The 559,278-nt window shown below is 42.1% G+C and overlaps 11 protein-coding genes and 2 long non-coding RNA genes across 47 annotated transcripts; 8 read left to right on the plus strand and 5 right to left on the minus strand.

Moving 5' to 3' along the window:
• The first annotated feature begins 49,692 nt into the window (after positions 1 to 49,692).
• Positions 49,693 to 120,515, plus strand: PALMD (palmdelphin). Of its 3 annotated transcripts, XM_008170619.4 has the most exons (10): positions 49,693 to 50,000; positions 50,441 to 50,565; positions 81,709 to 81,754; positions 88,629 to 88,709; positions 99,875 to 100,005; positions 110,938 to 111,052; positions 112,137 to 112,170; positions 112,279 to 112,392; positions 113,219 to 114,322; positions 120,397 to 120,515. In XM_008170619.4, exons 2-10 carry the CDS (start codon positions 50,546 to 50,548, stop codon positions 120,438 to 120,440), a joined length of 1,689 nt encoding a protein of 562 aa, XP_008168841.2. In that variant the 5' UTR covers positions 49,693 to 50,000; positions 50,441 to 50,545; the 3' UTR covers positions 120,441 to 120,515. The 3 variants fall into 3 exon arrangements, with proteins under 3 accessions (XP_008168841.2, XP_042696559.2, XP_065410352.1); XM_042840625.2 differs by lacking the exon at positions 50,441 to 50,565 and having other exon boundaries at positions 49,862 to 50,000; XM_065554280.1 differs by lacking the exons at positions 49,693 to 50,000; positions 50,441 to 50,565; positions 81,709 to 81,754 and adding an exon at positions 85,988 to 86,045.
• Positions 86,385 to 105,237, minus strand: LOC135973026 (uncharacterized). Its single transcript, XR_010589709.1, has 3 exons — positions 105,101 to 105,237; positions 86,987 to 87,030; positions 86,385 to 86,522 (listed from the first exon to the last, which is right to left on the minus strand). It is a non-coding gene; the product is annotated as an uncharacterized LOC135973026 (long non-coding RNA).
• Positions 120,516 to 124,169: 3,654 nt separating the features above from the next.
• On the minus strand, positions 124,170 to 183,548 carry LOC101952433 (putative ferric-chelate reductase 1). Of its 5 annotated transcripts, XM_042840623.2 has the most exons (19): positions 183,199 to 183,548; positions 166,492 to 166,578; positions 151,515 to 151,637; positions 150,594 to 150,707; positions 140,681 to 140,876; positions 140,213 to 140,349; positions 139,563 to 139,657; positions 138,238 to 138,388; positions 136,881 to 137,060; positions 135,184 to 135,282; positions 133,794 to 133,941; positions 133,068 to 133,184; positions 131,310 to 131,422; positions 130,899 to 130,985; positions 129,854 to 129,951; positions 129,567 to 129,625; positions 128,573 to 128,716; positions 126,510 to 126,571; positions 124,170 to 126,424 (listed from the first exon to the last, which is right to left on the minus strand). In XM_042840623.2, exons 5-19 carry the CDS (start codon positions 140,874 to 140,876, stop codon positions 126,332 to 126,334), a joined length of 1,779 nt encoding a protein of 592 aa, XP_042696557.2. In that variant the 5' UTR covers positions 150,594 to 150,707; positions 151,515 to 151,637; positions 166,492 to 166,578; positions 183,199 to 183,548; the 3' UTR covers positions 124,170 to 126,331. The 5 variants fall into 5 exon arrangements, with proteins under 5 accessions (XP_042696557.2, XP_065410348.1, XP_065410349.1 ...); XM_065554276.1 differs by lacking the exons at positions 150,594 to 150,707; positions 183,199 to 183,548; XM_065554277.1 differs by lacking the exons at positions 166,492 to 166,578; positions 183,199 to 183,548 and having other exon boundaries at positions 150,594 to 150,681; positions 151,515 to 151,611.
• On the plus strand, positions 176,173 to 181,503 carry LOC135973027 (uncharacterized). The gene is made up of 3 exons (XR_010589710.1): positions 176,173 to 176,309; positions 178,761 to 178,817; positions 181,365 to 181,503. It is a non-coding gene; the product is annotated as an uncharacterized LOC135973027 (long non-coding RNA).
• Positions 183,549 to 183,582: 34 nt separating the features above from the next.
• Positions 183,583 to 255,729, plus strand: AGL (amylo-alpha-1, 6-glucosidase, 4-alpha-glucanotransferase). 4 transcript variants are annotated; one of them, XM_065554272.1, is made up of 35 exons: positions 183,583 to 183,731; positions 184,103 to 184,252; positions 188,016 to 188,226; positions 189,454 to 189,620; positions 190,851 to 191,054; positions 197,114 to 197,295; positions 197,532 to 197,643; positions 198,409 to 198,529; positions 198,759 to 198,861; positions 198,964 to 199,061; positions 200,599 to 200,738; positions 203,251 to 203,438; positions 206,809 to 206,932; positions 207,230 to 207,424; positions 208,072 to 208,235; positions 208,836 to 208,937; positions 209,204 to 209,359; positions 209,441 to 209,591; positions 211,007 to 211,131; positions 211,229 to 211,341; positions 211,502 to 211,636; positions 212,474 to 212,604; positions 214,400 to 214,536; positions 219,363 to 219,496; positions 220,750 to 220,925; positions 223,296 to 223,398; positions 224,910 to 225,135; positions 225,690 to 225,801; positions 226,102 to 226,237; positions 238,961 to 239,073; positions 241,879 to 242,090; positions 242,593 to 242,690; positions 243,295 to 243,382; positions 243,479 to 243,612; positions 254,362 to 255,729. In XM_065554272.1, exons 2-35 carry the CDS (start codon positions 184,171 to 184,173, stop codon positions 254,477 to 254,479), a joined length of 4,791 nt encoding a protein of 1,596 aa, XP_065410344.1. In that variant the 5' UTR covers positions 183,583 to 183,731; positions 184,103 to 184,170; the 3' UTR covers positions 254,480 to 255,729. The 4 variants fall into 4 exon arrangements, with proteins under 4 accessions (XP_065410344.1, XP_065410347.1, XP_065410346.1 ...); XM_065554273.1 differs by lacking the exon at positions 183,583 to 183,731 and adding an exon at positions 183,814 to 184,024; XM_065554275.1 differs by lacking the exon at positions 207,230 to 207,424.
• A 12,460-nt stretch (positions 255,730 to 268,189) lies between these two features.
• On the plus strand, positions 268,190 to 321,682 carry LOC101951894 (putative ferric-chelate reductase 1). The gene is made up of 17 exons (XM_065555629.1): positions 268,190 to 268,331; positions 278,796 to 278,994; positions 279,943 to 280,079; positions 281,825 to 281,916; positions 282,372 to 282,456; positions 282,644 to 282,889; positions 292,541 to 292,726; positions 295,232 to 295,333; positions 298,268 to 298,409; positions 299,038 to 299,151; positions 309,295 to 309,407; positions 313,634 to 313,720; positions 315,050 to 315,147; positions 317,276 to 317,334; positions 319,218 to 319,355; positions 319,454 to 319,479; positions 320,474 to 321,682. Exons 1-17 carry the CDS (start codon positions 268,251 to 268,253, stop codon positions 320,561 to 320,563), a joined length of 1,995 nt encoding a protein of 664 aa, XP_065411701.1. The 5' UTR covers positions 268,190 to 268,250; the 3' UTR covers positions 320,564 to 321,682.
• Positions 321,498 to 330,393, minus strand: LOC135973276 (myb/SANT-like DNA-binding domain-containing protein 2). The gene is made up of 3 exons (XM_065556035.1): positions 329,718 to 330,393; positions 328,366 to 328,647; positions 321,498 to 321,502 (listed from the first exon to the last, which is right to left on the minus strand). Exons 1-3 carry the CDS (start codon positions 330,253 to 330,255, stop codon positions 321,498 to 321,500), a joined length of 825 nt encoding a protein of 274 aa, XP_065412107.1. The 5' UTR covers positions 330,256 to 330,393.
• Positions 330,394 to 338,372: 7,979 nt separating this feature from the next.
• On the plus strand, positions 338,373 to 417,567 carry LOC101936372 (uncharacterized). 6 transcript variants are annotated; one of them, XM_065555616.1, is made up of 31 exons: positions 338,373 to 338,507; positions 338,996 to 339,164; positions 340,058 to 340,213; positions 377,111 to 377,306; positions 380,732 to 380,868; positions 381,937 to 382,028; positions 383,407 to 383,518; positions 384,210 to 384,245; positions 384,807 to 384,845; positions 385,850 to 385,894; positions 389,485 to 389,529; positions 390,948 to 390,986; positions 392,492 to 392,530; positions 393,481 to 393,510; positions 394,989 to 395,027; positions 396,183 to 396,200; positions 397,210 to 397,257; positions 400,238 to 400,267; positions 401,807 to 401,842; positions 402,716 to 402,757; positions 404,193 to 404,222; positions 406,010 to 406,054; positions 406,758 to 406,790; positions 409,206 to 409,250; positions 411,039 to 411,080; positions 411,562 to 411,603; positions 412,203 to 412,244; positions 412,844 to 412,885; positions 413,099 to 413,134; positions 414,492 to 414,521; positions 415,282 to 417,567. In XM_065555616.1, the coding sequence occupies exons 2-31, from the start codon at positions 339,114 to 339,116 to the stop codon at positions 415,378 to 415,380; spliced, it is 1,716 nt and encodes a 571-aa protein (XP_065411688.1). In that variant the 5' UTR covers positions 338,373 to 338,507; positions 338,996 to 339,113; the 3' UTR covers positions 415,381 to 417,567. The 6 variants fall into 6 exon arrangements, with proteins under 6 accessions (XP_065411688.1, XP_065411690.1, XP_065411689.1 ...); XM_065555618.1 differs by having other exon boundaries at positions 406,013 to 406,054; XM_065555617.1 differs by lacking the exon at positions 338,373 to 338,507 and having other exon boundaries at positions 338,980 to 339,164.
• A 4,769-nt stretch (positions 417,568 to 422,336) lies between these two features.
• On the plus strand, positions 422,337 to 454,916 carry SLC35A3 (solute carrier family 35 member A3). Of its 3 annotated transcripts, none has more exons than XM_024107347.3 (8): positions 422,337 to 422,472; positions 443,354 to 443,558; positions 444,688 to 444,842; positions 444,923 to 445,045; positions 445,714 to 445,885; positions 448,753 to 448,871; positions 450,327 to 450,460; positions 453,870 to 454,916. In XM_024107347.3, exons 2-8 carry the CDS (start codon positions 443,372 to 443,374, stop codon positions 453,958 to 453,960), a joined length of 981 nt encoding a protein of 326 aa, XP_023963115.1. In that variant the 5' UTR covers positions 422,337 to 422,472; positions 443,354 to 443,371; the 3' UTR covers positions 453,961 to 454,916. The 3 variants fall into 3 exon arrangements, with proteins under 3 accessions (XP_023963115.1, XP_065411712.1, XP_065411711.1); XM_065555640.1 differs by lacking the exon at positions 422,337 to 422,472 and adding an exon at positions 429,298 to 429,400; XM_065555639.1 differs by lacking the exon at positions 422,337 to 422,472 and adding an exon at positions 439,426 to 439,879.
• Positions 454,917 to 469,810: 14,894 nt separating this feature from the next.
• MFSD14A (major facilitator superfamily domain containing 14A) lies at positions 469,811 to 491,915 on the plus strand. 3 transcript variants are annotated; one of them, XM_024107345.3, is made up of 13 exons: positions 470,156 to 470,431; positions 472,594 to 472,668; positions 477,814 to 477,909; positions 479,591 to 479,653; positions 480,325 to 480,452; positions 482,020 to 482,134; positions 482,805 to 483,023; positions 483,378 to 483,491; positions 484,049 to 484,120; positions 485,805 to 485,917; positions 486,848 to 486,945; positions 487,774 to 487,937; positions 490,288 to 491,915. In XM_024107345.3, exons 4-13 carry the CDS (start codon positions 479,627 to 479,629, stop codon positions 490,492 to 490,494), a joined length of 1,257 nt encoding a protein of 418 aa, XP_023963113.1. In that variant the 5' UTR covers positions 470,156 to 470,431; positions 472,594 to 472,668; positions 477,814 to 477,909; positions 479,591 to 479,626; the 3' UTR covers positions 490,495 to 491,915. The 3 variants fall into 3 exon arrangements, with proteins under 3 accessions (XP_005300970.1, XP_023963113.1, XP_005300971.1); XM_005300914.5 differs by having other exon boundaries at positions 470,183 to 470,431; positions 472,594 to 472,672; XM_005300913.5 differs by lacking the exon at positions 472,594 to 472,668 and having other exon boundaries at positions 469,811 to 470,431.
• A 2,954-nt stretch (positions 491,916 to 494,869) lies between these two features.
• On the minus strand, positions 494,870 to 529,554 carry SASS6 (SAS-6 centriolar assembly protein). Of its 3 annotated transcripts, none has more exons than XM_065555613.1 (17): positions 529,364 to 529,554; positions 525,179 to 525,239; positions 523,486 to 523,565; positions 522,371 to 522,475; positions 521,558 to 521,729; positions 518,658 to 518,735; positions 517,381 to 517,500; positions 517,075 to 517,266; positions 516,613 to 516,807; positions 510,169 to 510,258; positions 509,893 to 510,072; positions 508,674 to 508,755; positions 506,288 to 506,421; positions 504,323 to 504,448; positions 500,550 to 500,644; positions 497,344 to 497,438; positions 494,870 to 497,222 (listed from the first exon to the last, which is right to left on the minus strand). In XM_065555613.1, the coding sequence occupies exons 1-17, from the start codon at positions 529,414 to 529,416 to the stop codon at positions 497,122 to 497,124; spliced, it is 1,959 nt and encodes a 652-aa protein (XP_065411685.1). In that variant the 5' UTR covers positions 529,417 to 529,554; the 3' UTR covers positions 494,870 to 497,121. The 3 variants fall into 3 exon arrangements, with proteins under 3 accessions (XP_065411685.1, XP_005300962.1, XP_065411686.1); XM_005300905.5 differs by lacking the exon at positions 529,364 to 529,554 and adding an exon at positions 528,746 to 528,876; XM_065555614.1 differs by lacking the exons at positions 494,870 to 497,222; positions 497,344 to 497,438; positions 529,364 to 529,554 and adding exons at positions 500,007 to 500,224; positions 528,746 to 528,876.
• TRMT13 (tRNA methyltransferase 13 homolog) lies at positions 528,864 to 545,280 on the plus strand. Of its 2 annotated transcripts, XM_008170607.4 has the most exons (11): positions 528,864 to 529,007; positions 529,887 to 529,933; positions 530,015 to 530,081; positions 531,685 to 531,747; positions 531,839 to 531,908; positions 532,972 to 533,078; positions 534,410 to 534,577; positions 534,945 to 535,017; positions 536,980 to 537,054; positions 543,732 to 544,158; positions 544,466 to 545,280. In XM_008170607.4, exons 1-11 carry the CDS (start codon positions 528,864 to 528,866, stop codon positions 544,659 to 544,661), a joined length of 1,437 nt encoding a protein of 478 aa, XP_008168829.2. In that variant the 3' UTR covers positions 544,662 to 545,280. The 2 variants fall into 2 exon arrangements, with proteins under 2 accessions (XP_008168829.2, XP_008168830.2); XM_008170608.4 differs by lacking the exon at positions 531,839 to 531,908 and having other exon boundaries at positions 533,013 to 533,078.
• On the minus strand, positions 544,128 to 558,443 carry LRRC39 (leucine rich repeat containing 39). Of its 14 annotated transcripts, none has more exons than XM_005300907.5 (9): positions 558,218 to 558,355; positions 555,125 to 555,285; positions 553,841 to 553,946; positions 552,152 to 552,308; positions 551,744 to 551,880; positions 549,644 to 549,789; positions 548,573 to 548,725; positions 546,880 to 547,019; positions 544,128 to 545,028 (listed from the first exon to the last, which is right to left on the minus strand). In XM_005300907.5, exons 2-9 carry the CDS (start codon positions 555,274 to 555,276, stop codon positions 544,973 to 544,975), a joined length of 1,047 nt encoding a protein of 348 aa, XP_005300964.1. In that variant the 5' UTR covers positions 555,277 to 555,285; positions 558,218 to 558,355; the 3' UTR covers positions 544,128 to 544,972. The 14 variants fall into 14 exon arrangements, with proteins under 14 accessions (XP_005300964.1, XP_023963112.1, XP_008168832.1 ...); XM_024107344.3 differs by having other exon boundaries at positions 555,125 to 555,300; positions 558,218 to 558,340; XM_008170610.4 differs by having other exon boundaries at positions 546,880 to 547,004; positions 555,125 to 555,380; positions 558,218 to 558,340.
• Between the last annotated feature and the right edge of the window lie 835 nt (positions 558,444 to 559,278).

The raw sequence follows: 559,278 nt of genomic DNA on the forward strand, positions 1-559,278 counted from the left end.
CAATAAATCCCCAGTCTGTTTAATAAAGATAGTCACATTTTAGTGTTACTAAAGTGGTGCTGATGTGGGCTTGTATTCTGATCCAGACAGAGCCTTATGCGGATTATTGCTATAAAGGGTCCAATTAATCTGAGCAAGAGATGGGGGTGCTAGATCAGGGAATGTACATGCTAAAAGGCCCTCTTATCCTAAGCACTGTCCTAGAATATCCCTTCAGTGACTTGGCTATGAAAGATCTGCAGTGTGAAAACCAGAAATCCTGGAGTTGGGTGCAACAGTTCTACTTCACTTAGCTCCCTCTTTTTCTATGTACACATTTGGAAGAAGCAGCCTAGAGTTCTCTATGCAGTACCTTCACCAGCTTTCAGTTGATATTTCTGGGCAGATTTCCTGAAAAGCCAAGGTTCTGTGTTAGTAAGCCTCTTGGGGCAATGAATTTTTATGGGAAAAGACAAAATTGCTACAGAATATATCATGTTTCAGAACTTTTTTCTAGTATAGTTCTAAATTATTTAATGTGACCTGTATATCAGGATCTACTGTTGGAAATTCTTCAGTTGATCAAGATCTCCTAAGCCAAGGTCATCTTCTGCATTTGCCTAGCACACTGGAGTGGAGATCCTGATTGGATGTGATAAGCACTACTATGATACAAATAATAGACAGTCACAAAGGGGAACACACCTTGAGAGGTTTCAGCTTTTAACATGAAAATATAAATTATTTTTACATTGTGAAAAACACTGTTTTAAAATGTGCTTTTTGTTTATTTTTCTTGGAAGCTTTTGTCACCGTTGACTGCTGAGGAAGCCTAAAGCAAGGTATCAGAGTAACATAAAATTGTTTTTAATAATCTGTGAAGGCTGGCAGGCTTATACAATCTAGGGCAGAATCATACTGAGGCCCCTGGATGTAAGCATGGATTTTCCCTGTTTGCCTAAAGCAGCATGAACATTAGATCCAGTCCTGTTTTCATCCATTTACCTTTTGTTGCTGGGTAGTGTGAAAATTCCCCACTATGACTTTAAGAGCCATTAAAGCACTCCTCAGGCCCTGGGGTGATGGATGTTCATCAAGCATTGTAGCACTGGAGCCCTAGAGTCTGCTAAGAGGGAGAGCTGGTTGAAATGCTTCATCAAAATGCCTTGGGGAAAGTGAAGAACCAGCTTTCCCTCCTATTTTAATTCAGTGTATAGTCAGGGTAATCCAAAGATAGGGCCTGATTCTGCTCCCACTGAAGTCAATGAGAATTTCACGATTGCCCGCAAGAGGAGCAGGAGCAGGTCAATAGCTAGGTTCTTACCTTTCACTGAAATGAATGGCCTTATTCTGCTTTCATTGACCCCTGTTTAAGTCAAGAGTAACTGCCCTGAAATCAAAGTTACACCAGTATAAACCTAATCAAATGAGATCGGCCTCAAGCCCAAGGGAGTTAGATATTTGTGTGAAACACATTGCTGAAAGTGGATTCAGGCCAAAAGCCTAGTCTAAATGAGGATTTAACAGGTGGTGTAGCACAGGTTATCTATCACTTGCCAATACATTTTAAAAGTCTAGTCTAGACAAGACCCGGTCTTGTTGAAGGGCAGTATGTGTTAGAAGCACATGATAACTCACCTGTGCTACATCATACCTTAAATCCTAGTCATGACAAGGACAAGTGTCCACAGCATGCAAGAGACTGTCCTTCCAAACGCTATTATTATTTATTTTCAGCAGCAGCCACACTGTGTTCAGTACTTTCTAAATGGATAATAAACTACCAATCACATTTTAAACTAGACATGTGCTGTGGTTGGTTAGAACACTAAAATAATCATCAAATTCTAATCCACTTAGAGAATGAAACAAGGAAAATTAAATACTGACTGTCTAATTGAGACCACAATTACTCTGAATATCTCCACTGAACTCAGAGAGAGAGCAGAATCTAGACCCCCTTCTTTAACATCCCCATGTGAGTAAAGTTCATTTGGCTAAAACAGCAGAAAAAAATATATTTAATTACAGTATGTTAGGTACTTCCACATACTAAATTAAAACTCAAAAATAATTGTAGACAAGACCTAAAGTCAGAGATTGTATTTAAAGCAGCCCAACTGAGATTTATGTGAGTGGTGTTGCTAGTTAAACTTTTATGGGCTGCTTCCTGTATTCACCATGAAGCTACATTTTTAAATGATCAGTAAGAAATGCAGTGTACAATATTGTCTCCAAAAGACACTAAAATGGATGGGAGTCAAATGAAATCAGAAATATTAAGTTTTCCTGTAAATATTTAATATCATAACAAAACTAAAAATTAACCATTTCACTATCTTCGAGTCCAGTTTGGTTTCTTGCTAAAGTGTAGATGAAGTGAAACTGAAGAAAGGTGTTGTCTTATCTGAAATTTGATTCTGCACACTTTAAATGAAAAGGCAGGAAACACTGACTATGACCAGGCACCTGGGAAATAACTATAGTAGAGAGTATAGGCTCAAGAAGAGCTGCACAAAATGCATGTGATTTAAAAAAAAGTCCCTGGAATATAGCATTTTGTCAAATTCATAGCCCACGAGGAAATATTTGAGAAGTATTCCTTGTACTCCAAAATAATGGCAATAAAGAGATTCTCAGTTGGCTCTTACTTAAAAGCTAGAAGCCAAAGGTGAGAATAGCAAATCCGTTTGACTTTGAAGAGTCTTAAATAAGCAAGCAGATACATCTTCACTCACACCCTGTGGGCCACAAGTGACTTAGTTAGCAAGTAATAGATTCATATTATGGCAACCATGGGAGGGAAAGAGAATCAGTCAAGACAACACACTAGATAAATGCTATTTAGAAATCTATGGCCTGGGTTTTTCTGACATAACTGGTTTTATACCAAAGCAACTTCATTGGCTAGAATGGTGACTCCCTATTGACACCAGTGTAAATAATATCAGAATAAGGCCCTCCAAAAGACATTGTCCTTAATTTCAGAGCCAGGATTTAGCTACAAGCAAGAGTCAGATCCTACCATGGAGCCAAGTATGGAATTGAATCCTATAGAGTTTTGCATAATAATAAATACAGCACAATGGGATAATGTTCTAAATGTGATTACAAGTCAGAAGTGAATTCAGTTTGTAATCATTAAGTTCAAGCAGTAGCAAATATATAGAAAACTAATTGTTTTGTAACAACAAGTTATTTTATATATAGTAGTACATTTACTATATAGTGTCTATGGGCCAGACAATGCTCTCAGTTACACATGTTTACATCTAGAGTAACAACTGAAATCAAAGGAATTATTCCAAATGTACACCAGTGCAATAGAATTTCACCCTTTATAAGCAAGGTACTTAAAACCAAATTTCAGGGAATGGGCATGACTTGTCTGGATATCACAGCTTAATTTAGCCTAAAATTAAGTTCTCCGTTCACATTTAAATTAATTTTGCAGCAACTTGTTTCAGTGCAAGTTGTCAGCATTAAAATAACACTTTTCATAGAATCATAGAAGATTGGGTTGGACGAGACCTCAGGAGGTCATCTAGTTCAACCCCCTGCTCAAAGCAGGACCAATCCCAACTAAATCATCCCAGCCAGGGCTTTGTCAAGCCAGGCTTTAAAAACCTTTAAGGATGGAGATTCCACCACCTCCTTAGGAAACCCATTCCAGTGCTTCACCACCCTCCTAGTGAAATAGCTTTTCCTAATATGCAACTTAGACCTCCCCCACTGCAACTTGAGACCATTGCTTATTGTTCTATCATCTGCCACCATTGAGAACAGCTGAGCTCCATCCTCTTTGGAACTCCCCTTCAGGTAGTTGAAGGCTGCTATCAAATCCCCCCACGCTCTCTTCTGCAGACTAAATAAGCCCAGTTCCCTTAGCTCTCCTCGTAAGTCATGTGCCCCAACCCCCCAATAATTTTCATTGCCCACTACTGGACTCTCTCCAATTTGTCCACATACTTTCTGTAGTGGGGGGCCCAAAACTGGATGCAATACTCCAGCTGTGGCCTCACCAGTGCTGAATAGAGGGGAATAATCACTTCCCTCGATCTACTGGCAATGCTCCTACTAATGCAGCCAAATATGCCATTAGCCTTCTTGGCATCAAGGGCACATTGTTGACTCATATCCAGCTTCTTAGCCCCTGTAATCCCCAGGTCCTTTTCTGCAGAACTGCTGCTTAGCCAGTCGGTCCCCAGCCTATAGCAGTGCATGGGATTCTTCTGTCCTAAGTGCAGGACTCTGCACTTGTCCTTGTTGAACCTCATCAGATTTCTTTGGGCCCAATCCTCCAATTTGTCTAGGTCACTCTGGACTCTATCCCTACCCTCCAGCATATTTACCTCTCCCCCCAGCTCAGTGTCATCCGCGAACTTGCTGAGGGTGTAATCCATCCCATCATCCAGATCAATTAATGAAGATGTTGAAAAAAACCAACCCCAGGACCGACACTCCGCTTGATACCGGCTGCCAACTAGACACAGAGCCGTTGATCACTACCCACTGATCTAGCCAGCTTTCTATCCACCTTATAGTCCATTCATCCAATCCATATTTTTTAATTTGCTGGCAAGAATACTGTGGGAGACAGTATTAAAAGCTTTGCTAAAGTCAAGATATATCACATCCACCGCTTTCCCTATATCCACAAGGCCAATTATCTCATCATAGAAGGAAATCAGGTTGGTCAGGCCTGACTTGCCCTTGGTGAATCCATATTGACTGTTCCTGATCACCTTCCTCTCCTCCAAGTGCTTCAAAGTGGATTCCTTGAGGACCGGCTCCATGATTTTTCCAGGGACTGAGATGAGGCCGACTGGTCTGTAGTTCCCCGGATTCTCCTTCTTGCCTTTTGCCAATCATCCGGGACCTGCCCCAGATCACCACGAGTTTTCAGGGACAATGGCTCTGCAATCACATCAGCCAACTCCCTCAGCATTCTCGGATGCATTAGATCTGGACCCATGGACTTGTACATGTCCAGCTTTTCTACATAGTCCTTAACCTGTTCTTTCACCACTGAGGGCTGTTCACCTCCCCCCAATACTGTGCTGCCCAGTGCAGCAGTCTAGGAGCTGACCTGGTCTGTGAAGATTGAAGCATAAAAAGAATTGAGTACTTCAGCTTTATCCATATCATCAGTCACTAGGTTGCCTCCCCCATTCAGTAAGGGTCCCACACTTTCCCTGACCTTTTTCTTGTTGCTAACACACCAGTAGAAACCCTTATTACCCTTCACATCCCTTGCTAGCTGCAACTCCATTTGTGCTTGGGCCTTCCTGATTACACCCCTGCATACCTGAGCAATATTTTTATACTCCTTCCTAGTCATCTGTGCAAGTTTCCACTTTTTGTAAGCTTCCTTTTTGAATTTACGCTCACCGAAGATTTCTCTGTTAAACCAAGCTGGTCGCCTGCCATATTTGCTATTCTTTCTGCACATCAGGATGGTTTATTCCTGAGCCCTCAATAAGGCTTCTTTAAAATACAGCCAGCTCTCCTGGACTCCTTTCCCCCTCATATTAGCCTCCCAGTGGATCCTGACCATCAGTTCTCTGAGGGAGTCAAAGTCTGCTTTGCTGGAGTCCAGGGTCCGTATTCTGCTGCTCTCCTTTCTTCCTTGTGTCAGGATCCTGAACTCAACCATCTCATGGTCATTGCTGCCTAGATTGCAACCCACTTCTACTTCCCCTATCAATTCTTCCCTGTTTGTGAGCAGCGGGTCGAGAGGAGCACGGCTCCTAGTTGGCTCCTCCAGCACTTGCACCAGGAAGTTGTCCCCAATACTTTCCAAATCTCTAGATGGATCCTGAATCATTTTACATGTTTTTCTGAGTATGCAAATGAATATGTATTATGAACATACACTATGGGCATGATCCACACCATTGAGTCAATAGGTCATTGACTTCAGTGGGAAATAGATCTTGCACTATATGAATTAATTACACAATAAAACTCATGGCGGCAAAATTAGCCAACTTTTCAATACTACAGAACAGTTTGGGACAGGAAGTAAAATGGAGCTCAGATTTAAAGTACAAGTGGATTATTTAATTAATCTACTAATCTAAGTACACTAACTTTTAGTAGGCTGACCAAACAGCAAGTATGAAAAATCGGGACAGAGGGCGGGGGGTAATAGGCGCCTATATAAGACAAAGCCCCAAATATCGGGACTGTCCCTATAAAATCGGGACATCTGGTCACCCTAACTTTTAGAGAAGGTCATTCAGAACTGTGGAATATTTTTACATATATTGCTATGGTATTTTTGTAACTTTTGCTAAGAAAAAATTATATGGGACACTAACTGATGGCTGGCTGCATCCCCAGCATTTAACGTGGTTTCTTACATTTGCTTTAGGTAGATGCTCTGTTTTAGAGAGGATGGATTTTAGTTAGGCAAAAATAATTACCCAAACTGACATTTACACTTCCTGATCTTACAAAAGTGTGAAGGGATCCTTAATGACCACAAAGGGCCAGGGGGTAGGGGTGGGGAGAGGGAGTAGGAAGCTGTTGTAATTATGAAAACTGACAATGAAGATAAACTATCTGAAATGCAGAGCAGCTCTGTTCAAAGATGTACCCATTTGTTGTCAGTTTCTGCTTAAATGGGCTGAGAGCAAACTGTAGTTCTGTACATCTGTAACCTGCACTCCCTGTAGGCATTATAAATAATTTCCATGGAAACAGTGCTGAGAAGAAGATCTGTGAACCCAAGAGAGATCTATGGCACTTTTGTGACGTTTATGCCTTCTTTTTTCTTCCTTTTCCTCAGATAGACACATTTTAGCATTGGTTTATTTTATAAAACACCATACAAATTGGTTTAAAAGCTACGGAAGAAAGGAAATATACGATACAGAAATGAAAAGGCATCCAATTTCAGATTAATGCCCACAGTATGCACAATATTTCATACAGATTACTAACATACTCTGGTTTCCCATCTATTCTGAGGAAATGGGTACATTGCTTCTGGAATGCACTGCTGCTTTTCTTAACTGAAAAAGGAATGCTGTCTTGCTCTCGCTCTGTCATTGGGGTCATTGACTGTTTGTAAATTGTCAAGGGAAAGTAAGTCTGATTTATACTGTTGGTGAGGCAAACTTGATAGATGAGAAATTGAAGCAGAAGGCTTCCAATTACTGAAATGACCTCACAAAAAAAGAAACACCAGAACACACTGGAAAGAACTGAGTATTCTAAGATGCACTGAAGTCAGGTGGAAGGACACAAATGGAGCCAGGAGCTCCTGAGGTCTACTTCTAGCTGTGCCATTAATTCACTAAAGGACTTTGGGCAAGTCACTTAATGCCCCTGCCTTATTTTATCTCTCTCCACAAATATTGGGATACTATTTACAGAGGTGATGTAGGGATTTATTAGTAAAAGTCTCTACAGAAGCTTGTGAGGGGGAAAAAAAAAAAAACTCTGCTCAGTTTTTTAATCTGTTTTGCCTCTCTCTGGCGATGCAAAACTACTGAGTGCACAGCAGATATAGTCCCCTCAGGATTCTCTGTAACTAGAGAGAATCATTGTAGCATAACAGTTATGTCGCATTTCCTTCACTGTCTCCAGTACAGTAGAAAGGGTATGTGATCAGAGCATCTTCTGCACTCTACAGATCCATGGTTGCTTGAATGGCATCTTGAAGCCAGGGGCCCCTTGAGACTTGAGCAAAGCCTAAACTAGAACAGACCACTTTCACCAGATGTGGTATCAGTGCCCAGATCAGGGGAAAAAATAGAGATGTCATAAGGCAACCTTTGCTCCACCTCCCTGGATCTGCATTGAGCATAGCTCAGCTGAACCAGTGAAACAGGGCGTTAAAGTACTATATAGTGACTTAGGCCAATATTTTCAAACTTGAGTACCTAAAATTAGGCATTCAAATCCATATTTCCATACTTGAATTCTTGTTTTTCTCTTTTTAAGTGTATTAAGAGTGGCCACAGGATTTGACAGTAAATCTAAACAATAAATGTTAAATGCAATATGGTTCTTGAAGGTTCTCCTCCCCTTCCATCTTTCCTTTACAAGAGAATAAATTAGTTTCTGGAAGTTTCACATCTTGGCCCATAGATTTTTCTGTAGTAAAATGAAGTTGGAATTGCAAGTATGCTTGCAGAGATTACCTTTTGTATTTAGCTAGTCTGGTGTCTCTTGTAAAGGAGTAAATCTGATACAAGATTTTTCACTCCTCTCAGGAAGATCTGCTTTGGTTCTCAGTATTCCCAAACCTTAATATTTAAAAATCAGGAGACGGGACCTCAAAACCTGACATTGTCTTAAAAGTCAGGAGACCAAAATGTTGGGTTCTTTGAATTTACCTTCTGGTATCTGAGATTAATTCTATACCAATAATTATCATCAGGAACATACAAAGAACATACTTCTCCAGTTTTCCCCATTTTCTTCAAAGGCTGCCTTGGTTAACTTGGAATGGCTGTAGACTTCATATTCAATTCCTCTTATGGCTTTCTGAAGAAAAGGACAGTGTACTAGGCCAGTGTTTTTCAAACCGTGGGTGGTGACCCAGTACTGGGTTGCAGCATGTAAAGCACTGTGTCGTCTTGCTCTGGTCAGCACTGCTACTGGGACGTTAAAAGTCCCGTCAGCGGTGCTGCCCAGCTAAGGCAGGCTAGTGCCTACCTATTATGACAACGCATTGTGCCCTGGAAGCGGACAGCAGCGGGTCCGGCTTCTAGGCAGAGGGGCCACGGGGCTCTGCGCGCTGCCCCTAGCACCGGCTCCAGTGCCTGTGGCCATGAGCAGCGCGAAGCCGCCTAGGAGCTGGACCTGCTGCAGGGTGCGGCGCAGTGTCAGAAAAGGTAGGCAAAGAGCTTACAATCAAAGTGTAAGACAACAGATGGATACAGACAGAGCAACAGGTTACTTCATTTCCTCCAATTAATTCTTTGTATTTGTTATAAAGTTGTACTATGGATTTGGGAAAATATTACATACATCTCTAAAAAGTACAACTATACAATATGCACTTGAAGATAAAAGGACTACTGAACCGAAACACTGTGGTGAAAATTGATATTAATGGTCTAATTAAGGATATAATTGATTATATAAAGGAATTGTGTTTTCCATATATTCAATATGTAGATATCAGTTTAAGATATTTTTCAGATCCATATCTAATACGAGCAGTTTCTCAATAGCCAGGCTCTTCCAGGATTTAGTAAGCCCTTTATTAATAGGAATGTTTCCTGGAGATTTCCCTTTAGTAGCTATAATCATTCTGGCAGCTGCTAATAAATCTTGTAAAAGGAAGTAGAGGATCCATTAGCAGAATCATCTTAACCTAAAAATGCTAATCCTGGTTTTAATTAACTGGGGATCATGGAATATTGAACAATTAAATGATCTGGTTTCTCACACATGAAGAGTTTGGTATTAGCTGACAAGATACTTGAGGGATTATAAAGATATTTTATTCTTGTTCTAATTAATAAAAAGAATCAGTTTGCTCTTACAACTGGAGAGTTTGAACGCAATTTACCTGGAAAGTTGACATTTTGTAAACATTTTTATCATTGAGATTTACTAAAATTCATACACCCACCATGTAAATGATTTGCATATATCCAATAGTCCCCTGGATTTAATTTATTGTAGAATATGAGCCAGATTCTGATCTCAGTTACATCGGTATAACTGAGAATCCAGAGAAACCAGGTTCTGGTATATGAAGTTAAACGTTCTGTGCTGGATTGGTATTGGACTTACCAGTTTCCATTTAAACATGTTGTGGTCATGTCACTATATTAAGTTTCTTTGGGAAAAGGTTATATCTATTGTACAGTACATGAGATCTACTGAGATTCCAGCTCACCTAGCACTTGTTTGTTAGACTAGATGTGGGAATACAGGATGGTCAGTTATCAAAAATAAAATTGTCGTCTTCTGGGACTCCTCACCCTTGGTTGCTCTGATATTGACATCAATGCATAAACAACAAATAATGGGCTAATCTACATGATAATTTTGGAACTAAGTAAATACTAGACAGAAGCTGCAGAAAAATCACTCATCACCTGGGAACCTACTAACCAATCCATGATGTATGCAAATGTCAAAACCAGATTCCTAGAATGTCAATCATACAGTGCTATGCTCCAACAGAGGAACAGAGTGACAAGGATAAAGATAAATTCTATAATTGCTTCCAAAATGTGATTGACAGAATACCAAAACATGATTTACTCCTTGTGATGGGCAATTTTAACTCTAAAGTTGGATGTGACAACCAAGAAATGGAAAGAGCAATAGGGAAACATGGGTTGGGAATCATCAACCAAAACAGTGAGACATTTGTCAAACTGTGCTTGGTATCTGATTTAGTTATTGCAAGCACCCTGGCCCCTCAAAAAGACTTACACAAAGAAACATGGAATTTGCCAGATGGCAAAATGAAAAAACAGACTGACCACATCTGCATTACCTCAAGATTCTGTTCAAGATGCAAGGGCACATGAAGCAGCAGATGTCAGCACCGACCATAATATTTGCATTGCTAAACTGAAATTAAAACTAAGAAAGATCATCTTTAAATAGAAATCAGTAAAGTAAATCAACAAGTGCAAAACTAAAAACAAGAGTACTGTGAGAAATTCCAACTCAAACTAAAGAACATATCTGAAGCACTGCCAGAAGCACAGGAAGGTGAGAGACAGAAGAAAAAATTAGTATTCAAACAATGTGATTGTAAGAAAGAGAGCAATAATTGGATAAACCAAGAGTCTTGAGGAAGGAAAGTACTGAAAGGAAACTCCTGAATGTGAAGACCAATGAAATATTGGAAAAAGCACAGGAGTACAAGAAAGCGGCTAAAGCAGTAAAAAGTAACACAGGAAAGATAAATGGAGATATGTTGAAGACCTAGCAGCTGAAGCTGCTGCATGATAGGAAATCACAGAGCCATTTACCAAATAACTAAACCCTGTGTGGAAATTTCAAAATAGGAAATGAGTCAGTAAAAAGCAAAGATGGAAATATGCTTACAAATGAGGTAGACCATAAAAATGGATGGGCTTAGCACGGGGTTTGGGAACCTTTTTTGTATCGGGGCCATTGACCAACTGAAAAAATCAGTGGCGGGCCACACATGTTCAACTCACCTGCCTTGGGGAGCGCCAAGGTTCGGGGCTTCCTGCCAACAGTGGGGTGAGCCGGAGCACACAGCTCCAGCTCTGTGGTAGGCAGCTGAGACTCGGGGTTTCCCCCCGTGGGACTGGATCTACGAGCGCCAGCTTGCCCATTGTGGAGAGGAAGCCCCGAGTCTCTGCGCCCCTCCCCCCTGGCAGGTGAGTTGAACATGTGTGGCCCGCCGGCCAGATGAAAATGATCAAGGGGCCGGATCTGGCTCACAGGGCATAGGTTCCCCACCCCAGCTTAACATTTCAAAGACATCCTCAACAGACCAGTTCAGCACCAGACTTAATGAAGCATCTGAACTTGATCAACATTGGTCTAACAGAGATGTCAAAAGTACAGGCTGCAATCAAGAAGCTGAAAAATAACAAAGCTGCAGGAGATGATCAAACAACAGCAGAAATGCTAAAAGCATTTGATACCATCATCCTAATGAAACTGACAGAACTGTTTGATAATGTTTGGGGAAAGAGACCCCTCATGATCAGTGGAAACATGAAATCATTGTCAGAATATCCAAAAAGGGTGAGCTTACTGACTTAGTAGTAGAGAGGACTTACACTATTCTCTGTTGATGATGACAGAAGGCTTTCCCTACATCAAGGCCACATACAGTGATCTGTAACAGTGAACAACCAGACAAAGTGGTACAATGTGCACACTGGCATAAAACAGGACTGCATTTTATCTCTGACATTGCCATAGCCTGGATAATAAAGAACTGTATTAGTGGTATAGCATGCTTAGATGACAAATGCCTTGAAGAACTAGACCTTGCTGATGAGATTGTGCTACTGTACTGTGCAACTCCCCCCAAAAGTTGGGAAGACAGATAACCTGGCAGCATCATACTGGTCAACTGGACCTCAAAAAATAAGTGAAACAATAAGAGACATCCACAGCATGTACTAAACTTAGTAAATGTATATAAATCAAAGATACATTGCATCAGAACAAAACTGAGAATTTTCAATTCAAACCATTTCTGTGCAAACAAACCTGCAAAGCTGGACAGAAAACTAGATGCCTTCAAAAATAAGTGCCTACTTAAGATTCTGGGTCACTGATTGGAAAGACTTCACTACCAACAAAGAGGTCTAAGAAATCACCAAGCAGCAGCTTGGGGCACGTGCCAACACGCAGACTCACACATGATGCTGTCAAGTGGAAACCAACTGGTGTGAGGAAACAAAGGCACCCAAGAGAAACCTTAAGAAGAGCCCTTATCAGGGAGGGTGGGACAATAAATCTCAACACCATACAGCAGATGGGAGCAGCAGCTAATGACAGAGAGGAATGGAAAAAGGCTAGTTTCCATCCTGTGCACAAACATTGGCTCAGATCGTAATAATGGAAATACTGTGAAAGATTCCACAAGTATTGATTACCATTTTTGAATGACAGGTTTCAGAGTAGCAGCCGTGTTAATCTGTATCTGCAAAAAGAACAGGAGTACTTGTGGCACTTTAGAGACTAACAAATTTATTAGAGCATAAGCTTTCGTGGGCTACAGCCCACTTCTTCGGATATGCTCTAATAAATTTGTTAGTCTCTAAGGTGCCACAAGTACTCCTGTTATTTTTGAATTAATAGTCATGGTGTTTTTGATTTTGCTATCTGAAAACATTTCGGAGATTGAATTTTACTGATATGAATGCTCATGGAAAGTGGATTTACAACTTTTCACATTAAAACACTTAGTAAAAGCGAGCTGTAAATATTCTTTCCATGAACTTCTCCTCCAGAAATCTGAAGGTTACATCCACCCAGAGAATAGAAACAATATTATGTGATGCATGTGATTGCAGAGCCATTGGCCATTATATTGAAAACTCATGGTGATCGGGGAGGTCACAGATGATTGGAAAAAGACAAATATAGTGCCCATTTTTAAAAAAAGAAAAGGAGGAGAATCCAGGGAACTACAGCCTGGTCAGCCTCACCTCAGTCCCTGGATAAATCATGGAGCAGATCCTCAAAAGAATTCATTTTGAAACACTTGGATTCACAAAGGGAAAGTCATGCCTTACCAACCTGATTGCCTTCTATGATGAGATAACTGGCCCTGTGGGTATGGGGAAAGCGGTGGACGTGATATATCTTGAGTTTAGCAAAGCTTTTGATACGGTCTCCCACAGTATTCTTGCCAGCAAGTTAAAAAAGTATGGATTGGATGAATGGACTATAAGGTGGATAGAATGCTGGCTAGATCAGCGGGCTCAGTGGGTAGCGATCAATGGCTCAATGTCTAGTTGGCAGCCGGTATCAAGCAGAATGAACCCGGGATCGGTCCTGGGACTGGTTTTGTTCAACATCTTCATTAATGATCTGGATGATGGGATGGATTGCATCCTCAGCAAGTTCACGGATGACACTAAGCTGGGGGGAGAGGGTAGGGATAGGGTCCAGAGTGACCTAGACAAATTGGAGGATTGGGCCAAAAGAAATCTGAGGTTCAACAAGGACAAGTGCAGAGTCCTGCATCTATGACGAAAGAATCCCATGCACTGCTACAGGCTGGGGACTGACTGGCTAAGCAGCAGTCCTGCAGAAAAGGACCTGGGGATTACAGTGGACAAGAAACTGGATATTAGTCAACAGTGTGCCCTTGTTGCCAAGAAGGCTAACGGCATATTGGGCTGCATTAGTAGGAGCATTGCTAGCAGATCAAGGGAAGTGATTATTCCCCTTTATTCAGCGCTGGTGAGGCCACATCTGGAGTATTGCATCCAGTTTTGGGCCCCCCACTACAGAAAGGGTGTGGGAAAACTTAGAGTCCAGTGTAGGGCAACAAATTATTGGGGGGCTAGGGCACATGACTTATGAGGAGAGCTGAGGGGACTGGGCTTATTTATTCTGCCGAAGAAAAGATTGAGGGGGGATTTGATAGCAGCCTTCAACTACCTGAAGGGATGTTCCAAAGAGGATGAAGCTAGGCTGTTCTCAGTGGTGGCAGATGATAGAACAAGAAGCAGTGGTCTCAAGTTGCAGTGGAGGGGTGTAGGTTGAATATTAGGAAAAACTATTTCACTAGGAGGGTGGGTGGAGTACTGGAATGGGTTACCTAGGGAGGTGGTGGAATCTCCATCCTTCGAGGTTTTTAAGGCCCGGCTTGACAAAGCCCTGGCTGGGTTGACTTAGTTGGGGTTGGTCCTGCTTTGAGCAAGGGGTTGGACTATATGACCTCCTGAGGTTTATTCCAACGCAATCTTCTATGATTCTCTATGACCAATCATAACTAAGCTTGAATTTGGATTTTGAAGAGCAAGTAAATAAAATTTGTAATAAATGTCATTGAATTTCAAAAAATATAGCTAAGAAAATTATGATCTGTGCATGGAGATTTTGGGCCTAATTCTTTAAAATGTTTTTCTACACAAGGCACTCTTATGAGAAAGCTAAACCGTGTGAAGGAAATGCATTACAAATATCTGTCTGCCGTAAATAAATATACCTTTTAAGATTGTGATGATAGGATAGATACATGAAGAGATTCATGGTCCCAAGTCAGAAATTATGGCTAACATACTCTGTTAGGCCTCCTTGAACTTATTTAGACCCCCTAGCACTAGAATCCCCTAGATCTGTTTACACCTGTTTGAGCCATGTGTATGGGAGGATAATTTGATCCAACTTCTGGCTCCTTGGCATCCAAGTTAGTCCCTCTGTGACTCCTTTAGTCATACATGATGGTGGAAGGTGGTTTCAAATATCCCATTATGCTTTACTACTGCATTTGGTCTACTATGCTAAATGGCAAACCAAGCCTCCAGGTTCCTGGAGCTGGGCAGGCCATGCAGCCTTTGGATTACTTATAACTCTTTAAACATTAAAGAAGGTTCCGCATGCAATCTCTCTTTAAAACGGGAACTGTGCCAAGGCCCTATAACACACCTTTGAGGAGGCTATTGCTGCAGAACAGTCTTTGTATTGTGTGAGCACAAGCAGTGGGGCAGTCTCTGATCCCTAGACAGGCTTGTATGGCAAGTGAAGACTTCTTGCATCCCCTCCCTCACTTACATAAAACCAGGCATGAGCAGAGCCTGAGGAAATGGCTCCATGAAGTTCAGAGCTTGCTGTTGCATCATAGTTTTAAATGTTTTACAAACAAACAATCTAGAAATGAAAGTTAAATATTTGTTATAGTGGCACTTTCGAAAGTAATGATCAAAATCACTGTCACACTCAGGGCAGGCTCACACCCAGGGCAATTCAGAAATTTTCCATTTAAATGTTTGTTGTTTTTTAAATATAGAAAATTTGGTTTTTCCAACTCAAGAAAAGTTTTCATGAAATATGTCAACTGTCCAGGGAGACATTTCCATTTTGTCAAAAAATGGAATGTCCTCAACTCAAAATATTTCATCCAAACCCTGAAATATTTCAATTTTGAAATGTTGCCATGATGCCACCAGGGAGTTGTAGTTCAAGTGCTTCATGCTTCCACTCTCCTCTGTGGGTCAGGTTTCCCAATGGACTTCATCTCCCATGACAATTGCATGGCTGCAGTGCGTCATGATGTACTGCCACACATCACCAAGAGGTTGTAGTGCATGATGGGAGATGTACACTCACCATGATGAGCCCATGAGGAACCCCAGCCACATTTCAGAATAGAAGTATTTCAGGTTGGGGCTGAAATATTTTGAGGTTCCATTTTTCTCCAAAAACTCAACATTTCCCACAGGGAAAAAAACCTATTATCTGACCATAGATATATCACAAAGTTTGTTCTGGATCAGATCTTCCCCCGAATTTAAGAAGCAAGTTTGGATGCAGGCTTTTGGTTCAGGACTGTCTCTATATTTAATATGTATAATGCAAAATACAAAGCAAGTAACAATAATAGTGGAGCAGATTGCATGCATTTAAAATGGTGTTCAAAATGCCAGAATTTTGCATGGTCTGGAGAGTTCCATTGCAGCTTCCATTCAGTTTCACTGTCTTCCTTTGCACTCCATTGGTTTTATTAAAAATACCTTTAAAATTGTTTAATCAATATCCCTTCCTGGCACCCACACTATTAGAGGGTACATATCTACTACTACCTACCCACCTCCACTGTGGATTTAGAACTGCCTGTAAGCTAGCTGACACATTTTTCTATTCCTCAGATGAATCATCTGGGATTTTTTTTTTAAACAGGTCTAAGATAGACGTTAGCTTCTGCTCTGTAATTACCAGAGTCTTTTATGATCTTTTTGCTCAGAGTTGAGCATTCAAAGTAGTGAGACTAGAGACTAAGTAATTATTCATTGTGAAAAGTATTCCTTGCAAGTTCATCCATTTTTTCTGATTTCTGAAAATGTATTTGTTCATCACAGTTACAAGCTGAGCTGCACTTTAGACCCTATTTAGTCTCTCAAGTGGGGACAGGTTTCACTACCTTCACCAATTCTGCGTGGAGCCATATGGCCCTATCACTCTTAGAAAGGAGGGCTACAGCCTAGAAATCTGCTTTCCCAACTGTTAACATAGCAGGTCCAATTACATTTGGTACCTGTTAAGCCCTTTCATTCCAGAGACTCATGACAGCAGCTGATAAAAGCAACTCAAATACAGAATCTTCAAAACAAATTATTTATTCACCACCACCCGCAAAGGCACAAAGCAAAGAGCAAAAACAATAAGAGGCCTATACAGATGGGTATATTACTATTACCTTAATTTTTTTTTTTTTTTTTTTTTTGGCCAGCTTTTGTAAATTCTCCTAAGCCCAGCTAACCCCTATCTCTGGCTGGGAGAAAAAGAATGTCCTGCTTGCAGCATACGTGCTCTATTTCTGTGACTCAATCAGTTTGGAGGTCAGCCTCAGTCTACTGACAACTCTCTCACTTCTCCTGCTTCCCCAAGCCAGTGTTTTTAAGGTTTAGAATCCCCTTTGATCCTAGGGTGTCAGCTCCTGGGTACTGTAACCTATGCCAGCCTGGATAGAGCCATTCCCAATGGATGGTGCAGCCATTGTTATCTTAACTCCTTCAAAGCTGTTTACCCCAGGTGTCTTGTCTTTGTCACTGTTTCATTTCCTGTTGGTTTCTCCCTTAACAGCCTCTTTGATTTAATTCCTGGCAGTCAGCCATGTTGATATCAAACAGATATGCCCCTCAGGTTACAATATTTATTTAAAAATATATATATATATATGACCCACAACTCCCTCATACTCCACAGTTGGGATGAACGGTCTTCAGAGTACGGACCATTCACACAGAATTTCAATCAGTTATTGGAGAATTCTCTCTCAGACAAAGATACATGGTATAACAAGTTCAAGCAATAGACAGGGGTGGGGGGGCAGAAGCAGGGGACAAAGATGGTTTCCAGGAAAGTAGAAGATTTTAAGGAGGGATTTGAAGGAAGAACTCTGCACTTGTATTCATTTCTCTGAAGAATATCCGCTTATGGACCCAAGACTCACTGGGACTACATTTCACTGTACAAATAAGTCATTGAAATATCTTAGAAAGTAGGTTTCCTTTTTTAATATTCCTAGACACGAGTATGATCTACAAATCTTGTGTAACTGGGCATGATTTAAGCCTCAGGCTCCTGCTACTCTAGTCTCAGAATAGACAAAAATGTTGTTAGACTAGAATCATAGCATGTTACAGTTGCACATTATTTTCAAGCCATGCTCAAAAAAAGGTAAGGAGTTGCCAAAATACTGCACATGGTATTTCAAAGACTTCTGAATATTGCAACATAGAAAATAATAGCAATTTATTACAACCCATATTGTACTGCCCTTAAAACATTTACAAAACTATCATATGATGCACTGTGACTGTTTACATAGACATTCCTCAGTATCTCAGAAGCAGTACCATGCACATTAATTGAAGTGGAGGCTGATTATTGATTGTTTACCAACTAGCAAATGAAGAGGACAGAAAACCAACATTCAATCAGACAAACTCATGCTGCTGCCTAGTGTGGTACACTCTGCTTTTTTAAGGTTCTCCTTAATATTGCTTTAACTGAATATCTGTCTGACTTTGCCCCCTTGTGGCAGCGTGTACGCCTCACCTTGCATTTGTTGTTCTGAGAAGGATATATGGGGGGGGGGGGGGGGAGACATACAGTCACGAACAACCTCATACACATATAAAATTAGCTCAGGGGAGGGGTTAGTGAAATAGAGGAAAGGCACGTTTAGTAGTGTTATGCAATATGCAGATTTATGTTGGCTGAGTTAGTTTAATAGAACACATGCATGTAAAAAGCGCTTTCAATCTTTTTAAAAAACAGCAGCAATAAATATCCTTTTGTCTTGTGATGCTGCTGTGTAATCTATACAAACCTGTAAGAATCCAGCAGAAATGGAATAGGAATGGGTAAAATAAACAGAATTATATCTATTATTGTTTAAAAAGGTGTCACGGAGTGTGGGGGAGTCAGAGCCCTGCACCCTCACTTCCTGTGATTCACCATGACTCTCAGCCAGCCAGTAAAATGAAAGGTTTATTAGACGACAGGAACACAGTCCTAAACAGAACTTGAAGGTACAACCAGGATCCCTCAGTCAGGTCCCTCGGGGGAGAAGGGGGGAGGCAGGGAGCTTAGACCCCAGCCTTGGGCTTCCCTCCGTTTCCCCAGACCGCTCCAAACTGAAAACCCCCTCCAGCAGTCTCCAGACTTCCCCCCAGCTCCTCCTCCAGCCTTTGTCCAGTTTCCCGGGCAAAGGTGTCACCTGGCCCCAACCCCCCTCCTAGGGTGACCAGACAGCAAATGTGAAAAATCGGGACAGGGGTGGGGGGTAATAGGAGCCTATATAAGAAAAAGACCCAAAAATCGGAACTGTCCCTATAAAATCGGGACATCTGGTCACCCTACCCCCTCCTATCCCATCTCCAATGCAGACAGTCCCAGTAAAACTCCCCTGTGACATCCCCAGGTCAATCCTTCCCACTCCGTCACAAAAGGATATAGGTTTTTGCACAAAATCTGTATTTTTCTATAGTTGAGAGAATGAATTTATTCTCCTTTGTCTAAATAATCTCTCTCTGTAAAGATGAGAACATGTGCTACACCTTGGTAATTTATAGGGTAGTTTATACCTGAAGGATTGGGTCAGAGGCCTTCAAAATATCTTCTAGGCAAGCTAATTTGTGTCATCCATTTGATTGCTGCTTTCTACAAACTGATTTCTTGTGCATCACCAAACCATCCAGACCCTGAGTTTCATTATTTAGTCTGCCTCTATCTTTTAGAATCTTCCTTTGACAGAGTTCTAGCACGAGCTCTCACGATCTCTTCAGTCTTTCAACCATTCAGGCCTCACCCAGCATCCCTGTGAACTCTGGACATTACTCCCAACACAGCCACCCCAGGAATGGATCACATTCCTTTATACGAAGCCCAAGCTGCTTCAGATTTGAATATCGTTCTCTGAGGCATGCAATACACTCTGCTCTTGTTTACATGTGACTTTCAGAAAAAAAAGTCTGCCCTTCCTCCCTCCCTCCCTCCCGGTGCTATCACTGGCTAGAGCCCCCAAATCCTCTGGATGCTGCTAGAGACTTGGTTGCAAGAGGGCTCCCACCAGTGCAGCTGGCCTGATGGTAGAATCGGGGGATTTTTTCCTGCATGGCCTAGGTGCAGTCCACGTGTATAAAATATTAGAATTGAGATGCATTGGAGTCCAGGAGAAAGACTGAAGGGAGTGTTGGGATCTGTCACTGTTGGGAGGATTCATACTGCATGTAATCTAGTACCTTCATTGATTGCAACTGCTGCAATCTGGTGCAAGAAAAGAAGCAAACTCTCAATCTGGTCCCAAATGAACACCTTCAATTCTGCTTGAAATTCACTAGAAGCTGGTGCAGTTTCCAGAGCACTGGTATTATGTACTGTCAGCATAAGACCCTGCTTAGCCAGTAACTGAAGTTCCTGAAAAATGTGGCAGCCTTTCAAGCAGTCTCAAGATGTAGCCTCAATTACCTATTATCAAAATGACAATGGCACACATAAGAGTAGCAAGGCCAGCATAACAGGGTGTCTCTGCTGGGCTGGAGATCCTAAAGCCAAGCCAACGTTGATTACAGCATGAGCCCGCCTCAGAGGAATCAGGCAATTTCCTATCAGGAGCAGAAGGTGACCACAGTAAAGGGAAAGTCCAGGAGGCTGTAGTGAGATGGAAGAGAATGAGAGGGGCTCCTGCAGGGAAGGCCCTGAGACTAGGGGAACTGCCCAAGCAAGGAAGGGCTGGGAGTAGCCTATTAAGGCAGGAAGGACTCTGCCCAGACCAGGGGAGCTTGGGTGTACCCAGCTGAAGGCTGGAGGGAAGACTTCTGAACTTTAATTAATAAATCAGACCCAACCCTAAGGAGCACAGTTGGGATTGGAGTGGAAAAACCTTGTATGGAGTTTACTGGGGATCCAAGTGGGTGAGAGGCTACCTCCAGAACTACCCTGAGGCAGCCACTCATCTATAGTCAACGTAAGAAATAAAAGGTTTCTCACCAAATACTGATGCAAAAAGAGTTCCCTTGACCCTAGCTACCACCTGATAAGCTAGCTACAGCCTCAGCTCCACCCACGAATTGTGTGTCTGTTACCACTGACAGCTACCCTGCCTTCTACCTGTGGTGCCATTACTATCTCTACCAATTCTTCTGGTTGCTTTGTCCAACCTATCAGCTTATGCCACATTGAGCTCTATCCACCTAGCTCTCTTCTAGTCCCTACTTTACACTGGATCCTCCCCTCTTGGTGCCATGATCCATCTTTGCATTAAGTCAAATAGATGTTCATAAATACTCCTAGCCTTCATTTGTTACACCAGATAAAAGAATTGCTTTTGAATTATTATGTAAAAAAAGAAATGCCCAATTCTGATCTCACTTAACTGTATAAATCAGGAGTAACTTCATATAAGTAAATCACATAGTTGCAAAATGGTATAACTGATATCAGAATCAGACCCAGAGCATTTATAGTGCCTGTGCACTGTGGCCCAGACCGTCAGCTGCTGTAATTCAACATAACTCCATTCACTTCAATTAAGCTGTGCCAATATACACCAGCTGGAGGATCTAGCCATGGGTGATTGCTCTGGGCATAGAAATAGCAGAAGGCATTACCCATCTTATTACAATTGTGTAACAAATCACCACACTGTGAACTTACAAGTAACAGACATGGAATGGCCCAGCAAGTGAGAGAGAGAGAGTGTGTGTGTGTTGTAAAAACTCCTTTGGATAAACAGTACATAGTGAAGAAATGTCTCATTTTAAATGATAATGAACACCATAAGGAGAAGTAGGCTGCACCAGAAAACGATTGGTTTCTAGTAGCTGCCAATTTAAAAAAAAAAAAAAAAACACACAAACAAAGAAAAGTTAGAGAGCAGCTTCAAGTCTCCATCTGAATCTGAAGAGGAACCAACCAACCTATTCCCCACATGGCAAAGCAATGACTGGCAATCAAGACTGATTCTTTCACAGGCATTTGAGAACTGGATGAATCTATAAACTGGTGAGTGGGGGATTAAAAAAAAAAAGTTGTGTTGTGATGAGATCTTAATTTGTTTTAAATTTACGTAAAGTGCCAACAGTACAAAATGAGCCCTATATGATCTAAATAAAGAAATAAGAGCCTGATTCTATCACTGTCATTGAGAGATCCTGGTGTAACTCCACTGACTTAATTGGGTAACCCCCAATTTATCTCAGGGTAAATGAAGGTGAGAATCAGTTCCTAAATAATTAAAATGAGGACCTGATTCTGAAGCCTTTATTCATGCTGAGTAGTATCAGATGAATTAACTTTTAAAAAAAAATATGTAAAAGGAGCCGTATAAATCATTCCTATATTGTTGTGGATTATCAGAGATCTCTTGGAGCCTGAACCAACACTCATTGAAGTTAATGAGAGTTCCCTGACCGAGATAGCTCAGAACACTTTATACACCCAGTGTGGGATTTATGACAGAGGGAGCAAAAGAAAGGAAATGTGAGAAAGTACACACATATTGGAGTATCAAGGGATTAGCAACAGGACAGATCTGGAGTCTTGCCTTTAGCATAGGTATGTCACTGGTTTACATCCATGTCAGGTCAGTAAATCAATAGAAGTTAGGAGCCTAAATATCTTTGAGGGTCTGGGTCTAGTCGTCTAAGGTTTCCATCATCTAATAGCTGTTGACAATCTAAGCCTAGCTCCTTGTGGTCAGTTCTGCACATCACAAACTGTCATTGTCACATTTGGCCCCAACGTGCACCTTTTTGGATGTCTCAGCAAAGACGCAAATGATTGGCCACAGATATTAAATTACCTCTCATCCTTAAAGATACTAGGTTAGGTTCAGTGTCAGCACAGCACTCAGAGCCCAGGGGGAAGGGGACTACTGTGGCTTTATCCAACTTTGCACCGTCCAGATCCTGGGTTGGTCAGGGAGCTGAAGCAGCCCCAATGCACACGCCTCTTGAGGGCCTGTCTGAGTTATGGCAGCCTTCATGGAACTGCACTATAGACCACAGCACTCCCTGGAATATCTGCAGTGCTATAATCCTACTCCAGACAACCCCCAGACACCAGAACTTATAAAGGGGTCCTCAAAGGACAGCCTAATCGCTAAGAGCCAGAGGAATCCTTCCCTAGTGACAACTGGGGCTTTTACAGCCCCTTTACACTACTCTGTCCCTTCCACCCGGTACAAAGAATTTGGAATGAGGGCAGGGATCTCACCTGGTCTTGTTTCTGTCAGGCACAGCAGTGGAATGGTGTGAGGAAAGTTGCACAGCCACCACAAATTCTGTAGTAAAATAGAAGACTGCAGTTTCCAGAATTCTCAGTCCAGCATCTTTCTTTAAACATACCTCTCATAGAAAGTAAACCCAGCATCTGTTTAATGCTAAGGTGGGAGTGATGATCGCACTGTTTCTTGGTGCTCGTGTGTTACTAATATGGAATGTTGATACACCCACCCCACATCCACATTTAAATTATGCCACTAGCTAAGAGGTAAAGTTCAGTTTGTTGCATTTCATGCCATTCCCTTTACATGGCATTTCTCAGGGCTGGCCCCATAGACATCCAGCTTAAAGATGTGCTTTAATGAAAGCAGTGCTGAAGGAGGGCGGGGTTTCAGCCATTTTCTAACAGATACACTCAGAACCATGGCTCTTTAATCTGTCTCCTGCGGCTCTTTGCAGTACATGATGGTAAAACACTGGATTTAATTAACAACCAATCAGGATGCTTTTAATATGTTATTAACCAATTGTAGTTGATAAAAAAATATTTGGTTAGTCATTTTGCTGTGAAAATAATATATATAAACTAAATATTTCCCCCTAGTTAAATAGGAATATATAGTACTATAGGAAATGAAATAATGAGTTCACACTACTGTGGCTCTTGGGTATTTTTGATCACTAATTTGCCTCCTGAACTCCTGAGGTCTGAGTATCACTGTTCTAGATGGTGTGAAGGCTCCTTTATAAGGTGTAGGTCTCTATATAGCCTTGGACAGCCTGACATACTGATACATATCCCATTATAACACCACTAGGGTGCTCCTGTTCACTGAGCAGAAATAAATAATTAAATAACCTGCCTCAATTGCAGCATGTGACATTTTTCTGTTTATTGTGTGTTTAGTAGTTTGGATTTCCCCCACCCCAGACACTCCTCTCCTTCCATTTTCCCAGCCTACTGCCATGAACTAGTGCTCTCTGGCAGGGATTGTGTGCATTTATTGTTCCCCAAGCAATCATGTTTGGTTCCTTTTTGTTCTCTGATCTAAAATGTAAACCTAAATGTCATAAAAGAGGCAAAGGAAAAAATATCAGTTATTACTAATCTCAGAATGACAGATTCTAACCCACTTTCCCCAACTGTCTCCTGCAGAGGTTTTTGCTACTACTGCTTCCTTTTAGAAGCTAGAAAGAGCTGTGTGTTGCTTTGTCAGAGGGTTGAAAAAGAACCAGCTGATTAGTGGTGTGATGTTCTCCATCCCAGTTATCTTATGGTTGGTTTGGTTTTGAGGGGGTAGGAGTTGTTTCCCCCAGCTGTTTGGAGAGGGTGGAAAGCAAGGCTCTTCAGGCTCATGATCCATTTATTCTTCCCTCTCCTTATTTACACCCTTCCCACCCGAATAGGAAGTAGCCCAAGCACTTGTAGAGTCCAGGGAACATGGAGAACTCCACAAGCTCTGTGGTTTGGGAAAGCAGGACAATTTGGTGCTGAATAATCATGAAGCGTGATACCTGGACCACTTCACTTATAGCCTATAAAAAGACTTCAAATCAAATCTACAACACAATTCATTCCCAACACCATGGACATATGCACATAATGCCTTCCAGAGGAACATAACTGGAAAGAGTCACAAAATGAGATAAATAACCCTCTGCATCCATTTACAATAGATACACTGAGGCCAAGTACTAGGATAGTATTTGCTTTGAAGAAAACAGTGTGGGGGGAGGCATGGTATTCAAAATTGGCTGAGTCAATAGCACATCCACAAGACCACCAGATGTGAGCAAATCTTATTAGACAAAAAATGACTATAATTAGGCTGTCTAAAGGAGAAATAACTAGCAAATACCTAGCAATGCAGAACTTCACTCCTCATATACTGTATGGGCTAGATGCCTAGCTGGAGTATACAGAGTATCCAGTCTAGTTGTGCAGGGTTCACCACAGACTGCACCATGCTACTAACTGTAAAGTGTCTATTCCATTAGTAGGCACAAGAGGTGCAACACTCTGCACACTGATATGAAGCTGTTCTGACAAGATTTTCACAGATTTGGAATCTGTATAATTGGCTTGTAAACACTTCTTTTTATACATTTTACAGGGTATGCTATGTAGTTCCATGCACAACTGCTTTAACATATACCTTTCTGCAGTTTTTAGACGCTTATTTAAAAAAAAAAAAACACACACACACACTGAAGGGCATCATGGTGCCTATGAGAAAGTGAGATATGCAGAGATACACAGGACTTTAGAAATGACAGTCTAAGAGACGGGAAGCTGAGAGAGAGAGAGAAAGTTTAAAAAGAAATCTCAGGATAATAAGGGCATTATCAAAGGATCCAACTAAGTGAAAGCCATCCAGATGAGAGCTCTCTAAGCATAATGGCTGTATTGATTATTTTGTTGTTGTTGGATGATTCCAGACAGTTCTTGTTAGAATGTGCTGAATTCTCTCCCCTCCAGCTTCCTTCTCCCCGACCAACGCTTTCCTCTTTTTCCAATGTAGCTTCATTTTAGTAACAGGTGAAATAATCTATAATTCCCCACAGTGAAGAAAGCATGTTGAGGTTTAGTTCTTCTTTATGAAAGATGTCATTACTGTAATGAGTGGTTACAGTTAATTACTCATAAACTATTGGCAGCCATAATTAATTGATTCTGAGCAGTTTCCATTTGAAAAAGCAATGTGTTTTTTTCCCCCCAAAAGTCCCAAATTTCAGGTATTTTTCAAAATATTCAGAATTTGTCAGTGTGTCCAAAACAGGTTCCAAAGTCACATCCTAGATTGTCCCAAATGAGAATTTTATTTTTCCCATCCAATCAGCAAAGAAAAATATATTTAAAAAAAGATGAATAAGAAACACCACTGGTGTTGTTCATCTGTTATTCCAACAGATACTTATAGTACAACAAAATGAAACTGGTTATATAATAAACACCACTATGGAAAAAAGAAACTAGGTAGGATTAAAGGTATTACACTAATCTACTGAGTTCTGAGTAATTGATAATAATCTTACCCTTCTTCTGAAAGATCTGTGCATAAGATACAAGCCCACTTATCTTCTACTAATTGTTCAGGACAATCTGAGTTTAGGTGGGGGAAGACAGCCAGAAACTCAGACTTCTGGAAAATTTTCATGCAATGATGAAGTCTTTGCCTTACACATCTGGGCCCTGATCTGCAAATAATTTTCATAGATTTGAAGGCCAGAAAGGTCCATTAAATCATCTAGTTTGACCTGCTGTATAAGACAGGATATATAAATTTCATCCAGTTACTCAGTAGTAAGTCAAAAAACTTGTGTTTGTCTAAAGCATATCTTCTAGGTAGGCCTCCAGTCTTGATCTGAAGATTTCAAAAGATGTAGAGTCCACCACTTTCCGTTGATAGTTTGTTCCAATGGTTGAACACTGTCATTGTTAAGAGTGTGCCTTAAACACTTAGGACATGCATAGCTTTACCCACATAAGTAGTCCCCTAGACCACAAGGGATTACATAGGAGTAAACCTACACACATGTTTAAGTATTTGCTGAACCAAGACTCAGATTTTTACAGTATGAGGTTAAAGAAAGAACGTGATACTGACTGGGAAGAGAGTCCAGAATCCATCCTACCCCTTCAGCGCTGTGAAACATCAGTGATCTTGTTTTTCCAGGTCCCGCATCTGATGAGTACTGCAAATGTTCTCTTGCCTTGCTGCTGAGTGGGTGCATTAGGAGAGAAGGCTGTCTGTGCCTCCTCTGTTCATTAGATTCACCCAATTTACACCATCTGAAGATGTGGCCCTTCATTTTTTCCGTTGGAGTAGACTCAGGGATGGTGTGGGGAAGAAATCATCATGAGTTATAAACTACTGGCTAGAAAAAGCTTTAAAAGTCATCCTGTTATTAGTTACCTTTTACACTGCAGTAGCAGTCAGAGGCCCTGCATTAGGAATATGAGCCCCATTGTACTAGACACTGTCTACACATGAAATATAAAAGCATGTTACTGTGCAAACAAGTTTACAATCGAAGTATGTGATGAGATACAACAGATGGAGAAAACCCTAGAGTATTAAAACACACCAGAAGGGATTCTTTTCCCACAAATGAATTATACTGTACACTGTTGCTACTTGTACTGAATGTCCTTGGACTAATACCACTTTATGCAGGGCTGGAGGTGGAATTAGATTTCCTTTCAAACTCTCCAGATTGAGTACTGCCTCCCACACATTTTGTTATCCTGCTGTCAAAGTTCATTCTGACTTGCACTGTCATATTTATTTTGAAGATGTTTTCAGATTACAGGGACTGCAATGGAAAGAAACACTGACACAAATTTTGAACGTTTTTCTGTAAGCAATAGACATAAAGGTGTTTCTGAATTAAGGCCATCACAATCAGTGCATACAACTGGTAAGAATGTTGTGCAGTTCTGATCTGAACGCAGCATTGAACATAGCTACACTGAAAGCTGTCATTTACCCTTGTCTGCATCCCTTTTTGTGTCCAGATAGTGGGGATAAAATTGATTTTTTAGTGAATTATTCTATGTAGAGGTTGAGTTTGTGAGTTCAGCACATTGCTGAAGCCAGCCAACTATTGAACCAAGTCCCAAGTGGTTTGTTAACAGTACCTCTAACAACTTGGTTTCCCTCTGACCAAGGCAATTTAAGCTCTAAGCTTGTTTTTACTGTCTCTTGCATATCTTAATTCGAACACTATAGTTTTCATTTTTGAGTGGCTTTGTTTCTTTCTGGTGTCTAACATAATTGAACTGCCTTAGAAGTACCAATCGAATTAAAAACTCTTCCTTACATACCAAAGATAGATGAACATCCACTAGTAAATCTTTATTTTTATAAGCTAGGACACGACACTTATGGACCCAGCTGTGCTTCCATCGACATTACTAGGAGTTTTCCCCATGGATTTTAATGGAAACAGGAACAGTCCATATGGTACTAATGCTAACCTTATACAGCACCATTTATCCCCAAATATCACAAAGCACTTTGCAAATTATGTCCTGTACAGAAGGAATTTCACTGAGAACTGAAATGCAAACACCTTAGGAGTGAAAAATGGCAGATGTTTAACAGCACACAGCAATATTACCAAAATGACTTAGAGCCAGCAGTGAAGAATACTATCAATCAGACGAAGTGCACTTGGAATCTAGGTTGACACAATATAGTTACCAAAAACTGAGGTTAGCCTGCACAATTTGACACTCTGAAGTAACAATTCTTTAGAGTTAAATTCTGCTTATAGATGCATACATGCAGCTCCTACTAAGTGACAAGTGGGGAGAGGTTACCCACAATGACAGAATTTGACTATTAGTAGTGCAGATTTAACAACATATTGTGAACTTTTATGAATCAACTTATTGGGCTTGTTTCTTCAAAATATTGTCTTCTTAGGTTAGCTTCTCACTGCTTTTTGAATGACCCAACTTCCCCTTTTCCACCCACCTCTGCATCTGTTTTGAGATGCCTCATGTGGTGTAGGCGCAGGATTTTATAATGTCCCATGAGAATTAATGTATGATTTGATTTCATCTTGTCAGCCACCCTTTTTGAATAACAGAAAGGAATGACAGACCAGAACAATCCTTATGACTGATTATGGTCACCCTTTTGTTTTAGGATAAGTTATAATGTCTACTATGGTTTCCTATATGTATTACAAATTAGGCACTCTAGTTAAATATACATTTATTTGTTTTAAGGTTTTAGTAAGTAAGAGACAGGATCTTGTATTGTATCTATGTTAAGGAGATTAGAGGAATGTTGAGGGCCTGAAGCCCCAATGTGAATTGTTTTAGTTATAAGATTTAGCAAGGCTTGATTTACAATGTATTCTGCTGAATATACAATACAGAAACCTTCAGAGGTATACAGACAGCAGTAAGAGAGAGATAGTTTGTGTGAATGAGGAATGCATACATCAGGAAAAGATAAGGTGTGAAAGCCATCACAAGTGTCCAGATGGTTAAGAAGAAGAAGTGAGAGACTTGGAAAGACCAGGAGACAATCAGAAAACATCCATTGTATCCGATGCTAAACATGTTAGCAGCATTGATGACCTCAGAGGTGAGGCAGGCACCCCTGAAGGCGAGTCAACAAATAGGAGATAACAATGGGAAGCCCGACAATAACCATCAAATGATAACAGCAGAAAACCCCAAGATTAACACCATTTAAGGACTAATAATTACAGGATGACATTGCAAAATGCATGAACTCAAATGGGAATTTACAACTATAGAGCTGGGGTGTTTTGCCATGGAACTTAGGGTTCAGTCCTGCAAAGCCTCGGAGTATTGGATCGCGACCGACAAGAGCCCAGCTCCTCACTCGTGCTCAGTCTAACTGGCCATTAGATTGACTTGAGCTACAACAGACTGGTAACTATAAACATCGTTGGCAGGAGTGTGTGTGTGTTTGTGTGTGTGACTGAAAAGCATATGCTAACTGCGTATTTGCCTTCCTCTATAAAGATCCCGTGTGCTTTGTATGAGCATAACAGTGGATGTATTTATAGTATGATTTATGTATGCCACGAAGTCCATTCCAAATACTGCTCAGCAAATTAATTTAATCTTAAACTATACTTTTGTATTTGTAGAGCACACAACTTTCCAGGAAACTATTAATAGCACTTGAAAGAACAAAAGATTAATCATCCCCATGATACTGTACATTCATATCAATGGATTTGGGATGGGATTTTCAAAAGGAGCACTGAATTGGAGTTGGTCACCTAACATCTTTGGCTCCTTTGAAAATGCCAGCAGGTGGCCCACCTTTTTGTCTGTCTTTTTCTGACAGTTGGGACCCTCTGGTGCCAGGCACCATAGCTTGGGTATACTACGTCACACTATTGACCATACTGATCTTAGCAGCATTTCTTAAACCTAGCTATTGGTGGTTTCCCTCTTACCAGAAAAGTTGACTACGTAGCCTCCTCTAGTCACTGTTACTGACACTCACTTTTCTGACACCTTATTAACTGACCAGTAGGTCTTGCCCTCACTGGAGATCAAGTGCAGCAATTTACAACTGTGACGTTACACCCCATATTCTTCATAGAAATATGGTTATGATATGAATATGGCATAACTAAGATATACTTTATGCAAGATGGCTCATGTAACATATCATTGGAAAGGTTATGATTTATTGAATGTGATTATCCAATTGTATGCATGTATCATTTCTGTATCAAAGTTAGGAATATTGACGATGTAACAATTACAACTGTGTGTGTACTTGGGGGGAGGGGAGGAACGCCCACCAGACAGTAGGCAATCCTCCTGAATGACCCATTTAAGAAGGACAATAGAACTCTGAAGATGCTAATCTCCCACCTTCCCAAGGTGCTTCCTGGGATGCTATATTGACACTATAAGGTCAGGTGATAATGTCACCCGATAAAAATAACCTCTTGGACACTGCTGGTACTTTTCCTCTGTAGAGGGATGGGGATCAAACAAAGGAGTCCCAACTTAGGTAAATCCTTTTTAAGGGCTGGGGATGGGGTTGATAGGGACTCTCCTCCATTGCCTACCCTACTGCTGAAAGTACCTGAGGGGAAAGGCAGGGGTGAGTCCAGACAGACAGGGGTCCGGTCTGTAAGAAGAGATAACTGGAACTTTAAGCTACAGAAACTCTGCATCCTGCCTAATTCAACATTTAGGGGTGAGAAATTACATTTTGTAACCTGTTTCTTTAGTGAATCAAGCTTAGTTTGCGTGTTTTGTTTTATTTGCTTAGTAATCTGCTTTGTTCTGTGTGCTATCCCTTATAATCACTTAAAATCTGTCTTTTGTAGTTAATAAACTTATTTCTAGTTTAGAACATAACCCAGTTTGTGCAATCCATATCCGGGGGGGCAAGAAGCTGTGCATATCTCTTTTCACATTGAGGGAGGGCACAAATTTTTATGAGCTTCCACTGTGCAGATTTTTCTATACAGCACAAGACAGTATACCTTTGGGTCTGCACTCCAAGGGAGGTGGGCACCTGAGTGCTGGGGCAAGTCCCTTAAGCTGAATCTTCCCAGATCTGATCTCTGTGTCTTTCTGCAGCTGGGTGTGGCTCTGCCTGTGTTTGCGCTAGAGGAAGCTTAAGAGCATGTCTCAGCAAGACAGAGTAAAAGGGGCCTAGGCTGGTGGAATGGACAGGCTCAGTACATCAGGTGGCAGTTAATGGGGAGCAACCTGTCACAACATCATGCCTGATCTTTTGGAGCTTGGAGTGCAACCTTATCATCCTGGCAGCTCTACTGTTATTACCCATGCATGGATAAATACTTCATGGCCTTTACCCCATGAAATCAGTTACTGATTAGGAATAAATGTTTTATTAAAGATATTCAAATGCTTAAAAACTAATAGCAAAGAGAAATATTACAATATTTCTGTCCACTCCAAAGGAGTAACTGCAAAGACTGTACAATATGAATACTGCTGCTTTCCTGGCTTGAAAATCATAGGGTAGAACAAGATGGTAAAGAGAACATGAATAGAAATTAATATTTCTGGGGGAAGCAGCAAATAAACATGCTGAGCCACCATGTCATGTGCCTAATTAGTATTCTAAGAGAGATCCTTCATCTGTTTACAGCACCATCTCTCCACAATTATGAGGGCCTTTGCCATGGACATGTTTTGTTCACATGCCTGATTGTAGTGCTTGTAATCAGGGATGCAGGCTAGCATGAATGCAGTATACTCAGCCTCAGGAGTGATTTTGTTCTTTATTTCTTTTTAATAAGAATCATACACTCTAAAAGGACGTGAAAAGACTATTATTAAAATACCTTTAAATATGTTTAATGGTGCCACCTGCTGACTCAAAAATCCCTTTCCTCCAAGCCTGTACAAAGTATTTTGGCTAATTGTAAGTGCCCTCATCACGGTGCCTATAAATGTACCATGTCATTTAGTCTTTTCAGAAAGACTTGATAAAGACTCATTTCTAATAAAAAGCCTTAAGAGAAAACTCAAATATTTCTGCTTAGAAGAGCAAGCTTAATATCTAATAATAGCACTTACTGTATTTTAGATCTTCAAAGTGCTAAAATGATATTTATTAATCTATGCCTCCATTGGAAAGTTCTGAATTTAACTTTGTGTTGGATGATGGGTAATGACTATCAATAGGTAGCCAGTTTCCCTCTTTCAATTAAAGTATTTTCCTCCCCACCTTATCATGTATAACACAAATTAAATTGGGGCAAAACCTCTCTGTTTCTTTGGGAATTCCAAAGGGCTGTCTGTTTGTAGTATGTGAGATATAGTAACAAGGGGCTGGTGAATTTTCAGTTTTTCTAGTCTTTTTTCCTCTCATCCCCTATCAGTTTTCCTCTCTAGAGGCTGCCAGCCTAAGGATCTATTCTCCCATCAAAGCAGAGAGGAGTTATTCAGATAATCTAAGGCTAGATTAGAACACTATCTTGAATAGGGGGTAGCGCAGAAACATACTGTCCCAGATGGAGCTCAGGGATGGTTCAACACTCCATGGGCTGGTGCGCAGGGGGTGGAGCCATTAGCCCTGCTTCCTCTGCACTTGACAACCAGGCACACACAGAGGGAGCAGTCCGAAATGTACTCCTAAGTGACTTGGCCTTTGTGTACCCAGCACAAGGGGGTGCGGGTCCCTCTAACACCTCCTCATGCCTCTCACACCTCCTCCCAGCACACCTATGGAAAGGCCAAGGAAAATCTATCCCTAAATTTGTATCCAGCACAATTACAACAACATTGCCCCCTCTGTTTTATTTCATTTCTCCAGCTTTCCTCCAGAGATCATCAGCTGGAGCTAAAGTTAGTTTTAAACCAGCAGGTACAAATAACTTCCATCCAAGAGTTTTAAAAAGCTGGTTGAAGAGCTCACTGAACCCTTAATGTTGATTTTCAATAAGTCTTGGAGTATAGGGGAAGTTCCAGAAGCCTGGAAGAAAGCTAATGTGTCAATTGTTAAACTGATTAAGTTTGCAAATGACAAAAACTGGGGGAGTGGTAAATAACAAGCAGACAGGTCACTGATTCAGAGTGATCTGGATTGCTCGGTGAACAAGGCACATGAAAACAGTATGGTTTTTAATATGGCAAAATGTAAATGTACACATCTAGGAACAAAATATCTAGACCATACTTATGCAATAGGGGATTCTATCCGGGATAGCTGTGACTCTTGTTCAGAGTTCAGGATTGTGGTGGACAATAAGCTGAACATGAACTCCCAGTGTGAGCCAAAACAGCTAATCACAGAAGAGTAGGACATGAAGGGACCTTGATAGGTCATCTAGTCCAGTCCCCTTCATTGAGGCAGGACTAAGTATTTATCTAGGCCATCCCTGACAGGTGTTTGTCTTAATTGTTCTTAAAACCTTCCAATGATGGAGATTCCACAACATCCTTAGGTAATTTATTCCAGTGCTAATGTCTAACCTAGATCTCCCTTGCCGTAATTTAAGCCCATTACTTCTTGTCTTGTCCTCATTGGTAATGTGAACAATTTATCATCCCCCTCTTTCCAATTTTTTATGCACTTGAAGACTTATGTCCTCCCACCCCCTCAGTCTTTTCCTCATCAGATTAAACAAACATATTTGTGCAGTCTTTTCTTATAGGTTATGCTTTCTAGATCTTTAATCATTTTTATTGCTCTTCTCTGGACTTTTTCCAGTTTGTCCACATCTTTCCTAAAGTGCAGTGCCCAGAACTGGACACAATACTCCAGCTGAAGCCTTATCAGTGCTGAGTAGAATAGAATAATTACTTCTTGCTTACAAAACGCCCGCTAATACATCCCAGAATGATGTTCACTTTTTTTTGCAACGGTATTACATTGTTGACTCATATGTAGTTTGTGATCCAATATTAACCCCAGATCCTTTTCTGCCGTATTCCTTCCTAAGCAGTCATTGCCCATTTTGTATTTGTGCAATTGATTATTCCTTCCTGGGTACTTTTCATTTATCCTTATTGAATTTCATCCTGTTTATTTCAGACTATTTCTCCAGTTTGTCAAGATCTGAATTCTAATCCTATCTCCCAGAGTACTTTCAAGCTCTCCCCGCTTGGTATTGTCTGCAGTTGTTTCTAGGTCATTATCCAAATCATTTATAAAGATATTGAATATAACAGGATCCATTACATATCTCTGCAGGACCCCACTCAATACTCCCTTCCAGCTTGACTGTGAACCATTGATAACTGCTCTCAGAGTATGGTTTCCAACCAGCTGTGCACTCACCTTAAGTAGGTTCATCTAGGCTATAAAAACCAACAAGGAGTCTGGTGGCACCTTAAAGACTAACAGATTTATTTGGGCATAAGCTTTCGTGGGTAAAAACCCCACTTCTTCAGATGCAGAAGGCCCTGCTTCTTCTGGTTGAGGCCCTGCCTCTTCCTGTGGAGGCCACGCCCCTGCCCAGGACTCTAGCATACCGGTAAGTCCTTTAACTTACTTTCACCCCTGCTTCTAGTTGCTTACAATCTGATTATTTGCTCCATTATCTTTCAGGGAATTGAAGGTAAGATAACTGGTCTATAATTCCCTGGGTTGTCCTTATTCCCGTTTTTATAGTTCGGTACTACATTTGCCCTTTCCCAATCCTTTGGGACCTCTTCCATCCTCCACGAGTTCTCCAAGATAATCACTAATGGCTCAGAGAGCTCATCAGCCAATTCCTTAAGTATTCTAGGATGTATTTTTGTCAGGTCCTGCTGACTTGAAGATATCTAACTTGTTGAAATAATCAGTTACTTATTCTTTCACTATTTTAGCCTCAGATCTTACCCCATTTTCACTGACGGTCAATATGTCATCTAATCACTGCTAATCTTTTTGGTGAAAACTGAAACAAAAAGGGCATTTAACACTTTGGTCATTGCTGCATTTTCTGTTATTGTCTTTCCTGCCTTATTGAGTAATGGGCCTATCTTGTCCTTAGTCTCTCTCTTGCTTCTAATGTGTTTGTAAAGGGTAACAAGCAAACATTTTATGTCCCACACTAATTTAATCTCATTTTTGCCTTGGCCTTTCTAATTTTGTCCCTACATTTTTGTGGGGTTTTTTTATTTTCATCCTTCATAATTTCACCTAGTTTCCATTTTTTATGACACTTTTTTTTTTTTTTTTTTTTTTTTTTTTGAGTTTCAGGTTCTTGATCTCTTAGTTAAGCTAAGGTGGTCTCTAGATCATACTTTCTCTCTCTCCTACACATTAGGATAGTTTGCTCTTGTGCCCTTAATAATGTCTCAACAACTGCCAATTCTTGGACACCACCATTTTTCTCCATCGTCCATATTTTTCTCCATCATCCATACCCCTTGTAGATGGCCAGGAACAGAGTTGAGGCAAACTGCTTTATCCAAGGCAAATGTCATTTCTGCTCCAGAGATTGGGTGGCAGCTGGAGTTTGTGTAGCAAGAGACTGTCACTTCAGCAATGTGCTTGAATTATGAGGTCTGGAATAATTTGACATTTCATGGGGCACTTGAACTTGGGTCTCCTGCACCACCACTACTGCTCTGAAGCCACTATGTTGGCACGTTGAAATATTCCTTTCAAGTCACAGTAGCTTTAGTTTACAGCTGTCTACACTATTCTTTTTCCTGTGATTTCTAATTATGTCAAGGAGGATGGGGATTTTGCTAAGCTAGACAGTGTTAATTTAGCAGTCTCCATTGGCAGGAGATAATTAAATGTTTAAGTGTATGATAGAAATTATTTCCTGGATAGTCTGAGGATAAATGACTATGAGCTTATGGGGGGAAATGATGCAAATGATATTAAATACAATCATTGGAACAGCTTGACTTTTAGAATTTATCCAGAAGTTGAGAATTAAGAAACAGGAGTAGAATATTGCTGTGTGCATCTCATCACCTGCTCCCACAGAGAAACTACAAAGGAGGACTTGAGAGGAAGAAAGAGTCCATTATGTTTATCACATGGAGATCCTCGGGAATTATGCTCTTTAAGAAAGTCTTGGGGTGGAGCACAGAGTTTGTAGGGGTGCAGCCAAACAAACGCAACAGATCCAGGGAATCCACAGGCAAGGGTGTGCTTTCGTTAGCAGATATGAGTGATCCTGTGCTGACAACTGGCCATCCAGATGGTCTTCCTGCCTACATCCCCTGCCCCTAGCAGCATAGATCTGGCAAAAGCCCCACTGCTCTTGGTTAAGTCCCCTATGTCTGCTTGGGTACAGTAGCAAAGTGACTTAGCAGGACTAACACAGCACCAAACTGTGTTACCTCCCAACTGTATTTGCACCTAGAATCTAGTGGGTCTAGAGAGAATGGTGCTGGTACAATGGCCATCTGCCTACACCATCCAGCCCAGGTGAGTAGCACCCCTAGGGCTCAAGTAAAAAGACACAAGCAGTGGCATTGCAACAGCAGTAGCACTTCCTCCCTGTCACATGATGAAAGAGGTGCTCAGCTTCTTAAGCACACAGTTATCTAAAAATCAGCTATTCCTTCTGTTATGCTCTTTCCTTAAGGGACTAGCACCGGTGTGGGGTTTGTAAGCCCCATTAAATCTGGTATCATCTTCTGGGTTCTGCTTTTGTGGCCACCAGGTTTACAGTAGAAGTAACGATAAAGGTTTCAGCAGAACTGCTTCCATTGACATCACATAGGAAAGATTTTTCAGTGGTTGCTGCTTCTGAGCTAATAATTGCATAGGCCATTAAAGATCTCTATGTGTAAGGAACAAAATCATTGCTTTCCTTTCCCCTTCCAAGGGTCACAAGTGACTGCTGCAAGAGCAGTTTCCAGGCACAGAAGGTGAGGTGGGAGGGTCCAAACTTGTCCCCTAGCAGAAGGGAGGGCTGAACCCCTGGTTCTTTTATTTGCTATTTAACATGGAGATTTACATGACTTTCTAATACATTCTATGCTGCCACCATCTGGCCCTTGGTATAATATTAGGTTTTCTAGTTTTCAATTACCTACAGCCCTATCAGAGTTTTCCATGGGCTGGAAAATAGCAATACTTGTCCTGAGGTGATTTTACAAGACTTTAAAGACTTGCCATTGACCAAGAAGCCCAGGAGCATTTACACTGATATTTGTAGCATAGATATGCACCCCAAAATCTGTCAGCATAGGAAAGGCTGACACCCATCAACATGAATAACTATCCATGGCACTCACTGCAAAAGTGCAGCCACTCTGAAGTGACAGAGAGCATGTCTTCTCCTGAGTGACGTGCTTAAATGTCCCTTACCACCAAGATATAGGCCAGGTCTACACTACACATTTACTTCAGTATAACTATGTTGCTCAGGGTGTCACCCCAAATGCCATAGTTATACCAACCTTAACCCCCCGTGTAGACAGCACTATGTTGGTGGGAGAGCTTCTCCTGCCAACACAGCTACCGCCTCTCATGGAGGTGGAGTTAAGCCGACGGGAGAGCCGTCGTCACCAAACGCACTACAGCAGCACAGCTGTATTGGTGCAGCTGCACCAATGCAAGTTTGTAATGTAGACTTGCCCATAGTAAGCTAGATCTATTTTCTGCAGCCAAGGCCCAGGAAATTCTGCAACAGCTTTATTTGAATTAAATACTAGAAATAAGACAATGACTAGAACAGTCAGTGCAATAATCAGCATGCTGTTTACTTGTATATTAAATTCAAATTACAGTGTCCCTACATTTTCAGTTTTCAAGGTGGGCAGGGAGTTTTCAGCACTTAGGGAAATGATTCAACACTCTGCAATAACCTAAATGTTTCTACCACTATGATCAGCAATGAAATAGTTAATCATATTGATATTTAAGTTATTACATTTCCTAGTTAATATCCCTTTGTGTGAAGGGCAGCAGCTCAGAGCACACTGAGCTATTATTTCAGGCTGTCTGCAGCCTCAGGGAGACATTGCTACATCAAGTTACACTCTGGTAATATTTTCAAAGTTTTCTTCATGGCTAAAAAGACCAGAAACATTTTAAAATGAAAGCTTGGATTCTAGAGCAATATTCTGCAGCTACATAATGAAACAAATTTCCCTAGATATGCTGTGTGCTACCCAACATCCTGACTGTGGGGTGTCTAGACAAACTGGTGGGAGAGGTTGTGAGGGACCAGGGGTGACTATACTATGGTCACATGCACGCATACGCACACATAGTGACCCTGTCGTGATCCCTCCTTCTCCCTATGCATCTACTCCATGGGAACTATTTACATCTTCTTAATAGATCGAGAAAGGGAGCAGACTTTGTAGAAGGCCACTTGAGTTATGCGGAGCTCGAGTACAAGAAGCACATGGTACCCCACACATCCCTTTCAGTTCCAGTGACAGATCAAATGTCAGATCCCTCTGTGCTCCTTCCACATCCAGTATAGTCTTAGAATTGGTCATTGTAGCAGGGTGATATAATGCAGTTTCACCTATAACACGGTAAGATTTTTTGGCTCCCAAGGACAGCGTTCTAATACAATTTCATGATAAAATATTCAATATCAATTAAACAGCTTTTTCTGACAAACAATTTTGATAAATTTCCTACCAACTGTACTTAGGGGTTCAAAATTTGGATCTGCATTTTAAAAACATTTGTCACTGTCAGTTTTGTTATTTCTATGTTATGGTTTTGCACACAGAGAATAGCCACGTACTTTCTATAAAGATGACCTTTAATATTGGTATAAAGAAGAGAACAAAAAAAATGTCTCCATGAGACACACAGCGTGTGTCCGTCCGTTTTCTGAAAAGATCATTGAACTGAATACAAAATGGTTGCCTTCCTCTAGTCCATAGTGATTTAGAATGAGGTTTTCAAAACCGCCTAAAGGAGTTGGACTCCCAGTTCCCATTAATGTTAATAGAAATCCCACAGCCAAAATACCTCAGTTTTAGAGATATACAATGAAAGCAAATGCTTGACAATTATATAACTAAATTCACTAGAAAACAAAGTTTTCACTTCTAAAATGGGACGATTACAGAATGGTTTTGTATCTGAGGTATAAGATCAAGAGTTGTTGGATTTTTCAATTAGGTGGCAATTTTTAAAGAAAAAAATCATTCCAGATTGAATGAAATGTTTTGTTCAACCCACAACAAAATGTTTCATTTTTGGTTTTGAGCATTTAACATTTAATTAAAAAAAAATAAAGGAAGTTTCTAAATAAAGCCATTTCAAAATTTTAAAAAATGAAACATTTCATTTTGAAAATATCAAAACAATCTCTTTAAAAAATTATTTTCACCAAATTATGTCAGCAAAAATTATCATTTTGTGAAATGTTTCGGTGTCACCAAATGTGTATTTTTCTATAAAAAAAATTTAGTTCAAAACATTTCACCCAGCTCTAGTTGCAAACCTTTGAAAATAGGTGTTTGTATCAAAAATATAGGCAAACCTCATAATTATAGGTACTAGTTTAGTATCGTTGGTGCTTGCTTATATATCCAGTTTCTCTGGCCCCAGTTTTTCCTTAAACATATTTTTGGTGGGAGAAGATGTGAACACTATAGGAACTGGCATGCCATATGTTTCCTCACTTATGGGGATGAACAAAATAAAAAAATGCTTCATTTCATTTTTAAAGCAGGCTGAGTGATTTTGGAGTACATTGATGCCCTGTGATATCTGCAGAACACAGCACTGGGACTGTAAACTCGGAATTCCTCCTTACTTTTGTAATAAAAGAATAATGAGCTCAGTGGTGCAGAAGCAACACACCACACTCTGAAAGATACCTCAAAGCCCATTCTGCCGCTTCATTGGTGTGTATTAAAATTAATGAGTTTCTGCTAGAGAAGGAAGGAGGTGTCCCTACATACGAATGAAATCTCTAATCTTTACATTGTAGCACTACTGCTGAGCAAAGCAGCAATCTGCGCAGCGTAGTCTCAAAAGAGTTGACTGCTTTTTTTCAGGGGCAAAGTGGGAACAGAGTGAAGATGCTGCAGGAGGAAACAAAGCTTTTCATGTACATCTTAACATTAGTGAAATCTGGATGGTCAGGAACCATTGCTTTTTCCTAATTTCATTTATATAACAGAGTAAAAAAAAACTGACCATGCTGAAAACCAGCCAACACCTGAAGCTGCTAGCTCAGCCAATATAACCCTAATAGTTAATGGATCTCAATTATGGATTCTTTATTTTTGTTCACAGGAACAGATAGCTGGAAATGAACGCATTCGATTTATACATTTTGATGAACATGTCTTTCACAGTGGTTTTGAGCCAGTAATGAAGCATAATTGTGAAGCACCTATTCCATTGCTACTTTATCCAATTATAAAAGGGTGGTTTCATTAAAACTGCTCAGTTTCATCCTAAATTCTTCAAGTTTCCATATCATTTCAAAAAGGACCCAATAAGACATTGCCACATCAACATCTTTTTCAAGTTTTTTTTCCTGCCTCTGAGGTCCAGTGGCAGATCTGAAAAGCTATTCACCATCCTGAGGAAGAAGTCAGGAAAGTTTGACAGATGGAATAGCATTAATTTCATCAGCAGTTTCAGGACTGATGTCTGATGGTGGGGTATGTTACCTGGAGATCTGTGCCGCATCAGTGTGCTTTCTGCACATTTTCTTGAGGTTCAAGCCATGTCACTTTAGTACCCGCCGGCCTCAGTTTTTAAGAGTGACTGATGAATTTGGGTATCCAACTTGATAAACTTCAGAGGATTTGGATTCTCTGCAAATGCAGACCAGCAGTTCTTTGAAAGCTGGGCCCTTTCCAAGGTGCTTCAAGTTGAATCCCCCAAAACTTAGGCACCCCAAATCACTAGTAATTTTTGAAAATGTAAGCCCTACAGTTGAATGTTTGGCCTTGTAGCGGGGTGGTTACCCACTCCTGTCCGGAGGGGTTTAAAACAGCCCTGGAGGAGGGCTGTGGAAGGGCAAGAGGCCTGGGCTGATTGGGAGGAAGCAGGCTCAGCTGGGGCCATGCCCCAATCAGGGCCCAGCTGGCCCTATAAAGGCTTGAGCCAGGAGCTCAAGCAGACAGTCTCTCTCTGACTGGAGAGGGAGACAGGGCTGGTGGCTGCTGGGGAACTCACCCAAGGGACCTAGAGGGAGGCAGGGATGGGGAAAGGCCTTAAGAGCTGGGAAGCCCTAGGACAGCAACTCCCCAGGCTGCAGGGCCTAGTTCTAGGCCTACCTAGGTATTGGGCTTGATGGTGTGTTAAGTTGACAGAAAATACACGTGTGCTTAGTGGGATGGAGGCTTCTCCTGCCCATGAGCTCTGCATAGGAGCTGATAACGGTAGGGTAACCCGCTCCATCATTACTGAAGAAGGGGTTCTGCACTATGATGCAGGTCCTCCCCGCTCCAAATGGAGATTGGTGGAGAGCTTGAGACAGTCTCCTTGGCTGTGCTCCCTACCAGGTTGTTCACTTGGGAAGAAGGATTCAGGCTATTAATCTTTGTATAGACAGATTTTAGGCCAGTAGTTGTCCAAGCACCTGGCACTAGGGATCACAACTCACAGAAGCATTAGAGTGGTTCTGTTCATGCTTTGAAAAAAAAAATCTTTGGCTGGACAGCACCATCACATGAGAACTCTGATGCATACCTCACTTCCCAAAGCCCTTTACCCTGGGATGGGAGGAAGCACAACTTAAAGAAGATCAGTCTCTTTTTTTAAATAGATATCTAGTGGGCTGAAAATAAGACATAATGGAAAGCTAGCTTCAGTCCTAACTCTGGAGTTATAATGCTGAATTGTAATGAAAATCAGTGCCCAAAGACCACCTAAAACTAACTTGGATCCTCCTATAGACACCAAGTATCTGTTTGAGTTCACAGCCATTTGATCCCAAATTCAATTTGAATTTCATGTTGTCATAACTATAAAGGGAAGGGTAATAGCTGTCCTGTGTACAGTACTATAAAAATCCCTCCTGGCCAGAGACTCCAAAATCCTTTTCCCTGTAAAGGGTTAAGAAGCTCAGGTAACCTGGCTGGCATCTGACCTAAAGGACCAATAAGGGGACAAGATACTTTCAAATCTTGGGGGGGGGGGAAGGCTGTTGTTTGTGTTCTTTGTTTGGGAGTGTGTTCGTTCTCGGGACTGAGAGGGACCAGACATCAATCCAGGTTCTCCACATCTTTCTAAGCAAGTCTCTCCTATTTCAAACTTGTAAGTAAATAGCCAGGCAAGGCGTGTTAGTTTTCCTTTGTTTTTCTCAACTTGTAAATGTACCTTTTACTAGAGTGTTTATCTTTGTTTGCTGTACTTTGAACCTGAGACTAGAGGGGAGTCCTCTGAGCTCTTTAAGTTTGATTACCCTGTAAGGTTAATTTCCATACTGATTTTACAGAGATGATTTTTACCTTTTTCTTTAATTAAAAACCTTCTTTTTAAGAACCTGATTGATTTTTCCTTGTTCAAGATCCAAGGGGTTTGGATCTTGATTCACCAGGAGTTGGTGGGAGGAAGGAGGGGAATGGTTAATTTTTCCTTGTTTTAGATCCAAGGGGTTTGGATTTGTTTTCACCAGGGATTTGGTGAAGGTTTTTCAAGGTTTCCCAGGAATGGAATCCATTGAAATGGTGGCAGCAGAACCAGAGCTAAGCTGGTAGTTAAGCTTAGAAGTTTTCATGCAGGCCCCTACATTTGTACCCTAAAGTTCAAAGTGGGGATCCAGCCTTGACACGTGCTCTGGGGATTTCTACCCCAGAGCATATTGCAACACAGAGAAACGTATTCAAGCTTTTATAAGCAAAACTCTGGAGAAGCATCACCACTCAGTCCACTAACATGGGCAGCTTTCAAAATCTGTTTAGCTCTTTTTGACTCTAATTTATAGCTGAAAATCTTTCCCATGCCATTGATCTAGGTCCCCATGCTTCCACAATATAGCCACAATCTGCTTCCTGTTCTAATTTCATCAGAATGCTTTTAATAGCATTCTATAAAGGGCAACTATTCTGTTTATCTCATGAAAATCTAACATTGTGCTACACTGCTGCAGCATTAAATGCCAGGCAGTTTAGGGGCACTCCATTATGGCCGCATTAGTTCATCATTACTGCAATTTTTCAGTTTAATCTCAGAGTCTTCACCAAAAGTGGCGGGAGTACAAAAACGGGACATAAGAGAACTACCCACCTGCCCCTGCCTCCTTCAAAGTAGCAGGGAGGGAAGAGAGAGGGAAATGGGTTCCTGAAGCCAGCACAGAGAGGGTTTTATTTAGGTGGTGCAGCAAAGCTGCATGCCGGTCTGTCATTTCCTTGCTGCTGGCTGGCAAATCTCCCTGTAGTTCTGTCTCCTATTCTTTCTAGTAGAGTTGGGCCTGAAGCCAAATTCCAGATCAAAGCATCCCCACTGAAGCCTGAGAAAGTTCAGATCCAGAAGTAGCAGTTCACTCATCTTCTCTAGATTAAACCAAAGCAGAACTCCAGCTCTGAACATCCTCTCACACCTTTAGGCAACATTCAACTTGGACTCAGCTCTGTTCTCTAACCCACCACTCTTCCCCACAGAGTGGAAGGCACAGTTGGAAGTGTTACCACAAAATTTAAACTGTCAAGAAATGCTAATGCTTTGCTGATGAGCCTCTGAATTTGGAAGGGACAGACATCTCCTCTGCTAAGAGGACTGTATTGGTAAGATCCTTGCATTATGTGGAGATGCTCAAACAATTACACATACTCCATTAGGAAGCATGAGAGAAAATATTTCTATGGGCAGCAGATTTACCAGTGTTTCGTGTTCACAGTCTGAGTCAGGACATGCCTTATAAGGAGAACTGGCCGCAGTTGTGAAAAATGTGGAACAAAACCAAATTTCAAAACGTTGACATCAGAACAAAAATGAGACTGAATTTTTTTTGCAAAAAGGGAGAGAAAGAGACCCTGACCCCACAATAGCCAGCCGCAATGTAGGGAACCCAGGTTCAAGTCCCTGCTAGGCCTGATTTGGAGTAGGGACTTGAGCATCACCCTCCCACTTCCCAAGGGAGTGCCCTGATCACTGGGCTATTGCAGGGTGAGTCTGTACAAACTGTTCCACTTTGTTTATGTAATAAAATATTAATTGGATGAGACAGAGAGAGGAGTGACTCTATAGAGACAACTGAATAGGGCAGAGCAGGAACTTGAACCTCAGCCTCCACAATTGAATAGGGCAGAACTCAGCAAGGAAGTCCAGAACACAGGGTGGTGGGATGTTTCCAAATGGAAAAAGAGTGAATCACCTTTGTTTGCACTAAAATCGATTTTAATTACAGATTCAATAAAACAGGAAGGACCCCAAGTAATGTTACCATGAGAATGTGTGTTGCCGCCAACATTCAGCAGCAATCCTGAGAACAAAATGGCTGCTGTTTCTGCATACTTTAAGCAAACTTATAAAAGCAAATTTTACAGACATGCGATACAAGGGAAGGTCCTCTCATGGCTCAGTAACTATTAAAAGACAGGAAACAAAGGGTAGGAATATGTGGTCAGTTTTCAGAAAGCAGAAAAATAAATAGCAGGATCCTCCAGGGATCTGTACCAGGACCAGTTCTGTTAAACAAACTCATAAGTGATCTGGAAAAAGGGGTAAACAGGGAGGTGGCAAAGTTTGCAGATGATAAAAAAATTACTCAAGACAGGTAAGTCCAAAGCAGCCTCCAAAGAGTTACAAAGGGATCTCTCAAAACTGAGTGATTGGGCAACAAAATAGAAGATGAAATTCAATGCTGATAAATGTAAAGTAATGGACACTGGAAAAATAATCGTAACTGTACACACAAAGTGATGGGGTCTAAATTAGTTGTTGCCACTTAAGAAAGATCTTGGAGTCGTTGTGGATTGTTCTCTGTAAACATCCGCTCAATGTACAGCAGCAGTCAAAAAAAGCTAACAACGTTAGGGACTATTAGAAAAGGGATAGATAAGAAGACAGAAAATATTACAATGCCACTAAATAAATCTATAGTGCACCTGCACCTAGAATACTATGTGCAGTTCTGGTCACCCCATCTCAAAAAATGATGCATTAGAATTGAAAAAGGTACAGAGAAGGGCAACAAAAATGATTAAGGGTATAGAACAGCTTCCATATAAGAAAAGATTAAGAAGACATGCTTCCATGCTGATGATGCTCATTTAAAAAAAAAAAAAAAAAAAAAAGCAAAGCGTTAATTTAATTTGTGACTGAACACCTTGGGGGAGAACTGTATGTCTCCAGTTCTGTTTTACCTGCATTCTGCCATATATTTCATGTTATAGTAGTCTTGGATGATGACCCAGCACATGTTGTTTGTTTTAAGAACACTTTCACTGCAGATTTGACAAAACGCAAAGGTAATACCAATGTGAGATTTTTAAAGATAGCTATAGCACTCTACCCCAGGTTTAAGAATCTGAAGTGCTGTCCAAAATCTGAGAGGGATGAGGTGTGGAGCATGCTTTCAGAAATCTTAAAAGAGCAACACTCAGAAGCGGAAACTACAGAACCCGAACCACCAAAAAAGAAAATCAACCTTCTGCTGGTGGCATCTGACTCAGATGATGAAAATGAACATGCGTCGGTCTGCACTGCTTTGGATTGTTATTGAGTAGAACCCATCATTAGCATTGACGCATATCCTCTGGAATGGTGATTGAAGCATGAAGGGACATATGAATCTTTAACACATCTGGCATGTAAATATCTTGCAATGCTGGCTACAACAGTGTCATGCGAACGCCTGCTCTCACTTTCAGGTGACATTGTGAACAAGAAGCGGGCAGCATTATCTCCTGCAAATTGTAACCAAACTTGTTTGTCTGAGCGATTGGCTGAAGTAGGACTGAGTGGACTTGTAAGCTCTAAAGTTTTACATTGTTTTATTTTTGAATGCAGTTATTTTTTGTACATAATTCTACATTTGTAAGTTCAACTTTCATGATAAAGATATTGCACTACAGTACAGTATGAGGTGAATTGAAAAATACTATTTCTTTTGTTTTTATAGTGCAAATATTTGTAATAAAAAATAAAGTGAGCACTGTACACTTTGTATTCTGTGTTGTAATTGAAATCAATATATTTGAAAATTTAGAAAACATCCAAAAATATTTAAATAAATGGAATTCTATTATTGTTTAACAGTTTGATTACTCACACGATTAATCTTTTTAATCGCTTGACAGCCCTAGTACAGAGTCATATTGATTTTGAATCTGAAAGTTATATGATGTGGAAAGTGCCTTTAAAGGCATTGTCAAGGCTGATAGGCCAATAGATATAACCAGGTGTGTATGTTTCTATACCTGGCCAGAAATGATGTAACAGACAGCTGGAGAGCTACAGGATGCCAAGAAAAGAGAGAAAGACAAAGGTTTGTTTTGCAGGATTAAGTCTAAACAGATATTCTCATAAGGACTTGAGACTTTCAAATTGCTCTTAAAGTAATTTTGGGGGGGCATTTGAAGCATTCAATTTTAGATCTGGACTTTCATTTTCCTCTTTCCTCTGATTACAGCAATCTTGAGGTCCCATATAATTGACATAATCTCTTTTGTTTTGCCTGTATTGCTGGTTGTATGTCTGATGCTTAAGCACTGTTAGTCACCTCATTTTGCTGATTTAATGCAAGTTATTTAGCAGTTATCCCAGAAAGGCAGAACGTGAGATACACACTTCCTATAGCCCCCTTCATTTCTGAAACAGCACAACATTCACTGCTAGGAGAGAGTCTTTTTCCTCAAGGCCCTGTAGTCAGTCACTTACTCAGAGTCCACCCTCCCTATGTAGTTGGCATACACCCCCATACATACTTTTGTGTAAATCATTGTAATACCACAGAGCTCCCACAAGGGGGAAACTTCACACTAGACCTAATTATATATTTAAAATGTAACTACTCTTTTATCAAAGTCAAAACAACACCTATGGCTGGACAAATTTGGTGAGACTTAACTCACATGTATCCTTTTTTAAAAGCAAATATACTAAAAATAAAATATTGCTTCCTATCTGATATAAAGATGTGAATTGTGCTGTAAAGCAGTTGGGCATACATTTACTTGTAGTTAAAAATATTTTAACAACCATGTTTTTATATATTATTCATTAATCAATGAATAATTAGTTTTAAAAACTTCTCTCTGAAGGCAAACTGCTTGGGCTGTATTTACGTAGCAAATATTATTTCATCAGGAGATTTCCCTCTCTAAACTACACAGAGTGCACCTAACAGAAGGTTTGATTTTCCAAGTCATTAAGGCCTACTTATCTCAAATATGTGATCACTAGATTACCATGGAACTTGGAGCTAAAGGGAAGCTGGATAGGTAGAATGGATTAATCCACTAACCTTCGACTCTGGTAATTTGAGGCCAAACGCTGATTTAGGTTACAACTCCTTTTCACTTCTATCTCTTATTTTAGTCTTCAAACTGTAGGCAGATGTCAAAATTATTGAAGGCCAGATCCTGCCAGCCTTACTTATGTTAAGTAAGCCTTAGCTCTAGGGATACTCTCACTGAAATCAGTAAGCCTACTCTTAGAGCAAGTCTCTTCTCAGTCAGAGTAAGGCTGGAAGAATTTGGCCCTAAATCACCACACAACTGGCCACTCTGGTATAACAACGTAAATGCCAGTGGAATACAGCTCAACATTCCAGCTGACCATTAAATTTTGCAGTACTGTATCACAAATGAAGATCCCAGACTGTCAGTTTGGACAGAACCGAAAAACTGCCTTATTATGGCAGTTTAGAGATAGTACCTTTGCAGATATCCCCGGCTCTAATTTTAGCAGTAACAGTTTTCACCAAACACTCATATTTATTTCTGCTCTCGCTCTCAGCAGGACTGTGTGTGTATGTTTGCCTTGTTCCCAAAGGATCCATTTAGATGAGAGACTGATATACAGTGTGAATGCTGGGGGCTGTGTGTACTCTTTTGGACAAATACTTTGCCATTTGATCCATACATTCACTGCAACAGAGAGATAGATGGTGTATTTTGAGCTGTCTAAGCATTACCCAGCTGGAAAGCCATACTTTGTCTCCTGTAAAACTTGCAGCAGTGTTTCCTTTCATCCTTCACCCCCTATAAATTGAGGTGTCGTAAAAGTCACAACACTGCAAAATTCACTGGTTGCCATGAAATTATTGATCTCAAAGCATTCTGGTATGAACCATAATGCATACTGATTCCTCTCCCTGAGGAAGGGGGCATGAAAGAGGCTATTTTCCTTTAGGAAAAATTATTCTGTCCCTTAAGTGATAGTATTGCTTTCCTTTAGATGCTGTTCAGAAGTTTGTTAATCATAGAAGTTAGTTTTTAAGAGGGTTTCCCCCCCCATGACATTTTACACTATTATTGGTAATGTATTTATCTCATGCATACTAAATCATAAGTGAAGTTTTACCGTATTTGCTAGAAGTAACCCATAAAGCCTGCCATTTTCCTCACACTGACCCACAGGGGTACAGATTTGGAGGTAGTCCTACAATGGTGTAACTTACATCTGCTGCATGTGACTTACAGCAGTTTAGCCTCATTTAGATTAATTAGGCCTCCTCTGAATTTGGCTCATTATGGGCAGACCTATTCACATCCCAATGGTAGCATCTGAGGAAAACATACGTGCCTTTGCACCCACTGAGCGAGCCTAGAGTCAGGCAGTTTTCTGGTCAGATGTGTTCTCAAGAAGTGGAAATGCTGTGGTAATTATTTAGCTCTTTTCTTTCTCATTAATGAGTAAAAAAATCTATTTTCTGTTGCACTATGGATCTGATTTTTAAGAGGGGCTTTACCTAGCTTCCAATTTGTAGGTACTGTACTTGTGATATTTACTTCAAGTTTATCCAAACCCAGGATTTTAAATATCTCCTCTCTCATGACCCTCTACCATTCTTCTGGAGTGTGCTTCACTGCCCCCAGCAGGGTCAGGCAGCAGCACTAGTCTTTTTCCTGCTCCTCTCAAATTTGGTACCCATGTGGCTTCCCAGATACAGATGCCTCAGACTGCAGAGGACTTGTAAGCCCTAACTAGTCTGAGATTTCCTAGGTTGTTGTGCCTTCTAGGGTACCATTCTTGGGGAATACTCTAGACAGCAGCAGCAGATTGCCAGTATCCAATAAAGGCAAAGATGAAGGAATTTGAATAGCTTTCCCCAATTTCAGTCCAGTTTAGATTTGGTTCTAGTTTGAGGTGGCTGAAGCCCTGTGGTGTTCACACACACCCCAACCCTTCTACTGCTAAGGTTTTTTCCTTAAGACCTTTTATCCTGTCCTCTGAATGACAAATATTCACAATCACTATTTCTCCTTAGGAATGTCATTTCTTCTCTCCATGGAGATTTTGTGCACACAGTGATGTTACATTCCATTTCCAATACACTTCTTTCATTTGGTGGAGCAGTGAAGTCAATACAAATTTGACTTGATTAAGCACTGAAGGACTTGGGCCAGTTGGCCAACTCATACATCCCTTCTTACGGGCACAGAGCAGGCCATTAAGGCCTGTTACATAGGGGGCAGGACACAGAGCCCACACAGAGTTCATTCCTGCGGCACACTACAAAGCTGTGAATGAATCCTTCCATGTCACAGTAGACAGACAGATTCCCCCAGTCATTTCCCTGCTGAGAAAGATCAGAATATACTGCATGTGGGGGATCTTGAAGTTGTAGTAGTGAGCTACACTGACTGTCCACCCAACTGCTAATTTACCCAAGCAGTGTCCAGAACAAAGATTTGCCCCAATACAGCCACACCCACATACATTACACCACTCCAAGTTCCAGATTTATCAAGTTAAATATTTACTAATATTGCTGTGACTAGCAAATCTTTTACAATAACATCATGAGTGTGGGGCTGGCATGTTTAAATCAATACATGATTTCCTAGAATATACCCTGCTAGCATGGAGCTCTAAGCTTCACTGAGAAAAGTGGTTTCTAAAAGTGACTCAAGCTATCAGATTTTTTTTTGGGGGGGGGGGGTAAACACCATCGATGCTGGCCAATCATTCATGCAAGCATCTTAATAAAGGAGTCCAATAGAACAGCATCAGATGGAGTCTATCACTTGTATCTCTCTCCCATGCAGTCTCTGACCTACATTAATTTATGAAGTGGCAGTGATGACTATGACAGAGTGAAGCAGTCTCTTGATTTCATTTCTACAGATTCATGGAACAGAAGGTAAGAGCCCAACTTAAAACTTACATAGCCTGAATTATATTTTTGAGAAACTTGGCACACAAAATTCAGGTCATTTCCTGGCAAAGAGTTTTATACTCTGCAGTCAGCTTTTTCCTTGATGGAGTTATTAAGAATTTTTTTTAAAGTTATATATTTACAGTGTTCTGCATTTGTGTCAGAGGGCATTTGTGTCAGACGAGAGGATAGGCCAGATCCCACGCTGGTTTAAATCAGCATAACTTCAGTACAGCTATATCAATTTACAACAGCTGAAGGATCTGGACATACATTCAAAGTTTGAGCTACAGAAGCCTTAATATATCTCAGTGCAATTGCAACAATTCTTTGGGAAGGAATTTAACTTCGGTTGTGTTGAATATGAGTGATGTAACCCTCTTTCTATAGATTTCATAAGATCCTGTTTTATTATCTAATGATAGGAGGTTGCAGTAACACAAAGTGGACAAACTGTAAACCAGAGGGACCCTACACATCAGCAATCACAGCTTACTTATGTGCTTTTGCACTAATTTGTACTATCTGAAATGGAACGGTCTGTTTTGAGGTAAGGAAGTCTGACTAGCTGCCTTTGGTTTAATATGTATTCTATATAACAATATGGTGAAAAGGGGTGGAAAAAGTTATTCTGAGACGTGTCACTACAGTAAGACAAGTACAAACAAAGTAGACATTTGTCCATTAATGTGCATCTTATTGTTCAGTTATTTAAAGTCCAATACTTTAAACAACTGAACAATAAGGGTTGTCTTAAGAGTTCTACAAAATAGGGCTTTCATCACTTCTCTCAGGAAAAGATTCCACGATCTGAAATCTCACTCACAGGAAGTTCACATTTATCTTCTAGGGTTCATTTTGTTATTTCTAGTTATGCCCTGTTATTCCACCCTTATTTATTCCTCTCCACTGGTCCTTCAAGTATTTGCAGGCTGCCTCCTGCACCTTAATCACTTAGTTAAGTTATCCATGTTTAGCTCTTTTAATTTTTCCTCCTAAGTCAAAACCTCCAGCTGTCTGATCATTTGTCACTCTTCTCTGAATTCTCTCTTATGTGTCTACAACTTCTTGCAATTGCTCTATAGAATCACCCTGGAGACATCGAATCCTTTTAAATACATGTTAGTTTTCTGATGCCTACATGTGATTCTCCCCCCTCATGGCTATTTCTTTTTGCACAAGTCCTCCTTTAATATTAAGGCCTCCAATTTTCATTTCAAAACAAACACTCCAAAAAAAAAAATTAGACATGGTCACAGACATTACTGTGCTTTCAAATAATAAATCAGCAGCATCTGAACTAGAATCTGGATAAAAATTTACTGACCTCTTTCCATACCGTTTCCTCTATCTCAACATGACATTTAATTATGAAGGATTATTGTTCCTTTAAGTTTAGACAAAAGCAGGAGCATAATGTAAGCGATTTAATTTCAGTGTGTTTACTTAGAAGCATTATTAAAAGCTATCCTGGTTTGTACATTCCTAGTTACTATCTCACTTGTTGCCATAATCTTGTCCCATAACAATCATATCAGGTCATTAAGTTCAAGAATGAACATGTTGACAAGATGTTAAATTCCATAAGGAATGGGATGGTAATTACTACAAGTAATATTATAAAGCCTTTATGTAAATAAATAGTGGGGCCTCACCTGGAACACTGTGTACAGTACCGGTTACCCTAGCTCAAAAAGAACTACTACAGGGGGTCAAACTTTTTATGCAGAACCCTGTTTTGTCAACAGGGAAACAAACCCCACTCCAGAACTTTAGTGCTTCAGATAAAATATCTTTCCAGCAATGTCATGGGAAACTGCACTCAGAAACCCAGGCTCTGGTGGAACATAATTTAATTCTAGAGCCCACAATCCCTCACCCAGAATACCTTGTTGCCAGGCAGTATTAGCTCATGTACTTTGGATTTCAGCTACTGTGATCTCACACAAACAGAGGTGGTCACCCAAGTAGCTGTGGCTCAAACCATTTTAAAAAGGGATCTCAAACTGGACACCCATGAAATGAAGCAACCCAAGCACAATACCTTAAACTTCATCCAGCAAATTGACTGATAGTGCCACTCACAGAGCAAGGGGGAAAGAGATTCTCCACTTTCAACAGAACATTACAGTGTATTTCATTTTGGCCAGCTACCTCGGACAACATTACTTCCTTCCCCTGATCCTCAGAGGGTTCAATTTGCTGGTGACTGAAATAACTCTAGCGCAGGAGATTCATATTAAAAGCATTTTTTCCCAGGATCAGAATACTGGCTGGATTGTGACCAAGCTGGATACAGCATGACTATAAAGAGCAAAAGGCACACAGCAAATACACACGGTGCCAGGCTGTGTCTGTGTCTATCACCTCAGTGCCTTGGGCATGGACTTTACGATCACTTATAACGGGCTATGCAACTGATAGCAACGTTTATCTTGCACACAAAGCTTCGTGAGTCCACGTGATTTCGCTAATGGAATCATTTGGATGCAGCAGAAAAAGTTCATGCTAGTCTGGGTCTTGTTACAAAGTCCTGTAGAGGAGTTGTGGAGAGGACAGAAAGGTCAGGGTGTTGAATGTGGTGGTCTAGACTGAATCAGAATAATATAGGGTAGTTGTGTGAGCAATTTGTGGCAGTAATAAAGCGTAATAATCAAGGCAGGAATCACAAGCCACCACTTGCCTAGCTGCTTTCAGATGGCAGTTTTCTGTAAGTACCCAGCAGAGGAGAAGTTTAGGTAGGTGGTAGACAAGGCGATACTTCTGGATTGTGTTAATTTAGGACTCTAAGCAAAATACAAGAATCTGCTTAAAGAGTCTTCAAGTTGAGTGATGTGGAGTCTCCAGATGAGAAAAAAATTCACAAGCTAGTCTGGGACCACAGGGCCAGATCCTCAGCTGGTGTAAATATTCATAGCTCCATTGACTATCAGTTTACACCAGCTGAGGGTCTATGTCGTATTTTTAGAGAAGAGAACAACATAGGCTTGATTCCTCACTGCCTTGTATCCGTTTCATCTGTGCAGTGAGGATGTAAAATACTACCCTTCTGATTTACCACCATCTCAATACTTTGCATTGGTGTAAGTGATGACAAAGTGCAGGGCAGTGAAGAACAAGGCCTGCAGCAAGCACTCTAAAGGTCTAGTTATACCCACCCTTCTGGTCTCTCACACTGACCCCTTCACTCATTAATTTCATTTGCCTCCATTGGAGCTCATGGAGTTCTGCAGCCACCCTTTCACCACAAATCCTGTACACCTCAGCGTGAGTTAATTTATGTTGATTATAAGGTTAAACAAGCAGCAAGATTCTAAAGTGCCAGTGATCAGGCAGGAAGTGAGAAAGTCCCTTGCTAAAAAGACAACCTAAATGAACACCACTATGAACCACAAACCAGAAAGTTTCAATCATTGTGCCACCGGGCCTGTTGGCGAAGAGCTACTTCTGCAGCTAGATTACCTAAATTTGATTAGCACACCTGGAAAAAGGCACACTCAAATAATATTGGAGGCAGAATCATTTTTAAAGAGTGAAAAGCAATGCAAAGAGTCAGAAGAATTTGGATTATTTTAGCTCAATTATGCTACAATTAAATGCATAGAGTTTTGTTGTGCTGATAGTCCAGTTCATTTTCCTTGGTGGATATACCAAGCACTGAATAAATTGGACAATTTAAATCACAGAAGAACAGGTGAATTTTGTTTCCTTGTTTGCTTTATAACTTTGCACTCATCTTTGACCTACAATAAAATCCCTGAAAAATGCACACGACTGCAGTTTTAGGTACGGTGTCACACAGTGCATGCTCCGAGGGATCACTGACACTGCAAGCATTTGACAGGCCTCTCAGTTAATGTTCTTATGAAAACAAATAAGTGAAGCAACTGAGAGGTTCTTGAACTTCTCAACATTTCTGCCGAGTGACCTGACACCAAGTGATTGATCAGTCACATTCTCATGCCTCCAATATTCCTGCTAGCAACTATTTTCAGCATTTACACTAAGATTTAATATATTTTAATAAATCAACTTAAAGTGCTGCATTGAACGCCACAGGAAAATTATAGTAAAACATGAATTTACTTTGAACTGAACAGCCGTTCATCAGATTTTTCCCCCCATAAACTCAAACTATCTTCTCTAAAGGGCCATTCAGTTCTACAAATAATGTCATAGAAAGCAGGAAATGCAAAGATTTTTTCTAGTGATGTCAACTTAGTTGTGTTTTCATTCCTGTGGGCCTGTTCTCATTTACACTATTTTTTTCACCTGTGAAACTACATCAATAGGTCCTGAGAGGAGGAGTAATTCTGTTTACACATTTCACAAGAACTGCATTGTCCCCTGACCGCATGGGGGATAAAGTGACTAGCAATGCTGTTATAGTGACCTAAAACTGCCGAGAGGAGGAGAGAGAGAAGAGCTAGCGCTGCAATATCACCTAACCTCCATCCAAAACTGCAAAAGGCCCTTTATAGGAGCACTGTATGCATCGTCTCGCACTCTGGCTGTGCCTGACATTTGACAGTGCCCACTTCCAGAGCTGGGTCAGCCAGCTAATAGGAGAGCTGGGGATGCCTTTGCAGGTCTACAGCTCCACTCTGAGATAGGCATTTAACCACCAGAGACCTGGGCTTCAGTTTCCATTGGAGGCTACTGCTGGAATCTGGGAGTGAACCCATCTGTTTTACATATCTCTAGGTGAGGAGGAGGTAGACCAAACCAGTATCCATGAACAGAGTTACATTTCCTCCTGCATTGCCTGCCCTCCCTCTTTGCCAAATCTCCCTTTTGGAAATAAGGCCACCTCCCCAAAGAATAAAGTCTACAGGAGCATAAAGGGAGAACAATCTTCTAAACTTAGTGAGATGCTTACAATGCTCATTTCTATGCAAATTTCCAGAATGCTTTACTAGCTCACAACTATTTCAGACAAGTGTCCAAGGAATAAGAGCAAAGCCCATTCTACTTGGGTATTCACGGTAAACTCACCTTTGTGCTTTGTCTATATACCATGCGCAATTACATACTTTCCATACAATGGGCAGAAGCACAAGATGCTTCCTTCAGTAAAAAGTTTCCATTAGGCTGGGAACAGATAGAATTGGCACTGCTGGCTGAAGAAACAGTGAGTCAGAAAATGCATCATCTGTTACTTAAGAGCACAAAGTGGAAAACTAATGAGTGTTACTGTTAATCTTGAAGCATGGGTTTGCCCATCAATTAGTGTTCAGGTGTGAAGGCTGCTTGGTAGCAAGTTCTGTATTTGCAGCTAAATATTTGTGTAGCACCTGGATGGAATGCCAGGCATGTGACTTGCATTTGCTACTTGTGTGGATTTGTTCTACTGAAGTCACCTAAAGGAGCTTGCTAAACCAGTGAGATCAGACTAGAAATCTAATTCAAGGATTGTCAAGTGTACAGCAGCAAGACCACACATTCTTTAGAGAAACAGGCAGCCACAGAGAAAATGCCATGGCCAGTAGCAAAGATCTGGGGTTGGATTATGCCTTGGCCGTTATGTGGGTACACAGACATGTGCAAAAAACAGCTTCTACTATATGTCCTGCTTCTAAGTGGGAAGGCCCAGTCCCTGCACTCAAGGGAGCACAGGTTTTTCACCCTTGAGGTGCAACCCATGCCAGAAGTTGAGTTGAAACCAAATCCTTCTCCACTTGTACTGCGCAAAAGAACAGACCAAGAGCACCGAGCCACATCCTGACCTATCCCTGAGAGTGCTGGGGAGCTCCTTGTGGGGTGGTGCTGCTTGTTACTTAACCCTCAGACAGGATTGTGTACAGAATACCCTGTTTAGCCATTTCACTGGTTGCTCTACTTACCGCTGTATGGTGCTGCCTCCTGATGGTTCTGGGGATTAGATCAGTCAGGTTGATGCCCCTTCCAGCGGTTATATCCTCTCAGTTTCTCCTCTGTAGCTCCTCTCTGTCTCAGGGGCTGCAGTTGTCCACTTCATGACTCCACCCAGGTCACAGTTGTGATATCCCCTCCCAGGGGGCAGAGAGGAGCACATCAAGGTTCCTGCTCTCCAGCAGTCCCAGGCAGTATTCTGCTTCACAGTGGCAGGCCCACCCTCTACTCTAGGTTCTGGTTCAGGGACCCTCTACACAGCAACCAAGGTCCATTCCCTGCACCTTTCTGCCTTTCCTTGTGTCGTTTCCATACTTCCTGGCCTTCCCCATTCCTCTGGGTTTGCCAGTCTCTTCCATCCCTTCTCCCAGGGAGTAACTTTAGGCAACCTGTCTTGGCAACCTCCAAGCACTCCTCCCTCTTCCCAGGGAAAGGCTGCTTCTCTCTAATTAGCTGCATCCAACTTAAAGCTCCTCCATTTGCAGCCTAATTAGCTTATTGGGGCCATCTGGCCCAATTCAGCTCTTGCAGGGCCAGTGTGTGGAGCACATCCCATCTCCAGCCAGTATTTTTGGCATTAGGAGTCCTTTAAATGCAGTAACAGAGATGGAATAGCACCAGTAAAATAACTTCCACCCTAAACAGCCTGTCTTCTCATTAAACTACAGTATAGTGACTGTTCAATCAGAATGCTAAAGTGTTTTCATATGATTTATATTTTACTGACTGATGAGAGGAGAACACTGTCACATATATCCATAGCAAATCAGACTTAGAGAGAGGGACCAGAGTGACTCATGCTGAATAATAAAGGAACTGAGCTGCAATGCAATAATTTAAAGAAAAGCTTTCAACATGGATCCTCCCTGAGGGCTTTGTTGAATCCTCAGTGCTCAGACTATATGGGCCAAATTCAGCTATATTATAACTCCAACTTCAGTAGTTACACCAGGGATGAATTTAGTCCAGCTGGCTTCTGTCTCTTCTGCCTCACTATTATATTCCAAGTAGTAAGTTAAAAGTCTCAAGAGGTACTAAACAAATGAGGTTTCCCTCTCCCCTAATGTACTGTATGCAAACAAGAGAGTTCCCCAGCAGATTCAGAATGGCCATGCTGATTTGTGTCTTGGGTACCACTTGCTCACATGCTGCTGCGGGAGAGCAAAGATTCATCCTTTCCAAACAAATCGTCTCCAATTGTCCTTACAGCTGGAGAGTAACTTAAACAGTGCAGTGAAACTTACCAGCAAATGAATGCACTTTGTCAGGGGGTTTGGATTGGGGGCTAAAACGAAATCTGTTACAGACATAATCCTGCTATTGCTACCATTTGTTTTCATAAAGGCCTTGCACTAGTACTGTTCCAGGGCCTGAGTCTGACACTGGATCTGCATGTGCGGATCTTTGCACCTGGCAAGAACTCCAGGATCACCTCCACAGTCAGTGCACCACACAGGAAGTGCATAGGTCTGTATAGTCTAAGAGGAAGTCAAACAACAAATCAAATGAAATAACCTGTTAACCATTGTACTGTTCATTATAACAGGACCCAGATAAGAGACGTCTCTCATTCCTCCTCACTTTTCAAGATGGCCCCTTCACTGCAGCAAGCTGAAAACTAACTCGATTAGTTGCTAGAGGGCCATTTTTACTTTACTTTAGAATTAAACAATTCTATGACAATTCTGGTTTTTGACATGCAAAGCTATAAGTGTAGATAGGGCCAGAAATCAGCACCTACGAATGGGACTTACACACACACACACACACACATTCAAAAAGAGTTGTTTCAAAATATGTAGCTCACTCCAAGGCACTTCATGCCTCACCATGATCCCACAGTGTGCACAGAGGGGACCTTCCTATCTAGTGGGAATTCAGCTGGAAGTAAAAAGTAGTATTTCACACCCCTTTCAAGGTCTTAGGTGCAGGAAAGATTTGGATTCTCTATTATGACTAGTATAACTTCACCATATCTATCAAAGCAACAGGCTGTGGTATTTAATTTTCTTTACAGACACCATTCTAGAGGTACCCAGACTAGATGTTTGGCTTTATAAAACTAACCCACATGAAAGAAAGCTATTTTAGAAAGCTAATCCCAAAGGGCCTACAAATGGAATAAAAACTGCCTTTGTTTTACCCTCTGAAAGTTACCCTATGCAATCTAGCTTCCCAGTCCACTTTTGAGTGTTATAATAACAACTGTTACCTTGTGGTTAGTCCCCTATGCATAGAATAACTTCTAAGCTCTTTTTTTTTTTTTTTTTTTTTTTTTTTTTGAAGCTTCATCCCCCGGTGATGTTATAAAGAAGAGAAATTATGCTGCACAGTCAGAACCTTCTTAATGAGACTGCTCTCTCCAAATAATTAAAGCTATAGTTTTCCCCCACCAAGTGAGAGCTAGTTCAGTGTTGTAATCAATGGATTAAAGTACCTTTGAACCTAACATTTCAGACCTGGGATTAACACCACTCGTAGTTGTTTTTTCACAGAGAACCCGAGTCTCCATATATTTATGCTTATGTAAATCTGAAGTAACTCCCTTGAAGTCTATGGAGTTAAGTTAGTTTTGAAGTGGTGTCAAGGAGAGGAGACTCAGACTCATTATATTTAATCTTTGCCAAATTGCTCTCAGCTGATTCATTTGATAATACTATTTCCCCAACAACATAGCCCGGAAAGACTAGAATTAATATATGGGGTTTTCATATGTTATTGGTGTACATGTGATATCTATCCACCCATGCAGGTACTCAGCACCCCTAACCATAGATTCTGAGCACTGTATACATTAGCAAAATAGGTTTCATTTCCATCATGAAAATAAATAATGGGAATGGTAGGAATAACTGCTGGCAGTTGTCATTGTGAGCAGTCACCATTTCAGGATCTCAGAAGACGGGTACAGCTCAAACAGTGCGTCTCCGTTAGCGGTAGGCTTTGTATCAGCTAGGGATTGTGCCTTTGTGTTTTTTTTTCAAGCCTTGCTGCAGCCCATGTCATGCTCCATCCTTACATGGCATGACAACAATCCAGCTTTCTTCATGGGCAGCACTGGAGCTTACCATGATGTGCCGTATGATATACATAGAATCTACCCATCTGCCACAGAGGGGAAGTCTACAGACTCGTCAGGTTCAGCTCTGCAGTACCACCAGCCTCTGTGATTTTTGTTTGGAAGTGCTGCCTCTGTCTCCTGCTGAATTGGCAATGCTAACTGTGCTGTCAGTCATCCCTTTCATTCGATCCTTTCTGCTACAAACAATGGTTTGTCACTCTGTCACTCCTCTGCTATTATTCCACCCGATGCCACAGTGGCTCCTGCTTATTGCTTGCCCTGTAACTCAATTTATTTGTCAGAATGGGGAGATCAGTGGAGCAAGCTGGCCTGCCTTATTCTCAGGGTGTGAGCAGGAACTACTGATTAGAGAGCTTTCTACTTCTGACATGCCACATCTGTTTTTGCTCAGCACAGTGACCAGACTGCAGAATGTGAGTATTGCTTCACAAGCAGGCTGCTTCCTCCTATACCCATCGATTCACCCTATACCCATCAATTCACCCACCCCATGTGACCTCTGGTTCTCATGATTCAAGAAGGATATTGATAATTGGAGAGGGTTCAGAGAAGAGCCATGAGGATGATTAAAGGGTTAGAAAACATCCCTTATAGTGATAGACTCAAGGACCTCAATCTATTTAGCTTAACAAAGAAAAGATTAAGGGGTGACTTGATTCCCAGCTATAAGTACCTACATGAGGAACAAATATTTAATAATTGGCTCTTCAGTCTAGCATATAAAGGTAGAACATGATGCAGTGGCTGGAAGCTGAATCTAGACAAATTCAGACTGGAAATAAGGAGTAATTTTTTAACAGTGAGAATAATTAAACTTTGGAACAATTTACCAAGGATTATGGTGGATTCGCCATCAGTGGTAACTTTTTAACCAAAACAGAATGTTTTTCTAAAAGATACGCTGGAAGTTCTATGGCCTGTGTAATACAGGTGGTCAGACTAGATGATCACAATGGTCCCTTTTTGTTTTGGAATGTATGAATGATCACATCCCGAGAGCCCCACTTCTTGGAGTGATAAAAACTCTAAGTTCTGTTCCATACACAGCCATGCCCTGTCCAAATGTAGTGTATTATTTGAACATTTCAGGAAGTATTTATTGCTTCGAGTCAGGGAGCCAGAGTTAAAAGCAGATCAGTGGCTAAAGAAGTGATACTGAAAGTCAGAGGAAGGCAACTAACAAATAGGAAGCAGACTGGTTGCTTTTTTGGTTTCATTTTATCCTTTGTTATTTTTCTGGCTCTGCACTATCCATTCTGGGCTAATTTCCCACCCTCTACCCCCAAGCAGCAGCCATCTGTCAATACCACCAGCCCTGCCATGTCTCCCATAATGATATACTTGCCCTTTGATGGACTCACATGCCAATTCCCTACAGTCACCAACCCATCTGCCTCCTTTTGAAATAGCTTGAGGCTAGTCTTACATTGTGTTTGTCCAGGATCTTGACTGAGAGTCTCTCCCGCTGTTGCCCCCATTTCATTTGATAAGCTCTACCGCACCCTGTCAGGCCAGGTCTGCAGTGGGGAAATGTGTTTAATTTATTTTCTAACATGACATTAAACAACTTAGTAGCCAATGTGGGCAGGGTTTAAAAGTATGTTGTATGGCTGCCGTTAAACTTAGGAGGCAGCCCAGGGTTAATCAGCTAACATGTTTTTAAATATGACAATCCTCGATCACACTAAGCCCAAACCTATGGTGTGTTAGTTAAAGTACATTAACACATGTTCTAACACACTGCACTTTCCCCAGTGTAGATAAGACATCCTCTATTGCTGGCAAGGCAAATTCTGTTAGGCAGGGAGAAGCAGATTGGATCATAAACCCAATGGCTGGGAGGCATTGGGGCAAGGCCTCCATGAAGGTCCATTTATCTTCTAAGTTCCTCAGGGCAGGGACTATTGCCTGTGTTTGTAAGACCCTAGCACAATGAGACCCCAATCCTCATCAGGGCCTATAGGTGTATAAAGAACCTGTGATATCTCTGCATACCACAGCTGCCTGGAGGAAATGAGAGGTTATTTATGGTAGATGTGTAAGAGAAATATCTGATTTTTCTGGGACTTAAGTAGAAAGATACACATTTTCCCAGTGTGCACAGAAAGCAGGTGACTAGTACTGAGTAACATGTTGCTATCGCGTCTCCTAGATACTGTGGTGACTTGTGCTCTATAAATACCTTAGATATAATCTGTCTTTGTGCAGTGCCAGTTACTGAGCCAGATGCAATTATATGTCTGAGAGTCTCTATGCATTGGCATGTCAAATGCTCTTCAGAATCCAACACAGTTACCCAAGTCTTTGAAAATAAAGCAACCTGCGGTTGCTACACATGTGCAGTTATTACACATGGAGGCAAATTTTCAGAAGTTTGACACCCACACTCCAAGCAGATTTTCCAAAGCATTCACATCTCACTTAGGTGCCGGATTTTCAAAAGGAGCTCAGTACGTTGGGGGTTGAACTATTTAGAAAAGTCAGGCCGTAAGTGACAGAATGGGAACTGAACTTTTGAAAAAATCTTCCCCCGGTTGTGAATACTGAGCACTTCAAAAATCTGGCCCCTCATGCCCTCACAATGACTTTTGAAAAAGGTAGTTGTGTGTGCTATAACAGCTATACAAAGTCAAAAAGATTTTGCTGTGCAGTGCAGAGATCTTGCAGTAGGCAGTCACTTAATTCCAAAGGTTGTAGTTCTGCTGAATGAGTGTATCCGCATCATTCTTTTCTCCCTGTTACCATCCCTCATCATCTCATCAAGCTGACCCTTGCAGAGACAAACAGACTGAAGGAGGCAACAGAGTTGCCTTAAGCCCTGCTAGTTATATTTCCCCCCACATATCAAGATGGTGGCTTTTGCACAAGCTCAGGATTTCTCCTGCAGCTAAGGCAGCCCATATCTGAACCTCCGTCCTCTCAGGGTGAAAAACATCCCTCCTTGCCAATTCCAACTTCCGACATCTGTGAATTCCTAACATCAGTCTGAGGGCTGATTTAGGAGAGCACGAAGATGTGATTTGAACTGTGGCCCTTCAGGCAGACAGTCAGCCTATTATACTTGAGCAGCCTCCGAGTGCAGAGAATTGAGGAGCCAGCCAAGCCGCACTGCCTCAGAAATTTTTCAGACACTAAATCACAAGACAGGCTCTTCCTTTGGCAGAGTGACAGGTGCAGGTTGCACTTATTAAATGAAGCTACTACTAAAAAAGGATGGTGAGCTCATGAAAGGATTAGCATATGCGAGTCTGTTCAAGGGCAAATCACATTTGCTGATGACAGCTCTGGTTTATGTGGCTGCGGCTGGGAATGAGCCATCCCCTCAGTCAAGGATTCTTCCCAAGGAATTCATTAAAAATCATAAGTTATGGATTCCAACAGAGCGGAGTGGTATACTGCATTGGGAATAGAGTAATACCAGGAAGGGAAGAAGTGTTCTGGAGTCAGAATGTTATTTAAAAAGCTAGAGAATATGTTAAGGCTTAGATTTATCACTGCCAATCACAAGGTAGGGTTTTATCCTGAAAGATACTACGTACTATTGGCTTGATACAGTAAAATACTTAGGTGTGTGCTTAACTTTAAGCACGTGCTTCAGTCCCATTGGCTTCAGTGGGAGTTAAAGCACCTCTTTAAGTACTCCTTTGGATTGGAGTGAGAAACAGTAGCAAAATTATTGAAGTCACAATAATTTCTGAGATCAGCTACTTCAGTGGAATAATTTTAGCAACAATCAATAATTAGCTCTTTACTGTCAGTTGTTACTGGTATTCTGCATGAACACTAGTAAGGAAGAATTGCTGCAATCAGCCTTCTTGAAAGTACATTTGTTTTTCCAACTGACAAACTGTAGTTTCAGTTGGATTCAGTGTTCTTTTCTAGCCTAAATTGCCATGCAGTGAACCGTTAAATAGCTGTTATATTCCTCCCCAAGGGTGGAATGCATTACTCTGATGAATGAAGTGATTTCTATATACCCTATAGAAAGCATTTTGGAATTGCAGGATGAAAAGCCCAATAAAAGAAAAAGAGGATTCAATGGATCTGTCATACATATAGGCTCCTCCTTAATATAATATGAGAGCCTCTCACAATCTTGTATGTATTTGTCCTCAACACCTTTGTGAGGTAGAGAAGTGTTAGCCTGCCCATTTTACAGATGGGGAAACTGAGCCCAGTGACTTAACCAGGCTCACACTTGAAGTCTGTGGTGGAGCAGCTCTGATTCTCTACTCAGTTTTTCCACTGGTGCAGCTCCATTGATTTCCATAAACTTATTCCCAATTTACATTCATAGTAATAGAGTGAGAGGAGAATCAGGACCTATACATTTGATTTAATACTAAGAAGGACAAAACTTCTTTTCCCAAATTCAGAGCCCACTTGAAAGCCCTTGACTCTAGATTTAAAAGAGAACTCAAGATGTACAAGGTTCCAAGCATTAGACTGTAAGCCGTTTGGAGCAGTAACCATCTTCCTATTAAATGTTTGTGCACTGACATGTACAAAGGGAGCCTGACTGAGATCTTAACTGCTACCAAAATAAATGTAATTAACCATCAAGAATACCATTTGCCTCTGTCATATAGCAAGTTTTAGCCTGTATATTTTTAATTTATTTTCCTGATTATGCTAGAAGTCAGGCAAAAATTACTTTTAAACATAATTTTCAATGTTTACATAGTACAGGCCATGTTATTAGAAATATATTAGGGAGAAGGTTAAAACTAAATTTGCTCCTGGGATATAATGGTTTCAATTATGAAGAAAAATATTTCATGAACTGAGAAATTTCAGAATTTTTTTTTTTAAGTGCCAATGGTGTCACAGAACCCAAGATACCATCCAACTTGCCAGTCCTTAGTAATTATAAATAATTAAGACTGAATGCTTTCATTTATCTACAATTCATAATCCTCAACTAATACTAATCTCCTGTAAAGAAGTAGCTGAAGAGATAATTGTATTCGGTGGGTATATTGCTCTGATATGGCTAGCCTTAATTAAACTTAGTTTTAAAATAAGCCGTTTTTTTATTTGCAGTATTGCTCATGTCTGTCAGTCACTAGACTGATGTTTCTTCAGAGGAAGGCAAAGAAAATGTCTTATTAGAACTAAAAATTGATATTTGAGAACTCTCTGGGAAAATTAGGAGTTGCCACAACTTCTTAAAAATTGCAGTAGAGAAACTAAGAACAGAGAGCCTTAGAGATGGCTGAAGATGACAAAATGTCATTCAAGTGTCATGGCTTCATGAGAATATACATATGTAAGTGAGTATTCTGCATTTGTGTCATATTCACATTTTCAGCTCCCCAGCTTTAAGTTCAGAATAGCAGTAGCTCTGAAAATCATGTTGTGTACTGAGACACCAGAATGCAGAAATATAGTCCATCATCCAAAAGGCTAAGGTCGTCAGTAAGGAATAGGAGAAAGGCAACATCAATTATTTTTCCCTCCACAAAATCAAGTTTTCATGCAATTTCACCATAATTGTAAATATATCTTTAAGCTGCTCCACTGAGGAAAGGAATGGAAAACGGTGTGTGCTGGGAACTAGATGAGAGGAACTAATAGCAAAGATCATCTGAGATCAGGTAGAAGAGATGGAAATATAGGAGCTAGGGAAAAGAGTAATGGAAGCCGAGAAAGATAGTGAGAAATGGAGCTCTAGAAAGAGAAGACAATAGGGACTGAGACTCTGCAAATAAAGAGGAATCTGGCTTTCGAAGTAAAGGAAGTCTAAGTCTGACACTAGAAAATATATACTTTAATATGTTAATTTCTTTATTCAGCTATTAGATATCTTTGTATGCTTTAGTGTGTCACACTGTGTGTGGTCCCTAGTAAACATTGGAGACAAAGTTGGCACTCAAGTTCTGTAGAAGCCTGTTTTGTCTGTGATGTCCTATAATCAGGGTCCTCTGCATTCTGCAAGATTTACCACAGAATTCACCCCCATAACAAAGAATTGTGCTCCAGAATCTGACCTTAAAATTTAAAAAAGAAGTTACATAACATAAGAACATAAGAATGGCCGTACTGGGTCAGACCAAAGGTCCATCTAGCCCAGTATCCTGTCTGCCGACAGTGGCCAATGCCAGATGCCCCAGAGGGAGTGAACGCAACAGGCAATGATCAAGTGATCTCTCTGCTGCCATCCATCTCCACCCTCTGACAAACAGAGGCTAGGGACACCCTTCCTTACCCATCCTGGCCAATATCCATTAACGGACTTAACCTCCATGAATTTATCCAGTTCTCTTTTAAACGCTGTTATAGTCCTAGCCTTCTCAACCTCCTCAGGCAAGGAGTTCCACAAGTTGACTGTGTGCTGTGTGAAGAAGAACTTCCTTTTATTTGTTTTAAACCTGCTGCCCATTAATTTCATTTGGTGGCCCCTAGTTCTTGTATTATGGGAACAAGTAAATAACTTTTCCTTATTTACTTTCTCTACATCACTCATGATTTTATACACCTCTATCATATCCCCCCTTAGTCTCCTCTTTTCCAAGATGAAAAGTCCTAGCCTCTTTAATCTCGCCTCATATGGGACCCATTCCAAACCCCTAATCATTTTTGTTGCCCTTCTCTGAACCTTTTCTAATGCCAGTATATCTTTTTTGAGATGAGGAGACTACATCTGTACACAGTATTCAAGATGTGGGCATACCATGGATTTATACAAGGGCAATAAGATACTCTCCGTCTTATTTTCTATCCCCTTTTTAATGATTTCTAACATCCTGTTTGCTTTTTTGACCGCCGCTGCACACTGCGTGGACGTCTTCAGAGAACTATCCACAATGACTCCAAGATCTTTTTCCTGATTTGTGGTAGCTAAATTAGCCCCCATCATATTGTATGTATAGTTGGGGTTATTTCTTCCAATGTGCATTACTTTACATTTATCCACATTAAATTTCATTTGCCATTTTGTTGCTCAATCACTTAGTTTTGTGAGATCTTTTTGAAGTTCTTCACAGTCTGCTTTGGTCTTAACTATCTTGAGCAGTTTAGTATCATCTGCAAACTTTGCCACCTCACTTTTTACCCCTTTCTCCAGATTATTTATGAATAAGTTGAATGGGATTGGTCCTAGAACTGACCTTTGGGGACACCACTTATTACCCCTTTCCATTCTGAGAATTTACCATTTATTCCTGCCCTTTGTTCCCTGTCTTTTAACCAGTTCTCAATCCATGAAAGGACCTTCCCTCTTATCCCATGACAACTTAATTTACATAAGAGCCTTTGGTGAGGGACCTTGTCAAAGGCTTTCTGGAAATCTAAGTACACTATGTCCACTGGATCCCCCCTTGGCCACATGTTTGTTGACCCCTTCAAAGAACTCTAATAGATTAGTAAGACACAATTTCCCTTTACAGAAACCATGTTGACTTTTGCCCAACAAGTTATATTCTTCTATGTGTCTGACAATTTTATTCTTTACTATTGTTTCAACTAATTTGCCCGGTACTGACGTTAGACTTACCAGTCTGTAATTGCTGGGATCACCTCTAGAGCCTTTTTAAAATATTGGTGTTACATTAGCTATCTTCCAGTCATTGGGTACAGAAGCCGATTTAAAGGACAGGTTACAAACCATAGTTTCTTGCCTTTATAGTTTCAGAGAAACACTCAAACACTTCAACATAGTTTCATCAGCAGAGAGCCTGAAACAATAGCTTTGCCAAATGTCATCTGCCTCGTTGATCTGAGAGCACTGTGGATTTAATAATTGTGCATCTCTCTAATTTGGCATTCCCAACCCTCACCCCACACACAACATCCAAAGCAATTCAGAGTTTTTGCCACAAATTCATCATTTTGCTTCAGCCAACCACGCACCCATCCAACCAATAAACTAATAAATGGCCCCTGTGCAAGACAGCAATATCAGAGCCTTGACACTCCAAGGAATGGTTAAGAGGGTGAGATTTGGGGGGAAGAGAGAGTGACTATTAGTCCCACCAAAAGAGAGAGAACTAAGGCCAAGACTTTAGGTTTGGTTTTAATACCACAGAAGTCCAGCAGGAGAGTAACATAGTCAGCTAGAAAGCCATATGGCAATCTGTGTAGTTGCAGTGCATAGAAAGAGAGATGGATGTGCAAACTGTTTCTCCCACTGGTATCCTTAGCCACATTTCATTCTGCTGCTGGACTTTGAATTCTAACCATGATCACCCAGAGTGCTGGAGGAAGATTAATTTCAGTTTTCACTGAACTCTTCTAAAGCATTGTCAGTTTGCAAGAGGAAGTTGTGATATACAAGCAGTGAAAAAAGGCCTTTCCCATAGTTATGAAGATAAGTTGTATGTCATCAATATACTTGTTTACTCTTGTAACATAATGCAACAGAGAAAAACTTTTAGAGATGCTAGTAATTTTCCACCACTGACTTATTAATTCTAAAGCACATGCCACGTTAGTTGAGAAATCTAACATCAGAGAAGCCTTTGCCAATTGTGTTAAATGTTTTTGGGGTTGTTTGCTTTTAATCAATTTCTATTTAGAAAAAACAAATCAAAACACATACCACTGCCAAATAGATTTCATAGTATAAAAGTCCTCTTATAATTTGAGATACATAATAGTTTTCCTACTGCATAGTGACATGAAGCATTTTGGATGTTGAACAGCTACTTTAGCTCCAACCAAAGTATTTAATTTTGGGAACTATAATAATCATGAGACAGTTACTGTCTTTTACATTATTCCTTCTATGTCAAGAAATTTTTTTTTTTTGAGGACTCACTTTCCTAGATCTGCAACAGGCATATTCCCAGCAGTTTTTCATTTCTGAACTGCACAGGGAGCAATCATAAAAACTCTGTCCCTATATCCTCATAACTGGCAAAAGGAAGATGAGAAACAATCTCTTCAGTTAAGAATCTTCCTAGTGTTCTAGGAACCCAAAGGAGACCAAAAAGTTTGTGGTTTATCTGTCCTTACACTGTACATTGTCAATATAGGAAATGTGAAACAGAACCTACCACTTCCACTACATTCGAGCAATGTGTGAAAAGTTGTCTTCACTTTTGAAAGCTGACATGTGTGCGCGCACACACAGACACACACGGGCACACCCCTTGTTAGACAAATCTAATGGTTTTATAATTAAGCAGATTAGAGACAGATGCCATCAAAGATTTTCTCTGTAAACTTCTGTGGCTGGAGAGAGATTAAACTAGGCTGATTACTAATTTAGCCTACAGATAAAAGGTAATGAATGACACACAGCTCCCATTCTGTTTACAATGCCATCCCACATCCACTAATTCAAAGGAAGAATTGGCACCTGGATTAACAGTCCTTATAAACCTTTTTCCTTTATACAGGAAGATCCAATTATTCAGGATGATTGAATGCCAACATAATTGAATAATCAAAGCTTTACAAACCTGAGAATTAAAACAATTCATATCTGAAGCTCTCGCTAACTAGGGACCAAGTGCGTGAGTTGCAAAGAATTAGTCATTGTCTCACAATAGGAATTTCGTTATAAACCAGACCAAAGTTTATTGGCTAGTCATTCAAAACGTGAATCAGGTAAATTAAAGGCAAAGGTAAATTTCAGATAAAACTGATAAATTAATCTAGACATGATATTATAGGATCCAATGGGGGTGATGTGAGGAGAAAGCAAATAAAAAACAAGGGTTAGAACTACAAACGCAATTCAGATGTCTCTATCTTCTACACCAAATGGTTTTCATAACTGCATTATACACAAATTTTACCTGCAACAATTAAACAATCAACTAAATTACTACTTAAAACAGCAAGTTAAGCAGAGAAATTTTGAGTCAAGAAGAGGGCCTTAAAAAAAAATGTTATGAAGTCAAAGCATTTTCTTGAATCATATTACTGAATTGTGATTCCTCTTTTAAGGCTCCATGTAACACAAACCAAATCCTAATAGTCTTGCTTATGTGAGTAATCTATTGAGGTCTATCCCTCATTCATTGCTCATAGCATTTTCAAAGCTGGCATTTGATTGCACCCACACTGACAAAAAGCCCTGTGGCTGGAACTCGCCAAGAAGATGGCTTGGAAGCATGGTCTGGTGGACAGATGCCCATGGAGGATTTTTCAGAAGGGCCCAGGACAGCTCCAAGGCTGTTCTAATTGCTTAAAAATTAGTTGCAGTCTAGATACAATTAAGCCAGGAGGCACAGGCTACAGTGTCCAAACAGCAGCCCAACACACACACATACACACACACACGTAACTTGAAAGACACAGAAAGGGACAGGAGTTGCTGAGGTTTTATAGGATTAGTATGGGGAAGGAGGAAGGGTTAGGAGAGGTGAGGGGGAGGAGATAGAAGAGACTGGGACTCAGAGAAGAGATGCTGTGGGTTAGGGGAACAGTATCAGGAAGAGTCTCTAGTGCAGCACGTGATCATACTGGGGCTGATACAGCATGAGACAATTTAGATAGGAGCCAGTAGGCTGGGGTAGTCAATAGGCATACCATGGGTCAAATCCGGACCACCAGATGCTTTTGAACAGACCACCCTCCAAAAAATGTATTTACTTATTATTATCAGTATTGTTATTATTTTCTCTGGAATCTGGACCTTAACTATACCTTGACCAAAAAATTTGGACCTTGACAAAAAATAATTGACTATATCTCTGAAGGGGAAGCAAAGCTCAGAAAAGGAGGTGCATTTACCATCCTAACAGGATCTATGAACCTTGAAGGACTTTCATCATCCTAAGGCACAGGTCACACAGGGATATAGGTTATTCTACCCTGTCTATTCAGGTTCTCGTACCACACTCAATATAGTGGTATTTGTGTGCCTAGACTCACTGCTAAAGTCATCCAGCATCTCTGTACGAGCTGAAGGGGGAGCCATGGGGACAGCCATGCCTTCTCTGTAATAGTCAGGGTCACCATAGCATCCAGTAATTCCTGCCACTTGCCCTTTCAAGGGACCCTCTCTGTACCTAGGAGATAGCTTAAAGGCTACAATCCACAAGGGTTTAAGCTTTCCTATGGATAGATAGATCCAACACCAAATTATATAGTTATTCGTTGCCATGGATCTCTTCCCATCTGTACTGAGCACAGCACACACATGTTCTGAAGGGACCAAGGGGAGACAATTCAGCCAATAAATAGACCACATACCTATTCCATGGATAGATGGACAGTTATGGTGGCTGTCTACCCAAGACCATGTCACAAGTTTTATACCCTGCCATAGACCCACACAGCATTTATCCAGGACATAGCCTAAAGGCACAAACTCTACATACTGTCAGCACAGAAGGTTCGTAAATATTTGCCCAGGAGAAGGAGCATTTCTGTCATTCTGGTGTAAGTTTCTTAGTCTCCTTAGATAGGCTTCCTTTTGTCTGTCCCCATTCTCTCTGCTATCTCCCTCATGACCTGTCCCTGTATATGGCAAATCTCCAAAGGTGCCTAAAATAGCATACGTTTACCCTGCTCACCACTGGTATCCAGGCCTCAGATGTGATGTGCTAATTTACAACTGGCAGGTTTCTATTCAACTCCGACTCCTCAGGTAATTGGCATGGGTGCAAGCACCAGGTGCTCAGGCAATTTGGGTGTAGCCAAACACCAGCTTTGAAAATTCCCTGGGTGCTCAATTCCCATTTTAGCCCCTAGATCGAGACTTACATTGTTATTTGTGCTTCTTCAAACTTTTTAAGAGGGTGAGCCACAGTGAGTAGAAACTGTTCCTTATCCGCTTCACATTCCACTTCCACTACATTCCAGCAATGTGTGAAAAGTTGTCTTCACTTTTGAAAGCTGACCAATTCTCCCTGTTTATTTGATGCTATTTCTGAAGTGCCATGAATTTAGAGGCTGGTGAGGCCATTTTACTGTCCCAGCAGGCTTCAGGTGCCCCATGAGAGAATTGCTGAAGTGACTTGAATGAGTGACCTTAGAGTAGCAGGGAAAGATAGTGCATGTTGAAATAGAGAGAACAGCGGAGCACATCATCATCTAGCGGTGAAGATGTGAAAATCCCAGTGCCTGGGTACCCAGCAGAACTGAATACATAAATGAAACAGGCTCCCAGAGTGGTTAGATTTACAGAAAGCACCATCTCATCCTACTTTGAAAATGCCTTGTCTGAGTTTACCAGAACTACTTGCTCACATCCTCTGCAGAGTGTCCAAAGGGGGCCATTTGAAAACTCCCCTGGGTGTCTCCTACATGAAACATAAAACTTCAAGCTTAGAAGCTAGTTAATTTTGCCAACTCATCTCTAGGCCTCCTGCTGACTAATGCCACATGGGAATAAGAGTTATGTTGTGTTCTGTATGGGCTCTCTACACCTTTATTACAGGAAATAAGATTCTATCTCACTACCAGGTTAGGATGCAGTCCTCCAATAGAAAACTTTAGCTGTTAAATTGAAAAACGTCTTAGCCAGGGCTGTCCAATTATTCTCATTCCTGTCTCCTCAAAACTGTTTGAATTGCATTAAAAATTGACCCATGCCCTCACTGTGATCAAATATTTCTGAAGGGATACAAGCAGATTCCAAATTGATGTGATCAAAAATATCAGATATACAATTTGCTTAGAATGCTATTAATCTAAAATATAAAAATAAATCAAACAAACTATTAGCAAATGGGCACATTTCTGTAGTCTTTATTTGAGCAGAATTCTCATTTGAATCTGGGTCTTGGAATGTGTGGACTTTATGGAATTTAGTGACTTTGATGCTGTTAAGGAGTCAGACTGGATATCCCACACAGGGCTTTTTGGGGCTAATTCTGCCAATGGGCCCTGATCTAGCAAAGCATGTAAGCATGTGCCTAACTTAAAGCATCCAAGTACTCCTATTGAAGACAAATGTGACTATTTGCTTTTCAGGGTCTATATGAGGGCAGAATTTGCAGATAATGAAAAACCTTGTAGAGAAAGAGTCCTATATCACATGCAGAGAATATCACACCTCACTCTTATACAATGTTTTTGTTCTATAGATCTCAAAGCACTTTACAAAAGGAAGTAAATTTGATCATCCCTGTTTTACAGATGAAAAAATAAGAGAGACAGAAAGATGAAGTGACTTACCCATAGGCACCCAAAAAGCCAGTGTCAGACCCAGGAATAGAACGCAAGTTTTATATTTAAAGCGGACAGAATGAGAGCTTTAAGTGGTTTGGGGACTTAAGAGTCAATTTAATTTTACTTATTCAGGCTTGTGTATTGCAATTAATATCCAGGAAGGAGCCTGTAATCCTGGTCAGTCAATACTGTACTGAGATCTATAAGGAATTTTAAAATAAACTTTGAGAGATGAATTCAGGAGTCTGCCTGATGATTAACAGGAATTAGTTCTCAAGATCTGCACCAGCCATGAAATAATTCCATACAATTACATTTGTTAAAAATAATCAGCTTATAACAATAATGACCTTGATGTGGGGCATTTCCTGGGGATTAGTGGCCACATGAGGCTCCTTGGCTATGTTTTAAGCCATCTAGTCCTTCCAGCTGGTCATTAAGTCCTAGGAAATGCCATCCACCTCTTGCATCATTGTCTAAATTGATGCTGTTAAAAAGTCATACTTTAGCTTTCTTACTCCAGTTTAAATTTAGGGTTAGGACCCGCTGAGTCCTGTGCTCAGATTTACCCTAGGAGCCAGCCTCTTTAAATCTACCTGCACTGCACACTTTTAAAAATAAAAATATATAAATAGAGAGTATGTCTACACTGCAGTTGCAGCTTCACTGCATCGGGACCTGAGCTATCTAAATTAAAGCTAGCTCGGGTTTGTCTACACAAGCTGCAGTCACACCCTGAACATATCCTGAATCTTATCCTTATTGTCCCCATGTACCACAATGCTGTAAGGAAGGTGAATGTAACCAGTGGACACCTTACCCAGAGCAGAATGCCCTCAGGAGTAATATACTGGGCCTTATTCTTTAAAAGACTGGTGTACAACCAGTATAACTCCATTGACTTCAGTGGAGTGTCTCCTCATTTCAGCCAATGAAAATGAGACGAATATGAATATCTGGTGCTTAGCTGTAGTGTTACCAAACATAATGATGTAAGTAATTAATAGTACTTAGTCTGTGAAATTAATGATAAAAGTCATAAATGGGCGATACTAGACAACAGCATTAAACTGTGCATTCTTTGCTTCTGTATAGTTCTCACTATTTTGTGATATTGGTCACAGTAAAAGCTGGTTAAATAAATACACAATTGTGTAATTTGTGAATAATTTTAGAGAATAAAAGTGAGAAGTTCAGTTTCCTGTTGGTTGTGGGATGATGACATTTGTTGTTCATGAGTATTTAGATTATTTCAGGTATTCATGAATCTTTTGCAAATGTTAGCATGAAAGATGTGCTATTAATTGTTCCTTTATTTAAAGAGATCCAGTCATCGAGCAGAAACAATCCTGTGTAATGTAGGTGACATGAACTGCATTACAAATATAGAACACTGAAGAGTTGAAGTGAATTCTTTGAGAATGACTGATGGGATGCAAGTTGTTCTCAGCCTATTTGGTGGATACTTACCAATATTGAATACATTAGCCAAAAAAAGTCAGGATTGGTTTGCAAAGAATGTTACTTGCTACCAATAATTTGTTCTGCTCCACTGACATTAATGTTACACATTAGCTCCTGCCATTTATTTTTTCCTCTTTAGTACTATGAAAAGCTTAAGCAAAGTGACTCCCGTGTTAGCTGGTTTTCTGACCACCCACACTCTACAGCATAGTGCGGAACTGAGAGCATGGTAGGGATTGACAGATGTCTGAAGTCACCATTCTTTCAAGCAGTTTTAAATTTCAAACAAACAGCTGGGTGCATAAAGGAAGTAAACAGTAGCTAGACAACTGTTACACAGCTGACCAAAGCTCCAAAAATAAGTACAATATGTTTTGAAGCTAGGGGAAGGTTTAAGCAAAGTACTGTTGGGAAAGTCTCCATACATTGTAACACGAGTGCAGATAATCCAAAGACATTATTTCATATGTAGCTACATGTGTTACATATTTGCAGGCCATACAACTGCATGAATGTTTTCAGTAAGTTTAAGCATTCCACAATCAGTGTTACATCTAAAAGGACTGGGGCTGGAGAGAAAGAGAATGGACGCTCACCTCCACTGAGCTTTATAATTTACTTAAGATCCCAATCATTCTCTTGCTAAGACAAAACTCCCACTGGAATCAGTGGGAATTTTGCCCAAGTAAGACTATTAGGACTGAGCCCTAACTTTTGTACAGAAATCCTGACCTGCCTTACACACCTGCAGACTTAAAAATGATTAGCCATGAAATGGAGGCCATAAACAGCAGAGTTCCAAGGCAGAGGGACACTGCTCATCCGTGAGCATTTTGGAGATCTCAGTAATGGATCTCTACAGCCCCTTACTGTGCACCCACACACTACTGATCTACTGGGCCAACACCCCATATGGAAGGGGAACAGCAGGCTGCATCTGCTTTCCCCCAATGCTCTGTTTCAATAGCTGACCCAGCTGCATAGGTTCAGCCTCAAGCCATCTAATGCGTGTGTGCGCGTGCAGCATAATGCTTTTATGTGAGCTTTGCTCCATTCCCTAGGGTTTGACCTCACTTACAGTGTATTTGATTTCGGCTAAAATGAAACAACTCCACTACAACAACTAAGGCTTAAGTCTCAAAGCGCGCTTCTAAATATTCCCAGCACAGTTGGCATTGTGGAGTTTTAAGTCCTGCACTATTCTTAGATGGAGCTGCAGCAGTTGGAAAATGCTCGGTTGCAATCAACACATCCCACAACATGTTCAAGGGCTGCTATCTTATATAAAAAGCGTCTGTCCCTGAGCTAGGCACTTGAACAATTGCTATTTAAAAAAACCATATTCATAATCAGAAGAGCAACTTGTTTTAAACTAAAGTTTCAGCTGAAGTGGGACATTTAAATACAAAATAGAAACCATTTGTTAGTTTCTTTGGATGAATTTCCATTTTCAGAAATATATAAATGTTTTTCCAGGTATTTATGGCCCATTAATTGTTATATTGTCAAGGAATATACGGTAAACCATGGAAATGATTCAAAAAATTGAATATATTTGGTCATTTTATTGAATAGTCCTAAAAAAATATGGACAAGATACAATTAGTACAATCACTTTTTTAGGTTGATTAATCTGTGTAATAACAGGTATGTTGAATATAGATCCAACACAGATATATACACAGTAGATACTCTCTAGGATGTGCTATGCTAAGCAAATATTCCTAGGACAATTAGACAGAGAAATTAATCTGCAATGTAACATTTATACATCATCTTTTATGAACTGTGACAAGTCATTTTACTATAAAACATGATCAAGATAATCAAAGTTTTAAAATAATCAAAAAGGCAATGGCAAACAGCTGTTTCTTTAGTTTGGTTTAAAAGCTATAACAGATTTGGGGTTATGAATAGAAACAGGAAGGGAGTTCCACCAACAGAAACAATCGCTCAGAGCTCTTCCTCCCAAACATTCAGGGTGTGGGCTTGCTTGGGCAAGCAAGGAAAACAGGATTTTTTCAAGGGAGCTCAACCTGCTGGGTACCAAACACTTGAAAGTCTGGACCTGAGCTCTGAAAAAGTCTTACACCAAGGGTGAAATCCAAACCCCATTGTCATCAATAGGAGATTTTCCATTGACTTCAGTGGAGCCAGGACTTCACCCCATTACCTAAGAAGTAGAGAGAGAGAGAGAGAGAGAGAGAGAGATTTACATTATTATGTAATTTGATGGAAAGCCAATATGGGGTAATACGTTAAATCTACTGGGTACCTTTAAGAATACAGACTACTGTAGTGTAATTGTAAAATATAATAGGGAACATCTGCAAACAAGTTAACAGTAGCTAAAGGAAGTCAGAGCAAATCTCCCATCCTGATGATACCATGGGTATGGTAGGAAAACACTCCATTTTCAAAATATGCAATATTACAAGTCACTAATAATGTTCATAAACTCTTTAGTCACCACCAGTAACTACCCATGTTCTAAGGGTGATATTTAAAAAGCCATGTGTTCCTAGTTCTTCTAATAGTTTTAAAGCTCGCCCATATTTGGGACCATTTCTTATTATGGAATCTTTTCATGAGCCATTGCCACTCCCAATCCTGCTCGCAGTTTGTAGTCCTTGTGGATACAAGTGTTTTCCGAAGGCAGTATCAAGATCCAATGAAAATAAACTCCTTTTACTGTGCTGGGTGTTGCTTATTGTTAACTTCCTCCCATTTTGTATTGTCCCTGTGTTATTTGTTTCCATTCCTTGCATTTAAGATTTTATGTTTCTGTAACTGAGTCTTCTCTCATTGCCTAAGTCTGCCAGTACACCAAATATCCAATTCATTTGCAGGTTGTTCTGGCCTACTTGTGAAACATCTGTTCATTGGTGTGCTTGTTGGTCAGAAAGAGCCTCTATAAACCACAAAAAAGTTCTAGATGGGGTAAAATGATCAGGGCATATCTCTGGATGAAAACTGACCCATGCCACAACACTCTGAAAGCACAGCTGGATGAAGCAGCCCGAAGTACATTTCAGCATACCAATGAAATTGGCCCTTGACCTTGAAAGACATTCTGGGTAGCCTAAGGGTGTAGCTGCTGAATTTCATTCCTCAGTGTTGTGCAAGAATACGCATAGCTGATGGGCAGATCTCCCCTAGCCCTGCTTGTTTAGAAAGTGCCCAAAAGTTTTTTATGCTTATCTAAGCTGCTTTTGTTTATCATAAATTCACCATGACTTCCAACATTATTTTTTTCTCTGTCAATCTCCCATAAGAATGGTCTTATTTGTTCTATTAGTTATCTTTAAGGAACTAAATTGCTTGGATCCTGGCTATGCAAGAGACCACCTACTCCTCAATGGTATTACGGCATTCAAGGTCAGCTAAGCCACTCCAGCCAGCAGCCTTCTGGCTTAATTAACAAAAGGTTATGGCAAGGCATTGTCAGTGAGAGAGGCCACAACTCTAGAATGTATTGTCTCTCTCCCCCCCCCTCCCCCCCCCCGCCTAAAAGACAAACTTAAAGCTACATATTGACAAACTCATGGTGATGGCAAGTTTACTCTCTTAAAAACAATAACAGCACTTAGTGGGAAAGAAAGACTAGACCATCAGCTGGTATAAATTGGACTCACTCCTTTGGCTTTTAAAAAAACATAAAGATGTTAATGGGAGCTTGCCAATTTACACCCAATGCAATTCTGGTCCTATAATTGTAGTCAAACATCTATTCCCTAACAAACAAAGGGGTTGTTGACTAAGAGGAGTTGCTTATAACCTCAATAATACAGAATTCTCTTTTGATTTAGTTTAATGTTTCCCTTCAGACTGCAATTTCAGTTTTCAGGGCCCATTTCTATTTTCAGTTATGCTGGATTACACAGTTTAACACTATTTTTACAATTACCATTAAAAGCCATAAGCAAGGATATGGAAAAGTGGGTGAAAGGACAGCTGGTGCAGTTCTGATGTGGCATGATTTTTCTGTGCTGCTCTTTAGAATTTGCTTTTAGGAGCACAAATCTCAGAAACAAGATCCATATTCATTTCCAGCTGTGAATGTGTTTCTTCAGGCCCACTTGTGAACTTTTATCACAATGTTCTGTTCCCCTAAATTCCCACCCACTTCATTACATGACTATATAATGCAATTGTTTCACCATTTGCCTTGGATACACATTAGGCAATCTGACTCCTACATTAGGAATCCATGGCAAAATGGAAACAAATGAATAAAGGGGATGAACACAAAAGAATGTGATTTGCATGACAGATCAAGTGGCACAACCACCCTTTTCTAAGTAACTCAAAATATCAGTCCATCCAAAGCAGAAATATATATTGCATGACCACCCACAATAGAAAAGACAGGTTAAATACACTTTTCCACTAGAAGATTTTTTTTCCCCTTTAATTTATGGACTAGGTAAGATATTTCAAAAGGAAACTATTTTATCTGTCAGCTTTCAAGAATCTTGCAGATTGAAAGCACAGCTGTTTGGATCCACTGATTTGACAATATGTAATGTCTTGGTTGCTGCACTGTCATTGGCGAAGCAGGCTTAAGGGCAGACAAAGTGACAGCTGGCCCATTTCTTCTTTTGCCATGTAAATCCAGTTTAGAATAGGATTAACATAACTGGAAAATAACCTAGTGGCTGAACCAAAAAAATCTACCTAGCAACAGGTTAATTGAGAAACAGCACTTTAAATACTTTCATAATAATGGGCACTTACATAGCCCAGTAGCATTACTCATACTTGCCTTTCCTTTTTAGAGTAACCTTGAACTCTGCAACATAAATGAGGGAAAGAAAACATTAAATCTTAGCTAGTACATCTCCTTATGGCCACTTAACTGCTAATAAAGTACTCTTTAATAAATCGCACTTGTAGACTATGTGATTTAGGAACTTACTTCCTTTTGAAAGTCAACTGGACTTAGGCAATTTAAGAAAATGTTACCATACATCGATAGCATCTACTATAGTTGAAGTTTGAATGATACTGGTAGACACCAAAGGAAGTCTCATCTAGCTCTTTTCAGCTGGAGGTGTGGTAGATAGAGAACACCTGATTCTGTTCCCACGCACCGTGGGCAGTCATTTACATCAGTGCTAAGTATAAAATGCTCCCAAACCCAAGTGACAGGATTTTACACCCACTATGCAATGGACTTCACAAAGGTGCAGATAAAGGGAGAATCAGGACCAATACCTTGGATAGAATGGGGGCTTCTCAGAGCTACTCCTTCTCCACAAAAAGATTGCTTGTAGATTTAGAACATTCAAATCTTTGTTTCAAGCTTACTATACACAGATAATGGAAATACAGATCATAAGTTAGGCTGGTTTTCCTGAGGGTTGTCACTTGGCCACCATGAACTACATCTAGCTGAATCACTGCACACAAGTTGTCTGCCTAGATGTAATTACTATTTTGGGTCTTGGTCTTGAAAAAGATCACATCAATAGCTCCACTGGGCCTAGTTCTCCAATGCCTTGCACCTTATGTAGTCATTTACACTTCTCCAGAGAGTGTTACCAAACCAGTTCAGAATGGTAGAATTTTGTAATCATTCACACCTATGGAAAGAGTGTACAAGAGGTGCAAGATAATGGAAATCAAGGGGCCATTTGAACTCAAGTTTGAACCCATACTGGTTTTACATCCATGAAATTCCACTGATGTCAGAGAGCAGAATTTGGCCCCAAACAGCTTCTTCATCTTGGTCATTAGCATTCATTTCCTTTAGGAATCGGAGGGATAGCTCAGTGGTTTGAGTATTAGCCTGCTAAACCCAGAGTTGTGAGTTTAATCCTTCAAGGGGCCACTTAGGGTTAGGGATCTGGGGCAAAAATTAGTACTTGGTCCTGCTAGTGAAGTCAGGGGGCTGGACTCAATGACCTTTCAGTTCTATGGAATAAGTATATTTATTTTTACAGTTCTAAAACTCAGGTAAGCATCCAAACCATGAATCTATAGGAATTATCTTAAAACGCCAGAAGGGATCTCTGATCATCTATAGATTTTAATAAGGATGAAGTAAGTAGGAGTCTATGAAAAAGTAATAGGTTCGATACAAGTATATCATGTTACAGAAAATGATTGTCTCACTCTAGGGTTCTATAACAGGGATATTATTAAATTCTATGGGGGTAGTTAAATTGTTTTCTTTTAAATCCATAAGGGAATGTTTATCTGCATATCCAAACTTCCATAGCCTGCCACACTTGCACAATCAGGCTCTTGTGATAGCTCAGTACTTCGGGCTTTGAACAGCAAACTTCATCTTTCTTGTGTTATTTTTAATTTTTGGTGCTGACCCAAACCAGGAAGAGCAGAACATGTTAATAGTGAAACAAAAAAAAAATTAGTTCTCTCATCATACAATGAACATGGGATAATGTCAATTTTTGAACAAAAGTTCAAGGTGGATCTTGAAGACATTAATGCATCCCTAATCTCTGCCTGAAGGGAAGCATACTGCATAGATGCATGGGCAAATGATGGCATAGAATAAATATGGGATTGTATTGTATTGTATTGTATTGAATCCTATCAGGATCTGTAGAGGGAAGATTCACTCACTGGATAGATCACTTGTAAGTTGTCAATTCTGTTGCATCTTGGCATTTGTCAGTAGCTGGTCTATACCCATTATGGTGATGTACTGCTAATTATGTAGGTGAGCAGCTTTTGGACCCAGCCAGGGGAATAAAAAGTGCTAAGTCAGGAGCCTGAGGCAAAGGGGGTAGGATTGGAAGCAGCTTGGATCTTGCATGTGATTCAGAAGCAAAGTCCAGGTGATGAGCTATAGCCATGTACTGGTGGTGCTGACTCAGAATGGAACATGGGGTGAGGGAAAGATAGTGAAATACCAAGTTTCAGAGTAGCAGCCGTGTTAGTCTGTATCCGCAAAAAGAAGAACAGGAGTACTTGTGGCACCTTAGAGACTAACAAATTTATTAGAGCATAAGCTTTCGTGGACTACAGCCCACTTCTTCGGATGCATATAACTGCATATATATATATGCATCCGAAGAAGTGGGCTGTAGTCCACGAAAGCTTATGCTCTAATAAATTTGTTAGTCTCTAAGGTGCCACAAGTACTCCTGTTCTTCTTTTTTTGAAATACCAAGGTACTTGCTGGAGGTTTACACATCTATAAAGTCATTTCCTTGCACCAACTCATTACATGTGAAGTGATCCCATGATTTGAATCACAGTGTATTTAGTGTCTGTGCATTAAGTGCAAAAAGAGTGGAGACACTGACAGATCCTTGCATACAGCATATTTGCAGAGATTACAATTACACATTGCTGAGGTCTGAAGTGATTCCAGACTCACATTACATCTTATGTGTACCCAACTTCAGCTTTTATGCATGTCCTAAGATTTTCTCGGTGAGTGGATTTTATTTGAGGCAGTTCCACCCATTTTGCAGGTTTCCTAGTCTGATTTTAGAAGGCTCACTCCCAGTCATGTAACCAGAAAGGTGAAAATGTACACCATCCCTTAAGCAGCATAATACCAAATTCCGAAGCACATGACAGATATACACATCTCATTCCAGTCAGCTGAATAGCCACCCAATATGAGAGCTCTGTTAGAACACAAGCACTAGAATTCTAAAAGGCATACTGGTGATGTTCAGGTAGAGAGCCTGACCCTGTAGTCCTTATCCAGGTTGTTGAAGCCTGAGGATCTGACTCCTTTACTATGTACAATTATTGGTGCTTTCAAGTCTACAATATATTGCTTTAAACTTTTTTCATTAAAGGCATACAGATAAGGAAACGTGAATTGTGGCTTGTGTCTGAGTGCATTTGTACCATGTTCCTGGACACTGTGCTTTGGGCATGAAACAGTTAAAGAAACTATGGCCAGCTAACTGTGCACATTAAAACAAAGAGTTGGCAGCTTCTGAAGGAAAAGGGCTTGCGCTCCACTGTTCAAACTTGTCAGTCAGCTCATGCCAGCACTCTCCACGGCTGCCTCCCCACCGCACCCTCATTACATGTGTCTGCCTCGGCTGATCTGCTCATCTGTTCAGAGACTCGCCGGATAAGTCAGGAATTCTCCCTTCTCTCTGCTGTGGAATTGGATCACAAACCACCCAGCTTTTCTTGAAACCCTCACAGGTGGCTCTTTGCCTATGGTATCTTTTCTTCTCCCTTCACCGCTTGTCTGTTTTTAATTTCCAGAATGGAAGAAGCTGAACTGCTGAAGGAAAGATTCCAGGCCATAACAGTAAGTGCTTACAGTTATAACTCATGAGGATAGGCTTAGAAAAATCAATGCATTAATACAATATTGTATGTTTTCTGAAGAATCATTTGTTCCATAAAGGAACAAGAAAAAAGCATCTATTTCTGCTGGAAATGGTTACTTTTCCTTTATTTGCTTTGTAAGTTATATGCTGTGATACAGTAAATTTGCCAGTACTCATTTTATTATGGTTTAATAGGTTTAAAGACTAAATCCAGTGCACTGAAGTCATTATTACACCTCAGATCATACATACATAATGCTATCTTCATACCAGAGTGTGTGTGTATGAAGGATGCCAAGTCAAAAAGCAGGTCTTCTTGATCTACAAGCTTTGCAACTGATAAATTACCATATTTCACAGGCAAAAAGTAACTAGGGCCCTAAAATCTTTTTGCCCCCCTATATCATAGAATGAAGTAACACTGCAGGATTGCTAGTTTCTGTAAACATTAAAGCTTAAATTGTAAAAGTCAGAAGAAAGAGCATAGGGCTGACTGAATTCCAAGCTATCAGCTTTCCGTAGAACAACAGATTGAGGGATATTTATAAAGAATGTAATGTATGCCAAAGACTGTAGAAGACACCTTCATTGCTGCTCTAAACAGAATTCTGCTTTGAAAGTCTGAATGTTTATGTATGGGGGGAACTTTTAGATCTCTTTAAAACAAGGAGCATGGATGGCTGAAGTTGATGTAACAACAACAAAAGTCACTCAAATCTACAGGACCTTGATTTAACCCCCAATTAAATCAATTAGATTAGAGAAGGGTTAAATTGGGGCAGAATTCAGCTCTGGAGGAGACAAAAAAGAAAAGAAAATCTGTAGTAGGATAGTTCAGGTTTGATTAATTACAGGCAACCTTTAAGTCAATGCCTTTGTTTTCAAGCCCCCCCACCCCCAAAGAATCCATATGGTGGGTTAGAATTATTTGATTTTGCAATTAGTGGTCAAAGATAGATTATATTGCCTGGATAAATAGCCAATGGCATTAAAAAAAACCTACCAGCACTAAACACATCACGGATAAACATGAAGGATCCTAGATGGAAATTCTGATAAAGAGTTGAACTGGACTTTGTTTTTATTTGTTGCATCTTAAAACACCACCCATCCACTAGACACTAGGACAATGGTTTTCAAACTTTTTTTCTGGTGACCCAGCTGAAGAAAATTGTTGATGCGCATGACCCAACGGAGTTGGGGATGAGGGGTTTGGGATGTGGGGGGGGCTCAGGGCTGGGGCAGAGAATTGGGGCACGGGGTTGGGGCATGGGCTTACCTCAGGCAGCTTCCGTTCAGTGGCGCAGCCGGGGTGCAGAGGCAGGCTTCTCATGGCCGCCCTGCGGGGGGTGGGGGGAGGCAAGTGGGGCAATTTGCCCCAGGCCCCGGACCCCACAAGAGTTTTTTGGGGGCCCTGGAGCGGGGTCCTTCACTCGCTCCAGGGGCCCCAGAAAACTCTTGCGGGGCCCGGGACCTCGGAGCTTCTTCCGCTCTGGGTCTTCGGCAGCAGTTCGGTGGCGGGGGGTCCTTCTACTCCAGGACCCACCGCCGAAGTGCCCTGAAGACCCACGGCGGGGGGTCCTTCTGCCCTGGGACCCGCCACTGAAGTGCCGGGTCTTCAGCAGCAATTCGGCGGCAGGGGCCCCATGCCACCAAAGACCCCAGGCCCCCTGAATCCTCTGGGCAGCCCTGAGGCTTCCTGCCTGTCCCAGCACTGCAGACTGCGCTGCGCCCCAGAAGCAGCCAGCAGCAGGTCCAGCTCCTAGGCGGAGCCACGCAAGCAGCTCCACGCAGCTCTTGCCTGCAGGCACCACCACCCCCAGCTCCCATTGGTCGGAAACCTGCCAATGGGAGTGTGGAGCCAGTGCTCGGGGTGGAGGCAGCACGCAGAGCCCCATGGCTCCCCCACCTAAGAGCCAGACCTGCTGCTGGCCGCTTCCGGGGTGCGGCACAGTGTCAGAACAGGTAGAGACTAGCCTGCCTTAGCCAGGCAGCACCCCTGACGGGACTTCTAACGGCCCGGTTGGCGGTGCTGACCAGAGCCGCTGCGACCCAGTGTCTTACATTCTGCGACTCAGTACTGGGTCATGACCTGCAGCTTGAAAACCACTGCACTAGGAAACAAAGGTAACAGCATATTCATTTAAGGCCTGATCTATTCCCCCCCTAAGATCTTTGGATATGTTGTCATTAAAGTTAATGACATCTAGACCAGGCTCAAGCTGGAACCTGGTTTTCAGCGCACACCCTCAAAGCGGAGAAGTTTTTTAGAGGCCAGCAGATGGAATAGCTGGAAGGGGTTGACTTTTCTCTCCTTAGAAACACTTGAGAAGCAGTTTTTAAAGACTTGTGACTACTTCCTATACCCTGTGCTGCCTGTTATAAGACATGAGAAGTCAGGCTTGGGGTTTTAGCAAGGTTCTTAGTTTATTGCACTTGCTGCCTGAAGCAAGTACTTGCCCCCTAACTGTAGAATCTGTAACATTTGCTTTAGCAAACTGATACTGAGACAAAAAACAGGGCTAAGTCCTCCCTTCCATGGGAAAAGTAATAGTGGAAGTATTTGGGAACAGTTCTAGATAATGGTGTTTCCTTGGCCTCATCCCATTAGGGTGGCATTTCCCTCCCTGCAGAAGAGATGAGGGTGTGTCCTCAAAAGGCTACTTGGATGAGCAACAAGCACTCCCAGGAATCCTTGTAAAAGCAAAGGTGCACAGGCTGGCTCACTAGCTGTTCTGATTGCCCTAACAATACAGACCCTCTGCTGTGGGGCCTAGCAGACAGGAGAAGAAGCTGGAATTGCTGGGAGTGGAAAACTATGGGTGCAGTAGGACTTCTGCATCAGACAATGTTGACAGGGTCTGTATTTTCTTATGACGTATACTTCTCCAGCTCTGGTGGTGGAGGGGACCATGGAGAGTGGCTAAACGTTGGCTCCACCCTCCCAACGATGCACATTTACAAGCAGTGGAACCACAAAACCATATACAGTTAGCCTGGATGATAGGCTGGAAGATCCATGATGTGAGACTGCTGTCTCTTCCCTTCCCCTCCCCTAGGGTTTGCACAGGGTTCCTCCCCTCTGCACATGAATTTTGAAGGACTTAAGGTGACCCTGAGTATTTAGTTAGGCAAGACTCCCATAGACTATAATGGGAGTCAAAAATTAAGGCACAGGGCCATGTCCCACTTCGGTATATGGATGAGAGAAAGGGGCATAGGTACCTCTTTACCGTCACACAAACAGGGCGGCTCTCTCCCCATCGTGAAGAGCGCTAAGAGGCTTCTTGCCTGTAAGCTGAATCTTCAAGGGGGAGTATCCATACCCAGTTGACTAATACTTAACATTTATTCAGCTATTTAAAATGTGGAGCCTGTACTGCAGTAAGATCTAGACAAGGCACAGCAAAGTGCACCCTAGGGAAAGCCCCAACCTGCCTTAAATCCTTTCATGACTAGAAGGCTGCACCTGTGCTCAGCCTCTGTGTGGAATTTGGCCCACTATAGTCAGCAATCAATTTCAGATGAACAGGTGTCCATACAGCACCAAAAATGTGTTTTACTTTACTTAGTTAATGGGTAGTTACTTAGGGAGGTGTTATCTGTGGCTATTGCTATTATGAAGGATGCAAGTACAAAACCTGAAGATGAAGCAGAGCATAGGAGGAAACCCGGGGATAAAAGTAAAACAAATGTGCAAGGTGTTCACTAAAAAAAAAAAAGTTTCCTTCTTTTAATGTTGTACCTTGATCTCATTTTCAGTTGGATTTTTTTTTTGTTTCTTTGCATTCTACTTTTATCCCTTTATGATTGCCTTTTTGTACAGTATTCTTATACACCACTCTTCTGTGTTAGTTTGTAAACAGTATAGAAAAATGGTTCAAGGGGAAATGATTGTTATTGGACGATTTTTGTCATTTTGAAAGTGTATTTGCTGCCTGATTGTTTACTTTGACCTCTCAATGCTAAAATAAGATTTTTTTAGTGAGTATGTGGACTCCCAAGGCATCTTTCATAATTTATTATTTGTACCAAAGTTAACACAGGTATATTTTAGCATAAACTTAAGATGGGTGCATTCTCTGGCTTAAAATGTGACTATTAAGAAAATGCGTTCCCTTAGAAAGTGGACCAGTCTGTAAATGTGTGTAGTCCGTCGGTTCGACGGTGATGTTTTCATGCTCTCTCTTTTTGTGGATTCTGGAGTGACTCTGAAGTCCAAAGCATGAAACGCATGCTCGTGAGCAGATTGGGCAGACAAAGTCATTGGTGAGCATCTTGGTAGCTATAGCAGTAGCATGACGCTTTTCCCTTGCAACTAACAAATCCATTATTTCTGTCCTCTTCAAAAGCTTGGAAAGCTCTGAGTGTTTTGTGCTGCCAGGCTGATCTATTTAATGCAGCCTTCTCAAGATCATTTGGGTTTTTTGCATCAAAGTGTATGCTGTTCTTGATGCTGTCCTTGTAGCGCTTTCTGGGGCGGCCTTGATTTCAATGTCCTTGTGCCAATTCTCCACAGAAAATTTTTCTGGGGAATCTATATTCAGGCATCTTAATGACATGTCCAACCCAGTGTAGTTGAGCTTTATCAGCATGGCCTCAATGCTTATGGCATTTGACTTTTGGAGAACCTCTAAGTTGGTAATTTTGTCCTGCTAGCGGATCCCCATAATGGCGCGCAGAGACTGCATATGGAAGGCCTCTGGCTGTTTGATATGCCACTTGTATGGTGTCCAGGTCTCACAGCTGTAGAGTAGAGATGTGAGAACAAAAGAATTATAAAGTTTTATTTTTGTTGAGAGGGTTATGTTGTGGGATTTCAGGACTGTGATAAGTAACTTTCCTAATAACTGAGGCGCTTTCTGTATCCTATTCTGTAAATACAGGCTGACTTCATGACCTGTTCATCTAACGATTGGATTAATTCAAGAACACTTATAAAATGATATTAGGAAAGTTCTGTATTAAAGAAAGCCGTGAAGTTCAGAGATGGCATGTTCTTGAAATCAGGATAAGTGGAACAGTAAGAAATCTATGATAGCAGATCTTAGACAAAGCAAATTTTATAATAGATGCTGCTGACAAACATCACACACTAATATCTTAAATCCGTTGATTGTTAGGTTAAATGAGTTACAGAAGAACAAAGAATCTTTGATGGATAAGTATTATAGGGACTATGTCAAGCTATATTCCAAATCTAAACTCACCTTTAAAAGTTGTATCTTGTATTGCAGAGATGGGTCAGTAGCACCTTTCAGAGAGATGGAAAACAGAAGTTATGCCCGCTTGTAATTTGACACTTTTCAGAAGAGAAAGTGTGTCAATGCTAATTCACTTACTACAGTCTAACATGAGGGCAATCATACTCTGCCAAGCTACATGCCTCCCCATGTACTTCCAATTGGTTAGATGTTTATCACTTGCTGTCCCCCAGACAGGTACTGTTCCTACCAACAGTCACACAGTTGTCAGCCTTCACACCAGAAGTGGCTGACTTTCAATAGCAAGTGAAGGGCTTCTCTGACAGGACACTAGCAACCCCTGGGGCTTGGGGCTACATGTCCATTAAGGCAGGTCCAACATCAGTCAACCACACACGTTCCATCTCAATCATGAGGGGGAAAATAAACCATCACAGCAGGGCAGCTGCCTTAGTCGTGGCCCCTAACTGTAATGACGATCCTGTTTATATTTTGATCATTTACGAACAAAGGGGTGGGGAGAGGCTGCCCTAAGTCCAAAATGTTCATAAATGATCAAAATATAAACAGGATCGCCTTGCACCAAGGAAGGCTTCTATTCCCCTATTTACTCCTTTTCTTGCTTGGATCAGGCACTTCCCCGGCAAGACAGTGGAGTAAAGACCAGCTCCTCTCCTTTCCAAAAAGAGACTGAGCAATCCTTTGGGAGATGCCACTTCCTTTTTCTTGTCTTCCTCCTCAGCTGTCAGTTCCTCCTCCTAGCAGCTAGGCCAGGCTCATCTTGACAGCTCTTCCCACCACATTTGGCAGCTCAGGTAGTCTGAGAACCAAACATCCAACTTTTTGCCTAGTAGAGGGGCATAGCCTTTTCCAAAGTCACATGGGAGGCACATACACCCCTGTCAGAGATCCCTATATGCAGTCTTTTATAACCTCTAGTCATTACATCAGTTCTTACTATGGTGCATCATAGTATAGAACAGCAGGTGAGAAATGAGTTAGTTACTGCCCTATCACACATTAATGTAAATGTATAGGTGCCAAAGTTGTTATATCTAATAGCAATACATTGTGAAAGCAATGATTGGCAGTAGAGTGGCCCATTAGGGGTGCTTGTAATGGTACAAGTTACTCTGTGCTTGATTCAATGCCCATTGAAGTCAATGGGAGTCTTTCTTCCTACTTCAAAGGGATTTGGATCAAGTCATCTATCACCATTGTATGTTCTCCCCAGATTCTGGACGCCACTGAAAGTGGCACTGGAACAATTTTTATAGTAGGGGTGCTGAGAGTCATTGAACCAAACTGTATATGATGGAAACCACTTCAAGCCAGGGGGTCAACTTAGTTCCAGCACCTATGCCACTGGGCACCAAATCAGTAGTCTCTTGGTGACAGGTAGAGCAACCACAAGGTTATTTTATATTATGGCAGCTATCTGTGGCTCCAAGGGGCCATCCCAGCAGATGGGTATTGCCTGGGTGTAGGGACACCCCAGGCATAACCTTTTTCCTTTACCTCTGCGCTGTAAATAGGAAGGAAGGTGGTGCTACATCACTTAAGAATTCCCCCCAGGGGTCCAAGTTAAAGCACCAAAGCAGTGACATGTCACTTTAAAAATTAATGTGTGGGTTTTTTTAATTTCCAGGACAAGAGAAAGCTTCAAGAAGAAATTACACAGAAGCGTCTTAAAGTAGAAGAAGAAAAATTAAAATACCAGCATTTGAAGGTATTATTTTGTCAATATCAGCAGCTCAAGTTATTCAACATTTTAAAATATCTATAAAAGTCAAATAAACACAAAGAAAGTCCTAGCCCTGCTATTAACATTAGGCAAGACTGCTATAATTAAGTGTTGCTTCAGCCTTCAATCTAAGCGTCCTTCCATTTGTGGGTTTAAGTCATGCGTTTACTGTTACATTTGCAGAACTATTTTGAGTTTTACCAGAATGACTCCAATTGACTTTAATAGGCATCGTGCAAAAGCTTCACATAAAGGGGCTAATGTTGTTTGATAATTTTTGTAGCTTAAAGTGAGATCACAACCAGAAATAATTCCCAGCTTAAAACTGGACTTCGCATGTCAAACTGAGTGTGTTCACTTTATAATTTCAGCACAAAATGCAATATAATCACCAGATGCAACCAAATGGCAAATAGCAGCTTCTTGATAAAATCATCAAGTAGCAGATTATTTTTATCTGGCAAAACATCTATCAATTTATTTAATGCATCTCCTTAGTGAAATAATGTTGTGACCCTGTGTGGGAAGCATACAGGAGAAGCATCTGCAAATTTCGCACTGATGTCAGACTTGGCAAGTTCACATCAGTATGGTATTCAAAACACTGATGTGACCGGACAGCCTGGATGGGCCACACTGAGAATGCTTCACTGAGGGCTGACTCCAAGGATTAGGGCAAACAATGCCTCAAACTGGGGGTTTATCCTGTAATTAGATTCACCAAGCCAGTAACAAAACAGCTTCTCTAATACCACATTGGTTAACAAGAAACCAAATACAGTCCCTTTTAAGCATTCCAGCCCTTGACTCCCATCTAGACAGCCAAGTCTAATATAGTGAGGGGTTATTGAAAACCTGATTCACCATAGGTGAGGTTCACCAATTCCAAAGGACCGGACACTTATCCCCAGGTCAATATGAGTCTCAGCTCTTACCCAATAATCACACTTACAGCCAATCCTTAATAGCTAAAGCTAAGATTTTAATAATAAAAGGGTGAAAAAAAGAGTTGCAAATGGTTAAAAAGATCAATATACATACAAATGTGTGTAAAGTCCTTAGGTCAGTTTCATAGCAGAGATGGTGTGGCTGCTGATTTGTAAAAGTCTTTCTGGAATTAATTTAAAAATGTATAGTCCAATAGGCAGTCCAGATGTAGAGTCTGTCCCAGTCTTTCCACGCATCTTCCAGGTTATTCCAAATCATTATTTGGAAGATGTCTGTCTTACAACTTATACTTTCTCTGTTCAAAGTTTAAGCAAACTAGAGATGAAAAGGATCAGGCCCAGGGCTTCCTTTATAGTTCTTCTAGCAAGCTGACAAGCCTCCTCACAGAAATTGTCACAGCAGGGCCTTCTCCCGAGGAAGAATATGCAATGCAGGTCTTCGCTTCGAAGCTAATCTTCTATTTCCTATGCATACACTGGTAAACTACTTACATTCATTCACATAAGGCATTTAACCAGTCATGCATTATAACAGAGATATTTAAACCAAAGACCATGTGGATAATATATTAGTTTCTTGCAGTATCTTATATCTTTGATCTGAGGGTTAACTGGACACAGTCACATTCATAATTAAGGCAAATAAGACATGAAAGGGAATTAGCACCTACAAGATAATCCGGTTACATTGTTAAACTTCTAACAAGATATAAACACAGACCAATACACTTAGCCTCTACTCTTGATTTCTATTACTACAAATGAATGAGTGTTGACGATTGCTAGTCTAGTACAGCTCTTTGAAATTCACATACAAGTAGATTGTCTTGATTACCACTGTAATGCCTTCTGTTACATTGTTATTGGTCATACACAGGTTGGCTGGTCTGTCAGTGTCACAACTAATGAATCAGATGATCCACCTCTTCAATCATATTATTTAAAAAATGGGATGACTATTTTCTCAGGCTTCCCTTCTGTCTAGGGCAGTTTGGCATTTCAAGTAATTTAAATAAGACATAAGGCTTGCTTCTTGAAAGTATGCAGAACTGGTATTCTGCTATCAAAGATCCTAAGCATATCTTGACCCATATTAATTGCATGTCTGGATGGAGGGATCCAGCAAAGGGGTATTGATTTCAAGACCAGTGGTTTGGCTTGCTTTCCTGAACAAGTTACACAGAATTGCCTCTCCCACGACACAGAAGTGTATCTAAAACTGAATCATTTTCAAATTAAGCACATGTAGCCTGGCCCCGTTCATCTTCCTCTTTCACCCACACAAGAACATAGGAAGCTGAGTTTGTCACGCTAGATCATTACATCCTTCAGTTCTGGGTCCTGCTGCTTTAGAGGAAGGCAGGAAAAACTGCAATGAACCTGTCTAGTTGTGCAGTGCTGTATGTGGGAAAAGAAACACCCTACTCTATAAAACCTGCAACTAACAGATTACAGGCATATCATTTGCTTGTCCCTGTTTTAGCACATACACAAATGAAGTAGAAATTTCAAGGGGATAATACCCTATTCTTATACACTTCAAATATTGATGGCACCACAGGGCTCTGTTCTTGACTGGTACCTCTAGACCAGTGGTAGGCAACCTGCGGCCTATCCGGGGAATTCGCTGGCGGGCCGCAAGACAGTTGGTTTACATCAACTGTCCACAGACACGGCCGCCTGCAGCTCCCAGTGGCCATGGTTTGCCGTTCCCGGCCAATGGGAGCTGCGGGAAGTGGCCACGCCACTTCCCGCAGCTCCCATTGGCCGGGAATGGCAAATCGTGGCCCCTGGGAGCTGCGGGGGGCCATGCCTGCAGACGGTCAACATCCACAAAACGTCTTGCACCACTCAATCAGCTTACCCCGATGGGCCACGTGCGGCCCGCAGGTTGCCCACCACTGATCTAGGCCCTACCTTGACTCAAATTGTGGATTTAAAAGATTTGTCTCTTGCTGCCCCCAAGCACTTGCAGTAAGTGAAATATCTTCCTATATACCAAAGTAAGGGGAGGCCACATGATCTTGCAGTCACTGCAGCATGGCAAATGGGGCCCAATGTCACTGGCGGACAGTGATGCCCACTCCCATTTTAAGTCCCCTCTAGCTCTTCTTTTGTGATAATGCTTTTTTTCAGCCTCCCATCATATTTAAGCCTAGCAGTATCTCCATATATCTTATTTGCCCTTCTCTGGGCTATTGAAACTCAAATACATCTTTCCACATGCTTCCCAAAACAGAATACAGTTCTCCAAACAAGAGTGTGCCACTATTTAAGAAGCATCATTGTAGTATATTCAATACTATTTATTTTCTATCCCTATATGAACAAACTCAAGCATCCTTTTTGTTCTTATTAATGCTAGGGCATGCTGTAGGGCAGCCCCCCCGCCGCCTTTCAAGGACATGAAATTGCCTCAGTTTTAGCAGAAGTTAAGATACCATGCGGAACTGGGGCACATAGTGACTATGGAGATTCTTTCTCCTTGTTCCTGGTATCTATTTTAAATACACAAAAACAATCCCTATGTTGCAGGAACAATGACCTATAATTATTTATGTTAAATCGTACAAGTGCACACACTGCCCTGCACAGGTGCATATTAAAGACAAGATCTTCAGCTGCTATATATCAGTCACAGTGGCTCACACTAACTGAGTGTGTGCCTTCAGAGATATTTTTTTCAAAACCCAATTGCATATGGGTATGGATACACACACACTCACACGGTTTGAGGAGTGGGAGGGTGGGAGGGGAAGAGAAGAGAATGACTTTAAGGGCTCTTTAGTTTGTGAGCAGTAATTTCCTACTCCAATATTACCTGTGCATGTTCCTTGGTCACTGCATTAGAAACCATGTAGAAGCCACTTTACGTTGATCATGGTGCACAGAAAGACAGGCACATATGTCGCAATCACAAGGCATAGTCTAACTTTCAAACTAGATGTGTTTGAAAGTTGCACATGGTGCACCAAAGTGACTTAGGCATCTAAGGCCCATTGACTTTCACTTTTGAAAATGTTACTTCTAGTCCATCTCTCTGCTAATGCAGGATATTTAATTCATTTGGATTTGTTCTCTATTGCACAATTATCAGTACTTTGTCCAGTCTATCTTTCAGTGACCCATACAATGGAACAAAGTTGTTCCTGATACTCAGACTGGATTTTTCCTTTCCTAAGTTTGTCCTATGATTCCTGTGTGCACTCTCTGGTACCAGCCTAAGTATATTATTCTCTTTCATTAGTGTTTACATTCTTCAGATATTGTTGGCTATCCTATCCCACTTTAGTAGTTTCAGCTAAGTTACTAAAAGAGCTAATTATATATCTTTTCCCCATTAATCAATCCCTCTGTTCCCCAAATAACTTTGCTTGCTCTTCTCTGAACTACCTCTAATTTGTCAGTGTCTTTCTGGTAATGAAGTGTCAGGGTACGTCTATACCCAGCCGCTAGTTCGGCGGCTGGCAATCGAACTTCTGGGTTCGACTTATCGCGTCTTGTCTGGATGCGATAAGTCGAACCCGGAAGTGCTCGCCGTTGACTGCGGTACTCCAGCTCGGCGAGAGGAGTACCGCGGAGTCGACGGGGGAGCCTGCCTGCCGCGTGTGGACCGAGGTAAGATCGAACTAAGGTACTTCGAACTTCAGCTACGTTATTCACGTAGCTGAAGTTGCGTACCTTAGTTCGATTTGGGGGGTTAGTGTAGACCAAGCCTCAGAATAGAATTTAATATCCCCATGTGTGGCCACAGCCAGGGCCGCCAAGAGCGGGTTCGGGCCTCAGTGAAAAAAAATTTTTGGGCCCCCCAGCAAGGGCAGACCGGCTAAACAGGGCCGACAAGAGGGAGGGGAAGCCAGGCCCCCTTCCAGGCCGCCGGGCCCCAGTAATTTGTACTGGCTTCCCCCCACTTTCGTCGGCCCTGGCCACAGCAAAGCCATATGGAAAGGTATTACCATCCCCTGTTCCATGACTGGTTGTATTAGCACACAACAATATACAAACCAAGATTATGTTGGCCTGTTTTGCTTGCATATTACACAGCAAACTGATGTCTCATTTGCCATCCACTATCACCCTAGATCTAGTTCAGCATTCTGGCTTTCCAGATTTGTCCCTTTCACTAAATTGCTTTGCATTGCATCACTTTTCTCCATCCCACAACTATGGGCTACTTGCTCCTCTCCAGTATGTGGTAGAGGGAAACAAAACAGGGCAGGTAAGCCCCCAACCTGAATGAGGCTTTCATGGATTAGCCCCCTTACAGCAGTCTCACTCCAGATCAGTTAGATTAGGGCTCTGTGGGTCAGGAAAAGATGTGTCCCTGGGCTAAGGGTAGCATGCCTCCCCTGTACAGAGCATACATTAAATCTGCATGGGAGTGATTACTGGTGCAGCCAGCAGTAACTCCCCTCTGCACCTACAATCATTCCTATTTAGAGGATGGGGAAAGGTATAGGGACCACAGTTGTGCTGCTGGAGGTGATGTGCAGGGAGGATGGGACTCATATAGTTCTGGAAAAAGAATGAGGAGTATTTGTGGCACCTTAGAGACTAACAAATTTATTTGAGCATAAGATTTCGTGGGCTAAAGCCTACTTCATCAGATGCATGCCATCTGGGTAGACTTTCCAGCAGATTTTATGGATCCTTTCATTTTACCTGGTGAATCTGTTTATCCCCACCCCCTTCAATGTCTCTCCAAGTGCTATCTCATGGAGGTCATATGTGTTACCATCCCAGCAGTTTATCCTGTGAGAATGGTATGTAACCCTATTTTTGAAAGCCGTTAAAATATGAAAAACTCAGACCTTTTCCTAGATATAGTGTGTGGGTTTGCATTTTGCACATTGTGAAAATAGAATATGCACCTGATGACCAGCCACAAAATTTACATAAGACTCGGGAACACCTATGCAGGGGACAAAATAATGACATCCTGCTACATTACTCTAGACTTGTTCTATGATCTCTGACCAGCTACACCCCCCTCAGATCATGCTCAGGAGTTTGTTCACAGCAGTGTCATCTATTGTCAGTACCACCAGCATGATGGAATATGAACCACACAGGGCAATGATAACACTCTCAGAATGGCTGGAATGCTATCACATCATATTGTATTCGCATCCTTTTCTTCTATACAATGTACAGACGTTAACATGATATCAGAGGTACAAACATACTGTAGCATGCATAACTTTGTACCGTTCTGTGAATGTACCACTTTCATTCTTTGTAATGAAGGAAGAGCAAGATGGCTCTGCAGAAAGTTTCTGCATGCCTAAAGGCAGCTGTTATTGCTATACCTCAATGAATTATACTGGTTTCAGTGGAGCCATGCAGGATTCTTCTCTAGCCAGAGCTTCTCCCTTTATACAACAAACATTTCCAAGTTATACAGCACGGAAGCCATTCATGAAAGTGCGACTAATGAAATAAAATGTGCAAAAAAGCTATAATAGGAAATTTACCCACTGTGCTTATTTTTTATATTATTGTGCTTATATGGATGGGGATTATCCCTGTAGTCCTTGTACAAAAAACTTCCATTGACTCCAATAGGCAATATGCATGTCTGAGAACTACAGGATCAGATCTTATGTCATATTTGGCAATTATAATCTCCTTTCCCCAAAAGCAGTGCCAGGTCAATTCAAAACAGAGCAATACCTGGAAAGTCATTACCCTGAAAGCCCTACCTTTCATAAACATTTAAATAAAAGATACCTTGGTTCCTAATCAGACTAGATTATTGTAGGAATTGTCCCGATTTGACAAGGGGAAGACACTCTTTGAGTGCCAAATATTCTGGCATAATCCCAGCCATCTCCTTTCTGGTCACAATCACACATCTGATCATGCCGAGACCAAGATACATTCGTTGACAGGGCTTGGTGATACAGTTACAGTAAGAGGATTGTGCTTGTCTTCAGATATACGCTGTCTTCTCGCTTGTTTTAAGTCGCTACCCCCTTGATTAAAAAAAAATGTTCTGTTAATCAAACTTATCAAATGCAAGCCCAGTGGAGGCTGCATTCATATTTAGAGCTGAACAAATTATTGGAGGTTTTTTTGGGCCAGTGGCTAAATTTAACCCTCCCCCACCAAAAAACCCCAAAATTGGTTTCTTTAAACCAAACTGAGGTTTTTCAGTTTTTCCCCTCACCAAACCAAATATTCAAAAATTGTTTGGGGGTGAAACAAAATTTTGAATGGCAATTCAAGAGTAACATTTTTCACTGAAATGGTTTGTTTTGAACATGCTGAAATCAACAGTTTCAACCAAAAATAAGGGGAGGATTCGGAGGGAGGTCGGCTGAAAGATTTGACGAATTCCACCCAAATTCATAAAGTTTCGGTCACTCCAACACTGCCTCTTTAACAAATTTAATATTCAATGTAAAGAAATCCACCCAGCTCTAGTAACATTTTTTCCCCCCTCTGCACTGGCCTCCCTTCTTAAAGGTAGGGTCCCAGGGGTGATTGGCAGCACCACTGTGATGGAGTTGTACTACCTTGGAGTTGAAAAAAGGACCAGGAGGCCCCAGAGCTAGTTTGGAGACACAGGGCTTCAGATTCCACAGGCAGATCCACAGCTTATGGAGGCAAAAAGAGCTGGCCATTCTGCAGTGGGGAGGGATAAACCCTGTCCTTGCATCTGAAGAAGTGAGGGTTTTACCCACAAAAGCTTATGCCCAAATAAATCTGTTAGTCTTTAAGGTGCCACCAGACTCCTCCTTGTTTTTGTAGATACAAACTAACACGGCTACCCCCTGATACTTGACACCCTGTCCTTGTACTTCACAAAGGAACCATCTCAGGAAAATACTGCAAGAAAAATTTCACAGATCTTCTATCCAGATTTCCCCTCTTGTGGGTACTTCCATGGAAGGGAGTGAGGAATCCAGGTGTGTGTTAGCAGTCAACATCCACCTTTGTCAGATGCTTACATGGAACAAGTTTGAAACAGGTCTTTTGATTGCACTCTGCCCCAATATACCCTCTGTCTTCAACTGCCCTCAATCAATAACCCTACATCTAGTGCAATGTGACTGGAAAGATTTTCAGAATCAGCCCAGTCAAAAAAAAAAAAAAAGGTTTCATGCCTCTCCACTTTGTACAAGCACAGAACTAGCTTCTTGTGATGGCTTAGTGGTGAACTAAACAAAGTCACTTCCCATTCAAACAGTTTCATTAGGAAGCTGATGCTGTGCTGCCAAAATGAAGGAATCATTTGTCAAGTTAAAGATTGTTCGCAGAACACAGCAATGGGTGAACAGACTAGGGGTCAGCCAAGGGCTTCAGTACCCACCAACATCCCAGGGGTGGCCTCCAATCTTAGGCTGAAATATTATGTTAAACTGGCATTTTGACTGAATTTTATGTTAATATCTCTTCCTAGTTGTTTTCACTAGGAATTTCAATATTGTCCTGCAAGGCAAGAGGCATTATCCATCTATGGCCCATACTATCTGAGCACTTCACAATCTTTGTATTTCTCCTCATAACACCACTGTGAGGTAGGGAAAAGCTGTTCTCTCCATTTTTCAGATAGGGAACTAAATCACAGAGAGGCTAAGTGACTTGCCCAAGGTCACACAAGAGGTATGTGGCAGAGCAGGAACTTAATTCATGTTTCCCAAGTCCTAACCATAGGACCATCCTTCCTCTGCCACATCTCCATCCATCAGCAGCAGGTTGGAAAGATACCAGGGAGTGCAGTTCCTACGGAGGGAAAGGCTACTCCTGGTTGTCTTCCTCAGGGCTACTCTTCCAGCCCTTCCAAGTGCAGGCACATTGAATTTGTCTTGGGGAAAGTTTCAGAGCCTAATCAACTTCTCACAGCTCAATCCTATTTCTATTTGAAAGTGAATCTACTCAGTGACAGAAAATGTATATATGGGTAAAAATACACGTGTAGCTTCTCAGAAGCACTTTGAGAAATTAACACATTTCCTCTTATTTATTTTAGATTTTAGTGATGAATACCTACACATTTCATTCTAGATGTCTTTCATTTACAAAGTCTGGGCAAGATTCTCTACACACAGTTATGGGGCTTTGCACTGCTCCATAGCTTTCACAAGCAGCCCACAGAGAATTCAGCTGTTGGAAGGGAGCTCCCTGCTGGCAGAAACATGACAGATCTGGCCCTGTACCCGACACATCCTTCCCCTCTCTCCCCACTCCCCCCGTCTTCCCAGCACAGGAACGCATCAGGGTAGGAAGGGGCATGCTGAAACAGATCTCTAACAACCCTACACCAATGGTGCAATTTAGAGGAGCCCAGCAGCTGCTCTAAGCTGTGTTGAGACCAGAGCAGGTCCGGTTCCTGATCAAGCACAACTGTGGCATAGGAGACACTATAGCCATCTGATCCAAAGCAAGTTCTAAAACAACGGGAGTAATAACGGAGTGTGCTTTATAATCCCGTGAAAAGTGGATCAGCAGCCACTTCATGCAATTGACAAATACATAAATGAATAAGTGACTCAGAGCACCTTCTGTGTGATCAATTCACCAGCTCAAAAGAATCTAAACCACAGATGAAAGACAGACTCATGTTTTAATTAAGTAATGCTCATTAACATTACAAGTGCAAAAGTCCAAACACCTACTACTAACGCACGGTTCCACTCGTTAACCAGCCATGAGTGCCACTTCATTCCAAAAGGACTGGGAGGGCTCCATCTGTACTGCTGTGGTTTTGTCTTTGAGGGGTTTAATACCTCCTACTTACCTTCAGGAGGCTATGATGGAGCACCATCCTCAAGCATGCCCCTTCACAGCCTACTACCCTTTTTCTGTCTTGCAGTGATTTACTTCTTCACCAGAGTACTCAAGGCTTGGATTCCTGCTTTCTGGGACTTATGTATTAGTTCTCATACAGAGTCCAAACTCTCTAGCCCCTCAGCACCCAAAAGAAGGGCAAACCTAATTCAGGCAGACTTCCTCTTCTAAATTCAGGAATCCAACAGCCCCCCCTTAGGTCTGTGTAATAACTCAGATAGGCTTATCCTGCTTGTATTCAAGAGTCCCACATGTCTTATCCTAGGATCTGCATTAATAATTCAGTCCTTCCAGTCCTGCACTGGGAAAGCTCAGCAGGCAACAATTCTTCTGGTATTTTCAGGAGCTCCTCTAAATAACCCTTGCAACGGGAATTTTGCACACAGAGCAGAAGACTGACACAATGAGAAAAAGGCAAGGCAACCTGGGGCTCTAGGCATGCTGATACAAGCCATTCCCCTACACCATGGTTCCACCTCTGCAGCCCCACTCTTGTACCACATTCAATCTCCAAGTGAGCAAGGGACAGTGCTCAGAGCTATTGTTTCAGGCTGTCTGCAGACTCAGGCAGTCATCACTTTGTTGACTGTTTCAAGGTTTTCTTTATAACCATCCTGGCTGGAAACAGTCATTTAAAAATAAAAAGATATATATATATACACAGATGTAACCGCAGAACTTCAGGAGCTGGGGCCCGAGGCATGAGCCCATAGTACCTATGCTTTAATGCAGCACAGAGTAAAACAAAAAATTTCAAACACTGGGTCAGTTTACAAATGTTAACCATCACAGCTAGTAAGGCTAGCTCCACACTACCCGCCTGATTCGGCGGGTAGAGTTCGATCTTCTGGGATCGATTTATCGCGTCTCATCTGGACACGATAAATCGATCCCAGAAGTGCTCCCCCGTCGACTGCGGAACTCCTGCTCACCGAGACGAGGAAGCGCTGTCGACGGGGGAGCTTGCCTGCACCGCGTGGACCCGCAGTAAGTAAACTTAGTTCGATCTAGGAAATGTTGACTTCAGCTACGCTATTCTCGTAGCTGAAGTTGCGTTTCCTACATCGATCCCCTGCACCAGTGTGGACCAAGCCTTAGTGACATGTGGTCTGCTCACCTGTTAATTCAACCCATCTGTAAAGGCAGAATGATTGATAATGAAAATATTTTGCTGTTAATTACTCTATTGTTAAACCAATCACTAAACAACAACAGTTTACTCGTGTTTATTTATATTTCTATTATGGGAGTCCAGATGCTCCCATCAGGTCTCATTGGTGCTGTACAAACACATACAAAGACATAGTCCCTGCCTCAAAGACTATGGAGCTTACAGTCTAGGAAGCAGATAGGGAAAGTTACTGATTAGCATTTTTTAAACACACTTGTCTTTATCTTTTCTGAAATTAGAAAAAGGCCCTTCGGGAGAAATGGCTCTTGGATGGTCTGAGTGCTCTCACTCCAAAAGAGCAAGAAAAAATGCAAAAGGACAATAGGGAAGACCAGGAACGGACCAACAAGCTGCAACAAAGCATCCTCAGGTACAGCACAAATTTGTGGTGGCCCTCTGTAGTCATTAAAATGGTTCATTCTTAAAAGCATGAAGGAAAGGAGAGGTCCCACTCTCCATTGTTACAGGTAAAATGAAGTATCAGCTAAGGCTAATAATTTGCAGTGTTTTATTTAATTCCAAGGGTGCAATACAGTCTTTAATATATTTGAAGGGCTTCTGCAACAATCAGAAGTATAGCATGTGGGTTTGAAAGTTATTATTCCTACATATCTATACAATACCCCTAAAGGATTTGTTTTCCTGACTCCACATTCACCATTCGTACTGTTCTCTACAGAGGCAAGCACCAGCATGTGGATTTTGCTCAGAGATGCTAACAGTAAGTCAGATAATGCACACTTAAAATTAAGATAACTAATAAGTTCTTAATTTTAGCTAGAGAACATGTAGCCTTCAAAACCTGACCCCTTGCAAAGCATTCCACATCTAAGTCATGTAATCATTTGTGCCCTGTGATTATCTCCTGTCATGCTCTCACTCATAACCCATAGTGTTAAGCGCGTCCTAAATGTAATCCTCAGAACCCTCCCGCAGAGTCCTTCCTTCACCCTTTTGCTACCTCATTTTACCAGTTTCTACAAATCTCACAGCTTGGCTCTCTACCACATATAGCTATTTTTAAAGCGACATAAGCAGATTCAGACATGGCGGCCCTATTTGATCACAGGCATGTTCTTCAGGATTGTTAGCCGCATTCAGTACTTCTTGAATGCTGTGGGGTTTGTACTGTACACATGTTGTAGCTCCTCTGTGGCTAGGAGTACCAACATTTGTTCAGTGAGGACTATAGCAAAGATGAAGAGCTGTTTCTTTAGATCCACAAAGTTGCCGCGTCCCTGAAGTCTTGCTGAGGCTTCTTCCTACTTTATTTTAATTTAACGGCATCTTCATCTGAAGAGTCCTCTTCCTCAGCTCTCCTCCCCGGCACACTCCTTTGGCTAAATTGTCATCAAGATTATCTCCCATCGACCTCCTCCCTACTTCCTGTCTTATTGGTACAAGTGATATTTGTTTGTTGATAGGCAGCACTGCTGTGCCAGCTTGTGTCCCATAATTAGACTGATTCCTTCCGTGAAACACTTTTCTCAAGGAGAATCATTTTTTGGGTACATCAGTGGAATGCTTTGTTGTGGTGACAAGGGTATAGGTGCCTAGCTGGTTGTAAGACCCAGTTAAAATGCACCATCAATGTATTCCACTGACAACGTGATTGTCAAATATTACACACACACACACACACACACACAGGGAAGGATAGGCTCAGGACCAAGCAGAAGACACACAGCACGCTGTGAGCTGCTGTCCTATTGTTAAGGCCCCAAGGAATCCTGTTGCTCTGATATACTAGGAGGAGATTTTTTCAAAGGCTCACAGACTTTCAGTAGGAGTGGGGCATCTAACTCCGCTTTGAGCCTTTGGGAAGAGAAAGAAAAAACCTAGCCTCCCCAGCAATTTTTTTAAATGCTATTTTTAAAGCCATCGAATCAGGTCAAGAATGTTCATGTTTTTCCTTTCTCCTCCCTGTAGCAGTCCTCTGCACTGTTTCAAATTCATTCAGTGGCACCTAAATAAAGAACAGACAGTGCCCTTATCCTGCAGCTCTGTGAATAGTAGTAGAGCTAAAATGAGAGCTATTGAACTCCTGACAGATTAAATGCCTTGGAGACCGAGAGACCCCAGCGGGAAAGTACTGTAACTCCAGAGTATAAATCCAATTTGTCACCCAATCAAGGTACCTTAAGTGCTCTCTGTGCCTGAGTCATAGTATCTGGCTGGTCTCATAGCAACAGTTGCTGCAGGTCTCCTGCATCCTATCAGTAGAGAGGACTTAGAATTAGCATCAAAATAACTCCTACAGTATTAGCTCAAAGCTTTCAGCAAGTTTTTAAGTCCTTATAATAAATGGTCAGACTATTGCATAAAAAAAGACTCTACATTCTTAATATTGACCTAACCAGATTTCTAATAAGGTTAAATCCTACTAGAATCACCCATGTAGTGATGATATTTTTGTACATCTTACTATACTTGGTTCCTAAAGACTGTTAAGGATGTTGCAGAATCTCATTATAGAGTACATACTGTCCTTTGATGCTGCCTTTATTCAAAATATAGCCATTATTTCCTCATGCACAGGAGGGTTGTATACACTGATAGTACACTTTCTTTTGCACCATATGGAACATTTTAATTGCATATCACTTATCATTGTTCTTACTATAAAGCCAATATATTGTAAAGGCGAGAACCCCCCTAAAACAGAACTAAATACTTCTTTGTATTTCAGGGAGATGGATTAGAATCAGAGCCCCTCCTTTTCATTGCAGGTTGAGTACAAAAGTAGACAAGGGGTAAAAATTTCAGAAGTGCTTAAGTGACTAAGGCTCCAAAGTCCATTTTCAAAAGTGACTTAGGCACTTAGATGCAGGTAGGCTCTTAGTGAGATTTTCAAAAGCACCTAGACATCGAAATCCTATTTGCTTCAATGGGAGTTAAGCACCTAGATACTTCTGAAAATCCCACTAAGCACCTATCTGCATCGTTAAATGCGTATATTTAAAAATATGGCCAATAAGCTCCTAGGTCAGTTAGGCACTTTTTGTATTCTAGATCATATTTTTACCAAAGCCTAGTTTGTGATTCTGGTTCAGATGTAGCCAAAGCTTCACAGCAACAATAATTCTCATGAGGTAAATTTCAGGTACTAACAATTGTAATAGCAAATTTGAGCCTTCAGTTGTTTACAGGCATGATTAACATGCCATAGGTGTCTAAACATCTGACTGTGACTATAAATCAGTTATTTAGATTTAAAATAATTTTAATTACTCCCACAATCATTTACAGATGCAAAATCAGAAGCTTAGTTAAACTCAGGGTGAAAATTTCATCCTAAAAGTCCACTGCCCCCCAATATTAAAAGCTTCCTCTCTTCATATTAGGCTACTTCATTTTGCTACTCATGAATAGTAGAACCCAGAACTGTTGCTGATTTTGTATGCACCCTTGGGGCAGGTGACCTTTTGCAGTGCGATATGGACATTTTCACAGCTCTGCTATTATTATTTGCGTCATCTACTTAATTTTGTTGCCCAGCTAACTTTTCCTTCACTTTGACCTTTCTTTGAAAGCACTCTTAGATCATTTTCTCCTCCAGATGATTTCCATTTCTTGATGCACATACAAAATATCCTAGCTTTAATTGGAGTGCAAAGAGAGCCTGACACAAATGGCATGAGTATAAAATGCAAAAGGTTAACAGCCAAGGGAAATACAACACAGAGAAATTCACTGTACTCACTTTAAGAAGAAAAGATCTAGTTATGATGTAATGCTACTTAAATAGAATGAGGATCGGTAAATATCACTTCGTTTTGTTTTGAATGTGCTGTGTTTGAGAGAATGTAAAAAGGAATCAGTGCTATTACTCAGCAAAAATATTTCCAAAAAAGATATGAGCGAATTGAAGTGTAGAATAAATCACACACACAGACACACACACACAGCTCTTTCACATAACTCACATTCTTAAAGCTAACACATTTGGCAGCCAAAGAACTACATTCAGAACCATTGTAAAATACTGCTGGGGATGCTCAGAGCTCTGAGCCATCGTGTTCTCTCTCTGCCTCAGCAGGAGTGGGTTTTGCTGGAGAGTAGAGTGTGTATCAGCTCCCCCCACCCCCAATCTGTCTTCCTCACCAGCCAACTCGACACTCTTCCAATCTTCATCTTGCCTAGCAGGTAAAAAAGTCAGTGAACTCCAGCCCCAGAGCTCCTCAGAGATGTCTCTCTTCAACACACAGCCCATCATTGCAGATTCACAGAAAATACTACATTTGTTGCTCCTTTAAAGAGTCAATGCATTTCAGCTCATTAATGTAGCTGGTATTTGACACTCTTATTTCAGTCACAGCACTGGACTGGTTTATAGTAAAGGTAAAACAAGTTTACTATATAAAAAGCCATAGGTTTAAGTGATACCAAGTACTAGGAGTAAAGGTAGAAAGGTTTACAAACAAGCAAAAGAAAGATTACACTTTCTAAAGGGCACAGAATTAATTTAGCAAGCTGCAGTCTTCATTCAAGGTAGTTTCCTCACCAATATTCCTTTTTGAGCAATGGCTGATAGCTCATAGCCAGATCCTGGCTTTCCTTGTCTCCTCAGGTGAATTATAACTTAGTCTTTGTGTGTGTCCTTATACCTCAAAGTCTGCCTTTCTTTCCAGGGTCAAATTGATCCCCTGGGGTTCAGTCTGCAGTCTCCTCCAGGAGACCAACTCCATCTTGATTAAGGTGTCCCCTGGTGTATTCCAATGTGACGGTTCCTGCTGCAATTTTACAATGTAACTGTCCCTATAGCAATTCCCCATGCCAAATGACTGGGAATTGTCCTTCCTTCTGTTTACCACATACATAAATTGCAATCCCACCATCGCTGATCAACCATGCTTTGTTTGTATTCAACTCCTGGACAGACCTGTTTTCTACTTTGTTCAAATACAGACTTTAAAATCCAATATCGAGGCCATCCACACTCAGCATTGTCACATACATTTCACAAGGATATTATTGACCAGTCTGTTGTGACTTGTCAAATGATACCTCACAAGGCATATTTTGTATAAATATTTATTGCAATAGTGTGTAGGGTGTGAATACAAGATTACCTAGGGTCACACCCAAGTCTGACATAATGCAATTTAATTCCCAGAGTATTTAAAAGACAACAAACAGGAAACAAGCTGAAATGAGTAACACTCCAGGAAGTACAAAGGTATAATGGGATGGTGCTAGCTGTTGAAAGCATGATCTGAATATCATCAAATTCTCTGGGAACTAAATTGCATTATGTCAGACCTGGGTGTGACATTAGGTACCTTGTATTCACACCCTACACACTATTGCAATAAATATTTATATTATTAACATTATTATTTATATATATTAAATTCTAATACCACAAAATATTTGGGGTTCGATCAAACTGTAACAAGCTAAAATTCCATTCAGAGCAAAACATAGCATAAAAGCATTAAAATCTTTGAAAGTGAAAGCCTCACCATCTTAGTGCTGATCTATAGATGGCCCTGTGTGGGTGTGCCAAAGAGGAGAGAAGGTGTAAGAAACTCCCATCATTTCACCAAGCCTACTAGGCATAATTCAGCTGTCTGCACACAGGAGCACAAAAGATAGTGACCTCCTAACACTAACCAGGCCAGAATGGGTGTGGCTATGGTCCAACCTCCCCCCCCCCCCCACGCACACTGGTAAGTGCTTGCAGGTGAGCACAATTACACCTTTTAAAAGATATAGCAAGACCTACTCCTGGTCAGACCTCCCAGCCCCTCTATTCTGCATTATACAGGTTTAATAGCTCTGTCTACCATTGGTGGAGATCTATCTGTGCTTTAAAGATTTTCAGGACCTTAATATACAAGAAACACCTAACATGAGCACCTCAGAATCAACACCTGTGAGAGGTAGGGAGTCATTATCCCCATTTTACAGCTGGAGAATTGAAGCATGGGGTAGAGTAAGGCCCCCAACCACAAAAAGATTTAGGCACCTAACTCCTATTGAAATCAATGGGAGTTAGGCCCCTAAATGCCTTTAAGGATCTGGGCCTAAGTGTCTTGCACAAGATCACATATGAAGTCAGTGTGTGACCAGGGAGTTGAACCTAAGTCTTACAAATCTTAGTGTAATGTCCGTTCCAATAGCCCATCTTCCTACCACTATGCTATAACTACCTATCCAACAGCTCTGAAAGAGAAGACAGATACACTGCTCATGTGCACACTTGCCGCTGAGTAACAATATATTATTGAAAATCCCAGAGAAAGAATTTTACTGTTCATCTGAATGTCAAACTGGAGAGTGGATGGCACATGTACTGCCAAGGGGTGAGTTATTCTGTGCTTTTTCCTTTCTCACTCTTCTTTAAGAAAAACATGTAAATTCCTTTAAGGAATATTGCAGCATTTCTTTAGCTCCTGGTTTCTTTCTGCTGTTGCAGGCAGATTCATAGTGAATGCATATATCTTTCCCTCTCTTCCCCCTAAGGGGCCTCCAGTTTGAAGCATTTTTTTTTTTTTTGGAGTGCCCAGTAGGTCAATTCATGCCTGTTAATCATCCAGTACACAAGCAGGATTTCTGTTTTTTTAGATAAATGAGAGAGTTCCGTTCTTTGTATCAATACTGAACAATTAACAGTGGCCTGAAGCAAAACTGCAGGCAAGTAGTTCAACACTCAGGTTACGGACAGGAATAGCACTCACAGTATCTATCCCATAATACCCTGTTTACATGGTAGAGGTTACAGGGTATAAAGCCAAACATTCTCTGCTGAGGGTGCAAACTGGCTGCAGAATCAGGTAGACATATTTTGTCACTTAACTTGACAGCTTGGTTGCAAAAAATGTTCATTCTCAGTAGAATTAGTTGCTAAACAACTTATTTAAAAAAGATCACAAACAACATAATGTTACCAAGCACCATCCAGCCAGTTGGGAATATCCAGTATACTCCCAATTATCCAAATAGCAATGGGAACATGGATTTTATTCAGATACTCAGGAATTTGGATAATTGAGAGGGCAGAAGCCATTCAGCAGTGGAATGGCCTCCCCTGCAGCCTGGGGCTTGTCCTCTGCCTCTTCCTCACAGTCCTGACCAGGGGTTTCTGCTCTGCCCACCAGGACTGCAATCTTCTCTGCACCTTGCACCTGCAGGGATTGGGTGTCCCCAGCCCAATGGCAGCCAGGAAGCCTTCTGCAACTCTGCTGTCATGGCCCCACTTAGTCCTTCCTGTGACAGAGGTCTGCCCCAGGAGCCATTCAGCAGCAGGGTGGCATCCCCTGCCACAGAGTCTAGTCCTCCTCCTTGCAGTCCTGGCCCAGGGTCTCTGATTAATTACTTGAACATCTGCATTATCCAAATCCGTCCCTTGTCCCCCAGCATTAGATACCTGCGCTCTGCAGCATGTATCTCATGCATCTCATGCTGCAGGACAAGGAAGGGGTTCAGATAAGGGGAGGTTTGGATAATAGGGTTTTGGAAAAAACAAGAATACTGTAATTTATTAAGGGAAGTTATGGCTAGGTGGAGCCCAGAGCTGCTAAAATGTTGGGCTCACCCAAAACAAGTTGTCCCCCCCAACCCCAAACTGACTTTTCCTCTCTTTCTGGTATCCTCCAGTCAGACTCTTTTTTTTCCCCACTCCTGGGTCCTTGATCTTTCTTCCAGGTGACGCAGAGCTGTCTCTTCCCACAGGCAGCCGCAATCAGCTGTGTGCTGTACTGTTTCCTGAGTCAGTCATTGCTCTGATTGGGCACCCTCTGACCTGAAGTCCCAGTTCCAAAGATCCTGCCTTAATCTACTCCTGATAGAAATGGAAAACTGCCTCATGCCCCGAATGTTACTCAAGGGCAGATGGACAAAAACCCACATCGTGTATTTAATATCAGTAGATATGCCCAGCTTTCATACACCTGAAACCTGTACAAAGCAGTGAAAACCTCCAAAGATAAGTACCCCATAGCAGCCAAATTCCTCTTAGAGCATATGTATTTTTTTAAACTTAAACACTAAGAATGGGAAATAGTTAAATATCAGAACTTTTTTTCCCCAAATAGAACATTTAAACATTTCTAAATCAGATTTTAAAAATATAATTACAAAAAGCTGTTCTGGCACAATTTTCAGCCTCTCCAGCTATGCATGTGAATCTTTGAACACATACAGCACCGGGCTTTTGCAAGAGTGCATCCCTACAAGTTTCAGTGTGAAAACGTATAAAATTCTTTGCAAACTGACCCTAAAAATTTTATACATAAACATGAAATGGCAGGAACAAGTGCAAAAGCATTTATTTTAGATCCCGATCCAATGCCCACTGAAGTCAATGGGAATCTTTCAGTTAATCCAGTGGAAATGTACCTATGGACTTAGGTGGAGTTGGCTTAGGACCATAGTTATTGTTCTCTATTTTGGGCTTGAATAACATATAGCAGGGCTGGTGAGAAAACAAGCCTTCCTTTTCACAAAAAATTACACAGTTTCAAAACCTTAATGACATTTTCCTCAAATCCAGTCCCTTTCTGTGAAACACTTCAGTTTCAACAAAACGGCATTTTTGATGGTAAGAATTTGTGCTGAAGTGTTTTTGACCAGCTCTAACATACAGTTCTGCATAACAACAACAAAAGAGAGGGAGGGGGAAAAGAACTGTGATTCCTTACAGATATACAGGATGCACAGAGAGGCCACACACAACTAGTAAGAAACTGGTGAAATCCGGCATAGACCAAGAGATGAATTCTTTCAGCTGGGTATCAATGTGTCTCTTCTGTAACAATAAAGGCTTTAAAACAACCAAACAGCCAACATGTCTGGCAGGGAGGCTATTTTGGGTTAGTACTATTGAAATCTGGAAGGGAGATAGCAGGATCTCCAGTAATGGAAACACTGTCTTTTAATACCCAAATTTAGTTTACTAAATATTCGTGGAATAGCTGTACTCTTTGCAAAACACAGTGGTATTTTAGGTTTATGCTTGCATTGTATCTAATCTGCTTATAGAGGCCTTTGGTTACAGCCAGGCATGACCCAAGAGATTTTCCTGTAATAAATGGGTCCCTTAAAACTACCTTCTTGTTTCAGAACACGTCACCCAAACGGGAAGAAGGTTCAGAAAGGGGATGTCATTAATAACCCACTGACATATATACTGCTTATCGAAGCTGACAAGCTTCTCTTGCAAATTGACTGGCTGCAATTGTGAGGACATTACCTTGTACACTTGAGGCCCTGTCTCAGCAAGCAAAATTAACGTTCAGCTGCCTCTCCTTGGTGCATTGAATCAGCATTTCTGGTCGTATTACTGTTCTTCTGAAAAGAGATACTTCCAGAGATGTGGAGCCAGCACTTCTTCCACAGAGCAGGATGTATAGAAATGTAGAGTTATAATGGTAAAGGGCACATGGCAGGAAGGAGGATTTTAGAGACCATTGATAGCTGGGACCTGGTTCCAACTACTTAAAGCTGGTCAATGCTGTAAAGTTGTAGAAGGTATGCATCCAGTTCTCTACTTGTACTAAGGTGTGCCACATCTAAAACCCCATCATGACAGTACTTTGCATTTATACATCACCCTTCCTTTCACAATTAATCAAGCCTCATGCAGTAACATGCCTGGGAGTCAGGTATTGTTACACCCTGTTTACGGATTGTAAAGTGAGAGACAGAGATGGGGGGAAGGTAAATGTTCAAATCCAACCCTCTATATGTGGACTTGTGCACACACATACAGAGGAGCAAGTGTTAAAATATTCATCCCCCAACCCCTTGTCACTGAGTATCTGTAAATCAGTTGTATTTGGTTCCAAACAAATGAAAGGGAAAGAAGTAAAGCTTTAATCCCAATCTCCACAGAAGCTTTTGTACGTGGGTGACTTTGTTTTTGCCAGATACAGAATTAACACTGGTTGGAAACATTTGTGCTAGTATAATTTAAAATACTATTATCATCACCATTATGCTTAGTAATAACAATTGTTTTCTAAATTGAAATAATTACACTGAAGAAAGATAATGAGATCACTTTATTGGTTTACTTTAGTCCTACAAAGTGAACTTTAGTTATTTGTAGCTGGGTTTTAAAATTCAAACAAGCGCTCATAATCCCAGGTCCAGTGTGTGCCAGTTACGAGGAAGGAATGCAATTTTATCTCCAAGGGAAGCAGTTTAGCTCTCTGTATCTTCCTCCATTCTTTCCCTTCTGCCATCCTTGCTCACACAGAGTAGTACCTTATTCCACAAGAAGTCCATCTGAAATCATTGCGGCTATTTATGTAGTAAGGGACTAATCCACATTATGTAAAAATGGTCAGAATCTGGCCCCTTAATTATAATCGTGTAAATTGTTGTTTATAACTTTCCTACAGGGCCGCCTGGGGGGGGGGGGGGAAGGCAAGTGGGGCCCCCACGAAAATATAGTATTCTATAGTATTACAACATTTTTTTATGTAAGGGGCCCCCGAAACTGCTTTGCCCCAGGCCCCCTGAATCCTCTGGGTAGCCCTGCTTTCCTACCACCAAGCAATCAAATTGCTCTGCTTGTTCTAGATCAGTGGTCCCCAACCTTTTTCGTCTGGTGGGCACCAGACGACGAGCCACAGAGGACCGTGGTGGCGGACGAGCATCCGTTGAAATGCCGCCGACAAGCGGCAAGGTCAATAGGAGTTGCTGCTGAAATGCCGCCGACAAGCAGCAGCATCCAGAGGCATCACCACCAAAATGCCACCAAAAATCTGCAGCATTTCGGCAGCGACCCCTCTGGATGACGCTGCTTGTCGGCGGCATTTCGGCAGATGCTCATCCGCCAGCCAGTACGCCACGTTGGGGACCCCTGTTCTAGAACATGGGAGAATGGTGATCCAGAACAAAGAAGTGAGCAAATAAAAACATTCACCCCTCTGTGAACTGGCCTAATATCTTAAGTCATTGTTATGGGGAGGTGAACACCATTTTAGTTGTGATAATGCTTGAGAGAGTTTAGCTGAAGGTGAAGAAATCCTTTAGGGGCCTCCTTTCCTCCCTCCATCCCCTTCTAAAAGAGTTAATAAGCAAATTTTACCAGGGTGCCTTAATCTGTTTATTTTCAAAGTATCCTCTGAAGAGATCTGTGACAAACACATTGGCCTGTAAAAACAACAGGCATATTCTGATTTCACACCTTCCTAAATCAAGAGCAAATCAGTTTCATCAGTGTAAAAATGGTGTAAGTGTGAGAGGAATCAGGTGCATCGATATCGCTATAGGACATATACTGTAAGCTTAATTGCATTTTAATACATATTCTTTCAATATTGTTATATAAAATAAATTATGCTTGCAGACTTGAGAAAGAAATTGAAGCTCTGGAAAAAGAAGAGATGAAAATCTCAGTTAATGAACAGGCAATTTTAAAGAAGCTTAAATCAGTTGAGAGAACAGCAGAAGATATCTTAAAGGTTGGTGTTACAACACTTCAGAAACAGGATTCTTTAATTCATTATTATAACAAATAGATTTTAGTAAAGAGGAATTGAATGGATCATGGGACTGATATTAAGATACAAGGTATTTCACCTCAGTAGTTCAAATCTAACACAGAAGAGTGACCAAAAGATTACACCATCCAATGGCTATGATCTATATGGAAAGAGTTTGGTGGTTTCAGCCATTACTCAATGGAAAAAATATCTACAGCACATCACAAAATCGGCAATTGGCAGCTTTGCAGGCCATCTCAGCAGAGAGGGCAAGGAATGAATAATGATCATGGACACTGAGCTATCTAAACCCTTGAGGTGGTCACTCCAAGCAACTATATTGTGACAACTACCTTGTCTCTCTAGTATCCTGGGACTGACAAGGCTACAGCTACACTATATTGTGCACCTGTCATAGATCCTAAGTGCACTTACAATAAAAATCTTGTGGTACCATTAATCATTAGTCAGCTATGCTGACAAAATGTCAACAGCATTTTTTAAAACCTTCTTATCTCCCACTTGAAATAAAAGAGAAGCCTTAACCCATAACTTCAGGAAAACCCTATCTAAACAGATTTTCAGCAATATGCCTGAAAGTCAACAAACTTGGGGCCAGATTGCACACTTGCTCATGCAAATAGACTCACTGACTTCAATGAGACTACTCACGGCCATAATTGCCCTATGGCTTTGTCAGCTCCAGGAGAAAAAGTAATTCCTGAAGTGAGGACCCTCCACTAAGAACACCCTGACCTCTACACTCCAGATGTACAAATCTATGGGTTGTTCTCCAGTGCCATGTGAAACTATGAGAGAGGCTGTCAGGAGCCAGACTCTAAGGGGATAGATAAGGCATGCTGTCAAAGTGGAATGGGAAAGCTTGCCCCACAACTGCAACTGTCCTGTTGAGAGGTTATTTCCATTTCCAGGTATCTTCCAGTTCAAGCTGAGCTACACAAAAACTTAAACAGTTGTGCAGTAGAAAAGTCTCTTGTGTTTTGAGTTAATTTCTTAAAACCGCAGTAATCACATATCACTTTTTGTTGCTCTTTCTTCATAGTCTGTGAAGGCAGCTAAAGCAGAAATTCAAGAAGGTATGTTCAACCAAAGCATTTTATATTTAAAAAAAATAAAAATTTAATGTTTGTTGTATCAAGGCAATGAAAAGTACTCTGGATCTCCTATTTATTTATTTTTAACAGAGGCGGTGGACTACATATATACCAATATACCTGACCTTCCAAAATCCTTCAGACCTTCTGCACTGAAAAGGGCAGGACATGCAGGAACTGAGGATGAGGATGAAAACAGAAGAGGTACAGATTGGTCGTAACTCTAGAAAGAGTGCAGATTTGTAATGGTTCATAAGCCTCTTAAAAAATTAAAGCTAACTTATTTAAGGAAAGAATAGAGAGACTACAGATAATAGGCATAATTCTCTTCTTACTTACACACAGTAACTCCATTGTAGTCAGTTGTGTGGCACTGCTGTATAACTAGTGTACCATTAAAAATGAGGCCCAATGTTTTCTAGCACTTTCATCCAGCACTTACTTACCATACTTGATGTAACCCCTATCTGGTTCCGATAGAAAATGCATTATGTGGACTACTATGAGCAGTTATGCCTGCTGAATAACCCAAATCTAATCATCCCCTGACCTCTACAAAGCTTCCTATCTCCCACTATCTTTAAGACTGAGACTCTACTCCTGCATAGTATTACTGTCCCTCGATTCCCATTGACTCCCACTGCTCAGCACCTTGTAGGAGTTGGCCTCAAGAGACCAAGTTTAACCTGGCTTTCTCATTTAGTGTTGCATAATGGAGCCTCAAACAGCTGATTTTCTATCAGAGATGAACCCAATCAAAATATTGTTTCTTAATATCTTCAAACTTTGAGGAGGGCAGCAGGGGATAAAGTGCGGGATCAATCTCAGAACCGAGATCTGGATTCAATGCATGCCTCATTCTTTGGTGCCTTAGACTCAGGATCCAAATTCTGTGGCACAGGCCAATCTCTGCTGAAAATTGGACTACAAGATTTGACAGTTTATCCAAACCACCTCTCATAAGGATAAAATCTAAATATTTGTTGCAGCTACTAATTTATCAATGTTAAATTCTTGTTTCTCTTAACAGCATTGTTTGCCATGGAAATTAAAGTTGAGAAAGATATGAAGACTGGGGAAAGCACAGTTTTGTCTACCATACCTCTTCCATCTGATGAGTTTAAAAGTACAGGAGTAAAAGTCTATGACGATGGTAGGAAGTCAGTCTATGCAACATGGTCCAATGGCAGTGTAACACACAATGGCATAGATGAGCTTGCACCTGTTGAGGTGGAAGATCTTTTAAGAAAAGCAACTGAAAAAAATGCTAAATCTCCTACAGAGTATCATGAGCCTGTGTATGCAAACCAGTTTTACAGGCCAACAACTCCCCAGAAAGACAAATTAGTTCCTGGATCAAATTTGGAAGACATTGTTAAAAAAGAGTCTAATGAACTTGGCAATCATCAAAATGAATCTTTCTATAACAAAGGCAACAGGCAACACAATGAAGAAAATGGTTTTGATCTTCCCAAATTAACACTGCCAAAGTCTCTCTCTCCAGGGTCTCAGCAAAAAGAGGGAAAGGTACACATTAGTTCAAAAACCAGGATAATACATAATGACGAAAGAGGAGTTCTACAAAAGGATTTGGAACCCTATCAGAAGACAAGAGAGAGTGATTGTGAGGCAATGTTTATGAACTCAGAGAATACCAGTGAAAAGTCTCCTGTCATGCAGGATGCTGATGAAGATGTTAGGTACAGCATTGTTCAAGCTGTGCCATGTTATGTGGATGATACAGAACCGGTTACAATGATTTTCATGGGTTATCAGCACGTAGATGATGATGATGAAGAAGCAGCAGCAAACAAAAACTTGTCGAGATATGATGGAATTATCCATGCAGAACTGGTTGTCATTGATGATGATGATGAAGAAGACAGCAAATCTGAGAGACCGTCATATCATCCTGTAGGCCATTACAGTCAAGTTTACCAGCCACCCAACAAACAAACAGCAGAAGTTCCACAGAGGATCCCAGAGGGCAACCTAGCTGGAAACATGAATAAATCATCCCACAAAAATTCCATATCACTGCAAGAACAAGAGGAAAGTTTGAGCTCTCCTATGTACCATACTCATCTTGATGGCCAGCTATCTGGAGATGGTACAGAGGATCCCTCATTAACAGGTAATAAAAAAGGAAAGTCATGTCACTGCTGTTCACTCATGTAACAACTGATTGCATCACTCTTTTTTCCTACTAACAATCCTTAGCACTTTCCTATTCTTCTGCTGTTTTATGGACAATTACACAATTATTGGTCTATGTCTTTACTCTTTTTATTTGTTAACATATGTTAATCTGAATTTTTAGTACTGTGGAATGCTTTTTTCACCTTCAGAAATGCACTAATTGCCATATTTTGAAATAATGAGCATTTTGAAAATTAATCTCCAAAAACCTATTTCCATAATGTTCAAAGATTAAAAAAATGAAACAGAAACTTGACACTCTTGGTTCTTCTAGAAATGCCAATTTAAAATTCTTCTTTTGGCATATGATATATAAGAATAGATTCACTCTGCTTCTGGGTGACAAATAGCATTGCTCCTTACACTGTGTATCTCCTTATTGGGACATATCTGTGCCTGTGTTCTAACTACTTCCTGTATAATCTCATTTATGCCTTAAATTAGAAAGACTGTTTAGCAAGCAGCTTTACATTCTTCTTGGATCAATTTTGCCTACCTTGCCTTGACTATGTTTATGCACATTTTAATATTTTTTCTAGCCTGAGTTATTTAGATATTTTTATAATTTTTAAATTATGATTAAATGTCATTTTCCTGTCAGTATGTTAACTTCAGTCTGTCTGTATTGTCTGTCTGTCTTTAATTATTAAAATACTTTACTTTTTTCTAATCTGTTAACATATACAGTCTTGCACTCTTTCTTGATGTAAAATTTTATAAAAATGTTAAAAAGAAATCCTCAAATAGCAATAGTTGTCTATCAAAATAAGCTAATATGTTTTATATTTATACTGTAATTTAGCAATCAGTGAAATATATCTAAAGAATAAGAGGCGCATGTTTCAATCAACTGGTAAAGGTTATATTACATTTAAAAGAAAAAAAGACATCATCATAATATAACTCAAATGTATCCAATTGTGTCCTGATCCTGCACCCCCCTCCCACACTCCAAAATTCCCAGTAGTTTTGATTGCAGTAGACATGCAAGATTGGACCTTAGCTAACAAGCCATTGGTGATTTAGCAATAGTTAGAATATTAGGAAAGGAGTAGCAATTTAAATGTAAATATCTCCAAAGGATATGGATACTTCATTGTATCAAGCTAGCAATTTCAAGTAATATTGCCTGAGTATCTCTGTACTTGGAGAAGTTTCTGCATAGCTATTGTGAAAGGATGCATTCACTTAATTCATGTTGTCATGGTGCATTCATGCACCATGCAGTCAGAAATTTTAAAGTTTACTTTTCTTTCACTTTCAGAAGCTGAATTTCTTTTGGCAGGTAGAAATACACTCACAGGCTGGTCCTGCCTCATTTTAACAGTAAACTAACAATTACTTCAGTGGGAATAAGGCAAGCCTTACATGTAGTAAAAACATAAGAGAATCTGCTCCACCCCATTTTTATTTTTGTGTAATTCTACTGATTTAAAAGTTGTATGAGAGAGAGGAGAAACAGGTCATTGGATGTAATCCTGGCCCCATAGACATCAATAGGGGTTTTGTCATTGACTTCAATAGGGACAGAATTTCACTTACTATGTGCAATACTATCTCTAACAATGTATTTTAAAGTTCCCAGTGGAACATGGAACAGGGCCACATCCCTCTCCTTCCCCCATCTTTTTGTCTCCACCCCTTGCCATATTAGATGGTGGAAAAAGCCAGGAAATGACTAATTTTTCCAAATAACCTTGTAGTCATACTGCTAGTTCTAAAAAGGAAACAAAAGCAGGAAAACCTCTTATATCCAAAGTAACAATGTTTTACAAAGGGCTACTGCTTAGAGAAAGAAAAACTGTTTACAAATCAATAATTCTCTCAAATCCCACTACCAAATTCATCCTGGTAACGCCACTGAAATCCGTGAAGTTACACCTGGAATGAATCTGGCACATTACTGTTAATTGTTATCCCATTCCAAGCTCCTGTTTTGTGTTTTAGACCAGTAACTCTGGGTCAGATGCTACATGTAGCATAGAGAGGAAAACAATCAACTAGGCACTAGAGGGTTGAGGAGCCAATGGTTACATGTGCACATGAAGAACATGTATCAGGGGCTCTGCTAAAAATGAAGGGGAAGTGGATGGCAAATGAGACTAGGGCACAGATGTCTTATGGCAAAATTAATTTGAAAAGAATCTCCAGAGTAAATTGCTGTAAAGGTTAATGCTAGTCAGGGTCAGCTCAGAGGCACGTGAGCCATGTTCTCTGCCTATATATATGGGGATCCAGGGGTTTGAACCAGAGTTTCCTACACATCCCCATGCAGTACTAGAATTGCAGAACGAACTCCTCCCCTTTCTACATGGCAACCATACTTGCCTCCCCCTGAGAATGGTGGTGTACTCAGGACACCAAGGTACAGTTACAGTCTACTGCTTCCATAGGGTCTAGCCCTAGGATTACAACTTCAATTTAAAAAAAAAATGTATTAGAACATTTCATTTTCTTCATTTAATTTCCAGCAAGTGAATTAGGGTCTACAAATGTTTGCATGAGCCAAACACCACTCAGGGAGAGGCAAAGCACTTAGGCACAGGCGGCGAGTTGTATGGGCTCATGGTGCCCATGCTCCACCAATATTTAGGAATATGGGCCCAGCTCCACCAATGTTTGGGCTTACTGTGCTTTGGGGGGCCCCACGCTTCAGGGGGACTCAGGGTCCCAGGCAGCCTGGGGGATTAGTGGGGGGCCTGGCACTGGCAACAACGAGTGACCCAGCCCCAGTCTGCCCCGCCGGCTCCTGGTGTCACTCGGGGAAGAGGGGGTGGAAACTGGAAAGAGGCAGGGCAGGGGTTTGGGGGAAGGGGTGGGTTGCTCGCTGCAGCTGGTGTCAGGCCACCCTGGAGCCAGCATCCCCCTGAAGCTTGGGCCCCCACAAAGTATGCGTTCCCGGGGCAGTTGCCCCAGTACATCCTATGGATGGGTCGGCTCTGGGTCTAGGGCAGTCTGGGGACTAAGCAGGAGGCCTGGCGCCAGCAGCAGCAGCGAGCAACCCGGCCCCAGCCCGCCCCTACTCCACCCCTTCCCCCGAGCAATACTGGGAGCCAGTGGGGCGGAGTGGAGCAGGCTGGGGCCGGGTCACTCGCTGTTGCCAGCACCAGGCCACCCTGGACCCCGCATCTTTCTGAAATGCAGGGCCCGGGGCAGTTGCCCCAGTCCATCCTAGGGATGGGATGGCTCTGCCCAGACCCCACGTCCCCCTGAAGCACGGGGCCCACAGCGGTTGTCCCGGTCCGTCCTATGGATGGGACGGCTCTACTTGGAGCTGTTCTGGGCACCACTAAAAATTATACAAACCTGCCACCCATGCACTTAGGGTCACACAAACTAGGAGGAATGGGATGAAACAAATAAAGGAAATATTTAGACTGAATAGCAGGAAAATCTCCTACCAGAGACCTTTAATAGGGTGGTAGAATATTCTATCAGGAGAAGTGGTGAAAGTCTGGGCCTTTTGGCAGGGAGTTGGAGTGGATGAACTAAAGTTTTCCTTTCCTATTTCTTTGTTGTGAAGGGAAAACACAACTGATGTGCAACTACATTCATGTGGAGGAAAACAGTATGCAATAAAAACTCAATACAGAAGAAAAAAAAATGTGTTCCACACAACTTCTGTAAAGCAAGGGGCAACGCACATCCAGATGGTCAAATTAAGTTTTAAATCACATGCTTAACTGATCATTCTTCCAAACCATGATAGGATTCATCATCCAAAATTCCTAGATCTGAAGGTGGTAGCTACAGAGCCTTCGGCCTTTGGTCTGCTGAGCAGGTTTTCCCCATAGATGTAGAGTGTAACCTATGATTAGCAATAACTTTCAAGTTTAATATGCACACTCAGTGGCTCCCCAAGGACAGTTGTTGATCCTCATAAATCAGATAACAGATGACTAAATCCTTGACCCCACTTATCTCACAGTAGACAGAGCTAGGCAATGGGGGCGAGGGGGGAGGGCAGGGAGAGAACACCTCTATGACTGTAGCTTTTTTAGACATACTATAGAAATTTTCTTTATTTAAAGTAGTAGTATATCATTGTTTTAGAAAGAACCTTAATATTTAATCACCTGCATTTCCATTGTAACTTTGAAATTAGCTACAGCACTCCAGTTACAATTATTAGGCCCTTAGTACTTAGAGAAACCACATTACCGTGACTAATGGTAAGATTGTGACATTGCTGCCCTAGTCCTACTCCAGTGTGAACGGAATCAACTCTTCTACATATGTTAATCCAAAAGAACAGAGAAGTTTCCAAGTGTTTAAACTAGGGCGGTCAAGCGGAAAAAAATAAAATAACTGCAATTAATTGTGCTGTTCAACAATAGAATACCATTTATTTAAATATTTTTGGATGTTTTCTACATTTCCAAATATATTAATTTCAGCAACACCGAATACAAAGTATACAATGCTCATTTTATATTTATTTCTGATTACAAATATTTGCACTGTAAAAAACAAAAGAAATAGTATTTTTCAATTCATTTAATACAAGTAGTGTAGTGTAATCGCTTTATCATGAAAGTTGAACTTACAAATGTAGAATTATGTACAAAAAATAACTGTACTCAAAAACAAAACAATGTAAAACTTTAGAGCCTAGAAGTCCACTCAGTCCTATTTCATGTTCAACCAACCACTCAGACAAACAAGTTTGGTTACAATTTGCAGGAGATAATGCTGCCCACTTCTTATTTACAATGTCACCAGGAAGTGAGAACAGGCATTCACATGGCACTGTTGTAGCTGGCTTAGCAAGGTATTTATATGCCAGATGTGCTAAAGATTCATATGTCCCTTCAAGCTTCAACCACCCTTCCAGAGGACATACATCCAGGCTGAAAACAGGTTCTGCTCGATAACAATCCAAAACAGTGCAGACCGATGCATGGTCATTTTCATCATCTGAATCAGATGCCACCAGCAAAAGGTTGATTTTCTTTTTTGGTGGTTCAGGTCCACATTGGAGTGTTGCGTCATCAGCATGGAAGCATGTCGTCTGGAATGGTGGCCGAAGCATGAAGGGGCATACGAATGTTTAGCATATCTGGCATGTAATTACCTTGCAATGCCGGCTACACGAGTCCCACATGAACACCTGTTCTCACTTTCTGGTGACATTGTAAATAGGAAGTGGGCAGCAGCATCTCCCATAAATGTAAACAAATTTGTAAATGTAAAATGTAAACAATTGGCTGAACAAGAAGTAGGACTGAGTGGACTTCTAGGCTCAAAAACAAAACAATGCAAAACTTTAGAGTGCAGTTATGTAACTGCAACAAAAATCTACATTTGTAAGTTTCACTTTCATGATAAAGAGGTTGCAATACAGTACTTGTATGAAGTAAATTTAAAAATACTCTTTTGTTCATCACTTTACAGTACAAATATTTGTAATAAAAAATATAAAGTAAGCAGTGTATTCTGTGTTGTAACTGAACTCTATATTTCAAAATGTAGAAAAATATCTAAAATTGTAATAAGTTTCAGTTGGTATTCTATGGTTTAACAGTGCAATTAAAACTGCGATTAATCGCAATTTAAAAAATTGCGATTAATTTCTTGAGTTAATCGTGTGAGTTAACAGCCCTATTTTAAACTAAACCACTAAGTGAAGGCTATAAACAAAGAGTTTAGTTTAATTACTCATGTTTTCTTTTAAACTTGTCACCTATCCAATCAAGAACCATACCAGCTGTTTGCTGTGCATTAAATTAAGCAAAAAAAAAAAATTTAATAAGCTTTGAAATTTAGCCCACCTATCTTCTAAAAGTGTTAATGGAGTCATTCTCTGTACTTCATCTATGCTATGACATTACCAGCACTAATCCTTTCTACTAATTTCTTTCTATAATACTAAAATAATGCTTAGTCTGTTGGATCTAACCATTCGGGTAAGTGCATTCTTCCTTATTCTAAACAAGGAGATTTAGATTCAGAAGCAGAAAGCGAATCATACTATTCACTGAAGTTTTGTGTTTTCTTTTCTATCCACAGCTCTGAGGATGAGAATGGCAAAGCTGGGGAAAAAGGTGATTTAACAGCTGGAATGACATGGAACTAAAATTTAGGCTTTCTTAATCAAAAGAGAATAAAGTTAAGACTTCCTTTCCGGCTGTTTTTTCTGGACTTCAATGTGTTTTGCTTATTCTAAAATGTAAATGTGAATTACATATTACACATATGCAGCCCTGTCCCTCTGCAGAGATCCAGTGACTTCACCCAGTCCCTCCACCAGAGGGACTGGGTCTTATGTTGTTGCCCCTCCTCCCCCACCCCCCAACATAAGGGGCATCTGCATAGAAAAGACAGTGCAATCAAATCCTGGAGTCCTTACACCTAAATAAAACTTCTACTGATGTCAATAGGAAGTTTGGCCACATAAGAACAATCAACTTTGGCCCTATACAAGCACACCAACACACACACACAGTAAAGAAGAACAGTTGCCATGAGTACAGCACGGATAAGCAATTAAACACCCCTTGAGGAAATTCCAGTATTCAATTTTCAAGGACACATGCACACACTTGAAAATGAACCAACCTAACTGAAGATGCTGTTGCAAAGTATTTCTAGTTTATTAAGTTAATGTAAAAAAACAGCTATTTAAAGTAGAAATATGATGGAATGTAACTATGCAGAGATTCCCATAGCATAAATGGATGTAGCACCACTGGACTTCGATGGATTGGTAGCAACTGACAACAGCTGAGGACTTGGTTCAAAAATGTTTTGGTCAATAATTACAGTTCAGGCTGTAGCTTCCTATCAGGCAGCTCTCTCAAGTCAGCTGCAACCCAGCAGGGATGTAAAAGCAAATCCAAATTCTCTCTCAGTAGGTGGTAACTGTGTCACCGTGCCGGCTGTGGGTGGGCGTTCCATAGCAGTACTCCTACGCATAGTCAGTGAGCAGGCAATAGCTAGTGCTCAATCTGGTGATAGACTTCGGTGTAACTCACACAAAGCACCTTGTTGTGCTTGGCAAGCCCGGGTCTGGTTATTTAGCTCCCCTGCTGCCCCCTATCCAGTGAGCTGTCATCATACCTGACACAAACTCCGTCTGAGAGATACACTCGTGTGTTTAAAATGTAGGGCTGCAAAATCTCAAATGTTAGAACTTGGCCAAATGCAGGAAAATGAACAAATAAAACTGAATAAGGCTTGAGCTGTTGGGTGGTAGTTCTTTTCCACTTGCATGTTTTCTCTCTCCTTCCATCTTTAGTAATCTCACAGTCTTGTATTGTTTTGCTTTTCCCTTTTGTCTGTTTTCTCCCTCTAATCTGACCACCCTGTTCTCCTTCTAGTACCACATTTGCTCTCTCTCAGGCATTTCCATCCTAAGAAGATGGAGTCCCTTCCTTCCTCTGTATATTAAGTACTGTAGTTTAAGTAGTTTTCCACAATGTAAGAAAAATGCTCAAGTATTAATGCCCAATTTAAATATATTTCAGGCCTGATCCAAAAATCAGTCAACATAAACATTGCTTGAATTCATGAGAAATGCGTGGTAAAAGGCCCTAATCATAGGCTGCCCGTGCTGCCACAGCTGCAGGAAATATGCTGCCCCTACACCCTCAATACCTGTGGCCAGACTCTCATTACCAAAACAATCACCAGCATTAATTTTTCAATGGTAGCATAGTTTTTAACAGTGACTTATCTCCTCCTCATCTCAGCACACAAGAGCTCAGTGCATCACTAAACTGAAGGGCAGCAGGGGGGGAGGGGGAAAGAGAAGAGCATTAAAAGAAGACTGGGATTTTCCTTGCTACTAAACCACTAAAGACAGACTTTTGGAACTTAACCCTAGTGAAGTTGTACAAGTGAAAATATAAGCTCTGTAAACCAATTGCAGTCAGTTCAACAGTCAGTTTATTCACCCAATTATCTAATATTTTGATATTAATTATAATAAACTTCTTTAGGCCAATTTCTTTTTATTAACCCTCTTTTGTACACATCTCCCATACCTAGGCCCCCACATTTACAGTTCTAAAAATTGGGGAGGGAGGAAAAACAAAAACAAAACTCCCAACAACCTGACCATGTTATTTGACCAAAAGTGCCACGTAGTGTCACAAAAGCTGCAGTGAGCAGGAAAGAGGACAAAACACCTTTGTCCACTTATGTCTCCCTGATAGCTTCAAATCTTAAAAGGAAGAGGAAATATGGAGTAATTTTAAATATATTTTCTCCAGCTGGTACTTGTTGACAAGAACAAACGAGGTAGCAACAATGCAGGAAGTCACAGTGATTGGGAGGAAGAAATCTTTTCCTTAAAGTGCACTGTACAAGCTACCACTGCTTATAATTTTAAGCTAAAGTTCTGTTGAACAGTTTTCATAGTCAAGAGAATTGACAGTCTCCAGCACCTTTATAGCATCACTTGTGTGTATTTTCACCACTTCATTTTCCTCTAAAGTAGATCAGGGTGAAACACTGCTTCAGCAATAGGAGTTTTGCATTAAGGAGCAAACTTTGGCCCTATTGACTTTATTGGGAACAAGATTTGGCCCAGGAGTGAGTTTACACTGCACCTCGGAATCCTTCATTTCCTCTTTGGGAATATTGGAGGGTGAGAACTTCAGCATAACAGATTACAGAAGAAATGACTTCTAACCAAAGCCCTGATCCTTAAACCCTAACTCATGGGAGCAGTTCTGTTAACATCAATCACACAATGTAAGTGGAGCCAGAATATGGTTTTAAAGGAGAGATGCATTACCAGAATGAAACTATTCATGTGATTAATTACATCTTGTGTCACAGAGTTGGAAGTAAGGGGTCCTGCTCACCTTCTCATTGGAGTAGTCCCACTGAAATCAATCGGATTTCACACAGGAGTAAGGAAGCAGGATTTGATGCTGGTAGTAAAGTAATATAGTACATTAAACATGAAATGACTTGCATGGAGGAAGTCAAAAATTGGTATGCCTAATTCTATTCTCCCTTACACAGGCAAAATTCCTCTGGACTTCAGCTGGGCGTTCTGATTGTGTCATGATCAAATCAGTCCCACAGAATTAGTTATTTTGATTGAATGTATTTTAATAGCAAGATATAGCCTTAGAAAGATATAGCCCGACAATAATTCACACGCCTTTATTTAAAGCTAGATTACCAAATGATTGGAAAGGAATACTAGTAGCTCTCAAGGGTTCTGGAAATAAACCTGCTGCCAGTGCCATCTGTTCTGCTGCTGCCACGGGATGGCCCATCAGTCTTTAAACAGAGTTATAAAAGAGGAAAGGGGGGCAAGCTCCAGAAAACATACCTGAGCAGTGTTTTGTACTCAGCCTGGGCCAACACCCATTGTCATTAATTCAAAAACTACTATCTTCACTGGGTGTTGGTCAGGCCCATTGTGCAGAGACTTTAAATAAGGAGCACCAAGTGATAAATGTTAGCACAATGATCCAGTGATTTTTTCCCCCCTCCTTTTGAGATGAGCAGGTTAGTCTCACTATCATCATCTGGGAAGGTGACATGAGCAGCAATCCCTGGAAACCCTTTTGGGGAAGGCCAGTAGTGCAAGAGATTAATAAAAAAAAGAAACAGACCTTTAAGGTTTAAAAGTTGAATAGGTTTTCTTTTGTAGGAAGGAATCTTACACAATATTTTTAATTTAGAAAATAAATTCATAACTGTACAAAAGTGATGTCAGAGAGAGAAAAGCAGCAGCAGATCAAAGGGGAATTTTCTAAATAAAGCTATTCTCTTGCTTTTATTTTGAAGTGTCTTTATCCCATTAAAAAGACAAGAGAAACTTTAATTTCAAAGTACTTATATTAATGTTTTGTTTTTTAAAAATCAAGACGGTGTTCACATTTCCATGACAGAATGGACAATGTTTGAGGTATCAGAGTACACAGCACATACAGCTATCAGTGTAAAAACCATGCAAAAGAACTCAACACTGATAATTAAACAAGAATAAAAACCTAGTGAAACATCTGGTTTGACAGCTCTCTCTTCTGTAAAGAAATGCATTTGTACGCAGAGTCCCTAGTGCCTTTAGATTTGCTCTGCTCATATGAAATCCCCATATTCCATTGCACTCAATTCCCATACTCATATCCCAGTATAGTTCCTGCCATTTCTTTCCTTCTGTATCCACACCTAGGGTTTTTGGTAAGTACTTCCTCTTTTTGCTTGGTGGGTTTGTTTGTTTGTATTTTGGTAGCCCCACTCCCTCCTTTCTGCTGGTGGTGGTTCTTCTCTCTCATTCCTACACCCACTTGAAGGCTATCATTGCTGCCCGTGAGGTTACCAATCAACAGCTGGGGGCTGAAACACATGTTAAGGTAGCTCTGGAGGAGCCAAGAAGAAAATAAGCTTGAACCAACAGCCTGAGCCCTCCACTGAGCTGCTCCTTTAACCAACTACATTAGTGGGTACCAAATGGAAGGAGTACAGATGGGTTATACAGGAGACAATCGGTAGCCACCACTTAATCCCCATCTGTGACAAATTCCACAGCTACATCATGCTTGCTAAGAGAGTGGTGGATGGATAGGTCTGGTTTTATATACCTTTCTTCATCCCAAATCTCACCCCTCACAGCTAGTCAGGTATTCCCTGGTTGCAAAATATTCTGTTATAACATTCCTAGATCTTTATGTTTTGAAACATCAGGAACTAGAATAAAGCATGAAAGGAAGCTGTTCAGGGTTTACAGGGGGTATTATTGCACTTATACACTAGTAAACACTGCTTATAGAATGCTTTGACTATATAGTTGGCAGAGCTACTGCCACCCCTAGACAAACCCACAAAACAAAAACAATTTAAAACAAGTGGAGAGGGTTGCTTTTATCTAGCCAATATTGCTTATGGGAATCCCTTACTTAAAGTGGGGAGAGGCACCTCCCCACACACACACACACTCACACAGTCTCTAGTATTCCTGTGCACATGAAGCAAAAGGTCATTTTCCTGTTGGATGGACATGTTAATTCAAAAAGAGCTGTGGGAAAGCAGCTTCTATCAGGTTAACCAAGAGGTCAAGAAAACTCCTCCTTTCTAACAGTACCATGTTTAATCACAAAGTGATGAACAGATATTTTGACTTAAGTGGCCAGAAGACACTATGACTATATAGACACATTGCGGAATAGTTTCGCTATAAGTTTCTCATAATGAGTTTGCAGGGTGTCTTCTCTTTATAGTCTAAAGAGTTTTTTTTTTAAATTATGATTGATGCAAGTAATGACAAAGTTACAGGACTGAAGCTCAGCCCAGTTTGTGTGTTATATGGAACTGCTCCTAGAGCAGAAAGTGTAGGTTTTGCATTTAACTGCAGAGCAATATGCCAATGTAGTCTTTGATGCATCAACTAGTGTTTGTGACAATCATTCTGAGCACAGATTTTTGGAGTGCACAATACCAACATCACATACTTTAAATACGAGCCATTTAGGCAATACATTATTCATTAAGCAACATGGTAAACTGAACTATATGACAAGCATATTTAGGACTGGTCTATTCAGTATTCCAAATAATATACGTGTAGGTACAGAGAATGACGACAAAAGTTCAAAACAGTGATTTCCACCCATACCAACCAGTAGTTATAATCCTACCCTCTCAGCCTACACAAAAACAAACAAAAAGTTAAGTTACTGGGTTAAAAGAGTTACTGCAGTCCTTACTCAGGAAAAGACTCCCATAAAAAATATATATATCAAAAGTAGTTTGGGCCGGACTGCAGGATCAGTCTTTAGAATCTAAACATACATTCTCTCTGTTGATGATCATGATAGCACAGACAGATGAATTATCATCACACACAATTATTCTTCAAGTATAACTTCAGGAAGGTATTGAGGCAACACTGGTATCTGTAAGAATTCCTTGAGTGGTGCTTCACTCTTGATTTCATTGCAAATGCTCAACATCTAATGTCCTTGCCAGAAATTCATAGTTTTCATAGTTGGTGGATTGCTGCCAGGAAGGTAATAAGGAATGCTATATTTCCACAGATGTAGATGGTTAACACAATCTCTTTAAATGTATGACCCTGTAAGAGAAAATACACATTTCACAATTACAGTGTTGGAAAGTATTTCACGGTATGTGCTTTTCTTTACAAGGTAGCAACTTGCCTCTGCCTCTGCCGATGTAAGTGACTGCAGAATTTGTATTCTATCCTCATCAATCACTTCAACTGTAAAACCAAAACAAACATATGGTTAGCCTTGTACTTGATAAGAAGAGATGCAATATTTCACACATACTTCTTTCTGGCTAACGGTTGATTAATTCAATGAATGGCATGGTATTAAGCCTGATCAACAGGCGTCTCTACAACCAGTTCACAAACACCACTGAAAAAGCCTCATGCAATGCATCCTCTCATGGCCTACACTTCAGTGTTCACAGTTAAGTAGAAATAAGGATAGAAGGTTAATGAAAATTTGGAAGAGCTTGCCAGAAGCATAAAAGGACACTCTCATTGTTTTGTCTTTTCAATGCTACAGAGCAGTGGTTCTCAAACAAGGGCCGCCACTTATTCAGGGAAAGCCCCTGGCGGGCCGGGCTGGTTTGTTTACCTGCTGCGTCCGCAGGTTCAGCCGATCGCAGCTCCCAGTGGCCGCGGTTCACTGCTCCGGGCCAATGGGAGCTGCAGGAAGCAGCGTGGGCTGAGGGACATACTGGCCGCCCTTCCTGCAGCCCCCATTGGCCCGGAGCGGCGAACCATGGCCACTGCGAGCTGCAATCGGCTGAACCTGCGGACGCGGCAGGTAAACAAACCGCTAAAAAGGACAATTCTATTAGGATTTCTACATCGTCTCCTGAATTTCTCATGGTCAGCTGGAATTTAACTCCTCTTTCCTCTCCCTCCACCCCGTCATTTTGAGCCATTTGATGCCGCTATCCCCTGGTTACTCAAGTCAGTAACCAGAGAGTCACCCAATTCTTCTCCCCTCATGTATAGGCAGCATCTAACTCCTCCCACTTCTCCACATAATAGCTAAATTGGTCTCTTCTCTTCATTCTATTTTATTAGTAAGTATCACCCTTCCTGTCTACTGTAACCGGGGTGAAAGTAGTCCGGTACCGTGTATCGGTCAGAAGCTGGTACCGGCCTGTACTGGCAGGGCTGCTGACTGGGGGCAGGGGGGCAAAAGGGGCAGCTGCCCCAGGGTCAGCGATTTTAAAAGGGACTGGGGTTCCAGCCGCCACCACCACGGCAGCAGCTGGAGCTCCAGGCCCTTTTAAATTGCTGCCAGAGCCCTGGGCAGCACAGGCCAGGCAGCACAGATGGGCTGGCTGGGGGCGGCTGACCCCTCCAGCCCTGCCCTTTCTACCCGAGGCCCTGCCCCTTCCAGGTAAGTGTTTAATATTATTTTCACCCTGACTGTAACAACTGTTCTCCATCCTTCTTGACAACTATGCAGTGGTTTATTTACTTGTGTGTGTAATCTTGACTCCTGACGAGATACTGACCAAAGTGAAGATAAGAACTGGGGATGAAATCCTGGGCCTTACTGAAATTAAACTTCAAAACTCTCACAGACTTCAATGGGGCCAGGGGCCCTGGTATTTAGCAGCTAATGAGTTACCCATTTTTGCTCAAATAGCGTTTGTGCTTAAGGTCCCCTGCTGTTGACCAGTCTGTTCATAGGTAGGCAGCCACAGCTAGTTACAGTAATGGTTTATCAGAGAGGCTCTCAAGCGACAGTACCTGCTTTCCTACCTAGTTTCAAAGGACTGAGTTCACTCCCACACTATGCTTGACTTTCCCCATACTATCACAATGGGTGTGTTGAGCTAGCAACACAAACAGAAGATTTTTGGTGTACATTTTAGAGATTCACGTGACCCTCTGGCACTAAATTTTGGGATTTCATGGCACACAGGCCAATTCAAAAATGTACCAGCACTTATAGCCAGGAAAGTCTAACCAAAAAAGTGTCAAAAACAATTCACTTATTTTCAAGAGCGGTCACCAAATTTACATACAAGTAGTCATCCATGCATCTATTTCACATATCCAAAATCACCTAAATGAGCCGATATTTGCAAGCACAAAATTAGAGGCTGGTTTAAGCCTCTTAACTGAGTGAACTAAATTATTCAAGTTTTTGCATTTCACCTGGGAAATCCTATTTTGCACTACCAGGCAAGCAAGGCAGTCACACTAGCCGTATTGTTTGGTTTGTACCTTTGCGAATGAGACAGTAGCTATGTATCTCCAGGAGAATATCAATACCGACATGCCAAGCTACAAATCCAATCATTGTGTAAGTGTCCCATGGGTCTGGAAGGTTGAGTGCTGGTAGGTCCATTCCCAGGAACATAGTTACCACTGTTGTTAAAACAAAGACATAGTTTAAAGATGTGAAAAGAAACGTTGAGAAGTATTGTCCTTAAGACAAAGTAACACAAGCTTATGGCTTAGTGGGTGAATGGTTATCAAGAGTTAAATATACTTCTAGAGGCTTAAGAATGAAAAAACACACATCCAACTATCTCTAACTGTATGGCTCAGGATAACCATGATCCTTGTTATACATTGATCCTATGAAATAACCTCAGAGTTATCTAAAAAGAGGTTTAAAAAGGACAATGATGTGATACACAGCCACAATGATAACAAATTCCTCCAAATAAATGGAGGACTGTAACTGATTTGAAAACTCTGGTGATTATATATAATTTAAAAAACAACAAAACAAAACACAAAACAAAACAAAAGGTTCCCCCCAAAACTACAAGATGAGGAGAGAGAGAGAGAGAGAGAGAGAGGTGTGCCTCATGCAGGAGATGGGCCACCAGAGTCCCTGAAGACAAGAAAGTCACATAAGGGGTCCCAGTACTCCATATTGATAGGTGGAGACTTAGGGAAAGAGGAGGAGCTTTGAAGATACAAGCAAGCTTATAAAAATTTGTCTGGTTGTTGCTTACCCTTGCTATTGTACAGGGTACAGTCTGGTTTGTATAGCCCATACAGACAAAACCCTTATTCTAAGACCACTTTGGTGATTAACAAGATTGAAGTAGTCATCTACATTAAGATCCATGTTTGAGTAACTAGTGTTCAGCCACCACTCCATTTCTGCAATACCAACATATCTCAAGATGCCTAAGCAAGTTACAAATGGGCTATAAACAAGGAGGTACACTAGATATGCCTAGACAGGATTACAATTACTCACCAGCTAGTATTCTAGCTGTTGTGCCAGTACTCCAATGAACCCAGTTAAATACTTGCCTTCTACAAGAAGAAAAAATAATCAGTGTTAAATCAAGTAATTTAGTTGCCAACATGGAATCTTCCAAAGGTTGGAGGAAAAAAAAAATCCTTAAACATGCCATGTTATCTTGAAAAAATATAAAGTTTGTATCTGTATGAAACATGTTTAAAACTTGTTTTGTATACTATCAGCGTAATCTCCTGGAGAAGTACATTATGACATTTTAAGGAGTGTAAATATCCACATACCTTGGTGCATGAGGAGGTGGTCTGAAACCTGCCATCAGAGGTTGAAAGATTGCCAGAGCCATCACGGTACAGCCAAGGTATGGGTGAAAACCTGCCCACTGAACAAAGGATTTCTTTTTATTAATACTGTGACGTTCATACTAAACAATGGAAGCATCATTCAGACCAAAGAACAGGTCAGGAAGAACTGTACACAATTGCAACGCCTTATTTTAATACCGTTTCTTTCAGGTGCATTCCAAGCCCCTATCCTCAGCTACTAGTGTTCCCATCTCACATACCTTTTGGTCTAAGTCTTGGCTATGAATAGAAGTACTTTTTCCTCCTGTGGCATGTTTTTAAATTAATTTAAAACTGAATTGGTATTTATAGTGTAAAAGGCAGCTTGAGAAAAAACAGAACTAGTGGAACATGGGGACAAAACTAAGAGCAAAGGACAAACAGGAAAAGGAAGATTCAGACAGTGTTGGGATGAACTTGCTGTCAACTACCATCATCACACATAAGAAAACTGTTCTAAGAGAAGTGCTTTGCATTCCATCATTTAAAATTAGGCTAGATAAAGCACTAGAAAATTATACCACACAGAAGAATGCTGTATTGGCTGGATGAGGGGAGGGGAAGAAGCAGCAGATTGATTCAGGACCTAATAGATCTTTTTCATCTCTAGTTTCTGTGGTGAAACTAGAAAAAAAAAAGTGGGCTCAAAGTGGGTAGAATAATTCCAAACAAGGTCTTTCACACATGGGGGAAAACCAGAAAAGGTGACTCAAGTGCAATGTTTCAACTGAAAGAAGCAGTAAGTAAGAAAACAAGGTAAATGCCTGATTTATACTACCTTGTCTTCAGATCACCACTCAAGCACAGCAATGAGGTAACCGTTTTCATGGTAATTTCTTTGGAATTAAATAACTACTTACGTCATGGACATTAAAACCTTTTTGGGCTGCCTCTGAGATTTGAAGTCTGTATTGTTTCCCGGATAAATGTCATTTGAAGTATGAACAGTAGATCTGGTTTTGTTTTTGTTTTTTTAGATACTCACTTTACTCCAGCCTCCTCTGTATATAAAAGGAAGAATAAAAGCGACGCTCGTAAGAAGCACTGTGGTCAACATCAGCATACGATGTACCTATGAACATTTAAATAGGTTTAAAAAGAAGGAGTGGTGGTGTATTTTGGAGTGTACTTAGAGGAAACTGTTAGAGTCAGCATTACATTGGCAGGCAAGCAGAGATTACTAGCAAAGACAAAGTCCACTGTAAATAGGAGACAATACCTAACTGAACTCATTGTACTTCACAAGTCCAAATGAAAGTTATGACCTGTTGTGGCACCCCAGGTCAAGAAATAAAGAAGATGTAGTTTAAGGAGCATGACAGTCTCTTGTTTTTTATTCTATTTGTAATAAGACTAAAACATACAGCTAAACTTTTATGTAGAGTTTTTTGCCCACCTGGAACCAAATCTCCTTCCCAAACAACGAATGAGGCCAAACTGGTTTGAAGAATCTGGCAACAATAACACCAATACTAACTGTAGTCATCCATGCCACAAACATTAATGAAGCTGAAGGAGAAAATATTCACATGTGAAAATTTGGTTATAACACTGGATATAAACACAATTGACCAAATATTGCAGGGGACAAGCTTCAAAATGTAACTTTAGAAGAACATAAGAGTAGAGGGTCAAATCCTTCTGGTACTTGGTTCAAAAATGCCTCACACATTGGTGTACTCTTGCTATGTTATATATCTATTTTTGAGCTGAAACCAGTCAATAATAGGACTAATCTGTATGGATAGCACTGTAGAGAGATCGGTGCCAGGTCAGGGAAAGCACATGCACTAAGATATAGATTTCACTTCCAAACCAGAGGGCAGTCTATTGCTGCCTCCATGAGCCGGTTCACTGTGCAATAGCACAAGTCAAAACAGAGGCAGTAATGAGCAGCCTGTGCTTCATCTGCTGACCACAGGTTTTTTGGTGAGCAACTACACAGAGAATTTTTGAGTTAGATTTTAGTATCAAAAGTTTAACGGGTTAATTCAAAACAGGTCTTTGACAGAAAGTAGAATTTCCATTCAGCTCTTTAATTGGTTTTGAAACAAGTCCATAATGTGAACGGAGAGACTCCCATTAACTTCAATGGGCTTTGGCTCAGGCTCCAAACCAACACCTAATGAGTGTCTCATGGTTAAGGCTGCGTGTCTGTCACGGAGGTCATGGAACTCATGGATTCCATGACTTTCCGTGACCTCCATGACTTCTGCAGCTGAGCCAGGCAGCCCCTGGTCCAGCAGCAGTTTGGGTGGGAGGGAGCTCAGGCAGAGGTTCGGAGTGCAGGGTGGCGCTTACCTGGGGGGGCTCCCTCTGGCATGTCCCTGCAGCTCCTAGATGGAGGAGCTAAGGGGCTCCATGCGCCACCCACACCAACAGGAGCTGTCTCCCCAGCTCCCATTGGCTGCGGTTCCCAGCCAATGGGAGCTGGTGCTTGTGGCAGGAGCAGCACATGGAGCCCCCCTGGCCACCCCTCCCCATAGGAGCTGCGAGGACATGCTGGTTGGAGCCAGGTAGGGAGCCTGCCAGCCCCACCAACCCTACCCTGCACAGAAGGGGTCCCAGGCCACACACCACACCTGCGGTGGTCCCGGACCACCACCACCCCCAGCCTCCCCGCCCAAAGTTTTAGTTAAGGGTATATAGTAAGAGTCATGGACATGTCACAGGCTATAAATTTTTGTTTACCGCCTGTGACCTGTCCATGAGTTTTACTAAAAATACCTGTGACTAAAATGTAGCCTTACTCATGGTACACACATTTATTTTATATAGTATTGGAAAAAGGGAACTTCAAAATAGAGATGCAATTCTAAATTTAGACTGTCAAGTCATAAAAATAAGACAAAATTCCTTTAAAACAAGGGAGCTAGTAATAGGCTTGACAAATGAGTAAAACAAGTTCCTCTCTCTGGATGAGCAGAATCCTGCAAAACCATGTTACAGTTTGTCAGGTTTTTTTAAAATTAAGGGGGGGGGAGGAGTTTTCCTACTTTTTCAAACCAGCTCTTATATCTTATACCCCAATGGACTGACACACCACAGGAAATAGTGTAAATCTTTACAAAATTTGCATCCTTCTTTCTGCAATCAACAGTAGCTTCTTCAGCACTGGGAAAATCTAGTATTTGCTGTTAGAACTGTAACTTGCCATGGAGTTTAAGAAGAAGTGGAGAGCGGGATCCCCCTACATCCTTTGGAGAGTCTGTGACATTGTACATTCCATTGGTGATCAGAGGCTGACGATGATGTTTGTGAATTAGACCTCCTATGCAAAGATACAGAGTAGTTTATAGACAGTTCATGAAAGTTGCTGTGCTTGTATCCCTTCCCCTCCTATCCTTTGTTTACAATTCAGTGAGCATCATGTGTTGTAGGGGGATGGCGATTGTGTTTGTAAATTTCACCTCTGCAGATTCTGATTGGAATATTTTGGATTAAACTCTGCCCGTACCCCTCCCCCCAAGATTTTTTTTCAAAAAAATATGAACATGCATAATCTACCTAAAGAAAAGATATCACTCTCTATTAGATCTATAGGGTTTTGAAGAGCATCTTGTATACAATGCTATTTAGTTTCCATTTTAGTTTAATCCCTATTAAAAATTGTATAGGATTCTCTCTCAAGAATACTACTCCAAGCACCAGATGGTTATGGAACACATTTATATTAAGAGCAAACCAGATTTTTGTTACATTTCCAGAGATGAGCCAGAGCTCATCACATTAAGGTCATTTTCACTGGTTACATGTGAAACTTGCGACAGAAGTCAGATTACTTCTCATGTTTATTTTTAATACATCTTATAGGGGATAGTCTTTGTTTAGCATGGTTTGAGAAATGTGATTATTTAACCATATCTTCAATCAGACTTACCCTCACTCGCTTCCCCATCTGCCAGAAATATGTAATAATTAGCATCTAGATTAAACCTCCCTTTATAAGCAGGAAGACGAAGGTTTCTTCTGAAAGAGCACTGAACAAGTCCATCAGCCACCCTCCATGAGATATCTTCAAGGCCATTCTATGAAACATACAATGAACATTTAATACTCATTGTGTGGGGTCTTTCAAACTTGAAAACAAATTTACTCCACTCCTTCCTCCAGACCAGTGATTTTAGCCTGGCTCTACTTGACCAATGTTGGACAATGAGCCAATGTTCACTGACTCTTAACAGCCCATATCATAAAAAGAGTTAGCTGCACCAGCATAGTCAGTGATGCCAGCAAGAATCTGAGAGTTCTCTTGATGTGGTAGGCTTCTAGGCAACAGCTGCAGGGACATGCTTTCACACACTACATTTTAGGGCATGGTCTTCAAAATGGTGACTAACAAAGTTGTCTTACACGGGTGTATTTACAGAAAGCTATTTTAAAAAAAAAAAGACAATAGATGCACAGGAGCACTGTGAGGTTAAATTACTTGCTCAAGGTCACACAGAAGGCATAAGGGTAAAGACAGAGTGCTTCCCTGGATAACAGCATCAGGAAGTTTGCATTGTATTACCCGTTTGTCTGCCATCTCAGCATGACCTTGAGCAAGTCACTTCCCTGCTACCATTTTTACTCTCAGTTAACCTTTTGTAGAGTCACTGCAGGGCTCTCGAAAAATCACTGAGGCTACATCTTCACTACAGGGTGAGGGTCGATTTAAGATACGCAAATTCAGCTACGCGAATAGCGTAGCTGAATTTGACGTATCGCAGCCGACTTACCCCGCTGTAGGGATGGCGGCAAAGTTGATCTCTGCGGCTTCCCGTTGACGGCGCTTACTCCCACCTCCGCTGGTGGAGTAAGAGCGTCGATTCGGGGATCGATTGTCGCGTCCCGTTGGGACGCGATAAATCGATCCCCGAGAGGTCGATTTCTACCCGCCGATTCAGGCGGGTAGTGTAGACCCAGCCTTACACTGTGGAGTTCCATCAGCAATGGTAGGAGATTTTTAGAAAGTTTCCCTAGCATAGACTGGGCAACAACAGAACTACCTCACAGGTTGTTCAAATAGAAGCAATAAAGAAGCCAGCAACAGATCTGGGTCTCAACATTTCTTATGCATCAGAAATAAGCACCTCCTATGTGAGGTGGGTCAGTGAGTCCAGAAAGGGAAAAATCTTGGGGTCTTTATCATAAGATGGCTACTTATAGAACTACTGCCTTACTAGCTTCATTCAAAGCTACTGGATTTTAAAAAGACTACATCAGTGAAATATTGCCAAATTAGAACCCAGCTGCATGCAAAGTGTCTTAACTGTCACACACCATACCTCTGAGTCCAACACAGGAGGAATTCGCCCACTAAGATAAGCTGTGTTTACATTAATACGGTGATCTTCATTAATACACAGATATGCATCATCGTCACCCTGAAAATAAAAGCATTTTCCCCCAATTTAGATTGTAATTATGGCAAAGCTACATGCAGATGAATGGTTTATTCCAAGCTCTCCTTTCCACCTGCACTATACCCGGAGTAACTTCATTGCCATTACAGCAAGTTTACAATGGTGCAACTAAACAGAGTCTGGCCTGAAGTATTGTAAGAGTTGAAAGTTTGAACTTTCAAATAGAATCAAATGGAAAAACTACTTTTTTTGAGTGACATTGGCTAGAAATATACAAGGTATTAAAAGTTATTTAATTGCACGCCATATGCTAATACCAATCTTTGCATTGTTAAGTTGAAGAAGATAATGTTATAGTTAAAAAGTTTACTCCAACACAATACACCCTACACTGCAAGATATAGTGCTTGAAATGATAAAGGCTTACCACCAGGGGTCAGTGGTACATGTACTTTTAAAAGTATTTATGCAGTGAGCACCAGGATAGTCTGTAAAATGGTTTGATCCTAGTATCTGACAGCCCATTGACAGTGTTTTGGGGATGCTAAAAGTGTTTTCATCTAGACCTTTTGAATATCAGTGCTAAAAAGGGGTGGGATTTTAATTCAAATGAGTAACTTGTTTATAAATCTGACAAAGTGGGTATTCACCCACGAAAGCTTATGCTCCAATACATCTGTTAGTCTATAAGGTGCCACAGAACTCTGTCGCTTTTTACAGATCCAGACTAACACGGCTACCCCCGATACTTGTTTATAAATAAAATTTCTCTATTACTTTGTAGAAAAAGTATCCCCATCCACATTGCCAGAGTCACAAATACTTCTAGGAGTATTAATAAATACCTCTGATTATTTAAGCTAAGTAGATCAATTTACATCATCAAATTATGTGATTAAAACTGGAATTAACTGTTGAGGTCAAAGAAGAGAATGTTATTTCTTCCTATATTTGTAGAGTGAAGAACTACTTTTTCTTGTGACAATGCACACATAGAAATGCTTTAAGAATGTTACTCTGTTCAGTAAGGAAGTTAGATATACAGACTAGTATAATCTCCAAAGGGCTTTCGGGAATGACTGCATCCACCCCTGAACTGCATACTTATTTTGGACAGAAACCACAGTGAACATACAGAGCACCTTACAGAGATTCCTTTTAGGATAGGCAGTGGAGACCACCACCTCTAACTGCAACTACCCAGGAATTTAGTTATGCTACAATGTAACTGTCTGGAATTTGACCAAGAGACAGAAGGCAAGTTCTCATTCTTTCAGAGAGCGCCAGAGGAACTTAAATGCAACTGTTTAGTCCGGGACTACATGTTTCTATCCATACCGGTAAGAGGCCACCTCCATCCAGCAGTGCTCTCGAGCACCACATGGGAGTAATTATTAGTGGGCAAAGTCCCACTATCACCTTTTCAGTTTCTCGTAAAGGGTTCCCATCTGACTACTACTCAGGCTCAGGTCTATTTAATTTATAAAATCTGATGAACATGCAGCTGAGCATGGTGGGGCTACACCAGTCTTCATCCTCAATTTCTTGACTAAGAATAAATTATGTATTTTGTTGTGCTACTTGGATGGCATAGGAAATACTGTAAAAGGGATACTCACCATCCACTGGTCATGAGATAATGCAAAGGCTATATATCCTTCACTAGGACCACTCATTTCAATAAGTACCGAGTGGTTATTTTGTTTGAAGGACAGAAAGAAACAATAGGCAGTCCCAGGATCACATTTTGGAGGATTTCTTATGCAGAACTTTGTAATTCCACAGCCAGAGGCATTAAACTGGACAGACAAGTAGAAAATTAAGTTAACAAACAAGCTGGTCATTCTCCACCCCACCCCACCCACAACTAAAATTACTAAAGTCTCAACTAATATAGAAGTGAAGATCTATACAGAAAATGCATAAAGAAACCCCTCTTCTTCTCCCCATCCCCACATAGCCAATAATTACTAACCAGGATTAGAATTCACTGTCGTGGTAGTTATTAAATTGTGAGCTTTGAATTCACCAATAAGTTTAAATGAAAGAGTTTGACATCATAGTGGTAACAAGGTTATAATTTGGAAGTGTAATACAATCCCCTCTTGTTCAAGGACATTTCTTCTGTTTAATAAAATAAGTTATAATTAACGCAAGTAAAAAGTTTCTATATACTGTTCAGACTTCCTGGTGTCTCACTTTCCCTAGACTATTCCAAGTCATTAACAGCCCCATAGTGCTTAAATTATTAGAAAGATGCTCCTGTGGACTCTTACAAACCTGAAATAACACATTCTGGGGAGAGAAAAGTGTATTTTTTCCCGAATGGTTGGTTAAAAACCCACCAAGAAAAGTTAAGCTGCACAAATGCCCAATACATAGCATCGGGGAGGGAGGGATAGCTCAGTGGTTTGAGCATTGGCCTGCTAAACCCAGGGTTATGAGTTCAATCCTTGAGGGGGCCACTTAGGGATCTGGGGCAAAATCAGTACTTGGTCCTGCTAATGAAGGCAGGGGCTGGACTCTATGACCTTTCAGGGTCCCTTCCAGCTCTATAAGATAGGTATATCTCCATATATTTAACTTTAGGAGTACTTTAAATACAACAAATTCAGAACAAACATGTTCAAGATAGCAGTAAGTGGAAAAGATGTCATATTGCTAAACCTGGTCATGTTCAATGAGAATACTATTGCCCAACTTTAATTAGAATTTCAAGAACCAGTAATGAAAGTCCAAACAAAGACAAACCCATGTGAACAAGCAGTTATAAATTAAGCTTACCCACTCATATATAGAAATAATCTACTTTGTTCCTGCCCACCCACACCCTCATTTTATTAAACTTGAGTTTTATTTATACAGAACCACAGGTCAGCATCACTCTTTATACTTGGGGAAAACTCCTATTGAAGCCAGGCATAAGAACTGAATAAAGGTTGCAGAATTTAGTTCATAATAGAGAAATATACCCACTGATTTTGTTAGATGGAAAACTGGCTGTGAAGTTGGTAGAGTCTCTGGTGTAATACTTGTAGGCGTCGTCAAAGGTGGTGCATTAGGTTGGGAAATGACGGGACCAGGAATCTTCACCCAAAAGATTTTATATTTCTCTACAACTGTGGCTCTGAAGGGCAGGGAGGAAGCCACACAAATATTCATTTAGTACTTGCACACCCCTCACAGTACTGAATTACTAAATAATGCTTTACAAAAAAGGAGGGAGAAACTCCTTTATTTAGCTGGCCAAAAAGAAACACACTTGTCATACAACTAATCTCTCCAAACTTGGCATCTACACAGGTACCTGATGAGTATTTTGGGGGGGGATGAGGGAGAACCCTCCCGCCAGAAGGATCCACCACACAGCAGATCAAGCTTCAGAAATGGATTCAAGGCAGTCACTTCTCAGCTGCCTGCTGCATAACTTGCAGCATCACAGAAGGGTGGGATTTAATTTCTATTTCAAAACATATGAGTGTCACTGGTCATACCATACATTCTGGGTCCAAAATGCAGAGCCATATAACGGTAGAGCACGTGTGCAATTTTGGTTAGGAATTACACTAAAATTTACACATCAAAAAAATATTTCTATCAATACATTTGTAAGTCACTCCTTGCCAAGAGACAGGAAAAGTCTTAAGTAGTAGGCCATTGTCAGCCAGTAACATGCCTTGCAACTTCCCCATTTCAGAAGAGGAGAAAATGTTGATATTTTTTTTTTTTTTTTTTTTTTAAACACCCTCCTTCAGGATTGTAATTTTATTTGGGAAATGCATAAAAAAAGATCTTCTGCCTTGATATTCTCTTCCACAAGGTTCTGTATTAAGATTGCTTCTTGTTTTTATTGTCCTTCCAGATGCAGTAATTGAGCACAGAAGCCAAAAGTTAATCAAGCTAAATAAGAGAACATCAAATATGCTGCTTTCTTGTTGACATGGTACCAGGTGACGGTTGTAGCTGTTGCTGCATCACTAGTGAGTAGGAGATCAACCAACCCCCATCCTATTTTGTGAGCTCCAAACAATATGGGAGTCCATGCCCAGTTTAATGCCAGCTGCCCTGCATACAGTCCAAGTGGAACCATTGATTCTTCATTGAAACCTCCCAGCTCCTTCCATAGGCAGCAGAGCCCGTTCTTGAGCAGGAGTTGGTGTGGGCAGAAAAGGGAGGAAGCTAACAAACAGTTTCCCCCAGAGACATTTCCTGGGTGCTAATCAATATTTATGACAGATAACACTATATATTCACCTACTTTGGATTTCTAATAAAGGATCTCCAATATTGTGTTTACTTACAGAAATTGTACATGTTCTGGTGCATCTGTAGGAGCAATCCAATAAGCCTCTACATGGGTCTTTTTTGATTTACTTGTGTGACTGACAGCAGAATTCTGAAACAGATATATCCAGAATCAGAGAGAACCTGCACATAGGAGTCATACAGCAACACTCCTATAGTTATTCTACAAGGCAACACAATGCACCAGAGATGCAGTTAAATTGAGTCCTGAACAAGTCCATAGACCCACCCCACCTTCCATTGATTTCAATGGAAAGCCTCCATACTGACTTTAGTGGGAAATCAGTTGGGTCCTATGAAAGGGAATCAGTTATAACCTGGCTGTGGCAATTATCAATGTCTGCAATATATGCTGTATGGAGAGCTGTGTGTTCTACTTAACACACTAAGATGTAGTGTCTACTTGCTGCGTGCAGAGCCAGTTGGCGCTAACCATTCCACATTAGTGGAAGCTGGAGGCTTTGGCCAGAGCTAATTGCAGAGAGCCACGCCTCCATCTGCAAGTCACTGCCCAACTGTGTTGAGCTGCCTGCCTAACCAGAACTAGAAGGGCTAAGAAGCTTAGGCCATGTCTACACTGGGGATTTTAGCTATTGGTGTAGCTACACCAATGCATCTTAGTTCCTGTTTGAAGCACATATCATACCTTTACAAGTCCACATGTCAGGAGCTGAGAAATCCTTTCTTCAGCTAGCATAAAAGAGCCAACTGCAGGGCCTGCCAAGTTCTCTGCATTCCGGGCTTGTATGAAAAATCCTTCAAAAACTGGACCAGATAAACTAACTAAAATAAGGAGGGGGGGGAAAAAGGTAAGATGTTAAGATGTTTCCAATGTAATCTGTAAAGGTGGAAGTGAACAAATATGCTTCCCCTGCCCCCTGAACCCCATGCCTTAGCAATAACCACTGTTTAACATTATTTTAGAGGTTAACTGTGCTGACTTGGATGAACACTCATGAGCATCACCAGGACATTTCAACTTTCTCAGGATGGGGCTGTCTATGGTTCCTTGAACCAGGTAACCACAAGGAATCTACAGAAGGTGAGTGAGGCAAGACAAAGCACTTTCTTTGACCACCGTACTTTACCACAACTGCAATGCTGGACACAATACCTTTTATATGGTCCCCTGGTCTAAATTCGGTCTCATTCACTGATATAGTGTGCTCAGGTGATGGCTGTGGAGAATGTTCATGGCGAGGCATCATACTACTGCAGGCCTCTCTTACTTTTCCATTTGGATAACCAGCCGCAGGAACAGAAAGAAAGGCAAATATCCAAAGAGTGAAAGCCAGTACAGGAGGCTCCATCTGAATAAGTTAAAGTCACACATTATTAACCAACACTGTAAATGCTATGCTGTTTATAGAATAGGAAGACTAATGTTGGTCTTTAGTAGATATGATTAAATTTAATAAATAAATAAATAAATAAATAAATAAATAGGTTTGCAAACATCTTAACAAGCAAAGGCACCAGGTTCAAGAATCATAGCAAACTGGAGTATCCAGACAATTGCCAGGCATTCATGAGATTATTTATAGACACCAAGCATTTAACAAAATTTTAGTATGAATGATTTGTTCAAGAACTCCTGTGGTTGTGGCAGATCATCCAGTCACGTGGTGCTGTTTGTCCTCTCTGACCAGATTTGTGTTGTGGACAGGCTACCATTTAAAGCAAGGTCTATGTTTATTTTCTCCTTTTAAAATAGCCCTTTCACAACCTTCAGTAGAGTTTTCTCTGCCTTCCTGCTGATATTTATGGGTCTTCTCAACAGTGGAGAGAAGATGGGGGCTATTGCTCATGGTCCTAACATTTGTGGGCTCATCCTTTGCTTCTTCTATATTCGTATACTTGGCACTTATTACACGGTACAGGACACTCCTCACTTCCCTTTTCGATTTTCAAAATGCTTCACAAAACACTAACATTCTCACATATGTAAATATCATCCCTGTTTTACAGATGGGGAAACAGAGGGAGAGAGATTATGTGACATGATCAAGGCTGCAAAGAATCTTCATCCTGGGAGTATAACTCAGGAATTCCTGCTTTCCAGTCTCGTGCTCAGCCCATGCTACAATCTTCAGTTGCATTCTTCAGTCAGCCCTAGAAAAGATAAGTCAGCCTCAAGCAGAGACTGGACTCAAAACCCTCCCTACATGGCATTACACCCTTTCTCATCTGACCACTCCAGTCAGATGAAGCCCACCAGTTACATGAGACATACGCAGCTTCAAAAATAAACCTAATAAAATACAAATGCAAAGGATCATAGCATTGAGGAACAACAAAAGCCTATGACAAGTCCAGATGTTTATTAATCAGAGTGACAAAGAAGTCCAAATCTACATCATGCAGTACTGATGGTGAACCAGTCACATAGTATATGTTTATTCCTTTTTACATGACTAAAGATTCCCCATTGACAAGATCTTCCCCAGTGATTACAATGGCCAAGTAGTGGAAAACATTTCTTTAAAGTCAGATGAAACAAACTATTACTGTGACATCCTAAAAATCAAGCTACTGTTTCAAAGTACAAAGTTCTGACTAGAACTAAACTCTGATCTTATGTTCTAGTAAAATATTTGTCTGTTTATTAGTTTGGGGGGGGAACCTGTATCTCCATGAGCTACAAACAGGTTTTCCCAAAGAACTCCCCCATGGAATTTGAACAGAGTTGTTCTGGACTTTTTTTCCCACCTTTCATCATGAGAAACAAATATTGATGCAAAGAACCATGATCTATTAGGACTGAAGATCATGACGAAGGGCAATGTAGATCTGACAGCAGAGGTTTAAAAGAAGGAAAATTTACTTTGTTCTGCCATACTCCCCATTGTGTCAGAAAGAAAGGTAGGTTTGGGTTTTTAAATGTTACATTTATGTACAGTTGGATCTTTGATGGGGTTGCTATTCTGCATGTTAAGCAGAACATTGTATATACAAAGTTTTCAATTATTATGAGGAAATTGTTCAAAATAAAAATACATTGATACTGATTTTGCCTCATCCTCATGTTTCCTTGCATTATGGTACTGTTATGCATCCGATGAAGTGGGCTGTAGTCCACGAAAGCTTATGCTCTAATAAATTTGTTAGTCTCTAAGGTGCCACAAGTACTCCTGTTCTTGTTACATGAACATTATTTGTATACACAACAATACATTCCATACTTACAGGTATAAGGTAGACATTTGATATTATGCACAATATTGTTCCAAGACAGATGCTGAGGGTGGCAGCATTATTTCAGGGTGTACTCATTAAATGGTATCTGGGGTTTTGACATGTACCCGGTGCATCTTTACCATATGATGAAAAGAACTTGTTTCTACTATGGTCAAACAAAATGGTAAGAAAGACTCTTGAAATCTTCACCCTCACTGAGACATCAAGGTTGAAAGCAGATTACCAGAGAGTAGAGTGCCCCCGTTCAACTGTGTAGGGGAGACATACCCAAGTCAGAAATATACTAATGTGAGGTCCAAAGATCTGCTTTCTGAGGAAGTACAGTCTATTTTACACAAATAGATCAGAAAAACTGAGTTATGTGCTTAGGAAGCTTCCTATGGATGTAAAGATAACACAGGCACAGCACCATTTCTCAGATAAGATGAGCCCTGCCCTCTGATAAAAGAGAAACCAAAAAGGCTACAAGGCCAGAGTAACCATTAGAACAGGGGTTCTCAAACTTCATTGCACCGCGACCCCCTTCTGACAACAAAAGTTATTACATGACCCCAGGAGTGGGGACTGAAGCCTGAGCCCGGGGGGGGGGGGGGGAGGGAGGAGAGGAGGCGCAGCCCAAAGACGAAGCCCAGGGCTGAAACCGAAGCCCAAGTACTGCCTCCCAGAGCTGAGGCCCCTGGGCTTTGACCTCAGGGGGTCAGACTTTGGGTTCAGCTCTAGGCCCTAGCAAGTCTAAGACCAGCCCTGGCAACCCCATTAAAACAGGGTCACAACCCACTTTGGGGTCCTGACCCACAGTTTGAGAACCGCTGCTCTAGAAGCATGTAATATTAGCTCTTTTCCCAGAGTGCTGGATGCAATTGTACAAAACAATGCAGGATTTGTGCTTCTACATAGAGCAAACAGCTCTTATGTTCAGTAAATTTGAGAAAAATCCAGGTCTTCAGAATGGTTATACGCCAGGGACGACGACGACAGCCACCACCCTAAAAACAAAACCATTGTTTTCCCTAAGAATACTGAGATACAAGACAGGCTAGTATACAAACTCACTGTATCATCGATTACTTCTAGAGAGCGGATTTCCAAGCTTATTGCAGATGACAAATTAAAATGAATTTGGTGAGCTCCTCCTAGTCCCCATTCGAGCACGTCTCAAAAATCCGTCACAATTCTCAATCACCACCAGAGTTCTGCGCTGGAGGGGCAGAGGAGCACATAGAGGATATAGTATGCAAGAACTAAGTTGCACTGGATTTTTGGTGTAAAGAAAGTTTGCATAGTCCTTGTTGAAATCACAGTATGATGGCTCAAGTCACTGCAACTTTTCCCTCACTGGCATGAGCTCCTAGTAACAGAAGGTATAACAAGCTTCAACATGTTGACAGTTGCCAAGAGATAAGACTTGTATGTGATAAGGTGATAACAAAACAATGTTTAGGGTTCCAGTTTAAATAGTAGATGTGGTACAGATTTTTTTTTTTAAATAAAGAGAAGCCAGAGTTATTCTTCTGCAAACTGAACTGGTAACAATGCTACTTTTCCCCCATAAAGATAAAAATGGCTTTGCAGAGGGGAGAGAAGAGGGAGATGTGAAACAATTGTTATGCTGAACAGTAATTTAAAACGGAAGATGGGGTGGGGAGACGTTTACACAGGAATAAGTGAGTTTCTGCTAGATATCCCAATTTTTCTACTAAAATTTATTTGTCCTCAAAAAAAACCACCACACACAGCTAAGTTTCCTAAGAAAGTCCCTTACTTTCTTTGAGTTAAGATTCTTTAACAGCATAACATTTTTCTCAGGGTTCTTCTCCTAGTAACAGGAAGTTATTCTCTGAAACTCAGTTCCTTCTAGTACATGTATATACAGCAGTATTTTGATTCTTTTGGAGATTCACTTTCTGTGGAAAGTCAGAGAAAAGAGGAATTTGGCACTGAAGAGAAGACAATTTTTGTAAGAGGTGAGTCCAACCAAATACCTCAGATTCAAAGTTGCCCAAATTCTCTGAAAGGAGTTCAGTGTTTGAAACCCAATCCAAAGCAGGATGTCACGCCAGACACCATTCCACATACACCTCTACCCAGATATAATGTGACCCAATATAACACGAATTCGGATAGAACGCGGTAAAGCAGCACTCCAGGGGGAGCGGGGCTGCGCACTCCGGTGGATCAAAGCAAGTTCAATATAACACCGTTTCACCAATAACACGGTAAGATTTTTTGGCTCCTGAGGACAGCGTTATATCAGGGTAGAGGTGTAGTAGTAAACCTAAACACCTTGAAGTTTGGGAATTAAAGTGTAGAGCCAAAGATCAATCTCACCTCCAATCTGTTGCATATCTTACCTTCCTTAAGGGAATAGAAAAACTAGACTAGGAGAGAATATCAAGGAGCTGACTTGCAATAAAGCCTCAGCATAAGTACATTTTGAGACTTGTGACTTGTTTGCCATTAAGTCCATAGCAGTAATAACTGTGAGACAGAACACTTCACAGCCTTGTGAATATGACACCATTAACCACAAGCCATGAAGGAAAAATTGAATTGCTTGGAAAATTGAATATATATCATCAGTAGGTCAGGATGGCATGATATTCAGAGTTTTAAGGGAATTAGCTAATTAACTTACTGAACCAGTAATAATTGCTTCAGAAAAGTCACCATAAACGATGATGGAAGTACCATAAGATCTCAATAATTCAAATAATGTGTTGAAATCAAGAGTGGTAAGATAACAAACCTGGTAAATCTGTATCAATCTTTAGTAAAATTATGGAACATTTGTATTCACTCAATACAGCCAAACTCTCTGAACCCTTTCTCATGTAACATCTTAATGGAATCTAGAATAGCTACCCTTCCCTCCATAAAATTAATAGGGCTACTTTTTCCGATAATTACAGTTTTCCAGTCAGTAGCATAGACTTGCTTTATCATCACAGGCAATTTCCAAAACATGAAGTCATTCATGATATTTGCTAAAAATGAGCAACCATCACAGAAGAAAAATAAAACTCTGAACCAACACATTAAGATTATTGCTACACTTGCCCAGTAGGTGAACAAATTCAAATGTCATAGTCTGTCCAAAAGCTATTAAGTTGCAATAAGTGTATACACAATATACTGTAGCGCTTAAGAGATTTATTTTTCCAGGGTAACAGTGAGATATACTTACATTAAGGAAAGGAAGAAAATTAGGAAGAAGAAAAAAAAAAAAAAAACCCAACACCACACTGTTCCTAATCACAGTGCTTTGAAAACACACCAGAAAAGTTAGACTTCATGTGCATCCCATTTTTTGATCAGGCTCTTCTGGGGTAAAAATGCACATAGATCACATTTGAGTTATTTTGTTTGAATACCGTATTTTGTTGTTTATTTTTATAATTCACCATGAAAGGGAAGAGGACTTTCAAAAATTTTAAACACGCCTCCTTCCCCCAACCTGTATTGAATAATTTGGAAGTGATTTGGCAGCTATAAATGTCTTATAATAAAATGAAAAATAGGATTTAGTTAGATTTTTCTCTCCCAATAGTATGGCTTATTAAATTATTTCCAGCTCAAAAGCAGTGAATTGATTTTTGTCAGCTGATCTCCTAAGGAAAGCTCAATCAGAAGGTCACATTCAATCCAAGACTCTAGATAAGATTTAGTAGCATTTAACTGGGAAAAGACTAGCCCTTAAGCCACACTACAAATAAAACTGAAGGCTACCCACAGCTGGTGCCATACGTGAAAAATCCATAGTGACCTTTTAGCAGGAACACACCCATTAGAAGACAGCAGTACTGGATAACTAATATTCTCTAGCGTTTATATTAACTTTAGAGCCATCTATATACAGTTTGAAATGGAAAAACATCTTTGAGTTTAAGGTTTTGTTCACAAGTTAACCAAACTGCACCATCCAAACTGCAGTAAATCATGAGAAGTCAAGCTGTTTTACTCTAGCTTTTTTACAGTCGGGAAGTATTTTCAAAGTCCAGAAGTATTTTCTTATGACATGGTTGTCCTATATGGTGTGAGCGCTGGCAGACCTTAATGTCAGCAGATAGTTATAATATGATTAACTGTAACTAACAATGTATTCTAGCACAGTAGATTATCAAACTGTTACAGGATTTATATCTTTATTTACAGTGGTTACTTGGGAAATGCTTCAGAACATGCCAGTTAGAGGGGGGCTTTTGTATGTTCATTAAGTAACTCATTTCTATGCAATACACTACTCCTTTTCCATGCTCTCATTAGAGAGAATTGGTAATCCACTAGCTTCAAAATATACTGATCTAAATAAACCCCCACTTGCAGAAGTGTTATACAACAATGCTTCAAACACTGAGCTATAAAAAGTACTGAATCCGGAACTTTCCACAGAGTCCTAAAGCCTTCTAATTATGCAATGTTCAGTATATCATGATATTTGACAGTGCCTGCTTCCTGTCTCTGCTGCCAATCCTAATTCAGGAGGGACTGACTCCCTTTGGAAATGAATATAGCTTAGTTTCCACGTCCATTTCATCCTTCACTTCTCCATGATCAGATTAACCCGATGAACAGTTAATGCCAGCTCTGGTGCTAGTATTTGTGGTATAAACACTTGTTTATTTGGAACAGGACTATGACTATAAAACAAGTTTTACAGAGGTCACCTAAACAGCCAGAAGCTGATAGATAACTTGTAATCAGTACTGGCCTGAGCTGGAGTTGAATTGGAATCTTCAGTCTATTCCCTGAGCCATTTGTTACCCAATGCCTTCCATTTTAAGAAGTCTCTCATAGGATAGGCAAGCTACTCAGGGCTCAAGCAGGAGCCTTCTGTGCTAGAGGCACCTAGCCCCGACTCCTGCACTGGGGACAACCCATGCAAATAGGGTAAACATGTTGGTAGGCTTGCAAGGATTGCCTAAAAACCCAAATATTATTCCCAGGAAGCTAGTGATTTCAGAGGTGAGGAACAGATATTTTGGTTCTAAACAGGATCTGGATTTCCTTGTGGTCTTCTGGGTACCTGTAAGAGACACTCCTGAACAACTGGTGAACTGAAGTCCCTCTCTCTTCAGCTTGTCTGAACTAAGGGGAAACAGCTGTGCTTATTTAGATATGTAATAGAGCAGAGCAAGAGTACCTCTTTACCTGTAACCTCTAATTGATGGAGTTTACAGAGATCATTTTGACCTCAGAAGAGAGACAGAAGGGTCTGTCCACAAAAACGGTTATGATTGAGAAGCCAGATTGTTCATAACAGGACCTGCCAACTTAAAGGTTTATCCCCATTTTAAGTATTGAAGTATCTAGCACTGGCTAAGTCCTTTGGAGAGAGATTGGAAAAATAAGAGATTCTACTTTCATGGACTACAATGACCTTTGGATCCAGCTCTTAGTAGATGTGGGACAGTGAGGACTGAAAGATACTGGATTTGACTTCAGCTATTATCAGGACAAAGTATGGTATGAGAATTTTTAGCTTTGGATTTTGTGCAGATCACAAGTTGTAAATAAAACAAACCCCAGAAAAGATCTGTTTTTAAAAAATGAATTCCTGCTGAATGTGCCCAGCTGTGCCAACATTCCCTCTCCATCCTGCCACACCCAAGCACCATATTGCATTTTTAGAGGGACAATATTCAACATTAATGGGCTAAAAAGATGCACCCATACCTCACCCCTCACACACATTTTTCTAGAGGACTAAAGGCTGTAAGAAGAAGATTAGTATCCCAGGGCCTAATCATTCCTTTTCCCACCTGACATGCGTGTGCACACAAATTACCCCTAGATGAGAGGCCCACACTAGGTAGTCAGGTGCCTCTGTAGCACCAGCACTATCCCACCTCCCAGGACATCATGGAGGGTTCTCTGCAAGATAAACAATCTTCAGATGAAGAGAAAAAGTCGGATGGATGCATGCAGAATTTGCAGAAAAAGCAGCAAAGCCTCAGTCTGTGCTATCTTCCATGCCAAACCCCTACACGTGGGGGAATGTTCCTAAAGGGGACCCTGAAGCAACTGTCAAGGAAGCTCTGAGAGCATGGCCTCATTCAAGCCATACTGCCAGGGATTCAGAGAGGGAACAGAGCGCCAGTGCATAACCACCAGCCTCTATACCGGAGGCCCTGGCATCCAGCAGGTCCCACAAGCTCCATGAGGTTTTGTGGGCTGGAGGGGGGGGGGGGGGGGGGGAAATCAACAGCTAGTTCCACTGGCGTGATGGCAGAGCTCACCCACCCTTCCCCAAATTGAACAGTCTAGGTTCAAACACTCCATCCCAGAGGAATTTCTTCAGAAGAGGGAGACTGAGCATCTGAATTAGAAACTGGGTGCGCTGCTGTTCAGATTCTGCATGCACTTCTGTGCATATCACACTATGCCATGTTTTCACTATTCTCACAAGGCAACAGGGAACAGAGAGCCCTGCTGTCTGAGCTCCACGTCCCTGAGCAATACAAAAAGGAGGGTTGTGGTCACTTCTGATCCCGTGCCAGCTCTAAAGAACAGAGCAGTCACAAAAAGCAGAAGGACAGCGCTGTTTGCATATTCAGGTTAGCAATAAACTCAGCACCCTGTATTAGTAAGTCACTTAGAAGTTCCAACTTCAAGACTGAGAAATAGGAAGCCAGATACATATTTCACAATCTGGGTGAAAGAAAGAGTTGTATTTCAAAAAAAATTTATAATAGAGGAAGGTGGTTATATTTTAGTCCTATCATCCTGAGCAGTATAGTATCCCTTTTAAATTAGAAGCTCTCTGTATTCTGTCCACATTCTTTGTTAGCTCGCAAAAGACAAATATACATTTCAATGCAAGAGCAGGAATAATCACAGACCAATTCAAGTCTGAGCAAAGGAAAAATTGGGTCTCATTTGCTGTTTGTAGTGTGGGACACATTACAAAGTTTTTTATTTCAGTTAACATTAAAGCTGCATACATGGAAGATTAAAAGTGTCTTTTTAGGGCAAGTCTACACTATGAAGTTAAGTTGACCTAAGTTGCATAACTTAGGTCGACTTATTACGGTGTCTACACCATGCTGGGTCAATAGGAGAGACTCTCCTGTCGACTTTCCTGTTGACTGAGAAGCATAAGGTGAGCAATCTGCGGTCAATTTAGCGGGTGTTCACTAGACCCGCTAAATCAACTCCCAGTGGATCGATCGCCACAGCATCAATCCACAGTAAGTGTAGACATACCCTTAGAGATACAAAAGCTACACAAAAGAGCAAAGTGCATTAGCTTTAAAATAAAGAAACCTGACATTGTCATTTTTAAAGCCTCCCAAGTTCAACCCACAAACATTTCACATATGCATGTATGTAAAATAGGAAATAGTACACAGGTGAACAAGGAGCTAACCTTGCAACTTGTTGCACATTGGCAGACTGCTGTGCTAGTACAGGATCAGAGCTTTTTTTGTTTTTTTAAGCACACACATGTTTTTCTGGTACAAATCAGGAAGCTTCTTTGACAACTTGTTCCTGAAAATGCCTTTTTCCCCATGTGATTTCATACAATAATTTCTGGTTATAATACATATTTTGCTTTGTGCCAGGTAAAATTCATATTTTTTAAAAAGAAAGAAAGAGATAACTTAAAAACACAAATATAAGCCAATCTTCTTTCAGAACATATTCCACTGAACAGGTATAGAAGTGAAAGAGTAGAGAAGAAAGTTCGCTTTTTTCCTTATCCAGTTTACTTTGGTCACTTAATAATACTATGCAAGATTGGGGCTTGCAGCGAACATTTATGCACATGCTTAAAGTTAAAGTTACACACAGGTTTAGAATATGTGCAAGAGGGGAGTCAGCTTTCCCACCTTTGGCTCCAATCCTGCATCCAGTTAATAGGGTCCACTTGTGCTGGTTGAATTACAAGATCAGGGCCTTTGGATAATTTTTCCCTCCCTCACAGGAATAGAGAAGAGAGTTTTCTTTAAAAAATAATAATAATAATAAAAGATACAATTGTAAAACACTTGAAACAATTTTGACTTAGAGGTAAATGTATTTTTTTTAAATATAAAGTAGGCTGAAATTTAGTTTAAACAGTATCTCTGTTACTATTTCAAACTTACAGCAATGAACATGCTTACTAAATAGTTAGACCTCTTTGAAGTCTTCTGTGAAAGGCATTTTATAAACATTTTTATTATAAAACACTAAATGCAAAGCATTTTCATTTATTTTATAATGGTTAGAAACATAGCTTTCTCTTTGCACATGTTGTCTTAAGAAATTTAAACTTTAGTATAATATAGAAACAATGCTGGAAGTGTATGGCATTAAAATAGTTAAGCTTTTGAATGAACACAAATTCTGGACTTCCAGAAAAACTTTATATATATAAAGCTTAAAATAAAAAAAAGTTATATTCTCTGCAGATACCAAATTATAATAATTGAATTTTGCTATACATACCTACAGTTCTCTATAGTACAAGGAACACAGAAACTGAGTCCTCCCCCACCCCATCAACATACATTTTTTTTAAATTCTATTTACAGTTATTACTTTCTAATCACAGAAAAGCAATCATTAACCTTATGCCTGACCTACAGTATCGCAACAGAAGCTCTTGAACCAGACTGTAGGACACCTGTTCTTTACTTGCTACATACACCTTGCTCAACATAAAGCAATCACTTCTCCCAGTACCACAAACACTCTTAAAACTAGTATTTTGGTAAATGGTTTTCAAAGCATTTTGACTACCAAGAGAATCTTAACATCACGCTTACCTTATCAAACCATGCAGAATGCTCTAGCCAGACTTCCTGCTTTCTGACAAGTTGTATCATACTTCAGCAGAGGGGTGGAGCTAAACAGCTTTTTAAGCAGAAGCGAACAGGCCCTAGGGAAAGCTTGTTAAAGCAAGCAGGAGGTTAGAAAGAAAGGGAAAAAATAGTAATGCTTTAAATTAACTTTTAGAAATACCTGTCTTAATAAATTGTCATAAAAATTTACCACACCACATATAAAGTCTACTTTCCTTCCCTTTACCCTAATGAAAAATACATGATATTTTACTCACTCTGGGGGGAAAAAACACTTTTCTTAGGCAAATAGGCAAGAAGAATTTTGCCAGGCTACAACAATTAATGCATATAGTTATGCACACACTTAACTTCACTACTGGATGTAGCCCATTGATTTCAATGGGACCATTCAGAGTAATAAAGTTAAACAAATGCATGTTTGCAGAATTGAGAACTAAGGCCCAGATCCTCACAGGTATTAATTAGTGCCTAACTCCCATTGAAATCAATCTGAGGATCTGAAAGCTAAAGTCCTAATCATGTAATGAGCTCTAGGCAAGCAGACCTATTTCCATGAATAGCTGTATTAATTTCTGAGGGGCTTTATGTGTTCATATGCCTCTGCCTGCATGTTCATTTTGGGATTGGGTCCTAAAAGATCAAATTCATATTTCATTAATATGCATTTTTCATTTTAATTTTCATTAATAATAAGATGTGTTAAAGCAAATTGCAGGGAAATCTTAAAAAGTTATAGAAGCAGGAGAGCTATATTTGCCTCCAAATGAAAACATCTGAGGATATTTTAGAATAATTTATTGGTGGGGGCACTATTTCTAATAATTGTTAATTTGTAATTAAGGACATTGTCTTGCTATCATTATATAAGAACTTCCCCCAGTTGCTTCCATTGAAAGGCAAATTAAAATGATTTGTGTAAAACTTAGGACTGATCTTGCAAGTTGACCTATGCAGCTGCACCCCTATACAGACCCCCCAATCAAGTCAATGGGGCTTTGTAGGAGTCAACCTTGCAGGATCCAGTGCAATCAATACGCATATTTTGTTTTGCAAACTTGAAATGTTAAAAGTTACCTAGTAATGCTCTCAAGATACAATCAGACCTTTGTACCTGTGAGGTGCCCTGTTAACTTCATTGAGGCTCTGGCCCAGATCCTCAATGGCATCTAGGCACTTAACTCCCATTGAAATCAATGAGGATCTGGCCCTCTGTGGCTATGCAATGATCCTTCCTGCAAACCATTATGCCTGTGAGAAATCTCATTGACTTCAATGAGACTACTACTCAGAAGTGTTAAGTTAGTCCTGGGTGTGCATGTTTGCCAGATTGCAGCTTTTATTACCAGCAAAGCAAATATGTACTGTCTTTAATTGGAAGTCTGCTTGCATAAGACTGCCAGGGGGCCCTAAGTATTTATGCAGACATCTTCTGTCACAACTTTAATGTCCCTCATGTTTTGACTAAATCTTTTATTGCTCAGAAACCACAGTATCTTTAAAAAAAAGGAGGGGAGGGGAAAGAAGCCACAGCAAATATTCATAAAAACTCAAAAGATATTCAGAAGCAGTAAGTATGTCCCTTTTCAGCCCTGTAGAGCCTCTCCTATTTACTGCAAAGAGAGAAGTTTTTTGTTTTATTAAGGTTTCCATAGTTTCTGCCCCACTCACTGAGATAACAACATAGGGCCATGAGATAACAAGCTCTTATCCTCTTTTCCAGACCAGCCAATATAGGGAGCATAGTTCAGCACAGCTGAAGTCTCAGCCCACAGACTTTAAGAGAGAGTATAAGTATTCCAATGAATTACATTAATCAAATGTTCATATTGGGTGTTTGAGTGCTGGGGAAAACTGTATATCTATATTTAGCTGGTTATATGTTAAAATTGAAGGGGAGTTTGTTGTGGAACGAAGAGTCCGAGAGTGTTTAGATATCTTGATGTGGTATTTGGGGCTCGTATGGAGGGGTATCTTGTCTTAAATGGTGACTTTGACTTCCTGGAGTTTTAGATGTTGCTTTATTAGAAAATGCACTTATGCAAACTCAACTGTAAATTAAAGATATTTTTTATGTGTGGGAATTTAAACTGAGCATAATGACATAACATTATGATTTCCCTAGCGTGCTCTCAATGAAAAGTCAGGACTTTAATAAAGATACTGATCTGAGTTACTATATCCCTTCCTAACTCCCCTAATGCATTGCTGGCCTCTGCACAGGAGTGAATTTCACTTATGATGATGCACAATAGCAATATTATATTTACATTATGTTTTGACATGATGTGCAGTTAATCCACTCAGCGGTTTATTTACTAGTAAACTGGAACAATTTTTATGACCTCATTGGCATTCAGTTATAATTAATGCTAGTTAGAAAAATATAACTATCTACTGAAATATAGGAGACTTGCTTAGTATCATATAATTTCTCTCTAGTCCCACTTTTCCTAGATTACGTCGACCACCAACCAACTTCAATACTATGATGCATTTTAGAGATGATCTATAAAAGCATATTCCAAGGTTGGTTTACGGTGCAAAATAATAATGAAATATCGATTCCATAAGCCATCAAATTGTTAGTGTTTAAGGCCCCGATCCTGCAGTGATCTTCTTCAGTGAAGTCATTGCATAAGCAGGTCCTTATTGTGTAGTATCTAAAGAAACACCATACAAAATCAAAATATAGGGGTGTTTGTTCCAGGTCAGTAGCAAATAAGGTTACTTCATGTCCACTTTCCACTCATAAGTAAACCTAAAAATACAGTCTTTTTGATAAAATTATGAGTCACAAAACCCACCAAAATAAGGTAAATCTGAATTGAAAAGTGCCCAATCCATTTCTCTGTTCTAATTTACAACCACTTTGCTTGTTACTGTTATTTGTAAACCACTTAAAATATAGCCAAGTTAGGAGAACTCAGTTGGAATTAAGGTCTCAGCAGTTGGCTTGTGCAGATCTCATTACAGTATGAAGATCTGTGCCTCTGAACGATGGGCTGGAATTATAAAAGATACTGCTAATTACCTGATTTTCATCTTCACAGAGGGAGGCTCAGCTTTGAAATGTAACCCTTGGTGCCACTTTAGTGTACATTTTGCTGATAACAGTAGTTAGACATTGGAAAAGTAAATCCATTTGTCCCTGCATGTTAAACTGGGCAAAAGAAGGGGATGACATTTTGTTGTTGCTCACTTGTTCAACTCCTCTGATTTCAATAGCTGTTAGTGACTGTTTTATAACAGTTTGGCAAATATTATTACACACACACAAAAGAAGGAACCAATAATAATAAGTGAGAACAGGTGCATATGCTCCCCCTAAAACAGCAACCCTTAATCTTTCTCCAGGGATTCTGCAGCTTTTCAAGCTTGTTGATCCCATTTCCAAAATACACGAACAGGTGCACAGTCCTAGTGAAAATATTTCCACGAACAAGATTCTTATGCTGTAAGAGGCAAATCATTTTTAAATTTAATATTTCTGCACAATATGCAGTCAAAGCCAGAAAAGAGTGTAAGAGTTATATCAAGGAAATATACCCCCACAGGGTATGTACTAGAAAAGGCCCACAGCTGGATCCTGAGGCTGCAGGAAGTGTCACTTACTTGTAATACGACAAATATGTTGCAGTTATAACAACCTATGACTTTTTGTAGATACAGACTAACACGGCTACTCCCTAATACTTGAACCTATGACTTGACACTGTTTAATCAGTTTAAGGAATAATATACGCATTGCAGACAACAAGCTCCCATCTGAACTGAATGACCCATCAAAAATACAAGCTTTCATCACATCAGGTTCTTGCCTTTCTTGTTAACTTTTCCCTCTCCCGCTCTACCCGCTTGTTCTTCACTATGAAGGAGCTGTTTCACACTACCTTACTTCTCCCTACCTGCCTCCTCTCCACTAGCCTAGGTTTCCCAGACAGAACCTCTCACAAGCCAATTTTCCTGTGCCCAGCCAAACAGTTCAAAATGCTTTGAAAATATTAATGAATTAATTTTCACAACACCCTAGTGAGGTAGATACGTATTATTTTGCCCATTTCACAGATGGTGAAACTGGGGCAAAGAGACTACAACTGAAGTTTAAACGTGCCCACTAACTAATTCTGAGCACATCAGTATTTAGGGTCCCAGTTTGAGGTACCTAGAATCCAATTTTCAGAATCACTTAGCACAAAGCACTTGAACAGAAGTTAATGGGAGTCACAAGTTCTCAGCATCTCTTAAAATCAGGTTCTAAGCATCTCAATCTGTGCCCCTAAAAATTGAGGCACCTAAAATAAGTAGACATTTCAACATTTTAGTCCAAGAACACACAGCAGTTAGTGGTGGTTCAGGTTCTAGAAACCAGGCGTCCTGGATTAATTATGTGTAACCACTTTAGAGCAGTGCTTCTCAAAGCCGGGCCGCTGCTTGTTCAGGGAAAGCCCCTGGTGGTCCGGGCCAGTTTGTTTACGTGCCGCGTCCGCAGGTTCGGCCAATTGCGGCTCCCACTTGCCACGGTTCACCACTCCAGGCCAATGGGGGCTGCAGGAAGGGCGGCCAGCACATCCCTTGGCCTGCGCCGCTTCCTGCAGCCCCCATTGGCCTAGAGCGGTGAACCACGGCCAGTGGGAGCCGCAATTGGCCGAACCTGCGGACGCGGCACGTAAACAAACTGGCCCGGACCACCAGGGGCTTTCCCTGAACAAGCAGCGGCCCGGCTTTGAGAAGCACTGCTTTAGAGGAGATGCTCCTGTATTACCACACTGAGCCTCAGGGAGACTAGCCCCTGGACTCCAGAAGCAAAGGCGATAGAGGCTCAGGACTCCGCTTCTCAGATTATTTTAGGCTCCAGGGCAGAGATGGAAGTTGCTAGCAACACAACCAGACCCAAGCATAAGCTAGAACTTAGAGACAACGGGTTTGGTTTTGCTTTCAGTTTTGGCTTTTGTTTGGAGATGGAGTGTAGCAGAGAGAGAATCATCACAGCTAGGGAGAATCCTTCTGTTATCCACACTCCTACCCAAAGGAAGACTATGAGCCCTTTGGGGATTTCTGGGACATTGGACAGTGTCATCTCAGCAGAGACCAGAAACCCAGAAGCCTGAGGAGAGAGTCATAGTTAGGCTACCAAGAGACAGCCTAACTCCACATTTGAATCCAGACCAGAGAACCACAAAGACACTCTTACGATTCTTAGGCCTGGTCTACACTAGGAGGTTATGTCGAATTTAGCAGCGTTAACTCGAATTAACCCTGCACCCGTCCACACAACGAAGCTATTTATTTTGACATAGAGGTCTCTTTAAATCGATTTCTGTACTCCTCCCCGACGAGGGGAGTAGCGCTAAATTTGACATGGCCATGTCGAATTAGGGTAGGTGTGGATGGAATTCGACGCTAATAGCTCCGGGAGCTATCCCTCAGTGCACCTCTCTGTTGACGCTCTGGACAGCAGTCCAAGCTCGGATGCTCTGACCAGCCACCAGCCACACAGGAAAAGCCCTGGGAAAATTTGAATTCCTTTTCCTGTCTGGCCAGTTTGAATCTCATTTCCTGTTTGGACATCGTGGCGAGCTCAGCAGCACTGGCAACGATGCAGAGCTCTCCAGGAGAGGTGACCATGCAATCGCAGAATAGAAAGAGGGTCCCAGCATGGACTGATAGGGAAGGCTTGGATCTGATCGCTGTGTGGGGCGATGAGTCCGTGACGATGGGGTATTGTCGACGGCCGCTTCCTCGGAGATGTTCGCGGATGGGGAAGATGAGGAAGGAGATGAGGAGGATGAGGCAGTCGACAGCGCTTTCAATGCTGATTTCCCCGACAGCCAGGATCTCTTCATCACCCTCTCGGAGATCCCCTTCCAACCCTCCCAAGGCAGTAACCTGGACCGTGAATCAGGGGAAACATCAGTAGGTAAGTGTTTTAAACATTTATTTTGAACAGAATAGGAATGGTATCTTAACAATGGGTTTTTCATGATTAGTTTGCCCTAGGCGCTTTAGGTTTTAGTCCTTGCCAGTGCAGCTACTGGAAAATTCTGTCAATATGTCCGGGGATAGAGCAGAAATCCTCCTGGGACATCTCCACAAAGCTCTCCTGGAGGTATTGTGAAAGCCTTTGCATCAGGTTCCTGGGGAGAGCGGCCTTATTGCGTCCTCCATGGTAGGAAACTTTTCCGCGCCAGGCTAGCAGCAAGTACTCTGGGATCATTGCCTCGCAAAGCATGGTGGCATATGGCCCTGGTGTTTGCTGGCATTCACACAGCATGCGGTCTTTCTCTGTCTCTGAAATCCTCATCAAAGTGATATCACTCATGGTGACCTGCTTTGAATTAGGGGAATGTTAGTATTGGGACTGATTGCCTGTTCCTTTACATAACTGTAACCGGCGGTTTACAGCCACACGGTGGAGGCGGGACAGGGGCAGCATGCAGGGATCTTTCCCGGGACAGCCGCGAGGGGGGTGGGACAGGGGCAGAGTTCATGCTGGCCGGATTGCCAGCAGCAGTAACTGGCCAACGCTAGGAGCATTGCTTGGAACGTGAAAGGAGGGCACTGCTATAAATTAAGCTTTAAGTAGCCAAATGTCTACGGCTTACCATGTCCGCCTGCTAGCCGAATTCTGTTGTCCGGCCCCGCTTGTGTGATCTGTACAGCAAGACCCCAGGCACTCAATGGGAAGGCCGCAAATTCGACCTTGTACTGAGTGAGCATGTGATAGGTACTGTGCATGGTCTTGTTCACAGAGAAAGACTATATTCATTGTTTGCAAAACTGTATCTTTGTGAGGAATTCACTCCCTTTTTCCCATCCCACAGCTGCGAGTGTCTCCCGAGCTACCCCGGCATCCCCCTCCCAGAGGCTGGCGCAGATCAGGCGACAAAAGAGAAGGACACGGGACGAGATGTTCTCAGAACTTATGGGCTGCTCCTGAGCTGAGGCGGCACAGCAGACCCAGTGGAGAGAGAACATGTCGCAATTCCAGCGATCACATAGCGAACGGGAGGACAGGTGGTGGCAGGAAGACCAGCAGGCGACTCAAACGCTGCTTGGACTAATGAGGGAGCAAACGGACACGCTCCGGCACCTTGTAGATGTTCTGCAGGACCGGAGGCAGGAGGACAGAGCCCCGCTGCATTCTATCTCTAACCGCCCTCCCCCGCCACAAAGTCCCATCCTCCCCTCACCCAAAGTCCCAAGAAGGAGAGGCGGCAGGGGCCATGAAAACAGTCACTCCACCCCTGCAGACTGCTCAAGTAGCAGAAGGCTCTCATTCCCAAAGATTTGGTAAGTCCTTTCCTTCACTCCAAAAGCACCTCACCCAAGCCCCCGTCCCAGTTTCATCCCCTAACTGTGTAGTTGTTAATAAAAAATACATTTCTGTTAATTACTGTTTCCGTCATGTTCTTTTAGAGGAGAGTGTGTTTGAAGCGGGGGAAGGGGATTGGTAATTGGAGAGGACAGTCACCTTTACCAGGGTACAGACACGGGGGCAGGTTCAGCAGAAGGTCACACACACATTGCAGTCACTAGGCACCCTGGTCAATCTGGGAGGTGGTTTTCATGTTCTGTGGCGGGGGGCTATGTGAGTTTGTGGCGGGGGAGGGCAGTTACAGATCTTATGCAGCAGTCCTTAGCCTGGATGACAGAGCCATGCAGCAGGGGATCTGTAACTGCCCTCCCCCGCCACAAAGTCACATAGCCCCCACACACAGAGTCCCAAAAAGGAGGGGTGGCAGGCTCCGTTGAAAGAACCAGTCCACCACTGCGGACCGCTCTAGGAGCAGGAGCCTGTCATTCCTCATGTTTAGAAGCGTCCTTTCCATCACTACACCCGCTCCCCACCACAGTCTGCGTCCCAGTTTCAACACTTTACCATGAAATCCTTAATAAAGAAAACGGTGTTAATGAACAAAGTTTCATTTATTTTATTTTTAAAGGTGTGTTGGAAGGGGGGGAAGGGGTTGGTAACTGGAGAGGATAGTCAACATTAACTGGGTAAAGAAATGGGGGCAGGTTCAGCTTCTGTTTAAACAAACCTAATAGTCACAGGTTACCCTGCTCACTCTGGAACCTAGCTTTCAAAGCTTCCCAGATGCACAGCACGTCCCGCTGGTCTCTTCTAATCGCCCGGCTGTCTGGCTGGGCGTAATCAGCAGCCAGGCGATTTGCCTCAACCTCCCACCCCACCATAAACGTCTTCCCCTTGCACTCACAGAGATTGTGGAGCACACAGCAAGCTGCAATAACAATGGGGATATTGGTTTCGCTGAGATCAGAGTGAGTCAGTAAGCTTCTCCATCTCCCATTCAGACGTCCAAAAGCACACTCCACCACCATTCTGCACTCGCTCAGCCGGTAGTTGAAGAGTTCTTTTTCACTGCCCAGGGCGCCTGTATAGGGCTTCAGGAGCCAGGGCATTAGCAGGTAGGCTGGGTCACCAAGGATCACTATAGGCATCTCCACATCCCCAACAGTTATTTTGTGGTCCAGGAAGTAAATACCTTCAACAGACCAGAGTTCCTGAAAACGCGATTATCATGAACCTTGCCCGGCCATCCGACGTTGATGTTGGTAAAATGTCCCCTATGGTCCACCAGTGCTTGCAGCACCATTGAAAAGTAGCCCTTTCGGTTAATCTACTCGCTGGCCTGGTGGTCCAGTCCCAGGATAGGGATGTGAGTTCCATCTATAGCCCCACCGCAGTTTGGGAATCCCATCGCAGCAAAGCCATCTATGATCACCTGCACGTTTCCCAGGGTCACTACCTTTGAGAGCAGTAGCTCAACGATTGCGTTGGCTACTTGCATCACAGCAACCCCCACGGTAGATTTGCCCACTCCAAATTGGTTCGTGACTGACCGGTAGCTGTCTGGCGTTGCAAGCTTCCAGAGGGCTATGGCCACTCGCTTCTGGACAGTCAGGGCTGCTCGCATCCAGGTGTCCTTGTGCTTCAGGGCAGGGGACAGCAACTCACAAAGTTCCAGGAAAGTTCTCTTACGCATCCGAAAGTTTCGCAGCCACTGTGATTCATCCCAGACCTGCAGCACTATGCGGTCCCACCAGTCCGTGCTTGTTTCCCGGGCCCAGAATCGCCGTTCCACAGCATCAACATGACCCATTGCCACCATGATGTTCATGGCGCGGGGTCCCGTGCTTTGTGAGAGGTCTGTGCCCCTCTCAGACTTAATGTCCTCACCGCGCTGCCGTAGCCTCCTTGCCCGATTTCTCAGCATCTGCCTCTGAAAATGGTGCATGATAAGGTGCTAGGTGTTGACAACGGCCATAACTGCAGCGATGATCGCAGCGAGTTCCATGCTCACAGTGCTGTGGCATCCGCGCTGTCAATCACCAGAAAAGTGCGTGAACTGATTGCCCGCCGGCGCTTTCACGGAGGGAGGGCGGGAGTGAGGGTTGAATGACGACAGTTACCCAAAACCACCCTCGACACATTTTTTGCCCCAGCAGGCATTGGGGGCTCGACCCAGAATTCCAATGGGCAGCGGGGACTGCGGGAACTGTGGGATAGCTGCCAATAGTGTGCTGCTTCCAATGTCGATGCTTGCCCCATTAGTGTGGACTCACAAAGTTGAATTACTGTCCTTAGTGTGAATACACACATTTGACTTTGTAATATCGGTTCCACAAATTCGCTTTAAGTAAAATCGAACTACTCTCATAGTGTAGACGTACCCTTAGTGTGAATACTTTAAGAACACCCTTGTTTGTTTATTTTGATATTGTGTTTTAAGCCATTCTCTGACTTCAGCACTGCACCGCCCAGCAAAGACTGTGCCTAAACTCACTGTTCGCCTAGGCACGTGCTGGGAGAGAGCGCAGGGTGGTGTGTACTGGCTGTGAACATTTGGAGGGATACAGTTTATATATTGTTGTTTTTGTCTTTTATTATCCTGATCCTTGGTTTCCAATGTCCCTTATCCTGAGTGCCCCATATTTAATAATGGCCAGGTACAGTTTTGTTACTTTGGGAATTGTGATAGCTATTTTATGGTTCTGTGCTCTCACTGACACTCCTCTGTATGAGAATATTTACACAAGGGACAGAACCTCTGTGCTGTCTGCACTAGAAGGGGTTTCCTTGCATGGAGGGATCTGGTGCCCTTATAGGTGAACCCAGGACTCATACCCCAGAAAAGAAAAAGGGGAAGGCTGCAGCCAGACTTCAAGGCTGAATTACATATGCTTTTTTCTTTCGGTAATAGTGTATACATATGCAATCATTTAAATTGTAATTATAATTAGGAATAGAAAACTGCTCCTCGGGGGTTGCTCTGTCATTTTCCCCAGGTCAGTACAGCTTTCTTGTTTCATAGTCTTACTGCCCTCTAATTGGAGAGTAACTGATACAATATTTGTGTAAATATAAACATTGTTTTTGTACAGTATCTTCCATTTGACTATGGTTATCCTCTTGGGATCAGCAACAAGTACAAAAGAATAAAAATGTCCTCTCTTCAAGGTCTCTCTATACAGATAGAGAGAAATCTTGTACAGATCTGTCTGATTCTCCCTTAACATCCTAATGTAAAGTTTGGCAACTAGACTTGTCTGCAGTCCTTGTGATCAGCATGACACTCAAGAAGGGAACAACACAAGCACTCAGAGAAGAATGCCAACTTCTGTTTCTTTTGTAGAAAGTTTGGTCATTTTGCAAATCCAGCTGCACAAACTGATTCTGCTTCATATGCCTTCATCACAACAAGATACTAAAATTGGAAGCAGGCATTTAGAGGTTTTGGAACGCATGTTTCCTCATTAAATACAAAGCTGCCTGGTGCACCTGGGAAGCGAGACAGAGGAGGAAATGGATTAATACCCACATCAGCATTTTACTTTGTATGGGACTCTTTGAGTGTAATGGATTCTGTCCAGCAGTAGCAGAGGCTGTGCATTCCTTGGTTGTGAATAAACAACTGCTGAGAGGTGGCAGGATCAGAATGGCACATTGACAGCCCTTCTGAGTTATTTTCTTTTCAGCTCTTCAGTTGATCCAAGTGGAAAGATTACTCTGGCTGCAGGGTATCACAATCCATGCTGAAGTGAGGAATATGTTACTAGAGATTCAGAAGAAGGTTATTCCCTCCATGGCCTCATTGAAGAGGGAAACTATTGCAGAAGATGTTCATAAAACTGAAGCAGAGAAAGGGTGTGTCCACAATCATTCAAGACTGATGGAGGCAGAAATTACATTTGTATTAAATCTGTGACACAGAAGTGTTGATAAATGATTGATTTTTTCTATTTCTCTCCATTTGTATAACATGAGCCAAGGTTACAAAAGGGTATACCCCATTATATGGTACAGGTCAGTATCCACTGACTCCAGTGGCTACCAATATAGTACTAACACTGAGAACCTTTCCTGTGGACATAGGAATAGTCTCTGTGGGATAGTGATCAGAAGGCTGATGGATGTAACACATATGGAGCTCTTGGATCCTAAGACTTTGGCAAACAGTTTTCTGTTTGTAATAACTGAGTCTGATGTGGATTCTGGTAAAATGGTAAGTCTAAGATGGAACCTCTGTCATAGCCACCTGCCTCATTATCCAGGTCATGAGCAAATTCAACAAGTTTAATCATACTTTAACTAGTATGTGACTACTGATATAATTTCTGATTTTGCTTCATAAGCCTTCATCACAATATGAAGGCATATGAAGCAATGTAGTAGACTATAGCAGTGGTTCTCAAAGCCGGTCCGCCACTTGTTCAGGGAAAGCCCCTGACGGGCCGGGCCGGTTTGTTTACCTTCCGCGTCTGCAGGTTCGGCCGATTGCGGCTCCCACTGGCCGCGGTTCATCGCTCCAGGCCAATGGGGGCGGCGGGAAGCGGCGTGGGCCGAGGAATGTGTTGGCCGCTGCTTCCCGCCGCCCACATTGGCCTGGAGCAGCGAACCGCGGCCAGTGGGAGCCGCGACCGGCCGAACCTGCAGACACGGAAGGTAAACAAACCGGCCCGGCCCAGCAGGGGCTTTCCCTGAACAAGTGGCGGACCGGCTTTGAGAACCACTGGTCTATAGTAGTGGTGGGCAACCTGTGGCCCACTAGCCGCATGCAGCCCATCAGGGTAATCTGCTGGCAGGCCAGCAGACAGTTTGTTTACATTTGCATGGCCACCTGCAGTTTACATTTGTGGTACAGGCCGCAGGAATGTGCTGGCTGCCACTTCCCGCAGCTCCCTTTGGCCAGGAACAGCGAACCGCAGCCACTGGGAGCTGCGGGCGGCCGTGCAAATGGAAACAAACTGTCTGGCGGCCTGCCAGTGGATTACCCTAATGGGCCGCAGATTGCCCACCTCTGGTCTATAGTGATCAGAAACTTAAAAGCCTTCTTAGACAAAGGCTTTATCTTCACTGCAGACTTAACTTATGTTCAACAATGGGTTTTCCCCATAACATATTATTCATTCATACATCCACATGCCTCTATCTGTGCCATATGGAAAAGCAGCCCTAAGGCAGACACTGAGATAGCGTATCCTGTGTATTTCTAACTCATGAGATTCCAGTGAAAATGTACAGCCACAGCCAGTCATGGCAATTGATGATGGTCTTCCACTCCCTTCAACAAGTGCCTGGGCAACCATTCCGGTGTACTATCTTGAAATCTACCTGTGCTTTGACCCCTGACCGGAAATAGTCTACTTTCATATGCCTCTGCTCAGCATCCTTAATCCCACACTGCTTACCTGCCTGCAGTTCCTTCAGTTTCACTCATTTCCAGAATGCCTTGTAAGAAGCCCATATATCAATGTGCACCCACCTGGCCAGGGATGGTACCAGAATCTTGGTGCAAAATAGCATCAGCTCATTCCATGCATCCATGTCCACATGATTCCAGTCTGTTGTTGTGATTCTGCTTGTAACTGTAAGCCACTGCCTCCATCTTTTGCAGGCTAAATGCCACCTTTGAAACACCTGCCACCATCTCTTGGAAGCAGTGTCTGCAGAGGCATGCCAAATAAACACTGTCTCCCTGAAAAGCAGCAGCTGTTAGTCCCAATTATTATGGAGAGTGGGCTCCATACCTTCGGCACATAACAATGCATCACCCTGCCAGAGTGGGTCCTGCCAGGAAATGAATTTCCTGGGCCTAGTTCATTTCCTCCCACAGTCCCCAGAGTGGGCAGACAAGATGACCCACAACAGTCATCAGCGATGAGCATCGAGCGATGTAGTGCGTTGTTGCACTGTGAATCACAGGATACACGTCTAGAAAGCTGTATTGCTTGTTACAGCCAGATGCAAGGCCAGTACAAATGCCAAACATGATGGCAGTGTGCTGATATTGACAAAGTGGTCTCAAGGTAGGGGTTAGTTTACCCCTGGTTAGCATGCAGTGAAGACCTAGACAAAGAGGGACAGGGTATCTTTATACAATAGGCTATTTCTGTGGTCCTGTGATGAAACAATGAATGGCTAAGTCATATACAGCAGGGGTTCTCAAACTGGGAGTTAGGGGGTTGCAAGATTATTCCATGGGGGTTCACAAGGTGTCAATCTTCACCCCAAACCTCACTTTGCCTTCAGCATTTATAATAGTGTTAAATATATAAAAAAGTGTTTAATTTATAAGGGGGGGGTGCACTCAGAGACTTGCTATGTGAAAGGGGTCACCAGTAAAAAAGTTTGAGAGCCACTGATATACAGGATTTAACCACTCTTGATTAAAAGGTATCTACTGAGCCTGCAGCTTTACTGGTCAAAATAACAAACCAGAATGGCCTGTTGTAGCTCAGATCATTGGTTCGCTTTCCCCAGCTAACTGGATCATATAGTCAGAGGTAAGATACAAAACAGAACTTGCTTCAAATAATTCACTGCAGGAATTAAGGGCTACCAATGGTACGATAAAAAGAATGTTGATTTAGGTGAGCCAGGCCTGGGTGACCTGGACCCCAAATGTAAGCACTATAAAAACTCAAGGTATTCTAATTTCATTTGTACCATTTGTGTCTTTCAGATATGTTATGATTTGGGTGGTTATACACCCCATTTTATCCGACTAGTCTGGACTATTTGTAGCAAGTATAATCTAATGGAGACAGCCGCTATCCCAGATGTGAAGTGAGACTCTAAGGAACTTCATCTGCTTATTACAGGATTGACTATTAGATGATCCTATCGAGTGGTGACTGTCATGCTCCTGTACCAGATATGGTATAGACCTCAGATGTGTTCGTCATAAGATACTTTAATGCTCTGCCAGGTATAGCTGAGGTTCATTTAAATAAAGTATTTTATACAGTGCCATCTAGTGGCTGAGCAGTATAATATAGGTTTCAGAGTGGTAGCCGTGTTAGTCTGTAACAGCAAAAACAACGAGGAATCCTTGTGGCACCTTAGAGGCTAACAAATTTATTTGGGCATAAGCTTTCGTGGGCTAAAACCCACTTCATCAGACGCATGGAGTGGAAAATACAGTAGGCAGGTATAAATACACAGCATATGAAAAGATGGGAGTTGTCTTACCAAGTGGAGGGTCAGTGCTAACAAGCCAATTCAGTTAAGGTGGAAGTGGGCTACTCTCGACAGTTGACAAGAAGGGGTGAATACCAAGGGAGGAAAAAATCACTTTTGTAGTGCTAATGAGGCCAGTGTAAGCAAGGTGGCCCATTTCAAACAGTTGACAAAAAGGTGTGAGTATCAGCAGGGGGAAATTTGTTTTTGTAGTGACCCATCCAATCTCAGTCTTTATTCAGGCCTAGTTTGATAGTGTCCAGTTTGTAAAAGGAGTGGTCTTCCTGATATTCTGGGACTCCTGGCAATCAGGTTGTCTCCTAACTCTTAGGGTGTTTATACAACCACACTGGTGTTTCAGTCCTGTACCTGCTCAATACACATACAGACAGTTTATATAAATACAAAATGACCAGAGGCATAGACAAAAGTCAACCTAGGGATTTAGCTTACTTGTAATTCCACCTCACTGGCATTGCTGCCTGTGAAAGCACATTCCGTATTTTCATCTGGATACTTACACCACATCATTGAGCAATGCTGGAAAAAAAAAGAAAGGCTGATTTTATTTGGTTAGCATTTAATTAGGATCTAACAACCCATATTAGATCTCCCTGGTGTATCTACAGGAAATTTTCTCAGAAACCATCTCCAGTCATTTTGATTTATGACAGAATGTTCTAATTGAAGGGACATGTGTTCATATACATGGAAATATACACCAAATAAGTTTGAGATATTCTGGATGATTTCAATGGAACTTATCTCCATTATTATTATGTATTTATTATTTGTATTATGATAGTGCCCTAGGAGCTGAAGATGAGAATCCCCCAGTAAACACCTTGTTCTCAGGTTACTGTATTTTATATTACTTAGACTATAAATTGGTAATGTAAAGGTCTATGCATAAAGGGAAAAATAGGTTACAAATTCCTTAACCTTATTCTACCAAACTCCTCTCATGTGTTTAGTGTATGTATAGGGGTATCTATTACCACTAATACCAGTACCACATGAGAGATGGTACCTTCCATAGCTCCCCACAACATTCCCTACTCTCTGCACATTTATGCCTGGCTGGCTACAGGCCTGGACTTGATCTACATGTGGAGGCACTTTACATGTCTGCCTCTCCACCCATGTCACTATCATGCATACTATGGTTCGGTGACAAAGCTTCTACACTTTGATCTGAAGTTTCTTAATAGGCCTAAATATCTTAGCTTTAATTTTTTTGTCACACTCTCAGTAAAACACATGCATGAGTTTAGATGATGATTCACCCAGACCAACCTACATAAGAAAACCAGCCTTAAGAGCCTTAACAGCCTTCTTTTGAAAAAAATCTTTTGAGTCATTGGAAGAATCCTGATCCTCTTTGCCCAAATTAGTGGATACAAGATATTGCAGCATTAATTATGGAGAAAATTACACTGTCTTGAAATGATGATCTTGACTGATATTATTTTTCATGTGGGACCATTTCAAAAAGATGTAGAATCTATTGACCACCTGCTATTCCCTGTACCCTGCGAGCTAGTTAAACCTATTCCCCTTGTCTCTAAAATCTTCGTAACACTTATCTGCTTTCCTTTTCATTTGCACTTTTTTCTTAATATTAATCACTTCTTTACTCTCTCTTTTTTACTTTTTCTTTTAAAAGACTATGTGCATTTAATTGAATTATGTACAAGTAAGTTTATTTATGAAGAGGTTATGGAAAAGACACAAACAAATAATGCTGTACATTAAATGGCCACATGATGGCATCAGACACCAGGAAAACAGGATACGCTTCTCCACTTCATAATGGCTGAATATGAACATATTTTCTTTTTGAATCACCAGTATTGAAAGACAACAGCTAAGGAACACACACAATAGCTTCTTAGCAAGATGGTCACAAATTGCTTAACAAGTTTTATATCTTAACTTCCCTCCTCAGTATTACCTCTGCCAAGTCTGCTAGATGCAGTGAGAGATTGTATACAGTATATTCAAACATATATACACAGAAATTAATTTTCCACTCATATTCCAACTGTGTTATATGACCCAGACATAATCTGCACATTCTGTAAAGCTTTCACTGTTGCAAAGTATTAGCATAGACATTATGGACCCCGGCACATAGATTAAAAGAGACCTATATCTTTAGAGACTTCTTTCTATCCAGATAATTACACATACCCATTAAAATAATATTAGTAATATTGTAAAGTCAAGCACTTAAAAATTAGGAAATGCCAAAATTAGGGTTGCCTAGGTAACCTTAATTCTGCCCCTCGTGCACAGCATTATGATACAATCATTAATCACATGCTATTTCTTCCATAGGACCTCTGCCCCATTCAGTGCACAGAATGGGCAATGCTCACGTAATGAGCAGCTATTCAATATTTTCTTTTATCCTCATTGTCCAGTGTGTGACCCTATGCCTTATTTACTGCACACTATTCAAACCCTGCTCTGAAAACAAAATTATTAATTTTCCTCATGGGCTTTCCTATGGCACTCATCATTATGGTATCTGAGTTATTCACAAACATTAATTAACCACTAATTTGGGGTGCCCAATTTAGGATGTCAAGGACCTGATTTTCCAGAGTACTTAGCATTATAATAGCACTTTATATATACTCAAGCACTATTTCCATTCACTTCAGTTGCAGCTATGAGTGCTCAGCACTCCTACAAATCAGATCCTAGGGTCTCAAGTTGGGCACCCAGAAACTGATGAACACAAATTAGTGACCACTTATGAAAAGTTTATTTAAGTGACTTGCCCAGCATCACATAGGAACTCTGTGACAGAAGCAGAGATTGAATCAGATTCTCCAGGGCAACTTCTACTGTCTTAACCATAAGACCCTCCTTTCTCTTCCTATAATCCCCTGCCTCCTTCCTTACCCACCCTCCAACTTCTGCAACAAATGAAGTAAGGGTCCTACAGAGAGCAGCCTCCTTCACTACAGAAGCCTGATTCATCTCAAAGGAGGTCTATCCTGTATACTGAATGAGGCAGGGATCCTGTGGAAAAAAACCTCAGTGATCACATAATTAAAGACTGTATCATAATGCACATACACAATGGGGGGGGGGGGGCAACCTTAATTCTAGCATTTCCTGACTTTTCGGAGCTTGACTTTGAACCTTAATAATGTTCTTTAGTTTTCGTGTAATTTCCTATGTTTTTAAAAAAGAAAACTAAAAAAACAGAAATTCCATCATGTGGCATTATATTGACACTCACATGGTTCATCAGCAGGGTTAGAACCTTGAGAGCCACTGCACAGACCTCTGCTGCTTTAGCTAATGGAGTAGCTGATAGCAATAGTAGGTTGTCATCCTCCAGGTGTACCAACAAAAGAAGGGGGTGAGACATATGCTGTGACAGTGTGTTTTACAGAGAATTGCTGACAGCAGAGGAATGGTGAGACTCAGGAGTTTTGGGTTCCATTCCGGGATCAAGAATAGTGTACTTTTGTGTGCACAGATGCTTTTGCCCCTTTCCCCCAACCTTGACCCCTTCTCCCCATCCTGTTTCTGTCCCAGTCCCGTCCCTTACCCACATCTAGCTCCTTCTCCCACTCCCATTCTCCTTGCCTACTTGAGTCCCAGTCTCCTTTCCTCAGGCTTCTCATCCCAGTTTCATTCTCCTTACACAACTAGGCCTAGTCTCCCACTACAGACTTGCTGTCCAAGTCCCAATCTCTCCACCTCCCTGAATCCCAGTCTCTCCTCCTCCTCACACCCAATAATAATCTCCTTTCCCTGCCAGTCCCAGTTTCTCCCTCCCAGACCCTCAGCCGATTTGTCTCTCTCCCTCCACTGGCTCCCAGTCCCAGTCCTCAGGCTCCTCCTCCATCCCTCTCCCTGGCTCCTTGTCCCAGTCTCTTTGCCCCCAAACCTGATTTCCTTGTGAGATCTGTCTGTCTCTCTCCCCGAGCCCCATTCCCTTCCCACTAAATCCTAGTTCCAGCCTTCTTGTCCAGCCTGTCCCAGTCTCCCTACTCCCTGGAGCTCCACATCCAATCTAGGTCCTCCCAACCAACTGGCTCCCACTCCCCCCATTTCCCTCACCAGCTTCCAGCCCCAGATTTCCCTTTCATGACTCCCATACCCAGTCTCCTTGCTCAACCAATCCCAGTCTCCCTTCCCTCCAGGATCCCAGTCCCACTTTCCTTGCCCAGCCAATACCATTCTCCCCTTCCAACTCCTAAACACAGTTTCTCTGCCCCTCCCAGTCCCAGCCTCACCAGACTCCTTTGTCTCAATCTCTTTTCCTTCCCCCGTCCGGCTCTTGTCTCCTCTACATTTGAGTCAGGAGGCTTTCTCCTTCTTATGGGTGTCTGCAGTGGGAGGGAAGGTTCATTGAAAGCACAGGAGAGACCAGCTCCTGCTCTCAGTTCTGATGCCCAACCCCACCCCAGCCTGGAGCCGTCATTACAGAGAAAGTCCAGCTTTGCCCATATAGGCCTAGGTTGAAGTATGCTCAGTTGCTCTGCAGACAAGGCACATGCGCAGTCCTGTCACATGTGGGAGCTGTGATGGGATGAGAGCATGCTCGGTTGCTCTGTGTGGATGGTCACATATCCAGGCAGAGTTCCTCTGGGCAGCATCTGCTGGCTCTAGGGTGACCAGACGTCCCAATTTTATCGGGACTGTCCTGATATTTCCTTGTTTGTCCCGCGTCCCGACCGACGTGCGGTCGGGACACTGGACAAACAAGGAAATGCCCCAGAGCCTAGAGCCTGGAAGTACTCGCACCCCCCCCCCCGCCCCGACTCCGCCCCCTCCTCCCCCGATTGGCTCCCTCCCCAAATCCCCGCCTCTTCCCCGGACTCACCATTCCTCCTCCCTCCACAAGCGCTGGAGGGAGGCCCGGGAGATGCAGGGGAAGCGCGGGGCCGGGGTGAGTAACAGTCCGGCCTGGCCCCGAGCAGGCAGGACTCAGTTGGGTGGTTGGGAGAGGAGGGGGGCGACCCGCGGGGCCAGGCGGCGGCTGTTGTTGTCCCCCCGGGCAGCGGGACTCGGGAGCAGCCGCTGCTGCAGCTCCCACTGCCGCGGGGGAGGAAGCGGCCATGGCGCTCCGCGGCTGCGGCGCCTCCAAACCCCCCGAGCCGGGGCCTGCTGCAGGGACCCAGCAGCGCGTACGCTGGGCCCAGCCCCTGGCCAGTCGCGTCTGGGCTGCTGCCCAGCTGGTGCTATCCCGCGGCGGCCCCGGGGCGGAGGCATCGGCAGCCCAGCCCCGTTCGTTCCCCTGCGGGACGGGGGGGCTGGGGCCTGCTGCCCCCACTCCGGGGCCGCCGCGGGATAGCACCAGCTGGGCAGCAGCCCAGACGCTGGCCAGGGGCTGGGCGCAGCGTACGCGCTGCTGGGTCCCCGCAGCAGGCCCCGGCTCGGGGGGTTCGGGGGCGCCAGAGCTGCAGCCGCGGAGCGCCATGGCCACTTCCTCCCCCCGCGGCAGTGGGAGCTGCAGCAGCGGCTGCTCCCGAGTCCCGCTGGCCGGGGGTGAGAACAGCCACCGCCTGGCCCCACGGGCCGCCCCCCTCCTCGCCCTACCACCCAACTGAGTCCTGCCTGCAAGGGACCAGGCCGGACTGTTACTCACCCCGGCCCCGCGCTTCCCCTGAGTCTCCCGGGCCTCCCTCCAGCGCTTGCGGAGGAAGGTTTTTTTTTTTTGGCCCCGCCTCCCCCTCCCCCCGCGTCCCGATATTTGTCTTGGGTGATCTGGTCACCCTAGCTGGCTCCCTAGACACCTTTCAGGAGCAGTGGGCGCTGTCTGGAGTTCTCTGCTCAGTGTCCCCCTCCGGATCCCTTATTATGTCCCTATGACCTCCATGCCCGCTCCTGTTTATATTCATTTGTTGTCCCCGCATACAGTTGAACCCTGGGTTCAGTGGCTTCTCTCTTTACGCTGGGGGAGGGGCCTTCAGCTTGCGCCTGGCCCCCCTTCCCAGGATTCAGTAGGTGCTCTGTGAGGATGATGCATGTCAGTCAGGTCAGCCCTAGGAGCTGTGAGAGGCTCAAGCATTCTTGGTCATTCTGTGCAGATGTTGGTTGCACAGTTTGGTCACCACTAGGAGCTGTAAAAGGCTCAAGCACGCTCAGTGAGGATAGGATCTACAGCAATTTTAACGGTTAAAACCAAGTCTCCGTTGAGCATACGTGAACTAAAAAGTTTCAAAGGCTTATAAATTGGCCAAATTTGGGTGGATTGTCTCCAGGATAGCAAAAGGTATATCCCGAACACAAAGGCCACCCAACTGCCAAATTTCAAGCTCCTGCTCCAAAATATGGGGCACTAGAGCATTTCAAAAAAAGTCTCAAGAATTTTTTAACATGATTTTAATATATTTTTCCCCAATCTTGTTCTCGGAAATAGCTGAATACTTTTGGGGGGAGGGGGGAGAGATATTAGACTGAGGCAGACACACAGCATAAGAAATTTCAGTCCAAATAGTTAAAGTTTGGCAAAGTTATGAGCAACTGAAAACAGGGTCTTATAATGGGAAGTGTCGGGCAACCTTAATAATAGGTGGTGCTACCAGGCCAAACTATAATTATATGTGCCATCACTGTTGTATCTTTGCATTTGAAATGCCCAGTAAAGTTTGAGAAGAGAGTTAACACATAACTAAGATCATCTGGCAATCAACAATTGAGGACCAGTTTCTCAAAAATACTCATAAGGGCAAGTTATTTAAGATAAGTGCATAAAAAAATTGGAGTTTCTACGCCAAGCCATTCCTGGGACGTGAAGTTCTAACAAATGTTAGACCACAGTAACAAAAACCTTCCATATTTCAAATGCACCTCACCCCAATTCACTGCAAATTTAGCAATGTCAGTTCTTTTAAGGCGTGATACCACAAGGGATTTGTTTTGAGGAAGTCAGATGAGGAAGAGATCAAAATTGAGTTTATAATTTAAAGCTAGTTACATTCTTAACGATGTACACCCTACTGTCCCACCACAACATATGCAATGTCCCATTTTTGGCACTCTGTATATAGACTGTTCAAAATATTAGGATCTGAATTCTGCCTGCATTGACACCCTGTACAACCTCATTGACTTCAGTAAGGCAGAATGTCATATATCAGGGCAGATTTTGCCCCTACCTGAACATGTTGTACTTTTTGGTGAACAATCATGTGTTCATAGGATAGAATAGCAGCAGGACTATTCAATTATTTAGCTTGTGAATTCCATTAAGAGCTACACGGATGAAATTAAAGAATCTTTTATTTTTATTGGCCATTTCTTTCACTATGTTTTGACCATAAATTGGCTCAGTGATCTGAAGGCTCTTGTAGAAATGTGATGGCAAAGCTACAAGAACCACTGGCATATTTTCAACATTTCTTTTTGAGAAAGAAGTTCAGATGGCTAAAGCACAGTTCAGTGTAGTGAAATAATACCTGAGTTCCTTCCGAAACAGGGCTTTTAAAAAAATCTCAAGGACTGGCATATCTGACAAGTATGCATAGGAACCAAAAGAGCAGAAATTATGGGAGAGGCCCTGAACATGAACATACCATATTTCACTTTGTAAGTGAAAACAGGTGCTGTATGATATGTAAATAAGAGAGAAAACAGGATTTTTTTTTTCATTTTTACACTTTTTCATTAAATTAAGCTGTGCAGGTAAGAATGTTATGGATAAATTTTAAAAGCTCTTTTTGCCATCCCATCACATTCCCCTAAGAATATTCATAGCAAAATTAGTCAAACTGATGCTGTTAGCTGAAGCTCAAACAAATACGTCTTCAGCAACTGTGCTGAAAATTATAATAATTATACTTAGCATTTAACTAGTTCATTACATGACCAAAGCTGAACAACCATAACCTAATTAAATTCCCAACTTCCTTGTGAAGTAATTATTGTCATCCAGATTGTATAAAGAGAAACTGAAGCAAACAGATAGCATGACTTGCCCAAAGCCACACAAATAGTGGCAGAGCTGGGATTAGAAAAAGTCTCTTTGATCCAAATGTTTTTAACAATGTAAGGTTCAGATTTCAAAGGTCAAAGAGCTATTGTCAGGTGGCCAGAGTAAAAGGCACTTACTTGTATTAGCATACCATCAGCCAGGCTCCAGATCTCTACATATCATCTGATAACTCACCTAAATGTATGCAGTGTTGTTGTAGCTCACCTAAATGGCTTTTTAACTCCTTCAAACCATGACTCCTTGCCTACATTATTAAATGTGCCTATCTGGCTCTTTCAGTTTACCTGGCTGTTTAGAAGGAAGCTGAAGATCTTTGTGACTCTTTTAGAACAATATAGGCTAGAGGGGATAACAAGATACAATGTCTGTCTAATGAGGGTAGTGTTTGGTTTCAGCCACTGCACTGCTGGAATCTAACCCATTATTTTGTAAAGTGATTGGAAGCAACTCAAGTATGAAGGTGCTGTATCAAGCTTAACTCTGTTCTATGGAGAGGGCCACTTCTGTTTCACTGTACTTTAGATAAATACTGAAATTCTTTTTAAACTAGTTTCAAAAAGGCAAATTAAATGCCTATTTCCTGAAATAGCAAATCCCATATTAAATGTTGTGAGTGTGATGGAGTGTATTCCTCACATTGGCCATGAGAGGGTACCTTAGGCCAGACAGGCCTAATTAACCAATTAAGTTGGGGAGAGATATAGGTTACATAGGGTTACCATTCGTCCGGATTTACCCGGACATGTCCTCCTTTTGTGTGCTAAAAATAGCGTCCGGGGGGAATTTGTGAAGCACTCACAATGTCCGGGATTTCCCCCTCCCCCGGCTGGGAGGGCTGCAGGAAAGTCCCGGGCTGGATTCCGGAGCAGCTTCCTCCTCCCACCCCCCCCTCCCTGCATTCTGAGCCGGCCGGCAGCTCCTGCTCCTGCAGCCCGCTCCGGCAACCCTGTGCAGGGCCAGGGACCGGGTTTTGTGTTTTGCAGGGGAGCTCAGCCATGTGTCCGGCTGGCACAGAGCCCAACACCCTGTTCTGAGCAGCAGGAGAAGGGACAGGGAGGTTCTGGGGGGGCTTTTGGAGGGGAGTGGAGAAAGTTTTGGGCAGTCAGGGTACAGGTAGGGGGTAGGGTCCTGGGGGGCAGTTGGGGGGGGGTCTTAGGAAGGGGCAGTTAGGGGACAAGGAACAGGGAGTCTTAGGTAGGGGGTGGGGTTCTGGAGGGCAGTTAGGAGCAGGGGTCCCAGGAGGGGGCAGTCTGGGGACAAGGAGCGGGGGGTAGGGGGCTGGGAGTTCTGGGGGGGAGCTGTCAGGGGGCAGGAGTGGGGAGAGGGATCGGAGCAGTCAGGGGACAGGGAGCAGAGGGGTTTAGATGGGTTGGGAGTTCTGGGGGGGCTGTCAGGGGGCAGGAGTGTGGAGAGGGATCGGAGCAGTCAGGGGACAGGGAGCAGAGGGGTTTAGATGGGTTGGGAGTTCTGGGGGGGCTGTCAGGGGGCAGGAGTGTGGAGAGGGATCGGAGCAGTCAGGGGACAGGGAGCAGAGGGGTTTAGATGTGTTGGGAGTTCTGGGGGGGGCTGTCAGGGGGTGGGGAGTGGTTGGATGGGGCGTGGGAGTCCCAGGGGTCTGTCTGGGGGTGGGGGGGTGGATAATGGTTGGGGCAGTCAGGGGACAAGAGGCAAGGAGGCTTAGATAGGGAGTGGAGTCCCGGGGGGCAGTTAGGGGCAGGGGTCCCAGGAGGGGGCAGTCAGGGGACAAGGAACCGGGGGAGGGTTGGGGGTTCTGGGGGGGCGGGAAGTGGGAGGGGCAGGGGCGGGGCTAGGGCGGGGCTCCTCCCGTCCTCTTTTTTGCTTGCTGAAATATGGTAACCCTAGGTTACAAAGAGGCCACTAATTAGAAACAGGCTCAGCTGCACAGGAACAGACAGTGCCTGTATAAAGCCCAGGAGCCACCAGTAGTTGGGGTTGTAGGGGAGGTGTCTATAGCCTTTTCCTAAGAGATAGGTGAGTAGACTGACAAACCCAGAAAGGCAAGGCAGCAAGTTATGTAGGAAGATACCTAAGCAAATGCTAAGATAGTACAGGCCTTGGCCCTATGTTATCGGGATCCTGGGCAGGAACCCACTGTAAAGGATGGTTCTGTGTTTCCCCAGCCAGCCCCTGGGTAGTGGCACAGGTATCAGCCAGGTAGCTGGTCCAGAAGGACTGTGGTTCCTCTGGAATGGAGGAACTTAGTGATCTGGCCAGAGGACTGAGACATGAACTGGAAGCTGCTGTTGCTCTGTGAGTAAAAGAGACTGCAGGCTGAGAGAAAAAGGTATGTTGAGAGAGTGCTGTGGAGGGTACTGTACCTGGAAGAACTAATCTCCAGGATGGCTAATAGGAGGTGCAATGAATGGTGAGGGAACCCTGTCACAGTGGGGAAACTGTTTTAAAACCAAAGGTCTTTCTACCTACAGTAAATGCAGAGTACTTTTTGAAAACACAAAATGTAATAGAGAAATCTATTACTAAAGTACCTATGTTTGTGACTACTGCAGGCCAGGTGCCAACTTGTACCAAGGTCCCCATGTCCCAACCAGACCTGGACAGATTCTAACTATGTGTCTATCTGGCTCACTTGTGGGTTGATATGGGTAGGACCAGTATAAGAATTCTACAGAAGTGTTTAGGCTTGCTTGAGTTGCTGCATTAATTAATCAATCTTTCTTGGCATATTGCATTACAATACAGAAAATCAATATCTGAGCAATTGCATTGTGAACCTCTGACTGCCTGAATCACCATACAGGAGAGGGACATTAGTCTGAAGAGCTGCTCACCTACAGAAATGGTCCCTTCTGAATGAGGAGACCCATGAATACTAGATGAGCTATACTGGATCTCACAAGTAGAAACCATCAGCAAAAGGACTAAAGACTTATTGTTCTGCTCTGCTTCCTGTGGAGAGGAGCCATGCAAATAAACTCCTCCATCAGCTGAATGTGCAGCTTGGCACACAAGGCAAGGGGGGGGAGGGATAAAAACCCCAAACCAAAGGGAATAAGGCTCTCTATGCTGCCTGGACTCAGGATATGTGGGGAGGGGGGATGTTTCTAGGCATAAGCAAGAGATCTCCAGATGCTTAGGCTAGGTTAGCCTTAAAGGATAATTGGAGTTTGCTGATTATAGAAGCCTACATTACCTTTGGAAACACAAAATTGTATCTTATGCGTGTCTGTTTTCTGGCTTTACTCTTGTAAATAACTCTCTAATTTCCTTTTCCTATTTAATAAATCTTCATGTAGCTTATTTATAGGATTGGCAACAAGCTTTGTCTTGGGTGTGAGACCTAAAACATAATTGACCTGGGGTGAGTGACTGATCCTTTAGGATTAGAAGTAACCTGAGTATTGCTGTGAAGCTTGGTGTAAAGGGTCATCCATCACAGAGATGCATTCACCTGGGTAGCAAGATAGACTGGAGTATGTGTTAAGGCAACTCAGGAGTTTGCATTTGGTGCAGCTGGTTGGTGAAATCTAAGTTGAGACCTCCCAACCAATTTAGGGATACTGCCCTGACTTTTAACAGTTTACCCAAAGGTTGGTAGTCCTGCTCTGCTCGCCATTGGGAGCATCACACTCAGACACTGTTTTCAAGCAGTAGACAAAATTGTATAGTTTTCTGCACTCAAGTCAAAGCACTTTTTTCCTCCTAGAACTTAAGCATGTGTAAGATGTTCATTGTTTTCTCAACCCAGGGTGAGAAATTGGGCACATGTTAAATTACACCAAGCAAGGACTCAAATGTGCCTTGTACATCAGAGCCAACATTACTGGGTTGGGCTAAGGAATAGGCGGGATGGTGGGGAGGAGTGGCGCATCTTATCATCCTTCTGGACCCATGGAGATTCCTAGGTAAAGGTAAGATTACTTTAGGGGTGTTACAGGGAACAGTAGCCACATAGAAAACTGGCCTCCCTTCCCTGGCATGCAGCTACTCTGAGCTGCAGAGTCTCACCTCCTACTCTCCCCCTCCCCCCAATGTGAGGGGGAACTCTTCTTGAATATTATCTCCCTGAAGTGCATTCCCCTCTCTCAAAATATGTGAGAGGGTCATGAGGCTATTTGTTTGGATAAGCATAATGCAGGAGCAAAAGGAATCCTGGGAAGGGGGGCCAGGAGCAAAAGGACTCTGACATGTCCAGTGTGTGTAAATGAGGAGAGAGATTCATTAGCTGGGGTAATGAGCTTAGAGTCTGGTCCAAAACCCCAGAAGTCAGTGGGAGTCTTTCGATCAACTTCAACAGGTTTAAGATCAGGCTCGGAGTTTAATCAGATGACCTTAAATACATGGTGACACAACTGCAAGCATGTTAATCATGCATTGATGTCTGTGATAAACCTCTAACAAGGTAATGAAAGACTTTTTTTACACCTGGCATCACACAGCTTAAAGAACTATAAAAAGGTGCTCTTGGGTTACACAATGTTCAGAGAGGAAGCCATGAGACAGGAGGTTCAGGTGACTTTATTTGTTCTGCACACACAAGAGAAAATCTGCCATAGCATAAAACCCTCTGTCTTGCATACATGCAGACAGGTACATATGAGAGAGAGAGTGTGCGCAATGGGATTTTGATATGGTAGCTTTTGTATAACCAATGTGCTGTAACTAAAAGATCCAGCCTAGTTAGCTAAACTTTTCACAATGTTAACTACTTTTTATATTCAGCTTAATTTTTATTTTCCCTTTATTTTGTATACTAAATAAGCTTGATTTCTTTCAGATTAGAAGTGTTGACTGCAATGCTAAGGGATAATCACAGCAGAGATGAACAGTGAAGGTACTATAGTCTAGTAAAGTACTATAGTCTGCTCAATAAAGGCAAAGAAAACTTTGCAACATTGGGGGGGGGCAGGGGGGAGAAGAGTCTCAAACAAGTCATGTGTGTATGGGGCATGCAGAAGCTGGTATGGGGGACACCAGAAGAAACTAATCTCTTGGTTGGTAAAGTATGTTGAGAGATTATCCTGTAGATGCTGTGCAAGGTTTAAAGGGAATATGTCTTAACACAGATTAACTAGCAGCACGTATCAAAAGAAAATCAAATTACCTGCCATTTGAGTCTACATCAACCTCTACATAAACGCCACAAAAGGACTTGATTTCGGCCTAAGTGTCCAGGTAACCTGGACACTTAAGGCCAAATGTCTTTAGATACAAGCATGCAAAGGAGATTTTTCTAATAGCCTAAGGCAGTGGCTCTCAAGCAGGAGTACGTAGTTTTATAACAGGCTACATAAAAAGCACTAGCAAAGTCACTAAAACTAAAATTTCATGTTGACAATGACTTATTTATATTGCTCTGTATACTATGCAGTGAAATATAAGTACAGTATTTATATTACCATTTAGAATATGGTAAATGAAAAAGTAAGCAAGTTTTCAGTAACAAGTGCTGAGATTCTTGTGTTTTCGTGTCTGGTGTAAGTAGTTTTTAAGTGAGGAGTCTTGTATGTAAGACATATCATACAAACCCAAACAAAGAGTTCCTTCCCTAAAGATCTGACCATTGCAAATATAAGATGAGATAACAGCCTGCTAGGGATACACAGAGAAAAGAGACCGTATTTGTTGGCATGATTGTGGTTTCAACACTCCAGCATCATAACAGTTGTAGGCATCATGGGAAAGTTTTAAGGGGGGATTTGAAAGAGAACAACAAAGTGGCTTTTCACATTATTGGGAATACCTCCCAAACATGAAGGGCAGCAGGGGAGAGCACACAAATGCTTGTTTTGGAAAACTTAATAAGTGGGCGATCATAGAATATCAGGGTTGGAAGGGACCTCAGGAGGTCATCTAGTCCAACCCCCTGCTTAAAGCAGGACCAATTCCCAACTAAATTATCCCAGCCAGGACTTTTTCAAGCCTGACCTTAAAAACTCCTAAGGAAGGAGGTTCCACCACCTCCCTAGGTAACCCATTCCAGTGCTTTACCACCCTCCTAGTGAATTTTTTTTCCCTAATATCCAACCTAAACCTCCCTCACTGCAACTTGAGACCGTTACTCCTTGTTCGGTCATCTGGTACCACTGAGAACAGTCTAGATCCAGTCTCTATGGAACCCCCTTTCAGGTAGTTGAAAGCTGCTATCATATCCCCCCTCATTCTTCTCTTCTGCAGACTAAATAATCCCAGTTCCCTCAGCCTTTCCTGATAAATCATGTGCTCTGGAACCCTAATCATTTTTGTTGCCCTCTGCTGGACTTTCCAATTTTTCCACATCCTCTTTGTAGTGTGGGGCCCAAAACTGGACACAGTACTCCAGATGAGGCTTCACCAATGCTGAATAGAGGAGAATGATCATGTCCTGTGATCTGCAGACAATGCCCCTAATTATACAGCCCAAAATGCCATTAGCCTTCTTGGTAACAAGGGCACACTGACTTGTATCCAGCTTCCTGGCCACTGTAACCCCTAGGTCCTCTTCTGCAGAACTTCTGCCTACCCACTCAGTCGGTCCCTAGTCTGTAGCAGTGCATAGTATTCTTCTGTCCTAAGTGCAGGACTCTGCACTTGTCCTTGTTGAACCTCATCAGGTTTCTTTTTCTGATGGAGAATTGCATCATGAGCCAATCAGAAGCACAAGTCAACCTCTCTATACTGAAGAACTGATAGGTAGGATGGGGATAGGTCAAAAATTAATTCAAGTAGCTTATGTTTGATATGGTAGAGAAGAGGGAGCTAGTGGACAGATGCAAATAGGGGTGTGAAATGGTCAAAGCAATTGCTCAGAAGAATGATCTTCGCAGCAGCATTCTGAATGTGTATGAGCAGGGCAAGATCATATTTGTTGAGGCCAGAGAGATGTCCAAGCTCTCAGCTTGTGTCTTGATTACTGCAACAAGAGTTTTAGTTGTGTAGATGGATAGGAAAGACCTTCTCTTATAGATGCAATGCAAAAAGAATCTGCATGATTTAGACATAACCTGGATATGAGAACTTGCAGAGGTCTGTGCTAATGATGATGCCCAGGTTATGGGCCTGAGTGACAATCATGATGCTCATGTTGGGGTAGCTGGGAGGTTGGGTGGTGTGTGTGTAAATTTTTTTTTTTTTGTGAGCACTGTTTTAGCCACATTGAGCTTGAGCTGACTATTAGACATGCACCAGATGACATCAGAGACAGGTCAAGATTTTATAGTCCTAAACCCCGTACAGGCTTGGAAAAATCTTCCCCAGCAATTCCTGTTGACTTCTAATGTGCGAAAAAGTGTACCCAAGGGAAGAATCTGGTTTGGTATTCAAGTAAGATTACAAGCACTGGAATCTTGCATTAAGTAACTCCACACTTTTATATTTGGATTTTATTTTAAATGTATTACAGATGTGGACTATAGGGCCAATCCTGCAAAATGGATTTTGGAATTTGAGGCTGGTCATCACCTTTCAGAAGATGCTTGTTATTTTGCAGAATCAGACCCACAAGGACTTTTGCTGTATGTCCAGTAAGGGCTAGCTGCTTTGCCTTCTATCATTCACTGAACATGTGCTAGATGAAGAGGGTAGTTTCTTGATCAGTATCTTTCCAGATGCTGTATTACTGAGGTGTTGGTTTTTTTTTTCAATTTGAAAAGTATTGAAATGTTATCTGCTTATGTCCTAATCCTCCTTTAGGATTCAAAATATTTCTCCTATAGTCTTGTATGATTTCCTTCTGCTCTTTTGGGGGTGCTTATGTATGGAAAAAAGTTGTTTTAATGGTGGTTTTATAGAGAACAAAATCTTTAAAATTCATAAATTTGAAAGCTTAATTTTTTGAAAAATATTAAACATGGTATATAAAGTTAAGAGGAGTCTTGGTGAACTTTACTAGAAAGTAATATATAATTTTTAACTTAATAGGATACTAGTCTTTTTAGCTTGTTACAAAAATAAACATTTGAATAGTGGAATTAAAAATGCTTATTTACACTATTTTTAGAATTCATTCACATATCTTCCCAACAAGGGTGACCAGATGTCCTGATTTTATAGGGACAGTCCTGACTTTTGGGCCTTTTTCTTATATAGGCTCCTATTACTGCCCCCGCCCCATCCCAATTTTTCACATTTGTCTGGTCACCCTACTCCCAACACACAAACCTTTACTTTCCTGTAGTGGTGAAAGCATTCAGACACAACTCTAACTGCTTTTAATTACTACAAGAACAGTTGCTTCTCTGCTGCTTTGTGTGCTCTGTGAGGTACACTCTCTGTAGAAGAAGAGGAAGAAACCTTTCAACAATATCTCCATTTTCTCTTCTCACTAGCTTTTTACTTATTATTCATTTCACTCAGCAACATGCTGCCTGTGCAAACATAAAAAGCAATAAACAGTCAGACAGTGACTGTAAATTGAGAAGTATGGTTTTTTATAGTCCTAGGTAATGAAAATAGACTGACCTTCCCTAGCTGCAAGATTGACCTTTCTGGTGGTGTCAGTTAATGATAGATCAGTGGTGAGATGCTTGTAGCAACTGTTCTAACTATTTTGTTGCAATATTAGGCTGCTAAGGCACTGATCAGAGAGGCTAGGTGACCATATTTCAGATTACAGTATTCAGAAAACCATGAAAATGCCTTAACAGAAGTGGTGCAGTTTACAAAAGCAAGATTATGTATTGTACATGTAGTAGACATTTAAGGTTTCTTTCCTTACATTCTGGCTCCGTAGAGATCCTTATACTTTAATGTTGTTTGCTGGTGGTATATACATCAGCTGACATCACCTTTTTACCATAGAGTATAGCAGAAGAATTAGAACCTATAGATGACTTTTGTCCCCTGGAAGCATGGAGCAGTGTGCCTATTTACCACAGCTTCTGTCCACTGTCACCTTATCTGTGTGTGCTGTATGCTGTCCCTTTTTCTGCTGAAAGAGCTTGTGGAGAATTGGTGGTGTACAGAACATTAAATGATTAGGCCTTTGGTAAGAGACAACTCTGTAGTGTGGTTTTGAAACAAGTTTAAAAAAACGTGTCAATTTAAATTTGTGTCCATTTTGTTATTAAGGACCGATTATATTACCAGAAACGTTTCTTTAATTACAGCTGCTACATAATCTGTGGTGAATGCTTTAATTTGTATAACATGCATACACCTACAACATGTTAAATTCACGGGCACAGTTAGTAACGAAGTAGTAGTTAGAAAAACTGAATAACGGTAACATTACCTACCCCCATCTCTGAAAGCTTTTCGTGTACAGGGACCTTAGAGTGAATTACACGCGGTGGAAGAAGACAGAACTGTGGAATGGGTACAGCTGTTGGGGCGGGCAGACAGATGATTAAAAGTGTAGGGTTGGGGTAACGTCTCCTCTAGTAGTGAGTGAAGCTGAGGCGCCCTAGCTTGACCTGTCAGCTCTCCCTCCCGACCTGCTGGGCGGAGATAGTTCAGCCACGGGCGTCTGTTATTAAATAAATACAGTAGCTAGCTGCACAGCATTTAAAATTATCCATTTCAAATCCCATCTCCCAGCAGCGCTCCTGCCCCATACAACCCCCCTCCGGCCATTCAGCCGCTCCTCTCGCGGGAGCTCCGCCGCCCCCCGCCCTGTCAGTGTCTGGCCGCGGCGGAACCAATAAAGTTGTTGCGAGGCGGCAGGGCCTGGGCGGTGCGTGCCGGTGAGGTGAGGAGCCGCCCGGCCTGTGACAGACGGAGGCCCCTAGTGCCCGCAGCCGGTGCGGTGCTCGGCGCGGAGGAGTCGCCCGTGAGTAGCCCCGCGCCGGCAGCTATTTATATAGCCCCTGGGGTGGGACGCGCTGCCAGGCGACTCCCCCGCCCCCTGCGCGCCCCGGCCGAGGGCGCATTGCCCAGCGAGAGTGACAGGCGCAGCCCCTCCACCTGCGCTGCAGCGCGACCCCGGCCGCCGCTCTCTGCCTGCGGCTCTGCCCTGCGCGCCGGGACTGGACTCCCCAGCTCCCGGGGCTGCCTCCCTCATCCCCCTGCCCAGGGGCTGCGTCCCTCCGCGCTTCTCCCCGGGCGCTCTGCAGGCTGGGCAATGTAAGTCTGGCTCCCGCGGGCTCGGACTCCTTCCTGCTTTCGTGGCTGTTGACTTGGGGGGGCCGTTTGTTTTTGTAGGGGTCGCTCCTGTATTTCCGACATTAAGTGTCCCCCCTTGAAAGAGGCCAAGTTACCGGGCAGCAAAAATGCCCCCCAGTAACCAGACTCGAGTTTTGCTTCTGAACGCCATGGAAAAGCGGGAGAAGACCCTCTTCAGGCTTGAGCAAGGTCAGTGCTGACATGTAACGGCTCTGCTGTGCGCAGCGCTGGTTGGTAACCGAACGGAGAGTCTAGGCAGCTCTTCGGTAAGCGAGCATTGACATTCATTAATGAAAATGATCGTGGAGAGCTGTAGTTTTTCCCTCCCCCATCATCTGTCTCACACACTCGCACTGTGTTCAGGTTAGTTGCTGTCCTCTGGCACTGTAGTGCTCTTTGCATGGTGTTGATTGTTTGTATGGTGATAGCTTTAGAGACCACAATCATGGATCAGTGGGTGACCAGATGTCCCAATTGTATAGCCCTGTTGAGGGGGCTTTTTCTTATATAGGCTCCTATTACCCCCACCCCCATCCTGATTTTTCACACTTGCTGTCTGGTCACCCTGTCAGTGTGGGTTGTAAAACACTTTCAGGCTGAAAGGCAAATTGTATATATTTAAAAAAAAAAAAAAAGCAAAATCACTATTCCAATTAAATATGAGCCTAGTTTCAGACCACACCTGAAGGATGGTATAATTATAGCACTCCCATATCCATCACTACTTCAGTCCCTGTCTTTGCTATTTATAAAAGTTTTCATAATCCAGCTTTTTTTGTGCAGTACTAAATCTATTATGTACAAATCCCATGTCTTAGTTGTAGGGATATGAATTATATTTATGTCTTCAATCCTTTTTTTTTTGGCTCACAGGTAAGATTTGGAAAGACATGTTTGTGTACTAAATTCATTACAGCAATGCTGTAATTTGCAATGATTTCTCATGTTACTAAGTACTTGGAATTATTTTTATTTTTAATATACCCATCAACCTGTTAGTGAAAGGTATATTTGGCCCAGTATCATCTTGGTCAGCAATCTCAGCCAATGAACTGTTTAAGATGAAAATGTTATCTGATATCTTTATTCTTCCTTGCATACTGCTTTTTTTTTTTTTTTTTTTTTTTTTAAAGGGGCAGCAGTAAAAGTTTTAACTTTCACCAGGAAGATTTAAAAAACATTGTCCAAGAATGGTTGATTTATGAATTTACCATACTTTCAAAATACTTTTAGAACAGCACAACTTTTTTTTTACCCTTCTATAAAACTAGAAGTCTGCTTAAATACTTAGATTTCAGAATTTGCAGAATGATTAGTATGTGAATTTACCAGAAACTTTTACCATTAATGAACAAAGTGCAGAGTCAGTTCTGACCTCCTTATTAACTTTTCTTCAGGCTATGTAAGCTTTGTTTGGAGGCCGCTGAAGATTTGAAAGCCATACATTTCAAATTGCCTACGTTGATAGCTAGTTGAGGGAGAGAGTAGCTAATTTAGGCAAGGCATTCCTGGTATCAGTACTGTTGCTATAGGGAGTAAGATATCTAAGGCCTATAACCCTGTAGTCTGGTCTAATTTTAGCAGACTCCATAAGGAAATGTCAAGACTATAGGGAGGAGAAATTGCCTGAACTTTCTGAGGGCACATGTTCACTAGCAATGTTAAAGCGCTGCTGCGGCAGCTCTTTAATGTGCCTTGTATAGTCGCACCACCTCCATGAGAGGAATAGCTACCAGTGCTGGGAGCGCGGCTTCTAGCACAGGTGCACTGTCTACACTGGCACTTTACAGCACTGAAACTTGCAGCACTCGGGAGGGGGGGGGTTCACACCCTCGAGCAAGAGAGTTGCAGCACTGTAAAATGCCAGTGTAGACAAGCCCCAAGAGTGATTGTGTTCAATTTTTGCCATCAAGTTAGCTATGTTTTTAGTTGATAGGCACCCGAATCCTGAAACTACACCTCTACCCCAATATAACGTGACCCGATATAACACAAATTCGGATATAAAGCAGTAAAGCAGCACTTCGGGGGGGGGGCTGCGCACTCCGGCGGATCAAAGCAAGTTCGATATAACGCAGTTTCGCCTATAATGCGGTAAGACTTTTTGGCTCCCAAGGACAGCGTTATATAGGGGTAGAGGTGTATTGTTAAGCCTTTGCACTATTATGTGTTTGGAGGGTATTTTTCCCCCCTCTTTTTTTAATGTTTAGTGGATGATAGGGTAAGTAATGTACTGTAAACTTAATTGGCATGGGCTACTTAAATGTACTTGGATAGCTGGACTCTGATATTTGGTTGTGCTGGCACAATTCCATTTGTTGAGCAACTTTTTTATTTAATCAGGATAGTGTGATTCAGTTATCTAACTTTTTACATGTTACAGCACAATTTTAAACTCTTTTTCTAATACACGATTGGTTTATCTGTTCTTTAGACTACATGTAGAACTTTCTTACCAGGAAGACAAGACAGCCAAGAGTATTTTGCTTTTTAACTGAAGAATGAATAAAAAAGCACTTTTTTAAAAAAAAGTCATGGATTCTAAGATCCTGGTTCTGCAGTTGACTGTCCGTTGAAGTCACTGTGGCCCTGCAGGATTGCATGGCTGTATGTGGGTGTAGGCAGTTGCAAGGTTGAGGCCTCAATCAATAATGGTTGTTGCCTTGCAAGTTCATCTGTCCAGTTTTACTCATGTGAGCAGACCAGGCTTTTAAGGCCGTGATACTACAGTCAGATTCATTCAGGCATGCACATGCACTGAGACCTGTTGGCTTAAATGAAATTCCATGTGAACAAGTGGATTAGATTATAGAATTGAGGACGAATGTCTTCATTTTAGGGTATTAAGGCTTCAATCTTGCAATTTACAATTTGTGGATGAGCTGTTGCACCCAAGAAGAGTCCCATGGAAGTCAGTGGGGCTCCATGCAAGTATAGCTGTAAATTGCAAGAGTGGGGCCTTGGTCTGTAACTTCATTTATATTTTCAAAAAATGTAAAGGTTTTTGGATTTGTTTAGTTGAATATTCCATGAAATGTAAAAATATCTAAAATATTTTCAAGTTTGGTCTTCTACTTTTCACAAATACCTATTTTCCCAGTTCAGTTAAATTTAAAGAATGAGTGTCAACTTAGAACCCGGTCAGTTTAATAATAATTAAAAAAAAAAAAAAAAAAAAGTTAAACTAAATTCAGGTGCTACGTATTCCTAAGTTCCTGTGCCAGTGTATGTGGTTTGAGAGTCATATTTTCCTGTTGTGCTTTTATATTTAAGAATTATTTTCTTTCTCTGTTATGTGAAAGATTCACATAAAATGAGAAACTGACAAGACAGAAAATGCTTTCAAGTGCACAAAGAGAAACAGACTAGAGAAAAATAGCTTTTTTCCCTCACTTTGTTTTTCATGTCAATTATAGTAATGTTGGGTGTTACATGTAACAAAAATAGGTAAAATATGGGTTTTAAGTTGACATTTAAACTAAATAAAAAATGTGTGTACCCCATCTCTATATATTATGTATTAAAATGAGGTAACTGTTTAGATTGTAGTACTCCTGTCACCTCACAATTCTTCCAAAACTGTAATAAATAACTTTTCCCAGGCATTTTTTTGTTACTGTACTGTATTTGAGCAGAAATAGAAATAAAGCGCTCTGAAGTGAGATAATTAGTTTCCCATTTCAGGGTTCTGGTTGGTTTTGAATGGTAACACTAGCAGAGAACCAGAAATAATTATTACAGCATCATTATCTGTTGATGAGAAATGCCAGTAAAATAAAAACGTTCTCTTAACTTTACACCCAATACACCTATTTAGAATTATGGTACCCATCTATTAACTAAAAATCTTCATATTGTGAATCACAATAATAAACCAAAAGATTTAGTCTTTAATTTTAATAATAAATGAGATTTTTTTTTTTTTTTTAAACCCATTCTCTTTTCTGTTGAGGTTTTGAACTGCAATTCCGACTGGGCCCAACATTGCAAGGCAAGCATGTTACAGTGTACACTAATTACCCAGCTTCTGGAGAATTATTCTATCGCCGCAAGTTCAGGGCACTATCATGGCACAACCCAACAGGAAGAGAAGATGATTCTGACAAATACTGTAAACTGGATCTCCAAATTTCTGGATCATACCAGTATTATTTCAGTCATGAGTAAGTGGAGTTTTTTACATATGAAAAACTGCAGTCTTCCTCTCACTACTCCATGTATCTCAGTCTTGACCTAGGAGAACTATGAGGTGTAAGAGGATAATTCAGTTTCCATATCAGTGCAGTCATTGGCTTCTGCAGAGGACTGCCCACAAAGGATGCAAGATGTAGTTTTTGATGCTGCCGTGTTTTGGGGAGTACTTGGAACAAATTTAATCATCTATTTGTTTATGAATTTTGGAAAGGCAATCCATGCCTGCAGGGTTTCAAAGTCAGCATTCTAATGATACAAATAATTAATTAATAGACTTGGAAGGTTGTGAGAGATCAGACATTAAAATAAGTAGTCTTTCTTACATATCTTCAGGTTTTGTTCCACTCAGTTCTGACCTATAGCTGCTACCAGAGCTAGAAATCATTATGTTCAAAACCTATGCAACATTAACCCATTCATCTCTAACTTCAGTGATTTCTTTTTTTTGAGGTCTTGAGATAGTGTAAGTATAAAAAAAAACAAAAAAGCCACCTGAATTCTGATTACCATCTTACTTTTATTAAGTCTAATGCAATCAATCTGTAGTGTATAGTACCTCACCTATTACCATTGTTTAAGAGCTGATAGCTTTGAGACCATTGTGGCTGATCGGGACCATCAAAATCTTCCAGGTTCTCAGCCTAGACCAGTAATCAGAGGAAAAATTTTGATCCCTGTTTATAATTTGTCACCATCGGCTATATTTCCTCTAATCGTGTTTTGAGAATACTCATATTCATTCTATTAAAAAGTTGCTGAGTAGAGGAATGGGGGAGGGGGTTAAGAATACTTGGCACCTCACAGGTTCAGTCACTGTTTTTGACCCCAATCCAATCCATGCAGGCTGATTGTCATATATTCACAAAGCCACATTGAAATCCATAGGTCTTCAAACAGTCCTAAAGGTCTACTTGCATGGATCCAACTGCAGGACTGAGGTCTTTTGTATGTTCTTTCTCCAGAAAAAGGCCTTGTTGTAAATTTCAGGGGCAGAACATGAAGTACATGAGTCTAAATGCATCCATACATTGGGGAAATGGTGGGAACTACTCTGAGTTTGAAAGATTGGTAACTGTTTTGTGGCTAAAATGGGATGATTTTAAACTACCAGATTGTGGATTGGCTTCTGGTGTTAGAAATGGCTGGTGCAATGGGCATTTGCTTTTCCAGTGTTTAATAGACTCAATTTATTTTAGAAATGAGAAAAGTGGCGGAGGTTACATAGTTGTGGACCCTATTTTGCGTGTTGGAGCTGATAATCAAGTATTGCATTTAGACTGTGTTACACTCCAGACATTCTTAGCTAAGTGTCTGGGACCATTTGAGGAATGGGAAGATCGTCTTAAAGTTGCAAAAGAATCAGGTAATAACCACATACTCTGTAAAGGTAATTTTTAAGGGATGCAGCTTATATTTATACTGTTTATGTTCTACCAGTATCTGTTACACAATTCATATATCTTTGTAGTTTGCAGTTTAAGTTATGAAACTGAATTCAATGTTAAACATATAATAGCGCAAACCAGTCTGATTACTAAAATATTTTGCTTTGAAAGACAAGTATTTGGGAATTACCTTTAAAAATGTGATCTAAATTTTTAGATTGTTTGTTTGTTTGTTTGATTTGTTTCACATAGATGTGAAGTTTGTAGAATTGATTGGAACGGTGGACAGGAGGTGGGGCTAAATCTTACCTTAAAACAGGGGCTGGCCTGACGGCCGCATTGGGTTTCGTAAATTGTATGGAGGGTCGGTTAAGGGAGGGGGTCATGGCCTGGTCCCCAACTCCTATCGGGGGGGGGGGGGGGGCAGATTCCTGCCCCGTCCAACCCCCTCGTTCCCTGACGGCCCCTCTGGGACCCCTGCCCAATCCACACACACCCTGCTTCCTGTCCCCTGACTGCCCCCGGACTCCCGCCGCCCCATCCAACCCCTCCTCTCATTCATTCCTGATGGCCCGCCCCCGGAACCCCTGCCCCATCCAACCACCCCTTCTCCCTGTCCCCTGACTGCCCCTGGAACCCCTGCCCCCTGCTGCCCCATCAACTCCCCATCCTTCCTGACTGCCCCCCGGGACCCATACCCCCATTCAACACCCTGTTTCCCCCTGACCACCATCCACACCCCTGCCCCCTGACCACCACCCTGAACTCCCCTGCCCTCTATCCAACCCCCGCCCCCTTACCGCACTGGCTGGAGCTCCGGTGGCTGGCAGCACTACAGCCACGCTGCCCACTGCCACCACGCAACTCAGAGGGTCAGGCCGGGCTCTGCAGCTGCGCTGCCCCAGGAGCTCACAGCCCCACCACCCAGAGCATTGCAACAGCGCGAGCGAGCTGAGGCTGCGGGGGAGGGGCCGGGCCTCCTAGACCAGGGGCTCGGAGGCCGGGCAGGACGGTCCCGCAGGCCGGCTGTGGCTCACGGGCCGTAGTTTGCGCGTCTCCCCCCTCTCCCCCCAAAACTTTCCTTAGTTATGTGAAAAGTTCTTTGTTTTCAGTACATGCTATGATTATACAGTTTATCATAGAATTTCCTCATCTTCACTGTAACGTTTTTCTTGTATTAACAAATGGTTTCCTTGTCATTTTTGTAGGTTACAACATGATTCATTTTACGCCATTGCAAAAACTTGGATTATCTAGATCATGTTACTCTCTGGCTGATCAGTTAGAAGTAAATCCTGACTTTTCAAGCCCAAATAAAAAGTGTACTTGGAGCAATATAGGAAACCTAGTGGAAAAAATGAAAAATGAATGGAATATGCTTTGTATAACAGACGTAGTCTACAATCATACTGGTATGATTTTTGTTATACTATCTTGGTGCTTTTTATTGCCAACTCAGTAACACGGTCAAAGCTATTCTGGTTATTCCACGATTTTTTTCCCCTTGAATAGACCTTTTAAAAGGCTTTTTAAGGAACTTGTTCTTTTTTATCGGTCTTCTGAACCCCTTAAGTCTAGGGTATCTCTTGTCTGTCAGGGAGAGTTGTCTATTAAAATGGCAAAATGAGAATTCTTTTTCAGTGCTTAAAGCATTAAAAATCTAAGGAGATCCTCATACATAGTTTCTATTTATAGAACACCAATATGCATGTCTATATTTTCATAATACTAACTGTATTTATATATACCGCAGGGCATTGTTCAGGCATAAATTCACTGGATTACACTGTGTAACAAGTGTAATGTTCTTCACTGTTTTAAAAAAAACCACACCAACTTTAGGATACTATTATCAGAGGGAGGAAGAAAGAAAAGCAGAAGTGGGGGTGAATGTGGGTGATGATGAGAGAAGGTATGGAACAGGTCCATATAATACTTCTAAAAGAAGACACGTTCAAGGAATATGATCTTGACATTAGTAACAGGATCAATTTTGTATCCCAATAATTATGAAGTCTAATTATTCCACATAATAGTGCAAAAATAGATCATATATTCTCAGCCATTAAAAACTGCTTGGTTAGATATTCATACATTTTAAAAGGTTCCATGATTTTATTTTGTTTGCTGCTGATAAATTAATATTGGTGGTGGTTCTTTTTTATATAAGTTGGTGAAAAAGATTTCAGTTAGAATATTTTAATTCTAAGCCTCTTTTAGGAAGCTTCTTAATAATTATTGGACTAATTAAAATAATTTTGATAGACTATTTAGCCATTTGCATATTCAAAAAAGCAGGCTTAGTTCCATGCAGTACTCTTAAATAATTGAATGTCTGATAACAGGATCAGCAATAAAATGGTTAAACATGTTAGTGTCACAATCATTTCTTTAAATGAAATGCAGCTCCATGTAAAGCAAACAAAACTTGCAGTTTATTTCTTTTGAGCTAGCTATCCTCGCACACAACAAACGCTACTGGCCTAGTCTGGTATTCTTGTCCCAATAAACTTTTTTACAAATATAGATTAAAAATTTGGGCCCTGATTCTACAACTTCACATGCATGTGTGTAACTTGTGTGTTTGCAGGACTGGGGCCTTATAATGTCCTCACAACACCAGATGAAAATTTTATATTTTAACAGCTGTAACCACAGTTCTCCTGCACCATTCTCTAGCTACCAGCCCTGTTTATCAATTCTGTCTTCTTTCTCTGCCTAGTGTGTATGTGCATTACAGTTTAGGGAAATGGGAAACAACCAGCATGTCTTCAGTAGCACTTAAATTTTTGTGGTAAATCAAACTATTCATCAAAGTCAACACTTATTTGAGATGAAAGGGAAAAGTCTGAGTGCTATTGTTTGTGCATCTGGCTTCACACTCAAAAAGACAACATTGCATTAGTTTCAGTTCTGAAACTAATCTTCACAACAAAACGGGCTAATAAACTTCTTCCTTCCTCTTTTTTCTTCCTTTTTTTTTTTTTTTTTTAAATGAAGTTTATATTATGGTGAATATACTACTACATCTGTGAATTTCTCTAATCAGATATACATATATTTTTCCATCTATTTCATTTCACAAAACAAGAATAGTTTGTCAAGCATAATGCTGTATGTCTAGTGTTTCTCTAGAAATAAGTTTCTCTCATTAAATTCCAATTATTGAGAGGATTAATCTTCAAAGCAATTCCTTTATCGCAATGATTAGAAATGTTTTCATTTCCCCTCTGTAGGCTAGAAAGGCAGTTTCTCAGAATCAAGTGAAAAGTTGTCCTTTTTGCTGCCTTATATTTTGTTGGAAAGAATCAACCATTTCTGAGGCAAAAGGAGAAGTCTTTCTTAGAAGCATCTATCATGCTTTTTGCTAATCTATGCAGAATAGGATAACTTCGCTTTTTAAAGAAAAAATATTTTTCATACAGATGTCTGAGGTAGTATGTATGTATATTGAATAAAACCCCAAATAAAATATTTACAAGTGAAGTTTTTAAAGGCCCGTGGTAATGTTGCTTTGTGGTACTTTCAAGTGAGCAGGCTGCTTTTAGTTGTGGATGGCAGAGTTCCATATTTATAAAGGTCAAATAGTCAATGCCAAGTTCTAAATGATATTGAGATGAAATGGTAGAGGTCACTTTGAACACAAAAGAACTATACATGCTATAGGGTGAGCAGTAGTTCTGTTTCTTTTCCTTTGATATAAAAAAGAAACCAACCTCCTGTGATGGGTTCGGTCACAGAAACCCCCTTGGGACTGCCACCTGATGTGCTGAGACTACCTTTGAGCCCATTTTCCCTGGCAGCTTGGGACTTCAGTATCCTGTCTTGTTGAGCCAGACATGCTAGCCTGCTGCAAACATGGACCTAGGTCTGAACCCCGTCCCCCAAAAGCTGCAGACTTAACTTAAAACCGCTTAAGAAGTGCTCCTGCCTCTAGCACCCAGACACCCAGTTCCCGATGGGATCCAAAACCCCAAATAAATCCATTTTACTCTGTATAAAGCTTATACAGGGTAAACTCATAAATGGTTTGCCCTCTGTAACACTAATAGAAAGAGATGCGCACAGCTGTTTGCTTCCCCCAGGTATTAATTACTTGCTCTGGGTTAATTAATAAGCAAAAAGTAATGTTAAGTATAAAAAGTAGGATTTAAGTGGTTCCAGGTAATAACAGATACACCAAAGTAAATTACCAAGCAAAATAAAACAAAAAATGCAAGTCTAAGCTTAATACAGTAGGAAACTAAATGCAGGTAAATCTCACCCTCAGAGATGTTCCAATAAGCTTCTTTCACAGACTAGACTCCTTCCTAGTCTGGGTCCAGCAATCACTCCCCCCTCCCCGTAGTTACTGTCTTTTGTTCCGTTTTCTTTCAAGGATCTCTTTGGAGTGGAGAGCCAGCTGAAGACAAAATGGAGGGGTTTCCAGGGCCTTTTATATTCTATCTCTTGTGGGCGGAAACCCCTTTGTTCTCCTGTACTAAATCACAGTAACAGGATGGAGTCTGTAGCCACCTGGGCAAATCACATGTGTATGAATGGCGTCGGCCTGCAAAAAGCTGAATCATTGTTTACATGTTAGTTTGAACGTTCCCAGGAAAACTCAGATGTGGATTGGCGTCTCCTAAAGTCCAATGTCAGTTAAGTGTTTCTTGACTGGGCACTTACTGAGAATAGTCCTTTCTCAAGAAGCTGACCAAATGCTTCACTGAGGCTACTTAGAAGTAAACAAATACATAGCCAATCTTCATAACTTCAAATATAAAAATGACACATGCATACAAATAGGATGAATATATTCAGTAGATCCTAACCTTTGCAAAGATATGTTACATGGCATATCTGGTGTGATGGGTTAGATCACAGAAACCCCCTTGGGAGCTGCCACCTGATGTGCAAAGACTACCTCTGATCCTGTTTTCCCTGCCAGCTCAGGACTCCAGCACCCTGTCTTGCTGAGCCAGACTCTCCCATCTGCTCCAACACGGACCCAGGGTCTGAATCACTTGCCCCAAAGCTGCAGGTTTACCTGAAAACAGCTCACAGAAGTGTGCTTGTCTTTAGCACTCAGATGCCCAACTCCCAATGGGGTCTAAACCCAGATAAATCCGTTTTACCCTGCATAAAGCTTATTCAGGGCAAACTCATAAATTGTTCGCCCTCTATAACACTGATAGAGAGAGATGCACAGTTGTTTGCTCCCCCAGGTATTAATACATACTCTGAGTAAATTACTAAATAAAAAGTGATTTTATTAAATACAGACAGTAGGATTTAAGTGGTTCCAAGTAGTAACAGCCAGAACAAAGTAAGTCACCAAGTAAAATAAAATAAAATGCGCAAATCTATGCCTAATCAAACTGAATACAGATAATCTCACCCTCAGAGATGCTTCAGTACGTTTTTTTTTTTCTCCGACTGGACACCTTCCAGGCCTGAGCACAATTCTTTTCCCCTGGTACAGCACTTGTTGCAGCTCAGGTGATAGCTAGGGGATTCTTCATGATGGCGCCTCTCTCCCCTTTGTTCTCTTCCACCCCTTTATATATCTTTTGCATAAGGCGGGAACCCTTTGTCTCTCTGGGTTCCCCCCCCCCCCCCCCCCCACTGGAAAAGCACCAGGTTAAAGATAGATTCCAGCTCAGGTCACATGTCACTGCAAGACTTCATTACTCACTTGCCAGCACACACACATACAGGAAGACTCACAGGTAAACACAGCCATCTGCAGACAATGGGAGTCATCAAGATTCCAAACCATCATTAATGGCCCACACTTTACATAATTACAATAGGCCCTCAGAGTTATATTTTATATTTCTAGTTTTAGATACAAGAGTGGTACATTTATACAAATCGGATGATCACACTCAGTAGATTATAAGCTTTGTAATGATACCTTACAAGAGACCTTTTGCATGAAGCATATCCCAGTTACATTATAGTCACTTATTATGTTTTTATAAAACCATATAGACTGCACAACGTCACATCTAGCATAAAACATATTCCAGTTATGTCATATTTACACTCACAAGCGTATTTCTATAAAGCATTATGGCGTGCAAGGTCACCCCTCCCCAAAAAAACCCCAACAAATCCTCAAAAACAGTTAGTAGTTTTTATTAAGCAGCCCATGTTTGTGGTTCCATTGTGATGTAGGGGATTTTGACTCTTCCTTAATATTTATTCCACTTGTTTACCAAGGTTAGAAAATTACTTGTGGATAGTAACTGACACCATCCCTTTTTCCTCTTTCTTTGAGTTAGGTACCACATTTGATTTACTTCAGTCTCCCATGACTCTACTAAAACAATTCAGTGCTAAGAAAACCCACATCTAAAAGTCCTGTAAGAATTATACAGAGGTGAAATCAATAATGTTGAATGAAATTGCTCCCAGAAAAACCCTGTAGAATTTAATAGTGATAATTTTTGTTTGGTTGTTGAGCCATTCTATGGTAATTATAATGCTCTATTAAATTACATAGACTAGTTCAAAAGATCCCATGAAAATAATCATTTTCTATGAAACTCTGTCTAGGACTTTTCCATGAGGAAAGAGAAATGAAGAAATGGGAATTAGATGCTTTCTTTTCTCCTCTTCCATATTCCCCCAGTGATTTATAATCTCTTCCACCCTTTAAGTGTACCCACTGTTACTACAGGCGTAGCCCTGTGTATACTGCAGTGGGTTGCACTCAAATTCTGTGATAAGGACTCCTTGATTTCTGTATTGTGTTCATTTTTAATTTTATTTAAAAGAAAAATCAGTGTTTTTCCTCTATGCTGCCACAGAATGCTACTGCATAGCTTTGTCTTAGAAAACAGGAGTGGTGATGGAGTCTTACTTGAACTGTCATTCAGCTTGCTGCATGCACCAGAGGGAAGGATGTGCTTATTACTCTGTAGCAGTGTTCTGTAATGAAGATTTATGATTTGCCTCCCTTCCCATCACCCCATCTAGTCCAGTGGCCTGATAAGTTTATTTACAGGATAGGGTCATATATAAATCCTCCACTCTGGGTTCACCTTTCCTCTACCCTCCCAGGCATCTAAATCACTACTCTAAAGGTTCTATTTCTTTGGAACATCTTGTATCTTTAGGCCATTTTTTGCACCGTACTTGGGGAGAAATGATATTCTCCCAAGGGGGCTATTCTGAGAGAAATAATGCCCAGCAACCAGTGTGTGTGTGTTATTTTGCAACAAAAAGTGTAAAATTCTCTCTGCTATACTAGAAGTGATACCTGTTTGTCTACTGACTTTTTATAGTCCTATCAAAGATGTTAGTGGAATATAAGCTTTCACATAGCCTGATTCTGCATTAACTGAAGTCAAACCTTCCATTGGAAAAGGAACTGATTTTACCTCCTGTGCTATCCTAAAGTTTTCGTCCTAAGATGTTTGTATGAAACAGTTAAATAATTCATCTTGTTTAATTATTTTTTTTTCTCCTCTTCTTAAATAAGCTGCTAACAGCGAATGGATTAGGGTGCATCCAGAATGTGGTTATAATCTTGTAAATTCTCCCCACCTGAAACCAGCCTGGATATTAGACAGGGCTCTCTGGCATTTAAGCTGTAGTGTGGCTGAAGGGAAATACAGAGATAAGGGGCTGCCTCCTTCAATTGAAAATGACCATCATCTGAATGTAAGTAAATGAGAAATATAGCATTTTACTTTGTAATAATAATAAACAATGTAACTGGATGAAGAAATGTTTAGTTATTTATATTGTGGTAGTGCTTAAAATGTGCTGATGTTTTTCAAACATATAGGAAGACAGTTCCTGCCCTGAAGAGCTTATTTTTTTAATGGCAACATTTAATAGTTTTATAGGACTTGCGTATTGTAAAAGTAACTTTTTTTTTTTTTTTTTTTTTACAGTGTATCCGTAAAATAATTTGGGAGGATATTTATCCCAAGATAAAACTATGGGAATTTTTCCAAGTAGATGTTAACAAAGCTGTGCAGCAATTTAAAACCCTTCTGACTCAAGGTAAAAACATACCTGTTACACATAAGTAATCCTTATACTTCAGTGTGTTATGTTTATCTGGTGCTGGACAAACCTTGTATGTAAACGATAAACACAATTGGGTGGGGAGGAAAAAACAATGTGGGAAGTCTTAACTTAGACGATGTATTGAAGGCAATAGTTTGTCAGCTCATTCATCTACAAAAAAGCTTTGGTAGAAGAAAGTAGGAATGGAAAACGTATGTACGTGTGTGTGTTTTCCACAATTTAATTCATGCTAGAGCGTGGAAAATTAGATATATAATTCTTCTGAAATATTTGTATTGTAATATGGAGACTATCTAAAATAGTACAACATATGAGACAGGTTAGTAGTAGTTAGTGGACAGTATTGCAAGAAACCCACAGAGTATAGTTGATTTTGTTGGTGTGGGGGGGAGGTTTTTTTTGGTGTTGGTTTTCTGTTTGGTTTGCATCTGAGCATGTATTCATCTTGAACACTATCAATTCTGACAAACTTTATTTTTGTATCTTTCATCAATATTCACAATTGACAAGTACTTTAAAGACTACTTTGTCTAAGAATTGAGCTGAAATCCTGACCCGACTGAAGTCAATGCGTGTTTTTGCAATTAACTTCAGTAGACCTGGTTTTTCTCCCTTATTGTCTATATTTCAGTTTCTAGGTAAACTGGAACAGCAAAAACTGTATTATTTGTTTAAGATTTATTCTGTTCGTTGTAAACTTCCTCTCTACAACATTTCGTTTTCAATTTTTTTCTTCAGGTAACAGGAAAACTAAATCTGATCCAAACCAACATCTTCAAATAATTCAGGATCCTGAATATAAGCGACTTGGTTGTACTGTAGACATGAATGTCGCATTGGCAACATTCATACCACATAGGTACTGTAATATTGGGTTTGTACAAGAGAAACTGAACCTTAACTTTAAACTGAAAAATCTAGTATGATGATATGCTCTGGATGGGGGAGGGAATTAGAATTTTCATTCATCAATATTTGAGTTACCTTTGATTATAAATATATGTATTTTTAAAATTTAGGAGCTTTAGACAGGTGTATAGTGATATCTGAACCTAATGGCTTTTAATTGCTGTTTTTCTCTTGTTTAGCAATGGGCCAGCTGCAATAGAAGAATGCTGTAACTGGTTCCAAAAGAAAATTGAAGAATTAAATGCTGAGCAGTTCCAGCAAACTGCCTACCATCAAGAGCAGGTCTTATTAATGTTGCACTTAAATATTGAATTCTTGCTTTCTATTATAAATAATAATTTATTGTATTTTATTGAAATAACACTTAATTTAATGTACTTCCAGGCAGTCACTTGTCTTCTGGAGACTGTGGTTTATGAGAGACTGGCTGACCATGGTCCTAAACAGGGTTCTGTTAGTAGGAAATACCCTTTAGTTACCAGGTATTATGTCTTTATCTTCCTCTCAAAAAACCATTTAAAAATGTTCTACTTTCTTCGATTGACTAGAACTTCTAGATTTGATGTTACATACTATATTATCGGCCTGACTCTGATCATCTTTAAGGCCAGGTCCTACATGGAACTGATCACTGTCATGAACTTCAGCAGTCCTGCTGAACATCTTGCAGGATTTGACCTTTACACTGATATAAGTTAGGAGTAACTCCCCTTAGGTCAATGGAGTAACAATTGTGTAAGAAGAGAAGAATCAGGCCTTATATCTTAGAAACCAAACTATGTGGAACTTATTTTAATTGAGGAAGTATGAATTTGGAACTTCAGCTTTATTTCAGCGAGGGTTAGTGTTTCTTTTGTAAATTGCTTGTGCAAGTTGCACTTATGGAGGAGAGACCATCTCTGGTGAGGTGAATGCAAAATTCAGTAAAAACTAAACCTCACCTTTTTATCATAACCACATCGGATGCCTTACTTATAGTAATTGGGTTCATAGCTACTCTAATTTTAAGACTAAAATCTTCTGTTTTGAAAATGAAATTCTGCAGGCCAGTAGTTCACATTCTGAGCTACACTTAAGCCTTCGCAGCTCTTTCCCCATCTTTCCCCTCCTCCCTTACCCACACAGATGGACAAATGGTCACTAGTAAGACTAAGCACCGATAATGCTTTGTTAGCAACTTCGTTAGCAATGACTGAACTTGATAAGAATTTTGGGTAAAATCCTACCCCCAAAATAGTAGGCATCAGATGTCTCTATAGAAGACAGTATAGTGTTCAGGACTCCATTGAAATCCAAGGGATTTTACAAGGTGTTCGTATAGCGCTCATGCCACATAAGCTGCATAGTGGAGCTTTGCAAGGGTGTGAAGTGCAGCCTGAGGGAAATCGGGTGTGCAGGGGATCCGTTGTATGGTGCTGTTAGAATCTTTGCATTAGTGTGGAAGTAGTGCAGTCCTGCTGTACAGTGCAGTACAGTAGAGAGGATACAATGACCCAAAATCCCTATTTATTGAGCATAATTTGGAATATGGAATAAAACTTAAATTGAACTACTTAAATGCATAAAATTAAGGATATGCATGAGTGTTTGCAGGTATGGGATCTTAAATCCAGATTTTTGAAAGGTATTTAGGCATTGCTGTGCTCAGTGGTGCAATCCATAACTGATTTAGGTGTCTAAATCTAATTTTTAAAAGAGAGTTAGGCATTTAGGAGCCTAAATTCCATTGTCTGTAAACACCTACATACTTTTAAAAATATGGGCCTTCGTCTTCAAAATATCAGTGAACTATCACATTTCAGCAGTTTATCTTGTCATCCCAAGTTATCCAGCTATGTTGCAAAACAGAAAACAGCCCTTCATTTATGTTTTAGCAATAGCAGATACTTTTTACAATGAATAAAAACTAGGTCTTCATGCAACTTACTGGTTGATATAAGGGAGGAGGTATTTCAGTTGTCTTCAAAGATTAAGACAAACTAAAATGCACTTTAAAATAAGTATTTGTGCAATCTCTAGATACTTTACTTACCCATTTAAAGAAATGACCTTGGAAGAAGAAGAACTTCTGATGCATCAGCCTGATAAAGCCTGTCACTTCTTGGCTCATAACGGTTGGGTAATGGGAGACGATCCTCTGAGAAACTTTGCTGAACCAGGTTTGTGAACTGAACTTCAAATCACTTTATAAACAAAGCAAAAAGGGCATTTTTCTGGATCTATCTCAACACAGTTCCAAATTTTAATTGAAAATTGTGCCAGTATATAGCATTTGTGTTCCCATTCAGCATGCTAGTGACACTAAAAATTCGTCCGGATTTAGAGAACGAGTCTTTCAATGTAGATAACAGTCAACTTTTCATTCTCTGGGTGCTGTTATCTTTCCATGTTTATAGCAAACACTGGTAGTACCTACTATAGTTTAAGCTGCAAAACACTTTACTTTCTGAATAGGTAAGAATGGGCTTACGTTATGATCGTGATTTTCTGAGACCTTCACTTTTTTTAAATGAAATTTTCTATGCTTAGTGTCTCTACTTGAAGGGATGCAATTTAAGTTTAAACATATCTTTCCTGGCATTTGAGATAGGAGAACTGAACATAATAATTTCCCCCACTTTTTTTTATTCTCACTGCATTTTTCTATATAGATAACTCAAATACATTCAAACTTTGAGGGCCAGATCCTCAGTTTTGCCTTCAAGGTACCCTCCACCCCACAATTGTCTTAAAATAAAATCTACAGGTGATCTGAGAATTTATTTGGAGAAAACTCAGAGCAGTGAAAGTTTTTGTCTAGTGCAATGGAGTTTTAATTCCAATTCAGGAACCAAACTGTATCTTCACCTGCACAGTCTGGTCTCTGATCTTGGATTCTCTTATTCCCTTCCCCCTCTGGAAGTTTTGCTAACGACTAAACTGAGAACATTGATGTCAGTGCTAAAGGAAGGAGTGGGGAAGCTCCGTAAATCTAGCTGGCAACTGCTCACTCTTAAAGGGAGACTCATAAATTTACTGAGTGCCTGTCAGAGCTCTGCCAATAGGCACTTTCAGTATGTAGTTCTTAATTGTTGCAGAATAATTGACTTCCTTTTTTTCTGTATATATTCTCTTTAAAAGTCAAGGCATAGCTGAAGATAATACATGTTTGTCCAGTGTGGAATTAATTTTTTTTTTTACTCATTCTTCAGTTGGCTGACCTTTCCTGTTGGCAAATATACACATATTTGGCTAGTGCAGTTGTCTCCCATTGTCTAGTTTTCACTAAATGGGTGAAATCTTGGCCCCATTTAAAATCAATGGGAGTTTTACCATTGAATTTGGGGGTTCCAGGATTTCAACCGGGTGTTTTAAGATACTTGTGTCTCAATATATGACAATCCTTTGTATTCTCCATTAAACCAGTTTGCCTTAAGGGGCCACTAACCCCATGACTTGCATACTTCCATTGATCAGACATTGTGTGGTGATGCACAGGTAACTGCAGTGCAGGCTGTCAGTGTGTCATAGCTCTCCTTTGATAGCAGTTAACAGGTACTTGCTAGGACCGAAATGTTTGGAGGGAAAAAATTCACAATGAGGCACAACCACAGAAATAGCAGAAGGAGATGTTTGAAGTGGCGCAGCATTAGTTTCTCAAGTGTGTACAGAAAGTTTTCCTTATGGTTCATGACTCAACATTTTTTACTTTGCTAACTGAGTAGAACAGTGAGAATAAGAAGAGGTTATTATAGAATGAAAGCAATCATCAGACCATCAGAACTCCTTATTTCAAATGACTCTGCATTTGACAAACAATATGTTCCTTGTGCATGATTGATATTCGGTATTGGCTGTCAAGTCAGTTGGGTAATTGCTTACAAAGTAGCTTCTGTAGCCTTCTTGGATGTCTTCAATAGATCATAAACACCTTTTTCCTTGTCTGATTCTGACAAAATACTTGTAATTAAATCTTCAAGGGCTGTGCCTTGTTAAAATAGTAGAAAATCTCATGTTTTGCGTTGGAGTGGAGCATCCTTTACAGATACTTTGTAAAATTTATACTGATCACATTTAAGACTGCAATAAGTGAATAAATGAAACAGATTAGGAGTACAATTTTCAAAGTCATCTCAGTGACATAGATGCTTTTTTCAAAATGTAACCCTAGATTAATAGGAATAGAAACTGCTGTTAAAATAGATTAAATTTTAAAATTGAGGCTGTTTATATTACACACAGAGATGCCAGTATGAACCTGTTCACTGTCAATATTTGCTGTCAGTATTTGAATTATTGTTTTGTAGATAACTGAAAATATGGAAAAGATTGTAGAGAAAGGGAGACCTTTCATGGAGTTTGAAGTGCTATTAATTTTAATGCCCAGTGTACCGTTTTCTTTTATTCCATTTAATGTACCATTGTTGTATCTTATTTGAAATTTAAAATACAAATTGGTTTGTTTATAGAACTATATAAATATCAGTAGAGATCTTAAATGCACCTTTAATATAATCTGATATGGGGAGCTGTAATTTAGTGTACAGTACATAATTTGGGAGTTGATATGGTATAGTTAGGAATCTTGTTTTAATATTAATTTTTTTTACTTCTCTAGCCATAAACTCAATGTGTCATATGCACGTGGTACCAGTGATGTATTGTAGCTAAATGAATTTCTTTTCTTTACAGGTTCAAATGTTTACCTAAGAAGAGAACTTATTTGCTGGGGAGACAGTGCCAAACTGCGCTATGGAAATAAACCAGAAGACTGCCCTTATCTGTGGGCACATATGAAAAAATACACTGAAATTACTGCCAAATATTTCCATGGAGTACGTCTTGACAACTGTCACTCAACCCCTCTTCATGTAGCTGAGGTGTGGAAAGACTAGGCATTTTTATCATAAAGTTGTTTTTTGTCTGTGAAATAAGATTCACAGTGCTGTTTGTGATGGAAGCCTGTGTATGTCCGCATAGCAAAAATTGCTCATGCATTAGCCTATCCAAGCTAGCTTGAATCCAGGTAATGCAGATAACAATAGCAATGAAAGCCAGCACAGGGTTCACAACAGGCTAGTGAGCTGAGTGCATATCTGGGGTCCATGCCAGGCTTGAACTACCTGTGCTGAAGCCTATGCTTGTATTGTCTTCACTATTGTTGTTACTTGTGCTAGCTGGATTCAAGTGTTTTAGAGCCATACCTTCTGTATCTCCAGTCACAGAGCTTTATGTCAGAGAATATTGTTTTAGGTGTGGTATGAAATTCCTTGAAGTTTGTCTATTTTTTTTCTACTTTCTGATGAATGCCTTCTCTCCTCAAGACAAAATCACTCTTTAACAATATAGGCTACTCCTATGTAACTTATTGTAATTGGTGTTGTCCTTTGTGAATGTGACGGGTTGGATCACAGAACCCCCCTTGGGAGCTGTCAACCGATGTGCCAGGACTACTTCTATTCCTGTTTTCCCTGCCAGCTCAGGACTCCAGCACCCTGTCTTGCTGAGCCAGACACTCCCGTCTGCTCCAACACAGATCCAGGGTCTGAATTACCTGCCCCAAAGCTGCAGGTTTACCTGAAAACGGCTCACAGAAGTGTGCTTGTCTATAGCACTCAGATGCCCAACTCCCAATGGGGTCTAAACCCAAATAAATCCGTTTTACCCTGTATAAAGCTTATGCAGAGTAAACTCATAAATTGTTCGCTCTCTATAACACTGATAGAGAGAGATGCACAGTTGTTTGCTCCCTCAGGTATTAATACACACTCTGAGTTAATTACTAAGTAAAAAGTGATTTTATTAAATACAGAAAGTAGGATTTAAGTGGTTCCAAGTAGTAACAGCCAGAACAAAGTAAGTTACCAAGCAAAATAAAATAAAATGCGCAAATCTATGTCTAATCAAACTAAATACAGATAATCTCCCCCTTAGAGATGCTTCAGTAAATTTTTTCCTCAGACTGGACACCTTCCAGGCCCGGGCGCAATTCTTTCCCCTGGTACAGCTCTTGTTCCAGCTTAGGTGGTAGCTAGGGGATTCTTCATGATGGCTCTTCTCTTCACTTTGTTCTGTCCCTCTGGGTTTCCCCCACCCCCCTCCCCACTGGAAAAGCACAAGGTTAAAGATGGATTCCAGTTCAGGTGACATCACATGTCCCTGAAAGACTTCATTACCCACTTGACAGCACACAGATATACAGGAAGACTCACAGGTAAAACACAGCCATCTGCAGACAATGGTCCTGGTTAATGGGAGTCATCAAGATTCCAAACCACCATTAATGGCCCACACTTTGCATAATTACAATAGGCCCTCAGAGTCATATTTTATATTTCTAGTTTTAGATACAAGAGTGGTACGTTTATACAAATAGGGTGATCACACTCAGTACATTATAAGCTTTGTAACGATACAAAGAGACCTTTTGCATGAAGCATATTCCAGTTACATTATATTCACTTATCATGTTTTTATAAAACCATATAAACTGCACAACGTCATAGTGAATTAATATTTTGACACTTGAATCTAATTATTTTGTGTTAGATTACTATGGAAAATATTTTTTCAAAGCTGTGTCTGATCTAGCATAGTGTGAGTGGCTATCCAACTAGTTCTCCCAGATGCATTTTTTTTCCAATTAAAGTCTAGTTAATGAATATTTTCACAATAGTTATTTTTCTGATGACTGTATCAAAGCAGGATTGAAACTAATTGCAGATCTATAAGTCTCTTCTGCATTTGGGGAAACAAAATATTGATTCAGTTAAACCAGTTCTCACCCCCCTGGGAGCCATAGTGCAGACAAACCTCCCACAGCTAGACGTGCTGTTACACCATTTGAATTAGACCTGCTTTTCAGCAGGTTTAACTGAACTGCTCATAAAAGAAGGCATAGCCATGAGACTCTTGTATAAGGGTATGTCTACTCTTAAAATACTACAGTGGCACAGCTGCGCTACTGTAGCACTTCTCTGTAGATTCTGCTTACACCAACTGGAGAGGTTCTCCCATCAGTGTAGTTAATCCACCTCCAAGAGGCAGTAGCTAGGTCAACAGAAGAAGTCTTCCGTCAACCTAGTGCTATCTAGTCCGGATCTTAGGTTGACTTATCAGCACTGCTCAGGAATGTGAATTTTTCATACCCCTGAGCAACGTAGTTACACTGAACTAATTTTCTAGCATAGACCAGGCCTACCTCTGGTTTAGCTGAAATGGCGGTAGAACTGATAAGAATTTTTTTTTGCACATTTCTCCAGAGTAGACATGGATATATCAAGTCCAGTACTGAGTGTCACAAATGTCATTTTTCATCAACAGTGGGTGCAAATGAGCATGAATTCGTTTTCAGCAACTTTTCATAGTTATGCTAGTGTTTCCTATAATGTAAACTCTTGTTGCCGACCTAAACTGTGTTTCATTGTAGCCTTTCACAATTGGTAAAGTATAACCTACAACAATATAGTTTGAAAGGGTTATTTTTAAGGGTTCTGCTTGGGTTTTTTTTCTTTTTCTTTTTTTACCTTAGGACTTTTCTACACAAACAGCTGCACCAATATAACAAAATTAGTTTCTAAATCACACCCCTTTGTGTGACATGCTTAGATGTTAATGCAGTTTCTTAGTAAATTAAGCTAAACTAATATGAGGCTGTCTTAAACTGATTTCAGAATGTCCACAGACAGGTGTTGCACAGATTTAAATCAGTTTAGAAATTATTTAAATTAAATCAGTACAGTTTCTAGCTGTAGACTGGGCCTTAGAAATATGAAATCTCATTTTCTCTGCTTTTGGTCCTTGAAGGTGCAGAGGACTAGAATGGGAACTTTCTCACCCTTAATTTAAGTATTGGTGGTGTATCTTAAACAGAGATCTTTCCTCCCAAATGTTTGTTCATGCAATTGAGTTTAAAAGGTATTGACAAAAACAAGCAAAAAAACCCTAAAGTTTGAAGTAGTTTGACTAAAAATCCTGTGAGTTTTCAAATTATTCAGGAGGCTTTCCAAATAATCTTTATCAAAACCATATCAGATCTTGTAAATGTTCACAAGCACACCATGGGGGTCTAGCTTTTTTGCAATAAATACTGTATATTTATTGAATTCAGTATATTTTTGTTTTCTTGAACAAAATTGTTTAAGAACTCAACTATGTATGGTTAGCATGCATATTAATATATTATGGTATATGCCTAGGTTTCAAGGGGCTTTTGATGAAGATAATTAAAAAGTTTATTATGATCTATAGGAGATGCTAGCAGCAGCCAGGTCAGTCAGACCTAATCTTTATGTGATAGCTGAACTCTTCACGGGCAGTGAGCACATTGACAATGTCTTTGTCAACCGCCTGGGAATTACCAGTCTTATTAGAGGTACAATAGACACCTGAAAGCCATATAGGATTGCTATATATGGTTCAAAGTTTTTAATGTGAAACTAACATTGGTTTGTTTTTTATTCTTCTTGTATGTTTGTCCTTTGCAAATTCAAACATCTTTCCTTCTTCCTTTTTCTTTTAACTCCTCCGTCTGTTGTATCCTTCTATTCCTGATTCGGCTTTTTCAATTTGTTAACTTTTGTACAATTGAACTTGTTTGATTTCTTCCTATTTTGGCTTTCCATTTTGTCTCTGCTGCATGGCATTTCCCTGCTGCCCAATCCATGCCTAGCCTTGTATCCTTTCTTTTTTTCTGTTCTGCCTTTTCCTTTTCTGTGGCTTCCTTGGCTGTGCTTTTTGCAGTACATGCTGGACACAGCTAGAAAACTGCGTGCTGATTTGTATGTAGTGGCTGAGCTGTTCACAGGAAGTGAGGAGTTGGACAATATCTTTGTGACTAGATTGGGCCTTAGCTCCTTAATAAGAGGTAGGCTTGCTATGTGTGTGGTTCCCCATCACCTCTGACACTGCATGTATGGTATGCCATTTATGAAGAAACTGTCATGTATTGAACGTGCACAATTTATCATATTTCATGTATTTAACAAGTGCTCAAAGATGCATTTAATATTATGGTTTGTTTTATATTTATCTATTTAAGTATGTTATTGCATCATAAACTGAGAGATGCATCCCATGTGTAAGAGGCCTAAAAGGAATTGTAATATATATCTCAATCGGGAAAGGTAGGAATATTTGTGGCATAGCTTTCCCATACTTCCTGCTGATTGGTGGGTGGTTTTTTTCTTTTTTTTTTTTCTTTTTTGTTTTTTTTTAATTAGTTGATCACCTCCTCTGAAGCCGGGTGGACCTTGGAAAGGGGATCCTAACTTTTTAAAAAAAAATTTCCCTCTTCCACCCTAACACATGATGATAAACTACATAGTGGATGCCCTCAAATTATGGACACACTGCCTATAATTAAAGTTTAATGTTCTATTCATATTATTCATTAATATCTTTGATTATTTAACATGCCAAATGTAAAACCATTTATTATAATCTCTTTATTGGATATCCTTTAGTTATGGTAGTAATTCTCCTGTAAACACTCATGCAAGTTTTGTTCTGTAGAGGCAATGAGTGCCTATAACAGTCATGAAGAGGGAAGATTAGTTTACCGCTTTGGAGGAGAACCAGTTGGGTCTTTTGTTCAGCCGCGTTTGAGACCTTTAATGCCAGCTATTGCACATGCACTGTTCATGGATGTTACACATGATAATGAATGTCCTATTCAGGTGAGCACTTAAGTTATGTTAGATTTTCATGTTAAATACATGTTTTTTGTACTGTGATTCAGTCATGCCAATTCATAAGGGTTATGTAAAATGAAATTACTGTTGAATGGTGTTTTGGAAAGACATAACTGTAGTTAAAAGGTTGCATGAAATAAGTGGAATTGTACAGTAGTTCCCACTGCCTTTCAACCTTTCTGTCCCTTTTGGGAGAGAAGCATAAAAGCTACTAAATATATCCTGTTTTGACTCTTGCATGTCCAGCTATTATGAACCTAATAATGTTTACCTGTTCTCTCAAACTTATCCTGGGAAGGATAGAGTGGGTAATAGTGGGAGGATCGGAGGAAGATTGCTGGGGATAGGGATGACATTGTTAGGAGCTCTGCTCTTTTAAGCCTTATGTGATGATTTTATTTGCTTGTTTGTTTTAAATAAAAGCCTGTAGAAGTTTTAATCTGTGATTACAGTGTGATAAGCACATCGATAAACAATGAGTTTTTCTGTAAAACTGGGTTTTCTATGTGCTGTATCTATGTGTTTGGAAGGAAATAAGAAGATGATAGACTAGATTCATTTTACTGTTTTTATTCTTATCAATAGCACCGATCTGAGTATGATGCTCTTCCCAGCTCAATGATTGTGTCCATGGCATGCTGTGCTACAGGAAGCACCAAAGGCTATGATGAGCTAGTACCACACCAGGTCTGTCTCTCCTCTTTAAAACTTCAACTGGACTAATTTTTTTTTTTAAGTGAATCACTACTATAATACTGGAACACACATATTAAAGTATATACAATAACTTGGGTGACTTACTCATTTAAAATTTCAAGTAGATATCTTATTAGCTATTTCACTATATCAGTGAAAAATGAATTTGTAATATTGTGTGTGTGTAAGTAAAATATGGTATTTCCAATTATTTTTCAGAATAGTTGATGTATGGCTAAAGTTTAATTTATTTGCAGATTTCTGTAGTCTCTGAAGAGAGGTTTTATGCCAAATGGAATCCAGCAGCAACACCCTCTACTCCTGGTGAAGTTAATTTCCAAACTGGAATTATAGCAGGAAGGCTGGCCATGAACAGGCTGCACCAAGAGCTGGGAGCCAAAGGCTTCATTCAGGCAAGAAATTGAAGTAAAATGTTTCACTCATTTAAATTTATTTTCAGAATAAGAATGTGTGTTAATTTATGTATTTTGTAGGTGTTTGTGGATCAAGTTGATGAAGATATAGTAGCAGTGACTAGGCATTGTCCTAACACACACCAATCTGTAGTGGCTGTGTCTCGTACTGCTTTCAGAGATCCTAAAACCTCCTCCTACAGCAAAGAAGTGCCTCAAATGTGCATCCCAGGTATTCAAACCTGTTTTTGAAGAGTTGACAATATCAAGGAAATTTAAGTTTAAAGCTGAAACTCTGAGTGATTGACAGACTCCATACTTGTCAGGATGAGTCTAGTTGTTGAAAGTTATGTGATTAGTACGCAACATTAGGTACCTTTATATGCTTTAATATCTATGCATCACAAATAGTTAAAGGGACACCAACTTGAAGAAATCACTTTTGACTTTAAAAAAGATACGTCATCTGCCCCAATATCCCCATGGAAATGTTGTGATTTTATTTCCTTTCTTGCTGTTTGTGAATGAGCCAAACAAACAGGGAAAACTAATTAACTCTAGCAGAAAACCACTGGAACTGACTATATGAAAAGTGTCTTTTTTTTCTTTTTTTGTCCGTATACAGCAATCTTAATATCTCCTTTTACAGTATTTTTAAGTGTTACTAGTAGTTATAGGTAAAAAAAATTTCGATGTGTGGGTTTAAGTTGGTTGAAAGTGGTAGTTTAAAAAGAAGCAGCCAAGTGAGTAAGAACTGGCACAATAAATCGTAGATATGTATTTTTGCAGGTCCATAAGACTTACAGTAGACAGCATTAGATAATTGAGCATTCTGCATTAAAGTGGATATTTGATCTGACCTGGTGTAAATTTCTGAAGGAGCCATTGCAATTTTTCATATTAACCTTTAGTAAGGACCCAAATCTGCAAACATTTCTTCACTTGCTTGACTTTCCTCACATGGTAGTTCCACTGAAGTCAATGGAACTGCTAAAATGCTTAAAGTTAAGCACGTGTGTAAGTGATTGCAGCATTGAAGGCTTAGTTTTTAGATCATGAATGGATAGAGCAAATAAGGTCTTGAATGTCAATGTGGTTGCTCTTTGTATTTAAAAACTGATGTCTTCTGTTTAAAATAAAATCTGTGACTGCTGTTTGGGAAGTGGTGCAGAGCTTTGCCCAATTCAGAACCCCCAAATAGTCACATCTAGCAAGTCACCTGTTGGGTTTAATACTGCAGGGTCACGCCCTTATTCGTAATTTCATGCTGATATATCCCCAAAACTCATTGTGAGTTAGGAAAGTTCTATCTTAGATTACATTATGGCCAATAAGTGTATAGTGAACATGTTTAATCAATCAAGATTGAGTCACTGTAATGTACAGAGTAGATAGATAGATAGATAAATAAATATATAAAATTCCTTTCAGATCTGTCAAATGTATTTAGTAATTTAACTGTGCAATTGAGACATGCATTTTCTATAGCTAAACTCAAAAATCTTGTTTAGTTTGTGTTTCAAGCAAGATTTAAACTTATTTGAAAACCAAGAATACCTTTTATTTATTTATTTATATTCACTAACAATAATTTTGTTTGCGTGTATGTATTTTAAGAGTTATGATATGTGATTTAACTGTTTATAGGCAAAATTGAAGAGGTAGTACTTGAGGCTAGAACTATTGAGAGAAATGTTAGTCCTTATAAAAAAGATGAGCATTTTATCAACGGATTACCTAATTACACAGTAGAAATCAGAGAACACATCCAGGTAACTACAATCTTTTCTCTATACTAGTAGATGCAACAATTTTTCAGAGAAGGAAAACTGAATTCATTATAGTTTCAACTGTTTCTTCTTTTCTAAGATCCGAGAAAGTAAAATTATAAAGCAAGCTGGAACTGCCATAAAAGGTCCCAATGAATTTGTTCAAGAAATAGAATTTGAAAACTTAACACCAGGAAGTGTGATAATATTCAGGTATATGATGATGATTATCAACTTACTAAATGTGTGTCAATTAGCTGCACTAAATTAAATACACTGGAGGGGTGGTCTTTTTCAGTCTGTTAATTCTGTTACTTCAAAAAATAGTGGTTGGAGGTGCTTACGTCTACAATTTGTGCATTGATATTTACAGAGTTAGTCTCGACCCAAAGGCACAAGAGGCTGTCGGTGTACTCCGTAATCACCTGATCCAGTTCAGTCCTCACTTTAAATCTGGAAGTCTTCCTGATGACCGTTCAGCACCTATATTAAAAAATCTTTTTTCTTCGTAAGTATGCCTTGTTAGAGTACATATAGTAGAGAGCTGGATTAGAGGCAGAGATCAGCCTGTAAATGCTAATGAGTGACAATTCCTTGCCAAATTCTGCGTCTGTTTTGGTTAATGTATGAACAACTGTTTAGCCATCTTACTGCTCTATACAGAAAGTAGTGGTTCAGACTTTAAAAAGTCCTCCTCTTTCACATGAGTAGTTCTGTGTGTTTGCTGCTGGCAGTAGATTTTATACCAGGAAACTTTACATACTGCAGCAAGGTGTTCAGATGACTTTGTTGTCAACATGCTACGTAGGTTACCAATTCCATCTAAGTGGCTTTCTTAAAAGAAACTCGCATAGCAATCAAAAAACCAGTGGATACTACATTATGCTTTTGTGGAGAAAAGATTTAACATTTTTAGTTGAATAATATTGAAATCTGTGATCATTTACTTAGTGTTTTCTGTACTTATTTGTAATGATAAAAGAGATCTAGTGTATAGTTAACATTGTGGAAAGAAGTAAGCTCATTTTAAATCTTGTAAAAGAATAAGGACAAAAAGTTTTGTTTTGTTTTTTGTTTCTTTTCTTTTTAAAAGGAGCCCATAGTTACTCTTAAATCCATGCTATGGTTACTAAATAAGTGGCCAGATTTTTAAAGTCAGTGATAGCTGCAAGGTGCTTGGCACCCTTGAAAATCAGGCCTTGTTTTCAGGAGCCTAAACATGGAGTCTAACTGTAAGCATCCCTTTTTAAAAATAGCTTGGCCTAGACCAAAACCAGAATTCTTCATGAAGTTGATGTCCATTATACAGTTAGATATCAGTGTTGGGTTTTTTTCCCTTTCCCAGTATTGCTTCTAAATTAACCTTGGCTGATTTGAATCAAGTACTGTATCGGTGTGATGCTGAGGAACAAGAGGATGGTGGAGGATGTTATAACATACCAAACTGGTCTCCCCTTAAGTATGCAGGCTTGCAAGGTAAAAATTCATGCGTGCTTTCTTGGGTGGAGGAAAAAGAGGAGAATGAATCATCTCAATCTTGATCTAAAAGGTCAAATAGTGTTAGATTTTGTGCACTGTTTGCTTTTCAAATAGAAAAGACCAAGTTGCTTCTGCTTGGTCTATGCAGTATGTACTTGAAAGAGAGTAACAAGCAAATGGAGGCAAGATACTGAATCAAGAAACATCTTTTACTATTGGGGTAGAGGATGAGTTTAAATATTTAATTTACAGTCAAACTGTAGTAATCTGACCTTTGGGAATACTTTAAAACCTGTTTAAGTACACCTCTAGTCAGAAACGACCTTATCTAAAATCCACAAATATTACCTATTACATGAAGTGTCAGTAATAGCTGTCATTTTAACATCTGAATGCCATTGTGATGTATTTTATAATTATCTGACTTAGATTTTAAGCCATAAAGAAGCATGGGCTCTGTGATTACACAATATTTTGTCTCAAACTTACTGTGGGTCCACTGAGCCATAGCTCCTTCTTATTGTACAATCAGGCTAGAGCTGCAAGTCACTACCGCACAGCTGAAGGAGCCCACCAATCTATTTCCTGTCTCAGAATGTTCTGTTTCTGCTAACGGGCCTTGGAGCTTTAATCCATAACTAAAACGCATGTTCTTAATAAAGAACTGGATTTATGTCTCATTACAACAATCTGTAACCCACTAACTCCCCCTTTTTTTTTTTTTTTTTTTTTTTTTTTTTTGTCCTGTGACTTCAGGGGTGTTAACTGGCCTCTTCACCTTAAATGGTCCTTTAGAACAGTGGTGCACAAATGTTTCCAGAAGCTCCCCTGCCCATCATTAATGGAATCTGTTTGCGCCCCCCCTCCCCACCGTTAACGGAATCTGTCTGTGCTCCCCCTCCATTACTGCACAGTCAAGGCTTTCTCAACAGTGGGCCGCTTGAATCTTACAGCCAGGCTGCACCAGTAGGCCAGGGCCAATACCTGCCCCTTCTCCACCCTGAAAACCTAAGGGGGAGGAAGGTGCGTGTGACGTTCTCTGGAAACAGAGCCAGTGTTGGGCGTGGAGGCTGCCAGGAGCGTAAATCGGCACAGCACACTAACCCACAGGCTGGGTAGCTCCCTGAGATGAGTTGGTGTGGTGGTGACGCTCCCTCCCTGTCCCCCCAGGGGGCTGGCCTGGGCCCTGCCGTATGGGGCTGGCATGAGCTGTCTGGCATCTCTGCTCCCCCCCCCCCCCAATGTTCCCTGGGGGTGTGCGCCCCACAGTTTGCACAACATTGCCTTAGAAAATTGTGTTAACTGCTTATGCTAAGCAATCTGTTCCATCTTGTATTTAGCTGTGAGATTCGGCATACCTTTCTCAGACCTGAAGAAAAGCTTTGTGTAGCTCCAAAGCTTGTCTCTTTCACCAACAGAATTTGGTCCAATAAAAGATATCACCTCACACACTCTGTCTCTGCTAAGCAGTGCACAGCCGCTTACAAACCTAGTTCTTCAAAATACTTAAGCATAGGCTTGAGTATTTTTGAACTCCAGTGGGACTTCAGCACATGCCTAAAGTTAGTTAAGCATATGCTTAAGTGCTTTGCTGAATTGGGCCCTAAAGCTCCATCTAGCCTTTAGAACATATGAAGAAAAATGACATCAGGTTAAAAAATGTATTGCTGGTCCAGCTCTGGTTCATAATTTTTCAGACCTGCAACGTTGGATTTACTCCTTTAAACTGGAATTCCAGGTTGTGATAATCATGTGGCCAGTAATACAGTGTGCTGTATGTTTTGATTTTCAGGATTAATGTCAGTGATGGCAGACATTAGACCAAAAAATGATTTGGGTCATCCTTTTTGTGGTAATTTGAGATCTGGGGACTGGATGATTGACTACGTCAGTGACCGTCTAATTTCACGTGCAGGAGCTTGTGCAGAAGTAAGTACATTTATTAAGTGATGATTTTCCTTTCACTTATTGATAGGTAACTGTTACCATATAGATCGGGGTGACCAAACTTACTGACCCTCTGAACCGCATATGACAATTTTCAGAAGTTCAAGAGCCGGGGCACACCTTACAGGGCTTGGGGCTTCAGCCCCGCTCCTGCTGAAGCCCTGAGACCCCCCCTCACCACTGGGCAAAAGGCCCTAACCCACCATCCTGCTGCAAGGCAGAGGTCCTGAGCTCCCTCCCACCCCAGTCTGGTAGGTGGAGAATGGGGAAGTGTTTCTGCGAGCCGCACTTTAACAGTAAAAGAGCCATGTGCAGTTCGCGAGCCAGGGTTTGGCCACCCCTGATATCAATCATAATTATCTAAAAGCTACTCCTGGTGCAGGCATCTTCATTTAGGTAGCCATTTAGACCACAGAGGAGATGGAGCACTGATATGTCTCTCCCATTCGAGTTAAAGGAAATCTTCGAAGAGGGAGTGGAAAACGTTTGTTCCTTTTTTATTGTTGTATAAAGAAGGCCTGAAAGTTCTGGCATTTCTTATCTTCTGCCTCAAAATAAATTTAAACATAAGCTTAAAGGGAAATATCTGCAGGGTCAGGGCCTAAATATATCAATATCTCACACAAACAAACTATGTTAAAAGAACATGGCAAAGTCGATCACTCAACGGATAAGAAATGCCAGAATGAAGGTTACACAGGGGACCTGCTTTGGGGATGAATCAGTGAACGAATTTGTGAAGTGAAAGGAGGCTGCCATCTGTAGGATCCCTACTTCATTTGTTGGAGAAATTGAAAGGATTGTAGTGAATGTGGCAGGGGATTGCAGTAAGAAAAGGGACGGTTAGGACAGTTGAATATTGTCCAGAGGAACTGGAGTCTATCTCTGTCTCTGCCACAGAGTTGCTATGTGGTGCTAGTCAAGTCACTTAAACCAAACAAGTGGTCACAATTGTGAGCCTCATTTTCTGGTTTCCAGACTTCAGACCCTAGGGTCTGATTTGGACCCCTGTGCTTTGAATATATAAAGTGTTATAATGCTAGGTACTCTGAAAAAATCAGATCCTAGGTGTCTATTATTGGATGCCCAAAATTAGTGGATATTTTTTACCTTAATCTGTTTTACTCAATTCATAATACTATCCCTCTCATTTCACACGAGTGTTATAAAAATAATTTTGTGACATACTCAGATACCGTATTGATGAGCATCATTAAAAGGTCAAGTGGAAATTAATAATTCTGTTTTCAGAACAAGGTTGAATAGTGTGCAGTAAATAAGGCATAGGGCAACACACTCAACAATGAGGAGAAAATAAAATATTGAAAGCTGCTCATTAACTGACCACTATCCATCCTATGCACCGAATGAGTTAGTAGTCCAGTTGAACATAAGAATGGCCATACAGGGTCAGACCAAAGATCCATCCAGCCCAGTATCCTGTCTACTGACAGTGGCCAATGCCAGGTGCCCCAGAGGGCATGAACCTAACAGGTAATGATCAAGTGATCTCTCTTCTGCCATCCATCTCCACCCTCTGACAAACACAGGCTAGGGACACCATTTCTTATCCATCCTGGCTAATAGCCATTAAGGAATTAAACTCCATGAATTTATCTAGTTCTCTTTTAAACCCTGTTATAATCCTAGCCTTCACTTTACTTCATTGAAAAAGTAGTACATGATCATATAATTGAAGACTATCATAATGCATACACAACCTTAATTCTGGCATAACTTTTGAGTGCTTGATTTTGTAACCTTAATGTTGTTTTAACATAGGGTTTGTTATGCCTAATATCAAAAGTTTTATAAAAGCGAACTGTAAAAACAAATTCCGTTATGTGCATCATATTGATACCAATGTGTTTTTTTTATCTATAAGGCTGGAACCTTTAGATCTACTTCACAAACCTCTGCCACTTGAGCTCATGGAGTAACTAATAGCAGTAGTAGGTTGTCATCCTTTGTATTGACCAGCATTAGAGGGGGAGTGAGAGACACACTCTGCCAGTGGGTTTCACAGATACTTGCTGACCGCAGAGGAATGATGAGCCCCAAGGATCTTGAGTTCAGTCCAGGCTCTAGAAAAGAGTATGCTCTTGTGGTGACGGCCCCTTCTGCACCACTACAAGATTGACTCAGCCCAGTCCCCTTCAATCTTTCCCTGTCTCAGTCCTAGTCTCTTTTCCTACCCAATCCTAGTCTCCAATCCTCAGGCTTCTTATCCCAATCTATTTCCCCCACATTCCCGGCCCTTCATCCAATCTGTGTCTCCTCTGTCCCCACACACTGACTCCCAATTCCAGGCGTCTCACGCAATTAGGCCCAGTCTCTTTGCTCAGTCAGTCCAGTTCTCTCCTCAAACCCTGGCTCCTTGTCAGATTTGTCTCCCCATTACTCTGACCTTGATCATCCCCACAGCTCATTCACCAATCTATTTCCTCTCCCCAACCCCATTTCCCTGACTGGCTCTTGTTGGTGTCCTTGCCCAATCAGCCCTCCTCTTCTTCTCCCCGCCCCCCTTAGGTCACAGTTTCTCTCCTCCCTCCCAGTCTTCAGTCCCAGTTCTACCAGGCTCCTTGTCCCAATCTACTCCCTTTGGCTCTTCCCCCAGTTCGTTTCTTGTCCTCTCTACATTTGATTCAGTCAGCTTCTTCCTCTGCCATGCTGCCTGGGCACCAGCAGGGGGATTATAGAAGTGAAGGCCTGGAAGGGACCTCAGTAGGTCATCTAGTCCAGTCCCCTGCACTCAAGGCAGGACTATGTAATAACTAGACAATTCCTGACTGTTGTTTGTCTGACCTGTTCTTAAAAACTTCAAATGACGGAGATTCCACAACCTCCCATGGCAATTTGTGTTTAACTACATGGACATTTAGGAAGCTTTTTCTGATGTCCAACCTAAACCTCCCTTGCTGCAATTTAAATCTATTGCTTCTTGTCCTACCCTCAGAGGTTAATGAGAACAATTTTTCACCCTTTTCCTTGTAATAACCTTTTATGTACTTGAAACCTGTTATATCCCCCATCAGTCTTCTCTTCTCTAGACTAAACCCAACTTTTTCAATCTTTCCTCATAGGTCATATTTTCTAGACCTTTAATCATTTTTGTTGCTCTCCTCTGGACTTTCTACAATTTGTCCACATCTTTCCTGAAATGCGATGCCCAGAACTGGACACACTATTCCAGCTGAGGCCTTATCAGCATGAAGTAGAGTGGAAGAATTACTTTTCGTGTCTGGCTTACAACACTCCCGCTAATACATCCCAGAATGATGATCGCTCTTTTTTTGCAACAGTAATTCTGTTGACTCATATTTAGCTTGTGATCCATTATGACGTCCAGATCCCTTTCCACGGTACTCATGACTCCCTAGGAAATTCCCACTGTGTATGTGTTCAATGGGTTGTTCCTTCCCAAGTGGAGTACTTTGCATTAGTCCTTATTGAATTTCATTCTGTTTACTTCAGACCATTTCTTCAGTTTGTCCAGGTCATTTTGATTTTTAATCCTATCTTCCAAAGCACTTGCAACCCCTCCCAGCTTGGTATCATCCACAGACTTTATAAGTGTACTCTCTGACATTATCTAAATCGTTGATGAAGATATTGAAAAGAACCATAACCAGGAACAAACCCTGCAGGACCCCACTTGATATACCCTTCCAGCTTGACTGTGAAACACTGATGATTACTCTCTGGGAATGGTTTTCCAACCAGTTATGTGCCCACCTTATAGTAGCTCCATCTAGGTTATATTTTCCTAGTTTATTTGAGCAGATCATGTAGGTCAATGTCAAAAGCCTTACTAAAGTCAAGATATACCACATCTATCACTTCCCCCCCCCCATATCAATATGGCTTGTTACTCTGTCAAAGAAAGTCATTGGGTTGGTATGACATAATTTGTTCTTGACAAATCCATGTTAACTTACTAATCACCTTATTATCTTCTAGGTGTTTACAAATTGGTTGATTATTTGCTTCATAATCTTTCAGGATACTGAAGTTAAACTGATTTCATTAAAAGCACTGAAGAGAGAAACTCCCTTCTCTTGGTTCTAGTGCCCTGACCTGAACCAGAGCAGCAATTACAAGGAAAGTGAACCTCTGTACACCTGCTGTGGAACATTCTCAGTCGCTCTGTGGGCTGGTGAATGTGTAGTTTGGTCAGAACTAGGACCTGTGAGGGGCCTGAGCATGCTTTATTGTGGATACACTGCTAAATTCTTAGTCTCTAGTGTGCATGTGCAAACTGAGATTTTTTTCAAAGGCTTATAACTTGGCCAAATTTGGGCAGTTTTTCACAGGAACAGCAAAGGGCACATCCCTGACAAAAAGGCCACTCCCTGCCAAATTTCAAGTCCCTGCTCCAAAGCACAGACTCTAAAGCGTCTCAAATAAAAGGTGTTCAGAATTTTTTTTTAAACATTACAAAGCAACAATTTTCCCTAGCCTCATTCTCTGAAACAGCGGAACCAATTTGAAACATACAAAAAAAAATTTCATTCTGAGGAAGATGTGTGGCATGGAAAACTTCAGTGTGAATGGTTAAAGTGTGGCAAAATTCCAAGCAACTGAAAGCAGGATTTATAATGGGAAGTTTCTGCCAACTGGAATAGGTGGTGCTACCAGTCCTGCCTATAATACAAAAAACATAATAGGGGCCTAAAAAGTGTAAGCAAACTGTAACAGGAATTCTACCTGTTTTCCAGTGCAAAACATGATTGCCATAGTATTAATTCCCTGAAAGTAGCCTTTGCTGCATTCAGGATTTGTTAACTTACAAAATTTTATTCTAATAGGTCGGTAAATGGTTGAAGGCCATGTTCATCTACCTAAAGCAGATTCCACGTTACCTTATCCCATGTTACTTTGATGCCATATTAGTGGGTGCATACACAACTCTTCTAGATCTGGCATGGAGTCAGATGTCTAGGTATGTCTAATAGTGTTGAAAGAAATGTATGTGTATGTTTACATTATGTTGTATTATCATTTGTGCATCAGGATAGTCCTTTAAACACTTTACATATGCGTACTTAAAAGGCACTAAAAGTTTTCTGGCCAAAATTTTGTCTTCCTTGAAACTGCAATAATCTGATTAGAATCCAAAAAAAGGTGCTCTCCTTATTAATCTTTCAATCCATTGCAAATGTTAAATGCACAAATGCAGTGTCTTCTGTTAGGTCTATCTCAGCTGCCTAACACAATTCCTAAACTATATGGCCGCCTGCATAATAGTACTGATGTACAAGAAGATACGCTGGTGTAGGGCAAAAATAAATATTCATGTTGGCCAATGGAAAAGCATAAAGCTGATAGAAGGTACATATAGTTTTCACCAAGGGAAAATTATGAACATTGGACTAGAAGGTCAGTAATTTATTGTTGCTCCAGGACTTGGATTTGCAGCTAATGCTGGCAGTGCAATAATAGGGAATGAGACATTAAACAAGTGTCCGTCTTCCAGTCTTGAAAGGCTGCCTTTTCTTCATTTTTTTGTAATTGTCCCTTTTCTCGTTTTGTTTTGTTTCTATTCTTTTCTGTTTTTAAACATGGCTAACATTAATTTCCTATAAAAACAGATACCCTCTCCATCTTGGAACAGTTTTGATATCTGATATTGGTGTTTTGTTATTTTTCCGGGGGGGGGGGTTGTTGTTTATGTTGTACTAGTCAAGCATGTAGACCCAGGCACAAATTAATAAAAATCATTTAAATGTATCATCTTTTTAAATATAGTTGAATTTTAAAATACTTTGTGTAGAGTTGAGATTTTTCTTTGCTTTAGGATCAACTAGGTAATAAAATACCAGAATGTTTTATCGTCTCCTTTCAATATAAATAATTTTTTTTAAATTAACATAAAAGTAAAGGCCAAGATTTGGAAGAAAAAAAATGGGTACCTGAAATTAGGGGCTCAGATTTATCTTTAGGCACCTAAATAAATGGCCTGATTTTTCAAGTGCTATGAACTCAGCAGCTCCCATTGGCATTAAAAATTTATGACTTAATATTAGGAACTCACTTTTGAAAATCATTACAGTATTTTGCAACTGGAGCACCCTTATGAAGCGGGTTTTTAAACTAGGCAAGGGGGGAAATGGGTGAACTTTTAACAGTGAAGTTGCTGAATTTGAAAAGAGATTTTGTTTTTGTTTTTTTTCAATTCAACTACTTTGATTACAGCTTTGTTCAGAATGGATCAACATTTGTTAAACACCTTTCCTTGGGTTCAGTCCAGATGTGTGGGATAGGAAAATATCCTTCTCTGCCAAATCTGTCTCCTGCTTTACATGATGTCCCCTATAGGATGAATGAAATCACAAAAGAGAAAGAACAGTGCTGTGTTTCCTTAGCAGCTGGTAAGTAAGGACTGATTCTATGATTGTGGAAGCAGGTTGTCTTACAAAACAGTGCAACTACTTAGAAATGTGTAGACAGCAAGATCAATGTGCCGGGACCATGATGTTTAGAGACCAAATAAAAAATACTGTTTCTTTGTCAGTAGCTGTTTACTTTCCACTGCTTTAATCTGCTCTGTTTAATGTGAAGGTTTTTTTTATTCTTGGGTTTGTTTTGTTTGTCTGAGAGAAGCATAACCAGGCAATATTTCTGCTATTGATGTTGAAGGAAGGCTTGTGAAGAATTTCACTTTTGCTATGTCTTCAACTATAAGCAACTTGAGCTACTCTATCATATTCTGAGACCTTTTGAGCTCCAGAATTATGTTCTCTTTCCCTGTAACTCTTCAGCAGTTGAAATACATTGTGGAACACTTCCCATAAGATTTCTAGTTTATCGCTTTAACTATGTTTTTATTTTCCGCAACTGTCACCTCTTGAACTTTTTTTTAATCCCTGTTGAACTAAAAACATTCTTGCTAACAGTATAATCTTTATTCGCCTTTGTTAAAAACTTGCCACATTTGATCTTGACTTCAAGTGGTCACTAATTCCACCAAATATCTAGAGAACTGACTTTCCCCAGCTGGACATGAAATAGAAATGGAAATTCTTGGTAAAATAGCTCCTTAAATTGTCATGCGGAAATTGCAAGTCTGTGACAAAAATTAGAACTTGAGCATGGCAGAATCCAGCATTCAGCTCCAGAAAACTCATTCAACAAGATAGTAACCCTGGTTTTAGGAGGAGATAGTAAGTATGTGGTTTCCAAACTAATTAAGTTAGTTAGCTGCCTAGAAAGTAATTGAGAGAGAGGACCAGGGTTGAATGGCAGAGGCAGATTGTTTAGTGCAATTTCTACTAAATTGAGATTAATTGTTCCTGATTTTGGATCACTTTTTGCTGCAGTTATAAGCAATCTTTAAAAATATACGTGTTCAGAAGAATAAAGCATAGAGTAGTATGTGCAATTTCCTGAATGAATGTAATTTACATATTTCCAGATATATTTGTCTGTCTGGTACATTTTAGAATGTCTAAAATCTGACAGTTTCTAAATATAAAGACAGTTATTCTGGGAAATATTTTTGCCTTTGTTTCTTTCAATAAAAGTTTCACCTCTGTTAAGAAAACCCAAAACACTTTTATATTTTACATCTCTCTACATTTTATAGGTTTTAAACCTTATTGAAATGGGTTTTTCTTCATTCTAGAAGGACAAGTAATGAAAGATTTTTTTTTTTCCTAATTAAGTTAAAACAAAAGTATGACCATTATACTTTTAAGACTCAAAATGCTTTGTTTCCAGCAAAGATATATTCAGAACTTTGTATCCTGCTTCATACTGACCTTAATTCTATAGCAAGCTCCCATGACTTCTGTGGCAAACGATCCCTGAATTGTTTTGCGAACTGAAAATTCCATGTCAGCATAATTCTACCCAACTGTTCTTCTATTTGCTTTTGAAATGGGGGGGCCCTAAGTGCCTCCAGCAAAGGGAACACTCTCCCCACCTCCAGCATTCAGTAGGGCAGTTGTAGAAAGCATGGGACTCTGCATGTAATGAAACTATACATAACATATATTTTTGTAATGTTCTGCAGGAGAATTTTCTTTAAAGAATTTTTGATCCTGAGTGGTTTACACACACATTTAAAGTGCATTATTTAGAAAGTGAGCACATGCTGTACAGTGTGTATCATATGTCATAAATAAGGCTACCTTTTTAGTCACTGGTATTTTTAGTAAAAGTCATGGACAGGTCATGTGCAGTAAACAAAAATTCACGGCCCGTGACCTGTCCCTGACTTTTATTGTATACCCTTAACTAAAACTTGGGCAGAGGCCCATGGGTGCTCTGGGGGTGGAGGCGGTCCAGGGTGACACAGGTGCTGCGGGAGGTGGCCCAGGACCCCTGCTGGTTCTGGGGGGATGGGGTTTGGCAGGGCTGGCTGGAGCTCCCTACCCCATGTGTCTCTGCAGCTCCGTGGCAGTGGAGGGGACGGGGGATCCACGCGCTGCTCCTGCCACAAGCGCTGGCTGCACAGCTCCCATTGGCCAGGAGCCACAGCCAATGGGAGCTGTGGGTGTGGGGCCTGAGGGCACGGGCAGCGCATGGAGCCCTTTGGCTCCTTCGCCTAGGAGCTGCAGGATCATGCCAATGGGAGCTGGCACCCCCCCCCCCTTAGGTAAGCATCCCCCAACCCCTAGCCCTGAGCCCTCTCCCACACACCCAAACTGCTGCTGCTGGCCCAGGGTGTGTGTGTGCACATGTGTAGAATTTTCATATTAAACAGTCTAATGACTTAGTTCATCATGTTTACTCTTTAGGTTTACCACATTTTTCATCTGGCATTTTCCGCTGCTGGGGAAGGGATACCTTTATTGCACTGAGAGGTCTAATGTTGATTACTGGGCGTTATTTAGAAGCAAGGTAAGAATGAATGTATAACAGTCTTCATAGGTATTAATCCATCTTGAAAGATTTCTCGCTTTCTATATATAACTGGAAGAAAGCTTACTTTTTTTCTGAAACAATTGAAATGCTCTCTTATTTACTGTGGCATTAGGCCTTTTTTGAATTCTTAGCAGATAGAACTACAAAATACTTACCATGCATCTCAGTTGTTTTTAAATGTTGGTGTGAAGCACCTATTCCATTTTTTTTATATGCATAACTTCTTCTCCAGCACATTATAGCGCTCATACTAAGTTTGAATGAAATGTATCTGCTACGGGTTTTTATTTTGATATAAAATACTTGTATCAGTATTGGAGAACAGCGGATTTGAGAATCTCTTTGCAATCAGATTTGAGGTATGGGGAGGTGTGTTTTGTGGAGATCCCTAATACAGCTATCAAAGCTGGAAGTCAGTGTTTTGTGGATCATTGCAAACTAAATTTTGTATGTGCAATGTAAGTCTAAAACCTAACAAATAAACATAAGTTTGTGGGCATGTCTTTTCCACTAGTCAGTTTTAATTTTTTGCCATGAAATATTGGTACTGAAGTGAGCTGAGAATGAAAGTATGGATTTCTCAAATTAACTCATTCTCAATGAAAACTTGTGTATGTATTTACTTTTGGTTATGGAAATATAAAACCAATGAAAGGGTCAAGTAACTACTAGCCTCACTCTGCAGCACTCTTAGATTCTGTTGTTGCAAAGGGATCTGCTAGTATGGTCCCTTATACCAGCCTGTAATTCCTCTTAAAGACAATAGGATTCCAGTAATGTAAGGGTCTGTAGTATTGAATGCCATTACAAGATTATACCTCTAGGTAAAACTCCCACTAAAGTCAATGGAGGTTTTGCCTGATGTAAAGAGTCCGAGACTGATCCCTGTAATCAGAAATTCTCTCGTATATATGATAAATTTTCCCCCCATTGCCTCCTTTCCCTTTTTGAAAGGATCAGAAGATAATACCACTTGGGAGTGTCACATACACGATCAGGCATTCCTTTTGAACTTTGCTAAGGAACTTGGTTTTATTCAGTTATGAGATTCCTGTATTTGTAAAAAAACAACCGATTAGGAAAAATACGTTTAGGATCAAGCACTCAATATTAATTTTAAAGTCGATATAAAATGCGGCTGAAATGTTAAGCATTCCAAAACACAGTTCTGTTTAGAACTCTGCTGTATAATGAAGGTATTTGGGGGGGTGTGTGTGAAAGGTTGAGCATACACCTTTAAATATATCCTTCCATGTTTGCGTTGGTTGGCATTACTGAGTATATGGACGGTTAAAAGCTTGTATTATGTGTAGTCACCTTTGTGCCATGAAACACCAGGATGTTGACATTTGCCATTCAATCCTAATTTGCCCCCCAACATATCTTGGTATAAAAATATATTGTATTTTTTAGTTTACTACTTGGAACTTTCACTACCTTGAAAACCAATACAGTGTGTATCGGATTTTTTTGTTTTTGTTTTTAAGGAACATAATTTTAGCATTTGCTAGTACCATGAGACATGGACTTATTCCCAATCTGCTTGGCCAAGGGACCCATGCCAGATTCAATTGCCGTGATGCTGTGTGGTGGTGGCTTCAGTGTATACAGGATTACTGTAAAATTGTCCCAAATGGCACAGACATTCTCAAGTGTCCTGTTTCCAGAATGTATCCTACAGATGATTCTCCTGCTCAGCCTGCAGGCGCATTGGTAAAGTTTAATTTCTAATAAGATGTTTACATACTACAAACATAATTATAAGTAAATTAAATCCTAAAAAAACAAAAGAATCACTATTCAGCACGTTCTCCTACTCAAAGAAATATTTTTGCAGAGGTTAGCTTTTACCGGGGACAGCATTCGTAGTATTTTGAGGGACAGTGTTTGCTTATTAATGGAGGGCTTCATGGAAGATTATATAGCTATAAAAATTCTCTCTCATTTATGGTGGAATGTGCAGTAAAACAGGGATGTTCCACATTTTGGTTATTTGCCACACAGTTTGATGACTCGTATCAAGCACACAGATGGTGGAGAATAAAACTTTTTTGAAACAAGGGCATAAAGTCACCAGTTTTATTTCTAGTGTTCTCCAATTTTTCAACATTTGAAATTTCAATTTAAAAAAAAGAATTGGCCAACTCTGATTGAATTTCTGTTGGATTGCTTGTAAAGTATAGTAATCTGAAAAGTTAAAGTACTTATCTGAATATTACATACAGGCTCTTTGTCTTTCTCCCTTGTCACACAAACAAACAAACCAGGACCAACCACTGTATGAAGTAATACAGGAAGCTATGCAACAACACATGCAAGGCATAGAATTCCGAGAAAGGAATGCTGGTCCACAGTTAGATCGAAATATGAGGGATGAAGGTAAGTAACTCGTGTTATTTAACTTGCTTATATGTGAGTAAAATTGTTGTACAGATTTTTTCTTTTAGTTAAGCTAATTTCTGCAAAACTATTTTTACATTGTTAGATGCACTGAATGTAATATTATAAATATACGTGTTAACACTTTAATTTCAGCTATTCTGGCATGAGTACTCTGTAAATAATATTAGCATATCCATTACAAAAATGTATGTGGTGGTTCTAGGAAGACCTTCGTCTTTTTCTTTCAGTGGTTCTTTAGAAACAAGCTTACTTCATTCTGATTTTCTTGCTGGGTAGGTTTTAATGTGACTGTAGGTGTCGACCATGAAACTGGTTTTGTCTTTGGAGGGAACCGCTTTAATTGTGGCACATGGATGGATAAAATGGGGGAGAGTGATAGAGCTCGCAACAAAGGAATTCCAGCTACTCCAAGGTACAAACTATAAGCTGTGTTGTATAACTTTAGAATAAGTCAAAGTTTAGCCTCTTGCATAGCGAGATCCTTGCTCTTGGTTCCTATGCCACCAGTAATAAAACATGAAGAGTGATATGTGAAATATTCCAGACCCTTCTGAATTCTATTTGACTATTATAAAACATTAACAGAAACCTTCTGTGTACCATGCAGATTCAGAGGAAAAGAACATTGCAAAACATATAATCTGTTGACATACTCTGTTCAATATGCTAGTCAAATATAATGTTAACTCTTCATGTCTGATGTAAATTACACTGCTGTAGCACTAAATAATTAGCAAAGTTAACTATTTAGATGTTGAGAAAATACCCAGTAATATTCTATGTTGATGCTTGTTGTGGGATTTGAGTGCTACCATATGTAGAACTTGAAATATTTGCAAAAGTTTCTTTCTTATCCTCCTTCCCTAATGCTAATATTAAAATGTTGTCAGTGAAAGCTCTGTATTCTGCTGACATCTATTCAATTTTAGATAGATGAAACATTTTTTTAAAAAAATGTTACTATATGCCTGTAAACTGGTGCAGACACAGGACAGGAGAAATGAGGTTGCTCAGATCAGTTGCAGTTGTGCAAGGCAAGGAAAGGTATTTGAACTATTATTGCAAAGCTTTCAGTGTCTTTCCACAAAATCAAATACAATGTTTGTTTGGTGGCTCTTTGAATCCTTGCTCATGTCCATTACACTGTTGGTGTGTGTGCTCGCTACATGCACTGGTGCCAGATATTTTTCCCTCAGTAATATCCGTAGGGGACCAGCTCTGGCACCCTCTGGAGTGGCACGCATTTGCACCAGTAATAAGAAGCACCACGGGCTCCATCCTCCCTCAGTTCCTTCTTTCCACCAGTGATGATGCTGGAATATCTCCTTGCTTCGGCATGATTTCCTGTCTCTATTGTGTCTAGTAGTGAATTTGTTGTATATAGTTGTTTAAGGTTGTACAGTTAATAATTCCCTTAGTGTTAAATTATAAATAATTAGTCCCATATGGGACTCAGCCTAGGGATGGGGCATGCCCCGGTCCCCAGGCTTCAAACCTTGTGACTGTTGCAAAAAGCCCATGCCAGTCAGTGATCCCCATAGAAGCTGCAAGTGTTTAGGGGAAACCAACGTGAGCAACAAGTGTCACATTAGCAAGATCTTCAGGCCACAGACCAGAAAGGAGCGGGACATTCGTCTCTGAGTGTTCCTTACAGAGTCAGCCCTCGCACCGGCCTCGGAGCCAACGAGATTGGACTCTGCTCCGAGCACTGTGGCCTTGGTGCGGAACGCGCTGCCAGCAGCGACCTCTGACTGGCACCAATCCCCATCCTGGTACCAGCTAAAAAGCAAAGAAAGGCCGGGAGGAGGTGTTCTCCTATGTCCTGTAAAGGGAAAGAGAGAGCTGGAGGAGAGCAAAGACCTGTTCGGGGCAGCTCTTCCCCTCCGGACAGTGGCCGGGCTCAGACTCCCACTGAACTGTCAAGCCCACTTCAAGACCCACCTACCACCTTGGAAAGGGGCAGAGGCACTCGGCACCTGGCGGTGCTGTCTACACCAGAGACCTTTCAGGCCAGTAAGGACACCTGTCCCTTCCAGTGCTGCCCACGCCAGCCACTGAGAGACCCCATTCAAGGGGTAAACCTTCCTTGGGACCCTTCTAGCTGTCACCATTACTGCGGCACTGTTCTTCACTGCACGGGGTGCCCAGCCAGTGCTCACTGGAACAGTGCCACCGGGTTGGCTTACCTGCCAGTTTCTGACCCCAGACTCTAGGCAGCATTCCTCAGGCTGTAGGTGTCAATTGCCAGCGGTCTGGCGCAGACCCACAGAGGCGTGACACCCCTAGAGCCCTGGTGCCAGGAGCACCAGAGCCGCTCTCACAGCACCATTCCGGAGGGTCAAGACGTCGGTCCCTGGAACCCCATCACTGGTTGTCAGATCGCCGGTATGATTCATTGCGGGTATGATGTCGGTCTTCTCGCTCTCATTCCTACTCATGATCTATGGAGCAGCATCGCTCTCTAAGGATGAGTCACCGATCACCAGGCTCACGGCGCTGAGAGCAATTGCCCCCATACAGGTCCTCAATGGAGGTCCATGGCCAGAGCCGACGGGATCGGGGTAGACAGGTGGCCTCGGTACTGTCCTGATCCCCCAGACAAGTCTCTCCCTTGGACAGCGAGGAGTAGAACCTGCCAACAGGCCACAGCCACCCATCAAGGGCATCGGCATTCCCCTCTGGGCCACCAGTAGCAGCATGGCCCCGATGCCAGTGGCCAGCCCCCTGCAACTATGGAACCCCTGGGGGTTTCCCCACCCATCGCAGGGCTTGGGCTGGTCTCTGGGACATCTGCAAAGACAGTCTGCAACAGTCTCCTGCCCTGATTCATATGCAGAGTCGGGGTCAACTAGCCTCGGCCGAGGCTCCCCTAGCAGAAGTGGTGGAGTTGGCAGACCTGCTTCCTGATCATCTTCACCTGATGAGGCGATAGCAGGGCCCTCTCACTCAGTTCGGATGATGCAAGGGCCCACAAGGAGCTTTTGAGGAGGGTCGCCTCAAACCTGGGGCTGGAAGCCGAGGAACTGGTGGAGTCCTCAGACTACCTGTTCAATGTTCTAAGTGCAGCTGCCCTCCCCAAGGTGGCATTGCCAGTGCACGAAGGAGTGGTAAAAACTACTAAGGCCCTGTGACAGACACCCTCCTCCCTGCCCCCATTTCCAAGCAGATGGAAAGAAAATACTACATCCCCGCTAAGGGGTATGAGTATTTTTATACCCACCCTGCCCCAAGCTCACTGGTTGTCGGCAGCAATGAACATGATGGACAGGGCCAACCAGGATCAACACATAAGAACAAGGAGGCAAAGAGGCTTGATCTTTTTGGTTGAAAAATTTATTCTACGTCTAGTCTACAGCTGAGAGTGGCCAACCGTCAGGCTTTGCTTGGTCATTATGATGATGGACTGCCAAATATTATGGCCAAGTTTGCAGATTTGCTACCAGAAGAGCCCAGGAAGGAATTCCTGGTCATCCTAGATGAAGGCAGAGCTGTGGCCAGGGCAGCCCTCTAAACAGTCTCAGATGTGGCAGACTCTGCGGCCTGGACCGTAGCTTCAGCCATTTCTGTGAGGCACGCATCCTGGTTGCAGTTATCAGGCCTATCGATGGAGGTTCAACAATCCATCCAGGTCCTCCCATTCGATAGCCTGGCACTGTTTTCAGAGCAAACAGACAGTAAATTATATGGCCTGAAAGATTCGAGGGTTACCTTGCACTCCCTGGGCCTTTTCATGCCAGGGCCAGCAAGGAAGTGGTTTAAGCCGCAACAGCCACACAGGTTCAGGAGCCAACCTTGATCAGCGCCCTTTTGCAAGAAGGAAAAAGCTATAAGCACTGGCAAGGCCAGCAGCTGACACCCTCAGCTCACTTGAGCTTCACCCGTAACCAACGGGTAACAAGCAGGCATTTTGAGGGTGCGCGTGAGGGCGACCTTCCTGCCTGTGTCCTGCATCCTGCCTCCCCGCCTGAGCCTCTATAACATTGGACCAGTGGGTCCTCAGCACAGTTGCAGGGGGATATGCCCTGCAGTTTATTTCTATCCCATCCTCCTTCTTCGAGTGCTTGCTCATATCGATTCCAATTAGGTGTGCGCGCGCCGCGTGCACGATCGTCGGAGAATTTTCTACCCTAGCAACACCGGCGGGTCGGCTGTGGAGCCCCCTAGAGTGGCGCCTTCATGGCGCTGAATATATACCCCAGCCGACCCGGCGCCCCCTCAGTTCCTTCTTACCGCCCCTGACGGTCGTTGGAACTGTGGAGCGCGGCGTAGCTGTTCTACACTCTCCCTAGCTTATTCCGTTTATTGATAGTTATAGTTATAGTTCTAGTTGTATATAGTTAGATAGTTGTTTAATTCACTTTATTAATAGTTGTTGTATAGTTAAAGGGGATTAAGGGGGTTGTCTCCCCCTTTTTTCCCCCGGCGCGTGGCCGGGCTCATGCCCAAGGCTCCCGGCTTCAAACAGTGCGCGTCCTGCGCTAAGCCTATGCCAACAAGTGACCCGCACGACTCGTGTCTGAAGTGCCTGGGGGAGTCCCATCAGACAGATAAGTGTAAGATCTGTAAGGCCTTCAGACCGAGAACCAAGAAGGAGCGGGACTTTCGGCTTCGGCAACTCCTTTATGGAGGCGGCACTTAGCCCGGACGCTCCATCGGCGCGTCAAGCCCCAGCACCAAGCGCCTCGGTGCGCAGTGCCCCGGCGGCACCGACCATTCCGACTACGCGAGTGGCGTCGGACAAGCCTCCACGGCACCGGACCCCGTCGGCACCGCACCCACAGCAAGTGCCTCGGCGCCGTTCATCATCGCCGGGACATAAAAAATCCCATAAGACGCAGGGGACTGCCGTACCGAAGACGCCGGCTCCCCCGGCGCCGGGGGTAGAGCCGCGTCCGCCTGTGGAGCACCAAAAACAGGTGCCTCCGGCACCGTCGACTCCGGCTCCGAGGCCATTGAGTCCGTGCAGACAGGGTCACCACCGCGACCGGCGGTGATACAGTGCCTCCCGTCGACCCCAGAGACCTTCGCGACGGCGAGAGACTTGATCGCTCTCACGGAGCCGGCACCGCCCCAACCACCGGCACCGTCGGTGCCGTTGACTCGTCCAGTCCAGTCCAGGGGGAAACCTGCCTTGATGCGCCCTCCATCGCAGGGACTGGAACCACGGCACCATTCCAGGTCCTGAAGCAGGTCCCCACGCCGCTCGCAGTCCCGGCGCCGGATATCACCTTGGCACCGGTCGTACGCGCGGCTAAGATCATCGTCGCGGCACCGTTCTACGTCCCGGCACCGCTATGATCGTCGGTACCGGTCAACATCGAGACGTAGTTCTCAGCACCGTTACGATCGACGCTCAACGTCGAGGGGTCGCTCCCGGCACCGGGCCTACTCGAGGTCGCCGTCCAGGTCCAGGTCCGACTCCCGGCACCGGCGCGGTCATCGGCACCGATCGCCGGCACCGCACAGAGATAGAACATCTCCAGACCGGCACCGTGCGGCACCGTATCCCACGGGGATCATCTCGGCGCAGTCGGCACCGCCATGGCCATCGAGATCGGTGTCTCGCTCCTCTGAGGACGTATCGAGATCGGCATACCCCCCTCAGGGGCAAGCCGAGGAGCAAGATATAGGCCACTGGCAGGAGTTAGCAGAGGACCCTGCTCACGGCCCCTCTCACTGGTCTTTCTGGACCCCGTGGGCGTACCATCAAGCGCAAGGGGCTCCACTAACTTCAGCCTCTCGCTTGGGACACTCTGATAGAAGGGCCCCAGAGTCCACCATCTCTCGCCCTCCTCCAGGGGGCATGGAGGCTTCCGTGCCCGCACCACCTGACGTCCTGGACCCAAGGGCAGGTGATACTCCGTCCCAGGAACAGGGAGACCAGGACCCTGCCTTGGATCCCTTACCACCTAAGGCATCTTCCTCTCCAGATGAGGCAGTGGCGGGCACGTCGTGCACAGGTCCACCCCCGATAGATCTTCGGGCTCATCAGGACCTCTTACGTAGGGTGGCCCGTAATATGGACCTACAGGCGGAGGAGATAGTGGAGGTGCAGGACCCCATTGTAAATATCCTCTCGGCGGATGCCCCATCAAGAGTGGCGTTGCCCCTGATCCGCACGATCCAGGCTAACGCCACTACGATATGGCAAACTCCTGCCTCTATTCCACCCACAGCCAGAGGGGTGGAGAGAAAGTACTTTGTCCCCTCAAAGGACTATGAGTACCTGTATACTCATCCACAGCCGTGTTCACTGGTGGTGTCATCGGTGAATGCAAGCGAGCGCCACGGTCAACAGGCCGCAGCGCCCAAATCGAAGGAGGCTAAGCGCCTCGATTTGTTTGGCCGTAAAGTTTATTCAGCCGGAGGGTTACAACTCAGAGCGGCTAACCAACAGGCGCTCCTGAGCCGTTATAGTTTTAACTCCTGGAACTCTATGGGGAAGTTCAAGGAGTTGATTCCCCAAGATTCCAGGGAAGAGTTCGGGGCCTTAGTTGAGGAAGGTAAGAAGGTGGCTCGGACTTCCTTACAGGCCTCATTAGATATAGCGGACTCGGCTGCGAGAACCCTGGCGTCAGGTATCGCTATGCGAAGGACCTCCTGGCTCCAAGTTTCGGGTTTGCCCCCTGAGTTGCAACAAACCCTGCAGGATTTGCCCTTTGAGGGACATGGGTTGTTCTCTGATAAGACGGACTCTCGCCTGCAGAGCCTCAAGGACTCCAGAACAATCATGCGCTCCCTGGGGATGCACGTTGCGGGTCCTCAGCGCAGGCCATTTAGGCCTCAGCCTCAGCGCTTCTACCCCCCCCCCCCCACCTCGTCAGAGACAGGACTCTGCCCGGAGGCGGGGGCGAGGTGGTAGAAGAAGGTGGACCGGCCCTCAACCTGGTCAGAACCAAGGGCCACCAAGGCCACCCGCAGGCCCCAGGCAGAACTTTTGAAGGTGCGGTCAAGGACGGCGCCCCAGTCATCCCCCAGGATCCAGTCCCCTCCTTTCGGGATCGCCTCTCCCACTTCCACCGTGCTTGGTCCCTTATAACTTCGGACCGTTGGGTCCTTCGCACGGTGGAGAGGGGATACGCTATCCAGTTTTCTTCAATCCCTCCCTCCCTCCCACCCCCCTTCCCCGTCCCTCTTCAGGGACCCTTCTCACGAGCAACTTCTTATACAGGAGGTTTCCACGCTCCTTGCTATGGGGGCCATAGAGGAGGTTCCAGTAGAGTTAAGGGGCAGGGGATTTTATGCCCGTTACTTCCTGATCCCCAAGTCCAAAGGGGGTCTGAGACCCATCTTGGACTTGCGCGGACTCAACAAATTTATAGTAAAGTTGAAGTTCCGCATGGTCTCCTTAGGAGCCATTATCCCTTCCCTCGATCCTGGAGACTGGTTCGCCGCCCTCGACATGAAAGACCCATACTTTCATATTGCAATTTACCCGCCTCACAGACGCTTCCTGCGATTCGTGGTAAGCAAGGTGCACTATCAATTTGCGGTCCTTCCCTTCGGCCTATCCTCGGCCCCAAGAGTGTTCACGAAATGTATGGCTGTCGTGGCAGCATACCTTCGTCGACAAGGGATACAGGTGTTTCCGTACTTAGACGACTGGCTGGTACGCAGCCGCACCAAAGAGCAAGTTCGAGCTCACGTCCACATGATAGTGCACACATTCAACAAGTTGGGCATCCTACTCAACAAGGACAAATCCACTCTAGAACCTACCCAGAGGATAGAATTCATCGGCGCAGTCCTAGACTCCAGACGTGCACAAGCCATCCTACCAGACAACCGCTTTCGTACCATCACGAGCCTCATGCAAGGGCTCAGGGCCTTCCCAACTACCACGGTGAGGTCGTGCCTCACCCTGCTGGGTGACATGGCTTCCTGCACGTACGTAACCAGACATGCCAGACTTCGGCTTCGCCCACTCCAGACCTGGGTGTCATCGGTATACCGCCCACATCGGGACAGCCTGAACATGGTGGTCACGGTCCCGAACTCGGTCTTGACCTCCCTCACCTGGTGGCTAGATCACAGTGTGGTTTGCGAGGGGATGCCGTTTCACGCCCCACAACCCTCTCTGCACCTGGTCACAGACGCTTCATCTCTGGGTTGGGGTGCCCATCTCAACGAACACCATACCCAGGGCCTGTGGACTGCACCCCAGCTAGCCCTGCACATCAATGTTCGGGAACTGATGGCGGTGCGCCTGGCGTGCCAGGCATTTCTCAATCTCCTACGTGGCCGCTGTGTGTTAGTTCTCATCGACAACACCACGGCCATGTTTTACATCAACAAGCAAGGAGGAGCACGTTCGTCGATTCTATGCCAAGAGGCCATTCGCCTGTGGGACTTCTGCATCGCCCACTCAATCCATCTCACGGCATCGTTCCTCCCTGGAGTCCAGAACACTTTAGTGGACCGACTCAGCAGGTCTTTTCAGACGCACGAGTGGTCTATCCGTCCGGACATCATATATTCCGTTTTCCAGAAGTGGGGGTTTCCCCAGATAGACCTGTTTGCATCTTGAGACAACAGAAAGTGCCACGTGTTCTGCTCCCTGCAAGGTCGAGCTCTGGGCTCCCTCTCGGATGCGTTTCTCCTTCCCTGGAAAGACCACCTGTTTTATGCCTTCCCTCCGTTTCCTCTGGTCCACAAGGTACTGCTCAAATTGCGCAGAGACCAGGCACAGGTAATTCTGGTCGCTCCAGCGTGGCCGAGACAACACTGGTACACCACACTGTTGGAACTCTCGGTTCAGACACCGATCCCGCTTCCATTATGTCCAGATCTCATCTCTCAGGACCACGGCCGGCTGCGTCACCCCGACCTGCAATCTCTTCACCTCACGGCGTGGCTGCTCCATGGTTCACCCAGGCAGAGCAACAATGCTCACTCTCGGTCCAACAGATTCTGTTGAGCAGTAGGAAGCCTTCAACACGAGCCACGTACTTGGCCAAGTGGAAGCGGTTCTCCTGTTGGTGCGAACAACGAGCCACGTCCCCGTTACAGGCACCTATTCCTCTCATATTGGAATATCTCCTCTCCCTAAAACAGCAGGGGTTGGCGATATCTTCAGTTAGAGTTCACCTGGCCGCTATATCGGCCTTTCACCCAGGGGAACTCGCGTCCTTGGTATTCTCTAACCCGATGGTCGTTAGGTTCCTCAAGGGCTTGGACCGGATGTACCCACAACAGCGTCAACCTGTTCCGACGTGGGATCTCAACCTGGTTCTCTCCAAGCTCACAGGTCCTCCATTCGAGCCACTGGCCACCTGTTCACTTCTGTACCTATCCTGGAAGACAGCCTTCCTCGTAGCCATCACCTCAGCAAGGCGCGTTTCTGAACTCAGGGCGCTTACATCCGAGCCCCCTTACACAGTTTTCCATAAGGATAAAGTGCAGCTTCGTCCACATCCTGCCTTTCTCCCTAAGTTGGTTTCTCCATTTCACATCAATCAGGATATATTTCTCCCGGTCTTTCATCCTAAACCACATGCTACTCGCCAGGATCAACGTTTGCATTCTCTTGACGTACGCAGGGCCCTGGCTTTCTATATTGACCGCACAAGGCACTTTAGAAAGAGTTCTTCGTTGCAGTGGCCGACCGAATGAAAGGCTTACCGGTCTCCTCACAACGCCTATCCTCCTGGATTACGTCTTGCATCCGGACTTGCTATGACCTGGCAGGTGTCTCAACACCACACCTCACCGCTCACTCCACGAGGGCCCAAGCTTCCTCCACTGCTTTCCTGGCGCAAGTTCCGATCCAGGACATTTGTAGAGCGGCAGTTTGGTCATCAGTCCACACATTTACAGCTCACTATGCACTAGTGCAGCAGTCCAGGGACGATGCTGCTTTCGGATCAGCGGTTTTGCACACAGCAATGTCTCACTTCGACCCCACCACCTAAGTTGGGCTTGGGAGTCACCTAATTGGAATCGATATGAGCAAGCACTCGAAGAAGAAAAGACGGTTACTCACCGTTGTAACTGTTGTTCTTCGAGATGTGTTGCTCATATCCATTCCAAACCCGCCCCCCATCCCCACTGTTGGAGTAGCCGGAAAGAAGGAACTGAGGGGGCGCCGGGTCGGCTGGGGTATATATTCAGCGCCATGAAGGCGCCACTCTAGGGGGCTCCACAGCCGACCCGCCGGTGTTGCTAGGGTAGAAAATTCTCCGACGATCGTGCACGCGGCGCGCGCACACCTAATTGGAATGGATATGAGCAACACATCTCGAAGAACAACAGTTACAACGGTGAGTAACCGTCTTCCTCCCCGTCCCTCTTCTCATGAGCATCTGCTCGCTCAGGATGTGCAGAGCCTTCTGCAGGTGGGAGCTGTGGAGGAAGTCCCTCTGCACTTGAGGGGGGGAAAGGGTTTTACTCCTGCTATTTTTTTTATCCCAAAAGCCCAGGGGGGTCTACACCCCATCTTCGACCTGTGGAGCCTCAAGTATCTTAAGAAATTGGAGTTCCGCATAGTCTCCTTGGTCTCCTCCATTCTTTCCCTGGATCTGGGAGACTGGTATGCCGCTCTCGACCTGAAAGACAGTTACTTCCACATATTGATATTTCAGACACAGATGGTTCCTACGTTTCGTAGTTGAGACTGCCCACTACCAATTTGCACTGCTACCTTTTGGCCTAGCAACGGTGCCAAGGGTGTTTATTAAATGCATGTTTCAGGGTAGCAGCCGTGTTAGTCTGTATCCTCAAAAAGAACAGGAGTACTTGTGGCACCTTAGAGACTAACAAATGTATTAGAGCATAAGCTTTCGTGGGCTACAATCCACTTCTTCGGATGCATATAATGCATGTCGGTAGTGGAGGCCTACTTTAGACATCGGGGTATCCAGAGCTACCCATACCTCAATGACTGGCTCATCCAGGGCCGCTCCAGCGTCCAGGTCCACCACAGCATCGAGACGTTCCTTTTCAAGATCTCAGCCTATTGATAAACAAAAATCAACATTGATCCTGGTCCAACGGATAGATTTTTATCGGAGCAGTGCTCGACTCTATCTGAGCCAGAGCATTCCTGCCAGAGACCAGGTTCAGGGCAATGTCAAATCTGATTGCCAGCATCACCGCCCATCCGCTCACCATGGTCAGGGTCTGGCTCAGATTATTGGGGCACATGGCAGCATGCACGTACATTGTCCAACGTGCAAGACTCAGGCAGCGTCTCATCCGGTTGTGGCTGGCATTGCTCTATTCCCCAGCCAGACATCACCTAGACAAGGTCATCCCGATCCTTCCCCAGGGGTACTTACCTTTCTGCCTCTCGGGTGGTCTGACCCAATTCTGGTGTTGGAAGGTGTGCCATTTGCAACCCACTGTCTCCCTGATTTCGGATGCGTCCGACCTCGGTTGGGGAGTGTATCTCGGTACACTGCCCCAGCTGTCCGTTCTGGTGGTGCAGGTGTTTAGAGGTCGTCAGAATGCTCTTTCAGAAGTAGGGAGCTCCCTGCGTGGGCCTGTTTGCCACCAGACAGAACAGAAAGTGTCATCAGTTTTCAATTTGAGGCCTCGGCAGAGGTTCACTCTCCGATGTCTTTCTCCTGTCTTGGTCAGGAGACCTGATGATCATCTTCCCACCAATTCTGATCATCAGCAAAGTCCTCTTGAAAAATCAAGATGGACAAGGCATGGGTCATTATGATCGCCCCAGCATGACCTCACCAGCATTGGTTTGGCGTGCTCATGGACATGGCTGTTGCAGCCCAGTGGCCACTTCCCAGCCTCCCAGATCTACTCTTGCAGGATCACGGTCGACTCCTGCACCCAAACCTCGCCTCTCACTACCTCACAGTTTGGATGCTGCGTGGCTGAATCCAGAGGAACAAGCTTGCTCTGATCAGGTACAGCAGGTTTTCTTGGAGAGTAGAAAGCCTTCCACCAGAACAACGTACCTGGCAAAGTGGAAGCGTTTCTCCTCCTGGGTGTCGGAGTGGAATATTTCCCCGACCCGGTCATCTCTGCAGTCCATCCTGGATTACCTGCTTCACTAAAAGCCTCAGGGTTTCTTGCCTTCTCTTCGATCAAGGTGCACCTGGTTGCCATGTCAGCCTTCCATCCTCGCATCCACAGTAGATCGGTGTTCTCGCATAAGATATCAATCAGGTTTCTGAAAGGCTTTGGAAGACTCTTTCCGCTGATCCGGGATCCAGTTCCGCAATGGGACCTCAACCTGGTCTTCTCCAGGCTCACGGGTCCGCCCTTTGAGCCTATGACTTGTTCCCTTTCTCATTTGTCATGGAAGGTTGCATTCCTTGTATCTATGACCTCGGAGAGATGTCTCTGAAATTAAAGCCCTCACTTCGGAGCCCCCATTCACAGTATTCTACAATGACAAGGTCCAGCTGCAGCCCTATCCGGCCTTCCTGCCAAAGGTGGTGTCGCACATCCATGTCAACCAGGATATCTTCCTTCCAGTGTTCTGTCCAAAGCCTCACATGACCAATGAGGAGAGGCAGCTGCACACTCTAGATATCAGGTGCACCCTGGCTTCTACCTGGAGCGCATCAAGCCCTTCCAAGGTGGACTCTCGCTGAGTTAGATGGGATGCCATTTGAGTAGCTCTCTGCTTTTCAGAGAATCATGTTGGACATTTTGTTTTTCTTCCTCAGGCCTGTCTGGTGAGACTGTTGCTCTCCCCATCCCAACTTATTTTAATATGTACGTGAGGCCACTAGGAGAAAATTGAAAGTGATATGATGCTGTCAATATTTGGATGACTGGCAGCTAAATCTCCTTTTTGCCCACGATAGTCATTTGTGTTTCCAGTTTTTGGCAGAAATTGAAGATTGAAGTATTCAGTTAGAGCAAGTTGGATTGGGCTCATCACAGATGCTGGGAGGTAATGGAAAGTGTCTGGGAAGGGCATCAGGAATGGTATCTGCCTCTGTATATGGAAGGGGGATATGTTAATGATTTGTCAAGAAGTTCACTTTCTAGAGCATCAAATGTGAGTTTAAACTGACAGTAATTAATCCTTGTTTTTTAGAGATTTGAATATATTCATGGGGGGGGGGGAATCCTCAAATGTTGGTATCTGCATAAAAAGTCTGTGACCTAATATCTTCATTTAAGTTTCTTCTTAAAATGAGTAGCTGTTCTTTTTTCATCTTAGAGATGGATCTGCTGTGGAAATTGTTGGCCTGTGTAAATCAACTATTCGTTGGCTGCTGGAATTGTCAAAGAAAAAAGTGTTTCCTTATCAGGGAGTCAACATAAAAAGGCATGGTAAGCAGGCTTATCTCACAAATGTGTGATCAGTGTAGAACCATAATATTGACCCTGGTTCAATTATTGTCTTGCAATCTGTCTACCTTGTGAACATTTTATTAAACATTATGTTTGGGGAATGGGTGTTCATAAAACTCTGGATAAGGCTAATTGTTGTTTTTGCATCTAAGTAGCAAAATCTATGCAAAGGCCACAAAACACACTTTTTTGTAGAGTATATAACTAAACCTCACTAGCCCAGCTTTCTGCTTCTGTAGGGTACCGATATGGTTATGAATTCACTTGTTAGTTTGAGCTGGTTATGACAGGATTTTAAGACCTCTTAAGAGTTAAGTGAAAGATTATTTTTTAGTTGTTTGTACTGTATGCTCTTCTCACGATAGTTTCTGGGGAGAATTCAGTACATATTACTGAAACTGAATATGTAAGCTGTTTAAAACCTCTTAACAAAATAATGATTAATCTTGGGAAGCAACTATTTTAACTGTTCCTTTATGCAGTACTACAAAATACAGAAAAAACACTGCCATCAGCATCTGTCATCCTAGATATTTCAGCTTTTATTTAATCATGTAATTAATGACTAATTTTTCTTTTAAACTTTTTAATCCATGGCTTGAGTGGGACTGTGTATGATTCAGTAATTGATAAAAATTGCTTACAATTTTGATTTATAATGTCTGCAGCTCCTTCCCTGATTTGCTGCCTCAGGTACCACACATTGCTGTGTTCCCAGAGCCCAGTTTGTTTAATTTGTAAGCTTCACCCTACTGTAGGTAACTTGAATCACTGACAAGAGCTTAAAGTGCATGCAGCTCCTGATGACCTACAAATTTATTTTAAAATTAGCCTTAATTTCCATCCACAATCTCTGGCCTGTCTGCTTGTTTAATTCATGTCAAGGGTTAGTTTCTAGAAATTGCCTACAACATAATACTACAAAAATAGAAATATTGCAGATGGAATCTAACATATGGCTTCAGTTGCCCTTCTGTTTTTTTGCTTTCTTTTGGCTGATTTCTTACAAGTAAAAGATCTTCTACAAAGCAACCAAATATATTCGTAACATGCTTTTGATAAACCACATAGTTGGGGAAAAAAAGTTTTATTGGTGTTACATTCTAAGTCCCTCTAAGCTGCGCAGCTGTGCAGCAGCCTATTAAGCGCCTTGCAGGCGCTCGGGGCTGCGACAGGGAGAGATGCATCTTCCCCCAGCCCTGGACCTGCCACCGACGGGAGAGGCACCCCTCCCCCAGCCCCAACCCAGCCCCGTACCTGCTGATTGGAGTTGACATTTCAATACTGAATGAGAGATGATCGGGTGGGAGTTGGCCGCGAAGGGCCCCAAAAGTGAAAACAAGTATCTTATGTTTGATACAGTAGAGAAGAGGAGAGATGCAGTGGAGAGATGCAAAGAGAGGGGTGACATGGTCAAAGTGACATTGAACGAAATTCAGTAGTACTTACTTCAGCAAAACTCTATTTCCCCTTACCTCAGGAGAATCTCCAAGTGGAAGGTTGTGGCCTTGTCCGCACCTTTTGCATTGAACACTAAGCAGACCAGATAATCTATCCTTTAGTCAGTTTGCGGTGGGTACCAGTCAGCACTGAAAGGCTTTAAAAGGGATATTTGTGAAGAATAGGAACACCTTTTAGCTTCATTGAACTGAGATTTTTAGAGGGACAAGGGTGGGAAAACGATAAATACTTAACCTTAAGGAGTCTCTTAAATATTGACAGGTATCTATGCTAGTTGTTATAAAAGAAGTAGTCTGTTGCCATGTCAAAATGTGCCCTGAAAAACTAGAGATTTATTCACAGAGCAGTTTAACAATTGTTATGTATAACAGAGGCTACTACTACTAAAAAACCAAGCAGATCTGATGCATTCATAGTTGGTCTGTGTTTAAATCACACCCCAGAGGAAGACAGACTAGGCATAAACCGATATAAAACAAGATCTTTTACATCTCATTTTTCAGCAAAAAATACAACATTTACCCCCTCCCAGCCCCTGGCCTTGGATTCACTTAGCTTTTGTCCATCTTGATGCAACAGTTTAAAAAAACCTAAACTATTTTTTAAATTCTATTTAAAAACTAGTTCATAATAACAGTTTAAACACTATTTTCTGGTTAATCTGAATGAGGCATAACCATGTGCTAGACAGAAAGCTAACTAGTAGAGCCTGGTTTGACTACACCATTTCTTAAAATGACTACTCCCCATCCAGACTAGCCAGGCAAAACTCTTTGGGCCTGAACCAGTATTAAGCCATGTTTAAAATCTACTCCCCTAATATTGTTTTATTCCCAATAGTGTGGATTGAAATCTTATCAATATCTTGGGAAAAGGGAAAAGAATTTCCCACACCAGCTTTTGAATCTAGATAACCTGGATATCCTTGAAAGCATTTTGAGGGCCATTGGCATAACCTTCAGTTTTCACTTTTATACACCTCTACCCCGATATAACGCGACCCAATATAACACGAATTCGGATATAACGCGGTAAAGCAGTGCTCCGGGGGGGCGGGGGCTGCGCACTCCGATGGATCAAAGCAAGTTCGATATAACACGGTTTCACTTGTAACGCAGTAAGATTTTTTGGCTCCCGAGGACAGCATTATATCAAGGTAGAGGTGTACCAATCTACACATTATAATGGCCATTCCTTATTTTATCAGCAGCCGTAGAAGTTTCTTAAGACTTCAAGTATGCAAGAGTCAGTAATATTTACAAAACTAAGGAGAGGAGTAGACTTATTGCTAGAAAACAAATCCTGTATATTAACATTTTTCAGGAAAAATAGAAACCATCACATATGACGAGTGGAACAGGAAGATTCAAGGGCACTTTGAAAAGCTGTTCTTTGTCTCTGAGAACCCAGCAGATCCTAATGAAAAACATCCAAATCTGGTTCACAAGCGTGGCATATACAAGGACAGCTATGGAGCTTCAAGTCCTTGGTGCGATTACCAGCTCAGGCCAAATTTTACTATAGCAATGGTTGTGGTGAGTGGAAAAACATGTTCATAGTCACAGCTCCTTTAACTATTTTGATTGAATTGAACTAAACTTGAGGGGGCCCATTTGCATGGGGTAAACGAGGAGGGACCCATTGCTTGGAATACACTTGTATCTTTAATGGAGTAGTGGGTTTTTTTAATAAACTTTCATCATCAGCCCATCTAGAATCTCTTCTAAAGGACTTGCCCAATTATGTTTAGGCCTGCTAACCAATGTGTCATTAGGATAATTATAAAAAGGAACTTCCTGTATTGAAGATGCGGTGCTACTGAAAATTGCCTTGTTTTGTTTTGTTTAATTTCTTTATGGAATTTGTGAGGAGTCCTGATACATTTTATATCTATTATAAAGGGCTGTAGTTTTCTCCATGAGCATATTGAAAAGTAATAGAAATGCTTGAAATGCACTATGCAGTTTGTTGATTTCATAAAAAATACTATTTTTTTAAATGCAAAGTTCATTGATTAAATCTCTGTTATTCTGCCAGGCCCCTGAGATATTCAGTCCTGAGAAAGCTTGGAAAGCTCTTGAGATAGCAGAGGAAAAGCTGCTTGGTCCACTGGGCATGAAAACGTTGGATCCAGAGTAAGCATATTAGAGATCATTATGTGTGGTATGCATAGTTTTAATCATGTAACCAGACTAACAGTAAGAAGTTCACTTTGATATGTTTCATTCATTAAGAATACCTCAAGAAATGCACTAGCTAATTACAGTATATAATATATTTATTTTAGTCAAGATTATTTAGCTGTTCTAAAGCCAGTTCAGATTCATTGTTATTTACAAAATCACCATTTTATTTACAATTTTGCTCCCATTAGAAGTTGGTCATTAAATTTTCAAAAACTTCTAATAAAACTGGCAATATAGTATTAGTATTAGTTTGAAAAAAGGCAGCACATAGAGTTTTGAGCATAAGTTATGACAGAATTGTGACCAATATACTATAGTTATGGACTGAACATAGAGTTCAATAGGTCTTGCATAAACTAACAACTGAAGAATATTAATGCTATAATTATCTTGTTAGGGCCACGATATAATGGTCCTTCCTTACTGTCTCCCTTGTGCTGTGCTGAGTACCATCTAACCATGTGAATTCATATTATTTTGAGTTATTTCTCTAATGCATTGCATAAATTTTATTTAACTTGTTGCCTTGTCTAAATCCTTTACTTTCTTACAGTGACATGGTTTACTGTGGAGTATATGATAATGCCCTGGACAGTGACCACTACAATGTTGCCAAAGGTTTTAATTACCATCAAGGACCTGTAAGCTCTAAAATTCCTGAGTTTCACATTAAATTAAAGTCTGTTGATATCTGAAATTGATAGCTATTATATTATCTCTTATATCTTTTTGTTTAGGAATGGCTCTGGCCTATTGGATATTTCCTTCGTGCAAAGTTGTACTTTTCCAGGTTAATTGGTCCAGAGATGTACGCAAAGACTGTGGTTTTGATTAAGAACGTTCTTTCTCGCCATTATGTTCATCTTGAGAGGTAGGTCATCATACAGTTAAAATATTAATCCAAACTAGTGGTGTCCAATGTCCAGTTGCATATAAAAGATATAGACACACACAAACTTTCTTCAAAAAATGTTTTTGAGCGTTTAAGACCTACAAAATAAGCACCAGTGATTTGGTATTTTCTGAGTGTAAAAGTCACCACTATACAGTGTGCCATTTAAATCCTACATCAGCCTTCAAAATAGGCTAAACATTACTGCTTTTTTTATCTGAAATATTTAATATCTGCCCTATCACAAAGTGAGAGCAATTTTAAAATAAGTCATGGAGAAGAATAAATAGAAAATATTTATTAAGAGAAAACAGAATTTGAGGTCTACATTGCAAGACTACTACAAAAAATGTGATGCAGAAGAAAAAATATGGATGTGCACTTTCAAAACTGCTCGAGCTATATTTTTCAACAGTCTGAGGGCTGATCACAACAGGTTAAATAATGTAAGGAAATAACAGTTAAATTGTATAAAATGGGATTACATAACTTCTGAAGTTGATTGGGTAGGTCACGTGAATGTGCCAATTAATCATTACTATAGAACTGCATTTCAGAAACTCATCACTTCACTGCACAATGGAAATATTTCTTCATTAAGAAAACAGAGGCATTTACTCTCCTACAGTGCATATGGCCTTCCCTAATCTTCCCCCGGTCTTTTATTCTCTTGTCCGCTCTTTAGTCCTTCCCCGTTCTTCCTGCAATATTTTTCTTCTCCACAATAATTCTGAATAATTCCCATTTTCACCCCTCACAAAGCATTTCTAGATATACAGAGATCCTTCAATATGCCACCCACCCCAGTTTAATGGGTGGGAGACTTGATTGGACCTGCAACATTCTGGACAGTTTTAGAATAAAATGGGGGGAGTGTTCTCCTTCCCCATGTGTGCTCTGCCACCCATTGGCCAGCCAGAGGGAGATGGGAGTTAACTGACTCCTTGCTCCCCACCATTATCAATTCAAACCCTTGCATGGGGTTTCTCAAGCCTCTTACTCCATTTTATTTGAACCCACTCTTCCTTCCTGTAGTTATATAGAAGCATATAGTAGTATAAGAACTGTGTTTGAGGATCCTGTGGGTCTGACCAATTGCCTGAGCCGCTCAGCCCGCCCCGCTCTGGAGTTCCCGCTGCCCGCCGGGATCCCCGCGAGTCCAACTCAGCACCCGCTGCTGGCCTGGGGAGAAGGAACCCCAGGCTGGCAGTGGGCTGAGATCCCAGCTGGCAGGAGCCTGCAGCCGAAACCCCAGAGTGGGGTTGGGCTGAGCTGCTCAGCCCGCCCCGCTCTGGAGTTCCCGCTGCTGGCCCCTTGCCAGCTGGGTCCCGCCGCTGGTCCCACTCAGCACCCGCTGCCGGCCTGGGTGGAGGAACCCCAGGCTGGCAGCGGGCTGAGACCTCAGCTAGCAGGAGCTGGGGGCAGAAACCCCAGAGTGGCGGCAGGCCGAGCCAGTCGCTGCTCTAGGGTTCTGGCTGCTGGCCCCTCGCCAGCAGGGGTCCCTACCGCGCAGCTCCACTCACCTTGCTTCCGGTTGGAGGCTCCCTTGCAGACAGGGTCCAGGCCTCCAGCTCTGCTCAGGCCTACCAGCCACCTACTCCACTCACCTCAGCTTCCAATCTTGGTTTCCAGCCCTTACTCAGCCTGCTTTCGGGCCTGGAGTCCCAGCAGGCCACCCTGGGATCTGCTCCTGGCCTTGGATCAGTCCTCTTCAGCCTCCCTGCTGTGGCCCACTGTCCCCAGCCTGGGACAGTGAGGGTTGCACACCAGGCAAGAGGGGGTGCAGCTCAGCACCCCATCTTAAAATTGCTTATCTTAGACCACACTGCCTTGGACCTTGTGCCTGCCTTCTATTGCCATTTTTTTTCCCCACTGAGAGTTGAAGGGAACATTTGACAAAATGGCAGCTCCTAAGAAAGCAAAGCTAGATGTCCGATCATTTCAGCCTGCTTGGACAGATGCATTTGGATTTATTGAAAAGAAGGACAGTGCTATTTGTGCTTTCTGTTATGAAAGTGTTGTTTGTCGCACATCAAGTGTTCGACGACATTTTGAAACGAAGCACGAGAAAACCTTTCTTGATGAAGCAGACAAGACTGAATCAATCAAAGGCAGTAGCAGCCTATGAGAAGCAAAGCAGTGTTTTTAAAAGCTTAAGTGTAAGTAAAAATCAAGCTACAGAAGGAAGTTACAAGATTGCACAGTGCATTGCAAAAAACAGAAAGCCATTTACAGATGGGGGAATATATAAAAGTAGTTTTTCTCAGCAGTTCAGAGATTTTGTTCAATGATTTGCCAAATAAAGATACAATCATATCTAGAATAAAAGAACTGCCCGTCTCTGCCAGAACAGTTGAGAGACGCAGAAGTGAAATGGCAGAAAACATTCAGGAAAAGCAGACGACTGCATTGAAAGACACAGCAGTGTTTAGTGTTGCAGTTGATGCGTGGATACAAACGACATTCCACGTTTGGCAATTGTTGCAAGATACTTTGCTTCTGATGAAATCCAAGAGGAACTTTGTTGCCTAAAACCCCTGCATGGCACAACAAAGAGGGAAGATATACTGGAAAGTTTTGTAAACCTTTTTGAAGAACGAGGAGTTGACATCAGAAAAATATTTTGTGTGACAACAGATGGTGCTCCTGCCATGGTTGGAAAACAGAAGGGATTTGTAAAGTTACTTGAAGATCAAATTGGCCATCCGACAGTCAAATTTCACTGTATCATCCATCAAGAAAACCTGTGTGCAAAAATTTCTAATTCAGAGCTTAATAATGTGATGAATATAGTGATGCAAATTGTGAATTTGCTTGTTGCTCGATCTGCTTTGACTCACAGACAATTTCAAGCACTGCTAGAAGAGATGGACAGTGCTTATAACGACATCCCACTTCACAGCAACATTCGGTGGCTAAGTCGTGGCAGGGTTTTGGTGCGCTTTGTAAACTGTTTTGAGGCAATCAAGGCCTTTTTGTCGGAAAAAGAACAAAACTACCCCGAACTGGATGATGACTAATGGCTGTGTAAGCTCATGTTCCTAACTGATATCACTGCTCACCTGAACGAACTCAACCTCTGTCTCCAGGGTGCAGGGCAAACAGTTCTGGATCTTTATGAAGCCTGGAAAGCATTTGTTGTGAAACTAGCAGTTGTTCTTCGAGTGCTTGCTCATATCGATTCCAATTAGGTGTGCGCGCGCCGCGTGCACGATCGTCGGAGAATTTTCTACCCTAGCAACACCGGCGGGTCGGCTGTGGAGCCCCCTAGAGTGGCGCCTTCATGGCGCTGGATATATACCCCAGCCGACCTGGCGCCCCCTCAGTTCCTTCTTACCACCCCTGACGGTCGTTGGAACTGTGGAGTGCGGCATAGCTGTTCTCCACTCTCCCTAGCTTATTCTGTTGTAGATAGTTGTAGTTATAGTTGTAGTTGTGTATATAGTTAGATAGTTGTTCAGTTTACTAGTAATAGTTAAAGGGGATTAAGGGGGTTGTTCTTCCCCCTTTTTCCCCCGGCGCGTAGCCGAGCTCATGCCCAAGGCTCCCGGCTTTAAGCAGTGCGCGTCCTGCGCTAAGCCTATGCCCACAAGCGACCCGCACGACTCGTGTCTGAGGTGCCTGGGAGAGTCCCATCAAACAGATAAGTGCAAGATCTGTAAGGCCTTCAGACCGAGAACCAAAAAGGAGCGGGACTTTCGGCTTCGACAACTCCTCATGGAGGCGGCACTTAGCCCAGATGCTCCATCGGCGCGTCAAGCCCCAGCGCCAAGCGCCTCGGTGCGCAGCGCCCCGGCGGCACCGACTGCCCCGGCAGCGCGAGTGGCGTCGGACAAGCCTCCGCGGCACCGGACCCCTTCGGCACTGCACCCACCGCAAGTGCCTCGGCGCCGTTCGTTATCGCCGGGACATAAGAAGTCCCGTAAGGCGCAGGAGACTGTCGTCCTGAAGACGCCGGCTCCCCCGGCGCCGGGGGTAGAGCCGCGTCCACCGGCGGAGCACCAAAAACAGGTGCCTCCGGCACAGTCGACTCCGGCTCCGAGGCCGTTGAGTCCGGTGCAGGTGGGTTCACCACCACGACCAGCGGTGGTACCGTGCCTCCCGTCGACCCCAGAGACCTTTGCGACGGCGAGAGACTTGATTGCTCTCACGGAGCCGGCACAGCCTCAACCACCGGCACCGTTGGCACCGTTGAGCCCTCGTCCGGTGCAATCCAGGGGGAAACCTGCCTTGATGCGCCCACCATCTCAAGGGCTGGAACCACGGCACCGATCCAGGTCCCGAAGCAGGTCCCCACGCCGCTCGCAGTCCCGGCGCCGAATATCACCTCGGCACCGGTCGTACTCGCGGCTAAGATCATCGTCGCGGCACCGTTCTACGTCCCGGCACCGTTATAATCGTCGGTACCGTTCGACATCGAGACGTAGTTCCCGGCACCGTTACGAGCGACGCTCGACGTCGAGGGGCCGCTCTCGGCACCGGGCCTACTCGAGATCGCCGTCCAGGTCGGACTCTCGGCACCGACGCGGTCATCGGCACCGATCCCGATCTCGGCACCACTCACCGGCACCACATAGAGACAGAACGTCTCCAGACCGGCACCGTATCTCCCAGAGCTCATCTCGGCGCGGTCGGCACCGCCATGGCCTTCGAGATCGGTGTCTCGCTCCTCCGATGGGGCATCGAGATCGGCATACCCCCCTCAGGGGCAGGCCGAGGAACCGGACATGGGCCACTGGCAGGAGATAACGGAGGATCCCGCTCAAGGTCCTTCGCACTGGTCCTTCTGGACCCCGTGGGCGTACCACCAGTCACAAGGGGCTCCACCACCCTCAGCCTCTCGCTCGGGGCACTCTGAGAGAAGGGCCCCAGAGTCCACCATCTCTCGCCCTCCTCCAGGGGGCATGGAGGCTTCCGTGCCCGCACCACTTGACGTCCTGGACCCAGGGGCAGGTGATGCTCCGCTCCAGGGATCAGTGGACCAGGACCCGCCCTTGGATCCCTTACCACCTGAGGCATCTTCCTCATCTTCCCCAGATGAGGCAGTGGCGGGCATGTCAAGCACAGGTCCACCCCCGATAGATCTTCGTGCACACCAGGACCTATTACGTAGGGTGGCGCGTAATATGGACCTACAAGCAGAGGAGATAGTGGAGGTGCAGGACCCCATTGTAAACATCCTCTCTGCGGATGCCCCGTCCAGAGTGGCGTTACCCCTGATCCGTACGGTCCAGGCTAACGCCAATACGATATGGCAAACTCCTGCCTCTATTCCACCCACTGCCAGAGGGGTGGAAAGAAAATACTTTGTCCCCTCAAAGGATTATGAGTACTTGTATACTCATCCCCAGCCGTGTTCACTGGTGGTGTCATCGGTGAATGCAAGGGAGCGCCACGGTCAACAGGCCGCAGCGCCCAAATCGAAGGAAGCTAAGCGCCTCGATTTGTTTGGCCGTAAGGTTTACTCAGCCGGAGGGTTACAACTCAGAGCGGCTAACCAGCAGGCGCTCCTGAGCCGCTATAACTTTAATTCCTGGAACTCTATGGGGAAGTTCAAGGAATTGGTTCCCCAAGACTCCAGAGAAAAGTTCGGGGCCTTGGTGGAGGAGGGTAAGAAGGTGGCTCGGACCTCCTTACAGGCCTCCTTGGACATAGCAGACTCGGCTGCGAAAACCCTGGCTTAAGGTATCGCTATGCGGAGGATCTCCTGGCTCCAGGTTTCGGGTTTGCCTCCGGAACTGCAGAAAACCCTGCAGGATTTGCCCTTTGAGGGACACGGATTGTTCTCAGATAAGACGGACTCTCGTCTGCAGAGCCTCAAGGACTCCAGAACAATCATGCGCTCCCTGGGGATGCATGTTGCGGGTCCCCAGCGCAGGCCATTTAGGCCCCAGCCGCAGCGATTCTACCCCCCCCCCCACCTCGTCAGAGACAGGACTCTGCCAGAAGGCGGGGGCGAGGTGGTAGGAGAAGGTGGACCGGCCCTCAACCCGGTCAGAACCAGGGGCCACCAAGGCCACCTTCAGGCCCCAGGCAGAACTTTTGAAGGTGCGGTCGAGGACGGCGCCCCAGTCATCCCCCAGGATCCAGCCCCCTCCTTTCGGGATCACCTCTCCCATTTCCACCGTGCTTGGTCCCTTATAACCTCGGACCGTTTGGTCCTTCGCACGGTGGAGAGGGGATACGCTATCCAGTTTTCTTCAATCCCCCCCTCCCACCCCTCTTCCCCGTCCCTCTTCAGGGACCCTTCTCACGAGCAACTTCTTATACAGGAGGTTTCTACGCTCCTATCTATGGGGGCCATAGAGGAGGTTCCATTAGAGTTAAGGGGCAGGGGATTTTATTCCCGCTACTTCCTGATCCCCAAGTCCAAAGGGGGTCTGCGACCCATCTTAGACTTGCGCGGACTCAACAAATTCGTAGTAAAGTTGAAGTTCCGCATGGTCTCTTTGGGGGCCATTATCCCTTCCCTCGATCCTGGAGACTGGTTCGCCGCCCTCGACATGAAAGACGCATACTTTCATATTGCAATTTACCCGCCTCACAGGCGCTTCCTGCGATTCGTGGTAAGCAAGGTGCACTATCAATTTGCAGTCCTTCCCTTCGGCCTATCCTCGGCCCCAAGAGTGTTCACGAAATGTATGGCTGTCGTGGCAGCATACCTTCGTCGGCAAGGGATACAGGTGTTCCCGTACCTAGACGACTGGCTGGTACGCGGTCGCACCAAAGAGCAAGTTCGAGCTCACGTCCACATAATAGTGCACACATTCAACGAGTTGGGCATCCTACTCAACAAGGAGAAATCCACTCTAGAGCCTACCCAGAGAATAGAATTTATCGGCGCAGTCCTAGACTCCGGACGTGCACAAGCTATCCTACCAGACAATCGCTTTCATACCATCACGAGCCTCATTCAAGGGCTCAGGGCCTTCCCAACTACCACGGTGAGGTCGTGCCTTACCATGCTGGGTCACATGGCTTCTTGCACGTACGTAACCAGGCATGCCAGACTTCGGCTTCGCCCACTCCAGACCTGGGTGTCATCGGTATACCGTCCATATCGGGACAGCCTGAACATGGTGATCACGGTCCCGAGCTCAGTCCTGACCTCCCTCACCTGGTGGCTAGATCACAGTGTGGTCTGGGAGGGGATGCCGTTTCACGCCCCACAACCCTCTCTGCACCTAGTCAGACGCATCATCTCTGGGTTGGGGTGCCCATCTCAACGAACACCATACCCAGGGCCTGTGGACTGCACCCCAGCTATCCCTGCACATCAATGTTCAGGAACTGATGGCGGTGCGTTTGGCGTGCCAAGCATTTCTCAATCTCCTACGTGGCCGCTGTGTGTTAGTTCTCATCGACAACACCACGGCCATGTTTTACATCAACAGGCAAGGAGGAGCACGTTCGTCGACTCTATGCCAAGAGGCGATTCGCCTATGGGACTTCTGCATCGCCCACTCAATCCATCTCACGGCATCGTTCCTCCCTGGAGTCCAGAACACTTTAGCGGACCGACTCAGCAGGTCCTTTCAGACGCACGAGTGGTCTATCCGTCCGGACATCATCTATTCAGTTTTCCAGAGGTGGGGTTTCCCCAGGTAGACCTGTTTGCATCTCGAGCCAACAGGAAGTGCCACGTGTTCTGCTCCCTACAAGGGCGAGCTCCGGGCTCCCTCTCGGATGCGTTTCTCCTCCCCTGGAAAGACCACCTCTTTTATGCCTTCCCTCCATTTCCTCTGGTCCACAAGGTGCTGCTCAAATTACGCAGAGACCAGGCACAAGTAATTCTGGTCGCTCCAGCGTGGCCGAGACAACACTGGTACACCACACTGTTAGAGCTCTCGGTTCAGACACTGATCCCGCTCCCATTGTGTCCAGATCTCATCTCTCAAGACCACGGCCAACTACGTCACCCCGACCTACAATCACTCCATCTCACGGCGTGGTTGCTCCATGGTTCACCCAGGCAGAGCAGCAATGCTCGCACTCTGTCCAACAGATTCTGCTGAGCAATAGGAAGCCTTCAACGCGGACCACGTACTTGGCCAAGTGGAAACGGTTCTCCTGTTGGTGCGATCAGCGAGCCACGCCCCCGTTACAGGCACCTATTCCTCTCATATTGGAATATCTCCTCTCCCTAAAACAGCAGGGTTTGGCGATATCTTCAATTAGAGTTCACCTGGCCGCTATATCGGCTTTTCACCCAGGAGAACTCGCGTCCTCGGTATTCTCTAACCCGATGGTCGTTAGATTCCTCAAGGGCTTAGACCGGATGTACCCACAACAGCGTCAGCCCGTTCCGACGTGGGATCTCAACCTGGTTCTCTCCAAGCTCACAGGTCCTCCATTCGAGCCACTGGCCACCTGTTCACTTCTGTACCTATCCTGGAAGACAGCCTTCCTCGTAGCCATCAGCTCAGCAAGGCGCGTTTCTGAACTCAGGGCGCTTACATCCGAGCCCCCTTACACAGTTTTCCATAAGGATAAAGTGCAGCTTCGTCCACATCCTGCCTTTCTTCCTAAGGTGGTCTCTCCATTTCATATCAATCAGGATATATTTCTCCCAGTCTTCCATCCTAAACCACATGCTACTCACCATGACCAGCGTTTGCATTCTTTGGACGTACGCAGGGCCCTGGCTTTCTATATTGACCGCACAAGGCACTTTAGAAAGACGACGCAACTCTTTGTTGCAGTGGCCGACCGAATGAAAGGCTCACCGGTCTCCTCACAACGCCTATCCTCCTGGATCACGTCTTGCATCCGGACTTGCTATGACCTGGCAGGTGTCTCAACGCCGCACCTCACCGCTCACTCCACGAGGGCCCAAGCTTCCTCGACTGCTTTCCTGGCTCAAGTTCCGATCCAGGACATTTGTAGAGCTGCAGTTTGGTCATCAGTCCACACATTTACAGCTCACTACGCACTAGTGCAGCAGTCCAGGGACGATGCTGCATTCGGATCAGCGGTTTTGCACACAGCAATGTCTCACTCCGACCCCACCACCTGGGTAAGGCTTGGGAGTCACCTAATTGGAATCGATATGAGCAAGCACTCGAAGAAGAAAAGACGGTTACTCACCGTTGTAACTGTTATTCTTCGAGATGTGTTGCTCATATCCATTCCAAACCCGCCCCCCTTCCCCACTGTCGGAGTAGCCGGCAAGAAGGAACTGAGGGGGCGCCGGGTCGGCTGGGGTATATATCCAGCGCCATGAAGGCGCCACTCTAGGGGGCTCCACAGCCGACCCGCCGGTGTTGCTAGGGTAGAAAATTCTCCGACGATCGTGCACGCGGCGCACGCACACCTAATTGGAATGGATATGAGCAACACATCTCGAAGAATAACAGTTACAACGGTGAGTAACCGTCTTTTTTTTCTAGGGATATTCAAACTTCTACTTTCCGCTACTTCTAACACATAAAAGAGCTATCAACACGTTGCACTGTCAGTGTCGATGAGATTGGAAAGTACATGCGAGAACTGGAATCCGAATTTTCTGACAGATTTCAAGATTTCCAGCGATTTGGCCCAATGCTTTCTTTTCTAATTAAATCTGAAAAGTTCAACGAAAGCGACTTGGATTTGTCTGTATTTCAGTGGATGGGCGTTGAAGATTTCGAAATGCAGCTCATTCAGTTAAAAAGCTCAGAATTGTGGACATCAAAGTTTGTGGATCTGCGGAACGCACTTGAAGCTACCAAGAGAGATCATGGGGCCTCTATTCTGACCTGCTGGATGTCCCTGCCAGTGAAATTTAACTGTTTGAAGAAAATTGCATTTGCAATGCTTTCAGCATTTGGATCCACATACCTGTGTGAACAGGTATTTTCACACTTGAAATCTGTCCTCTGTCCCTCTCGGAGCCGGTTAACAACTGATCACTCAGAAGCCTGTGTGCAGCTTAAAGTATCCAAATACGTGCCAGATATTGGAAAACTCAGCAAGGAAAAGCAAGGGCAAGGATCACACTACACTGATAAGATCTGCATTTTAATTTAATTTTAAATAAAGCTTCTGAAACATTTTGAAAACCTTGTTTACTTTACATATAACAGTAGTTTGGTTATATATTATAGACTTAGAGAGAGACCTTCTAAAAAGCGTTAAAATATAATACCGGCACGCGAAGCCTTAAATTAGTGTGTATAAATGAAGATTCGGCATACCACTGCTGAAAGGTTGCCAACCCCTGCTTAATTTCATTCAGTTAATGAAAAACTGAAGGGAGAAGTGAAAAATAGAAGTTTATTTAAAATAACTAGACTTACCATTTAATTTGGAAATCTTATAACAGCTTGAAATACACTTTCATAAATAGCATGGATAAAAACACCAGTCAGGCTAGTAAGAACCTTATGTGCATGCACAAAATCATGCTGATTGCATTATTTCAGTCGCACTGCAAAGATAACCTGTACTTCTCAGGTTATTGAAGGCTCCCCCACCTGGAGTCTCAGGAAGCTCCTGCAACATACGCATGTTTTAGTATTACCGTGTACCTTGTCATATGTTAATGCTCTCTTATTTTTATTTCATTGTGTTTGGCATTTCTTCTTTTGTACACTTGGTTTAATTGACTCATACTTTTAAAACATGATAGAAGTATAATCCTACAAGAGAAATGTTCTTTTAATTTGTTATGAAATATAGTATTAATCATATTTTACACTGGGATTTTTTAATTTTTTAATTTATTTATTTTTATTTTTTTTTGGTCAGGTCATCCTGGAAGGGGCTTCCAGAGCTGACAAATGAAAATGGGCAATATTGTCCATTCAGCTGTGAATCACAAGCCTGGTCAATTGCTGTTATCCTTGAGGTTCTTTATGACTTGTAAAAGTTGGCTTTGATTACTTGGTAAAATTTGCTATGTACTTGTATTCAAAAGGTACAAATGAACAGTTTGCTCATACTGTAGTGAAAATGTTTTGCACAGTCACTTAAATAACTATGGTCTGATTTTTTTCAAAGGTGCTTAGTATTTGTATCTCCCATTCACAGAAGAGGTATTTGAGTGCTGCTCAGCACTTCTGTAAATCAAGTCATTAGTATGAATATATATACACTTGATACAGAAAAGCTTATAAAGCAGCAACTTGGAGAATGTACACAAATGCATTTAAAATAGCTTTTGATTTGTACACCTACTAAATTAAACTATATCCTGTATAGCAAGATGTTAGAAGAATAGTCTAGTTCCAAATTAGAATATGAATGCCAAGTGGTTCCAAAAATCTGAGTTTAAACTCATTGGGTTCTCTTTTCCATATTTTCTCTTAGTCAGTAGATGCTATGCACGCTCATCATGGGGGAGAATAGATTGTACAGGTATAGGTAGTATGATGTGTTTTCTGCCGCAGTCATGCATTTCATTGATTGCACTTTCATTAGTGTTTTGTCCCTCTGTGATGAACTGTGTGGCTTTTCCTAACAATTTCTTCTCTTCCATGTTCAATTGAACACTCCATTAAAAAAATAAAGGTTTCACTCTTTACAGATAATGGTAGTAAATTAATATCTTCACAAACTTTAAATGAAATTTGAAGACTGTAATTTTGAGCAATGACATGGATGTATCCTGTGTGAGATACTTTTTAGGTTATTTTTTGTGTTGTGGACCATATGACCAAATTGTATTTCTTGAATTTAATTTGGTTTAAAATAATGTACATCTGTCAACAAATTTGTTCCACCAGTAGGAAACCAGAAGAAACACTTTATCATGCAATGGCCTGTACATATATCAGGTGAGGTCAAAGGATCCAGGAGCCCACAGGGTTGGGTGCTGACTTAATGATGAATTTGAAAGAATTGTAAATTTATTTCATCCCTTGCTTCGAGTAGTCTTCTTCCCTGGGGGGTGAAATTCTGGCTCTACTGAAGTCAATTGAAAAACTCCTTTTGTCTTCAGCGGGGTCAGGGTTTCACCCCAGTTGCAGAAAGGGGGCAGTCTGATTCCAAAGTCTTCGGATGTGATGCTAATAAGAGCAAGGGTACTGACAGCTGCCTGTTGCTATTCTTCCCTCGAATGTTACTTCCATAAAAGCATTTGTTCTGTAATATATAGACACACACATACCTTTACCTGACCTCAATCCAACCTTTTCAAAAATTTGGGTACATGGATGGAGTGGGAAATGTATCCATTTGAATATTCTGTCGGTCCCTAAAATAATGAATAGACAACAGCTAGATTGACCAGTAATGTCCTCAACATCACAGAAGGAAGTACAGCATTACATTGTAGAAGAAATGGGCTGACAATACAGATTGAAAATACAAACCTGCCCTACTTCTTATTGTTCTGTCGTTCATATATATTTTACATTCATGTTTTAAAATTTACCCTACACATTTAAAATGTGGTGTTCGCACATATCTACTTAACTCATGAGAATATACAGTTACAGGTGTATTTAAGAACAAACTGCTGAGAGAAGCATTTAGGCAAGCGGATTAAAGCTAAAAGTCCAGTGCAGTTTTATTTGTGATGGATTTCAGAGATTTATTTTCTAGAAGCCAGAGTTCAATTTTGTTCAGGTTATCATTTAAATTTATGGTACTTCATTGGTTACAGTTGCACTACTCAGATCACTTGGTCATATTCACTTCTTTAATCTAACCACTGTTTTTTATTTGTGTGACATGCTAGTTCGGGTACATGAGGCAATATCATGCTTTCCCGATATAGAGATTTTAGTTGAATAGAACTCATAGTTTAGTAATTGGTTATAGGTCACTCTGTATTATTAGTGTGTTGTTCTTAAATTTTTATATAATTGACTTTCCTTAATATGGGTTCAAATAATTGGAAGTGATGCTTAAAGGAAATTTCTCGTTCAGATTTTCTATTGTGCTCAGGTTGTGAGCAGTTTGAAATGGATTCTTTAGGAAACTTTGTCTTCTAGCCTGACAGATTGCATAAGAGATGAGACAAAAACGTAAGTTGAAAGGAAAATGATTCATTGTTCTGTTGTTTAAAGAATATCTCATTCTTTATACCTTTCATAATCAGGATTTCAAAATAAGGATCCAGATTATTTTCATTCTCAAGTACAGTTTTTTGACTAACTGTATTTGTTGAAAAGTCAGCAACAGCCCAGTAAAGGACTGCATTTATATGCAGTCATAAATCAGCATGCTATTTTACATGTTTCTGTGTGCATTTGAGGAAATTCAGACAGTTTTATTATTGAAACATTTAATAATGATACATAAGGAACGTAAGAAGTTACTGCTTTCCCATAAAATTATGGGTTTATTTCTAGTTTAGCTCTTCATTACTGTGGGTAGAATTGGAAAGTGTACAGTGGGATAACTTTGGGGGAGGGGGATTTATTCAGTAAGGCTCTCTTGAAATTGGAAAGAAGTTTGAAGGAGCTATTATTGTTCTAAATAGATTGGGATTATATTAACTGCAATAACAATCTCTAAATGTAAGAAATATCTGGGAGAAATGACGCTTCAAAACTTTCCATTCTATCATGGCTAACTTTAAAAAGTTTTGTGAATTGCACTGTTGACACGAACATAATACACATTTCTCATTGCTAGTTTATTTTTAACTTAATATTAAAATAAGAGAAATCACAGAGATGTACACAGATATATACATTATGCTAATTATGAATTTTGCAAATAGATGCATGTTTAAAATGCTATTTCTGCACTGATTAACTAAATGTAATTCTAGTGACATATATACTTTTAAGAATAAAGTAAGTAAAATTATATATTATGGGCTGGTTTTGCCCATGGAAACAAGAAAATTTAGATTTTAAATTACTATTCAATCCTTCTTGCTTTGATCTCAAACACTTTCGATGCTTTTGGTCAGACTGGACAACTTAAGAATGAAGTGAGGAAGTCATAGGCAACATTTCTTGAATTTTCCTCTGAACATATTAAAAATGAATAGTGTATGACTTGTATTTAATTTTGGCGGGTAGAGGGAAGAGAGAAGAACTGTTGATCTAATATTTTATTTTGTTGGGCTTCAGCACCAAGTAAACTGTATACAGCCCAAAAAACAACAAGGAGTCCGGTGGCACCTTAAAGGCAAACAGATTTATTTGGGCATAAGCTTTCGTAGGTAAAAAAACCTCACTGCATCTGAAGTGAGGTTTTTTACTCACGAAAGCTTATGCCCAAATAAATGTTTCCCTTTAAGGTGCCACCGGACTCCTTGTTGTTTTTGTGGATACAGACTAAAGCGTCTACCCCCTGATACTGTATACACCCAAGTTATAATCACCTTTTAAAAATAGCTGGCTGTAATGTAGAAATGTTGACTGATCCTGAACCATAGTGACACTAACACCGTGGTATAATATACTGTAAAACTTAATCACTCAAACTTGCGGTCAGTTAAATACTTATTTTTGTAGGTAAACTGAATGTGAACGTTGTACCTCTACCATGTACCAATCTGTTTCTTGGTCTGTATGCTATGGAGCAGAGACCTACCGGCATTGCTTCACCAGATCTTTTTGTCAATTCAAGTAATCTGCATTATTTCTAATGTTTTCATTCTTTTAATAGGTTTTTACTGATCAAAAATGGATAATTGAGAAAATATTTAAAACAAGGAATCATTCTAGTACTGCATGTTGTAATATAAAATAAAAAGATTGAGTCTGTCTAGCATAGCAACTTCTGAATTTAGAAAAATGTAATTTTTCATTTGTCTGTGAAGAGTATAAAATAAAAATATTTAACAAAGTTGTGTTTTTCTTACTTGTCACTGGAGTTCCACAACAGTAATTTTTAGAGCTTAAACTGTTAATGGAAAATCTTTTTTACAATTGTTGCTGTTTGAAAATCTTGAAATCCTCTTATTTAACAGCAGAAATGAACTGCTTATTTCCATTGTTTAAGCTGAAGATATAAAGCATCATTCTGTAGTTCACTTTTTTCACACATAGCTACGTATGAATATCTAGCTAATGATGACCCATTATGCTTATGTGCTTAAGTGCATTAAGTCTGAATCCAAATATCTAAATTGAAACAACACTATTACAAATTACCAAAAAACAATGAGGATAGCAGTCTGTAATATACGCTGTTGTAAAACCCTTTAATGGACACATCTTCACGATGTAAGTTGCTGTGTGAAGTCTCAAATGGTAAATGAAGGTGTTTAACTTCAGGTTCTTTTGCCAAGGAAGAAAATACCCAGTCACATAAGCTTTTGACCTAAAGAAAAGAAGATTTCCACTATAATGAAGTGTAGGAATTGTGTGGTTGGTGAAACTAATTTCTCTTTGGGTTTTTGATTCTGATACAGGTTAGATGAACCTTCTGAGGTCTTTCCCTAAAACTAAGCAAGATTACCATAAGGTAATTAAGCTAAATTGGGAGACAGTTTTCTTTATATCATGACTACTTCTAGAATGTGAGACTCCAGGAAATATTGTACAATAGTCTTATACCAATAGTCAAAACATATTACTGTGTATGAATTGGTGTCCAGTTACTAATACAGTTTTTCAAAAGAGCACAATTATTAACTAGTCTTTTCATATATAGAAACTTGTGATTCAAATCCTAAATCACAAGTAAATGGAAATAAGACTACATGAAACATGTGCCATTGGTTTATCTTGCATTTCAGCCTTATTTCTCAGCCCATCAGAAAGATGGTTTTCCAAAGCTTTGTGAGGTAAAAGTCACTATCTCCATTTAGTAAACTCTAACAGAGAAGTGGAGAGGCAAAGGAATGGAAACAGAATCCCTTTTTAAGGTTGATGAGAACCTCACAATTTTGTTCCTGACTGAAGCTAAATATCAAGAGGGTTTTGTCCTTTTTTTATTATATTATTATTATTTTATTATTGAGCCATCTATGCAGACTTAGTTGTATCACCGTTAGGCATTCTCCAGTATATGTACTTCCTTTCTTGAATATTTCCCAACCTGTGAACTGTATCCTGCTAGATGCTGTGCATTGGTTTCTTTAACTATACTATACGCAGTTCTTCTGGAGATAGCACAAATGACCATTTGCTTCTGAGAGTATTTGCCTCTCACTTTGGTTTTTTTTGGGGGGGGGGGGAGAGGTTGGTTTTTTTTGTTTGTTTGTTTTGAGGGGCAGAGGGGTATTTTGTTGAAGGGTGTAGGGGGCAAAGAGGGAAAAGGGAGAAGGAGAAATACAAAATTCAATGGTCAAATTTTTTTAAATAATTATATCTATTGCGTGCCGTTCAAGCAAAGGACAATGTGTACAATTGATTATAGGTGTAAGTTTTGTATTGTTGACTAAAGTTTGGGCATACTACTCAGAAGGGCAGATAACTTTTTATTGCACATTTGAATATACAGGTAGTGGTTGAGAATGGCTTACAGTATACATAATATGTAATGACTATAATAGGAACCAAATGTAAAAATATTATTCTTTGGTCCTTAATGATGGAAAAATTGTATGGCGTGGCAAAAGCTTTGCCGAGAGTACTTTTTTTTTTTTTTTTTTTTGCCTCTCCAAAAGAAACAAATACCTAATCTCTTTTGTATCAGCTATAAATACTAGAGATTTTTTTCGTTTACATGTTCTGTTAGTAAGCAATGTGAAATATGCCACTCTGTAGTTCACTTTAAATGCTCATGCGATTATACGCTTATACCATAAACTCAGACCAGGGTTAGTACTTTGTTTTCCATGATGAAACATTTGTATATGTTTTGTGTATCTCCGCATCCACTGACTATGGCAATAGGTGTAGTTAGCTGTGCTTTCTCTCCCTGAGAGAACATCTTTAAGATCCCTATCTTGTGAAAATCTTTGTCTTAATAGAAACCGATCAACTAAAATTCATATTTTATTGTGTACCTTCGCAGTGAGACAATGTAAACGGATACATTGTAAAGTCAAAATATAAGCATGCTGCAAAGGCAAGAGTAATAGGGATAAGAATAAGGTTATGACAGCCTTAACTCATTCCGATGTGCTGATCATTTCATATTACAACTTTTTTATTATTGTATTCACTACAGACCTGCAGTATATCTGTTGGAAAATAGTGTTTCATAAATAATATCACTTTGCAGTCTAAACAGAGGACACATGCAAGGAATAACTTCAAGTAAGAATGGGACCACTTATGAATGGATGACTGGAATCTTGAAAGCACTCAGCGCTGCAAAAGTAATTCTACTCAGCTAAGCCTCCGATCCTGCAAAAAGATGAAGAAAACAGTTTCCCACAGAACCCCTGTACGGGCCTTAATATGTTCACAATCTCCCTATAAATAGTGAGGTCTTTTCTTTTAGTAAGCACTGGATGCTATTGTGATGATGTTGAACTCAGTAGTCTTTCCATCAAAATCTGACTTATAAAACACCAAAAATTCAGTGTTAACGTAAATCATGTGACATTCCTGTTACTGTTAAAGCTAGTCAAATTGAATTTGCTGCGGGGGGGGGGGTTTCAACCAGCTTTTTGATGTTTCAGTGAAAAGTTTTCGAAGTCTTGTTAATTTTATGAAAACTATTTGTGTGTGACCTGGTTTACTTAGCCCTCTTTCATTTGACAATACATTCTCTCTTCCCCCCCCCCCCCACCCCCCATTTCAGCTGGGGGGGGATGTTCAGCTGGACCAGCAGGGGAAAGACCTCCTACGACAAGGCTGTTGGAAGAGGGAGAGAAGAGTTGATATACCTAGATCCCTACCAACTTCAGGGTTCGTTTTGGTTAATTTCATGGTCAAAGGATTTTTAAAATGGTAAATTTCACGATTTCACCTATTTAAATCTGAAAGGTCAGTGTTGTAATTATAGGGGTCCTGACCCAAAATGGAGTGGGGGGGGTCACAAGGTTCTTGGGGGTGGGGGAGCATACCCCTACAATAGTAGGGTGGCAAGACCGTGACCCCCTAAAATAACCTTGTGGCCCTCCTGCAACTCTTTTGGGTTAGGACCGCCAATTTGAGAAACACTGGTCTCCCTCAGTGAAATCTCTATAGTATAGGATAAAAGTACCCAAAAGACTAGATTTCATTCTCTGATGTTTTTCATGGCTGTGAATTTAGTAGGACCCTTCTCATGCCCCATTCTTGTATATTATGCCCTCAAGGGAGGCAGCAGCCATTCTGTTGTGGTTGTTGCCCCACTCTCCCACTTGAATAATCAAGACATAGTTTGAGCTGTTTCTAAGATGCTGTAGGTCTGACCAATCACTAGTTTTCAGTACAGCTATACTGCCAAAAACCCTTAGTGTAGATTCAGCTTATACCAGCAGCAAGAATTATTTGGTGTAGTTAAACTATCTCCCCAACTACCCTAAACTCTGCCAGCACACAGATTCCTGCTGCTATAAGCTGTGCCAACATGAGGATTTTTGCCAACATACCTATCTGAGTTCGGTGTGATTTCTCTCTCCCACCGCCTCTCCAGTGCCGTTGCTCAGCCACCAAACTTTTGTAGTGTTGACCTGGCCTCAGCGTTGGGCTCAATCCTTGGCATTAGGCTGAAAGGCCAACCCTGAAGATTGGTTATTTGACATGGAGACTTTTAACAGTACAGTGGACCTAAATATATGGAATAGTAGATCTCAAAGTACAGGTACTCCTCCAAAGAAGGTATCATTACCCACATTTTACAGATAGTGGTAATGCCTGGAGGTTCTTGTTTTGTTTTTTTTTTGGGGGGGGGGGGTTGTTGGGTTTTTTTGGCGGGGGGTCAGGGAAAGGTGTACCCTAAAATTGTGGCTTTCGCATTGAAACACAGACATGGGAATAGATTTTATTCCCCTGCATGTCTTGATAAGGGGAATTTCATATTGTGGATAGTTTTGACTTAGGTAGAGCCTGCCTCAATGTCTCGAGGTTTTTATTTGGACTCTGCCCCCTCAGTGTGAATTCATAAAGGTGATTTTTTTTTTCAGTCGTTTCTAACTGTACTGAAGCAATTGCTTTAAGCAAACTGAGTTTGCCTTTCTCATTTACAAAGTGTCACTAATAGAGCAGACAGAAACTGGAATTCCTGTTCCTTGGGCAATTCTGAAATTTCAGAAACAACAGTTCCAAATTGGAATGAAATCTCAAAATTTTGTTTTGGAAAAAGCCAGTGACACTTTTTGACCTTTCTGAAACTTTTCTGAGTCTCCCTATGCTACCCCAGACTCCTAGCAGGTGTGCAGGGAAACCTTGCCTAGTTCCCATCAGTTTTTTCACAAAATTGTCACATTCCAGTGGAATGCTTACCCTTTTAAATATCTTCCATCAGAAAACTGTCTATCCAGCTCTTGTCATTAAGTTATTGTAGACTATACCTTGACTAGCAGCAGCACTCCTAAACCTTTTGCAGGCTTATAGCAATCTGAAAATAGGTGCCTGAAAAATCTGGCATAGTTCATAAATAGCTACTAATCAACTATTCTATTTCAAAGTGTTTGCCTATTATCTTAATAGTACTTGATAAGAGTACTTGCCTCAGATGGAGCAAAGAGGGAAACTGGGATTAGAGCAAAGATCATTTTTGTATAGTCCAGCTACTGCTAAATTTGTAATAAATATCAAAATAATGGTTAGGTTTAGTATTGAGCAATTTTGTCCATGTAAATTCTAACAAATGTGTTTTAACAAGTTCCCTAAAGAAATGACCTTTCTAATCATTCGTTCCTATTGTCTATCCTCGAGGTTGCGTACTGTAATCTGAGGCAAGGTTAGCTTAAGGCGTTTTCCCTTTTGTTCGTATTGTACTAGTACGTGGCATCCCTTCCCTTCCTTTATATCCCTTGCCTGGTTGTCTGGCCGAAAGGGAGGGGTCCTCCCCTGCCCCCTGGAAGGAACGCAGCAGGGGCACCCTCAGGCTGGAGGACAGGGCCTCTGCACTAGCGTTGTGCTTTCCTCCTACTAGCTCTTAGCCCTAGGGGTGGTTCTACCCTGGGTGGTAGCGCCCCCATGCGGCAGCACTACGGTGCAGGAGGGTTTTCTCCCGTGGTGGGGGTAGACTAGTTCCCCCACCCACCCTCCTTGGCTCCCCCCGGCTAGGGGTGACCAGATGTCCCGATTTTATAGGGACAGTCCTGATATTTGGGGGCTTTGTCTTATATACGTGCCTATTACCCCCCCCCCCCACCCCGTCCCCATTTTTCACACTTGCTGTCCGGTCACCCTATCCCCGTCCCATCCGGTTAGAGGTTTTGTCTCTCTCCCCGCGCCAAGCGGGGGACTCTGGTCACATTTGCTCCTGCAGGGGTGACGCGCCCAGCACCCCTGTGTTCCCGCCTCCCCTGGCCTGGGCGTGCTGGGCTTGGGTAAGGCGCGATGCTGTGCGCCCTTCACCCCAAGCTGCCTGTACCGACGAGGCGCGGCTCCTTGCGGTCCCTGCGGCCGGGCGGGGCAGTACCTCTCCGGCTGAATGCGGCTCCGCCACGCCTGTCGCTCGCGGAGCCTCTCCAAAAGAAACGGCTACCTAATCTTTTTTGTATCAGCTATAAATACTAGAGATCTTTTTCGTTTACATGTTCTGTTAGTAAGCAATGTGAAATATGCTACTCTGTAGTTCATTTTAAATGTTCATGCGATTACACGCTTATACCATAAACTCAAACTAGGGTTAGTACTTTGTTTTCCATGATGAAACATTTGTATATGTTTTGTGTATCTCCGCATCCCACTGACTATGATAATAGGTGTAGTTAGGCTGTGCTTTCTCTCCCTGAGAGAACATCTTTAAGATCCCTATCTTGTGAAATCTTTGTCTTAATAGAAACCGATCAACTAAAATTCATATTTTATTGTGTACCTTTGCAGTGAGACAATGTAAATGGATACATTGTAAAGTCAAAATGTAAGTATGCTGCAAAGGCAAGAGTAATAGGGATAAGAATAAGGTTATGGCAGCCTTAACTCATTCCGATGTGCTGATCATTTCATATTACAACTTTTGTATTATTGCATTCACTACAGACCTGCAGTATATCAGTTGGAAATAGTGTTTCATAAATAATATCACTTTGCAGTCTAAACAGAGGACACATGCAAGGAATAACTTCAAGTAAGAATGGGACCACTTATGAATGGATGACCTGGAATCTTGAAAGCACTCAGCGCTGCAAAAGTAATTCTACTCAGCTAAGCCTCTGATCCTGCAAAAAGATGAAGAAAACAGTTTCCCACAGAACCCCTGTACAGGCCTTAATATGTTCACGATCTCCCTATAAATAGTGAGGTCTTTCTTTTAGTAAGCACTGGATGCCTGTTGTGATGATGTTGAATTCAGTAGTCTTTCCATCAAAATCTGACTTATAAAAACACCAAAAATTCAGTGTTAACGTAAATCATGTGACATTCCTGTTACTGTTAAAGCTAGTCAAATTGAATTTGGTGGGAGGTTTCAACCAGCTTTTGATGTTTCAGTGAAAAGTTTTCGAAGTCTTGTTGTTAATTTTATGAAAATTATTTCTGTGTGACTGGTTTACTTAGCCTTCTTTCATTTGACAATATATTCTCCCCCCCCCCATTTCAGCTGAGGGGGATGTTCAACTGGACCAGCAGGGGAATGACCACCTATGACGAGGCTGTTGGAAGAGGAGAGAAGAGTTGATATACCTTGATCCCTACCAACTTCAGGGTCCATTTTGGTCAATTTCACGGTCAAAGGATTTTAAAATGGTAAATTTCACAATTTCACCTATTTAAATCTGAAACGTCAGTGTTGTAATTATAGGGGTCCTGACCCAAAAAGGAATGGGGGGGGAGAGCATACCCCTACAGTAGTAGGGTGCCAAAAACTGTGACCCTCTAAAATAACCTTATGGCCCTCCGGCAACTCTTCTGGGTCAGGACCCCCAATTTGAGAAACACTGGTCTCCCTCAGTGAAATCCCTATAGTATAGGATAAAAGTACCCAAAAGACTAGATTACATTCTCTGATGTTTTTCATGGCTGTGAATTTGGTAGGGCCCTCCTCATGCCCCATTCTTGTATATTATGCCCTCAGGGGAGGTAGCAGCCATTCTGTTGTGGTTGTTGCCCCACTCTCCCACTTGAATAATCGAGACATAGTTTGAGGATTTTTGCCAACATACCTATCTGAGTTCGGTGTGATTTCTCTCTCCCACCTACTCTCCAGTGCCGTTGCTCAGCCACCAAAATTTTGTAGTGTTGACCTGGCCTCAGCGTTGGGCTCAATCCTTGGCGTTAGGCTGAAAGGCCAATCCTGAAGGTTGGTTATTTGACATGGAGACTTTTAACAGCACAGTGGACCTAAATATATGTAATAGTAGATCTCAAAGTACAGGTACTCCTCCAAAGAAGGTATCATTACCCACATTTTACAGATAGTGGTAATGCCTGGAGGTTTTTTGTTTGGTGGGGGGTCAGGGGAAGGGGTGTTAACGTACCCTAAAATTGTGGCCTTTGCATTGAAACACAGACATGGGAATAGATTTTATCCCCCTGCATGTCTTGATAAGGGGAATTTCATATTGTGGATAGTTTTGACTTAGGTAGAGCCTGCCTCAATGTCTCGAGGTTTTTATTTGGACTCTGCCCCCTCAGTGTGAATTCATAAAGGTGATTTTTTTTTCAGTCCTTTCTAACTGTACTGTAGCAATTGCTTTAAGCAAACTGAGTTTGCCTTTCTAATTTACAAAGTGTCACTAATAGAGCAGACAAACTGGAATTCCTGTACCTTGGGCAATTCTGAAATTTCAGAAACAATAGTTCCAATTGGAATGAAATCTCAAAATTTTGTTAGGTCAAAAAGGTTTCATCCGAAGAAGTGGGCTGTAGTCCACGAAAGCTTATGCTCTAATAAATTTGTTAGTCTCTAAGGTGCCACAAGTCCTCCTGTTCTTCTTTTTTTAGGTCAAAAAGTGTCACTGGCTTTTTCCATTTCTGAAACTTTTCTGAGTCTCCCTATGCTACCCCAGACTCCTAGCAGGTGTGCAGGGAAACGTTGCCTAGTTCCCATCAGGTTTTCACAAAATTGTCACATTCCAGTGGAATGCTTACCCTTTTAAATATCTTCCATCAGAAAACTGTCTATCCAGCTCTTGTCATTAAGTTATTGTAGGCTATACCTTGACTAGTGGCAGCACTCCTAAACCTTTTGCAGGCTTATAGCAATCTGAAAATAGGTGCCTGAGAAATCTGGCATAGTTCATAAATAGCTACTAATCAACTATTCTATTTCAAAGTGTTTGCCTATTATCTTAATAGTACTTGATAAGAGTACTTGCCTCAGATAGAGCAAAGAGGGGAACTGGGGTTAGAGCAAAGATCATTTTTGTATAGTCCAGCTCCTGCTAAGTTTGTAATAAACATCAAAATAATGGCTAGGTTTAGTATTGAGCAATTTTGTCCATGTAAATTCTAACAAACGTGTTTTAACAAGTTCACTAGAGAAATGACCTTTCTAATCATTCGTTCCTATTGTCTATCCTCGAGGTTGCGTACTGTAATCTGAGGCAAGGTTAGCTTAAGGCGTTTTCCCTTTTGTTTGTATTGTATTATTACGTAGATCCCTTCCCTCCTTTATATCCCCGGCCTGGTTGTCTGGCCGAAAGGGAGGGGTCCTCCCCTGCTCCCTGGAATGAACGCAGCAGGGGCCCCCTCTGGCTGGAGGACAGGGCCTCTGCACTATCGTTGTGCTTTCCTCCTTCCTACTAGCTTTTAGCCCTAGGGGCGGTTCTACCCTGGGTGGTGGCGCCCCCATGCGGCAGCACTACGGTGCAGGAGGGTTCCCCCCCTCCTTGGCTCCTTGGCTAGGGTGACCAGATGTCCCGATTTTATAGGGACAGTCTCGATATTTGGGGCGTTGTCTTATATACGCGCCTATTACCCCCCACCCCATCCCCATTTTTCACACTTGCTGTCTGGTCACCCTATCCCCCTCCCCTCCGGTTAGAGGTTTTGTGTCTCTCCTTGCGCCAAGCGGGGCACTCGGGTCCACATTTGCCCCTGGGGGGTGACTGCTCCCAGCAGCTCGGTGTTCCCGCCTCCCCTGGCTTGGGCGTGCTGGGCTGGGGTAAGGCGCGATGCTGTGCGCCCTTCACCCCCGAGCTGCCTGTGCCGACGAGGCGCGGCTCCTTGCGGTCCCTGCGGCCGGGCGGGGCAGTACCTCTCCGGCTGGAATGCGGCTCCGCCGGCTCTGGCCACGCCTGTCGCTCGCGGAGCTTCCGCCGCCCTGGGGCCCCTCGTCTGTCCTCCCCTGACGGGCGGTGCCAGTCTGCAGCCCGCGGCAACCAAGGGGAGAGACGCAGCCGGGCAGGGGTAAGAGGCGCGGGGCCAGCCCCGGGCAGGAGAGGGGCTGCTGGTGGCAACCCCGGCGGTTAGTGCCAGTCCAGCACCATGGGGGGCTGCTAAGACCCAGTGGGGTCTGTCTGTCCATCCCTCACAGCTGTGGTAGCTGAGGGCTGCTGAAGGGAGCAGGGATCTGAATGAGTAGCGGTCCACCCATCTGGATTCGCATCTAGACCGGCCGGTTTGAACGCAAGCCCATGAACCGGTGTAGGTCTGAGCACGCGTTGCGTGCTTGGGCAGCAGCAGCGGGCTAGGTGCTTGTCAGCCAGAGACGCATTTCGGGCCTGTGAGGAAAGCAGATGCAGCTTGTCTTGTTTAAACCTCGAGGATGGGGAGCAGGGTTTGTCTTGTGTTGTGATGCCAGCTTCAGAGCTTGTGGGCTTTTCCTCTGAATGTTTGAGAGCTCTATCCTGGGAGGTCCTGAGTGGCTCTTGGAAGGTGATGGCGCTCCTTACCTGTTGACTTTAGTGGGACTTGAGTGTGCCCAGTACCTCAGGATCAGGCCTGTGCTCACTAAAATGTTAAAACTGAAGTGTGTGTATGGGTTGGCTGAGTCTCCAGTTTGTATCAAAGTGCAGTTGTGTGCATCAGAGATCAAAGGAATAAATTCGTCTTACAATGTGGCAAAGTCCACTTCTAATGGGGAAAAAAAAGATTAATTTTAAAACACTACTTGGGTGTAAGGTACAGGTACTTCCGGCTAATTATAACTTTTATATTGTTCACTTTAGTAACCAGGATGTCACACAAGGCAAGTTCAAGTACACAACAGAACAAGCAAGGAAGCAAACTTGCTGATAGCAAGTGGGAAAATCACTGTGGGGGCAATACTGAGAGGGGAAAACTGGGCTCCTGAACTGCTTTGGTTGTTGTTGGATTGACCCTAAGAGCTGTTTTGATGCTGTCTCTTCAGGGGTCACTTGCAGTTTTGCAAATCCATGCATGACTCCGTTTCTTTTGAATGGTGAAAGTGGAGAGGGCTTGGGGCAGGGATGCCATCTCATATTTGGGGGGATGGAGACTTTAACTATGATTCCAGGTGATACTTAGGCACTTGAAAACTCTAGTTTTTTGGCATATAACTTAACAATTAGATGATAGGAGCACTGTATCTAATTCCTATACAAAAGAAAGAAAAATAAATAAATATTAGACCCACTCAGCTCTAATACTACCATGTTCTGACATCTTGTGGCAAGTCACTTAAGGGACACTGGTTAGGTTTAAAATGTTAATGTATATTCTTATTTTGTTAATAACTCTGGAGAGAGAGAGAGAGACCCCATCAGGACTCCTGGGGTCTCTCTCAGCTCTGGTAGGGGAGTGGGGTCTAGCGGGTTACAGTCGGGGAAGGGGAGGAGGGGGAGAAGGCAGATAAATCTGGGTTCTATATAAGAACATCATAATGGCCATTCTGGGTAAGACCAATGGTCCATCTAGCCCAAAGTGGCCAATACCAGATGCCTCAGAGGGAAAGAACAGAGCAGGGAATCATCAGATGATTCATCCCCTGTCGCCCACTCCCAGCTTCTGGCAAACAGAGGCTAGGGACACGCAAAACATGGTGTTGCATCCCTGCCCACCCTGGCTAATAGCCATTGATGGACCTATCCTCCATGAACTTATCTAGTTCTTATTGGAACCCTGTTATAGTTTTGACCTTCACAACATCCCCTGGCAAGGAGTTCCACAGGTTCACTGCGAAGAAATATTTTTTGTTTGTTTTAAATCTGCTGCCTATTACTTTTATTGGGTGACTCCTGGTTTTTGGGTTATGTGAAGGAGTAAACAACATTTCCCTATTCAATTTTTCCACACCATTCTTGATTTTATAGACCTCTATCAGATCCCCCTCCTTAGTCATCTCTTCCAAGGTGAAAAGTCCCAGTCTTTTTAATCTTTCCTCATACAGAAGGTGTTCCATACCCCTAATCATTTGTGTTGCCCTTCTCTGTACCTTTTCTAAATGCAATATATCTTTTTTGAGATGAGGTGACCAAATCTGCATGCAGTATTCAATATGTTGGCATACCATGGATTTATATAGAGCCAATATATGATATTTTCTGTCTTATTATCTATCCCTTTCATAATGATTCCCAATATTCTGTTAGCTTTTTTGATTGCCACTGCACATTGAACAGATGTTTTCAGAGAATTATCCACAATGACTCCAAGTTTTCTTTCTTGCTTGGTAACAGCTAATTTAGATCCTGTCATTTTATATGTATAGTTGGGATTATATTTTCCAATGTGCATTACTTTGCATTTATGAACATTGAATTTCATCTGCCATTGTGTTGCCCAGTCACCCAGTTTTGTGAGATCCCTTTGTAACTCTTTGCAGTCAGTTTTGGATTAAACTATTTTGAACAATTTTGTATCACCTGCAAATTTTGCCAATTCACTGTTTACCCCTTTTTCCAGATAATTTATGAATAGGGTGATCAGATGTCCCGTTTTTAAAGGGACTGTCCTTTATTTAAGCCCTCCTGCAGGTGTCCTGACTTTCTTAAAAACAGGCAACTTGTCCTGTATTTTCTGTCTCCCTCCATCTGTACTGGAGCATCCTGCTACTTGCTGGATCCCTGCTCACCAGCCCACTAGCAATGAGTGTGTGTGTGGGGGGGGTCCAGTGGATGCTGGTGGGGGTGGGTGTGCAAGGCTAGTGGTGGGGCGAAGAAGCAGCACATAGGGCTGGCCGCTCCCCCATGCTGGTCTGTCAGCGCAGCCCCCACTGCGTGCTGGCTGTTGGCTAGCAGGGCCCTGACCACTGTCTTGTTTCCAGCCGGCACTGGCTGCGTGCTATGAGCTGCAGTGGCTGATGAGTGCGGGCAGGCACCAGGCAGCGGGCCAGTTACATGTCGTCTCTGCTGTCCACTCATTGGCCCTTTACATGCTCCCCCTCTCGCTGTCCTCTCCCTGTTTTGCCCCTTCCCCCCTACCAGCCCTGCTGCTCCTCCATATCCCCCCACCCCCACCCACAGGTGGAGCGTATCCCGCTCCCAGTGCTGTGCAGAGAACCGGCCCCTGGTCGGAGTGCTCAGCTCACCAACAGCCTGGCTGGCAGGCTCCTTCCTTCCTCCACTGCCTCTGGCTGGGCTTACACCCCAGGAAAGCCCAAGACCCTTTGGTCAGGAGGGGGCGAGCCCTGTATGTGCCAAACCCCACACAGCGCTGGCACAGCTAAGTTCTGGAGTGATGGGTGGGGAGGGGCGATTTCCAGCTTGTTCATGCCCTGAACTTGCAAGCTCCACAGCAGGCCCCTGGGCAGGGGCTTAGCACCCTCTTCACCCGCCCCTCCCCCCCCCCCCCCCCCCGGGTCCTGCCCTCCAGGGAGCATGGGGCTGCTCCATTCCCTAGGCACCCTCACCGGCTGAGCCATCTCTCTGGCCCAGTTCACTGAAGACCCTGCAGTCAGGTTCCCTGAGCCCTAGTGTACAATGCATCCTTAGGGCTTAACCCTTTCCTGCCCATGCTATAGCTGGGGGACAGGAGATGATCAGCAGCAGCCTGGAGGGATTACCTGCCTTTCCACACTGTGTGGGCAGGAAGGGACAAGCTGCTTCCAGCCACGGGAGGGTGGGGGGGAAAAGATGAGCTCTGCAAAGACACGAGCCAGGTCATCCCTTCCACCTCCTCCTCCCCTGCAGCTGGAAGCAGCTCCTGTCCCTTGCTTCCCACACAGTGCCAAAAGGCTGCTGCTGGCGACATTCTGGTTTGAACCTGACAGAAATCTGGGGAGGGGGCATGTGATCCTACACACACACACACACACACACACACACACACACACACACACACACACACACACACACACACACACACACACACACACACACCGGGAAGACAGGAGAGATGGGTCCGTCTGAGGGGCCCAGGCAGGTATGGAGGGTGGAAAGTGCTGGGAAGGGAGGGTCAGTTGGTCAGCCCCCCCGTGTGAAAGAGGTGTGTGTATAGGAGTATGTGTGTGTGTCACCCCTCCCCGTGTGAACCCTAAAACCTTAAAGATAAAAAGATAAGGTAAATAAAAAGAATCCAACTACTCAGTGTGACACTCTGTACCTCAGGGGAATACCCTTTACCCCCATGTTCATCCTTATAATATGATTGTGTGGTATCCAATGCAAAGTTTGTCATGTCGGGTGTCTTCGGAAGGCTCATGATGCACTGTTATAGTAATGCTATAGGTTGTAATTTATGTAAATTATGAGGCTAAAATTGTGTCCTCATGGCTTAAAACAAGCCCAGGCAAAACTCTCCAGGATCAGAGGGGCAGTTCACACCTCATCAGGGCATGTATGGGACAAACCCAGCCCAGCCTCACAGGAACAAAGGACATGGGCCTAGACAGCAACAAAGGATCTGTTGGACTCTTGAGTGAGTCATCCCCCTTCCCTTGGTCAGTTTGGGACTACGATGAGGTAATGCTCACCTGACTCTGAAGGGGTGGGGGACAAAGCCAAGAGGGAAGAAAGAACATGGTAAAAGAGACGTTTGCCATCTCCATCTACAGATACCACCACCAAGTGACTGAAGCGCTGATCAAAGGGGAGAACTTGACTGAAGGGCAACCAGCCAGCCAGCCTGTGGTGAGACGCATCTAAGTTTGTAAGGGCACTGAAAGTATTAAGATCAGCTTAGAATGCGTTTTGCTTTTATTTCATTTGACCACATCTGACTGGTTGCACTTTGACCTATAATCACTTAAAATCTATCTTTTATAGTTAATAAATTTGTTTGTTTATTCTACCTGAAGCAGTGCATTTGGTTTGAAGTATGTCAGAGACTCCCGTTGAGATAACAAGTTTGGTACATATCCATTTCTTTGTTAAATTGACAAACTCATATAAGCTTGCAGCGTCCAGTGGGCATACCTGGACACTGCAAGATGGAGGTTCCTGGGGTTGTGTCTGGGACCGGAGATATTGGCTAGCGCCATTCGGTTGCATAATCCAAGCAGCAGCTGGCCAAAAGTGCTCACTCACGTAGCTGGGAGCAGCTTACATGCTAGAGGCTGTGCGTGAACAGCCCGGGAGTGGGGGGTTCTCACTGCAGATCAGGGTAATGCTGGCTCCCAGAATTGAAGATTAGAGTGACCTACTAGATCACTGGTCCAGATAACACCAGGGGAATATCACACTCAGTATTTCTTGTTAACGGGCTCAGTCAACTTGATGTTAATTTGAACTTTTGTATTGCATAGTTCTGATTGATTGCTGTTGAACTTGCTTGAATATGAGTAATTTTACCCGGTGTCCCATATTCAGGATAGGGAAATGTGGTCACCCTATTTATGAATATGTTGACCAGCACTGGTGCCAGTACAGACTCTTGGGGAACACCCCTATTTACCTCTCTCCATTCTCACCATTTATTCCTACCCTTTGTTTCCTACCTTTTAACTGGAGTGCCTGGCAATGCTTTCAGGATCATCTAATAATCCTTAATTTAATTTAATGACAAGTCTTTTGTTATCTTAATCACCCTGCTTCTGTTTATAAACAAAAAGACAGAGGAGTACTTGTGGCACCTTAGAGACTAACAAATTTATTTGAGCATAAGCTTTCGTGGGCTAAAACCCACTTCTGTTTTGTTAGTCTCTAAGGTGCCACAAGTACTCCTTGTTCTTTTTGCTGTTACAGACTAACACAGCTACCACTCTGAAACCTGTTTATAAACAAACTCCCTGCCCCAAAGGCAGAAGCTGGGGGCAGCACAGAACTCATCACATATCACACTCAAGCTGAGTTGTAGTTAAGAGCTCTGGGTGGGGCTAGGATGTGTGCTGTGAGCAGACCTCAGGTACAAAACTCGGGGAGGGGCTAGAGCCCCCTTTTCCCCCTAAAGGGGGCCTCTGGCTTGTGGGTTGGAAAAAGAAGTGAAATGAGATCAATGAGACTCAAGAGGGGGAAAGGAAAAGAGAAGAAAATCAGGAAAATAGAAAGAGAGATACTGAATGGGGCAAACGTTTTCTGAAGACAATGATGGTAGGGAAAGAAACCATTTTAAAAAATAGATAAACTAGAAAACAGAAATATAGACACTAATGTAGGAAAAGCTACCAAAGATATAAAAACAAGGGAAAGGAAAAGTGCAGGGGAAAAGGAAACAGACCAAAAGCACAAGGAAATATGTGGGGTTGGCAGAATTCAATTTTTGATATCAGTCAAAATTATAAATAATGTTTATTTTTGAGCAATTTTTAACTTTTATTGATTTAAAATTTTCACAGTTATGCAAAATTATGGGGATCACATAATAATTATTAACAGTAGACACTGAGATTCAAAAAGAGAAAGCTTTATAACTAGTAAAGCAACTTGTCAACATCCCATATCAAGATATACAAAGTAAATATCCTTAAATCAAACTCTAGTAAGTTCTCAAGCAGCATTACTTTATCTATATGTACATTTTGATTATTACTGGTGGAAATGTTTTTTCATCAGTGTGTGTATGTACGGTGAAATTGATGTTTCCTGACATTTACCAATAAAATTCTAATCCTACCAAGCCTAGAGATATAGCAAGTTAAATATTTATATTATTGCTAATAATACACATACTATAAAAGTGTTTTATGAAAACACAGATCGGTAATCAGTTTGAGGTATATTTATACATGCACACCTCTAAGGCTTAATTATTGGCTTACGTTCCGCTTGTTGGCATTTCTCTCTCTGTCTGTAATTGCAATAACTTCTGAACACTGCATCTGATCAATTGCAAAATTTCAGGGACTGTTCTATGCATCAGTGTGTACAACTCTGTTGACTTTGAGGAAAACTGAAAGAGGCAAAATGGGGGCGGGGGAGCATATGGAGCTTCTGCCATCTGTTTAGCACAGCCACAGCTTCAGGCACCCCTGAAATTGTCTACAGATAAACAACCGCTTGAATGCACCTATTAACACCTTCCAACATAACAATATCCCTGTTCATCATCCAATAGAGTTTAGCATGTTGACACCTTGAATGACTTATCTCCCAGACAAATACTCATGGTAAGAGGAAATGTGGGACCTTGATACACAGAAGAGGGAATGGGGGACACACAGAGCCCCTGGCATGGGGGGAGAAGGTGGGAAGGAACATAAAACCCCTTCTTTTGGATTCAGGAGAGGGAAATGGAGGGCACTGCAGGAATTGTGGGGGTGCACACTGAGCCACTAGCATACAGGCGAAAATGGGGGACCCTGGTAGGGGAGGAGGGAAGAATGGGAGACAAAACAGAGCATCTGACATGGGGGAGCTGCAGGGAGTCCCTGAAATAGAGGGGGATGGGAGGGTTGTGGATGCAGCTTGTGGGGTGTGCAAGGAGCCCCTGGTTTGTGCAATAAGCTCGGCCTGGAGAAGTGACGCATTGAGAACCTCTAGTTTATTGTGTTATTTAAGTAATTATTTTGAGACATAGCAATGTAAATGTAGGTCATGGGATGAAGGTCATTGTTGGAATCGACTCTTTATCCCCTCCACCGTATAATTGACCTGAGTTTGGGATGGCTGCATTAGTCTCAAGGAGTGAAGCCATGTCTAAGTTGTGTATGATGTGTGTGAGATGAGCTGTATTTGTGTCCTATTTAGCAGCTGTTTAGGATTGTAGTGGAGTATATTACAAATGTGTATCTTACAAACTTTGCTGCAAGATTAGCTAGGCTGAACTGAGAAATCATGAAATCAAAAAGGAACTTGTGAAATATTGTCATTAAGAATGTTTTAACACAGAAGAATTCACATTTTCTAATGAAAAGCAGTTCTAGAGAGCGGGTAAGTTGACATTCTAGTTTGGAGAAGCATTACCGAGAAATTGGTACCTGAGAGAGAGTTAAAATTTGCAGGTTGAATCTAGAATGGAGGTGAAATTGAGCAGGACTCTGGTATTTCGGAACCTGGGAGGAATGTCAGAATTCGTTCTTCTAATCTTTTTGTGAAGAGGAAGTATAAGGAAATCTAGAGCTAGTGAAATACATTTGAGAATGGAGATCTTGGGATGTCAGGAGAGACATAGTGGGAAGAAAAGCAAGGGAGACAAAATTTGACAAACTATGTTCTTATACAGGTGCCATCATAAGGTACATAGCCCATTTACATTGTAGTGGACAGTATCCTAGAGAAATGGAGCCTTACAGAAAAGAACATTAAAAAATCATTTATATTTTTAAATTAAGTACAAACACTGTTTTACATTCTCTAATAATTTCAGACACTGAGACAATAATTGGATTGGGAATTTCAGGACTGCGGTAACAATATGCAGATCTGTGAAGGGAAGGTTGAAGAGTAATCCTATATTACTCTTCAGCAACTGGTCACGCTATCTGTTGTTTTAGTGTACAACAACATGCTCGATAGGCACATTGTACCTTTGTTTTAAAATTTCTGCTTCCATGAACCATGAATAAAATACTGCAGCCAATGTTTGTTTTGCAGAGAATACATGCACATACAATTTAAACTACTTAGCACTATGAGAAGATTTTATTTTTTAATTCAATTTTCTCTTTAGATAATATCTTCCCAAAATCGAAAAGGGAAGGAAGAAGTCTTTAAAAAAAAAATGAGGAGTCCTTGTGGCACCTTAGAGACTAACAAATTTATTTGGGCATAAGCTTTCGTGGGCTAAAACCCACTTCATCAGATGTATGAAGTAAAAAATACAGGAGGAGGTATAAATACATGAACGGGTGGGGGTGCTTTACCAAGTGTTAGGTCAGTCTAACGAGATAAATCAATTAACAGCAGGATACCAAGAGAGGAAAAATAACTTTTGAAGTGGTAAGAGAGTGGCTCATTACAGACAGTTGACAAGAAGGTGTGAGTAACAGTAGGAAGAAATTAGTACTGAGGAAATTAAGTTTAGGTTTTGTAATGACCCAACCACTCCCAGTCTTTATTCAGGCCCAATCTGATGGTATCTAGTTTGCAAATTAATTCCAGTTCTGCAGCTTCACGTTGGAGTCTGTTTTTGAAGTTTTTTTGTTGAAGAATTGCCACTTTGAGGTCTGTTATTGAGTGACCAGAGAGTTTGAAGTGTTCTCCTACTGGTTTTTGAATGTTATGATTCCTGATGTCAGATTTGTGTCCATTTATTCTTTTGCGTAGATACTGCCTGATTTGGCCAATGTACATGGCAGAGGGGCATTGCTGGCACATGATGGCATATATCACATTGGTAGATGTGCAGGTGAACGAGCCCCGGATGGTGTGAAATTAATGGCACCCCCATCCTTTCATGTATTTATACCTGCTCCTTTATTTTTTACTTCATACATCTGATGAAGTGGGTTCTAGTCCACAAAAGCTTAGGCCCAAATAAATTTGTTAGTCTTTAAGGTGCCACAAGGACTCCTTGTTTTTTTTGCTGATACAGACTAACACGGCTACCACTGAAACTAGTCTTTTCAAAGACACTGTGATCTGCATTGGAATTAAACTGCTAACAAAACATCCAGTAGTGTATCTGCTCCCCCGGTGGGGCTGATTTAACTACAAGTGTGTCCTTTTTTCTTTAAAACTGTCACGGACTCATAGATCGTGCCCACTCTTGGCCTCGTGCAGTCCGTGGGGGGTGCCCCTTTCAGTGAGACAGCCCTTCTCGGGAGTCCACTCTCTCTCAGGGTCAGGCCCCTTCACCTCCTGGAGCCACACCTCTCTGAGCCTTAGCACACCTGTCTCTTGCCGTGGGCCCCCTCAGGGAGTCCACTCGCTCTGGACCCCTGGGGCCTCCACCCCCTGAAGGGGTCTGTTCTCTAGACCGGAGTGACTCTCAGCCAGCATAAAACAGGAGGGTTTATTGAGCAACTGAACACAGCACAGGAAACTCTCTGACCCTCAGGCCTGGCCTCCCTCAGCTCAGCACAGCACATCCCAGTCTCCCCTGCATCCAGGTGGGTTCTGCCTGCTCCCCCTCTCCAGCCCAGAACCCCCCTGCTTCCCAGCTGGGCATCTGATATCATCGGCCCCAGGTCCCGCCTCTGTCCATTGTCTTCTTTCCAGGTAAACAGGGTCCTCTGGGCCTCCTCTCCTCTCCGCCCCCCTCTGGCTGGAACGGGCTGGTTAGGTCATGGGGTCCTCTCTTCACAGCCCATTGTCCTCCCACTGGCCAGAACTGGCTGCGACTCCTGAGCTGGGTCTCCGGTGAGGGTCATCGCTGGGGTGTCCCTCCTCTAGGCCATCGGCTGGGGTCCCAAGTTCTCTCTCCGGTCCTCTGCAACAACAAATTCCCTCTCCCCTCACCTCGTTAAACCAATAACACCCAGGGGCACTGAGTCCCACTCCCTGTGCATGCAAACCATTGGAAAACCACGAAAAGATAAGAAAATCCCCCACTTCGTCACAAAAACCACTTCACTTAGGACTGCTTACAGAATATTGGTTGGTTGGCTTTTTCTGTAGAATATGTTTCTGACCAAACTGATGGACCAATTATAGTATTCAGTGGTTGTTTGAGAATGTGGATATAGACTGAAGAGTGTTACCAAGCCTACTTTGGAAATGAGATATCTAGTTGGTGTAAAGGTCTTGCTTCAACAAGTTTATATTCGTATTATTATTGTAATTGTATTCCTTTCTAGAATAATGATTTTTAATCATTTAAAAATATTGTCCTATATTGTCTCACATCTTGTGAGATGGAAGTGTTTCCAGGTTTGTCCTATTTAGGTATGATCAGAAGTCTGAAGCCACCTAGGAGTGAAAAATTGATAAAATGTTATTAAGTTGGGTTTTTTGCTTAATATGAAACTCTTAATGACTTCCATTAAAAGCAAGTGAACCAGACCCTACATGTCATGCATATGCAAAATTCCTATGGATTGCAATGCGACTATTGGTATGCAAATAGAATTTCAGCAAGTACCTGTGTGTGTTTGTTTTTTAATTGTTTTCTTCTTCCCTACAGATGGAAGACTGGGTTTACTGTCTCTCTCTTTTTTGTGCGGTGTTTTCTGCAAGAGTCCTTGGTTTTCCAGATGGAAAAATCAACCCAGCTTGTAATTCTATGTTACCTAGTCATGGTAACTTTGTTTCCCAAACTACCTCAGCACCTTACAGGATCTCCATATCCAGCACTTCATTTGACCCAGGAAACAAGATCACAGGTAAATTAGAACTTTGAATAATTTGGAGTGTCTGGATGGGATTTAAATTAATGTAAAATTTTTAAAGAAATATCAAAGAGACTCGTTATTTCAGCTCACTGACTGTGGCTGTTTCAGTGATATTACATTGTGCTGTGCAGAACCAGAATACCACTGTAGTTTTTACAATGTCTTGTGCTCTCCCCCAGTAGTCTAGCCTTCAGAATTCCAACAACATGAGACAAGACTGATCCCTGTTCACAGGGGAACAACCTCCTGCAAGCCTCTAGTTAATCTCTGTTTGATTTAGCCATGTGTCCTATTTTATTGCTTTTGGTTTTAGATAGGTTTAAAATGTGCCTTTCATGGTCTTTAGGTGTATTTACATAACTAAAGTAAAAGCACATAGCTCTCTCTCGGCCTTTATATATAGTTCTTTGTATTTGTAGATCACAAAATTACAAACATTCTGCTTGCAGGAAATCTGCCATTGTAGGTAACTGATAATACAGAATTAAGGGGTCCAATCCGCAGTCTGCAATTCTTATTTCCTTCATTATCAAGGTTCATATGTTCAGAATGCAATACACATTTTCACAAACAATACAAAATTCAGCTAGAATCAAACCGTCTGTCTGTCTGGTAAGAGGTGTGGAAGCAAGCCATACTATTCCTTAGAAAGGTGATACGAAGCTGAACGATGCTATAAGTGGTTATTACTTTCACTGTCTTATGTTGTATGCAGTGTTGTTGTAGCCATGTCAGTCCCAGGATATTAGAGAGACGAGGTTGGTGAGGTAATATCTTTGGATCAATTTCTGTTGGTGAGAGAGACACGCTTTTGAGTTTACACAGAGCTCTTCTTCAGGTCATCATCATCATTAGACAATGACATGACAGAGAGTGAGTGACAAGTAGCTAATATTTAAATTGACTATTTTAAGTAACTTCCATATCTTTTTCCCTCAGTGACTCTACAAGGAATTGACAATTCCACTTTTAAAGGATTTTTACTGCAGGCCCGAGCAGTTAGCGGAGATGGTATTGTTGGTACTTTTCAAATCATAGATCCAAACACGCAAGGTCTTTTGTGTAACCAAGTTCAGGTATGTGGTCACATTTTAAACTAGTTTGTTGAACTCATAAGTTATTTTCCTTGCATTGTGTAAAAGACATGATAAATATTTTCTTTTTGCATTAGAGGTGACACTAAATGTGATCTGGAGGCAGCTTCATGTTTTCTAAAAAGTGTTTAATTGTGCTAAATCACTTTAAAAATAAAAGATATATGCTAGTTTTTCTGTGATGTAGACTAATGTCTGTGAAAGTAATAACAAATAGGGCTGGTTTGCAAAGGTAACAATTTTTGTGGGAAATACTTTTTAAATGTTTTCAAAATATTTCAAATTTTAAAACAGAAATTTCAGTTTTTGAAAAGCAGGAAAGTTTCTGGGTTTGAGTGCTCCCCCACTCTTCTTTCTTGGTTTCCCCCTCTCCCTTTTTGGTTTCCCCTATACGAGGAAAAAAGGGGACAGGAGAGAAAACAAACTAACAAAAAAACTGATGGGGGGGAGGGTTGAAAATGAAACCAAAGTACAAAACTATTTGATTTAAAACAAGACTAATTTTTTTTTCATTTAATCAAAAAATTCTTTTGGTATTTGCCTTTGAAAAGCCTTTTGTCATTGTTGAAAAAACTTGACCCGTGGACTTTTTCAGGAATAATTACTCTATGGGCTGGTCCACACTAACCCCCCAGTTCGAACTAAGATATGCAACTTCAGCTACGTGAATAACATAGCTGAAGTCGAAGTATCTTAGTTCGAACTACAAGGTACTTACCGCGGGTCCACACATGGCAGGCAGGCTTCCCTGTCGACTCCGCGTACTCCTCTCGCAGACCAGGAGTACCGGTGTCGACGGCGAGCACTTCCAGGATCGATTTATCGCGTCTAGACAAGACGCGATAAATCGATCCCAGAAGATCGATTGCTTACCGCTGAACCCGGAGGTAAGTATAGACGTACCCTAAGTGTAGACAAGCCCTGAGAACTGCATCTTGGGGATCCAGATTTGTGTCTCAGTGATTTCTGCAACAAATGTGCCTAGTTTGTTCTAACAGCCAGCTTTGCAAATCATCTGGGCCCAGAGAACCAAGCGGAATATTTTTTTTTTGTCATGTTTCAGAGTGAGTGTAAACAATTGCACATGTTATTTCCTATTTCTGTGAAAAAGCACAATTACTAGGTATGTAGCTAGTCTTGTTTTCTAGCACTGTGGCCTCCATTCAGATTCAAAGTGCTTCTTTGAACTTAGCTACCAGGTCTAGGTGTTACAACATTAATGGGGAACATACCCCTGTGATTCCACCTACTTATCTTTGATTTCAGGCAATTGCAATTGAAAGAGTTTAAGGATTATCTTCAAAGAGAAGGCAGTTTGGGTTAGATGTTTTTACTGTCAAGGGAGGAGATAAATGTTTGGGAGCCACTGTAGGATTCTTGCCCCTCTGGCCACTGGACAGGGGACTTCGTATTTTTCTTTCCAGCCCAATAGCTGCTGGTCACTCAGCAATATAATGGTGTCAGAGGAAACTGCCTGCCTTCCCCCTCCCCCCATCCCGATTTTTCATACTTGCTGTCTGGTCACCCTATGGGAAGAACACTGTACTGTTCAAAGGGAATAGCTGGCTCAGAATGAAAGGATGAGTGGAAGCTCTAAAAGTCAGCCAGCTTGAACTAGTTAATATCCTGGATCACTGCTTCAATGAGAGGAGGACCTCATGATATTTCAGGGGGGAAAGTGCATTACTTTCTTTCACTTGAGCATTCACCTTGGTTTCTAATTGCAGAATTCTTCAGTGAGTCACACAGATCGCAACAGCAAGAAAAATGTAACAGCAATTTGGGTAGCACCATCAGGCACAGGAAATGTACAATTCAGGTACATTTATGATTCCTAATATACTAACATTTCATAAACAAATTAATTTGCAGAAGGAATAAAATCTGTTAGATTTTGCAAAGGATTTACCCTTAGCAATATTGTACTGACAGTGATTTGAGATTTGCCCATCATTTTTAGTACCTCCTGGCCTTTGTTTCATTTCTAATACTTTTAAGATATGCTGGCAAGATGAGGTTTCATCTTTTCATAGTTTTGTCTTATCATAAGTAGTTACTGAACAATGTTTTCCCGAACAATGAACACCCTTAAAATTAAATCCCACTTCCATCTCTGAAGGTAAATGCCTCTATCTATTTGAAAAAGTCAGTATTGATTACTGCCAGCAAGATGTCTATCATATATCTAGAAACATTACTAGTGCCTTATCAGAACATTTCCCCAAATAATGGTTCAAAACGATGTGTTTGGTGTTTGTTTTGTTTTGTTTCCAGAGCAACTGTTGTTCAGAATGTGAGTGTTTTCTGGACTAATGTCAGAAGTCAAACTCTTGTGTCTTCCAGTTCCTCTGTTGACTCAGTAAGTTGTTTCATTTTGATATTATTGTGAATATAGTGTTTCACAAATATACATAACAGTGAATCATATGAATGAATTTGGGGCAATTTTTCCAGGAAACTTTTGGTGAGAGGTTTTATTAGAGCTAAACTCCTTCAAAGATTATTATGTTTTCTAATCAAATACTGTAAACTAAATTTAAACTTAGATGTGCAAGCTGGTCTCCATATTGGAGGAGAAGGTTCGAGGGCTGGAGAAACAAGTATCGACTCTGCGTTGCATAAGGGAAAATGAAGATTTCCTGGACAGACGTCAGGAGATGCTTCTACGGCCACAATGTTCTGAAGATTCAGAGCAGGCGCAGCAGGGACAGAAGGATTGTGAGGAGGTTTGGCAGCATGTGACCTCCAGAAGGAGAAAGAGGAGCGTCCATGCACCAGCAATGGAGATACAGGTGAGCAATCGTTTCCATGTTCTCTCTACAGGTGCTAATGCGGAGAGTGGACTAGATGGCCCATCTGAGGGAAGGGAGCAGAAGGAGACTCCACCGATTGGAAGGCAAAAGATGCACTGTCCTAGGGATGGGGGTTCCACGACCACCACTCCCAAGAAGAGGAGGAGGGTGGTGGTGGTCGGGGACTCCCTCCTCAGGGGGACTGAGTCATCTATCTGCCGCCCTGACCGGGAAAACCGAGAGGTCTGCTGCTTGCCAGGAGCTAGGATACACGATGTGACGGAGAGACTGCAGAGACTCATCAAGCCCTCGGATCGCTACCCCTTCCTGCTTCTCCACGTGGGCACCAATGATACTGCCAAGAATGACCTTGAGTGGATCACTGCAGACTACGTGGCTCTGGGAAGAAGGATAAAGGAGTTTGAGGCGCAAGTGGTGTTCTCGTCCATCCTCCCTGTGCAAGGAAAAGGCCGGGGTAGAGACCGTCGAATCGTGGAAGTCAACGAATGGCTACGCAGGTGGTGTCGGAGAGAAGGCTTTGGATTCTTCGACCATGGGATGGTGTTCCAAGAAGAAGGAGTGCTAGGCAGAGACGGGCTCCACCTAACGAAGAGAGGGAAGAGCATCTTCGCCAGCAGGCTGGCTAACCTAGTGAGGAGGGCTTTAAACTAGGTTCACCGGGGGAAGGAGACCAAAGCCCTGAGGTAAGTGGGGAAATGGGATCCTGGGAGGAAGCACAAGCAGGAGAGCGCAAGAGGGGAGGACTCCTGTCTCATGCTGAGAAAGAGGGACGATCATTGAGTTATCTTAAGTGCCTATACACAAATGCAAGAAGCCTGGGAAACAAGCAGGGAGAACTGGAAGTCCTGGCACAGTCAGGGAACTATGATCTGATTGGAATAACAGAGACTTGGTGGGATAACTCACATGACTGGAGTACTGTCATGGATGGATATAAACTGTTCAGGAAGGACAGGCAGGGCAGAAAAGGTGGGGGAGTTGCGTTGTATGTAAGAGAGGAGTATGACTGCTCAGAGCTCCGGTATGATACTGCAGAAAAACCTGAGAGTCTCTGGATCAAGTTGAGAAGTGGGAGCAACAAGGGTGATGTCGTGGTTGGAGTCTGCTATAGACCACCAGACCAGGGGGATGAGGTGGACGAGGCTTTCTTCTGGCAACTAGCAGAAGTTGCTAGATCGCAGGCCCTGGTTCTCATGGGAGACTTTAATCACCCTGATATCTGCTGGGAGAGCAATACAGCGGTGCACAGGCAATCCAGGAAATTTTTGGAAAGCGTAGGGGACAATTTCCTGGTGCAAGTGCTGGAGGAACCAACTAGGGGCAAAGCTTTTCTTGACCTGCTGCTCACAAACAGGGAAGAACTAGTAGGGGAAGCAAAAGTGGATGGGAACCTGGGAGGCAGTGACCATGAGATGGTCGAGTTCAGGATCCTGACACAAGGAAGAAAGGAGAGCAGCAGAATATGGACCCTGGACTTCAGAAAAGCAGACTTTGACTCCCTCAGGGAACAGATGGGCAGGATCCCCTGGGAGAATAAAATGAAGGGCAAAGGGGTCCAGGAGAGCTGGCTGTATTTTAAAGAATCCTTATTGAGGTTGCAGGAACAAACCATCCCGATGTGTAGAAAGAATAGTAAATATGGCAGGCGACCAGCTTGGCTAAACAGTGAAATCCTTGCTGATCTTAAACGCAAAAAAGAGGCTTATAAGAAGTGGAAGATTGGACAAATGACCAGGGAGGAGTATAAAAATATTGCTCAGGCATGCAGGAGTGAAATCAGGAAGGCCAAATCACACTTGGAGTTGCAGTTAGCAAGAGATGTTAAGAGTAACAAGAAGGGTTTCTTCAGGTATGTTAGCAACAAGAAGAAAATCAAGGAAAGTGTGGGCCCCTTACTGAATGAGGGAGGCAACCTAGTGACCGAGGATGTGGAAAAAGCTAATGTACTCAATGATTTTTTTGCCTCTGTCTTCACGCACAAGGTCAGCTCCCAGATTGCTGCACTGGGCAGTACAGCATGGGGAGAAGGTGACCAGCCCTCTGTGGAGAAAGAAGTGGTTCGGGACTATTTAGAAAAACTGGACGTGCACAAGTCCATGGGGCCGGATGCGCTGCATCCGAGGGTGCTAAAGGAGTTGGCGGGTGAGATTGCAGAGCCATTAGCCATTATTTTTGAAAACTCATGGCGATCGGGGGAGGTCCCAGATGACTGGAAAAAGGCTAATGTAGTGCCCATCTTTAAAAAAGGGAAGAAGGAGGATCCGGGGAACTACAGGCCAGTCAGCCTCACCTCAGTCCCTGGAAAAATTATGGAGCAGGTCCTCAAGGAATCAATTATGAAACATTTAGAGGAAAGGAAAGTGATCAGGAACAGTCAGCATGGATTCACGAAGGGGAAATCGTGCCTGACTAACCTAATTGCCTTCTATGATGAGATAACTGGCTCTGTGGATGAGGGGAAAGCAGTGGATGTGTTATTTCTTGACTTTAGCAAAGCTTTTGATACTGTCTCCCACAGTATTCTTGCCACCAAGTTAAAGAAGTATGGGCTGGATGAATGGACTGTAAGGTGGATAGAAAGCTGGCTAGATCGTCGGGCTCAACGGGTAGTGATCAATGGCTCCATGTCTAGTTGGCAGCCGGTTTCAAGTGGAGTGCCCCAAGGGTCGGTCCTGGGGCCGGTTTTGTTTAATATCTTTATTAATGATCTGGAGGATGGTGTGGACTGCACTCTCAGCAAGTTTGCAGATGACACTAAACTAGGAGGCGTGGTAGATACACTAGAGGGTAGGGATCGGATACAGAGGGACCTAGACAAATTAGAGGATTGGGCAGAAAAAAACCTGATGAGGTTCAACAAGGACAAGTGCAGAGTCCTGCACTTAGGACGGAAGAATCCCATGCACTGCTACAGACTAGGGACCGAATGGCTAGGTAGCAGTTCTGCTGAAAAGGACCTAGGGGTCACAGTGGATGAGAAGCTGGATATGAGTCAACAGTGTGCTCTTGTTGCCAAGAAGGCTAACGGCATTTTGGGCTGTATAAGTAGGGGCATTGCCAGCAGATCGAGGAACGTGATAGTTCCCCTTTATTCGACATTGGTGAGGCCTCATCTGGAATACTGTGTCCAGTTTTGGGCCCCACACTACAAGAAGGATGTGGAAAAATTGGAAAGAGTCCAGCGGAGGGCAACAAAAATGATTAGGGGTCTGGAGCAAATGACTTATGAGGAGAGGCTGAGAGAACTGGGAATGTTTAGTCTCCAGAAGAGAAGAATGAGGGGGGATTTGATAGCAGCCTTCAACTACCTGAAGGGGGGTTCCAAAGAGGATGGAGCTCAGCTGTTCTCAGTGGTGGCAGATGACAGAACAAGGAGCAATGGTCTCAAGTTGCGGTGGGGGAGGTCCAGGTTGGATATCAGGAAAAACTATTTCACTAGGAGGGTGGTGAAACACTGGAATGCGTTACCTAGGGAGGTGGTGGAGTCTCCTTCCTTGGAGGTTTTTAAGGCCCGGCTTGACAAAGCCCTGGCTGGGATGATTTAGCTGGGAATTGGTCCTGCTTTGAGCAGGGGGTTGGACTAGATGACCTCTTGAGGTCCCTTCCAACTCTGATATTCTATGATTCTATGATTCTATGTTTAATTTGCTTTTAGTCCATTTTAAATACCTTTATGATAATGATGGTAGTGTTACTTAATTGTAAATATAACTATTATAGTAATTGCCTCTTGGGCAAAATCTGCAATTGTCGGTCTTAATTTAAGAGAGACTGAGAAGGGTAATAGCAAAGATGTTGTAGACCAGGATTGAGGTGATTTGATAGCGCTACATGAGGAAAGATTGTATAGCCTCTGTCTGAAACAGACCTATCTCAAACCAGTTAAATTAGCTTCTCATGTACAGAAACCCTCCTGTCTGCACTCATGGCATTCCCTCAGATTTCTGTCGCTGTCACAGTCCACCTGGAGGGTCTATTCTTTAAACTGCTGCCTTAATACTCAGAGCTGATGTGCGGAACCTCCAGTCCATTTCTACCAATGCCATCCATCCAATACAGAACTAGATTAGCGGGCCCTGCTAAAGGCTCTTCTCTCTCTACTCTCTCTCTAATCCTCAGAAGGCAATCAAACATACAGGACTTAGTGTGACCATATAGTCACACAAGCTGAATTTTAAAGCTTCAAGTCATCTGTCTCCATTGCTTTTTTTTTAATGCAGCATGTCCTGGGTAATTCTGAAGGTAGGGGGGTTGCATCTCACCATAGATATGTGGACCGGTGTTCAGGCAACTGACTATGTTAGCAGAAGCAGCAGCAGCACAGGCAACAGGTATGCCCTCAATCAGCAGCATACCTCACTGTAGGGGGTGATTTTAAACAGCCTCACACTTCCAGGGACATGGAGAACCTGTGTGCTCTCTCAGAGGAGTGGCTAAGGCCCCTCGCTCTCTCTGCTGAAGTTGTGGCAGCAAACAGTGAATTAAATATCACAAGGGCTGTGCATGTTTGTAGTTTCCAGCATGTTCCTTGCCTTGCTCTCTGCCTCAGTCTGGTTTGTAAGGGAATTTCTGAAAGGGGATGACCAGTCCAGGCACTGCTCTCAACAACCAGGAAGATCTGCAGCCACATCAGCTGATTCTGGGAAGTGTGACACAACCTTACCCAGCCACAGGCTCACTCTTTCTGCCAGGCCACCAGATGGAACACCATCTTTTACCTGCTGGAATGTTTTCTATGGGCAGAGAGAAAAGCCATGCTAAAAGTGGGGAGTCATCACAATCTGGGGGCAGCAGTTTTGGTAAGACTGTGCTTCAAGTGGCCTGGCTCAATTTGTATTTACTTATTTATTTTTGGCCGAGGGACTGACCCCTGGCAAACTCCCCCAACTTTTAAGCACTGAGAAGCTGTGCAAGTGTTGTACATCCATGGGCCCACACAAGCATAGACAGACACCAGCCTCCACTTGTCACCCTTCTGCTGACTACTCTAGAAGCTAATCAACATCCAATGGCATTTTGGTGAGGTTATAAAGCTGGTCAGAGGGAGTGATGTGGGAATCAACCAAGAAATTCCCTTGCTGTGCCTGCTGGAGAGAGAACTGACACATGGAGACCCTCTTCCATCAACAGAGCAAAAGCACTGGGGAGTCGTGCTGTCTGCTCTTCTGGGTAATTGACATCTCCAAGCCATCAAGGAGAAGCAGCAGTATTTGATGGCAACATGTCTCAACCCCTGATTGAAAGCACCATGGCTTCCTTCATCTCAGATAACAGGGATGCTGAGGCAGCCATAACCTACTTTAAAAATCACCTGGGAAGCATGGTGCCTGAAGTCATTGCTTGTGGCTCTCCAAAACATAGGCCACAGCATCATCCCCACCAGGAGGCTCTGACACTCTTCACTGCTGGCAGTTGAAGAGGGATGTGCGACCAACATTGCATCAGCTGGCTGTCGCCCACCTCTCCTGTCCACCATCACGCCGGCATTTGGAGCACCTCTTTAGTGCACCGGGCAGTATAGTCTCTGACAGGTACACGACTCTCCCCAGGGAATGAGGAGAGACTATCATTCATCCAAGTGAATAGAAACTGGCTTCCCCAGAAGCACATCCTGATGGGAAGACCCTGAGGGAAAAGAGCCACTTCTCTCCGGCCGCTGGCTGTGTGGCTGCCCCTGCTCCTCCTGAGTCCTCCGGCCCGTGCTTGCAGGGCCGCATTCCGAAAGGGGTTTTAGAGCTGCAGGCCAGGGCCCCGGGGCCCCCTTAGCCCAGGGCCCTGCAGCCCCTAAAGCCCCTGCATTCCGGGTGGCCCTGCCTGACAGGGAGGAGGGGACAGCTCCCAGAATCATGGCCATGGGAGCGGTGCTGCTGCGCTGTGCAGAGCCATCTGCACACCACCTGCACCAAACAGGAGCTGCCCCAGGTAAGTGCTCTGCACCTCCTGCCTACTCCAGCCCTGAGCCTCCTCCCACACCCCCACCCTGAGCGCCCTCCTGCACCCTAACTCCCTCCCAGATCCTTCACTCCCAGCCCTGAGCCCCAGGGGTAAGCCAGGGGCACCTCCCCACCACAGTACAGTATATAATGCCTTTTGTCTGCCCCCCAAAAATTTCCTTGGAACCTCACCCCCTGCATTTACATTAAATCTTATGGGAAAATTGGATTAGTTTAACCTCATTTCACTTAAAGTTGCATTTTTCAGGAACATAACTACAATGTTAAGTGAGGAGTTACTGTATTTAAAAAACAAAGTGAATGTGAAAACCACATATGGGTCGGATCCCACTAGATGAGATTTGTTAATTAGTCAGTGAGTGCCTGTCATAGAACAAGTCAGCACAGTTTTTTTTTAAATTTCTCTCACATCTGGTCTGGCACTGGTTTCAGTGTAGAAACCCCAGAGTAGGTGGGTGCAATGTACTGGGAGGATTTTGGATCACCTGTACGAGCCCATGATCAATAGTTAGGGTTACCATACGTCCTCTTTTTCCCTGACATGTCCGGCTTTTCGGCACTCAAACCCCTGTCCGGGGGGAATTGCCAAAAAGCCGAACATGTCCGGGAAAATGGCGGCTCTGCTCCTCCCCTGACTCTTCGGCTCTGTTTAAGAGCCGGGCATGGGGCCCGAAGCCGGTAGCGCTCGGGCAGCCCGGCTCTGTTTAAGAGCTGGGCTGCCCGAGCACTACCGGCTTCGGGCAGCCCCATGCCTCCGGACCCTGCGCCGCCGGAGCCTGGGAGGGGAAGTGCCCGGCTGGGGGCGCAGGGTCCAGAGACAAGGGGGCTGCCCGAAGCCCAAGCGCTACCGGCGTCATGGTTTGCCGGGCAGCCCCCAGACCCTGCGCCCCTGGCTGCGCTGGGGAAGCGCCAGCCGGGGGCGCAGGGTCTGGGGGCTGCCCGGCAAACCGTGACGCTGGAAGCGCTCGGGCAGCCCTTTCCCCATGGCTGGGAGTGGGAGGGTGGAGGGGGCGGAGTTAGGGCGGGGAAGGGGCAGAGTTGGGGCGGGGCTGGGGTGGGGAAATGGGCGGGGCCAGGGCCCGTGGAGGATCCTCTTTTTTTATTTAATAGATATGGTAACCCTATCAATAGTAGAATTTATGGTTGAAATTTCCTATTTGTTGTTTTAGAAATCAGTTTCCTAAATAAAACAAAGGTGTGTTTAAAATGAGAGGTTGGCTCTAGAACAGTTTCATTAAGTTGTTTTTGGGGGCATAATGAAGGAGTGATAAGTAGGGATTGGGAACACCTACCCCCAAGGGCCAAAGCAGGAGGAAAAGACTCTAAGCAAAGTGTAGCGGTTGTGGGTGTCAGTAATATCACACACACAATGCAAGTGAATACTGTATGCAGTCAGGAGTCAGCAGCAGCATCACACAGTGTTAGGGAGCAGAAAGGAGGCCCCTGCAGGACACTAAATGAGCCTTATGGCACCAGTATTGTTTATACATGGAAGCCACACAGAGTTGTAATGTGTGTGGCTAAGAGCCATCTTCATACTCTAGTAATGCAGGGCAATTATGTTGGAGATGGTGTTCTAGGCCCAGTGTTGCCAACTCTCATGATTTTGTCAAGTCTCATGATAATTATTTTCTTTAAAGCCCCAGTTCTGATTATTTCAGCATTCATCCTTAAAGAAAAAGTAAGCTTCTAGCCTGGGCTGGTGCAAGGAAGTTTCACGCCCTAGGCAAAACTTCCACCTTGCGCCCTCCCCCTCAGCCCTGCAGCAGCTCCCCACCCCCCCCCCCCAAGGCACCCCCCCCGTGGCAGCTCCCCTCCCCAGCCTGGGGAGCCATGCAGCAGCTTCCCACCCCCCAGTCCAGGGATCCGTGCGGCAGCTCTGACTCGGGGAACCCCTGGGCTGCCGGCGGCACGCTGACCCAGGGGAACCCCTGGGCTGCCTGCCGGCGGCTCAGACTCCCTCTCCCTCCCAGTGCAGCAGCCACTGTAAAAAAAAATGGGGGCACCGCTTTTTGGCACCCCCAAATCTTGGTGCCCTAGGCAACCGCCTAGTTGGCCTAAATGGTTGCACCGGCCCTGCTTTTAGCTCTTTTGGCTATGGAGTAATGTGATCCCAGTGCACCCTAAAGACTCAAAAAGCAGAAGGAAAATAAAAAGAACTCCAGATCTATCATTTTTATGTAATCTTGTGATTTTAAAGCCAATCTCATGATTTTTGATGAGCCTGATTCATGATTTTTGAACATTTGGGGTTGGCAATACTGTAGGCCCCAAAGAACAACAGACAAATAAAACTAACATGAATATTCACATTACTATTTAACAACTTTTTATGTTTATACTTTTTAAAATAAGAAATAAAAATTAAGGAAGGGAGTGGGGAACCATCTCCCCTGGATCCATTAGCCTTCCTCATTTAAAGGAGGAGTAGAACCATTCCCCTCTACCAGGGCAGGGGGTAGATGGGCTCCAGAGGATGTAGCCTGGCTTAGCAGCTGGTCCATAGGCTCTGCCTTCTATTTCAGGAACCCCTTCCATCCTGCAGGCATTGGGCATGGAGGTGCTCTTGAGCCTCCATTGCTCTTTGGCAGGCTGTGACAGCCTGCTCCTGGCCCATGCCTGCTCCTTGCCAAGACTGAAATCTATAGCATAAACTAAAAGGTGAATCAAAACCACTTCTAGTGTGTTAAAGTCTTGTCTAAAAATTATTTGTTTTAGGGGTTACGGATAGAATGTAGGAACCTGTGAAGGAGCAATCCTCTCCCATCAGGCATGTCCCCAGGTAGCAATTAGGGGAACATCCTGTAGATGCAGGACAGCTGCAAATATCCAATAAGCAGTTGCAGACCAACTGGCAGCATCTCTGAACAGGGTGTGGTGGGGTGGCTGGTGCTGGGGCTACCACTATAAAATGCCACAGAGGTCCCATGACGAAGACATCAAGGCAAATAAAGACTGCCTGAAAACAAGTCTTGCTGGGGCAAGTGGAGTTTGGTAGGCAGCTCACCTAGGAGCAGGGAAACTCCAGTTTCATACCAAGGGTGTCAGGCTTGAACAGCCAACCTGAAAAGCTTGTCCAATAGATATGATCACGCCATCCCTGAATAAGGAAGTGGCAAGGAAGAAGAAGAGGATAAAAGAGGAAAATGTTTCAAACAGCTGCAGAGTTGCAGGCAATCCAAAAGCCAGCATCTCCCCAGAGTTACAACAACAAAATATCTGAGATACACAGTTACTCTCTATTAAATAAATAAAATAAAATAATGGAGCTATCCCATCGCCTAGAACTGGAAGGGACTTTGAAGGGTCATCTAGTCCAGCCCCCTGCCTTCACGAGCAGGACCAATTTTGATTTTGCCCCAGATCCCTAAGTGGCCCCCTCAAGAATTGAACTTACAACCCTGGGTTTAGCAGGCCAATGCTCAAACCACTGAGCTATTCCTCCCCTGTGTAAGCATAAGCATAAGGGGATATGGTGATATTTAATGTTCTTTAAGGTGGCAAGAGTTCTACATATAGATCCACCTATTTTCTTTCTCCTAACAGCTGAAGAGTTGAAAGTGAGGTTTTGGTTTGGTAAATAGGAGACTGTAGTTTCATTTAGATAATATTGCCTAATTAATATTGGTAAATTAATTTACAATCTAATAGTTTTTCATGTTGTTGCAAATTACAGACCTCTGGACGTGAAGGCTGTGGCACACAGAAGTTCTGTTTCATCAGTCCCACTGGGTGTAATCTGGATGATCCAAATTGTTATTTCATGTCTTCTGAGTCACTAGGTGGTGATGCTTTTAAATTTGAAATGAGCGGCCTTTCTGATGGATATATAGCCATTGGGTTTTCTGATGATACACAAATGGTAAGATACTATCACTGAATACACTATTGGAACAACAACAAAGTTCTGTTTTGCAAACTGCAGAAACTTGACAACAAACTATTCAGTGATTACGGTGGAGAGAAAGGGGAGACCTGTAGAGCAGGAGAGTTCCACTATGTTTAGCAAAGCTTGTAAGAGTGTTGATTATTCAGATTCCAAGGCCAGAATGGACCTATTTGATCATCTCTTCTGGGGCATAGAACTTCCTTAAATTAATTCCTAGAACATATCATTTAGAAAAACATTCCATCTTGATTTAAAAGATGTCAATGATGAAGGATCCGCCATGACACTTGGTAAATTGTTCCAGTGGTTAATTAACCTAAAATTTACACTTTATTTCCAGTCTCAATTTGTCTAGTCATTGGATTGTGTCAGACTGATAGACCTATAATTACTGGGGTTATACTATTTATACTTTTTAAATATTGGCACAACACCAGCTTTCTTCCAGGCTTCTGGAACTTCCCAGTGATCCAAGACTTATTGAAAATCAACATTAATGGTCCAGCAGGGTTCTCAGCCAACTCTTTTAAAACTCTTGGGTGCGAGTTATCTGGGCATGCTGATTTTAAAATGTATAACTTTAGTAGCTGCTGTTAGCATCCTCATTAGATACCAATGGAATGGAAAGAGTGTTGTTATTATCATCGTCATCATCATCTAATATAACTGCATCAGCTATTCTTTCCCCCAATACAGAACAGAAATGTTTATTGAACACTTCTGCCTTTTCTACATTATTAATGATAATTCTACCATTTCCATCTAGCAATGGGAAAATATCATTGTTAGGATTCTTTTTGTTCCTAATTCAATTATGAAACACCTTATTATCCTTAACTCTAATGGCTACATATTTTTCTGTGTCCCTTTGTTTCCCTTTTCAGTGTTGTATAATTCCTTGCTTCTGATTTATATTCATTACTATCAACTTCCCCTTTCTTCCATTTGTTTTAGATTTTATAGCTGCCTTCACTTCCCCTCTAATCCAGATAATTCCCAATTATCATTTACCTTTTTCTGATAACATTCTTCTTCCTAGCTGATTTGGCCCATAATTGCTTTCAACTTTGTGAAATTGGCCTTTTTAAAGTACCAAGTATATGTATTATTGGTCTGTACTTTATTCTTTTTTCACATTATTAATGTGATCAACTTATGATCACTTGTACCTATGCTACCATTAATTTTTAATTCTGTGATCAGTTCCTCTTTATGTGTCATTATAAGGTCTAGTATGGAATTTCCCCATGTTGGATGCATCACTTTTTTTGAGTTAGGAAATTGTCATCTATAATATTTCAAAATTCTAAGAAATCATGAAGCACGGTAGCACATTACCTGAATAACAAACACTGTTATAATATTACAGTTCCGTGCACCCCAGATACAAATTCCAGTTAATTGGCATTATGAGATTTCATTTTTCTTGATATTTTTTCTGCTCCATAGTTATAATTCTATCACCCAATTCAGCACTTACACTCTGAAGTCAATTTGAATGGGGTATCAGTCTGAGTCAATACAGAATTTGGCCTTTAAACGTAACTCATATCTTACTATTAGGGAACTTGATTACCATTGTGCTTGCCGTGTGCTGACGTGGCACTACATCCTTTAAGTGATACATCCCAATAATCTTTTTTTTTTCTTTTTTTGTTAAAGTATAGTGTTATGGACATCTGCAACTCAAACAGCTGCGGGACAAGATTTTCAAAAATAGGAGTCTAAAGTAATGCACCTAAATAAGACTCCAATTTAGCAAAGGACTTAAGTTAACATGCTCAAGTGTTTTGCTAAATCACATTCTGAGTAGACAAATTTTCAGAAGTTCTGAGCTGCCTCCCATTGAATTCATTGGGTGCTTGGCCATTTATATAAGTACCAACATATGGATTTAGGAATCTAACTTTAAGCTTTCATGGTTTAAAATCTGGCCTTGATCAATAAATTGCATTTTTAACACAGACGTGAAAAGTGGTGGAAAAAAATATAAAAACATCTTTTCGGCATTTTTCCCCCCAAAATGAAAAGCTGATGATGTAGTTCCTCCAGGTACACTGACTTACTTTAGTTACAGAGATCTTTTAAAGCATAGGTGCCTTAGATTGGAATGAAAGGTTATTTGTAAAGGGAGATCATTGTTGCAGTGGATTCTTTAGAGCTACAGTGGAAAAAAGGCTTGTGTGATGAGAGTGGAACATGCTATACACATGCTCTAACTATTGCTCCTTTGCAAGAAACTGAATGGAAGATTATATTTAAGGTGCAAAGCTACTGGACCATATGCCAATTGTCTCTAATGTAGTGGTATCCTCAAGTATCATTTGGGTTTTGATTTTATTACTATGATGGTGCTCAATTCCATAGTCTTGGTGCACCTGAAACTCTAGTCAAAGTTTGTGTAAGATTTCCCTGTGTAAGATCTGCATGCAGCTTTACTCAATCACCACTGACATGGGCAAATCTGTGCTTTTCCAGGGGAATGACGACATTTATATCTGTGGTAAGAATGCAACAGGACAAATAGAAGTTCAACATGCCTTTTCAACTGGACGAACTAGACCCAACGGTTTGTCTCTGGTAATTTAATTCCAGATTATGTTGTATGTATGTGTAGAATAACGCTATTTCATATTTTTTATTGTTGCATGCTTTTTATTGCAGAGTTGTTGCTGAGCTACAATATCAGTGCTGAATTCCAGACAGGATGATAAGATCATCAAACTGTGAACTATTGTATCGAAAGCTAGCAATATAATTTTGCTCTGAACAGAGTTTATCCCTTAAAATTGATTTGGACCATCTACATATTTTCATCTACATTAGCTTTTCTCCTGGCTCTGCTCTGAGTTGGTATTAGCAAAGACTAGTAGCTAGTCAGAGACCAAGCTAGACAGGAGAGAAAAAAAAGTGGATCAGCCATTGATTTATGCAGTAAAACTTAAATCAAGTAATAGTCTGCTAAACATTTAAATAATCAAAAATGTAAGCCTAGTAAACAGAATCATGTTGTTTATGCCTCCTGCAGCAGAGTGGGAAAAAGTACATTAAAAAAAAAAAATTAAGACAAGTGTATAAATGTTGGTTTTACTTTTTTAGTACTTATATCAGAAAAAAATTATTAGCAAAGGAATAATCAATATATCTTCTGGAATAGGCTACATCAGAGATTTCATGCTTTTGTATATCAGTTATGAATATCTACTATTAACTATACTCTAGTTGACCCCACTGACTTCTTTCTAGTTATTCCTAATTTACATTGATATGAGTGTCCAGGGGAATGAGACCCTAAGCCAGTGGTGGGCAGCCTACGGGCGCACATGGCCCATCAGGGTAATCTGCTAGCGGACCGCGAGACAGTTTGTTTACATTGACCATCCGCAGGCATGGCCACCTGCAGCTCCCAGTTGCCACGGTTCACCATTTCCGGCCAATGGGAGCTGTGGGAAGCAGCGGCCAGCATGCCCCTGCAGCCCACGCCGCTTCCCGCAGCTCCCATTGGCTGGGACTGACGAACCACAGCCATTGGGAGCTGCAGGCGGCCGTGCCTGTGGATGGTCAATGGAAACAAATTGTCTTGCGGCTCGCCAGTGGATTACCCGGATGGGCCATCTGCGGACCGTGGGCCGCAGGTTGCCCGCCACTGCTCTAAGCTCTGATGTCATAGTTAACACATTGGGGAAGAGCAATATACATATTTTATTTGTGTCAAGTTAAAGAAATGACACATTTTAACTAAATAATCACAGTTTTGGGTCTAATCCTGCACATATTTGTGCATGTGAATACCTGCTCACATGAGTAATCCCATATTCACATGGGTATTTCCAATGAAGAGAATGGGATTTCTCCCTTGATTAAAATTTCTCAGGTGCATGTATTCAGAATAAGGCCCTTGAGCACTAGTAAAGAAAAACTAAAAACCCAGCATTGTTGAATCCCTGTTTACTTAAAGTTGTAACGTGGTGCAAATCCATAAATGACTCTTTACTAATAGTACATAATTTTGTAATTAGCAATTGATGAGGTAGATTCTATTTCTGCTGAACATAGAATCATAGAATATCAGAGTTGGAAGGGACCTCAGGAGGTCATCTAGTCCAACCCCCTGCTCAGAGCAGGACCTAATCCCCAACTAAATCATCCCAGCCAGTGCTTTGTCAAGCCTGACTTTAAAAACCTTTAAGAAAGGAGATTCCCCACCTCCCTAGATAACCCATTCCAGTGCTTCACCACCCTCCTAGGTGAAGTTTTTCCTAAACCTCTCCCACTGCAACTTGAGACCATTACTCCTTGTTCTATCATCTGGTACCACTGAGAACAGTCTAGATCCATCCACTTTGGAACCCCCTTTCAGGTAGTTGAAAGCAGCTATCATATCCCCCTCATTCTTCTCTTCTGCAGACTAAATAATCCCAGTTCCCTCAGCTGCTCCTCATAAGTCATGTGCTCCAGCCCCCTAATCATTTTGTTGCCCTCCGCTGGACTCTTCCCAATTTTTCCACATCCTTCTTGTAGTGTGGGGCCGAAAATTGGACACAGTACTCCAGATGAGGCCTCACCAATGCCGAATAGAGGGCAATGATCACATCGCTCAATCTGCTGGCAATGCCCCTACTTTTACAGCCCAAAATGCCAATAGCCTTTTTGGCAACAAGGGCACACTGTTGACTCAGCTTCTTGTCCACCGTAACCCCTAGGTCCTTTTCTGCAGAACTGCTGCCTAGTCACTAGGTCCCTAGTCTGTAGCAGTGCATGAGATTCTTCCATCCTAAGTGCAGGACTCTGCACTTGTCAGATTTCTTTTGGCCCAATCCTCTAATTTGTCTAGGTCCCTCTGTATCCTATCCCTACCTTCCAGCTTATCTACCACTCCTCCCAGTTTAGTGTCATCTGCAACCTTGCTGAGGGTGCAATCCACGCCATCCTCCAGATCATTAATGAAGATATTGAACAAAACCGGCCCCAGGACTGACCCTCGGGGCACTCCGCTTGATACCAGCTGCCAACTAGACATGGAGCCATTGATCACTACCCATTGAGCCCGATGATCTAGCCAGCTTTCTATCCACCTTATAGTCCATTCATCCAGCCCATACTTCTTTAACTTGCTGGCAAGAATACTGTTTGTTTATTGCTGTATGATGAATGTTCTATGTCGGGGTTGGCAACCTTTAGCACGCGGCTCGCCAGGGTAAGCACCCTGACGGGGCGGGCCAGTTTGTTTACCTGTTGAGTCCTCAGGTTCAGCCAATCGTGGCTCCCACTGGCCGCGGTTTGCTGCTCTAGGCCAATGGGGGCGGTGGGAAGTGGCAGCCAGCACATCCCTTGGCCTGCGCCGCTTCCTGCAGCCCCCAGTGGCCTGGGACGGTGAACCGCGATCGGCCGAACCTGTGGACGCGGCCGGTAAACAAACCAGCCCGGTCCGCCAGGGTGCTTACCCTGGCGAGTCATGTGCCAAAGGTTGCCGACCCCTGTTCTATGTAATAATTACAGATATTCTGGTTTTAGGGTGATGTTCAGAGCATAATGACTTCCTTTAACAACGGAATCATCAACTGCTCTTTCATTACAAGAAATCCCATATCGACTCAGTCAAAAGCTGCCAGCAATTTGTACTTCATATTTCTGGCCCAGGGACCATCATCAGCTGGTGAGTGTTGCCTTATCATGCAATGTCCAAATGGAAGACTAACAATTGAGGTGGTGTGCATATATATATATATATATATATATATATATATATATATATATATATATATATATATATACACACACACACACATATATATATATTTTGTGGAGGTTTGAAATGTGATCAGGATAACAGATCTTTTTTGGTCTGAGAAGATAACATGCTGACTTGATGGCAGCAGCTTGATACATGTGAAGCTTACACTATTGGAAAGAAATATATTCTTTCCAAGTGTATTTGTCTTTTTTTTTTTATTGCTTGTATAAGAGCAACACAAAGAGACCACCTGCAAGATGACAGCCCCATGGTGATAGGCATTGTACAGACAGTCTCTGCACCAAAGAGCTTACAGTCTAAATAAACAAGACAGGGTGGGAGAGAAAATAGAAGTTGGTAGCTTACCAAAGGTCACACAGAAATCAGTGGCAGAGCTAGGAATAGAACCCAGGACTCCTGAGTCCCATTCCATGGCCGTACATAATGGGTCATGCTACTGAGTTAAAATATGTACAAAAATATAAAGAAATATTAATTTAATTTATTTAAAGAGCCAACAGCTTTAATAATGGTTGCTTAATGTTTTCAGGACAGATACAGAAGCATCCTAGGACACCCTTTATCACTCCTCAGAAAGTGAACATTTCAAGCTATGAAGCAGTAGGTGGCACCAGTTCTACACCTTCTATTATTAAGGCTCACGGTAAGAATATTTTAAAGAAAGTAACTGGATGAATCAACTATCCATTCCTTCCTTGTAAGGTGTAAAATGTATGGTTTTTCATAGATATGCTCACACTCACATCCTTTCTTATGAAATAAGGCTCCCATTTCTAGTCCTGCAGATTCAAATCATATTGGACTTTAAAGTCATTTATTTTTATGTATAGAAAATTGGTCACTGCTGCTGAATTTCACCCATCTTAGAGGGGTGTGATGGGGAAATTCTACATTTGGGAGAAGGAGGACATCAAACTGCTGCCATTTTTTAAAGTTGCTCAGTGGATTGGACTACTAGAATAAGTCTTAGAGTAGATGGATTACTGAGTTAGGGGGAAGGGGATAGGAGAGGAAGCCAAAGGTGCACGATGAATTTATTTATTATATTGTTCTGCAAGTGATCATATGATTCTCTAATTTATCACATGGGTATTTAGCGCCACATGTTGGAGGGGGGGGCGTATAAACTGCACACACACACACACACACACACACACAGTGAACCAGATCCTGAGCAGATGTAAATTAGCATGGCTTTATTGAAGGTCTGTGTCTATATTATGGGAAGTAATTATCTTCTGTAGCTGATACAGTAAAAAAGGCTAAGTAATAATAAAGTTGAGCAGGAACTCGTACAAGAAACTTAGAGAAAAGAATTCATATTATATAGTTGATAATCCTCTGTATCAGTTATGAGTTATTTTACAGTGATCTAGACAATTTGAAGATTGATTTTCTACCACACAATAAATTACCTTTAATTTTCCAGAGCTCATTCGTAATCTGATCTTTCTTGTGTGATCTTTCAAAAATAACATGATAGTTTTAGTTCTGGGAGAAGTATTTTGAAATATAGAGCACAGTAGTTTTTAAAGGGTGTATATAATACACTTCCAGCCTGTTTCAAGGAAGATCAGTTGCAGTCAATAAAGATAAAAAGAAGATTAATCTTTTAGTTAAAGATACAAAATAGAAATATATGGATTTTAGATATTCCAAAATCTATTTGAACATTTGTTTTTTTCTGGTTTATGCTCCACAGAGATCTTTGATCTTGACAACTTCGATTTCTCTATACAGAATATCTTCAATATGTTACAAAATATGACAACAGATTTACAACAAAGGATATCTAACTGTTTCCTAGGAATGGCACAGTTCTAGACATTAACTGTACAGCTGGATTAAAATTCAGGAAAATTATATGGTTCTTTCATGATAATGTACCTGGTCATATTAATCACCTCGATTTTTGTTATTAAATCTTTATTTTTACAGAGTAACAAAGAGACATTTTGTGACATTGTCAAGTAAAAAAAATCACTGCTGTGTATGTCTAGTGTAGGAAAGAAGATGGCTATAAAGAGAGGCTTAGAAAAGAAGAGAGTACCAGGGAGAGGAGAGAGATCCCCCTACAGAGTCTCAGGCTCAGAAACAGGTTTAGAGAAAAGAACAGAGAGAGAAAGAGAGGTTAGAAATGTATAATGACCCAGGAGGTGACTCATTTATCACTTATACTTGTTACTCCTGGGGGCATTGTGCACCCAAAAATTAGAAGTTCTGTGCAAAAAAATTAAAAATCCTGCAAATTTTATTTGTCAAAATAATGCTACATAATATTTATCTTGGTAAATTATTTCAAAATACCTGTCAACAAATATGTCTGTAACAATGCAGAAACGCATAAAAATTCCCCCAGGAGTAGACAGTTAAAGAAACCCCTATGACAACTCCTGTTCCTCTGCCCCTTTCACCCCACCCCCACAGCCCAGCTAGGGGGCCAGACACCCACAACTCCTCCCCCCCCCAGAGCCCAGCCATGGGACACCCCCCCCCCCAAGTCAATAAACCCAAATCCCCTCCCCATCCAAAGCCCCATCACAGGGGCCTCCCAGGCCAGATACCCGCACCCCCCCACACACACACACATAGAGCCCAGCCCTGGGCCCCCCTTTGCCCAGATATCCACACACCCCAGAGCCCAGCCAAGGCCCCCCCAGCCCAGACACTCACCCTCCTCACTGCCACCCTCCAGAGCCCAGGGATCCAGAGGGAGAAACAGCCTGATGCTCGGTCCCAGGCTTGCACGGAGTTTCCTGTGCACCGCCCTCTCCTTCCCTCAGGACATGCTGGGAACTGCAGCTGTCAGGAACCCTCTAGATCCCTCCCCCTCTCCCTGGCAGGGTCTTCTACATGCCAGCTGGGCTCTGCTGGGTCCAGTAGTCCCTAGTGGCAGCCAGCAGCACTGCAACCCATTTCTGCATACACAACGTTAATTTCTGCAAAATCCTGCATTGCGCAGTGGCGCAGAATTCCCCCAGAAGCAAAGACTTGTATATAAAATACGATTACATAGCAAAGTCTGTAACTAAAAGAAAGTTGCATCAATCCTGCAACTTTTTGAGTTCTTGCCATTTGTATGAGTTTTTCAAGGGCTGCAATTTCTGATAAGTTTTATACCAGTCTCTGACTTCTAGAGACAAACTGTGTTTCCACTTTTGCAAAATAAGCCATTTGGCTACAAGTCCAGCCTAAAGGAACTAGAGTTTTTGACAATTTGTAAAGCCTCATTTCTATCTGCATCTGACCTCTGGCTTGTCTATGCAAATGTTTAGTTCACTCCAAGCTGGGGTGAGACATTAGCTGCACTAGCCAGCTGCAGTGTAACTGTTCACATACACCCTGCTGATGTGAACTAACAATCTGCCTATGTGCTTTGATTTAGGTCTGTTTCAAAGAAGACTAGATCAAAGCACTCTAACAAATTGTTAACATGCCTCCCCAGAGTAGACAAAGTTACACTGTAGTAGGTTAGTGAGAGCTAGAGTCAAACCACAGCTTTCTAAAGTCTAATTGTTTGTTTAGATAACCCCTAGCATGAGCGTTTCAGTGTTAAAGGAATATTATTAACATTTAAAATAAAGTTAGTTCTGTTACACTCTCTCTAACCGCCTTAATAATACACCTCTACCCCAATATAACGCTGCCTTCAGGAGCCAAAAAAATCTTACCATGTGTAACAGGGTTGTTACCCTACTCCTGCCTGAGGAGTTTAAAACAGCTCTGGCAGAGGGCTGGGGCAAAGGGAAAAGCTACTGGGCTGATTGGGGAAGTAGCCACAGCTGGGCCATGCCCCAATCAGGCCCTAGCTGGCCTGTATAAGAGGCTGGGAGCCAGAAGCTCAAGAGTCTCTCTGTGAGTGTAGAGAGAGAATGGCCTGGCTGCAGCATGTTTGAGATAGAGTATCTGAGGCCTTGTCTACACTACGAGAGTAGTTCGATTTTACTTGCATCGAATTTTTGTAATCGATATTGCAAAGTCGAACGTGTGTGTCCACACTAAGGACAGTAATTCGACTTTGTGCGTCCACACTAACGGTGATAGCGTCGACATTCGAAGCGGTGCACTGTGGTCAGCTATCCCACAGTTCCCGCAGTCCCCTCTGCCCATTGGAATTCTGGGTGTAGCCGGCAATGCCTTCTGGGTAACAAAATGAGTCGAGGGTGCTTTTGGGAAACTGTCGTCATCCGTCCATCACTCCCGCCCTCCCTCCCTGAAAGCGCCGGCGGGAAAACAGTTCGCGCGCTTTTCCAGTCATTGACAGCGCGGACGCCACTGTACTCCGAGCATGGAGCCCGCTGCGACCATCGCTGCAGTTGTGGCCGCTCTCAACGTCTCGCAGCTTATCATAAAGGTTTCCCTGAGGCAGATGCAGAAAAGTCAGGCAAGGAGGCTACGGCACCGCGGTGATGTCCTGAAGTCTGAGAGTAGCACAGACCTGTCAGAAAGCAGGCGACCCAGCGCCGAGGACATCACAGTGGCAATGGGTCATGTTGATGCCGTGGAACGGCGATTCTGGGCACGGGAGACAAGCACTGAGTGGTGGGACCGCATAGTGCTGCAGGTCTGGGATGAATCCCAGTGGCTGCGAAACTTTCGCATGCGGAAGGGAACTTTCCTGGAACTTTGTGAGTTGCTGTCCCCTGCCCTGAAGCGCAGTGACACCCGGTTGCGAGCTGCACTGAGTGTACAGAAGCGAGTGGCCATAGCCCTGTGGAAGCTTGCAACGCCAGACAGCTACCGGTCAGTCGCGAACCAGTTTGGGGTGGGCAAATCTACCGTGGGGGTTGTTGTGATGCAAGTAGCGAAGGCAATCGTTGATGTACTGCTGCCAAAGGTAGTGACCCTGGGAAACGTGGAGGCGATCATAGATGGCTTCGCAGCGATGGGATTCCCAAACTGCGGTGGGGCCATAGATGGAACTCACATCCCTATCCTGGCACCGGACCACCAGGCCACCCAGTACATTAACCGAAAGGGATACTTTTCCATGGTGCTGCAAGCACTGGTGGACCACAGGGGACGTTTTACCAACATCTACGTGGGATGGCCGGGCAAGGTTCATGACGCTCGTGTTTTCAGGAACTCTGGTCTGTTTAGACGGCTGCAACAAGGTATTTACTTCCCGGACCACAAAATAACTGTTGGGGATGTGGAGATGCCTATAGTCATCCTCGGGGACCCAGCCTACCCGCTAATGCCCTGGCTCATGAAGCCCTATACTGGCGCCCTGGACACTGAAAAAGAACTCTTCAACTACCGGCTGAGCAAGTGCAGAATGGTGGTGGAGTGTGCTTTTGGCCGTCTCAAGGGGAGATGGAGAAGCTTACTGACTCGCTGTGATCTCAGCGAAACCAATATCCCCATTGTTATAGCAGCTTGCTGTGTGCTCCACAATCTCTGTGAGAGCAAGGGGGAGACCTTTATGGCGGGGTGGGAGGTTGAGGAAAATAGCCTGGCTGGTGATTACTCACAGCCAGACAGCCGGGCGATTAGAAGAGACCAGCGGGAAGCACTGTGCATCCGGGATGCTTTGAAAGCAAAGTTCCTGAGTGAGCAGGGTAACCTGTGATTTTATAGTTTGTGTACTGAGAAGCTAAACCTGCCCCCGTTTCTTTACCCAGGTAATGTTGACTATCCTATCCAGTTACATACCCCCTTCACCCCCCCTCCAACACACGTGTCGAAATAAAAATAGTTCTACTTTGTTAAAGCACACCGTTTTCTTTAATACTGTTTTAGCGGGAATTTTTTAAAACTGGGACGCAGACTGTGGTGCGGGGCGGGTCTAGTGTTGTGATGCGAATGCAGCTTCTAAACTCAAGGATTGACAGGCTCCGCTGCGGTGGGATGCTTGTTTCAACGGAGCCTGTCACCCCTCCTGATCGGGACTGTGTGTATGGGAGGTCTATTTGACTTTGTGGCAGGGGGAGGACGGTTACAGATCCCATGCTGTGTGGCTCTGTGATCCTGTCTAAGGACCGGCGCTTAAGATCTGTAACTGCCCTCCCCCGCCACAAAGTCACAGAGCAACCCACCCCCCCCAACATTACATCAAAACAACCTCCCAGACTAACCGGGGCAACTAGTCACTGCATCACTGCACTGTGTATGTGCCCTGCTGCTGTGCCTGCCCCCGACTATGTACCCTGCCAAAGGAGACTGTCCTGTCCAATTTCCAACCCCCTTTCCCCTCCTCCTCCAAAAGAACATGATTGAAACAGTAGTTAACAGAAACGAATTTTTTATTATCAACTACACATGGCATTGGGAGGTGAAACTTGGACGTGGGCTTGTGTCAGGCGGGAAGGAAAGAACTTTTCAAATTTTGGGAAATGAGAGCCTTCTGCTACTAGAGCTCTCTGCAGGGGTGGAGTGAGAGTTAGCAGGGACTCTGCCGCCTCTCCTTCTTTGCACTTTGGGTGAGGTGGGTATGGGACTTGGTGGCGGGGGAGGGCGGTTAGAGATGGACTGCAGCGGGGCTCTGTCCTCCTGCCTCCGTTCCTGCAGAACATCCACAAGGCGCCGGAGCGTGTCCGTTTGCTCCCTCAGTAGTCCAAGCAGCGTTTGAGTCGCCTGCTGGTCTTCCTGCCGCCACCTCTCCTCCCGATCCATGTTGGCTTGGTGCATTCGGGTCAAGTTCTCCCGCCACTGGGTCTGCTGTGCTGCCTGGGCTTGGGAAGAGGCCATAAGCTCAGAGAACATGTCCTCCCGTGTCCTCTTCTTCCTACGCCTAATCCGCGCTAGCCTCTGGGAGTGTGATTCCAGGCTAGGTTGTGAGACAGTCGCAGACGGGGCTGTGGAAATGGGAAAAAGGGAGTGAATTCCTCTGAAAGATAAATGTAGTTGTGAACAAAGAACATAGTCTTTCTCTGTGAACAAGACCATGCACAGCACCTTTCACATGCGCACTCAGCACAAGGTCGAATTCTCGGCCTTCGCATTCTGTGCCTGGGGTCTTGAACAGCACATTTGAGAAGCGAGGCAGCACAACGGAATTTCTGTTGCAGGCAGACATGGTAAGCCGTACACTTGTGGCAGTTTAAAACTTTTATATTACCACTGGCCTCATTTCACATTTAAATCAATGTCAGTCCCTGCTGCCAGCAATCCGGCAAGCGGGAACTCTGCCCCTGTCCCACCCCCTCGCGGCTGTCCCCGGGAATGATCCCTTTCGGCTGCCCCTCTCCCGCCTCCACCGCGTGGCTGCAAACCAGCGGTGACAGTTCTGTAAAGGAACGGGAAAGCAGTCCCAACACTAACATTCCCCTACCTAATTAAAAGCAGGTCACCATGGCCGACATCACCCTGATGAGGATCTCCGAGAGCGACAAAGAGAGAATGCTCCGGGAAAGCCTCCAAAGACCAGGGCCGTATGCCGCCCTGCTGTGCAGAGCAATGATCCCCGAGTACCTGATAATCTCGTGGCGCGGCAACGTGTCGTACTTCGGAGGACCCAATAAGGCCGCTCTCCCCAAGAACCTCATGCAACGGCTTTCAAGTTACCTCCAGGAGAGCTTCATCGAGATGTCCCAGGAGGATTACTGCTCTATCCCCGCACATATAGACCGCATTTTACTGTAGCTGCAGTAGCAGGGAATACACAGTAGAGCGGCTTGTGCAGGACAATCACTGAAAACCGGACATTGCTAGATTTCTTTTCAAAACTTGCACTGCCCCTTACTAAACCGTTAAGCGCCTAGGGCACACTAATCATGAACAACCCATTCTTTTAATTGTTAATATTCCAGTTTTGTTAAAAATAAATGTTTAGATGTTTACAACACTTACTGGCTGATCCTTCACCAGATTCTGTGTCCGGGGTAATGGCTGGGGACGCTTCGTAGGGGATCTCTGTAAGGGTGATGAAGAGATCCTGGCTGTCGGGGAAATCAGCGTTGTGAGAGCTGCCAACTGCCTCGCCCTCCTCATCTCCTTCCTCATCTTCCCCGTCCCCTAACATGTCTGAGGAACCGGCCGTGGACAGTATCCCATCCTCAGAGTCCACGGTCACTGGTGGGGTAGTGGTGGCGGCAGCACCGAGGATGGAATGCAGTGGATGGATGTCTGGGGATGGGATCCGGAGCGTCCGTTTGCCTCTTTGGTCTTCTGGTAGCCTTGTCTCAGCTCCTTGATTTTCACGCGGCACTGCGTTGCATCCCGGCTGTATCCTCTCTCTGCCATGTCTTTAGAGATCTTCTCGTAGATCTTTGCATTCCTTCTTTTGGATCGCAGCTCGGAAAGCACGGACTCATCGCCCCACACAGCGATGAGATCCAAGACTTCACGATCAGTCCATGCTGGGGCTCTCTTTCTATTCCCAGACTGCACGGCCATCACTGCTGGAGAGCTCTGCATCGTTGCCAGTGCTGCTGTGCTCGCCACGATGTCCAGACAGGAAATGAGATTCAAACTGGCCAGACAGGAAAAGGAATTCAAATTCAAATTTTCCCGGGGCTTTTCCTGTGTGGCTGGTCAGAGCATCCGAGCTCGCACTGCTGTCCAGAGCGTCAACAGAGTGGTGCACTGTGGGATAGCTCCCGGAGCTATTAGCGTCGATTTCCATCCACACCTAGCCTAATTCGACATGGCCATGTCGAATTTAGCGCTACTCCCCTCGTCGGGGAGGAGTACAGAAGTCGAATTAAAGAGACCTCTATGTCGAACTAAATAGCATCGCAGTGTGGACGGGTGCAGGGTTAATTCGATTTAACGGCGCTAACTTCGACATAAACGCCTAGTGTAGACCAGGCCTGAGTGGAGCAGGGTTGTAGGGTTACCATACGTCCGGATTTCCCCGGACATGTCCTCCTTTTGTGTGCTAAAAATAGCGTCCGGGAGAATTTGTAAAGCACTCACAATGTCCGGGATTAGCAGAGAGTGGCTGGGAGGGCTGCAGGGAAGTCCCGGGCTGGACTCAGGAGCAGCTGTAGAGGAGCCGGATCCGCCCTGCATTCTGAGCCAGCAGCTGCCTTGCAGCCCAGTCCGGCAACACTGTGCAGGGCCAGACCGGGTTTTGTTGTGCAGGGCCAGACCGGGTTTTGTTGTGCTGGGGAGCTCAGCCACGTGTCCGGCTCGGCTGCACAGAGCCCAACACTCTGTTCTGAGCAGCAGGGTAAGGAGGTCAGGGGGCAGGAAGGTTCTGGAGGTGGAGGTCAAGAAACGGGGGGGGCTTTTTGGGGGGAGTGGAGAAAGTTTTGGGCAGTCAGGGTACAGGTAGGGGGTAGGGTCCTGGGGGGCAGTTGGGGGGGGTCTTAGGAGGGGGCAGTTAGGGGACAAGGAGCGGGGGGGGGTAGGGGGCTGGGAGTTCTGGGGGGGAGCTGTCAGGGGGCAGGAGTGGAGAGAGGGATCGGAGCAGTCAGGGGACAGGGAGCAGAGGGGTTTAGATGGGTTGGGAGTTCTGGGGGGGGCTGTCAGGGGGCAGGAGTGCGGAGAGGGATCGGAGCAGTCAGGGGACAGGGAGCAGAGGGGTTTAGATGGGTTGGGAGTTCTGGGGGGGGGCTGTCAGTGGGTGGGGAGTGGTTGGATGGGGCGTGGGAGTCCCAGGGGTCTGTCTGGGGGTGGGGGTGTGGATAAAGGTTGGGGCAGTCAGGGGACAAGAGGCAGGGAGGCTTAGATAGTCCTGGGGGGCAGTTAGGGGCAGGGGTCCCAGGAGGGGGTAGTCAGGGGACAAGGAACGGGGGGAGGGTTGGGAGGTCGGGGGGGGCGGGAAGTGGGAGGGGCAGGGGCGGGGCTAGGGCGGGGCTCCTCCCGTCCTCTTTTTTGCTCGCTGAAATATGGTAACCCTAGGGTTGGGGAAAGGCTGGGGAGCCCCAGCCTGGAAAGCCCCTGGCTGTGGCCTAGGGGAAGGCCAAGGGGTACTAGGGGTTGTAGAGGGCAGCCCAGGGTTAGGCCAAGGCAGCAGGTCCAAACCCTCCTTGCCAGTGATGAGTGGCCTATGCTGCGGTCTGCCCCAGGGGCTAGTTGGTGACTGGCAGTGGCCTAGTGCTGAGGCAAGGGGGGGGGAGGTAGTGGGTGGGGGTTCCTCTGGGAGGGGAGACCTAGTGTGTGGGTACTGGGGTTCTGGGAAGGACACAGGAGCCTGAGGAAGAGGACAGGTGGATCACTGGCCTGCAGAGGGTGCTCCAGAGGCTGGAGAGCTAATTCCCTGGACAACCAGCAGGAGGTGCTGCAGGGGTGAGTCTGGACCCTCTACACTGTGTTATAGGTGAAACTGCGTTATATCGAACTTGCTTTGATCCGCTGGAGCACGCACCCCCCCCCCCCCCCCCGAGCGCCGCTTTACCACGTTATATCTGAATTTGTGTTATATCGGATTGCGTTATATCAGGGTAGAGGTGTACTGTCATGTTATTGCTGGAAGAAACAGAACTGTGGAGCTTCCCTCTTAGCAATGAAAAACAAGTGTTTATTATTTAGTTTGAAAGAAAGAGAGAGAGAGAATGTTAGCACACTAGCTTAATTACACTAAAAGAGAATCCTTTAGGGAAAGACCTATGTAGTCTGGCTTCTATCCAACAAAGCACTTGAAAACTTGAGCAGTCTCATTGAAGTCAATGGAATTACCTATATGCTCCTAGTTAAGCACATTCTTGAGACTTTGCTGGATTGTGGCCAGAGTGCTCAGCATCTTGTAAGCTTGAAGTGCAGCATACACTTGCCCATGTTTTCTACTTGCTTAGTACTGCCTGAAGGTATGATTTCAATTTTTTTAATTAGGAGTGGATTGGAATTACTGTCTAGAATTTGAACATATCATCTATTCATTGTCTTGGCTTTTCATAAGGGGCCCTGATGCTGATAGCCTGGATGACCACAGGAAGTATAGGAATGATATTTGCTAAGTATCTGAAGAATGCTATCGGAAAAACTCTCCTTGGCAAAGATATTTGGTTTCAGGTATGTAAATAAATGGAACAAAAACTATCAATTACTAGTTTCAGAGTGTATTTTTCACTTCATTCATCTGATGAAGTGGGTTCTAGCCCATGAAAACTTATGCCCAAATAAATTTGTTAGTCTCTAAGGTGCCACAAGGACGCCTCGTTGTTTTTATCAATGACTATAACACTATCACTGACAAAATGAAATGATACAATGGGCAAACGAGTAAAAAGAAACTCTGATAAGATTGTTTTCTCTATTTCTTCTATCATTTTGTAGTGGAACTGGAGAAGCCATTTCTAAACAATAACTGATCAAAGGGCAGTATGTGTACACACACTCTCAAAATGCATAGGTCATCCCATTTATTAGAAAAAAAACATCTGGAACCTTTATATTCCGTAAATGGTTATGAACAATGACTATATTAACAAAAACCAGGGTTGGTAGCACTCAAAACAAAGTAGAATGATTCTCTAGCCTACAAAGAGACTAAATGTGTAGCAAATATTATTCATTATGAATAGTTTGACCAGCTCTAATGTTTGAAGAGAGTATTTAAACAATGTTGAATACTACAGAACATCACAATCATATGCATGACATTGTTTTGGTTAACAAGAAGGAGAAAATGAGATCAATGCACTATAGGAAATAAAAGACCAACACAGGAAAGTTCTTGCATGATATAAAGAATGCCAGGTTACACCTCTTGCTCTCCTCTTTTTGTAGGGTTTATTCCAGAGTAAGGAATAGGCATGTCAATAGTGTGAGGGGGTAGAGCTGGATGACAGTGCACTCTAGTACCTCTGTGGCAGCTCTAATTTTTGCCGGGGAACCATTTTTGCACCCATATGCGCTCAGGGTTAGAGAAGGTATAACAGGTAGCTTAGAACCACCTTTGCCTCCCCTTCCTGCAGTGATGCCAAGCTTGGATCTAAAGTTGTAAAATAATCACTCTTAACGAAAATTTTGTTTGAATTTCCTCACTATTACTAAAGAAATTAAAGAGGGTCATCGTAGACACCACATGACTTGTAATGCCTCATCGCAAGCATGGAAGTTAAGAACAAGCTCTGAATTTATTGCCTTAATTTGGTGGTTCGACCACAGCTATTAGCTGAATTGTTAGAAGTTCTTTTGTATTTCATGTGTCTAAGTTATGGCTATTCACAACTGTTCAATGGAAGGTACTGCCATCAAAAGATTGTCACACAGTTCTATGGGAAGTCTCATTGAAAGTCTCCTTCTCTGTGCAATAGACCTCTGTGTAGTAAAATTAATACACAGTGACTGTGCTGCCCGGAGTGTTCAGAGTGATGCATTTACTTGACATGATTCACAAGAAGCTGTTATCCGGAGGATCTCTTAATCCCAGGGGTGTTGGTCAGACTCTTGACCATTGAATGTATTTATTTGATGTTCATGGTAGATTCAGGTTCTTGAGAAAGGAAGCTTTCATTGAAAAATCCCAGGTTATGAACTCTTTTTAAAGGAGTCTATGGAAGTCCTAGCCCCAGTCCATGTGGTTGAGAAGATTGTTCTGCATTGGGAAGGCTATGTAGTGCTGTTCTTCTCCGCCTGAAATGGCAGCTAAGACAGGCATGAACTGCCTTATTTATTTAACTTATGTTGATTCTGAAGCTTAACAATGGCACTTAAGGGCCATATTTTTCAAATGTAGCCATGCCATCTCATGCCTAATTTGGACATGTAGTTACCATGATTGTCATAGAAATTGAGCAATTGCACACCCAAGTGGTCAGTTGTCATCAGTGGGAGTTCTGCCATGAGTCAAGGCCAATATATCACCCTAAATTTGTAGGCTCTTGCTGTGGAGCACAGTTAAACATAATTCAGCCTTCTTCATATAATGAATGTGACACTCCCATTCTACATGCTATTACTGTGTATTGGAACCAGATTTTTCCCTTTTTTGGAAAATGGTGCAGACAGAAATATGCTTATTTTTGTGCAATCGACATAGCAGTCAAAAAGTGTTTCTCTGGTTAGAAAACCATACACATCTTGAAACCATAAAGGTGCCCAATGCATTGCTTGGGTTATATATGTATGACATGATGTGAACAGGGAGATGAAGATAATTTGAACATTGTATGGCAGAGGTGGGCAAACTACGGCCTACAGGACTTTCCTGCCCGGCCCCTGAGCTCCTGGCCCGGGAGGCTAGCCCTCAGGCCCTCTCCCTCAGCCCACCATGCCGCTGGTGCAATGCTCTGGGTGGCCAGGCAGCGCAGCTGCAGAGCCCAGCCTGACCCAGTGCTGTGTGTTGCACTGTGGCGTGGCTGGCTCCAGCTAGGTGGTGTGGCTGTAGCGCCGCCAGCCACCGGTGCTCCAGGCAGCGCGGTAAGGGGGCAGGGAGCAGGGGAGTTCGGGGTGTGGATAGGGGTTGGGGTGGTCAGGGAACAGGGGGGTTGAATGGGGGCAGGGATTCTGGGGGGCAGTCAGGAAGGAGCGGGGGGGATTGGATGGGGTGGTGGGGGGCAGTCAGGGGAAAGGGAGCGGGGGGGGTTGGATAGAGGGCAGGGAAGTTTGGGGTGGGGGTGTTGAGGGTCGGTGGTCAGAGGGCAGGGAACAGGGGTTGAATGGGTGCAGGGGTCCCGGGGGGCAGTCAGGAAGGGGGGGGTTGGATGGGGCAGCAGGGGGCAGTCAGGGGTGGGTGTTTCAGGGGCAGTCAGGGGACAGAGCGGGAGGGATGGATGAGGCAGGGGTCCTGGGGGGGGGAGGAACCATCAGGGAACAGGGTGGTTGGATGGAGCAGGAGTCCCAGGGGGTGCTGTCAGGGGGCAAGAAGCAGGAGAGGGGATAGGGAGCAGGGGTCGGGCCATGCCTGGTTGTTGCAGGAGGCACAGCCTCCCCTAACCAGCCTTCCATACTATTTCCAAAACCCAATGTGGCCCTGAGGCCAAAAAGTTTGCCCACCCCTGTTGTATAGCGTCATTAGCTATGTTTTTTGCTGAGTAGACTGAATTGCCTCAGAACCTGATATGCTAACCAAGGGTGGTGTTACATAGTGCTACCAGCAGATGGAGACAGAATATATAAACTTTACAAAGAGTACCATAGCAGCTGAACTGTACCCCATTCCTCCCTGTCTCCCAGCAGCTGGGATTATCTTCTCACCAGCTGGACTAAGCGGTTTGGTTTCTCACACTACAGTTTTCAGTTTCACAGAGATCACTTAAAGCAAAATGTTCTAATTTGGGGCTAGATTGTACAACCCTTACTCACCCAGGAAAGCACCAACCCAGATGGTCCCAGTGACTTTGGCATGAGGGTATACAATCCGTGAGGCCCTTTGGTACCCAAAGTTGGACATCTTGGGGCAGTTCTTCAGCTGGTGAAAATTATCAGAGCTCCACTGAAATCAAAGGAGCTGCGACAATTTACACTAGCTATGGATCTATCGCATAATTACTGACCCAATTTTCAGAGGTTCAAAATTGATCTTCCACAACTCCCATTGATCTGAAAATGTTGACCTTAGTTTTTAATGTAACATACTCCATGGCATAGTTTTATTTTCTTTTCCCCTTTGCTCATAATGGAAGTCTCCATAGAAAGCAGCTGACCATTTTTAGTATCTTTACTTCCTCCTCAGAGGCAAAATTCTCTCCTTTTGCTTTATGTAGATTTCTGAAATTATTAATTAAATGTAAGCCCTTGGTTTGATAAGTATGTTAGTTACAGATATTTTAATAGTTTGGGATAGGCTGGTAAACCCAAGAATTCAATTTCTGCTACTTAATCGTGTGACCTGCTGTATGGGAGTTTTTTAGAAATTCAAATATTGACAATAAAAGGAGTTAATTCATTGACCTGCAGAGAGACATTTTGCAAACTGTTTATAAAGAAGCTAGTTGTCAAACACTAACTAATACACTGTCTTTTAGTGGTGCCATTAAAAATGAAAGAAATTCTATGTTCAGACAAGACACACAGATAGGTGAAGCTGCATTAATCAATGGATAATCAAAGGCAGAAGTAGAATAATATTTTTCACCTCTTTAAGTGAACCTTAACCTTAATATGTATGGTTAGAGACAAAGTTGGTTAACTGGCTTACAACCTCTTACAAATTTCCAATATCTAACCAACTGAACTTTTTCAGTTGTATACTAACACAAAAATTCTTCAACTTGTGCTATTGCAACAAAATAACAAACACATTAATATATACTATGGATGAGTTTAATAACCTGTAATCTGTTTTTACTTAGATTCATTTGTCTCTGATGGTGATAACTGTCGCAGAAACAATAACTGCCTTCGTACTAGCCTTTGTAGCAGTAATGGGATGGGCTAATGTAAGTTTTACCCAGTATCTCCCCACCAACTTTCTTGGTTAACACATTATAGAAAATATTTCCTTCTCATTTTTGTCTTCAAATGTAAATACAGAACTGAGTGTTCACTAAAGACCTTCCAGTGTACAACCCACTGCTGTTAGATTGTTATGCCCTTTTGCTAGTTTAAGAAGATTGTTCTTACGCAATATAATCTCTCGTCATGGTAGTCATATTCTAGACACAAAACATCCTGCAGTTTGGCAGGGGGTTAGACTAGATGACCCTGGTGGTACCTTCTAACCCTATGATTCTATGATCCCCTTTATTTATTTCTTGCCATTATGATGTACTGAGTAACTGAAGTAATTTCTCTACCTGTTCTGTCTTCCACATTTCACCTCTTATCTCTCCTTGTTTGTTTCACATCTCAGCTATATACATGCCTTCTCTCCCTATCATGGAAATCTGCTTACCTTATTCTTGTCAGAGATCAGCCTGAATCAGAGGCTTAGAGCCAAACCCTCTGAAGCCCTGAAACTTTTGGAAAGTTTGTGTCCAAACATCACATCTATGACGGGGCTATCTATGTAATTACCCTGAATCAGAACTTCTCACAACCTTGTGAAGCTTCAGTTCTGGAATCCAGGTTGTGTAATTCATGTTGCAATTACAGGTCCTGATCCTGCGAAGGGATTACTTCACTCCTTTCTCCTGAGCAGAGTGCCACTGATGGCAATGGGACTGCAGTGGGAGTAAAGGTGTGCACGTGCAGATCCCTTTACAGGATCAGGGCCATATAGCTACTTACCTAACTCCCTTTCTGTAATGTGTTTCTTATCTCACCATGTAACATACTGTAACACATGATCCTATTTTTCTTTTTCCTATCAAAACAGTTTTCCTTTAACAAAAAATGCTGCTCAGCATAACCAGTACTACCTAAAGTTTGGAGGAAAAGGGTTAGGATAAGAGATTCTGATTATTATTCTTACTTACATTATCAGTCTGCTTTGTTTCCCCATCTTTGTGGGGGAGTGTGGAACTTATTTCAATACTTTACATAATGTGGAGCTAAAACTATAGATTTCTGCAAGGAAAAATAAATTTAAAGATTCATTACTATACACTCATCCTTTGATGGATTTACAGTGAAATTTAAGGGCCAGATTCTACTTCCAGTTGGACCAGAATAAATCTGGAGTGACTTGACTTCAGTAGACCCATTCCAGTTTTATTCTGGTATAACTGAGCATGATTCGGCCCCAAGTTGTCAGGAAGCATCTTTAAAAGTAGCGATTAAGAAACCAAATCCCAGACATCAATGCTATGTGCTGATCTCTTCCATAGGATGCAGAAGCCCATGCTGTCATCGGATGCATTGTCATGATTCTTTCTTTCTTTCAACCAGTGATAGCTTTTTTTCGGCCTTCTCCTCAAAGTAAAAGGTATGTACATCTAAGCGATCCAATAGAATGGACTTTTAAACCTGGGCATTTATTAAAAAGACTTATAAAGTTGTTATACTGTGAATATATCCAGTTGGAGCACACATTGTATATAGGATTTTTAAAGCCAAATCATGAGGTGATGATTTGCTGGAAGTTAGTTGGAGCAAAGAAGCGTGCAACATCATGAGGAGACAGTCCTTTGAATCCAGCTGCTCACTTCTGGGATTTACGCAGGGCTTCTTTGCAACAAAATAGAAAAATAAGTGTAGTCACTATGGCTTCCACTCACTTTTAAAGGTAATCTACATAAGAGTTTTGTATGCTTCTTGCTATTAGAAATTCACATCCTGTCTATGCTGGGAGACTGAATGGAGAACTAGTGGAATGGTGCTATCACAAGAGTCAATGAGGGAAGGAAGAGATTTTCACTGAGACTGTTTAAAACTTATTGTTTGGTTTTGTGAAGACCTACAGAACTCAACTAATTCACTATTCTGGAGAAAGAGACTTTGTTAAAGATGCAGCCATCCAATCCTTTCCATATACAGCCTGGAGGTCCTCCAGCAAACTAGGGGGGGCAAGCTAGACTTAGCCCATGGTAAACAAACAAAATAACCCTAAAAGCCAAGCAGCAGAAACAAATACTAAGTCTTACCAGCCTTCTTCCTATATTAAAAAGAAGGGAAAGGAAACCAGTCCAATTAAAAATATCCTCCCTGCTCCACCCAGGGTCTGTGTGGTGGCAATAAGATACTTCCCCCTATTTGAGGATTATCTTCCTCTCCACCACACTGTGAGTGTGGCTTGTCCCATTCTGTGTACCTTTCCGCTCCTCCATGCCTGCTTGCTTCTCAATATCAGAAGGCTTGCCCTGCCCCCCCCCCCACTCCAATGTGGCCAGAGTCTCAATATGACAGAGGATTAAGGTGGGTCTGACGCTCCTTTACCCTTCTACATGACCAGATAAGAGCTGTGGGAACATAACCCCTAAACCCAGATTGCTACTACAGTGGCCTCTCCCTAGAACAAGTGGCGTACTTTGACAAGCCGGTGCACATGATCTGCCCATGGCCTTCTTCTGATAAATCTAACCCATGCAGAATTAACAAGCTATTGCATGACTGATTGCTTTTGGATGTTAGGAAAGCAGCTTACCCAAGACTTTGCTGTCACTGTTTTAAGCAATGCTTATGGGTGGTAAGTAGTCATCGGTATACCTACCTTTGGATACAAGGTCATATTAGTTTTCATTTAGATCAAAGAGCTCTGTGAGCCTTTTAGGATCTGCAACAACTTATTTGTTATGCATAAAAGATTTTGACTCAAGTGTGTTGATTGGCTCGTTCACTTAAACCACAAATTGGAATGATAGCTCAGATTCATCAGGTCTCGTATTTTCACTTACAAAAAATTGACATCTCACTTCATTACATAGCTCTTCCAGTCCACTCTTGATACATCTTTCTACTACAGATGAGTCAGCCAAAACTCCGTATTCAGACACCCTTGAAATTTGGGGAGTGTTAATTATTTTTTTCATGCATTTGAGAGAACAATCAATCTTGAAGTTTTAGGGTCACAACAAGTAATATGTGATGGATTTATCAGACTCTGGACATTCTCTACTGGTACCTACCAGATAGGAACTATAATTTGGAATTGGATTATAAAAGGCAAGTGAGCAATCTTTGGGAGGTAAAGAGATAGTGTCTAGAAGGATGAGGAGGGCAGCAGGAGGAAACTGCAAAAAGTGGGAGAAGATGAGAGGATCTTGAAAAGGCGGCTACTTGTGTACAGCATAATAAGCATTCAGTAACAGACTGCAAAAACAATTGTGGTTTTTTTTTAATGAGACGTGCCTTTTGCAGTTCTCTACAGGGAAATCCCTCCTATGTGAGCCATCTGCCATTTCTTTCCTGGCGTTCAGTTGAAAAAGGATCTAAAGGCATCTAACACCCTTAGGAACCTACAGTGTTTCCCTGAGGGATTTATTATCTCAAGAGTTTTGAAAAACTAGTCTGGCATATTATTCACTGTCTGTTTTTTGAAGTAAAATTTTACTATGTCACACTACTGTCACATAAAAGAACAATAATATTTAACACCATTTCTATTGCACCAACAGGAGATTTATCTTTAACTGGTTTCATGCTCTAAATGCTTTTGTCATAAAAGTTCTGGCCGGTGAGTTGTTTTAATATTTAAATGTTCATATAACTACTACAGATTCCCCTTTGGAGTGCCCATATATTCAGACTAGAACTATTGAACTGAGTTTATAATTCCATTTTTAATCATCTTATTGATCAATTTTTCAGGGGAGGCAGGTCTGGGAGTCAGGATAAGGACTGGTTGAAAAAATTTCATCAAACTGTTTAACAATTGTTTTTTTTATTAAACTACTTTTCACAAAAAAGTAGTTTAATGAGCATCTGCTTCCTACAGAATTTTTCATTTAAACACTTTGAAAGTTTTCAGTTGTCCATTTTGGCTAAAATGAAATAATTCAATTGAGAAATGCTACTGCAGTTCTCATCAGAGTTGTAGTTCAGTTATTTAATGTCCCCATTTTCCTCTTTCAGCTAAGCTCCCAAACTTGACTACATCTCCCATGGTACACCAGACATGGGACTCCACTGATGCATCAAGATGAGAGATTTTGGTGCATCACGGGAGATGCAGTCTGACCAAAGAATCCTGTCTGGAGAGGAGAATGGGGACATGAAGAACTTAAACTACAACTTCAATGAGGTGTGCATTTCCAAATTAAAGTATTGTGGTTTTCAGCCAGTTTTCACCAGTAGGTCAAATGTGGAAATTTTCACCAGTGGAAAATTTCAACAAAAACAATTTTTGTCATTTACATTGACATTTTCCATGGGGGAGGAGGGATGTCCATTTGTCAGGATTCCTGCATTCTATTCCCAGCTCTCCCACCAATTTGCTGTTACCTTGAGCAAGTGTCTTAATTTCTCTGTTCTCAGTTGCCCCACTGCAAATTGCTTAAAATATTACAAAGAGCCTGATTCAGAGTCCACTGAGGTCAATTGAAAGACAATGGGTGCTATATCAAGCTCTTACTTCACAAGTATTTAAACTTAATTAGCATTGAAAGGTCTTCCGATGTAAAGTGCAATAATAGTGAAGATGATGATGATTATAATTATGACTAATAATTAACGTGGGTTCTTATGTCATCTAAAGTTAATTCTTAGCATTCTCTATTTTGTTTGCCTTAATTATATTTTGAACATACAGGTAATGCACGGATTCAACTTGAGTCATGAATTTTTAAGCACAAAAAACGCAGCAAAAGTAAAGAAATTATAACACCTTAAACATTTTTAGAACATTAATTGAATTTGTTTTACCAAATGTTGTATTGGCATGAAACTGGAGCATATGGATGCTTTTACATACGGAAGTGATTACTTTTCTAACAGTAACCAGTACACATCATCCTCACAGGGCCATTAGTCAGGAGTGGTAGGGAGTGCCATGAACTGGAGATAGAAGAGTCATTAGTATCTGTGTGTGACAGGGGGGCCTCTAGGCACTTCTGATTTGCTGAATAAGCACCCATCCTACTCCCCAAGCCCTGGCTCCACATGCTGCACTCAGAGCACTTAGTGGTTAAGTGCTTTCCTGAATGAAGAAGACTCTCATCAGCTCTTCTCTCTTCCAAGTGCAATGCCCTGCTACTCCACTTGTGGCATTCACTTACCCAATCTCCATAGGATCAAAGCACTGAGGTCAGGAGCTAACTATCTGCTTTTACGGCATATCATCTTGGCTGACGCACAGGGAATTAAATGGGGGCCAGGGGCAGAAGTTTCTACAGCTTGAGCTGTACCTGATTCATATCCTCTGTAGGTTGGGCACAGAGGATCTGTAAAATACACCTACTAGTGGGTTACATCACCATTATTAATGCTGCTTTCCAAGCTTCTGAATAGTATTTCCAGATCAAACAATCACACTTGAAAATGTCTATTGAAATTGTGAATGGAGTCCATAATCAATGGTTTTATATCAAGTGTGTGTTGCTTTGTTTTGTTGCTCTTTAGTTGCTGTCATATTTCTGGGACTTCAGATGCTTGACCCATCTCCCAGCCGATGGATGGTCAAAACTATGGGAGGATTTGTAGGATGGGAGGCATTGGTGTACATAACGCTTGATGCAAATGCTTGGTTGAAAAAGAAAGGTAAAGCTCAGCCACAATTCATATAAAGAAATGTTTTTCTTTTAGCAAAGGCAAGAAGTAAAATGAAGACTCATAATTCTCTTGGTTATATTTTTCAGAGAAATATGAAGATTCACATAGGAAGGTAATGTTGATATCACATTTTAAAACACTAATGAGGTGTAAAATGTTTTATTTTTCATACCACTGAAAATACATTTTGCATCACTTTGGGATGTGATCTTGTCAGATCTCTTGAGTTAACTGGAGTTAAGCTGAGTCAATACTCAAATGGGAAACCACCACACAAAACCCAGAGTGCTGCAGGAAGATGAATTCATAGATTTATTTTTTTAAGGCCTGAATTATGATCACCTAGTTTAGCCTCCTACATCAGGCCCTTAGTGCATATTTTCAAAAGACCTCCAATCTTGATTTAAAGACATCAAGTGATGTAGAATCCTTCACGTCACTTGGTAAGTTGCTCCATTGATTAATTACTATCACTTACAAATTTGCACCTTATTTTCAGTCTTAATATGTCTAGCTTTACATTTCAAGCATTGGATCTTATATCTTTTCTGCTAGACTAAAGAGCACTCTACTATCGTAAATCTTCTCCATATAGGTACTTAGACTGTGGTCAGGTCACCTCTTAACTTTCTCTTTGGGCTGAGTTTTCAATTGGTGGCAGTGAAGTGGCACTGAATAAGTGGCAGTGATGAGAGCTGGGGACACTGTTGCTAGAGATGCTCTCTTTCAGATGAGAGGCAAACTGATATGATCCCAAAATATCCCCTGAAACTTTTTGCAAGTGTAGCGTTTCTAACCCCAGTACCCTGTTCAAATTCTAATTTGGATAATTACAATCTGGTTACCTGTACTTAAAACCCTCAAGCATTTTCAATTAGACACACAGCTTCTGCTCTTTTCTCTTTTCCCAGTCTTCTTCAGAGTGACTCCTTTAAATTCCTTCTAGTGTTGCCAAGGGTGTATTGAACTTATCAATTCTATTTAATTATCAACAAACAGAAAACTGATACAGATGCTTAGTACATGGGCTGTTACTAAAACTGATGTACAAATAGAATTTAATTTATTTCTTTTAATAATTCTCTTAATGTTTTTATCCTTTCTAGATAAAAAATGAAATGGTTCTATTTTTAATATATACATGTGGAAACCTGGCATTTTTAATAGCACTGCTTGTGGGAATTGGAAAATCCTAAAATGGACAGAACTTATCTTGGAGGAATGAAGATTATTCTTATCTTGAGACGCTTCTAGAGTAAATACAAAAAAATGAACACTGAATAGATGTTTTAGCAAGTTTTTAATTGTTTATAAATATTATGTTCTCTAATTGACACATCATTTTCTACACAATAATTGAAAAAAATTTATAAATGAGATTCCATTAGCTACTGTGTAGAACATCTCCAATAAGTATAGTATGATGCAGATAATTATTTCTGATGTGAAAGGTAAGAAGGCAATATATAAATGCTAGGTGTTCAGTTGTTTCATATTACACTCCTTTCTAACCTTTGTTGATGTTTCCATCTTTAACAAGAGAGGATTTGTTTGTGTAGAGAAGAAAGTTGAGGACCTGTTTTTCATATGACTAATTTAGACTGAACTGCACAGGCAAATCTGTGCCCACCAGAGTCCTGTTGGCTTCAGGATTTCAGTGAGGCTCAGTGCAGGCTCAGAAGCCCATCGGCAAGGTTCCCAGTACAAGGTCAGGGCCACAGAGCATATCTACACAGGAGCTGGAAGGTGTAATTCCAGCTCAAGGAGATAGCAGCAGAACAAGGTAGCCACACTGAGTACATACATATGGTCTTGGACAGGATCGTACTTGGGGCCCTAGCCCATGCCGCTGTCATGCTATAGTGGCCATACTTTTTTTAGCATGCTAGCTTACTCAGAGCTAGCTTAGCTAAGTCTCCTCAAGCTGGAATTTAAACCTTCCAGCTCCTGTGCAGACATATTCCCAGACTACTGTAGGCTTCTGTTCCCAGTGATGTCAACCAAAAAACTCCCTCTGACTTACATGGTGCAGGATCCAACCCATAGTCAGTGCCTGGCTGTGTTCATGCTTGTTCAGATTTAATGGGTATTTCTAATATAATTCCCTGTTTTCAAATGCTCATACTTTTTTTAGTCTGAAAATAGGAACATGAGATTACACAATGAAACTTTAAAATGCAGCTATGTTGTGAAAATTGTAAAGGTCCCAGAACCCATGATGTACTCTATATAAGCTTTTTTTATTAATTATATTTGATTGTAGTTTTTATAATGCAATGTACATATGATGAATAATAAAGCAGGTCTCAAAACAGGCTAACTAGTCCATAACCTTCAGTTGTGTAGCCATATTATATAGTCATCTACTGGATAGAATGTATATAGGGCCCAAATCCTGCTCACCTGCCTCACATGAATGGTCCCACTGAACTTCAATGGGATTTGGCCCATGATGGATACTTTTGAATTTTTGCTGAAATATATTTATAACACTTATCAAAAGAATGACACAATGTACCTTAAACTTAGAAGAACCCATTGATTATTGTGCTATAGGCCTTTGGATGAAAAATGGCTTTATGGAATTTATAGGATTGCAGCTTTTATGCAATAATATATTATCCATTTTGTCACTGCTGAGATAATAAAGCAATATCACTGCATACAACTGTTTTATGCAGTGTTGTTGTAGCCATGTTGGTCCTAGGATATGAGAGAGACAAGGTGGGTGATATATTATCCTTTATTGGACCAACTTCTGTTGAGAGAAACAAGCTTTTGAGTTTACACAGAGCTCTGGGTAAGGTTGAAAGCTTCTCTCTCACCCACAGAAGCTGGTCCAATAAAAGAAATTACCTCCCACATCTTGTGTCTCTACCCCTGTATTTTTTTTAGCCAAATAGTAGGTTTGTGGTGTTATCCAAATATCTAAAGAACAAGTTTATAATGTGTAATTTTTTAAAAACAAAAGCACTGTACTTCTAATTTCCATGCCAAGAAAACATTATTTTTTAAATGATCCCAAATGATGTTGCTTTATCATAGAATCATAGAATATCAGAGTTGGAAGGGACCTCAAGAGGTCATCTAGTCCAACCCCCTGCTCAAAGCAAGACCAATTCCCAGCTAAATCATCCCAGCCAGGGCTTTGTCAAGCCGGGCCTTAAAAACCTCCAAGGAAGGAGACTCCACCACCTCCCTAGGTAACGCATTCCAGTGTTTCACCACCCTCCTAGTGAAATAGTTTTTCCTGATATCCAACCTGGACCTCCCCCACTGCAACTTGAGACCATTGCTCCTTGTTCTGTCATCTGCCACCACTGAGAACAGCCGAACTCCATCCTCTTTGGAACCCCCCTTCAGGTAGTTGAAGGCTGCTATCAAATCCCCCCTCATTCTTCTCTTCTGGAGACTAAACATTCCCAGTTCCCTCAGCCTCTCCTCATAAGTCATGTGCTCCAGACCCTTAATCATTTTTGTTGCCCTCCGCTGGACTCTTTCCCATTTTTCCACATCCTTCTTGTAGTGTGGGGCCCAAAACTGGACACAGTATTCCAGATGAGGCCTCACCAATGTCGAATAAAGGGGAACAATCACGTCCCTCGATCTGCTGGCAATGCCCCTACTTATACAGCCCAAAATGCCGTTAGCCTTCTTGGCAACAAGAGCACACTGACTCATATCCAGCTTCTCGTCCACTGTGACCCCTAGGTCCTTTTCTGCAGAACTGCTACCTAGCCATTCGGTCCCTAGTCTGTAGCAGTGCATGGGATTCTTCCGTCCTAAGTGCAGGACTCTGCACTTGTCCTTGTTGAACCTCATCAGGTTTTTTTCAGCCCAATCCTCTAATTTGTCTAGGTCCCTCTGTATCCGATCCCTACCCTCTAGTGTATCTACCACGCCTCCTAGTTTAGTGTCATCTGCAAACTTGCTGAGAGTGCAGTCCACACCATCCTCCAGATCATTAATAAAGATATTAAACAAAACCGGCCCCAGGACCGACCCTTGGGGCACTCCGCTTGAAACCGGCTGCCAACTAGACATGGAGCCATTGATCACTACCCGTTGAGCCCGACGATCTAGCCAGCTTTCTATCCACCTTACAATCCATTCATCCAGCCCATACTTCTTTAACTTGGCAGCAAGAATACTGTGGGAGACCGTATCAAAAGCTTTGCTAAAGTCAAGGAATAACACATCCACTGCTTTCACCTCATCCGCAGAGCCAGTTATCTCATCATAGAAGGCAATTAGGTTAGTCAGGCACAACTTCCCCTTCATGAATCCATGCTGACTGTTCCTGATCACTTTCCTCTCCTCTAAATGTTTCGTAATTGATTCCTTGAGGACCTGCTCCATGATTTTTCCAGGGACTGAGGTGAGGCTGACTGGCCTGTAGTTCCCCGGATCCTCCTTCTTCCCTTTTTTTAAAGATGGGCACTACATTAGCCTTTTTCCAGTCATCCGGGACCTCCCCAGATCGCCATGAGTTTTCAAAAATAATGGCTAATGGCTCTGCAATCTCACCCGCCAACTCCTTTAGCACCCTCGGATGCAGCGCATCCGGCCCCATGGACTTGTGCACGTCCAGTTTTTCTAAATAGTCCCGAACCACTTCTTTCTCCACAGAGGGTTGGTCACCTTCTCCCCATGCTGTACTGCCCAGTGCAGCAATCTGGGAGCTGACCTTGTGCGTGAAGACAGAGGCAAAAAAATCATTGAGTACATTAGCTTTTTCCACATCCTCAGTCACTAGGTTGCCTCCCTCATTCAGTAAGGGGCCCACACTTTCCTTGATTTTCTTCTTGTTGCTAACATACCTGAAGAAACCCTTCTTGTTACTCTTAACATCTCTTGCTAACTGCAACTCCAAGTGTGATTTGGCCTTCCTGATTTCACTCCTGCACACCTGAGCAATATTTTTATACTCTTCCCTGGTCATTTGTCCAATCTTCCACTTCTTGTAAGCTTCTTTTTTGCGTTTAAGATCAGCAAGGATTTCACTGTTTAGCCAAGCTGGTCGCCTGCCATATTTACTATTCTTTCTACACATCGGGATGGTTTGTTCCTGCAACCGCAATAAGGATTCTTTAAAATACAGCCAGCTCTCCTGGACCCCTTTGCCCTTCATGTTATTCTCCCAGGGGATCCTGCCCATCTGTTCCCTGAGGGAGTCAGTCTGCTTTTCTGAAGTCCAGGGTCCGTATTCTGCTGCTCTCCTTTCTTCCTTGTGTCAGGATCCTGACCTCGACCATCTCATGGTCACTGCCTCCCAGGTTCCCATCCACTTTTGCTTCCCCTACTAGTTCTTCCCTGTTTGTGAGTAGCAGGTCAAGAAAAGCTTTGCCCCTAGTTGGTTCCTCCAGCACTTGCACCAGGAAATTGTCCCCTACACTATCCAAAAATTTCCTGGATTGCCTGTGCACTGCTGTATTGCTCTCCCAGCAGATATCAGGGTGATTAAAGTCTCCCATGAGAACCAGGGCCTGAGATCTAGCAACTTCTGCTAGTTGCCAGAAAGCCTCATCCCCCTGGTCTGGTGATCTATAGCAGACTCCAACCACGACATCACCCTTGTTGCTCACACTTCTCAACTTTATCCAGAGACTCTCAGGTTTTTCTGCAGTTTCATACCGGAGCTCTGAGCAGTCATACTCCTCTCTTACATACAACGCAACTCCCCCACCTTTTCTGCCCTGCCTGTCCTTCCTGAACAGTTTATATCCATCCATGACAGTACTCCAGTCATGTGAGTTATTCCAATCACATCATAGTTCCCTGACTGTGCCAGGACTTCCAGTTCTCCCTGCTTGTTTCCCAGGCTTCTTGCATTTGTGTATAGGCACTTAAGATAACTCATCGATCGTCCCTCTTTCTCAGCATGAGACAGGAGTCCTCCCCTCTTGCGCTCTCCTGCTTGTGCTTCCTCCCAGGATCCCATTTCCCCACCTACCTCAGGGCTTTGGTCTCCTTCCCCCGGGGAACCTAGTTTAAAGCCCCCCTCACTAGGTTAGCCAGCCTGCTGGCGAAGATGCTCTTCCCTCTCTTCGTTAGGTGGAGCCCGTCTCTGCCTAGCACTCCTTCTTCTTGGAACACCATCCCATGGTCAAAGAATCCAAAGCCTTCTCTCCGACACCACCTGCGTAGCCATTCGTTGACTTCCACGATTCGACGGTCTCTACCCCGGCCTTTTCCTTGCACAGGGAGGATGGACGAGAACACCACTTGCGCCTCAAACTCCTTTATCCTTCTTCCCAGAGCCACGTAGTCTGCAGTGATCCGCTCAAGGTCATTCTTGGCAGTATCATTGATGCCCACGTGGAGAAGCAGGAAGGGGTAGCGATCCGAGGGCTTGATGAGTCTCGGCAGTCTCTCCGTCACATCGTGTATCCTAGCTCCTGGCAAGCAGCAGACCTCTCGGTTTTCCCGGTCGGGGCGGCAGATAGAAGACTCAGTCCCCCTGAGGAGGGAGTCCCCGACCACCACCACCCTCCTCCTCCTCCTCTTGGGAGTGGTGGTCGTGGAACCCCCATCCCTAGGACAGTGCATCTTTTGCCTTCCAATCGGTGGAGTCTCCTTCTGCTCCCTTCCCTCAGATGGGTCATCTAGTCCACTCTCCGCATTAGTACCTGTAGAGAGAACATGGAAACAATTGCTCACCTGTATTTCCATTGCTGGTGCATGGACGCTCCTCTTTCTCCTTCTGGAGGTCACATGCTGCCAAACTTCCTCACAATCCTTCTGTCCCTGCTGCGCCTGCTCTGAATCTTCAGAACATTGCGGCCGTAGAAGCATCTCCTGACGTCTGTCCAGGAAATCTTCATTTTCCCTTATGCAACTCAGAGTCGATACTCGTTTCTCCAGCCCTCGAACCTTCTCTTCGGATATGTCTACACTACGGGATTAATCCGAATTTATATAATTCGGATTTGAAAAACAGGTTGTATAAAGTCGAAATGTATGCGGCTACACTAAGCACATTAATTCGGTGGTGTGCGTCCAAGTACCGGGGCTAGCGTCGATTTCTGCACCGTTGCACTGTGGGTAGCTATCCCATAGTTCCCACAGTCTCCCGCGCCCATTGGGATTGTGGGTTAAGGTCCCAGTGCCTGATGGGACAAAAAACATCGTCGCAGGTGGTTCTGGGTACAGCCTCACCTCCTCCCTCCCTCCTCCCTCCCTGCATGAAAGCAACGGACGGCAGACAACCATTTTCGCGCCTTTTTTCCTGGGTGGGTGAACACTGCAGACTCCATACCATGGCAAGCATGGAGCCCGCTGAGCTCAAGACAGCAGTCATGAACATTGTAAACACCTCACGCGTTCTCGTGGAGTTTATGCTCAGCCAGGACCAGAAAAACGAGGCGAGGAGGCAGCGGCGGCGGCAGCGCAGCGACAAGCATGATGAGGACATGGACACGGACACGGATACAGAATTCTGTGAAACCACGGGCCCCGGTGCTTTGGAGATCATGTTGTTAATGGGGCAGATTCTATCCATGGAACGCCGATTCTGGGCAAGGGAAACAAGCACAGACTGGTGGGACCGCATAGTGTTGCAGGTGTGGGACGATTCCCAGTGGCTGCGGAACTTTTGCACGCGTAAGGGCACTTTCATGGAACTTTGTGACTTGCTGTCCCCTGCCCTGTATAGCCAGAATACCAAGATGAGAGCAGCCCTCACAGTTGAGAAGCGTGTGGCGATAGCCCTGTGGAAGCTTGCAACGCCAGACAGCTACCGGTCAGTCGGGAATCAATTTGGAGTGGGCAAATCTACTGTGGGGGCTGCTGTGATGCAAGTAGCCAAAGCAATCACTCAGGTGCTGCTATGAAAGTTAGTGACTCTGGGAAATGTGCAGGCTATAGTGGATGGTTTTGCTGCAATGGGATTCCCTAACTGTGGTGGGGCGATAGACGGAACCCATATCCCTATCTTGGCACCGGAGCACCAAGCCACCGAGTACATAAACCGCAAGGGGTACTTTTCAATGGTGCTGCAAGCACTTGTGGATCACAAGGGACGTTTCACTAACATCAACGCGGGTTGGGCGGGAAGGGTTCATGACGCTCGCGTCTTCAGGAACACTACTCTGTTTAAAGGGCTGCAGCAAGGGACTTACTTTCCGGACCAGAAAATAACTGTTGGGGATGTTGAAATGCCAATAGTTATTCTTGGGGACCCCGCCTACCCCTTAATGCCATGGCTCATGAAGCCGTACACAGGCAGCCTGGACAGGAGTCAGGAGCTGTTTAACTACAGGCTAAGCAAGTGCAGAATGGTGGTAGAATGTGCATTTGGCCGTTTAAAAGGTCGCTGGCGATCATTATTGACTTGCTCTGACCTCAGCCAAAGAAATCTCCCCATTGTTATTTCTGCTTGCTGTGTGCTCCACAATCTCTGTGAAAGTAAGGGGGAGACCTTTATGGCGGGGTGGGAGGCTGAGGCAAATCGCCTGGCTGCTGATTACGCGCAGCCAGACACCAGGGCGATTAGACGAGCACACCAGGAAGCGCTGTGCATCAGAGAAGCTTTAAAAACCAGTTTCATGACTGGCCAGGCTACAGTGTGAAATATGTTTGTTTCTCCTTCATGAAAACCCGCCCCCTTTATTGACTCATTTTCTGTAAGGAACCCACCCTCCCCCTTCCCCCAGCTTTCTTTCAAACCAAATAAAGTCACTATCATTTAAAAATCATTTATTCTTTATTAATAGATTAGAAAAAGAGGGAGGGAACCCGGGTGGTATTTGGGAGGAGGATTGCTGGGAAGGAAAAAGCCACAAAGAAAAGGTTTAAAAAAATGACAGCCTTTTGCTTGGGCTGTCTACTGGGGTGGAATGGGAAGGTGTACGGAGCCTCCCCCCGCTGTGTTCTTACACGTCTGGGTGAGGAGGATACGGAACATGGGGAGGGTGGAACAGGGGCTGAAGCGGCAGTCTGTTTTCCAGCAGCCGTTCCTGGAGCTCCACCAGACACCGGAGCATGTCTGTTTGCTCACGCAGCAGCTCCAGTGTTGCATCCTTGCTCCTCTGGTCTTCCTGCCGCCACCTCTCATCTCGAGCGTCCCTCCTGTCCTCACGTTGGTCCCTCCTGTCCTCACGTTCATTGGCTTCTTTCCTATACTTTGAAACTGTTTCCTTCCACTCATTCAGATTAGCTCTGTCACTGCGGCTGGATTCCATAATTTCAGAAAACATCTCGTCTCGCGTTCTCTTCTTACGACGCCTTATCTGTGATAACCTTCGGGATGGAGGAGGGATGCTTGAGGAATTTGCAGCTGCTGTAGGGAGGGGAAAAAAGAGAGAATTGTTTAAAAAGCTACATTTTGCAGAACAATGCTTATACTCTTTCACGGTGACCAACACTAGTCACATTACATAGCACATGTGATTTCTGTGCAAGGTCGCATTTTGCCTCTTAATGCTGAGTGCCTGTGGCTTTGCTGCTAGAGATCACAGGTCTGGGCAACAGAATTCGGCTTGCATGCGGCCATGGTAAGCCATTGTTTTACGGCTTCTGCGCCCTCCTTTCCCACATACCAAGCATAGCCTGTAGAGTGCTGCGGTTTTTCTGTTAACATTCAGCAGCAGCAGCAGAAAACAAACTAACCACCCCCCCTCTCGCCATGAATTCTCTGGAATGATCGCTGTATCCCTCCCCCCCACCGCGTGGCTGGTATCAGGGAAGATCCCTGCAGGCACCAAACTAATCACACACACCCCCCGCCGCCCCCCTCCCGCCATGAATTCTCTGGGATGATCACGGTACCCCTCCCCCCACCGCGTGGCTGGTAACAGGGAAGTTCCCTGCTAGCCAAACACGAAAAACTCAGGGCCAATTTCCCATCTGCGCTTGGCTAACTGCAGGGAAGGATTTATTTTCCGCCACAGGCAAACAGCCCAGTAGGAACGGCCACCTCTGTCCCCTTAATTAAGTTCCCGTATTTCAACCAGGTTACCAGGAGTGATATCACTCTCCTGAGGATTACACAACAAGATAAAGAACGGATGTTGCTTGAATGCCAGCAAACACCGGGACCATACGCTGCCAGGCTTTGTCAGGCAATGATACCAGATTACTTGCTGCAAGCATGGCGTGGTCAAGTGTCCTACCATGGAGGAGGGAATAAGGATGCACTGCCCAGAAACCTTCTGGCAAGGCTTTCGGAGTACCTCCAGGAGAGCTTCATGGAGATGTCCCTGGAGGATTTCCGCTCCATCCCCAGACACGTTAACAGACTTTTCCAGTAGCTGAACTGACCGCAAATGCATCCCAAGTCCTCAGGGCAAAGTAATCATTAAAAACCGTTTGCTTTTAAAACAAGTTTTATATTTTAAAAGGTAAACTCACCTGAGGTCCCTTCCATGGGGTCAGAGTCTTGGGTACTGGCTTGGGAGGGTACTTCAGTCAGGGTGAGAAAAAGATCCTGGCTGGTGGGGAGAACGGAGTGCTGTGTGCTCTCTGCAAGCTCATCCTCTTCCTCCTCCTCCTCCTCTCCCCCATCAGCAGAATCCTCAGGCGTCGCTGATGAGACTATCCCCGACCCAGAATCCACGATCACAGGTGGGGTAGTGGTGGCAGCCCCCCCTAGAATTGCATGCAGCTCGGCGTAGAAGCGGCATGTCCGCGGCTCTGACCCGGAGCGACCGTTTGCCTCCTTTGTTTTTTGATACGCTTGTCTGAGCTCCTTGACTTTCACGCGGCACTGCTCAGAGTCCCTATTGTGGCCTCTCTCCATCATGCCCTTGGAGATTTTTTCAAAAGTTTTTGCATTTCGTCTTTTAGAACGAAGTTCTGCAAGCACTGAATCCTCTCCCCATACAGCGATCAGATCCAGTACCTCCCTCACGGTCCATGCTGGTGCTCTTTTTCGATTATCAGCCTGCATGGTTACCTGTGCTGATGAGCTATCTGTGGTTACCTGTGCTCTCCACGCTGGGCAAACAGGAAATGAAATTCAAATGTTCGCGGGGCTTTTCCTGTCTACCTGGCCAGTGCATCCGAGTTTAGATTGCTGTCCAGAGCGGTCACAATGATGCACTGTGGGATAGCTCCCAGAGGCCAATACCATCGAATTGCGGCCACACTATCCCTAATTCGAAATGTTAAAATCGATTTTGGCGCTACTCCGCTCGTCGGGGTGGAGTACAGAAATCGATTTAAAGGGCCCTTTACATCGAAATAAATAGCGTCGTTGTGAGGATGGTTACAGGGTAAATTCGAATTAAAGTTGATAAATCCGAATTAAAGTCGTAGTGTAGACCAGGCCTTCCAATATGGAGACCAGCTTGCACTTTGTACAGACAAAGTCACTTCTGTCCTGTGGAAGAAAGACAAACATGGCACAACCTGTGCAGGTTACAACAGCTGATCGCTCAGCCTACAGTCAGGGGAAAGGAATAGAACTATGAAGGTGACAGTGGCCTAAAATCTAAGTAAGATGCCTTTCCACTAACCTAAATCTGAATTGAATGCAGCTGATCCCAAAGCGGAGTTCTCAGGAATACTAAATTATGGGACAGGTGCACATTTTCACCCACTCCTTTCTTACATGAAACACAGAATTGTATTCAGTTTTTTCTTTGAGAATTCTGGTACTGTTTTGGGAGAAGTACAGATCATGATTTTTCTACATATCCAGTAATCTGGCCCACGTTTGCACGATATAGATGCATTTGTCATGCCCCTCGTCTCAGACTTATGGCTACAGTTATAATTGCTGCTGTTTTTTTCCATCCAGTTGTGGTACTCTATTTGAATGATTGCAATAACCCATGCTGAGCCACACCTACTCATAGTCTGGACTGTGTAAGTCACCATTGTTTGATCCTTAGAAAATATAATAGTGCCAAAACATCCTTAGATGTAGGCTATGCAAACAGTACTATTATATTGTTATGGCCAATGTGGTAACAATGTATTTTCTGGAGTTATTGCGATGGTTCCCAAACCCCTGGTCTGTGAATCACAGGGGGTCAACAGCATACTTGGTGGTGGTTGCCAGCTGGTCACTTGGGGGTTAGGTCTCCAACTTGTTTCCAGCTGCTAATTCTAATTAAAAGATGCATTAGTTATTTTCCTAATACTGTTTTTCAGTATAAGTTATTGCTGTGGTCCCATTATGTACTCATGAATGGGAGGGGAGGTGTCCATAAACAACCTTTCTTTCATAGTGCAGATCGCATTAAAGTTTGAGCCATTGACTTGATGTATTAGATGAATAGTTGGTATGAAGTGCTCCATAAAAGGGTTTGATAAGCTTACCTCAGAATCAAGATGACCTGGCCACAGCAGTCATCAAGGGGGTCATTCAGGGTACTGGGTGGAGTACTTGTTACTTGTATTAATGGCCAAACATATGTACAAAGGGCTTTATGTTGGATGGCTTTGACTAGGCTACATTTCTTGCCAGAACAATCCCCACTTTTGCTACCACCATTTGAGCTCCCTGAATAAGAGCCCTGTTATATACATGTTATCTAGACCTGCTCTGAATGGTATTCGATGATATGGTGGTATAATGCCAGCTTCCTGTTTACACTAGTTCAAGTCAAAGCAACAGTAGGAAATTCAGGAGGAAAAGGCTAGTGCAGGCAGTGCCTTAAGATTGACATGGGTCCTTCTTTGTCAGCAAGAGAGCCTAGGCAGGGCCAGCTCCAGGGTTTTGACCGCCCCAAGCAGCGCGCCCGCCCCCCCCCCCAAAGCTGCGATCGCAATCTGCGGCAGCAATTTGGCAGGAGGTTCTTTGCTCCCAGCGGGAGTGAGGGACCGTCCGCCGAATACCTGGACCTGCCGCCCCTCTCCGGAGCGGCCGCCCCAAGCATCTGCTTGCCAGGCTTGTGCCTGGAGCTGGCCCTGGACCTAGGTGAACCAGCACTGACCCAGGAGAACTGGGAAAACCAACTTACGTAACGCATCCATGACCCTATGTGAAAATTAAGTGCTAGGCCAGATGGTTTCCTTCGCGTGTGTGTATTTGGTGGTGACTGAGATACAGACAAGTAAGACACAGAATCAAAAATATTGGAAGCAGGAGCCAGACCCGGAAGCAGGATCCAGACCCAGAATCAGATTGTGAAGCTGCTGATGAAGGGTTGGGATATAGGTGTTTTGGCTGGATTAGAAAGTAGAACAGCTGGTGTGCAGATTTGCTGCTGTTTGCCATCTTTGTGCAGGGTGAACAGAATGTGTTCATATTTATTTTTAAAATAAGTGATGCCTAGATACAGGAGATTTCTTATCAGTCTCTGCCCTAAAGAACAGACCCATTGTAAAGTTCCACCTTCCCCCCATGAAAATGAGATAGTGATTATTTTATTTGTATTAGCATTTCTAAGGTTGTCAAGGCTCCTTCCCCACTCTGAACTTTAGGGTATAGATGTGGAGGCCTGCATGAAAACTTCTAAGCTTAACTACCAGCTTAGATCTGGTCTGCTACCACCACTCCCAATGTGCTAATTCCCTTCCCTGGGTAGCCTTGAGAAACCTTTCACCAACTCCTGGCGGATCAAGATCCAACCCGCTTGGATCTAAAAACAAGGAAAAATCAATCAGGTTCTTAAAAAGAAGGCTTTTAATTAAAGAAAAAGGTAAAAATCCTCTCTGTAAAATCCAGATGGAAAATAACTTTACAGAGTAATCAAACTTAAAGAGCGCAGAGAACTCCCGCTCTTCCCCCCCCCCCCCAGCCTGAGGTTCAAAGTTACAGCAAACAGAGGTAAACACCTTAGTAAAAGGTACATTTACAAGTTGAGAAAACAAAGATAAACCTAACATGCCTTGCCTGGCTGTTTTACTTACAAGTTTGAAATATGAGAGACTTGTTCAGAAAGACTTGGAGAGCATGGATTGATGTCTAGTCCCTCTTAATCCCAAGAGCGAACAACCACCAAAACCAAGAGCACAAACAAAAGCATTCCCCCCACCAAGATTTGAAAGTATCTTGTCCCCTTATTGGTCCTTTGGGTCAGGTGTCAGCCAGGTTACCTGAGCTTTTTAACCCTTTACAGGTAAAAGGATTTTGGAGTCTCTGGCCAGGAGGGATTTTATAGTATTGTACACAGGAGGGCTGTTACTGTTCCCTTATAGTTATGACAAAGGTGCCTACTGTCATAGTCTCAGGATAACTGCATCTGTATCCCCCAGCCCCCTCCATGGTCCACTCCACAAAGGCCATTCAGGTCTCCAGCCATCACTTGTCTCTGGACAGGGACCCTTGTCCCATTCCCTTCTGACTGGCTGCATAGCACCTTGCCTTACATGGTGATGTCCCCAGAAAGCCAGTCTGCCTAACAGCTAGTTAGGCATTGCTTTCTATCTCTAAGGGCTAGGACTAGTGTATTGCCAGCAGTCAGGAGTTACTAAGCAAGCATATTTATTCTTAAGGTTAAAGCATTACACAGAAAACATAAAAACAATAAACAGATTTAAACACACACTCAACATGGCAAGAGTTGACTATCAGTCTTATAGGGGCCGAGTAGGCCAAAGTCTTTGCAACCCTTCCACAAGAAGGTACTGTCCATTTGCTGGATTAGAAAGAAGGTCCTGAGTCAATTTAACTCCAGCCTTTTTATATCAAAATCCCTTTCTTTTTGTGTGGGTCTCCGGAAGACCTAATTTGAACCAGAATATGCAAGCCTTCCCAGGGATGGTACCTCTCTAGAGAGGAATACAACCTAAGCGATTCACCTTAATCATCCCCCCCCCCCCACCACTATTTTTGGTTCTTAGAGGAGCTGTGGTAACCCTCCCCGCTGGAACTGCATACGATCCCTGGCCCACCGTGATACATAAACCATTCATAAAGTGAATGCAATACAGTCCCCAAAGATATTGCAGAGGGTTGCAATATCTGTCACACCTATATCAATGTATGGAGGTACCATTACATAGCTTTAGAAAAACAACACTTCCTTATGGGGAGGGAAGCAACAAATAATTATCATGGGGGTGTGTAGCATCCAGCCATGAGTCTGATTAATACAAATATTAATCAGAAAATGGAAGGAAATCTTGGCTTGTGAGCAACCCTTCTGAGAATACCAAAGTCCACTCTAGAACACAGGACCTCAAGTGTGTCATGGGATGCAATTAACTTGTGCCAGTTACTGTCTTCATTATCTCATTATGTACAGCTCTTACAAACATTGTATGAGGGCTGTATGTACAACTCCTACAGCAGGGGGATGCTGTAATCTGGCTTTCAGATCTTGCCCTGCCGCTTTCTCTTCCCTTACCTATGGAGAGCTTTTCATTCCCCCACTCAATAGTTAGCAACATCTGGCTGCCTCTGTCTTCACTCTTCCAATAGGAATCTGCAGCTGGGCCAACTGTTCTCTCCTGTGCTGAGGACAGTAAGAGCACCCAGCCATCTCCTCCTCCCTCTCCTCTGGCTAAACAGAGGAGGAGGGAGAGGGATTATTACCTGTGGAATGCAGCAGATCAAACCTTCTGGTTTGGTAATAATTGCTGCATGCCAAGGAAGTTAGCAATAAAAGTTCCCTGGTGTTTGTTACTGTAGCACTGCTTGAAACAGGGTACCACGCTCCTGAATCTTCTGCAGTACTTTCCCCTTTCTTGGCATTATTACTAGTTGAGTAGTGCTCAAAAGCCCCACGCAGGATTGGTGCCCTGTTGTGCTAGACATTGTACAAAAACACAGGTAGATAGGGTCTTTGCCCAAAGAGCTTACAGTCTGAGAAAACATATGTCATATTTTATTTATTTAGATTTAAAATGAAAAAAAAAAGATGCCTATCTAAGACTCAAGGCACCCAAACACATTCATTAATTATACAATTCAATTAATCCTAGTGTTATTCAAATAATAATGTCAACAGGAACCCGCCAGCCAGACACCTACAGAAATTCCCTTCTGCCCCTTCATCCTGGTTGGGAGCACACCCTCAACCCTCTCCAAAAACCTATCAATCAGGTGTCTTTTGGAGCATGCCCAAATTCAGCCTACTTCAGAACAAGGGAGGTAGTTTGTTCCAGAATCTCAGAGCCCTCATAGAGACTATGAAGGGGTGTTCCCATTTATATAAAATATGTACATGTGAATCCTATGCACAAGTCTCTCCAACATTTTCTGATGGATTTCTTATAGGAATGATGAGAAGTGTGTCTTGGGCATAGGATTGCCAGGTGTCTGGTTTTTGACTGGAACGCCCAGTCAAAAAGAGACCTGGTGGCTCCGGTCAGCACGGCTGAGTAGGCTATTAAAAGTCTGGTCAGTGGTGCAGCAGGGCTAAGGCAGGCTCCGTGCTGCTCCCAGAAGCAGCGGCATGTACCCACTCTGGCTCCTATGTGAAGAGGCAGCCAGGGGGCTCTGCACACTGCACACTGCCCCCACCCCAAGTGCTGGCTCCGCAGCTTCCATTGGCCAGGAACCATGGCCAATGGGAGCTGCAGGGGCAGCGCTGAGGATGGAGCAGTGCACACATCCACCTGGCCACGCCTCCGCATAGGAGCTGGAGGGGGGACATGTCGCTGCTTCCAGGAGCTGCTTGAGGTAAGTGCCTCCCAGAGCCTGCACCCCTGATCCCCCCCCCCAACCCCCTATCCCAGCCCTGATCCCCTGACAGCCCTCCGAACCCAGTCCCAGCCTGGAGCACCCTCCTGCACCTCAAACCCCTCATCCTCAGACCCACTACAAAGCCCGCACCCCCATCTGGAGCCCTCACCCCCTCCTACACCTCAACCCCCTGAGCCAACCCAGTGAAAATGAGCGAGTGAGTGAGGGTGGGGAGAACGAGCGACAGAGGGGGATGAGTGAGCGAGGGTGGGTCCTCGGACAAGGGGCTGGGCCTCAGGGGAGGGGCAGAGCAGGGGGCGGTGCAAGGTGTTCGGTTTTGTGCAAGTAGAAAGTTGGCAACCCTACTTGAGCAAGGATTTAAGGGAGGAGAGGTTAGTGGCTTAGGGCTCAATTCAGGGTTTGAGAGGGGTGAGGGTTGGGGAAGGAGGCATGAAGAGAGATGTGGGCAGGGCCAGCTCCAGGCACCAGCATTCCAAACAGGTGCTTGGGGCTGCAATCTACAAGGGGCGGCTGTCCATGTGTTTTTGCTGCCCCGAGCAGTGCGCCAAATTGCCACCATGGACGGCAGGGGCAGTCCGTGTGTCATTAGGGCGGCACGTGCATTTCCGCGGTGGCAATTTGGTGGCAGCTTCTACGTTCAGCTGCCCACAGCGGCAATTCGGCAGCAGCTTCTGTCTTCCAGCTGTAGCTACAATTCACTGTTCATAAACATTTCCTTGTTCATTATAGGAAACATGTATCCATGGTTAAGCCACAGGACTGGAAATTAGGATGTCTATCATAGAATCATAGAATATCAGGGTTGGAAGGGACTCAGGAGGTCATCTAGTCCAACCCCTTGCTCAGAGCAGGACCTAATTCCCAACTAACTAATCCCAGCCAGGACTTTGTCAACCCTGACCTTAAAAACCTCTAAGGAAGGAGATTCCACCACCTCCCTAGGTAACCCATTCCAGTGCTTCACCACCCTCCTAGTGAAAAAGTTTTTCTTAATATCCAACCTAAACCTCCCCCACTGCAACTTGAGACCATTACTTCTTGTTCTATCATCTGGTACCACTGAGAACAATCTAGATCCATCCTCTTTGGAACCCCCTTTCAGGTAGTTGAAAGCAGCTATCAAATCCCCCCTCGTTCTTCTCTTCTACAGACTAAATAATCCCAGTTCCCTCAACTTCTCCTCATAAGCGACCTGATGGCCTATCCTCCCTACACAATCTTTTCCAAAGACAAAGTCACCCTGAGACCACATCCTAAGTTTCTCCCTAAGGTGGTGTTCACCTTAACCAACCAATATACTTACCTACTTTCTATCCCAAACCTCACAAGACTCCGCACGAGGCAACTCTGCATACTCTCAACATCAGGAGAGCAATCACCTTTTATTTAGACAGGACTAAACCATTTCGTAAGTCCCCATGACTCTTTGTCTCCATTACCAAAAGATTGAAAGGAACGGCTATCTCTAGGCAATGCCTGTCCAAGTGGATCTCTGACTGCATCAGATCCTGTTACCGCATCCAAAATATTCAACCGCCCGAAGGCATTAGAACTCATTCCACTCGAGCCATGTCAACATCCATTGCCTTCCTACATAACGTACCCATTCCTGACATCTGTAAATCAGCTACATGGTCATCTGAACACGTTTGCCAAACACTATGATATCACGCAGGATAACACGGCAGACACCATAGTAGGTCATACAGTACTCTCTATAGTACTCACTGCCGCATCTCCAAAGTCCCACCAACCATAGTGGGTACTGCTCCACATTCATCTAGAGTGGAGCACCCACAGGGACAGCACTTGAAGAAGAAGAGAAAGTTACTCACCTTGCAGTAACTGAGGTTCTTCAAGATGTGTGTCCCTGTGGGTGCTCCCCTCCTCACACTCCTCCCCTCTATTTTGAAGTACTAGTATGATTTCTCCACGGTAGAGAAGGAACTGAGGGGGGCGCGGGACATGTGCGCTCAGGCAGATTCTAACGAAACCGCGAGACACCATCTGAGCGCATCCATCCCAACTAGGCACTGCTACCGAAGATCTCTGATCAACTGCGCCAGGACGCACCATCACGTAGAGTGGAGCACCCACAGGGACACACATCTCGAACAACCTCAGTTACTGCAAGGTGAATAACTTTCTCTTCTTTCTACGCATCAGGATGGTTTGTTCCTGCAACCCCAATAAGAATTCTTTAAAATACAGCCAGCTCTCCTGGACTCCTTTCCCCCTCATGTTATTCGGCCAGGGGATCCTGCCCATCAGTTCCCTGAGGGAGTCAAAGTCTGCTTTTCTGAAGTCCATGGTCCGTATTCTGCTACTCTCCTTTCTTCCTTAACCCTGGTTCCCTTGTATGGGGAAACACCATATGCATTTTATGCTTCCTGTATTATTTTACTTTTATTGACCAGTGTTGTTGGATAGCCAGAAAATGGCCTAATAACTGCAAGAGGGTAAGAGCAAAAGGAATTACTATCTTGAAACTAGGAGAGCAGGGGGTTTGCCTCATTAGAGTCTGAAAATTGGGAAGAGACGAGAAAGCCTGAAAAAGAACCAGAATAAGAAGTTTCCTCCAAATCCGCTGTTGCACATTGGTAAGTATTAATTTGTCTTACACTGAGGTCACTGGTGAATACTCTTTGATTAAATACATTATTAGACATGGAGTCAGACAAGCCTTAACCTAAATTACTGTAAAACAAACAGCCCAATCAACTTAATACGTGAAGTGTCTCTTTGCCTCAGTCCATTAATTTATTTTAACTTGATGTGTTGGTTTGATCATGATTAGATCTAATTAGAAAATGGGTGTCTTTTCACAATTTTTTTTTGACTTGTTGAAAAACAAACTTTATGGCTGAAAACCAAAAGTTTGGGGCTGAAAGTTTTCAGTTATTGCCAAAAAAAAATTTATAGTCTTAATTTTTTAAACAAAAACTTTTGGTTAAAAAACACTTTTAGTTAAAAAAATGTGTTGTTAAAAAACTATTTAGGTGGAAATTTTTCACCCAGTCCTATAGTTAGGATCTTATTCTTGTGTAGACCAACTTTGGGATGTAGTTGACATTATTCCTTTTTCCAGACAGTGATCAACAGCAGCCTTTTATTGAAGACCCAGAGGTGGTTTAAGCTCTTCTCCACCTTCTCTAGGGATGGTTGGAACTTGAAGAAATTTTGCATTTTGGAAAGTTAAAAAATGTATGACTTTCTCTCTCTCCATCCTTAAAAGAGGAAGCAAACTTCAACAATGGGTGAGAATCCTCCAACTCCTAACATACTAAAACAAGCAATTTACAGTGTCGTCGTAGCTATGTTGGTCTCAGAATATGAGAGAGACAGGGTGGGTGGACCAACGTCAGTTGGTGGAAGGTACAAGCTTTTGAGGTACACAGAGCTCTGGGAAAGGAAGCAGAGTGGCTGAGCTAAATACAAGATGATACATATTGTTAAGTAGAAGGGGTAACATGTTGGAACTTGGAGGCAGTCACTTGAAATGAAGTGGGCAATTGGGGTCTATGCATAACATCTAACCCCCAATTTCCCACTTCATTTCAAGTGACCAACTCCAACATGTGTTACCCCTTCTGCTTCACAATGTGTCCCAACTTGCATTTAGCTCAGTTTCCTTCACCAGATCAGAAGAGCTCTGTGTAGCTCAGTAAAAGGTATTACCTCACCTACTTTGTCTCTCTCTTCAAAACAAGTGATGACTTTAATTAGGTGATGAATTGTTGTTTCTCCCATCCCTAACTTTATGCCAAGCAGAACAAGCATGTTAGAAGAAAACTGCATTAGCACAGAGACTAAACGGTCTCTCTAGATGCTGAATATCTCTGTCATTTTTTTTATAGTAAATAAGTCTTTGACTATTTTTTCCAGTCCTATTATTCAGTGTGTCCCACTGAAAACTGTTTCCTTGAGGATACCGAAACTAGAGAGGTTTAACCATATCTACTGGAAATAAACAGAATACTACAGTAGTTAAGCTTTTTTTAGAAACATTGGCCTTTTCCAGAAGCTATAGTTTTTTGCTAAATAAACATATTAGCATGCCAAGGCTGGAATGTTTCTCTTACAGAAGGAACAACATAAAGTATTCATTTATATTTATGGTTTACTCAGTCCTTGTCTCTTATGTTTCCAGCTGTTCAGCTGCCCAAATTGGCCACTTAAAAGGGAGCAACACAGTGGACAGAAAAGGGAAATGGACAGCAGCCATGAAACAGAGGGCTCGCTGTTTGTCTATATGATTTACCAGGAGACTGTGTACTCTACGTGGGGAATACGTGTGACTTGGCAGGTAGGAATGGTGGAAAGAAACAAGAGTTTAAGGAAAACATAGATCTCCGCAATGCAACATAACACAACTTTATTCTGTATAGCCATACAGTCCTGTATTCCAACGCATTTTGCAGAGTTAAATATAACAAGATTAAACAATAAATAAGGGCCAAGGGAAGATGAGAAATACACAAGAAACATGTTTTTTTCAGGTAAGATTTGAAAAAATGAAGCTAGTCAATAAGGTGGACTTATAAAGTTGATTAAATGAAAACAACAGATTTTTTAAAACAATCTGCAGAAAAGTCCTGTGTGAAATTGTGTAGAATCTTTCTAAGTGAATATAGTTGTAAGCTGAAATAGAAAAGGTTAAACAATACAACATCACTTGTTCCTTCACTATTATTTCAGTGCAGCATTTACTACATGGTGTAAGTTTGCTGTAGCTTCAACAGACATTGGTATGGCTAAACATCTAACCAAACTGCATAATTTGCAGATTTTTCTTTAATACACATGCACACACGCACACTCCTGTTCTACTTCACTAAGAAAGCTTTTCGACTTTTTATAGAGGTGACTGAGGAAACTGTATAAGGGGTTCCTTGTTTAGTAGCTGGTAACGTCACATCACACTTTCCATTAACATATTTGAAATATTTGTACAGGGCTTCATTTAAATCAATGGGACTATTTGTGGCGTATGGTACTATTTAACCTGAAAATGGATGGCTCAATCTGGCCCATAATATTCTTCGGGGGATTGGGGAGAGCCATTTTTATGTCAGACCAATACAGAATCAGCCAGGCAATGAGCTCCATGCATGACCAAATCTTATTTTATAATGATCTTAATATCAAATTATAGTGGTTCTTGGAAGGTCACACAGCCCATGCAGCTGATTCTATTTTGCACGCACAAGAAGCATATATTTCTTCTAAAGGATACTGCTATTGTTCAGCCATTCTACTTAATTTTCCAGCTCACAACAAGAGGAAGATCCAACCACGAACGTCAAGGTATGGGACTGACTAATTACAAGGGCCAGATTTTCAAAGGTATTTAGTCATCCAAATATGTAGCTAAGCACTTCCCTGGATTTTCAAAAGAGCCTAAGCAGGTTAGGCCTCTAATGTCCATTGATTTTCATGGCAATCAGGTGCCGAACCAACTTAAGTGCTTTTGAAAATCCAAGTAGGCACCTAAATCCCTTTGACAATCTGGCCCTAAACAATCAGGGGAAGTTAATTTATTTTGAATAATGTACTTTTAACCTGCAGAGTTATTAATACTCAGAGAAGGTTTGTATGTGTATGAGGCCTGGTCTACACTACAGAGTTAGGTTGAAGGAAGCCGCCTTAAGTCGACCTGTTAATGTATGTGTCTACTCTACCGGGTCCTTTACAACGACCTAAGTCACCTCTAATGTCAACTTCTGTAATCCACCTCTGCGAGAGGTGCAACACTTAATTCGATTTTCATGGGTCGACTGCGAGGTACTGCAGACGCAGCGTTGTGTAATTCGACTTAATTGGCCTCCAGGTGGTGTCCCACAATGCTCATCTGTGACCACTCTGGAGATCATTCTCAACTCTGCTGCACTGCAGTCAGGTACATAGGAAACAGACCCTCCCCTGCTAACGCCCTGGGAATTTTTGATTTCCCATTTCCTGTTTGATCAGCATTGGGAGCATGCCAGCTTGAGCACAGCTGATCATGGAGACTACACACCCCAAACGCGCTCCAGCTTGGTCTGCACAGGAGGTGGTGGATCTCATTGCTATGTGGGGCGAAGAGTCTGTGCAGGAAGAGCTCCGATCCAGCAGAAGAAACGCTGACATCTATGCAAAGATCGCTTGCGGAATGGGAGAAGGGCTACATGAGGGACACACAGTGGTGCGTGTGAAAATTAAAGAACTTCACCAAAGGCACCAGAAGGCAAGGGAGGTGAACAGTCGTTCTGATGCGGAACCCCACATATGCTGGTTCTACAGCGATCTGTATGTGATTCTCACAGTGACCCTACCAGTACCCACACAAGCAACGTGGACACCTCACAGGTGTGTGAGTCTAGGGACAACAGGGAGGATGATATGGTGGATGATGAGGAAGAGGAGGAGGAAGAGAATGGGAGACAGGCGAGTGGTGGATCCATTCTCCCCAAGAGCCAGGAAATATTTTAACCCTGGAGCCCTGTGGGTCACAGGACATCACAGTGGCCAACGGTGATGCTGGGTAGGCACCTCTGGTGAGTAAACAGTTATAATCAGAGTCCAATTAAACTTTAATGGGCACACACATGCGGTGGTATTCCATGTGTACTGTGAAGAAAAAGCGATGTGCTGTGGTTCTCCGCTTACAAGAGGCCGCTCCAGCTATGCAGAGGGTGGCCTCCAGAAAAGACTGTTTATGTGGACTGGGATAGCCCAGGAATGCTCCATAGATATCTCTAGGAAACTTTTATGGAGGTACTCTGCAATCCTTTGCAGGAGGTTTCTGGGCAGACTTTCGCTGATTAGAAGGAGAAGAAAGAATGCAGGAGGATGTGTTCACCAAGATAGTGAACGCTTCTGGGAAAGCTGAGACAGAGCTGAGAGCGTGGAGGATTTCACTGTCTGAGAAGTTAGACATGGACCTGGAGAGCCGCCAAGGTTCCCGTGAGCATGAGTGTGCGGCGCAGGATAAGATGCTTCAGATTATGAGGGACCAATCAGATATGTTGAGGCATCTGGTTGAACTGCAGGAACAGAAGCAGGAAGGTGGAGTCCATCTGCAGACCCTAGTAGACAGCCAGCCAGCCAGCATCGCCTGGTGCAGAATCACCCTCCCCCAAGTGTTCCATGAGGCGTGGGAGAAAAGTCCATTATCCCTTTCACTTACCCTCCCCCTGAGTTATAAGGAACAGAAGGCGCCTATTCACAGACCTTTGATGGTCTAGAATGCGGTGTTATGTTACACAGCTGAAAATGATTCTCATGGTCCAATTTTACAACCCCTTTACCTTTTCTTTCTGTTCTCCCTCTTTACTTATGTTTGTTAAATAAAAGTAAATAGATTTGAGAAATAAATGTTCTTTATTGAGTAGAAGCAGTGGGCTTGGGCAGGGGTTTGGCTTTACAGGGACTGTGTTACAAGCCAGATGAAGCTTTGGGAAAGCACAGTGCAGACAAGCAGCTCACATTACTGTGACTCATTACTGAAATGGCTTGCTTTGCTCTATTTATTGCCCTGGTGTCTGGCTGCTCAGAAATGGCTGCCATGTGATCTGCCTCAACTGCCCATCCCTGTAGAAAATGTTCCCCCTTTTTCCACACAGATATTATGGAGCACACAGCAGACAGCTAGAATGGGATGTTCTCTTCACTAAGGTACAACCTTGTTAGTAAAACTTCTCCAGCGCCCTTTTAAATGACCAAAGGCACATTCAACCACCATTTTGCACTTGCTGAGCCTATGGTTGAACCTTTCCTTACTGCTGTCCAGATGTCCGGTGTATGGCTTCATGAACCATGGGAACAAGGGGTAGGCTGGGTCCCCCAGGATAACTATAGACATCTCAACATCATCAATGTTCATTTTGTGGTCTGGAAAGAAAGTCCTGGATTGCAACTTTTTGAACAGACCCAAGTTCCTAAAGATGCGTGCGTCATGCACCTTTCCCGACCATCCTACATTGATGTCGGTGAAACACCCCCTATGATCCACCAGCGCTTGCAACACCATTGAAAATTATCCCTTTTGGTTTATGTACTCTTTGGCAAGGCGTTCTGGTGCCAAGATGGGGATATGCGTGCCATCTATCTCCCCACCATTATGGCAAAACCATCCACTATGTCCTGCACATTTCCCAGACTCTCTACCTTTCATAGCAGAAGTCGATTAAAAGCCCTGCCAACTTGGAGCACAGCAACTCCCGCAGTTGATTTACCTACTCCAAATTGATTCCCCACTGACCGGTAACTGTCTGGCATTGCAAGCTTCCAAATAGTGATTGCTACTCGCTTCTCCACTGTCAGAGCAGCTCTCAATATGGGGTTCCTGAACTGAAGGGAAAGGGAGAGCTCTGAACAAAGTTCCTGGAAGGTGGCCTTCCGCATTTGAAAGTTCTGCAACCACTGCTTCTTGTCATTCCATACCTGTAAAATGATGTCGTCCCACCAGTCAGTGCTTGTTTCATAGGACCAGAAATGGCGCTTAACAGAGAGCAGCTGCTCTGTGACTGCCAGCAGCAACTATGAATTGCTTTTTGCAATAGCTTGCAGCAGGGCTGTTCTCAGGACATTGCTACGTTCCATGCGGCAAACCCTACTTCAGCTCTGGAAATACTGCAGGAGAAGGCGCGAGGTGTTTGAGATGCTCACAGCAAGAGTGCACAACTGAGCAGGCTCCATGCTTCTGGGGTTATGGCGTTCACTTGGCAGTTTTAAGGCACGAAAACCACTGGGTTGTTTGCCATTGATATGAGGGAGGGAGGACAGTGCATCATGGGATGCTGAAGCAATGTTCCCATTCTCCCCTGCGATGATGTTTTGTCCATGAGGCATTGCACAAACTTCCCAAAACACACTGCAGCAAGTTGCACTTTGGGATAGCTATCCATGATGTAGGTGCATCCAGGCAGGTGCTGCTAGTGAGGACACACTCCTTCAAGACAATAAGCATGGTGTAGCCCTGCACAAACGACTTAATTAATTCGGAGGCTCAAGGTCGAATTAGACAAAGTCGACTTAATTTTGTAGTGTACACAAGCCCTTAGTCTAATTTTTTTAGAACTTTTTTTAGAACTCATGTCAGCAGGTAGCAAATTTCCAAATATCTTTGTGATTTCTGTCTTTTTTCCCCCTGAGTTTGTATACTGAGTGTCAATTTTACTATGTTACTGGTATTGTGGTAGGGCCTAGGGGCCCCAGTAATGGACTAGGCCCCACTGTGCTGTCCAATTATAACCAGTTCACGTATATTTGAATCTTAATGAACATTTGCTTGACTAAGTTGAGAACTTGGCAGACTTTCTATGGGTATAGTTAGGGCCCTACCAAATCCGCGGCCATGAAAAACGCATCGCGGACCGTGAAATCTGGTCTTTTGTGTGTTTTTACCCTATACTATACCAATTTCATGGAGGAGACCAGAGTCTTGACCCAAAAGGGAGTTGCAGGGGTCACAAGGTTATTTGGGGGGAGGGTTGTGTATTGCCACCCTCACTTCTGCTCTGCCTTCAGAACTGGGCAGCTGGAGAGCGGCAGCTGTTGGCCAGGCTCCCAGCTCTGTAGGCAGCACCCTGCCAGCAGTAGCACAGAAGTAAGGGTGGCAATACCATACCATGCCGCCCTTACTTCTATGCTGCTGCCTTCAGAGCTGGGTAGCCGGAGAGTGGTGACTACTGACTGAGGACCCAGCTCTGCAGGCAGCAGTGCATAAGTAAGGATGGCAATACCATACCATGCCATCTTTACTTCTGCGCTGCTGGTGGTGGTGGCTCTGCCTTCAGAGCTGGGTTCTTGGCCAGCAGCCACTGCTCTCCAGATGCCCAGCTCTGAAGGCAGCACCGCCGCCTGCAGTAGTGCAGAAGTAAGGGTAGCAGTACCACAACTCCCCCACAATAACCTTGCGATCCCCTCACAATTCCTTTTTGGGTCAGGACCCCTACAATTACAACACTGTGAAATTTCAGATTTAAATAGCTGAAATCATGAAAATTACTATTTTTAAAATCCTATGACCATGAAATTGACCAAAATAGACATGAATTTGTTAGGGCCTTAGGTATAGTGTTTCAAGAACACACTTTTGAATTAACATGGTTTCTTAACAGAAGTGTAGACAGAAGAGTGCTGTCTGGAAATATAAGCTAAAATTAAATTCTATTATATGCCATTCATTGGCTATAAATAATCCCTAAAAATGTAATAATCAGTTATAAATAAACATAAGTGAAATTACAAAAGTTCAATTACATTTTAGTTCATTGAGCACCAAAAGGGTCTAAATCAAATTTACCAGCTATTGGCTTGATCCTCAATGACATCAATTGCTATAGTCTATTTTGTTACTTAATAGTTTCTCATGCATATTTCTCATGCACAGGTCATCACAATAGGGGTGGAATGCCCCATGGCTCTTCCATGAAATATGCCATCTTGGTTCTCCTGTGAAATGACCAAATTACAGAAATGTTCAGGTGGCAGATAAGAGATAAGCAGTCACTGTATAAAATAATACTTGAAGGTAAGATACACCAGCAATAGCCATGGACTCCTCATCCTGATCTGACATTCCCAAAAGAACTTCAACCAAAAGAGTGAGCTTTCATAAGACATGAAATGTGATGACCATGCCAGTAAATCAGTATTCCTGGTACTGTAAGGTTATTGGAGAAGACAAAGCCTCCTAATATGGCAGCTTCCTGTGGATAAACAAATGTATGAGTACTAAAAGACTTGTCCTTCCAGCAACCTAGTAAATTCTGCCATCTCTGCAGGTAGCTAAATCTCATGGGAGCACCTATGATATAATCTGTGTAAAGTATGTATAGCCAGATTTATTTAATCCCATTAGATGCTTCTTTGTAACAACGATTCCAGGGGTGACCCAATAATAATTGTTCTAAACCATTCAGAACTTCTCAAATATGTAAATGAATTGGCAAAGACAAGACACCAACCATCTTTTTTACTGCTGTCCCCACCAGGACAATGGATATTTGGGGATAGAGAGGGTTATCATTCAGCTGTATAGCTGATTAGAGCACACATTCAGTTCTTTGATATACATAAGTAGCATTTGGTAATTTTTCAATAGAGAATACATGCATCGTATATTGTCATATGGTGCTACCTTTTGATTAGTTCCACCCTTTTTTCCCAGCACACCTCCATACCCTTTCTCCCCAGGCCTTTTCTCAAAAGTACAGTTCCTGCCCTTGTATAACTGCCAAGCTCTTTGAGATGAACTCTCTATTAGAAGCAGCAGAATATGACTTGGATGTGAAGTAGAAAACAAAGCCAAGAAAAGTGCTCCCACTGTGCAAAGCCCTTAGAAACAATGAGTTGCTATCACATAAGAGATTGCAAAATAGTCTGACAACCTATAGAGAGATAATAGGTATCATTAATGCCTGGCACACCCAACTTTTCATTTCACAGGCCAGGTGAATAAGATTCTTCTTTGCAACTGTAAGCAAAGCCACACCTCTACTATTCCATTTGAGTGTAGGAGGGGGCTTCCTTTTAGAAATATTACACCATATTTGGAAGCTGACACCCTCCTAATGATATGATTAGTCACTTAGAAATCCCAGTGTTGTTGTTACTAGTTTCTAAGCTCCATTTTTAGGAATCTGGTTTTAGATGGTCCCAGAGACAAGAACTGCTTCAATCCTCAATTCAGTTTGTTTTCTCTCATATTCTGTTTATTTTTACTTTTTTTTAATTTTATCAATTTTTAGAAATAGTCTCATTATGGAATAACATTTCAAACATGTTTTTCTACCTCCTGAACTTCACTTATTCTTAAAAATTTTCTTTCTAGACTTTCTGAACTCATTTCACTGAGGTTTTATCACCAGTTACTTTCTTGTGTTTTTTAATCTCACTAATAAAAAATCCAGGTTAGGCCATTTTAGAGTTTGTATGTTGTGCTTTCCCTCCTGACTCAACTGTGGGGAATTAATTTTCTAAAATCCATTTGCTTTCTGTATGTTTGGCAGACAACTGCTTCAAAGAGTCCCCTTTGTGTGTGCGTGGCTTTGGGGTGTTTTTGGATTAGGGTTCAAAGTAAAAAAACTGTAAATGGTTTAGGAAGTAACTCAGAGCCGCATAGTAGAATCAAGTGTGTGTCTCAAGCTTGCTGCTTTGCTCAGTGGCTTGGGAATGCTGCAGACAGGGCCGGCTCCAGGCACCAGCTGAGCAAGCTGGTGCTTGGGGCAGCAGATTGTTGGAGACGGCATTCTGCCCAATCCTAGGGTGGCACGGCCGCTTTTTTTGTTGTTGTTGTTCTTGTTCCACTCCGGCCGCCCTGTAGGGGGCGGCGGCGCGGAGAACCAGAGCACCCTGCAGGGCAGTCCTCTTCCTTCCCTCCCCACCGACCGGAGCGGAGCCCGCGTGGTAGGCAGCAGGAGGCGGCGCAGCGGGATGGGCCGCGTAGCCCTGGCCACCCCCTTCTCTCTCTCTCTCTCCCGCCCGCTCCCCCCCCCAGCCGGTCCCCCTGCACCCGCGCTCCGACTGCGCCGCAGGGGTTTTTTTTGTTTTATTCGGTTTTTTTGCTTGGGGTGGCCAAAAAGCCAGAGCCGGCCTTGGCTGCAGAACAGCTCTCCTCTGACCTCTGAGCAAACTTGAGGGTAGCTGGAAGAGACCCAGGGCTCCATGGCTAGAAGAATTGTTGATTCAGTGTGGGGTTATTAAGAACAAAATGGGGGAAAGAGTGAAAGAGTGAATATCCTTGGGGTGCTGTGAGATCTACTCCTAAAAATAATTATAGGTTAAGCCTGATGAAACAGTTCAAAACAGGATGTGCTGAAGCACAGCCTTCCCTCTGCAGCTCTCCCACACGTACCTGGTGTTTGGCAAAGCTCTATCTACACCTGCATCGGGATAAACAGCTGCAAGTCCTTGGTATGAGAACACCACAAATGCTACACATACCTTTTTAGAGTCCGGTGGTGGTTGTCATTGTTCTAAATATTGGCTATCGAGAGTTATTGTGTGAGTGTGGTGTTTCTCTCTCTCATATCTCCATTCTCTTCTCCCCTGTAGGCCTACCAGTTGTGTACCCATAACCCTGGTAATTACATTCATGCAGCTGATAGGATAGTCAAATAACAGAAGTTAGCCCATTCTTTATATGAGTGTGAACTTTGCCCCCGCACTTCCTGTTTTAGTGGTTACAGGGGAAGAAATCATTATTTACTATTGTTAGCATTTCTAAAGCACTCATGGCCATAGTGTCTAGCACTATTATGTAACTTTAGGAAAGAGACAAGTTCTTTCACTTTCCCCCTTGAATTAAAGCCGTTTACTTTGGAGAAGTTAAGTCCAGGTTGTTATTTCCAGGAGTAGCATGGCCAGTCTGCAGCAATTTAATGGTTCATATTCAGGGCCGGCTCTAGGTTTTTTGCTGACCCAAGCAAAAAAAATGTTGGCTCCCCTCCCCCCCCGCGCCCACCAGAGGCCCCCCCCCCCCACCTGCACTCCCTGCTGCCCCAGCACTGGGCTCTCTCTTCCCCCCCCCCACATCCCCTGCCGCCCCAGCACTGGGCTCCCCCCCAAATGTGGGATCCGCTACCAGCACACGGTGGCCGAGCCCTGGCCCAGCCACGACTCTGTCCCCATGCGGGTGGAGCTGCTGGGCGGCACGGAGCAGGAGTACTTCCAGGTGGCGGTGCGGCTGTGGGGTGGTGCGGAGAACACAGCCCCCTCCCTGGGCTTCGCAGTGCTGCTGGTGGCCTAGGTGGATCAGTTCATGCTCACCACCCTCACCCCCGACATGCTGGTGGCCGAGGACCTGGAGAGCCCCCGGACCTGCTGCTCTTCAGCCTCACCGCGCCCTGGCCCAGCCCCGGCGGGCGGGAAGGCGAGGATCTCCGGCTGCGGGGCTACCTGCTCAGCACTGACGAGCCCAGCCAGCCGTTCACCTCCTCACACACTCCGGGAGCCCCTCTCACTGCCACAGCCCAGGCTCGGCTCCAGGGGACCCCACTTCCCTCCCTCCCTGGCTCTTCACACACTCTGGGAGCCCCTCTTGCCGCCGCCGCAGCCTGGGCTCGGCTACAGGGACCCCGCTTCCCTCCCTCCCCGGCTCCTCACACACTCTGGGATCCCGGGTGCGGCAGCGAGAGGGGCTCCCGGAGTGTGTGAGGAGCTGGGGAGGGAGGGAAGCGGGGCCAGGGAGGGAGGAGGGGTCCTGCTGCCGCTCCAAGTCTCCCCAGGGCGGCACGGCATTTCCCCAAATGGGCTGTGCAGGGCGCCGCTGGGCTGGGCAGGGGGCGCGGATCCCGGCTTGCGCTGACAGGGCGAGTGCCAGGGCCGGCTCCTGGCAATGCTGCCCCAAACAAAAAAATAAAAAAAGGGGGGCCGGAGTGCCACCCCTTAGAAAATGCCGCCCCAAGCACATGCTTGGAGGGCTGGTGCCTAGAGCCAGCCCTGTTCATATTCTAGGAGCAAGCCTGACGAATAAAGCCAGGGTGGCAAGAACTCTTGGTCAGCCTCAATTCTGTTGACAGTTTGTTCCACAGCTGAGAACACTTTCCTTTTCTAACCACCAAAACAGCAGAGCTAGTTGCAGTGTTGCCAAACACAACATTCAAAAGTCATGAGATTAAAAAAAAAGCTCTTTTTCTTTGCCTTCTGGTTTCTGAGTCTTTAGGGTGCGCTCAGGTCAAATTTTCCAACTTGTCTTTGCAAGCATGAGGGCTAGAAACATACTGTTTTTAAAAATGAAAGCTGAGACTCTCATATAACTGCTTGACTCTAGGATGTGGGGCTTAAAGAAAAGCACACAAAATGGTGAGATACCTGATTAAATCTTGAGAGCTGGCAACAGAGGTTTCCATTAAACAAGAGAACAGAGAAACTTGTGATTTGCGCCAGCCAGGGCCATGATAAAATGGGAAACACCCAGATTCCCTACAGGTTCAAGTCATCACCACATAGGTCTATGTCACACCTAGTTCCTCATGCTGCATGCCAGCAACAGTCCCCTGCAGTTGCAGGTTTAACCGCACTGCTAGTCTGGGCTTGTCAAACAACGTACCATTAAAGAAGCTGCTCTCACTGTCTTTCAAGCAGGCCCATTACAGGACCAGAGAGAACTCTCTCTATATATTTTGCAGGATGGAAGGACATGGGCTTTTGTGTATGTGTGTTGAGGGAGTGGGGTTGTGCTCATTTAGTGCAGCATCTTCACCATTCAGGTGGAGTAGAGTATCCAGGAATACCATATTTGATAGGAAACTTGAGGCCCCGACAACATAAAACCAGCTACCTCCCCCTAGATCCTCTAAGTGATCTTTAGATTCTGAGTCATGATAACACTGTTTACTGGGCATAGGTACACACCAGGAAAGAAGTGGGGGGAAATGAAAGGGTAAGCCACAACCTTATACCTCAGTCATACAGCACACAATTGCTAAAAATTGCCCTGAACATCCCTCTTGCTGGGCACATGGGGTAAAAAAGAACTTGAGCCCACATCCTTAAGAATTTCTTCTGGCCATTTTTGTGTGACAGGATATTACCACATGTCATGCAAGACAGAGGAGTGGGGAAGACATATGACATAGGAAAGCTGCCCTTGTACCCAGGCCTATTAAAACCATTCTCTTTCAAGGGGTAGGAGTTGCTTTCAGGGGACCACTAAGCATGCTGTCACAACAGGGCAGAGCTTTTGCCTCTCAATGGTAGAATATTGGACCTTGAAGGTGTATCACTGAGTCCCATCAAGTCCAATAAATTCACAGATACTTTGACTGATTGGATTTTCTCAAGGAGAAATCTTCTGCCAACAGTGATTTTAAATTCAGAATGAATAGGAGACTTTGGGAGAAACATGGAGTGAAGCTCTAATATCATCACTATCAACTCCAGACCAATTGGCTGATTTTCAAGGGGTTGGAATGATTAATAATATTTGAAATTATTAATATTAATATGGGAAACCACCAAACACTAATTTAACCATAAATTCCTTTATTAAATCCAAAGGCCAAATGGTACTTATACAATTGCTCTAAACATGCCTAAAAAGCCTAAATAATAAGCAATTTGCTACATCTAAACAGTAACAAAACATGTATAAGTATTTCATCAAACAAGTGATGTCATTGCCAATTACTGACCAGCTAAAAACCAATTTGAGACAGTTCACCCGTATTTCCAGTCTTAATCCAGATAAGACTTACAATCGTCTCTCTTCCCAAGACCTTTCCTTCCTTCCTCCTTGCTGTCCAACAGTTTTCCATTGCACCTGGGGTCACGTAGGCTTTTACACAGGTGTGTGGGTTGGGAAAGGGTCGTGTTGGCTCATTTTAAGACACATTCTCATTGTTTCATTTAAAACCATCTGCAGGCACCCCTGTCGATCAGAGGCCTTGTTTTTAGAAACTTCCCTTTATCTCAATAGTTATTCTTTGAACCAGACATCCTCTCTACTTCATTCCTTCTGGCCTTATAACTTATTATTTCAAGGCCTGCCTTCTACTTACTAGTCAGGGCCTTCCTTTATAACATATGTATTTCTTTAACCAAACTTAAGCTAACTTTAATTCTTTAATTTTATACTTATCCTACACAAGTTTTCATTAAATCCTTTTGCAAACTTCACTAGAGCAGCACAGCAAATGGGATAAGTCATTCACAACTATTTCTCACTGACCAAGGGATGTCTACACGGCAATGTAAGCACACGATTAGGGGGATTTGAGTCAGCTGACCTGTATTAGAGAACCCGGGGCTTGAGAGTCTGCACTGATTCTTAACCCTACTTTAAGACTTTTCTAACCCGGGCTCAAACCTGGGACTCTGGAATCCATACTGCAGCATGCAGACCCAAGTGAAACCAATCATATCCCAGACTCCCTAGGACCGTCACAAAATATTGCTGCACTCTTCAAAATCTTTGTGGAGCCAGAGGTGAGCCATTTCTTCCTGGGTTCAGTGCTTGGGAGGGGCGGGGGCTTGATTGCCAGGCAATGTAGTTGTGAATGGTTTAGGAAAAGGAGGGCAGGGGTGATTCACAGTACAGATTCATATAAGGAAGTGATTGAAGTGTGGATTGCTGTACCTAACTGTATAGAGCAATAGTATTTGCTTACTAATTCCTAATTGTTCCTGATCATGTTCCTTATTATTGCAAATCATGATTGTAGGATAGCAAATTTTCTTGATGCTGACTGTGGCAGGCCTGGCACCGCAGCGCCTCTTTGTGGCAGGGGTAGGATGGGGTGTCGGCGGCTCACCACTCTCGAGTCCTTGCATCCGCCTCTCTGCAGGCGGTCGGTTACGGCCTCTTGGCCTTCTTCCCCACTATCATCCCTGTCTGGCGGGGTAGTGCAGCCTAGCGGCCAGAGTCCATACAACCCCCCCTTACGAGCGGGGTAGCGCGGCCTAGCGGCCCAAGTCCCTACAACCCCCCCTTACGAGCGGGGTAGCGCGGCCTAGCAGCCCGAGTCCCTACAACCCCTCTCACGAGTGGGGTAGCGTGGCCTAGCAGCCGGGGTCCATATAACCCCCCTTACGAGCAGGGTAGCGCAGCCTAACAGCCGGGGTCTCTAGTATTCCTCACGGTTCAGGGGTGAGGTGGTAGGGGGACTCGGGCCCGCCCTCTCCACCGAGCCCCAACCCAGGGCCCTGGTAGTGGCAAGCTCCTCTCACCACTTGCTCAGCGGGGATCCGCCTGCAACATGTCGAGCGTCAATGCAGTTCTAATGCCGTTTGTCTATAAAGTTCTACTTCCTATCATGAATGCCAGTTCATCTGCTGCGGGGGGTCCTCTGGTCTGTTCCCCTCCTGGGACATCCGCCGTTGGGGTTTCAGGGAGTGTCTCGGCATGGATGACTCCCGGATCCTGGCGCGCAGGTTCTCCCTCCTCCAGAGCTAGCAGCGTGTGTCCTCCTCCAGTGGTCAGCCCAGAGTGAGCTGGCCTGCAGGCTTTTATACCGGTTCTCCCCTGGGAGCATGCCCAGCAGAGCTTCCGGGGTGTGGCTTCCTCTGCTAGGAAGGAAGGGTTAACCCCAACGGTATCAGTGCGGGGCCACTCTGCCCCATCACACTGATGTAAAAGACTTTATTTATAAACCTGTGTTAAAACAGTACAACAGTCACCTGTTGCCAGGCAGGCCAGCTGCCATCACAACAACCAAACACCGGTTACAAAAGAACATTTCCAAAACAAACAAAAGTTCATCAGCAAGTACAAACAAGACAGAAATCCCCTAGCATTCATGTCCCCAGACCCCTCATTCTCCTTTCCCTTCCTTCCCCATTTTCTGTGCACTTCGCAGTTGGGGGTGGAGATATCCTCTGGAAAGGAGGTCAAGGCAGAGGGTTGCATGGGGTTTAGTTGTCCTGCCCAGACACTCAGAGGGTCAGATTGCATTGGCCACCCAGACATGGAGTTTTCCAAGCTGTTTCTGGACTGAGGGTACGTTGCAGGGGAATCAGGCTGCGGGGTGAAAGAGACAGCAGAATCTTGCAGCCATGATTGAGATGAGCCGCTCAAACAGTTCTCTCTTCAGAGCTCTGTCCTTCTCCCTTTGGCACCATTCCTGTCTAGGAACTCCCTAGCAAGGGCCTGCTCCCATGCTGAAACCTTGTCCTCCAGCTGTGCAGCAAGCCTTAGACTGCCCTCCTGCCTGTGAGCATGCCTTTCCTCCAGTCTTAAGTCTCTCTGCTCCTGGTACGGGACCTGCTTGTTGGCCTGCTCAAGAACCTCAACCATCAGTTCATCACAGAAACACTTCCTCTTGGAACAGTCTGTGAAGAAACATTGTGCCAAGCCTGTGGCTGAATACATGGAAACTGGAGTGCAAATCACATGAATACCAAGGACTTAGGACATTAAACAGATGATCAGTCATGAAATCTTATAATACTAAATTATGAGGGAAAATTTGCCTCTTGTCTTTCTGTTTCTATCTTCTACATTGTAAGCCTTCTGGGACAAAGACTGTTTTTATATTTGTATCTTGTACAGTGCTGAGTACAGGCTGTCACCTGACGAATAATAATAGCTGGTATAACTCAGCTAGGGTCACTGAGCCATCAAAAAGCCCCTGGCTTCACTAGTCCTAATTCTGAAACCAGATGGATACACCTGTTTTGTAGGGGTTACCATAAAAGGAATAGTCATTGTGGCAGATGCCTTTCCAATACCCAGAATAGATTATTTAAAGGAGAAGCTGGGGCTGGTCTAGAATGTGACCATAATTGACTTAACAAAGATAGGGGGACAGGCTAGAGTCTGCTATTGTAAAATTAAATTAGATCACATGGGTTCCTGATGTTGTCTGTCAGCATGAAGAATGCGCTAGCTACATTGTGGAGGCTGATTAATGGAGTGCTGACAGGTCTGGACAAATTTGCAGTGACCTATAACAACAACATAGCCATGTACAGTCAGAGACTGGACTCTTTCTTATAACACACAAGGACAGTGCTTATCAGCAGGACTTGATGCTCAAGATAGAAAAACGTGAGTTTGGCATGGTTGAGATAGCACATATAGGACACACCGTGGGGAGTGGATAATCTAAACTGGAACCAGGAAGGTAGAGACTCTTAAAAACTGGCCCATACCCACCACTAAATGCCAGATGAAGGTTTGCGCAGGGACGGCAGCTTCTACTGCAGTTTTGTGAGTAATGCTGTCTTTATTACTGCTTCTCAAATGTGAGGAAGAAGAAAATGCTCTACAAGTCTGGATGGAAGGACAAATATGAGCAAGCATTTAAAATCCTCAAAGAAGAACTTGCAGATTTCCAATGTTCATGCTCTCAAGTTTGATCTAGAGAAGTGTTCAGGTGGATGAAGAAAGGCAGAACATCCTATCTGCTAGCAGTCAGCTCGTTCTCAGCCCGGATCCCCAGGTTAATTGCTGTTCTCCCAGCCCAATTTGCATCCTTGTGGAATTATAAAGAAGATAGTAGCTACCTGAGTGTGCATCTTATGACATCCTCAGAACCTATGAGGCCAAAGTTTGTCTCAGAATTATTGTGTATCTCCTAAGCCGAACAAGCTATTAAGTCTGGTTAAGAAGGTGGAAACTGTGAAGCACATAACAGCTGAGTTGGGAATGGTAGTAGAGGTGGTAGGGAAGCTGTAGAACTCCCAACTAGCCCAGTGCACTGAGGCCCAAGTGTGAGCAAGGAGCTACAGATGGAATGCAGCTCCTAATCCAGTGTTTCCAAACTAGCAATACCCTTTAGGGACCACAGATTACCCTAGGTGGGGTGCAGAACCGAGAAAATCAGCCATTCTCCCTAATGCCTTCTCCCTTGCAGCTGTGGGTAAAGCAGCAAGTGACTACCTGAAAGTCTCCTGCCTTCCATCCCTGCTCCTACAGAAGCCCCTAATGCAGCCAGCCACAGGAGCAGCTCACAGGTACTCGGTTGCAGGCTTATATAGCACAGCAGCCGTCAGTCTGAAGCTTCTCCCCTCTGTTCCTGTAGCACTCAGCTCAGCCGCCAGAGCATATGTGATCTAACCCAATGCTGCCACCAACAGATGCTCCAAATTCCAGTGGTGTGTAACCTTCTGCTATGCAGGAAACAGGGAGGGTGAGTCATAAAACAAGCCTATGTTCTCCAGGTCACAATTCTTTGCTTACCAGTGTCCCCCTTCTCCTTCAGGTGCCCCTGCTATTCTAGTCTATTTCACATAACTTCTAATTTATTTTAAGTGAGAAATAGGTACCTGTATCAATGGTCAATACCTAATTGGGTTGCGTAATGGGCAAATAGTTAATAATTGAAGTGTTGGTATTCTTTCATTATAAGTCATATGTGGAAATAACCTTGCAGGGCAGTGTTCATATACTTAGCTGCAAGGGCGCTGGAGTTTCATATGTTGGTAATTTATACTTCGAAATTATTTTAAGTCTTTTTTAATTACCTTGTGTGAATGGAGAAGTAAAGTGTTGTGTCCTGTGAGTCAGTGTTATGGTTGTTTGGTGAATGCCTTGTATGCATTTGTATACATCTGGATTTATTTAAATACCAGCAAAGTAGGAATTGGATATTTTGGGCCAGATCCTCAGTTGGTGTAAATTGGCAGAGCTCTATTTATATCAGTTGATGATCTAGCCCAGTAATCTGAGGGAGCAGAAATAGATCAATGTGTTGTCGCTTGCTGTGTATATCATCCTAGAGGGTTCAGGGAAATAATGCGGGAGAGACCTGGGCACTTTATACAAATGAGACGGACATTATTGTGATAGAAACAGAAAATATTAAGCTCTCCCCTGAAAGTAAACGAATCTATAGGAGATGATCTTGACAGTGTTTATATATAATGTATATGTATACGTTAGGTTGGTGCTAGGGCTATGTGACTAGTAGCTACATCGGTCAGGGGTGTGAAAACCCCCCATCCCAACCGACATAGCTCTGCTGACAAAACCCCCAGCAAAGACACAGCTATGCCTATGGCAGAGTGCTTCTGTGAACGTAGCTAACATCACTCAGGGAGGTTGTGTTCCTACACTGAGGCCTGGTCTACACTAGGAAATTAGGTCAGTATTACTATATCACTCAGGGGTATGAAAAATCCACACCCCTGAGCAATGCTGGAGATAGCGTTGGGAAAAATTCTCCTGTCAACCTAGCTACAGCCTCTCGGGTAGGTGGAGTACCTACGCTGAGGGGAGAAGCCCTCCTGTCAGCGTAGGTAGCATTGTCACTGTACCGCCATAGCAGTTTATGTGTAGACAAGTCCTAACAGAAAAACTCCTGTTGGTGTACACTGCCTCTACACCGGGGGATATGCTGCAACAGCTATGCCAGAACAGGCTCCATATAATGTAGACAGAGCCATATACTCATTTAGGCTCACTCAATTTTAGTGAATTGAGGTCTATTTACACCTCTTGCAAACACATTTACTACAATGGGATTGCATAGGAAATAGGTCAGAACAGAATTTGGCCCTTAAAGTCCCACCCACTTGCCAACATAAAAGTTACATCCCCTTCCCCACCCGACACCTCTCTTGTCTGCATGAGGACATGCAGGAACATTAATCCAAATTAACTAAAGATGGGAATTTAAACTGGATTGGTTAAACTGCATTAAACCCCTGTGTGGACACCTCACTCAGAATTGAAGTGGCTTTAAGTTGGTTTATTTTGCTTTGTTTCCACATAGGGGTTTAATGCGGTTTAATTAGTCCACTTTAAAAAATAATTTGGTTTAACTTTCCTGAGTGCTCCCAAGTAGACCAGCTTAATTGGGTGTAAGGAAGTCCAAATGTGTCCAAGTTGGTGTAACCACACACCAAGAGGCCAGAAGGGAGCAAAAGAAGCAACTCCTGGACCTAAAGCCTGGTCTATGTGGGAACAGTTACCACCCAAGATGACCTAGAGTCTGAACACAGTTTAACAGTCAGTGTGGGCCAGGATAAATCATGTACATCATCATGTCAGCTAATTGTGGTCAGACTCTGAGATTTGCTGACATGATTTGTCCTGATACACAGTGTGCCTGAATTATCTAATATGATTATTGACAACTGTATTCAAATGTGTCAACAGTTCATAGAAGGGACCAGACCTTACATGCTTTTCTCTCTTCCTTTCTGGCCCCTTAGTATGTGCTTACATCAATTTAGATTCATTTTAGAGCATGCTTCACAAGTAGGTGTAGGAAGGTTCAAGTTAAAGTAGGCTGTACACTATTTAAACTTACATCATCATCCTGCTGCTTGGCCTATAGGTTATACCGTCTTGAACTCCCTTCCACTCACACTCTCATCAGTAAAAGGCTGCAAGGAGGATTAAGGGTATGTCTACACTTGCCGGTAGATCGGCACTGCTGAAATCAATGCAGCGAGTGTTGATTTAGCAGGTCTGGTGAAGACATGCTAAATCAATGGGAGAGCACTCTCCCATCTATTTGTGTACTCCACCTCCCTGAGAAAGCGTAAGGGATGTTTGTGTACGTTAGATTGATTTACTGTGGTAGTTAGACCAGCCCTAAGGTACTAATTGTACAGAAGTCTGCATTATTGCATAGGCATCTAACTTGTGTGTAACCTTTTATATCACCTCTGAAACTGAGCCAGTGAATCCAAAACCAAAACCAAATTCAAACCTAGTTTTGGTTTTACAAAAACATGCCCCGCCCAATGATGATCTGCAAAAACAGAAACATATCCAATGCTGACAATTTCAGATTCCCAAGTGATTGTGCTAGGGAGACATTTGCTTTACTCTCACATAGACAGAGGCGAAGAGGGAGGAGTCACTCATGTACAGTGCCTTCATCCTAAAGTAGGCAGTGAGATACCTTTTTGCTGGCTATACTCTGATTATACATTGGGTGACTTGACTCATCTTTAGGTAGCCAACTGGTTTACAGTCTCCTGGTCAGCCTCAAATGGGGGGTGGGAGTAAAACAGAATTGGATGCTTTTTTCTCTATATATCCAGGATCATAAAGGTGTCTGTGTACATAGACAGCAACCCATAGCAGAAAAGCATGGCACTACATTCCTGAACTGAAGGTACAGATACAATTCCCTTCTGAGCCTACAGAAGAAACCCTTTATACATGAGCATCACTTCTGTTTTGTCTGGACTTAATTTCAGACAGCTCCTTGCATCCAGGTCCAAACCTCTGTTAGGCACAGAGAAAGCACCAAAACAACAGAATCCATTATTCAGTAAAACTAAATTAGCATTAGGTTCAACATCTGCAGGGTCTCATGTAATTATAGGCCTACATAAATTGCTCCTTAGTTGCCCTTCTTTCTGAAATTGCCACATAATTGTGCTCCAGAATTTAATATTTAATGTATCAAAATGATTCTAGTCCTTATGGTGGCAAATAAAACCTATTAAAATCTGAATGATATCTGCCTGAGTCTGCAGATAGCCTGAAACAAGAACTCTAAGGATAGGAAGTGCCCCTTTCATTTCAGTGGAGTGTTAAATCTGAAGCCTAATGATCCTAATTTAAATGTTAGCATTGACCATTTCACTGCTGATCATTTTAGAAAAAGCAATAAGCTAATGTGCTTCGCTACCATGGTTGGTGTGATGACAGAGCGTGAGGCAGGGTGACAGGTACTTGCTGTCAAATGTTGCTAGGTGCAGAAAGAAGAGAACCTTTCGCTGCTTTTTGTTTCTGTCATGGAGCAAAGCAGTCAGAAAGCAAGCTTCCCCAGATACTTGGGAATTCTTCTGGCATAAGAGAAATCTTGGGTGGCAGAGAACTAGCTACACTCCTCCTGATCCCTGGCACAAGAGGTATTCTGGGGAAAGGTACACAGTCAGGGCACCTGTCCACTCTGGTTTCCTTTGGCTGTTGGTTGGAATGGCCCCTTGGGGTTGTAGGCAGCCAGAAGTAGATTAGAGCAATGTTTGGGTGCTTTTTGTTTTGTTTTGTTTTGTTTTGTTTTGTTTTGTTTTGTTTTTTTACTCCAGGGACTGGAGCATTCCCAGCCAGTACCCAGATCCAGGGCCATAAAGCTCCCCTGTGTCTCCACAGGTCCTGCACTGAGCACAGCTGTGACAGACCAGAGGCTCTGGCTCAATGCTTTCATAACAAAGTATCTATTTTACTAGTTCACTGTCTGTGGTTCAATTATAGGAAAAATACAATGACACACCCTCTAGAGGTGCAGCTAGCAATTCCCAGAGCCTCCCTCCTCTCACATCCTGCGTCATCTTCCCGTTTTCTCAGGTCCTCCAGTGCCAAACACTTATTTTTAAAAGCAATAGCAATAATTACCCTAATATTGGAGTTTTAGTGGACTCTCTAGATATGGCTTGAGGGATGTTGTGAGGAAACCTCCCATGTGATTGCTTCCTGTAGTGTGTCTGTCCGGTGGCTTAAAAGAAGACTAACGTTACCTGAGCTGTCAGCCTAACCTCTTTCTGAAGCATTACATTCCATTTTAAAGAAAAAAGAGAAACATCTCCCTTTTTCATTGAACAGGGAGTGAGGTTTAGATGCAGGTGTGGAAGAAGAGATGATGCCACATTCTCTTCCGAATTAAAGCAATGGAAGCCCAAATAAAGTAAAACAAAGAGTGGGACCAGAGAAGGCAATGCTCATGAAAGCCAAAATTATCTAACTTGTGTGTCTGTAGGCACATACATCCATAAAGAGTGATCTGAAAAGTGCCCAGATTTGATGCTGAGATGCTGAGCAACTGCAGCTCCAAGTAATTTCATCAATCTCAGTAACTAAATTTGGTCATTCAAGTTTGACAATTTTGGCAAAATCTCTAGGTTTGATGCCATACAGGGGCATGGGATTGACAGAGTTCCTTCAAGACCCAACATTTTCTGAAACAGTCATAAAAAAGGGCAACAGGGAAGTAACATCAATCTGTACTATGCTACCCACAATGAATCTGACTGTCCACAGGGAGGAGCATGTGATGTAAGGGGGCACAGCGCCCTATGCCAATGCTTGAAAATTCCACTATGGACTCCCATCCTTTTTGCATGGGAGCTTCCAGAGGAGAGAAAAAGTCCTCTAGGGAAGGTGCTAGGAGTTAAATCATCAGCCCAGAGACAGGAAGTGCCAATCTGAGGGTATACTTGACACCAGGGCCTCCCCTCCCCCTCCTTTTTTGGCTTTTACACATGTTTGCACTTTGCAATGTTTTTTGCTTTGTTTTTCGTTTTGGCTCCCCAGGGATTCCACTCGCCCCCCAACCCAAACAAACAGGAGCCCCCCTTGTTCCTTTTTTGTCTCTCTTCAAGCTTCGCTCTGTGCTGGGAGGCAGGGGTGGGGGTACTCTGGAAGGGGGAGGCAGAAGTGATGTGCCTGGGTCAGGGGCTGGGATTCTGGATCGGGGGTGTGCCTGGGGCGGAGGTCAGGACCCGACGAAGTGGGCATTCACCCACGAAAGCTTATGCTCCAATACATCTGTTAGTCTTAAAGGTGCCACAGGACTCTCTGTTGCTTTTTACAGATCCAGACTAACACAGCTACCCCTCTGATACTGGAGTAGCAAAGCAGTGGCACAGGCGAGCTGTAACTCAACTCAAGGGATTCAAGTGGGTTTGTACTCAGGGCAGCTAGCCTGAGACACTGCTTGCTGCTGCCCATGCTACCGTGGCTACATTACTATTTTTAGTGTGCTAGCTCAATGACAGCTAGCACAAGTATGTCTGTGCCAGCTAGGAATCTCACCCCTAGCTCTTAGCGTAGGCATAACCTTAGAAAGATGAAGGTATCACTTTCCACCGAGCTAGGTGTTTACCAGGGAGGGTGTGATGGGGTATGCTCTCCACACTGCCCTGCAAGAGTTGAGTTGGGCCACGTGGGCTGAATATCTAATTAGGCTGCAAAGAATGGGGGGAGCTTGAGGCTGTAGGCAGCTAATTAGATAGAGGCTCATCTGTGGGTGTTGGGCGGGGCTTCTACAAAAGACAGGACATTGGAAGTTGAGGGGCCTGCTGAGATGAGTTGCCTAAACTTGCTCCCTGGGAGGAGGGAATGAAGAGATTGGCAAACCCAGAGGAGTGAGGAGGGCCAGGAACAGTGCCTAATTTGTGCACCTCTAGGCTTGTCAGTTCATAGCCCCAGCACCTCTGGGCTTGCTGCATCAGGTATGAATGTAAAAAAATTGCTTGAGCTCTGGCACCTGTTTAATTACAAATTAAGGAGGTATGGCAGCAGCTCAGGAGAAGGCAGCAAGGTGCAAGGAATGGAGCATTAAAGCATCTCTGTGTAGAGGGTCCCTGAGCCAGAACCCAGAGTACAGGGTGGGCCTGGGTTCCCTTGCCAGCCACTGTGGGAATGGCAGTGAAGCAGAAGACTGCCGGAGGCTGCTGGAAAGCAGGAACCTTGATGCTCCCCTCCGGAAGGGGAAACCACAACAGTGACCTGGCCAGAGGGCTGAATCACGAAGAGGGAGCAGCAGTCATGGAGCAAGAGAGGGGCTGCAGACTGGCAGAGAGAGACAAAGTGATGGTGTGCAACCATGGGATGGGGTGTTGAGCTGGCAAGCTATTCCCCAGAGTGACCAGGAGGAGGTGCCATCCTAACAGTGAGAAGAGCATAGTGAAAAGAGGGAAAGTGTGTATAAATAACACAATTTATTTAAAACACAAACAAACCTTCATTTCTGGCTCAGTGACTAACCTGATTGACCAAGGGTATGTCTACACTACGAAATTAGGTCGAATTTATAGAAGTAGATTATTTAGAAATTGTTTTTATACAGTCGATTGTGTGTGTCCCCATACAAAAAGCTCTAAGTGCATTAAGTCAGCAGACTGAGTCCACAGTACCGAGGCTAGTGTTGACTTACGGAGCGTTGCGCTGTGGGTAGCTACCCACAGTTCCCGCAGTCTCCGCCGCCCATTGGAATTCTGGGTTGAGATCCCAATGCCTGATGGGGCAAAAACAGTATTGTGGGTGGTTCTGGGTACATGTCGTCAGGCCCCCCCTCCCTCCCTCTGTGAAAGCAACGGCAGACAATCATTTCGCGCCTTTTTTCCTGGGTTACCTGTGCAGACGCCATACCACGGCAAGCATGGAACCCGCTCAGCTCACCGTCACCGTACGTCTCCTGGGTGCTGGCAGACATGGGACTGCATTGCTACACAGCAGCAACTCATTGCCTTTTGGCAGCAGACGGTGCATTACGACTGGTATCCGTCATCGTCGTACTCCTGGGTGCTCTTTTAGCCAACCTCGGTGAGGTCGGTCAGGGGCACCTGGGCAGACATGGGAGTGACTCATCCAGGTCATTCCCATCTTCTGCCGAGCACCCAGGAGATGACGATGGCTAGCAGTTGTAATGCAGCATCTTCTGCCGAGCACCCAGGAGATGACGATGGCTAGCAGTTATACTGCACCGTCTGCTGCCAGCCTAAGATGTAAAAGATAGATGGAGTGGATCAAAACAAGAAATAGACCCGATTTGTTTTGTATTCATTTGCTCCCCCCTCCATCCCTCCCTCCCTCTGTGAAATCAATGGCCTGCTAAATCCAGGGTTTTTAGTTCAATCCTTGAGGGGGCCATTCTGTGTGACAGTTGTTTGTGTTTCTCCTTGATGCAAAGCCACCCCCTTTGTTGATTTTAATTCCCTGTAAGCCATGTCGTCAGTTGACCCTCCCTCCATCAGAGCAACAGCAAATAATCGTTTTGCACCTTTTTTCCGCGCAGACGCCATAGGACTGGGATCATGGAGCCTGCTCAGATCACCGCGACAATTATGAGCACTGTAAACACCACGCGGATTATCCTGGAGTATATGCAGAACCAGAACCTGCAACACCAAAGCCAAAACCAGGCGAGGATGCGACGGCAGCGTGGTGATGAGAGTGATGAGGACATAGACATGGGCATAGACTTCTCACAAAGTACAGGCCCTGGCAATGTGCAAATCATGGTGTTAATGGGGCAGGTTCATGCCATGGAACGCCGATTCTGGGCCCGGGAAACAAGCACAGACTGGTGGGACTGCATAGTGTTGCAGGTCTGGGACGATTCCCAGTGGCTGTGAAACTTCTGCATGCGTAAAGGCACTTTCATGGAACTTTGTGACTTGCTTTCCCCTGCCCTGAAGCGCCAGAATACCAAGATGAGAACAGCCCTCACAGCTGAGAAGCGAATGGTGATATCCCTCTGGAAGCTTGCAATGCCAGACAGCTACCAGTCAGTCAGGCATCAATTTGGAGTGGGCAAATATACTGTGGGGGCTGCTGTGATCCAAGTAGCCAACGCAATCAAAGAGCTGCCGATATCAAGGGTAGTGACACTGGGAAATGTGCAGGTCATAGCAGATGGCTTTGCTGCAATGGGATTCCTTAACTGTGGTGGGGCGATAGATGGAACCCATATCCCTATCTTGGCACCGGAGCACCAAGCCAGCAAGTACATAAACCGAAAGGGATACTTTTCAATGGTGCTGCAAGCCCTGGTGGATCACAAGGGACATTTCACCAACATCAACGTGGGATGGCCGGGAAAGGTACATGACGCTCGCATCTTCAGGAACTCTGGTTTGTTTCAAAAGCTGCAGGAAGGGACCTTCTTCCCAGACCAGAAAATAACTGTTGGGGATGTTGAAATGTCTATAGTTATCCTTGGGGACCCAGCCTACCCCTTAATGCCATGGCTCATGAAGCCATACACAGGCAGCCTGGACAATAGTCAGGAGCTGTTCAACTATAGGCTGAGCAAGTGCAGAATGGTGGTAGAATGTGCATTTGGATGTTTAAAAGCACGCTGGTGCAGTTTACTGACTCGGATAGACCTCAGCGAAACCAAGAGGGTAAGGGGGAGACGTTTATGGCGGGCTGGGAGGTTGAGGCAAATCGCCTGGCCACTGATTACGCGCAGCCAGACACCAGGGCAGTTAGAAGAGTACAGGAGGGTGCGGTGTGCATTAGAGAAGCTTTGAAAACCAGTTTCATGACTGGCCAGGCTACGGTGTGAAAGTTATTTGTTTCTCCTTGATGAACACACACACCCCTTGGTTCACTCTACTTTCCTGTAAGCTAACCACCCTTCCCTCCCCCCCTTCGATCACCACTTGCAGAGGCAATAAAGTCATTGTTGCTTCACATTCATGCATTCTTTATTAATTCATCACACAAATAGGGGGATAACTGCCAAGGTAGCCCGGGAGGGGTGGGGGAGGAGGGAAGCACTGGGTGGGGTGGGGGAGGAGGGAAGGACAAGGGCACACTGCACTTTAAAACTTTAAAACTTAAAATCTTTAAAACTTATTGAATGCCAGCCTTCTGTTGCTTGGACAATCCTCTGTGGTGGAGTGACTGGGTGGCCGGAGGCCCCGCCACTGCGTTCTTGGGTGTCTGGGTGAGGAGGCTATGGAACTTGGGGAGGAGGGCAGTTGGTTACACAGGGGCTGTAGCGGCGGTCTGTGCTCTTGCTGCCTTTCCTGCAGCTCAACCATATGCTGGAGCATATGAGTTTGATGCTCCAGCAGCTTGAGCATTGACTCCTGCCTTCTGTCAGCAAGCTGATGCCACCTATCATCTTCAGCCCATCACTTACTCTCTTCAGCCTGCCACCTCTCCTCACGTTCATATTGAGCTTTCCTGCACTCTGACATTGTCTGCCTCCATGCATTCTAATGTGCTCTGTCAGTGTGGGAGGACAGCATGAGCTCAGAGAACATTTCATCCCGAGTGCATTTTTTCCGCCTTCTAATCTTCGCTAGCCTCTGGGAAGGAGAAACATATGCAGCTGGTGGAGGGAAAAAAAGGGAGAGTGGTAGTTAAAAAGACACATTTTATAGAACAATAGGTACACTCTTTCACGATAAACCTTGCTGTTAACATTACATAGCACATGTGTTTTGTTACAAGGTCGCATTTTGATGGCTTCACCCCCCCCCCCGTTGAGTGGCTAACAGAGGGGAACATTTCTGTTCAGCCACGGGCAAACAGCCCAGCAGGAACGGGCACCTCTGAATGTCCGCTTAATAAAACCACTCTATTTCAACCAGGTGACCATGATTGATATCACTCTCCTAGGGATAACACAGAGAGATAAAGAATGGATGTTGTTGGAATGCCAGCAAACACCGGAACCATACACTGCAATGCTTTGTTCTGCAATGATTCCCGACTACGTGCTGCTGGCCTGGCGTGGTAAAGTGTCCTACCGTGGAGGACGGAATAAGGCTGCCCTCCCCAGAAAACTTTTACAAAGGCTTTGGGAGTACATCCAGGAAAGCTTTCTGGAGATGTCCCTGGAGGATTTCCGCTCCATCCCCAGACACGTTAACAGACTTTTTCCAGTAGTTGTACGGCCACGAATGCCAGGGCAAATTAATCATTAAACACGCTTGCTTTTAAACCATGTTTACAAAGGTCCCTTCTCCGCCTGGCGGGTCTGGGAGGCAGCTTTGGGTGGGTTCGGGGGTTACTCAGGTTCAGGGTGAGAAACAGATCCTGGCTGTTGGGGAAACTGGTTTCTCTGCTTCCTTGCTGTGAGCTATCTTCAACCTCCTCCTCCTCATCTTCCTCGTCCCCAAAACCCGCTTCCGTGTTGCGTTCTACTCCATTAACGGAGTCAAAGCACAGGGTTAGGGTATTGGTGGCTGCATCCCCTAGAATGGCATCATCATAGAAGCGGCATGTTTGGGGCTGTGACCCAGAGCGGCCGTTTGCCTCTGGTTTTTTGGTAGGCTTGCCTGAGCTCCTTAATTTTCATGCGGCACTGCCGCGAGTCCCTGTTATAGCCTCTGTCCTTCATGCCCTTGGAGACTTTTTCAAATGTTTTGGCATTTTGTTTACTGGAACGGAGTTCAGCTAGCACGGATTCGTCTCCCCATACAGCGACGAGATCCCGTACCTCCCGTTCGGTCCATTCTGGAGTTCTTTTGTGATTCTGGGACTCCATGGTCACCTCTGCTGATGAGCTCTGCATGGTCACCTGTGCTGATCAGCTCGCCACGCTGGCCAAACAGGAAATGAAATTCAAAAGTTCGCGGGCCTTTTCCTGTCTACCTGACCAGTGCATCTGAGTTGAGAGCGCTGTCCAGAGTAGTCACAATGGAGCACTCTGGGATTGCTCCCGGAGGACAATACCGTCGAATTGCATCCACACTACCCCAAATTCAACCCGGCAAAGCCGATTTCAGTGCTAATTCCCTTGTCGGAGGTGGAGTAAAGAAATCGATTTAAAGAGTCCTTTAAGTCGAAAAAAAAGGGCTTCGTCGTGTGGACGGGTCCAGGGTTAAATCGAGGTAACGCTGCTAAATTCGACCTAAAATCATAGTGTAGACTAGGCCCACGCTTCCCTGCATGATGCAGACAGGGCTGTGATAGTGATGCCACAGTGACTCTTCAAAAACCTTCACAGTCAACACAATAATCAGGCAATTACTGTGCACTCATACCTCACCTTCTATCTGAGGAGCTCAAGTACTTCACAACCAGTCATTAAGCCTCCCACCATTCTATGAGTTGGGTATGGATCATCATCCCTATTTTACAGATGAGGAAACTGAGGCACAGAGAGATTAAGTGACTTATCCCAACTCACCCTGGAAGTGGGTGGTAGAACAGGGAATAGAACTCCACTCCCTGACTCCCAGTCCTCCGTCTTAACCATAATACCATCTTTTCTCCCCATAAGCATAATCACTATTGGTGTCTGACCACCAACATTAATGCCACATACTGAAAGAGGGAGACAGTTACTGAGTGGGATTTTCAAAAGTGCTAAGCATTAGCCAAATTCTGCTCCTGTTGAAGTCAGCTAATTCCTATTGACTTCAATGAGATCAAAGTTAAGCCAGTTGAACACTGTTTAAAAATTCCACCTAAAATTTCCATCTCTGAATGAAAAAGAGCTTGTTTGGGTCTTTCTGTTTCATCTTTAGCTAGTAGCTTCCTTGCAGCCTCTCCCATGTCCTCACAGGAATACTCCTGCAGTATTTTCCTTGTCTTCCTGCACTGTGTATTCCTCAGCTTTGAACTGCCTACAATGGAAAAAATCAAAGAGGAACATTTGGTGATCTAGGCACCCCTCTATGATGAGATATCTTCTTTGGCAGCTGGAACAAATATTTCTCTTGTCTTCTTTAGATATATTTCTTTCTCCTGCTGTAGAGCTAAATAGCAGAAACTGTACTAAAAGAGAATATGAGACTGGAGGATGAAAAATGTCTCTTGTTTTACATTGTCACAACACAGCTGCATCCTCTGGACCAAATTCAGAGATGATGTGTTAGACCTCCATACACCAACCTCATATGCCCCCTTCTGCTCAGAATCCCTTAGAGCAGGGGTCTCAAACATGCGGCCCGCGGAGCTCTTCCCTGCGGCCCGCCAAGCTCCCTACGTCCCCCCCCCCCCGTTACTTCCTGTCACCATCAAACTCCTCTCACCCCCGCCCCTCCCGAGTTATTTTATGTGGCAGCTAAGCTCCCTGCTTGCTGCTCCCCAATGTTTGGGGGCCGGGTCTCTCCCCCGGCCCCGCCTGTCAACCCCACACGCCTCCTAAGTGTCTCCCGGGCTCACTTGCTGCCCCCTCACAGCCCCGGAGCCTGCAGCTCACGCTGACTCGACTCTGCTCTGCCAGCTTCCAGCATCACCTGCTGCCGCAGGGTCCTAGTGCCCCCCTCCACTAGGGCCAGGGCAGGCTGCCCTTCCTCTGCCCTTCTGCCCTAGTCCTGAGCCTCTCCAATGCCCCGAGCCCCTCATCACCAGCTCCACAGCCCTCACCCCTGCACCCCCTCCTATCCCCAAACTCCATCCCAGAGTCTGCACCCCCACCCCCTGTCCCAGCCCAGAGCCTGCACTCAGCACCCAAATTCCCTCCCAGAGCCTGCACCCCAGACCCCCTCCCCCACCCAAACTCCCTCCCAGAGCCTTAGGCAGGTGGGGGCGGAGTTGGGGGGGGGCAGGTTCTGGGCACTACCAAAATTTCTACAAACCTGCCACCCCTGAAAGAGGCAGAGCAGGGGTGGAGTGGTGGTGCAGCCCAGAGCAGTGGAGGGGGTTTAACAGAAGTAAATCTAACTAAGTGCGTGTTTTGTCCTTTGAGTGAGGTGCATTACTGAGTGTATATATTTTATTAAAACCGCTTGGAAATGACTTGTTGTAGGAGCAGCATTGATCTGTATGCTCTGTATAACGCTTAGCACTTTCCAGGAGGGAGGGGGGAGGAGGTGGAGAAGAAATGGGGTAGGGGCGGGGCCTCATGGAAGGGGTGGAGTGGGGGCGGGGCAGGGGCAGCGAGGGGGGGTGTCGGTGATGCGGCCCTCGGGCCAATGCACTAGTCCTCATGTGGCCCTCGTGGTCATTTGAGTTTGAGACTCCTGCCTTAGAGCTACTTATATCCACTCTACTGATCTCTAAAGGTGTGTAAATTGCCATAATTTGCAGGCTGAGGAGTCAAAAGAAAAGTGTATGCTAAGGTAGGTTGAGAGCTATTATATTAAGTTAAACCTTCCACCACTTTCTTTCAGCTACACAGGATGCAAGTTACACCAACTAAACTCCCTTAAATATTGATACATTAGATGAAAAGAAGTCTACTTGAGTATAAGGGGATCTAAGTTAATGGAAGGGGACCTAATTTACACATCACCTCTGAATTAGAACATCTGTCTTTACTGTCATGCAGGTGTCAACTATTAGAAACACAATATATCCATCATCACCACCTCCAAGTAATAATGTACTGCTTCCCACATTCTCATGTTACACATCTGGTCAGTTTAGTAAAGAATAGGTTTTAAATGCCTTTATAGTCTTCTTTCTTAGTAGTCATGCATAAGTCGTGGGCATAACCAATTCTTCATTTCCATGACAATCTCTGGGTATATTCAGAGTATGCCTGCTTCCATTGTGAGCAGCATCTGTGTCAGCTACCCTGTTAACCGACACACCAATTGAACCAGAACTAAAAGCATAAACTGCTACAGATTGAGCTAAAGCCCCCTAACTGGGGGCCGAAACAACTCAGATCTAGCACGCTACACATGCACATATACCCTTTACATCCCCCGGCTGAGGGGGGATATGATTGCTCTCTTTAAATATATCAGAGGGATAAATACCAGGGAGGGAGAGGAATTATTCCAGCTTAGTACTGATGTGGACACGAGAACGAATGGATATAAATCGGCAGTGGGGAAGTTTAGGCTTGAAATTAGACGAAGGTTTCTGACCGTCAGAGGGGTGAAATATTGGAACGGCCTTCCGAGGGAAACAGTGGGGGCGAGGGACCTGTCTGGTTTTAAGATTAAGTTAGATAAGTTTATGGAGGGAATGGTTTAATAGTAAAACATATTAGCAAAGGAATACCAAGCAATGGCAGGTAAATAGTATAATGGCTAACAAGGGTCAGGCTGGAGACTCTTGCCTACATGCTCGGGGTCTTACTGATCGCCATATTTGGGGTCGGGAAGGAATTTTCCTCCAGGGTAGATTGGCTGAGGCCCTGGAGGTTTTTCGCCTTCCTCCGCAGCATGGGGCAGGGATCGCTAGCAGGAGGGTTCTCTGCCAATTGAAGTCACCAAGACACAGGATTTGGAGACTTCATCAGCAGAGTCAAGGGAAGGGTAGGGACGGTTTTGTGGCCTGCAGCATGCAGGGGGTCAGACCAGATGATCATAATGGTCCCTTCTGACCTTAAAGTCTATGAGTCTATGAGAACATCATATACACAATTGTGTCTGAGTCCCCTTGGCCACAACACTGATTCAGCACTTGTGCTATTTTTCAAATGGCCTTTCCCACCCATACACTGTGGTTACAGTATCCTGGACATGATATAAAATACTTGCAAACACAAACATGCAGTGATTCTAATAGGTGTTTTGTGTAAGAAAAACCCTATAGATTGCCTATGAAAGCAAAATTAATGATACCGTACATCAATATTATGGCTTTCCTGTCTCATGGGTATAACCTTATAATCACATCCCAGTTCTGTAGCATACCCTCAGCATGGTGAATGGATGTTTAAATTGTGTATCTATGGCTGGGTGTAAAATAATCTACTATGGTGAGGCATGGTAAATCACCTGTAAATTGTAGTTAATTAGATGTGACTTTGCCTTGCAAGACATATTACATGTGTTAGCAGTTACACCCAAATACCTAGCTTAAAAGTATCCAGAAACTACGTCAGGTCTTGAGCTGCATTATATTGCACAATGCATAAGATAAAAATGAAACAAATATCATCACCCTTACACATGCTACTCATGTCCCTTGACATCTTAGGCAGCATGTAAATATACAGCAGCAATAAACCACAGCAGGGTGTGGTTTGGAGGGATACTGATGCATATCTCAGGTGCACCCATAGCTTTCTCATGACGCTGTTAGCATAAATTATTCCTATTAGTGTACGGCTCCTTCATTTTCAATTTAATATTTTTAAACATTTTTAAATGAATCTTCAGAGGAATTTGTGCAGTGTGCCTTTCTACTGGGGAAAGCATATTGCAGTAGAACTAACTGAGTGCATTGTCCATTTCTACTCATTCACACTTGTGTGAAAGTTCCACTGGCATGACCTGAGTAAGAACTTTAGGATGTGGCCCATTATTATTTATATAGTGCCACAGGTGTGCATAGCACTTTAGAGAGGGAAAAGAAGAGAAGAAATGAGGATTCAATCAGTTAAACTCCCATACATTATTATCATGCATTGGCCAAAGGACTTCACCTGTGCTTTGAGCTCTTTGAAAAAACACTAGGCTCCTTGAATCGATTAAGCAACATCAGCTGTGAAACCTTGTGACATCTGATCGGTTATCAAAGAATACTGCAGTTCATCTCCCACCACTGTCCTACTACCAAGGTCCTTTGTATTCCACAGCAAATAGGACCTAAATTTTGCTGCAAAGTCCCTAGATTATTTGGCGCTTCTCTGCTGTGGACTGAAAACTGAGCAGCAGCTTCATGTGGATACTAAACACTGATGTTTTTAAATGATAACCGCAGCTTTCACCCTGTGTTTATTTTAAACAGAATTTATCTTCTGCTTTCCGTTTTCAATTTTCAGTACACCAAAGATTATTTTTAATGGACAATACATGATAGCTTCACAGAAGTTGTCAGAAGAATGCTGGAAGTTTTGGCAGTTGGGTAGGGGCTTTTGGCACCAGGAGTGGGGGAGGGAGAGTTTGGGAATGTATGGTAAGCACATTAGCTGGATATTTCTGCTAAAATGATCAGCAGTAACATAATTAAATGCTGACAGTTAAATTGTCATCTTTCATTAATAACCCAGTGAGAATGAAGAATTTCATGCCTCTCTTAGAACTTTTGTTTCAGACTCTCTGCAGACTCAGGAGGACAACACTATAGCAATTTACATTCTGTTTATGTTTTCAAGGTTGTCTGTACAAAGATCAGAAACAAAAAAACCCAAACCAAAAGCCTAGATTCTACATTTGGGGTGGAATACATGAAGGCCTGTCTATGACTCAGATCAAACACAAGTTCCTCTGAAATAAACCAGAAGAAGAGAGAGACAATATTCCTTATAGGATCAAGGTACTAGGTTTACAGTCACTGCCTCATGACCTAATGGCCTAAGTCTCCCCTAGCTGCCTTTGTACAATGTCTTACCAATATTATAGCAAACACAAACATGTAACTAGCCTTATCAGTATTGCTTTATAACTGATTGTGCACTGTAGTGACACTGCTAGCATTACAACTTCCCACAACACTTTTTTTAAATATTAGATGGCATAATCCAGCTTCATTTGGCTCTTTGGGAGAAGGAGGATGCAAGGGGTACTTACTAGCATCCCCCCGATTTGAATGTTCCATGCTGTAATACTGGGGTGAAACAGTAAAAAGCTGAACACAGGAGTCATGGAGCTAAAGTGAAATAGAATAGAATATACTGTACTTTCACTTGAGATCCTTATGAAATATTGATGTATCTTGTATGTGTATTTTCCCATAGATTTTAGCCAATAAATGTTGCTTTAAGCCATCACCCCTCAAAAGTTTTATGTATCCCAATAGTAGTAATGTCTTTAAGGTCAGAGAAGGCATGACTCATTTGTGATCAGTATGCATTGTTATTGCCCCATCTGGATGGGAGAATTCCATCTGTTGTGTCCTAATTTCCACAGTGGAGATGCCAGTGTCACTGATTGGCTGCTTGCCTTTCCCCACCCTGTCTGTGATTGGTGGATCCTCCCACTTCTGCCTTGATTTCTGTCTCTTTCCTTGCTCAGCTTCTTGCACTTCACAGCTGCAGCTGTTCTACACTGACCACAGAGGGACCAGGGGTTGCTCACTGATCAGGACTCAACCAATAAGGTACATTGCTGGGATTTTGGAGGGAAGATGTACTCTGATCAGATGCTATTTGTTCTCAAAGGCTTAAGAGCAGTGGTGGGCCACCTGTGGCCTACTACTGCTTTAGAGTGTATTTATGGCTAATGAACAGGATTTAGGACTAACAAGGGAAGGAGAAGGATGTTTGAAAAGAATGAGTCTGTGAAGAGGGTGTCTGTTGGGTTTAGGGGATGCAGGATTTACCCCTAAATTGCAAGCATGGAAGGGCTCATCCAGGCTATATTTCAAAGGGAAATGTTTAGATTTAATTAAAGTGACATTGTTCATTATATTTTAAGGCTTTGTTTTTAAACAATTTTAGTCTTCATTTAAGGGTTTGCCCAAGATTCTATGGGACAATGGGAATCAAGTCACCAAATTGTCTGTATCTGAACCCCCCAGATTTAGGACAGGGGAAGGGTCAATACTGAAATAATTAAATAGATCTACAAGAACTTATGTTGGTGTGAAGTTATGCTAAATTAAATGTGGCTGGAGGTTTTGAAGGCAAGGGATTAGAGACTACAGTGATGAGGGCCATGTAAGTATTTAGAAGAGAATGTATCCAGGATGGGGATAGCAAAGAAAAGAATTAGAACTTTGCCATTAGATATGCGCAATATAGATCACTGCAATCAGTGGGGGCTGACTACATGTATCTGAGGGCACAGTTAATATTTTGTATATTAAAAAATATAGAAGCATGAAAATAACATTTTTCCCTAAAAATTGTGCCTGTTTCCATTTGACAAATATTAATTTTTAGATTTGTATCAGAAGGATGTTTTCATGGAGAAAATTATAGCTTTATGCCAGCAAGAAATTATAATTACACTGGAATCTCTGTACTAAAACAAAATTTCCATGGGAGTTATTTTTTTCTATTGGGATCTTCTGCACTTATCTCTAGTCCAGACTCAAAATTTAATAAGGTGTTAAGATAGCCACCATTTTTGCTAATTTTTAACCTAGTTCCCCAAGATGCCATGTCACAGATATATCTCCGGGCCAGAATGAATGGACTTCCTTTTACAAGTTCTTTGCATTGCTTTTCATCTGAAGGATCAGAGGGCTGATGCAGAAAGAAGTCCCTATCACTCATGGTTCAGCATGCTGCTTTTGGTCCTCTGTCTCCCTACCATCCAGAAATTGAGAACATAAGAAACTTAAGGCCAGTTTTCTTGCATGACAGACCAGAGTACATCTAACTACAAAATAACTCCAGACAACAAATATTTTAGGGTGAATTTTCTAGTCTTAGCTAATTTAAATGCCAGGGATGCTATGCTTAAAAATAAAGCAACTAATTAGAAACCAAAACACTTCTACCTATGATATGAGTCAAACAGAAGAATCTCAACAAGACAAAGACTAGTGATTTAATAAGAACAGCTTATCGCAGCAGTTAATACAGTAGCACCACATGCTATACTTAAATTTTAATTAGAAGTGGGCTATGTCAAAATTTTCACAGGGAAGTTTGTAACCACACCCACCTGAACATAATATATGCCTATCTCATAGAACAGGAAGGAACCATGAAAGGTCATTGAGTCCAGCCCCCTGCCTTTACTAGCAGGACCAAGTACTGATTTTTTTTTTTTGCTCTAGATCCCTAAATGGCCCCCTCAAGGATTGAGCTCACAACCCTGGCTTTAGCAAACCAATGCTCAAACCACTGAGCTATCCCTCCCCCCTTAATATAATACTTACAAGATTGCCATTTAAATGGCATTTTCCATGAGCGTTTTGGGGGAGAGAATCTCTTCTTTAAAAGACATGGTTATTTGTTTAAACATTTTCCTGGTTGCTCACCACACTTACTGATTGTGGCATTTCACAAACGCTCATCGGCTTCTCCTCATGGGATGGATTATGATACAGACCTCACAACTGTCCATTTTGTTTTCTGCTCACGGTGCCTTGTTGGCAAGGCGTTCAATTTCAGTTCAAAGTTAACCCAGTATATTCTTGGTCCCTTGCATCAGCTTTTTATATTTTTCTTACATCTGATTCTGCCTTCCCCTTTTTACAAGGTAGTTTACTCTTTTTTCCACACATGTACAAAATCAAATATTTCTCTATTCTAAATGTCGATGCAGAAATATGGCTCAATGGAAAAAGGACAGGTATCCCTAGTAGACAGTGTTAGAAGTCCTTTAAGAAATCTTGAGCCAATTTCTCCTTTTTGATTTATTCTGTAGCCTAACATGTCACCACAAGTCAACCCACCCAGAAGCAGACATGAAAAATAGGGAGGGCTTTTACATTCTGAAATCCCAAATAGTATTTATCAGCACAATTATTACTGGGACAAAGTAGAATATTCACAAGGTTTAATGACCTTATGTAATTATGTGGTGGCATGGCTCAATATTAAGATTGCTTAGACAGCTGGTCAATAAAATCTAATTTTACAGGCTTTAGCAAAATTTTGGAAAATGTCCTCTCTGTTCTTCAAGAGATTGTACCATTTGTGCTACCACTGGAGTGAATTACAAGAATACTTCCTTCTCCCTCAACTTTTTATCTCATTGAAGTTCTCTGCAGCATGGATGTATTTTCACTCCTGCTTCCCATCATTATTTTTTGTGAAGTTGCACGTCTGAGTGACATTTAGTCTTAACTTATCTGAGATATACACAGTAACAAAAAATCAAGCTAAGAGTTTAACAGGGGATTTAACAATAAATTTCCTGGCAACCATTTGGCAGTGGAAGGGATGGGAAGAGCCCCTGCCAGTCATGATTTTTCTTAACAAGAAGCATGCTGAGGGACAGGGGCTTTTAAATTGACTATAGAGGGGCCTGAACCAAAACTCTGGAGCCACAGAGCTAGGGGTTTAGTAAATGCCTCTTTCTAGTTTTGAGAGGCCATCATGAAACCAAAGAATTGGAGCCTTCAATTGAAGGAAGCTCATTGTTTAAGAAAAATATTGGTTAGGATCATTTACTGCACCTAAAAGGTTTGTTCTATTTTCTGGTCTGGGGAACAGGAACAAGTATGACAGCTGTTGATAGGGGCTGGTCTACAGTGAAAAGTTACATCAGCATAGCTACAGCTCTCAGGTGTGTGAAAAATCCACACCCCTGGAGAAGTAGTTAGGCCAGCCTAACCCCAGGTGTAGACAGCACTTAGGTTGACAAAAGAAGGGCTGGCCTGTGCTAGAAAATTAGATCACCCAAGCTACATTGCTCAGGGGTGTCAAAAATCCACACCCCTAAGTGACATGGTTAAGCTGACCTAAGACCCTGTGTAGAATTCTTCCATTGATTTAGCTACTGCCTCTCTGGGAGGTGGACAATTACAGCGACAGGAGAACGTCTCCTGTTGCTCTTGTAAGTGTCTATGCTGAAGCGCTACAGTGGCACAGCTGCACCACTGTTCCATTTTAAGTGTAGATATAGCCATGGCAACTTCTCTATGCTTTCTGTTTTTCCACAGATGGACAGATATCCTTTCTTCGTGTTTGTGTTGTGTGGGGTATTTTTGCCAAGAATCCTTTGTTTTCCACATGAAAACTCTACAATAGATTGTGATACTATGCTACCGCACCATGGAGGTGAACCACAAAAATCCACTCCACCATATGTTATTGCTGTATCTTTTGATAAATATGATCCAGGAAACGAAATCCAAGGTAAACTATTTAACTCATTTAAAAACTGTCTCCGTGTAAAGGTGCAGGCAGTCCTTGAGCGCCCTCTTGCAGCCTGGTGTGGCCCTACAGGTGTGCCCTTCCTTAATTTCCCTAAGTGGAGCAGCAGTAGATTTCAGTTCAACAGCGCTGGGGCAAGGAGGAGCTGTCACAGATTAACAAAATGCCCTCGCATTTTAATCAGGTTTCAGGCCAGGAATCTTTACAACAAACAGTTCATCAGGCCCCAGGTTCAGGGCATCCAAATTTATAGTCCTCCACACCCAAGTCTCTGAATCAGGTTAAACTTGTCTCCAAGTGCCTGAGAGAGAAACCGCCAGCCAGTTTGCTTGTTTGCTGACTCCCCTGTTCTGCTTCTAGTCCTGTTCCTGTTTATATGGCTCAGCCCTCAAGATGGGTAGGGCCTCCTTAATTATCCCCAGGCTGCAGGTTGTGGGCTCTTGCCAGTCAATTAAAGGGCTAGTACCCTTTTCCCCATACACTCTTTCACTCTCCTTCTCCTACTGAATTCAGGCTGCACCAAAATCCCACCTGGTTTCCTTCTGCAGCATCCCCAAACTATAGCCCTTTCTTTCATCCATACTCAGTTCATATCTTGCCTCTCCACGTGGGAAGATGTTTTTCCCTTGCCTATTGGGCAAATATGAATTCATCCCATTACACAATGTCTGTGATGAAACTAAAGTCAACTGGCAAAACTGAGCTATGCTATTATTTATTTGATTTCATTTCATTTGTTGAATACTGGTTGTGTGCTGAGCGCTGTACAGAAGAAAGGGGAACTACCCTCAACTTGCTGCACTACTGCAGGAGCGTAAAATTTGCCTACAAAACTCAACGTGTTAGAACTCCAAGGGTGGCTTTGTATGTTGTGCCTTTCAGAGGCTCAGCACAGAATTAGCAGCCTAGGCTTTACATCACCTTTGCACCTGCCCAGTCGTGGGCTGGGGCAGCACCTGGTGTAATTTACACATCCCTGTTTAGGTTACAGCAGCTTCCTGCTGCCATGTGAACAACAGCACTGCTCAGATTCTCACTATTACCAGCCTGAAGCATTCAACACGCATGAGTCAGACCCCGAAATTTCATGAGATTGGATGAAAAGTCATGAGATTTCTAAAAATAATACATTTTGGGTGCTTTTTATTTGCCTTCTGGTTTCTGAGTCTCTAGATCATGCTCACTTCATGTTTTCAAGCTTTTCTGAGCAACTGTGAGAGGGCTAGAAATTTTCACTTAGTTGTGGGTTTTTTTGTTTTTGTTTTTTTTTCTTTCTGAGAGTTGGCAACACAATGTCCACAGTTCTGCATGCTACAGCCCCACCCCAACACATTCTTCCCGCCACCATTCCTGACCTCAGCATACCTTCTATGGCGAGGTTTGAAAGGGGATCCTCAGAAGGAGCACAATTCTGGCTCTTTCAAGGGGACAGAGCAGGGGTGAGAGTCTCTCTCTGAAGCCACAAGAAGCTGGGGGCCCAGCTTAACACATCTCAAGCCTGCTCCCCAGCGCTGATCTGTGGGCCCCTCTCAGCTTGGTGGCAAGGCTCCTAAAGCAACTTCATGACTATTGACTAACTCCAACAACAAGCCTGCAACAAGCCCCCACTAAGATGAGCAGGCGGTGTGAAGGGGAGTTAGTCAGATCAGTTTCCACTTTGAAATCCAGGCAGCTCAAAATGGAGAACAGAGCACCTGCTGTCCTACTGTGCCCCTAGAATGCCTTTGGAATCCCAGGGACTCAGTCCCATGGAGTTGAGATGGAGGGGCTTTCATGGGGGACAGGATACCAGGGGCAACATGTAGAAGAAGGGGAACATGTGGCTCATTGTGACTGGAAACATCAGGCAGAATCCATGAAGCTCTAAAAAGAGGTTTTGTTAATAGCTCTTCCAAAGATGGCAGGGCTGTTAGACTATTCAAAAGTGCTTGTGAGTTTTAATATAATTCTCAACAACAAAATGATGGTGGATTTTAAAGGAACATTTAGGTGTGGGAGAACATTCCCATCACATTATAACATTAAGAAAGAGTAAAACAAGGAATGGGCCTTAGCAGCTACTAAGATCTTCCTTTCCTGTCTCTCTGGCCTTGCTCTATGTTAAATCCTGCCACTGGCTCCCTATTTTCCATTACTTCAGGTTTTAAGGTTCCTACACTTGCCTTCAAGACCCTGCATAATTCTGCCTCTCCCTGCTCATCTGCTCTTATCTCTTTTTACATTGTCCCCAGCTCCACCAACGACATACTCTTTATCTGCTTCTTTTACATCCACTTCTTTGCCTTAATCCATACTGCCCCCCCCAGTGTATGGAATGCCTTCACCTGAACTGGCCTCTAGGCCACTACTCTTTCCTCCTTCAAATCCCTCTTCTACCATGACACCTACAAGAAAGTAGTTGACTAATTATGGGCAGGTTGAGGATTAATTGGAGATATAGTAGACTATGTTTTTTAATGTTTGCCCAAGTACAGTATTATCAATCACTACCTTAACCTGGACTTGTATGTTGTCCCCTGGGTCCTCTATCATTCCTCTGGCTATCTTTGTTTTTAAGACAAGTTCTTTGGGAAAGGGACCAGGCTTTCTATTATATTTGGGAAAACACTTAGTACTTTGTTGGCATTACCCAAATACATTTATTATAATAAAAACTTGTCTGTGTCCCTTTAAAGTATGGTTTCACGTTGCAAAGTGACTCTTCAAAAATGACATTGTGCAGTTCTGTTTACTGTCTCTCGATTCTTTCAATAAGAGTTAATGAGTAAATCAGTGTGTTTCCTAACTTGCAACTCTGCATACTCAGCAGCCTGGTATCTGAGAGCCAAGTTGGGTTTTTTCACTGAAAATAAGATTCTGCAGTTGGAACTTAGCTAACAAAACACCGGCCCCCTACTTCTGGAACTCAGACAGAAGAGAAACCATCTCTCTCTCTCTCAATACCTCCTAGCCCCCTACACTGTAGGCTCTGCAGGCCTAACAATTAAAAGTAGAAAATCTTTGTCACTAAAGCCAGTATGTAGGACTCTGAATACACACAAGGAGCAGGTTGGATGAATAAGAAGATTTTGATTTTACAGTTCACTGTGTAGAGCATCTGTATTGCATTTTAAAGTTGTTCAAAGTTGTTTGTAAATTATATGGAGTGTTAAGTTACTTCACAAATGTATTTAGTAATATGTCACACAGATGCCTATGCTACCTTTGTTTCTTTTCCTCCTTGTCAGTGTCAGTATTGCTAATAAAAACTGCAGTTAGCCATAACATTTAAATATATATATATGGAGCATAAGGCATTTCTGTAGATGCAGGATGCTTTGATGCATGGCAAATGTGATGTTAAGTATTATTTAAGACAGCTCCACAGCATGTGAAACTTACATTTCTTTAAATGACTGTTTTCTCAGTGACTCTAGAGGGAACTGCAGAGCGTGGTTTTCAAGGATTTCATCTACAGGCTCGAGAACTTGAAGGAGATACTCCTGTTGGTTCCTTTAAAATTACAGATCCAAGCACGCAAGCCCTTGCATGTCATAATGTTTCGGTATGTGCTCACTCGTTCAGATTAGTTACTTAGCTTGGTTAACTTTTACATACTTGTATTGATACTGATCAAAAGAAACATACATTTTTCATTTTGCAATACATGTAAAATTATATCAGAACTCCAGGGTTCTGGCTCACAGAAAGAAAAGGACTCTTGTTCAGACAAATCATTAGAACTGTTCACCTGTTTATGGCCTATGATTTCCAAGCCTGTTTGCTATATGATATGTCGGACTTCATAGTGACTAGAATTCAATGTCTAGAAGACACATTTGGATGCAGATCAGTACCCTTGGATTTTTATGCACAATATTGCAGAGGATCAACTGCAAAATCAGAGTAAAATGTTTGTGGTGCATGGCCCAATTCTTAGTACTGAACTAATGTTCCAGCATGGCGCTAGGGGGCTCTGCTGTGCTGCTAGATGTGCTGTCTTTTGGATGAAGTATAGATCAAAAGTCCTGACCTCTTGTCGTGGTGAAAGATCATTTGTCATGGCTTTTTTTTTTTTTTTTTTTTAAACAAAAATAATACAGCAGTCATGATAAATTTAGTAAAAAAACATGGGCTTAAGGGGAAATGGTGTGTAAAAATCATGGGTATGGACAGAGAAGGGGGATGGATTCTGTGCACAACCCTGTGCACCAGGTCACCACGCCACTTACTCAAGTTTGGTCCGGCCACCCTCCATCATGACAGAGGGGCATCTGGGCCAAATCTGAGTGGAGCTGTGACCCCATGTACCAGGTCAGAAATCCTGGAGTGGGAAGCTAGGCCCAATCCTGCGGGACGGGAGCTGCTGCTGTGGGGTGAGTGCCAGTAGGGTTCACTCTCCAAACCCTCTTCTTCTCCCCACACCCTGGAGTCTCCCCTCTGTATGGGTGCTTTATTAAAATCATGGGCAGAAAGAAAAGTCATGGACAGAGAAATCACTCTATCTTTTCAACCACCGTGACAAATCTGCAGCCCTACCCATTGTGTTGTAGCCAAATTCCTTTACTAATATATGCAAGCACATATAGATATGAAATGCAAAAGCATTTTTTATTTATTTTTTTTATTACAGAATTCAGCAGTAAGCCACACAAATTCAGAGGTGAAGCACAAAGTTACAACAACTTGGATTGCACCTTCGGACACCAAGAGTATTCAATTTAGGTATATATTTGATTTTTTTGCTTTGATATTTTATTTTCATGGGACAGTTCAATATGGTTTCCTTGGGTGTACACTTTCATTCTGGCATAATCAGTCTATGCTCTCCATATATTTTCCCTGGTATTGTTTTGTTTCATTGTTTGCATTATCTTCACATTGTATTAGTATAATAAAACCACTACCATTTTTATGTAAACTTTGTTAAAAGTAACTACTGTATATGTTTCCCAGTCCTACAAACCTCTACTCACACAAATAGTTCCAAGAAGGTTCATAGCATTACTAGTGGACCCTGGCTCAGAAAGCAATTTTTACCCTTTAGGTCCCCATTCCTTATGCACATGAGAAGTCATATGCATGTGAATAGTCCCATACATGAGAGAGGCCTTTTATTGATTTCAATTGGCTTTGCCTCAGGCCCTAATACAACACTGATAAAAATATTTGCTTTTTTAATAAAATAATTTCTTTCATATTGAGTATGGGAAAAAATAATGATTAGAAGTGGGAATCCTTGAAGATTAATTTTTAAACATCACTTTATTTGTTTGTTTGTTTATCTAATTCTGGCATTTTCATAACCTGTTCTCAGCAAATATTTTTTTCATGCTCTTTTGTGGAAATGGCACAAGACACACATTGATTGAGTGAAGAGAGCTGCTAAAGCCAAATGTATGCCATGTTTTATGTAACTTTAATTAGCCTGGCATATTACAAAGTTTTGATTAACAACAAAAATAACATCTGGGGCTAACAATATGTTTGCCAAGTGTTAGTCAAAATCCATTTGAAACAGCTGAGATATTCAACTTCTGAAATCTGAAGTTTACAGTAGAAAGGCCAAATCAGTAACTCCCTTAAGTCCTTACAAGTACAAAGAGGAGCAAAAAGACACAGAAATTGAGTAACTCTTCCACAGTATGATCATCTCCTCTCTCTGGTCCAATCAAAGCCATGCTTCAGCCATAGGTCGAGACTGTATGAAAGTGAGAAGGTCTGCCAAGGCCTCTCCAACACTGGTGAATATTTGAGCAGATATCCACACAGGAGTCTAAGCTTCTCCAAGCAGCTTTCATTCCTCTTCCGTGCCTTCTAACCTTCTATTTTGTTGATCCTTGGCATGATGTTGGACATTAATATAGGAATTAGAAAATAAAAAAGTTTCTAAGATTTAATTACATACTCTTGAAACTTTTTTTTCTTACACCTTTTCTTGAAGGCTGCAACATGAATTCATACTGAAAATCATACATTTTCAAATAACTCTAACAAGCGTGAGTTTTCTTAGCTGAAAGAAATCTTGTGATTCTATTTCATAATATACTGAAATATAATTTGCTAGAGAAAGTAAATTGTACTGATCTTATTTTCCCTCTAGAGCAACATTTGTTCAAGATTCAAAGAACTTCTGGGTTGGAGTTCTCAGCAAAACTGTCACTCCTAGACCTTCTCAGTCAGCCAATGTCACAGAAAGAAGGAATAAGAAGAAGGTATGTTTTGAGTTTATTTTTGTCTGAGTAGTATAAATAAATGTGGAAGACAAAATATACTTCCATGACAATGGGCCCCATCTGAGGGGTTTCAAATTGGACATCTATAAACTGAGTCAGACAAAATCGGTGGCTGCTTTGGAAAATTTGACCCTACCTACTTACTGTAACTCAAGTATTGTGAGGATTAACCATTATTATCCCATCTGACAGTAAGGAAACTGAGTCATTCTAGCCAATGAATACCATACAAGGAACAGGAGAAGGGTTAAATTACAGAGCCAGGTGATCCAAGAGGCATAAGCCACATCATAAGCCCTGTCCTCCATGGCTACCCCGGGCCATAAGGATTGGGTGACTACACTGGATGTTCTTAGAAATGAAAGTTTAAGTATTCAGTTAATTTTCATTTTCAAAGAACTCCTCATACTAAACTTTCCCATAGTGTAGGGAGGTGAGGTGAAGGAAGAATAAACCAGGGACCAGATCTTTCGCTGATGTAAATCACCATTGTTCCATTGAGTTCAATGAAGCAATGCTGGTTTGCACCAGCTGCTAATCTAACCAAGAATGAACATCTTTCTCTGGCCCTTTATCTCACCAAGTAAATGGGAGTTTCTTTCCCAGGAAAAAGATAATATTCAAACAAGCTCTTTTACAAAGTAATAACTGGCTTCTGTTTTCTTTATAGGCTTCACGGATTGTGATTGAGATGGAATGTACCAAGGTAAGAACTATTTCTCTACATTTTTCCAGTGTCTTTTTTATTTTTTAATTGCATTGTGTTATTATTTGTTTTGTGGGAGCATTTAAAAAAGAATATCATCATGTGCTTAAATATTTTTCTCCTGAATGTTTGGTGTGGCTCTCACAGAAAATCTTAATAAGACAGATTGACTTTTGAAGGACTGGCATTAACTTGAGGCTTTGATTATCTCAACTTTAGAATTCCCATTCTTCATACTCCTCATCCAGTAAGTTCTGGTCCGTTCATTCTATTGACACTATAGTAGGACATGGACAATGCTATTCAAACACTTTCACAAAAAGTTGACACTGCCTGTGGTTTCTACTCAAATCTGAGTGCATCAGTATTTAGTTTGTTTTCTGGGAGATACCTATCATTTCTCATATCAGACCATTACATAGAGTAGGGTGATCGAATGGAAACAAATTCCTCTGGTTCTTCACTCAAACCAAGCAGGAAAAAGTGTTTATTTTCCTGAAACAATATGGTATTTATACAAGCTCTTTAAGAAGAAGTAACTGGATTCTGCTTTTCTTACAGAAAGGAGGAACTTACTCAAGTAGTGGTGGATGTATTCAGGTAAACATTCCTTCTCCAGACAGCACTGATTCACTACTTGCTGTCCACAAATGACAAGAATTGCTTACTTAGAATTTCTCTCTCTTAAATTTGAACTGGTTACAGCAAGGAGAAATGATTACTCCCCATTCATCAGAATTTCTAAGAATGTTTCTACTTGTGATATGCAAAGCTATCACAGAAACTGACCTATATCATGTAGTATCTCTAATTCAATTTCTTCTTTCCATTTGACAATTTGCCTTTGGGTGAATAAAATCTGCCAAAACTTCTAGATATCTATTTGTCATTCCTGCTATATCCTCCAGATGTTTCTCTCTAAGGTCAGATAAGCTGACAGCAGAAAGTCTTTAACTTATTTCCTTTATCTTCACTTTCCAGCCATAATGATTCCTTCAGGTTTTGTAGTTCCACCAATATCACTTACCTCACATATTCTGAAATCTTCCTTTCAGTATACAATAATTTCTGTATGAAACTGAATAAAATATGAGTTTTGTTTAAGAAACAAAAAGGTGACAGCTCAGTGAAGATGTCTTTTGTTTTGCCTTTCTTGCTCCCAGCAATTATGCTATACATTTCATACACTCCAATGGTTGTGTAGTCAGATTACTAAATAGCTGCATACAATCATTTTTCATCTGAACATTACTTAGTTTGGAACACCTAAAAGAATTTACCAGCTCAGGCTCACTCCTAGTGCTGGGCATTAAATACGAGGCTGAAACTTCATATTTAGTAAGTAAATGGAATAATGCCAATATAAACCCACTGAATATCTGGCCCAATATGTATATTTAGGTTTGTTTGTGTGGAGAGGGGAATAGGTTTAAGTTCTCTGTAGTAAAGTTTTTAATGGTGTAGTTTGGTGGAATGAAATGACCAAAAAATGTCCCCTGTGGTATTTCATTCCACAAGGTAGTTCTTTTTTTCCCCTGAAGCAGCAGTTTATATAGAACTAGTCCTTTGCAAAATTAATAATTGATTTCTGATTTGTTTTACAGGGTGGATCCTCTGGTTCCTCTCAGACCAGCTATTCTATTGGTCAGGTAAGTACCCTAGCTCCTCTCTATTTATTTATAATTTTTCCCCAGTGTAGATTTTAGTATATTTGAGTATCCAAAATTATAGAGATAGAGACTGACTGATGTTATTCAACTCTGTGGTAAAATATGTCTCTGTCAGTAAGCTCGGGGATTCCAAACAGTTACTGATCCACAAATGCATGGTAATAGTCAATAATCATACAGGATCTAAGTCCCTGCAGGTTAACTTGTTGTTGCACTCAGAACTCACCATCCACAACAACAAACATGGCCACCTCTACTTTATTAACCAAGCATTAAGCTGATACTGTCAACAAAACAATAAATAAATCCTTGTTTCCTTATTTGTGGTGGTAATGCTATCTGGAATTATTTAAAAAATGAAATTATTCCACGTAGCTAACTTGTTGTTTCACCCCTTTAATAGTCACCTATTTTTTTCATTCCACTTGGACAATAAAAATAGAATGTGCAGTTACTCTTTTGTTTCTAGCCATTTTCATTTTTTCCTTTTAGTCCATTCACAAAGTGTTACAAAACTTTCTGACCTAACGTCCTTGACATTCACTTTAATTCAATAATATTTGCAACACCATGTCTAGTGCACAGCATATGACCCCTTCAATGTGGGACTATTTTTGTAATTGATTTCATTGTCTATTCCTATTGGCCTTTTTAAATTCCAAGTTATATATGTGTTGTTATGGAACAATTTACATCTTTTTAATCCAAGTTGTTTTGGGCACAATTATATTTGCACTTAATTTTCTTCCTAATAGATATGGGCCTTTTTAAACCCACAGGGTCAAATTCATTCTTATTTTATCTCTGTTGGCTTGAACTGAGTTACGCTGTAGATGTACTTTGTGTATTTATTAGTGCATTATATGGGAACAGTTTCCACTCCACATACCCCATCCCCAAACCTTGTTGATTCCAGTTATGTCCAGCTATTGTGACACTCTCTGAATAGGTATTTCTTAAGCAATACTGTTACACAGCAAATACTGATTTCCTTGATCTTCAGTTTCGAGCAATAATTCTGTTTTCTCTCTCTTTTCACCATGTGTATGGACTGGGGTTTGGATTGGCATGCCTTGTGTATGGATCTTTTTCCTGGATTTTGCTTACACTTAGGAAATCTTACTAACTCAGACTGACTCCTGAAGGAGACGTATTAAACTGCTACAGCCCTAGGCAGGTCACTTTCATTAGAATTTCTCTCCTCCATACCCAAAGCTCACTGAAATCAATGAGTGTCTTTCCATTGACCTCATTCGGATTTGGATTAGGCTCCATATGACTAGTTCAGGTCAAATAGCCCCTCAGCATATGTGCTATTTTTTCAGTTCTGATGACTCTTCAGCAGAATCCTTCTGCTACCACTATATCAAGCCTTTCTAGTGTAAAGCAATAGATAAAGGCAGACAAGTTGGAATGTGAAACTTCTGTTACCCTTCACCTTACCACACAGGAAATTACAGGAAGGTTATCTTTCTAAAAAGCTACTGTATTCTAACAAGTCCTTCTACAAATAAATGGCTGATGTATGGTTTCTTTACAGAGTGTGCAAGGTTCCTCATTGGCTGGCAGTAGCTATCTGAGCTGTTTCTCCAAAGTATTAGAGTTTGTTTGTTTATTTATATAGTTGATCAGCATTTAGCTCAGTAAGCGCCTGATACAAAGTGAATTGAAATCAATTGAAATACTCCCATTGATGTCCATGGGCTTTGGTTCAGGACCACACTGCAGTGATAGTTATCAGTTTCATTGGGTTCCTTACTTTTTGTTGTTGAGGCTCTTGCTGAAAGGTCACATTATTCCAGACCGAAAGCAAGAGAATCACAGTACCTCTTTTTCCTCTTGTCATCCCAGTAAATTGTTTTCTTCTATTTGTTGCATTTCAGACCTCTTTGCAGTTTGCAAAGTCACCTCACTAAATTGCATGTACAACAATTGGTTTTTCTCCTCACTTGCACTTCTTGGAAATTTTACTTACCTCAGTCTTGACTCCTGAAGGCTGAATATGGAATTTTTGTGGGCTTACATACCTCACCCTCCATTTAAAATTTTCCTTCCCCTCCTTCATGCTCCCTCATGTGATTAGCTCAGCTCACTGCATTTATTCCAAACCATGGACTATATTCCATTTTCAGCACCTTTCAGACAAACAGAACTTTTTCTCCAGTAAAATGATACCTTCTATAGTGTGGGCTTGATATCTCACTATATGTAGTTAATTTACTTTTATTTTCAAAGAAATCTTTCCTTTACATCCCAATTTTATTTTTATGAATGTGTTCATTACAGTGGGTCCAGAGAGCCAACCAAGAGTAGGTCCCCATTGTGCTAGGCACTGTACAAACAGAAGTAGAAGATCCTTACTCCAAAGAGCTTACAGTCTAAAGAGACAAGACAGACACAGGATGGAGGAAGGGGTAGAGCACACAAGCAGAGTAATGTGATGGCAACAATTATTACGTTCCATGATTTTTTGTGGGGTGGTATTTAAGATGGGATCAACTACTTGGAAGGAAAAGGGAGGGGAAGGGGCAAGGGGGAGAGGACATGAGAGGAGAGGGTAAGAGAAGCAGGTGTGGAGTGAAGTTGAGGTGAAGAGACTATGAAGGAGGAGAGGGAAGGAAGGTTGGATGAACAGTCAGTCAATGCAAGGCAGAGAATATCCAGTCAAAACTGTAGAAAGTTCTTTGAATGTCTGAAGGACCAGAGGTCCCTGCTTCTGCCTATATTGGCTGGCAGCTCTGGCTGCTTAGTGTCTCCAGTTTTCTCCCAAGCCCCATGACAAGCGGGAGGGGAGGCACCGCGTGGATCCTAGAGCCCCCAGAGTCAGTATGGGGGGGGGGGTGTCTCACCTTAACAGTGCTATATGCAGGAGGGTGCTGTGGGGAGGGGTGGTCCCAGCTAGGTCCATTTGACTGCCTCCCTGCCAGTGCTGCTTTTGGCTGCTTCTGCCCCTATCAGCTAGAATCTCAAATTGAAGGAGGGAAATTCTTCTGAGGTGAAGGGTAGGAGAATGGATGGAGACATCATGGAACGTGGAACCTGCTCTTGTCCTTCACCTCACCAGGGAGGTAGCCAGAGGGAGTTCTCTGTTCTTAAAACAGTAGCTTAGTTTAGCAAGCCATGTTGCAAGGAAATGTATTATTTCCAATTTCTTTATAATTTATCCACGTTTCACAGGACAGCAACAGCTATTCCCAAGTCAGCCTCTTTCTCTAGTTTGTAGAGGGTATCCCCATGATGCAACTCTTAGTAACTTCCCAGGAGGAGAGTTAGTTCCCTACTTCTGTTGTGAGGGGTTTGATGAAGGGCTACATGCCTAAGGATAAAATGGTATGGAAAGTAAGAGGATGGCTGAGCTTATCCTACTGAAATGGAATTGTTCCAGGCAATCACAGCATATGTGTGTGCCACAGTTACTGACTCAAACGGTATAATAACGTCCACCTGTATATATCTCCAGTCTCCGCATATGGCTGAATGGCAATGCAGACTTTTGGTGCTGTAAATTGCAGCTTTCTTTTCCCGTGTTTCATAAAGCATAGAAATAAGTGGCATCTTCTTTCTTTCAGGTTGGAGTCATTCCTCCAGGAGGCAGCCAGCGTGGATGTGTCTCAGTAAGCACTTTTCTCATCTTCACTGAATTTTGTCCCAGTGTGACTATTTTAACTACAATGCTTAGCTATCAGTTACATTCGTGTTAATGTAGGAGCTTTTGTTTTATAGCAAAAGTAATGTAGAAAAACTAAGAGATGATTTTGACAATGTACTATTCAAGTAGAATAGACTCAGCTAGACTCCGCTAATCAGAAAGCAAGGATGCTGCCCAGTTCATAGACTCATAACATAACTATGCCTGTCTGTGTATTCTAATTTGCTGCTGACCTCAGAATTCAGCAGCTGTAACTCCACAATAAATATCGCTACTTCCATTTTATATTCCTTCCTGTATTAAAGGAACAGTGTCAGATTAAAAATCTTAGACGAGTAAATCCAATTATCTGGTAAAGCGCTAAGCACACTCAGTTTCTACTGAAGTCTGTGGGTTGAGAACAGTCAGCACCTCACAGGACTGAGTGGTTGGAGAACATCTGAAATGTTCATATCATGGGAGGCTGGAATAAATAAATAAAACTCACTTCTGTATGAATTTTGAATTCAGCAGAAAGAAACTAAAATTTAGTAATCAATGTTTACCTTTATTTTGGAAAAAAACATCCTTGCTTCTGTTACTAATAACACATAAGATTGTTATTATTAAAAGAACTTTTAAAATGTACACTACTTTTCACCATTTATGCTGGTTCTTGACATTTTAAATTTCATTCACTTTGAACAATGAAAATAGAAGGCTCCATTTAACTTGTATTTCTATTCAGTTTAAGCTTTCTGTTTTACATGCACCAGCAAAATACTACAATGTTGGGCTGTAATGGGGTCTACAAACCCCATACTGAGCATAAACAGAAGGGAGAGGAGAGTCTCTCCTGTTTACAAGCGAGCAGTCAGAGAGGCAGGCACACACAGCCACAAAGGAAACAAGGCCTGCTATAAAGGGGAGAGTAAAGAGGAGGCAGAAAGGCCTGGGACAGCAAAGAGGCAACCTGCGCCAGGCTCCCTCCACGAACACAGCCAAGAGACTATGTCCAAGAACTGCCCTGACTGAGAGCAAACTAAGGAGGGCCAGTCAGGAGAAGTAGAAGTCCCTCAAAAGACCATACCAGGAGACAGTGGCGGGCTGCAAACACAATGTGGGCGCTTTTTAAAAGCAAATTTAAATTATTTTTCTATTAAATAATCTGTTTACAAAATCTGTCAAACATTTCTGTTAATACCAGCATATATTAATTTATTTAGAGCAGAATGTGCCTAGCTCTTTTGTGGAGGTACAGAGCAGAACTGGGGGGAGGCATCAGGATCTTTTCCATCTCCCAGACTTGAGGACCAGCCAGAGTTGAGGTTCTGTGTACTTGTGCTTACTCTCCTCTAGTAATTATAACAGTAACAAAATAAGTGCTTTCTGTTTCCTCTACAGGGCACTGGTGGCATATACAGCAAATATGGTTGTAAAGATGTAAGTATTTGTTTGCCTCTGTATTTGATGTTTTCTCCCAAAATGCAACTCAATAACTCAACAGTTTGTTGCAAATTGTATTAGTTCCATTACAGTCATTGTGTTGCAGAGTTGGATTACTCTGGATAAAGATGAGGCAGGAGCTAGAGGATGTCTGAAGTTAGTTAGCATTATACTGGAACAAAATTGTCTCAGCTAACCAAGCACAAAGATGTTGTAGGGTTACTGACCCAAAAGTATATGCTAATTGTCAATAACCATTCCACTAATTTGTTAGTGGTCTGATATGTCAACATCCATATCTCTAAAACAAGAAAGGCAACCATAACTGTTAGTTTCTATCCCCAGTTCCATATTCTGCATAACTATTCCCTACCTTCATCTGAGATGATGCTCTTTGTATTATTCTTAGTCAATTACTGCCTGCTTTTAGGATTCCTCTTTTAAATATTGTCATCCACCCCATATTGTGTAGTATATCACACTCTCTGATCAATTTAGTCTTTCTTTTCTTGGTGGAGTTCCCTTTGCATGGCTGAAAAACATGTCCCATAATATCAGTTGATTCTTTTAGCAACACTTTTTTTTTTTTAATATTAATCTAGAGAATTTATGTACTATCAACTTCCCTTCTTTCTTATAATTATATTGAAATGACATTGTTTTCTATTTCTATTTTGAATACCATAGAAACAAGCAAAATATTTTCACCAGAAAGGTGGCATTTTCTCTGATTTCTACTGAGAACTAAGGCCCTGATCTAGCAAAGCACTGTTTACAATGGGACTACTGCCATGCTGTGCTTAAAGTTAGGCTTATATTTACATGCTGTGCTGGATCATGACCTAAACATATGAGTGTCAACTTTAATTTCAAAAGAACACCATCCATTAAACTTACATATGATGTAATGTAGTTGAATGTTGGAAGAGTCTGATCTCTGGATTTACACCAAGGTTACTGAGTAATTTAACTGAAGTCAGAGGAGTTACTCTGAATTTATTCAGATGTAACTGAAATCAGAATTTAGCTTAATATTTGTACCTTCCCCTAGTCCTCCACGCCACCCAACAAAGAATTCCATATAGCAGTGGTTCCCAAACTTGTTCCGCCGCTTGTGCAGGGAAAGCCCCTGGCGGGCCGGGCCAGTTTGTGTACCTGCCGCGTCCGCAGGTTTGGCTGATCGTGGCTCCCAGTGGCCGCGGTTTGCTGCTCCAGGCCAATGGGGGCTGCTGAAAGCGGCGCGGGCCGAGGGGTGTACCGTCCGCCACTTCCAGCAGCACCCATTGGCCTGGAGCAGCAAACCGCAGCCACTGGGAGCCGTGATCGGCCGAACCTGCAGACGTGGCAGGTACACAAACCAGCCCGGCCCGCTAGGGGCTTTCCCTGCACAAGTGGCAGAACAAGTTTGGGAACCACTGCCGTATAGGTTTCATTTCCAAAAATGGTATTTTATTGAAACACGCCATCTTAGAAAGAAATAACTATCTGTGATTTGTTTACAGACTGCTGTCTCAATTAACACCGGCATGTCCTATGGCCAGGTAGGAACACATTCTCTACTGTATTTAGAGTTTAAACTTGCTATGCAATTCAGTAATTAAACAGGTAGGCCCAAATGTTGCCCTACTGTGGGGAAATCCATGGGAGGACCTCAGAGAGGGATGTCCTGAAATTATTAGGTAATATTACTAGCCCAAATGATTTCAGCAGATGAATGCTGTATTTATGAGGCATTACATGGCTCCACCTTGTTAGTTTCCTTCTTCCTGGTTAAACTGACCCTGGGTTAGTCATTTTTTCTGCAAGTGGACAGCAGATATTTTCTATTTTGATTACTATTGGAAACAAACAAAATATTTTCACCAGAACGGTTTTATCTGGTGGATACTCAGAACAAAAAGCAAAGCTCACACCTAGGAGTTTCCTCTGATTCTGCTGTGTGGGTCAGTGTGGTGGGAGGTTCCTGGAAATTGTTTTAAACTTCATAAAAGCATTTCTGTTCATATGGAGAATTCCATTACTTCCACCTGGCTCTGTTCCTACAGTCTTCTATGTTCTCCTGATGTTTCTACCTCTGATCAAGGGAATCAAGGTCTAACTTTCTACTATCAACATATGACTTATCTTCCATTTCAAATAATCATTTCACTCTACCTAACATTTCACCTAGATTTGTTACTTCAACTATTTGAAACTTTCTTTTAAACATAAATTTGTTGTGTATGAAACTGGCAGAAATAACTGGGTATTGTGCTAGAAACAATGGCGACAATTGGGTTACAATAACTCTTTTCCCTCTTGTGCTCCCATTAATCTGTTCCCTGTGTTATTCATTAATTGCCTCACATAAGAATACTTTTCTTTCAAATGTTTCATGGTTTGGCAATCCAAGAAGATCTTAGAGCTATTACTGTCTCCTGTCTGATAGGTACAGAATTAAATTTGGCAAACTCTTTTCTAAGTAAATAATTCGTTTCTGTATTCTTCACAGTCTGTCTCCACAGGCAGTGGTGTTAAAAAGGTAAGCACTACTTCTCTGTTGAATTTAAAGGGCCAGATTCTCTGCAGGTATAAATCGGTATAGCACCTTTAACTTGAATGAAGCTATACTAGTTTACAACAGCTGAGATGCTGGCCTAAAGCTGTTTCCCATATTATCTCTCAGTAACTGAATACTTGGTTTACTAGCTGTCAAATGCATTAAGTTCATTAGTTATATTATGGCAACTTTTCTTGACAGGTTGACTGTACTGTGGATAAAGTAGTATAGTTACAAAGCTGTCTATGCATTTATTTTTTTATTTTTTTTTAGACATCCTAGGATGGAAGGCACTATAGTTATTGTTACAAAGGGAACTTTAGGATGAGATTGATCTAAACTCATCCCTGGTGTAAAGCCAGTGGAATTGGCACCAGGGATTAATTTGGCCCATAATATTGAAACCGAATAGTCTCAAACAAACAATTGGAGTACAAGGATGTTGTACAGGGACTGAGTCAGTATTGTATGGAAATGATCAATAAACACATAGTTGGCAAATCCCTACACTCAGATTTGTGACTGGTCAGACCTCTCCATCCAAATCACCATAACTATGGCCACTTCAATTTTCTATTTATTCCGGCATTAAAAGGATACTGTCAGGTTTTTTAAAATTACCTGTTTTTAAAATCAAACAACCCAGTCCTCCCTCTCATCAGAATTCCCTTGTATATGCGATTTAAAATCACTTCCTGTCACAGTAATTACTCCACTCAAGGATACGGGCTATTTTCCTTTTTTAATTCAGTCAAAACAAACTTTTCACCAGAAAAATAACATTATGATCAAAACAACATATTACTATTGAGCTTACTTTAATTTTCAAAGGATCTCCATATTGAATTTTCCCATAGAATAGGAGTGAATAAAAGGACACAAAACAGAGTGTGCTTTGGCCTTCCATCCAAAGGATATGTGAGGATATGTCTACACTGCACAGCAGCCTGCATCAGCAAGTCTCCGAGTCTATAGATTCGGGTTTGAGGGCCTCATGCTATAACACTAAGAACAGCTATGTAGACCTTGCAACTAGGGCTGAAGTTCAGGTTCTGAAGCCCATCCTCCACCCTAGGCTTCAGATTCCAAGCTCCAGCCCAAGCCTGAACATCTACACAACTATTTTTAGCACTGTAGCACAAGCTCCTCCAGCCTGAGTCTGTGGGCCCGGGTTGTGAGACTCACTGTTGGGGGCTGCCACTTGCTTCCCAGTGACTCACTGTTGGCCTTGGGCAAGTCACTTAGCTCTTGGTGCTTCAGTTCACCCATCTATAAAATGGGGATAATAATACTTTTTTGTAATGTGGTTTCAGATATATAAAAACGCTATATTGTGTAAGTGCTAGTCATTATTATTCCATCAGACTTTTAAGTGCAGAGAAGTTTCTTTTCATGAAGCAATACTGCCTTTTAAATAAACCCCATTATGAGAAAATAACTTGTTTCTGGTTTCATTACAGCCAGTGTCCTATCCCGACAGCAACCCCTACCCACCTGTGGTAAGAATCCTTTCTCCACAACTCTTAGAGTTATGAATCTAAGTGCTTCTGAATAGCCACATGCTTAGCTCTCAGATAGTTACAGCAGTCTGGTTGTTGGGCGGAAGCTTTTGTTGAGCGGGATTATATTACTGATGCAATTGTGCATAGAGAAAGAGGCTGACTAAACAACTAAAAGTTACATCCAGATCTAAGAGATGTTATACAGAAATGAAATTGTCTCAGTCAGGTTACAGGAATGTTGTTATTGACTCACAAGTAGGTGATTACGTTGTGTAATTGTATAGAGGTCTGATTCACTGCTGATCCCAGAACTCACTGTCCATTATATCTATCTCAAACAAGGCCACTTCATCTTCCTGTTTCTATTGCAACTTTCTTCTGTAAACTTACTTCAGTCTTTAGTTTCCAGCTGTTGTAGTTCTACTGTACCCATTCATTTTGAAATCTTTCTTTCAGACTAAAATAATTTCTGCCTAAAAGTGAATGAAATATTTAGGGCTTGTTTCAGAACGAAATGTGGCAAAAACCCCGTTTTTTCCATTTGCCTCCAATAACCTTCCTTAGTACTAAATCCTTCAGATTCCTCTATTCTTGGTGTAGTCAGCTGACTGAAAAGCTGCACATATCTCACAAATGATGGGTGTTAAATGTATGGACACCTTACCGTGCATCAGAATTACACACACACACACACACACACACACACACACACACACACACACACACACACACACACACACACACACACACACACACACACACAGTATTCTAAGGTACAAAGAGACTCCAACAGACTTCCGGGCTTTGGAACAGACTGTGTGTACTCTATAGGAAGACATAGACTACTATCATTTTAGTTGCCATTCAAATGAACAGAACTCTTTCACTAGGGGACAAAAAGTGTCATAATTTCTAGTGGGTACTCAAAACCGAATGGAGAAGTATACACACTACTTTAATTTTCAGAGACTCATCATACATGGTAAACCTTTCCGTAGTGTAGATGGTGCAAAATGAAGAGAGACAAAATAGGCTGTGCACTTGCCTTTGGTCTTTCACTTCACCCAGGCAATAGGGTTCTTTTTCTGAAGCAGTATTCTATCTTAAACAAACCCTTACACAAAATAATCAGGTTTCTGGTTTCTTTTACAGCGTGAAACTTTCCCATCGGTAAGCATATTTTTTTTTCTTCTTCTGTATTTATAATGTCATGCTATTATGAGTGCAAATCCTATGCCTGGTTTCTCCCATATGGAAGGATGTCCATGATCCCTGCAGAACCAGTGGGATCGATCTGTATGGAAGTGGCATAGGATTTTGGGTGGATTGCTGTTAGGAGGTGGAATGGAGCTTCACCTGAAAATTTTCATTACACTAGATAAATTGATCAAAGGACAGATACTATGCATCCATATAAGGCCCAGGCAGAGAGGGTGAGGGAGCATAAAGGTTTGTCCCCAACCTATCATGGCCCACATAAAGGCGAGGCAGAGTTCCAGTTTGTTCAAGGGCAGCTCTATCCCTATTCACGTTGCAACAAGGCTCCAACCCCGTCTCAAGCACCAACAAGCTGAGCACTGTGGCCCTGTCAGCCACAAAGGGCTGTAGTAGCAGGCACTCTAAGGCTATGTCTACCCTGTGAGCTAGGGTGTGATTCCCAGCTCATGTAGACATACTTGTGCTAGCTCTCATCATGTGGCAACACAGGCTAGCTGTGCCAAGTACAACCCCACCTGAAGCCTGTGAGGTACATACTCAGTATGACTAGCTTGTGCCACTGCCTGTGCTACCATGGCTATGCTTCTATTTTTAGCACACTAGCTCAATGAGAGCTAGTGTGAGAGTGTCTACATGAGCTGGGGATCACGCCCCCTGCTCTGAGTGTAGACATACCCTAAGTTAAGCTAGGTACCTGCCAGCCTGCTTCCTGAGAATATATGCAGAGCATAGATCAACCACATCTGAATATCTAGCCCAGAATTATATCCAGTTTATTTTTAGTTTCAAAGAATCTCCATAGTAAACCTTTCCATAAGTATTGTGTGGTGGAAATGAGGAGACAAAATCAAGTTTCACCTGCTGCTTTACTCCCTTAAGCAGGGAAGTACAAATCATTCTTTTCCTGAAAGTGTATTTCATTTAAACATGCCCAATTCAATAGCCCCTGGTTTCTTTACAGATCTTGGCCAATTCTGGACATGGCGTCAGCAGCATTATCTATTCACAAGTAAGCACACTTTCCTGATTGTGTTTACAGTTTAATCCCAACATGTTTCTAAGTGAACTGAATGCTTATTCAGCTCCAGTGGATTAGTTGAATGGGAGCCTTAATTGAAAATGGACAAACTATGGACGGAGAGCTAGGGGATGTCTAAGAGTATCTGACAGTGGTCTCAGCAAGTCAAGGATGCTATAAACTAGTGACTCAAGACTATGCCATTATTTTTAGTAACAATACAATCATGATTCTTTAGTACTCTCAATATCTACGTGACCTTAAGCATCTAGGCCTGCACATCTTCCAAGGCCAGATCACAAGGTGATGTAAACTGGCAAAGCTCCACTGGAGTCCATGAAGATGGATTGATTTGTACCAGCTGAGGATTCTGGCCCTCTGTTTTATTCAGTATTAAAAAGATTTTGCAGGTTACAAGTCAAAATTGTAACCAGAGAGTTTACAAGCTCTTTTACATGGTAATAAGTAGTTTGATTTCTCTACAGACTTCTTCCTCATATGAGATGAAAGTCCATACTCAAATGAGCATTTTCCCTTCTGTACTTATAGTTTTGTGTCAGCATGTCTCTTTGTAACTGAACAATTATTTAATTAGCAATTAGATTATGTCCATTACTTTTATTGAAGGGTTACATCATACTTTTATATCCTACAAGGAGATAAATGGCTTCTGGATTATACATAGTCTTACCCACGAGGCAAACAGTCACTTGCCCTCCACTCTTCTTCCCTATTATAATCAGTAAGGCCATGGCCAGATTGTCAGTTTCACTGAAGTAGCTACACCAGTTTACACAAGCTGAGAATGTGGCCCAGTGTGTTTATGACTGTCATGGCAAAAAACAGTTACTTTAAGGATATTTTAATACATTTGCCAGCCCAGTATGAAGAGAGATCCCTCCATGATTTTTTTTTTATTTATTTTATTTTTTTGGTCTAATTTGGCTCTATAAATGGTCACTAGTGTGGATTATTTGGTTTCTGAAATGGTTTTAAACAATATTATGTTGTAAAATGAAGAAGATTTTGTCTCATAATTGCACATGATTTTTATTTTAAAGTCGTATACCATGGTTTTTCCTTTTTTTTAACCAAAAAAAAAAACCAATCTATAGTTAAAGGTTTGCATTTTGCATTTGGCCATGGCAAATCTGTATTAAGACAAATCTGTGTTTGATGAACAGGATTATTTGGACCCCTTGGAAATACTATAAAATCGAACAGAACTTATTCTATAAAATGACATTTTCTCTGAAAATGTAACAACTGGCACTAGATAGAGTGGTGGAATAACAGGAGGGAAAACTGAACCTCGTCTAGTTTTTCATACTACAAGTATAGTATGGTTTCTTTTCTTGAAACAATACACTATATGAACAGTTCCTCATCAAAAAGAAATTGGCTTCTGGGCTCTTTATAGAGTGGTCACTGTTTCTCGGGCAGCAGGAATATTTATGTAAGCAACACATTAAGAACTTTGCCATTGACTTGAGCAGGAACAGTAGAATTTTGAAACTGCTTCCCCAATATTTTATCCATTGTTTAATTCTATTTTAGGTTTCCCAGAACTTTTTAGATTTATTTATGTTTTTGTTTTGTTTTGTTTTTTCTGAAAAATCATCTTTGTTCCCTAATAGATGCATGTAAAATGTCAGGGCCCCAAAACATCCTTTATCCATATTTTTGTGTGTGATAAGTAAAGGTAAATCAGTATATTTCACTCAGTAGAGGACATAGTCCACTTTCTCTTTGGAAAAATTACATAAATAACCAGAATTATCTTGCTGAAAGACTACGTTTTCTCTTACTTAGAAAGAACCCCCACATGAAAACATCCCGTAGATGTTCTTTGTGCAAACAGTATACTCTTTTAACAAACCCCGTTTCCAGGTGATAACTGGTTTCTGATTTCTTTTAAAGAGATCACAAAAAAGCCAGTCCTATGGCCGAGTAAGCCTCTCCCACCGCAGTTTTACTTCAATGTGCTGGTTTTTAACTAAACATGTGCTTACCATTTGATTATGGCTAATTGTTATGGTTGTTGGAGCCTTGCTTAAAGAATTAAATAAATGTGATTAAAAATTGAGAGAGGTGAGTGAGACTCTGGGAAAGCTCATCTAGCTAGCCAGTTTGGGATTCCCATGTCATGTAGAGCCAATATGGCCAGCACATCACCTTCTAGTATATGTAGAACGATGTAGTACATTACTTTGCCCCCCCCCCCAAGCCCAACGTAGTAGGTGTTGCAGGAAGAAGGAACATGGCCAAAACACTGCTGTGCTCTATCAATTGCCAACTATGGAACAGTCCCTTGCGGAGATTTAGGTGTTGTCTACACTAGATCTGACACTACCTCCAGTGTGTTAGAATAGACAGGACTCACCCATTTTTACCACAGTTTACTGATGTGGTGATAAAACCACTTGTGCCTGTTCTACAGTAGTGCAGCATCTGGTACTAGCAGGAGGGTAGCACATCCCACTGGGAGTAACGCATGAAAATTTCTAGTGTGGACATGGCTACAGTGGAGTCTTCTCCTTCCTCTAGTCTTTCCCTCCCACATATAGGCAAATAAAAATAGGTGTCTTTTGAGCAAGCAGTAAAATATTCAACATACAAACCCATTTACAAGGAAATAAATGGTTTCTTCACAAGGTTGTCTTCATCACAGAGCGGCAATATCTTTGGTCAGGTAACCACCTTACAAACAAACAGATCCTATTTGACTAAAAATATTACATTTCTCAAAATGAAAATTGTCTTTGTATTCAATTTATTTAATATTTGGAGGAATCCCACCCATACTAAACCAATCCATAGTGCAGGGTGGATGAACAAAGGGAAGCAAACATGGAACCTCCTGTGGTCCTTCACTCCACCAAACAATTTATACGTTTCTTTTCTTGAAACAGTGTTGTATTTAAACAATCTATTTTACAAGGAAATGACTAGGTTTCTGGTTTCTTTACAGGGTGGACAGAGAGTCAATCCTTGTGATAAAGTGAGTATTCTCCCTTCCCTACTTCCTCCCACTGTATTTGTGTTTTTACCTAACTTGCCTCTTAGTCCAACTCGCAACAAAACATTTATTTACTACTTCCATTAATTGTTGTGTGGCAGCTTTTGTTGACAGGTAGCATTACTATGGCTAAAGTAATAGAGAAATCTAGAGGATGATGGTGGCTACTTAAATGATAAGTACAGGGTTCTTCCTTTTTTATGAGGTAATAACAATATCCTGGGTTAAGTGAACTCTGAGGCTGAAAATCAAGGTGTATAGAGGGAAAACAACTCCTTGGCCAGAGGTGGAGTTTACTAGCCAGTATATGATTTATTACCAAGTTGAAAGATTGTTTTATTATTATTTATTTATTACACTGACATTTTTAATTTGTTTTTTAAAGTTTCAATTAAATAGAAGAAAAAATACAAATTAAACCAGGCTGTAAAACTGCTGAGACACACATTGTTTAAAAATTAATTTCCTACTCCATGTTCATATTTATTTATACTTTCCTTACCCAGGTCAGTAAGGCATTTCTCCACAGTATAACTCTAATATGTGTGTTTGCATTGCATTGCAAGACTGAATTGGGGTGCTTGAAAGACCAGAATTTCCTCACTGTTTTAAAAAAAAAATGGAGACAGGAGTAGTTTGTTATCCAAACGTTGGATACATCCTCTGAGGAGTGACTTCAGGGCAGGAAACTTTCTATGTGGAAACCATATGTACCAAGGGGGAAATTTTCAAAGTAACATGGAATAGTTAGACTCCCATCTCTTATTGAAAGTCAGTGGTCACCTTACTCTTAAAAAAATCTGCCCCAAAGTCCTCTAGGCACACAGGTTTCAAATTTTTTATCTGAAGTAAGGCACCTACAGAAAAGTGGCCTGATTTTTCCAGAGGTGCTGAGCACCCACCTCTCCTGTAGACATGAGTGGTAGCTAGAGATGCTCATCACCTCTGAAAGTCATCAGTTTTATTTAGATGCCTATAATATGGATTTGGAGGCCTATCATTAGAGCCAGATTTGAAAATATTGACCTTAGTACTTAGGTGCCACACTGCAGTTTATACAGGACATTTTGCAGAGCTAGACCACCATAGGGAGATTTTGGGAATTGTGCTGAAATTGTGCCTCCTAGAGCCCCCAGGACTACAATCTACCCAGAGTGGGTCTGGAGAGAGGAGTGCAAGTTGGGACCATACCTTCTTTCCCCGCTCTAAACACCAGGCAGTGTCAAAGCACTCTGGTTGTGACACATTCCCCCTGGCAATTTCTTCTAGATTGGTATGGCCTGACAGTGCCCTTCATATAGACCAATGTATAATTCACTAATTTGGCCCATAATTATCTGGGGTATTTTTGGTTTTGGTGTCCGGTGGTGATAAGTAGGAGCAAAATAAGGACTAGGCAACTCTCTGCAGGCTCTCCCCTAACTGTGTAGATAAATGCAAATCATTTTCTTTTCCTGAAATGTGGTTGTATTCAAACAACCCTGCATACACAGAAGTAACTGTTGTTGGGTTTCTTTACAGAGTTCATCCTCCTACAACATCATTATCTGTAAACTGGTAAGCACAATCTTACCACTGTGTTTAAAGATTTGTCCTGATGTGCCTCTCACAGTAACCAGAGATGTAGGGCTAGATGGTCCTTACACAGGCATGCAGTGGGGTGGGGGGGGGGGGAAGAGAGAGAGAGAGTTTTGAAGGATTACCGCAAAAAGAATGACCAGAATTGCTGCCCCTTCACAAAGGGGAGCACTGTACCCTGAAGGGGCAGATAGGAAGGAGCATAAGTTAACCATGGCTCTGCCCTCCCCATGGTGGGACATGTGTATGATGTACCCCTTTGTAGGGGTGTAGCAGTTTGCACCTCACCCACTGCACTGAAGAAGTGTGGGAAGCTTTATGAGACAGAATGTGTCTTCACGGCTCACTATCAATGGTGAAAAGTAAAATAGGAACTTATCCAACACTTTAACTCAAGCAAAACTCTCATCAGGTTAATATTCTGGCAAAACACTTCAGATTCCTTTGTAGTTAAATAACCTGTGTATACACATTTTTCTGACTTTCCTAGGAGATGCTATTAGCTCAGATTGACACCTAAAGAATGATCATTGAATATACACACACCTGGACACATCAATGTTCATTAGAATTTGCCTCTTCTATGCCTCTGTATAGATTCAAGGCCACTCAGTATATTTTCTCTGGAAGAGATTTGATTACCATTCAGTAAATGGTGCTCTTTCACCAGCTATGACACTTTCGTAGAAGTATACTCTCAACTTTCCATACTGTAGCCTAATGGAATAGAGACAAAGCTTGTACCCTTCTCTGTATATTCCTTCTGCCATCCAGATAAATACAGATGGAAACAGTATGGCATTTAATCAAGCCTTTTCACAACAAAATTACTGATTTATGGTTTCTTTACAGAGACAATCTTCTACCTCACAGAACAGCAATACCCAAGTCCACGTATGTACTTTTATATCCATTCTATGGGGTTTTTTGTGTGTGTTTTTTTGTTTTGCTTTTAAGCACGGCAAGCTTCTAAGCAGCCAAAATCTTAAAACACCAATTTGGTATATTGGTGCCATTGGTGGTGAGAGCTGTAAGGGAAAAAAACATTATTATTTTTTTTATATAACTACAGCAATCAAATTTACTTCTGTGAATATTCTAGCAAAGCATGCACGTTTGTGGTGAGCCAATACAAATGGTCCAAAGTCAAATAAAGAGCCATTGAGTTGACTGCAATTATTTGTGTTGCTCTTAAACAAGAGCAGAAGGATGCTGTGTAATTACTGACAATCAACTCTACATCCAAGTACTCCAACTCTATATCAGTTAACAGATGTATCCATGCAGTGGATAAATCCCTTTCTGGTGATTTTGTTTCTCTCAGAACACAATATATACAGATCAATAACAGCTAGAACCTCCACAGTTTCTTGTTTCTGTCTAACATTAATCTTAACTTAGATATGTATACAAATTGCTGAGGTTCATACAATTAATTTAAAAACCAAGGAACCATTTTTGACATCTCTGCTTATTCAGACTGTCCTCTTTTTACTCCTGTCCTAACTTTATGTTTATTATTGAATAATTCTGGAACAGTTTCCACTTCCTCTGTTTCTTTTTCTTTCATCTTTTTGGCCTCTCCCAGTTTTTCCCAAATTAATTTCAGACCAGCACATTTTAAAAAGGAAACACACCTATTTGCATTAGGGTCACTATTGCTTAGGGAAGCTGTCATATAGTTTCCAACCCTTTTGCAATTCTAGTCATGTCCTCTGTGTTATTCAAATGCTAAGAATCATGCATAGTTAGATTCTTTCTTAAATGTTGTACGGACGCGATCATGTGTTTTATCCTTTCACAAAAAAATTACTGGCTTCTTTGTGAGGAGGACTGATTTCTCTAAAGCCAGGTAAACCATATTTATTTTTCTCTCAGTTTTTTCCCTGAATGTTGCTTGCAGTAGTTGAGCACTCATAAGAAAACGTACTAGCTCAGACCAGCATCTAAAGGATGGTCATTCCATTGATGGGATCATGGATATCTCATACCTCATTAAAGGCTCAGGTGCACTTAACTACACAGACTCCATATATTCACATGAATACAATTTATGAATACAATTTAAAGGAACAGCACTCTTCCATCTGAAAATCAAAACGGTCTCTGCGTGCTCAAAGCACAACATAACATCACTTTAACTTCTGCAGGTCCCATATTAAAGCAGTAGAGTGGAGTCAAAGGTCACTAATACAGTGTTTTCCACCTGTTCCTTTCCTTTCACAAGTAGGAAAATACCAATAGACATCCCTCGGACAAATAGTACAGTATTTAAATATGCTTTTTTTTTTTTTAACAATGAAATAAATGGCTTCTGCTTCCTTTGCAGGGTCAGTCCACTTTCTCACCAGGCAGCCAAGTAAGCAATCTATTCTCCTCACTCTTAGTTATCTTCTGAGTAATCAATCGCTTCCCCTACTGTTTGGATTATGTCCTTTAGTTTTGGTATAATTTGTTGTTGCAGGGTTAAATTACTGTAGGTTAATATAGAGAGAGGGCTGATGGCAGGGGATACAGAATGCAGAAATCTGTTTGCAACTGGTCCAAATTAGAACCATCACAAGATAGGCAAATCACTGCACTCTTCTTCACTAGTGCCCTGAAATTATGTCAGAATCTATGGGCCAAATTCTCTACTGGAGTAAATTGGCACCACTCTATTGAAGTAAATGGTGCTATGACAATTTATATCACCAAAGAATTTGGCCTTATTTGTCTCTGTCAAACATGACTTCCTTGGCTTCTTGTTTCTTCCTGTTGAATGGCATTTAAAGATCTAGTAATGCATTTTCACCAGAAGAGCAGTGATAGCTGGTGAGCTTTGGGGCAAGTGGTGCAGAGCAGGGGGGGGGGGGGGGGAAAGTCTGGTCCTGTGAATAACCTACCTGGCCCCTGGAGTCTGCACAAGGGCATGTGAAGCTGGTCCCTGAAGTGTATATGTGGACTGGAGAGGAGTTAACTGTAGAGCGCTCTAAAACTGTTGCAAGCTAACTTCTCCATGTTGGCCCTGCTGGCGCACTCTAGATCAGTGGTTCTCAACCTATTTACCAGTGTGAGCCGCTTTGCAGCTCTCTGTGTGTTGTGGGCTGCATCCACATACCATATATGTATGTATGTATGTGTATATATATATATATATAATCACCCAGAGGATGTCACCTGGGCTGCAGCTGTGTGCTGATTGGGCCACAAGCGGCCCAAGGACCATGGGTTGAGAACCACTGCTCTAAAGGGTATCTAGAGCACATTAACATAGTCCTGATTGAAAGGAGACTACATCAATGAGAACTAGGCATGTTTTAGTCCCCCAGCAGGGTTTAACATGGGTCAGTAAGATATGAACAGTTTAGTGACACTCTATAGTCACTGCAGCTTGTGGCTTGGGAAGTGAATCCAGTACCCTAAACCCCACTGAAAATCAGTGTTGGCTTCACCTTTGGTTAGACCTTAACTACACACGTGCCAGAGGACTGGTGGTGGAGAACACCCTGCTACTAAATATGAATTACAAACACTGCAAATCTGTAGCAAATCTGTAGCAGGCTGCTATAGATTTGCTGTGTTTGCGATTCGTATTTAGTCACATCCGTGTGCTCTCTCTAGTTTTCCCTCTCTCTCATACATTCTGTATGTGTAGACTTGCATACTTCGAAGAGTAATATCTGTTTTCAGTGTATTCACGACCAAGGGCCAAGGGTAGAATTTTCAGTCATCTGAGTGACTTAGGACCCTGACTCACATTTTCAAGAATTCTTTAGACACTTAAGAGCCCAAATCCCATTGACTTTCAATGAGATTTAAGCTCTTAAAGTAACCTGAGTCTCTTTTGAAAATGGGAGTTAGTTTCCTAAGTCACTCAAGTGCTTCTGAAAATTTTATCCCAGGTCCAAACCCCATTGCAGTCAATGAGACTTTCCATTGACTTCAGTGGACATTGGCTCAGGCCCTAAATGTATAAGTACCTTCTTCACTTTCATTTTGAAAGGTAAATCTTTCCATAGTGTAGGATGGCAAGATAAAGGGAGGTAAGTTGGAGAACTTACTATCCTCTGGTGCTTCTCTCCTTCAGACAGAACCCTGTATATTTATCTGCTTGAAACATCATTTCTACAATGAAAATAAATTGTTGATTTTTTTTTTCCCCAGCAGGATGGATCGGCTTCCTCCGGTGTCAGTACGGGTTGTGGAGAGGTAAGTCCCTTTCCTCCTCTATATGTGAAGATTTGTCTCAATTTGCTACTTAGTATAAAACATTTTTTATAAATTGGATTGTGCCCATTAACTGAAGTAGGAGCTTTTTGTTTCCATTGTTGTGCCTGAAATTATACAGTGCAGAGAACCAGAGAGACTGACCTTGGCTACTGTACTGAACAGGAATGGCCTCAGTTAGACACTAGTATATAAATAATAGATACAGTTAATGACCCATCCATTTTGAGAATAATCATTAACCATATAGTTCATAAGTACCTGAATTCGGATTCTCTACTCCTCCTAAATCTCAAACAAGCACAGCCATGTGTGAATATTTCTCAACTAAATGTTGCTTCATTTAACACAACTACAATCGGAGATACTCTCTCAGGCGGACTCCTCAAGAATGAGAGTTGACTTAGTAGTTTCCTGGTCAAAGACAACCCTTCATTGGAATTTCATTTCCCCATGTGCACACTTGAAATGAGCTCAGGTTCAGTAACTCTGTACTGAATAGTGAGAACCTGGCTATGTGACCTCATATTTGACTCCCTTTTTCTCCTCAAAGTAGTGATAGCAAAACTAGGTAAAAGAATATAGTGGAGTTAATAATGAAAAAGACAAACTGAGACTAGAAGCTTCAGGAGGAAAGATAAGTTGTTTGCAAGGAAATGAATGATTTGGGTGTCTTTTTACACAGGGTACTTCATACGACAGCAATCCCTGCCACCAGGTGAGTAACCTTTCTCCATTGTTTTTAAGGTTTGCCTTAAACTGGTTCTTAGTAATGGAATGTGTTGTCATAAATCTAATTTCTTGTTCTCAAACAGTGGAACAATGCTGCAAACAATTTCTCTGAAAAGTATGTACAAACCTCATTAGACTTAGTTTAAAAAAAAAAAAAAAAAAAAAGCGCACACACCCCTACATAACTTTAGAGAATTTGACTTGTCACTAAAGTGCCTAAATGATTTAGGGCAAAATTTGAAGAACACCTAACTTACTTGGCAGTTTCTTTTTAATTTAATTAAATTGTAGATCCAGATCATCCCCCCCCCCCCCCACCACCACCTGTAGGAGGAGGTGTGGGGAATCCTTTCACCGTGATCCCCCTCCCCAACACCGTTACCCCTTTGAGGCAGTGAGTTTGGCCCCTTCTGCTGGACCCAAACCCAAACTTAGCTGTGTCTCTGGCCCCTGGCTCCCTGTCATTGTGACTACACTAAAGCCATACTCAACAGTATTTTTATATTTTGAAACTCGTGTTAAGCACAAGAAGAGAGGGACCCTCACTGTGCTGGGTGCTGGTGAAGAAGCAGCTCCTCAGCACCAGAGAACTGAAAGACAAGTGACCAGAGAATAGAACATTAGCAAAGACAGAGAATTCCAGGGCCCCATATTGGGAGTGGGTTGTGTCCCCTAGCGGGGGGAGCACTAGCTCACAATTCCCCTTGTGGCTCATGTCTGTGGTCAGCATTAGGGGAACCCAGGCTCTCTCGCTCCACCAGATTCTTACCTGGGGCCCTGGAACTGTCAGTTCAGGCAAAAGTATCACCATCCCTGTTCCCTGGATCACTTCCTACAACATTCAGTCTCTTTTTGGAGGCCCAATGTGGGCCCAGGTGTCAATTCACAACATGCCCTCAACTGAGAGGGGTCCAGGAACTCAACTCCTTCTTCCTTGGGCAGGCGTTCTGCTTTCTCTCTGGAGCTGGCCTGCAGCTCCCTATTGAGGTTTGTTCCAGGCAGCATGGGACTTCTGCTGTCCCCCAGCAGGAACTACTTGTGCAGGTCTACTCCCTTGCATTCACCACCCCGACTGACCTGTGCTGCACCCTTTTAAGCTCCACTTACCGCATGGAAATTTATTCCAACGTGCCTCTTGGTACTGGAACACTTCACTGTAATTTGCATTTTATCCATTAGCTGTTGAGTGGGAATTTTTGTTGAAGGATGAAGTTACATAGAAAATTAGAAGTTGAATTATATTATTTGCTACTAGAGAGACAAGGTGGATGATGTAATATCTTTTACTGGACCAATTTCTGTTGGTGGAAGAAACTTGAGCTTCACAGAGCTCCTCTTTAGAGAAGGTAAACAATGTCACAGCGAAATACAAGGTGGAACAGACTGTTAAGCATAAGATGAAGTGGGCAGTTAACACCTCTGCAGTCTTAGAACAAAGGAGAGTTAGGTTACAAATTGTTGTAATGAGCTATAAAATCAGTGTCTCTGCCAGTAACCAAACTATAACATAAGAACATAAAATCCTGGGCTCAATGAAATCAGTGGCAAAACTTCCATTGACCTCAATGGGGCCAGGATTTCACCCATTTTTTGTTATACATTTTGTATTTCCCTGTAGTTAGAAAAGTCATCTTGCTGTCTGACCCAGGTATGAGCCATTATCTCCTTGAAATGCCAAAACTGACATTACTATTGTAGATCAGAGTTCCTCCTCAGGGATGAATGTTGACCATCTTGGAACCTTCACTTCAGACCATTCATTAAAATTAGCCTCCTTAAAGCTTCCAAGTTCCCATGTGACAAACTTATGGCCATTCACTATATTAATGCAATAGAAGGACATGGAGTGCTCCATTTTTAATGCCATCCACTTAAACTGAATTTTTACTGAAAAATGATACTTTCTGTGGTGATTGTTCAAAATTGGGCATCTGAGTGCAGTGTGGAGCATTTAAAAAGTGATGTTTATTGCTCCCCAGTATTTACCTTTTTACTATTTTCAGTTTACATTTAAGTCACATAATCATCAAGTCCTGCAGTATTCACCATTTCCCTAATCCATCCTTCCCCTAAATAAATATCAATAGGGTTCTTTTCCTTAATAAAATCATAGTGAACCAATCCCTTTTACTAAGAAATAATTTATTTTTGGTTTACTTTGAAGACTGGATCATTGTCCTCACAGAACTATGGCAGTAGACACATAAATAACTCTTCATTTTGCTTGTTAAGGTCTCCTTTTACTCCTTATCACAAACCTTAGATTTTAGGGACTCTTTATACTACCAAAGCTTTCTATTTGTGTGACCTTAATTTTCAAGCTGCAGGCCCCAAGATCTAGTCCATTGTATTTAAGCAATCCATTTTATGAGGAAATAACTGATTTCAGGTGTCTTTACAGGGTTCACAAAGTAATTCAGGCAGCAGTAACCGTGATTGTGATCAGGTGAGTACTTTTTTCTCCAGTGTGTCTAAGTTTTTGTCCCAACTTGCCTCTTAGTACATGAGCACTAATTTACTTGTCATTCTATATATGCTCTCCTAATTTTCACCTTTCATTCAGCTGTGAAAACTACTAGCCAGGGTCACTTCTGTTTCTAGACACTACCACTTTTTTCCTCCGGCACTAGCACAGTGCTGCAGTGTTTTCATTGAAAACACCAAAGGGAATGTCTCTAAATCCCAAATAAAAACTCATGAAAATATTTGAATTAATATTGGAATTTCTATATGTGACAACACTTGTATTATGCGATCTTTAACATTTATTTAATCATGGTCAAATGAAACCCTCATTAAAAAGCTTTCAGTGAAGCTACACCACTTTATGCCAGTAAAGAATTTTGGCTCAAAATGCACCAGTGTCCATTTTACTGTCATTTTCAATGATACCTCCCTGCAACTCTAGGAAGCCTTTCATTAGCCTAAGATGAGTGAATAACAGGAGACAAAATTGTGCCTGGTCCTCCCTGTTTTGCACATTGTTCAAAGAATGTACAATGCTAACAGATCAGAATGGTAAGATTTCAGATTCATTTGGAATCTATTTTACAGCAATATAAACGACTAGCCAAGATACAAGGCAGTAAAGAACCAGGCCCACGGTACGCAATCTCCTATGCTTTCATTGCACAAGAGGAGGCAAATTTCTGTAACTGTATTCTATTTAAATAAGTTCTTTAACACATAAATAATTTGTGTCTTTCCAGGTTGACTCCTTGTCATAAGGTGCTGGCCCCTTCATGGGAAGCCTGGCCCCAGAATCCTCTCAAAGAGTTAATTTCAATGGGAAGGAGCCTACCTAGGCATATAATTGAATAAGAAGAAGCTAAGTTGGATAAAAGGCTATCCGGGCCAAGCTGTAGGGAGATGCTCACAGAGAGAGACTACCCTATGGAACAGGAACTCTCTGAGACTGTAGGCTCTAAGCAGTAGGGCTGTGTAGCCCTACAGCCAAGGAGTTAGACTTTATTTCAAGTTTATTTTAATTTAGTAAAATAAAATCCCAGCAAGGGAATTTTGCCTTACACTCTTTGAACTTGTGGAGTTCTTACCATGACCTGGGGAAAGGGAAACTGAGGCACAGATTGTCTGCAGCACCATACGAGGTCAGGAGTGGGTGCTATGGGGCAGGCCACCCTGTGTCACTTCTCTATGTATGAAGTTAGTGGTCAAGTAAGCTCTTTCTTTCTCCATAGTATTGAAGTTCTTGTGCTGAGGTGATTCCTACTAACTGAATGCTTCAGCATCAAAGATCTGGGCCAATAGTGTGGTGTATGGGTTTTTTACTGTTCATTTGATCATTTATATAAAGACTGAAGCTATTTGACCTGTATTGACCCCCTTCAACCAGCTTTTAATGTTGCTGCACAGTTGTTCAAAATATATAATACTTCAATTTTTAGTAATCATATAGTACTCAAACCCATGTACTCTGACTGAATACTTCCTCTGAGAAATCACCCTCCATATGCACACAGCACATGGACACCTCGAGCTCTTGTGTCACCCAGAGTTAGCATTAATTTAAATCTACATATATGCCATTTAAAAAAAAAATAGTTCTCCTCTGGCTGCATTTACCCCATTAGGGCTCTGCTCCTGGGCTTTCACCTAGTGGAAGCCAGGGTAAATCTAGGCAGAATCTGTCCCAGGGAATTTTACCTTTGTGTAGGTGAATGGACCATCTTGTGTCTTCTACAAGGCAATAACTGTCTTCTGTTTTCTTTCACAGAGTTCATCCAATTGTGCAGGCAACAAGGTTATCGTTGCCCGGGTAAGCACACTTTCTTCATCATATTTAGAGTATTTGCTCTAGTATGCCTCTAAGAAAATGAACACTTGGTTTATATATTTGAAGAGTAATTTTACTGTAAAGAGAGTTAGTTTTAGGAGAAGACCTGATCTTGTAAGGTCTTGCTGTGGGGTTCAGGACACCCTCAGTTTCCATTCATCTTGCAGAATTGGGACATACTGAAATTAGTGGACATTAAACTGGAATAGAATTATTTCATCCAAGCAGTGCTCAGGAACGCTGTACAGTTGTTGCGATCAACAAACATGGGGGGTGTGGACCTGGGAATTATGTACAAATAAGCATTTATATTATACTTATGTATTATACCATTTAATTTATAGGCCCAAAGGTCTCTGGATATCAGAACAAATAAAAATATAGCCCAAAATGAGGCATTGTGCCTGAGTGTACATGTCAACATTTTCTTGGGTTACTAGCTCATTTCATTGTCTTTTCACAGGATACATCTCGTGCTCTAAGCAGAAGCAGTTACAATGGACAGGTAAAGCAACTCCTGTCGTTTTTTTTTCCATAATTTTGTCTGAGTAAAGCTGTTGTAATGCTAGCAGTTTTAAGGGTAGACATACGCTAAGGCCATGTTTACACTACCACATATGCTGGCAAAACTTATGTTGTTCAGAGTTGTGAATATTCCACCCCCTAGCTGTCACCTAAATTAGTGGCTAAAGACAGGGGTACAAGGTCACTGGACCATATTCACCTGTTTCCATAAGATGTCTCCTGGCAAGTAGTAGTTTTTCAGGATAAAAGACCCAAGGTGATATATGCCAAGAGAGTAGTATTCAGAGTCTCTTTTATGTGATGAACCCTCAGAACAGAATAAATATTGTTAGTGACCTGAAGAGCTCAGAGGCAGATCCATCCAGTGGAGACAGAGCACTTCCTGCTACAAGTGCATTCTAGATAGAATGTTATGTGTGTATATGCATGGAGAACCCAATATGCACTATTGGCAAACAAGAGTGCAAATCTGGCCTCTAAGCCTGTATAGTACTACATTTTTGGGGAAAACGTCCAGTAAAATTATGGTGATATAATTGTTCTCACAGGGAAATTACTCATTTTTGTTTTCTTTTACAGAATGAATCCTCTAGCACAAACAGCAGTAGTGCCAATGTCCAGGTAATAACACATTCTCTACTGAATTTAAAATCTCCTCCCAAAATGCTTCCTCGTAAATGAACGTTCAAGTTTCAGAAATTACCTCCACTTGTGGTGTACAGTGAACATGGTTACATAGGGATTGAAGTTATTTGATGATGAACTGATTTGGAATGTCACCTTCTGATCAGAACTAAACTCCTACATGAATTATCTCATCTTCCTTAGAATCTCCATCCTTCATACTTCCACAGCTGATAAAAGCCTGTCTAATCATTATATTTACTCCATCGCAGGACATGAGCTGTCTTTCATTTTGGCTACTTTCAACAGAAAAAAAACCATTCATTTTTCCTCCTGTTGTGATGTAAATGGATCAACATCCACTGAATTTAAATTTTCAAAGAACCTTCATGTAAAGACTGCATAGTGTAAATTGCTGGAGTGAAGTAATACGAAAGACTCTGCATTTTCTGCTTACCCTACACTTCACTAAGCAGTTAAGCACAGACTGGGGTCTTCTCTCTCTCTTTTTTTTTTTTTTTTTTTACCCTGAATGAAGTATGGCACTTAATCAAGTCTCTTCACAAGAAATTGACTCATTTCTGGTTTCTTTAAAGGGTGGAGCATTTATCTCATTGAACAACACTTCCAGTGGCCAGGTAAGACTACTTTAGGTTTCTCACTCTACTTTAGTGTGTTGTTCTAAGATAGGGTTGTGGAATGAAGGGAAACACAATAGTATTTTCACTCTCCTGTTTTTTGTTTTCATTCCATTAAGCAGGAAAGTACAAATAAAGTAAATATTTGTTCCTCAAACTGAACTATAGTTAAAGACACTTACACTAAAATAACTGGTTTGTACCTTTTTACAGGGATTACCTTCAGGAGGAAAGCAGTCTGGTGGAGACGTAAGTCCTGTTTTCCCCATAGTATTTACCACTTTCTTCCAGTAAAGTGAAAACATAGATATCGTTTGGATTAGGTCTGTCAGTTCTGATGTGAGAAATATGTTCAAGAATTACTTTACTCTGGATAAAAAATACATTAGAATACTGGATGTTCCTACTCTGCAATGGAGTAGTAGCACAAATGCTGCACATCACAATGGGGAGCCATTACAGTTTTAATCTATTCTGCCACTCAATAAATCAACACATGTGTAGCATAATGTAGTTTTCGCTCTCTCTCAAACTAGTCATGCATAATCACCAGAGGGTCTCATTTATGATGCAGGCACACTCCAGGTCTGCATGCTGTCTGTAGGCACCATCTTTTCATGTAACTAATAGAGTTGTGGTTAGAACTTTATATTCCTGGTATCAGTCTAAGTGCCTTAAGTACAGAGGCTGCAGCAAACTCATGAGACGATACTCTGAGGCATGGTTGTTGTTTGAATGGCACCTATTTAGTTGTGACATGGGATATTTCATTGAAGACTTCCTTCAATTTCAAACCATAATGACACAATAGTAATCCCATATAAGGAATCACATCTGACAGAAAATTTAGAGTCATTCAACAACTTCCTTTTTCATTAACCAGAATGAAATAGCTTGGTCTCCTTGCAAAAAAATAAATAGTGGCTGCTATTTTAAAAATAGTTGGGTTTTTAATCTTACTGTAGCAGACTTTTGTGCTGTATTAAGACCACATAGCTCACAGTAGTTGGCTCATGTAATGGTGGAATTCAAACCAGTGCAGAGGGCCAGCACAAATAAATTTTAGGTTGCTTTTCCTCACAGACCTATAATCACAGAAGGTTTTTTTTTGTTAATACATTATACTTTTTGTCTGCTAGACTGAAGATCCCTCAGTTACGAAATTTCTGTTCTTCGTGTAGGTACTTACAGATTGTGATCAAGTCATTGATAAACTAAATAGATATTGAGCTCCTCGAGTCTTTCACTGTAAGGCATATTTTCTAATCTTTTAACCAGTCTCATGCCTTTTCTCTGAACCCTCTCAAAGTTTTTCAACATCCTTCTTGAATTATGGACACCAGACCTGTGTGTAATGTAAGGTAGCTGAATGAAAGGAAACAAAATAAATGTTCTTTCATTCCATTTAGCAAGGATTTTTAGATAAAGTAGGTGAGCCTGATTCACTGCTCCATTTTGTCACATTTTATGTCCATGCAACTTTGTCTTTGAGATTATAGCAGTTTCAATCCACTTTCTCAGAGTAGAGAGTCAAACCCTCATACCAGAAATTAAAAACCATTTTACATGTGGGGAAAAATAACTGTTTCCATTTTTTTTTTAACAGGGCTCACATTCCTCAGACGGTGGCCAAATAGTAAGCACTCTTCCCTTATAGCTTTTACTGTTTTCTTCCAATATGCAGCTTACATTGAAAATATGAATATAACTTTGATTAGGTCTGTTTCTGATATGAGGGCTCTATCAGAATTCCTTTAGTCCATACAAATATCTGAGAATATTGGACATTATAGTGAAGTATAATAGTCTCATCAAATTTGAATAGAAGTATACAAAATACTGAATTTCCACTGTATTGCTTCGATTCAGCCTGCTACTTAGAAACTGAATGCGTGGTTATTATTTAGATTAGGTCTAATAATTGGAATATTTCATTATTCAGAATCCTCTGCCTTTAAAGGACCACCAGTATTTCCTTTTCAGTACCAGGTAACTGAATAGGGCACCCCATTGAAACCCAGCATAAATGAGCACAACTCTACAGCAATCTCTGGCAGGCACCTCCTTAAACCAAGTCTGAATTTGATGCACAGATTCTGAGTTCTGCAGACAAGCCAAAAAGGCTAACTGTCTCACACATTCCTCCCATACAGTATTTTTTGTTTACCCCACCACATAAATAACTTTATGTAACATACTAGCTAGCCATTACTTCTACCCAAACCACACAGTAAACATTTATTAATGAGAACAGATAAGTAGTACAGTTCTCTGGAATTTACCATACTTTGAGAATCACAATGAATAAAATTATTCTTTGCTTCAGATTTATCAAATTGTTCCTCACTGCCTGGCTGTTTCTGAGAATGAATAACATGTCTTTCTGTTCTTTGTAGAGCTCTGCTGGGAAACAGTCCAGCCCTAGCCTTTTGCTGCTATTCAGTGTTTTGAGTGCCTTTGCCACCTCTTCAGTTGTGCCCAAGTGGTTTATATGAACATCTGAATACGTGACTGGAGACCACAAAGTGTATTCTGTAATAACAGATTAATTTTTTGTACAAAATTCTAATCAAAGTTGAATATATAATTTGTCGGTTTGTTGTAATGTCATTATGTATGGCTAATATGCCACGCTTTTGATTAGTTCTACCTTTTTTAGTTTACAGTATATGCTGGTTTATTTTTCAGTATTTTAGGCATCATTTGAAAAGGAGATATTGTGCCCTAACTATATGAATTTTTATTTCTAACTGACATGATGAATACCTGATTTGAATCTGATCTAGTTGTGAATCCAACCACTCAGAAGATATCTGGAACCACATGACTATTAACCCAGGGAAAAATTAACAGCAGATTGTCATGTGTGCAAGCTGAAGGCTCTCACTTGTCATTACGTAAAATAAAGCCAATCCTGTAATTTTTTTATAAAAAAGCCTCAATGGAACAGAAAAGCAGTGTTGGAATATTACTCTTAATCTATTATAGTAATGAAATTAGAGTGAAGTGTAAATCTTGCAATGCAGAAATTTCTTATTGCAGTGAAACTTTTGGATATTCCACCTCTTCCATAAAACGCCATTGAAGGCAGACATTCTGATACTTAGAATAGATCACCATGTGTCTCGACCAGCGGTTTTCAACCTTTTTTCACCTTTGGAAATCTTAGACATAGTCTGTGGACCACAGGTTGAAAACCACAGATCTAGGTACACTCCACCTAGAGCTTTAGTAGGGAGTGTAGCCCAGAAGAGGCTCTGGAGGGCTAATAACCTTGGAACTGATGAAAACCACCCACTCTGGGAATGTTTGAGAATTACTCCGGCTACTGAAACTGCTAGTATCTCTGTATCAGCTCTCTTTCAGCAAGTATTTTGCCTAAACTACAAGACCTGATTTATTGTCAAATTTAATTTCAAGAATGATATTGAGATCCATAAAATAGTATCGCTGTGCAGCAGACATAGTCCCAGAGAAACATCATCTTTGACTGGCAAGGATTTCAAGGAAACAAAATTTCACATATAGCATCTTTTAGCAGTGTTTTCCCTTGGAGATCTATTCAGAAGTGTTGCCTTTGAAAGGCTGGATATGTAATCTGGGAAGATGCAGATTACCCCCAGAAAATGCAAATGCTAGTAGTTTTAAAATTTAACCTGTTCATACTCCCTTTCAAGCAATAAATTCCTAGCAGCAGGTAAATGGTGTTTAATAAATTACATCTTTATCGTATAGTATTGTCTCTAACAGATGTGTACAACTGTCATTGTTCTACTAGCATGGTATGTTTTAAGATAGGTCAAATGTTAACCAAGTGCACCTAAAACACTTTAAAAAAAATCACACAACTTCTATAGGTATTGGATTGTAGTCCTAAAGCACTTAAAACTACATTCACACTGTAAACCTCCTGGGGTAGGTACATGGATGAAATCCTGTCCCCATTGAAATTGATGGGAATTTTGACATTGACTTCAATAGGGCCAGGATTTCACTCATTGCTGTTTTTTTCCCTATGTTCTATACAGAGCACACTGCCAGCACTCCATAAATTCTTAATATTCTCAAACCAAATCCTGAAGTCATTACTTATTCAAAATGAGTTTTGCTTGAATAAGAACTCCCAGATTTGACCCATCATGCGTATCTTTAAAACAGATTAATATAAAGAATAAAATAGCGATCTAAAATACAATATGCTGTGTAGTGTTCATTTGCATAACTTTATTGAAGCAGGGCAATATCTATCATTGGGTCCATACAATGTCTTGCCATTCATCACTTTTCTGAGGTATAAAAAAATTAGTTTTTAAACTGTTTTTGGTATAATACTGGTGTGCAGTTTTATGTGAGTTTCATAACACACCATAACTAAGTGTGGGGGAGTGAAAATGCAAGGATTATAGGTGTAAATAATGTGGACCCGAGAATTATGAGTTTGGGTGAAGTGATGTTTGAGAGAAAAATACCACCATTTTCCCTTATTACAAGTTGTGTTTTTTTGTTTTTGTTTTTTTTTAAGTATTCACTGTATGTCTTTGTCTCTAAATCAATAGGAGGAACAAAGGTAACATGGGATAGTTGGAATGAATCTTTTCAGTGAATTAATAAGAGAAAAAGAGGCTTTATATGTAATATTGTTTTTTTCCTTATTCTAATAAAACTTGTTCAACTATTAGAAATTTTCTGTCATTATTTTCCATTGGCACAAGACACCCACCAATAGATTTGATCTGAGCAGTTTCTATAGTGAGCTGGGAGTTTTGGGCTGCCACTTCTAGATCGGAAAGAAATTGAGTCAAAACTATTCTTTGGGTAAGATGAGCATCAAGAATGCAACTCTAACAACCTGAGTACATGTGTCATGAAGAAAGCTGTGGAAATCATGGGACTTCACCTTTGCTCCAAGCACTTGCCAGGATTATTGTTTTCTATAGCACTTTTCAGAAGCATTAAAGTGCTTTACAGAAGCACATACTGTAGACATGATCATGTCATTAAATCCTCTTGTGAATAGAGTAGCCATAACCCCATACAGCAAAATTGCACAACACTTTTAGATTGGGAAGTAAAGACTATTGGATTCAATTTAAGTGAGGGGAAGTAGGTGGGCAAAAAGTAATTACCCAAACTGGAACTTGGCCATGACACCAGGGCTTATCTTTATTCTTGCAAAAACAAAACAAAAAAAGCTATGTGCTGTTTAACAAGTGGTCACATCCTTTGGTTTTGTGTCATCTGAAAAATGGCATTTTCTGTCGCTTAACACCATAGTAGGACATTTGCTCAGTACTACCTACCTGTTTGCCAATAGTGCATATTACAGAAAGTTTGCAAACCTTCCCCACTGTCTGACACTGAGAGCTTCAGTGTTGACTGGCTGTTTGCTGCTTCTTTCTAGTGTCATCTAGTGTATGCTGTTAGAGAGATGGATTCTTAAAATGTCAGTATCAGCTGGCCCACAGTAGGAATGCCAACAGTGTTAATGTTGGTAGAACTGAATCAGTACTAGCAACAGTGAGAAATCTTTCTAAAATCTCCTTTTAAAGTGCACACAACTAGAAGAAAAGTGTTAGCTTGAAATCTTAGGAAATCAGTCAGACTTTGATTGCATGAAGTTTAACCGATGGCTTATGGCTGATGTTTTAGGTGTTCTTCTTTCAGCCACTGTTTTATGATTTCTTCCCATTAAATCTACAGTTTGTTTCCTCCTCCCCCCCCCCCACCACCCACAAAAAAACAAAAACAAATAAAGGCTGGAACCAGGTTTGCCAAACTTGGCATGTTTGTGAGGCCAGACTGGTTTTTCCTGTTCAGCGTGGAATTTCAGTTCAGTAGCTCAGGTTTCAGAGTAGCAGCCATGTTAGTCGGTATCTGCAAAAAGAACGAGGAGTACTTGTGGCACCTTAGAGACTAACAAATTTATTAGAGCATAAACTTTCGTGGGCTACAGCCCACTTCATCGGATGCATATAGAATGGAACATATATTGAGGAGATAGAGAGAGAGATATACACACACACATACAGAAAGCATGAACAGGTGTGAGTTGTCTTACCAACTCTGAGAGGCCAATTAAGTAAGTGGGGGGGGGGGGGGGAGAAAACTTTTGAAGTGATAATCAAGATAGCCCAGTACAGACAGTTTGATAAGAAGTGTGAGAATACTTACAAGGGGAGATAGATTCAATGTTTGTAATGGCTCAGCCATTCCCAGTCCTTATTCAATCCTAAATTGATTGTATCTAATTTGCAAATCAATTCCAGCTCAGCAGTCTCTCGTTGGAGTTTGTTTTTGAAGTTTTTCTGTTGGAAGATAGCCACCCGCAGGTCTGTCATTGAATGGCCAGAGAGGTTGAAGTGTTCTCCCACTGGTTTTTGAGTATTATGATTCCTGATGTCAGATTTGTGTCCATTAATTCTTTTGCGTAGAGACTGTCCGGTTTGGCCAATGTACATGGCAGAGGGGCATTGCTGGCACATGATGGCACATATCACATTGGTAGATGTGAATGAGCCCCTGATGGTATGGCTGATGTGATTAGGTCTTATAATGATGTAACTTGAATAGCTATAGGACAAGGATAGGTTCCTGGGTCAGTGGTTTTGTTCAGTGATGTGTGGTTGCTGGTGAGTATTTGCTTTAGGTTGTGGGGGTTGTCTGTAAGCAAGGACAGGTCTGTCTCCCAAGATCTGTGAGAGTGAGGGATCATCTTTCAGGATAGGTTGTAGATCTTTGATGATGCGCTGGAGAGGTTTTAGTTGGGGGCTGAAGGTGACAGCTAGTGGTGTTCTGTTATTTTCTTTGTTGGGCCTGTCTTGTAGGAGGTGACTTCTGGGTACTCGTCTGGCTCTGTCAATCTGTTTTTTCACTTCAGCAGGTGGGTATTGTAGTTTTAAGAATGCTTGATAGAGATCTTGTAGGTGCTTGTCTCTGTCTGAGGGATTTCTTTAAAAAAAAAAAACAAAAAAAAAACCATTTCACTCTTAGTCTTAGTTACACATTTACGAAGTCTGGGATTCTCTTCCTATGCAAAAGAGCCTGTTGCTAACTGTGCCTTCAATGCTAAACCTTATTTCCTTGAATTATGATGTTGAGCATGCATAAGCACCATGTATGTCACACTTTACACATGGGCAAGTGAATCATTTGAGATTATTCTGTTAAATGCTTGCTGCTGTGGAAAGCATACCACAAACTATCGTTCCTAGGAACTGGAGGTTTCCATCCAAACAGATGAACCATACACGATGGACAGAGAGAGGAAGGCTCTTCCTTAGGTTGTATTTTTTCTTTTTCACTTTAACATACTGGGGCACTGCCAGGTCACTGCGTTTACAAAGCTCTTATTCAGGGGTGAAAGTAACACTCAACACTTACCGGTATGGGGATGGCTCCCCCAACCAGCCCATCTGTGCTGCCTGGCCTGCACCACCAGGTGCTCCAGTGGCAATTTAAAACACTTTAAGCAGGGTCCTTTGCCACCACAGCGCTTTTAACATTGCTGCCCCTTTTGGACCCCCTCCCTGTCAGCAGCCCTGCCAGTAGGGACCTGGCAGGGCCGCAGATAGAGGGCGCAAAAGGGGTAGACACGTTAAAGCACGGCCAGCAGCGCTTTAATGTCAGCTGGTATTGGTGGCCACTTTTTACCGGTATGCCATACAGGCCCGTACTAGCTTACTTTCACCCCGATCTTAAAAAAAAAAAAAAAAAAAAAAAAAATAGTGAACAGAGTTTGAGCATAGAAGTTTCTGGTTATCAGGGAATAACATACAGATTATAGGGGGTGCAAAGTTTGGTTTAAGATAAGGTGGCATGAGGAATACATAATCTGCAATATCCCCGATTGGGGGTAAAAGGTTGATGGGTCAAAATACAGACATTGAGATATGAGGGTATGAAGTTCATAAAGTGGCTATGTGCGGGTGTGGATTATAATGAGTGGATATGATGATGAGGATGGATTGACCCTCATTTGGTGAGATTTAATGTTTAGGGAGTTTATGGTTCTAGTTCATATGATCCAACGGAGAAGGTCACTTGGTCCCTTTCTCGTAGTGGGAGAACGATGTCACTCTAGCTCACGCCTCCTGGTACTGGCGGTGGCTGGTGATGTGCTCGATGTAGATGTCCCTGGACCATCGGATAGCGTCTGAGACCATGAGGCGCCGCAAGAGACGTGCGTAGCATCGACCGATCACGCAGGTCCGCAGCACACGCTTGTTGCAGGGGTCCCAGGCGCCCAGGGCTCCGACAATCAGGGCGTCCATCTGCACCTCATAGCCCTTCACTCTCAGGGTGTCAGCCAGGGGGGCGTACTTTTCCAGCTTACGAACTTTTACAACGTGGGTTACATTTTCTCTCCTCCTCGCTGACTTTCCATCACGCTCCCAAGCCACGACCTCCCCTCTCTGCAGAGCCGGCTCTAGGCACCAGCAAAACAGGCTGGTGCTTGGGGCGGCACATTTTTAGGGGCGGCATGGCCGGCGCCAGAATGCCGCCCCTAAAAATGTACCCCGGCCACCCTAGCTCGCCACGGCGCGCGAAACAGCTGATTCGCTCGCTGCTACTCGCCCTCCCTCCCAGGCTCTCAAACCTGGGAGGGAGGGGGAGATCTCGAGCAGCCGTTTCGTGCGCCGCTGCTCCCCCTCCCTCCCACGCCTGGGAGGGCGGGGGAGAAGTGGCGCCCGCGCCGCGGCCACTCGGAGTCTCCCCCTCCCTCCCAGGCTCTCAAACCTGGGGGGGCAGGGGGACTCCGAGTGGCCGCTGCGCACGTGCTGCTTCTCCCTCTCCCTTCCTCCCTCCTAGGCTTGAGAGCCTGGGGGGAGGAGGCAGGGCTGGGGATTTGGGGAAGGGGCGGAGTTGAGGCGGGGCAGGGAGTGGGGTAATTAAAGAAGCGGGGGGGAATGGCCAAAATTGTTTTTGCTTTGGGCGGCAAAAATCCTAGAGCCGGCCCTGGCTCTGAGTATTGTTTCCCCTGCAGTCTCTGACTCACTGGGTTTGGCACAGCATGTGTGTGCTTGGCCTGCCCCCTCCTCTCTTATTAGTACCTGTGGGGGAAGACAGATTGCATCACCATAATGATCATGCTGTCTCTTCCAGGCACTGCCCCACACCCTGCCCCAAGCCCTGTTTGACTGCTGGGTACCGACCTCACACCCCATTGCCCCCCATCACCCTTAGATACCCTGTACCCCAAACACCCCCACGTACACACCACGCTTCCAGCCCTTGCTTTTTTTTTGTTTTTTTTTTTTGACGATGGGCAGCCCAGCCCCTTCCCGCGGCGCGGCAGCCCAGCCCCTTCCCGCGGCGCACGAGGCCAAGCCGGGGGCCGCCGGGGGCGAGCGGGCTCAGACCGAGCCGGGAGCTGAGCCAGCCTCGCTGCGCGCCGGGTCCTGGGAACGGAGCAGGCGGGGCAGCGGCTGCAGCCGGGGCCTTTGCGGAGCTGGACCGACCGGGACCGGGGCACCCGGAAGCGCCTGCACAGCGCCGAGCGGGCGGCTGCAGCGAGCGGGGCGCTGGGGGCACCCCGAGCCGGCGGCGAGGGGCTGGCAGGGAGCGGGGACGTGCTCCCAGCGAGGGAGGTGAGACGTTTCCTGGGGTCGGGGCAGGGACTCAGCTCGGTTAGGGCTGGCACCGGGTAGCCACGGGACTGAGGGGCCGGGCATGGGATTAGGACAGCCCCGGCGAGGGGGTGGGGTGGGGAGAGGGGGCTATATGGGGGCAGGATATAGGATTAGGGTGGCCCGGGGGAGCAGAGGGGGGCTGTATGGGCAGGAGGGCAGGGTACGGGATTGGGGTAGTCCTCGGGAGGAGACGGGGGAGATATTTGGGGGGCAAGATATAGGATTAGGGTGGCCCGGAGGAGGAGAGGGGGGCTGTATGGCGGGGGCACGGGATTGGGGTAGCCTCTGGGGGCTGTATGAGGGGCAAGGCACAGGATTGGGGTAGCCTGTGGGGGGGGAGAGGAGGGATATATGGGGGAGGGGGTGATGTGTGTGAGTGGGGGATAGGTTATGATATTGTGGTAGAGGATAAATGATGGTTTGAGGAACAGGGAGTTGTGTTGAAATAGCCAGGGAGAGGATGATGTGAGATCAGGAAGCAAAAAAACATGGACAGCAGATGTTTCTCAGTTCCGGATGATGAAATCCCAGTTGTCACTCACCTGCCTGGGATAGTTTCTCTGATTCACACCAATATAAAATACACACACAGCTCCTTCCAAATAGCACATAAATTAAACCATATTTAACACAGTACTAGGTATATTTTATAAGAAAAATGTTGTAACATTGGAACTTTGTGTGAGGCTTTTGAGATCAAAATTTTTACAATCTACATCAAGCAAACAGAAAATGAAGACAAAGGACACAGTAGGCAAGAGTAAACAAAGATACTGAGAATTGCATTGAATGAAGTTTATAATCAATATTTTAATTGAGAATGTGGCAGATCATGGTATATAGTATGGGAAGGGAGGTCACTTGTGGAAAGCAAGGGAAAAGCAGTGACTTTTGAGGAAGAATTTGGAGGAGACTGAGAACATTTGATACTCTGAAAGAAGGATGTCATTTTGAGCAATGTGGAAAACACGTACAACAGACCATTCAACAGTTAAGCTTCCACAACAATGTTAATTCATCTGCATTGTACAGAAGTATAATTTCATTTGTAATTACTGTTTTTTGCTGATAAGCACCTGTGGGTTTGTCTTCATTGTGACAGCTCAAGTGAGAGTGGCCACACTGTGAAACAACACTCGAACTACACAGAATGGTTGTATTAGCAGTTATTTGTAGTTGCATCCCCATTACTAGCTCAGCCATCAGCAGCATTCATGATTCAACCCATAACCCTGCAAACTAGCTTGAGTTTAAAGCACAAATTAATTCAAATTGGAGGTTTGTGAATGCGGACAGGAGTTGGGATCGGGACAGTAGTTGAGTTATACTTGGGACTAACACTGTAGTGAAGACAAGCCCTATGTATGCGTTTATATTTGAGGTGGGGCCTGAACCAAAACCCGGAACTGAAGACCCTCAAATTTGGGGGAAATTCAGATTAGATCTGAATTTTGCAGCTCAGGCCTGCCTCTACAGTGATATGTACAACGAATAGTACAGTGTGTGTACTGTTTTTTGTTTTTTTAAAAAGAGGGAGAGAGAAATTTGATACCATATGCCTTACTGCCTATGTTGACAGACAAGGTTTGGCTTGATAACTGTTATGTCAATATAAAACTTTTGCATCAGTATGCGTGTACAGTAACTCTTAATCTCATAAACACTATTGATACTAGATTCAACTCAATGACTTCCTCAATTTCCTACGTAAAGGAACACTAAATGTTTACAGGTTCAATATTTGATCTTGCTTATTGGTCATCTAACTTGTGAGATCTTATTTCTGGGTTCTACATTTGTGTGTAAGAGGTGAAGTAGAGAAGGAGCCGCAGATTTAACTTTAAATATCTCATGCAATACTTGAGGTTTTCAGTTTCAATTCTTGCTGTTCGTATATATGCATATAAGATTGTGGTATTTTTATTTATTTTTTTAAATAAAAGGTTTTCCAAGAGATTTTTCATTTGACAAATAAATAAAGAAAATAAAGATGATTTGTTTTGCAATAGCTCCTGAAAGCTCACAATCAGAATGGAGTCTCCTAAGTTCCCTGTAAGCTGCATGGCTACACAGCAGCCTATTTAGTGCTGTGCAGGAACTTAGGGAACCTGCCCTGCCATGGCTAGGGGAAGGGCGTTGGAGGCGCCCCTCCCCGGTCCCAACTCAGCCCCAGACCTGCCGCAGCTGGGGGAGGGACACCTATCCTGCAGCCCCCGCCCTGGAGCCGCGGCGGGGAGAGGCGCCTCTCCCCGCTGAGCCCAGGTGCTGCAGCACGGAGAGAGAGCTGGGGGGAGTCCTCTCTCCCCGCAGTAACCCTTGAGCACCTTTGTGCACCCCAAACCCCTCATCCCCAGCCCCATCCCAGAGCCTGCACCCCCAGCTGGAGTCCTCACACCCCTGCACCCCAACCCTCTGCCGCAGCCCTGAGCCCCCTCCCACACTCCGAACCCTTCAGCTCCACCCCCACCACATTAATTTTGTTATGTGCACCAATATGGAGGTGATGTGTCACACATCACCTCCATATTGGTGCACATAACAAAATTCATTCTGCACATGTGTGGGAAAAATTAGAAGGAACACTGGTCCCCACGCTGCTAGGTTTTCTACAAATACTGGAAGAGACAGCCGTTGCCCCAAAGAAGTTACAGTAGTATTTGAAACTAGACACAGGCAAGAGAGCATATCATTGGACTCCTTGTCAGACATCAGTGATATTGGAGTTTTCCACTTCGATGTGCCAGAGTGTCAGTGGCATACCCTCCCTATCCTTGAAGGGGCCCTAACTCTTAGCCACAGAAGACTATCTAATTGAAGCAGAGTTGAGAAGGATTCATAGAGAGAGGGAAACTTAGCAAATAAGTTTTCTTATGTAACTAGCCTGTGGAGAATTTTTTAAAAATGCATTTTCTGACTCTTAGTCATAGCAGCATGCTTGTAAATGGGGGAAATGTAGTATTGTGCTCTGAGAGTTCAGTAGCTGTGCTGGAACAATCATCATGTTTTTTGTACTGGATGCATTTTATATTCCCATCATGAAAATATTCAGTTGCAGGTTGTTGTTGTTTTTAAACTCCTTAACTGGATAGAAAAAGTAGAAAAGCTGCCCTTAGGAAAGCGCCTATTGAAAACAAAGCTTTGTTGACTGAGCAGGTTGTTCAGCTTCAACAAGTGGAGAGGGGAGAAACTTTGCTTGAGCATTTTTTATTTAATGTGAAAACATTGCTGAAGAAGGATGTACCAAGAGAAATACAACCTGTTTTACGGTATTGTCTGTAAAGTGCCTTATAAAGAGAATGAGTCACAAACAGAAGAACAAAAGAAGGTGACTAGGTGAGATTTGAAATGATAAAATGATTTAATGGCTTGGATGGAAGAGGTTCCAGCTGTATGAAGAGGTGCAGTTGAAAGTGTGCCTGACAACCATGGAGAGTTAATAGGAGGGGACAGAGGGGAAACCAATGTTAAGAGTGCGGTTTGAGAGAGGAGCTGGTCTGTGGAGAGGTTTTAAAACAAGAAGCATAGTAATTGGGATTAGTCCAAGTGAAATTATTTACAAAACAATTGTGACTTTGCACACACAGTATAGAGAACAGGAGTACTTGTGGCACCTTAGACTATATATTGAAAAAATGTCATTTTTCTGACTCTTACTATTTAGCAAAGCTTATGACATTTAGGAAGTGTTAGTGGATATCTAAATTCCAGCACATAAACTAGTTCAACAATACTTTTTGGTAGACTTTTAGTTATTAAGAATTTCTGTGCATTCTAATTGCCATCTGTGTCCTGCTTCCCACTCACAGAATATTTTACTACCTTAGATATTCTTTAGGGCTGTTGATTAATTGCAGTTAACTCACGCAATTAACTAAAAAAAATTAACTGCGATTAAAAAATTAATCGCGATTAATCGCACTGTTAAACAATAGAATACCAATTGAAATTTATTAAATATTTTTGGATGTTTTTCTACATTTTCAAATATATTGATTTCTATTACAACACAGAATACAAAGTGTACAGTGCTCACTTTATATTATTTTTATTACAAATATTTGCACTGTAAAAATGATAAACAAAATAAATAGTATTTTTCAATTCACCTCATACACATACCGTAGTGCAATCTCTATTGTGAAAGTGTAACTTACAAATGTAGATTTTTCTTGTTGTATATTACTGCACTCAAAAACAAAACAATGGAAAACTTTAGAGCCTACAAGTCCACTCAGTCCTACTTCTTGTTCAGCCAATCGCTAAGACAAACAAGTTTGTTTACATTTATGGGAGATAATGCTGCCTTTTTCTTATTTACAATGTCACCTGAAAGTGAGAACAGGCATTCACATGGCATTTTTGTAGCCAGAGTTGCAAGGTATTTACGTGCCAGATACGCTAAACATTCATGTGGCCCTTCATGCTTCAGCCACCATTCCAGAGGACATGCTTCCATGCTGATGATGATCATTAAAACAATTGTGTGTTAATTAAATTTGTGACTGAACTCCTTCGGGGAGAATTGTATGTCCCCTGCTCTGTTTTACCCACATTCTGCCATATATTTTATGTTATAGCAGTCTCGGATGATGACCCAGCACATGTTGTTTGATTTACGAACACTGTTACTACAGATTTGACAAAATGTAAAGAAGGTACCAATGTGAGATTTCTAAAAATAGCTACAGCACTCGACCCAAGGTTTAAGACTCTGAAGTGCTGTCCAAAATCTGAGATGGACGAGTTGTGGAGCATGCTTTCAGAAGTCTTAAAAGAGCAACTCTCAGATGTGGAAACTACAGAATCTGAACCACCAAAAAAGAAAATCAACCTTCTGCTGGTGGCATCTGACTCAGATGATGAAAATGAACATGCATCGGTCCGCTCTGCTTTGGATCGTTATCGAGCAGAACCCGTCATGAGCATGGATGCATATCCTCTGGAATGGTGGTTGAAGCATGAAGGGACATATGAATCTTTAGTGCATCTGGCACGTAAATATCTTGCCACGCCAGTTACAACAGTGCCATGTGAATGCCTCTTCTCACTTTCAGGTGACATTGTAAACAAGAGGTGGGCAGCATTATCTCCTACAAATGTAACCGAACTTGCTTGTCTGAGCAATTGGCTGAAGTAGGACCAAGTGGACTTGTAGGCTCTAAAGTTGTACGTTGTTTTATTTTTGAATGCAGTTATTTTTTTGTACATAGTTCAACATTTCTATGTTCAACTTTCATGATAAAAAGATTGCACTACAGTACTTCTATTAGGTGAATTGAAAATACTATTTTGTTTTTTACAGTGCAAATATTTGTAATCAAAAATAAATATAGTGAGCACTGTACACTTTGTAGTCTGTGTTGTAATTGAAATCAATATATTTGAAAATGGAGAAAACATCCAAACTATTTAAATAAATGGTATTCTATTATTGTTTAACAGTGCAATTAATCACGATTAATTTTTTTTAATCACTTAACAGCCCTAATATACTTTATTGAACCCTTAGATCTTGTGCAGAAAGACTTTCTGATACACTCAGCTGCTGAAAAAGATTTAAGGAATAGAACCATCATACGTAAAATTTTAGTTTTGTTATTTTAAATAGCCCGTATTCATGTTATCTAATATGGGCGGAAGAGTAAAATGTCAGAGTTGGACTGGAGTTTAGGAAGAAAGAGAAGGCACATATGACATTGTACAGAGAAATAGCATTTGAAAATGGATGCTTCAAATTGTATGTACCAGAAGCTTCATACTTCGTGCATTGCATCAGTTTTTAATAGAATTCAGATAGGTTTGCTTCCACTCAGTTTTTCTTCTTCTTTTTCCGTTCCTTGTTTGCCAAAGTCTTGTTAATAACATATCCCTCTGTAGTATATTTGTCAACTGTGGCATTAACAACTCAAATAACAAGGAGTCCGGTGGCACCTTAAAGACCAACAGATTTATTTGGGCATAAGCTTTCGTGGGTAAAAAAACCCTCACTTCTTCTGTTGCATCTGAAGAAGTGAGGTTTTTTACCCACGAAAGCTTATGCTCAAATAAATCTGTTAGTCTTTAAGGTGCCACCGGACTCCTTGTTGTTAGTCTGTATCCACAAAAACATGGCTACCCCCTGATTATTAACAACTCAGTTCGTGTCCCTCTTTTGTCTTCCATTTTCTGGAAATGCAAACACAGGCGGTATGCACAAACCTGTTTAACTTGAAAGAATTTACAAACTTTTTCGCCTTTTTTTATTAACTCTCTTTAATATCTTGTGGTGGGGTGCAGAACTTGAACCATAGTTAAACTTGCCCTCTGCTTTACTCAGGTCCTGAATCTGCAGTTCTCTACAATCTCACTTTTTGCAGAAATGCAGGTGTCTTGATTAAATGTTTTCCTGTTTGATTTTTTTTTCTGTGCAAAAACACACTGATAGTCAAATGCACTAACATTCCACTGGAGCAGAACGTCTTGTCACTCAACGCTTATGTTCTAAAAGAGCCTCAACCCTGGAAGTGTCAAATGAATTTAATTTTTAGCCATCCTGAGTGCAGCAGATAATTGTCACTGTGAAGGCTGAAAATGTAACAATAGGAACAATTTGAGACTGTTTTATTTATTTTAAAATTTAACTTTCAGTTAAACAAAAAAGAAAAATAGATAGGATAGTAACAAAAGATATTTTCTTGCCAAACATTTTTGTGAATCAGTACGAAGTAGTTTAAACATTTACTCCAGCTCTCTGTTACGGCACATGAAACAGTGTTAACACACACTTTGTGTTTACTCTATGCTGTCGTTTGTGATCTACAGCCACAGACTAAGACCCTAATCTTGCAAGCTGTTACTGGTGGGCGAAAACGTGTAGCTGCATGGAGTCCCAGGTTCTGCCCACATGGTATGTGTTGCAGGATTAGAGTCTAAAATGGAAATAAATATGCCTTCACTATTCTTTTTTTTTAAAATGTCCCTGGTTCAATCAATACTGGAGCATTTTGAGGATGCATCAGTGATTGCCAATGTTAAGTGCACCATTATGTGTAGACAGAATTTTATGAAGATGTCACCAGCAGACTGAATTAGAGAGGTGCTGACCTACTGTAGTTTACATTGCCTGGTTCCCTAAGGACTTTATCCTCAAAAATACAGTGTGGCTGCAATTCCTGAGGAGGCCTTTGTGAGATGTAGACTCTAAAATTGTGAATTATTATATATGAATCCAAGGGCCTGACAGAAAATTACAGTTAAAGGAACTGCAAATGGATGATAGTTAATAATAAAAGTAAGGAAATAATTATGTATTATAGGAAGAAGAAAGCAAGAATATTCATAATCTTTATAGGGCTGCTTTTGAGTACTGTATTAGTCATTTTATAACTGAGAACAAGACACTCAGATTCTTCTCAACTTGTAGTGATAATAGTCTCACTTTTACAAACCCTTAATATCAGAATGTGAAAATCACTGTTGCATTGGAATTTGTAACAAATTCATTATTTAAATCTACTTTTATAATGTTTTGGGGACTCAAGAATACAAAATAGAGTTACTGCTACTAAACCTACATGCTCTGTTTTGAGTTTTTCACAACTGCCACACAGGTTTTGTGTCTTTGTAATCTTGCTACATCCAATTTAATGTTTCTGATTTCAGTAAGACTATGACATTTTGTTACTTGGCTGAGAAAATATGAATCAATGGTAGTACAGTAACTCCTCACTTAACGTCCTCCCACTTAACGTCCTTTCAAAGTTACATCGCTGCTCCATTCGGGAACATGCTTGTTTAAAGTTGTGCAATGCTCCCTTAAAACGTTGCTTGGCTGCCTGCTCTGTCCACTGCTTGTAAGATTCTGTGGAAGAGCGGTGACTTTACAAGGGAGCATTGCACAAGTTCCTCTTAGGACTTGGGGCAGGGGGGGAGCAGGGATGTGGCTGCTCCAGAGTTGGGGTGGGAAGAGGTGGGCCTGGAGTGGAGCGGGGACAGGAAGAGGTGGGCCTGGAGCATCCCCCAGCAAAGTTGGTGCCTGTTCTTCAATGGGGAAGCTGCTGCTGCGAAAGTGTTTCCTAGCGTCCTTGCCTGCAGCAGGCTGTGCCTGTGTGGGGTAAGCCAGGGGCACTTCCCAACCACAGTACAGTACAGTGCTGTACAGTATATAATGCCTTTTGTCTGCCCATAAAAATTTCCTTGGAACCTAACCCCCCGCGTTTACATTAAATCTTATGGGGAAAATGGATTTGTTTAACATCGTTTCACTTAAAGTTGCATTTTTCAGGAACATAACTACAACGTTAAGTGAGGAGTTACTGCAGTAGTATGATGATTACTGTTGGTAGCTCAGTTAATTGGCAGGAAACTTCATGGTAAATCAGTTAGTTTTATTTAGTGTTGTTATAGTCATTTGTAACTTTAACTGGCCTCTTTCTGCTTCCCACGACTTGTTAGCATGAGTGATTACTTGCATTGCACTTTGCCTGTTCATCTGTGTAATATAGAATCATAAAACTGGAAGGGACTTCGAGAGGTCATCTAGTCCAGTCCCCTGCTCTCAAGGCAGGACTAAGTATTATCTAGACCAGGGGTCGGCAACGTTTGGCACGCTGCTCGCCAGGGTAAGCACCCTAGCAGGCTGGGCCAGTTTATTTACCTGCTGACGTGGCAGGTTTGGCTGATCGCGGCCCCCACTCGCCGTCCTGGGCCAATGGGGGCGGCAGGAAGCGGCACGGGCGAGGGATGTGCTGGCTGCGGCTTCCCACCGCCCCCATTGGCCCGGGACAGCGATTCCACAACCTCCACAGGCAATTTATTCCAGTGCTTAACCACTCTGACAGTTAGGAAGTTTTTCCTAATGTCCAACCTAAGCCGCCCTTGCTGCAATTTAAGCCCATTGCTTGTTGTCCTATTCTCAGAGGTTAAGAAGAACAATTTTTCTCCCTCCTCTTTGAAACAACCTTTTATGTACTTGAAAACTGTTATCATGTACCCCCTCAATCTTCTCTTCTCCAGACTAAACAAACCCAATTTTTTTCAATCTTCCATCACAGTTCATGTTTTCTAGACCTTTAATCATTTTTGTTGCTCTTCTCTAGACTTTCTCCAATTTGTCCACCTCTTTCCTGAAATGTGGCGCCCAGAACTGGACACTTTAGTTGAGGTCTAATCAGCGCGGAGTAGAGCGGAAGAATTATTTTTCATCTTACTTACAATACTCCTGCTAATACATCCCAGAATAATGTTTGCTTTTTTTGCAACAGTGTTACACTGTTGACTCATATTTAGCTTGTGATCCACTATGACCCCCAGATCCCTTTCTGCAGTACTCCTTCCTAGGCAGTCATTTCCCATTTTGTATGTGTACAACTGATTGTTCCTTCCTAAGTGGAGTACTTTGCATTTGTCCTTATTGAATTTCATCCTATTTACTTAGACCATTTCTCCAGATCATTTTGAATTTTAATCCTATCCTCCAAAGCACTTGCAACCCCTCCCAGCTTGGTATCGTCCACAAATTTTATAAGTATATGCTCTATGCCATTATCTAAATCATTGATAAATATATTGAACAGAACCAGATCCAGAACTGATCCCTGTGGGACCCCGCTCGTTATGAACTTCCAGCATGACTGCAAACCACTGATAACTACTCTCTCTAGGAATGATTTTCCAACCAGTTATGCACCCACCTTATAGTAGCTCCATCTAGGTTGTATTTCCCTAGTTTGTTTATGAGAAGGTCATGCGAGACAGTATCAAAAGCCTACTAAAATCAAGGTATACCACCACATCTACCACTTCCCCCCCATCCACAAGGCTTGTTACCATGTCAAAGAAAGCTATCAGGTTGGTTTGATACAAACTGTTCTTGACAAATCTATGCTGACTGTTATTTATCACCTCATTATCTTCTAGGTTTTTGCAAATTCATTTCTTAATTATTTGCTCCATTATCTTTCCGGGTACAGAAGTTAAGCTGACTAGTCTATAATAGCTGGGGTTGTCTTTATTTCTCTTTTTATAGATGGGCACTATATTTGCCCTTTTCCGCTCTTCTGGAATCTCTCCCATCTTCCATGACTTTTCAAAGATAATTGCTAATGGCTCAGATATCTCCTCAGTCAGCTCCTTGAGTATTCTAGGATGCATTTCATCAGGCCCTGATGATTTGAAGACATCTAACTTGTCTAAGTAATTTTTGACTTGTTCTTTCCCTATTTTAGACTCTGATCCTATCTCATTTTCACTGGTATTCACCATGTTAGACCTCCAATCGCCACCAACCTTCTTGGTGAAAACCAAAACGAAGTCATTAAGCACCTCTGCCATTTCCACATTTTCTGTTATTGTCTTTCCCCCCTCATTGAGTAATGGGCCTACTCTGTATTTGGTCTTCCTCTTCTAATGTATTTGTAAAAAGTTTTCTTGTTACCCTTTATTTCCCTAGCTAGTTTGATCTCATTTTGTGTCTTGGCTTTTCTAATTTTGTCCCTACATACTTGTGTTATTTGTTTATATTCATCCTTTGTAATTCGATGGAGTTTCCACTTTTTGTAGGACTCTTTTTTGAGTTTTAGATCATTGAAGATCTCCTGGTTAAGCCAGGGTGGTCTCTTGCCATACTTCCTATCTTTTGCAATGGGATAGTTTGCTCTTGTGCCCTTAATAATGTCTCTTTAGAAAACTCAGGTAGTTGGTAGGTGAAATCCCACTGGAAGCAAGTCTAAAGGGAAAAACAATTGAAGACAGTTGGCAGTTTTTCAGAGTCTGCCCTCTTGAAATCCATTGTCTTTATTGTTCTGTTCTCCCTCCTACCATTCCTTAGAATCATGAACTCTACCATTTCATGATCACTTTCGCCCAATCCAAACAGCAAAAATTAAGATGTTTGTACACCAATGCGAGGAGCCTAGGTAACAAAATGGAGGAACTAGAGTTACTGGTGCAGGAAGTGAAACCAAATATTATAGGGATAACAGAAACATGGTGGAAAGTAGTCATGACTGGAGTACAGGTATTGAAGGGTATGTGCTGTTTAGGAAAGACGGAAATAAAGGCAAAGGTGGTGGAATAGCATTGTATATATCAATGATGAGGTACACTGTAAAGAAATAAGAAGTGATGGAATGGATAAGACAGAGTCTGTCTGGGCAAAAATCACATTGGGGAAGAAAGCTTCTAGGGCCTCCCCTGGGATAGTGCTTGGGGTGTGCTATAGACCACCGGAATCTGATTTGGATATGGATAGAGACCTCTTTAATGTTTTTAATGAAGTAAATACTAATGGGAATTGTGTGATCATGGGAGACTTTAACTTCCCAGATATAGACTGGAGGACAAGTGCTAGTAATAATGATAGGGCTCAGATTTTCCCGGATGCGATAGCTGATGGATTCCTTCACCAAGTAGTTGCTGAACCAACAAGAGTGGATGACAACCTTGGTTCGAGCGATCATGAGCTAATTCAGTTCAAACTAAATGGAAGAATAAACAAAAATAGATCTGTGACTAGGGTTTTTGATTTCAAAAGGGCTAACTTTAAAAAATTAAGGAAATTAGTTAGGGAAGTGGATTGGACTGAAGGCGGAGGAGGCCTGGAATTAGTTCAAGTCAAAGTTGCAGAAACTACACCTCTACCCCGATATAACACGAATTCGGATATAAAGCAGTAAAGCAGTGCTCTGGGGGGGCGGGGCTGCACACTCTGGTGGATCAAAGCAAGTTCGATATAACACAGTTTCACCTATAACGCAGTAAGATTTTTTGGCTCCCGAGGACAGCGTTATAATCGGGGTAGAGGTGTATCAGAAGCCTGCATCCCAAGAAAGGGGGAAAAATTCATAGGCAGGAGTTGTAGACCAAGCTGGAGGAGCAAGCATCTCAGAGAGGTGATTAAGAAAAAGCAGAAAGCCTACAAGGAGTGGAAGATGAGAGGGATCAGCCAGGAAAGCTACCTTATTGAGGTCAGAACATGTAGGGATAAAATGAGAAAGGCCAAAAGCCATGTAGAGTTGGACCTTGCAAAGGAAATTAAAACCAATAGTAAAAGGTTCTATAACCATATAAATAAGAAGAAAACAAAGAAAGAAGAAGTGGGACTGCTAAACCCTGAGGATGGAGTGAAGGTTAAGGATAATCTAGGCATGGCCCAATATCTAAACAAATACTTTGCCTCAGACTTTAATGAGGCTAATGAGCTTAGGGATAATCGCAGGATGACAAATTGGAATAAGGATATGGAGGTAGATATTACCATATCCGAGGTAGAAGCTAAACTCGAACAGCTTAATGGGACTAAATCGGGAGCTCAGATAATCTTCATCCAAGAATATTAAATATTAAACATGAAATTGCAAGCCCATTAGCAAGATTTTTTTAATTAATTTGTAAACTCAGGGGTTGTACTGTATGACTGGAGAATTGCTAACAAAGTTTCTATTTTTAAGAAAGGGGAAAAAAGTGATCTGAGTAACTACAGGCCTGTTACTTTGACATCTTTAGTATGCAAGGTCTTTAGACAAATTTTTGAAGGAGAAAGTAGTTAAGGACGTTGAGGTCAATGGTAATTGGGACAAAATACAACATGGTTTTACAAAAGGAAGATTGTGCCAAACCAACCTGAGCTCCTTCTTTGAGAAGGTAACAGATTTTTTAGACAAAGGAAATGCTGTGGATCTAATTTACCTCGATTTCAGTAAGGCAGTTGATACGGTTCCACATGGGGAATTATTAGTTAAACTGGAAAAGATGGGGATCGATATGAAAACTGAAAGGTGGATAAGGAACTGGTTAAAGGGGAGACTACAATGGGTCATACTGAAAATGAACTGTCAGGCTGGAGGGAGGTTACTAGTGGAGTTCATCAGGGATCGGTTTGGGGATCAATCTTATTTAATCTTTTTATTACTGACCTTGGCATAAAAAGTAGGAGTGTGGTAATAAAGTTTGAGGATGACACAAAGCTGGGAGGTATTGCCAATACAGAGAAGGACCAGGATATCATACAGGAAGATCTGGATGACCTTGTAAATTGGAGTAATAGTAATAGGATGTAATTTAATAGTGAAAAGTGCAAGGTCATGCATTTAGGGATTAATAACAATAATTTTTGTTATAAGCTGGGGACTCATCAGTTGGAAGTAACAGAGGAGGAGAAGGACCTCGGAGTATTGGTTGATCACAGGATGACTATGATCCGCCACTGTGATATGGCTGTGAAAAAAGCTAATGCGGTCTTGGGATGCATCAGGCGAGGTATTTCCAGTAGAGATAGGGAGGTGTTAGTACCGTTATACAAGGCACTGGTGAGACCTCATCTGGAATACTGTGTGCAGTTCTGGTCTCCCGTGTTTAAGAAGGATGAATTCAAACTGGAACAGGTACAGAAAAGGGCTACTAGGATGATCCGAGGAATGGAAAACCTGTCTTATGAAAGGAGACTCAAAGAGCTTGGCTTGTTTAGCCTAACCAAAAGAAGGCTGAGGGGAGATATGATTGCTCTCTATAAATATGTCAGAGGGATAAATACCAGGGAGGGAGAGGAATTATTTAAGCTCAGTACCAATGTGGACACAAGAACAAATGGATATAAATTGGCCATCAGGAAGTTTAGACTTGAAATTAGACAAAGGTTTCTAATCATCAGAGGAGTGAAGTTCTGGAACAGCCTTCCAAGGCGAGCAGTGGGGGCAAAAGACATATTTGGCTTCAAGACTAAGCTTGATAAGTTTATGGAGGGGATGGTATGATGGAATAGCCTAGTTTTGGCAATTAATTTATCTTTGATTATTAGTGGTAAATATGCCCAATGGCCTGTGATGGGATGTTAGATGGGGTGGGATCTGAGTCACTACAGAGAATTCTTTCCTGGGTGTCTGGCTGGTGAGTCTTGCCCACATGCTCAGGGTTTAGCTGGGGTTTATTTGGGGTTGGGAAGGAATTTCCCTCCAGGGCAGATTGGCAGAGGCCCTGGAGTTTTTCGCCTTCCTCTGTAGCGTGGGGCACGGGTCACTTGCTGGAGGATTCTCTGCACCTTTAAGTCTTTAAACCAGGGGTCAGCAATCTTTCAGAAGTGGTGTGCCGAGACTTCATTTATTCACTCTGATTTAAGGTTTTGTGTGCCAGTAATACATTTTAACATTTTTAGACAGTCTCTTTCTATAAGTCTATAATATATAACTAAACTAGTTTTGTATGTAAAGTAAATAAGGTTTTTTTAAATGTTTAAGAAGCTTCATTTAAAATTAAATTAAAATGCAGAGCCCCCCCCATACTGGTGGTGAGGACCCAGGCAGTGTGAGTGCCACTGAAAATCAGCTCGCGTGCCGCCTTTGGCACACGTGCCATAGGTTGCCTACCCCTGCTTTAAACCATGATTTGAGGATTTCAATAGCTGAGACATAGGTTAGGGGGTTATTACAGGAGTGCGTGGGTGAGATTTTGTGGCCTGCATTGTGCAGGAGGTCAGACTAGATGATCATGATGGTCCCTTCTGACCTTAAAGTCTATGAGTCTAAGTTGCCTTCCACTTTCAAATTCTCAACCAGTTCCTCCCTATTTGTCAAAATCAAATCAAAACAGCCGAGTCTCCCCTAATAGCTTTCTCCACCTTCTGAAATAAAAAATTGTCTCCAATACATTCCAAGAACTTGTTGGATAATCTGTGCCCTGCTGTGTTATTTTCCCAACAGATGTCTGGGTAGTTGAAGTTCCCCATCACCACCAAGTCCTGTGCTTTGGATTATTTTGTTAGTTGTTTAAAAAAAGCCTCATCCACCTCTTCTTCCTGGTTTGGTGGTCTGTAGTAGACCCCTACCACGACATCACCCTTGTTTTTTTACCACTTTTATCCTTACCCAGAGACTTTCAACAAGTATGTCTCTTATTCTGTCTCAACCTCAGTCCAAGTGTATACATTTTTAATATATAAGGCAGCACCTTCTCCCTTTTTTCCCCTGAGCAAGCTGCACCCTTCTATACCACTATTCCAGTCATGCGTATAATGTTGTCATGCGTATATAAAGTTGTCACAATGCTTTCTCTTTTATCTTTTCATGTGGGCACTCCTTGTTTCAGTATTCTCTTCTTGCACTCACCACTTCTCTTTTTAATATTCCTGAAACAGTGTTTCTCAGACTGTAAAGCTGGCCTTTCTGGAGAAGTTTCACAAAATGATGTGTAGGTGAGCTGTAGTAGGTGTGGGAAGAGGAATACAACAATTCAGCTTGAACTATTCAAATCTAATGGAGGATATTGAATAATTTTGGATAATCAGAACACTGTCAGTGTGACTGATAGACACAGGAGCAAGGAGCCCAGAATCAGATGACTGAAATTTGGATAATCATGGTCAACTGTAGTCGTTGTTTAGTTCTTGCCAAAAATAGAACCCAGGATTATTTTGTACTGACTCCTCCATATATGATTTCTCTCTCCGTAGCGGCCCAATTGAAAATGACCCAGCAAAAAAGGATCAGCCTGCCTGCATTCACATCATTGAGATATATTTCCCAAAACAATTTATCTCCTAATTTCCCCCCACAAAATACTTATGTAACAATAAAAAACAGGTTTGCAGCAGGAGAGGCCTCACTACTTTTTCAGCGTTTCAGAAAGAAATGCTGTGAGAGCTAGCAGAGCTGAGCGCAGAGTATTGGGCTTCCTGATAGTAGGCCAAATGTTTATTCCTGTGGAAAGTGTAAGTAAATAAACTTTGTTTCGGGGGTTTTCTGTAAGGATCAGGGTAGGACTGAATCTTATTCCTTCATAAGCTGTATAGCACCAGTGGAGGTGCTCACATTGCTACTGCAGCAATTGCCACAGCCTTTGCACTCTCCTCCAGTTGAAGTTGGCAAGTCATGGAATTGCTGCTGATGCCCCTGCTTTCAAAATCCTTTGAGTGGTATGGTATGGGGAGTCATCACATAACATTGTTCTATGGCACGCAGGAGGGACTAAGTTCTCCTGTGCAGCATCTCTGCAGCTGGGACTCGCACTCAGTGCTGGTTTAATGCTCTTGGAGCTTTCTGCAGATCTTCTACAGGAATTGACCTTTAGTGAGCAAACAATGTATAGCTCACTAAAACTGGATAGAGTACATATAAAACACTTGATGAGGCCATACTACTCGGACATGAAACTGCTGCTGAGTCCCTCCTTCCTAAAGGATGTTGGGGGCCTTTTGAAGGGCCACTTCTGAAAATTCTGTGGAGGATTCCAGCCTCTTGATGCTCCTGCAAAACGAGTTGCGGGAGGGGGGGGGGGCTACTGAGATCAATGCAGTGTATGGCAAAGGAAGAAAGGTATGATTTTAACACTTGTTAAAATCCTAGTGTAGATAATGCATCTTTAGTTTTAGCATGCTCGTTGGTCGAGGTAAACCCTGGCGGGAGCCTGGTTTTCCTCAACCAGCTAACGTATGAAAACTGCAAATTGCCTTGTGTATGCTAGGATGTTACACAGGGTTAAAAACACACTTTTCCCCTCATGAAGGCAAAGTATCTATGCCACCAAATTCCTAGCTTTGATTAGCCCCTCCCTCTGCCTTAGGTGCTGCTGGCAGCCACTGCTATTTTAGTGTCTTGCAACTGAGCACTCTGGCTCCAGCCTAGCAACTCACCTACGCATATGCTTGACTCCAAGCATGTGAGTAGTCCCACTGAAGCCAATGAAACTATTCAGATGCTCAAAAGTTCAGTACCCATTTATGTGTTTCAATGGATCCAAGTCCAAGTTTGCACTGAGTTGTACAAGTTGATATATGATCCTTCTGGAAAAAAGCAAGAAGAAAGACACAAAGCAAAGCTAATAAACTTACTGGGGAGTTGCAAAGGTGAATGAGTGGGTGATTTATTGGAATATGTAAGTTCAATTGTTACACAATTCCTGGCATGTGACTTATCTGATATACAGCACCAGCCCTACCACCTAGAATTCAATGTGATTATTGTGTACAAACCTGTGTTGCTGAACACTGCTGAGGCCACTTTTCATGGAATCTATCCTAAATTCAACTCTTAACTCCGAGAACAATCTTTCCTCTACATCACTACAAAACTTAGGGGTTTTGTTTGTTTGTTTGTTTGTTTGTTTTTGTGTGCATCATTTGTAAAACTCTGTGGCTTCTTCAGGGAATTATGAAATGCAAATATGACATTCTACTGCTACTACCTTTTTGAGGCACTTTATCCAGTTTAAAAATCTGCTTGGAAGGAGGGGGGTAGGGTGGGGGAGAGAGAGAATTGGTTGAAAAAAATAACGCAAGGATTTGTGACCAATTTTAAGGAGGCAAGCTTAAATAAATAATGTTACCATCTTAAAATTTCTGTCTTCCGGAATCATGGCAGCTAATGAACAGAAGATTGTACTACAAAACAACATTTCTGTATGTATTTTTCACATTTGTCTAGTGTATGTTTTGTTTTAATGGAAAAGCTTTTGTGATGGTATTTGTGATGCTGAATATTAACTTGACAATTATCGTGGCTAAACCATTAGTGCTATTTTTAAATTACTTAATAAAATGATGTGTTTCAATAAATGGAAATGGGCAGTATTTACTGATACTATGACCCATTTTAAAGGTCATCTCAGAGCACTATTCAAAACTCCATTTTTAGGGATGACCTATATTTCAATATTGCTTTGCTAGTTCCCAGAATACAGAATTTCTGCAAAGGTCTTTTATTCTAATTTATATGTATTTATTTCAAAGGAATTTGTTCAGAAGCATTTTGATTGTGAGTTTTAAAAGTTTTGAAAAAAAACTTATCTTTAAATGTATTTTAGGAGAAACACATATTCTCTTTAACCATCTAATGGTGATTGTGTAGCCAGATCCCAAATACACCTTGTTAAAAGAAAGGGTGGGTATGGTAGAAGGTAAGAGGAATTGTTCGGTGTGAATGAAAATGAGAATTGGCAAAACTCTCATATTAATATGCAAGATCACTTTCATCCAAAAAAAGAAGAAGAAAATATGGTGGCTTGGAATTCATACAATGTAATATGAAATTAATTTCATACAATACTACTGGGTTTCAGCCCTAAAATATGCTGGCTGAAGAAGCAATCTAATACAATGTGGACACGCTGTAATCCCACACCTATGAAAATAAAAAGGGGAAATATTAGGTCTCTTCTATACTAGGAAAATTAGCACCTCTGTTTCACCATCAGTGTAGCTTCAGTATGCCAGCAACAGTGAAGGCTGTAGTGTAGACAGGAGTCAGGAGTTCGTCAACTGTATAGCCTCCACCATTGCTACCACAGGTGGAAAGTTATCCAAGTTTTCTTTGTGTAGACAGCCTAAGAATAATGTGCTTATCTCATGAACTCAAATGCTGCCTTCTACACCATTCCAGGTATCAAAAACTCCAAGTGCAGAAATCTTCAGCTTTACCTTAACATCTTCTCTAAAATAGTACATCTCCAATGCATTGAAGATATAAAAATGTTGGAGTAGCATAAAACTGAATTTAATATAGAATTATGTAAATAAATGATATTGTAGTAACTATCATTCATTTTCATATTTAGTTAAATGCAAAAACTGAGTTATTTATCTAAAACTGCTAAAAAAATCTTCAGGCTACCGTACCCGATTGCCACAGCGTTGAGGTCAGACTTGCTGCAAAGAACATAGGGCTTTTATATTGCTCAATTCTGGTTGATGATCAACCAGATAATTTTCAACACCAGTAGTCTTGTATTACCTCTTACTCCAGAAGTTTTTCTACTTGATTTATTCTAGTAAATAGCACAAACAGTACAAATGGGCTTTTACAAAAATGTATGCAGACAGATACTACATGCTACAAATAATCTTAGTGCCCAGAGAACAGAAATGCAGTTAATCTCCATCTGTGGCTGAATGGTTACAAATCTTGTCAAATTTTTGTTGTTTCCTTAGGTACCCACATTTTATAGCCACTTTACATACTTACCTGGAAAAAATCCATCTAAACTCTGAGACACCATATCTGTATAAGACAGAATTATATTAATAATACAGCTGTGCAGATCTGGGAAAGAATAACTAGTTTTATAAAATATATTTTGGCACAGAACTGCAGTCATTTTAAAATAGCTTTAATTTCAGGTGCAAATTTTCAAAGGTACTTGCATATTTTCTACATGTTCAGCTTTACACAGGATGCCTGATACTTGCAAGTCAAGATTTATATATCACCTGTGTGTGCATGTGAACCTCTCCACCTTGTGCATGCATTGGGCATTGCATATATCAAGCACAGAAACTTAAAAATGTGGACCAGAATGACTTGTCTTGAATTTTAGTCTGTGTTTATTCTACTTGTATGCTCATGGACTTCCCTTTTTAAAATCTTTTTTTAAAGTATTATGATTTTGGTTCAATATACAAATAGTGAATGCTGTAATTGGTACATTTTCCATGGAATGTAAAGTTGATGTGTCTTCTGTATGAATCTATTTGTATGGTAAGCATTCATAACTAATAACTGGGAGGAGTAGAAGAAAATGAGGTAACTATCATGTACTTAATTCCAGTGATACTGTTCTGGATTTCCTTGTTAACACGAAGCATTTTGCTAGTTCTCCTAAAACAGGCCTAATCATTTCTCTTGCTTTCTGTACTAGGTGCTGCTTAGCTCAGATCTGATAAATACAGTGCTTAAAGTGATGGTAGTAGCCAGAGGCCTATATACTTTATGATTCCTGATGTTGATTCAGCTTCACTGGTATAATCAGTATTAGCTTCAGTGAATTTTCATACTTTAGACAAGGCATTTAGACTTTGCCACTTGCTGATGTATTTGCAGAATTGGATTTTTGTTCTTTTCATCTTACTGATACGATGTAATTGAAGTTACACCTGTAGTTTCAGTGTTGGCCTTTCTCGAGGCTACATCATTTGACATTGTTTGACAAACAGATGAATTTTCAGTACAGGGATTAGGTTCATCAACACTGATTATAACTGGAGTTACTGTAAATGTAGTTAGTAACTATTGTACTGTGAAACATGTTAAATGTGCATATGTGTTGGCAGGTTTAGGGCCTCTCAACATTTCAAATGTTTCTAAAGTAGAAATGTGAGGGACTATCTTAGCGACTACCATTTGGTCTCTTATTGGTAAATTAGAAGATATGTAGAAATGTACATGTACAGTGGGAGAACCTGCATTAATAGTTATCGTAAAGATGTCTGTGACATTTTTCATTACCCAGAGCAAATATAAGGAATATTTTATTTTAATACAATAATCAGCATATTGTTTCTGACATCACTGCAATGTTTGTTGTCAGATCTATATTCTTCTTATCTATAATTATGTATTATGAAAAGTATTTAAGGTTTTTAGGCTTTTATATCCCTTTTTATTAACATTGTCAAATTAGATTTATTTGTTTCAATAGATCTTTGAATGTGCAAAGAACCGTTTTATTCATGACTGCCATGTTACTATACTAAACCTTATTATGTGGAATATTTACTTTCCATAATCTCTTAAGTATCAAAGTCCTATTTAAACATGTTTATTCCACCCTTGACTGGAATGAAGTATTGCATAGTAATAATAAAAATTGGTTGAGAATTGAGAGCATTATTATTGCACGTGTTTCTTATGTAATAAGAATTATTCTTCCTAAAACTTTGATAGTATCACCATATGTTATTTTACTACATACAGCCCCCTGGAAATGAATTCATTCTTTACACCATTGTTTTCTGATTAGGGAATCGGATAGACAAACTCTCTCTTCATTCCCTTCAGTGACTATGTTCCCTGGATACCCTTTAAAAATGCTAATTCACAGAGAAACTGTCTGTTTTTGGCTTTAACTTTTAATTTTTTTCCTTTTTATTCTGTTTCAGAAAACTGAAAGTCAAGAAATGTCTACCAATTTAAAATACCTTTCCTTGGGGATCCTGGTCTTTCAGACCACTAGTTTAGTTTTGACTATGCGATATTCTCGGACATTGAAAGAGGAAGGACCTCGTTACTTATCCTCTACTGCAGTAGTTGTTGCTGAATTTTTGAAGATTATGGCCTGCATTTTATTGGTCTACAAAGACAGCAGTATGTTTCAGATTTTAATCTAGAAGTAGCTTTCCTATATTTTACCAATTGTTGTATTTCGGTGACAACTGCAAAAACAGGTGCTCGAATGCTGTGTTGATAAGGAGCTATGCGAATGCCAAGATAGAACAAAAGATTGCCTTTCCCGCATCAAAATATGTGAAAAGAAGATCTAAAACCATTTCTATGAGAAAGTTAACCTACAAGCAGGGAAGACTTCTGTTTTGTACCTCATACTTAAGCACACAATATAATCTTTTGTAAATTTTGTATAAATATATACCCAAAAGATTCCATTTGACGGGTCATGGATATAGGGTAAGAATTGTTGTCCTGGTAACAGGCCTGCACCTTCTGTTCACCCAGAAAGCATCTCTAGAGAAGAACGAGTAGGAGTAGGAGAAAGGGAAGGTACAAAGCTATAAATGTGCTTGAAGCATAAGTGACAAGTGCATGAGCCACAGTGAGGTCATGCAAGCACGAAAGGAGAGAAGCTGTTTCAGTATTATAGAAAGAACCACAATATTTAAGATAAAAATAACTTGCTGTATTTTCAAACTCACTTTAGTTCTCACATTGTATATTTTATATAGCACAATCATTTTCCTCTTTCCAGAATCTCAATATCTTGTCCTTGGTTTTCAACTCTCAACAAAAATCTTCACATTTGGTTCAAGTGACACATCCATAAAAACATAAGGGGTTTTCATAAGCTTGGTATAAATTTAAAGAAAAGATTGAGCTGCAAAATGAAGCGATGTTGAAGTTTCAAGTGGAAAGATTTCTACTTAATTGCTTTTTTCTTTTTTTTTAGGAAGCCTTATTAAATTAGTCACAGAAATTGTAATCAACATAGGATTTGTGAACATTATTTTGGATAATTTTTTCAGCTTTTGTATTTTGGGCTAATGTGGACACTTTGTATGATAGCAAAGTATCAGGAATTGCATACCTTATAGAATCCATGTAAAAACCTGAGAAAGATCATACAGCATTTTGAGTTTTCTGAAGACAAAAGTTGTCCTCAAAAGTGTGTAGCAATCTAAAAAAAACTGTTACAATTTGTAGCCCTCCTGTTTTCCCTGTCTCTTTTTTTAATCTTTATCTCTTTTATTGTTTCTTTGAGTAGAGTGCAATTTACGGGCTCTGAACAGAGTGCTACATGATGAAATCCTTAACAAGCCTATGGAAACACTTAAACTTGCTATTCCATCAGGGATTTATACTCTCCAGAATAACTTGCTGTATGTAGCACTGTCAAATCTAGATGCAGCCACTTATCAGGTATTGTGTTTTTAGATTTTTCCATAATTGTACACACACAAAACGGGTTGTATAGTAATAACTTTATTTTGTCTTTTCAGGTCACATATCAATTAAAAATTCTTACTACAGCATTATTTTCTGTGTCCATGCTAAGTAAGAAATTAGGTGTATACCAGTGGTTATCATTAGTGATTTTGATGACGGGAGTTGCATTTGTACAGGTAAATATTAATAGTATGTGTCTAAGTTATTTGGGATTCCTTTTATTCTTTTTATTAAGGAACACAAGTATTAGAATGTAGGTAATTATATTGTGCCCCTGGAACTAATCGAGTCAAATACAAAGTTTCCAAAATTTCCAGGGTAGAATCATAGGATAGGAGAGTTTGCTGAGATGGATTAAATTATTTTTGTCTGCTCTGAAGTTTGAGAGTTACTTTTTATTTTTTTAACCTCTTACAGGTCTTAAGAAACTTTAATATGCCTTTGCCTACAGCCTTGCATCATTTTTGTAAAATAATAAACATCATACACACAAACACTATATATAATATCTAGCCTGCCATTCATAAGATATCTTGGGTGAAATCCTGGACTTGTAGAAGCTAATGAGAGCTTTTCTGTTAATTTCAGTGGGCACAGAATTTCATCCCTTATTCAACAAGATATAAAGGAAACAAATTTTATGGTAGATTTGGCTGAAATTTTCAAAAATATGTGATAGAATACAAGACTTTACAATTGTGCAATAAACCTCTCTGCATTTATCAGCAATATAGACCCTTTTTAGGAAACAAACGTGTATTCTATAAACATTAAAACTTAATTTTATGAAATAATTTGTATCATTTTTTAAAATGTACATACATTGTTTTGTTTTTACACTTAGTGGCCCTCAGATTCTCAAGCAACAACTACTAAAGAGTTGTCAGCAGGATCTCAATTTGTTGGTCTTATAGCAGTCCTTATAGCCTGCTTTTCAAGTGGATTTGCTGGGGTTTATTTTGAGAAAATTTTAAAAGAAACCAAACAGTCTGTCTGGATCAGAAACATTCAACTTGGTAAGTCCAGTTTTGGCCATTTAAAAAAGAGATACTGCATTCAGATGAACAGTGAACAAAATTCCCATGTACAGTAAAATAAGGGCTGGTCTACACTGTGGGGGGAGGATCGATCTAAGATACGCAACTTCAGCTATGCTATTCGCGTAGCTGAAGTTGCATATCTTAGTTCGACTTACCTGGCCGTCCTCACGGCGGCATGTCGACCGCCGCGGCTCCCCCATCGACTCCGCTTACTCCTCCTGCCAAGGTGGAGTACGGGCGTTGATTCGGGGATCGATTTGTCGCGTCTAGATGAGACGCGATAAATCAGTTCCCCAATAGATCGATTACTACCCGCCGATTCGGCGGGTAGCGTAGATGTGGCCTAAGTATAATCATAGTTTATCATGCTGTGGATAATCAAATATTACATAAACATTTAGCAAGTTTGATATGTATTTTGCTAACAGGAACACCAGGAGTTGCATCCTGCTCTAAACTCACTTATTGTATTTAACTTGCTAATTCAACTTTGTAAGTCTGTTTACTTTGATTTAAAATGGAGACTAATGGGTTCTAGAGAACAGCTGGAATATTGCCAGTTGAATTTGGACTGTGGAGCATTTGAAATAAGGGTGACTTATTTGAAAGATGGTGTGATTGTCTTATAAAGTAATTAAGTAATATGAATCCAACACGTTTCATAAACACTGAATTGATTTTAGAAGTATTGACACTATCTAACGAGGTTTTTATAGAATTTAGACCTACAGTAGAACAAAATAAATGTTTAAAGCTATATTTGTGTAAGAATTTAAAAATAAACATAACTCTCATCTCTGACTATAGGGATTATAGATTGACATTTTTAAAGACACAGTGAATTCCTTCATTACCCACATTTGTTCACATGGATGAACTTTGATCCTAGCTCTCGGTGCTAGGATCATGATTCTACCATTTCACTATCCTCATGTACTGCATGCTCTATCTCTCTCACACCAACCATCTCAAAAGTGGTTCTGAATCCTCTGGAAACTGGCTTTTGAAGATGACCGGCACAATCTATTCTGAACTAGCTTCCACTCCCTTTGAAACCAGTTTCCTCACGTAGGTGGAAAAAAGCAATACCTCCCCTTGTTCTTCTGCCTCTTAACTGGTCATGGAAAGAGACACCCTTCTTCTTCTAGTAGGCAGAGGATGGACATATAATCTCCATCTATTGCAACTGTAGTCTACGTATTTACATTTAAGTAAATGCCTCCAGCAGGATTTGAACTCTTTTATTTTTCCTTTGAGCTCTCTTTTTGCAATGAAGTGAACTAAAATTATTCATAATTTGACTAGAATATAGAGAAGAGTGTTATAAGATCTGAATACACTTTGAAAAGATATTTTAATTTAGGGAACTGTTTATATTCTTACTCTTTCAAGATAGAGGGAAAATTAATGCACCTGTTTACTAATGGTTACTTATTGTTGTATATATTTGAACAATCTTCTTAATCTATTTTCTGGTTCCTTTCCTCCTGCTTAACAGGAAAACAGGATTCACTATACTTCTAACTGTCTACGCACACACGTCAGGTCTGAATACATTAGTTATGCTTACTGTCTCTTAAGGTCCCACAGATTTGATCTCACCCACCCTTTTCATGGCATAGAATTTGGGTAGAGGGTGAGAAACTTGCATGAATCTTGGGTTTTCAGATGTGGACCACAATCATAATCCAAGTACTTTGTAGGGGAACCCGCGTTTATTTGAACAAGGCCAAGTCTAAAATTTAACTAAAACTCTGGAGTCATCCTCACTGTAAGGATCTAACACACTTGAAATGATTGCAAAGTAAATATTCATAACTATGTTGAAAACTGATGATTCTTTGATAAATTGTTCTTCAGATTTTCTTTACAGTGCAGAAAGGAATCTACAAAAACAGACAAGTTTATCAGTTTGATGTTGTCCCTGATCTCTTCCCCCCCCCCCCCCCCATCCCCCAATGTTCCATTACTTGGTATATAAGAACAATTACGTTCTCAAAACAGGGTTTTAAAGTGACTGTATGGGGTAATGGTACATTGAGCTATGAGTTTAAATTTGAGGTTTATAATAGTGAAAGGCATGTCAGCTTTTTCAGAAAAATATTTATTTTATCTTAATTTTAACTTAAGCTGTTAAGTTATTTTAACTTAAGCTGATGCAATAGTTTGAGTAATGTCTGTTTCATTATGTTAAATGTTTAGAAAGTTTTTAAGTTTTCTATTCAGAAATTAAAGGAATATTAGTCACAATTTCCTTTTTAAATCTTTTTCTAAAATTTGTATAATACAGGATCACGATCTAATATATTTTTTCCCCCATCATTTATTTCTGTAGTAGAAGTAATGCTCTAGCACTTCCAACTCCAATACAAACACAACATTCAGGAGAAATTCTGTAACAACAAACGAGTTTATGAAATAGAACTTTTAAAAAAATATAAGGAAACAGATTTTAAGCTTCTTAAAGGTTCATTATAAACTGCAAATAATTTTTTTAATAAAAAAATCCTTTGAAAGTATCTTTTAAAAAAATTATATCCATACACCAGAGTTATCTGCTTATCTGTAAAGCAACGTAAGCCAAGAATACATCAGTCTTATAACTGAAATGATCAAAATCTGTTATATGAGGAAAAACTATTAAAAAAAAAAAAAAAAGTTCCTGTCAGATCCACTGGTTGGGTTTAAACATGGTTATTATACTGCAAACCAAAGCCTGATCTTGAAACTTGATTTACGTGGGCTGACCCCAGTAGTCATGCAGATCCAGTTATAGGAAAGGGGACCCCCCCCCTTTTTTTTTTCTTTGTTTCAAGCTTTCAAGTCTGTCTTTTATCTTTTAGGATTTTTTGGTAGCATATTTGGATTGATGGGTGTGTACATATATGATGGAGAACTTCTGTCAAAGAATGGATTTTTTCAAGGATATAACAAACTTACCTGGATAGTTGTAGTTCTACAGGTAATGTATCTAAACCCATATGCTTACATAAAAGACACTTGGAATCTATTCCCCCATAAATGCTTGGGGAAATTACACTGGTAGTTCCCATTAATGCTAATAGGAATTTTGCAAGTAAATGTCCCTTGCAAAAGTGGCAAAATAGACCTCTAAATAGAGAAATTGCAAATTATTAGCAATCCAAGCATTGAGTTATCAAACATTCTGCACAATAAAATTTTATAACAATATTGATTTTGTAATATTAAAAACAGATTAATAAAGAAAATAAAGCCTACCAGCAATTATACAGCCCACCTTCATAACCAACTTTATGAGCCAAAAATGTACACCCACTCACTAGTAATGTCCTCTTGATAATATAATCGGTGATCTCTATTCTACAGAAAGAGTTCTGTTGTCAATTGCTTTCATCCACCATATCTACAACAGCATAAAATATACCCAGTGCCTTTATACATAGCTAAAAACTTTTTAAGAAATGTGTGTCAAGATATTAAAATAGATGTTACCACTGAAATCATCAATTACATATTACAGTTTCAGGTAACAGCACCTTTAATTCCTGTCTGTGGTCTTCTGAAGGAATGCCCGCTCAGGTCTCAGGCCTTTAGCTTCAGCTCTCCTCTGATCAGGGGCTGCACCCCCACTATCTTTTGACCAGGATTTTAGGCTGCAGTTGCCTGTAGTTGCATTGTGATTCCCTGCAAGCATGTCTGACCAGTGTCTAGCTCTTGCTCTCTGCTTTCTCGATAAGGACAGTGTCCTTATCAGTGGCTAGTGTTCTTAGGTTACAAGTGACCACAGCTCTTTCAAAGCAGAGCACATTCAATCTAGGATAAAAAACTTTGAGAAGATTTATAAAACGAAAACAGGATCTCAAGCACTTGGCCGTAGCTCCCCATCAGTCCTGTGGAGACCCTGACAGACTCCAGTCTTCAACTGCAACCCTTCAACATGGTTGGGTCCTCCCTTGTAGAAAAGGTCATGTCCTTTCGCCGAATCAAAAAGAAAACCTTTGAGTCTGTTTAGCCTTTGTCTCCAAGCCTCACAAAAACAGGTAAAACCACTCATTGCCCCTTCCTCTTCAGGCAGCCCAAGCCTCAAGAGGCTGGGACTCCACATAGCCAGCTTTGGGATCTTACAGTAATTGCCCCCTAGTAATTTCAGAATCCAAAGGAAGAGTTCCCCCCCCCCATGAGTTAGGAACATACAAATACATATAGCATGTATTGATACAAAGGTCTATAAATATTCCACTGGCTCATATCTTCTTGCCCATCTCATTATAATGGTCTTTGAAATTTTCATGTTTTCAGTGCTCAAACACACTGATTAATATTTCATAACTTTAAATACAATAATCTGAAGATAGGCCTGTGTTTGCCATATCTCTCATTTTAAAAAATATCTAAAATATGTGCGAATCTTAAATGTATTTCAAACTTTTTGCAGGCACTGGGGGGCCTTGTGATTGCTGCTGTTATAAAATATGCAGACAATATTTTAAAAGGATTTGCAACATCTTTGTCAATTATATTATCAACATTGATCTCCTATTTCTGGCTGCAAGATTTTGTCCCAACCAGGTGAGCGTTATTGTCCATGCATACGTGAATATAAAATTAGGTACCTAGTGAGTATTGGTATATATAGAAGAATGGTTGAAATTATTTTTGAAGGGATTAGATGGATTCCTAAGCTAAAATACAGAGTTAAGGATTCTGAACTTCATTTAATAACATGATAGTTCATTACATTTTGCTCAAGTATTGAAGTATAGGTGACAATGTTATGTTTTCTCTGAGAGCTCTCCAACCAGAGCCCAGAGAGTGATGTAGAAATCAGGGCCGGCACCAGCCCAGCAAGCAGGTGCTTGGACGGCCAACGGAGAGGGGCGGCACGTCCGGATCTTCGGCGGCAATTCAGCGGCGGGTCCCTCAGTCCCTCTCTGAGGGAAGGACCTGCCGCCGAATTGCCGCTGAGGAATTAAGCGGCACGGTAGAGCTGCCGCCGATCGCCACTTTCCCCTCCCCCCCCCTGCCTCTCCCCCCCCCCCCCCCCGCAGCTTGGGGCAGCAAAATCCCTGGAGCTGGCCCTGGTAGAAATGAACTTCCTGCTTCTGTTTTTCTCGAAGTACTCTGCCCTGATTGCTCCCAATTCCCAACCCACATGCTTTTTAGCTTGCTCTTTTCCTTCCTCTCTCTTGCCTGTTTGCCACCCCCTGTTATTTCAGTTTCCCCAAACCTTTGTTCAAGTATGTGGTTTCTCTCTGCCTGTCCTCCCACCCCCCTTTTTTTAGTTTGTCCTTTCTTTATCTTATCTTTATCTTGTTCCACTTTTTTGTTTGTTTTTCTCTTTAGCTGGTTCTATCCCACCAGGTCCTCAGTTTTTATCTTATCCCTCCAAAATGTCTGTCCTTTCCCCATTCCCAATTTTACACTTTACTTCTACCACTTACTTTTCTCCAGGGCCTGGGACTTCTCTGAACTTAGTAGCCTATATGCCAGGGGTCGGCAACGTTCGGCACGCTGCTCGCCAGGGTAAGCACCCTGGCAGGCCGGACCAGTTTTATTTACCTGCTGACGCAGCAGGTTCGGCTAATCGCAGCCCCGGGCCAATAGAGGAGTCAAGAAGCGGCGCGGGCGAGCGATGTGTTGGCCGCGGCTTCTCGCCGCCCCCATTGGCCCGGGACGGCGAACCGCGGCCAGTGGGGGCCGCGATCAGCCGAACCTGCTGCGTCAGCAGGTAAATAAAACTGGCCCGGCCCACCTGGGTGCTTACCCTGGCGAGCCGCATGCCGAACGTTGCCGACCCCTGCTCTATGCATTGCAGCACCAGTGTCCAAACTGTGCTCCCTGATGGTGGTTCTTCACTCTCCCCGGTTCTTCAGACTGACTACTGTTGCCTCTCCATGCTCGGTGTCACTTTTGTTCCCCTTTAGAGCAGCATATCAATCCCCAAGATTGTCACAACAGTATTACCTGTCCTCCCCCCTCCATTGGCTATATCTCATGTTCCTTGGGATAAGATGAGTGATGGTTTAATAATAATACCTAGTTCTTACATAGTGCTTTACAAAGGAGGTAAGTACCATTATCCCCATTATACAGATGGGGAACCTGGGACATGGGAGGGTGAAATGACTTACCCAAGGCCAGTGGCAGAGCCAGGAATAATCCAGGTCTCCTGAGTTTCTTTTTGTTTGTTGATTATTTTTTTTCCAAAAACAATATTGTGTGTTTTAATGCAGAATTTTATTTAAAAAAAGACACAAATTCCAAGACCCTCCAGACTTAATACAATGTAATTTGACCTTATGATTCTTCAGATTTTGTAAGGTCTTGTATACTGCCCTTCTTGTACATTGATAAATTGTGCTATAATGGCTTTTAATACTGAAACACATCATTGTGGCAATATTCCGCCAAATTTCAGTTAAGTTAATGGGACTTTGCACATATTTGTAATGGATCTACATTATTCAGAATGGACTAGAGATTCTGAGTGGAAAATAGTTTTGAAAAGTAGTTGTTTGCGATGCGCAGAAGTTTCTTTCCAAAGCAAACTAGAATTATTTGTAATGTTTAAAAAGGTAAGTTGCATTCTGTTGTTAATATTTTCCAAAATGTCTAAAAATGAAATAAGGCAATTATAAGGCCACAAAAAACAAACAATCAAACCAAACTCTTGCACATTTTAGAGTTTTGCTATCAATTTATAAGAAGCTGACACTTATTTTACCAAATAAAAACAAATTTTAAAATGTAGTCAGAGGACTGATATGTTAAGTTTCAGCCAGAAATACATTTTAATAGTTAACTTATCAGATCCTGACAAATGTGGTTTATAATGGAAACTTGAGTAAATAATTAAATGCAATTCAGCCCATAAGCAGGATTCAAAACTTCAGTTGTAAGCCAGTGTTTGTCTTTATTATGTTGCTGCTTGGGTGCCAAATACTATACATCTCTGAAGAGAAATTTTTAGGTGGTTTCTCCATTTTCTGTGAACATTTCTAAATGGGATAATTATGTAAAGTACATAATTGTGTATGCCTATCAGCAGGCTAAATAAATTATTAGCTGGACTGTAATGTAGTGCACCACTGTAATTTGAAGTGCACTGCCAAAATACTACATAATTTAATTTTTCTGAACATATTATCAAAATTTTACACATCTCCAAGGTAATGTTTTTTAAATATTTATATACTATCTTTGAGCTTAGATACTGCATTTCAAACGTTTCTCTATCTAGAAAATTGTAAAGTCTCCCTATAGTATTTGAGTACCAGTACTTCATAAAAAAGATGTCTGTCTGTATGTATATGTAATATAAAATATATAGTGGGTATGTTTACATAAACACCATATTACAACAGTTAACCCCTATCTACCCAAGAGCCAGTTTAAATGTAACAACAACAATCTGGTTGCTGCTCATCTGTGTTCTGATATGATTCGGCACATTGTCTCCCATAACAGGGTTTAAAATAAACATATCCTAGCTTAGGTCTCTAATACAGAAAAACTTTAACACTGTTTGACACATTGCACAAGGACTGGCAAAACTATGTTAAAACATGGTTGGACAGCAAACAAATATAACTACTGTGGTTAGTTTTGCATGCTTATGTATTGTAGATGGGGAGACAAAAGGGACTAAGAATATGCAGCTAGACTGATTATCCTTTGGCAATTGCTTCATGAAAAGACAATACTGTTTAATCTTTGGCATACTTCAGTGAAATATCATGTTTTTGACTTCACTGTTGATAGGTTCAGGCTTCTTAGTTCCTTTCCATCTCTCCCTATTCTCATAGTTTAAGAATAATAGATGAGTAAGTTGCCAGTTCATTACAAATTGAAGAAACATATTTTCCGCCACTAGAAATAATGTAGAGAATGAATGTCATTTCTTCTGACCAGATAATATAAATACAATTGTACTGACTGAAAAGAGTTACTTTCCTCCCCTCCCACCTGTTCCATTCAGTGTCTTTTTCTTTGGAGCCATTCTTGTGATAGCAGCTACATTCCTATATGGTTATGATCCAAAACCTGCAGGAAATCCTATCAAGGCATAGCAGATTTCGTTATCAGCCTGTTTCTCAAGACTGTGCATTAGGGACCTCAACAAGAATTCTGTATGGAAGATTTCATCATGCACTGGAAGGAAAGGATCACTACACTGAATCTGAGCAAGAACATGTTAATGGTTTTGGAGAACCAAAGGGTTAAAGACAGAAAATAATGTATGTAAAGCTGATGAAAAAAATTAAAGGGGAAAGCCTAGTGCAAGTTGTTAATAAAAACTTGAAAGGAACAAAAGTTTCCAAGTAACTACAATTAGGAATGTTTACAGCTTGAACTTGAGTTTATATTAGATGATTTTACTGTTTTGATTGCTGCAGAAATATATCCTATGCACTCTTTGCAAGAGCACATGACAATATTTGTCAGACTGTATCTGTTTTTGCAAATTGATTATATTTAATGTTAGTAAATGTTTTTAACTGTTTGTCTATAGAGATCAAATTGAATATAATGGTTTTGATTAGGGGTTCCTTATTAAAGCTGTGAAGACTGTGATTGAAAGACATTTTCACACATATCCAAGATTTTTATATTTATGGAAGGCTGATTTTAATAAACAGAAATCTGAATTCTGTTGCTTAACTATATAAAGTTCTTATAAGGTCAAGGTTCTGACCTAAATCTGTAAAAGAAAGAAATTCAGTTAGGGCTATACATTCCAACCTTAACTAAGGTGGTCACTAGTATTATAAGCCATCTAATAACTCTACATGAACTCTCACCATAGATTCCAGCAATTACCCGGCACAACAGCATTGGTGTTAAAGATGGAGTGCTTGCTTGGATAACATTCATTCCTTTATCCCTATTGATATAAATCAACTTCTTAGTATTACCTTAAAGTAGCTTTTATGGTTTGTTGCCTTTGGAGATTTTTTTTAAATTGTGATTTTTTAATTTTTTTTTAAACCTTAACAAATAAATGTTTTAAATTATTGTTATCTTTTACAGCTTGTTTTGGATCCATTATGGTATATAATGTATATACTGTAATGTACCATATTACAAAGGTTTTTTTAAATCGGTGTTAACTCATAAGAACTCCTCCAAGGCTATTTCAGTACATTTGTATATAATGACTTGCTTAGAGATTTTTTTTGTTTCCGGTGTGTCTGAATCAATAGACTAAATGAGTCTTCTGTAGCTATTCAGTCTAGTGTTAGAATTACATAATTAGGAAACATGCTAATTATAGTAAACAAGAAAATCCCGGGGAATAGTTATTGTGTAATAGATAAATAACATATTTTATCCTTTTTTACCTAAAAATACCAAAAGCAATTAGACCATGTTATGGACAAATCTCTTGCTAAATTATTTACATATATCTATTTGTTCCACTCATACTGTTCCCTTCCTCCCCCAATCCCCCCCCCCCCCCCAAGGCTTAAAAATAAATTGTTTTCATAAGATCTCTTATGACAAGTATTAATGTGGAGTGACTCCTCATCTAAGTATTATACTTGTGAAAGTATAAATTTTTAATAGAAATGTTGACAGTCCCTTACCTGTAGCATCACAGATAGTGAAAATCAAAGTATTTAATGTCACACATGTATGGGTCAGCAGATATTAAAATTGTTGTGACAGAAGAGTTTTTAAAAATGTTTACCAAAGTATTGCAACCAGTTTTCCAAAATGTTTTAGTGATGGACTAATAGAGAATTTCACAGAAAATGCTGTAAAATGCCATGAGATTTTAAAGTAAACTATTATAATGGAGAGGGCAAAAATCATTCTTATTTCCAGCAGGTAAGAATAATGCTTTTTTCTAGGTAATGATATGGATTTGACTTTACTCAAACTTTTGTGTTTACTACTAGGGAAATAGAATAGAGCAGCGGCTCTCAAACTTTTTTACTGGTGACCCCTTTCACATAGCAAGTCTCTGAGTGCAACCCCCCCTTATAAATTAAAAATACTTTTTTATATATTTAACACCATTATAAATGCTGAAGGCAAAGCGAGGTTTGGGGTGGAGATTGACAGCTCGCGACTTCCCATGGAATAATCTTGCGACCCCCTGAGGGCTCCTGACCCCCAGTTTGAGAACCCCTGGAATAGAGGACTCCCAAAATGTATGCAAGTGGTTGAACTAGAGATACTATCGGCTCTAAGATCTATGGATAATTGTTATGCTCTCTGATCTCCAGATCAAGGAATATCATACCTTCAAGACCTATCTTATAGTTTATCATAAAGGGATTTACAAACTGGATCACTTCACTGAAATACACTGCTGAGGTAAAGGGTGGTAACTAACCTGCACAGCAATACTTACATAGCAGTTTAGGACAGGAAGTGAAGGATGCCTTATCTTCTTGAAACCTCATAAGGAATTTATGTAGTTGGAATACAGTTACCTGAATTGGAACTTGGCCAGGACAATAATATCCTCAATGTCATGTTATTTATAGCAGTTGTAATTAGCAAGTGACTACTGTTGGCTAATCCATTGAGAAACTTCTTTCAGTTTGAAGAAAAGCAAGGGAAAGTGTATTGGGGGAGGAACTGGAGTCAAAAGGCACTGCATTGTCATACCGACAGTGATTGGCAGGGTCTGTTGTAAGAAATCCAGTCTTGCTCTTTCACCCAGGGCTGGACCAATATCACAACAAGCATCAGTTTAAAGGGAGGAACAGACACATATGACACTGTGAATAAAATAGGTCACCTCCAGGCTTTGGAAAACATCTCTCTGCTGCATTAAGGGGCATATCCTGTTCCTGAGATACATAGAACTAATGTGGTTGCTGTGGAAAGGAACAGGGGAGGATTTTCTGAGGTTACACAGGTTGTCTGCATCTCGTGTGTGAAGCAATGCTGTCTGGAGGGCACAGTTACACTTTCTCACAGGAATAGTTTCAGAGCCAGGTAGGATGACATGCAACTGTGGATCCACTGGCCATCCATTCCTATGGAGAAAGTACAGGAATTGCAGAACCATGGCCATTGCAGAGCATTCAGAAGCCTGGAATGTAGCAGGGACATGGTGTGCTTTACATGTATCCCAAAGCTAATTTTTAGCACACAGACTAACTTTCCAAGGCCTAAGACAGATTCTGACCCATCTTTTCATTCTTTAGAATAGCTGATTAATTAATTTAGTTTGTATATTTAGGTAGCTTATAGAACAGGAATACTTGTGGCACCTTAGAGACTAACAAATTTATTAGAGCATAAGCTTTCGTGGGCTACAGCCCACTTCTTCGGATGCATAGAATGGAACATATATTGAGGAGATATATATACATATACAGAGAGCATGAAAAGGTGGGAGTTGTCTTACCAACTCTGAGAGGCCAATTAAGTAAGAGAAAAAAAACTTTTGAAGTGATAATCAAGCTAGCCCAGTACAGATAAGAAGTGTGAGAATACTTACATGGGGAGATAGATTCAATGTTTGTAATGGCTCAGCCATTCCCAGTCTCTAGTCAAGCCTAAGTTGATTGTATCTAGTTTGCATATCAATTCAAGCTCAGCAGTTTCTCGTTGGAGTGTGTTTCTGAGGCTTTTCTGTTGCAAAATTGCCACCCGCAGGTCTGTCATTGGGTGACCAGACAGGTTAAAGTGTTCTCCTACTGGTTTTTGAATGTTATGATTCATGATGTCAGATTTGTGTCCGTTAATTCTTTTGCGTAGAGACTGTCCGGTTTGGCCAATGTACATGGCAGAGGGGCATTGCTGGTACATGATGGCATATATCACATTGGTAGATGTGCAGCTGAACGAGCCCCTGATGGCATGGCTGATGTGATTAGGTCCTATGATGATGTCACTTGAATAGATATGTGGTAGCTTATGTATACTTAGTACCAAGCTTTTATTTTAATATTTATAAAGTGTGATCATTTGTTTTTTGAAAGGCACACATTATGGAATTACTAGTATTTTATTTAATACTGTATTTGGAAATCACCTTAGGACCTCTAGCATGTGCAGCAACAGTAAACTGTCAGGCCAGCTAGAACAAAATAAAAGCATCATAGCTTAAAACTACTGATATATGGAATTTACCCTGCAAGTTAAATAAACCAGCAACTCAGTGGTGGGAAAAACATGTGAGTTAAAAAAAAATATTTTCTTCACAAATTGACATAATCTATCCACAAGTGCCCATTAAAACTGCTATATCACAGAGAATTCAAATAAGTTTGCTTGTAGCTTTATTAAACTTATTTGTTTTTGACAAAGTACAACACAGTTGCTCTGTCACCAAGAATTTTGAAACCTGTGGGTAGATCGTTAGATTAGTGTTCTAGTTCTTAATTTTATAAAATAACTTGTTTCCTGTGTTTTTTATCTTTTTGTTTCCTTTCTCTTCATGAAATGGATCTTGTGTTTTGGCATTATACTTGCTTTTCAGTTACTGAGACCAGTGGTTCTCAACCAGGGGTACGTGTACCACACCTGGGGCTACGCAGAGGCCTTCCAGGAGGTACATCAACTCACCTAGGTATTTGCCTAGTTTTACAACAGGCTACATAAAAAGCACTAGCGAAGTCAATACAAACTGAAATTTCATACAATCACTTGTTTAAACTGCTCTGTATATTATACACTGAAATGTAAGTGCAATATTTATATTTCATGATAAAAATGAGAAAGTAAGCAATTTTTCAGTAATAGTTTGCTGTGACATATTTGCATTTTTATGTTTGATTTTGTAAGCAAGTACTTTTCAATTCAGGTAAAATGTGGGGGTACACAAGACAGACTCCTGAAAAAGGGGTACAGTAGCCTGAAAATGTCAAGATCCAGTGACTTAGACGTCTTTTCTTTGATTTGGGGAACATGTAATTGTTTGGTGGTTTTAAACTTATTTTCATGGGTATAATTTAGAAGAATGTAATTGGTTTGCTTTTTTTGTTCAACTGTTTTTCAATTGACAAATCAATCTGGCATTTGTTATGCCACTGGTTCTCAAGCTTTAGCAATCTGAGGACCCCCATTTTGATTTTAAAATTTTCACGGACCTCTGGCTTGGCTTCTAATTTTCCCTGGGGGTGCTTAACCCCTGCTCAGCCCCCAGCCCCGCCCCCATTGCACCTCTTCCCACCAAGGCCCCATCCCTGCCCCACCTCTTCCCGCGCCTGTTCCACCCCTGCCCCTCCTTTTCCCCACCTATTTCCACCCCATACGCCAAGCGTTGCCCCATCCCCGCTCCTCCCCCTCCCTCCCAGTGCCTCCTTCATGCCTCAGAACAGCAGGAGGGAGGGGGTGCTGAGAGGGAGGGGGAGGAATTGATCAGTGGGGTCAGTGGCTCCAGACATGACTCACGGACCCCCTGGAGTACCCTTGTGAACCCGCAGGGGTCCACAGACCCCAGTTTGAGAACTGCTGTGTTATGCTATTCATGTATTGCTTATTTATCAAGACTTTTAATATTATTTCCTGATCAGCCATTCATGCTCTACTCCCTTGCAGTCATATTATTCCCTGATTAGTCACTGTGTCCAACATTGCTCATGATTAATTTTGCTTGTGTATTACTGATATTATTTCCAGCCTAACATTATTGAGAAAGGGGTTATAATATTTTTTCCCTCCCCCCCTAAACTAGGTATTTTCCTGTAATAATGATAAATATAACATTACAAATCAAACTGCTTGTGTTACAGAAAAGTTAATGTAAAATAAGTGTCTGTGGCACTCAGTTATTGTGTGAAGATCCAAGGAGTGGTCCTAGACCTTTGTTTAACTGTCCTGCCCATTTGTAATGTTAATTTTTTTCTATAGTAAGTCAATCCAGAACTAAGGAATTCCACTCTTTCCAGGTGAACACATTGTGTGTATTCATGCATACAGGGGCGCTGGTGCCTGGAGCGGCCGCTGCATGCATACATGAGTGCCTGAGAATCAAAAGACATTAGTGGGAAAGATATAGGGAGAAGTAAGCAAAATACACGGGTTCATACTGGATGACCTAAATGGTCTCTTCTGAACCGTCTCTGTTTCAGCCAAATTCTGCTCTTGTGCAATGCAACGCCCATTCCTCAATGAGTGCTCCAGGTATACATCCAAGGGCAGAATTTACTATCGCCATCATATGCTGTGATGATGATAGTTTTAAAGGAAAAGGTGCAAAAAGCTTTGGCCTTTGAACCTGCCTGTCACATTCAAATACTAACCTGTGTGTGAAAGGCTTTTCAGAGCTGATTACGATTCCAAATGCCTGAGCCAGCCAGTCCTCCAAGATGTGTAATTGAATGCCGTGGGAATCCCAGCAGGTATCCAGGCAAAGTTCTCCGTCACTTTGACACATCATGACCCAAAAGCTGGTTTTGAGCATAGCCTAAAGAATCCTACTACTGATTCAGAAGCACCATTTTTGGTTTGACTATTGAGGACCCCCTCCCCTAGGGCCCCTGCTCTTTGGGGATGGCTACAATTGTGATGGGACAGTGTGATGCCAGAGGCTAGAGCCACGGCTGCTCTGTGAATCAGCTTGAAGGGGATGTACATCAGCCGTCCCCAACCCCATGGAGACCAAGTGCCATAACTCTACTTTCATAAGGCACTAGCAAGAGACCCAGTTCACCTCTTGACTCAGGTAGGTGCTAGCACAACGTGATCTTTGCTCCCAAGCTGCCAAACTGATGCTATTTTTAAAACGTTCCCATACAGATTAATTTCAAATGAAACAGTTCAAGGGGAGCATTTTGTTAAGGAAAAATGGCAAATAAAAATGACAACATGATAATTTCCACATCCCTTTCATCCTAAAACGTGCAAGTAGATTATTGCAGCTTCAGTTAAAGTCAAAAGTCCTCTCTCCAAGTTATAGAAACCAATGGCTTTTCTCTTCACTGTTGTCTAATGTGTAAAAAACGGTTCTATTTGTTGGGGACTTTTAACCCAGACAGCACCGTTCATTGTCTGACCGCAGAGAGAGAGACAGGCAACACCAGCAAGGTCCAATACAAGCTCTTTACTGAAGAGTGCACACAACAATAGAGAGCGGCCCGTCTCCACTGAGAACCAGCCCCAATTACAGTAACTAGTAAGGTTATATAGATCTGTCATGTCATAGTTAAAACAACCCAACCCCCCTTTATTAGTTAGAAAGCTTCTAATATTCATGCATATCTATCTTCTTTGACACTACAAACAATTCGTGATGCCTCAGCAACTTCTTATGAGCTTTGTTGTCATGCACCAGAAACTAGGAGAAAGGAGGGAGTTAAGAACAGATGACGAACAGAAACAGGGAGTGGAGACTGCAAGTTTCCATATGTCCAAACAAACCGTTCCTAGTACATCTGGTAGAAGAATGCGCCCCCCCCCCCCCATCTCATTCTTTGAAGCCCAAGCAAGCATGTCCTCATGTTTCACAGAGAGACAGGAATGGCCCAGCAACTACAGTTAGCCTAACTTTGGCTAAGCTGGCCAAACAACCTGTGCTATACTCCATTTTCCATTCGGGTTATTCTAGCACTCTCTCCCACGCCACCTCTTTATTTCTTTTCCAGATCATTAAAGTCTTTACTGCAAGTTTCTACGCCTAGTAAAAGCATTTATTGTGTATGCTCAGGGGACTTAGATGAGGCTGTTTGTACTGAGTGGCTGGTGGAAGACTGACATGCACATGATAAATAAGAAACTAAGGGACAAATCCTTAATCCATGGATGTATAAACGGGGTGAGAGAGGTGATTTTACCTTTGTGTGCAGCACTGGTGAGACCAGTACTAGAATACCGCATCCAGTTCTGGGGTCCACATTTTAAAAAGGATGTTGATAAATGGAAAAGGTGCAGAAAAGAGCCACAAAAATTATTCAAGAGCTGAAGAAAATTCTTTAGTGAGAAACTTGAAGAGCACAATCTGTTTAGTTCACCAAAGAGAAAACTGAGAAGTGACTTGCTTACTGTGTATCAGTGCCTTCACAGGGAGAAAATACGGGGGACAAAAGGGCTCTTTAAACTAACGGAGGAAGGTATAACAAAAACCAATGGCTGTAAGCTGAAGCCAGACTAATTCAAATGAAAAATAATACAAAATTTTTTAACAGTGCAATTAACCATTGGAACAGACCACCAAGGGAAAGGGGGGATTTGTGATCTTTTGATGTGTTCACATCAGGACTAGAGGCATTTCTGGAAGACATTCTTTAATTGAACATAAGTCACCAGGCTCAATACAGGGATAACTAGGTGAAATTCTGCAGCCTGTGTTATACAAGAGGTTAGACTAGTTGATCTAATGCTTCCTTCTAGCCTTAAAATCTCTTTTTAAAGTCCTGCTTTGTGGGTGTGGAGAGCCCTTAGTAATGGAAGTACAGTGGGAGTGGTTCTGTAGGGGAGGGAGAATCTGGTGTGTGGGCTGAGTGGTCCTGAGGGAAGAACTCTAAGAGCAGCCGAAGCTGGAAGAAAGGTCTGATCTTTATTATTTTATTGCTATTTTGTCAATGAAGCCAAACCCCAGATCCATGTTTGTGGAGCAGTTTTGGAAAGGTATCTGCTCACACATGGCTTCTGAAAAACCTAGGGTCCCTACCTGCCATAGGACCCACTCAGAAAGTAGGTCTACGGTATTACAAATGTGGTTGAGGCAAGAATCATAATAATCCTGATCTTTTCTGAAGGTAATTATGAGGTGGAGCCAGAATGCCACTCTGAGTGGCAAAATTGTAAATTTAATAATGTATTAATTCATTAAGCGGCAGGATGACAGTGCACACGATGCTCCACTTGTGCTCCATCTCAGTCACACAACTAAGTGTCTCCTTTGCTTCCTTTGCCCACTCTTGTCTCTGTGCCGTCTTCTCTGATGCTCCCTATTACTGGAACTCCCCTTCCTCTCCTTTCCCAGTATGTCTCTACCCTTTTCTGCACATCTTTCCTTAAAACACATCTTCCATGATCCTAGAAACCTTACTCTCCATTCAGAGAAGAGTTGACATCACAGTTAACCACTTTGATTTCTGTTGCATCTCAGATCTCTTTATCTGGTCAGATTAGAAGCCCTTCCATGTAGGAGTCTTGGTTTCTGCAAAGTGCTTGCTTCAGTTTTCTGCTATTTGAATAATAATACATAACTAGTAAAAGGGTGGTGGTGGGGGATTTTCTAAGGTGCCTTAGGGAATTAGGCTCCTAGCTCCCATTGACTTAGCTCCCTTAGGCTCTTTTGAAACACCTACATTAATGGTTTAAATTTCAATAACCATTTTTGGCATTTATTCTTTTTTTCATTTTTTATTTAATACTTTCACACTTTTCCTTATGTGAGCAAGTAATTGCCTAGTGCCTTCTCCCAAATGGACCATTTCACACTAAATAAATTGAAACCTGGAGAGTTTTTGGCTTGGAGGAGTATTTGAAAACAATGTGGATATAACACATGGATAAAATCCATCATGCTCCCATTACAGAGTGGAGAATCATATAACTGGAAGGGACCTCGAGAGGTCATCTAGTCCAGTCCCCTGCACTCAAGGCAGGACTAAGCATTATCTAGACCATCCCTGACAGGTGTTTGTCCAATCTGCTCTTAAAAATCCCCAATGATGGAGATTCCACAACCTTCCTAGGCAATTTATTCCAGTGCTTAACCACTCTGACAGGACGTTTTTCCTAATGTCCAACCTAAACTGCCCTTGCTGCAATTTAAGCCCATTGCTTCTTGTCCTATCCTCAGAGGCTAAGAAAAAATATTTTTCTCCTTCCTCCTTGTAACAACCCTTTATGTACTTGAAAACTGTTACCATGTCCCCTCCTAGTCTTCTCTTCTCCAGACTAAATAAACCCAATTTTTTCAATCTTCCCTCATAGGTCATGTTCTCTAGACATTTAAACATTTTTGTTGATCTTCTCTGGACTTTCTCCAATTTGTCCACATCTTTCCTGAAATGTGGCGCCCAGAACTGGACATAATACTCCAGTTGGGCCTAATCAGCGTGGAGTAGAGCGGAAGAATTACTTCTCATGTCTTGCTTACAATACTCCTGCTAATACATCCCAGAATGATATTTGCTTTTTTTGCAACAGTGTTACACTGTTGACTCATATTTAGCTTGTGATCCACTATGACCCCCAGATCCCTTTCCGCAGTACTCCTTCCCAGTCATTTCCATTCTGTCAATAGTCAGCACAGGGGAAGATTAATTTAAGATAGGAAATCAGCAAAATAACCTTTAATCTTAAAAGCAGTATTGAAGCCAAGCATACAACAGTTCTAGAACAGAGTGCAATGTGTTTGTCCCCAGTTATCATTTAGGGGATGACTTGATCTCTCCTTTGGCTTTTGTCTTATTTTTCTCTAAATGAACAGCTGTTTCCTTTCATGATGATCAGTAAGGCCAAGAGAACAGTGCTTTCTTCTTTCCCATTCTGGTCTTTTTGTGTGCTGGCACAGGGTGACATTTATGGGGAGATGGACCAAGCTTTGCCTGTGATTAATCTGAGGTGGTGGGACTAGGGATTAGCTGGTTGCCTCGTTGAAGGACTACCAAGAGCTCCGTTGAGGGAGTGAACTGCAAGGAGCAAGGGAAAGAACCCAGTTATTAGCTGCCTCCCAGATGGCCTGGTAAATGAGAACTGCAGGAAGCAGGAAGGCTCCCACAGGAGTCTCTGGGTTAGTGCAATGACCCAGAGGGGCCAGGAAAAGCCTCTGGGAACTGTAGCATTGTTGGGCAGAGGAACTACTTTATTTTGATATTTTACCTAAGTTCGTGCTTAACCAATAAATTGTGCCCTGTGGCAAGGGCCTGAACCAGCTGCTGGCATGGCACTGATCCTTCCCTGGCTGGTGAGAGAGCCCACCAGCTTGCACATGGGTACAGTGGTTGAGTGTCTAGCACATTGCACTGAACTCTTGATAAGTTTGAGACAAATAGTTCTGGCCAAAATCTGAGCCAGCCCCAAGCCAGCCAGGTTGAGTTGGCAGGACATCGTGAACTGGAATCAGTAGACATGCAGCATTGCACGTGGCAGTACTGACATTGTCAACCCAAGTTTTCAACACAGAAGAGCATCTCTAGGAGCTGCTGCTACTTTGGGGCGCAGCATGTCTCTGTGAACAATCAGAGGTCCTTGGACCACAGAAAGGGGAATGCTGGCTTAGATCAATGTTCATTAACCTTTCATGATCTGACATTTCTACTTTATTTTAGGACTATTACTTGCAGGTTGCTACATCAACTCTTTTTTCAGAACTTGTTCAGACTGAAGCTTACATAGTTGGCGACGTCCAATGTATTTAGGAAAACGTTGCATTCCTTCATATGTTAGTAGGTAAAACCCTCTACGCTGAGACAGATACAAGATTCCAGTTCATTCTGATCTGTTTTCAAATGGTAAAAGTGTATATTGAAAAAGGGGCTTCTTGAAACAACACCCTTGGGCTTTTATTTTCAGGTTACATTGAACTTGCTGACAAGGTCAAGCTGAAAGATTATTTGAAAGAAATAATAGCAACACTATTCCTTTAATTCCTCAAAAGAAGCGGATGGGCTAGTTTCCATTGCCATCTAACATCTGCATTAGAAAATAAAATTAAAACCAACCAGAGATTTTGGAACTGTGGATATTTTGACAAGGGCTGTTATTGAGGTAAATAGCTTAGTACTATCAGGGCCGGCTCCAGGGTTTTGGCCGCCCCAAGCAGACCAAAAAAAAAAAAGCCACAATCGCGATCTGCGGCGGCAATTCGGCGGAAGGTACTTCACTCTGAGCCGGTGTGAAGGACCTTCCGCCTAATTGCCGCCGAATAGCTAGACCTGTTTCCCCTCTCCGGAGTGGCCGCCCCAAGCACCTGCTTGCTAAGCTGGTGCCTGGAGCTGGCCCTGAGTACTATATGTTTTTGTTTGTTTTGCTTAAAGGATTGGGCATTTATAGAAATAAAAATAGCACCTACCTCCCGTAAACTAGGTGGGATAAAATTACAAGGGGGAACTACTGTATACTTCACTGCATAAAGGGTACTGCAGCATCAATTATTTATAAAAAGGTATTCAGAGTAATGATGCATGTGCCCCAGAAAGGTTTGGGATGCTTTATATGTCCGGCAAGTGAGCAAAGAGGACTGTTATGTCAAAATCAGCACTATGGCTGGTGGGTTTTTGTTTCTGTTTTGCTTTTTTGCTAAAACATTAGACTGAAACAATGGATTTTCCACCAAAATGAAAACATTCATTTTGATAAAAATTTTGCAGTTTTTCAACAAATGAACAAAAATGGTTCCTTCCTTATTTTTATCTTTTGTAGTGGAATTCAGGCACACTGGAGGGCAGAAGGTGTCTCTGTGCTTTGGCATGATTATGTCTCTTTGTACAGCCAAAGCATCTAACAAACATTCGCTCTCCAGATAAGTAAAGAGATCCATCTAAAAGACTTTTTTTTTTTTTCTTCGTTCCTTTTGGGCCTGTATTTCAACTAGGTTTGTTTAAAAGGTTTAGTGATGTAGTTTATTAATAATGAAAACTTTTTTTTTATCCCAGCTCGAACAGTGTCCTGTACTTCTAGTGATCTTGTTAAAGGAACTCAAATTAACAAATTTCATCAGATTAAGGAGTCCATAATCTCCCTTTAGTGTGTGACACACACTAGATCCATTACTGTTAATGGCAGTTATCTCTGTAAATCAAAGGGAGAATAAAGCTTTAAAAGCCTAATTATTTATGGCATCAAATTACAGTAAAATGGGGACAGCTTTAATTGTAGGTTTTTTAATCTCACGAGCCATCAGACTAATACCATGTTGAAGCTCATCAGGATTCTGTCTTCCCTACACTATTTATTTATTATTGATTATATACACCAGAGCTGACCCTAGACCAAATGGCACCACGGGCAAGGACAGTCTTCGGCACCCCCATCCTCCTCCATTTGTTAAACTATTGAATACCTTATTTTTTATTGCAGTTGCAGCCCATATCACAACTGATGCCCAAGTTGCATTCATGATTTATCCCTGTCATATAAGATGGACTTCAGACCCTGGACTTCAGAAAAGCAGACTGACTGCCTCAGGGAACTGATGAGCAGGATCCCCTGGGAGGCTAATATTATGGGGAAAGGAGTCCAAGAGAGCTGGCTGTTTTTAAAAGAAGCCTTATTGAGGGCACAGGAACATCCCGCTGTGCAGAAAGAATAACAAATATGGCAGGCGACCAGCTTGGCTTAACAGAGAAATCTTTCGTGAGCTTAAATAGAGAAAGAAAGCTTACAAGAAGTGGAAACTTGGACAGATGACTAGGGAGGAGTATAAAAATATTTCCCAAGCATGAAGGGGTGTAATCAGGAAGGCCAAAGCACAACTGGAGTTGCAGCTTGCAAGGGATGTGAAACGTAACTAGAAGGGTTTCTACAGGTATGTTAGCAAGAAGGTCAGGGAAAGTGTGGGACACTTACTGAATGGGGGAGGCAACCTAGTGACAGAGGATGTGGAAAAAGCTGAAGTACTCAATGTTTTTTTTTTTTTGCCTTGGTCTTCACAGACAAGGTCATCTCCCAGAATGCTGCACTGAGCAGCACAGTATGGGGGAGAAGAGGTGAGCAACCCTCAGTGGTGAAAGAACAGGTTAAGGACTATTTAGAAAAGCTGGATATGCACAAGTCCATGGGTCCAGATCTGAGGGTGCTGAGGGAGTTGGCTGATGTGACTGCAGAGCCAGTGGCCATTATCTTTGAAAACTCTTGGCCATTAGGGGAGGTCCCGGATGATTGGAAAAAAGCAAATACAGTGCCCACCTTTAAAAAAGGGAAGAAGGAGAATCCAGGGAACTACAGACCAGTCAACTTCACCTCAGTCCCTGGAAAAATCATGGAGCAGGTCCTCAAGGAATCAATTTTGAAGCACTTGGAGGACAGGAAGGTGATCAGGAACAGTCCACATGAATTCACCAAGGACAACCTGACCAACCTCATTGCCTTCTATGATGAGATAACTGACTCTGTGGATATAGGGAAAGCGGTGGATGTGATATATCTTGACTTTAGCAAAGCTTTTGATACAGTCTCCCCAAGTATTCTTGCCTGCAAGTTAAAAAAGTATGGATTGGATGAATGGACTATAAAGTGAATACATCGTCGGGCTCAATGCATAGTGATCAAGGGCTCGATGTCTAGGTGGCAGCTGGTATCAAGCGGAGTGCTCCAGAGGTCAGTCCTGGGGCCAGTTTTGTTCAACATCTTCATTAATTGATCTGGATGATGGGATGGATTGCACTCTTCGCAAGTTGACAGATAACTCTAAGATGTGGGGAGAGGTAAACACGCTGGAGGGTAGAGATAGGGTCCAGAGTGACCTTGACAAATTGGAGGATTGGGCCAAAAGAAATCTGATGAGGTTCAACAAGGACAAGTGCAGACAATTTTGGACGGAAGAATCCCATGCACTGCTACAGGCTGGCTAAGCGGCAGTTCTGCAAAAAAGGACCTGGGGGTTACAGTGGACGAGAAGCTGGATATGAGTCAACAGTGTACCCTTGTTGCCAAGGTAGCTAATGGCATATTGGGCTGCATTCGTAGGAGCATTGCCAGCAGATCGAGGGAAGTGATTATTCCCCTCTATTCGGCACTGCTGAGGCCACATCTGGAATACTGCGTCCATTTTTGCCTCTCCCCCCAAAAAGATGTGGACAAATTGGAGAGAGTTCAGCGGAGGGCAATGAAAATGATTAGGGGGCTGGGGCACATGACTTACAAGACGTTAAGAGAGGGGAACTGAACTTATTTAGTCTGCAGAAGAGAAGAGTGAGGGGGGATTTGATAGCAGCCTTCAACTACCTGAAGTGGGGTTCCAAAGAGGATGCAGCTAAGCTGTTCTCAGTGGTGGCAGACGATAGAACAAGAAGCAATGGTCTCAAGTTGTAGTGGGGGAGGTCTAGGTTGGATATTAGGAAAAACTAGTTCACTGGGAGGGTGGTGAAGCACTGGAATGGGTTACCTAGGGAGGTTGTGGAATCTCCATCCTTAGAGGTTTTTAAGGCCTGGCTTGACAAAGCCCTGTCTGGGATGATTTAGTTGGGGTTGGTCCTGCTTTGAGCAGGGGGTTGAACTAGATAACCTCCTGAGGTTTCTGCCAACCCTAACCTATGATTCTATGTGACATCAGTGTCAACTCCCTGGAAATCTTTTAGTATTCTTTTTACTTAAGTTGTCAGCTCAGGCTACACCACTAAGTTATTAGATTTCTCCTAAGACCCATTAATACGGGCATAACTGCATCCACCTTGAGTTATACCAGTATAACTCTACTGTTTTTTTTTTTTTAAATATCAGACACCCCCCTTGCCAACACAGTTGTACTAGTAGACAAACTATTTGTACACAAGGGTTTAGTTAACTTTAACCACACTTCCAAACCTATTATGAGTATTTCCTACCCAGCTTAAACATCCTCTCTAATGGGTGTCTCAACCCCATTTCTTAATGTTAATTTGCCAATACTATTCCATTGCTCTTCTATCCCATGGACGGTGGAGTCTGCTGTCGTAAGTGGTACTCGGGCAAAGAGGGTGAGAAAATACAGTATTTGTAATTGGACCAACTTGTGTTGACAAGTGAGACAAGCTTTTGAGCTACACAGAGTTCTTTGGGTAGGGTGATGCAACAGTATGATGTCCAAAAATAAGTGTAGTGGTTCTCCTTGTCTGTTATACACAAATCAAGCTTAATGGGAACCTGGGTTGGGGAAAGGATACCATTCCATGCCTATCAGGACAATGAAACCCGCCCCCGCTTGCAGCTCTTTTAAACAGACTAAGGACCTTGGAGCCACTTTAGTCAGTCCTGGCTCACGGGTGTGGTGGGGATGAGGGACAAAAATCTGTGAGCTATGCTGGCCCAACCCCTTCGGTTTATGATACCCTCAGGGCTTGTCTGCACTACCCAGCTTTTAGCAACAGGCTGTGTCGCTACAGCCGAGCTGCAGGGGGAGGGCGCAAGCCCCGTGCCCCAGGGAGCCCGGTGAGAGGGGCACTCTGTCGTCCCTGCCTGGGGCAGGTTAACCCTCCTCGGCAGCGGTGGGGAGCGACAGGGAGGCGCTGCGGGGGCTGAGCGCCGTCCCTCCACCCGGAAGCGGCGGCGGCGGCGGAGAGTTGGGGCGCCGGCCTGGAACATCGCAGAGCTGGAAAACCCCAGCGGCTGGCGGGCTGGAGAGCGCTCGCCCACCGTCAGGCGTTCCCGCCCTGCTGCCTCGTTCCAGCTCGTGAGGAGGCGGGGTATCCGTGCCCACGTGCCCCCACTCAGCCAATCGGGGGATCGCGTGATGTGAGTGTGGCCGGTGCTGTCCCCCAAGATGGCGGCGTGTGGTCCGTGAGCGGCGGCGGTGCTGGCTCTGAGCGGCGAAGCGAAGGCCTGGCTGCTGGGGAAGGTCCCGCGCCGCTCGCCGCCAAACGTGTCCCTCCCCCCCCGGGGCCCTAGGATGGTAAAATGACCCAGGGGGGGAAGAAGAAGAAACGGGCCGTGAACCGCAGCATCATGCTGGCCAAGAAGATCATCATTAAGGACGGCGGCACGGTGAGGCCTGGGGGGTGGGGCCGGGCCTGCGCCAGCTTCGGGGCGTGACGGGGGCTGGTTGTGGCACGGAGGGGAGTGCTAAGGCAGCCGGGGCGAGGCAGGCTGAGAGGGTCCGGCTGAGGTGTTGGCTGGAGGGAAGGAGTTGGCCTGGAGGAGTGCGGGACGCTGGGTTAAGCCAGTGAAGCAGGGGGAGGGAGCGTGGGGTGAGGTGAGGCCCGGGTGTATGTAGGGGATTGGCCTTTGCTATGGGGCAGTGCTATGGGGCCGGTGCAGTGAGGTCTGGGGGTTGGCCCGGAGCCGATGAGACATGTTGCGTTGGGGTTCGGTGAGCTGGGCCTGGAAAGGGGCGGACCTAGCAAAGTGAGGCTAGTCTAGCTAGACCCCGGACCGGGGGAGGGCCATTGAAAAGCCGAACGCAGTGAGGTGGACACCTGAGGCCTAAGTGCCCAGAGAATCTGTCTGGTCTGTAAGGGAGTTTGGGGTTGGCAGCAGCGTGGCCCGCTGCCTGGTTTTCAGCCAGAAAGTCTGGTCAGTAAGGGGACCTGATAGTGTCTGGTCAGATCTACTGACTGGACCCTCAAAGTCTGGTTACTGCGAGTGGGGGAGGCGAAGAGGCACCAGTCATCACCTGTGTCAGCTCCTACTCAACTGGGGCTGCCTTCTACCTGCCTTGGGTGGCTCCAGCTTCCAGCTGAGTTCCACAGGAGAGTCTCTTCTGCGGGGGGGAGGAGAGGAATGGATGGAGGTGGGCCTTGAGGGAAGAGGTGGGGCAGAGCTTGGGGGGGGGGGGGGGGGAGAAGAGGTGCAGGGAGGATTCCAGCATGGCTCCTGAAGTGTCCTGTTTTTTAAATATTATCAAATTGTTAACCCTTGTTGGCATGGTAGGTCCTGGCTTGAGGGCAATGCCTGAAACAGGTCAACCTGGGACAGAAGTTTGGCGCTAGCTAATGGGGTAATAAAGGAGACAATGCCACATTGTCTCTACTTGCTAGTTTGTGGGAAGATCCTCTATTTCATCAGTTCTCAGCCAGGAGTCTGGGACTCCTGGGGGGGCTGTAAGCAGGTTTCAGGGTGTCTGCTGAAATAAACCAACCAGAGAGCAGGGCTAGCGTTAGACTCACAGGGCAGAAAGCTGAATCCCGAGCCCTGCTGCCCAGGCTGAAGCCGAACCCTGAGCAACTTAACTTTGCGAGGCCACCTATGGCATGGGGCCCTAGGCTACTGCTTTGCTTGCTACCCTCTAACTCTGGCCCTGGCTTTTAATCTACTGAAAAACAGTTGTTGTGGCACAGGTAGGCCATGGAATTTTTATAGCATGTTGGGAGGTGGCTCGGAAAGAAAAAGGTTGAGAAGCCCTGCTCTAGGTGGAGCTACCTGGAACCTGTGAGGAAGAAGCTACCCTATAAACTCTTCTGTTGCAAGGGCTTATGCCTCTGATGTCCAGTCAGAGATGAACATTTTACCTGAGGCCTAACTTGGCCTCCACTCCCTCTGGTTGCTTTCTACCAGAGGTGGGCCCATGCTGTGTTCTGAAGGTAGCACGTGGACTGGGCATAGGAATTTTGTTCCCAAAGAACTTCTGATACTTTTTCCCTGGTGGGGCTAGTTGGCAGCCTTGGGTGGGAGGGACTAAAACTATGTTCTTTGCTGCTGCCTCATGTGGGATTAAGAATTCTGGGCTGGTGCAGGTTTTTTTGCCATTATTTCATGATAGGTTTCCGTGCTATCAAGTGTTTCCTCTCTATCTTATTGGCATCCATTTGGTCATCATTTGTTAGATTATTTAAGAAATACTTTTAAACTATACCTAGTATGGTGATTTGCCTTTACTCTCAAGTAGTAAGTTTATGAGTAATGAGCATTTGTGTCAAGACTCAATATAAAGTAACTTTACTTAAATCCATGCATTTACCATTCTGTGTAGATATGTGTAAGTCTACCGCATTTATGGATTCGATAATATTTAAACTCTTAATCTTGAAAGGAAATACCACCTAGAAAACTGCTGTGCATTTTCAGACAGCAGTTGGTTTCACAATGGCCTAGGATGATGGCAGGCAGTAAACAATTGTAGAATAGAGCAGGGAGTTCTGAGTATAATAAGTAGGATGTGGTTCTGCTGTTGGTGAAAAGCCCATCTGTGATGTGCTTTACCCATACAGTGTGTGCATCGCCATCATGGGATCCTTTGGTCTTTGTTCTGTCTTCTTCGGCTTCCATATTCTGAAAAAGAATAGGTGGGTAAGTGTGAGACAAACTTCTGTATCAAAGTAGTACTGTAAGGTTTTCCAGTTCACTGGAAGTGTGATGAAAATGTTTCCCAACAAATAGTTAAGTATTTTATCTAACAGAACTTGGAATACTTAGTGATTGAATGAAGTTGCCATAGATGCTTTTAAAAAAATACATCTATAAGCAGCATAGTTCGGTTATGAGAGAGGTATAACTTGGTCAAAATAACTGTAACAATGTATGTCTTGCTTTACTCGTGTAGTTTAGATATCTTTTCAAAATGCATTAAAATCATATTATTGCTTTTAAGATAGGTCCTTCAAATAAAGGTAAAACATCAGTTTGCTGGTCTTTTGTATAAGCAGCCAAGAACTGCCATCATCAACTTGATGAGCTACTGTCTAGATTACTTAAGGGTTGGAGGCAAAGCAAGTTCAAATTTACTGATAAATATCTACTGTGAAAGACCAATATTACTGTAGTTTGTAAGTAAAAACTTATGGCGTTACAAACATGTAGGCACATACGTTTTTTACAGGACTAATATAGTGAGTGAATACAGACAGAGTAACTTTTTTATGCTCCACTAGTTCATGCAACTGGTGAAATTAGAATTTCTTATTGGAAAAAAATTGAGTTATTACAAAAGTGCCATTCTTCTAATTTCCTTTTGGATGAACTGCCTCGAGGGATAAGGAGAAAGATTTAATGTGTCATCCAGTTGTACCTTAAATAGTGCCTTCAGTGTCAGTTACCGGTATTAAAAGCTGAGTGCAAGCCCGTTTGAAAATACATTGAGTTCAAATGTACAGAAACATGGAGTAAAAAACAGGGCTGCAACTGTTTGGGAAGTCATTAGACAACAGATATTGGTTTGTGATCTGTTTGTGGAAATATGTGCCTATTCTCAAACCCAGGTAGGGAAAGAGTATTCAGACTTTTTATTTTTTGTGAGTTAATGACCTGTTGAGGCTGTATGCTGTTATACTAGACTACGTTATTTATAATGGCAGCAAGAACTGCTTAGATGCATGGATCACGCTGTAGACATAAAAAAAAAAAAAAAACACCATAAATTAGCCCTCAGTTCTATTCTCATCCTCCCCAATTCCTCATTTGCCTGACATGCTAAATATTTTGGGGAACAGGTAAACTGAAAGGGCCTTGAATTTCTCTGATTTGCGGACCAGTAGAAATAAAAAAAAATTAAATATGCATATTTAAATTTATCAATTACTTATGGGGTAAAATCATTACATTTTGAAATTTTTTTAGCCCCAAAGAAACTCAGTAGTCCTTTTCTCTGCAAGAATTCATTGTCAGTGGCTCAAATGCATGATAGGGTAGGTCTGTAGGTCTACTATAGTATATGCTTATCCCTAGTGATTGAAACCATTATTACCCTGGTTCCCCTGTGCTCCTCTCCAGTTCTGCTACACTAGCCCAATGTTAGCTTTGTGATTGGGTTTCCTATCCAAGCACATTCACAAATCTCTTTTCAGAGTGTGGGGGTATATACTTTCCTAAACAAGGTGCAGAGGTACCTACACCATTAATTTCAGCGAGATTTTCTGTAAAAAGACTAGAGTATGGTGGCAATATGTAGGAATGTCTTTTGGAATAATAATGTGGCTTCTTATGTACTCTGTAATAGCAGAACATCAGTCAAACCTGATTTCTTATAACTCATAGTCCTGATTAAATTTAAGAGGATGCTTACAGCAGTGACTGCAGGTAGACTTCCTGTACAACTGCGATAAAGATCTTATCGGAGTGCTATCCTCCTTTGTACAGTTGTTAAATAGCCATAGTCAAATAAATGAAATACAAAATACATTTAGTAAAATACTTGTGATGTAGACTCATCAAAGGAAGGCAATAATAGTAGTTCAGACCCTCTCCTTAATTCATCCTGTTCTAATGATTTATTGCAATTCATATCATATGTACAATACTCATTCTTCTCAGACAATGGGGGGGAGGGATAGCTCAGTGGTTTGAGCATTGGCCTGCTAAACCCAGGGTTGTGAGTTCAATCCTTGAGGGAGCCACTTAGGGATCTGGGGCAAAAATCAGTACTTGGTCCTGCTAGTGAAGACAGGGGGCTGAACTCAATGACCTTTCAGGGTCCCTTCCAGTTCTTTGAGATAGGTATATCTCAATATATTACCACTGGTGAAAGGAAATTTGAACTATGATACTTAGGTATGACAGGGTGAGTTAGAGCAGGAGAATTCAAATCTTTTTCTTGTAATTTACTTCTAAACTTATTCTGGTTTATAAACTATATTAATAACAAGTGGATTCTCAGCTTTTATGATTGTACATTTGAAGTTGTCCTTGCTTTAGAGTTTTTACAGTGTTGTATCAGTAGAAGTATCTTCTAGCTATGATCCACATATAAGTTTATTTTATCGCTGGCTTGATCTATAATACAAAATCCTCTTGGACTAGAAAGACACCTATCTGACCTGGCAGATGGGGTTTCTGTAGTTCAGCTAGTGCACCACCTGTCCCAACACAACTGCCATGCTCGGAATAGATAAAGTCAAAGAACACCTGCTTCTACCATGAGTGTCAGATCCCAGTTATAACTTGAGTATTTAGCTACACTTTTGTCTTTAGGCTTTAATGTTTGTAGCTAAAATACATCTCTGTTGTGGAAGATGTAAAAATGTTGTTGCTGTTTTGAAATGCATTTAGTGTTTTCTCCTTTAGTTTGTTCACACTTAGTTGATGCATACTACTACAGTGTTTTATGTAATTCATTTTCAGACTCCAGGCCTACTTGATGTATTAATCAAATCCCATGACAGTCAAGGTTCTGCAGAATGTTAAAACTTGCATTTTTATAAATTAAGTTTCTTGTACTTGTGGTTACAACAAAAATATTCTAAATGTAGTATTGTCTTTTCATTCAGTAGACAGAGAAGCTGATATGGTAGCTCTAAGAAGTTAGCTCCCTTCCTGTCAACTCAGTTGTCTGTTACTGCTTAAGCCTATTGATTTAAATTTCAGCACTAATTCATAGCTGATCATTTTAGCACAAAGATCCAGCTAAATGATCTTATGGCTTGTGCAGTGGCAGATAAGGGTAGTCACCTTCCCCCATCTCTTTAAAAATATTTACTGCTGTAAGCAGTGAAGCTCTTCAATGCAGTCCTTGATTTATTTCCTTGACCTGCTCTCGCCTGCCCAAGATAAGGTGTCAGTGGGGTAGAGAGAAACTGTTATTTCTTCATGCCTTGCCCATAATAGAAATGTTGGAAAAGCTCTTGACCTCTGACTCTCGGGGTCGTAAGGTGGTTGTCTGCTGAGCAGCTGCCGGTAACTACTTCTCTTACCCCCACTCTGCCAACTGTTGCTTTACTCCCTGGTACAGTGAGGAAGCAGAGATAGCAGCTGAGAGGGAGGCTCCATTGTGCAGGAGCAAGTCTGATGCTGATCTGTAGCCTGGGAGGGAAAAGAATATTTGTTGCCCGTGGTAGTTACAGAAGTTTACTCTTTGGATCCTGTACTGTAGTCAGGGTGTGATGGGAGTGAAACCTAGAGGAGCTCCTCCAGGCATTGGAGCTCCTGCAAGCATGGGTGGTGCTGTGAGTTCAAGCTGCTCTCTGGCCCCTTTACAAAATTGTAAAGTCATCTCTGCTCATTGGAAAACAGAGAAGTGTAGCAAAAGAATATTTATGAATATGCTGGGCCTGTGTGTGGTAATTAGGGAAGGAAAAAGAAAAGGGCAGAAGTAACCATGGTACTAAAAGTACTCTGAAACATGTTTTCCAGTAAACATTACAGAATATAAAGCTTTTATTAGAGATGGGTCAAAACAAAGCTTTTTTCCAAATCTGTTCAAATTCAATGGGTGGTGGGTGCAGTTTACCAGTTCCAGTAGCTGCTCCTATAGCTTTGGTTACAATTCACCTGATGCAAAACCAGAAAGTTTACTTTTCTGGCTTGGATGGAGCCAAAATCTTGTAAGAATAGCTGAATTAGAGTGGCAGAAATCTCAAGATGGCAGAAATTTTGCAAGAACAGCTCATAAGATTTGAGCACTGTTAAATCCAAATCTTTGTCTGTTTGTATTTAGTCATATGAACACACTAGGCATGTGAATTGCCTCTTCATTCTCCAGTCTCACTTAATGGTTGAAAGAGTAGGTGTTGAGGCAAAGCATTTGACTTTTTTTTTTTTTTTTTTTTAAGTCCACTTGTGTAGCATTTTTAATTTGCAGGTCATTCATGTCATTCTGTTGTGAAATAATTCTCCAGTGTTTCCTGGCATGGGTAGTAATGCACTGTGGCAAGTTGACTTAGCATGTAATAAAGTATCTAAGCCTAATCAGGATTTCTCTCCCCACGCCAAATCCCTTCCACATTTAACTTTCTATCTCCATACATTCCCTTTTCTGGAAGCCACTTTTAGCTTAACTCAACAATAATATAAAGAAACATTTCTAACTCTGTCCCACATTTGATGTACATATTGAGTCTATTTGTTGTTTTCCGCAGCATTTGGGGAAAAACTTCTAATACTAGTCTCAAGTTAAAGTTGTGGTGGGCTTTCCATTGTGTGAATTTATTTTCTTTCATGTGGGTTTTAGATAATTTATTTCAACAAGTTTTTGTATTTAGTCAGACACAAGCTTTTACTAATAGAAGCACTGTTTGGTAAGAACCAAAGTTGGTTGGTAAGCCAGTTAATCAGGATTTGGAATGTGGCATTGAGTGCGAAAATAAGCGAGTTTTGAAATAATTAAATCTTGGTTTTTGACTTCTAATTGCTATGTGAACTGAATTGTTTCCTTCCCTGAGGAAAAAAAGATATGAAATTCCTCAAGAAAAGAGTTTCAGTTCAAATAGTGGAATCTTGTTAGAGGGAAGTCATTTTTCCTCAGAGTTTTCTCTATACATGGAGGTTTATGGTAATTGGCATTGCAGTTTGTACAGTGCTGATTTTTAAGACACTTCCAGTCATTCATTATGCTTCACCATATGCAAGACAGTTATTCAGATTCCTGAAACAGCTTGTTTTGAACCATACTTCATCTTAACAATGTCTTGCTTATAAACCAACATTCAAACAACTTTCTCATTAATAAAGCAGCTTTTTAAATATTCTGTAGTAACAACTTTTTTGTTTTTGTGTTTTAGCCTCAAGGAATAGGTTCGCCTAGTGTCTACCATGCTGTCATAGTGATTTTTTTGGAGTTTTTTGCTTGGGGACTTTTGACAGCACCTACTTTGGTGGTAAGTGATGTGGTTAATGAACTTCTGTATTGCATGAAAAGTTAAAAAAAAAAAAAAAAAAAAAAAAAAAAGCTAAAATATTAAGTTAATTGCAGTATTATCACAGCATTAAACTTGAAAATAAAGTTTGGGTGGAATTGAGCTGGCCTGAACTTCACACTTGGAAGAACATCTTGTGTGTTATGTTACTGAATGTGGTCAAGATTAAACAATCCATGTGGAGTTGGGCTTATTGATATCAGCCACATATCAACATATGTAATCTATGCTAATTGCACACTTTTGAGAAGAAATACTTTAAAAAAAAAAACCCTCAAACCTTCTATTCCTGTCACCCCCACAGACAGAGGCCTATCTTGAGCACAAGAGTAGGATCTAGGAATGTGTGGGATTCCAGTCCCAATTTTAAGAACTTTGTGACTTTGATCTTAAAGGATCATTACTGAACCTGGTCATTCTTACACAATATTTACTGAGTTATTTTTAATTTGTCTGTACTGTCTTTCGAACCTTTGGTAATTAACAAGGTGATGGCAAGCAGAAACTTTCTCTTTTGTAAACATGTTTTCACTCCTGCCTAAGTAATTCATTTATGCTACAGTCAGTGATATGACTTAACTTCTCTGAAATAAAGTGTGATACCACCCCTAAAGTGTATGGACAGATATTGTATCCTGATAAACTGCAATATAAGGAAATTTTTAACTTTTGTTCTTGTTTATATGCCATAATTGTGCACCATGGTTTACAGAGATTAAGGTTAGGGTTAAATTTAAAAGTTTTGCCAGCATAGCTCTGTTGGTTAGGGAAGTGATGGTTTGGGGGGAGTATGTGACATGGCTACAGTGTTGAAATCTAAAGGTTAAAAAAGTGTGTTTAGCCTTAATCTAATGTTCCTATCTTGTAAACACTTCAGTCAACCTAATGCCCATTGTAGATGTAGGTACGCTGACCTAATTATGTTGCACAGGGCACGAAATTTGCACAGCTCTGAGCGCTGTACCTAGATTGATATAATTTGTAGGTGTAGCTGAGGCTTTAGTATGCAAAAAAACAGTGTATTCAAGCCATCTGAGCAGTACATTCATCCACCATGCAGTATCTACTGTGTTGTTGGGGTACTAGTTTTGTGTTCCATGATATTGAAGTCCTTTTAAGTAGTGTTTATTTGGTATCTGAGCCAGTCTATCACACAAGTACAGCATGTCCTAATTGTTGTGTACTTTCCTTAAATAAGGAAATCCTACAACAGTATTCCTCTTCATTGAAGTAGGAATGATACTTTTATCAAACTTAATGAAATTTTCGCCAGTCTTATGTGGTAAAAAGTGGAGAAAACACACTGTGATTTTGAAGATTGTTCTTTCCTAGTTTTACTGACCCGCAGTGGTAGTGCTAACATTATAGCTTATCCACTGGTGCCTTTATTTCTGGAAAGTAAGAAGCATAGCATAATTTACTATTAGAAATTGTGTAGTCTACTATGTAAATGTCTGTAGTGAACTATTTAACAATGAGATTATTGATGTTGAATTTATGAATTTCATGGTGGATTTTACTGTAATTTATATTAATTGTTGGTATAATATGCCTCAGATATATTAATCCTTGAGTCTGTATTCATATTGAGTATTGTGAAATATGGATAATGCAGTATGTAATGCACAGAATTCTTTCATAGGTGTTACATGAAACCTTCCCAAAGCATACATTTCTAATGAATGGCCTAATCCAAGGAGTAAAGGTAGGATGAAAATTCAGTCTAAATCAATAATTGAGTACAATTTAAAATAAATCAATAAAGGGTACATGAGTGCTGATGCTTTATTAAATGGAATAAGGAGAGCCTTCCAATATAGCTTTCAAGCTGTGAATAAAGTGTGAGGGTAAATTTACCACAGAGAGCTCAAATGCAGCACTTAATTTTAATAAGATCTTGCTTTTGCTAAAATTTTTACTTGGTTTGACTGAGGAATAAATAGGCCAGTTGAATAGCCCAAGATCACGCAATCAGTTGGTGTCACAGCACATAAGAATGCAAGATACCTGTTGACACCCAGTCCTTCGCTCTGATTGTTAGACCACATGTCCTCAATGTGTTGAAAAATGGTATCTCTCCTAAATACAGCATATAAAAATGCAAAGTGCATTTTATTAAGCTGCATGTTGACTGCATTTGGATTTCACATTTTGAATTTCTGTGGGATAGTAAAATTCAAATTGCAGGCAACTGCTGCTGAGTGGAAAAGGGGGATGAAGGATACTCATAGAAGATATTGCTTGACATATTGTTCCATATAGCCAACATTTATCATTAATCTGCAAAACAAAATCAGTCAGTTTCTAACAATCTTTCAACTATTCTATTTTCTTTCATTTCTTTGTTTTTATTTAAAATTTCTTTTTACTTTTCAGGGCTTGTTATCGTTTCTCAGTGCCCCCCTCATAGGTGCGCTCTCTGATGTTTGGGGACGAAAGTCCTTCTTACTCTTAACAGTATTTTTCACTTGTGCACCAATTCCATTAATGAAGATCAGCCCATGGTTAGTAACAAGCATAGTTATTTATGGCTTTGTCTTTAGTGTGTTCTTGCCGTACGTAATTAATAACGTAGCATTTATAATAGCACTTGTATTCCAGTTAATTTACCAGATGTTGTTTAATTCTTAGCGCACCTCTGTGAGGTAGGTGCAGAAGTACTAATCTGTTGCAGAGTTGGGGAAACTGATACAGGGTGAAGTGACTTGCTGAACGCCTCAAAACCAGGCTTAGAATTTTGGATCTCCAGACTTTTAGCCCCGTGCTTGCTTCTAAGCTAGTCATTAGTACTGGAGTGACTTGTGACTTTTTAGTGGTGGTTGCTTATGTAGCAGAGAGCCCAAGAACTTGAAAGATGTATGGCCTGTGAGCTGATATATTGCTTGTACTTTTAAGCCTCTTGGGGGTCAATAACTTAATAGTTGAGTATAATTTTATACAGTATATTTCCCAGTACCTTCGTAGAATGTCTCTCTAATCCTTGCATATCTTTATTTGGCTGTAATTTTCAGCAAAATCATTTCAGTACTAAGTAAATAGTCACTAAGAATTGAAAATAGTCTTCAGAACTAGCATATACCTTTAAGCACTAGTGTGTAATATTAAAACTGGTACTGAAAAAGTAGCTGCAGCTTTTTATTATAGTTTTGCTTATCAAATATTAGAATCCAGCAAATTTTGACTAGCTGGAATTTTAGTAGTCTGATACGCCTCCATTCATGAGTCTAATGTCCCTAGGCTAATGGCTAGTTCACAATTGTCTCAAATTTGTACTGCTCCTGAAGATAAATCGGAAATAACATAGGACAAGGTCTTAGCACTGATAGAGGTCTGAGGCTGGGTCTACACTACCCGCCTGAATCGGCGGGTAGAAATCGACCTCCCGGGGATCGATTTATCGCGTCCCCGAATCGACGCTCTTACTCCACCAGCGGAGGTGGGAGTAAGTGCCGTCGACGGGAAGCCGCAGAGGTCGATTTTGCCGCCGTCCTCACAGCGGGGTAAGTCGGCTGCGATACGTCTAATTCAGCTACGCTATTCACGTAGCTGAATTTGCGTATCTTAAATCGACTCCCCCCGTAGTGTAGATGTAGCCTGAGAGTCAACTGTTCATATTGTATCTGAGGCTAATTCAAGTTGCTATCTAGTCTTAAGGGCTTTTGTGGTCTCTCCATTTTGATCCCTATTCCTGGGTGATAGGCTATTTGTTTAACAGTTTATATTTTGCAACATGCATTTTGAATGGAAATAACTGCTAGTCTGTGGACTCACGGCTAAGGCTAATGTTGGAGGATCTGTAATGAACTATCCTAATTTAACCAACAAAGCATTTTTTTGTAGAATGGCAGGTAATTCTGTTATACATTCAGTGCACACTGGAGAGATTACATAACCATATAAAGACACATGCATACTGACTTTATAAATATTTAAATTACTTGTCAGGAATAAATTGGACAATCATAGATACCTTAATCTGTCTGGAAGTGTTTCAGAAGTTTGTGAATCACTGCTAGTTATGTTTAGCTCCACTGAGCTATTCTTCTCTTTCTGATTTCTTTTTGTCCTCAGGTGGTATTTCGCTGTTATCTCTGTTTCTGGGGTTTTTGCAGTGACTTTCTCAGTGGTGTTTGCTTATGTAGCAGATATAACCCAAGAACATGAAAGAAGCATGGCCTATGGGCTGGTATGTACTTAATTCCTCTGTACCTTTTAAGCCTCGTAAGGGTCAACAACTAGAGTTCTCTTAATGAAGCTTTGTCATATTGCTGCAGGAGACACAAGCTTTTCAAAGTTGATATCTTTTCCACTATAAACTTATTTTGGCCACTCAATTTTTTTTTTTTTTTAAACACTGTTCCAAATGGAAACTTGGTTCTACTATCCAGTTCTGCATCTTCTGTTGAATGTCTTGTCAGCTTAAATTTAAAATGGCCATTGTATAATCTTTACTCTCCATTCTTTTCTGATTGTCAGGATGGTGCTATTTTCCATTTTGTTTGCATATGCAACTTTTACTATATAATGTAAACTCTGTGATTTATTAAGAGCCCCCCCCCTTATCAGATCTCTGATCTGTCCAATTAAGCTTCATACAGTCACAAGGCTATACAGTGCTGCCCCACTTAACCACATTTTTTTTCATTAAAAACTTCAGATGTCTGAAATCTGGTTCTGCTGCAGTGCCAGAGAAAAGAACTGTACATTAGTTCAGAACTTGTCCACCTGATTAGGGTGATTTGTAACTAAGTTTATGGAAGTGAAGGTGCTGAAAGTGAAGTCAGAAAAAAAGATTGGATAAGTTTGATCTTCCTTACTGGCAAACTTATTCTCATACTGACTTTTGCCTGTTACAGGTTTCAGCAACTTTTGCAGCAAGTTTAGTTACCAGCCCAGCTATTGGTGCCTACCTTGGTCGAGTCTATGGAAACAGCTTGGTAGTGGTCCTAGCTACAGCTATAGCTTTGTTGGATATTTGTTTTATTCTTGTTGCTGTACCGGAATCACTGCCCGAGAAGATGAGGCCAGCATCATGGGGAGCACCCATTTCTTGGGAACAGGCTGATCCCTTTGCAGTAAGCTATTTAAATGTTTAAGTATGGAGTGGTGGCTTGATATATGCAGATTTGGATTTGTACTGCTTTTGAGTCAGGAATGGGACTGATAGTAATTATCCCTAATTTGGGTTTTAAAAAAAATTGTTTGAGGAGTTCCTAGGTTTATTGGGGAAGGGTGTGAGTAACTTTAAATTGCTGCTTAGCAGGGATTAGCAAATGCAGATTAGCATGTGCTGAAGGACATGTTTTAACAGTGATGTATGTATTAAAGGGCATCTGCCTCTTTCAGTGTTCATTTTGTGTATCATTGCTTATGAATGATGAAGAGTAGATGTTTTCTTTTGACCTTATAGCTGTCTTTTTTTGTCCTAGTCACTAAAGAAAGTGGGTCAAGATTCCATAGTGCTGCTAATCTGCATAACGGTCTTTCTTTCCTACCTCCCGGAGGCAGGTCAATATTCCAGCTTCTTCCTATACCTCAGACAGGTAAGAACCTGCATATGAAGAAATGTCTGATAAGGAAAACTAAATTTATAGAAGGGAGTATTCTTTGCACTTGTTACATTACTTCAGCAATATATGGGTAGTCAATATGATTAATGGCTGTTGATAGTGGCTTTTAGTTACAATGATAGTTAATAAAGAGATGAATCTGTTCTCAAAATATTTCTCATGTTTCTTAGTCATTTGAATTATTCCTTGAAGTACAAGTCCCACTACATTGCAGTGGTTAAAATTAGCTTTCGTTAGCTGATAAAATATTTTTAGTCTCTTACAGTATGGGGTCAATTTTCTTTCAAGTTCCATATTCCATTATAGAAGTTATTTTCTGTTCCGCACTAGATCTTTCTCTTTATTTTATGCAAGATAAATGTTGGTTTCAATAGATTATGGGATTGAATAAAATCAGGGATGTCTTCCTCTATTTCAGATTAAGCATTTTTCTGGTTGCTCCATTTATTCTTTCCAATGATGTCACAAAACATGAAAGTGTCAATATACATTTGAAGTTTAATGATCAAATTACTCCTTCTCTAATGTAGATAATGGGATTTTCACCTGAAAGTGTTGCAGCTTTTATAGCAGTTCTTGGGATTCTCTCCATTATTGCACAGGTGACTATTGATCTATACATTTCACTAATATAATGGGTTCAAGTGAGAGCTAAATATTATGACAATCCCTGTACCTGTAATTCCAGGAACCCAGTCTATCTGGTTTCAGAAAGTTAGAATAGAAAAGGAAAGAGATGCTTTGAATTCTGATCTCATTTTATATGGCTTCCTTTTTTCCCCTTCACCTAATGTCTGACCATTTCATAAACAATTCATTCTCACATCCTGGGAAGTAGAAAAATATCACCATTTTGTGGAAGAACTGTGATGCACAGACATTGAGACTGCCTTAAATCTGTCAGAGCTGGGAATATAATCCACATCACACATTGTAGTCTAGTGCAGGGGTCAGCAACCTTTCAGAAGTGGTGTGTCGAGTCTTCATTTATTCACTCTAATTTAAGGTTTCGCGTGCCGGTAATACATTTTAACGTTTTTAGAAGGTCTCTTTCTAGAAGTCTATATTATATAACTAAACTATTGTATGTAAAGTAAACAAGGTTTTCAAAATGTTTTTAAGAAGCGTCATTTAACATTAAATTAAAATGCTGATCTTATGCCACCAGCCTGCTCAGCTCGCTGCCAGCCTGGGGTTCTGTTTCGCTAGGCCAGCAGCGGGCTGAGCAGGGCCTGCGGCCGGGACCCCAGACCTGGTGTGTGTGTGTGGGGGGGGTGTTTCAGGGGTCAGGGCAGAGGGCTGGGATGTGTGGGGGGGTTCAAGGGACAGGGCAGAGGGCTGGGGGGGGTGCAGGGCATGTGTTGGGGTGTGGGGGGTTCAGGGCAGAGGGCTGGGGGTTTGGGGGGTGCAGGGCAGAGGGATGGGGCTGTGGGGATGCAGGGCAGAAGGGTGTGTGTGTGTTGGGGGGGTTCAGGGCAGAGGGCTGAGAGGTGCAGGGCAGAAGGCTGGGGTGCTCGGCTCGTGGGGGTGCTCCCAGCCCCCTGCCCTGAGCGGCTCAGGGCAGGGGGCTGGAAGGAATATGCCCTGTTCCACGCCCTGCCCCCAGGCTCCATCCCTACCTCTCTCTGCATCTTCTACGGAGCTGTGTGCATGCTGCGCTCTTCCCCCTCCCCCTTGCTAGGGCCATCAGCTGATTGGAGCAGGGAAGGAGAGGAGGAGGAGCAGCAAAGCACCATGCTGGGGGAAGAAGCGGGGAGGGGGGAGCTTGGCTGCTGCAGAACCAAGCTTCTGCCTCCTGCCCCTGCAGGGGAGAACGGTGGGCGGGGGGGCTGAGTGGGGCTGGGGGCCAGGACCGCGACCGCAGCATGGAGCTGCGTGCCACTCAAAATCGGCTCGCGTGCTGTAGGTTGCCGACCCCTGGTCTAGTGCCTTAACCTTAATTTATTCCTTCCTTAGCCACACTCCCAAACCTCTTAGAAGTTGATTCAATCTTCTCCTTAAGCTTAGTTTGGGTTGAAAAATAGCTTGTTTAAGTCATCAGGGCAGGTTAAATAATATTCCCAGTGTATGGATTCCTCAAGGAAAATCTAAATTGTTGCACATCAAGAGCACGGTAACAATCTCTTCACATATCTCTCTCCATTATTACATGTTTCAGTCTCTGTCTAGAAAATACTACATCATAGAACTTTACTTTGCTTCTGTCAAAACTAGTGAACGTTTTATATGTATTGCTTTATAACGTGAGTATTCACAATTAAAATATGACATTCTTTTTCCCATCAGACAGTAGTTTTGAGTTTACTTATGCGGTCCATTGGAAATAAAAACACCATCTTACTGGGTCTGGGATTTCAAATATTACAGCTTGCATGGTATGGTTTTGGCTCGGAGCCTTGGTACGTACATTTCACTTTAGTTGAATTAATGAACTGACATACTAAGATTTTAAATTACTTCCTACTTAATAAAGAAACATTCACAAAGGTGTTTTGTGTGTGTGTGTGTGTTTACATGCATCAGTTTTACATGAGCGGTTATAGGCAACGCGTCCTTTGTCTCCTCTTAAGATGGAACCTTTTTTAAAAGATGTAATTGGCTTATACTTGGTGCAGTCAAAGAAACACTGCCTGGTGAACCATTCCAAACCAAGAATTTGATATTGTACTGTATGATTGACCTAAACAACGTCAATCTCTTGTGCCAATAATCTTCATAAGACCAAAAATTGTTCATGGATATTTTTATCTAAAAGGAAATGGACACCAAACAACATTGAAAAATGCTTTGTCCTCTTTCCTCTAACAGTCAGATTTTCTTAATTCTTTTTTTTTTTTTTTTTAATTTTGGGGGGTGGGGGTGGTCTTGTTGCTTGTAGTAGACTGCATTGACTTGTCAAGATGTCAGTTTACATCAGTTGTAGCACTCCTTTCTCCCTCCCCCCACACCCCCATGATTGCACCCTTTACACATGCTAACATACCAGTGACCTAACGGGGAAAACTAAGTTAAGTTCGCTTTTTGGATGTTCACCTCCTCTTAATTTGGGAGGAGAGTTTACAAAATACATGATCAATGCATCCCAGCAAGCATCAGGATTTTGCAAGGATTGGGGACTTTTCTAATCATCTCTTAAATTATTTTACACCATTTGTTAAATTCAGAATAATTGATAGGTATGAAATCAAGCAATGATAATTAACTTGTGACTTCTCTATTGCATGGGTAGTGTGTGCAGTTCTTTCTAAACTTTGTAATAAGAGTTATATGGAAGGTAGAAATTCAGAATTTGTATCTTGATTCTTTCTCTTAACACTTATGTTTTTCAGGATGATGTGGGCAGCAGGGGCTGTGGCAGCAATGTCTAGTATTACGTTCCCGGCAGTAAGTGCACTAGTTTCACGAACTGCTGATGCTGATCAACAGGGTATGTTTTATGTGTCTTCTTGTTGTTAATTTTAAGGAATGGTCAAAATAGGGCTATTCTGACCACCTTAGCACCAGATGTATCAATGCTGTCTTACTGGTACTCAAGGATTATCCTTAACCTCCATGCTACTTTGCAGGACAAATTAGCCAACATAATAGTATGTTAATGTAAATGAGAAACATTAGTGTAGTTTTAACTTCACTGTAGAAGAGTGGTAGTTCTCAAGGCCTGTGGACTGTTTGGAGGCAGCTGGGCTATACTCTTCAAACGAGGCAGATGAATAATGAGTGTGTCTAGCATAGGGAAAACCCATGCATTGAAGGTAGCATAATACTACATCACTACTTCTCTTGATTCAGTACATCAGCTGATCATGTTTCAATTCTTCTTCTCTCCCACTATGCATGGATTTACTCAATTCTTCAGGTGCATTTTTTTATTATTACTGTAGTGTCTAGGAGCCCCAGTAATATGTTTTTGCTTTTCTCTGAAGCATGAGACATAGATAGCTGTCAGAGACAACATACCAGATTTGATAGTCTCTTGGTCAGTATGGCATAGGAAATGCTGTGCTCTGACTAAAACATAAAGTTTGTCTTGCCCAATGTTCCTCATTGTTTTGGTTCTGGTGTAGGCATGATTCTCCTCTCACATCAGTCTTACAGTGATGTATCCCGATTGATTTTAGTGAAGTTACTCCTAGTTTACACCAGCATGGGGAAAAAGTGAATCAGGCTCCATTGCATGTTAGACAATTGCCAAAAAGCATTTTAAATAGTCTTCATTGTATATACATTTAATTTCATGGAATGCCTTTTTCTTTAGGTGTTGTTCAAGGGATGATAACAGGAATTCGAGGATTGTGTAATGGTTTGGGACCAGCACTTTATGGTTTTATATTCTACATATTCCATGTAGAATTGAATGAACTCCCAATGACTGAAACTGAATTGGGAGGTAACGTGGCCACACAACACCATTCAGAACAGGTATTGTTCCTATTTATTTATAAGTTACAAGAAATGCAGCAAAGAACAATCCTAGACCAGTGGTTCTCAACTTTTTTTTTTCGCAGACCACTTGAAAATTGTTGAGGGTCTCAGCAGATCACTTAATGATCTTTCCAAATGTTGTTTGTACCATTAGCTAACTATTGTAAAGCACTTTGGATAAAAGTGCTATATTAAAAAAAACACAACTCATTTTAATATCAGTAGTCTTACCTTTCTAATGCATTGGATGTGCCCTCTCTCTCCCACCACAGCAGCCCCCGAGCTGGGGCTGGGATGGAGAGGGGTCTCTCCCCCGCCGCTGCCGCAGCCCCTGAGTTGGGGAAAGTTGCCTTTTTCTCTGGCCGTCGCAGCCCTGCATGTCCCAAATTCCTTTCCTCCTCTCTCCCGCCCCTTCCCCCCCCCCCGGCCACCACCTCACCTTACATATGCATCTTCTCCAGGGTCCAGGCACCTAATTAGTAGAGTCACGCCTGTGCAGCTCCACTAATTAGGTGGGTGGCCCTTCATTCTCTTGTGTGCAGGCACGCATCTTAGCGGGAACTATCCTTGGACCACCTGAATGGAGCTTGCGGACCACTGGTGGTCCGTGGCCCACAGTTTGAGAACCTCTGTCCTAGATCTTGGAAGGGGTGGAGGGGGAATAAATTGGATATTCTAGTTCATCTCGCTGCCCTGTGACACATTCTACAGTGCTTTAGACAGTCCAGCTTTAAATGAATCAAGCAAAGGGACTTCTCAAGCCACTTCTATTGTGAGACTCTTGACCTGTCTAATAACTCTTGCAATTAAGACAATCCTCTTGATATTGAGCCTAAATTTTTCATTGATTAATCAATCCCATTGCTCCTTTGGATCACCCTAAAAAGAACCCTGTTGGTTCATGTTTTTAAACACTTTCCTATTCTCCGTCTTCTGACCAAGTTACACATCTCTTGATTCTTTCCTTGTATGCTGGTCTCTCTTGCCTGTTAACTTCTGCTTTTCTCTAAATTTTCTTCAACTTGTCAATATTTTTTTCTGGTACTACTGTGTCCAGAATTGTATCTTAAGTCTATTGAATATTTTAAAACACGTGATTTAGACTGGATACTAAAAAGCTGAATATGCTTTGCTCTTTTCATACTTTGTGGCACGCTTCTTGTCAGGCCTTGCCACTTTCTCCTCTTTATCTGACATTGGAAAACGTTCTGGCCTGTCGATATGTCTCTGCCTAAAAGGAGGCAGAAATTACCATTATGGTCAGATACCAGCCTATGCACTTCTTTGTTCCTTGGAAGCAATTGAGTGCCAGTTCTGGTCCTTCCAGCTATAGGTTATTATTTTTAAAGATAAATTATCTAAAATTTACTGCTGCAAAATAAGTCTACAAGTCAGCCAGTCTTTTTGATGGTGTGGTGAAAGACAAAGCTTGAAGATCTTGTCCTTTATTTACACTTGACTGGAGCGGGGGGGTTGATTTACTCAATTTACTTGAAGTATTCATGCTTAAATCACGAGTGCATGAATGAAAAGAGTAAAACCATAGAATGAAATCCTGTAAATAAAGTAACTTTCTGGCTGAGACAGAAAATAAGCAGAGCGAGTTAGATCATAGTCCCTTTTGTATAGTTAAATGCCTTCTTATGGTGTCTAGGTCTGTGAACACTGCACCATTGTAATGTCTACCACAGAATATAGACGGGTGAAGGAGGTAGTCTTCTGCTTTTGTATTTTCTGTTTAATTCACAGTCTTGGTTAACTTTTTAAATAGTAGTTAGTACCTTGGCTTTTCCTGTTTAAATGTGGCTGTTAATGTTGATGGGTTGGCAAGCTAGAGATTTGTGTATGTTTCAAAGGAGCTGGGCTAGGGACAAAGCTTGAGTTATACCTCAGGTTAACAGGGCAGTGAAGACCAGCCCTATACTTCATCTTGTAGCTACAGTGAGTTTTAATTACATGGCTGGAAATAGCAGTTCAGCTGTTTGATTCTATAAGTCTGTATTTCTGGCAGGTAAGACAACTAGGCAGTGGCACGTTTCCTGTGAAGTTAGAAGAGAGAATTCTGCAGTTTAAAAAACACCCAAAGAGAAACTCCTCTAATAGGTTTCTCCTCTTCTGGGTTTCCTCCCTCATCCTTTGAGAATGACTATCATTCATCTATGAATAAGGTTTAGTAGGGCTGGGTATTGAAATAGCCCACTCATTAAGAGTATTGTGCCCTAAACTAATGAAATTGTAAAATATGTTTATTTTTAAGTACAGAGCCTGATGTGAACCAACCAGTGTCTGTGAACTATGGATTTACTTAATGGTTCCTCTAGAAAATAAGTGTTTTTGTTGTTTTCAGAACTCCATAATTCCTGGACCCCCTTTCTTGTTTGGAGCATGCTCTGTGCTGCTGGCTTTGCTTGTTGCCTTGTTTATTCCTGAACACGCCAATCTAAATGCACGGTCCAGCAATTGGAAAAAACACGGTGGCAGTCATGGTCATCCACACAGTCCACAGGCCCCTGGCGAGGCCAAAGAACCTTTATTGCAAGACACAAATGTATGACGACAGAATCCAGAAAAACGTTTTTATATTTCATAGGTCTTGTTTCTAGTTCTGGATACACATTCCATTTACATAAATGTAATTTCTTAACATCTTAAGAAATGTATCTTTCTGCATGAAATTTGTAGGAACTACAGACAGGAACTGGAAATTTCTCCAAAGATGTTACAATTAAATTAACTTTTTAAAAAGAACAAACTAAGCACTGGTCTCATACTATTAATATAATTAACCTTTTCATCCTAGCTCTGAGACAAAAAGGAAAACCTATTCAAGTTATCAGCATGTGTCCCTGTGTCCATTTCCTTAAGGTCTAAAGCTTTAATTCTCTTCATGCTAAGTCTCAATGAGACATACTAGCATATTTGTGGACCCATTCATTTTATGTTGTAAAATTTTGGGTCAGATAGTACAAAGCCTTAATGTAAATGCACTCAAGTAAGGAAAAGGTGAATTGGTTTCATTTTAAAATCACTGTATGGGAGGTTTTATTTTAAGTTTATACTAATACAAAATCACGTGGTGAGCACACTTGCTGAACAGTAAAAGTTGTGTGTAAGTGCATTACTTTAATTCTTCCTAATTTTTGGAGTACAAGATAGTATCAAACAGTTAGTATTTAAATTAGTGGGTCTTTTGCACCTACAAGATTTTAATATTGGCTCTAAAACTCTGCTTTCTCAAATACAGTTTATACCACTATTTCTGATGTTTGCGTAATCAGAAGGACCTCAAAACTTGAATACACAAACTGAAATATAAGCTGATAGCCTTGAAAATGTCAGTGTGCTATATAGTGGCCTTTCAAGACTGGCTAGTAACTTTTTACTTTTACAGAGCTAATGTTTTAGTCCTAAATTTTCAGGACCCTAGTACAGGAGAGAGAGCTTTATACAGTTACTGATGTGAATTTCTCTAAAAATGTATATTTTTGTGTCCAGTTGTATTATTTAAACAAGTATTCCTTTGTATAAATTGTGTATAAGGTATAGTTTAAAATGTTTTCATCTTGTGGTTACTGCTTACTGGTTTTTTAACTTTGAACATTCATCATGGTTGACTGAGAGCTGGAAAATGTGTAAATATATTGTTAATAAATGAATATTTTAATGAATTTTTAAAATTGTCTTTGAAATCAGTTCAAACCATATCTGTATATGAATTCTTTAATGTCTTATAGCCTGCTGAACGTACTGTAGCCTTAATATTGCTTTCTCACTTGCTGTCAAGTTTTTGGGTTCCTTAGTGCTTTAAATGTAATTTGATTCAACAGATAAATACCAATTGTAGGTAAATTGTGTGAATTTTACCCTTTTCATTCCCACATACCTGTAATAGCTTATTTGTCCTTGTACTGCAAGATTTTCATGAAAAGCTTTTGCTTAATAGTGGTATTGTATTAAATCAGCAAGAAACTAAAATAATGGGCAATTTATTGCCAAGTAGAGCGCTGCATGGGACATTTTTAATCCCACTCCTGTCCTGCCCTGCAACCCACTCCCACCTGGTGCTGCATTTTCTTGCATTTTTATCCTGCGCCTATCCACAAAAATCTTAGATCCTGCAAGAGAGATTCCTTGCTGTTACTAAAAAAAAAAGTTTTTATATTATATGTAAAAGCATTCAAACACAATTTTTCCTGCTGCAGGGCTCTGCTTTAATTAACTTTGAACTTGTCATTGACATTAGAAAGCTGTTTATACCTTAAATCAGGTTAGCTCTAAACCTAAGTGTGATGCACCTATGCTATGAATACTTATTCTGATGCTGTAAAATGTACAGCTGGGCCTTAGTGTGTTTTGAAAAAAGGAGTATGGCAGATTCTGTAGCAATAAAATCAACTTTGAGCTGATAGAACAGGGGTGGGCAAACTTTTTGGCCCACTGGCCACATCTGGAAATTGTATGATGGGCCATGAATGCTCATGAAATTGGGGGTGTGGGCTGTGGTCAAAAATGAGTTCAGGGTGCAGGAGCAGGCTCTGGGGGTTAGGGGGTGCAGGAGGGTGCTCTGTGGAAGGGGGATTAGGGGTGCAGGTTCCAGGTGGCGCTTACCTCATGCAGCTCCTGGAAGCAGCGGCATGTTCCCCCTCTGGCTCCTACACGGGGGGCAGCCAGATGGCTCTGTGCACTGACCTGGCTGTAGCCCCTGCCTCTGCAGCTCCCATTGGCCATGGTTGCAGGGGCAGCATGTGGAGACCCCTGGTTGCCCCTATGTGTAGGAGCTGGAGGGTGGACATGCCTCTGCTTCTGGGAGCTGTGGCATATGCAGAGCAGGGCAAGACCCTAACCCTGCTCCCTGGTGGGAGCGTAAGGGCTGGATTAAAACATCTGAAGGGTTGGATGTGGCCCCTGGGCTGTAGTTTGCCCACCCCTGTGATAGAAAGGATACTTGGGAACTTGTATCCAGTGAATACTATCAGAGGAGTGGGGGTAGGTGGGCTGCACCTCACATTGCTTGCCATAGGAAACTTGGATATGGATATTTGAGGGGAATGACTGGGCCTACCTAGTTTAAGTGAAGCCTCAAATCAGGATGTAGTAAAAGATCCTGTCATTTACTGATTAACTTGTTTTTTTCAAAATGTATCTCCCCTGAAAAAGGGTAAACTAATACAATTATTTCTAATTCAAATGTTAATACTTCTCAAAAGGTATCAATGTTGCCAAAATCAAAACTTACTCATGGACTAACTTTGGAGCAACTTGAAATATGTTCAGTGAATGTTACTGGCATACCTCTTTCCTTAATGTTTCATTTTCTGATTCTTGCACCCATCTTGCCATGCAACATCTAAAAGAATGTTACTCAATAAAATTAAGTAAAAACCCTAATAAATTTACTTGGTATTAACTCATTTACCACTGAATTAAGGGGCCACATACCTGAAGCAGGCTACTTCTGATTAAAAGATGGACTTATACTCTTTTTTCCCCTTGGACTACAGCACTGCAAAAGGAGTTACCAGTAATCTTTGATATAAGAAAAAGAGGTAGAAAGTACTGTCAAGCAGCAGCCTCTAGCAATTAGTTTAGGTTAAACTTTGCTAAAAGTCATTGATGCCCTTGCCACAATAGCAGATGGTGTGAAGTTAACTTTATTATCAATAACAATCAGGTGTGATACAGCACTTGAAAAAGAACAGCATTTTAATGTGTTGGGGTAAAGCAGAGTCCACTCAGATGAAAATAAGTTGCTGTGTCTGGCTTGGAATTACTAGAATCAAACAATGTTATCTAGTACACAGCTGAATACTGTATGAATAAGATTCTTTCTCTGCTGGTTCCTGTATTCAGATTCCAAGTCTGCTTAAACCAACTCTTCCCTTTACTAAATGAATTACAGGTAGGGCTTGAGCTGGTATCACCTTTAGCAATAGGATCAGAGCCACCTCCAGGAAAGGAAGTACATTGATGAAACAGCCAGGCATGCTCTTCCTTTATCACCATTAAAATACCTGCCTCTTTAACATGGAGGAATCAATTTCGGTGATTATGTTCTGTGTACAAGTGATATTAAAAAAGTCTTACACATGAGTGTAGCTCTGACCAAATGCAAATACATGGACTTAGGCTGTAGTGCACAATCCAAGTTTGGCCTCTAACTTTTCAGGCTGCATGATCACCAACCACCCTGCCCTCCAGCTTTTATGCATATAGTTTTTTACCCCTAGAAGTTCCTGCTACCTTTTTAAAAGAAAAAGCCACCAGTATAATACTTTAATGTACTGTTCACTCATTTAAATTGCTACTAAGCTGCTTTGAGCATTTATTTTGTATAAGTAGCAACTGTGCAGGCATCTTGCTCTTGGGTCTAACTGTCTGAGGTAAGTGTTTTGGGTTTTTAAAGTCTTAAAGACTTGAATGGGATAATGTGAAACAATTTGTCATGGCCATCCTGTACCACCACCAAACAGTGACAGTAAATTAATCTTGCTTAGCTGACATGTGCTTAAGATGTAAATCCTCAAACTTTCCCCATGCATTGTGTAGAGCATCTGGATGCTGGGCTCTGAATGCCATTGGGCAGCAAGGTGCCACACCATCTAAGTTCCTTTGAAAGATCTAGTCCCCAGTTCAAGTTTCATACTGATTTCTAATACTACCGCATTGCGTGAAAGTATCTAGTCATTTTCTAAAAATATTCAGTTATCTGTTCTGAGCAGGTTCTGTAAATCCTAAATTTTTGGACTATGTAGCTTGATAAGTGGGCCATGAAGCTCTGTCTGGTAGAGTGGTACTACTTTCTGGTCTGGACTGTAGTGAAATAACTTTGCTCTAATTCTGGTTTTAAAATATTTGAGTGAGTGAAACCTCTCTTCCCCCCAATATGTTTCCACTTAACTGTTAGTCCACTGTAGCTGACCAGAAACATCTTTTTACTGAAACCATTTTAATATTTCCATTAACATACACATTTCCAAAAGCAACTATATACACACACATTAATACAAATTGATTATAAACAAATATACAAATTTTACACTCCAAGATATGTTTAATATACATTTGGACAGTAATGTGCAAAATTAGGATGATTAGCCACTCAAACATTAAGGGAAAGAGTAGATTCTGATACAATATATTACAGAATTGTAGGAGCTAGGGGCATAAATTGAGTCCAAGATATTATTGGAAAATTACCTATAATTGTACTGTCATTTTAAATTACTAGTTTGATATTAGAATATGGTTCATATAAGATGCAGAGAAATTTACTTAATTCCAGATTCCACCAATGAACCCCATCTTAAGTGGTAAGTACAGTTAAATTTACTTGATATGTTCTGTACACCACTGTAGTCACCAGTGAAGGCATCTTTGATTACAGTAGTGGAATGTGAAATGGTTTCCATATGTTCTCTTAATGCTTCATAAAATTATTGGAAGCAGACAGTAGTTCAGATACTTGGTTGTAATTTCCAGTGTATTACAAACTAGCCCATTGTATGTGGAATCTGCTATGGAGAGAGAGGGGGGGAAAAAAACAACAACCAGGGGCTGTGACAAGATGTGAAATTTGTAGCCATAATTCAGTTGTGTGCTTTTACTAAGGTAAGTATTTAGGATCTCATTTTTAAATAGCTAATTTAAATATTTGACTAGTGATCCACAAGATATAAATCTGCATACAAGTATATGAATATATGTAAAAAAGTAGTTGGTTTAAGAAAGCAATTTCCAAGCCAAAGAAAGAAACCACCTGAAACCTATTAAATAAATGTCCTGCATAATTTTAAAGCTAGGAAGTGTCTCTATTAGGAACATCACTGATTCCACAATGCTTCAGCTCTTACATTTACAAAATGTAATATGCTTCCAATTTAAGAAATTTGCATGAGTCATAGGCCAGAAGTCAAGTGCTCACCTCTTTGACCCTTACATTCTTGTAACTGAGCTTCTGAAGATATGCCTGTACTTGCAATTACAGGTTGTGATTATAGCTCAAGTAGACATTCCCAATCGAGCCAGTTTGGGTACTGGAGCAGTGAAGGTGCTGCAGCAGCAGGTGCTTCTGTGGGGGCTGTACAGGCCTGCCCAGAATCTTGAGTAATTACTTGTGGAGCTAGTCCAGAGTGAAGCAGTTTCACTGTTCTCTTATTTGAACTAGCTACATTAAAGCTAGTTCAGGTATGTCTATTTAGATTTCAACCACACCCTGAGATTGCAGTACAGACATACCCTGACAGGAAACAGTGTTCCATAGGTAGCAGGTCAACTCAACAGACAGGCCCATGAAAGATACTCCACATTCCGCTGCATGTTACAGAAATGTTCTCTAGAGATGAATGCCAGTGTCTATATTTCATCCATACATGGAGTGTGACTGGTGGAAAAATGCAGTCACACTGCCAAAATCCTGTACAAGGAGAATATAATGCACCACCTGGTCTTAGCAGACCTGGGTCATTACACTAGTATCCTGGCACAAGTGTTGCTTTAGGGGCTAAGGAGTCCAGGGTAGTAAGTTCAAAATGCTATACAAACATATCTTTCAGTATAGAAACCAACTCCAAACCGCTGTAGGAATAACTTGAAAAAAAGTTTGCTGTATCAGGAAACTGCCCAACACAACTACCACTGACTTCAGAGCTTGCTGTGCATTTTCCAGGAACAAGATCCTAAAGTTACTAGGTATTTTCAAGGAGAAACTCCACGCAGGACGAGTTTCAGCATAATGATAGAACTATTAGCAATATCATTAGTTTGGATTTCTGGCAAGGGGAAAGATTAAAATAGGTTGTTTACTACACAAAAACTCCTCTGGGGGGTCTTGTTGCTCCATAACCATTTATAAACCTTTAAAGGCTTTGCCTCATTTTATAAATGGTCATTTCTAAACAATCGTTTTGTAGCATAATATTTTCATGTGATTAAAGTAGTTAATATTTTTCCCCTCCACGTTTTACTTTTCTGGCTGGAATTTTATACTGATATTTATGTAAATGAATGTGCTTTCTTCACAAAAGCCAAAGATTATACAAATGTATGGTAAAGTTAACTCATTTTAAACAGTTACTATAACATTTTGACTGACATTTAAGGGGTAATAATTGTATTTAGTATCTTAATTAAAAGCCATCCAAAATCTTCGATAGTTGATAACATAAAAGATTTCATCTAATGATTATGTTGTTTGCAATCCAGGGAAATAAGCAGAGGCTGTAGACTGTATTCCGGGTTTTGATGAAGTTAGTGTTTTTGTTGATGTGGAGGATTTTGGATATTCTGCAAATAGGGGGGAAAAACACTATTAATTTCTGTGGGGTACAAGTAGCACCTTCTTAAAGCAGAAAGCATTTTGAAATAAGAGATTTGTTTACTTTCAGGGAACTACTGCCCTTCCTACCTGAGGAGTTAAATGTATTTTGGCTGAGACCTCGTAAAGGAATGCTGTCTTCTCTTTTCTTTAAATACTTCAATTCCAATCCCAAATTCTCACCACTAACCAAAAGAAAATAGAATCATCCTTAAAATAGGAAAACTTAACACTTACCTAATTTTGTAAACTTGTGTTTTTGATGCAGTAAAGCTCACTCATAATATACTTCAGGGCCTAAAATAAAGGCCCTTCAAAGAGATTAAGACCGACTGAAGCAACAGCAACCTAAAAGACATCTCAAATACTTATTTTTACCATATCATCAATGCAGGAGCTAAAACAATAGCACTGTAATGGTTACTTACCTTGCAGTAAGTGTGATACTTTTGAGATTTTTAGTCCATGGTGCATGCAAGACTAATCTGAACAGCAGTGTCTGTTGGGATCATGCCTGTACCCAGCATATATTCCCTCAAATGGGGGTACAAGTGGCAGGGCGGCCACAACAATCCCTCCAGTTTTTCACTAATCCAGATTCTCATCTAGAGGAGACTCCAAGGAGCAAGAATGGAGGGTGCTTGTGGGAGCTACTCAGAAAAAACATAAGAACCACAGGTTTTTTCTTCAATTATTTGTCCATGTGGATCCCATTCTAAGTCATTGGCCAGCAGTACCTCATCTGGAAGGTGGGAATGAGTAGTCCTAACTCACTCACTAAACAATGCCTTTCCAATTTGGCATCTTATCTCAAAGCCAGGTCCAGGCACAGTGTTTGGCATCACGATGAAACAGTATAATAAGGGAGAGGGATGAGCCCTGAGGGACGGAAGTTCACTCCCCCACCTGGCTTATGTAATGACCACCAAAAAAGCCATCTGAGAGTAAGGTAGTGAGAGAACATTCAGAGAGGAGTTTAAAGGGGGACTTCATGAGACCTGTGAGGATATTTAGATCCCAAGATAGATGGATGCCTGGAAATATGTTTGGTTCAGTGTTCCAATTTATCTTACCTTGGAGGCAGTACCAGCCTTTGGTGCCAAGCTGATTTCTGGCAGTTGTGGATAGCCTATCAGATCTCTTACTGGTACTGGTCTTAAAGAGTTGCATTCTGGCTTACAGAAGTGCTGACTGACTGGGACTCAGAGGTGGAAGAGCCTCATACCTGTTGTTCTGGGTCTGAAGTGCCCTTCAGACTGCTCCAGAAGTAGTAATTTTAGCCAACTGACCCTGGATTTTCTCTGTCTTGACAAGCAGCTAGCACAACTGTCAAACAAGGGGCTTCTGCTTAAACAGAATAAACCAGGGATAGGCAACCTCTGGCACGCAAGCTGATTTTCAGTGGCACTCACACTGTCCAGGTCCTGGCCATTGATCCAGGAACTCTACATTTTAATTTAATTTTAAATGAAGCTTCTTAAACATTTTAAAAACCTTATTTACTTTACATACAACAATAGTTTAGTTCTATATTATAGACTTATAGAAAGACATTCTAAAAACGTTCAAATGTATGACTGGCACGCAAAACCTTAAATTAGAGTGAATAAATGGAGACTTGGCACACCACTTCTGAAAGGTTGCCGACCCCTGGAATAAACAATGGCTATATGTCTGTCTCTGCACAATGAACAGGGAGTTCAAGCCTGAGAGCTTTGAATCCACTATAACAGCAATGGCGGTGATGCAAACTGCCAAGCACTAAGAGGGATGGATGGGACTGCTCTGCCCTCCCCTCAGATGGGGAAGGCACGAGGACATAATGAGTGCCAGGCACAGCTCCAATGGACACTGCTCAAAGATTCTGATTTCGCATGCATGGATACCTAGTGTGGGATCTACATGGACAATTACTCAGAGTTAAGTTTACGTAGTACTAAATAAAATGTTTACATTTTATTTCATAACTTTTATATAGATTCAATATTCCAGCCATATCTACACAGCAAACAACTGTTCTTGTAACCAGTCTGACACTCATCCAGCCCAGTTACAACAAAAATATGACAGTAGTCTGCATGGCAGCGTTTTCCACCTCAAAACCACATGCCAACCAGGTTTGTTCAGCCACATTTATAACAGTGCCAAGAGGTCTTTGGATCAGTGCTTTCTTAGATTCAGAAGAAGAAAGCATTCCCAAAGGGCACAGACAGAGCAATGCATTCTGGGACATCCCCTACAGAGCAGTGGAGAGCTGGAAAGTAGAGCCAACTGAGATAAAAGATACAGTTAGAGGAGGTCCTATCTACATCACAAAAACAGTTTGCAAAATTTGTTTCAGGAAGACATTTGCCAGCCTAAGACACTTTAGTGCTATAACTGGGATTGACCATGTAATTAACTGGTTAAATGCAGTTAAGATATGCAGTGCAGCCAGAGCTTAATGTTTTCACTTACTCATCCCACTGGGCCTACCTCCTTCATTGTATGATTTCTAAAACCACCCACTCTTGGTACACTCCAGCACCACCCTGGTAAACTGGAATAAAGAAACCAGATGTCATCTGCAAATGGAATTATTATAGTCACATCACTTTAAGCAATAAGTTTTGAATGCCATCACTACCCAGACTTGCTAGGGTAGTCAGCATATTGACAAACGAACACTCATTGCCTTCACTCCACTTTTCGGGTCACTATGGCATCCATTTCCAGAGTAGCTGGCCCCCCATTAAGCTGATAGTCCTACATACCAATATCACTGCTACTGTGGAACTCCACTGAAGAACAGAATTGTTGCAATATGGGGTTAGGTACAGCCATGTTTAAAGTCACTAGTGCTGTCTGACAAAGTTTGGTTTGTGTAGTGTATCCCAAGAGAGCTGAATAATGAAAAAATTAGACTACTTTAAAAAGGCACTGACTGACAGCTGAACAAGCCTTGTTGTTGTTGTTGTGGAGATAGGTAAATCTGCAAACAAGAGAATTTAATATTTCACTAGAAATGTAATATGGCTTCTTCAGAACTCTTCATAAAACAAAAAAATTACTTCCAAAGACACTTTGACAGAAGACCACATTTTCAAAAGCAGCCTCTAAAATACAGGTTTATTTTGTGAGTAAGTCTGTGCATGCTCACTTGAACATAATACAATGTGTATTCACAAACTTGGGCATAAAAAAAAAAAAACTGTTTTGGAAAAAATTTCCAACAATTTTAGAAAGGCTGGGCTGAGGTGTCTCTGAAAATTGGGCCTCAAAATAATTTCTATGGACACAATTATCATGATACTCACTTTTCTATATTTGTTGAATGACCAGTTGCAATAGAAAATCCTGGCTGAATGTCTGAACTTTTATTAGTTTTTGAAAGCTGCACATTAAACTGAACCTGCCAAAAGATCAAAGGTTTCACACATTCAGCATTTTGGATCCAGATATTATTATGCACCAAGAAAATGTATAGACTAAGGACTTTTATCAGACTGAGCACTTCAGGGCAATAAGGTTCCACACCACGTTTAGCAAATGCTTAACAAATAAAATAGTATAGATATAAAACAAAGACGCAATTCAGATGACAAGTCTGCTGTGTATGTATGATAGCACAGGGTGAATTACTGATACATATCAACATGGTTTGGTATCAAATAAACAGGGCCGGCTCTAGGCACCAGCAAAACAAGCTGATGCTTGGGGTGGCACATTTTTAGGGATGGCATGGCCGGCGCCAGAATGCCGCCCCTAAAAATGTGCCCCAGCCGCCCTAGCTTACCTCCGCTGCTGCTGCCACAGCGCGCGAAACAGTTGATTCGCGCGCCGCTACTCGCCCTCCCTCCCAGGCTCTCAAGCCTGGGAGGGAGGGGGAGCAGCGGCGTGCGAATCAGCGGTTTTGCGCGCCGCGGCGGCTCGGGGTCTCCCCCTCCCTCCCAGGCTCTCAAACCTGGGAGGGAGGGGAAGATCCCGAGCAGCCGTTTCGCGCGCCGCTGCTCCCCCTCCCTCCCTCATAGGCTTGAGAGCCTGGGGGGAGGAGGCAGGGCTGGGGATTTGGGGAAGGGGCGGAGCTGAGGCGGGGCCGGGGAGGGGGGGGCGGCCAAAATTGTTTTTGCTTTGGGTGGCAAAAATCCTAGATGACAGGTTTCAGAGTAGCAGCCGTGTTAGTCTGTATCCGTAAAAAGAACAGGAGGACTTGTGGCACCTTAGAGACTAACAAATTTATTAGAGCATAAGCTTTCGTGGACTACAGCCCACTTCTTCGGATGCATACAGAGTGGAATAAATATTGAGGAGATATATATACACACATACAGAGAGCATGAACAGGTGGGAGTTGTCTTACTTAATTGGCCTCTCAGAGTTGGTAAGAGGAAAAAAAACTTTTGAAGTGATAATCAAGCTAGCCCAGTACAGACAGTTTGATAAGAAGTGTGAGAATACTTACAAGGGGAGATAGATTCAATGTTTGTAATGGCTCAGCCATTCCCAGTCCTTATTCAATCCTGAGTTGATTGTGTCTAGTTTGCATATCAATTCCAGCTCAGCAGTCTCTCGTTGGAGTCTGTTTTTGAAGTTTTTCTGTTGTAATATAGCCACCCGCAGGTCTGTCATTGAATGACCAGACAGGTTAAAGTGTTCTCCCACTGGTTTTTGAGTATTATGATTCCTGATGTCAGATTTGTGTCCATTAATTCTTTTGCGGAGAGACTGTCCGGTTTGGGCAATGTACATGGCAGAGGGGCATTGCTGACACATGATGGCATATATCACATTGGTAGATGTGCAGGTGAACGAGCCCCTGATGGTATGGCTGATGTGATTAGGTCCTATGATGATGTCACTTGAATAGATATGTGGACAGAGTTGGCATCGGGCTTTGTTACAAGGATAGGTTCCTGGGTCAGTGGTTTTGTTCAGTGATGTGTGGTTGCTGGTGAGTATTTGCTTTACAAATCTGACATCAGGAATCATAATACTCAAAAACCAGTGGGAGAACACTTTAACCTGTCTGGTCATTCAATGACAGACCTGCGGGTGGCTATATTACAACAGAAAAACTTCAAAAACAGACTCCAACGAGAGACTGCTGAGCTGGAATTGATATGCAAACTAGACACAATCAACTCAGGATTGAATAAGGACTGGGAATGGCTGAGCCATCTCCCCTTGTAAGTATTCTCACACTTCTTATCAAACTGTCTGTACTGGGCTAGCTTGATTATCACTTCAAAAGTTTTTTTTCCTCTTACTTAATTGGCCTCTCAGAGTTGGTAAGACAACTCCCACCTGTTCATGCTCTCTGTATGTGTGTATATATATCTCCTCAATATTTATTCCACTCTGTATGCATCCGAAGAAGTGGGCTGTAGTCCACGAAAGCTTATGCTCTAATAAATTTGTTAGTCTCTAAGGTGCCACAAGTACTCCTGTTCTTTTTAAAAATCCTAGAGCCGGCCCTGCAAATAAAAACAGGAAATAGTTGCTGCTTCTCAAATATTTAAGTTAATGTTAAATTTAAGATTTAGGGTAGAGCTGCAGCTTACAGCCCACTAATATAGGCTGACTAATATCTGATTGAAGTCAGTTATGCCAAAGGAAAGCTGATATTTCTCAAGAAAGCCTTTAAACAAAGTTTTGGTGTCTTCGGTATTCTGTGTTTTTTCTGAAACATCAGGTTTGATTGTTTTTAGTAAGATCAGCCTTTTGCTGAGTGTTATCAGGTGCCCCTTTAAGAGGATGGGGACAAGCTAGCCCTGTTCTGATCCAGCTGAGCCGGGGACAGGTGTTCTCCCAAAAAGAGGCTCAGCAAAATCCATTTTAAAAACAATGTCACTGGATAACATTGTTCATTTAAGCTTTTTTTTTTTTAAATGTAATCAATTTAAATTTTCGAAGTATGGGGGAATCAGACAATTACTGTGTGGGTGGGTGTGTGAAATTGACATTTACTGATGAAAATCTGATCCTGCCAAGCCTATCCATAAAGAGCAGCAGGAAGAGGCTGCAGAGAGCAGAAAGTTGTGCAGGCCCTCTCTGGGAATAGGAAGACAGGCCAGAAGCCAGGGGGCTTGGGTAGCAGAAGGAGATGCTGGAGCAAGAGGAAGACCCAGGGAAACACCTCTTTGGCCACTCTCACGTACAAGGGCAGGGAGCTGAGATAGAATCCAGGAGGGACATGGGACTTTTATTAAGCCCAACGTGGGCAGCCATTGTTCGCATTATTGCTTGGTCTGAGCGTTTGAACTCTAGGAGGGGATTCCACAGTTAAATCTGAAAGCCCTCTAGTCTGAAGTCAGGGACAGGTCATGGGCTTCCATGAATTTTTCTTTATTACCCATGACCCGTCCGTGACTTTTACTACAAATAATCATGACAAAAACCTTAGCCTTAGTTATTAGCCTAAGACAGTGTTGGAGAAGTATTCTTGAGGAACCCTGAGAAGAGGAATCAAAGAGTGGAATGCCTGCAGGGCCACCCCGTGCCATCGGGATACTCTGAAATAATGATGCTATGACAATGAGCCATAGTCATTTCAATCCCAAATTATATAGAATATATGAAGTGTTTTGTGTACTACAAACTACTTCTGTAAGGAATAAAGAAACACAAAGATATACAAAGGAACAACTGAAAAGGGAACCTTGCTGACTTTGAGAACTTCTCTCTCACTAGTTTACAGTAGGACATTTACTATAATCAAATAGAAATTAGGGAAGTTACATTTGGGAGGCAGTGTGATATATTGGACTAAAAACCAGAGGTAACTGCCAGGAAGTCTCGTGTTCTAGGTTTAATGCTACAACTAATTTGCTGTGTAGCTTTTGTTCAAAGGAGAATTCATGACAAGGTGGAAAATATCTTACAGGAGAGTCATGAAAATTAGGGTTTGTAAACTGCTTTGAAAATGCCAGGTACTATTACCATTATAATAATTTAGTGGTTATAGCCAAATTCTTGCTGTCATTCAACACAAAAACCATATCACATAGCATATCCAAGTCAAACTGTTCAGAAATATACGATTAGAAACGTGTGTGTTGAGCACAAAATAAGAGTAAATGTAAATTCCTGCCTTTGGTCCTGAAACCTGCTGGTTGGCACTTTTCACAGGTGCGGTTTCTGGAAAGTTTTGGAAAGCGCATACCGGAGAGATGGGGTAACTGATTCCTGAGCTAGTAAAACGGAGTCTGTTGTCAAGCTGTAAGAGAGAAAAATAAAATGTAGAAAGAGGAGGAAACAGCAGTGCAACAGTAGAAAATCAAAATCTATGCATCTCTAGTTCCAGCAATCTGTTTTTCTTTTTAATAATGGTTCACTTAAAGTAGAACCCAGACATTCAAGAGCACTGAACTGCGACTCAGGGGACCTAAGATTTCTTCCTAGCTCTGCCACTGGTTTACTGGGTGTCCTTAGGAAGGTCACTTCACCTCTTGGTATCTCAGTTTCCCCAACTGTAAAATGAGAATAATGATACAGACCTCCTTTGTAAAGCACTTAGAGATCTGCTGATGAAAAGTGCTATAGAAGAGCTAGGTATTCGTATTCTTACCGGTAATCAATGACATTTAATTTCACTGAGCATAGATGTAAAAATTTAAAACTGACCTTTGTAATCACAAAATATTACTACAAATTAATGTTTATACATTATAGTGACTAAAGTACAAGAAAAAGCATGTTTTCCTATGCTTACATTCTTAAAAGTGTAGAAAGTCAATGGATACTAGACAAGATAAGCATTATTTTACTACCACTTTTCCTCTAACAACAAACCACAAGATTTGACTAATATACTCTTGACTATATGCTTATTACAAGTGTATGTAAGTGACCCAAGGCTCTGTGCATCAAAGAGAAATGTAGCAATGCAAACAGGTTTTTGTTGGTTGGTTTGTTTGTTTTTTTAAGATTAAACGGCTGCAGATCTACAGGCCTTAGTTACTGGAAGGGGAACAGAACAATAGATAAGTAAAACCTGCTAGCCGAGGTAAAATGGGCATGTGCTAAATATGTGGAACCAAAAAAATAATGAAACCACCAAATAAACACTGATTGATAGATTTGAGAACTCCTTGAAAGCATCACCACACATCTCAAGAGCCAGCAGGCCTACTTTAATTTGGTCTCTTTAAACAAGAACATTTTATGAGAATTTTTTACTCCTCACTTCCCTTGTGCTCTTCAAAATACCTCACTAGCCCTAAGTTAAAAAAACTATCTGGAACATTTGTTAGTAACCATTCTAAAAGAATGAAGATGCATAGCAGCAAGACACACCCACACTTTTTCTTATGCAATTTCTATTAGTGTTGTAATCGTTTTCTTTTCCGTGTGTTTCCAGATTTTTAAATTCTAATTTCATGTTAAATTCAAAAGTGAAAGGGACATTCTGCATGTAGTTTTTTTTTTTATATCTATATCTCTAGAGATAGATATATATTTTTTTAAACCAGATTAGCAGAAGCTCTAGGTCCTCCAGGCAGACGGAAAATACCTCTACATCCCCTTCCACCTGGTAAATAACTGGTAGTTCTATAAAGAGCAACCCAGAATACTTTATGACCTCTGCTTGGCAGCATGTCTAGCATGTGTTTTTATATATATATATATATATATATATATATATATATTTTTTTCCCACATACAGTTTCTGGTGTTTGGGTGTAAGTGCAGTGTAATGGACTGTTTGAGAAGGACATTCTTGACACATTTTAGAGAAGGATCTTAAGAATATTAGACGTGTAGATGCATGCAATTATAAGCATATGCTATTTCACTAGCCCAAATGCATTACACAAATCTGTGCATTTTAACAGTTTTTATTGCTTATTGAGAATTTAGGAAGTTCTTATTTATGATACTAGTAATTTTGTTGCATCCATGAACAACAGTGCACAACATGATGAGAAAAATTCAATTACGGGGCAAAAGGAATACCAAAGCATTTCTCTTAGGTACTATAAGCACTTCACTTGGCATGTATCTTTATTTCTAAAAATGTACAGCAAGTACCAAGTTTTATAAGTGGATAACTTACCATATTGTGAGGTGAAGTGCCAGTTCTAATAGTGCCATTGCTTGAATGTGTAAGTGGAATGGTAGAAGTTCCCAATATCTCTTGCTTTCTTGCCATCTGAATTTCATTCAGTTGCTTATTTAACCATGTGATTACTATATAGAAAAAGGAGTAAAACTCTAATTTTCAAACATTTTGTTTTCCATCCTTTTTATTAGTACTAAAAATCTAACACAAATTACATCAAGAAATCATGTGAATGATTCTATTTCATGTTATATTAGTGAACTAAACATAATTTTGATGTCCCAGTCTCTTTACCCCTTCCCCTCTGGGCTTCTCATCTGATCTGCCCCCTTCCTCCAAACATTTTTCCCCTAGTTTCAGTACCAGACTCCTTGTCCTGTCCCAATCTGCTCCCTCTACTGCAGGAACAGCTCATACCATCTGCATTCAAGTCAGCCAGCAGGATCACAAGCCACAATGGAAGTACTGACAGTCTCTGTGCTCTTAGTTCCAGTGTTTGACATCACAGTGGCCTGCAGCAACCAGGAGGATTGCAAGGAAAGTCACGCATGGCCCCTGCTGCCCCCTCCCGCCCACAAAGTCCCATCTCTCAAAGATGCCAGGTCTGATTAACTTTCCCCTTCAACATCTACAGCTAAAGATGGCTTTAAAAAAAAAATCAGGTCACCTTATGACGGTGCTCTCTTTTAAATTTCCATTATTATAACCTGTTAATTTTTCATAGAATAGCAATAGAGTATTAATTGGAACCCACAAACTATAGGGAAGTAAACATTTAATAATTAGAGACCCAGGAGCTGGATTTAAATTCATGGAGTTCAATATACTTTGGATTATGCCCCATAAGGATTAAGACATCTAAAAACATACTAACTTTAAGCATGTAAGCTTTCCCATGGACTTCAATGAAACTGTTTACCTGCTTAAAGTTGAGCATGTGTATTAGCAGGATGCACGATTGGAGCCTATGTTTTCAAAGCATCAATTTGTAACTTAGCTGTGCAATTCTTGTTTTAACTGATGCGGTCATGTAGCTTAAATTTAGAATCACAGGTAAACTTTTTCAAATTCTAAACTGTAACACTTAGAAAGTTGTAAGGCAAATTCTGTTTTATGTGAAGAACCACACCAAACAAAATTAGGGCTACTATAATACACGGGAAACATGAACTCAGAGGTTACTAAATTGTTTGATCCTTGTGGGCTGTGGGGTGGCGGGAGCGGAGGGGAACAGCAGGAAATCACAAGTATGCCATGACAGAAATGAGCAAATCTTTCTAGCTTCAAAATGAAATAAAATTTTTTTAATACTAATTTTTACTCCTGAGGGCATTCTGTGCCAAAAAAATTAAGAATTCTGCACACAGTATTTTAAAATTCTGCAAATTTTATTTGTCAAATAAATGTGGAGACTCCAGCATGGCATTGGGGAGCACAGACCACTGGCTGCACAGAGGTGGGAGATCACTGTGCAGCTTCCCCAGAGAACATGGACTCCGCGATGAGACTGCACCCAACCCTGACACAGCACAAGAACAGGGCCTGCTCCAGAAACACCCCAGGTGCACCAGGTGTGGGGCAGGCAGGCTCAGCAAAGCAGGATCCAAGTGTGGAGGGACTTAGTGGCGAGGCAATCCAGGTGTGGGTTGAAAGGGTTGTGTGTGGGCCAATCTGGGTGCAGACGGCTCAGTGAGGGATCTGGGTGTGAAGGGGGATATAGATGCACAGGGGCTTGTTGGGGGGGGTTCTGGGTGCAACGGTAATGGGACTCTACAGGGGAATCCAGGTGCGGGGGGTTCCTCAGGGTGATCCAGGTGCAGGGGGAGTGGGGTTGTGTGCGGGGCGGGAGGAAGGCTTAGCGGGAGGGTCTGGGTATGAGGGGGTCTGGATGCACGGGGATTGGGCAGATGAGGGAGCAGCTCCCTGTACAATGATCCCTTCCCCTGCAGCTGAGGAGCAATGGGTGCAGGAAGTGTGGGGGAGTTGAGGGGGGGAAGGGGGTTGCAGAGCTTCCTACAGCCAGGGGAGAAATCTGGGAGTGGGTCTGACACGGCCCCAGATGCTGTGCAGGGAAAGAGGAAGTCCCGTCCTCCCCAGTCCAGCTGGGACTAGCAGCTGAGCCCGGTGCCAGGTCTTCCCCAGTCCTGCCCCCTGGCCCACAGTGATTCACCTCTCTGCTGGCTGCCCTGAGCACCCAAAACATACTGCTGAGGAGGGTGGCATGACCATTCTTGTGGCTTCCCAATCAGAAAGTCATTTTTCTGCAGGGAAGCAAAGAAATCTGAGGGGGATCATAAATTCTGCGCATGCACAGTGGTGCAGAATTCCCCCACAAGTAACAAGAACAGGGAGAACTAAAGAAGGAATCCTGTAAACCTACCATTTTCATTGGTTTTTAGCAGTTGCTTGCTTTCTTCCAGTTTTTGTACTGTAGTTTCTAACTGTTCTTGCAACTTGCAGACCTGAAATATTTCCATACTAATTACGTCAAGCATAATCAAGAAATGTCAATTAAAAACTGAAGAAAATAAGTGTAAATAAATATCAAGGATTTAGAAGTACAGTTGAGCTTAAAGCAACACTGAATGATTATTTAGATTCAAAATTAATCATAGTACAAAAGGGGTGTGACTACACAATGAAAAGATCCTTTTTTTCTTGGCATTGATTTCAAAGGCACAAGTGTCAGTTGGCATTGGGCAACTATGTATGCCTTTGAAAATCTCTCTCTCAACTTTTGCCTGTTTCTGCCCTTCAGATGTTGATTCATAGCTCTGTACACTCTGTTGTATTCACTGAACGTTTTGTACTCTAAATTCTAGCCCTGTACAAATATAGTATCCTCTCTATATATTTGTATTTAAAGGGGTAACAAGGTAAAGAGTTTTCATTGTAGGAGTTAGCAAATCTTTTAACAAAAGCTAACTCGAATAGTAACTGAAATCTGATATGGCCCTGAACCCCGGCTGTCTTTGCTGGAAGTTCTGTCCAGATATGAAGTTTGCAGTTCCAAACCACATTCATGCAGTATTTGTGTTTTTTTTTTATTTTAAACATGCAAGAGAATCAGAACCTGAACTGACCAGTTTGTTTCCATGCTCGAAACTGAATAAAATACCAAATGCAAACAAAGTATAAAGCATAAACAGTGGGTGAAACTTAGATTTAAAAAAAAAAAATCTTTCCTATTTTATCTAATACAAGAAAATCTCTCTTTTAAAAAATAACCGTTATTTTTTAATTTGAACGTCTCTTTAGGTCAGAAGCATATTGATCCAAACATTAAGTTTGTAATTATTTTAGCTATTTTTATTGGACTTCACAATTTGTCAAATTTAGCGCGGCTACTAAAATTTGAGAGTTTTGCTTCAACTGGGCTCTCTATTCCCTCTATGCTATAATCAACCAGAAAAATACACGACACTAACATTTGCCAGAATTCTGTGTTTCAATAAACCATTTAATAAATGGGTAAAGTCATTCAGTTTTATAGACAGCAATTCAAGGCTAATCCTGCAAACACGTAAAACACACGCTTAACTTAAAACACATGCATAAATGGTTACAGCACTAAAGCTTAAGATAATGCATTAAGTTACCTCTTGCTCTTTTACTCTAAGAGATTGTCCAGTCTCCTGCAGTTCCCTTTGCTCTTTCTGTAGTTTCTCTTCTTTTTCAGCCAAGAGTTTTTCTTGCTGAATTGTTACTGTATTTTTCAATTTCAATTTACTTATTAGAGTTTTCAAATCTCCTTGTAACTTCTTGATAATTTCGTTAGCCTATTAAACAACATCAAAGTCCTTTCTAAATTAACAACAATGCATAAAATTAATGAAGAAATCCCATGATTGGGACAATTTCATGTTTAAACAAACCTTAAGAAGTTCAGCTGATAATGATTTTATTGTTGCTTCAAGTTTTCCTACATGAACTTGTTTCTTCTCTGTATTTTCTTCCAGTATCACCTTCAAAAATCAAAAAGTTTTCCCATTAGCAAGGTTTTGTGCTTCTTAAAAAAGAAAAGCACAATACTTAAATCTGATTTATATCAAGCTTGTTAAAGTTTGCATTAGAAGGGAGAGGTTTACGCCCCCTGTGCAATCACTGTAGTTCTTAGAGATGTGGTCCCTATGAACGCTCCACTTCAGGTGGGCATGCACCTCCAAATTGGAGATTTTAGCTAGCAGTGCCTGTTTGGCCCATGCATGCGCTCTACTATGCCTAGTACTCTGCAACATGGCTAAATAGATCTGTGCAGGCGACCCACTCTCAATTCCTTCTCTATCGCAAAGATCCACAGCAGAGAAATCCGAAGCAGAGGGCAAGGAAGTGGAGTAGTGAAGCACCCATAGGGGGGACACATCTCAAAGAGCTAGTTACCGAACAGGGTGAGTAACCTCTCCTCCTTTAAATAGTGTCCCTATGGGTGCTCCACTTCAGGTGACTACCAAGCAGTACCCTCTAAGGAGGGGGACAGGCTTTGGAATCCAATCCAAAAATCAAAGACAGTACAGTAGAGCCAAACACAGCATCAGAAGCGGAGTCATGAATTACTGCAGAATGTTCAGAAAAGCTATGTATGAAGGTCCAAGTTGTGACTTTACTATATCTCAGCAATGGGAACTTTCTTAAGGTAGGCTATTGAAGTAGAAAGAGGTCTCATTGAATGGGAGTACTCTGGAAAGAGGCTGGAGATGATTGGACTGATAGCAAAACGTAATGCAGACAGATATCCATCTAGAGCAGTGGTTCTCAACTCGTGATCCAAACAGCACACAGCTGCAGCCCCCATGACACCCTCAGGGCCACACAGGTAGTATATAGTGTGGATGCAGCCCTCATAACAGAGAGAGAGTTCTATATGTTGCCCACAATGGCAAACAGGTTGAGAACCAGTGCCCTAGAGAGTCTTTGCTTGGAAACTGGAAATCCCTTAGATCTTCTACAAAAGACACAAACAACCCAGGAGATTTTCTAACTGGCTTTGTCCTGTCCAAGTATAAGGCTAATGCCCTCCTGACATCAAAATGTACATAATACCACATCCTCCTTATTCAGGTGTGGATTAGGAAAGAAAATTGGAAGAAGAATAGATTGGTAAATGTGCAAGTCAGATGACAGCTTTAGAATTTGGGATGTGGTTGCAATGTGACCTCGTCCTTGAAGGATACGCCATCAGAGTCTCTATCTGCTCAAAGACTTGAGCAGAAGTAATGATTACCAGGAAGGTTGTTTTCATAGATAAGTAGAGAACAGGTTGCCACTGGCTCAAAGACAGGTCTTGTAAAGCATCCAAGACTAAGCTGAGGTCCAAAACAGGGGCAGGATATTTGACTTGTGGACTTTTGACTTGCAGTCATCAGATGTGTGTACACTGAAAAGCCCGTAACAGCTGCCCAAGGTACCCTAATGGAACTTAAAAAAAACAACTTGTTTTCAGTTTAGGATGTAATTTAGTAGATCTGACAGCAAAGAGGATGCAGGTGAATGGTGTCTTAGGTCACACCAGAGGCTAAATCTCATCTCCTTTTGTAGGTAACTATTATAGGTCGACTGCTCCCTACTATGTAATGATACTCTTCTCACTACCTCAGAATAGGTTGTTTCTAGCCCAGTGAACCAGTGATCAGCCATGCTTTTAGGTGAAGAACCCCAAGGCTGGGGTGAAGAATCTGACAGACATCCTGAGAGAAGATGAGGGACAGTCTGGAGGCTCAACTGATTGACAAGCAGCCAACTGGATAAGGTAATGAAACCATGTCTGTCTTGGCCACGTTGGAACCATCAGAATAACTCTGGCCTTGTCTTTCCTTATCTTGATCAACACCCTGGATATTAGAGAAGTTGGATGAAACACATACAACAGACCTGACATCCAGCAAAGGAGAAAGGTATCTCCCAAGGAGTGGTGGCCCAGTCCCCCCCTAAAGTAGAACTGGAAGCACTTCCTGTTTCTGGCCATGACAAACAGGTCCATCTATGGGATGCCCCAACATTGAAATATGCAGTGGAGTTCAATGGGATCTCTCTCCTGCTCATGATCCCAAGAGAAGCATCTGCTGAGGCTATCTGCGGTGATGTTTTGAATGCTGGGAAGGTAAGCTGTTGAGATGCTGACGTGACTTCACACACACCAATTCCAGAATCTCACGGCTTTCGCTCTCCCTTGATAGTGGATATAAAACATGCATGACATATTGTCTATCATGATCCTCACATATTTGCCCCGCTCAACAGCATAGAATGGAGACAAGCATTTGTGATTGCCCTGAGTTCCAACAAGTTGATGTGTAGAGTTGATGTGCCCTGAGCAGTTTCTAGTAAGATGTGCTCCCCCAATCCCAACAGGGATGCATCTGTTCTTATTAGGACTGTTGGAGATAGTTAACCAAAGATGATGTTGTGAAAGCCTTTCTACCGGCCAAAGGACTTCTTCACAGCAGTAGGAACCAAGAATAGTTTGTTCAAGCTGTGTTTACTCAGCAAATAAACAGTTCTGTGCCACTCAGGGAGGCAGCACATGTGCAAACTTGCGTGGCTTATCACAAAAGTACCAGCTGCCATATGCCCCAACAACTGCAGACTGTTTTTGACAGATGGCTGGGGATTGATTTGGACTATAATAACTTAACTAGATAGGGGTGTAAACCTGTGCGTTGGGAGGTAGGCATTGGCTGCTACTGCCTGGAGATAAGCTCCTATGAACTCCAATCTTCGCACCTGTATCAAGGTGGACTTCTGAACATCTAAGTGCAGTTTCAGGTCAAGAAACAGTGCTATGGCCTTTTGAATGGCCACCGTGGTAAGAGTGCCCCTTTAGCAGCCAATTGTTGAGATATAGGAATATTGGGATTCCTCTTCTGCAAAGGTAAGCCGCTATCACTGACAGAACCTTCAAACACACTCTGGAAGTGGAAGAGAAATCAAATGGAAGCATTCTGTATTGAAAATGGTTTTGACCTGTAGGATGAGTGAATCACTATACGGAAATATACACCTGACTGGTTTATTTTGAATTTTTGTATCTTCACAAACCTGTTGAGAAACCAGCAAGTACCTGGAATAGAACCCCTTCCTTCTGTGTCGTACAAAACTGGTTCTAGAGCATCTAAGTTCATAAGGAAGTTATTTCCTGTATTAGAAGATGCTTGTGAAAGGGGTATCTGAAAAGGGATGGGGGAAGGGAAGTAAAGTGGATGGAGTATCCTTCTGATATGATCTCTAAAACCCACTTGGCTGTTGTGACACACTCTTAAGTTTGTCAGAAGTGAGTAAGGCAGTCCCCGAAGTGAGGAAGCCACGTGAACCATTGCAGCTGGTAAGGAGAAAATGGGAGGTAACTCAGAACTTCAACCACTGCATCAAAATTACTGTTTTGGTGATGAGGCATGCGAAGCTGATGCCTGTGCAGCAGAAGGTCTCTTTCTGGAACCTCTGCCTCTTTCATTGGCGTTCATAAGGTCTCTGGAAGCTAGAAAACTGAACAGGTCAGGAGTTCTACAGTGCCTGAGATTTAGTAAATTTCCTTTTAGTGCAGGCATGTAAATTCCCAAACAATACAGATTGGCCCTGGAATCTTTTAAATGTATGCAGAGACTCGTCAGTATTCTCTGCACACAATTTTAAGCCATCAAAGGAAAGGTCCTTGACTCCCTCGGAAGTCTGGAGAGCTGAAGCCAGGAGGCCCTTTTCATGACTTTCCACCATAGAAACAGACCAAGCAACTGTGTCAGCTGCATCCATACAGGCCTACAGGGATGTTCTGGCAAGATGATGACCCTCTGTAATGATTGCTTAAAATTAGTCTCTCTGCTCTGGTGGCAGATGCTCAATAAACAAATTGAAGTCTGTGTAGCTGATGTGATATTTTGCTATCAACACTTGATAGTGATTTGAAATAGAGTCGCAGTCAAATATGATTTGCAACCAAATAAATCAAATAAATGCTACTCTGAAACAAATAAATCAAGCCGCTTCTGATCTTTGTCATATGGCATTGATTTAGAATGGTGCTGCCTTCCACGGTCACATACAGCCTTGACAACTAGGGAGTTAGGAGAGAGATGAGAAAAGAACTCCAAATCTTCAGATGGAACCTAATATTTCTTACAGGTGGATGGTATTGTCGCTGGGGTATGCCAGATTACTTTTGTAGGAGTCAGCAGAGCCTCATTAATAGGTGCAATTCGGGTAGATGATGCTGTATGCAGAATATCTAGCAGTTTACGTTGTGATTCCTTAGCCTCCTCAAGTGGTATTTGTAAGGAGTCTGCTATCCTTTCAATGAGCTCCTGGAACTGTTTGAAGTCAGCCGCCTGGGATGGTGAAGGAATCATAACTACTTTATCTGGGGATGAAGAGGAGGAGATGTTAGCAGGGTGACCTTGTTGCCTGCTCTCGTCACCTGCTCCTCAAGAGTCTCCTTGTGGTTCAGAACTTCAAGAGAGGATGGGGGAAGATTGTTTAGCCTTATCATGGCAGTGAGTGATGCTAGGGGTCCTAGAGAATTTTTGGCAATATGCCACCAATTGATCCCATTACAGCGATTGAGTGGGCCAATCCGGTATAGGTGGGGGCATCCATGAGTGTTCATACCACCAGGATGGAGCTTGAGGATGCCTCTCACATATGTTCCACCTCCTTAGCAGTCTCCAGAAAAATACTCCTTTGATAGTGAGGAGGGGAAACCTGAACCAGAATTTGAGAAACCAATGAGAAATCCCCAATATCATCATCTTCAACATCACTTTGTAGGTGGCAGCACCAGTAGAAAAAGGTGGTGACTCTGTAGGTACTGGGTGAATATCTGGAGACTTAGAGGTCCTCAGTACCAAACAAAGGGGAGTCAGGCATCTGTGTCACTGTGAGGTGTCGTGAAAATTTAACCTCCTGCAGTATCAACATGGTAGTCAGTATTGAGGCTGCAGCCTGAGCAGAGGTGATTATGGTAGAGGGAGCAAACGGTACTGTAGGCTTTATGCACTCTAAGGAATGACCACTAGATGATAGTCCGGTTTTCTGCAGTAATGAAATGGGAGGTACCAAGAACCTGGCTGATTCTTTGAGTACTAACTTAGAAGAGATAGTCTTCTCCTTGTCGTCTCAATCTCCTGATAGTACCAATGGTGTGCTGGAACCCTTAGATTCTTTGGGTTTAGTGGTGGTAACAGTACCTGAGGAACCTGCTGTCTCGTGCGTACTGAGTCAGGAACCAGCAGGTGCAAAAGTACAGTAGTTGTCTCAATCGGCGACCAGTGCTTCTTTGAAGTAGAATCCTCATCGGGGAACCCAAGCTCCTTTTCCTAGAGTCTTTTTGAGAGGATTCTTGAGTTTTCCCTCCTAGAAGCTCTAAGGGAGTGTTACGCCAAAGTGGATGAAGAGCTCAACTTGCTTGGAGAACAGTGTATGGAGGGGATCTCCTAGCCTGGTTCAGAAACTAGACGGACACAGCTCTCCATCACAAGGCAGCGCAATTTAATCTCCAGGTTCTTTCTGGCTCTTTATTTTAACGCCAGGAAAAAAATTACACTTCTGGAGGATGTGTGATTTCCCAAGGCAATGGATGCACTGGGAGTGCTCACCAGGATAGCCTCCTGGCATGAAAGCCAATGTTTAAAACCTGAAGAGCTGGGCATACCCTCTCAGCAACTTGAAGTTCCCTGCAGGGAAAAAAACCCTGAAAGGACAACAGTCAATAATAATAATAATTATTAATTACTAACTACTATCACTACAACTATGAAAAAAAAATCTAGTTGAAATAAGCTCAACTCGGACACTTCTAAGGCTCCATCTTAGCCCAAGGCAGCTGAGAAAAAACTGAAGGCAGTCTGCCCATGCAGCTTTATACAGCCACAGTGCAGAGTAGAATGCATGCAAGGGCCAAACAGACACTGCTACCTAAAATCTCTGATAGAAGATGCAATGGGGCACATGCACAGTTGAAGTGGAGCACCCATAGGGACACTACTAGAAGAACCACCTCACTAATTTTCACATCACTAATTCAGTTTTTAAATAAACAGAAAAATCCAGTCTCATATGTCAGCAAAGATCTAATAGTAAGAGATTAATATATTTTGTAAAAGTAGTGTCTATTTACTGTTGGACTACAAAGTATTATAATGGTAACTGAATTACGTTTGTCAAAAATGAATCAAATATATTTTTCAATGCTGTAACCTTAATTCTTTAAAATCATGGTTGATCTATTTACGCAGTTCACAAAATCTGGTAATCCACAATTGCCCAGTTGTGAACAGCAATTAAGCATGGTTCTACAGTACTTTAGAAACAGTATATTTAGAAACTAACAGAACCTTTTGTTCTTGTGTTGCATCTAATACTTCTTTTGTCCTAATAATTAGCTGGTCCTTATCTTTGATCTCTTGTTCCAAAACTGCAACTCGTGTTTGTAGCTGATTAATGTGTTTCTCTTTTTCATGGCATTCAGCATCTAGCGTAGTATTCTCCCGACGCAACGACAGCACTTCTTGCTTTGCTCTCTGGCACTCCTAGAACATTTGGAAAAAATATTTAAAAAACAAAAAACACTGCAATACCTTAAGTTTGAATAAACATATCTAACTCTTAACCAAGGATATCAATAAGATAATAGAAATAGGTTGTAAAAATAAATACTTCAGAACCTGAAGTATGGATTCCCACAACCTGAACATTTGCTGTATTTTCACAGATTACACTGTATCTTGTGAGAGTGTATTGATCGTGTTATCCCTATACAAATATTGGATTTGAAAACACAAATGAACATTCCATACATCTTCTATCCCAGAGAGTTTTGCTTTAAGTTCTCTAATTGTGGAGTCTCCTTTGTATCTCCTTTCTGTTAGGTCCTTGTTGGCAATCTCTAGTTCTGACAGTCGATTCTGTAGCTGTTGGATACTTTTCTGATGCAAGTTTTCCAATTCCTTTTTCTGTTGTTCATGTTGTTGTTGGTATTGAGTCTGCACCTATAATGAAAAGAGAAGTTGGAAAACAAAGGAAGAAGTGCTTCAGTGAACCTAACCTTAAACTACTAAATGTGTACCAATATTTTTGGTTTGTTTTTCCTTCAGTTCTCATACCTGGAGAGCTTTTTCCTTCTCATTTGTCAATTCCTGAGTGTGCTTATTTGTTAGCATTGTTGTATGTGACGTCCATTCACTTCTCAACTTATCTAATTCCCGGCTCTTTTCTGACAAGCTCTGTGTTTGTTGAGACAGCATAAAGAATCTTGAAAAATATATCATATTAAACTGAACAATACTTTTCACTATATTGTGATTTTCATCCAAGGAGCTCAAAGTGCTTTACAGAACAAACTGAATTCTCACACCACCAAGTGACATGCATCTCAGCTTTACAGATGGGAACCAAAGGGTCATCAAATAATGACAGAGCTGGTAAAAGAATCATGATTTCCAACCTTATGCTCTAACCACAGCATGGTACTCTCTCCTATCAAGTAAAAGTAAGAGTGAACACACTCAACCAGGCCACAGCACTATAAAAACCAACTTTTCAGTATGAAAAATATACTTCTTGGTAGCATTTTTCTTTTAAATTTGCATGACAGAAGTATACAGCAGTTCCAATTCTATAAAAATTACAAAAAAATGAATTAATGTATTTTTAAAAATGTCAACTGTCTGACAAGCCCACAGAAGGGGAAAAAAGGAACATTAAGGCTCTATAACTCAAGAGTGACCAAAGTGCAGTCTGTGTAGCTTTACTGTATGACCCACAGCTGTCATCTCTAAAAAGGAGTGAAACCACAACAGGGTCCACCATCCATCTTAAATGGAATTTTAGAACATAAATACCAACAATTTTAATTCTATTTTTCTTTGCTTCATACATAACACAAAGTAAAGGGTTCCGAAATATCTCCATTGCGTGACACATTTCAATATAGAGACAGTCTTGTGAACTACTTATTCTCTTACATCTGACCACATAATATTCCTATGGCAACCACAGCAGGTGCTTACAGGGGAAAGTAAAGTGTTTTTAATTGTGTTTAGTGTGATGTTTTGACTTTTCTTCAGAACAATTCATCACACTCGCTACTTTTGAACTTCACTTCACCTCCTTCTGCCCTGCCAAAATTGGTTGTTTCTCAGCACCATGTAACCAACCAGACCTCTATTAGCCACCAGCAGTAAATGCTCCCCAGGCCACAAAATTCAAAATAAATGCACAGATATAAGATTAGATACAAAACAAGAAAAGATAATATTTTACGAAGTGGTCTATAAACTGGACCCTACTGAAATTCTGCAATTTGTAATATACCTTTACATGTGGTACGGTACATAGAATTCTTATTATACCAAAGGCAGGAAGGCCTAACATCAGTTACCTGCTGTGTGTAGCTCAGCTGTCTAGTAAGGTCATCTTCAGTTTTTTTAAGCTTTTGTTCCAATAACGACTTTTCTTCCTACATATAATTGACATTTTAAATCAATACAATCTTATTTTCCAATTGAAAAACATTATTTCGCATCCATATTCCATTATTTCTACACGTAAAGTCCAAAAATACATGTCCATTACGCTAATAACAAATTCTTATCAAGACAGCCTAAATACTAAATTATAAATATTTCATGAATCCTAAAGTAAAAACCTTTTTTCCATTGTAAAAAAGTTTGTTTTCCTTAAAATTTCCCCAAGAAAACAGGATTTTTGCACTTTAAACTACTGTTTGAAAAGGAGTTGCATTAACATCTAGATCAGGGGTCGGCAATCTTTGGCACACAGCTCGCTAGGTTAAGCACCCTGACGGGCTGGGCCAGTTTGTTTACCTGCCACGTCCACAGGTTCGGCCGATTGCGGTTCACAGTCCCAGGCCAACGGGGGCTGTGGGAAGCGGCGCGGGCCTGACGGGCTGGGCCAGTGGGAGCCGCGATCGGCCGAACCTGTGGACATGGCAGGTAAACATACTGGCCCGGCCCGCCAGGGTGCTTACCCTGGCGAGCCACATGCCAAAGGTTGCCAACCCCTGACCTAGATGATGAGGGGTTCTCAAATTGGGGGGTCGCAAGTTTATTGTGGGAGCATTGCAAGCTGCCAGCCCCCATGCACGCCGGGGCTCCAGCTGCCAGCCGAAGCTCTTCAGATCTGGGTGAGTAGAGCAGCAGCAGCTGCTGGCCAGGTCCCCAGCTCTGAAGGCAGCACTGCCCCCAGCAACAGCGCAGAAGTAAGGGAGGGCGTGGTATGGCGGGGTCTTGACAGCCTGAAATATTTTCAAAGGGGGTCCCAGCAAAAAAAAAATTGAGAACCCTGACCAATTTTTTATATCCATGTGTGGAATGAATTTTGTTATGTGCACCACTATGGAGGTTCTATGTGGCGGGGGCGAGGGGTTCGGAGTGTGGGATGGGGGTGAGGGCTGGAACAGAGTGTTGAGGTGCGGGGGGTAAAGGTTCTAGCTGGGGGTGCGGGCTCTGGGGTGGGGCCAGGGATGAGGGGTTTGAGGTGCAGGACAGGGGTCAGGGCTATGGTAGGTGGTGGGGGTGCGGGAGAGCGAGGGCTCTGGCTGGGAGTGTGGGCTCTCAGGGAGGCTGGGGATGAGGGATTTGTGATGCAGGAGGGGGCTCAGGGATGGGGCAGAGGTGCGGGAGGGGGCTCGGGCTGGTTGTACGGGCTCTGGGGGAGGCCGGGGATGAGGGATTTGGGGTACAGGCTGTCCCAGGCTGCAGTGGGGAGAAAGGACTCCCCGCAGCTCCAAGACCAGGGCCGGAGGAGAGGCACGTCTCCCTGCTGCATGCCTGCATGGCCCTTGATAGCCTGCTGCACAGTTTAGAGGGAACTTAGACCCTAACCTAGATGTTAAGGGAAAAAATTCTTTGTGAGCCTTTTCTTTTAAAAACAGTTTGTTACAGAGGCGGTTTACATTTACATTGCACTAAAAGAAAAGGAGACAAAAATTACACATGAAGAAATCAGTGAGATGTGGACTGTAGGTTGAGGATTTTTCAAACTCTGAGATCATTGTTCATTTCATAACATTATTTAAACCTGATATGCTACCAAGCACATCAATTTCACTTTCCAATCTATAAATGGCAAATGAAACCCCATTGAATTAAAGGCGGCTCTGTACTTACGCATGGGTATGCACGTGCAGATCCAACAGCAGGATTGAAATCCATAACTTTACAGTATTTTACTCTTGCATTTGTATAGTGGGTCAGCACAAAGCCAGGAAGCAACCAATACTGAGAGGCTCAATTAACTCAACAATTGCATTGCCACATTCATCACATATCTAAAGTGTCTAATTTCTGCCAATTCAGATTATCAGATTTTGTTTTAAATTAGGGCCATTATTAATTGCAGTTAACTCAAGAGATTAACGCAAAAAAAATTAACTAGATTTAAAAAATAGTAGCAATTAACTGATGTTTTAATCTCACTGTTAACAGAATACCAATTTAAATTTATTCAAAAATATTTTTGAATGTTTTTCTACATTTTCAAATATATTGATGTCAATTATAACAATACAAAGTGTACCGTGCTCACTTTATAATTTATTACAAATATTTGCACTATAAAAAAGAAATAATATTTTTCAATTTACCTCATACAAGTACAGTAATGCTATCTATCGTGATTTTTTTTCATAACTGCACTCAAAAACAAAACATTCTTATTCAGCCAAATAAGTTTATTTACATTTATGGGAGATAATGCTGTCTACTTCTTATTTACAATGTCACCTGAAAGTAAGAACAGGCATTCGCATGGCACTATTGTAGCTGGCATTGCAAGGTATTTATGTGCCAGATATGCTAACATTCATATGTCCCTTCATGCTTTGACTTGTAGATTGCAAATATTTGTAATAAAAAATAATATAAAGTGAACACTGTATACTTTGTATTGTGTTGCAGTTGAAACCAATATATTTGAAAATGTAGAAAAAAATCCCAAAATATTCATAATAAATTTAAATCGGTATTCTACTGTTTAATAGTGTGATTAATAGTGACTTTTTTAAATCTCGCAAATTGCGATTTTTTTTTATAATTTGATAGCTCTATTTTAAATATACACGCACCTTTGATATTTTTATTCTTAGAGAGAGTGTGTGTATTGATTGAATTACAATATATACCTATATAACTATTTGCAAAGCCACAACATGAACTAAAATTAACCAAAAAAAAAAAAAAAAATTAAAATAAACCCCACAACATTAAATGTTTAGAGGATCAGGACCTAATTACAGATATTACAAATCTATAATCTTACCTTAATACATTTCAAACAGATTGCTAAAAACTTCTTTATTTCTGCATCATTTCCCGGCAGAAATTTTAGGGAGAGATGTGTAAGATGTTTAAATGGGTTTGTCTCCACTACATTTAAAAAAGCAGGTGTGTGATCTAAAACAGATGCTGAAGAAACTAACTGCAGCAAAAACCTTAAAAAACAAATGAAATAGAACCACATTTAGTAGGTAACATATCTTTGTTTACAAAACTATCTGTAAATTGCAGGGGGGTTTTCCACTTTATAAAATAACCATCATTAAGGCACTTCACACAACTGGATCTGTATAGTTCCAGAAGCCCCACCTGCTTGGATTAAGTTGCAGGATCAGGGCCTAAATCTTTACCAAATTAATGTTATGTTAATATAAAAGGGAATCCGATACTACAACAGTATCTTCACATAAATATCATATAATGCTACCACCAAAAAGATTCCTGTATGCATAATAAATAAAAAAGCCAGTGAATATGTACTTTTTGCTTTTTCTGAGATTTTATAAAAGTGAGTCACTCATGTTATACTTGAAATTGCAAATAAAAAGACCTCTAAAGATGCATGCACTTTAAAAGAACTTTATAAAATTAAACACACTGGATAAGAGGTAACATTTTCAAAGGCACTGAAGTGAAAATTCTCATTTTCAAAAGTGACTTAGGCACTTGAAGCCTAAGTCCCATTGACTTTCCTTGGACTTATATTGCTTCTTGGAGTGCTTGGCTTATTGTGTGTGTATTTTGTTTAAGAATTTTTTTTAAAAAGTTAGTAATGTGGTACCAAAACATTATTTACCTTGGGGTATCTTTGTTTTGTTCCTGAATGCACTGTTGAAGTAGATCTATAAACCTTTGCGGAAAAGCAGAGAAATCTACCAAAAGACCCTGCTGGCATTTTAAACTACATAAAGAAAGGGGAAATACAAGTTACATTCCTATCAAATATTTTTGTTTGCACTAAGTAAATAAATATTTTACTAATTAATTCATTAAAAGTTTAACACCTATCATTTCAATTTTTAATCCAGAGTACAAAAGAAACAATGTCAAGTAGCTAATCACAATCACAAGAGGTGTGGTATTTTAATTGTGAATGTTTTGCAAATTAGCTTTCACTAAACAAAATTATGTGGGAACAAATATGTATCTTTCAAATTAAAATCTTCTTTGAGCACACTATATTGTATAGCGTTAACAATTACTTGGATAGATGTACTAAATACGGGACTTAACAATGCAAACTCTTTGAGGCAGGAACTTTCTTTTATTGTGTGTATGTATATTAAGCCTAGCATAATGGAGTAGATATGATTGTGGCCTCTGAAAACTACTGTAATACAAATAAGTTTGGGGTTTTATTTCTCGTTTTTGACTGCCATTACATATTGATCAAAGATTTTCATTGAGCTGTCCACATTGAGGTCTTTTTCCTGAGTGATTACTATTAAATTGAGACCCAACAATGTGATGATCCAAAATATATCTTTAATTGAATGGCCCAATTCTGTGAACCCTTGCTCTTAGAAATAATCCTTTTGAGAGTATTCCAACTGAAATCCCTGTGAAATGTTCACAAACACCCAGAAAATGTTTTAGAGGTACAAAAATAGGAAGCAGTGTAGTCTAGTGGTTATGGCACTGGACAAACTTAAGAATCCAGGGTTCCATCATTGCCCTGGATGACTTTGGACAAGTCACTTCACCTCTCTATGCCTCAGTTTTCCCATCTATACATGGAGGAGAATGACACTATCTTCCTCGGTAGAGCACTAAGCAATGTACGGCAGAAAAATGCAATAAGAGCCAAGTTCTATTTCATTGTCAAGCAAAACTTTTTTAAATTAAAAAATATCCATTCTTTATTACCATTTCTTAATGTTTCATAAAGAGCACATGAACTTGATATCTTACCTTTGAAAATCTTCCTCAGATATAACCAGGTTATAAAGGAAAAAGGGGTCAGTATCATCAGTCAATTGCACAAGTAAGTCCTAAAAATAAACATTTTTAAAGATCATTATTTTAAACTAGTTATATTAATATATTCAGGCAGTACCCAAAAATGTTTTAACTTTCTACAGCAAATAAGACTCCTATGACCACTAATAAGAGGGAAAAAGAACATCAGTTATATTGCATTTTAGGGCAATTTCTATTTTAAATATTACAAAGGAGAAAATCTACCTCCCACAAAGAGATTGTAATCTTAAAGCAAGGCTGCATTAACTTTCAGCAGCGAAGACTTCCAAAGCAAAGGTATTTATTGGATTATATTTGACTGTTCCAAGTACAAATGATAAAAATGGACTGCATTAAAATCAGAACAGAAACCAATGAATGGGAACTACAGAAAGGCCAACTAGCATGCTGCAACTCTTAGAGGTAAAGCACAGAACTCACAGGCCTGAGGGTGAGGGAGCGGGTTAGGGTTAAACCAGTGGCTCTCAACCTTTTTTCTTTTGCAGACCCCTAAAAAATTTCAAATGGTGGTGGGGACCTCTTTGAAAATTTTGAATGGAGGTGCGGATTCCTTTGGAAATCTATTGTCAGTGCATATAGTAGAATTCTGTTCAGTCAGTTTTCAGTCCAAGTCTTTCATGGACCTCTTAGACAGTCTGCAGACCCCCAGGAGTCTGTGGACCACAGGTTGAGAACCACTGCTTTAAACCACCTTTGCATCCTCAATTTCGGGCTGCTTGCACCCCACAAAAAGTTACATAGCCCTGGGGGCCTGTCTCTAAAATATGCCAGCTTGTCCCACATTCCTACATGCAGCAGTACAATCCAGAATCTCCACAGCATGCTGCAGCTTTACCACCTACACGAGGACCTGCAAGGCAGCCCTCAGAAGACAGCCTGTGACGGCCATCTTCCTCAATTCCTGCACTGTGGGAATTCTCCCCCAGTTGGGACCAGAGCTTTTGAAGTCCCTTTATGCTGGGTAAAAGGGCCACAACAATGTAAAGGGCTGGAAAAAGTGTGAGATTCTCACCCCGAGTTTTTTTTTTTTTTTTTTTTTTTAGCATGTCCAAGATGTTTAGAAATAACATTATGAAGCCTTTGTCTTGCAATAGGCAGAATGATGCTATGATGATGGGCTACATATGTTCAAAATATCTAGCACAGCTATCTATAAAATTACAATGTATTACATTCACTGTATCATGAAGAAGTGCTTCTTTTAATTAAATAGAAAACGGAATTGTGTGACATTCAGACATCTTTAAAATCAACAGATTTTAGATTAGTTTAGAATTCTAAATTAAGAGTCAAACATAATGAAGATGGGTCAGTGCTGGGGAAAAAAAAAAAATTCTGTTGCTAGCCATGGGCTCTCCAAACTGTTGTGGTTATCAACCTTCAAATGCATCATATGTTACTAAGATCTATTAAAGTGTAAAACTGAGATAAATGGCTAATAAGGCAAAGAAAAAAACCTAAACCAACACATGCCAACAAACCTGAATACTAATAAACACCAGATTTGTTAAGACCCTAACCTGCTAAATGACAAATGTAGTAAAACTTCATGTTGCTTTCTCTTTACATATCAGTAAGAAGATATTTAAAATACTTAAGGAAGAACTAAGAGAACACCACACACCTTTTTATGAACAGGATTAGATGTTGATTGTAGCTCAATCCTTACTCGAACATTTATCCTCCTATGTAACAAATATGCAACTGTAAAGTACTATCATCAAATCAAGAACTCGTTCCTCAAACAATTATTTAAATAAATAAATAAAAATAATGTAGCTTAAAAGAAAAATGTAGATCAAATGTCAAGAAACCATTCCTAACAATGAGGAGTAAAAGACTGTAGAATACCATCCCAAGTGAAATATTGGAAGCACTCTAACTTTAATTATTATAGTTGGAGCTGGTAGCAACATCTATAATTAAGGTTACCCAATACTTCACATTATAACAACCTGTTTTCAGTTGCTTATAACTTTACCTGACTTTAAGGATTCAGGCTGAAATTTCCCATGCCAGATGCCTGCCTAAAGACTTATTTTTATTTTATTTAAGTATTTATTTATTTATTTATTTATAGTTTTAACAAAAATGTAGCAGCCATTTTCAAGTATGCGATTGGGGGAAAGTATATTGTTTTGCCCATATTAAAAAAATTCTTACACCAATTGCATTGAGAAGTTTTAGTGTGCCCATGGTTCGGAGCAAGGGCTTGAAATTTGACAGGGAAGTACCTTTTGCCATACCTATGAAAAACTACCCCAAATTGATCAAGTTTTAAGCCTCTGAAAAATTTCAATTTGTACATGTTCAACAGAGACTTGTTAGAGTCTCCAAAATTGCTATACATAATGAGCTGGACTTTCTTTGCAATTTCTGTGGGTCCCAGTGGTGACAGGCACAAGAACAGAGAGAAGGAAGACTCAGGTGCTCCCAGTGCTCCCCATACTGGTGCCCAGGCAGCATGGAGAAGGAAGCTGCCTCACTCAGATGCAGAGGGGACTAGAGTTGGACCACGGTGGGGCAGTGGAAGTAATAGTCTGGGACAAAGAGCTGGTAGGGTTGCCAACTTTCTAATCACAAAAAAAACGAACACCCTTGCCCCACCCCTTTCCCCAGGCCCCGCCCCTACCCATCACTCACTCCATCCCCCTTCCCTCTGTCACTCACTCTCCCCCACCCTGACTCACTTTCACCAGACTGGGGTAAGGGGTTGGGGTGCAGGAGGGGGTGAGTGGTCTGGCTGGGGTGAAGGCTCTGGGGGTAGGGCCAAGGATGAGTGCTTTGGGGTGCCGGAGGGGGCTCTGGCCGAGGGGTTTGGGATGTGGGAGGGAGCTCAGGATTGGGGTTCAGGAGGGGTGTGATCTCCAGCTGAGGGTGGAGTGGGGCTGGGGGGGTTGGGGTGCAGGCTCAGGGCAGTGATTGGGGTGTGGGAGGGGGGTGAGAGCTCTGGGAAGGAGTCTGGGTATGGGAGGGGGTGAGGGGTGTGGGCTCCAGCTGGGTAGCACTTACCCCAGGCGGCTCCCCGAATCGGCCAGCATGTCCAGCTCCTAGGCAGAGGCACGGCCAGGCAACTATGCACACTCCCCCCGCCCCGAGGTGCCGCTCCCACAGCTCCCATTGGCCATGGTTCCCAGCCAATAGGAGCTGCAGAGCCAGCACTCAGGGCAGGGACAGTGCATGGAGCCGAGCCCCCATGGCTGCCCCTGCGCCTAGGAGCTGGACATGCCGGCCGCTTCCAGAAACCACACAGAGTTAGGGCAGACAGGGAGCCTGCCTTAGCCCCACTGCACAGCCAACTGGACTTTTAATGTCCCGGTCAGCAGTGCTGACCAGAGCTGCCAGGGTCCCTTTTCAACCAGAAGCTTCAGTCTGAAACCAGACACTGGGAATATATGAGGAGTGGGGAACTGGAGATTAGAGGAGGTACTTGGGGGAATGTGAGTTTCGGACAAGGAGCCTGGTGGGAGACTGGCATAAGGACTCCAGGCAGGGAGACTGGGAGCCAAAATAGGGGAAAGACTGGGCCTGGCTAGGAGTTGGAGAAGGAGAGAAAGCCAAGGAGCTACAGTAGCGAGGATGGGGCAGGAAGACAAGCCAGGGACATAGGCAGAAGGTTCTATGACCACTAGAGTATACTCTTCTCTAGAGCCTGGATGGAACTCAAGATGCCTGAGTCTCAGCATTCTTCTGCTGTTAACAAATATCTATGAAATCCACTGGCAAAGTGTCTCTCATTCACCCTCTCATAGCTGTTCCACATGGAGTATGACAACCTACTACTTTTGTAAGTTACTACTGTTAGCTCAAGTGAAACAAGACTGTAATGTGAATCTATAGTTTCTAACACTGCTGATAAACCATATGGGTGTCAATGTGATTCCACATTGTGAAATTTCTGCTTTCAGGTTGTTTTTAAACTTGGGAAATTACACACAAAAATATACATTCTCTAGACTGGGCCTAAGTTTCTGAAATTGACTATATATATCAACTTGACAGTGTTTCCTTAAGGTTGAAGCTTTAGCCTGACTTTCCCAAACACCATCAGCCAAACCTATTATTTGGCAACTAACTTGCTACATCCTACAAGGTAAGTTCTAGCTAATGGATTTGGTTCCCAACCGGTGCATTCAGAGACATCTGGTTGGGGAGACCTCAGAAAGAGGTTCCTGGATTTTAGGATGGAAAAGCTCTGGGGAGAATAAATTCCTTCATCACCTCCCCATTCCCCAGATACTACTGTGCATGGAAACAGAGAAAAACAGCTAATACTATAAGATCACAACACTTCTGCTAGAAGCGTTAAGTAGTTGTTCTGGGTTGAGTGGAATGGTGATCATGTCAAGGGGATGATTCTCCAGTGAACAGGGAGACAAGCTTGCAGAGGATCTGTCTACAACAGTGGTTTTCAACCTGTGATCCATGGACCCCTGGGGGTCTACAAACTAGGTCTAATATTTCCAAAGAGGTCAGCACCTCCATTTGAAATTTTATAGGGGTCCGCAAATGAAAAAGGGTTGAAAACCACAGATCTAGAGTTAATAAGAACAGTTTACAGGTGGTCTGCTCTGGGCTTCCGATTGTAAACGCCTTACACGTCTGCAAGCCAAGCACTCAGCACACACTGGGACATCCTGGAAATGCCAATGCAGCAGTGCGCGCTCCTACAGCGACCGGACAGGATTGCTCATGCTGCACTAGCTGCCCCTATTGTATGCATGTCCGAGAGACTCCATGGCAATCCCGGAAACTCCCCGCGCATTGAGCCGCTGGGTGGTGATGAGCTCCTAGCCCTGCTGCAGGCCATGGATAAACTCGCAGAGACCCGGGATTTCCCCAGGACTGTGCCACGGTGCCCGGGCTGCAGAGAAACGCTGCAGGGCTCCCCCGGCCCCTTACGGCGGGTGCTGTTTGGGGAGCCCACCCAGGGTACCCTCACCCGCTCTGGGCCCCCCTTGACGGGTCCCTAGAGGCTCAGGGTGGTCTCGAGCAGCGCAAGACCAGAGGCCGCCCATGTTATAGAGGTGGGATGAACGCTCAGCCCCGCCGGGCTCTCACCCCAGCTCAGGGCGGCTGGCTGCAGGGGGAGGAGGCGGCCTCAGGCCCTGCTCTGGGGTCCCGCAGGGCCGAGTCCCAGCCCAGTACAGAAGGCCTCGCTATGGCCGCGCGTCCCCGGGCCGGCTCTCACCTGTCCTCGCAGCCCTGGCACTTCACCTGCACCGGCACCAACCGGCCGAACAGACTCTCCGCCGCCATCTTGCGCTTTGAGTTTGGCGCTCGGCTCCCGCGGGGGGCGGGGCACCAAGATGGCGGCCGAGCCGGCTGCGGCCGGGGGGCTCCGGGCTCCTGTGCCCGGACGGTGCGGTTACTTCGTGGAGCGGAAGAAGCGGTTCTGCAAGATGATCCCGGCTCAGGGGAGACGCTTCTGCGGGGAGCACGGACACCAGGAGGTACCGGGGCGCCGGGCACTGCCCGCCCGGCAGGCGGACCCGGTCACGGAGGGGTGGCTGGTTGGGCCCCTCACCTTCGGGGCTTTAGGAAGGGGTGGGGAGTCCCTCTCCTGCGGGCTCTTTTATAGCCCCCTATGGATTCGCTTGGGGGAGGGGCTGGCACGTATCCCCAGAGCGAACCCCATAGAGACGGGCCATACTCGCCAGGCTTCCCCGCGGGTTGGTGAGGGCTGTGCCCAGCCCGGCCCCTGGGGCTCACTGCCCTGCTAAGCCTGGCGACGGCAGTGTCAGCGCAACCCCCGCTGTCAGAGCCTGCGTGCAGTGATCGCTGGCAGGGGTGGGGGTCAGCCTCTCACCCAGCTCCCCAGTAGCTTCCCAGCCGAGGGAGGAGAGGGGTGTTGTCCCCCATCTTCTCTGCCAACTTTTCCGTGCTTTGAATTTCTTGCAAAATCTGCTATGCTGGTAGTTACTCTTTGCTTCAGGATCCTCAGGTGACGTCCCCTTCTTGGAAAGCTTACTAAGAAATCACTGCTGGCCTCTGCAGAGCCTGACATCGAGCTAGAACCCCACAAGGTGTAGGTAGAATAATTACTGCCTGTCACAAGGGACCAGGAATACCTGTGCGTCTCTGGGCTTGGTGATGTATTAAGGCCTTCACTTGCACAATATTCCTCCACCCATCACCCAGTTAAATTGCATGGTTTATCCAACTGAAACACATTGTATTTCTCCATTTGATCTAATTCCAATAAATCGAGGCTAGCAAAGATTTTTATTTTTGTGACCCACAGACACATTTCTAGACAGATTTTCTAAAATTAGGACATTGACCGCACCATAATTTTGTGCTAACAAAATAAACATTTTCTTTCCCACTAGGAAGAAAATGACAGGAAAAGAATTCCATGCCCTCTTGACCCAAAACAGTAAGTGTGTTTTAAATACATTCGTATGTTCATTGTTAAAATTGTGCCTGTCATTGCTTATTTCTTTTTCTCTGATTTTAGCACCGTATATGAAGATCAATTACAAAAACATTTAAAAAAGTGTAATTCAAGAGAGAAGCCGAAGCCTGTAAGTGTGATGTAAATTAAATGCCATATAATTGTATATTAGAGCAGTATAAACTAAGCAGTGGCACAAATTGGAGTGGAGAAGGGTCGAACACCCATGGTTTTTGCATTTGCTCAAATTTCCATAGGCCGCAGAGCCAGGGGGCAATGCCCTGACAACTTTTAAGCAGTCGCCCCATACTAGATCAGTATGGCTGCTGCCGGAGCAGCCTGGAGTGTCGCTCTGGCTGTATGGTTGCAACGCTGCTGACGCTGTACAGACAGAGGGACAGCAGGGCCAAATGGTGTTAAGACCTGGTGCATGGAGTCTGTTCTTATATGGCAGTGCTCAGGGCAATCCTCCAAAAGCTCAACTCTTGGCATCACTGGCTTATGCACTGTGTGGGTAAGAGAGAAGGGAGACTCCAAAGCCCAAGGAGACATGGGACCAGTGGTATAGAGAATTTATCATTGACTCAAATCAGAGAGAGAATTTATCATTGACGAATCAGAGAGTAATAGTCCTTATAGAGAGCCTAATAATAGGGAGAAACTGAAGCTATCTAAGTGCTGGATTAAATGAATTGATGCCCTATGCTGTATGCATGTTTCCAGTGTATATAAATTTGTGATCTTACTTTCAGATAATTTTTTTGGCCAGGAATGGAAGTGCTGTCCAGGCACTCACATTGAACTAGCTTTCCCCAAAAATGTTCCTGGGGAGCATTGCCCCACCAGGCCCCTAGAATTAATGATTTATGACTTCTGCTGTGAATGGATCTTGTATATTCTGTTGAGTATTGGGGTTGATGTGTCCCCTTTCAGATTATGTTAGCTGAACTTGATGCACATACAACAACCACAAATATTAAGTCAGCTCTACTCTTTTATATTTATTATCCCTGAATAATAATGTTGACTGAGGCATTTCCCCTCCCCCCATACCCTGTCATGAAATTAAATATCTTCCTTTCTGGTATGTGCTAAGAAGGCAGCTTGTTTTTTTTAATGAAAGAGTCTACCATGTGTTAAGCCTTGCTTGATTTCCTTGTATAGCTACATGATGTAAGTGGCTTTTGCCCATATTTGAGAACTGGATTCAGATATATATTCAGTGATCCAAATGCCAGTGTACTGCAGTGTACTTCTTTCTGATGAATACTGTGCTGCCAACGCATCTGTTTGACTGTATAAAGCTTAAAATATTCCTGTATATATGAAATGTCAGTAATCATGAAGCTTAAAGAATAACTGCTTGAAAGAGAAATTCCTTTGTTTATTGATTCTTATAGTACAAATAAGATGCAAAGTGCTAGTACAAGACAGGACTCAGCCTTGCAAAAGCATTACTACTGTAGTGCGTGCTATGGTGCTTAGTCCCATTGAAATCTATCAGACTAATCACCCTAGTAAGCACTACACCCATTGGAGAGTGTTTGCAGAGTTGGGCCCTAAACCAGAGAGAGAATCTTTTCTCAGAACTGCATTCTTCATTTGTAATTATTTGACTTTTGCTAGGTGAATTATTGTCAACACACTCTGAAGCATTCTTTTGCTTTACATGCTCTTCTGTCTTTATTAGAATCTCCTTGGTTTTCATGCTGTTTTTATTTTTTTTTATTAAGGCCTACTTTGTTCAAGATATTAATGCAGGATTAAAAGATGCAACAGAAATACTTGACGAACAGGTGAGTCCATTTCTCGGTTATTTTAAGGAACAAATAGTTAAACAAAAAGGTTCTCCTCCTTTTTTTTTTTGTGTATTTTTTTTCCCAACAGTTACCAATTTCTTCCCTGTCTAAAGAAGAGTTAGAGGACTTGATTAAAAAGCTGAAAAAAGCAAGTAATGGTGAGTCTGCTTAATTTTGAAATATTTTAAATTGCTTTCTCCAGAATTGATCAAATACTTCATGGCTATTTTAGTGTTAAATATCTTCCAGAATTAAAAAAAGAAAAGAGATTAATAGGAGTACTTATTTTTGTCACTTGTCGTGATCTGAAATTGAAATCTTGTAACTGTTAAAGAACTACCTACATGACACTGTTAGTTAGTATTTTTTCCTCATCTCAGTCTTGTTTGTTCTTTTGAATAAAAGTTAATTTTGTTTTTAATGAAATTAATGACTTTTGTTTTACATTCTTCTTTGTGCACCATGATTAGGTGGTGACATTACAGCTCTGGGAAAAGCATTTATTAGAAAACTGTTGCTTCTGACCCATTAGAGAGCAATTACGCTTGTGTTGTAGATCAGTGGTTCTCAACCAGGGGTCCAGGACCCTTGGGGGCCTGAACAGGTTTCAGGGGGTCCGCCAAGCAGGGCCAGTGTTAAACTCACTGGGGCCCAGGGCAGAAAGCCGAAGCCCCGAGTCCTGAACCCTGACACCTGGTGCTGAAGTTGAAGCCTGAGCAACTTAGTTTTGCAAGGCCCCCTGTGGTATGGAGTCCTGGGCAATAGCCTTGCTTGGTACCCCCTAACGCCAGCTCTGGCTTTTATATGCAGAAAAAAGTTGTTGCGGCACAGCTGGGCCATTGAGTTTTTATAACATGTTGGGGGCACCTCAGAAAGAAAAAGGTTGAGAACCCCTGTTGTAGATTATTTTGTTGATGGCAGAAGATAGGGAAATTTTCACATGTTGGATTAAAAACAAAACTACATGTTTGGAGTTTGAAGAACATTACCTATAAGATTATCACAATTTTTAGGTGTCAACTTGTGGACTTAAACTATTTGATAGTGTCCCTTTTACTTGTTTCCAATAGTCAGTATGCTAACTCTGTAAAGTCTTCAGAGTCAAATATTTTGCATACTAAGTACTGTATGCAGTCACTTCAATATGCAGGTGGGAGCTAGATTGATGTTAGGTGGCCTTTTTAATTGAATCTATGAAGAGTACTTCTGCATTTGATGCAGGTATAAAGCCAATACTTAAGGATCAAATGCTGTCCCATCAGGCCTTACAAGAAGCCTTAAATGACCCAAAGAATGGAGAGTCTGCTTTCAAGCACTTGAAACAACAGGTATGGCCATTTCCTTACTAATACCTATGGTGGTCTTTACTGTAGTTTTCTTCTTATGGATTCCAGCTAATCCATACTACAGTTATTTCACTTAAAAGAAACTTGTAACAGTTCCAGATTGTACCCATGCTGCCAGTTTAAGTATTAGTCTATTGATAGTACACTCCTGTTTATTCAAATAGACTGAGGAGTCGGGGGGGGGAGGGGGCATTAGAAAGTTTCAAATAAACCGGCGGTCAGATAAACAGAAGTGCTGTTAACTAACTTAGGGAGGACACTACATGGAGGACACAGTGTGGATTCAGTTCCCTTTATCCAAAAATCCTAGTTACCTGGACTATATCGACCCCCTACATTGTCCATAACTGCTTTGAAATTATAAGTGTTAGTAACAGAAGTTTATTTTGATCCTGAAATACCTAACAAGCTTGTCTTCTCCTCATTCATGAGCCTAGATTATCCCCTCTCATGGAAAATGTATAAAACTCTGAGATTTGCCTTATGATATTTTCAGGGAATTGTGCCCTTGAGAAGGAGGAATTTTTATGGGATACAGAGTGAGTGGGCGGTGAGAACTTCCAACACAGCAAATCCTTTGAATTCTTGGGAAAGGGAAGCCAGAGAATGATAAGGACGAAAGCGCCCATGGGAATAATAGTAATTCCTATCTCTTTTATATAGTGCTTCCACCACCTGATCTCAATGTGCTTCACAGTCTTTTTAATGAATTTATCCTCATAACACTCCTGTAAGTTAGGGAAGTACTATTATCTCCCTTTTGCAGATGGAGAACTGAGGTGCAGAGAAGCTAAGTGACTTGCCTACTGGCAGAGCAGAGACTTGAACCTAGATCTCCCAAGTGCTAGGCTAATGCCCTAAGCACTGCCATGTTGGTGCCTTTCAGCACAACTCTATGTGTACAACTCAACTGCAGTAGCTACAGAGAGGGCTTTGCAGGAAGTGATGCTTCACGAAAGTCCACTGGAACATCCATGTGACTTTTCCAAGGATTAGCTGAGAACAATACTCCAATGTATGCCTGGTCCCTAACTCTACCCCCAAAACCCAGTGGATAAGATTCTGTGGGTGTTAGAAAAAGGAAAAGATGATGCCATGGAGGCAGCCCTTATTTCCTCTGCACTCTGGATTTACAACATCTCTACCCCTGCATTCATGAAAGAGGTGTTGACATTCTGCAGCATGGTTATTTAATCAATATGAGCTATGGGAGAGACTGCTGATTGTGAGTTAAGTTAACATTTTTCCCACAGAAATGATCAGACAGAATGTATATTTGGCTTGGTTCATAAATAATCTTTTGAAGTTTGTAGGCTTCCATTTTAGGTAACATGGAAAAGTTACATTTGCTTGGGCCAGGAAGATGTTTTATTGAGTTTGGAGCTGGACGAGGAAAGCTGTCTCACTGGGTTGATATTGCCTTACAAGATGCTGAAAATGTTCACTTTCTGCTTGTTGAAAGGGCAACTACCCGATTCAAGGTAAGACAGTCTATAGTGGAGTTGGCCAAGTCTCATTTTTGGAATTGTTGTTCTTGGCAAATGTGCCTTTTTCTCAGAAAGTCTGATTACCTTTTAAAGGAAAGGTGAAAATATATCTATTTGTCAGTAAGGGCATTGCAAAGTTAAGGGCTTTGAAAAATTTAATTGATCCTTATTGTAGTTTTAAGGCATGCCAGTAACACAATTGGGGTACAAGATGCCTGCTGGCTGATACTGAAAATGTTAGTGTTCATTTGAAAGGGGCTTGTTTTGTTTTTAAAAAATTAATAACCTTAGCACATTCTTGTAATTATTTATTAGTTAGGTGCCCAATACTTCTTAATGATGTGATATCCTATTCACACAGGTAGACGGTAAACACAGAAAAAGAGACTACATATTTGAAAGGCTTCAAGTTGATATCCAGCACTTATGTTTAAGTAAGTTGCTACTTGGCTTGTATAACTATCAGCAATACTAAGATGGTTGCTTAAAAACTTGATTGTGTAGTATCAGAGTGCAGGAAATTTTTACACTTAGTATAGGTTAATTAATATAATGTTTAGAAGACTGTTCTCAGTGTTTTGGTCATTTTTATGTTGTACTCTTTTTTCAGTTACTAGATGGGTATTATATAATTTCCAACAACGTGTACAAATTATCTTGAATTTATAAGACTTTATTTTGGGTCAGAATCACCAAATAAAAGAGAGCCTGAACAGTTTCAGGGTTAGATGCTTTCACTTGTGTATTTTAGCTGTGCTGTATTTTGATACAAGTATCATTACTGAGTGAAGCAAGTCTCAGATGTCCTTATTAACAATGAACACAGGGGGATTCTGGAATACCACGTTCAAAAGAAGTTGCATTAAATTTAGTGGGTGGCTTATGGTGATGAACAGAACTTGCATTAGTTAAATGGATAAAAGTGATTACCACATTACTTAACAAATGTAATCCAATGCATTGCCAGCATGATTCAGATCCTGTATTTCATGCAAAATATATATGTATCTCCATGCCTTTCCTTATGTTGTTATAACTTAACTGGATCCATTCTCTGAGCTACGGGTGACTCTGTTCCCATCTGGTGTACCACAGTAGTAGTATATATTGTACTTGTTTTGGTACCACAAAGTCACTTAATTCCTTATAGGTATATCTTCCATGACTAGATCATGTATGTTTGGGCCATACAGATGGTTGAAACTTAAATTATGAATGGCATATGTAGAAGGAGAAAAGAATACCGAAAATAACATTTTATAAATAATGAGCAAGAATGTTTGCTAATGAAGGAACATGGTACATTGTAGCATGTTAAAAAGATAATTTATATTAATCTTGTATTTGTCTTCTCTAATTAAACTGTACATTCACTTGGTTTACTGTAAGTTAACATTAGAAAGTTACATGTGACTATTAATCCACCATGAGTAGGACAGATGAATTTATTAAAGCACAGGACTAAGAATACAAAAACCTGATATTTATTACCAACTCTGCCACAGGCTGTCACTGTGATTCTAGGCAAGTCACTTGATGCCTAGTCCTGCTCCCAAAGTTTTTAATGGTAACAGGTCATAGTTTTAATTTCTGCCTCAGTTCCCCGTTTTTGAGGCGTATGGTAAGTCTAAATCAATTGATGTTGGTAAACTGCATAAAGATCTATAGCTGGAAGGCTCTATAGATATAGAGTATTACTACTATTCAATATATGGATCAAGTTGGCCTGCAATGTATGAACGGTGTCTTCTGGAGTATTGGGTTTTTTAAGTATTTGACAGATTTTGAATTGCTGTCTATTAGGAAATTATCTTATGTCTAAATAAAGTCTTGATTGATTCATTTATTTATTGAGGAAACATACCACAAATAGCTTGAACTCCCCACAGTAAGCAAGAACTATTTTCAAAGTTTTGTACTTTTCTGCTTTTTATTGGTGTACAAAGAGAAGTATTGATTTTTGCTGCACTAGGAACATAACATAATGTTTGTAGACTAGAAGGGAACATGTCAGAAAGGAAAATTGTTTTATTTCCAAGCTGCTAACAATGAATGTTTTTAAAAAGTTCCTTTTTAATTTAAACTTATTCCCTTTGTACAATTTTAAGTTGTTTAAAAATAAGGAAGAAAAAAATAAATGTGCTATTTAAACATACTGTATAGCTATTCTTTTCAGTTCATGAAAATTATACTGTATTATGTTTCCATCTTATCTTTTAGTGTGACATAACACTAGCTACCCTTTCGAGATGCAGACAATTGAAGTTTTTTTATAATAATTGAGGCAGGAATTTTACTTGAGTTTTCTGACCTATTGTTTCAGTTATGTGTGCTGGAATTATATTACCCAGCAAGATGATGTCCGGCTCCAGTAATCCAGGTTCTGTTTCTTTCAGATAAAGTACCTATTCTTGAGAAAGAAAAGCTTCCTGTGGTAGGAATTGGAAAGCATTTATGTGGTGCTGCAACAGGTATGAACTATACGAATTGGCGTAAGTGCAGCTACAAAGTGGAATGCTGATTCTAATCCTCTTGAATAATTCGATGCTTCTAACAGGTTTTTTTGTACTATTTTTTTCTGTCTAATTCTTTGACTGCTGCCTACTGTACCAGTTGTGTTCTAAATATCCGCTGATTTCAGAGGAACACTACTTGGATGATGGCAAGCAGCAAAGGGGTTAATCCAGATGGAAATAAACATTAATGGTTGTGTACAGCAAAATGAAGAATGAATGTTTTATGTAATTGTGTTCTTAAACTGACAGAAACATGTTTTTCATAGTACTTTTCTTCCCACTGTCTTAGGCTTGGACAACAATGTTGGAAAAACTTAACTTGATTAAAAATGTCCTGGACAACTTGAATACTGTAATATAGTAAGATCATTTTCAACTTGTCCAAGACATTTTCAACCAATTAATTTTTTTTCAGCTTTACATCCCAGGTATGTGGGGAAAAGTGTTTCAGGTATGACATTCTGTGTGTATGTATTATATACATTCTATTGGGACACTTAACCATGATGTCTTTGTAATGATATTTACAATTCTTAAGTAAATGGATTGTGTGCTTTAATTCTGTCAGACTTCTACATAAACGTCCTCTTGTAATAAAAAGGCCACAGAGCTGAAGTTTTCCCAATGACCTGTGGAACAAGTATTCTCAAGAGTATTGGTCACTAACAAGTCAGATAGTTGTGACAGGATCCCCGAGGTACAACCTGGAACCATGGGACCACTGTGTCGCCTTAACTCTCTAGCCTGGGTTGTCTCTCACAAAGCTATGTCAGTGACGAGCAGTAACACCCCTCCAGGCACTGTGATTTCTCAACCATCAGCATCTGGAGCCCCACACCCAGCTATATTATGCTCCCTGAGCCACTCATGAATCATACAGAGAGAGGCACCAGTCAATGGCCCCAGCCTTGAACCCCAGAAATATCCTATCTTACATTGCTCAAGAGTCCCTTGGACAGCGTAAGCTAATTAATAAGTTCACTACTCCGACAAAAGGGTAGTGGATGTGCAATGGTCTTTGTTAAGCTGAGCTGAGATTCCCCAAGCACTTACACCAAAAACACACAGTCTTAGATAAAATATAAAACAGATTCATTAACTACAGAAAGATAGATTTCAAGTGACTAAGGGTATGTCTACACTACGGGATTAATCCGAATTTATATAATTCGAATTTGAGAAACAGATTGTATAAAGTCGAAATGTATGCGGCCACACTAAGCACATTAATTCGGCGGTGTGCGTCCAAGTACCGGGGCTAGCGTCGATTTCTGCAGCGTTGCACTCTGGGTAGCTATCCCATAGCTATCCCATAGTTCCCGCAGTCTCCCGCGCCCATTGGAATTCTGGGTTGAGATCCCAGTGCCTGATGGGACAAAAAACATCGTCGCAGGTGGTTCTGGGTACAGCCTCACCTCCTCCCTCACTCCCTCCCTCCCTGCATGAAAGCAACGGACGGCAGACAACCATTTTGCGCCTTTTTTCCTGGGTGAACACTGCAGACTCCATACCACGGCAAGCATGGAGCCCGCTCAGCTCAAGACAGCATTCATGAACATTGTAAACACCTTGCGCGTTCTCGTGGAGTTTATGCTGAGCCAGGACCAGAAAAACGAGGCGAGGAGGCAGCAGCGGCGGCAGCGCAGCGACAAGCATGATGAGGACATGGACACGGACACAGAATTCTGTGAAACCACGGGCCCCGGTGGTTTGGAGATCATGTTGTTAATGGGGCAGGTTCTAGCCATGGAACGCCAATTCTGGGCCCAGGAAACAAGCACAGACTGGTGGGACCGCATAGTGTTGCAGGTGTGGGATGATTCTCAGTGGCTGCGAAACTTTTGCATGCATAAGGGCACTTTCATGGAACTTTGTGACTTGCTGTCCCCTGCCCTGAAGCGCCAGATACCAAGATGAGAGCAGCCTTCACAGTTGAGAAGCGAGTGGCGATAGCCCTGTGGAAGCTTGCAACGCCAGACACTACCGGTCAGTCGGAATCAATTTGGAGTGGGCAAATCTACGGTGGGGGCTGCTGTGATGCAAGTAGCCAAAGCAATCCCTGAGCTGCTGCTACCAAAGGTAGTGACTCTGGGAAACGTGCAGGTCATAGTGGATGGCTTTGCTGCAATGGGATTCCCTAACTGTGGTAGGGCGATAGATGGACCCCATATCCCTATCTTGGCACCGGAGCACCAGGGCAGCCAGTACGTAAACTGCAAGGGGTACTTTTCCATGGTGCTGCAAGCACTGGTGGATCACAAGGGATGTTTCACCAACATCAACGTGGGATGGCTGGGAAGGGTTCATGACGCTCGTGTCTTCAGGAACCTTACTCTGTTTAAAGGGCTGCAGCAAGGGACTTACTTCCCAGACCAGAAAATAACCATTGGGGATGTTGAAATGCCAATAGTTATCCTTGGGGACCCAGCCTACCCCTTAATGCCATGGCTCATGAAGCTGTACACAGGCAGCCTGGACAGGAGTCAGGACCTGTTCAACTGCAGGCTGAGCAAGTGCAGAATGGTGGTAGAATGGGCATTTGGCCGTTTAAAAGGTCGCTGGCGTTCATTATTGACTCGCTCTGACCTCAGCCAAATAAATCTCCCCATTGTTATTTCTGCTTGCTGCGTGCTCCACAATCTCTGTGAAAGTAAGGGGGAGACCTTTATGGCGGGGTGGGAGGCTGAGGCAAATCGCCTGGCTGCTGATTACGCGCAGCCAGACACCAGGGCGATTAGAAGAGCACACCAGGAAGCGCTGAGCATCAGAGAAGCTTTGAAAACCAGTTTCATGACTGGCCAGGCTACAGTGTGAAATATCTGTTTGTTTCTCCTTCATGAATACCTGCCCCCTTTATTGACTCATTTTCTGTAAGGAACCCACCCTTCCCCTTCCCCCAGCTTGCTTTCAAACCAAATAAAGTCACTATCATTTAAAAATCATTTATTCTTTATTAATAGATTAGAAAAAGAGGGAGGGAACCCGGGTGGGATTTGGGAGGAGGATCGGTGGGAAGGAAAAGCCACTAAAAAAAGGTTAAAAAAATGACAGCCTCTTGCTTGGGCTGTCCACTGGGGTGGAATGGGAAGGTGTACGGAGCCTCTCCCCCCGCGTTCTTACACGTCTGGGTGAGGAGGATACGGAACATGGGGAGGGGGGAGGGGGGTACAGGGGCTGTAGCGGCAGTCTGTTTTCCTGCAGCCATTCCTGAAGCTCCACCAGACGCCGGAGCATGTCTGTTTGCTCACGCAGCAGCCCCAGCGTTGCATCCTGCCTCCTCTGATCTTCCTGCCGCCACCTCTCATCTCGAGCGTCTCTCCTCTCCTCACGTTGGTCCCTCCTGTCCTCACGTTGGTCCCTCATGTCCTCACGTTGGTCCCTCCTGTCCTCACGTTCACTGGCTTCTTTCCTATACTTTGCAACCGTTTCCTTCCACTCATTCAGATGAGCTCTGTCACTGCGGCTGGATTCCATAATTTCTGAAAACATCTCGTCTCGCGTCTTCTTCTTACGACGCCTTATCTGTGATAGCCTTCGGGATGGAGGAGGGAGGCTTGAGGAATTTGCAGCTGCTGTAGGGAGGGGAAAGAAGAGAGAATTGTTTAAAAAGATACATTTTGCAGAACAATGCTTATACTCTTTCATGGTGACCAACACTATTTACATTACATAGCACATGTGATTTCTGTGCAAGGTCGCATTTTGCCTCTTAATACTGAGTGCCTGTGCCTATGGCTTTGCTGCTAGAGATCACAGGTCCGGGCAACAGAATTCGGCTTGCATGCGGCCATGGTAAGCCATTGTCTTACGGCTTCTGCGCCCTCCTTTCCCACATACCAAGCAAAGCCCGTAGAGTGCTGCGGTTTTTCTGTTAACATTCAGCAGCAGCAGAAAACAAACTAACCCCCCCCCCTCCCGCCATGAATTCTCTGGGATGATCACGGTACCCCTCCCCCCACCGCGTGGCTGGTAACAGGGAAGATCCCTGCAGGAACCAAACTAACCCCCCTCCCCCCCGCCGCCCCCCTCCTGCCATAAATTCTCTGGGATGATCACGGTACCCCTCCCCCCACCGCGTGGCTGGTAACAGGGAAGATCCCTGCTAGCCAAATGCGAAAAGCTCAGGGCCAATTTCCCATCTGCGCTTGGCTAACTGCAGGGAAGGATTTATTTTCAGCCACAGGCAAACAGCCCAGTAGGAACGGCCACTTCTGTTCCCTTAATTAAGTTCCCGTATTTCAACCAGGTTACCATGAGTGATATCACTCTCCTGAGGATTACACAACAAGATAAAGAACGGATGTTGCTTGAATGCCAGCAAACACCGGGACCATACGCTACCAGGCTTTGTCAGGCAATGATACCAGATTACTTGCTGCAAGCATGGCATGGTCAAGTGTCCTACCATGGAGGACGGAATAAGGATGCACTGCCCAGAAACCTTGTGGCAAGGCTTTTGGAGTACCTCCAGGAGAGCTTCATGGAGATGTTCCTGGAGGATTTCCGCTCCATCCCCAGACACGTTAACAGACTTTTCCAGTAGCTGAACTGACCGCGAATGCATCCCAAGTCCTCAGGGCAAAGTAATCATTAAAAACCGTTTGCTTTTAAAACAAGTTTTATATTTTAAAAGGTAAACTCACCTGAGGTCCCTTCCATGGGGTCAGGGTCTTGGATACTGGCTTGGGAGGGTTGGGAGGGTACTTCAGTCAGGGTGAGAAAAAGATCCTGGCTGTTGGGGAGAACGGAGTGCTGTGTGCTCTCTGCAAGCTCCTCCTCCTCTCCCCCATCGGCAGAATCCTCAGGTGTAGCTGATGAGACTATCCCCGACCCGGAATCCACGATCACAGGTGGGGTAGTGGTGGCGGCCCCCCCTAGAATTGCATGCAGCTCGGCGTAGAAGCGGCATGTCCGCGGCTCTGACCCAGTGCGACCGTTTGCCTCCTTTGTTTTTTGATAGGCTTGTCTGAGCTCCTTGACTTTCACGCGGCACTGATCCTAGTCCCTATTGTGGCCTCTGTCCATCATGCCCTTGGAGATTTTTTCAAAAGTTTTGGCATTTCGTCTTTTAGAACGAAGTTCTGCTAGCACTGAATCCTCTCCCCATACAGCGATCAGATCCAGTACCTCCCTCACAGTCCATGCTGGTGCTCTTTTTCGATTATCGGCCTGCATGGTTACCTGTGCTGATGAGCTATCTGTGGTCACCTGTGCTCTCCACGCTGGGCAAACAGGAAATGAAATTCAAATGTTCGCGGGGCTTTTCCTGTCTACCTGGCCAGTGCATCCGAGTTTAGATTGCTGTCCAGAGCGGTCACAATGATGCACTGTGGGATAGCTCCCGGAGGCCAATACCATCGAATTGCGGCCACACTATCCCTAATTCAAAATGTTAAAATCGATTTTGGCGCTACTCCGCTCGTCGGGGTGGAGTACAGAAATCGATTTAAAGGCCCCTTTATTTCGAAATAAATGGCGTCGTTGTGTGGACGGTTGCAGGGTAAATTCGAATTAACGCTGATAAAACCGAATTAAAGTCGTAGTGTAGACCAGGCCTAAGTAGCAGGCATAGAGAGCAGAGTTGGTTACCTAAGAAATACAAATAAAAATACAGTCTAAATTCTTACTTTAACAAACTAGGTGAGATTTGAATCAAGCAGTTTCTCACCCTAACAGATGTTGCAGGCAGCTTACAGTTCATCAGTGCACAGACTGGACTTCCTTCCAGCCTGGGACCAAAGTCTTTGTCTTCCATGTGTTGAGATTTGGGGTGGGGGAGGAAGAGGCCAAGGGATGATGTCACTCTCTCTCTTTTTGTACCTTCTTCCAGCTGCTAGAAAGTTCCTTGCTGATGGTCAGGCAGTCTGCATTGCATATGTGCCTTCTCTGAGAAGCCTCTGGGATATTGGATTGTTCTTGATGAGCTGTTAACGCCTGGCTGGCCAATGATTGTTGCTCCTTTGTCCAGACTGAAAGGCCAGCTGTGGGCATCTCCCAACCTCACAATATATTTCAGTAGCACATATAGCAATACTTCATGTAAAATGATAGTACATACAATCCAAACAGGATATCAATGTTCAACAGGTTTTAAAACGATGCTTCACAAGGCATGCATTGTACAAAATTTGTCATAATTGTGTCGCAGAGGTGAATATGAGGGCTCCAGGGTGCTATTTGAGGTACAGTGTCTCACAGTGGTCTTATGCTGATTTTGTAAATACACCTCTACCCCGATATAATGAGACCCGATATAACATGAATTCGGATATAACACGGTAAAGCAGTGCTCCGGGGGGGCGGGGCTGCGCGCTCCAGCGGATCAAAGCAAGTTCGATATAACGTGTTTCACCTATAACACGGTAAGATTTTTTGGCTCCCGAGGACAGCGTTCTATCGGGGTAGAGGTGTACATTAATATTTGGTAAACTGAACTTGAAATATATAAACTCATTTCATTTTAAAGTAGCTGACCGTATTTAAGTAAACTTTGTCAACTTGTTGCTTTTGGGATTACTTGTAAAGTGCTTTTATTCTCCTCCTTATTATTGAGGAAAGTTCCTTTCCTATCTTTGAGTATAAATGCAGCACACTGTTCAAGAGTTTTTTAAAACATAGTTGTTTGTTCACAGATCTTGCTCTGAGATGTTTGGTTGAAAGTTACGCAACCCAATATGATGAAAGAAATGAAGAACCTTCACCTAAACGTTTCAAGAGTGATAAAACAGACATAGCTTTTAACAATTCTGCTGATGAAAGGAGTGGAAAGAATGTTTCAGAAAACTGGAAGCCTGTGGCTGGAATTGTTATTGCACTGTGTTGCCACCACAGGTGTCAGTGGAAGCATTATGTAGGCCGAGAGTTCTTTAGAACAGTGGGACTTGGGCCAGTGGAATTTAATTATTTTCAGAGAATGACTAGCTGGGCCACTTGTGGCATGCGAGAAACTATCACTGAAGCCTCTACCGTTGATGCAAAGAGCAAAGACCAAAGCAGTGATACAGAAGAACATGACCAAGTACACAACAGAATGGAGTGCAGTTCTGATAGTCTGCAAGGGTAGGTGATTTTTTTTTGTAGTATGTAGATGTCTCAGGAAGGTAGAAATAATGGATTAGACAGTCATTTATAGCTGAATGATTAAGCATTTTTGAATGTCAGAATGGCTCATTTTACAGAAACATATCCATCTGAAGTACTTAAAATGAAAAACATGCAAATTTAAGTGACATAATAGTCTTCAAAATCTTATTCCAAAACAGTCACATTTTATCTGCATTGAAATGCATCAGTTACAGTTTTTACAGCTTTTCTGATCTTGAACCATTTGTGTTGACTAATTCATGTTTTTTCTTTTTGGAGCTAGGCTACTTACCGTTGAAGAACGAAAGCAGATAGGTCGTCTTTGTAAACTCTTGATTGACCAGGGACGGATCAAATATTTACAACAGAGAGGGTACACTGCTGCATTACAATACTATACAGATTCTACTGTTTCCTTGGAGAATGTACTCTTGACAGCTGTACCAAGTCAATCTTCAGTACCTCAGCCAACTGCATAATGGGAGACAGATTTGGAATGGGCAGGACACAGAACTCTACAAAACTTCTCTGGATTTTTTTAAAGACCTTATTCACAGATTCAGTTCTTTTAGAAAACATTTTGTAGTCTTTCGGTACCTACAAAAGCATTGAACTTAAATTTCTTTTGGAATCACAAGAAGATGCCAGCTGACGCCTAGCAGTGTGAAAGTCATAAGGCATTTTTGTCTCTGCACACTGCCATATTGCTGTTGTTTTCTCTGTTCAGAAGAAGTAGAATTTATATTTTCCTCCAAGTACAAAAGTTCAGTTTGGCAGTTTATTTAATTTTTTATTCATTATCATTAATGGTGGCAGAAGCAACAGGTATGCAGTTGTCCAGGTTTTCTGAAAATCAATAGGTTAAAATGTAAGAAATGGATATGCTTAATAACCTGTTTCCATTTTTGAACTTCATGAGGGTTTTTATCTTGTTTTCTATGCCTAGAATTTTATTTTATGAGTTCTGACTATTTGTGGAATTGGCTAAAGAAAAACATCATTTAGTTGGAAATCAAATGCCACCTCATTGTTTTAGTAATTACATTCCCATGCATAAAGCTTTGCTATGGAGAGGAATAAAAGCTGAAATTGACATGATCTCTTGAGTTAACCTCATTATTTGAGCCATTTGTTTTAAGCTTTCCTAATATGTGGGTGAACTTAATGAGATGAAATATTGATACCTTGTGTCAGTGAAATTCGCTGTCCACATAATAGATATAGCAAAATGCACTGGCTCATGATGCTCTGCTAATGTAACTCAATCCTGACCTTCATTTACAGCCTCTGTGGGTAATTCATCGTCCAGTCCTTATCTCTCAGCAGACAGTGCTAGTCGATGTGCTTTGTCATATGGCTACTTTTCCATGAGGAAATGGGGTGAAATAGCTGCATATACTCGTTCATAAGACGAATTATTTTAGTAAGAAAGGGAAGCACCAGAGAAGGGGGTCGGCTTATGAATGGGTATAGAGAGGGAGAGGTGGGACACAGCCCCTTCCCCCAACAGAGGGTGCAAGGAGAGGCAGCACAGCCAGAAGGGAAGAGGCAGGGCCAGAGTCTCTCCGCTTCTGCCCACACTGTTCTCCCCCCAGCCTCCGAAGCAGCTGCAGCTCTGGGGCTGGCAGGCTGTAGCCCTGCCGCTCAGCCCCACCCCCCCCAGAGCAGGCTGTGGCCGCGCCGCCCAGGCGCCAGAGCATGCTGTGGCCGTGCCGCCTGGCCCAGCCCACTGGAACATGCTTCGGCCGCGCCGCTTGGACTGGCCCGCCGGAGCATGCTGCGGCCGCGCTGCCCAGCCTGCCGGAGCAGCTCCAGCCAGGCCAGAAATCTCCTCCCCAGATAAAGTGGGAAGGGATAGGATGGGGAGAGTGTGGGGGTACTGGGCTAAGGGTGGGGTCATGTGGGGGGGTTGTCACAGGGGTTACTCCCCTGACCCCCAGCTTCTCCCTCTCCCCCCCTTCCCCCCAAAATTTCCCCACCAGTTGCTGTCCCGGCCCGTCAGGGTAAGCAGCTGGCGTGCTGGGACACTTTATTTACTTAGGTTTATCTCCATGCCTGCGGACGCTCGAGGTAAACAAACGATCTTGGCCCGCCAGCAGCTTATCCTTATGGCCTGGGAGCCAAAGTTTGCTGACCCCTGAATTATAGGGTCGGCTTATGAACGGGTCATAAAAAATTTCCATTTTTACTTATCCATCTTGGGCGGGTCGGCTTATAAACGAACGGGCTCATGATTGAGTATATACAGTAATTTATTTCACTTAGGTGACTAGATCTTCCTAGAAACATCTTATATTTCCACATCACATGTTGGTGCTTTTCCACCTGCTGGCAGGAAATGCTGGGAACTCCAGATACTCCGTGACAAAAGCATCAGCTTCTCCTGCTACTCCCTCTTCAGTGTAACTTCCAGCTCAAGGAGACATATCTGTGCTAGCTATGATTGAGCTAGTGAGGTAAAAATAGAAATGTCACCACAGTGGAACACATGGCAGGAGAGGCTTGTTAGTTAAGTATGTACCAGGATCATATTCAGAGGTAACTACATATCTGTTCTTAGCATGTTAGCTCATGTATGTCTCCTCAAGCTGGAATTCATACCAGTGTAGAGACACCTTAATTCTGCTTGACTGCATTTTAATGTTTTCTAATATTTTTTTATTCATACTCTAGTTACAGACAATACAAATCTCATACCTGCTCTGCTGAGTGACTCTTGAATATACATATGCATGAACTGAATACCAAACAATTCCCGTTCCTCTTCCTCTTCAGTATTCTCGCATGTGGGAAGTGTTACTTGCAGCTCCAGTGGGTTGTCTCTGAAGTTGACAAATCTGGTAATTCATCAGAAAACATCATTCTTGAAGGTCCTCCCCCCCCCCCCCCCCCCCCCCGACCAAGAACAACTGTTTGAAAACTAAACTAGGCTGCACTGAAGAGTGCTTCAGCAAAAGAAAATGTAATTAAGGGCAATTTCTCCGGGTATTATCTTTCAAATAGTTTCTCTACTTAATGGTAGTGTGGGATGTGTTTATCTTAACTGATTTAGAAATAGTCTTCATCTGAACATTATTTACATCATTTCTTAAAATGGTTTCTATGCCAAACTTGTAGTTTGCACAGTTTAACAAGGAAGCCCTTGTTTAATATTTTATCATGTTTAATATTTTGTGCGCACACTTGAAAATATAGGCCTTAGTACCTGTGGTCAGTACCAAGGCCAATTCAAGCAAATCTAGGATCTCCAGTGTACAAATTCAGGTGTTCTTACTATCCCTATGTTTATTGAAGTACATGTTTGTACCGCACAGTAAGATAACGTTATATATTTTCGTAATATTTTGACATCAGGATACAGAAGCAGATGTTTACTCTGAAACCAGAATAAAATATTTAAATTAGATCTATTGCACATGAGAATTTTTATTTTTGGTAAATAAAGTTTATGCATCTCTAGATATAGTAGCATCCCCAAATAACTTGAAAACATAGGAATTGCTATACTACATCAGACCAGGTAGGTATGAACTCAACTGGCTATCCCGAGCCCCCGCTCGTGCTACCTAGCTGCACTGCTATTTTTACCATAGTAGCTCAAGCAGCGCTTGCACAGGTACGTGTATGCAAGCTGGGAATTACACTCTCAGCTTCAAGTGGAGACATAGCCTTCGTCTGGTATCCTGTCTCTAAGAATGAAAGTACTTAAGAGAAAGCAACAAGAACCCTGCCATAGTGAATAAAAAAAAAAAACAATCTGCCCATAAGGATTTGAAAGAAGTTTTCCCGTCAGTTCCTGGTTAGCTTATATCTTGAAGCATTAAGAGTTATAGCTCACATTTTTATCCCCAAACATAAATGGATATTCTCATTATTCATATCTTAGTATCTAAACCTTTTTTGAAGGGTTTTAGGTTCTTGACCTCACTGATACCTTGTGGCAGTAATTCCCCAGGTGAAATATGTTTTATAAAAAGTTCTCCTTTTATCAGTTTTTAATTGTTGCTTTTCAATTTTTGTCCCTTGGTCTTGTGTTATGAGAGAGGCTAAAATAGTGATGCCCAACTGTTCCACTGAAAGGCCAGCATCCACAAACCTCACAGATCAAGAAGAACCTAAAGTTTCTCTTAACCTTTGGGACTCTAAATACTGTATTTACATTTGCAATAAATCCATTTGGTGAAATGAAGGAACTCAATACTGTCATAAAACTTTCTGGGCCAGATTCTCACTTGGCATAAATCTGTAGTTCCACTGATTTCAATGGAGCTATACCAGTTCACACCAGCTGAGAATCCGGCTCCCTATCTATTTGTTATGCAGCAGTTTGCACTGTGGGGGAATTTTTAAAGGCAGCCTTCAGGTACCTGCAGTATTGTTGATATTTTACCTGAGATTTGTCATTTGTTGCATGCAAGCAGGAATATCCCGGAGTTTGTTGTTGCTGAGGACAAGAGTACTCAGATTTTTCATATTACTGATGGTTTCTGGTAAATGGGTTATTTCATTCCGTTGGAGCCATAAAGTATGTAGGTTCTCCATTCTGTAGAAGTAGAGGTTTCTACAATTAATCCAGCATTAGGGAATCCTTGATGATTAAAGGAGTTGATTCACTTCAACAATCATATATCTGATATAAAGAATGCAGTAACGCTTAACAGTCTGGGAGCGTGTGTAATTCTGTGGGCAAGTTAATGACAAAAAGGTAAGGGAGGTGTCATTTGATTCATAAAATCTACAGAATCATAATTTCAATGATTTCATCTGAACATTATTTATATCACTTCTTGAAACGGTTCCTATGCCAAACATGTAGTTTGTACAGTTTAACATAGAGCTGGACTAACTAGTGGGATGACTAAGTTTTAAGGGGATGCAGACATTGGCATCTGCATCCTTGGCTCATGCACACGTTCAATGGTGTCACCCTATGGCATGGCAGAGGGGATGGGCTGCCCTTCCCAGCTCCACACCACTGGTTGGTGGAAATTTTGGTAATACAATGTGATACATTTGAAAGCCTTTTCTCCTACAGACACAAAGGTACCATACAGCAACCTAGAACAATTATGTAGAATATATGTAGAGATATATTTTAAAATTATATTTTAACATAGAGATGCATTGACTGCATAAAAAAGGACATTAATCTTAGGAAACAGAGGTTGAAGATAGTAGCCTCAATTATAAGTTGAAAATTTCTACAGCAAGAAGATTTAACTTGACAACAGGAAGTTAATGTCTTATTAAGTATCAACTCAGTTGCAAGCAATTTTCCTTCTGAATAAAAAAAATTTTCCTTAGTTCTCGTAAGGAAATATTCTGCTCTGAGATATTCCAGTTATTTTAACAGTATAAGTAGCTTGCTTTATTTTGTTTGATACTTGTTAATATTTTAGAACAGAGTTGGGTAACTAAATTTTCAATGCAATGGAATTAAAACTAAGAATGGTTTTTTTACCTGTCAATCGTATCAGGGAGTTGCTGAAGTTTGTTGCTCCCCATGTCTAACCATTCTAGACTTGGCATGTTCAGGAGAGCTGAAGGGATGGTAGTAAATTGGTTCATACTCAGATCTACATGGTAAAGCTTCTTTAGGTCACTGAGCTAAATAGAAAAGGGAAGACTCATGAATAGGATTCCTTAATGCACATGTGTACAGACTGTGCAGTAAGTGATGTTCCATCACAGCTGTTATTTAACCATGTTGGCCACAAAGACAGAAAAATTCTGAAAATACTACACCGTGTTCTGGAATCCATGCCAGACAAGTGATTCCGGGTTGCATGAGATAAGACAGAGGGCCAGAATCTCATTTACACTATTGCTCCAGTGATGTAAAGGGACTTCAGTATAAATAAGAATCTGGTCTAGAGTCTTAAAATTTATTTTTGTCAGGAAACATTCACTTGACCTCCTAAAAGAGGGTGACCAGACAGCAAGTGTGAAAAATTGGGACAGGGAGTGGGGGGTAATAGGAGCCTATATAAGACAAACTCCCAAATATCGGGACATCTGATCACCCCATCATAAAATATTGCTAACTTTGCTAGTCAAACAACTGCCAGATAAATTTGGTAACTTCTGATATTCAGTTAATATTCTATATTTATTTATTTTAAAGCTGCCCAGTTTGTTGGGTTTTACAGACTTAATGTTTGGACTTAATTCTGCAGTGCGCCAAGCACCCTAAGGGCTATTCTACACTGGCAGAGCTTTAATGTGCCTTGTGTGGTTGCGGCAGAGTGCTGGGAGAGAGCTCTAAAAAACCCACCTCAACAAGGGGCGTGGCTCCCAGCTCTGGTGCACTGTTTACACTGGTGCTTTACAGCACTGAAACTTGCTGCACTCAGGGGTGTGTTTTTTCATACCCCTGAGTGAGAAAGTTGCAGCGCTGTTATCCTCAGTCTCCTGTAAAGTCTGTGGGAATTGAGGTTACTTTTAATATCGGTCAGGGCTGTAATTTTTGTAGCAAATACAAATAAATAAATATCAGAAGTATTTGGTTACTTTGTAGCCAAGGGACTGATATGGAGATATGGATCCCTTTTCACATGTACGTCATCAGTTGCGATTCAGCCCAGGTAAGTAGAGAGCAAAAGTTATTACACTCAGCTGCCCTGTGTCCTCTGTGAAAGGAGTTAATTCACTTCCTTGTGCACATGCAGTTGTCTGCATCACACAAATCACTACCACAAGCAGTAGTCTTTGTAGAGATACCACTAGCTGAATGGGGAAGGAATGAACTATGCCAGGATGACCAAACTTACTGACCCTCCAAGCCTCATATGACAACCTTCAGAAGTTCGAGAGATGGGATGTGCCTGCCGGGGCTTAGGGCTTCAGCCGCATGGGAGATGCCTGGCTGGGCTCAGGGCTTCAGCCCCGCTTTTGCAGAAGCCCCAAGCGCTGGCAGGCATGCCCCACGAGGCAGAAGCCCCTAACCCCAGCACCCTGCTTCAGGGCAGAAGCCCCAAGCTCACCCCCCACCCCAGTCTGGTAGGCAAAGAATGGGGGAGGGTATGGGGGGTCCGCTAGCCACACTTTAACTGTAAAAGAGCCACAGTTTGGCCACCCTGAACTATGCTCTCACCCTTAAAGGTGACTTCTCTAAGGTCATAGTTGAGCCAGTGGGCCAGATCCTAAGCTGGTGTAAAACAGCATAGTTTAATTAAAATCAATAGCCTGATGCCAGTTTACACCAACTAAGCAGCTGGCCCATTATTTATATACTCCACTGTAAGAGTGGGCAAAATTAGACTCAGTTCCTGCAAATACTTAGTTACTCATGTGGTTAGTCCCACTGGCTCCCATGGAACGATTCATATAAACAAAGATTATGCATATTTTTAAATATTTGTAAAATCAATGTCTTAAAAATAAAGTGAAAACAACCCATCTATTAGACAGTCCATGCAAGACTTTCCAGTGGAAATGTACTATGTCATTTTAAAGTCTAGAAGAAAACAGAAGTTCCATTTTTTTTCTGAGAATAATTTTTTTTAGCTAGTGAAAACATTTAATATATACCTATAAATAAAAGTAATTGTTTTTCTCAAACCTGAAGTGGAAGGTCACAGATATCCCTGTTCACAGCCAGTTCCAGTCTTCCGAGGCTGATGCAGTTACTTAGCTCTTTCGGAACAGACTTAATTTTATTATAACTGAGAAGCAGCTCTTGGAGGTTAGGCAGCTGGCCTGCAAAGGCAATAATCAAAGAGAATCCAACTGAATATTGGGTCTGAGGAATACATTAAACCTTTCAGCTGTGAAGTACTGGGGTTAAATCTTACTTTATTGTGTTGGCTCATTAGTGTAGTGTGAGTGCTCTTGGTCTGCTTATTGAAATAAAGACGCAGTTAATGAAAATTATGGGATTTGGTGTGACGGCTGCTTAATCCAGAAGCAGTGCTCCAATGGAGTAACACAGAATGGCTTGTTTTTGTTGTTGTATTTAAATACCACTTACCAATCTCTTTAGGTAGCTTTTCAATGGCATTTCGGGATAGATCCAGCACAATGAGATTTTGAAACCTTCCAATGAATTCAGGAATTTTCACCAAACTAATTCTGTGAAGCTGCCATTCCTGGAGGTGGTTCAGTTTCAGTAAGCAAGCAGGTAACATCTAAAAATAATAAAAAATAAAATCAGAAGGAAATTCCACTTGGTTTATGGAATGAAAATGGACTAATTGTTAGTGTAGGAAGATTTTGGAAACATGAACATTTAGAGTTACGCTAGAGAGGAAGGAAACAGTTTTGCTTTTCTGATCACTAGACCATACAACATGCAGAAATTAATTCCCATTACACCTCAAGAATAACCAGCCCTTCTGCTTGCACCCAGAACTTAGGCACCTGCACTGATAGAACTAAGCAATGCAAGATCCCAGAAGCAAAACAAACAAAAATGTTTGAACTTAAATGATGTTTAGTGTCTGTCATGTGGATTTTATAACATCTGTTCAAAACAAAATGACACTGTTAGGTAACTGCACTGTAGAATGTATTTACAACATGTTCTATATTAAAAAAGGACCACCTATAACTTCCAAGATTGTGCAACATTTCTAAATAATTGCTTGCTATAAAATGATTATAGAATAGATTTAGTAATTTGGTTTGAAATTCATTGCTCTGAGTGAGTTACACAGGGTTTGTGTGGGATGTAGGGACTGCAGTTTGTAGGGAATTAAATCTTCCGCAAACTCCTGTGTAAGACACATCACCTCCCTGGACTGGGGCAGGCACCATGGCTGTTACAGTGTAAGCTGAAGTCACACCTTCACCAGCCTGTATCTGATCCAACGCCCATCAATGCCAATGGAAAGATTCCCAATGATTTAAAAGGCAGATTGGCTCAGGCATCTCGTCTTCAACTTCTTCTTCATGGTGGACACTGGAACTAGCATAAAGCCAGTTCTGCAACCTACAGAGATTGGTAGGGTCCACCCTGCCACATACTCTACAGCTGCCCACCTTTCTTGCACTGGAACCACAGTGGTCCCACCGTTCTGAGAGCCTTTGTGCCATTGGATGAATTTCACCCTTAGAAAGAGAAGAGAAATAACCCCAAGAAATCTTTTCATTTCACGTGACTTTCACATTACAGGTTATGTCTGTGTAGTTCTCAAGGCCGGCTCTACGCACCAGCATTCCAAGCATGTGCTTGGGGCAGCACTTCTAAAGGGGCGGCATTCCGGCTCTTTGGGGCAGCACTTTTCAAGGGGCAGCACTCTGTTGGTTTTTTTTGTTTTTTGTTTGCTTGGGGCGGCAAAAAACCTGGAGCTAGCCCTGGTAGTTCTGGGGCATTAGCAAAATTAATACTTCTTTAATTAAATGCATAAGACATAAAATACCATTAAGTTTTCCTGTTCATGTGGGAAGACTTTCTGGGCTGTTGCTGGTCAGTCGTGAAATTACTTAGCATTCAATATTCTACTGTTAGAGTGAGCAAGTTTAATTTCAATACAATCAGGTTTTATTTATATTCACAGCAATAATTCAACTGTCCGTCCCTGATCATCTGTGTACAGTGCTGAGCATATTGTGGGCACTTAATAGATGAAAAGTAATACTAGCTGGGCTAAAGATGTAAAATAGCTTAACTCTGTAATTCACTAACCATGCAACCCAAACAATTTCCTGTTAATATTACCTTCCATTCTTCTTGTTCTATCCTTAGTATAACCCTTCCATCTTCAGTGATGACTTTTTCTTTGAGCTTGGCTAAACTGTTTCTTTCCTCCCAGACAAGCATCAGTCTACAAAACAAAGACCTTTTTTTAGTTGTGCAGCTGTTAATATGAGCAACATTTACTATCCCATTTTGATTGCCTGACGTAGCAAAGAGGCAACTTTTTGGCGAGAAGCCTTCATGGAAGTCAGACTAGTATTTATCTTAATGGGATGCTAGATACACTTTGGGAGGGCTGGCAATGTAGCAGTTCATTAGCTTAGAGAATTTACGGCATTCTAATGTTTTGGCTAATGTACAAATGTTTTGCAATTCGGTGAGATCATATTTTAAAATCTGTATGAAGTAAATTATTTTATAGAGATAAATTAACTACTTCCATCAAGCTTTATAATGTTTTACCAAGAACAACAGGGGGGGAAATAATGTAAGGGGACTGTCCCAAACACCATTCATTTTAAGGGAAGCTTGTAGCTTTTTTATGGGTGGGAGAAGCACTAAGCTTCTTTTACCTTTTCACTTCCACAGCCTCTAGCTCAGGGGTTCTCAAACTGGGGGTTGGGACCCCTCAGGGGGTCATGAGGTTATTACCTGGGGGGTCGTGAGCTGTCAGTCTCCACCCCAAACCCCGCTTTGCCTCCAGCATTTATAATGGTGTTAAATATATAAAAAAGTGTTTTTAATTTATTATGGGAGTTGCACTCAGAGGCTTGCTATGTGAAAGGGGTCACCAGAACAAAAGTTTGAGAATCACTGCTCTAGCTGCTATAACATAGATTATCCACCAGAGACAGCAATCTGGTCACAGACAAAAGAGAGTTGGCTTCTTTGCATCCATATATGAAGTCAGCTTGAATTCAAGTAAAGTTCATGCAAGTCATCATAGACTAATCAGTGAAGATAAGAGATCAAAATAATATTAAGTGGAGACTGTTTCTAAATGGAGGGCACTTGTCAACACCTTGTGCTATAAAAACATGAAGAATTTCTTTTACACTATTGTAGTGCTATGAAGACAGTGGTAGCTGTTGTAGTTTGATATATATGCCAGTCGAATCAGCAGCTGCACTAATTTCTATTTACAGTTGAACATAATTCTCTGGTAGACCTGAGTCTAAAATCAGATTTCTTTCAGAATTTTACCTGAGCAAAGATTGCAGGATTGGATCTTGCATGTTCCAGAAAAGACCAACCATATCACCTGTGTTTAGCTTCACATTTCTTCCTAACTGATTAGGGACATACCTGCCTACAGTCCTCTGTCTGAATTCCTTTTCCTTCCGTAGTTCTTCATTTATTTTCTGAATTCTCACTTCCCAAAGTGTCTTAACAGCAGAGAATGATCCAATGCATGGTGCAGTTTCAGTCATGATTCTTACACATTCCGGTTCAGCCATAGGTATCTGCTTCTGAATAGCACACTGATTACCATCATCATTATATTCCCACATATGAGTTGGACATGCCAGAAGGAGACATCAATGTAAAAAAATTGATATGCCTATTTGATTAATTAAACACAATCAATTTGAGCAGCGCTGTGATGGAACTCACATCAACTGACTCCTGTCACATATATAGAATAGTTAATCATGTGTTCCTAGTTACCTCATCACATAATACAAGAATAAGGAGATAAGAACATAAGAACAGCCATACTGGGTCAGACCAAAGGTCCATCTAGCCCAATATCCTGTCTTCTGACAGTGGCCAATGCCAGATACCCCAGAGGGAATGAACAGAACAGGTAATCATTAAGTGCTCCATCCCTTGTTGCCCATTCCCAGCTTCTGGCAAACAGAGGCTAGGGACACCATCCCTGCCCATTCTGGCTAATAGCCATTGATGGATCAATCTTTCATGAACTTATCTAGTTCTTTTTTGAACCCTGTTATACTCTTGGCCTTCACAACATCCTCTGGCAAGGAGTTCCACAGGTTGACTGCGCGTTGTATGGAAAAATAATTCCTTTTGTTTGTTTTAAACCTGCTGCCTATTAATGTCATTTGGTGATCCCTAGTTCTTGTGTTATGAGAAGGCGTAAATAATACTTCCTTATTTAGTTTCTCCACACCAGTCATGATTTTACAGACCTCTATCATATCTCCCCTTAGTCGTCGTTTTTTTTCCAAGCTGAAAAGTCCCAGTCTTATTAATCTCTCTTCATACGGAAGTTGTTCCATACCCCTAATCATTTTTGTTGCCATTTTCTGACCTTTTTCCAATTCCAATATTCAATTAAGTTAAAAAGTAACAAAGGTAAAAACAGCTAGAAGATCATACATTCTACTCAGCATAGAATTAGCCTGTGGAATTCGCTGCCATGAGCTATCATTGAGTCCAAGAGCTTGGTAGGATTCAAAAAAGGTCAGAGTTTAATACAGATTGTGAGAACATCCACAGTGACATAAACCAAGATAAATAATATAAGGGTTAACCTTTATGCATCAGGGGATCAGTCAACTATTAATTGCCGGGGGGTGGGAAGAAAGCTGCCCTATAGGCCAGCTACTAATAATAGCCTGTTCGAAGCTTCTTGAACATTCTGGTACTAGTGCCCAGCAGACAGGACACCTGGTCATTCCTGTGCTCCTGTCTGGAAGAGTTCCTCTCAGCCACTCTTGTATTGGGTTTTTGTATTCTAGCAATAATATAGAACTGTGAAGTTCAGATCTGGTGCTGAACTCTCCCAAAGTTTGGGGCAGGGTTAGATTGGGGGTTCAGGGTTGGCATATAGATTTGTAGGGCTATGTAGTAATGCTAAGACCACATTAAACATTGCCTCATTTTTTTTTATTATAAATGCCTACTACTTGGTGGAAGAGAGACAGGGAATACTGTCTCAAACACCCAGCTCCAATCTGAAAAGCCTGAGAATGTTTTTTCAGCCAGCCAGACAGCTTGCCCTCCAACAATGAAAGTGGAATGTCAACCTTTTCCCTATAATCATCTTTCCACTAATGGCCAGTGTAGAGTCACTTGTTTGAAGGCATCTTTCCCGGCATGCTTTTCTTTTAGCTGGCCTTTTAAATGTGGCAGAGCCAAACCAGCTGCTGCACTACGATAGCTATTTGGTACCTACTTGCTAGATATTTCTGCATCCAAGCTAAGTATTCCTACTATGTTTACTATATTATTATTGCAGTGGTGTATCCAATAGCCAGATTGTATATGGGGACTTACATCAAAGAAATATAGAAGAATACAAAAAGGTAGACGAAGTATAAAGAAATGAACACTGAAAATGGCTCCTCATTGGAAAGACAGTATAGACTGGAGAATGGAATTCCTCTGGAGCTACACTGATGTAAAAAAGGAGAATTTGGCTCAACTATTTTTGCACTGCTAATTCTTAACTGTGCTGTAAGAATAGAAGCTGTTGAGGGGAAGATGGAGGTTTTGACAGCTGGGGCTGTTGGTGCCCAGGAAGGTGTGAGAGGTAGTTTAGTTTTGGAGCTCCCAAAAAGTGGTTAAGGCTTTTTTGCAATGGCGAATGGATGCATCTTCCTCTTCTCCCTCCCAGCCCCATGTGGGTATGAACACAAACGTCTTGATGTATATTCAGGGATTAATTCCCCACCCCCGTAGCCCTTACCAGTAACCAGCTACGCACTGCTCCTCATCCCAATATCTGCCTTTGCACCCAACATGACTAAACACATTAGCTAAAGATTTCTGTTAAATGATTCATAACTGAATTTAAATTGTTATTAGTAGGCTTCAGAGTTAACTCTCATTGAGACAGCTCAGTCAGTTCCTGCTTCCCATAGCTATTGTTTTAGGCTGTTTGGAGACTAGGAAATCAACATTCCAGCAGTTGACATTCAGTTCAAATTCCTGTATTATAAGCTTGTGTCATGTCAGGAACTGTATTTGCTATGCGTCTATGATACCTAACATAATGGGACCCTCAACCCTGACTGTGGCTTCTAATGCTACTTGTAATCATCAAAATTTGAAGGGGTTTTTGGCCATCTATTTTAAAATTAAAACTTAGTTTTTGGACCACTGTTCTGTGGCAGACAGTGAATTCTTCAGTAAATTGCAGAGCTACAGAAATCAGAACACACGAGGCCCTAAGTATAGGGTTTTGTTTTTCTCTATGTAATGAGAAAATTATGAAAAGCTGAAAGTAGAACATTTTGACCCCACCCTTTATACTTCTTTCTAGTAGACACGATAATACAATAGCAATCATGAACTGCCAGCCATTCAGAAGTGCATTCCCAATTTTAGCTGTAAAATAACTGCAGATGTACTGTCTTGTAACTAGAGCTCCTGCCCGTGATCACCTCCCCACTTTCACTTCCAGACATATGGAAGCATTTTAGAACTTACCTAAATCATTTGATGTATTCACAGATTTTCCACGACTCATTGATTTCTGTGCAAGAGCAGAGCGAGGTTATGAATCTTGTCTGTGTTACTAATGTCTGTCTCTGATACAGACTCCAATTAAGTGAAATGTAATGCCAGCCCAGTTCTAATTTTAAGCCATGACATTGCTGGGATATCACATGGGACTACTTTGCAAAGCCACAGAGCATTTACCACTGAATGTCTTGCCATTTTTTGGAACACAATAACCTGTGTAAACTGTTTATGGAATAAACACAGATCAATACTTGTGATCAAAAAGAGCCAGTTAATATATTTGCTATGCCAAATAACACAAGCTAGATTAGAGTTTAGAATGACAATTGTTTGCTTTATACTGGCAATGTTTTGCTGCAAATAACACAGTTTCAGAAAAAAATTAAACATTTGGCTACTGTGAAAAGAATTATAAAGCAAAATTAAACCCTAAAATGCACTGTATTTGGAAGAGAAAAGAGTTGCTTTGTATTGTTCTGCTCAGTTACACTTGTAGTAAATTCAAACATTTGTGAAATTCCCAGACACTCTGCTATGCAGTTCTTTCTCTTCACAATAAAGTCCAGGATACCTGCTGAACAGTGATAGTACTGAACCAAGAAGTAGTTCACTTCTGGCTGCAGAAGGAAGAATTTGAGATGTTTTGTTTTTGCTGGTGTTTCCCCCCCTCTCCCAGAATCTTAATGTAAATAACTTTTATAAAGGGCCATATTGTCCTCCATGCAGGAAAAATCTGCACAGGAAACTGAGTTTTACCTGGCAGGTATGATCCATCATGGGAGCTTGGATTAGAACAGGCAGAGTTTGGTCCTATAAAATGATGACTTTGTTGAAATCAGTGTGAATCACAGGACTCTCAGCTCTCTGATAACCATCTGCTTTTCCCAAGGCAGTATAGTTTTCTCAGGAGAGTTTTGCTATTCTCTGGGACCACAGGTCTCATTCTCTGGAAATAGGGATGTCATTAAGAGAAAACCAGTGTACAACCAGTATGACAAGATCATCACTATATTAGGCTTCACAAC

This window comes from Chrysemys picta, chromosome 8 (assembly GCF_011386835.1).
Source record: "Chrysemys picta bellii isolate R12L10 chromosome 8, ASM1138683v2, whole genome shotgun sequence".
NCBI lineage: Eukaryota > Metazoa > Chordata > Testudines > Emydidae > Chrysemys > Chrysemys picta.

Coding starts and splice junctions, on each gene's coding strand:
- PALMD (XM_008170619.4), top strand. CDS start 50,546: ATGGAACGGTCTGTTTTGAG. Junction 88,710..99,874: donor TAAAATACCAGCATTTGAAG/GTATTATTTTGT, acceptor TTCTGAAATTAG/AAAAAGGCCCTTCGGGAGAA. Junction 112,171..112,278: donor TAAAGCAGAAATTCAAGAAG/GTATGTTCAACC, acceptor TATTTTTAACAG/AGGCGGTGGACTACATATAT.
- LOC101952433 (XM_065554276.1), bottom strand. CDS start 151,574: ATGATACAACTTGTCAGAAAGCAGGAAGTCTGGCTAGAGCATTCTGCA. Junction 137,061..138,237: donor TTTTCCATCTAACAAAATCA/GTGGGTATATTT, acceptor TTGTCTGTCCAG/TTTAATGCCTCTGGCTGTGG. Junction 128,717..129,566: donor AACAGCTAGAATACTAGCTG/GTGAGTAATTGT, acceptor TTTTAACAACAG/TGGTAACTATGTTCCTGGGA.
- AGL (XM_065554272.1), top strand. CDS start 184,171: ATGCCCCCCAGTAACCAGACTCGAGTTTTGCTTCTGAACGCCATGGAA. Junction 191,055..197,113: donor CGTAGTCTACAATCATACTG/GTATGATTTTTG, acceptor TTCTTAAATAAG/CTGCTAACAGCGAATGGATT. Junction 211,132..211,228: donor AAATCAGAGAACACATCCAG/GTAACTACAATC, acceptor TTCTTTTCTAAG/ATCCGAGAAAGTAAAATTAT.
- LOC101951894 (XM_065555629.1), top strand. CDS start 268,251: ATGCCAGCTTCAGAGCTTGTGGGCTTTTCCTCTGAATGTTTGAGAGCT. Junction 292,727..295,231: donor TTTCTGATGATACACAAATG/GTAAGATACTAT, acceptor GTGCTTTTCCAG/GGGAATGACGACATTTATAT. Junction 319,480..320,473: donor ATGAAGATTCACATAGGAAG/GTAATGTTGATA, acceptor TATCCTTTCTAG/ATAAAAAATGAAATGGTTCT.
- LOC135973276 (XM_065556035.1), bottom strand. CDS start 330,255: ATGCAGGCTGATAATCGAAAAAGAGCACCAGCATGGACCGTGAGGGAG. Junction 328,648..329,717: donor CCCCATGGAAGGGACCTCAG/GTGAGTTTACCT, acceptor CCCTCCCTACAG/CAGCTGCAAATTCCTCAAGC.
- LOC101936372 (XM_065555616.1), top strand. CDS start 339,114: ATGACTTTCTCTCTCTCCATCCTTAAAAGAGGAAGCAAACTTCAACAA. Junction 383,519..384,209: donor AAAGAAGGAATAAGAAGAAG/GTATGTTTTGAG, acceptor TTTTCTTTATAG/GCTTCACGGATTGTGATTGA. Junction 393,511..394,988: donor CAGGCAGTGGTGTTAAAAAG/GTAAGCACTACT, acceptor GTTTCATTACAG/CCAGTGTCCTATCCCGACAG.
- SLC35A3 (XM_065555639.1), top strand. CDS start 439,835: ATGGCAGCTAATGAACAGAAGATTGTACTACAAAACAACATTTCT. Junction 448,872..450,326: donor GGATAGTTGTAGTTCTACAG/GTAATGTATCTA, acceptor AACTTTTTGCAG/GCACTGGGGGGCCTTGTGAT. Junction 450,461..453,869: donor CAAGATTTTGTCCCAACCAG/GTGAGCGTTATT, acceptor TGTTCCATTCAG/TGTCTTTTTCTTTGGAGCCA.
- MFSD14A (XM_005300913.5), top strand. CDS start 470,345: ATGACCCAGGGGGGGAAGAAGAAGAAACGGGCCGTGAACCGCAGCATC. Junction 480,453..482,019: donor TTAATGAAGATCAGCCCATG/GTTAGTAACAAG, acceptor TTTTGTCCTCAG/GTGGTATTTCGCTGTTATCT. Junction 483,024..483,377: donor AACAGGCTGATCCCTTTGCA/GTAAGCTATTTA, acceptor TTTTTGTCCTAG/TCACTAAAGAAAGTGGGTCA.
- SASS6 (XM_005300905.5), bottom strand. CDS start 528,813: ATGGCGGCGGAGAGTCTGTTCGGCCGGTTGGTGCCGGTGCAGGTGAAG. Junction 497,439..500,549: donor CATTCAACAAATATAGAAAA/GTGAGTATCATG, acceptor TCTTTTGGTTAG/TGGTGAGAATTTGGGATTGG. Junction 497,223..497,343: donor AAATACATTTAACTCCTCAG/GTAGGAAGGGCA, acceptor CCCTATTTGCAG/AATATCCAAAATCCTCCACA.
- TRMT13 (XM_008170607.4), top strand. CDS start 528,864: ATGGCGGCCGAGCCGGCTGCGGCCGGGGGGCTCCGGGCTCCTGTGCCC. Junction 531,748..531,838: donor CAGAAATACTTGACGAACAG/GTGAGTCCATTT, acceptor TTTTCCCAACAG/TTACCAATTTCTTCCCTGTC. Junction 534,578..534,944: donor GGGCAACTACCCGATTCAAG/GTAAGACAGTCT, acceptor CTATTCACACAG/GTAGACGGTAAACACAGAAA.
- LRRC39 (XM_008170609.4), bottom strand. CDS start 555,330: ATGTGGGAATATAATGATGATGGTAATCAGTGTGCTATTCAGAAGCAG. Junction 551,881..552,151: donor AAAGCTACCTAAAGAGATTG/GTAAGTGGTATT, acceptor TTGCCTTTGCAG/GCCAGCTGCCTAACCTCCAA. Junction 547,020..548,572: donor CAACAAATGACAAATCTCAG/GTAAAATATCAA, acceptor ATGAATTACCAG/ATTTGTCAACTTCAGAGACA.